At 44.0% G+C, this 508445-nt stretch overlaps 8 protein-coding genes across 14 annotated transcripts in view; 3 read left to right on the top strand and 5 right to left on the bottom strand.

Annotated features, from left to right (window-relative positions):
* bmp5 (bone morphogenetic protein 5) overlaps positions 1-16434 on the bottom strand; it is a 121029-nt gene extending 104595 nt beyond the window's left edge. For both annotated transcript variants that reach the window (XM_078399169.1, XM_078399171.1), the window contains exon 1: positions 15663-16434. In XM_078399169.1, coding sequence (XP_078255295.1) covers positions 15663-16071 — 409 coding nt within the window. In that variant the 5' untranslated portion in view covers positions 16072-16434. The remainder of the gene's footprint in view (positions 1-15662) is intronic.
* Positions 16435-75114: 58680 nt separating this feature from the next.
* LOC144593501 (potassium voltage-gated channel subfamily KQT member 5-like) lies at positions 75115-248253 on the top strand. Its single transcript, XM_078399168.1, has 15 exons — positions 75115-75781; positions 196123-196213; positions 202500-202626; positions 215564-215739; positions 220179-220304; positions 221836-221946; positions 224634-224729; positions 229508-229596; positions 231780-231806; positions 232561-232617; positions 238334-238557; positions 239632-239737; positions 240446-240577; positions 241731-241857; positions 242068-248253. The coding sequence occupies exons 1-15, from the start codon at positions 75387-75389 to the stop codon at positions 242914-242916; spliced, it is 2733 nt and encodes a 910-aa protein (XP_078255294.1). The 5' UTR covers positions 75115-75386; the 3' UTR covers positions 242917-248253.
* A 6613-nt stretch (positions 248254-254866) lies between these two features.
* On the top strand, positions 254867-314371 carry ddx43 (DEAD (Asp-Glu-Ala-Asp) box polypeptide 43). The gene is made up of 17 exons (XM_078400033.1): positions 254867-255185; positions 257293-257348; positions 258633-258771; positions 259279-259425; positions 259535-259616; positions 271481-271637; positions 271746-271864; positions 282104-282214; positions 284550-284691; positions 291049-291149; positions 291488-291575; positions 293438-293565; positions 306461-306570; positions 307414-307552; positions 308457-308544; positions 309326-309463; positions 314363-314371. The coding sequence occupies exons 1-17, from the start codon at positions 254867-254869 to the stop codon at positions 314369-314371; spliced, it is 2073 nt and encodes a 690-aa protein (XP_078256159.1).
* Positions 314372-317503: 3132 nt separating this feature from the next.
* Positions 317504-328633, bottom strand: LOC144593938 (cyclic GMP-AMP synthase-like). Its single transcript, XM_078400071.1, has 5 exons — positions 327950-328633; positions 325154-325373; positions 323381-323650; positions 320578-320677; positions 317504-318396 (listed from the first exon to the last, which is right to left on the bottom strand). The coding sequence occupies exons 1-5, from the start codon at positions 328631-328633 to the stop codon at positions 318045-318047; spliced, it is 1626 nt and encodes a 541-aa protein (XP_078256197.1). The 3' UTR covers positions 317504-318044.
* A 7198-nt stretch (positions 328634-335831) lies between these two features.
* Positions 335832-345138, bottom strand: LOC144593500 (elongation factor 1-alpha 1). 5 transcript variants are annotated; one of them, XM_078399166.1, is made up of 8 exons: positions 345084-345138; positions 343603-343785; positions 341170-341349; positions 340780-341076; positions 338992-339142; positions 338314-338570; positions 337897-338131; positions 335832-337314 (listed from the first exon to the last, which is right to left on the bottom strand). In XM_078399166.1, exons 2-8 carry the CDS (start codon positions 343744-343746, stop codon positions 337190-337192), a joined length of 1389 nt encoding a protein of 462 aa, XP_078255292.1. In that variant the 5' UTR covers positions 343747-343785; positions 345084-345138; the 3' UTR covers positions 335832-337189. The 5 variants fall into 5 exon arrangements, with proteins under 5 accessions (XP_078255292.1, XP_078255289.1, XP_078255290.1 ...); XM_078399163.1 differs by lacking the exon at positions 345084-345138 and adding an exon at positions 344549-344612; XM_078399164.1 differs by lacking the exon at positions 345084-345138 and adding an exon at positions 344401-344524.
* An 8066-nt stretch (positions 345139-353204) lies between these two features.
* slc17a5 (solute carrier family 17 member 5) lies at positions 353205-379944 on the bottom strand. 2 transcript variants are annotated; one of them, XM_078399161.1, is made up of 11 exons: positions 379798-379944; positions 376085-376281; positions 371838-372071; positions 371344-371431; positions 370580-370666; positions 368188-368306; positions 366243-366398; positions 362805-362937; positions 358497-358644; positions 356283-356373; positions 353205-355478 (listed from the first exon to the last, which is right to left on the bottom strand). In XM_078399161.1, exons 1-11 carry the CDS (start codon positions 379865-379867, stop codon positions 355359-355361), a joined length of 1443 nt encoding a protein of 480 aa, XP_078255287.1. In that variant the 5' UTR covers positions 379868-379944; the 3' UTR covers positions 353205-355358. The 2 variants fall into 2 exon arrangements, with proteins under 2 accessions (XP_078255287.1, XP_078255288.1); XM_078399162.1 differs by having other exon boundaries at positions 379482-379929.
* Positions 379945-404178: 24234 nt separating this feature from the next.
* elp3 (elongator acetyltransferase complex subunit 3) lies at positions 404179-471631 on the top strand. The gene is made up of 15 exons (XM_078400069.1): positions 404179-404339; positions 407760-407859; positions 409930-410068; positions 410631-410701; positions 411738-411801; positions 414892-414960; positions 415693-415847; positions 423709-423870; positions 425287-425413; positions 435273-435466; positions 445236-445326; positions 446235-446300; positions 447932-448159; positions 449443-449524; positions 470715-471631. Exons 1-15 carry the CDS (start codon positions 404318-404320, stop codon positions 470789-470791), a joined length of 1647 nt encoding a protein of 548 aa, XP_078256195.1. The 5' UTR covers positions 404179-404317; the 3' UTR covers positions 470792-471631.
* On the bottom strand, positions 471469-486582 carry LOC144593901 (serine/threonine-protein kinase PDIK1L-like). The gene is made up of 5 exons (XM_078400032.1): positions 486040-486582; positions 482229-482442; positions 478750-478945; positions 473373-473453; positions 471469-471547 (listed from the first exon to the last, which is right to left on the bottom strand). The coding sequence occupies exons 1-5, from the start codon at positions 486580-486582 to the stop codon at positions 471469-471471; spliced, it is 1113 nt and encodes a 370-aa protein (XP_078256158.1).
* Between the last annotated feature and the right edge of the window lie 21863 nt (positions 486583-508445).

Genomic DNA, 508445 nt, shown 5'->3' with positions numbered 1-508445 from the left:
CTCTCTCTCTCTCTCTCTCTCTCTCTCTCTCTCTCTCTCTCTGATTACGTACAGAATATTGTGATTGCCCCTATCAAACATTACCAAGGTTGAATAGAGCTCAACTTGGTCTTTTGTTAGGATTGATGATTAGGCCAGTGCACATATTTCCCATCATTACTAAATTACCTTCACATCTGTTACTATTTAGTAGATTTTTTTTCTCTCTTGAATACTGCCACAAAGAAAAAATATATTTGTCCTGGAAACCCGACTAGCTTTTTGAGAGGACTGCAAAGTATTTGCTGCTGTTTGAGAAATTTGATACTGACATTGTCAAGAATTGGTACCTGTGGGATTCGATAACATAAGCTCTTTAAAAAAAAAATCACAAAACACACCCCCTCCGTCCCCTCTTCCCCAACCCCCACTGCCCATTTTCTTTAATTTACAACAGGAAATAATTAAGTGCAATTACCAGCAGGTCAGATGGTCGTCTGATAAGAATAGCCCAGATCAATCAGTCAGGGAAGGTCACCATTGCTTGGCTAGTGTGACGTTAACCAAAGTAAATTAAGGGAGATATCCCCCCCCCCCCACAATAATCATCAGAGTTCAAAACTAGTGCGAACAGCAGGTTTTTAAAGAAAAACTTTGCTAAAATATTTTGCTAAACAGATCAACATGAGAGATGTCCAAATGGACGAGAGTTTCTGATTTTTAAAACATCTTATCAATAGAAAATAAAGAGTTCACTAGAGTCAGTTACAAAGCTGTAATCGAACCAAGGGGTATAGATGGCATCATAAATTTCAATGACAAGGACTGAATGGTTTATTACCTTCATCTGTACCTGAGGTTAGATTACAGCATAAAACGTACTCCCTCGTTCACCATTATTCTCCTTTGCCTGTCTTATCTGCTTGTGGGCTCCTCGCTCCATTCATCTACAGCAGCAAGTGTCAGGGTTTCCATGCATGATGCTCGTAAAAAAATATTGTTTTTTTTGTAACCTTCAAGGACTTGTAAGAAGTCCTGGGTCAATTAAAAAGCAAGAAAAATAAACCAATTGCAAAATGGGAAAATGCAATGGGCCTTTGAAAGCTTCACTTTCAGTATTGCTATTTAATTTTTTTTTTAATGAAACCTCCAAATGTTGGAATTCTTCATTTGGAAGATTAACCCTGATGTTTTTGTGAGACGTGGCTCACCTGTTTTTAAACAGCATAATTTGTGATTTGTTTTCTCCTGAAGCTATAGGCAGACGTGCAGTTTCATAAGAGCTTTCAGGGTAGCAGCAGAAGGCTGCTGCACATGTACTCCTCCTAAACCAGGGGCACTCGAGGTCACTTGTAGTGTCCATTCTGCTGCTCCAGCTGAGATCAGCGAAGTTAGTGGTGGAACTGCAATCAAACCCGGGGCTTGTTTCTGGCCTGCAGGGGGAGAGGGGGGGGGGGGGGGGTGGCTGCACATGAAGAGGCCACTAAGTTCAGTCGAGCCGCACTAGAAGCATCTTGGCTCCGCAGTCGTTTGTACATCCAAACTCGACAGTCGATCCCTCTCTGCCCCACTATCCCAGCCGCCTGCTGTCAGACTGAGGGAGCCCAGTTGCTGTCTGCCTGACCAAGCACTGATCTAGTATCGAAAGCCAGTACCGTTCACCTATTTGGAAGGAAGAATGGCGTGTATTTGAAATACGCAAACGCACAAGAGTGGCGCCGTTGTGCATTACATGCATTGACCAGAAGGATTTATCATGACCAGCACTTATTATTGCTAACAGAGCAATTCCCCACTGCCTGTGTAGTGTGAGTGAGTGGCTCATTCTTGTACCATCTTCCCCTCCCATTCTACAGTTCTACACCCCCGTTCTGACGACAGGTGCTGTCTGTACGGAGTTTGTACGTTCTCCCTGTGACCACATTGGTTTTCTCCAGGTGCTCTGGTTTCCCCCCCCCCACCATATTCCAAAGACGTGCAAGTTTGTAGATTAATTGGCTTCTGTAAATTGTCCCTCGTGTCCAGGATAGAACTGGTCTGTTTCCACACTGTACCTCTAAACTAAACTCAACTACATCCAACCCGGGAGACAGGCTTGCCGCAGTGGCAAGGTATTGACTGCACAGGACTCACTGCAAGTGGCGGCTCAGGCTGCAGGCAGCTGCATTGCAGCTGCATTACAGCTCTATCCACGACCAACGCCCAGCACCTATGGAAATCTTCACTTAACTCTGTAAAGGTTTGGAAGCTGCTGGAAACATACCTGAAGTATGTTCCAGCTTCAGGAACATACATTCTGGGCAGATAGAGAAGAACACGGGAAACAGGCCACTTGGCCCCTCAGGCCTGACCTGCCATTCCGTGCGATCATGGCTAATCTTCCCTCTCACATTGACTCCTCCTCTGCCCCAGTTCCCTATCGCTCCTTCATTTCCCAAGTCCTCGACAAATACCTTGCATTCTCTTTCTCTCCGAACCTTCCCCACCTTAGTCATCGTACTAGTTTCATTGTCATCCTGCTTAGTTTCATTGTTTGTATCACTGGTTATCACCTTCTCCACAGCCAACAATGGACCATTGTGGGCTTCACCTTTCCTTGGTCATTGTTGCTGGCTTTAATTTATCCTTTTACATACCTTTCATTCATTTGTTCTTTGTATCTCTTGTTTCCCTTTCCCCTGGCTCTCAGTCTGAAGAAGGGTCTCGACCCGAAACATCACCTATGTCTTTTCTCCAGAGATGCTGCCTGACTCACTGAGTTACTCCAGCTTTTTGTGTCTATTTTCCCACCGTGAGGTAACTGTACAGACTGAAATAGGAGGAGTCAGCATCCAGCTCTTCGAGCCTGCGCTGCCTTTACCAAGATTAAGGCTGACTAACTCAGGGCCATTTCTCTGCACCCATCTACATCTCTTCATTCCTTAAATAGCCAGAAATCCACTGATCTCAGGTTTCATCTCCATATCTCCAGTTTTGAATGAACTCAGTGACTGAAGGGAAGGGGGGGGAAGAGCAAAGAGGGACCTGACGCGGGGATACTTTGGAACTTTATAAGCGCCCTCTATGTCTTTCCTCTCCACTCTCACCCCTGATGCAAGGTCTTGACCCAAAACGTTGACAATTCCTTCCCCCTCTGTGGATGCTGCTCAGCTCGATGAGTTCCTCCGGAGGGTTTTCTTCTTGCTTGGCATGACTTCCTCTTCTCTTATCAAAGGGAAAGCTGCCCAACTGATAGATACCAACAGTCTCAGATGCACTCAACCTGTTATTTTGTAGTATTAGTTGGGAAACAGTTAAATTTTTATTTACATTTTTAAAAGCTGGCAACATTTGCACAATAATTTAAGGATTTACGTTGGTGAGAATTGGTTTAAATGTTTAATCTTGTTTAGCATCTTATACCTGTTATTCTTTTCTTCAAATTTATAAACAACATTTATCATTTAACTTAAATGCTTTTGTTACCAAAATATGTTTCCTTTGGTGTAATAATTGAAGGTCTTTAGAAAACCATATCTTGCCATGTATGTTGAATCCAGGTCGTTCAGCCCAAGGGGCCTCCACTAGTGTGTAGGCCCTGGACCTGCCACCTCCATCTCCATTCATCTCACCCTGTCAGAAACCCTTCCTCACTCATAGGTTTCTAAACTTAAATGCATGTATGCTATTTGCAAATCTTCTCTGCGAGGCAGAGGGAAACCTGTACGGTTATTCCAGCGGGTTTGAATTTCAGCATTGAAAAGTTGTTGTTATTTGGAAAAGTCCTATCTCCAGGTCAGACACAAAATGCTGGAGTAACTCAGCGGGTCAGGCAGCTTCTCTGGAGAAAAATAAAAGGTGACCTTTCGGGTCGAGACCCTTCTTCAGCCTGAGAGTCAGGGAAGAGGGAAACTAGAGGTATGAAAAGGTTCAAAACAAATCTGAGCCGGCACCAATGACCAAAGATAGGTGGAGCCCTCAATGGTCTGTAGAAGAGGTGATAACAAAGGGATATATGTATGCAAACAGTGGAACCATCAGGATGACTAGGGTGGGGGAGGGGCAAAGAGAGAGAGGGAATTCAGGGGTTGCTTGAAATTGGAGAAATCAATATTCATACCGCTGGGTTTTAAGCTGCCCAAATGAAATATGAGGTGCTGTTACTCCAATTTGCTTGTCTCCAATCTCCATACCTCCAAGTCCTTAGATTGTGGCCACTAGTGTAGCTGGGTGAAGGGTAAATCATCCATAGCACCAGCCTACCCCCTCCTCTCTTGCACTTGTCTCCCATGCTGATGGCATATCTCTTTGCTCTGGCATCAGCAGGCCAGGATATTCACCCACGCCAGCTCCCACGTTACATGGCAAGATCCAAGCTACCCATCCTGAAAAAGTTACAATCCTGCGGTTTATCACAAGAATCTTCCCGCCCCCCTCCCCCCAGGACACACATCCCAAAACACATCCAAGCACCTGAAACATCTCCTGGACCACTAGCAGTTTTGTTCATGAACTTAGAATGTAGAACACTACAGCACAGGAGCAGGCCCCTCTGCCTACAATATCTGTGCCCACCATGACGTTATATTAAACTCCATTTCCATATCTCTCCATTCGCTGCATATTCATGTGGCTATCTAAAAGCCTCTTAACCGCGAATGTCGTATCTGCCTCCACTGCCACTCCGAGTGGTGAATTCCAAGCACCCAACACTCTGTGTAAAAACCTGACCCACACATCACCGTTAAACGTTCCCACTCTGACCTTAAAGCTATGCCCTATAGTATTTGGCATTTCCACCTGGGAGAAAGGGTCTGATTATCTACCCTATCCTTACCTCTCATCATTTTATAAACTTCTATCAGGTTGCTCCTCAGCCTCCAATGCTCCAGAGAAAACTATGCAAGTTTGATGAACCTCAACCATGTTCACAGGATTAATAGTGACTTGGTTGAATGGATTTGGAACTGATGGAAGGTGGTGGTGAAGGAACAATATTCAGGCTGGAGCTCCGTGACCAGTGGAGTTCTACAGGGATCTGTGGTGGGACCGCTGCTGTTTATCATATATACACCCATGACCCTAAACATTGTGACCTGATGAGCCAAAACATTATGACCACCCGCCCAATATGCTGTTGGTCCTCCATATGCAGCCCCATACGCAGCAGGATGTGATGCAGTGTGTATTGTGACACATACCCTCTGTGACCACCATTAAAATGTTCTGTGATTTGTGCCACAGTAGACCTTCTGTCGGTTCGGAACAAACGGGATAGCCTTCATTGCCCTCGTGCATCGATCAGCCTTGGGCGCCAAACACCCTGTCGCCAGTTTGTGGGTTTGTCCCTCCTCGGACCACTGTCGGTAGGTACTCACCACTGTTGATTTATTCACAAAATGCTGGAGTAACTCAGCAGGTCAGGCAGCCTGACCTGCTGAGTTACTCCAGCATTTTGTGAATAAATCGATTTGTACCAGCATCTGCAGTTATTTTCTTATACTCACCACTGTTGTCCGGGAGCACCCCACAAGCCTTGCCATTTCAGAGATGCTCAGACCCAGTCGTCTGGCCATAACAATTTGGCCCTCGTCAAAGTCACTCAGGTCTTTACTCCTGCCCATTTCTCCTGCATCCAACACATCAACTTCAAGAACTGACTGTTCACTTGCTGCCTAATATATCCCACCCCTTGACAGGTGCCATTGTAACAAGATAACCAATGTTCTTCACTTCACCTGTCAGTGATCATAATGTTTTGGCTGATCGGTGTATAAATGACATGGACAAAAACGGAGACGGGTTAGTTAGTGAGTTTGCAGGTCACACTAAGATTGCTGGGGTCACAGACTGTGAGGAAGGCCGTCAAAGAATACAGCAGGATAGAGATCAGCTACAGAACTGGGCAATGAAATGGCAGATGGAGTTTATTCCCAGCGAGTGTGAGGTATTGCACTCAGTCTGAAGAAAGGTCTCGACCCAAAATGTCACCCATTCCTCTCCTGAGATGCTGCCTGACCTGCTGAGTTACTCCAGCATTTCTGACACGTTAGAGGCAGAAAACATGTTCCCAAAGTTGGGGGAGTCCAGAACAAGGGGCCACAGTTTAAGAATAAGGGGTAGGCCATTTAGAACTGAGATGAGGAAATACTTTTTCAGTTAGAGAGTTGTGAATCTGTGGAATTCTCTGCCTCAGAAGGCAGTGGAGGCCAATTCTCTGAATGCATTCGAGAGAGAGCTAGATAGAGCTCATAAGGAAAGCAGAGTCAGGGGGTATGGGGAGAAGGCAGGAACGGGGTCCTGATTGAGAATGATCAGCCATGATCACATTGAATGGTGGTGCAGGCTCGAAGGGCCGAATGGCCTCCTCCTGCACCTATTGTCTATTGTCTATTGTCTACCTTCATATCATTGGGCTCTAAGCTACCCAAGCAGAATATGAGGTGCCATTCCTCCAGTTTGCATGTGGCCTCATTCTGGCAGTGGAGGAGGATCAGAACAGGAAGGTCAGTGTGGGAATGGGAAGGGGAATTAAAATGTTTAGCAAGCGGGAGATCCAGCAGGCCTAGGTGGACTGAGTGCACATTGACAGTGAAACGATCGTCGAGTCCACGCTTGGTCTCTTCATTGTGAAGGAAGCCACGTTGGGAGCGCCGAATGCAGCGGCTGAGGTTAGAGGCAGTGCAATGTCAACCTCTGTCTCACCTGGAAGAGCTGCTGGGGTCCCTAGATGGATGTGAAGGGAGAGGTCAGATTAGGAATGGAGGTCCCTGGAGCAAATGATGTGCATGCAGCGGAGGGTGCAGCAAGTCATCACAATAATCAAGACCCAAGTCAAGGGGCTATGCACCTGAGCACATGCATGTGTTTAACAAGCCTCTCCGAAAGTGATTGATTGTAAATACCTGTGCATGCCCATGACTAGCAGCTCAACGACAACGGGAAGTCACTGCTTGTGCATCTCTTGAAACAAATGGCTGTTGCAGTTGTACAAAACATTGGTTCATGTTACAGTTGTACAAGACATTGGCGAGGCCGCATTTACAATATAGTGTTCAGTTTTGGTCACCATGTAAAAGGAAAGACGTTGCTCAGCTGGAAAGGGTGCAGGGAAGATCCACGAGGATGTTGCTGGGATTTGAGGGCCTGGGATATAGGGAGAGGTTGATGAAGCTAGGACTTTATTTCTAGGATTGCAGGAGGATGAGGGGTGATCCGATAGAGGTGTATAAGATCATGACAGGAATAGATAGAGTAAATGCACAGAGACTTTTGCCCAGAGTAGGGGAATCAAGAACAGGAGGACATAGGTTTAAGGTGAGGGGAAAAAGATTTAATAGGAACCTGAAGGGCAACATTTTTAGACAAAGGGTGGTGGATGAATGGAATGGGCTGCCAGAGGAGGTAGTTGAGGCAGGTACTATCACAACATTTAAAAAACGTTTGGACAGGCACATGGATAGGACAAGTTTAAAGGAATACTGGACCAAGTGGCCCCATTGGGACCAAACCTCTCCTGCATTGGTGCAGCACCCCCCTTCCCCCCTTCCCCTCCCCCCTTTCCCTCCTCTCCCTCCCCCCTCCCTCCTCCACTGGCCTGAATGTCTACCCTTGACCTACAACTTTAGGCTGTGCATGCCATTCGCAGGAAGAAGAAGACTGTAAATGAGGCATGTTGGTCGGCGTGAGCAAGTTGAACTACAGGGCCTTTTACAACGCTGTATGATTCTATGATTCTAGCGCAACATAGTCCCATCCTTCACACGTGAGATAAAAGAAAAGTGCCATCTACCTTCTTGGGTGGACTGAAAAGATTCCACACCACTGCTTTGAAAAAGAGCTGAGGAATTCCCCCCAGAGTCTGGTCAAACATCATCCCTAAACTGGTCGCTATCACAGAGCTGTTCCTGCGATTTGATACAGATGTAGATCACCAGGTCCCTACATTACTAACATGGCTACCTTCCAGGGAAAAGTACAACACCGATTGAAAAATGATTTTGAAATCCAAAACTAAATCTTTCTTTTCTATACCTCATGACATTGATCTAAATTCAAACCAACACAGTGAAATGACTATGACCGTATTGCATGAGGCATAAAAGATCTAAACAGATATTTTTCACATATTTATTCAATAGCCTCAATGTTATGGTAGTGAACTTGTTTTGACGGAATACTAACGGGCATTTTTCTTAAATTCCTCTTTGTCATTTTAATAAAGGAAAATTGAAACCATTGTGATCCTCCCAAAACAATGGACAGAAAAATGTGCTGTTGTGCTTCCCCACTGATTTCCCACAGCATGATGTCTTGCTTTGTATCATTAGAGATATCTATGAATGATGGGTATGAGACAGGATATGGAGACTCCCCACAGCAAACTCAGTGCAGGGAACAACAGTTTTCCCACATCGGGCAGACCCAAGGCACCCTCACAACTGGCCCAAGGTTCTCACTTAAATTAGATTAGCAAGCTCTGGATGGTGACGGTGAGGCAGACAGCATGGTAAAAGGCCCTTCAGCCCAACAAATCCATGCTAACCCATTTACACTATTCCTACACTCGGCCCATTTTTATTCTCCCCCTTTCTCATCAGCTCCCCCAGATTCTGGAACAAGCTTCTGGAGGATGGAGTTGAGGCAGGGACTATCCCAACATTTAAGAAACAGTTAGGCAGGTACATAGATAGGACAGGTTTGGAGGGACATGGACCAAACGCGGGCAGGTGGGACTAGTGTAGCTGGGACCTGTTGGCCGGTATATCCAAGTTGAGCCGAAGAGCCTGTTTCCACACTGTATCACTCTATGACCCATCCCACCTTCTGAGAGAGTCACCTTTGTAATACAACATGAGAATGTTGGACTCTGAAATGAAAGCAGAGACTCCTGAGCTGAATGCTTTATAACTCTATGACTATTCTACCACTCAGCTTCTCACTGAGGCAATTGACAGCAGCCAATTAGCCTACCAAACCGGCATGCCTTTTGGGATGTGTGGGGAAACCGTAGCACCCGGGTGAAACCTTCGCGGTCATGGGGAGAACGTGCAAACTCCACACAGACAGCACTTGAGGGCAGCATCAAAGAGGAGTTTCTGCAGTCATGAGGCAGTGGCTCTCCTAACTGTCTGTTGCATTTTCCAACGCAGTAAACAGAGACAGGCTGTTGAGGGAGATTTCAAGCTGAGACTGGTACATCACTAGCCCTTGGTCACAGGTGAATCCTGCGGGGGAGGGGGGGGGGGGTGAATGGGGGGGGGGTGAAAGGAAATTGCCAGCAAACCGTGGGATTTCTGGCGAGCTGTGAGGGGTGAGGATTTCTCACATTCCATTTTCGGGTAACTTTTTGTCCTGGTCCTTTAAGGATTACAGATCAGATCATACATGGAATTAAATCAAAATCAACAAACCTGCAGATGCTCGTTATCTGAAACAAAAACAGACAATGGTGGAAACGTCCACACGTTCAGCACCATCTGTGGAGAGAGAAACTGTCAGCCTTTCAGCCCAGGGACCCCATGTCAGAACTGGGCAAGAAGGAAAACCAGTTAGCAACAAGTTTTCGTGTCGACTAGCCTGTCTGCCATGTCCCACAGCTTTACCACAAGCAACACGTTACACAGGCAAAGACATTTAATCTGATTTCAACTGCTGCCTAATGCCGGATGAACTCGGCAAGTCAGGCAGCATTTGGCGAGCAGGGAATGGACAGGCAGTGTTTCAGGACGGGACTTTTCTTCAGACAGCGGGTTGGTGCTGGTTTCAAATCCCCACCCGAAACTCTGCCTGTTTCATCTCCTCCCTCTAAGCTGAGTTCCTCCAGCGCGTAATGTTTTGCTCTGATTCCATCATCTGCTTTCTTGTGTCTCCATTTAACAGCCACCTTGTCATCTGGTCTCACCCTATCAGAGATATTCCCTTTGTTCTACCTATCCATCCCCCACCTTCTCTGCTATATAAAACTATCTTCTGTTTGCTCTTTCGTCGTTTTGATAAAGGTCCCATGCCTGACACATCAGCTGCTTTTCTTTGCATGGGCTGTTTCCAGCACTTTTTTAAAAATCCACGCATGGACTCAGCTATCCGGAGATGAACAGTCGCGTTACAGTAGCGTGCAGGGTAATCAGGCTGTTGGATCCGCTCCTCAAGCAAGATTTAACCCCCTCTCCCCCACCCCCATCCCCGCTCCGCCCCTCACCACCACCCACTCCCATATCCAAAGGTCCTTACATCGGTTTTCGATGTAGGTTCTTCGCCAGTGCGCATCATCTTAGAATGTGCGCGTTGTTCGACCCACTTCAAGTAAAAGGTGTACAACTTAACCAATGTTTATGACCCGTTTCTCCAACTAAAGTGATACTTCGGTTTGTACGGGGTTCAAATTTTACATGTGGTATCATAACGAACTGAATCTATTTCTCCGTGCAGTTGGCTGCCAATGGAATGTTTTATGGTAATCATATTATTTAGAAATATTATTTATCCCAGTTGCAAGGCTTCTAATTAGAAATGTGTGGTACTTTTGGGGACCGCGTGCGTGATTGCCCACAGCAATAATTGGAAAAACATATTTCTGAAATGAAAAGTGGATTTCCTCTTGTGTAAGAAAATAACTGCAGATGCTGGTACAAATCGAAGGTATTTATTCACAAAGTGCTGGAGTAACTCAGCAGGTCGGGCAGCATCTCGGGAGAGAAGGAATGGGTGACGTTTCGGGTCGAGACCCTTCTTCAGACTGATCAAGTTAGCGTATGGTTTCACCTGCCTCGATATCCAGGGGCAGGGAGCGTGTAAGGAAGGGATCGTAGGAAATGAGAAGCGAACACAGCAATGCACCACATACCACTTGCCAGGCTTCGTCCCGCCCCGGTCTCCTTTCCAGTTTTTATTTCCTCTCACTACAATCAGTCTGAAGAAGGGTCCCCACCCGAAACATCGCCTGTGCCTGTTCTCGTCTCTGGTGGAGGGCCACAATCTAGGTTCCTTCCGCTGCTGCACATTGGGGGGGGGGGGGGCAGATATGCTGGAGACGCCCCTCAAACCAGGGAAGGCATATCACCCCAGAGGGCCACAGGAGTGGCGTTGATGCCGGGTATAATCATGGATGGGGAAACACTACCAAATAGAACGCTAAACAATGTTAGCGCGAACCGCGGAGAATACCGGAGGAACTTTGCACATTTCTGGTTTTGGACATATGTTTTTATCCTGAATAAATTTTATTTTGATTAATTAAAAAAATGTTCTCCAAAGATGCTGCCTCACCCGCTGAGTTACTCCAGCGCTCGTATTTTGCTCAGGAAATCCAGCATGGAAATCATCGAGTCAATGATGTAGAAGTTAGACACAAAATGCTGGACATGGTCTGAGGAAGGGTTCCGACACGTAACGTCACCTATTTCTTTTCTCCAGAGACCCCACCTGACCCGCTCAGTCACTCCAGCATTTTCGTGCTATCTTCGGTATAAACCAGCATCTGAAGTCCCGTCCCATGTAGCTTCTGGGCTAAGCCAACCATCAACCACCCAATGACACTAATCCCGCTCTAATCCCCATTTATTCTTCCTAAATTCTCATCAACTCTCCCCCCACCCCCCATTCCACTGCTCATCTACACACAGGAGGCAATTGACACCGGCCAATTAACCTACCAACCCTCACGCCTTGTTAAATGGAACCAAAGGGCTTATTAATATCTCTCTCTCTTCCAATTCCCACTCAAAGGCCGGACAAAATTGTCTAGCCTGCTGTGGGCCATACGGGAAAGTAAATTCACGGAGTCATGGCCGGGGATCTGCGAGCGCATTCCTCACCAATCAGTCCGAGAGTGGGGCTCGGAGTTTGAGTTGGCAGCCTCAGGGTATCGGCCAGGGGGGAGTAGGACGGCGGAGATCAGGGGATCTGGGCGGCAAGTCGCCGATGGTCCCCGGAATAACAGAGATGCTGTGATCCGAGGGAAAGAGACAGGAGCTTTCCTTGTAGAGGACTGTGATGAGTGACCGGGCATTTGACCTGCGAGGAATGCGATATGAAGCTCCTTAATTATGGGTTCGGGGGGGAGGCGGGATGATTCTGTTCCACGGGGGTGATGCTGAAGCATTCACCTCTGCCGCTTACATCCCAAGTCTCATGTACCAGGGAAATATGGCCATCAGCGATTACTTTTAAAGTAGGCTCCCAACCCGGTGGCCTGGTGGAATGAAGTGCCTCCCTCACCAAATGTTACATGGCCAACTATTCGGCGCTGTGCTGAGTCCATCCCCATGTGGGTCTTTTTGTCGTTGTAATGTTTAAATCACATCGCTGACCGTTCACGTCTCCCTGTGTCCGCACACTCCCTCCAGGAAAAGGTTGAATGGAATCAACCGACCGCTTGTGCGACCGTAGAGAAAATTCAGCAAGGCCTTCGAGTTTTAGTAACTTAATACAATCTCCCTATTCGGCCGCAGCATTTCCCAGCAAAGCCAGCACAGAATCACCGCTGCATACATTTCATAATCACGCAGATCTTTTCAGTGAAGGATTTTATCCAAGCAACAACTACACTAAAGCGATCTCTGGCAGAGAAAACATATATTTTTCAATGTTTAAGAAATACTTTGAAAAAACCGGAATGAAAGGGGCCCTCTTTATCGAAAGGTCCCCTTGAGTACTTAATAGCAGGTGACAATGTTGCTACCACTAAAGTTTTGAAGAAATGTGTAGGAAGGAACTGCAGATGCTGGTTTACACCGAAGTTAGACACAAAAAAGCCGGAGTAACTCAGCCGGTCAGACAGCATCTCCGGGGAAAAGGAATAGGTGACGTTTCGGGTCGAGACTTCGGGTCTGAAGAAGGGTCTGGACCCGAAACGTCATCCAATCCTTTTCTCCAAATATGCTGCCTGACCCGCTGAGTTACTCCGGCTTTGTGTATTTTGAAGTGACGTTGATATGACCCAAACAGTCATTTCCATTACTGTAAAGGGATTGCTTCGGCCACTATAAAAAAAATCTGCACGCATTTCGCACTGCGCGAACAATGATGTGGATAGAATAAGCTGCTTCAACGCTATTTCAACATTGAAAGCGTTTCGTTTGATTCTGTAAATAATTGTGGTGCCAAGTATCATAGCAACACGTTCATTTACAGAACCAGCCCTGTTTTCTAAATTGTTGCCATTTACCTTTCCAGCTGGTGCCGAAACAAGCCTTCGTGTGTTTCATTATTCTACGCCTCCAGTGATGAAACCAGATATGCATCTCCCGTACATTTTCAAAGAATGCCCACACTCCGCCCAAAAGTCAATTTAACCACGTTTAAAATTAAATTTCTTAATACTGCTATTAGTAAACTGGAAGTCAATCCAGTTTATGCCTTGTTACCGTGAAGCTTGGTTTTCAAGTAACCCGGGCAACATGTTATATTTCAAAACTCTCGAGTAATTACAGACTTGTCAGTGATTTCAGCGAAAATTAGGAATCGCCGGAGAAGCTTTGATACTTAAGGGGGTATTATCAATTCTTACAAGTAAATGCTATTCATCGATTTGTCTTTGTAGAATCGGCTACTCTGATTATAATGAGTGACACTAAGGAATGTAGACGGCCCTTAACTCGCTGAAGTACAAAAGTTCTTTTAGCTTCGGGGGAAATGGATGGCAACAAAATTAAACTTCACTTCACATAGCCTCCGCCTTTGCTGGCAGCGCTGGCGAATTCATGGGAAATAATTAGAAGGGATTGAAACAGGCAGATTGCCTCGAATTCTCCAGGGGAATCTTTATTCGCGTTGTTGGTAATTGACACCTTGCGAACTGTTTTAATTTAGACCAACATAACACGCTTTAGCCCAGGTTATGAAAGAGTATGTTTTCTAAACCCACTAAATTGGATATAACGACACGGCTGGTAGGCTTGGGAGTCAAAAGCACACACCATGCCAGCGGAATCCAAACAAACCTGTATCGGTGGCGCTCTCCGCTTGCGAGACGGTTCTCTGTATAAAAATCGTGGCAATGAAGTGGCTAATTAAAGTAGGTTGCTTGGACAAGATACTAGTACCCGCATCGCCACAGAAAATAGCGACTTCTTGCCGAGTTATTTCTATAACATAACATACACTGCAATTTGCAATGCACAGCCGAGCACTAATCTAAAGATGCCTTTTCAAAGAGAATACCAGATGATATCAAGCTTTTTCTTTCCTCAACCAAACTCCAATAGCCATACCGTTGCGCGAAATGGCGTAAGATATGGTAAACCAAATCCTTGAAACACATTTAAAGGGAAGATACTCATTTATTTGGGATTCTGCATGAGGTTAGTCTATAACTTCAGCGCGATTTGCTCCGAAACTAAGTGGTTGTACAAGCAGACTCTTATTAAGTCTGGTATTCTGGGCTTCTTGGACTACTTAAGTCGCCTATTCCCTAGGATGAAATGTACGGTACGGTTTTAACCTTGTGCTAAGCTAATCCGCGGCGACCTGTCTTTGATTGGGTTGAGAACGCGAGCGAAGATGTGGGACTGAAGATTTGGTGTTGTCAAGAATCAAAGACCTCGCTCACAAAACTTCCCTGGAGATAACGAAGAAAGCGCTGACCCTGTTTGTATATAATGCATCTTTCCTCATCTGTTGACATCTGCAGAGGAAGTCTGATCCCTGTTATTATTGCTACAACTCGCATTGACAAGGAACATAGCCTCACTACATCAATTGGTTTTACTGACAAATACGTTTTTGTTTAAGTATATACACACTAACTCAATTTACGACTGGCGAGTAAACATCAGCCTGCAAATACTTCCTGCATTAGGAAAGGATTCTCCTTCAGTTCGCCAATCTCTGACAGAATTTTCTTCTCAACTCTTTTTTTACGCCGGATCTTGCCGTTATGTTGGAAAGAGTTAGAAGAGTGTCAAAACCGCGGTTCTTTTTAAATTAAACCCGACATCGCGTTATGTTTATCAACGATTTGCAAACACTTTGAAGGCTTTTTTTTTCGTAACTGGCACCGCATTCATCACTCAATCGCTCTATTAACTGGAGTGAGAAAACCTCATCGCAAAGAAATCAATTTATGTTAACAATAATTATAAGTTTAAACAATGTGCACGACCGGCGTTCAGGATAATACCTGACAGTTCCTTTTCCTTGACATAAGCGTTTTTTGTTGTGTTCACCGATGGCGCAGGTGCTAACTAACCACCTTCCTTCACACCTATTGTTATTTGTTTTCACTTGAAGTCACTGCCCTTTCAAAGTTGTCCTCCTCTCTGTGACAGGAGCTCTTTGCAAGGCAATGGACAACTTCTTCGGAAAACGAATGTGAATTCTACTTAAAAGTGTGCAGCAGCAAACGGTCGCACACCTCGGAGAAAGCGAAGATTTGACGGGAAATTAAGTAGAATATTAGCTCTCGACAGATGAATTTGGATATAGGCTCGGAGACAGACAGACAGAGAGAGAGAGACGGATGGATGGATGGATGGATGGATGGATGGATGGATGGATGGATGTTAGAGATTTAGACAGACAGACAGACAGTCAGACAGACGGTCAATTACTTGTAACCACCAGCTGAGACATTGATTAGAACATTGCACACCGTACTGCAAACAACCGAGTTAATAAATGTTGCCAATGTAACCACGGCCGGGAACGCGAGTGGTAACGCGGGCTGCTGGTTCGTACGGCGGGGCAGGGAGGGAGCTGGTTACCTAGGTTAACGAAGCTCATGACCATGTCAGCGTCGTTGAGGAAGTTGGTGTCATGCGGGCTGGCGAGCGATGGGCTCTGTGTGGTGAGCGCGGCGCGGTAGGGCAAGGCACCCCTGGCCGCTCCCCGCTCCGCCTCTTGCTCGCTGGACATGGCGTTGTACAGATCCAGCATAAAGAGCGGCGCCGACGAGCCGTGTTTGCCCACCGAGAATGGCCTCGGGCGGTGGGGCAACCCCAGGATGGACAGAATCTCCCTCTGGATCTCCCTCCTCTCGTGGTTCCGTAAACGCCGGTAAATGAAGCTGGAGTGGACGTGGTGATCTGCAAAATTCCCCTCGGCGCTTCCCAGGAACACACAACAGCCGAACAGCAGTCCCACGCTGGCCTTCCACAAACCTGGTCTGTTCATTGCAGTAATGTCTTGGAGGTTTTTGTTGTCGTTGGGTGGGGAGGGTGGGGGGTTAATAAGTGCGGTGTCTCTGGCCGCTGTGTGCCCGGCGGTCACTCCACTCACTCACTCACTCACTCCAGTCTTTGATCACTTGCCCCTCTCATGAAGTCGCGCTCACCTCCACTCGTTAGCTGTCAGCGGCCGGTGCGTTCATCTCGCCTCCCTCAAAGCTGCGCTCTTGCCTTTCTCAGCCCGCGTCCTCCCTCCCGGTCGTTATCTGTGTCGCAAACTAAAATACGCCGGGAGCAAGTTGTATGTGGCGCGCCGTGCCCTGGATGTTCAACTTCAGGCGGGGCGGCGGTGCCAGAGCGCATCGGTCACTGGATAGTCTCTCTCTCTCTCTCTCTCTCTCCCCCCTCTCTCTCTCTGAACTGCACGCACCGCTCTCTAGCCTGTAGCTGGCGCAAGTACCGCCAACCCTCTCCAACCCCCCACCCCTCCCGCCTCGCTGTCCCTCGTGGGTGTAAGTCCCGGGCCGCCCTTCACTACCAACCTTTGCTCCCCTCTCTCTCTCTCTCCAGCCTGGATTTTGGGGGTGTTTGGTTTAAACCCCAGGACTTAAAAATGGTTAATGTCTTCCATAGTAATCACGCGTTTGCAGTCCCGCCACTGAATGCCAAGAGAATGCAAGAGGCTTTGCAAGTTGGACTGGTTTTCTTTCCCATGCGCGCTTTATCTTCTGACGAATTAGCCCGGGGTAACAACGCTGGGTTTACGATTTAAACGAGATGCGGTCTCGCAGTTGGGTTCGGGGGGTTTGAGTTGATCTGGCGGCAGAGACCGCACACGAGGGAGGGTCCCCACCCGGGAGAGTCCCCACCCGCCCCTCGCTTACAAATGGACTCGGCGTCCCCGGCCAGCGGCGCGTCGCTACCTTGGGTCGCTGCTACACTCGAACAAGGTGTGTCAACGTGGAAACCACGGGGAAGTCTCAGCAGGTCAGGCAGCCTCCGTGGAGGAAGAAACAAGCATCACCTCACTGTAAATGAATGTTGACTATCGCAACGTTTAAGAAACATTTGGACAGGTACATGGATCGGACAGGTTTAGAGGGATAAGGGCCAAACGTAGGCAGGTGGGACTAGTGTAGCTGGGACATGTTGGCCGGTGTGGGCAAGTTGGGCCGAATAGCCTGTTTCCATGCTGTATGACGCTATGACTTAATCTCAGCCACAAGCCGACCCGGTCTGCGTGATTCGCTAGGCGCTGCCTTCAAATCCCAACCATCCCGCATAAAGTTGATGAAAAAAAGCTGGAGTAACTCAGCGGATCAGGCAGCATCTCTGGAATAGGTGACTCAGCGGATCAGGCAGCATCAACGGAATAGGTGACTTTTCAGGTCGAGACCATTCTTCAGACTGAGAGTCTGGGGAGAGGGAAGCGAGAGTTTCATACTACAGCTTTTTGTGTTTATCTTCGGTATAAACCAGCATCTGCAGTTCCTTCCTACACATAAAGTTGACTGAATTAGGTATTCAGACAAACGTCAAGGATCATTTACACCCTGGCCATTCACTCTCCTCCCTTAAGGTGGGACACAATAGCTTGAAAGCCTATGCCACCAGATTCAGAAATAGCTTCTCCCTGCTGTTATCAGGCTACCGAACTAAGGGTGTAGTCCTCATCTCCCAACCGGCCTCATTGTGGCCCTTGAACTTTTTTTTAAAAATCCGTACTTTCTTTGTAATAGCTCCGATAAAATGTTGTGATGGGATATTCTGCACTCTGGTGTTTTCTCTTTGCACTATAAGGTGAGGGGGGGGGGGGGTGGAGTTTAATGGAGATGCAAGTTTTTTAGACAGAGAGTGGTTGGGGCCTGGACTGCATTGCCAGGGGTGGTGGTGGGGGCAGATACCACAGTGGCATTGAAGAAGCTTTTGGATAGGTATATGAAAGTGCAGGGAATAGAGGCATGTGGTTCATGTACTGGCTGGTGAGATCAGTTTAACTAGGCATTATGTTTGGCATACACATTGTGGGCTGAAAGGCCAGTTCCTGGGCTGTACTGCTCGGTGTAGCTGTAGTGCGTGGCTCGATTGTACTTATGTCTGGTGTGATTTGACTGGATAACATGCAAACAAAGTTTTTCACTGTATCTCAATACAGATGGCAATAATAAACAAATACCAAATCATGACTGCAGAAGTGTGAAGTGTTAGGAGGGACTATATGCCCGAATGACAGATGTCATAATTAGAGGAGAATTTTCCATCTCAGTCAGTCCCCCACCACCCTACCATCTCCTACTTTCTTGTAATGCCACGGGTCATTTTGCCCCCCTTGATAACTACATCTAAAATTTCTTATAGGAAATGAAGTACTTTGGAAGTAGAGCAAAACACAAGGTGTTGGAATAACTCGGCAGGTCAGGCAGCATCTCAAGAGGGGATGGATAGGTGACATTTTCTTCAGTCTGATCCCTATCCGACTGAGTTTCTCCAGTAGTTTGTGTTTTGCTCAAGATTCCAGCATTTGCAGTCCTTGTTCCTTCTTTGGAAGTGTGGTTGCTGATACAATATATGAAATTCTGTCAATTTGTTCATTTCTTTCCTGTTCATAACTTGGTCTAATTATAATAGACAATAGACAATAGACAACAGGTGCAGGAGTAGGCCATTCAGCCCTTCGAGCCAGCACCGCCATTCAATGCGATCATGGCTGATCACTCTCAATCAGTACCCCGTTCCTGCCTTCTCCCCATACCCCCTCACTCCGCTATCCTTAAGAGCTCTATCCAGCTCTCTCTTGAAAGCATCCAACGAATTGGCCTCCACTGCCTTCTGAGGCAGAGAATTCCACACCTTCACCACCCTCTGACTGAAAAAGTTCTTCCTCATCTCCGTTCTAAATGCCCTACCCCTTATTCTTAAACTGTGGCCCCTTGTTCTGGACTCCCCCAACATTGGGAACATGTTATCTGCCTCTAATGTGTCCAATCCCCTAATTATCTTATATGTTTCAATAAGATCCCCCCTCATCCTTCTAAATTCCAGTGTATACAAGCCCAATCGCTCCAGCCTTTCAACATACGACAGTCCCGCCATTCCGGGAATTAACCTAGTGAACCTACGCTGCACGCCCTCCATAGCAAGATTTAAGTTTAAACCAGTGTCAGTGCCATGGGCAAGGCCAACAATAATGACATTAACTAATAGGGTACGATGATGTTGCCAGGACTCAAGAGCCTGAGCTATGGAAAGAGGTTGAGCAGGCTGGGATTCAAGAGGATGAAGCACGAGGATGAGGGGTGATCTTATAGAGGTGTACAAAATCATGAGAGGAATCGATTAGGTAAACGCACAGGGTGTCTTGCCCAGAGTATGGGAATCGAGAACCAAAGGACATAGATTTATGGTGAGAGGGGAAAGGTTTAATAGGAACCTGAGGGGCAACTTTTTTCACATGGGTGGGTATATGAAACAAGCTGGTGGAGGAAGTAGTTGAGGCACGTACTATCACAACAGTTTAAAAAGCATTTAGACAGGTACATGGATAGGATAGGTTTAGAGAGATATGGGCCAAACGCAGGCAGGTGGGACTAGTGTAGATGGGACATGTTGGTCGGTGTGGGCAAGTTGGGCCAAAGGGCCTGTTTCCACGCTGTATCACTCTATGACCCATCCCACTTTCTGAGAGAGTCACCTTTGTAATACAACATGAGAATGCTGGACTCTGAAATGAAAGCATTAACTCCTGAGCTGAATGCCTTCCTCCGGTGCTGCCAGGTGGGCAGTTCCGATGTTTAGTGACGTGAGTTATATTATGTGTAGATTTGCTCACAGGATGTGTGTATCACTGGAAAGACCGCCATTTATTGCACCTCTCTAATTACTCCCAGAACTCTTGCACATTGCTGGGTCAGATATAGGCCGCACCAGGTGAGAACAGCAGATTTCCTTCCTCAAGGATAATAGTCAACCAGATGGGCTTTTTTTATAACAGTCTGGTGGTTTTATTGTTATGATTACTAATACTGTTTTATTTTAATTCCAGATTTATTTCATTACCCAACTGCCATGGTGGGGCCTGAACATATGCCTCTAATCAATCGCCTAGTCCCGTGGACACTGGTTTGGAAATGAACCACTAGCCTGCAACGATTCAGGACTGTGTGTGACTGGGAAAACTCGAAGGTCCTCATAAGCCTGTCCCTTTGGGCATTGGAAGCCACAGGCGTTGGAGGCGATGTTTTTAATTTGTTTAGTTGCAGAACTGGGCATCAGTAATAAAGCTGACATCTGACACCGCTGAACTGTGTCTCAAAGGACATGTTAGACGTAAACACATTCTCCAGTTCTAGTCACACACACGATAATAGACTGAAGAAAGGTCCCAGCCCAAAACGTCGCCTATGCATGTTCTTCAGCATTGTTACCAGACCTGCCTAATTACTCCTTTGTAAACCAGCATCTGCAGTTCCTTTTTCTTTCCTACCTCCAGTTCTCCCCCCTCTAATTTCAGTCTGAAAAAGGGGTCAAACCCGAAGCGCCACCCATCCTTTTCCTCCAGAGATGCTGCCTGACCTGCTGAGTTACTCCAATGGCACTGAATACACTTCGTGTCTATCTTCAGTTCCTTGTAGGGTAATAGATTTTCTTTATTGAAGGTCATTAATGAAAGTCATGGGTTTTTGCAACCAATATTACTGAAACCATTTTCTCATTTTAACTTTTGCTTTGTTACTTGAATTTACCTTCTCCACTTGTTGCGGTGGAGCTCACCAGCTCATTAGCCATGTCAACAGCATTGGATAAAAGTCCTTTGATTTATTTTGCTCCCAGACCCTGAAGATAGCTTGGTGATATTGGAGAAGCCCCAGGCGAATGCTGTAGTGCATCGTGTGGGTAATACATCAGTTGTGAGTGAGTATTTGGGATGAATGGGCTTGCTTTATCCTGGTTGCCGAGGTCGCTTTATCCTGGAGTTGCCGAGCCTCCTGAGAAGTATTGGCAAGTTCCATCAATAGTCCATCATGCAGCTAATGTCTGCTTTGAAGGTGATGGAAAGGCTTTGGAGAGTTAGAGGGTGATACATTCACTACAGTACACTCAGCCTCTGACCTGCTATAGTGGCTGCAGAATTTAAGAGGTTACCTACATAAACGTCTGATCAACGTTGAATCACCCTCGTTCCCTTTGCCCTCCGCCACCTCTCAACAGCGCCAAGGTTGATGAGAGTCGTTTATACTCCGTTTGGAAGATGATCATTATCTAGATGGCACGAATGTTCTCTGGCCTCTGGATGAATGTTGTCTATTTTCCACTTCATGTCGTCAAACCTAAAATTAGTTTAGAGATACAGAGCGGAAACAGGCCCTAAGGACCACCGAGTCCGCAGCGACCAGCAATCCCCGCACACTAACACTATTCTACACGCACTAGGGACAATACACATTTATACCAAGGCAATTAACCAACAAACCTGTACGTCTTTGGAGTGTGGGAGGAAACTGAAGATCTCAGAGAAAACCCACGCAGGTCATGGGGAGAACGTACAAATTCCGTACAGACAAGCACCCGTTGTCAGGATCGAATCTGGGTCTCTGGCGCTGTAAGGCTGTAGCTCTACCGCTACGCCACCATGCGAGGTTAGCAGGATCAGTGTGAGATGGATCAATAGATCGCTGGCACAGTGACGTACCTGTGACATTTAAAGCAACACAATGGGAAGGGTGATAGATGGAACTGCAGATGCTGGATTGTGAAGTGAAACATAAAGTAACCCAGCCGGTCAGGCAGCATCGGATAGGTGACGTTTTGGGTCAGGACCTAACTCCAGCCTCAAATCAGATGAGTGTTGGTGGGGAAGGCTACAAATGGCTCAATTTCAGTAATCCAACTACTTTTTTTTACAGTAGAAGGTAAAGTTTCCTTTTTGGTTACACCAATGATCCAGGTGGAATTGGCTGAGCGAGGTCAAAGAGTCAAGGAGTTTTTAATGTCAGTGCGTTCACCTAAACCCACATGTGTTTGCGGCAAAAAAAAAGTGAAGAATGATAGGGGTAGCTGCACGTTTTAAGAGATTGGAACAGGTTGCATTGGCCACCATGGAAGTGGCCTGAGCTTCTGATGCTGCTGGAGAAATCAGTGAGGGTCATGCCATGGATAATGCTCCTCTCATTCCGACTCTTCCTCATCTCTCATATCCCTTCTCTCTCACGGAGAATGAAGATGTACATTCCTTACTTTGACCTTCAACCTAGCTCATATTTGTTTTCAGGTACCCAGCAACTGGTTGCCATCCTGCCAGTGGTTGGAGAAGAAGGAGAATGTGGTGATGAAGACAAATCAGCTCTTGGATCTCACAGCCGCTGGCTTTGTTGGTATTTCAGAGGCTGCCAGAGTGGCGGGATCAGTGTGAGATGCATCAATAGATCACTAGCACAATGACAATGCTGTTGGAGCTGCTACCGCACAGCTCCAGAGACCGGGGTTGATGCCCACTCTGTGGAGTTTGCACGTTCTCCATGTTACCGAGTGGGTTTCCTCTGGATGCTCCAATTTCCTCCTATATCCCATAGACGTGTGGGTTTGTAGGTTAATTGGCCTTCTTTAAATTGCCCCTAGTGTGCAGGGAGTAGATGTGAAAGTGGGATAACATAGAACTAGTGTGAATAGAGGCAGGAAACATGTTCCCAATGTTGGGGGAGTCCAGAACAAGGGGCCACAGTTTAAGAATAAGGGGTAGGCCATTTAGAACTGAGATGACGAAAAACTTTTTCAGCCAGAGAGTTGTGAATCTGTGGAATTCTCTGCCTTAGAAGGCAGTGGAGGCCAATTCTCTGAATGCATTCAAGAGAGAGCTAGATACAGCTCTTAAGGATAGCGTAGTCAGGGGGTATGGGGAGAAGGCAGGAATGGGGTACTGATTGAGAATGATCAGCCATGATCACATTGAATGGCGGTGTTGGCTCAAAGGGCCGAATGGCCTCCTCCTGCACCTATTGTCTATTGTCTATTGATGGTTGGCATGGAATCTAAGGGTTTGTTTCCATGCTGTATCTCTCATTCAATCAGTTAATGAAACACCAGTCCAAATCCATTGGAGCTAGGGCAGTGGCAAAGGTTAGTATTGCCTGTAATCCAACTTGCCCACCAACTCCAGCATAGACTTGAATGGTTGGAAGTGAAGATGTGTACAGGAATTAGACAGCAAAACAACTAACCAGGTCGTTCAGCTTTAAAGCTTGGCTACAAGCTGTTTGCACTAACTTACCGTGCCACCTTTGCCCAGTGTTGAATCCCGCTGGCTTTCAAAGTGAGACTGGAGCATTTACCCACTCAATGAGCTGTTTCTGCCACCCTTTGTCATCCTTGTTGGCATCAGAGTGAACTCTTATGGGTTGCCGCAGTGTCAGGGTGACATTGTACAAGCCGAACATCCTTCCTCAGTGTCCAGCTAATATGTAATGCTGCTGCTCATCTATTACAAGAAGCAGGCTGTGTGAAGCTTACTTTAGACTTTGGACTTCGAGATATACCATGGAAGCAGGTCCTTCAGCCTACCAAGTCCGTGCCGACCAGCAATCACCCTGTACACCAACTGTATCCTGCACGTTAGGGACACTTTACAGTTTACAATTCACCTACAAACCTGTACTTCTTTGGAATGCGGGAGGAAACCTGAGCACCTGCAGAAATCCCACGCAGGTCACGGGCAGAACGTACAAACTCCGTTCAGACAGCACCCGTAGTCAGGATCGAACCAGGGTCTCTGATGGTGTAAGACAGCAACTCCACCACTGTGCCACCGTCCCATCCTAGTTCTCGGCCAACAATGTGCTGGTAATACTCAATTCAAATATACGTGCTGTGCAACACTCCCATGATTACATTAGATGGTGGTAATTTAGAACTGGAAGGGGGTCAGCTTTCATTAGAGATTTCTTTTCATCATAGAGAAGGTGTGTGCTTGACTATAAGAAATGATTGCCAATCCTGGTTGACCTTGAGAGGCTGAATTCAGCTACCTTTACCACAGTGAAGATTGACATTGCTGCCCTGTGTTGTGTGGTGGAATCTGGAGAGAGTTGATGAGAATGTGGGGAAAATCTGCTTTTGACAAGTCCAGCGCATGGGCTGAGGTGCAATCAACAGTCTTAAACCTTCCTGAACGTGAGGTTTTGTACAGCTGTTGCTCTTGCTATTTCATTTCAGAGGGCACTTGAGCTGTTGGGTCTGGAATCACAGAAAGATCATACCAGCTAGGGATGGTAGACTTCTGTCCCCAATAGACACTAGTGAACCACCGGGATTTGTAGAATGATCTTGTGGATTTATGATCACCGCTCTTACATAGAAACATAGAAAATAGGTGCAGGAGGAAGCCTTTTGACCCTTCGAGCCAACACCGCCATTCATTGTGATCATGGCTGATCATCCACAATCAGTAACCTGTGCCTGCCTTCTCCCCATATCCCTTGATTCCACTAGCCCCTAGAGCTCTATCTAGCAGACTTCAGACAAACATTTTATTAACAGCTTTATTTAATTACCACACACCAAATGGATAACAGATGGAACAATGGTAAACACCATATAATTTGGAGATGCTGAAAATTTGGGAGCTCTCAGCCAGTCTGAAACCGGAAACATTACCTCTTTTCACAGCGACCTGTTGAATGCTTCCAGCGCCGTGCTGGAACTCTGTGCTGGAACAAGGTGTTACAAATGCAACAGATGATACAGGTATCAAAGTGTACAAGTTCTCCACCCTCAGATCAGTCTGAAGAAGGGTCCCAACCCGAAACGTCACGTATCCATGTTTTGCAGTGATGCTGCCTGACCTGCTGAGTTACTCCAGCACTTTGTGTCTTTCTCAGATCAAAATGTGACGCCTTTTGATGCAACCAAACGACAAGAACCAATGGAATCTGAAGGCTCGGGGTCCAAGTCCTGCCTTAAACAATCGAGTGAAACCAGTGTAGGCCTAGCAGCTCGATGTGTCGTCGTTTGTATGAGACATTGAACAGAAGCCCTCATCACCCACTGTTTACTCCTGTAAATGCTTGAATTTGTCAACAACCCTGCTCATCATGGCTTAACGTACACCAAGTCCTGTTCACACATCATCTCCGGACTATGCTGACTCAACATTTAGCTTTAATTGAAGGTTCATGATTTTGTTTATAAACCCCCCTCCAGATCCCCCTCCTGCCCTTCTCTGTATTCTCTTCCAACATAAAGCTCCTCTGAGACACTGCGCTCATCACATTTATTCTATTTTTTACTCTCCCCACACTGTCATCAACTCATATCCCGGATATTCCCACTCACTGACGCACCAAGGGCAATTTACTGCGGCCATTTAATCTACCAACATGCACATCTTTGGGATGCGGGAGGAAACCACGTAATGAAGATTACTCCATGTTACATTTAGGCTCACATTTGCACATCTGAAATTTTGCAGAACGGCTAAATTTACACAGGGATGAGTGTAATTATGTCCTGATGTCATAATGACAAGGATTCACAGAAGGATCAAGTATATATTTCACAGATTATCTTGATCACTAAGATTATCTAGAAAGTGCATGTTTTCTGTATTGCCTTCCTTCCTTAAAGTATCCTGTGAGGATGAGGAATAAATTTGCAATAAAGAGTGATTACCACCCAATTCTAAGCATGAATCATGAACTGTTGTGAAAGCTTCAAAATGTTGTTGTTAAAAAGGAAGCTCGAAGATGAAAGGACCTGCTGCTTCTTTCTTGTTGCATGCGACCAAGAAAGCTTAAAGAGTCATTGAGTCATACGGTCCCTTGTCCCAACTTGCCATGCCAACCAAGGTGCCCCATCTACATTAGTCTTACGTGCCCATGTTTGGCCCATGTTCCTTTAGACCTTTCCTATTGATGTACCTGTCCAAATACTTTTAAAATGTTGTTGTAGTATCTGCCTCAACTATCTCCTCTGGCAGCTTGTTCCACATACCCACCATACTCTGTGGTAAAAAAAGGTCCCTCTCAGGTTCCTATTAAATCTTTCCCCTCTCACCTTAAACCTATGTCCTCTGGTTCTTGACTCCCCTACCCGGGGAAAAAAAACTTTGTGCATTCACCCTATCTATTCCCTTCATGATTTTGTACACCTCTTTTGGATCACCCCTCATCCTCCAGAGCTGCAAGGAATAAAGTCCCAACCTGCCCAACCTCTATCAATAGCTCAGGTCTTTGAGTTATGGTAACATTCTTGTAAATAGTCTCAGCACTCTTTCCTGTTTAATGACATCCTTCCTATAACAGTCTAACCAAAATGTAAGACAGTACTCTAAATGCTGCCTCATCAACTGTTTGAACTACCTTCAGGTTCCCGAGGAGAAGCCAGGGAAGATATGACCATCTCCTTCCATGAAGAACAGCACAGATTTTAAGTGTGGCTTCTCATGAACTCAGCATATGCCAAAGTGCTTCCTAGTCAATAAGGATAGCTATAAAGCACAAATTTAACCCTGTGCCTGATGATAATAAGATTTACAGAGGGTTAAAAATGCTTCCAGCAATGTATTTGCCCCTTTTGTCTTGCGTTATAAGAGCTGTCCCCTCACTGTCCCTGCTAAGTGAGGGCCCTGCTAAATTCAGAAGTCACATTCAGTGTGAGATGCTGATCTTGACCGAATTGTTGAGTGCGGGCTCAGTGTGGGTCTGAGGAGCTGAATAGAAATTGTTTAGTACTGCGAGGAAATTTAGTGACTTGGCCCTTCCGTCCTTGATCTGGAATTGCCTGAGTCTCTCAATGTATAAGGTCATAAGGAATAGGAGTAGAATTAGGCCAATCGGCCCATCAAGTCTACTCCACCATTCAATCGTGGCTGATCTATCTCTCTCTCCTAACCCCATTCTCCTGCCTTTTCCCCATAACCTCTGACACCTGTACTAATCAAGAATCTATCTATCTCCACTTTATAAATATCCAATGATCACAGCTCATATATCCACTGACTTGGCCTCCACAGCCTTCTCTGGCAAAGAATTCCACAGATTCACCACCCTCTGACTAAAGAAGTTTTTCCTCACCTCCATCCTAAAAGAACATCCTTTAATTCTGAGGCTATGACCTCTAGTCCTAGACTCTCCCACTAGTGGAAAAATCCTCTCCACATGTTGCTGTGGGTTTCTGGGGGAGAACAACTACTATACCCATGACACACTCCCACTGACAAAGCACCACTCCAAAGACCCACAACATGACAAATCCAAGACCCGCACGTTAGACTCATAGAGTCAAACAGCATGGAGACAGGTCCTTCGGCCCAACTAGCCCACGCCGACCAACTTGCCCCATCTACACTAATCCCACCTGCCTGTGTTTGGTCCATATCCCTCTAAACCTGTCCTATCCATGTACCCATCCAACAGATTTTTAAATGTTGTGATAGTCCCTGCCTCCAATACCTCCTCTGGCAGCTCATTCCATATGCCCACCACTCTCTGTGTGAAACAATTGCTCCTCAAGTCCTATTAAATCTTTCCTCCCTCACCTTAAATCTTTGTCCTCTGGTTCTTGATTCCCTAAAAGACTCTATCTATTCCTCTCATAATGGCAGTCCCTCTTGGCCATCACCAACCACAATGCGGGAACTGAAACGGGCGATGAAGTCCTTGGCTTTCACTTCCAAAGAAATCTTGAACCACCTTCAGTGGACTAAAGACAGACCAGGGAAAGTATGGCCATCTCCTCCAATATGAGGACCAGCCCAGATTACGACTGTGGTCCAAGTCTGACCATTGCCCAGACACTGAATCCCTGCCCTGTGTAATCAAGGCAGCTCAAGAGATGGCATGTCAAAATAAAGACATTAAAATGTTAATATTAAAGAGCAGTCCAACGAGGGCAGGGGGGTGGGGGAGTGGAATAAACTATCATGTAGTATCTCAGGATGCACCAAAGCTCATCAAAGCAATATCCAGCCATTCACCTAAATACATTCAATAGTTTGCTGACCTTGATATAAAACAATGATTTCTTTCCCCCCACAACTAAATATAAACTCAAATCTGCTCCATACTATTAACTCTGGGAATAAACACATTTAAATTAGTCATGCAAGTTAAAATAGCCAGGACTTCAAGTGAAGATGATAGGTCAAGTCCAATGAGACTACAGCTCCTTGCTTGCTTCCAATTAAAATCAGCCTGATCAATGTGTGCATATTTATAATGAAGTGTTTGTAATAAACTTATGTCTTATTACTTGTTATCAATATTTTTCCAATTTCCAATTCTAGCCCTACAATGAATAATAATTTAAACATTTGTTCAGTCACAAACATAGTCAGTGGATCTCAGTCCATTAGCAATAAGGAAGTGGTATAGTAATAAAACACAAAGTGGTATAGTAATTCAGGAGGTCAAGCAGCATCTCTGGAAGACATTGATGTTTCGGGTCAGGACCCTTCAGACTAAGTCTGAAGAAGAGTCCCGACCTGAACCATTGCCTATCAATGTTCTCCCGAGATGCTGCCTGACTCCCCCCCCCCCCCCCCCAATCCCCCTCCCCCCGAGTTACTCCAGCACTTTGTGCTTCACTCAAGATTCCAGCATCTGCAGTTCCTCGTGTCTCCAGGTATCTGACTTAATGGGTTTTAAATTTTAAATTTTAAAAGCATTGAATTTATATCAGTATGTTTCGCACAGACAAAACAGCCAAGAAAAATTTATTATTTTGCAGTTTGATGTAAGAAATTACTAAATACAACAAGGGTTTTTTGACCTGAATTTATAATGCAGTCATCAACTCAAAGTAAAACATTTAATCTCGCTGACCACAGGAAAATCCGATTTTCCATTGTGTGGTTAACCGCAAGATGTTTTAATAAATCACAAAAATGCTCATCTGGTTATCAAATTTTCAGTTGAGCCAATGACCACTGGCTTGGAAAAATTTAATTGAAAACCCTGCTGAGGCATATGTATCATATGTGTGGTTTATGTCATGATTTTTTAAATTGTAAAACATTTTCGTACATGATTTATTACAAATAAGTTTCTCTTCAATGTTTCTCACTGGATGCCATATTCAGATATCTTATTTACTCTGAGATTTTTCCTCGTGACCATCCACACTTGATGGTCCCTCACGCGTTTTATTACAATGTTCTGGACAAACCTGCTAAAATAAGACAACCATTTTTAATCTTTTTTAAAAGTAGTCCATCATCATACTGGGAATCAATGACACCAGAATCCTCAGTCATTCGATATCTCGCACCATGCTCATTCTCAATTCTGAACTCAAACCATGATTGGAGGCACAAGGAACTGCAGATGCTGGATTCTTACATAGAAAACAATGTCGCTGCAGTAAGTTAGCAAATCAGGCAGCATTTTTGGAGGACATGGATAAGTGACATTTTGGGTCAGGACTCTTCTGAAGGAATCCTGCCTGACCCACTGAGTTACTCTAACACTTTGTGTTCTACTCAAGCCACAATTATTAATCAGGGAGAGGATTATATCCCAATCAGGAATATCATTCTCACATAATGCCATCCCATGAGCTAACCAACGGCTCAAGAATGGAAATCCTGGGTTTCTTAACAACACAAATACATGGTCAATTGCCCATTGGATCTTGGAGAGTGAAGTCCATGCATGGTGTTTAGATGAAGTTCAGTTCAGAGCTGGGGAAGAAAGGGAAACTAAAGTCCAAATGCAATTAAACTCTCATTGTCACATCTTTTGTCTTTGCTTTTAACTTTTCAATGAGCGGTTCTTTATTCGTGGTTGTTTAGAAGCTTGTTGGAATTTTATTCTGGCACCAGGGTGACACAGCACATTTCAAGTGAAAAATCATTCTGAATTGGAGATTTTACTTGAAGGGCAGCCGTCAACCCAACTGCAGGACCATTGAATTGTTCAACATAAGAGGTCCTCACCATCTCATCTAATCAGCTCCCACCTCCCACCCTACAAGCACACCCCTCTCTCCATCCACTAGTTCCTTCCCCTCTCCTCCAACCACTCATCTCCCACTCCTCCCTGCACTATGTCCCTCTTCTATCCTTTTTCCCCCTTTCCGCCTCCCCATTCCCTTTTAAGTTCAAGGCGGCAGAGTGGAGCAGCGGTAAGGTTGTTGCCTTGCAGTGCCTGTGACCCAGTTTGATCCTGACTATGGGCCTGGTCTCCCAGTCACCATGCGGGTTTTCCCCAGGAGCTCCAGTTTCCTCCCACATTCCAAAAATGTGCAGATTTACAGGTAAATTAGCTTCTGTAAGTTGTCCCGAGTATGTAGAATAGCCACACTAATTTCAATGGAAGGTTGAAGGCCAAAGCAAAGGCTAAACACTCTGTGTATGTGTGAGATTGTGTGTGTGTGTGTTTTAAGGTGTGTATACATGTTGGTGTGTGTGTGTGTGTTGGAGAGTGTCTGTTGGGGTGTGTGTCTGTGTGCATGTTGTGGTATGTATCTGCGTGTCTGTATTGGGTTATGTGTTGAGATTGTGTGTGTGCGTATGTGTGTGTATATGAGGGAGAGGAAAATGTCCAATGATAAATCATACACTCGCATTATAAATGAAGAATTGTCAACAAATGAAAATGTGTATTAAATGTTAAAGACAAAATGATTAGCATAATAATAGTCACTCTAGATTTGAAAATCTCAATACTCACACGATTCTATCCTAACACCAACTCACTCCATCCATTAGTTGATGTAAACCTCTACTGCATTTTATCCCATTTCACACCATATACCAGCAATTCTCACCTCATCCCCACTGCCTGCCACAGGAATTCACTTTGGCTATGCTGACAGCAGTCTATATCCCACTCCATGCTGATGCTACACTTTCACTGTGTGAACAGGTCGCTGCTACCAAAAGCCTTGAAATGAAGTATCCCAAGTTCACAAGTTCACTAGCTAAAGGAGTAGAATTAGGCCATTCAGCCCATCGAGTCTACTCCGCCATTCAATTATGGCTGATCTCTGCCATCTAATCCCATTTTCCTGCTTTCTCCCCATAACCCTTTGACACCCGTTCTAATCAAAAATTTGTCTATCTCTGTCTGAAAAATATCCACTGACGGCCTCCACAGCCCTCTGAGTTACACAGATTAGCTACCCTCTGACTAAAGAAGTTGGTCCTCACCTCCTTTCTAAAAGAGCGCCGTTTAATTCTGAGGCTGTCACCTCTGGTCCTAGACTCTCCCATCAGTGGAAACATCCTTCCCACATCCACTCTATCTATGCCTTTCATTATTCTGTAAGTTTCAATGAGGTCCTCCCTCAACCTTCTAAACTCCAGCAAGTAGAGGCCCAGCGCTATTAAACGCCCATCAATTGCTAACCCACTCATTCCTGGAATCATTCTTGTAAACCTTCTCTGCATCCTCTCCAGAGCCAGCACATCCTTCCTCAGATATGGAGCCCAAATTTGCTCACAGTACTCCAAATGCGGCCTGACCAGCGCCTGATAGAGCCTCAGTATTACATCTCTGTTTTTGTATTCCAGTCCTCTTGATATAAATGCTGGCATTGAATTTGCCTTCCTTACTACCGATTTGACTTTCAAATTAACTTGTCCATTTACACCTTCGATTTCTGGATTCTCCATTTAGAAAATAATCTAAGCCTTTATTCTTATTACCAAAATGCATGACTCCATACTTTGCTATACTGAATTTCATCTGCCACTTCTCTGCCCACTCTCCTAACCTGTCCAAGTCCTTCTGCAGAGTCCTTGCGTCCTCTACACTGCCTGCCCCTCCACCTATCTTAGCATCTTCTGCAAACTCGGCCACAAAGCACTTCAATCCCCTTATCCAAAGCATTAATATACAACATGAAGAGTCCAATTTTAAATTCTCATTCGTTCTTGAACTTGCCAACTTCTACCCTGAATAGATTTGAAATCGCTGGAGGTAGAGGAAAGAAAGTCCTCTCAGTATAGCAATGATTCAGTGCAGCTCTGTAGTCAGCACAATTCACATTCTGTACGACTGGGGAAAAATAATTGTGCTCATGCACCCAAGGCTGACTCAGTGAAGAAAAGATGGTGTAGAGAATCAAATTAATTAATTAATTATTTATTTCTTGGTCGCATACCATGTTTTTGGATTTATATTCTGTTAAAAGTTTAACCTTTGGTTCTCAAGAAAAAAATAACATTGAAAATGTTTCAGTATGTTTAGAGATTTGTGGAGATGTGATGATCTGGCGCCATCTGGTGGCCAAGCTGAGCGACAGTGATTTCAGAACAAACGATTACTGTTAGACCAGGGTGACAACGTAACACTTGTCAAAGGGGCAAACTTTAAAAAAAGCTTCAGAGGGAAGTAACAGAGGATCTGAGCTGGAGCCATGGAGGATCTGGGGTGGAGTGAGTGATGGTGTGAAGTGGAGGTGACTGAGGCTCTGAGGTGGAATGTGTGAGTGTCTGAGTTGGAAATGATTGAGGGGGGTCTGAGGTGCAGTGGCTCAGGGTCTCGGGTAGAGTGATAGAGGGTCTGGGGTGGAGGTGACTGGGGGGCTGAGGTAGAAGTAACTAAGGGTCTGAGGTGCAGTGACTGAGGGTCTGAGGTGGAATGAGTGAGTATCTGAGTTGGAAATGACTGAGGATCTGAGGTGAAGTGACTGAGGGCCTGGGGTGGAGGTGACTGAGGTTCTCAGTTGGAGTGGGTCTTTCATCATGTGAAATTGTAGCCATAGCTGCTGATGACCAGGAAACAGTCCACTAGAGGAACAGAAGCAGTGCCAGAGGCCAGTGTTGGTCAGGGCTGCCTCGTCAGTTAATCTACTAAGTGACAATCACACTGCCATGGGTATGGAGAACGTAGAATATAGAACAGTACAGCACAGGATCGGGCCCTTCAGCCTACAATATCTGTGCCAATCAAGATGCCAAGATAGACAGATCTCCTCTGCCTGCACATGATTCATATGCCCCCCCATTCCCTGTATATCCATCTGCTTTTCTAAAAGCCTCTTAAATGCCATTATCATATCGGCCTCCAGCACTACCCCTGGCAGTGCATTCCTAGCACCCACTGTGTAAAAAACTGTGTAAAAAACTCACTGTGTATCTGTGTAAAAAAACCTGCTCAGCATATCTCCTTTACACTTTGTCCCTCTCACCTTCATACTATGCCCTCTGTCAAGGGCATTTCCAACTTCAGAGAAAGGTTCTGCCTATCTAACCTACCAATGCCTCTCATAATCTTATATATCCAAAGCAGCCAGAGTGAACCAGCAAGGCAGGCTTCCGTCCCTCCAGATGGATTCTGGCTTCTGATTCCAGCTTTACCTGGCAGGGGAGAGACCGTGATCGAAAATGCATTTCCCCCAGGACGGGTCCATCCCATTACACTTCTGGTGTGCCTATGCCTACGACATCTCCAAATGTGGAATACTCAACCACAAAATTTGTGGTAGTGGGGAACTGCGTTCACATTAAGATTTTGGCGGCACGGTGGCGCAGCAGTAGGGCTGCTGCCTTATGGTCCTGTCCTAGTTCGGCGATTTTTAAGGCGTCTACAGACGACTAGGCTGTCGCCGCACGGTTGCCGGGGTGTGGCGGGGTGTCGCGGGCATGGTCGTGAGTAGTCTCCAAAAAGTTGTAGCGTTTTTCTGGTCGTCGCTGAAGTTTGTCAAGGCATGAACATTTTCGGCGACTGCTGGTTTGATGCCAATGAGCATAGCTTCCCGTCTCCTGACGTGGGCGCTGACGTAGGTTGTCACCTGATTGTCGCCAGGTGACTTTGGTTGTCGCTGATCCACATTTTATAAGAATTTTGTTTGTTTGAATAAAGTAAAGTTTGGACATTTTGACAAAAGATTGATGTTTGAAGTTATTGTATTTCAGAGTAGTTTCTCATGGCATCTCTTTCAAATATTTTAATTTCATTTATTTTGACCAATAAAACAAACACAAACACAAGCATTGCACTGCATTGAAAAGCGAACTCTTTTCATTTATTTTGACATTGCACTGCATTGGGTCTCTTCAGGGACAAGGGCTTCAACCACACAGACCTCTTCTTGGGCTTCTTCTTCCCCATTCTTCTTGTCCTCTGTCTTGCAGGATTTTAAGCACCAGGGCCGCTGCAAGCAGCAGGGCTTGTTCTTGTAAGAGCAATGCCATCATATGTTGCTCCATGGCAGTCATGATGCAGAATGATTGAAAACCCTCCCCACACCCCTTTGGCGCCAAAATTACTTGTAATGGCTACAGTTGTCATCAGTTGTGGCCAACAGGGTCGTAGCTTGTCGAGGGTGGAGGTAGGTTGACTTCGGTTGTCGTAGCTTGTCGTAGGCGCTGTCGTAGGTGGACGTCCTAAGTCGCGACGACTGGGTCGCCGGTTGTCGGTAGCTTGCCGTCGACTAGGTGGTACGTTGTGTAAGAAAATAACTGTAGATGCCGGTACAAATCGAAGGTATTTATTCACAAAATGCTGGAGTAACTCAGCAGGTCAGGCAGCATCTCTGGAGAGAAGGAATGGGTGACTTTTCTGGTCGAGACCCTTTTTCAGACTAGTCAGGGGAAAGGGGAAACGAGAGATTGTCCCTAGGATAGTGCTACGGTACGGGATGATAGCTGGACGGCACGGACTCGGTGGGCCGAAGGGCCTGTTTCTGCGCTGTATCTCTAAAGTCTAAAGTCTCGAGTCTAAAGATTTGTTTAATTGAGTTTCAATTCCCCAGCTGCACTGGGACTGTTGTTTCATTTGCCCTGATTTCCAGTTTGCTTGTGCAATGAAAATACTTCTGTGCTTTCAATATCCTGAACGTCAGCTGCCCCTGCAAACCGAGGTGGCACATCCAAAGGCAGTAAAATAAAACAATGCTGAAGCTAACCAGGGTAGGGGGGTCTGACACTGTTGCTAAGCCCTGGTATGGCAAGTGCAGCCCATCAATTGCACAGCACACACCGAGAGCCCTGCGCTCTTTCCTGTTTCGGGTCGGTTTCCATGGGGAAATTAATTAAATTCCCGGTCAAGCCGGCAATACACTTCGTCATCTGTGACTGTGCACAGCTGGTTGTGGGATTTGACAGGCATCTGATAATGAGGCCAGGAGAAAAGAGGTGAAAGAATTCAAGGCAGTAGTGACCTTTACACATATGGACAGCTCCTTCCTTGCCTCCTGAAGTGATGGAAGGGCCTGCATCCTTTGTGAATTGTAGTTTGTGCATGTGTGTCACTTGGGTGAGATTGCCTTGTCCCGTAGGCTGAAGGAAGACACACAGAGCAACTCTCCCTTGTTTGAAGGAGAAAGGATACTTACCTTAATGTAAGCATAAAGGTCACTCCTGAATCAGCAGAGGTATAAGTAGGGGTGGAAAATAATCATTCGCTCCTGATGTATATTGCTGACGTAACTTTTCACTTAGTTTTCATCAAACTAAATAAGTATACTTATAAGGGTCTCAACCCAAAACGTCACCTATTCCTTTTCTCCAAAGATGCTGCCTGACCCAGCATTTTGTGTCTTTCAAAGTAAACTTTATTAATCTGGCAGGGTCAGGAGTGGCGAATTGGTTGATTTTCCAGACTGTTGGATCTTGTTCATATTAACACTCCAACACACATTTAATTAACTTTTTGTTTCCACTTTACAAGTACATTAGTGTTATATATTGTCCGTTAAGTTGCAATGGAGGGCGGGAAAAGACGCGGCCTGGGAATTGTGGCCGCTGTGAGTTTCAAGGCAGAATGAGAACTGGGGTCCTGATGAGTTTCAAGGGTGAGTGGGAATTGAGGACCCGGTGAGTTTTCACAGTGTGTGGTAACTGAGAGTCAGGTAAGGATGAAGGGAGGGAGGGAACCGATGATCCAGTTGCCAAATCATTGGGATTTTCAAACAACTGGTTAGCGTGTTATCAGAGCATCACTGTAATTTGACATATTCCGTTAATGTTGACAACTTTGCCAGCTTGTCCATCCTTTATGGAAATGATCCAGGGATGATTGGGTTAACCATTATGATGACCATTTGTTGGCTCCGAGCCGCCACTCGCTGGAGTTTAGAAGGATGCGGGAAGATCTCATCGAAACCCATTGAACAATGTAAGGCCTGGAGAGGGCAGATGTGGAGAGAATGTTTCCAGTAGTGGGAGAGTCTGGAACCAGAGTGCATCGCCTCAGAATAAAGGGATGTACCTTGAGAATGGGGATGAGGAAGAATTTCTTTAGGCAGGGTGGTGAATCTGTGGACTTCATTTTGCCACAGATGGCAATGGAGGCCAAGTCACTGGGTATTTTTAAAGTGGAGATTGATATTCTTGATTAGTAAGGGTGTCAAAGGTTATGAGGAGAAGGCAGGAGAATGGGGTTGAGAGGAAAAAATAGATCATCTATGGTCGAATGGTGAAGCAGACTTGATGGACCGAATGGCGTAATTCTGCTCCTATATCTTATTGTCTTATGGTCTTACCAAGAATAACTGATAATCAATTGCATATTTGTTGTGTTATGCATTAATGGCTTTAATTAATTAAAGAATTTCAATATTTCAGTCCTGATGCTTATGACAATTAAACACTCTTGATAGTCTTGAGGACAACAAGGTGACCACGATTTCAGTCATCAGGCTGCAGAATGCAGACAACATTAGTGAATGCATATGCTATATATGAGTACAAGCTCTAAGTCGCCATCAACTCAAATGAAGTTCCTCATATGTTGCAAAATATACTTGGCTAATAAAGTATTATTGTGATTGTGATTGTGTACAGAAGGATGTTCTTTGCACTAAACCTCCATAAAGGTTGGTCTTCAACCAACTTGCACAACAACATCTCTCCAACAATGAAGATCCACAACAAAAAGTGAGCCACATTCCACCACTCAGCAAAGGCAGACATTGATGATGAAATTCACCTTCACCACTGTTTAGTTTACCGGGGCACAGTGAAAAGCTTTTTTGTTGCATGCTATCCAGTCAGCTGAAAGATTATTGCACATGATTACAATCAAGCCGTCCAAAATACACAATTACATGATCAAAGAAATAATGTTTAGTGCAAAATAAACTATAGAAAAGTCCGATTAAAGATAGTCCAAGGGTCTCCACTGAGGTAGATTGTAGCTCAGGACTGCACTCTCGTTGGTGATAGAATGGTTGGTGATAGGCGAGATAATGGAGGAACAGGGTATTTGAATATCAAGACCTCAGACCTGCCACAAAACGCACTACACGGATGTGAGCCCGCCCTCTCGTATGCTTCTGAAACCTGGGCTGCCTGCAATAGGCACCTCAAAGCACTGGGCAGGTGCCACCAACACCACCTCCACAAAATCCACCAAATCCACTGAAAGAATAGGCGAGCTATTATCAGTGCCCTCTCTCGGGCTAAATCTCCCTGAATTGATACTCTGATCACAGAGTTCTTTCAGTTTGTCGGGTCTGTTCATTAACATGCCTGATAGCAGACTGCTGATTCAGACTCTTTTCCGAGCTCTGTCACAGCAAGACATTAGTCGGAAGGTAGAAGCAATGATTCAAGGGTATCCTCAAAGCCTGAGGAGGATAAAACAGCATCAGCGCAGATTTGGTGGGCCAAAGAGCATGTGATTGGGGAGCATTAGATTCCAGCAACCCCTCCATTCCCATCCAGATGACCTCCCTCCTATTTCTCAGGCTTCAATGGAGGGGTTGCAGCACATTGAGGAAACTCTCTGTTTGAGTGAGGGCAGAGAGTAGGAGAGGGTAGTGTGTGTATGGGTGTCTAGTGTGTCCTGCCAGGGAAGGTGGGTAATGTGGGTCTATGTAATAGAGAGAGTCACCAGCAGAGGGAAGCAGATAAGAGAGAGGCAAATAGATGTTGAACAGTGTTTAATATCTAATACCCAGAAACACCAGCAGGGGGAAATAGATAAATGTGGAATAATATCATCCAGCATAGAGTCATAGAATGATACAATGTGGAAACAGGCCCTTCGGCCCAACTTGCCCACACCGGTCAACAATGTCCCAGCTACACTAGTCCCACTTGCCTGTGCTTGGTCCAAGCCTGTCCCATCCATGTACCTGTCTAACTGTTTTTTATATGATGGGATAGTCCCAGCCTCAACTATCCCCTCAGGCAGCTTGTTCCATACACCCACCACCCTTTGTGTGAAAAAGTGACTCCTCAGATTCCTATTAAATCTTTTCCCCTTACCTTGAACCAATGTCCTCTGGTCCTCGATTCCCCTACTCTGGTCAAGAGACTCTGTGCATTTACCCGATCTATTCCTCTCATGATTTTGTACACCTCCTGCGCTCCATGCAATAGAGACCCAGCCTACCCAACCTTTCCCGATAGCTCACACCCTCTAGTCCTGGCAACATCCTCATAAATCTTTTCTGAACCCTTTCAAGCCTGACAATATCTTTCCTATAACATGGTGCCCAGAACTGAACACAATATTCTAAATGCGGTCTCACCAATGTCTTATACAACTGCAACATGACCTCCCAACTTTTATACTCAATACTCTGACTGATGAAGGCCAAAGTGCCAAAAGCCTTTTTGACCACCTTATCTACATGCGACTCGACCTTCAAGGAAACATGCACCTGTACTCCTAGATCCCTCTGCTCCACAACACTACCCAGAGGCCTACCATTTACTGTGTAGATCCTGCCCTTGTTCGACGTACCAAAATGCAACAGCTCACACTTCTCTGTATTAAATACCATCAACTATTCCTCCGCCCACCTGGCCAATCGATCCAGATCCTGCTGCAATCTTTCACAACCATCTTCACTATCAGCAAAACCACTCACTTTTGTATCATCAGCAAACTTGCTAATCTTGCCCTCTATATTCTCATCCAAATCATTGATGTAGATGACAAACAGTAACAGGCCCAGCACCGAACCCTAAGGCACACCACTAGCCACTGGCTTCCAGTCCAAGAAGCAACCTTCCACCATCACCCTCTGCTTCTTTCCATGGAGCCAATTTGCTATCCATTCAGCTATCTCTCCTTGGATCCCATGCGATCTAGCCTTCCAGGGCAGCCTACCATGTGGAACCTTGTTGAATGCCTTACTGAAATCCATGTACACAACATCTACAACTCTGCTTTCATTGAACGTTTTGGTTACGTCTTCAAAAATATCAATCAGGTTTGTGAGACACGACCTCCGACATACAAAACCATGCTGACTATCCCGTGCCCATCCAAATGCCTGTATAACCTGTACCTTAGAATATTCTTTGCTAACTGTCCAACTGCAGATGTTAAGCTCACCGGCCTTTGGTTCCCAGCATTTTCCCTGCAGCCCTCCTTGAAAAGAGGCTCAAACATTTGCCACACGCCAGTCGGCACCTCTCCTGTATTTAAGGACGACTCGTAAATTTCAACCAGGGCTCCCACAATTTCCTCTCTAGTTTCCCGCAATGTCCTCGGATATATCTGATCAGGCCCTGGAGATTTGTCTACCTTCATGCATGACAGTACCTTAGGTATTTCTTTGACGTATTAGTATTGGCTTATTATTGTCAGTAAGGGACAGTAAAATATTTTGTTTGCATGCTATCCAGGCAAGGCATGCCATATATGAATCATCAGGACAATGCAAAAGAGAAAATAAACAAAGTGCAGAATATTGTGTTAGATCTATGGCGAAAATGCAGATTTCAAAAAAGTGCAAGGGCTACAACCAGGTAGATTGTCGAATCAGGAAATTTGTCTCTCGCATATGACACGTTTCAAGGGTCTGATAACAGTAGTTCTTGAATCTGGTGGTTATCTACTTTCATACTTTTGTATCTCCTGCCCGATGGGAAAGGGGAGAAGAGAGAATAACCAGGGTGTGAAAGATCCTTGATTATGTTGGCTGCTTTGCTGTGGCAGCGTGAAGCTTAGACAGAGTCGATGGAGGGGCGGCTAGTTTGTGTGAAGGACTGCGCGCATCCACAACTCTCTGCGATTTCTTGATCGAAACACAAGGTGCTGGAGTAACTCAGTGGGTCAGGCAGCATCGGTGGAGGGTATGGACAGACGGCATTTCAGGTCAGGAACCATCTTTGGGTAGAGCAGTTTCCATACCAAGCTGTGAGGCATGTCGATAAAGTGCTTGTTGTGGCGCACCTGTAAATTGGTAAGTCCCATTGGAAACATGCCAAACTCCCTTAGCTCTTCCAGAGAACTTTGATGGTGCAGGGCTAACAGTCTTCTGTATTGTTGGATGCTATTCCTATTAATGCCCCAATGCACTTTCAATTCTTTGTGTTAACGTAATACATATTCCGGATGTCAGGGGTTATGGGGAAAAGGCAGGAGAATGGGATTTGTGTTTTAATATACGTATCATGTTTTGTCATGTATCACGTATCATGTATTATCCTGTATCTATCGGTACACTGTGGATAGCTCGGATTGTAATCGTGTATTGTCTTTCCGCTGACTGGTTAGCACGCAACAAAAGCTTTTCACTGTACCTCGGTACACGTGACAATAAACTTCACTAAACTAAATATACTGATTTTTTTGGTGTTTATTATTGTGTTTACAGTGCACTATGTTTACATATCTGTTGTGCTGCTGCAAATAAGAATGTCATTGTCCCATTTCGGGACAAGTGACAATAAAGCACTCTTGAGTCTTGAAGATGAAGCTGCAAAAATATTCCACCTCGGTGATAGCGGGGCCTAGTCTGTGCGTGCCAGAGAGGGGCCTGATGCATTCGAGACGTTATTCAGCGTAAAGTGCAGAATAAGTGTTTCAAATCGCTTCCTCCTTAGATCGTTCCCTGCTGCTGCAGCGAACTCAATGATCATCTTAATTCCACTGCGCACTTGGCCAACGTATCCCCAGCCACAAGCTGTCTAACGGCAACAGCAGATCTGTGGCTCACTGTTTAAATTGATATTTAATTATATTTTCAGTTATCGTTGACCATGTTTACTCCCGGCCCACTCTTCAGTGTGTAAGCTCATTTTGTACCTGAATGGCCCACCTTTCTTTTTGCAACATCTGCGGTTTCTGGTGCCTCTAATCTTTGGCAGTCGGACGTGTTTCCGTGACCGAATAAACTCCGGGTCACAGCGGGGACAATCCAGAGATGATAAGCAAGAGTTGAGGTTCTACGCTGCGCCGGGCGATTATGTACAGTTGTGGCAGCAGCTAACTTCCAGAGACCCTGCATTTGTCGCCATAAAGTAGAAGGCACGGTCAATTTCTAAGTCCCTGCCCAAATACGTGTATTTATGCATCTGCCCGAGGAAGCTTGCCTTGGAGAAGGACGTTCATGTTTCAGGTCCCGAGCGGTGCTGACAAATGATCGTGCATCTGAACCGTCAACTCTTTCACCAATCCTACGGAGTGTTGCCAGCACTCTCCGATTTTATTTCACATTTCCAGCATCTGCAGTTATTCCTTTTTATTTATTTTCCAAATTCATACACAAGATTAAGGGGTTGGTCAGGCTAAATGCAGGAAGATTGTTCCCGATGTTGGGGAAGTCCAGAACAAGGGGTCACAGTTTAAAGATAAGGGGGAAGTCTTTTAGGACCGAGATGAGAAAGTTTTTTTTCACACAGAATCTGTGGAATTCTCTGCCACAGAAGGTAGTTGAGGCCAGTTCATTGGCTATATTTAAGAGGGAGTTCGATGTGGCCCTTGTGGCTAAAGGGATCAGGGGGTATGGAGAGAAGGCAGGTACGGGATACTAAGTTGGATGATCAGCCATGATCATATTGAATGGCGGTGCAGGCTCGAAGGGCCGAATGGCCTACTCCTGCACCTATTTTCTATGTTTCTAAGATATAGAGTCATACAGCGTGGAAACAGGCCCTTCGACCCATCTTGCCCTCACCGACCAACATATCTCCATCTACACTAGTCCCACCTGCCTGCGTTTGGCCCATATCCCTCCATACCTATCCTATCCATGTACCTGTCTCCATGTTTCTGAAATGTTGTTATGGTACCTGCCTCAACTACCTCCTTCTTTCTATACACTCACCAGATTTTGTGTGAAAAGGTTTAGCCCTTAGATTCCTATTAAATCTCCCCCCCCCCCCCCCCTCCCCTCCAAACATGGGTTCAAGGATGTCTGACTGCACGGAGTCCTTTAACTTGGATAGGGAAATCAAGAACCAGATGACATAGATTTAAGGTGAGAGTGACATGTTAAGTAGGAACCTGAGGGGCAACTTTATCGCTCAGAGGGTAGTGGGTCATAACGTCATATGTGATAGGAGTAGAATTAGGCCATTCGGCCCATCAAGTCTACTCCGCCATTCAATCGTGGCTGATCTATCTATCACTCCCTCCTAACCCCTTTCTCCCGCCTTCTCCTCATAACCTCTGACACCACTGGGTCCATGGAACTTTTGGGTCTATGGAACCTCTGGGTCTATGGAATGAGCTGCCAGGTTCATAGAAAATGTTGAGAGGGATATTGGCCAAACACAGGCAAGAACAACTGTGGTACTGCGCGGCAGAAGGAGCATTGGGCTGTGTCTATTCCCCAGGAGCAGGCCTGGCATGCCCGCCGTGGAACATGTCGAGGCTGAGCCCGGCTCTGCTCATCCTCAAGGACCGGAGAACCGGAGAGTGGAGGGAGTCGGCGACAACAGACGCAAGGATCCGGGGTCTTACTTTCCGCGCCCTCAAGGTCGGCTGGGGGAGGCACCCCTGCGGCACAAAGGATGAAGGTGAGGGACGATGGTTTGTCGGCTGATCCGGATTTAGGCGACAGTTGAAGACCCTGCAGCGAGGACAACGGGCTTTTCTGGCCAGCTGCAGCTTGGACACTGAAAATGGAGTTGAAACCAGGTGACTCTTGTATACAGTCTCAGAGGGCTACCTCTGTACACTTTGTACTTAATCAGGGATTGTGGTTATGAATAGTAATAACTTACTGAACTATATGCAAAATAAAACAATATCACTGTATCTCAGCATAGGTGATAATAAAGAACCATTGACCATTAAAATGGACTAGCTTAGATGGGGCACTTTTATTGGCATGGATGTGTTGGACTGAAGGGCCTGATGCTGTGCTGGAGGACTATGTGTCAAAAAGGTTAGCAAGACCAACGCAAAGCTCCCCAAAGGCAGCCAAATATAGTCTCAGTTCTCTTGTGGATTAGATTATGAGTGACTCCTGAAGACCATCTCAGTTTGAAAGATAATTTGAGTGTGGGTGGAATGGGCAGAAACATGTGGAAATTGGGCTTTGCAGAGGTTATGGCCATTATTGCAAGATTTGAAAACCATTCACAAAAAAAAATAATGATGGTTTGGAGGGATATGTGGCAGATACTTAAGGCAGAGTAAGTGACATAGAATATCCTAACAACAAAAATCACCAGCTGGAAGTTGCCCTCCAAGCCAGGCACCATCCTAACTTGGAAATATATTCCTGTCCTTCATCAAACCAGGTCAAACTCCTGGAACTCTCCCCTTAACAGCATTGTCGGTACCCACACCTCAGGGACTGCTGCTGTTCAACAAGGCAGCTCACCATCATCCTCTCAAGGACCATTAGAGATGGGCAATTAAATGCTGGCTCAGCTTGCAAAGCCCACATTCCTTGAAAGAATAAGAAGAAAGTGTTAAAGGGCAGAAAATGAAATCTGAATTGGAAGGTTGGGAAACTCAAGAGCTGTCAAGAAACTTCTCATGAGAGTTACACACAGACAAAGACACTTCTAAATTGCTTTGGGTGTATATTCCTCTTGGTTTAAAGGTGTTTGTTAAAGTAGTATGGTTAATAGAAATAAAAGTCAAAATACATTGATTATAAAAACCCAGGCTTTGATAAAAAGTTTATAAAGCTTTATAAATAACTTTAAGTGATTGTAAGTCCATTTCTCTTGGAGGTGTTTGTGTGGATTAGATGTGGCAACATCCTTGAGGGGAGACAATAAGCTAAGTTTTAAAAACAGTGTAGGCCTATTTACAGAACCAGGACCCATTGGGCGCGGAGAGGGACATGTTCGGTTTCTGGAGAGTTATGAGGGAGACAATGCCCTGGTCGTTCTTGTCCTTTCACTGTTGTAGGTTGCGACAATGTCGACTCAGCATACACCAGGAATGTGCACAAGATCAAGGAAAGAGAGTACTTAGGAGGCTTATGTACTGAAAATACATCGTAAGAAGGCTTTCAATGGTCCCCTGAGACCTTGGAGGCATTTTGTTTCAGGAACACTGATTAGGTCAGGAATGACTCATTTATTGAACAGTTTTTGCTGTGGCAGATGAAATGGTTTTTCAGCCAAAGTATTTTCTGATACACAGACTGATAAGGCAGGGTACTGCTGCTTCCCCTCATCCCTGTTGCTGTATTCAGAGCTGTTATTTAAGTAACAACAACAAAAAACTGCTGGTGGAACTCAGTGGACCAGGCTGCATCTGAGATGGAACATGGACAGACGATGTTTTAGGTTGGGATCCTTCTTCATTTGTGTTGACCTGAAAGGGTATCTGTCCATTTCCCAGCAGAGATGTTGCCTGGCCCACTGAGTTCCTTGAACACTTTGTTTTTGCTCAAGACTTCAACGCTGCAGTCTCTTGTGTCTCAAGAACCATTATTTTGTTGGGTGCAGAAGGAATGCAGAATAGTTGGGGTTATTGTTCCCAGTTTTGAGCCGGTGTTGGTGAAACATGAAACGTTTGATGCAATCTTGGTGTTCAGATGTGAAGCATGACACTGGAGTAGTGATGGAGACCTGCAGATAATCAGAAACCAAGGTAAACTGAAGGCCTAGACTTGTTGGGCAATCCACTCGGCTCTGCGTGGAGTTGTTGGAATTTTCCAAAGTAAGTGTTGCTAGGCTTCAGGACTCCTACACCAGTGTGGAAGTCTTAACCTTCCTGGCCAAGGCCATTGCCCAGTTACAATCCAAGTGCAAACTCAATGGACTGGAAAGCTTGCAATGGACTGGAAACCTCTGGCATTTACCCCAGTTAATTTGCCCTCAGATCCTCCCCCATGCAAGACCCACAGACTCCCCCATTCCAATTCCTCTGCAGTCCCTTGGGGACAAGGAGCTCGCTGGGCCGCGAGGCAAATATGAGAGCAGCAGACTCTGTCACAAGAGGGGCAGGAGGTGCTTGAGGGGGTAGGTGGCTGGATACTATTGAGGCTAGAGCACTCCTTCCACTCTTGACACTGGGTTTCTGTGTGCTGAGGTGAAAGGGACGCAAGCTTCTCAATGGCATCCTGCATGTTGTCTCTCCATCTTGAACAGTCACGGGCCAAGGATTTTAAAGAGTCCGTGACAATGTTACATTTATAAAGAAGGCTTTGACAACATCCTTTAAACATTTCCTCTGTCTTGCTGGTAGTGTCTTGCCATGATGGAGCTTGAAGTAGTGGTCCCGTTTCAGCGATCTGGTATTAAGTAAGCTCAATGGCCTGCCCATTGGGGCTAGCCCTGTGTAAGTGGAGCCTTAATATTTAAGGCCAGCACAGTGAGGAGGCCAGTACAGCCACTGACAGGCCTCACCAGATACCAGGGTTCAATCCTGACGTCGGACTATCTGTGTGGAGTTTATGCATTCTCTCTGTGACCACATGGGTTTCATTGGGATGTTCTGGTTTCTTCCCATGTACGGGTTGGCAGGTTAATTATCCACTGTAAACTGCCCCTGGTCTGTTGGTGAGTGTTAGAATTTAGAGAAAGCTGATGAGAATAAAACATGGGATTTTGACATGGCCAAGGTGTTAACTGTATACCTTCTGCATGGTTAGAAGAAGTTTGCCCGTAAATAAACCAGATGCAGGCAAGTGTGACTAGCACAGATAGGCAACTTGGTTGAGATGTACGAGTTGGATTAAAGGGCCTGTTTCTGTGCTGCATAATTCTATGACTCTAATGTAGGATTCGTGTAAATTGGTGCCTGATGGCTGGCACAGACTCAAAGGGCTGAAGGGCCGGTTTCTCGGAGCACAGACACGGGTCCCCGATACCACTGAGCTCTCGTCCTGCTCTGTTGACAACAACTTCCACATTTCCAAGTCAACGTGCGCATACTCGGTGTGGGTTGATATCAGGTATGAAGATAGATTCACCAGCAATGCCGTGCCAAATGCGGACCAACAATTGATCAAGATTTCTTTTGTTAAAAATTATTGGGGTTATAAATGAAACCGTGCAGTAAACAATGTAATTTCCAGAATTACTCTGGGTTCTGATGAAGGGTACAAGTCATGAAGGGTTAAACCGCTTCAATTTCCACAGATGCTGCCTGACCAGCTGAGTGTTTCCACCAGTTGCTGTTTTTATTTCAGATTCCCAGAAGGTTCCTGAAGGGAATTGTTAGGGAGACGATCCTGACGAAGAATAGGGGAGTGGGGGTAAACTGGCTGAGGATCGGGGTATTTCTTGGCAGTTTTGACCAGTCTGAATAGATTAACTCGTCATGGATAATAAATTGAACCTGTATCTAATAAATGTGAAGACACTGCAGTTTAACAGAATAATGGCAATATAATTGCAATGTTAATAGCTTTAATAATGAGGTCAACCCATGTAGCTTAAAAACTAATAAGGAAATGAGTGCAGGGTGCGATGGTTGGATCACAGCATTGCAAATGTACTTGACTTCGAATCATTCCAATAAGAACACAATCTGTTAAGGCTCCAGATTCTTCGGGGAGTTGGCTCCAATCTCATCGTGGTCGGTGTTTGAACGGTCGCTTAACTTGTTCTTCGCGAGAAACACTTTTCCGTGGAATGTGCAGCTGCGTGTTCATAAGAGGACTGTCACAACCAATGTGAGGGTCTCATCTTATAGCTATGCCCTTTAATGTTGGGCATTACCACCTTGGACAAGGTTCTGACTGTGAGTCTTGAGACTCTGGTGGTTATTCAAGAGAGAGACTCTGGTAGCTTTCAAGAGAGAGCTAGATAGAGCTCTTAAAGATAGCTGAGTCAGGGGGTATGGGGAGAAGGCAGGAACGGGGTACTGATTGTGAATGATCAGCCATGATCACATTGAATGGTGGTGCTGGCTCGAAGGGCCGGATGGCCTCCTCCTGCACCTATTGTCTATTGTCTATAAAAGCACGAGGGTCGGAGGTAAGATAAGCCAAAGTATTTCCCCCAGGACAGAGATGCAAAAGTCTAAACACTAAATTACATTGTTTTAAGGTGAGAGATGATGGGTTTAAAAGGGACTTGCGAGGCATTTTTTTTCCACATAGAAGTCGGTGTGCATGCGGAACACGAGTACCTGCAAAGGGAAACTGGAGGAATGTGGGCCAGGTGTAGACAAGTGGGACTAGCTCGGTTAGGCCATGATCGAATTGGGCCGAAGAGTCTGTTTCCATGCTGTATACTCTGCTGAATGTCGTCTGTACCATAGAAGTTTTCAGAACCGATGACAAAATGCTGGAGTAACTCAGCGGGACAGGCAGCGTCTCACTGGAGAGAAGGATTGGGTGGTGACCTGAAACGTCAACCATTTCTTCTATCTGAGGTATTTATTCACAAAATGCTGCAGTAACTCAGCAGGTCAGGCAGCATCTCAGGAGAGAAGGAATGGGTGACGTTTCGGGTCGAGACCCTTCTTCAGTCTGAAGAAGGGTCTCGACCCAGAAACGTCACCCATTCCTTCTCTCCTGAGATGCTGCCTGACCTGCTGAGTTACTCCAGCATTTTGTGAATAAATACCTTCGATTTGTACCAGCATCTGCAGTTATTTTCTTATATTTCTTCTATCTGGAGATGCTGCCTGTCCCGCTGAGTTACTCCAGCATTGTGTATCTATCTTGGATGTAAACCAGCATCTGCCGTTCCTTCCTACAGTTTTCATAACTGAGCTCGGTAGGCGTGTAGCTACGCTTGAAAGTCCAAGAAATGGGGCAGCCGAATTTCTTCAGCGTTCTGCTCTCTGAAGAAAGTTTGTCATGGAGGAAAAACACATTGTCCAAACAATGACTCCGGGGAAATGCAAATGTACGTGAAGTTGCTACGTGGGCAGCGTCGGGTGCACAGGGGACAGGGTCTTGGGAATTAACGGAGGGCTGGACCGTTATCATCAATCGGAAAGCGATGCTCTAATCACGCCCACTTCCCAGCTCCAAGAGCCTGTGGCCGTGTACTGAGCGCTACACGTTCACCAACCTATCCATTTCATTCCACAGGTGTGCATTGAGCAGTGTGCCCAGCTGATGTTGTATCTATTAACACCCAACATTCGGGGAAAGCTGCTAGAATATAGCACCAAAAAAAACTGCTGAAAGAATCCAGCATCTGTGGAGGCAAAAGAGTTGGCGGGGCCGTGCATGAGAACTGAAATTGTTTGCTGGCAGTAATGATTTAACAGGACCGAAAAATAATCATTTCCAGGCAGTCCTCGGAATGTAGTTAGACACAACGTGCTGGAGTAACCCAGCAGGGCAAGCAGCATCTCTGGATAGAAGGAAAGGGTGACGTTTCGGGTCGAGACCCTTCTTCTGAATGCAGTTCGTGATATAGTTCTGGATATAACTGAGGTTGTTTTGTGTCTGGTCATAGATCGGTCATTTATATCTAGATAGCTATAAGTGGTATATAAATAAAACAATAATTAAAATTAACTGCAGATGCTCGTTTATACCAAAAGAGAGACACAAAGTTCGAGAGTAACCCAGCGAGTCGGGCAGCATCCGTGGAGAAAATAGATTGGTGGCGTTTCGGGTCAGGACCCTTCCTCGGACCGATTGGAGAGAGGGGGGGAGGGTGACAGTCGCCCCTACAATCAGTCTGAAGAAGGGTCTCCATCCGAAATGTCACTTACCTACTGCCTGAGCCGCCGAGTTTCTCCCCCATCTTGTGTCCATCTCGGGTTTAAGTGGTGGTGAGTTGGAATTCGCCCCCAATCGGTCACACCAAAAAGGCTTTAGATATTCGTGGCTGTGGTGCAACACCCGAAATCTGGTTTATTTGGATAAACAAGGTGAGGGGGGGGGGGGGGGGGGGTTAGAACGGTGAATTGTGACATGCAGAATGGCGAAACAAATTTCTGCAACATCAATGTCCCAGACTTCCTTTATGGGGTTGGGGTTGTAGGAATGGAGAGAAGGTAGGAACGGGGTACTGATTGAGAATGATCAGCCATGATCACATTGAATGGCGGTGCTGGCTCGAAGGGCCGAATGGCCTCCTCCTGCACCTATTTATTGTCTATTGTTTATTGTGAAGAGGAGAGTGGATAGTTATTCTTTCATTCTCAAATACAAATGTTACGCTGAGGTACTGATCACTAAGCTGTTCAAAAATCTTCTCGTTTCAAATTATTTTCCAACTCTCCTCCATTTCAGGGGCCTTGATTGAAGAGAGCACGAATTCAAGCTCTATGCCGGCAGCTGAGAATGTACATTCCGCCTAGTCCCTGCTGTAGCTCACATCTCTGCTCCGCGTTGCCTAACGGAATGGTACAGGAAACTCGGTTCTCTTCCGATTCCCTCTGCTGTTGTCTCCACGAACGCTCCAACACTAACGGAGACATTACACAAAATGCATGAATAACTCAGCGGGCCAGGCAGCATCTCTGGAGAACATGGACAGATGACGTCTCTGGTGGGGACACGTGTGCAGACCCGAAACGTCGTCTATCCATGTTCGCCATTGATGGTGTCCGACCTGCTGATTTACTTTGTGTATTTATTTTTTTGGGGGTGGGGGGTAAACCAGCACATGTAGTTCCCTATTTCTAACACAAAACGAAAACTTATGTTTCCAAACAAAAAATTCAGACCCAGTCTCGACCCGAAATGCTATCTGTCCATCTAGCTCCAGAGATGCTGCCTGACCCGTTGAGTCTCCAGCGCATTGTGGTTGCTCAAGACTCCAGCATTTGCAGCAGTTTCTTGTGCCTCCGAAGACACTTATTCTGCCCGGGTTTGTATGCCGAGTCTCAGCTACACATTTGCCATCGCCTCTCGTCAACAATATACCGAGTTACACTTTCACCAACTGCTGGCTCACTAAGCACGGTGAGGCAATACTCTGCTTCGCTTTCACTCGCGGGCTGCCTCTACACACCTTTTGGCGTGTAGGACGGAACTGCAGGGGCTAGTTGATACCGACGATAGGCACAAAATGCTGGAGTTACAGCGGGACACGCAGCATAGCTGGAGAGAAAAAAAGGACAAGTGACGTTTCGGGTCGGAACACCACTTCAGACTGGAAACAAAGGTGGGGGGATGAACTGGACGCGAGAAAAGTTTGGGTCAAGTTTATTGTCACGCCAATAAAAGGCACAACAAATCAGGGCCGGCAACAGATGACCTCGGGAACCACATGTTGATGTCTCGCTGCCCTTCCACACGTTTACAATGTGCACCATGATGGAAAAGCTCTAAGCTACGTGTTCTGCCTAATAGATTGTGACCGAGTTGTGCATACCCAACTGTGGAGACAAGAACTGCGAACAGGTGCCTTGCACCTACCTACCTGCAGCATTCAAAGAGTTGCTAAGCTGAGAGGCACTTGCTGTTTCATTTAATTCAGTTCAACCTGCATACTGATTGCAGTGGTCGAAGCTGTCTAATTTCCTGCAGAACCGCGAGTTGATTTTGTCCAAACATCGCGGCTTCAATCGGTATAGTAGGTCTATTCGCGAAGTTACAAATGCCGCAACAACCAACACAACATCAACACAACGAGAAACTACAGGACATGGAACCGTGAACAAACTGAATGAGCAGCACTTCATATTCCGCTCGGGTAGTCAGCGCGATTGTATGAACATTTAAATGCTCCAATTTGAAGTAATGCCATCCTTCCCCTGTTCTCCTATCCCTTGGCCCACCCTCACCCCAACCCCAGTGCGCACACATTTGTTCACCATCTCCCAGGCACCGCCCCTTTCCCTCCCTTGTCCACTCATGTCCGATATCCCCTCCACGTCCCTTCCATCGCACCCCTCCCTCCGGCTCTACAGCTCCTCTCTCCTGGTCTAACACCCCTTTGTCATCTCCAGCCTATGTCACTTGCTCCCCCAATCAACCCTCCTCCCCACTCGCCAGTATTCACCCCATCAGTTGCCAGGCTTTCCCCGCCCCTACTTGCAGTTCTCTTTTCCAGCTATCAAGACGACTGCGCCCAATAGGTTGGTTGGACCAATTTCGGTTAATGGTGAGTCATAACCTTTCTCGTCGCTTTTTAAATGGAGTACTTATGGCCATGTTTCACCCTGGGTCTAGAGAGCAGTGAGGGAACAGCGCGTAGCGGGGTATCGGGGTACCGGGGTACCGGGGCACCGGGGCGCGTCTTCCTTTGGAAGGCGCAGTCATTGCCCATTTTATATCCAGAAATGCTGGAAATACTCAGCAAGCCGGGCAGCATCCGCGGGAAGAGAAAGAAAGGGTCAATGTTGCATGTCGAAGGCCCTTCGTCAGAACTGTCCATTCTATGTTTGAATTGTCCTTAAATAAAACACCATTCATCCTTTCCATCAGGAAAAGGAAGTGATCATCATTTCTTCAGGCAGAGAGCCATGATAAAGTTTCCTTCTGGTCTAGAGGGTGAAATAGCCATTATTATCTCCAGGAGCAGTGATCAGGACACATGTTGCTCAAGGCTCTTGGTAATTTTGATACTACAGTTAAAATGAAAAGGCACGTTTCTCTAGTTTACAGTTCTGTCCATTGGGTCCACATATCTTTCATCAGTTTAGATACAAAATGAGTTAATTTCAGCAGGATATCAGGCTTTGTTCAGAACTAGGAACATTTAGAATTGTTAAAAATAAGGAACTGGATGCCGGTTTACAAAGAAAGACACATATTTCTAGGATCAAGAAACATAGAAAATAGGTGCAGGAGGAGGCCACTTGGCTCTTCAAGCCAGCACCGGCATTCATTGTGATCATGGCTGATCATCTACAATCAGTAACCTGTGCCTGCCTTCTCCCCATATCACTTGATTCCACTAGCCCCTGGAGCTCTATCTAACTCTCTTTTAAATTCATCCAGTGCCTTCTGTGGCAGACAATTCCACAAATTTACAACTCTGGGTGAAAAAGTTTCTTCTCACCTTAGTTTTAAATGGCCTCCCCTTTATTTTAAGACTGTCTTTATTTTAAGACTGTCTTTATTTTAAGACGAAGGAGCTGATTGTGGACTTCAGAAGGGCTAAACATCCAAGGACGTACACGCCACTGGAGATAAATGGGTCTACTGTGGATAGGGTGAGCAGTTTTAAATACTTGGGAGTCCGCATCACAGAGGATCTGACGTGGGCAACGCACATCGCCGCACTGGTGGGTAAGGCAAAGCAGCGCCTTTACCACCTTAGACAACTGAGGAAATTCAGAGTGTCTCTGAGGATCCTTCATTGCTTCTACTCTGGGGCTGTAGAGAGCATCCTGTCCGGCAACATTACAGTCTGGTTTGGGAACAGCTCTGCCCAGGACAGGATGGCCCTGCAGAGTAGTGCGTTCGGCAGAATGCACCATGGGAACTACACTCGTCCCCCTGCAGGACCTATACATCAGGAGGTGCAGATCCAGAGCAAGCAAGATCATGAGGGACCCCTACCACCCCAGTAACGGACTGTTCCAGATGCTACGATCAGGCAAACGCCTCCGCTGTCACGCTGTAAAAATGGAGAGGATGAGACGGAGTCTCTTCCCACAGGCCATCAGGACTGTCAACTTTTATAACCCCCAGAGACTAAATTTTTTGTCTACACTATAGTAACTTATTAACTTTATTTATATGCTGTAACTGTAATTTTTTTGTGTGCACAATCCGCAGGCATTGCCACTTTCATTTCACTGCACATCGTGTATATGTATGTGACAAATAAATTTGACTTGACTTGACTTGACTTGTGTGCCCTGGTTCTGGACTCCCCCAACATTGGGAACATTTTTCCTGCATCTAGCTTGTCTAGTCCTTTTATAATTTTATACGTCTCTCTAAGATCCACTCTCATCCTTCTAAACTCCAGTGAATACAAGCCCATTCTTTCCAATCTTTCCTCATATGACAGTCCCTCCATCCCAGGGATTAACCTGTTGATACTGATTGTCTGAAGATATTGTTTGAATCTGGGCTGAACATAATCAAGGACCAGTCTCACACCAGATATTCCCTCTTCTCCCCTCTCCAATCAGGCAAGTGGTACACAGTTTAAAAACGCTTACCACTAGATTTGACGACAGTTTCTTCCCTGAATTCAAGAACAGAATTCCACAAAAAATACTACTGTTATCAGGCAACTGAACGGTCCTCTCATCAGCTAGAGTGCGGTCCTGACCTCCCATCTACCTTAATGATGACCTTTGAACTATCTTTAATTGGACTTTATCTTGCACCAAGTGCTGTACTCATTTATCTGCACATTATGGATGGCTTGATTGTAATTGCGTATAAACTGGATAGCACACAAACAAAAGCTTTTCTCTGTACCTTGGTACACATGACATTAATAAACTAAACTAGATTCCAGCAGATTTCCAAAGTACAGGAAGAAGATGCCACATCACTTCATAGCTTTCCTGTTCTTTGTCTGATTGAGATGTATTTTAATACCAGGGAGGTAACGAGAGCCTCCCTCATGATGACGAGGAACAGATTTGGCCAGGGTATGTGCAACAGTTGACTTGCAATTTAGTCTTCAAAGCGTTCCTTCCATCCCACCAAAAATAAAGGCTTTGTTTCAGTGTGAGTGAGCATCAAGCTACAGAGTACAAGCCTTCACCACAAATGCAGAACATTGTAAGCTATTCCGGCATGCACTCTGATTGTAGCTAAAACAAAATGTTTGCAACTGTTCCATTATGCACTCCGGTTAGTCGAGTAGAATATATTGCTGCCATACAACCCGAGCAAATGCAAAATATGCAAGATTAGCAATTAAAATGTGTTTCTGTAATGCACTGCAAAGGAGTCGACTCTTATCATCCCCCACAATGTTTAACAAGCAAATTTGGTATAAATTCCAAGAATGCAGCTGAGTGCTATTCTCTCTGTCAGCTAGGAGCATGCACGGGCATAGACTCTTAGCACAAAGCTTCATCAGATCCCCTCTTACACACCCACAGAAAATATTGTGACCAGACTAACAGAATAGCACCTGCTGTCTCACATGCACTTAAAGCACATATGGCTATGGTTTAATTATTTCCGTGTGCAAGCTGGAATATTGAACACACAAGCCCTGCAGGCATATCCTAACCATGTACAACACCAACATGCATTACCAACAGACCTATCAGGAGCTGGTGTCCAAGACGATGCCCCCTACACCATGAGCAGGATTGCCAAGCACCATCAGTGCTGTCTGTACAATTATACATCAGAATACTCCAGATCACAATTTCCCTAAAAAAGTCCCTGCACAAGCAATTCAAAACCCCTCCCGGCAGCCACCTTCAGCACATTATTATCAGATCTGCACACAGCATGAGGAGAGTTCTCCCAAATACTTCCTAGTATGCTTTGAGGTCAAGAGTGCTCAATTGTCATCTGTACTGGTACCAGAACCATGAAATTATTATTTGCTGCAGCTTTGCCGGCATATTAAACATAACAACACATGTAAAAATACAATAAATGTTCAGTTATATCTAAACCAAATCATAATAATGCAGGCCAAAGTATGCCGTATACAAGGAAGCACAAAGTCCACAGTAATAAAAAAGGAATTGCAGATGTTGGTTTATACCACATAGAGGGTCAAAATGCTGCAGTAACTCAGTGGGTCAGGCAGTATCTCTGGAGAAAATGGATTTCTATTGAAAATGGAAATTCATTTTCTCCAGAGATGCTGCCTTACCTACTGAGTTACTCTGGCATTTTGTGTCTATCAAAGTCGATAGTAGTTCAATGCTAGGGTTGTGCAGGTTGGTTCAAGAGCCTGATCGCTGATGGGATGAGGTTGTTCTTGAACATGGAGGTAATAGTTCTCAGGCTCCTGTACCTTCTTCCTCATGGTAGCAGCGAGGCGAGAACGTGGTCTAGGTGGTAGGGGTCTGTGATATCAGATGCCTCTTGAGGCAAGACTTCCCGCAGATCTCTTCGATGCTGTGGGAGGTCAATTCCTGTGGTGTATAATCTCTTAGAATACAGTCCAAGCAAGCACCAAATCTGCAATTAACGAGGGTATACTCCAGGCATGGAGTATATACGCTGTTTTCTATTATAGAATAGCAGCATACATCATTCATATGTTCTCACGTTGTAAGATAATTGGTCTCCGAGGTGATTATCTTAGGGTCTCCCATCAAGATACACTTCCACTTGGCACTGTTGTGGTGACAGTTTTAAACCATGCTGCAAAGACACCATCGCTCCAGTAAATATGAACTATCAGCATTCAGTAGATGCACAGTCACCTTGACTAGAAGAACAGGCTCCTGGAATATCTTCTCCAAAAGCAGCTTGAGCACAGGTTCCCAGTATAAAATCTCAGCATGCACCACAAATCCAGTCACTTTGAATAAACCCCCAATGTGCAACAAGGAGCAGTCACCTTGAATGCTCTACCGACGGACACCAGAGTAGCATTTATTTAGAGAGGACTGGAATATAAAAACAGGGATGTAATGCTGAGCCTTTATAAGGTACTGGTCAGACTGCATTTGGAGTACCGTGAGCAGTTTTGGCCCCCATATCTGAGGAAGGATGTGTTGGCGCTGGAGAGGGCCCAGAGGAGGTTTATGAGAATGGTCCTGGGGATGATTGAGTTAATGTATGATGAGCTTTTGATGGCACTGGGCCTGTAGTCACTGGAGTTTAGAAGAATGAGGGGGATCTCATTGAAACTTACTAAATTGTGAAGGGTCTGAGTAGTGTGAATGTGGATAGGATGTTTCCTCTAGTGAGAGAGTCTAGGACTAGAGAGCACAACCTCAGAATAATAGGATGTACCTTTAGAAAGGAGATGAGGAGGAATTTCTTTAGTCAGAGGGTAGTGAATTTGTGGAGTTCGTTGCCACAAATGGCAGTGGAGGCCAGGTTATTGGGTTTTTAAAAAGTGGAGATTGACAGATTCTTGATTAGTAAGGGTGTCAAGGGTTATGGGGAGAAGGCAGGAGAATGGGGTTGAGAGGGAAAGATAGATCAGCCATGATTGAATAGCAGAGTAGACTCGAAGGGCCAAATGACCTAATTCTGCTCCTATAACTTATGAATGTATGTGGGCACTTGGGAAAAAAAAGCAAAATTTGCACTTCCTACTCAATATTTTTCACACGTGGGTTATCCCAGAAATGTTACAACTAATGAGAAAGAGACAGTCTCTCTCCATGCACTAAATGCCTAAAATAAAATATCAGCATGCAGCATGCACCAAGTTATGTGGAAATACATCTCCAGCACACATACTCACAAATCTGGGAACCAAAGTCAGGTTAGAGATGGTGTTGAAGAATGTGCCTCAACATTGTAACTTTGTTGCCTTCCTAAATGGAGACTTGTGGCCCAACGTTCTACCTGAACAAATTGAATCTAAATGATTAAATATTATTAAATCATTTTCCAAAGCATGTTGGCCAGAAAATAATGTCCATGTTAATGCTGTATATTATGGAAGATGCACACTTCCAATAAGCTTTTCACTATTCTGGGGTGTCCCAGATATTTTACAACTAATGAAATACTTTAGAAATATACTTTTCTAGCATCTCTAAAATGCATGTCCAGCATCCATCACATTAATTGTCCTTCAGAATAATCACAGTAGAAATGTTAGGATTACAACGCAGCACAGTGGTGCACATGGTAGAGCTGCTGCCTCACAGCGCTACCAACCCAGGTTTGATCCTGAACCAGGATACTGTCTGTGTGGAGTTTGCATGTTCTCCCTAAGACCACATGAGTTTCCTCTGGTGCTCTGGTTTCCTCCCACTCCCTAAAGAGTTTGTAGGTTAATTGGCCTGTGAAAATTGCCCCGTAGTGTGTAGGGAGTGGATGAGAAAGTGGAATAACATAGAATTAGTGTGAACGGGTGATCGATGGTCAGCATGGAGATTGAACATCACAAACTATGCCAATCCTGAGTTGTGAAGAGTTTCAGCTGTAAAAAAGGCTTCTCGGCAAGGTCAGGCCTTGGGCAGCGAGCCTAAATATTGTCGGCCTAGTGAGTTCTCAATGTGAGTGCAAACTGAAAACAGAAAGCCCCAAAGGAAGAGCATTGAATGGCATTGAAGCAAGTGAGCTGAGTGAGGAGCAAAGCATTGGTGCTTCCAGCAGCAATTATGGAAAAGAGCGAATTTAAAAATAGAAGTGAAAGTTAATGATCAGTACATCCATCTCAACATTGATACATCTGCAGCTTGACTGATTATGGGCAAAGAGATGTACATCAGGAATTTCAACCAGATGCTACTAAAAAGCAGACTGGATATGTAAGTGTGCTCTGGAGGGTCATGTGTGATGTGTGAGGGTCACTGGTCAGAAGGTGAGGCTGCTATTCAAGATATAAGGAACTACAGATGTTGGAATCTTGCATCGAAACCAAAGTGCTGGAGTAACTCAGCAGTTCAGGACATGGATAGATGACATTTCGGGTCTGGACACTTCAGTCTGAAGATGTCATCTCGTCATGTCCTCCAGAGATGCTGCCTGTCCCGCTGAGTCACTCCAGCACTTTGTCTTCCAAGCTACCATTCTAAACAGCAGATTACACAAATAGACCAACTCTATTGACTGGAGGCCGGTGTCCAGTGGGGTGCCGCGGGGATCGGTGTTGGGTCCCTTACTGTTTGTAATCTACATTAATGATCTGGATGTCAACGTACAGGGCATGATCAGCAAGTTTGCAGATGACACAAAGTTAGGGGGGGTGGTGAATAGCGAGGAAGGGATCTGCAAGCTGCAGGAAGATATAGATGAGATGGTCAGATGGGCAGAGCAGTGGCAGATGGAATTTAATCCTGAAAAGTGCGAGGTGATGCACTTTGGCAGGAATAACTTGGAGAGGGAGTACACCATGAGTGGAAGGACCCTAGGGAAGACAGGGGTACAGAGGGACCTTGGAGTACAGGTACACAAGTCCTTGAAGGCAGCAGGACAGGTGGACAGGGTGGTCAAAAAGGCATATGGGTTACTGGCCTTCATTAGCCGGGGCATCGAATATAAAAGTAGGGGGGTAATGATGAAATTGTACAGAACACTGGTGAGGCCACAGCTGGAGTATTGTGTACAGTTCTGGTCACCACATTATAGAAAGGATGTGATAGCTTTGGAGAGGGTGCAGAGGAGATTCACCAGGATGCTGCCAGGGATGAAGGGCCTCGGCTATGAGGAGAGACTGAGCAGACTGGGGTTGTTTTCCCTGGAGCAGAGAAGGCTGAGAGGGGACATGATCGAGGTGTACAAGATCATGAGGGGCATAGATAAGGTAGATGGCGGGGAACTTCTTCCACTGGTGGAAGGTTCAACAACGAGGGGACATAGATACAGGGTAACGGGAGGGAGGTTTCGGGGGGATGTGAGAAACAACTTTTTCACCCAGAGGGTGGTTGGAGTCTGGAACTCACTGCCTGGGGTGGTGGTAGAGGCGGGAACACTCACAACTTTTAAGAGGCATTTGGATGGGCACTTGAAATGCTACAACATTCAGGGCTACGGTCCAAATGCGGGAAAATGGGATTAAAATTAGACTGTGTTTGGTAACGGGCGGCACGGACACGATGGGCCGAAGGGCCTCTTTCTGTGCTGTAGGACTCTATGACTCTATTAGCAAGTGCAGAAAATGGTCAGCAGATCAGGTGACATCCTTGGAGAGAGAAACAGTCAACATTTCAGGTCAATGAATGTTGATCAGAACAAAGAAAAGTTGGAGTTCGGACATCTTTTTCAGTTACCGAGAAGAGGTGAGTAGTGAGAACAATGGCGGGCTGCTTGGTCCTGGATGGTATTTAGGCTGAGTATTTTAGAATAGCATGGAGAATGATCCATCATTTGGGCGTCTTGTAAATGTTGGAAAGGCCTCTGAACCAACCTATCCCCAACTCTGCTTTCAGTACATCATGAATAGTCTCTTAGACCATAGTCCCAGCAAGCACAGGGTAGCCTATAAGGCATTCCCCTACCATGAGTTTAGTTGTTGAAATTCATATGTGGAAACAATAGACAATAGGTGCAGGAGTAGGCCATTCAGCCCTTCGAGCCAGCACCGCCATTCAATGTGCCTTAGAGGGAGTACAGAGAAGCTTCACCAGATTGATCCCTGGGATGGCAGGACTTTCATATGAAGAAAGACTGGATAGACTCGGCTTGTACTCGCTGGAATTTAGAAGACTGAGGGGGGATCTTATAGAAACATATAAAATTCTTAAGGGGTTGGAGAGGCTAGATGCGGGAAGATTGTTTCCGATGTTGGGGAAGTCCAGAACTAGGGGTCACAGCTTAAGGATAAGGGGGAAGTCTTTTAGGACCGAGATAAGAAAACATTTCTTCACACAGAGAGTGGCAAGTCTGTGGAATTCTCTGCCACAGAAGGTAGTTGAGGCCAGTTCATTGGCTATATTTAAGAGGGAGTTAGATGTGGCCCTTGTGGCTAAAGGGATCAGGGGGTATGGAGAGAAGGCAGGTACAGGTTACTGAGCTGGATGATCAGCCATGATCATATTGAATGGCGGTGCAGGCTCGAAGGGCCGAATGGCCTACTCCTGCACCTATTGTCTATGTTTCTATGTTTCTATGATGATGGCTGATCATTCTCAATCAGTACCCCGTTCCTGCCTTCTCTCCATACCCCCTGACTCCGCTATCCTTAAAAGCTCTATCTAGCTCTCTCTTGAATGCGCTTTCAAATGCTTTGAAGATGGGCACCATGCTCTGCATGGATGAGTTGGGCCAACGGGTGCGTTTCCGTGTTTTGTGACTCAATGACCCTCTGACTCTGAATCTCTCAAAGTAGACGCACGTTATTCGGACTCCACGTACTTACAAGTGAACTTTGAGTCCAGCGTACTTCTTGACATCTCACCTGTTTCAGGTGTAAAGGACTTTAATTGCCATTGTGCCACATTAAATGACAGGAAACCAATGACTATCCTGAGTGCATGTGAACATCTTGCACAGATGGTTCTGAAGTACTTGGCAGGCACTGTGCAGGACAATTAGCATGAAATGTTTATGTTTAATTGTTTTTTGCATTTTTTTAAAATAAAAATTATTTAGAATGAATTCACATGAAAAGGGCTGAGATCACACCTATAAAAGGATTGAAGGGAACTGATAATCATGCATAACTAAGGTCCTGGTCAGAGCGCTTGGTTGGATGTGGTTAAGGATTATATTTTGCAATCCTGAGCAGAATTTACCAAGATAATGAGGAGATCAGCATCTTTAGTGTCAAGTACTGAAATCGAATCTTCAGATGGAAAGAAAGAATTGTCCTGCGTTTGCAAGTTCTGTCAGAATCTGGCGAGGTATTGTTCATGCTAAAACAGAGACTGTAATCTTATAATTCACATCTATTGTTTAACCAACCCTGAGCTATTTTGAAGCAGGTATTAACAAGGGCTAAAATTTACAAGGCTAAACCAGTGCATTTGTCCTTTGATAATCCTTCGCCTGATGTTATAAATGTCACGGAAATGTCACCATTTCAGAAATTTCAGCTTTCCAGCATAAGAAACACAAGCCACATTGAGCAATGGGTAAGAAAGCACACCAACGCCTCTACTTCCCCAAGTTCACAAGGTATAGGAGTAGAATTAGGCCTTTCTGCCCATCGTGTCTACTCTGCTATTCAATCATCTCCGGCTCCAAATCCCATTTTCCTGGCTTCTCCCCATAACTTCTGACATCCATTCTAATCAAGAATTTGTCTATCCCTGCCTTAAAAATATCAACTGACCTGGCCTCCATAGCCCTCTGTGGCAATGAGTTACACAGATTAACTACCCTCACAGATTAAAGCAGTTCCTCCCCACCTCCTTTCTAAAATAGCCCCCTTTAATTCTGAGGCTATGATCTCTGGTAATAGACTCTCCCACCAGTGGAAACATCCTTTCCACATCCACTCTATCTCTGCCTTTCATTATTCTGTAAGTTTCAATGAATCCCCCCCCCCCAACCTACTATCTCCAGCGAGTAGAGGCCCAGTGCTGTCAAACACTCATCATATGCTAACCCACTCATTCCTGGAATCATTCTGGTAAACCTTCTCTGCACCCTCTCCAGAGCCAGCACATCCTTCCTCAGATATGGGGCCCAATATGAGTACATATTGCTCACTGTACTCCAAATGCGGCCTGACCAGCGCCTGATAGAGCCTCAGTATTACATCTCTTTTTTTTGTATTCCAGTCCTCTTGATATAAATGCTAGCATTGTATTTGCCTTCCTTACTACCGATTTGACTTGCAAATGAACTTTTTGGGAATCCTGCACCAACACTCCCAAGTTCCTTTGTACCTTTCTGGATTCTCCCTCCATTTAGAAAATAATCTACGCCTTTATTCTTATTACCAAAATGCATGACTACACACTTTGCTATACTGAATTTCATCTGCCACTTCTCTGCCCACTCTCCTAACCTGTCCAAGTCCTTCTGCAGAGCCCTTGCTTCCTCTACACTGCCTGCCCCTCCCCCCACCTATCTTAGCATCGTCTGCAAACTTGGCCACAAAGCATTCAACCTTATCCAAATCATTAATATATAATGTGAAGAGAAGCGGGCCCAGCAATGACCCTTGCAGAACTCCACTAGAAACATAGAAAATAGGTGCAGGAGTAGGCCATTCGGCCCTTCGAGCCGGCACCGCCATTCAATATGACCATGGCTGATCATCCAACTCAGTATCCTGTACCTGCCTTCTCTCCATACCCTCTGATCCCGTTAGCCACAAGGGCCACATCTAACTCCCTCTTAAATATAGCCAATGAAGTGGCCTCAACTGCCTTCTGTGGCAGAGAATTCCACAGATTCACCATGCTGAAAAAAAACTTTCTCATCTCGGTCCTAAAAGACTGCCCCTTTATCCTTAAACTGTGACCCCTTGTTCTGGACTTCCCCAACATCGGGAACAATCTTCCTGCATCTAGCCTGTCCAACCCCTTAAGAATGTTGTACGTTTCTATAAGATCCCCCCTCAATCTTCTAAATTCCAGCGAGTACAAGCCGAGTCTATCCAGTCTTTCTTCATATGAAAGTCCTACCATCCCAGGAATCAATCTGGTGAACCTTCTCTGTACTCCCTCCATGGCAAGAATGTCTTTCCTCAGATTAGGAGACCAAAACTGTACGCAATACTCCAGGTGTGGTCTCACCAATGCCCTGTACAACTGCAGCAGAACCTCCCTGCTCCTATACTCAATTCCCCTCGCTATGAATGCCAACATACCATTCGCTTTCTTCACTGCTGCTGCACCTGCATGCCTACTTTCAGTGACTGGTGTACCACGACACCCAGGTCTCGTTGCATCTCCCCTTCTCCTAATCGGCCACCATTCAGATAATAGTCTGTCACTGGCATCCACCCTGAAAAAGCACCTTTTGTTGCAACTCTTTGTCTTCTGCTTCCATGCTAGTATCTTCCCTTTAATACCATGGACTCGCATCTTCCCTAGCAGCCTGACATGTGGCACCTTATCGAAGGCCTTCTGAAAATCAAGGTAAACAACATCTACAGCCTCCCCTCTGTCTCCTGCTATTAACTTCCTCAAAGAGTTCCAGCAGATTCGTCAGGCAAGATCTTCCCTTCACAAACCCATGCTGATTTTGGCCTATTTTATCGTGAACTCTCAAGTACTGCGTAACCTCATCCTTTATTATTGGCTCTAAAATCTTACCAACCACCGAAATCAGGCTAACTGACCTATAGTTTCCGCTCTGCTGCTTTGCTCCCTTCTTGTACAGCGGGATGATATTCACAATTTTCCAATCTTTAGGAACCACTCCTAACATTAGTGATTCTTGAAATATCACAATTAATGCCTCCACAATCCCTGAGGCAACCTCCTTCAGAACCCTGGGATGCAGTCCATCCGGTTCAGGTGACTTAGACCTTTCAGTTTTCCCAGCACCTTCTCCTTAGTAATCGGCACTCTACTAACCTCCATTAACTCCCCCCCCCCCCAACTCTCTGGGATTGCAGGCACACTGCTGGTGTCTTCCACTGTGAAGACTGATGGAAAAAGTTATTCAATTCCTCAGAGGTAGTCACAAAATGCTGGAGTAACTCAGCGAGACAGGCAGCATCTCTGGAGAGAAGGGATGAGTGATGCTTTGGATCAAGACCCTGACACAATTCCTCTGCCATTTCATGATTTCCCATTATCACTTCTCCTGCATCATTCTCCAGCAGCCCAAAGTCCACTCTTGCCCCTTTTTTACTCTTTATATATCCATAGAAACTCTTGCTATCCTCTTTTATATTATTGGCTAGCTTACATTCACACTTCATCTTTTCTCTCTGTATTGTTTTTTTAGATACCTTTTGTTCTTTAAAAACATCCCAATTCTCTGGCTCCCCACTAATCTTTGCAATGTTATATACCTTCAATGTCATACTTCCTTCAAAGGCTTAAGATGTTCGGCATGTCCCCAACAACCCTCACCAACTTCGGGATGCATCACAGCACAGTTTGGGAACAGCTCCATCCAAGACCCCAAGAAATTGCAGATTTGTGGATGCAGCCATGATCCAGACCGTCACACTAACCAACCTCCCTTCCGTGAACTTCAACTACACATTATGCCGCCTCGGCAAGGCCACAGCATAATCAAGGACCAGTCTCACCCAGGTCACTCCCTCTACTCCCCTCTCCCATCAGGCAGATGCAAGAAGAAAAAGGCAAGAGGTGCAGAAGTTTGAAAACACATAACTCCAGATTCAGGGCGTTTCTTCCCATCTGTTATCAGTCAACCGAATCATCCTCTCACCAGTTAGTATATGGTTCCAAATCATCATATACCTCATTGGAGACCTTTGAACTATCTTTAATCAGACTTTATAAGACTTAATCGTGCACTAATAATATTCTTTATCTGTACACTGTACACGACTTGATTTTAATCATCTCATGAGGCAGCATCTCTGAAGAAAAGGAATAGGTGGCGTTTTGAGTCGGGACCCTTCTTCAGACTCCAGATTTCAGTCTTCGCATTGACTGGATAGCATGCAACAAAAAAGCTTTTCACTGTAACTCGGTACACGTGCCAACAATAAACTAAATTAAACGAGCATGGCCTCCGGTTCTAACTATCAAGAGTTGGTGAAATGGAAATATTCCTAGAATTGATGGGCTGTGTGCATCACAAGTTCTGTCTCCTCAGACACATTTTCCAGCATCCAGCTGAACAAATCTCATGAGACATGCCCACCCTTAAAGACCCATGAGCACAAACTCCCCATGTATGGTGTTTCACACTAGGGCTTCCGAGATGTCCTCGTTCTTCAGAAAACGGGGCTTCCCCTCCTCCATTATAGATGAGGCTCTCACTAGGGTCTCTTCTACATCCCGCAGCTCCGCTCTTGCTCCCCCTCCCCCCACTCGCAACAAGGACAGAATCCCCCTCGTTCTCACCTTCCACCCCACCAGCCAGCGGATCCAACATATCATCCACCAACATTTCCGTCACCTACAACGGGACCCCACCACTGGCCATATCTTCCCATCCCCTCCCCTCTCTGCGTTCCGCAGAGACCATTCCCTCCGTAACTCCCTGGTCCACTCATCCCTTCCTACCCAAACCACCCCAACCCCGGGCACTTTCCCCTGCAACCGCACGAGATGCAACACCTGTCCCTTTACCTCCCCCCTCAACTCCATCCAAGGACCCAAACAGTCTTTCCAGGTGAGACAAAGGTTCACCTGCACCTCCTCCAACCTCATCTATTGCATCCGCTGCTCTAGATGTCAACTTATTTACATCGGCGAAACCAAGCGCAGGCTCGGCGATCGCTTCGCTGAACAAAACTGATCTCCCGGTGGCCAAGCACTTTAACTCCCCCTCCCATTCCCAGTCTGACCTTTCTGTCATGGGCCTCCTCCAGTGCCATAGTGAGGCCCGCCGGAAATTGGAGGAGCAGCACCTCATATTTCGCCTGGGCAGTTTGCAGCCCGGTGGTATGAACGTCGACTTCTCCAACTTCAGATAGCTCCTCTGTCCCTCCCTTCTCCTCCTCCTTCCCAGATCTCCCTCTATCTTCCTGTCTCCACCTATATCCTTCCTTTGTCCCGCCCCCCTGACATCAGTCTGAAGAAGGGTCTCGACCCGAAAAGTCACCCATTCCTTCTCTCCCGAGATGCTGCCTGACCTGCTGAGTTACTCCAGCATTTTGTGAATAAATCGATTTGTACCAGCATCTGCAGTTATTTTCTTATATTATATACACTCTTCCGTATATACTCTGCAGTCTCCTCGCGTTTGTTCCCAGCAATGTCAAGCACACGGAACAGTGGGGATTTGGTGGTGTGGTCCTCCTCTACAGTTATTAAGGAGGCGCATGTGTGTGTGGGTGTTTGAGTATATGCGTGATTTGAGTGTTATGTTTTGTAGTTGCGAAGTCCAAAGAAAAAGAAAGAACAAAGCTTTTTGTGTCATGGTTCACATTTAATAACTTCAAATGCTTCTGCTTCTGCTCTGATCTCATGACATCAGTATGCCCTGTACTTAATTGGTTCAACAACATAGTTTCAAAATAGGACAATACAACATTCCCACCCACCACCCCCCCCCCCCCCCAAAAAATCACATTTAAAGTAGTCTGCGCAGGAGGGGGAAAAATTAAGTATAAACAATTCTGTTCGTCCAATTCTGTTGAATAGGAACTTTGCGTAGTGACTAGCTACAATCAAGTACCATTCTGGTTGTTGGTGAACAAATCCATATGCAAGGTCTGCCATGGCCTTGGTGGAGTTTCACTGTGCATCATGTCTTCTTTCTGTTGTGTGTTTCTGTGTTTCTGGCATACACCACATTCAGGCACCATCTTCTCCATTCCTTTGTATGTTCACCCAGTCGATGGCTGGTTTTGCCCTCAGCCTGCATTTCTCCATTCCCGTGGATCTTCTGGGCAATGCAGACCTTTGTGTTGTGGTTCACATTTAATAACTACAAATGGCTTCTGCTCTGCACCTGCTCTGATCCCATGACTTCAGTACGTCCTGTATTTAATGGGCGTGTCATAACAGCATAGTTTCAAAACATGACAATACAACACTGAGGATGTGTTTGAGGAGATTGTACGTGTATTTTAGAAACCCACTGTTGGGCTGCGTGCTGGTAACATGTCCAACAGTCCAGAGCAAGGGACGACAGAATGTTTACATCACCATCACTCGTGCCAAGGCAGGTGCCAGTTACATAATGTTGGACTGACCACCACCTAATACACACTGTTATTTCTAGCAACCTGGTCTGTAAACCACGATGGCCGCAGAAATGTTGCCTCGACCATCAAGGATGCTGTACGCTCTGTCCCCTTATGCGCATTTTGGAAGATTTGACCACCTGGGCTGTGCTTCTACTCTCTGCTTTCAAGCAAATTACTGAAATTAGGATCTGGTACAAAAAGGTTCAGTGCTAGTCTGAGGAAACAGATAAGATCATACGTGACTGTGTTGAACGGTATACTGGCCCTTGTCCAAGGAGTCGAGTTTTCAAGAGTCAGTTGGATTTAGCTCTTTGGGCTAAAGGAATCAAGGGATATGGGGATAAAGCAGGAATGGGGTACTGATTTTGGATGATCAGCCATGATCATAATGATCATATTGGTGCCGGCTCGAAGGGCCGAATGGCCTACTCCTGCACCTATTTTCTATGTTTTAAAAAAAAATGTTTCTATGACTCTGTGGCCAACCTAAATGACTGGATCGCCGTCATAGAGTGCATCAGTAAGTGTACAGAGGTTACATACCAAAGAAGTCAATCCGAGTGATCCCCAACCAGAAACCGTGGATGAACTGTGAGATCCACTCTGCAGTGTGGTCCAAGGCTGTGGTGTAGGCTGCCCCTGTAGAAGAAATCTATGTATGACCTTCGCAAAGGCATCAAGGTTGCTAAGGAAAATTCCAGACCAAGCTAGGGTCCCAGAATAACCACATTGATACCTGATAATTCCGACAAGGCTCTGATAGGCTACAAAGTGAAGTTGGGCAGTACCGCTGGCAACAATGGATCCCTCCCTGAGGAGCTCAATGCATTTTGTGTTCATTTTGAAAGGACATTCAGTGGAATGACGACAGCCCCGACAGCCTCGGGAGAATCGGTATCCACGGTCACCGTCCTGGATGTCAGATCGGCCTTTCTGACCATGAACACATGAAGATTAACTGTCCCGGGTGAAGTCCCCAGCCATGTCCTCAGAACCTGCACGGGTCACCTGGCAGGGGTATTTGTGGACATCTTTATCCTCTCTCAGCTTCATTCTGAGGTCCCCAAATACTTTATGAAGACCATGTTCATCCCATTGCCAAAGAAAGGTAAGATAACTGCCTTTGTGACTACTGTCCAATGGCTCTGACATCCACTGTCATGGAGCTCTACGAGAGGCTAGTCATGATGCACAACAACTCCAGTCTCAGATGCAGGCTTGGTCCACTGCAACTTGCCTACCTCCACAATAGGTACTTGGCAGCAACCATCTCCCTGGCCCTACACTCAACCCTGCAATACTTCGCCATTCAATCATAGCTGATCTATCTTTCCCTCTCAACCCCACTCTCTTGTCTTCTCCCCTTCACCCCTGACACCCTTATGAATCAACAACCTGTCATTCCTTAAAAATATGTATTGACTTGGCCTCCACAGCCTTCTGTGGCAATGAATTCCACAGATTCATCACCCTCTGACTAAAGAAATTCCTCCTCATCTCCTTTCGAAAGGTATGTCCTTCATCCTTTTTGGTGCCTTCAACACTAGAATTCCAACAAAACCCATCACCAAACTCCTGGAAGTAGGGGTCAGCACCACCATTCTGCAACTGGGTCCTTAACCTCCTGACCCATAGACCGCAATCGGCGAGGAAAGGCAGCAAAGCATGCTCCACAATAAATCTTAACAGCAATTCCAATAAGGGTGCATTTTCAGCACCTTACTCTGCATTATAATTTCTGCCCTAACTCCATCTCCGCATTTGCAGATGATACCACTCCCGGGGGGCCAGATCTCGAACAGTGACAGAGTACAGGAAGGAGATTGAGAGCTTAGTAACATGGTGTTAAGACAACAACCTCTCCCTTAATTACAGGAAAAACAAAAGAGTTAATCATCAAGTTCAGGAAGCAGGGGGGAGCATGCACCAGTCTACATCGATGGTGCTGAAGTGAAGGTATAATTATCACCAACAATTTATTGTGGTCCAAGAAAGCTCAGTAATGCCTCTACTTCCTCAGAAGACTCAGGAAATTCATCATATCTCCAACGACTCCTAGCAATTTCTGCAGATGCACCATAGAAATCATCTGGATGTATCACAGCTTGATATGGCAACTGCTCTGCCTGGGAAACCAAGAAATCCGTCATGCAAACCCAGTGTTCCATCTACACTTCATACGACCTTGTGAATACAGCTAATATAATCAAGGAACCACTCAGACCTTCTCTCTCCTCCCCTCTCCCAGCAGACAGTAGATACAAAGGCTTGAAAGTGTGTACCGCATCAGATTCAAGGACAGCTTCTTCCAAACTATTCCTTCAAGCAGCTTTTTGACCCTCTATGGCAGAGTGTGCAGATCCTGCAGAGGGACAGTCAGCCACCTGAACCTATGGATCCCAAATGGAAGCAAGTAGTCCTTGAGGAGAGGAGATGTAGGATGATCTATTCCAGGCACACCTGGGAGGTTTTACACTGAGCACAGAAAGCCCCTCAAGCTCTCAAAGTAATTTGAAATTCTTACACTTTCTTCCAGCAGGAGCCAAGAAACATATTTTTTGTTGAATTATCTTGTAACCTTTTTGAGAAATAATAGTACTTTCAGAACTTAGTAACTTATTGTGGCACCAGATCATCTTTCCATTTTTATTCCCCAATCATGTGCTCCAGCATTTTTGAAATGTTGCTTCCAAGAATGCCCTTAATTCTTGTTTTTCCAAAACTATGTTTAAAATTTATTAGTATTATGAAAACCTGGAATATTTTACTAATTTAGATCCACCTGTAAGATCACACATTAATAACTGAGTCATTAATAACTGAGTTGCTGCAATTCCCAGTAAGGTTTGAACAAGGATTGGAATAAATTAAATAGCAGTGTTGGCACGGTGGCGCAGCGGTAGAGTGCTGCCTTACAGCGCCAGAGACCCGGGTTTGATCATAACTACAGATGCTGTCTGTATGGAGTTTGCATGTTCTCCCTGTGACTGCATTGGTTTTCCCCTGGTGCTCCGGTTGCCTCCCACTCTCCAAGACGTACAGGTTTGTAGATTAATTTGGCTTTGGTAAAAATTGTAAGTTGTCCCTAGTGTATAGCATAGTGTTAGTATACAGGGTGATCGCTGGTCGGCGGGGACTGGGTGGGTCGAAGGGCCTGTTTCCATGCTGTGTCTCTAAACTAAACAGTGCTTGGGTTCATATAGAAAGACGTCCAACAGTTAGAACCAAGGGGATTTAGGGCAAAGTGGCAAACTGGACCCAATATTGACTTGGCAAAGGGAGACAGGGGATGATAGTAGTGGATTATTTTTATAATTGGATGATTGAGTAGTGATGTTCGACCGGAATTGGTGCTGTGGCCCTTGTTGTTTGGAATGCGAGTCTGTTTGGATGTTTGGAAATACCCACTGGTTGGCCTAGAAACAGGATGTGAGGAGAGACTGGAAAAGCCAAGTCTCCTCTCCCTGGAACAGAAGTGGATAAGCAGGCACCTGATAGTGGTATATTATGAGGGTATATATAGGGTTGGTGGTGGGAAAAAATCCCCACATCACAGGTAGATAAGACTAGAGGGCATAGAGGGAGGAAGGGAATCAGAAGAGATCTTATTCACCCATGAAAACCTGGAATGCACTGCTTGGGAGAGTGGTGGAAGCAGGGTCACTGATAACACTTAAGAACTGTCTAAATTTAATTTAGTTTAGAGATACAGCATAGAAACGGGCCCTTCGGCCCACTGAGTCTCCACCGACCATCGATCACCCGTACACCAGTTCTATCTTACACACCAGGGACAATTTACAGAAGCCAATTAACATACAAACCATCATGTTTTTAGAATGTGGGGTGAAACCGAAGCAACCAGAAAAAACCCACGCAGCCACAGGGAGAACATACAAAGTCCAGACAGACAGCACTCGTAGTGAGGATCGTACTCAGATCTCTGGTGCTTTAAGGCAGCAACTCTACTGCTGCACCACTGTGCTGACCAACACTTGTACAGATGAACACTTGAATTGTCAGGTATAGAGGGTTGTCAACCAAGTGCTGGGCAATGGGGAATTAATACCGAAAAAAATGTCCACTAGTTGGCATGGATGAGTTGGGCCAAAGGACTGTCTTCTTTTTACAATTTTGGGAGTAAAAATCTAATAACTCAGTGCACTCAGCTTTGATGCTGGGCCAGCAGATTTTGCAGGCTATTCAAGTTACTCACATTAATGTTCCAACAGACTTTTATTTCATCTCTTTTTAACATTATACAGAATAATGATAAATATTCCAGTGAACAGGGTGAGTTTAAAGGAAGCACAGGAAACAAGGTTTAAAAAAAGGAGTGTGAGAGACAGCACCAGGTGAACTTCAAGGGAATGTGGCACCTAAGGCATTGTGAATGGAAAGGGAGAATGGGAAACAGCATCCTGGTGAGTCATAGAGTGATACAGTGTGTAAACAGGCCATTCGGCCCAACTTGCCCACACCGGCCAACAGGTCCCAGCTACACTGCCTGTGCTTGGTCCATTTCCCTCCAAGCATGTCCTATCCATCCTGGGTCGCAAGAGACTGCAGCAAACATCCCCAGCTGAGCTAAATTCCAGGATGTCAGAAAAGACAGATCACAGATCATCGGAAAAGAACACAGTGCTGGATTAACTCAGCAGGTCAGGCTGCATCTCTGGAGAACATGGATAGGTGCCGTTTCGGGTCGAGTTCCTTCTTCAGACCCAAAACGTCAGCTATCCATCCATGTTCTCCGGGAGATGCTGCCTGACCCGCTGAGTTACTCCAGCACTTGTGTGTATCAACCAGCATCTGCAGTTGTGTCTACAGATTATCAGATATTATTGCATACTGTCTGCGTACATCCAAGTTAACAGCAGATGCATTTCAGAGAGTTTTGCATTATGTCAACAAATAACCAGAATTGACTGATGAGAGCCCTGTTAGAGATAGCGAGATCTCCCGAACAGTAGCTCTGCGATGAAGGATCTGGAAGGACCAGGGAGCATCGCTGGGGGTGGGATGGAAAATCACGATCACAGTTCCTTCTTGATGTAGACCGATTGAAATTTGAACCCCAAAATGGCTAGGTAAATGAAGTAGTCCCATATCATAACGATCACACACACACAAACACTGTTGCAATATAAACTATCATATTAACAACATGCGATTTCTACTATTAAATGTAAGTATAGCTACCAATTAAAGTCAAAGGATCAGAGCAAGAGGCTGCTGGAAAATTGTTTTGAATCATCAAAAATAATGTCTGGGTACAAATATATTAACACACATAAATCCATGCCAAAGCATGATTTTTTGACATGCTCAACTTTGGACCTATGTACGTCTCAAAATAAAACGTCTCCTCGATATATAGTATTGACAACGGCAAAAATGTTAATCATTTCCAAAATCCAACCTTTGATAATATGGTGATCATATTTATTCGTCATGTTTTATATGAATTTATTTAAACTTCCCTTCCTTTGTTAGTGTCACCAGCAGCTAGTCTTTGAGACAGAAGCTATAGGTTGAAATTTGACTCAGATTTAAGTGTAAAAAATCCGCTCAAATTTCACTGCCGCAGCGAAGGAGTGTCGCATTGTCAGAGGTGCCATTTCAATAAACAATCTCGAGTCGTTCCACTGGGCAGAGGAATTATTCCCGACAATACTTATTATCCTTCGATAAAAGTCGCGAAAAAGCCGCTTTTTTTGCCGTTTGTGGGTGTCTGCTGTATAGGTAGGTATTGGCCGCTGGATTTCATCATTACAGTGCCACAGTGGCTGGTAAGCTGCAAAGTCCTCCGGGAAAAAGAAAGCGAAAGAAATACCAGATAAACATGTCTTTATTTCCCAGCGAAATCTGTGCACAAATGTTCTTCGTTGAGCTCACTGCACGTCGGCTGACAGTGTGATTGACGGGACAGGTTTGAGGGAATGACTAAGACCCTCTGTGTCCCGACACCACACCATCTGACTCGAAGGCGGCAGCAAATGCCGCTCAATGTACGCTCCCAACAGATCATAAGCCACACGGGATAGGAGCAGAATTAGCCATTAGTTAGATCCACGAAGTGGCCGGCAGAAAAGTATAATTTCTCCCGGGTGGTGACTTTAAGTGATTGGGAGAGGCTTGGGGCTGCGAGGGGCTCCTCGGGCTGTGAGTAGCTGTATCTGCTCAGCTGCAACTTCTCACAAACACGGCCGCGACCGTCAAGAAAACAGTGGTTACCTCTGGCCCCGGGGAAAGAAGCAGTTAATGGGACTGCCTTAAATCCAGCGTGGCCCGAAAACGAGCCCCCTTCCGTGTTCCAGCGATTCTCTGATGCATTGATGTGCTGTGCGCTCAGCTCATGATCCACAAGCTTGTGAATTGGCCACGACTTTCGTGTTCCTGCACCTGTTACAGAGAAACATCCCTCGCCACCATATGCCACGTTTGACCCTGTCTAACCGCCAACTCAGGGAAAGGTCCGTGCTTCCCACTTGCCGGCTGTGGGCGTTAACAACGCACGGACGGATTTACCATTCACTAAAAAAGACACAAACTGCTGCAGTAACTCAGCGGGTCAGGCAGCATCTCTGAAGAATGTGGAAAGGTGACGTTTCGGGTCGGAACTGGTTCTTCGGACCCGGTTCACGATGGTGCCTGACCCACAAACTTACTCCAGCACTGTGCGTGCGAGCGTGTTTTTTTGTTTGGTAAAGTGGTGTCTGCAGTTTCTTGAGTTACTATTCCCTTCCAGTCCACTCAGCAAATAAACCTCTCTTCCCGGCACACCGCACGTACCGGTTTTCTTAAAGTAATGGTTTTTGTTGGGAAGATAAAGGGTTGCATTGACATAGAGTCATACAGCATGGAAACAGGCCCAACTTTCCCACGACGACCATCATGCCCCATCTACACTCGTCCCACCTGCCTGCGTTTGGCCCATATCCTTCTAACCCTATCCTATCCATGTACCTGTCCAAGTATTTTTAAACGCCCTGACAGTACCTGCTTCAACTGCCTCCACCAGCAGTTCCTTCCATAAACATACCACCCTTTGCGTAATGAAAGTAGCCCCTCAGGTTCCTATTAAATCTTTCACCCCATGCCCATGGAAAGTACGCTTACGAAGGTACCTTTGAACAAACAAACAAAGCGCTGGGGGAGCTCAGCGGATCAGGCAGCATCTGTGGAGGGAATTGGTCAGGCGGGTTTTGGGTTGGGGCCCTCATTCAGACTGATTCACAGTTCACCGTGTCTCCGAAGGTACTTTATGAGGTGGAGTTAATTGAAACAAAAGAGCGGCCAGCGTGTCGAAGGCGAGCTCTGGGCTCTTGCAGGGCATCAACCCGAGACGTTGACAGCTCCCCCAACACAGATGCTGCACGTCCCGCTGAGTCCCTCCTGCAGTTTGTGTTGGTGCTCCAGATTCCAGCATCTGCAGTCTCATATGCCCCCACCAGTAACACCGTGATACTGGTCAGATTTCCCCTCCAAGCTGATCTTTCACACATTGGGTGATGGGTATATGGGATGAGTTGCCAGAGGAGGTAGACACACAAAAAAGATGGAGTAACTCAATGGAAGGAGAGGTTGTGCGAGGCGTTCGCTGGCAGGTCAGGCAGCATGTCTGGAGAAAGGAAATCTGTGATCGAGGCCCTTCTTCAGACTGAGAGTCAGGGGAAAGGGAAATGAGAGACGTGGAAGATAAATAGAACACACTAATGAAAGATGTGCGGGGGATAGTTGAGGCCGGCACGGTAACAACATGTAAAAGATACTTGGACAGGTACATGAATAGGAAATGTTTAGAGGGGAAATGGGCCAGGCGCAGGCAGGTGGGACTAGTGTAGATGGGGCATCTTGGTCAGCACAGACAAGTTGGGCCGAAGGGCCTGTTTCCGTCCTGCATTGCTCTATGACACCAGGACCGGGAGATGTATGTAGCCCACGTGTATGCGTGTGTGTGTAAATATATATATGTGTATGTATATGTGTGTATATGTGTGTGTGTGTGTGTGTGTGTGTGTGTGTATGTGTGTGTGTATGTGTTTGTGTGTGTGTATATGTGTGTGTGTGTGTGTGTATATGTGTGTGTATATGTGTGTGTATATGTGTGTGTGTGTGTGTGTGTGTCTGTGTGTGTGTGTATATGTGTGTGTATATGTGTGTGTATATGTGTGTGTGTATATGTGTGTGTATGTGTGTGTGTATGTGTGTTTATATGTGTGTGTATGTGTATATATGTGTGTGTGTGTATGTATATATATATATATGTGTGTGTATGTATATATGTGTGTGTGTATGTATATGTGCGTGTAAGAACTCTGGAATTGGGAGCAGAGTCAGCGCCCCCGACAGTGGTTTGCCGACTGGGGTCGGGCCCCGTGTGAGTGGTGGGGAGTGTAAACACAACCCTCCCGAAGTTCAGTCTACCCGAGGGGGTTCGCGTCGGGAACCACAACAAGCGGCAGGCTTTTCCTGGGAGGTGGCCTCCTGCTTCGGGCAGCTGAACCCAGCCCTGTGTGTGTGTGTGTTTGTCGAGGTGTGACTGTGTGAGACACTGAAGGCAACAGCGGTGGCGGGATCCGCACGGTAGCCGGAGGGTTGCTATCAATCACTCGCTTCTCCAGGCGGGAGTCTCCGGCTTCTCCCGTTGGGTCGGGGCGAGGTGGGGGACTTTGTTTGGGACTTCGTCACCCTCCCCTCCCCTCCTTCTCGGGTTTCTGTCAGCTGCTGCCGAGCTCTGACAGGACAGATCCCCCGGCGGGACACTCACTGGAGGCTGGAGGAGCCGCTCAATGCCTGGCACAGCCCAGGGAAGGACAGGCTTGGCACCAGCACCGACTCAACTCTCCTGCTCCACACCGCACCGCACAGCCAGCGAGCGCCTCGCCTCGCACAACCTCTCCTTGCATCGATCTTTAACCCCTGCAGCCCCGCAGTTCCTTACAGCGCTTTGGAGAGGATAAGACCCGTCCCGCTAACGGGAGGAGTAGTAGAAGGCAAAGGCAGACACAGCTCGGTGTTAATCCAGAGAGCGGAGTGGACCCGTTGGTCAACCCCTCCCGGCGGCTCCATGTCTCGGCTCTGGGCACCTTCCCCGGGTGTCTGATGCGATGCCCCGCAAACACAGCGTGTGGAGGGAGAGCGCGGCTGGCGGTGCCGGTACCGGTGCTGGGAGAAGGGGCTCTGGGGCAGGGGGAGGAGGAGGAGAGGGGCTCCGGTTACAGGCGGTGGGGACGAGCGACGTGGAGAGCGGCTTGAACCCCGGCGCCGAGCAGTGCGGCGGGGGCCGAGACGGGATCCTGCTGCTGCCAGAGGTGCCCCAGCCCCAGCCCCAGCCCCAGCCACACAGTGACCGCCTGGGTCTGTTCACCAAGCCCTTGGACTGCCGCTCCCGCTCCCGCTCCCGCTCCGCCCGCAGCAACGCTCGCTACCGGAGGCTGCAAAACCTGCTCTACAACGTGCTGGAGAGACCCAGGACCTGGGCGTTCACCTACCACGGGTTCGTGTGAGTAAAACTCGCCTCCGGTCACTTCTGCGCCGGACACACAACTCCACAGCCAGGGATTCCCAAATGCTTGTATCCACACCACGTTAAACTGCTTTTGCAAAGCGGGGGGTGGCGGGGCGAGTGTGCACTTATTGAATTGCCCAACTGCACCCTCCCCAGGTTGTGGTCTTTCACCGGTACCTGCGCTGGTTCCGCAATGTTCAACCATTTGGCCGCCAGCCAACATCCTGCGGGAGAGTGGTTGAGAATCTGAACTCGGCGTCAAAGCAACTCTCGCTTCAAGCCCCCTCCCCTGCATGGTCAGTGCTGGTCGCCAGCCCCTGGGGCAAGGGATGGCCCTCGCTGGTCGCCAGCCCCTGGGGCAAGGGATTGCCCTCGCTGGTCGCCCGGGCTGGTGTTCAACTGTGCCAGCCAGTATTAAGCAGCGCGCTCCTCGCTGGTCTGAGCGAGTGGCAACGTTAGCAATTGTAATGCGCCGGGTCAGTGAATCCAGCGCTGGTGCATTTCCGACAATGTTCTTTCTATAAATAAACTGGAGCTTTGTATCAAACGCAAAGTGCTGGAGTAACTCAGCGGGTCAGACAGTATCTCTGGAGCACACGGATATGTAACGGCTCGGGTCGGGACCCTACTTCAGGCAGCCTTGAGTAAAACTCAAGAGAAGTCTTTCCAAGGCTTGCGAAGCAGTCCCGACTCGGAGTGCTGTCAGAGTGGAGGGAGGGAGGGAGGCCGGGCCGGTCCGCTCTGCAAGGCGGGCGGCGGTTCACAGGCTGAGCCCCCTGGAGCCCCGGGGCTGGTGGCTGGGAGCTGGGGGCTGGGGGGCTGCAGGCGAGCACGTTGAGGGACCGTTCAGCGCGGACGCTGCAACAGGTCCGTCTCCCCAAGCTGCATGTTTATCAACATAAAGCTGGAGTAACTAACGCGTCTGTGCTTGTCGTGCGAGGGAAACGAACGGCTGACCTTTGTTTGATTCGGGGACACGAACTTAATTTTACATTTCGGCTTGGCGTATATTTTCTTGTCAACTCTTTGCAGCACCGAATAGTGCGGTAGCATTTATCGGAACATACTTTGACTGAAAGAGCTGCTCACATGGCCTACAACCAAATAGATCACAGAATAGTACAGCACATGAACAGACCTTTCGGCCCACAATGTCTGTGCTGAACACGATTCCAAGTTAAACTGATTTCTTCTGCATGCACATAGAACATAACATAGAACAGTACAGCACAGGCCCACATTGCCTGCGCCGAACATGATGCCGTTAACCTGATCTCTGCCTATACACAGTTTAGATGTTGTGAGATTCTATAAACCAAAAGCACCCAACTGATTACAATGTCAGATTGGCTAATACAGCTTACTCAATATTCGGTGCATAAAACATGCCTTAAAATTCTGTATTTTATAACACCATGAATCTCAGTCTCCAGGTTTTTTTGACCCATTGCAGAATTAACAGCTGTCTTCAAGTTCTTCATCTGCATCCTTCTGCAGAAACCCATCACTTATTCCACTTCAGATTATTGTGTGATTCCCATCCCCATCTCATTGCACCTCCTTGAAACATCGAAACATAGAAAATAGGTGCAGGAGGAGGCTATTTGGCCCTTCAAGCCAGCAGGGCTCTTTGCAGGTTTGCGTCTCGCCCCATATTTTTCAAAGCTTATCAAACCAATCTCCTGCACTAGCTCTCCTCCCCGCTGTCAGTACACTATCATGGGAAGTACGACATTATTCCTCGTGGTCATTCTATTTTCTGTATAAGAACGCAACATTTGGTTTATTTTCTTGCTTGGGGATGTTAGTCACAGTAAGGGAGCCGTCCAGTTTTGTTTCAACAACGTTGTATTTGAATTGCATCAATGCAGAAAGTGTGGTCCATATACATGGGATGCAAATCAGACATGCAGATAATCAGAGATCCAGAGACTATGGTATAATATCAGGAATGTGGGACTTAATTACAGAAACAAGAAACATCTGCATTGCCTTTGCACAAAGAAAGAATACTTTGTATTGCTGTTCAAGGCACTAGCCACCATTACATGAAGTATTGTGTGTTTCTGATTCTGGAAAGAATATATTATCTTTGCTTTTCTGAATGTCCATGGGGGTGGGTGGGGAGTGGGGGGTGGGGGGTGTGGGGGGGGGGGGGGGGAAAGCAGGACCGTCCTGGTATCAGATATCCAGTATTTGAGGAACATGCGCAAGGTTTCTCTGGAAAAGAGCAGTCAGCAAAGTTAGTGAACGGATACGTTTAAGGCAATGAAAAGTATTTACAAATTGTTTGAGCCAAATTAAGTATGAGTGGTGAAAGAGGCAACTTAAGGATAATAAACATGTGAAAATAAGTGGATTATTTTTTTTTGCTACGCGATGGAATACTTTCCATGATTTATACGGGAAAAGGCTTTTTAGGAACCCCCGGATTGACGGAGAAGATTAAATATAGACTCACCAGAATATTGCCAGGCCACATAATGCAAATTCATTACCTAGGACAACCTTGCATTTCCTTAAACAAAGAACATTAAGGGGCAAACAGATTGAAGTGGTCACCATGATTTAAGGATTCAATAATTAAGATAATGAGATGATATTTTATCTTCTTGATGAAATAAAACATAGGAACATAGGAACTGGAAGAGCCATTGGACTATTCAGCACCCCTTCCTGCCTTTGAGGAGGGTGTTGACTGAGCCAGCATTTAATTGCCCATCTCTAATTGCCTTGAAAGAGGGTAGTGAGCTGTCTGGTTGTACCATTGCAGTCCTTGTATCTTCTGCCTGACAGGAGTGGAGAAAAGAAGGAATGACCAGAATGCAATGCCATTGGGGAGAGAGACCCTTAATGCTATTAGGGAGAGAGTTCCAGAATGTAGGCCCAGTAATGGTGAAGGTACAGCAATACATTTCCAAGCCAGGATGATGGAGTGCACCCTTCAGATGGTGGTGTTCCTATGCTTTTGCTGTTGCTACCCTTCTCACTGATGGAGACATTAAATTGGGAAGATACTGTTGAGTTGCACAAACTGCTGTGACTGTCCATCGGTGGTAGGGTGGGTAAATGGTTGTCGATGGGGGCACCGATCAAACAGACTGCAATGTTCAGTATGGAGTTGAGCTTCTTGAGTGTTGTTGTAACAACGCTCATCCAGGCAAGTGGAGAGCATTGCATCACACTCCTGACTGGAGCCTTGTAGATATGTGGACAGGCTTTGGGGAGTTAAGAGCAGAGTTACTCACTGCAGGATTGCCAGCCTCCAACCTGCTTTTGTAACCACATTTAGGTATAGGTTTACTATTGCCATGTGTGCTGTGGGTACAGTGAGAAACGTTTGTTTGCATGCTATCGTGAATACAATCGACCAAACACAAGTACACCAGGTAGAGCGAAGAGAAAAGTACCGGAGGGTAAAATGATAAAAAAAAAAATTTGATAAATATTTTTATTAAACATAAGTACATATTAATAAAATATACTTATCACATACATTCGTAATATTATTAATATTAACAATTATGTCTTACATATTTCTATACTTTTTTTCTTTTTTTCCAGAGAGGGAAAGATAGAGAAAAATAAAATAAAAATAAGAAATCCAAATTGGAGAAATGAATGGAGTATTAAAAAAGTTATCTATCATTGGAGATATATCCATGATTTATTATACATAATTCTTCCTCCATTCCATTATTCAGGCCACGGTCAGGTCCTCGCACCAAGCCATTTTGACCCTTTAAATATGCAATAAATGGAGACCATATTCCTCTGAAAAGATTCAACCTGTCCATTAGTACAAGTCTCAATCTTTCCAGATGAAGTGTCTCCGACATTCCTGTAATCCACATTTTAATTGTGGGGGATGTAGGACCTTTCCAGAATTTCAATATTAATTTTTTCCCAATTATTAAACTATAATCAATAAAAATTCTTTGATTCATTGTTATTAATTGATCTGTTTCTAATATTCCCAGTATTATTAAGTTTGAGTCAGGGATCAGCTTCATATTAACAACATTCGAAATTATTTTAAATATTTCTGTCCAGAATTTAGTGATTTTTTCACAGTTTGTGAATATATGCGTTAAGTTAGCTTCCAATTGCTGACATTTGTCACAAATGGCAGATATATTTGGAAAAATACTATGTAATTTAGCTTTTGAATAATGTAATCTATGTAATATTTTAAATTGTATAAGAGAGTGTCTAGCATTTAGCGAACAGTGATGTATGTGTTGTAAACTTTCATCCCATATATCAGGTCTAATAATTTGACCTAATTCATTTTCCCATGAATACAATCGACCAAACACAAGTACACCAGGTAGAGCGAAGAGAAAAGTACCGGAGGGTAAAATGATAATTTCTCATCATTGTAGCAAAACATTTCCAGGAAAAAGGTCCAATGTCTGTAAGGAAGTAGGTTGGAAAATCCAAACTATGTCATAGTTTATGGAAGGACCCTTCAGAAGTCTGATAACAGAGGGGAAGAAGCTTCTCTGAAGTCTGGTAGTATGTGCTTTCAAGCTTCTGTATCTTCTGCCTGACAGGAGTGGAAAGAAAAAGTAGTGACCAGGATGGAAATGCTCCAGTTGGCTGTTTTTCCGAGGCAGCATGAAGTGTAGATGGAATCAGTGGTGGGGAGTCCGGTCTGGTCTGTGTGAGAGGCATTTGTGTGTATGGCTACTCTGATTCATCCTCTGTTCCACTATTCAATTAAATCATGGCTGATTTTTTTTTTTACCTCATCAATATTTTCCTTTCTTGAGCCCAAATATTCCTTCATCCCCTTAACATCCAAATATCCATTGGAGTCATACAGCACAGAGGCACACCCTTCAGCCCAACTTGTTCATGCTGATCAAGATGGCCCATCTAAGCTAGTCCCATTCACCCGCGTTTGACCCGCATCCCTCTAAACCTTTTCTATCTATACACCTGTCCAAGTGATTTTAAATGCCATTACTATCTACTATTTCCTCTGACAGCTTGTTTAATAAATCCACCACCCTCTGAGTGAAAAAGGTACATTCAAGTTCATATTCATTAATTCCATTCTCACCTTAAACCCATGTCCTCTAGTTTTTGATTCCCCTCCACTGGGTAAAAATTGTGTGCATTCACCATATCAAATTTTCTCATGATTTTACACACCTCTATAAATTACCTTAGCCTCCTTCGCTCCAGGGATAAAGTCCAATCTTTCCCTATAGCTCAGGCCCTCAAGTCCTGGCAACATCTTCGTAAATCTTCTCTGTACTCTTTCCAGCTTAAAGACATCCTTCCTCTTGCAGGGAATTCCGATATGGATCTCTGCCCTGAATACATTCAGCTACTGAACCTCAGCAGATCTCTTAAATAGACAATTATAAAGACTCATACACCCCAAGTGAGAGAACTTTGTCTTGTCTCTTATTTTGAAATTATGAAGTCTTGTATTTTACCCTCGAGTCAGGGAAAATATGACCAGTCCACTTACCCTGTCAAACCCTGGAAGATACATAGATACATAGATACATAGATACATAGATACGTAGACAATAGGTGCAGGAGTAGGCCATTCGGCCCTTCGAGCCAGCACCACCATTCAATGTGATCATGGCTGATCATCCACAATCAGTACCCCGTCCCTGCCTTCTCCCCATATCCCTTGATTCCGCTAGCCCTAAGAGTTCCATCTAACTCACTTTTGAATGCAGTGAACTGGCTTCCACTGCCTTCTGAGACAGATAATTCCACAAATTCACAACTCTCTGGGTAAAAAAGTTTTTCCTCGTCTCAGTTCTAAATGCTTACCCCTTATTCTTAAACTGTGGCCCCTGGTTCTGGACTCCCCCAAAATCGGGGAAATGGTTCTTGCATCTTGCGTGTCCAATTCCTTAATAATTTTATATGTTTCTATAAGATCCCCCCTCATCCTTCTAAATTCCAGTGGATACAAGCCCAGTTGCTCCATTGAGAATGATCAGCCATGATCACATTGAATGGCGGTGCTGGCTCGAAGGGCCGAATGGCCTCCTCCTGCACCTATTGTCTATTGTCTATTCTTTCATCATATGACAGCCCCGCCATCCCGGGAAATAACCTCGTGAACCTATGCTGCACTCCCTCGATGAATGGTTAAATGATTCAAAGAGCCAGCTTCTTCTAAACTCCAGTCCCAATCTGCTTATGATCTCCTGATGGAACAACCTTCCCAGCACAGGAGCCAATGTTGCTCATCCTCAAAATCAAGTGCATTCTTACTTGGGTAGGGAGATCAGACCTGTCCACACTATTCCACGTGCTGTCTCACTCAGATCCCAGATGCATTCAGTGGGGGATCAGAACTCAGATCCTCTCATGGTTAAGGCCTGTTTAGCTTCCTAATTGCTTCCTGTAACTAGTGGTGTGCCTCAGGGTTCAGTGCTGAGGCCTTTACTGTTTATCGACTACATCAATGATTTGGATGAGAACATACATGGCAAGATTAGCAAGTTTGCTGATGATACAAAAGTGGGTGGTTTTGCAGATAGTGAAGATGGTTGTGAAAAACTGCAGCAGAATCTTGATCGATTGGTCAGGTTGAGGAATGGTTGATGGAATTTAATATAGAGAAATGTGAGGTGTTGGATTTTGGGAAGTCCAGGGATAAAGTCCTAGCTTGCCCAATCTTCCCCTATAGCTCAGGCCCTCAAGTCCTGGCAACATCTTCGTAAATCTTCTCTGTACTCTTTGCAGCTTAAAGACATCCTTCCTATTGCAGGGAATTCCTATATGGATCTCTGCCCTGAATACATTTAGCTACTGAACCTCAACAGATTTCTTAAATAGACAATTATAAAGACTCATACACCCCAAGTGAGAGAACGTTGTCTTATCTCTTACTCTCTCTCTCTCTCTCTTGGCCAGGACCTACTCAGTGAATGGTAGGGCTCTGGGGAGTGATCTAGGAGTGCATGTGCATGGTTCCTTGAAGGTTGAGTCGCAGGTAGATAAGGTGTCAAAAAGTCAATCAGTCAGAGTATTGAATATAGAAGTTGGAAGGTCATCCTGTATAAGACGCTGGGGAGACTGCATTGTGTTCAGTTTTGGGCATCATGTCATAATCATGATCATAATCATGATCATACTTTATTAGCCAAGTATGTTTTGCAACATACAAGCAATTTGATTTATATGAAAGATGTTGTCAAGCTGGAAAAGATACAGAGAAGATTTACGAGGATATTGCCAGCATTGGGGGGACTGAGCTATAGGGAGAGGTTGAGCAGGCTCAGTGAGCCTCCATTCCTTGGAGCGTAGGAGGATGAGAGGTGATCTTATAGAGGTGTATAAAACCATGAGAGGAATAGATCGGGTAGATGCACAGAGTCTCTTGCCCAGAGTAGGTGAATCGAGGTCCAGAGGAGATAGGTTTAAGGTGAAGGGGAAAAGATTTAATAGGAATCTGAGGGGTAACTTTGTCACATAAAGGGTGGTGGGTGTATGGAACAAGCTACCAGAGGAGGTAATTGTGGCTGGGACTATCCCAACTTTTATGAAACAGTTAGATAGGATAGTTTATGGAGGGATATGGACCAAATGCAGGCAGGTGGGACTAGTGTAGCTGGTACATGTTGTCCGGTGTGGGCAAGTTGGGCCGAAGGGCCTGTTTCTACGCTGTATCATTCTATGACTCTATGGCTTGCCATATCTACATGTTACTTCCATTTATTTGCATGTAAAGGCACTCAGGAACCTCTGAATAACAGCAGTTTCCAATCTTTCACTATTTAATAAAAGGCACTGCTTTGGTACCTTTAAAATGGATGACTTTGCAAAATTTCCAAATTAGAGCAGGGCGGCTAAAAAAAGAAGTCAGCAAGCACTTCTTATTCAAAGAGCAGCAGAAATTAAAAGTTTGGAATTGAGGATTGGAGATGTTTTTCATAGACAAAGTAATTAAAGGTCTCTAATTTAAGGTTGGTAGATGGGGTTAAGTATTAATGCAAGGTTAAAACAGGCTAGTGGAGTGTACATTGAACACTTCTAGAAATCCAGACATAGTATGAAGGGGAGGTATGTTATATTTCTGAAGGATGTAGTGAATGGATGGAGAGGATTTATCAATGGCAGAATTCACAGAGAGTTTCTTGTTTTATGATATCCTTATGTAATACAGCTGGGCTTAAAGACCCATTTCTATGCTGCACACCTCTGTGGGCACAGCAGTAATGCAGAGAAATAGTCTTTAGAAAAACCTTTTGATTATCACGTTTCCATCAATTAAATATGATTTCATCGTGGATGAGTTGAGCACTATTCATCCGATTTTTCTGAACAAATGTGTCCGGCAAAATAGTTAGGGAAGGTAGAGAGCGAGTGATTGCATGGAGTCTAAATGAACGTGCCAGGAATTCTACAAAGGCTGGGAGAGTTTGTCAAGGATTGCAAAGAGACTGGGGGATGTGTCAGGGAACATAGAGAGACTGTGGGACGTGCCAGTAGCTGTGGAGAGATAGCGTGTGCATGTCAGGAATTGTAGAGGGACAGAGGAGTGTGTCAGAAACTGTAGAGACTGTACGAGTGTGTCTGGATATGTAGAGAGAGACCGAGGGTGTGTCAGGAATTGTGGAGAGATTATGGGAGTGTGTTAGGAATTTTGGAGGGAGACTGGGAGTGTGTCAGGAATTGTAGGTAGTGTGGAAATGTCATAAATTGCAGGGAGACTGGGACTGAGTCAGGAATTTAAGACAGATCGAGTGAGTGTATCAGGAATTGTAGAGACTACAGCTGAGGAATAGTACAAATATGTAAATCTGGTAAACAGAACTTTTTCTTTTAAATTAAACAGAAATTTCTGGAAATAGTCAATTATTTTTGTTTTTTATTTTCTTGAGTAAACGTTTCATGTCATTGACCATAAATGACTTGATTTCTCATTTATTTCCACAGCAATTTCTTTTTTAAAAATTTAATGTAAATTGGATTTGTATTCGGTTGTAATATTGTCAGGATTCTGATCGTTAAAGCATGGTCAGGGAGAAGCTATTGTGTAGTGTGAGATGATGGATGATGGCAAGTCTGGTGTGGATGAGGAGAATGAGATATAAAAACCTCACTGAACAAAATCTGCTGGGACGATCATGAGTTACGATGTTTTTTCATTGTTTACACATGAGAGAAGGCTTAATGGAGGAAAATCAGTTGTATTTTCATGTAAAAAGCACATTTACTGTTAAATGACCATTTGCTGAGCATTACTTTGTGGAAATTTCAGCCCAGATGTATTTAGTCCACAGGGAAACTTGTTTGTGCTCTGCTGATTTGTACAATCAATTGAAGCCATCTGATATGGAACTGTAAAAATAATGGAGGTTGGTGTTGAAGACTGACTCCACTGAGTCTCATTCTCATAGTTGATCGCTGGGGTGTAAACGCGAAAAGTGTGTGGACTATTCAGCAGTTACACATTTCATCCAATGATTCTTCCTGCAAACTGCATTGACTAGCAGGATTATGCCCATGTTCAAAACAACCTTCCAATTCTCACCACAAAATAAGAACCAACTCTTGGACCAAACTGGAGAGAAGGGAGGAAATATAGGGTGATGGGTGGGGGGAAAAGCTTGCAAATATTCAAGCAAATGATTTTAGATGGGCTTTGGGCTTTAATGTGACAAACTCAGTAGGCCACTCAGTGGCTGTGGAGGAAGATCTGTTTGTCGGGACTTTTCTTCGGCGTAATCCCAACCCAAAATGTTGCCTGACCATTTCCACCCACAGATTCTGCCTAACCTCAGTTCCACCACACTTTATTTTTGCTCATAATTCCAACATCTGCAGTCTCTTGTGTCTCTGTATTTTGGTTATGTTGGGAATGGTGTGGGCTGCAACTTTTCCCTATTATTGAACCACTTGCACACGTTACTGTTGCCTAATGCCTCGTCCTATCTTTACCCTAAACAGTTACCTGGTATCCATTTGATCCGATGAGATGAGTTGAGAAGGGTTATGTCTTTTCCAAACACCAAACTAGTGCAAGAAATCTGCGACAATTCACTCCAATTCCTTGTTGAATGGTTTCAATCCAAGTATTACATGGGTAGCAACAGGATTTACCCTCTGTAGGAATTAAACTCAAAGACACTTATGCTTACTATCTTAGTTGCCTAATTTCAAGGAACAACAATCAATTTTATTTCAATCTCTGAATGTTTTGTTCTTGGTTGTGTCAAGAGAGATGTAATTGCAGATTTGAAATTTGGAGGCCATCAGCAGCTGTGTTAACAGCTTCCATGATTCCATTTTATGAATTTATATATAGGTCTGCACATGTATTTATAAAATACATGTGTACCATAAATTAAACCGATTTGCTGTTGTATGTACGCAGCACAAAATAACTATAAATTCTACAATATACAAAATCTAATTTATAAAGTGCAATATATTTGTGCAAATAATGACCATGTGCCTGTCTATCCTTCCCATTTCCAGTGGATTTATATGTATTTTTTCACTTGATTCATCAGTCACTCTATCTGCATGTCTATCTCATACTCCATATCTGTCAATCTAAGTATCTCTCAGTCTATGTCACACATTAGTCAACTCTTCTTGACGGTCCTTCATTGCAGTCATTTTCAGGGACTAATTTTGTTTTCCATCTTTCATTTCATCTTCTCTCACCAAGGTCTGTTATATTCTTTAGCAAACTACTTGCTGGAAGTTGCGGACAAGATTCCTCCAGGTTTCTGAGACATTTGTTTTATGTGTAGGGAGAACGCTTTGGTGGATTAGCATTGGGAAGTAATTACTCTATAATAAAATTGCACAGGTAAAATGAGGACAACAATCATACTACAAATAGACACAAAAAGCTGGAGTAACTCAGCGGGACAGGCAGCATCTCTGGAGAGGAATGGGTGACGTTTCGGGTCGAGACCCTTCTTCAGACTCATCGTACTGCAAAACATATTTCAAGTTGTACAAATGCTGAAGTAAAACACTGTGGCGGTGGAAATCTGAAATTAAAAACAGGGAAATGTGGGAAATGCTCAGCGGGTTAGGCAGCATCTGTGGATGGAGAAACAGGATGGATAAACGGCTGATGAAAATGCAGTTTCACTGTTCACAGATATTATCTGGCATGCTAAGCATTTCCAGCATTTTTGGTACAGATATAACTCGACACTGATAATGGTTATAGTTATTACAATTAATTCTGCCAGCTAATCAAGCCCAGTGGCAAAGTGTACCAAGTGAATTGCCTCTGAGGTTGTGATCGAGTGTAGTTTTGTGAAGCGCTGATAATCCCAGGATTGGGTGAAGAGTAAAGAGTGTTTTATTGACATATGCCCCGAGAAGTTCAATATATAAAGCAAACAAACAATATATTGCAAAGACAAAAACAATGCTCCCAAGTCTCTAGTGCTATCAAGGTGGTTTGTAATTTGGAGTTTAGTTGCAATGCAAACTTTCTCTCAGAGCACCACAAAACCCATTTTGAGTTTTCGGCACAGAATATGAAATGCTGAGAGCTAATCGTCATTTAAATAATTTAAATGGTTCAATAAGGTCAATAGCATTTCTATTGTAGGAGGAGAGGAGAATTCAGACAAATAAGCACAATCGAAAAATTAAATCTGTTTAGGCTGCTTATGCTTGAAATTAGGAAATATTTTTTAAATGCAGGGTGATGTGAATCTGGACCTACTCAGAGAGGGGTCAATTTGAGAAATGGGGCAATTACAGTTGCAATAAGTGAATGGAATTAAGGTACAAATCAGCCATGGTCTACTCTACGGTGAAGCAATAGGAAGATGTCGACACAAGGAACTGCAGATGCTGGCTGCAGAAGGGTCTCACATGAAAACTCACTTATCTATGTTCTCCAGATATAAATGCCTGGCCCGTTGAGTTACTCTAGCGCTTTGTGCCTTTCTTCGAAGCAAGCAGAAGGCAGGAAATGGAGAGTGCATGAGGTGAAAATGAGGGTGGGAAGCAAGAGTCTGTTGAGTTGAATGGGAGCGTGGAGAAAAATTCCAGGTATTTTACAAATACTGTAGCAAAGGAAATAGCAGTGGTTAGTTGAAAAGGAACAGCAGGACCTATACATCAGGAGGTGCAGATCCAGAGCAAGCAAGATTATGGGAGACCCCTGCCACCCCAGCAACGGACTGTTCCAGATGCTACGGTCAGGCAAACGCCTCAGCTGTCACGCTGTAAAAACGGAGAGGATGAGACGGAGTTTCTTCCCACAGGCCATCAGGACTGTCAACTTTTATAACTCCAGAGACTAAATTTTTGTCTACACTATAGTAACTTATTAACTTTATTTATATGCTGTAACTGTAATTCTTTTTTGTGCACAATCCGCAGGCATTGCCACTTTCATTTCACTGCACATCATGTATGTGTATGTGACAAATAAACTTGACTTGACTTGACTTGAGCATTGGAACAGAAGGTACTTTGAGTTTGCCACCCCATAACACCTATTTTGTGCACATCTCTTCATTCCCTTGTGGCAGAGCAGTTGCCAAACCAAGCTGTGGTGCATCCCAATAGGATGGTGCACCTTTCTCATGGGCGGATTTTAAAGGAGCGCAGGAAACATAGTCTTTTTTTCTTTCAAAAGGGCGTGGGAGGCAAGAAGTGAGTTCTAGAGGACTGTAGGAAAGCAGAGAATGAAAATGAGAAAATTGCAGAAGCTGGATATTAGAAATAAAATGGACATTGCTTGAAATGCCCAGAACATCAGCCAGTGTGTGTGTGTGGAAAGGTAAATGGGGTGGAAACTTCAGGTTGGAAATTCTTTGTCAGAAATGAGGAAGAGAAAAAGAGGGCAGGGGACAGAGTTCCATTGAGCATTGGAACATGAATGATTGAATGAATGAATGGATTAATTAATTAATTAATTAATTAATTAATAGGTTTATTGACCAAGTATGTGCATATACAAGGAATGTGCCTTGGTGCTCCACTCACAAATGACAACACAAACATACAGTTAACAATTAAGAATAATGCATAAACACATCAAAACAATAAGGATACAACATTACGGTGAAAATAAACCAGAGCAAAAAAGAGACTACAAACTTCGGTTATTGAGTAGAACTATTACTTGTGGAAAAAAAGCTGGTTTTATGTCTGCTTTGTCGCTGCTTTGACACTCCGGAGTTGCCTTCCAGAGGGAAGTGCTTCAAAGAGTTTGTGGCCAGGGTGGGAGGGGTCAGAGATGATCTTGCCCGCTCGCTTCCTGGCCCTTGCAGTGTACAGTTCGTCAATGGGGGGAAGGTTGCAGCCAACAATCTTCTCAGCTGATCGAACGATCCGTTGCAGCCTCCGGATGTCGTGCTTGGTGGCTGAGCCGAGCCAGACCATGATGGAGAAGGTGAGGACGGATTCAATGATAACAGTATAGAATTGGACCATCATTGCCTGTGGCAGATTGTGTTTTCTCAGCTGCCGCAGGAAGTACATCCTCTGTTGGGCCTTTTTGACTGTGGAGTTGATGGGGCCCCCCATTTAAGGTCCCTGGAGATGATGGTTCCAAAGAACTTAAATGACTCCACAGATGTGACTATGGTGTTGTTGATGGTGAGTGGGGGGAGGGGAGGGGGATCTCTTTGAAAGTCTACAATTAGTTCCACTGTCGTGAGAGCATTGAGCTCCAGGTTGTTGCGATGGCATCAGGACGCCAGCTGTGTCACTTCCAGTCTGTAGGCAGATTCCTCCCCATCCTGGATCAGTCCAATCAGGGTTGTGTCATCCACAAACTTGAGGAGCTTGACAGAGGAGTCTGTGGGGGTGCAGTCGTTGGTGTAGAGAGAGTAAAGGAGAGGGGAGAGTACGCAGCCTTGCGATGCTCCTATGCTGAGGGTCTGCATGGAAACCAGTTTCGCAGCGAGTTTAAGCAAGCATTTCATTCAGCAAAGAGCTGGGGTAGAGATGTTTGTCCAGGATAAATTGAAAAACAGTAAGTAGTTGACATGCAGGTTTGTAGGTTAATTGACCTCTGTAAATTTCCCCTAGTGTGTGGGGAAGGGATGCAAAAGTGGAAGAGCAGAACTAGTGTGAACAGGTTATCAATAGTCCGGGTGGACTTGGTGGGCCGAAGGGTGTGTTTTCAATCTGTATCTCTCAATCAATTTAATCAATCAATCAGTGGCTGACTTCAAAGCGATCCACCGGTGAGGCCGAGTGTTATGTGATGAGTGCGTTTCACAAGGTTGTGACTCAGCAGCTCATGACTCCGTAAAGACAGTACCCATAGTCAGGATCAAACCCAGGTGTCTGGCGCTGTCAGGCAGCAACTCTACCACGGTACCACTGCGCCCCCACCCCCCATACATTTCAAAGTGTACAGACTTGACTTCATGATGGTACATAGTCTCCTTAATACCTGGGTCAACAATACCACTGATGGGCTGCCTGGAGGGGAGTATAAAATCCAAGGTTGTGGTCCATATTAATATGAATAACGTATGTAGAAATGTATGTGGAAATAGAGATGGGATCCTGCAAGCATACTGTAAGGACTGAGTGTGCAAGTCGGAGGAGAACACAGATAGATATATTTCCAAGATGGAAATGTCAGAGAGTAGAGAGCATAGCTCTATGGTGAAAGGGGCAAAGTTTAAAGGAGAAGTGTCTGGAAAGTGTTCCAAGAGGTGGTAGTGGAGACAGATATAATCGTGACATTTAAGTGTATTTTAGATAGCTACATGGATATGCAGAGAATGGAGGTATATGGATCCTGGGCAAGCAGATGGGATTAGATCAACTTGGCATCATGGTTGGCACGGACATTGTGGGCCGAAGGGCCTGTCCCTATGCTGTACCGTTCTATATAAGGTTGACTAAGATGGTACAGAAGGGCGAGCTGTAGATGCCTGGGCATTTCTTAGGCAAGGCTCCCTTTGACTGGTGCATCTAGATTAGGAAACTACATGAAAGGATATAAAAAATAAGAACAATAAGCATTAAAACAGTCTTTACAAAACTTTAAAGAATTTAAATAGTTTTTACAAGTAATAAATATTCCTTTAAGGCAAAATAAAACAGGAATTCTGGACCAGCAATGGTTATCAAGGGTAGTTCAAAACAGCGTTAGATCAACGAAGGAGGTGTACATTGGTGCTGAGAAAAAGCAGCAAGCCAGAAGATTGGGTACATTTCAGAATTGACCAAGGAGGGCCGAGGACTTGATAAGGAAGTGGAAAGAAGAATTGGAATCGCCTAGTGAGAAGCAAGAAGTCTGACCGCAAGAGATCCTATAGATGCACAAAAAGGAAAAGATTGGGCGCCATTAATGTGGATCCCTTGCAGACTGAGGTTGGAGAATTTTTATCGGGAAATAAGGAAACAGCAGAGAAATTAAACTAATAATTTGTGTCTGCCCTCAGGGAAGAAGACAAAGAAACCTCCTGAAATAGTGGAGAACTATAGCTCAAAGAAATTAGCATTACTAAAAATTAGCATTATAAAATTAATGGAACTCCCTTGGTTCCATTACCCAACCCCCTGCGCTACATCCAAGGATTTTGAAGGAGGTGTTTATGGAGATAGTGGAGCACAGGCTGTCATCTTACAAAATTCAATGGATTCTAGACTGATTCCCACCAACTGGAAGGTGGCAAAGGTACCCCCCTCCCCCACTCACATTATATAAGAAAGGATGGAGAGAGAAAACAGACAGCTGGAGAAGTTAACCTGACATAGGCGAGGATTAAATACTGCAATCTATTTATTGTTAAGGAAGAGGTTCCAGATCACTTTGCAAATGATAATAAGGCAGCATATACTTGGCCCCATAGTCTGCATAGATTTAAGTAAGAGAAATCATGTTTGGCAAATCTGTTAACAGTTTTGAGGTTTTAACTTGCAAAATTGATTAAGAGCAAAATAATTAATGTAATGTATTTGGACTTTCGGAAGGGCTTTGACAAGACGGCACATAAGAAATACTGAACTAAATTAGAGTTTACGATGTTGGGGGCGCAAGATTAGGGTGGACTCAGATTTGGTAAGAGATGGAATAAAGTGGACATGAGCAGGTTACAGCAGCTCGTATATTTGCTTTGGAACCTTCCACCCCAGTGGTATGAACATTGACTTCTCTAACTTCCAGTAGCCCTTGCTTTCCCACTCTCTCCATCCCCTCCCCTTCCCAGATCTCCCACCAGTCCTACTGTCTCCGACTACATTTTATCTCTGTTTGCTCTGTTGTTACCTTCTCCCAACTAACAATGAACTATTCTACATTTTCCTTGATCTCATTCCCTTTGTCCTGTTTTCACACCTTAAACTTCCTTATCTATGTACCGCCCACTTCCCTGACAACAGTCTGAAGAAGGGTCTCGACGCAAAACATCACCCATTCCTTCTCTCCAGAGATGCTGCCTGTCCCGCTGAGTTAATCCAGCATTTTGTGTCAATCTTAGGTTACTTTCAAGTTGGAAGGCTGTGACCACAAGGTGCCACAGGGTTCGGTGGTGGGACCTAGCTATTGCTATCTGGGTCAATGAAGTAGATGAGTGTACTGAGTGTAATATATCTCAATGTGTTGATGAAACTAAGCTGGATGTCTGTGAGGAGTGCAGGTAGCCTTTGACATGATGTAGGCAGGTGGACAAAGACACGGCAGATGGAACTTAATGGGGGAAAAATGTGAGGTTATCCACAACAAACAGAGAGACAGATAATTGTTTTAAATGGTGGGTGATTAAAAGACCAAGTGATGGAGGAACTCAGTGGGCCTTTGTTTCTTCATTACCGCCTTTCATAAATTAAATTCAAAGCATCAGCAGCTGGACATCAAGTCAGCCGCACTTTGGTAAACATTGGGTTTCGTGAATTAAATGTCCCCGTCTCTCAGGAATTCTCAAGCCTGTGAACCATTTAATGAATCCATTCCAACATCCACAACTGGCCAGTCAACGACATGGTTTGATATCAAACCACGGTGATTCAAAACATAACGGCCTTGGTAATAGATTGGCGGCACAGTGGTGCAGCAGCAGAACTGCTGCTTTACAGCGCCTGACACCCAGGTTGAGTCCTGACCATGGGTGCTGTCTGTATGGCGTTTGTACTGTGACCACGTGGGTTTTCTCTGGGTGCCCCTGTTTCCTCCCACACTTCTGGCTTTGGTATAATTGTAAATTGTCCCTTGTGTGTAGGATAGTGCTGGTGCCCGGGTGATTGCTGGTCGGTCTGGGTCAAAGGGCCTGTTTCCATACCGTATCTCTGATGTCTAAAGTCTAGATGGAGGTTTGTCCATTTGAGCACTTTGAAAAGCGGAGAGAATATCAACTATACGAGGCAGCTTATAAACTGTATAAGAAAATAACTGCAGATGCTGGTACAAATCGATTTATTCACAAAATGCTGGAGTAACTCAGCAGGTCAGGCAGCATCTCGGGAGAGAAGGAATGGGTGACGTTTCGGGTCGAGACCCTTTTGAGAATGCCTTAACAAATCTAGAAACTTTTTTCAGTGTGTATATTAGCTTTTGTTGGAGATTCCCAGACTTTGTTTTGCCTCCAACCATTAGTCTGGTCAGATCCCAGCAATCTTACCAATAGAAAGTCCTAGGCTTGTTAAATGTCTTCAACCACTGGACCAAATGAAATTAAGCAAGACCTCAGCACAAAACTGTTTCCCTCTCTTGTAAATTCTCTGATTCCACTGACGGTGCAGGATTCCTGAATATCGTTTAATTGTTCATATTAAAATAATTAATATTCTGCAACCAAGCCACCAAAATTTCCCAATGCAGCTATGATTGTGCTTTATGCTGGACAAAGAGCTGAATTGTAAATCGTTTACTGATTTTATGCAGGCTAGTGTGATCATAAAGAGCCAAGTAATTCCATTAAAAACAAATACCAGAGTTATTCTATAAAGTGCTTAGGAATGTGTTTTTTGCTATAATTTACCATTTGACAATCTTGGTGCACAAAATCCTGAGATGACACTTATTAACATATTTCAGGATGTTGGAACTTGATTTGTACAGTGCGAATGGATGTTCTGCATTGGAGACGAGGAAACTATCTGATTGATTAGTGCGGGTGTCAGGGGTTATGAGGAGAAGGCAAGAGAATGGGGTTGAGAAGGAGAGATAGATCAGCCATGATTGAATGGCAGAGTAGATTTGATGGGCTGAATGGCCTAATCCTGCTCCTAGAACTAATGAATTTATGAACTTGTTTGCACTGAATAAAAGTAGAGGTGCTTTCAATTTGGACCACATAGCATTTTGTTTTTAAGTTCTGCACAATTAGATTTCAATATTTTTTATGCACCAATTATTAAAGAAAATCTATTGAAGAATCAACAGCTCGCAACATTGGATATGGTCACATTGGACCTCTGGATCGTACAATGCACACACTAACTGTCCTTGATCAGTGCAGTGCCAATTTGGAGATTAACAGTCAAAATTGGATCACATTTCTCTCCTTTGGAAAAATCATTGACCACTTGCAGGGAGCATGTGTTCATGGAGTTCAACTGACTACAGCTGTGCTATTTAAAGGGCCACTGCCATTCGACACCTCTGCATTTGCAGCAGAAATGTTTGTGGACTGTCTGAATATTCCAAAGACCACAGTACACTGGCAATGCGACTTTGATCGAGATGTACTGGCAGTTCACCACATCAACACTGTCTTGGGTGCTTCATTGCTTCTTAGAGACACAGCGTGTAAACTGCCTCTTCAACCCACCGAGTCCACGCTGACCAGCTGACTACACTAGTACTATCATGCACACTAGGGACAATTTATACGGTTTGAAGAAGGGTCTCGAGCCGAAACGTCACCCATTCCTTCTCTCCAGAGATGCTGCCTGAGTTACTCCAGCTTTTTGTGTCTATCTTCGGTTTAAACCAGCATCTGCAGTTCCTTCTTACATGGGGACAATTTACAATTTTACCGAAGCCAATTAACCTACAAACCTGTATGTCTTTGGAGTGTGGGAGGAAACCGGAGCACCCGGAGAAAACCCACATGTTCACAAAGAGAACATACAAACTCTGTACAGACAGCACCCGCAGACAGTATCGAGCCCGGGTCGCTGGCGCTGTAAGGCAGAAACTCTACCGCTGTGCTACTGCTGCTCCTGTTGGATGTTCAGGGACTGTCAGATGTCGGAAGTCAGGCAGATGAAGACATCCAGAGAAGAGGGGAAATTCAAAGAATAAACAGGGAGCCACACATCTACCACCATTTCTGTCAAACAGTAATGTACGGCATTACAAAACAGCGGTGACAGCACATATAGGGTTAGTGGCTTCTGTTTATGAACCATTACATTTCTGTCAGTCGCACCTGGACAAACCTTTCAGTTTAACCGGCCAATGCAAGGATTTATGCTCCACACATCTCCATCCACAGAGTAGAGTCTCTGGATCTATAATGTGTATCTTGGAGGCACTCAGGGTCTCACATTAATGTCTCAGCGCTCCTTCTGTGCTGCCACTCCAGCATTGTATTGTTGTCGCACTTTCTACCCCTCAAACTCGAATCTCTTCCTCCGCACTGCCCTTTATGGAGCACTCTCTGGGTAGCGACCATCAGACAGTGCTCGGTCTCTCCAGTAATGCCAATCTAATGATGTCGAACCCGCATGAGTCATAAGGCCCCAATTCCCCCTCTAACAACGCATCTCTTGGGACTTTTTGTGCGTGAGTCGCAAAGCTTGCTGGATTTCATCCAGTCCTCTCTGTTGAGAGCGCTGTGCAGTTGAATGGTTAGCAATACATGATTTGGCAGCAACTGAGGCTTGATTCCCAGCTGAACAAAAGGAACCATTCTTCCTGGCTCATGGCCGATGAGTTTGATGAGTGGAACTGGTGCCAGTCGGTTCCTCCATAAGCCTTTTACTTCCTGCTCATTTCACTCCCCACTAACATCCACCTGTTCAGACCCCCACAATGAGACTGGCTAGATTACATCCTGGATCATAATATTGAAGTTGTGACAAAATCCCAATGCCATTTCTCCTACGAATGTATCTCCGCCTCTACCAATGTCTGATCTGGTTGGTGCGCCCCTCACCCTCTCACTCACAGCCACTCTCACAATGGGCTACCCCTCCCCACAATTCTCTATAACAGTCTGCCACCCACCAGGGCCATTTTTACAGCATTATGGGCCCCCGGGCAAAGCAGTGTACTGGGGCCCCTACCGTTACTCTCCCCCACCCCCCTTTCCCTACCAGCCCCTCCCGGTCGTGCCGGCGAAAAGCACTTACCGAAAAGCACTTAGCGATGGACTTAGGGTGCTACATTGTTGCGAAAAGCACTTACAGATCGCTGTGAGAAGCACTTAGTGACCGAAAATGTTGCGAAAAAAGCACTTATTGAACCTACATTTTTAAAGTAGTATTTATTTATTGCAAGTCACTTAACATACACAGATCAGCATGGGGCCCCTATGCTCGTGGGCCCCCGGGCAAGTGCCCATCAGGCCCATGCGTTAAGACGGCCCTGCACCCACAACCTACCTCCATCCCTGTGCCAGAGAGAGTGGAGTAGAGGACTTTAGTGAGCATATATAGCGTTGCGGGAGTGAGGCAGGGAGCACATGGTAAGCAACACGAACCTTGCCCTTACATCAACACCAGCAGGACTGATTTTGAGGACTGGAAGTATTTCTTGGCCAAATCCTTTTCTTCAGGGTCACCTACATCTAAGCCAACAATGCAAGATCCCCTCTAATTCTGTGTGCTTTTTATTTTCCTAATAATCATAATAATGTACATTTCCAATACTTTGTGATCCATTGATTCAGAAATCACAATGGTTTGCCATCTGGCTCACCATACAATGTTTTAATCAAAATAAACTTTATTCAGGACCAAAAATATGTACAAATCAAGAACTGTGCAAAATTCCTCCGACATTCTCCACGGCTGTACATACATTCGTTTGGTATTTGGTTACCAAACACCAAGCACTATTTGGTAGAGTTCCCAAAAAGCATAATTACACCCGGCACCCTTGCCACTCTCGTGACCCCCTGGTTGAGGGGCGTCTCCACCATATCTGCCCCCCAAAGTGCAGCAGCAGAAGGACCCTGACACCACGCTGGGAACCCTTGAGGTCTGAATGTTTACCTGTTGCTGTGCAGCTTTGCTGATCAATTATGTTGTTGCTACTTCTGGACTGCGGTTGCACATCGCATGTCTCTGCACCATTTGATGCCAGAGGTCATGGGTAAAAGCCATCTGTGTGTTTGCTGGCGGAGTAGACTTGATGGGCCAAATGTCCTAATTCTGCACCCTATAACGTCTGAATGTATTATGTATAGGAAGGTACTGCAGATGCTGGTTTAAACCGAAGATAAACACAAAAAGCTGGAGTATGTTAGCGGGACAGGCAGCATTTCTGGAGCGAAGGAATGGGTGACGTTTCGGACCCGAAACTTCACCCATTCCTTCTCTCTAGAGATGTTGCCTGTCCCGCTGAGTTATTCCAGCTTTTTGTGTTTATCTTTCGAATAAATTAGTTGCGTGATTGACACTAGGTGACTGTCAGCCTTGCTGAAGGGAATCTGTTTATCAATGCCCTGGGCAATTTCTTAATGGGCATTGGAAATTACTTAACTCAGGAAAACAACCTAGAAGGCAAGTGGAGACAGGACCAGTGTCTAGGCCAACTGGATGAACAGCACCTCATATTCCTCTTGAGTAGCTCACAACCCAACAGTATTGAATTCTCTAATTTCAACCTCCCTCCACAACTATTTTCCATCTCTCTTTCCTGTGCACCTGTTCAGTGTGCACCCATTTCTCCCATATTTCTGCCCTTTCCCTCCCCCCATTCTCTTCCACCTGTACCACTCCCTCTGGCTTTACATTTCACTCCTCATCTTTCATTATCTGACACACTTTTGCCTGTTTTTCTTCTCTGGCCTCAGTGCACCCATCTGCCTTCTATACCCCCCTCCCCCCTCATTTATCCACCTAACACTTGGCAAACATTGTATCACCCCCACATCTTTTCCACCTTTCTCTCCCTTCTGACAATCAGCCTGATGAAGGGTCCCCATTGAAAATGTCACCTATCTATTCTCTCCATAGATGTTGCCTGGCCTGTTGAGTTATTCCAGCTCTTTGTGTTTCATTCAAGATTCCAGCATCTGCAATTCCTCGTGTCTCCTGTATTTAGACACCAGTTTCTTCCTGTCCGTCTCTCCCACGCCAAAAGAACAATATGGAGAACTTTGGAAAATGATGACTAAATCATATGAAATTTCATCAGCAGTTGTGACCATCCCTTCCTGGAGATTAATTTATCTCAATTGCCAAACTTTTCCTTCTGTTAACCTTCTTTAAATTTGCAATCCACCCAGCGTTCCTCATCAACTTATTTTTAGGTTCACTTGTAAGCCAGACACTTTTTTTCTTTCATTGTTGAGAGAACATCACTGAACAAGACAAACAGCAGGAAGGCATAAAGGTGCATGTGAAACACTCCTCAACAAAGGCATCAACTTCTTCAGAAGAGGAAGGAAGAGGAGAAACCTGGTGTAAAAAATGATGAAATCCTTTGCCTGAATAAATTCACCCTTAACCCATTCTCATTTAAGAAAATTCACAACTGTTTCGGAGCACATCAACTCGAGCAGTTGTTGGACAAGTAGTATTAGTCTGCATGTGAAATTTGGCTGCAGTCAGATACAACTTGGCATGAGAAAGAGGATATAATGCATCTAATTAAACAAAAGTGTTTGGAAAGGTTAGACAAATATAAATGTGGAAGTGGACTGTTATTGTTTTTACACTCTAACTAAAAGATGATTCCTTTTGTTTCCATGTGAATCTAGTTATGTTTAGATAGCCAAAGTCACGTGGGGCGATGGGAAACATGGGAGAAAATACAGCATTGTATTCCTGTTTTTCTTCCTGGACAAAAGAATTTGAGGCATACATCAATGGATGAGCAATGGTATCTTTATTACTCTCAAGTTCAGGGACTGAGCAGTTTGTCTGAGTTTTGAACCATCTGGTATATTGGCAAGGTGTGCAGATATGTTGCACAATGCACCAATGTAAAAGCTACAAGGATGAAAACTTGGAACCATGCCTCAGACCAGCAGCTGGAAGAGGAAGACAGTCCATTCAGGAATCAGTCAACTGTTCCATTGGTCCTTCAGGGAAAGTTGTACCCAGTGCAGCATCCCCAGGAGCAGAGTGATGGTGGCAGTGTCCAAGTTTATTCATTGTTTGGGAGGTGGGATCACTAGCAATGTCTGCACTATGGAGGGCGATGCAAATATCTCTCAGGTAACAGATGGGCTCATTTCAAATAGCATGGAGAAACTTGTAAAACTTCCGATGCCATACAGAGTGCAAGAAACATAAGGTTAGAAAGCCTTCAAGATGAAAGAAAACAAAGATAAAGCAATACTGCATGGAGTTTGCCCTAGTTGCAGTTAATACTATTAATTCATTAACACAGCTTACAATAAATCCATTTTTGTATTAGAATTTTGAATCCAAAGACTTTGATACTAAATTGCACATGGAGCATGTGTTAAGGCTGAAGTCATTGGATCAAGTAACAGAAAATGGGGGGTTGGGCCTTCAGAGGAGTAGGCCAAGAGTAAGTGAGATTGTTGGGAGAAATTAGACTTTGCTTTAGAGATACAGCTTGGAAACAGGCCCTTTTGCCCACCGGGTCCGCGCCGACCAGCGATCTCCTTATACACTAGCACTATCCTACACACTAGGGACAAATTACAATTTTTACCAAAGCCAATTAAGTTACAAACCTGTGCATCTTTGGAGTGTTGGAACCTCCACCAAGTAAATCTTAGCTTGTACTAATGTAGAAACAAAGAATTGCAAATACTAGTTTACGAAAAAGGACACAAATTGCTGGAGTAACTCAGCGAGTTATCCTGCATTCCTGGACAATAGACAATAGGTGCAGGAGGAGGCCATTCGGACCGTCGAGCCAGCACCGCCATTCAATGTGATCATGGCTGATCATTCTCAATCAGTACCCCATTCCTGCCTTCTCCCCATACCCCCTGACTCCACTATCCTTAAGAGCTCTATCTAGCTCTCTCATGAATGCATTCAGAGAATTGGCCTCCACTGCCTTCTGAGGCAGAGAATTCCACAGATTTACAACTCTCTGACTGAAAAAGTTTTTCTTCATCTCAGTTCTAAATGACCTACCCCTTATTCTTAAACTGTGACCCCTTGTTCTAGACTCCCCCAACATTGGGAACATGTTTCCTGCCTCTAACGTGTCCAACCCCTTAATAATCTTATACGTTTCGATAAGATCTCCTCTCATCCTTCTAAATTCCAGTGTATACAAGCCTAGTCGATCCAGTCTTTCAACATACGACAGTCCCGCCATTCCGGGAATTAACCTAGTAAATCTACGCTGCACGCCCTCAATAACAAGAATATCCTTCCTCAAATTTGGAGACCAAAACTGCACACAGTACTCCAGGTGCGGTCTCACTAGGGCCCTGTACAACTGCAGAAGGACCTCTGCTCCTATACTCCACTCCTCTTGTTATGCAGGCCAACATTCCATTGGCTTTCTTCACTGCCTGCTGTACCTGCATGCTTCCTTTCAGTGACTGATGCACTAGGACACCCAGATCTCATTGTACGTCCCCTTTTCCTAACTTGACACCATTCAGATAATACTCTGCCTTCCTATTCTTACCACCAAAGTGGATAACCTCACACTTATCCACATTAAATTGCATCTGCCATTCATCCGCCCACTCACACAACCTGTCCAAGTCACCCTGCAACCTCATAGCATCTTCCTCACAGTTCACACTACCACCCAGCTTTGTATCATCTACAAATTTGCTAATGGTACTTTTAATCCCTTCATCCAAGTCATTCATGTATATTGTAAATAGCTGCGGTCCCAGCACCGAGCCTTGCGGTACCCCACTAGTTACTGCCTGCCATTCTGAAAGGGACCCGTTTATCCCCACTCTTTGCTGTCTGTCTGTCAACCAATTTTCTAACCATGTCAGTACCCTATCTCCAATACCATGTGCTCTAATTTTGCCCACTAATCTCCTATGTGGAACCTTGTCGAAGGCTTTCTGAAAGTCAAGGTACACCACATCCACCAGCTCTCCCCTAGTTACATCCTCAAAGAATTCCAGAAGATTAGTCAAGCATGATTTCCCCTTCGTAAATCCAGGCTGACTCGGAATGATCCTGTTACTACTATCCAAATGCTCCGCAATTTCGTCTTTTATAATTGACTCCAGCATCTTCCCCACCACTGATGTAAGACTAACTGGTCTATAATTTCCCATTTTCTCTCTCCCTCCTTTCTTAAAACGTGGGACAACATTAGCTACCCTACAATCCACAGGAACTGATCCTGAATCTATAGAACATTGGAAAATGATCACCAATGCGTCCACAATTTCTAGCGCCACCTCCTTAAGTACTTTGGGATGCAGACCATCAGGCCCTGAGGATTTATCAGCCTTCAGTCCCATCAGTCTACCCAACACCATTTCCTGCCTAATGCGGATTTCCTGCAATTCCTCCGTCACCCTAGGATCTCTGCCCACTAGAACATCTGGGAGATTGCTTGTATCTTCCTTAGTGAAGACAGATCCAAAGTACCGCCATTTCCTTGTTCCCCATAATAAATTCCCCTGCTTCTGTCTTCAAGGGACCCACATTTGCCTTGACTATTTTTTTCCTCTTTACATACCTAAAAAAGCTTTTACTATCCTCCTTTATATTATTGGCTAATTTACCCTCGTACCTCATCTTTTCTCCCCGTATTGCCTTCTTAGTCATCTTCTGTTGCTCTTTAAAAGAGCCCCAATCCTCTGGCTTCCCACTCTTCTTTGCTTTGTTGTACGTCTTCTCTTTTATTTTTATGCTGTCCTTGACTTCCCTTGTCAGCCACGGATGCCTCTTACTCCCCTTAGAATCTTTCCTCCTCTTTGGGATAAATTGATCCTGCAATTTATCCTGCAAATAGTACACACAGTGCTGGAGTAACTGAGCGGGTTCCGGCAGCATCTCGGGAGAACATGGATAGGTGATGATACAGGGTGAGAACCTTCTTCAGACCCGAAAAGTCATCTATCCACGTTCTCCCGAGATGCTGCCAGAACCCGCTCAGTTACTCCAGCACTGTGTGTACTATTTTCTTAGCTTGTACTAATTTGGCTAAAGGACCATCTGAGATAAATGAAGTCACTGCATTGGCTCAGGTGGAAAGAGACCCTCCAAAGTTCAAGCTTTCACTCCTGCTGCTGACATCTCCACTGACTGTGAAGGCCATGTTCACAGGTAATATAATTTCTACACAATGCTCTCAATCATACATTGTGTAGATGTGGGTTGTAGTCAGCTTTCAGATTATGAATAAAATATAATCAACGGCCCTTAATCTTTGCCTTACCGTTTGTTAAAACCGTTAAACTTGGTAAGTTTTTGATGAGATACCATTGCATTGACTTCATTACTTTGTGTGAGACATGAAATACTTTGAAATATTGGTTTAGAAGACTCTTGAGGTCTGAGTGAACATCACCATAATTCTAAACTCTTGGCTTGTGACAAATAGCTTTTCATGGAAATATTTATCGACACATGAACAAGCACTGAAACTAACAGATGATTGATCTGAATAACTCTGGCAGAAGCGTTGGTAAAGGCAATCAATGGCACTTTAGTCATGTTGTTGGTGAGAATGATACGGTTATTAATAACTTTGCACATTGGGTCTTTTCAGCCAGTGTATCTGGAGAATATCTCATTGATCACTGCTGGTGGAAACTGATTGCTCACTAACGAGGGTTCTGTGCCATTTAAATAGTGTTACTAACTTAATACTCCAGCACTTTGTGTCTTTCCTTGAAGTGGAGGACAGGCTAGATTAAAAAAGGTGATACAGAGAAGGAGACACAAGGAACTGCAGATGCTGGAATCCTGAGTAAAACTAAGTGCTGGAGTAACTCAATGAATCAGGCAGCATCTGTGGAGGTTTGGGTTGGGACCTTTCAGGAGAAGGAGCAGGTTTCAGGTTTCAGGTTTCAGCCACATGCCATGGCACTCATCATGATCATGTGAATGTTGGTGTCATGGCTCATAAGTTTAATTCGGATGAGTGCCAAGTGTTGCATTTTGGTGGGACAAACGAGGCCTGAAGTTACACAGTAAGTGCTCGGGCTGTGGGCAGTGTTGCAGAACAAAGTGCCCTGTGGTGCAGGTGCAGATTTCCATGTAAATGGCGACATGGGAGAAAAGGGAGGTAAATGGTACTGAGTGCAGGAACTGGGAAATCATGACACAGCTGTACAAGACATTCACAAAACCACATTTAGAGTATTGTTTACAGTACTGGCCACCCTGTTATAAGAAGGATTTCCACTGAACAGCTGGAACAAAGATTTGCGAGGCCGTTATCAGATCAGAAGGGTTTGAGTTATTAGGACAAGCTGGACGGGCTGTTTTTTTTCCCCCCGGAGCATCGGAGGCTGAAAAGTGACCTGACAGAGGTGTGTAAAATCATGTAGGGCATAGATAAGCTGAATAGCCACAGTCTTTTCCCTAGGGCATGGAAGGGCAGGGGCTTAAAGTGAGAGGGAAAAGATTTGAACCTGAGGGGCAACCTTTTCCACACAGAGGGTGGGGCATACATGTAATGTGCTGTCAGAGGGAGTGGTAGAGGCAGGTACACTTACAACATTTAAATAACACTTACACATACCAAGTGGATGGAAAGGGTTTGGAGGGATAGGAGCAAGTGGGACTGGCTTGGTTAAGCAACTTGGTTGGCGTGAGGAAGGTGGGCCGAAGGGCCTGTTTCCAGCCCAATAATTCTCCGGCTCGATAAACGGAAAAGGCTGGAAATACTCAGCAGGTCAGGCCAAATCTGTGGGACAAGAAACAGAGTCAATGTTTTGAGTCAGAGACCCAATGGCAGAACACCAATCTTTGCAGCATTTTCCATTTTAGACAAAAAAGTATACACACACTGTTTAATATCAGCTCATTCTACAACACCCTCCCCTCCCTCCACACTTCATCCCCATTCCAGGAATCATTATTAGTTTTTTTAGATTTAGATTTGGATTTAGAGATACAGCGCGGAAACAGGCCCTTCAGCCCACCGGATCCGCGCCGCCCAGCGATCCCCGCACATTAACACTATCCTACACACACTAGGGACAATTTTTAAATTTTTTTTTACATTTGCCCAGCCAATTAACCTACATACCTGTACGTCTTTGGTTTAAAGATACAGTATGGAATGAGGCCCACAGAGTCCACGCCAACCATCGACCACTTGGTTACACTAGTTCCATGTTATCCACTTTCTCATTCACTCCCTACACATTAGATGCAATTCACCTACAAGCCTGCACATCTTTAGGACAGGGGGGGAAACCGGAGCACCCGGAGGAAAACCACGCAGTCACTGTGAGACCATGTAAACACCACGCAGACAGCACCCAAGGCCAGGGTCGAACCCAGGTCTCTGGTGCTGTGAGGCTGTGACTCTACCCGCTGAGCCGCTGTGCCCTGCCACTGTGAACCTTCACTGCACCTCTCCAATCACAAGCATATCCTTGACGCAAAAGGTGGAAGCGCTCAGCAGTTAAGCTGGGTCAATGGGAAGCAAAGCAGAATCGATGTTTCTTGACCTATCAGCAAAACAGTTGAACGAGTGTGGTTTAAGAAGGGGAGGGGTAGAAAGAACAGAGGGATTGTCAATGAAGAGAATACAGACCAATATAGTCGTGGCAACAATTACCGTAACAACTGGCAGAAGAGAGATAAAAGGAAACAACAAGGAGCAGCAATATAAGTGGAGAGAAAAAGGGTAGAAAAGGCACTCTTGACCTGAAATTACTCCAGCCCGAATTACTCCAGCACTTTGTGTCTTCTTTTTGCCGAGTCATTTACAGTTTCTGTTCTGGATTTCCAACATATGTGGTGTTTTGCTGCAATTTATATCCCTCATTAGATAGGAAGGCCAGGCTCTCACCGTGATCTTATATAATTGAAGTGAGATGTCCACACCTTTACTCAAATTGTCCTGCATTAAAGGTCAACGTACAATTTGTCTTTCAAATTGAGTCAGAAGAAGAGTCCCGATCTGAAACGTCACCGATCCATGTTCTCCACAGATGCTGTCTGCCCCCCGGACTTACCCTCACACTGTGTCTTTTTTTATCCAAGTCATTTACTGTTTCTTCTCTGGATTTCCAAAGTCCGTGGTATTTTGCTGCAATTTATCTCCCTCATTGGGGAGGAAGGCCAAACCCATGCACAATGTTTCAGCCTCTCACCAGGGTCTTATATAATTGAAGCGAGATGTCCACACTTTTACTCAAATTTTCTTGCATTAAAAGGGTCAACGTGCCATTTAACTTCCAAAATGTACCTGTACATTAACCTTTCAAAATATCCCCGTATATTAACTTTCAGTGATTCATGTACAAGGTCCCTCTGAACAACTGTCTCTCACCATTTAAAAAATACATTCCACCAATCTACTTTTTGCTTGGAAATGGTTGGCAAACTGGCATTGCTTTATTATTATTGTCACGTGCATCAATGTACAGTGCAAAGCTTTGTTTGTGTGCTCTCCAGGTAAATCATGCATAAGTACATAAGGTCGTGCAAGAGAGAAAAATAAATACCGTGTTGAATATAGTGTTGCAGCAACAGAGAAAGTGTGAATAAAAATAAGTGCAGGGACCATAACGAGGTAAATTGGAAGGGGCTGGAGTAACCCAGTAGGTCAGGCAACATCTCTGGGGAACATGGAAGGGTGACATTTTGGGTTGAGACCCTTCGTCGGACTGATTGTAGTAGGTGGGAGAGAGCTGGAAAGGAGGTGTGAATGGGACAAAGCCTGGTGAGTGAAAGGTGGATACAGATGAGGGTTTTTGTGATTGATAGGTGGACAAAGACTAGAGATGAAAAGGGGACAAAAGGGTGACGAAGGTGATCATTCTTTATAGGGTCACGTATTCAGGATGTAAAAAAGTTAAATTGAAGTTCCTTTGCAAATAATAAACTATAAGTGCAGGGGCCATAACGAGGTAGATTGGGAATAACACAAAGTGCTGGAGTAAATCAGCAGGTCAGGCAGCATCTCTGGGGGACATGGAAGAGCGACGTTCCTCACAGATTGAATGGTCCTTGAACTGGCTAGTCGCTGGGCTTCTCGATATTTATCCAGACTTTTAATTGATACTGCATCCCCACAATGGAATATTCAAACCTGACTGAAAGATTGAGAGGTCCGTGCTCATTTTAAACATTAGAAGTAATTTATATGCATGCTTTAGAAGAACAGTTGTCATGGTACTTGATTAAGCTTGCATGTTTTTCCAAATGCTTTGCACACAATGGAAACAGTGTGCATGTTTGAAATGGTGGGAGAGATTGCAGGGCTATAACTGAGAGCCAGGGCAGGTAATCTATGTAGCAGTTGAGGATTTGCAGAGAAGCCCTGAGCTTACAGCATGATTTCACTTCTTGGCTGCTGACTGTTTGCAACAGACCGGAATTTGCTGCACATAAATGGCACGTGAAGAAGGCACACTGTTATTAAAGCTTGATTCAGCCAGCAATCTGTGGTGAGGAAGAGATTCCTTGTGAATTGCAAGTTGTCAAAAATTACAGGCAGTTTATGCCACTCTGATGTTAGTTTCATCTCACCATGAAGATCCAGGTACTTTACATGAAGTTTCTGCTTTTGCACAAATATGCTCATGCCTGCTACTTACCAATAGTAGCAATGTTATAATTGAATGTGCAGTACACCCTCAGTATTAGCTCGTTGACAGTGCAGCACTCACTCTATCAGTAATGCGCCTTCGATACAACTGTGCTTCCACTGTGCAGTCCCTGGAGTAATGCAACACCATGCCAAAACTGCACCTCCAACACGACTGCAGTAAATGTCAGCCTGGATTACGTGCTCCGTAGCTTCGTGCAACACCTCCGGACTTAGCTTTTGATTTATGTAGTGTACACCCGGCCCATTAAAATGAACAGAAGCAGTGCCAAAAAAAAAAGGGTTTGGATAGTTTGCTTATGAGGATCTAGCAAATGAATAATGAATGGAATTTTCCTCAATACTCTGGGTCAGATTGTGCTCCTCCTCAGCTTGGCTTTCCCTGGATGCTGGTGGATTGATCTCACAATCCACCACTGAACTCAAAACTCTTTCCCCATATCCCATATACCAGTCTAGGACTAGAGGTCATAGTCTCAGAATTAAAGGACGTTCTTTTAGGAAGGAGACAAAGAGAAATTTCTTTAGTCAGAGGGTGGTGAATCTGTGGAATTATTTGCCACAGAAGGCTGTGGAGGCCAAGTCAGTGGATATTTTTAGGGCAGAGATAGATAGATTATTGATTAGTACAGGTGTCAGAGGTTATGGGGAGAAGGCAGGGGGGTGGGGTTCAGAGGGAGAGATAGATCAGCCATGATTGAAGGGCAGAGTAGACTTGATGGGCTGAATGGCCTAATTCTACACCTATTCCTTATATCTCTGCATATCATTTCGCCTGCCATGTCCTCTTCTCCTCCCTGAAGTTTCTGCTTGTTTCTGAGACATAGTAATATGTTAACACTCCTACAACGTCTTGATATCAGTGATGGTTTATTATTGTCACGTGTACATTGAAAATCTGTGTTCTGTGTGCTTTCCAGGCAAGTTATATCATACGTGGTCACAATAGCTAATGCAAAAAAAAAGAAAAGAAACAGGTTTAGGTTTAAGTTTATTATTGTCAAGTGCACCGCAGTACAGTGAAAAGCTTTGCTTGCATGCTTTCCAATCAAAGCAGATAATACTATACATAAATACAATGAAACCAAATATGTAGGGCAAACAGAACAATACAGAGTGCAGATATAGTTCTCAGCAATGGAACCCACCAGTTCCAAAGTCCAATGTCCACAATATGGTGGAGGAAAATCGAACAGTATGCCAGCTTATGAATGAACCATTCAAAAGCCTGATATCAGAGGGGAAGAAACTGTTCCTGAGTCTGGTGGTGCGTGCTCTCAAGCTTCTGTACGTTCTGCCCAACGGGAATGGGTCAACTAATGAACGTGATATGACAAGTCTTTGATTACGTTAGCTGCTTTTCCGAGGCAGCATGAAGTGTAGATGGGATCAGTGGTAGGGGGCCTGGTCTGTGTGATGGACTGGGCTACATTTCACTACTCTCTGCAATTTCTTGCAGTCTTGTTCTGGTGCACAGAGAAAATGCAGATTTTTTAAAGTGCAAGGGTCATGAAGCGCTGGATTAGGAAATCAAGATGACATCTTTCGCTATGATAGGTCCATTCAATACTTTGATAACTAGATCGCATGAGATCCAGGGAGAGCTAGCCAACTGGAGAATTGGTTTCATGGAAGGAAGCAGAGTGTGATGGCGGAAGGTTGTTTTTTGGACTGGAGGCCTGTGACTAGTGGTGTGCCTCAGGGATTAGTGATATTTGTGGTTTATATCAAAGGCATGATCAGTTAGTTTGTAGGTGACACTAAAATGGGTGGTATGATAGATAGCGAAGATGATTATCAAAGATTACAGCAGGATCTTGAGCAGTTGAGCAAGTGGACTGAAAAATGGTTAATTGGATTTAATGCAAATAAGTGAAGTCAATCCAGGGCAGGAGCTTCACTGTGAATGGCGGGGCCCTGGGGGAGTGTTGCAGAGCAGAGGGGTCTAGGAGTGCAGGTACATAGTTCCTTGAAAATGGTCAAGAAGGCTTTCTGTACCTTGGCCCTCATAAGTCAGGGTATTGACTATAAAAGGTAGGATGTTATGTTAAAGTTATAAAATATCGGTGAGGCCACCTGTGGAGCATTATATTCAGTTTTGGTCACCCTGCTACAAGAAGGATGTTGTTAAGCTGGAAAGAGTTCAGAGAAGATTATTGAGGATGCTCCAGGACTTGAGTGCCTGAACTATAGAGCTATAGGGCGGGCTAAGGCTTTATTCCTTGGAGAACAGGAGGATGAGGGGTGGTCTGAAAGAGCAGTATAAGATCATGAGAGGAATAGATAGGGTAAATGCACAGTCTTTTATCCAGAGTAGGGGAATCAAGAATCAGGGGACATAGGTTTAAAGTAAGAGGAGAAAGATTTAAAAGGAACCCGAGGGGCAACATTTTCACACAGAGGGTGCTGGTTTATAGAACGAGCTGCCAGAAGAGGTCATTGAGGCAGGTACTATAACAACATTTAAAAGACATTTGGACAGGTACATGGATAGGATAGGTTTTGAGGGATAAGGGCAAAATGCTGGCAGATGGGACAAGCGTAGATGGGGCATCTCAGTTGGCATGGGCCGAAGGGCCTGTTTCCATGCTATATGACTCTATGAACATGGGACACAGGGAAGAAGCTGTTCTTGAATCTGGTGGTACGTGCTTTCAAGCTTTGAAAGGTGGTAAGTGTGCAGAATTAATGGTGTGCTCTTGTTTTGAGCGTCAACAAGATAAGACCATGATCTTGAGCCAAGTAAAATTCAGGACATTAGCAAAGGACCATTGGTAACCTTAGGTTTACAACAAACCTCATTTCTCTCTGTACATCATAGACTGCATTTGGAATCTGCAGATGAGACCGTACTACTCCAGCTGTGGTTCCTATCCTTGGGAAGTACGTAATCCAGTTGACGTCAGCATATCGGACTGGGAAGGAGGAGTACACAAACTTGTAACAAACTCAATACAGACATGTTACTGGGTCATTTTTAGAACAAGTAGCCCATGTAATTACCTATAAATGTAGACCGTCGGCTTTGGTCAAATGATCATTTTGTGGATCCGGCAGGATGATGATGACATTTTTCCCATCTCTCTTGATCCTGAGATTAATTGGAGTAAAATAAGGAATGTAAATGCACAATGGGAGCTTATTCTCCCATTGATCTTTCAAGAATGTGGGCAGTTGTAAAGCTTCCAATGAATAGATTGAATAGATTCCAATGAATGGAAAATCTGAAAATAAAGAGGTCAATAAGAAGATTAGTTAGTGATGGATAGAAACCAGCATTAGGGAATCAATGGGCCATTCATTTGCGACCAGAATTGTTCCACCATACATCCATTCATAGCACCAGCAGAGATTGTTGAATCCGATTTAAGAATGAACAAGAACATAGATGAGTACAGCACATGAATGGGCTCTTTGGATCACGTCTGCTCCAAACATGTTGCCAAGTTACCCTAGTCTCCCTTGCCTGCATGTGATCTATATCTCCATTCTCCTCCATGTGCCTATCTAAAAGCCTCTTCAACGCAACTACCGTATCTGCCTCGACAACTCCCTTGAAAGCGCATTCTGGGCACCCACAACTACAGTATCTGTGTAAATAATCTTGCCCATCGCATCTCCTTTAAACTTTGCTCCTCTCACATTAAAGCTATGTTCTCTGTGAAGTTATACAGTAGGATAGTGCCTGAACTCTTTGCCGATTTAACCAGCTATCCACTGCATTAGCCAGATGAAATTTTTTAAATTAAATTACATTGCATTTTGTTTGATCAAATTTGTTTGTTTTAATTCTTGGCTATTGCAAAGAAAAAGAGCATGGAGTAGATTTTAGTTTAAGAATTGCTGTGCGTTGTGTGAAACCAACCGACATTGAAAGAGAGAGCAGGCACCTTTATAGAATCAGCTCAGGGCATTCCAGAGGCCAGATATCCCAAGCACAAAGCTCACTGGTCACTTGCCTGTGTCCCAGTGCATTATTGTGCATTGCTGTGAGAATGGTACGGTACGATACAATACTATACAGTAGAACTTTATTTATCCCAGGAGGGAAATTGATCTGCCAACCGTCATAAAAACACAAAATCAACAAAACACAAAATACATGAAACATGAAATTAAAGTGATGAGTGGAAAGGCTTGGGGGATGTGTAAAGATTGGGGAGGAGGTGGGGGTGTCAGCCTCAGTCTACCCCATGAGAGAAGGGGGAGGAGTTATAAAGTTTGATAGCAACAGGGAGGAAGGATCTCCTGTGGCGTTCTGTCCTGCATCTTGGGATCTCCTGTGCCGTTCTGTCCTGCATCATGGTGAGGTGCGTGGTGTAACGATGTGAGAGTGGTGATGAGATGTGGTGCATGCCTTTGGATGCTATTGCTCAGTTCCTTTCTCAGCTCCTCAGAGCCAAGTGGACCCACAAGCAGTAAGACAAGCAACATTCAGGCATGGACTAATAAGTGCCCAATAACAGTTGTGCCACATAAATGAATAGTAAGGCTCTAGAGAGTACTGAGGAACAGAAGGACCTCAGCGTACAAGTCGCCGAAGGTGGCAGCACAGGAAGGTAAGGCGATGAAGAAGGCGTACAGGATACTCGTGTCATCAGCTAGATGTGAGTAGCTCCAACAATACTCCAAAAGGTTGACATCACCAGGAATAAAGCAGCCATTTTATCCAACACCCTGTTTCCCATTGAAAATATATCCCCCATCAATATCCTTATTTAATAGAAGCAATGCAACAACTTGCGTATTCAAATTCACAACCTTGGCCAACTAGGGATTGGGCAGCAAGGATCTCGACAACTTGCAAAGTTGCCTTTCAGTTCCATGAAGTCTCAGCTTGGAAACTGGTCACCTTTCTCCCACTTTGCAGGCACAAAATTGTAGAAAAATCAAGATCGTAGGAGATCTTTCCCCCCCCCCCCCCCCCCCCCCCCCCCCCCAAGGAAGAGCAGTTCAATGCCAGCAACTTGCAAGGATAATCAGACAGGAGAAAAACAAATCCCATGAATATACAAATGCGTCTCTTCTATTTCAGCACGACGTTAAGGCCGCTCCCTGTCACATCTGACTGCTATTTAGATGCCGATGTTTTTATAATTCACTTGGTTGTGATTCACCCAAAGGTTGATGACTGGAAGGTTTGTTGGGGGGCTGGTGAGAACTATCCTGAATCTCATTAAGCTAATAACATGTCAAGATGCTGAATGAAGACCGGTGGCTGTCTGTCGGATGGGAAGGAGCAGTTTCACAATTAAAGAACAGTTTGAACTGAAAAATCAAATCATTTGCTGGTCTGTACAGGACACATGGACACTCCCGCCAGATCCAGAGATTAACACTGAAGCTCCAGCCTTAGTTAAAATTAAAGAAAAATCTGTCATTTATTTCTCGTAGTATGGCTAGGAGGCTTGTTAAATAACTCGCTCATTGAACAACCTCCCCCAAAATGTGAGGGTACATCAAGTTAACGTCCAACTGGCACTGAGTGAGGTATTTATGTGGGAGAGGGGAGTGAGGTGTGGTTCAGACTGGACGTCCAAAGGGAAAGGAATCGAGGGAAATGGGAAAAAAAGCAGGAGCGGGGTACTAATTTTGGATGATCAGCTATGATCACATTGAATGGCGGTGCTGGCTCGAACGGCCGAATGGCCTACTCCTGCACCTATTTTCCATGTTTCTATTGAAGCAGCTGAAGATGTCTCGGCACGGGACATTGGACTGAATGATTCCTTTGGTGGTGCCCTGCACTGAGTTTATTCTCCACCATCTCCAACCATCTTCCTCTGGGCTAGGAATGACTACAGCCAGAGGCAAAAACCATAGCAAAATCGGTCAAGTTGGGCTACCAGAATTGAAAGAAGGTCTGGATAAAGACTTAAACGTAAATTTCAATAACTTTCCAATCCATTTAAATACCCATGCAGACAAAGAATGGGTGGACCTCTCATTCTGGGTGCTCCATACAAGTAGAAATTGGAATGATAACTGCCTTTTGAGTATTTTAGGCCCAACCTGATCCAGTTGTGACCTTTTCCTGTGAAGGTCACTGTAGATATCGCACTAGGGTTGAAGTTAAACTTCAAGGTTTCAAGGTCAGTTTATCGTCACATGTACCAATTAAGGTACAGTTAAATTCGAATTACCATTCAGCCATACTAAAAAAAAAAGCAACAAGACACACAATTACATAAAAGTTAACATAAACATCCACCACAATGGATTCCCCACGTTCTTCACTGTGATAGAAGGCAATAAAGTCCAATCTCCTTCCCCTTTTATTCTCCCGCGGGCGGGGCAGTTTTCCATCCGCAGTCTGGGCGATCGAAGCTCCCGCAGCCGGCGATCGAAGCTCCTGCGGCTTGGAGTTTCCGAAGTCGGTCTCTGACCAGAGACTGTGAGCTCCGCATTTAAAGTCCGCAGGCTCCCACAGTTGGAGCCCCAAAGTTAACCCCGACAGGGATCGCGAGCTCCATGATGTTAAGTCCGCAGCCTCCCGTGGTTGGAGCTCTCAAAGTCGGTCTCCAGCTACGGAGATACGATACGGAAATAAATCGCAAGAGATTAGAAACAAATTCCCCCAACTCCCCCCCCCCCCCTCACATAAAGCAAGCTAAAGAACACTAAAAATATACATTTAACACATACAAACAAACAACAAAGAAGGAAGTGACAGACTGTTGGCGAGGCAGCCATTGCTGGCGCCACCCAGTGGACTTGCAAGCACTTCTCATGTTAGCGTGTCTGATCTGTATTTTACAAAGTAGACACAAGGAACTGCTGATGCTGGATTAGCAAAAAAGACACAAAGTGCTGGAGTAACTCAGCAGGTCAGACATGACTGACTCGCTGAGTTATTCCAGCACTTTCTGCATTTTACAAATCCTGAAGTCATAGGGTTGCAGTCTAATGTCATTATTTGTATTGCACGCACTTCTGCTCCTATTCCCATAAATTGGAGCACAATGATTTACAGAGGGATCTTGGGGTCCAAGTCCATAGCTCCCAGAAAGTGGCAACACAAGTAGATAAAGTGGTAAAGAAGGCATATGGCATACTTGTGTTTATTAAGACATTAAATGTAAGAGTCAGGAAGTCATGATGCCGCCTTACAGGACTTTGGTTAGGCTGCATTTGGAGTACTGGAAGCAGTTCTGGTCACCCAATTACAAGAAGGATGTGAAGGCTTTGGAAAGGGTGCAGAAGAGGTTTACCAGAACGATGCCTGGATCAGGGGGTTTTAGCTGTAAGGTGAAATTGGGCAAACCTGGATTGTTTTCTATGGATCACTGGAGGTTGAGGGGAGACCTGATAGAAGTATATAAAGTTATGAGAGAGTGGACAGTCTGAACCTTTTTCCCAGGGTGGAAGTGTTTTTTCCAGCACTTTGCTGTTCTGATAATCATTCGTGTAGTTTGCTAGTATTGATAGAGGTGGCAGCACCCCATTACTGTGTCATTATGATTGGGAGTTGTTTTCTCTGAAGAGCAGTATATTTGCAAGCTTGGACATGATGGCTACGAGAGCTGATGTTCCGTAGGGAGAACTTCAGATAGACTCCCAGGCCTGGACCCCCCTCTCTGTGGAAGTCAAGGTTAGCTCGGTATGGGGGTTGCTTGAAACTGGGCCTATCCAAGCACCATCAGCAGTGCGCCGCCACCTCTCCCATTTTGCTCTCACCCAGGTACTGTATTCACAAAATGGCTTCATTTACTTCGATCACCGTGAAGAACAGGAGGTGCGGACTACTGGTGGCATTCTAGGGACTGCCAAATAGTGAGAAAGCTACAGATGAGCAAAGTTTGTTTGTGGAGATATGAAAAAAACAAAGAGTGGTCATTATCGGGTAGATTAATTACATAAATATCAAATAATATTAGATCAAAGGGAAAGGAATACCCATATTCAGGGGGTATTTTGAATGTGTTCAACACGACTTCTTTATGTGTTTTGATTGTAAGCTTGGTAGTAAATATTTGTAAACATTTCGTTTTGGTCAATTCTGCAAATCTTTGTGGAGTCCCAATTAAATATTAGCAATCAAAGCAGTCAGTTTTTTAAATGCACCAACATTGGCTGCCATCCAATTTCAAAGCACGAACTTGATTTTCAAAGCTAAATATGGTAGCCGCGGTGTAAAATGAGCAGTGCACACTTAATACAAGGTAAGAAATAGATGTAAGAAGAAGCTATTCAGACTCTTGTGCCTGTTCTGACATTCAATTTGATTGTGATTGATCATCACAGTCATACAGAACAAACACAGTCTCTTTGGCTCATCATGTCCTTGCTGACCATCAATCCCACCTCTTATTTTAATGCCAGCTTCCTGCACTAACTCTATCTTCTATTAATCTGCATGAACACACTCCATGATTGAACCTCCACAGAACTCGTAGAGAATCAAATATTTTCTTTCCTCTGGCTCTTCCGATGCAGATTAATTTATTGTTATTTGCACCGAAGCACCATAAAATTCCTTGTTCACATAAAGCTCATGAAGTAAACAGTATACATACAGTAACAATATATACAGTGAAGAGTGCAAAATAGCAGAATAGTGCAAGATCCAAAGTAGTGCAAAAGAAATTAAAGTACAATAACAGAATATCCGAATAAGGTAGAGCCTCGAGGAAGAGTATGAGGCAGCGCCTTTGGGAAGGGAAAGAGAATGATTTGTTCACAATTCTGAGAGAGGTGGGGAAGAAGCTGCCTTTAAGTCTGGGTGTCCGAACTCTCAAGCTCCTGTATTTTCTTCCAGAAGATAGAAGAGAGTGGTGCAGTGGATAGAGTTGCAGCTTTACAGCACCAGAGACCCGGGTTCGATCCTCATTACGGTTGCTGTCTGGATGGAGTTTGTACAATCTCCCTGTGACTGCGTGGGTTTTATCCAGGTTCTAGTTTCCTCCCACATCCAAAAGATGTGCTGGTTTGTAGATTAATTGGCTTCTGTAAATTGTCCCTGTGGTGTGGGGTACAACTAGTGTAAGGGTGATCGTAGGTCGGCACGGTCTTAGAGACTTTCCATGCTGTATCTCTCAACTAAAGTAAAGTAAACTAAACTGAGAGAAAAGGGAATGGCCAGGGTGACAGTCATTCTTGATGATACTTCCAACCTTCCTGATGCAACGTACCGTGAAGACGAACTGGATGGAAGAAAGTGCCAAGACTGTGATGGGCTGGGCTGTGTTCACCACTCTCTGCAGGTTCAGATGATCAAGAGCAGAGCAGTTGTCATACCAGGCTGAGGTTAATGGCACCAAAAATGGCGGCGTCCACATGAGTAATATGTGCAAAAAGAATTTCAGTGCCAAATAAAGCACTATGGAACTATTGAGATGCATCCCACCAGAATATCTCCTCTAGCATAACTGTTGAAGTTCACGGGAATCATTGTAGACCTGCCGAATCTACTCGGATGCTTGAGATAGTAAATACACTCATGCACTTTCTTCATCAATGCGTGAGTTTTGAAGGGACCAGGTTGGGATGCAGGGGACGTAGATACTCAGGAACTTGAAGCTGTCAACCATCTCCACAGCAGTCCCCTTGCTGAGGACAAAGTTGTGATCACCCCCTCTTCACATCTCTGTCTGTATGTCTGACCCCTCAGGTTGGGGCTGTGTCTAGACCCGTCAGTCTGGGGAGACCTTATTCCGGCATCTAACCTGTCAAGTTCCTGAAGAAGTTTGTACTTTTCAGTGAAATCACATCACATTTATTTAAACTCTCAGGAGTTTGGGCCCAGTCTGTTTAAATGCTGTTCAGCCAACATCTCCCCAGATCAAGAACCAATCTGCCAAATTTTAAGAACATGGTGAGAAAAGGAATGGGATTAGTATAAGATTGGCGATGGACATTGAGGAACTGTTGGGCCCAAACATATCTTTCCTACTGCATAGGAAGGAACTGCAGATGCTGGTTTAAACCGAAGATAGACACCAAATGCTGGAGTAACTCAGCGGGACAGGCAGCATCTCTAGAGAGAGGAATGGGTGACATTTCGGGTCGAGATCCTTCTTCAGACTGATTAGGAATAAGGGAAACGAGAGATATAGGCAATGATGTAGAGAGATAAAGAACAATGAATGAAAGATATGATGATAAAGGAAACAGGCCATTATTAGCTGCTTGATGGGTGAAAACGAGAACCTAGTGCGACTTGGGGTGGGGGAGGGATAGAGAGAGAGGGAATGCCAGGGCTAACTGAAGTTAGAGAAATCAATATTCATACCAGTGCCCAAGTGAAATATGAGATGCTGTTCCTCCAGTTTGCGTTTAGCAGCACTCTGACAATGGAGGATTCCCTACTGTATCTGACTCAATCAGAAATGGTTTGACCTCCCTGCCCAGATACTGTGATTGACTCTCTCTTCCCAAACAACATGATTGATCCTCTCTTCCTGGACAATGAGTTTGGCACCTCTCGGCTCTCTGGGTAGCCAAATCTCTGAGCATCTGCAATGGAATACTTTGGAGACTGCAGATGCTGCAATCTTGAGCAAAACACAAAGTGCTGGAGAACTTACCGAGCCAGGCAGCATTTCTGGAGGAATGGACAGGCGGCATTTCAAGTTGGAACCCTTCTTCAGGCTGATTGTCGTGGGAGGAGAAATGGGGGCAGGACAAAGCCTGGCAAGTGATACAGGTGAGGGGGAGGTTTTAATGGCAGATGACTGGAGTAAATGACAAAGGTTAGAGGGGAAAGGAGACAAAATGGTGTCAGATAAAGAGAGCAGGACTGAAATGTAAAGTCAGAGGGAAGGATGTAGGTGGAAGGGGTCAGGGAAGAGGGGAAAGAGGAGGAAACAAAAGGGAAAATAGAATAACCATGCTTATCGTGACCAAATATGGCATCATTCGGCAGAGACCGAACTCCAGAACTACGAGTAGGAAGAAACTGCAGATGCTGATTTACACCGAAGATAGACACAAAATTCTGGAGTAACTCAGCGGGTTAGGCAGCATCTGTGGAGTAAAGGAATAGGTGACGTTTTAGGCAGAGACCCGTCTTCAGACCTTCTTCAAGTCTCAACATGAAACATCACTTAATCCTTTTCTCCAGAGATGCTGCCTGATCCACTGAGTTACTCCAGCATTTTGTGTCTGTCCAGAACTACGAGGTTACCTTATCAAATAGAAACGGGGTGGGTGGCACGGTGGTGCAGCGGTAGAGTTGCTACCTTGCAGCAAATGCAGCACTGGAGACCCGGGTTCGATCCCGACTGCGGGTGCTGTCTGTAGGGATTTTGTACGTTCTCCCCGTGGGTTTTCTCCGAGATCTTCGGTTTCCTCCCACATTCCAAAGACGTACAGGTATATAGGTAATTGGCTTGGTAAATGTAAAAATTGTGCCTAATGGGTATACGATAGTGTTAATGTGTGGGGATCGCTGGTCGGCACGGACCCGGTGGGCCGAAGGGCCTGTTTCCGCACTGTATCTCTAAACTAAACTAAACTAAACTAAAAAGAAACTGGGCAGTGAACTTGTAGGATTGATACTGAGGAGCAGCATCTGATGTTTGTGACTTTCTTGGCTGGAGGGACTGGTCAGCAAGATGAAGGCTGCACAATGGCAAAGGAAAGACTAGACAGAGGTATGTCGTTACTTGGCTGAGTTGAACAGATGGGTCATGACCAACGTGCAGAGGGATCACACGAGCTTTTCCCTAAAAAAACTCACCTTCATGCAAAGCCACAAATGGAGTTATAGAGTTCCCTGTAGTTGCCGGAATAATTCATCGAGGTTACCGTTACCGTAGGAGAAAATCACTGTTATGAACAAACATGCAACTAATTCACCATGGTTACCAGTTTTATAAGTGTAATTCACTGAGGTCAAAGCTGTTGTAGGAATAATTTACTCATATTACTGCTTTTGTTGGAATAATTCGTCAAGGTTTCAGCTCCTGTACAACTCAGAGGTTACTGTAAGTATAATTAACCAACATTACCAATATTAGAGGAATAATTTCGCAACTTTGCTTCTGCTGTAGAAATGAATCACACAAATTTCTAATCCTATGGAATTAATTCACCGGGATTACAACTATTGACTGGTATTCGCACAAAGTGCAATTTATGTCCACACGATAGTCCTTAAAAGCAGAAGTGAGCTAATTCTTGTAACCTGACAACTGTAATTTCACCTTCCGATTCGATGCTGCCATTTCAATTTCAATTGGAACTTGATCTTTGTCTGTTAATCTGGGCTCTGTTCCAATGCAGCCAATATGATAATTACGAGTGGCAGCTCTGCTCAAAATAACCACACTTCTATTTTTATTTTGGAAGCACATTTGCTGAAAGCTTCAGATTGTGAATGGAATGAAATGTGACCGTAAGACAGATTCAGATAAAGCTGGATGTGTGGTCTTCCAAAGAGCTGAGCCTAGGAATTTTTGGGGCTGCTCTGCTTTCAGCGGTGGAAATATTTTCTGTAAGTTTGCGTCCTTGCCTAATGTAACTTTCAAGCAGGATTAATGATCGCGAATAAGAATCCTTGCCCATCGAATCTTCTCAGTTCAGTAGTTCATGGGAGGAATAGATTGGGTAGATGCACAGTCTCTTGCCCAGGGTAGGGGAATCGAGAACCAGTGGGCATCGGTTTAAGATGTGGGGGGGGGGGGGGGGGGAGATTTAATAGGAATCTGAGGCGTAACCTTTTCACATAAAGGTTGGTGGGTGTATTGAACGAGCTGCCAGAGAAAGTAGTTGAGGCAGGCAATATCGCAACATTTAAGAACCATTTAGACAGGTACATGGATAGGACAGATTTAGAGGGATATGGACCAAACAAGGAAGGTGGGACTAGTGTGGATGGGATATGTTGTCCGCTGTGGGTAAATTGGGCTGAAGGGCTTGTTTCCGCGCTGAAGGGCTTGTTTCCGCGCTCAATCGCACTATAGTTGAATCCAAAGCTATGGGGACAGGCAGGAGAAAGTAGCTGAGGCCAAATGTTAGCTCATACCCGATCTTATTGAATAATGCAGCAAACCTGAGGAACTTGATGACTTTCCAGTCCCTTTTCTTATCTTACAACTATATCATCAAGCAATATTTTATATTAAATTCTTCTAAAGACATCTTTGTCAGCAATGTAGAAAGGAAATTTAATAGTTCTGAGTTAAATTTTGTTAAGGAACAGACAGAAAAAGTTGTTTAGGGAGTTTAACTTTAGACCGGAATCTAAAGTTTACCTAAGAACTGGTTTTGTTCTTGAACTTCCTTTCCAAGCTCTCCATCTCATGGATTCTGCATCCGAACAAGGAGAGCCCAGTTAGACATGAAAGTCGGCAGTAGACAGGGAGAGATGCAGGGTAGACAATAGACAATAGACAATAGGTGCAGGAGGAGGCCATTCTGCCCTTCGAGCCTGTACGCACCGCCATTCAATGTGATCATGGCTGATCATTCTCAATCAGTACCCCATTCCTGCCTTCTCCCCATACCCCCTGACTCCGCTATCCATAAGAGCTCTATCTAGCTCTCTCTTGAATGCATTCAGAGAATTGGCCTCCACTGCCTTCTGAGGCAGAGAATTCCACAGATTTACAACTCTCTGACTGAAAAAGGTTTTTCCTCATCTCAGTTCTAAATGGCCTACCCCTTATTCTTAAACTGTGGCCCCTGGTTCTGGACTCCCCCAACATTGGGAACATGTTTCCTGCCTCTAACGTGCCCAACCCCTTAATAATCTTATATGTTTCGATAAGATCCCCTCTTATCCTTCTAAACTCCAGTGTATACAAGCCTAGTCGCTCCAATCATTCAACATATGACAGTCCCGCCATTCCGGGAATTAACTTAGTAGACCTATGTTGCACGCCCTCAATAGCCCTCAATAGATGCCGGAGGACATGTAGAAAGCTTGAGTCATTGGCCCTCCAGCCCAACTCGTTCATGGCAAACAAGTGCCAGCCTAGGCTGGTCCCACTTTGAGTTTGAGTTTAGTTTACTGTCACGTGTACTGAGGTACACCATATCCCACTAAACCTTTCCTATCCATATACCTCTCCAAATGTATTTTAACTGTCAGCACCTATCTACCACTTTGGCAGAACATTCCATATACCCACCATCCTCTCAATGAAAAACTTTCCCCTCTAAATCTTTTCCCTCCCATCTTAAATGTACACCCTTTAGATGTATACTCTCTTGCCCTGGGAAAAAGATAGACCATTCATCTGATCTACAGGTAAGCCTTCCATGATTTCATAAGGTCACCCCACAGACTCCTTCACTCATGGAAAGCAAACCCAGCCTATCCAGTCTCACCTTATAACTCAAATCCTCCAGTCCCGGCAAATGTTCTTGTGAATATTTTTGTGTACTCTCTAGCATAATGATATCCTTTGTATGACATGTTGACCAGAATTGTGCACAATACGCTAAGTGTGGTCTCAACCATGGCTTGTACAGCTGTACCATAACACACCAACTCTTACACTCCATGCCCTGACCAATGAAAGTAAGCATGCCTAAATCCTTCTTCATCGCCCTGCCCATCCGTGTCACCACTTTCAGGGAAGTATCTCTAATTGTTATACTAAACTAGCCCAAGTGGACCCGTTGGGCCCAAACCTCTCCTTCATTGGTGCAGCACCCTCTCCTCCACCCCCACCCCCACCCCCCTCTCCCACCCTCCCTCCCCCCTTCCCTCTTACTAAATGTTCTTCAACACTGTGTAAGCCTTGCACTGGTTTCACTTCCTCAAAATTAATCAATTCGTGTGAGTGAGATAAATCACATCTCCCATTCTTTTGCCTACTTTCATAGTTAATCCAGATCTTGGTGTAACCTTAAAAAACCTTCATTATTGTCCACTTCAGCATGAATGTTGATGTCATGCCACATCCAAATCATTCAGATTTTCGGACCTTTACAATGTTTTCCATCATTTAGAACCTCACATCTTCTGCCCATAAACATGGTTAATTACCCCTTGCCATGTAACCTTTCCTTTCCATTCTTAGTACCCCAACATTCATTTCCAGACAGCAGTACTCCATGCTCTAGATTCTATTCTTGTGCTTTCTAATCTCCGCTCCTGTTAACTTCAAGAACTACAGTTAAAAAACGATCCTTTCCACTTTAAGGATTTCATTTAGAAATACATAATGAAAAGCTGGCAGTATGCACAGATGGTTAATGTATTAAAGATAGAAAGTAAAATGAACTTGTACTCCCAAAAGCATTTCATATGGGGAATTAAACACAGTTACACCCCATATAGTTTTCAAGACTTTAACTTCAGGACAGATTGTTCAAGAAACAAATTTATAAATAAAATGGCATTTGAAGCCAAACCCTCGTTATATTTCCAATTCAGGCTCAAGAAGCTGTCCACATGTAACGGCCAAATCTGTATACAAACCCAAGAAGAGCGCACGTTGGATTTTTCTGTTTATCTAAATGGAACCAATATTTATACAAATTCTTTCATCTTGATTTTAACCTTTTGGAGGTACTGTTCAGCTTGTTACCAGATAGGTCCAGATTATGGCAGGGGACTGTGCATTGGAAGATATCAATCCTTCCTTAAGTACACATGCCCTGCACTGACTTAATATTTAGTTCCACCTGGACAACTGTAAATTAATTTAGAGATACAGCACGGAAACAGGCTCTTTGCCCCACCGAGTCCACACCAAACATCGATCACCAGTTCACAGCAGTTCTATGTTATACCTTTTTGCCAACCACTCCCTACCCACCAGCGGCAATTTACAGAGGCCAATTAACCTACAAACCCGTATGTCTTTGAGATGTGGGAGGAAACCGGAGCACCCAGAAGAAATCCACGCGATCACAAGGAGAACGTGTAAACACAGACAGCATCCAAGGTTAAATCTGGTGAGGATTTGATGGGCCGAACATCCGGAATTCTTTATAAACAACACAGTGGGAGCAGTGCAAAAAATGCTCCTCTGTGTAATATGAAGCCCTTGTTCCTTAGAAGAAAGAGAACCATGTTGTGTTGCCCCGCCTGGGGCGACATTCGCTGCATTTTGATATGCATTAACATGGATATACAAGATATAGTTTTGAAGTTTTCAGGTGTTACAATGATGGGATATATGGTAAATAATGAGGAGAACACAAAGTCGCTTGAGCAGTGGGGGGGAACTGGTGATGACATGGCAAATGAAACTTCAGAGCAAAGCTTGAAATTATTTATTTTATTGGGAAGAATGAACAGTGGCACATCCACTAAATTGGACAAAAGTGGGAGATCGCAGGAAAAGCGAGATGTGGGAATGTCCTAGAAACATAGAAAATAGTTGCAGGAGGAGGCCATTTGGCCCTTCGAGCCAGCACCACTATTCATTGTGATCATGGCTGATCATCCACAATCAGTAACCTGTGGCTGTCTTCTCCCCCATATCCCTTGATTCCACTAGCCCCTAGAGCTCTATCAATGTCATTCGGATATTTGAAGGCATCAGGACAAATTTAGAAGCTTGTTGAAACAAGCAATTGAGATCATGATTTGTATACAGAAGAGAAGTAGAACTGAAATGAAAGTTATGTCAAACCTTTATGAACCACCGGTCATGCCTTGGCTAGAGAGTGGTGTCTAGTGCAGGCAGAGGAGATTAAAGAGAGATTTGTATCAGTATCTGCAAAGATCAAAGGAAGAGGAAATTGCCTTCAATGGCTAATCAGATTTAAGGTGGGATGGAGCTTCCCTTATGCGGAACTGTGGGGAGAGAGTGAAGCAGTGGGTTGTTTTGGGATTAATCCCTTGCTGTAGCTTCAGTGGGGTAATTTGGGGTTTAGTACAGAGCATTGTGGAGAGAACAGGCCAGTGAGATAAGTTTTGGATGGTAGTGGACATTCGTTAAAGAGCAGGGCAGAGGGACAAGTTTTGGATTGGTACAGAAACTTGGGGAGAAAGCAGGGAAAAAAAATCTTGCTTTTGGTTGTCGAAAACATTTTAAAACAATTTGGATAGATTTAAATGTCCAAAAGATATTTATATTAAAAATTCAAACAAATAATTAAAGACATGTAAGATAATAAAAAGCAACTTTGCATCATTAATTTCAATGCATTCACCGGTTTACAACTTAAATTAAACTTTACTTAAATGGTACAAATGTTTTACATCACCCCCACCAATCCTGCATGCAGCTTATCTTGTTGGCCATTCAATTTTGATCACAACAAAGTCGTTATTTCCAAATCGTTACCGAAAATTCAGGGTTTCTCCTTGCCTATTGTCCACATTCTTCCACCTCTCCTGATCAAAGTCTTGTTACAGTCTTGGGAAGCCTGTAAAAGAGCTTTACCCAAATGCTCCCTGGATTAGAGGATATAAATTATTGGGAGAGGTTGGACAAACTTGGATAGTTTTCCCTGGAGTGTCGGAGAACTAATAACGGTATATAAAATCACGAGAGGCATAGATAGGGTAGACAGTCAGCTCCTTTATCCAAGAATGGAAATGTCAAAGACTAGAGGGGACAGCTTTAAGGTGAGAGGGGCAAAGTTTAAAGGAGGTGTGCAGGACAAGTATTTTTTTTACACACAGAGTTGTGGCTGCCTGGAACACACTGCCGGAGATGTTGGTGGAGAACGATATGATAGTATCATGCAAGAGGGTTTTGGATAGGTACATGTGTATGAAGGGAATTAAATGGTATGGGTCGCTTGCAAGCAGACTATTGGATGTTATTCCAATTAATACTCAAACACAATTTTCTTTGAAAAATTACGGTATTGTAACAGAATAAATTATCCAATGAATCCAGTAGGCTTCAGGGAAGGGCAGGAAACAGAACTAGGTGATTTTCAAGCAAATGTGGAAGTTAGATCCAGGTGAATTTCACGGGAGCTTGGGAAGAAGGGCTCCTGTGTGAAAGAGGAAGTACAGGAATCAGCACCTGCTGAGCCAGTGACTGATCCATCCGGATTTTTGAATAAGAAGATAACTGCAGATGCTGGTACAAATCAAAGGTTTTTGTTCACAAAATGCTGGAGTAACTCAGCAGGTCAGGCAGCATCTCGGGAGAGAAGGAATGGATTTTTGAATAATCGGACAGCAGATTTTTTGAGTTTTTATTTAGTTTTAATATAAAGATACAGTAAGGAAACTGCTCCCTGGCCTACCGAGTCTACGCCATCCCCATGTCATCCCACACTCTCATCCACTCCCTACACACCAAGGGCAATTTTGCAGAGGTCAATTAACCAACAAACCCACACATTTTGGGAGGGATGTGGGAGGAAGCCAGAGCACTCGAGGGAAGCCCACGCGGTTACAGGGAGAACGTGCAAATTCCACTAAGACAGTACTCGAGGTCAGGATTGATCCCAGGTCTCTGGCGCTGTGAGGCAGCAGCTCTGCCGATGTGCCACCGTGCATTGCATTGCCATTATGATATGAGGAGACTGAATGTGTACATAATATACTCTAAGTGCAAGGACCCATATAATGCTGCTTCGCTCTACATATTGACTATTTAAAGGTGAGGAACAAATGACGTTCATCGTATTACAATTGGACCAGTGATGGTCCTTAATCTCAATGGTTTGGATTGGACAAAGTGCTTCCAACCAGCAATGATGATATGGTGATTGCAAGCTGGCTTCTGGCAGGTTATATTAATTATGAGATGGGTTGTGAATTTGCTCTGTAAAAAGTTTGTCAGATTTCAGGAGAGTCATTATATGCTGGATAGCTAACATATGGAGTGTTAAAAATTTGATTCCCATGTGTGAGGAAGCCAGAGTGATCATGAGGAACCCATCTATCACTGTCGTGACAGAGCCTCAGGGGAGAGGCAGAGGGAAAGATGCTGCAGGCCGATGTATATTGTCCACTAATGTCATATGCGGAATCTTTAACCTGCAACGTGGGAAATATTCAAGAGTAAATGAACATCAAAAAAGCTAGATATTAAAAGTCTGAAATACAATAATTTTTCAAGACCATTTTACACTCATTGTGAGTTTAAGTTTAATTCGGCTGAGTTTGGAGTTATAGCATGGAAACAGGCCATTCAGCGACTGACTCCACACCGACCTGTGATCACCTGTTCACACTTTCACATCCACTCTCTACATATTCGGAGCAATTCACGGAGGGCCAATTTACTTAGAAACCCGCTTGCCTTTAGGATGTGGGAGCACCCGGAGAATACCCACGTGGTCACAGGAAGAACGTACAAACTCGGTACAGACAGCACCTACAGTCAGAATCGAACCCGGGTCTCTGGTGCCAGAAGGTAGCAGCTGCACTGCTCTGCCTCTGTGCCGCCTATTCTGAAACTCTTTTGTCTGTTGCAGGGAATATTTATAAAACCAATGTTGGTTGCAGTAGGCTGTATCAGAACACTATATCAGTGCTCCTGTTTCATCCCACATTCCAAACACATACAGGTTTATTTAGAGATACAGCGTAGAAACAGGCTCTTTGGCCCACCAAGACGGCGCCAACCAGCGTTAATTGGCTTCTGTAAATTGTCCCTTGTGTGTAGGATAGAACTAGTGCCCGGCTGATTGCTGGTCGGCGCTGTCTTGGTGGGCCGAAGGGCCTGTTTCCACGCTGTATCTCAAAACTGAAATATGAACTTATGCACACAATTGTTTCGCACTAGTAAGAGTAGTATCACACTTATACCCCATGACAATTTAATTGTAACACATTGTCCCAAATGGGGCTGAGAAATGTAACGTTGATTTGCTGAAATTGAGCATCAACAACGCAGTTAATGCTTTATTTAAACCAGTCCAACATCAACCTGATTATATTTAGAGATTTGATCACATCCAAATTGCAATTAAACCCAAGATTAGCTGGTAATGCATTTAACATGGGAAAGTGACCTTTAACCAATCTGCTAATTCCTTTAAATCCTTTTTTTGTAACAGCAGGCATCAATTTTAATTTCATGTGTGGTTCCAAATTGCAGCGCTGACTATACTGCCAGAAATGTGGCTGTCTGCATCTTTAAATTTAACACTGGATGGGCACGAGAGCACCCGATGGACACTCCATTTATTTCACCCAGTCTGCAGCAGGCTGATAGTTTTATAATTTGGTATTATTTGGATTCGTTAAAGGAAGAGCTTTTACTTCCTCATAGCACCATCTGTTAATGAATTTCAGGTTGCAACATACACCTGATATAATGACACAACGTACATAACGTGAATAATGTTTCCACGTAAATATAATGACACCACGTAAATAATGTCCCACCCATGACGATAGACTGGGTTAAATTATGTTACCACACCTCCCATGTAAGGCATAACTGGCATGTGTTCTGCATATTTATCAGTGGATATAGCCCCCCTACCCCTCTCTGTGGTATAATTGATGTTATTGTGTGTCTGTCTGAGTCTGTGAGCCTGTGGTGCTGCTGTAAGCATGCTTTTAATTGTACCTGAACCTCACCGTACTTGTGCAAATGACAATAAACTCCACTTGACTTGACTAGGCCAAGCTGAAGAAGTTGAGAGAGAGCCAAAATATTTAGTCTCCTTCCTGGTAATTGCTTGTTATGTAACCTTCATAATCCATTTAATGACTTTCGAGGAGAAGATGGCAAGTGCAAAACCAGCCCTAAACCAAGGTGTTTAACTTTGAGTTACCGCAAGACTTATTACTGATACATTTAAAGCCAAGTGTTTGATCATGTTCCCAGAGAGAGCTGAGGATTCCTGCATGACTCTGGATGAAACATGAATTGATTTAAGGTGGGTCTAAATGGGGTGCACATAAAGCTGTCAGTCAGTTTAACCATAATCTGTGTAAAGCCTGGTGTTTAATTGTGCTCCTGGATAAAACTGAATATTTAACCTTGATCTTGTGCATTGCCAAATGTTTGACCAGTGTAAAACAGAGTGGTGAACTGTAATCCAGTTAATACGAGGTATTTAACCATGATCCAGTGTAAAACTGTAGAAACTAAGAACTGCAGATGCTGGTTTACAAAAGAAGACACAGAGTGCTGGAGTAGCTCAGCGGGTCAGACCGCATCTCTGGAGGACATGGATAGGTGATCTTTTGTGTCAGGACTCTTCTTCTTACTGAACATGAAATTAAAGTGATGAGTGGAAAGGCTTGGGGGATGCACAAAGATTGGGGGTGGGGAGGAGGGGAGTAAGGCTCAGTCTCAGTGGGGTCGACTGAGACTGAGGCTGAGGCTGACCCCCATCTCTCCCCATCCCAATCTTTGCACATCTCCCAAGCCTTTCCTCTTGTCACTTTAATTTCATGTTTCATGTATTTTGTGTGTTTTATGACTATTGCCAGATCAATTTCCCTCCTGGGATAAATAAAGTTCTATCGTATCGTATCGTATCGTAAGAAGGATCCCAACCTAAAACATTGCCTCTGCATGTTCTCCTGAGATGCTGCCTGACCTGCTGAGCTACTCTAGCACTCTGTGCCTTCCAGTGTAAAGCTGGCAGTTTAACTATGGTCCAATAACTTCCAAATTAATTTGATTGTAATGAAGCATGTGTAACCGTGATCTGGATTTTAAAGGTAAATAGGAGTGAAGACAGGTAGGTAGGTGCCCATTGTGAAGCCAAGCCTTTAACTGCGATCAGTGTAAAGTTGCATTTATCCGCATTCTAATGTTTAGCTGTTGTGTTAACTAGGTACAGAGTATAATATAGTATAAACCAAGTGCTCAGCTGTGATCTGGTCTAAAGTTGATACAGTACAAAGCAAAGCTGACTGCTCAATCTTCATCAAATTTAAAATTGAGAGTTTAAACGTGATCCATCGTAAAACCAGAAATTTATCAAGATCCCCATCCGAAGTTGGTTATGATTATCCATGACCTAGTCCAAAGTCACAAGTTCGTCCATTTTGCAATGTAAAGCCGGGTGTTTAACCTGGACCCAGCACAAAGTTCAGTATTTGATCAGGATCCAGTCTAAAGCTGGGTATTATTCTGTTCTAGTGTAAAGCTGGGTAATTATCCAAAATCTTGTGTGGAGCCATGTGTTTACCCACTCTCTGGTGTGAAGCTGGTTGTTTATCTGTGCTTTTGGGTAAAGCTGGTATCTATCTGTGCTCTTGTGCAGGGCTGGGTGTTCACCCGGACTCTGGCCTGAAGCCAGGTGTTTTTATCTGTGGGTTAGGCTAAACCCAGGAATTTGTCCATGGTCATTGGTCATTACAGTGTGGAAACAGGCCCTTCGGCCCAACTTGCCCATACCGGCCAACATGTCCCAGCTATACAGCTATACTAGTCCCACCTGCCAGCATTTGGTTCATATCCCTCCAAACCTGTCCAATCCATGTAACTGTCCAACTGCTTCTTAAATGTTGGGATAGTCTCTGCCTCAACTATCTCCTCTGGCAGCTTGTTCCATACACCCACCACCCTTTGTGTGAAAAAGTTACCCCTCAGATTCCTATTAAATCTTTTCCCCTTCACCTTAAACCTATGATCATATGTAAAACTGTGTATTTACTAGAGATGATTTGTAAATCCAGGTGTTTTAAGGTGATCCAATACTAATGTAATAATAATAATAATAATAATATATTTATTTTATATAGCGCCTTAACACATGCACAAAGCGCTTTACAAATACAATTAACATAGAAACAAACAGACAAACTATCCTGACGGAAAAGCAGCGAATAATCAACGCCAGCGTCCTCTCACGTCAGGGTCCGGCAGTAGACATTAAAGAACACAAGACACACAGATACAATTTTTTACACAAACAGCCATCACAGTGATTGCTCTAGGCATACCCTCACTGTGATGGAAGGCAAAGTCTTATCTCCTCCTCGTTCTTCTCCCGTGGCGCCACGAGGCGATCGAGGCTCCCAACCCCTTGAAGCCCCCACCGGGCGATGGAAAGTCCCAGGGCCGAGCCGAGCAGGCCGATGAAAGTCCTGAGCCCCCACCGGGCGATGGAAAATGCCGCGGCCGAGCCACGCAGGGCGATGAAAGTCCTGAGCCCCCACCGGGCGATGGAAAATGCCGCGGCCGGGCCACGCAGGGCGATGAGGGGCCTGAGCCCCCACCGGGCGATGTAAAGTGCTGCGGCCGGGCCACGCAGGGCGATGAGGGGCCTGCGGGCGGGTTGATCGTGCCTCGTGCTTCGGGGCGGTCGAAGCTGCTACGGCTGGAGCTCCCAAAAGCCGGTCGCCAGCCAGGGACCTGCGAGCTCCCGATGTTGCGGTCTGCAGGGCCCACGGCCGAAGCCTCCGAGATGGTAAGTCCAGGCCCTGCGACCGGAGTCTTCGAGGTCAATCCCAGCTGGAGGCCGCCGACTCCACGATGTTAGGCCGTAGCGCGAACGGAGATACGACACGGTAAAGGTCGCATCTCCGTTGAGGAGGAGATTTAAAAAAAGGTTTCCCCCAACCACCCCCCTACATACACAGAATTAAAAATAAAACAAAACGTACATTTAACATCAACATTGACTAAAAAACACAACAAAAAAAACGGAGAGACTGCCGGTGAGCCGCAGCTGCAGAACACAGCCACGCCCCAATAACAATACAGCACAGGAATGGGCTCTTCAGCCGAAGATGTTTATGCCGAGCATGATTTGATTTTTCTTAGTTTAGTTTACAGATCAGCACGGAAATAGGCCCTTCAGCCCATTGAGTCCGCACCAACCAGTGGTCCACGCACATTTAACATTATCCTACACTAACAATTTTTACATTTATACCAAGCCAATTAATCCACAAACCTGTATGTCTTTAGAGTGTGGGAGGAAAATGAAGTTCTCAGAGAAGACCCAGGCAGGTCACGGGGAGAACGTACAAACTCCATACATACAAGCACCCGCAACCAGGATCAAATCCAGGTCTCTGGCGCTGTAAGCGTTGTAAAGCAGCACCTGTACTGCTGCGCCACCGTGCCGCCCTAATGCTGGTGCCAAGTTCAACTGATCTCATCTGCCTCTACGTGATCCATATCCCGTTATTCCTGAACTTCCATATGCCTATCTAAAATTCTTTTAAATCCCACTATCGTATCAGCCTCCACTACCACCCCAGGCAATACGTTCCAGGCCCCCCACTGCTCTCTGTGTAAAAAAACTTGCCCCACACATCTCCAAGCTTCACGCTCCAGCATGAACAGCCACAACTGCATTGATGAGGCACTGCAATGTCGGACCACCAGTCCTGTGGGGAAAAGGTCATCTTTCAGATGAAATGTTCATCCAAAGTACCGTTCACCTTTTCAGGCTGATGTGAAATGTTTCTGGGCAAACTTTCAAAGAAAGGACAATATTCATCATGAAACCAGCATTATTAAAAAACATTATGTTGTTTATGAAGCTCAGTGTTCACAAAATCAGCTGCTGCCTTTCCTGTATTACCACTGCAATTACATCATGCGTACTTCACTAACTTTTTTTTAGTTTAGAGATACAGTGCGGAAACAGGCCCTTCGGACCACCGAGTCCATGCCGACCAGCGATCCCCGTGTACTAGCACAATCCTACACACTAGGGACAATTTATAATCTTTACTGAAGCCCATTAACCTACAAACCTGCACGTCTTTGGAGTGTGGGAGGAAACCTGAGCATCCGGGGAAAACTCGCGCAGTCAGAGGGAGAACGTACAAACTTCGTACAGACAGCACCCGTAGTCAGGATCAAACCCAGGTCCCTGGCGCTGCAAGGCAGCAACTCTACCGCTACAAGTGTAAGGCACTTCAGAATATATTGAGATTGTCAATAGCATTATTTGAAAGCACGTCCCATTTCCATCCATTATCCCTTTTCTTTCTTTTCCTTTTCTCTTTTTCTCTGCCCTTTCCACCCCTTTTTCCTCTTTATCGAGCTCCGCTATTTGCTCTCTCATTTCAACTCATCCCCACTCTTACTCTCTCTTGTGTACAAAGAATCAAGGGCTAATGGTAGACCAGAGGTTGGTGGGAATATTTCAGGTACCAGCAAAGACTACACAAGATTGTAGTGTCAGAAGTACTGATTGACTGAACTCTGAAGCTTGGATACCTTGCCTCTGGTTGAATATCCAATGCCTTTGACGAATCCTCACAGTTAAGGAAGGCAGGGCTGTGTGCCAAGAGACGGTAAGACATATGATCCAATTAAGAGAGGACTGGATACAACAACCACCAGAGACATTGAATTTCCAAACAAGTAAGGTGGAGTCACTAGGAAGCTCAGATGCTGGAATCCTGAGTAAAACTCAAAGTGCTGGGATAGCTCGTCAGGCAGCAATGGCACGGTAGCGCAGCGGTAGAGTTGCTGCTTTACAGCGAATGCAGCGCCGGAGACTCAGGTTCGATCCTGACTACGGGTGCTGCACTGTAAGGAGTTTGTACGTTCTCCCCGTGACCTGCGTGGGTTTTCTCCGAGATCTTCGGTTTCCTCCCACACTCCAAAGACGTACAGGTATGTAGGTTAATTGGCTGGGTAAATGTTAAAAAAAATTGTCCCTAGTGGGTGTAGGATAGTGTTAATGTACGGGGATCACTGGGCGGCACGGACTTGGTGGGCCGAAAAGGCCTGTTTCCGGCTGTATATATATGATGATATGATATGATATTTCTAGGGTCCATCAGCAAACTATGTCCTCCAGGGATGCTGCCTGACCCACTGAGTTACTCCAGCACTGTGTGTGGGTTTTTTCCAAACAGGTAAATCTGTCCAAAGAATGGAGATATTACAGGGAAGAGCTTACACTTTACGTTGAGTTGCTGTGGCAGATAAAACAGAACAAGTGTCTTTGTAAAGATGTTATTGTATCTCATTGGTCACTAGGGAAGAGAATTATACCATGCCCATAAAACCCTCAAATGAGACCCTGGAGAGTGTATTTCATTACGGCACATTACAACTCACAGAGAAATGTAGCAGTTGACAATTCTTCACATGAACCTCGATATTTTTTAACTCAGCTAATGTTGTCAGCAGATAAGTGCAGTTCTGCAAATTTGAAGAAGTTGTAAGATTAAATTATTTGTGAAATTCATAAGACTAACTTAAGCAAAGAGCTACTGTGTGAGACAGAGCTAACTCTGAGAAGGACACAAAGTGCTGAGTAACTCAGTTGGTCAGGCAGCATCTCTAGAGAACCTGGATAGGTGACGCTTTGGGTCAGGACCCTTCTTCGGACTCGGTGTCGCAGGAGAGTCAGAGCGAGGGCCTCCTGGTGCTGGCGCAAGGTGGCCAGTGTGAAACGCAGGGCACGGAAGGAGAACTGTTGTGAGAAGTGGTGGATTGAATGCAGGTACCTGAAACCAGGGTTGGGCCAAACTGGGAGGCCTGGAATCGGACCATGAGGCACAAGATGGCAACACAGACAGGTGTTGAAGAAACACACATGGCTGTAGTAGCAAGACCGGATCAGAACATGGTCATAGAGCCGAAGAACAGCAGGAATCACAAAGGGGATGCAGCGAGAGAGGATTTCACACATCTCCCATTGGAGAGGAGAACATCTTCCTGGTAGGCTCACTTGGAGGAAATTTTGCAGTGGAGCAGTGGGAGTCTGGGAAAATGGTGCAGGCTCTTGGAAAGTGGATACAGACATGCAAAGCTGTGAAAATACTGTAGTCAAAGCTGGAGTTGGAAGTGTTTGATGGCCAAAGGCACGAAGCCCCTGCAACAAACTGAGAGGTAAAAGGCAGAGCAGAGGAGATACAACTGAGATTGTTTAGATGTCATGGGTATTGTGAACAGATTTGTGAAGTACAGCACAACATATAGGGAACAAGTTATACTGGTTAAAACCAATGCACCCAATGCCATCGGGCAGTTCTGTGGAAGGAGAATCTCTGCCACGATGTTGATGTAAAAGCAGCCACTGGCATTTGTGATGTCCCCATGAAGCAAGCCATCAGTCCTGGGATGGTGCAGTTAGAGCTAATGAAATCTGGGCTGTCAATGTACAACACCACTCACTAAGTGGCTGGGAGAAGCAGTCTGAGGCAGGCAAAGAACCAAGAGAGTTGCGATGTGGATTTCACCGAGTAGTAAAAAAAAGCAAACAAAAAATAATAGCGCAAATACAAAAACAATGCCCCCCAAGTCTGTAGTTCAGAGCTTAGTTGGAGGTTGCAATGTTGAAGAGCCTGATGGTTGTTGGGAAGAAGCTGTTCCTGAACCTGGTCGTTACATTTTTCAGGCCCCATGGATGGCAGGAGTGGAGTGAGAGTGTGGACAGGGTGGTGTGGGTCTCCGATGATGCTGGCTGCCTTCTTGAGGCAACGACTCTTGCAGATCCCTTTGATGGTGGGGAGGTCCCTGTGATGAAGTTGATCACTTTATTGCAATCTTCTTGCATAAGGAGCAAGGATGGTGGTTTCAGCTGAGTGAAGTTCGGCCGACTGGTGCCCATTGATTATGAGTTTCACAAAGCTGTGACAACAAATAGTTTATAGTAATGACATTTGGTGCTTGGGAATTCAGTGGTAAACCATGGCCTTTTAACTGGAAGATGAGTAACAGGACAGGAATAGCACAAAGTGGAGAGACACCATACTAGACTGCTTTATCCCTGAGAACTGACCACTAAATACTGCTGTTGGTTATATTTTCAAACATTAGCGTCACTGTGTGAAGACACTTGATGTTTATAACTTTGAGGGAAAGATGGAGTGATAGTGCAGTAACTCTGGAAACAGGAAGCTGAGCAACCCCTGCTGTCTTATGCTCCATAAGTGAATGGGGAGGTTCGGTATGTTTAGTTCAGTTTAGTTTATTGTCATGTGTACCGAGGTACAGTGAAAAGCTTTTCTGTTATCCAGTCAGCGAAAAGACTACACATGATTACAATCAAGCCGCCCACAGTGTACAGGTACAGGATAAAGGGAATAGGTTTTTGTGCAAGATAAAGACCTGTAAAGTTTGATTAAAGATAGACCAAAGATCTCCAATGGGGTAGGTGGGAAGTGAGGACTGCTCTCTACTTGGTGACAGGCCGGCTGAGTTGCCTGATAAAAGCTGGGGAGAAACTGTCCCCATCAGGGTGTAACTCCTCACCAGAGTAGGGTCTCAACTCACTTACACCGAACGTGAAACTGTGCGGCACAGTGGGAATGGGCCCATTATGTCCGTGCCTAACATGATGCCAAGTTAAACTAATCTCCTCTGCCTGCACATGGTCCATATCCCTCCATATATGGCTGTCTAAAAACATCCTAAACTGCCGTGCCTGCCTCCACCACCAACTCTGGCAGCACGTTCCAGTCACCCACCACCCTTTGTGTAAAGATATTTACCCTGCACATTTCCTTTACATTTTGCCCCTCTCACCGTAAAGTGGTGCCCTCTGGTCTTTGACATTTCCAGCCGAAGGAAAAAGGATTCTGACTGTCTACCCTCTCTATACTTCTCGTAATTTTAGTTTTATTTTTTTGTTTTAGTTTTAGTTTTAGTGATGCAACGTGGAAACAGGCCCTTCGGCTTTTTCCCCATTTCCCATGATTCCGTTAGCCCGAAGAGCTAAATTTGACCATCTCTTGAGTACATCCAGTGAATTGGCTTCCATTGCCTGCTGTGGCAGAGAATTCCACAGATTCACACAACTCTCTGGGTGAAAAAGCTTTTTCCTCATTCACTCCTAAATGGCCTACCCCTTATTCTTAAAGGACTACCTTTGCATAAATTACAAAGTGTTGGCGTAACTCAGCGGGTCAGGCAGCATCATAATTTTATATATTTCTACCAGCACCATCCATTCATGTGCAGATCACTGACTGCCAACAGGGGTAGAAAGTGCCCCTGTGTAGTAAGTCCAGCTGATGTATTCTGCTCCAGGGAATATCCTGCTCTTGGGTCTCACGCAGGAGAGATGGGATACTCGATATGCAGCCTTAAAAGATGTGGGGGTAGGGGCAGTGAGCCCGGAGTCCCCTGATGACAGTAACCAAGAGCAGGACGGCACTTAATGCCCAGCAGCTGTTTACTGCGGGGAAAAAAAACATTCCGTCCCTTTTGCACTGACCTCTTGGAATTGCTTCAAGCATTCTCTGCTCCCTTTGATCCTGAGCTGCGGTGGGATAATATCTGACCAAAGAGGTCACCGATCTCGGCTGCAAAAATCTCCAGTCCTTAATCATATTACTGCCGCTACACTTTGCTGTCCTTTCATCTTGGGTTCCACGAGGTGTTGAAACCAAGGTTTGTCCCACAACTGCTTCACACACTTTTCCTTTCTCAGCCTGCAGGACCTACAGTCTACAAAGTTCCTGCTTGGTTGGTGCAATCAGAAGTGCACCTGGCTCGGTACAATCCTGCGCCATTAATTTGTCTCGGGCACTTGTCTTCTTGATTAGTAACAGCGTCAAAGGTTACGGGGCGAAGGCAGGAGAATGGGGCTGAGAGGGAAAAATAGATCAGCCATGATTGAATGGCGGAGTAGACTCAATGGGCTGAATGGCCTAATTCTACTCCTATGTCTGATGGTCTGGTCCTCTTTTTCCTGTTTACTTTGGGTTTCTTTCACTTTAGCACGTGCCTTATTTCCTCTGTCAGCCATTTTCCCAAACTGTGGGATTTCGCCTCTTCTCCATGTGGGGCCCCCTCCCTCTCCATGGCATGTCCCCCCCCCCCTCCCTCTCCATGGCATGGACCCCCCTCCCTCTCCATGTGGGCCCCCTCCCTCTCCATGGCATGGCCCCCCCTCCCTCTCCATGGCATGGACCCCCTCCCTCTCCATGTGGACCCCCCTCTCTATGGCATGGGCCCCTCTCCCTCTCCATGGCATGGGCCCCCCTCCCTCTCCATGGCATGGACCCCCCTCCCTCTCCATGGCATGGGCTCCCCTCCCTCTCCATGTCATGGGCCCCCCTCCCTCTCCATGTGGACCCCCCTCCCTCTCAATGGCATGGCCCCCCTCCCTCTCCATGTGGACCCCCTCCCTCTCAATGGCATGGCCCCCCTCCCTCTCCATGTGGACCCCCTCCCTCTCCATGGCATGGGCCCACCTCCCTCTCCATGGCATGGCCCCCCCTCCCTCTCCATGGCATGGGCCCCCCTCCCTCTCCATGGCATGGACCCCCCTCCCTCTCCATGGCATGGGCTCCCCTCCCTCTCCATGGCATGGACCCCCCTTCCTCTCCATGGCATGGGCCCCCCCACCCTCTCCATGGCATGGACCCCCCACCCTCTCCATGGCATGGGCCCCCCTCCCTCTCCATGGCATGGGCCCCCCTCCCTCTCCATGTGGACCCCCCTCCCTCTCCATGGCATGGGCCCCCTCCCACACTGCGGTGTTTTGCCTCTCTCCGTCCCTCTTCCCGCTCACTGAACCCTCCTCCTTCACCATCACCTCCACCCTTCCTGTGGGCTCTCCTCTCTCCCTCTGCACTTCCCCTCGCCCTGGCTGAGCCCTCTTCATCCTGCGCCGACTCTCTTCCTTCTCCGTGGCATGGGCCTTCCTTCCCCACCATACACAGTCTACCCTCCCACTGGGCCTTCTTCCCCCTCTTTTCTCTCTCTGTCGGACTTTCTCCCATCCCTCTATCTGGGCTCTTCTTTATTACTGTGGTCTCTCCCCCTCCCTGTAGAGCCCCCCTATCTCCCTCCCTCTCTATGGACCCCCTTCCTCCTCCCCCTCCCTCTCTCAATATGGGCCCATCTCTCCCTCCCTGTTGGTCTTCTCCTTCCCCCTTCCCTCCAGGCCCCCATCCATCCACCCCCCCCCCCTTCCTGTGGACCCCATCCATCCCTCCCTCCCTCCCTCCCTCTCTGTAAGCCCCCTCCCTCCCCTTGCCTCACTGCGTGCCTTGCCCCTTCACTGCTGTGTCACTGTGTTTGCCCACCTCTACACCACCTGCCCTTCACAGTGCAGGGAGGGTCTCGTTTCTCTCACCACTCAACGTAACCTTCGTTTGAGCTACAGCTCCCTCAAGTGGGCAGCTCGGATTGTTACCGAGCCCTGACTAATTGAAGATGCAAAGAGGACGGAAATCAATCAGTTCTCATGAAGAGGATGACATTGGAGCACAGCAACACTGTGAACAGAGCTGCCCATCAACAACTGAGACCACACCGAGCTGGAATAGAGCAACGTTCAGTCTGTTTCTGCGTACGTTATCAGCCAGTGGGAAATTCAACTCCCCAACTTCCCGTGGGATTTTCAGCAGCACTGGAAATATACTTCGGGCATAAATCTCATTCCCATCGCGTCAAAACCCCAATTAGTCCCCCATGCCAGTTTCAATCTCGCTGGTCTGAGAAAGGACAGCTTTTTGCTTCCGAACATGTCAACCACCTTTAACTTGATCTGCTTTCTAAATACAATAGAAAGTGACTCAGAATGGCATTACACAGGGGAACCTATAAACACATCTCCGAGAATCTCACAGCTGTAGGTTGTGCTCCTCGGGGACTTTTAAAAACAGCGTATGGATTGCTAGGCTGTTAGGTTAATTGATCCATTTATCACCTGCCTTCCTTGCTTAGGCTTCTGTAACAGCACTATGGCATTCACAAAATCACCAGCATTGATGCTCAGAGATGGTTTGTGAATCAAGAGAGCGTTGCAAAAATCTTGGCTAAAGCATCCAACACTCATCATTGTTAAAAGTTTGGGTGGAAGTCATCTGATGCTGGAGATTAGCCACACAAGTTCCATTATTTTCTAAGTTTAGTTCAGGTTAGTTTCGAGATACAGCGTGGAAACAGGCCCTTCAGCCCACCGAGTCCATGCCGACCATGATCACCCGTACACTAGTTCTATCCCACACACTAGGGACAAATTACAGAAGCCAATTAACCAACAAACCTGCCTGTCTTTGGAATATGGGAGGAAACCGGAGCACTCAGAGAAAACCCACCGGTCACAGGGAGAAGGGACAAACTCCTACAGCATCCGTAGTCAGGATCATACCCGGGTCTCTGGTGCTATAAAGCAGCAACTACCGCTGAGCCATTGGCCTCTTCACTGATATTTTACTCACATTAATTTTGAGAAGCCCCGGTCATGATTCAATACTGGTTTTGATATGATACTTTCTTTTTCCTCTACCATAGGTTTTAAACTTTTATGTCATAAAAGGAGGTAATTCGGCCCATTGAAACTATGACCTCCCCACCATTGAAGCATCATCAGAGACCTGGCCATTCTCTCATTCCTCTCCTGCCATCAGGTAGAACGTGTAGGAGGAGTCTGCAACCTGTAACGTCCAGGTTCAGCAACATTCATCACATTTTTCACTCTGGATGCTGGCTGTATGGAGTTTGCACTCTGTGACCATGTTGGTTTCTTCGGGTGCTCCATTTTCCTCCCACATTACAAAGACGTACAGGTTTATAGATTATTTGGCTTCTGTAAAAATTGTCCCTCGTGTGTGGGATAGAGCTCGTGTAAGGGAGATCGCTGGCCGGCACGGACTCGGTGGGCCGAAGGGCCTGTTTCCACGCTGTATCTCTAAAGTTTAAAACTAAAACTAAACTGCAGATGATGGAATAAAGCAGTGGGGTTTTTTTTTGTTGCACAATCCGCAGGCATTGCCACTTTCATTTCACTGCACGTCGTGCATGTGTATGTGACAAATAAACTAAACTTGAAACTTGAACTTGATCTGTGGAGGGAATGGAAAGGTGACGTTTTAGGTCATGACACTTCTTCTAGACTCAAAAAGTGGTCAAATAATCTGCCGACTCTTGCATCTCTGGGACACGGGAGGAAACCGGGGCACCCAGAGGAAACCCATGCAGTCACAGGGGGAACGTGCAATCTCCACACAGATAGTGCACGAGGGTAGTGGTGGAGGGTAAGGTTGCAGCCCGACTAACCGAGCTACTGTGCTGTCCTACTTTAAATACTTTTGCAAAGAAATTGTGCAACATCTCACCATTTCCTTGCTTTAATTTACAATATCCCTGTCATCAACTTTCAGGACTACTGCTGACTAGCATTGTTTCTTAATGTAATTGTAAGCTCTCTTGTGTTGGTTTTGAACTTCATTTATTTTTATTTTTATGGCTAGCGGTAACTATGTTCAGTTGTCTCTTACTACTCTTGTGCCTCTCTCTCTCAGACGCCTGGATCTGTGCTGATGTGCTCAGTTTACCTTCTTACTCTTTCAATTCAGTGTTAGCTTTGGCCATTCATGAGTGGATGTTTTGCCCCTCAGGATAATAAGCTAGTGCTGAATCACATTCAACTATTATTTCAACGCCTTTCCTCCCCACTGATCCTTTTGCCCTTTAATAGGGTTTCCCAGGTTACCATGGTTACTCTCCATAGCATCGCATGGAAAGTTAGCTTTACCCAAACCAAGAATCTCTGTGTCTGTTTCCCATCTATCCCTTTCAGAGTTACAATGAAGTGAATCATTTTATGTCTGTCAACTGGCTGTTATGAACCTAATCAGGCTCATAATTCATTATTGAACTGAATATTGATTGATTGAAAGACACATCATGGAAACATGCCCTTCGGCCCACCGAGTCAATGCCAACCATGTTCCCACTCCACACTGAACCAGAATCCTCTTAAATGCCACTAACGTGTCCACCTCCAACACCACCCCTGGCAGCAATTTCCAGGCAATCTGTGCAATAAACCTGCGATGGGCAGCAGTCAATAAATCTACCAACCCACCCACAACCTTAGGATGTGGCAGGAAATGGGATCGGCCGGAGGTAACCCGAATGGTCACAAGGAGAACGTGCAAACTCTGCACTGACAGCAACGGAAATCGGGAATCGAAGCTGGATGGCTGGAACCGTGAGGCAGCGGCTCTACCCGCTGCAACGGTATGCCACTGGATCAGGCTGGGAGGGAGAGGAATGGGGTTGTGGGGATGGCGCCAGTGAGGATAGGAAATCTAGCTCAGGCCAATGGTGAGCATCTTGGAAATGAGGAGCAGCTTGGAGGAATTATGAGTCGGGACAAGGATCCTGGAATGCTATGGGAGAGGTTTTTTGACAGAGAAGGAAGCTGGGCACCAAACACAAGGCTCGTGGACAAAACAAGCGCTTTCTTGTCCAATCTAAATGTTCCTGTGACGGCAATGGGGAAGGAAACTCGTGGCTGAGACTCTTTTCCACGTCATTTGACGTGTAATTAATCAATCAAGTTGGCTCCGATGCTACCGAAGCCTCATTAGTGAAAACATGAAGCTTTTTGTTTGTACCGACTGGCAGTACAATTACTCAAGGCTTAAATAGATACGCTTAACATTTAGAAGGGGAGTCTATGGGTCCTAGCTACTGGCTGTGTACACTGGCTCTAAGTACACATGGTTTGATTGATTTAATTGATTGATTTAATTGATTGATTTAATTGATTGATTTAATTGATTGATTTAATTGATTGATTGAAAGATACACCATAGAAACACACCTTTTGGCCCATCGCGTCCATGCCAACTATTGATCACCCGTTCACACTAGTGAACGCTATGTTATCTCACTTTTGCATCCATTTCACTGCACAGTCGGGGGATTTGCACAGGCCAATTACACTACAAAACTCACATGTCGTTGGGATGTGGGAAGAAACTGGAGCACCCAGAAGAAACCCAGGTGGTCACAGGGAGAACATGTAAACTTCACACAGGCAACAACTGTATTGCCATAGTGAGGCCCACTGGAAATTGGAGGAACAGCACCTCATATTTCGCTCGGGCAGCTTGCAGCCCAGCGGTATGAACATTGACTTCTCCAACTTTAGATAGTTCCTCTGTCCCTCTCTTCCCCTCCCCCTTCCCAGTTCTCCCTCTATCTTCCTGTCTCCACCTATATCCTTCCTTTGTCACGCCCCCCCGAAACATCAGTCTGAAGAAGTCTCGACCCGAAACGTCACCCATTCCTTCTCTCCTGAGATGCTGCCTGACCTGCTGAGTTACTCCAGCATTTTGTGAATAAATACCTTCGATTTGTACCAGCATCTGCAGTTATTTTCTTCCACTCAGTATTGAACCCTGGTCTCTGGCACTGGGAGGCAGCAGCAGCTCTATCAGCTACGCCACCATGCCAGTGATTTATGGAATGAACTCAACTTTAATCCCTCAGGAGGGCACAGAGTGCTGGAGTAACTCAGCAGGTCAGGGAGCATCTCTGGAGCATGTGCATGGTAACATTTTGGGTTGGGACGCTTCTTCAGACTGATTGATGGGGGGGGGGTGGAGAAAGCTTGGAGAGAGGAGAAGCAGGACAAAGTGTGACAGGTAATAGGTCGACTGGTGGGGTGGGGGAGTGTCAGGCAGATGGCTGGAACAAAGGCCAGAGATTAAAGCGGATGGTGTGAGACAGAAAGGTTGAAGAGCTGCAAATTGTGAAGCGAGACGAAGGAATGTAGGGGATGAGAGAAATATATGAAATGGATGAGACCTAGTGGAGCACAGAGGAGGGGGGGGGAGAACAAGGGTATGGGGGGAAATAGGACAAAGGGATGGGTTGTTACAGGTTGCCTAAAATTGAAGATATCAATGTTCATACTGTTGGGATGTAAACTACCCAAACGGAATATAAGATGCTGGTCCTCCTGTTTGTGTGTGGCCTCATTCTGTCAGTGGAGGAGGCCCATTCAGTGTGGGAATGGGAGGGGGAGTTAAAATGGTTAGCAACTGGGAGATTCAGTAATCCCTCAGGATTTGTTGATGATGGGATTCAGGCCCGTGTCTCTGGATCAGAAGTTCAGGCCCACAAGTAGCAGTCCAGTAAGTAATCCTCCGGCAAACTGTTTGGAAACGCCGGTATTCTGCACATAGTTCACCAGTTTATAGTGTCCAATCACCAGAGCCTTGACACGAGCGCTCCCTTTGAACCTCACCCTGGTTAGACAATAGGCAATAGACAATAGGTGCAGGAGGAGACCATTCGGCCCTTCGAGTCAGCACCGCCATTCAATGTGATCATGGCTGATCATTCTCAATCAGTACCCCGTTTCCTCGTCTCTGTTCTAAATGGCCTACCCCTTATTCTTAAACTGTGGCCCCTGGTTCTCTCTTCTCTGCTCCCTTGCATCCTACCAGGGTCCTGCCTTCTCCCCATACCCCCTGACTCCGCTATCCTTAAGAGCTCTATCTAGCTCTCTCTTGAATGTATTCAGAGAATTGGCCTCCACTGCCTTCTGAGGCAGAGAATTCCACAGATTCACAACTCTCCGACTGAAAAAGTTTTTCCTCGTCTCTGTTCTAAATGGCCTACCCCTTATTCTTAAACTGTGGCCCCTGGTTCTCTCTTCTCTGCTCCCTTGCATCCTACCAGGGTCTTGCTTACTGCGCTTCCTTTATATTTAAGATAGACACAAAAAGCTGGAGTAACTCAGTGGGACAGGCAACATCTCTGGAGAGAAGTGAAGACTCTATCTGAAGAAAGGTCTCTACCCAAACCATCACCAATTCCTTCTCTCCTTAGATGCTGTCTGGCCCGCTAAGTTACTCAGGCTTTTTGTGTCTATCTTTGGTTTAAACCAGCATCTGCAGTTCCTTCCTACACACTCCATTTAAACGTAAGGGTTTGACTGAAAAGATTATTATTCTACTGCGTAACAACTTTAAAAATATATAATTAACAACGTATGGGAATATTAATGGAATCATTTCCAATAATTCCGAAAATCTGCGAATTCAGCACCAATGAAGACCCCAAGCCGCTGAGTTTAATTGAGTTTAGTTTATTGTCACGTGTACTGAGGTAGAGTGAAAAGTTTTTGGTGCGTGCTAACCAGTCAGCAGAAAGACAATATATGATTACAATCGAGCCATCCACAGTGTGGTGGGTGATAAAGGGAATAACATGGATAATGTTTAGTGCAAGATAGAGTCCTGTAAAGTTTTATCAAAGATAGTCCGAGGGTCTCCAATGAGACAGAAAGTCGCTGAGGACTGCTCTCCAGTTGTTGGTAGGATGGTTCGGCATCACTGCATTGCCTGTTTCTCTGGCTTTAATGATCTGCTAACTCAGAACATTCCTTAACTTTGGCTCAAAGGTACCCGGGCCCTGAGTAAATGAACAGTCAGTCGAGCAAAGTTGGTGAGTTTGCCCAGGCAAAGGGACTTGAGTAACACGGCGACGGAGGGGTTAGAAAATGGGCAGATAATGCAAGTAATTGCTGGCTCCCGCGGCGGCAGAACGTGGGAATGTGCTTTGAGTTTCCTCACATACTTCTCACACGATACCCTGAAGCGAGAGAGAGAGTGAGGGAGAGAGAGAGAATGAGAGAGAGAGCAATATTCATTAAATTCTTGTGATGCTGTGAGAATCTGCTCTAAACCCAGTCAGCTGAATCACAGTCTTGTTCCATTTACTGTAGGTTGTTTTGTCCACAATGGAGGAGGAGCAGGAGGTGGTGAGGTGGTGTGTGTGGGGTGGGGAGGTCACACAATAGCACGATGCACTTCTTAAACCTCCTAGGAAACCAACAATCAATTTTGGCTCTCTTTGCAGCGGCACAAAGCGAAGGGATAGATTTAAAACCGGTTCAAATCTTAATCAGGAGCTGGCGCTGACAGACTCCCCGGCCTGAGAGAGGGCAGGATCTGTGAGCTGAACTCTGCGCCACTTTGCTGCTTTTGTTTGGTTGCTGGAATGTGCTGAGTGAGACTAATGACCAGCTGAGAGAATAAAAATAGATCACCTGATTACCCTGAATACTGGCCACCCTGCAATTGCTCTGCGCTTCACACCCGCACCTGCACAGGGTCAGTGGAGTTATTTCAGCAAAGATGAATGTTGTGGTTTTCTTTCCGAGGAATAGCCCTTGGGAAATACTGTCATAGTCCAAAGAAGTCAGTCCAACTTTGATGGGTGAGTGTAGGCACCCAGAGATACTGGTGCCCAAATCACCAACAGTAGCAACGCAGCTATTTTTTTTTTTTTAAATAGTGTTGCAATTGATTTCTGGAGGCAGAGAACGGATTGTCATGTCTCCATGCTGTATGAAGAAAAAGAGGCTGATTTATAAAACCCATGCTTCCATTTTTTCAGGTTTATTAGCTTGATCGTTCACTTATCTTGAACAAAGTACAAGGTGCTGGAGGAACTCAGCGGGCCGAGCAGCATCTGAGTGGAGGGAATGGACAAAAATGGAATGTGCAGATTCCAGCATTGAGTAGCGTTGAGTTTAGATTATTGTAACGTGTACCCGAGGTACAGTGAAAAACGCAAACCAGCCAGCGGAAAGACAATACATGATTATCAATGCATCCATCAATCAATCCATCCACTGTATGCAAATATATGACAAAGGGAATAATATGAATCGAAGGTATTTATTCACAAAATGCTGGAGTAACTCAGCAGGTCAGGCAGCATCTCGGGAGAGAAGGAATGGGTGACGTTTCGGGTCGAGACCCTTCTTCAGTCTGATGCTGCCTGACCTGCTGAGTTACTCCAGCATTTTGTGAATAAATACCTTCGATTTGTACCAGCATCTGCAGTTATTTTCTTATACATATGGAATAATATGAATAATGTTTAATGCAAGATAAAGTTGAGTCCGATTAAAGATCTCCAAGGGTCTCCAATGAGGTAAATAGTAGCTCAGAATTGCTCTCTTTTTGTTGGTAGGATGATTCAGTTGTCTGATAACAGCTGGGAAGAAACTGTCCCTGAATCTGGACGTGTACATTTTCACACTTCTATACCTCTTGCTTGATGGGAGAGGGGAGAAGAGGGAGAGACTGGGGTGGGACTCGCCCTTGATTATGCTGCTGGCCTTGCTGAGAGAACTGATAGTAACTCCTGGAGAACTGATAGAATAGGGAGACCTAAGGGTACACAGTTCCCCAAAAGGGTCAACACTAGCACAGGGTGGGGAAGAAGATTGTTGGCATGCTTGCCTTTGTTTGTCAGGTCATTGAGTGCAGGATCACTAGCAGAACATGTGTTTTGTGCAAGGCCTGAGATCTGGATCTACCAATACCTCGGTTGACCACAGACTGTGGTGGATCACCAAAGGCAGTGTTCAACTTCACATCAACATCTGCATCTGCGGAGAGGTAGATCCTCAAGTACACAAAGAGGTCCACATTTTCCAGGTTCTGGCATGAATCTTTGTTGTCAGATATCATGCTTGTTCAGCGGGGCCAGTCATTTGTTTGTAGGTATTAAGCGTAAGACTCAGTAGACTCATTGGTTAAGAACATGAAGCCAATGTAAGGTGAAGAATTAATTTTGCGGGCAACCGAATTTGAGGCAAGTACTCCTCAGTCCCTCTCAGTAGATGGGGTTAAAAGCATTGGTAAGGTGAGGAAGGTAAGGTGAGTACAGTGCTGCTCCCAGTATTTCTCTTGGAGTTGTTGTGCTGTGAAGAACATGTCCACTGTGCCTCTGGATGAATGGAGTCTGCATTGCATTCCTGGGAATGACTCTTTGGTTAGGGGGAGGAATTGGTTGAGAAAGACCGTGACAGTAACCTCCTCTGTAGCCACATAAAGACACTTCTCTATTCCTACCCCCACAGACACCCCCCCCCCACCTCCCCCACCCCCTCCTTCCCAACATCCCATGCAGTTGCCTGGGTTGGACTTATCATCTTTCTTCAAGATGCTCACAGCATCCCTGTGGTCTCCTGTTGTGCACTACTTCCAGTTGTGGATTTGCAGATGAAACTCCTCACAATTGACCACTGCATTCAAACTGGGACTCTTGCAAAGGATAAAAAGGCTTAGTAAAAGGCTCCTTCAGTTGGTAAATCTCATTGCTCCTTCAGTCCAGCTCCTCCAGTTCAGTCTCTTTGTGGCCCAGCGAGGCTGGAAAATGGCACAGCCGTTGAAAAAAATTGGGTGGGTGGGGAGTAGGTGTTACCCTGGAAACAAGATGCTGGGGAGAACCAGATCCCCATCAGGGAATCAAAGAGACACAAGAGACTCCAGATGCTGGAATCTGGAGCAAACATCAGTCTGCTGGAGGAACTCAGTGGGCCAGGCAGCATCTGTGCAGGGAACTGTACAGTCACTGGTTCGGGTCCAGACTCCTCCAGATTAGGCCCAGAAGTAGTCTCAACCCGAAATGTCGACTGCCCATTTCCCACCTCAGATGCTGCCTGACCCACTGAGTTCCCCCAGCAGGTTGTTTTGAACTGTGGAGACCCATTTCCGGACAGGTACTTAGACATCCAGGAATTGTGCCCAATTGCTTCACATCACATCGAGTCTATTTTCACAGCAAGGTGCCATGTAAACGCAGAAAACAAATGGTGTCCCAGCGGGGGCCAGCAGAAGATAGGACCGTTCGGTGAACATTCGTAATATTGACGGTGCCAGAAATCAGACGACTCTTAGGCACTACCTAGGTGAGGTCTGCTGTATGATTTTACAGGGTTGCATGCAAAACAAAGCATTTCACTGTAGCTAGGTTCATGTGCCAAGAAAGTATCACCGAGCCATTGAATTTTTTGTTGTTCCCAGAGTTGTGCAAACAGCTTTCTGGCTTTGTTTTAACAACCTGCCTCCTGTTCAATAATCATTTTGAGGACCTTACTCTAGGAGAGGTGACTCTAATCTGACTGGACCTGATCTGCATTGGAGTCACAAAGCAGAGTTAGCGAGCTGCCAACACCAGTGGCACAGTGGTAGTGCTGCTGCATTGCAGTGCCAGAGACCCAGGTTCAATCCTGGCTACTGGTTTGTACTGGGTCTGTATGGAGTTTGCACATTCTCCCTGTGACTGCGTGGGATTTCTCCGGGCGCTCCGGTTTCTTCCCACATTCCAAAGATGTGCAGGTTCGTAGGATAATCAGCTTCTGTAAATTGTCGCTAGAGTGTATGATAGAACTGGTGTACGGGGTGAACGCTGGCCGGCGTGAACTTGGTGTGCCAAAGGGCCTGTTTCCATGCCATCGGTAAACTAAACTAAACGGCTGTCTGATGAGCAGGGATGCTGATTTCCAAGGCTGGTGAAGAACTTGACGAAGTAAGTGATAGCCAGCGAACATGGCCAGAACATCCAGGAGTGGAGGCTGCAGCAGTCTTGTGATGGACCTTTGTCTCTGGCCTGTGCTCTGATCGGACGTGGATAAACACATTTTTGCTGTTTAGTACGCAAGCTCTTCCATCATTCAGGACCAGACGTTCCCATCTATTTTCTTATCCATCTATCTGTTTCAGACTGACCTACCACAGAGCTTCGAAAGTGATGAAGTGGAACTGCAACGTTTACTGATTAAGGAACTTGGCAGAATCTGGAAATTGTTCCTTCTTAGAGCAGATCCCTCTGCACACTCCTGCGTATTGCATTAGTACTGTAGGTACAACTGAGGGAACAAAGTCCTCTCGACTAACATGTGTGTCAGTTATAAATTCAATCTCTACTTACAAGTAATTGAAATCAAAACACCACAGAAGCTGGAAATACTCTGCGGGTCAGTCAGCATCTGAGCAGGGAGAATCAGAATTAAGATTTCAGATCGATAGAATTTCATCAGGAATTTTGAAAGGCACTGATGGAAGGTTATTGAGCTTCAATAGTTCCACAGATACTGCTTATCTTTTGAGTGCCTTGTCATGTATCTTGTCACATCATCGCTGTGAATGGCTCAATTGTGGGCATGTGTTTTCTTTCCGCTGGCAGGCTGGCGCTCTGCAAGGGCTTTTCATTGTGCCTCGGTACACGTGACAATAAACTAAACTAAATCGCTTCTATATTATCGTGCTTGTATCTGTATAGCATCTTTGCCAAAGTAAAGCATTCTGAATTGTTTCCAAGTTGCCAAATAAAAAATTGCCGTCCCCCAAGCAATTCAAGAAACGTTAAGAATATATGACAGAAAGTTTGGTCAATGGGGTAGTATTAAAGCGGGTCCCAAAGATGGAGTGTAGTGCGGCAAAGAAGTTGAGAGAGAGATTTGCACTGCTGAAAGAGTGCAGCCAATTACAAGCAAAACACAACGTGCTGGAGTAACTTGGTGGGTCAGGCAGCATCTGTGGAGGGAACAGATGGGCATTGTTTCGGGTCAGGAACCTTCTTCAGAATAATAAAACATGACGAAGCAAGTGATAAACTAGCCAGCTAACATTTTTCTCCAGAATATCTCCAGAGTGGAGATTAGAGAAGCCATGTGACATTTTAGTTTAGTTTAGTTTAGTTTAGTCCAGTTTAGTCCAGTTTAGTCTAGTTTAGTTCAGTCCAGTTTAGTCCAGTTTAGTCTAGTTTAGTTCAGTCCAGTTTAGTTTAGTTTATAAGAAAATAACTGCAGATGCTGGTACAAATTGATTTATTCACAAAATGCTGGAGTAACTCAGCAGGTCAGGCAGCATCTCAGGAGAGAAGGAATGGGTGACGTTTCGGGTCGAGACCCTTCTTCAGACTGATGTCGGGGGTGGGACAAAGGAAGGATATAGGTGGAGACAGGAAGATAGAGGGAGATCTGGGAAGGAGGAGGGGAAGGGAGGGACAGAGGAGCTATCTGAAGTTGGAGAAGTCGACGTTCATACCACCGGGCTGCAAACTGCCCAGGCGAAATATGAGGTGCTGCTCCTCCAATTTCCGGTGGGCCTCACTATGGCACTGGAGGAGGCCCATGACAGAGAGGTCAGACTGGGAATGGGAGGGGGAGTTAAAGTGCTGGGCCACCGGGAGATCAGTTGCGTTAATGCGGACCGAGCGCAGTTTAGTAACATTTTAGTTTAGTTTAGTTTAGTTCAGTTTAGTTCGTAACAAACAAGGCCAATCACAAAACCGTTTAGTTAGGCTCAAGCTAGGAGAATGGGACTCCAGTCATCTCATGCTGGGGCTGGAGGAGGTTACGAAGATTAGAAGAGGGAGTAGGTCAAAGAATGAGAGAAACACTTGCATTTGAATAGCTTCACACACATCCCTACCAGTACTATATCACACATAACCCTACCAGTACTATATCAAACACATCCCTACCAGTACTTTATCAAAAACACATCTCTACGAGTACTTTATCAAACACATCCCTACCAGTACTTTATCACACACATCCCTACCAGTACTTTATCAAACACGTCCCTACCAGTACTATATCAAACACATCCCTACCAGTACTATATCAAACACATCTCTACGAGTACTTTATCAAACACATCCCTACCAGTACTATATCAAACACATCCCTACCAGTACTTTATCACACACATCCCTACCAGTACTTTATCAAACACATCCCTACCAGTACTATATCAAGTGCGAATGTAGCATCCAATTTGTGCACAGCGAGGCACCGTGAAACCAGATGGTTCCACTGAAAGATCATCTCAATGAAACATGGACTCTGTCTCTCTCTCTCTCTCCAAGGATGCTGTTGAATATCTTCCACATTCTCTGTTTGTTAGTGAAACCAGATGGTCTGCCTTTGTAAAGGAGAGTGAAGGGTAGTTATTGGCCAGGTAACCTGGGATAATCTCCTACTCACTTTTCAAACACACCCATCGAATGCTTTACATCCTTCTGATAATGCAGTTTGAACTATTTAATCTCCCTCATGTGCTCCCTCATTAGGGCACTGGTGTAATTTGAAACAAGGTGTTGCTTTGTAAGATTCGAGGGTGGAGGGCGATGCTGGGTAGGTGGCCGGTGGCTGAGATTGGAGACTGATCTCCAGTGGCTGGCATGGAAAACCACTCAGGAGAGTGGGATTGTTTTTGTGTAGATCCGCTCTAGATGCTGCCAGATCCCCACTGGTTGCACATTTTGGCCCTGGATTTGATGGAGAAAACACAGTCCAGAAATGCTGGCAACCCAGCGTCAAAACTCCCACATACCCTGCAGGACTGACAGTGGAAATGGGGTCAGAAATAAATGTTTCAAAGTAAGCATGAGGGTGAACAGTGTGAATGATGAGGGTGAACAGGATGTGAGCAGTGTGATGTTGAGGGTGAGTGTGAACAGTGTGGAAAATGAGTGAACCGGATGGAAGCTGAGCGTGAGCAGTGTGGGGGTGAACGCGAGCTGCTTAAAAGGTGAGAGTGAGCGATATGGAAGGTGAGTGTGAGTGGTGTGAAAGGTAGGGTGAGCAGTGTGGAGGGTGAGCGTGAACAGTGTGGATGGTGAGTGTGAGCAGTGTGGGTGGTGTGTGAGCAGTGTGGAGGGTGAGCGTGAACAGTGTGGATGGTGAGTGTGAGCAGTGTGGGTGGTGTGTGTGAGCAGTGTGGGTGGTGTGTGTGAGCAGTGTGGTGGGTAAGTGCGGGTGGTGAGTGTGAGCAGTGTGGGTGGTGAGTGTGAGCAGTGTGGATGGTGAGTGTGAGCAGTGTGGTGAATAAGTATGAGCAGTGTGGTGGGTACGTGTGAGCAGTGTGGGTGGTGAATGTGAGCAGTGTGGCAAGTATGTGTACAGTGGATGGTGAGTGAGCAGTGTGGTGGGTAAGTGTGGGTGGTGTGTGTGAGCAGTGTGGTGCTTGAGTGTGAGCAGTGTGGTGGTTAAGTGTGAGCAGTGTGGTGGTTAAGTGTGAGCAGTGTGGTGGTTAAGTGTGAGCAGTGTGGTGGTGTGTGTGAGCAGTGTGGTGGTGTAAGAGCAGTGTGCGAGGTGCGTGTACAGTGGATGGTGAGTGTGAGCAGTGTATAGGGTGAGTGTGAGCAGGATGGAAGGTAGTGTGAATGTAGTGGAAGGTGAGCATGAGCAGGGCAGGTGAGTGTCGGCAGTGTGAAAGAGAGCGCAAAAATCCCACTTGAGAGAGGAGTAGACCCTCCTCACGGTCAGCATATCTTAAAGAGAAACCGCAGGGTTCGATCCTGACTATGGGTGCTATCTGTATGGAGATCATACATTCTCCACATGACCTGTGTGGATTTGTTCCGGGATCTCTGGTTTCCTCCCATTCTCCAAAGACGTAGAGATTTGTAGATTAATTGGATGGGTCTAATTGTAAATTGTAAGATAGTGTTGGTGTGTGGGGATTGCTGGTCGGCGTGGACTCGGTGGGCCGAAGCGCCTGTTTCCACACTGTATCTCTAAACAAAACTTCACTAAATGGTCTACCTGTTAATGTTCTGCATGTGAGCTTTTGGAATAATGGGCTGGTTTTACACTTATCTGGGAACAGCATCAGATAGCCATTGATACAGGACACACAAGCCGTGTTGATATCCAATACTTTAGAACAGTGAGTTTTCACACACAGTTCCAAAGAATTAATTTTCTGCTATCAGATTTTGTGGTTTTAACTCGTGATGTGTGAGCGTCTGTTGGTGGGAGGTCAGGAACTGCTAACTGCAGTGTGGAGGAGGAGAAGGAGGATTACCCCTTTTCTCCAGAGATGCTGCCTGACCCGCTGAGTTACTCCAGCAATTTGTGCCTATCTCCTCCCCCACCGTCTTGTTCTCCATGAAATCTCACTCCCTTATTCTTTCACATTACTTCTCCTTCTTTCTCTCATTTTCTCTGTCTATTTCCATCACTTTCTGTGGCTCTCACTGTCACTCTTGCTCTAAGTCCTGCACCCCAGCACTCTCTTCATTGCTCTTGCTCTTTCACATATTCCTTCTTGGTCTCTCACTGTTTTCTTGTCACTTTTACCATCATGTCTGGCCTCTGTGTCACTTTCACTGTCATTCTGCATTTGTGTGTGTCTTGTTATCCAATACCTATCTCTTCCCACTGCGATTTTCTCTCTCTCTCTCTCTCTCTCTCTCTCTCTCTCTCTCTCTCTCTCTCTCTCTCTCTCTCTCTCTCTCTCTCTCTCTCTCTCTCTCTCTCTCTCTCTCTCTCTCTCTCTCTCTCTCTCTCTCTCCCCCCCCCCCCTCTCTCTCTCTCTCTCTCTCTCTCTCTCTCTCTCTCTCTCTCTCTCTCTCTCTCTCTCTCTCTCTCTCTCTCTCTCTCCCTCTCTTTCCCTCTCTCTCTCTTTCCCTATCTCTCTCTCTCTCTTTCTGCATTTGTTTCAGAATTTTCCTATCGTTCCACTACCTATTACTAATGCAGCCTAACACAATTTCGCTCACTCCCACTGCAACGTTTCTTGCATCTCTCCGCAATCTTTTCAATGTATTCAGCTTACACTCTGCATGTTTAACCTGACACCAGCCTCATGTTTATAAATGAAGGGGCAAGTTTCCTGATCGGATCATTAGAACTTGTGCTCTATGTTGAAGCCCTCTCTGAGGAACAACTAATGGAGCAGCTGGTAGAGCTGCTGCCCCAGAGACCCGGGTTCGATTCTGACCTCGGGTGCTGTCTGTGTGGAATTTGCACATTCCCGTGCGCGTTATCTCCAGGTGCTCCAATTTCCTCCCACATCCCAAAGATGTGGGGTTTGGAGGTTAATTAGTCTCTCAATTGCCCCTAGTACGTTGATGCAAACATGGGATAACATAGAACTGGTGTGAACAGGTGATTGATGGTCGGCTCAGACTCAATGGGCTGCAGGGCCACCTGCAGAGCTATTAATCTAAACTAAACTAAAACAAAACCTCCTTCAACATCCTTCTAATTCCCCAAATTGAAATGTATCCGCGATATCATGACAAACAATTCCAAAGCTACTCGTTAACAGGATAGTGTTTGAGTCGATGTGCTTGAGCTGCAAGATGTAGAATGAATCACTATTAATATTAGACCCACTGTTAAGGGCAAAAGATGATTTTGGAATACTGGCATTACGTACTTTCCGTCTGCAAACTCAGCACTCCTAGAATTGAATCCATACTGTTCATGGACGAGACTAATATAACTTTCTTGCCAGTTTGGTTGTCTCCCTAACATTGCCAATATGCTGACTGTATCACCAGCAGGTGGAAACAAGGAACTTCAGATGCTGGTTTACAAAAAAAAAAGACACAAAGTGCTGGAGTTACTCAGTGGGTCAGGCAGCATCTCTGGTGAACATGGATATCAAAAATGACACAAAATGCTGCAGTAACTCAGACAAAAAAAAAAAGATTCCAGTACTTTGTGTCTTTTATTTTTGTTATCGATGTTCTACTGAAATGCTGCCTGGACCACTGAGTTACTTCCAGCATTTTGTGTCTTATTTTAGAAAAACCAACAGGCTTGTGTCAGCTATGTTCACCCATTATTGTCACCATATGTGACTTAACACAAATTCAGTGATCTACCCATGTGACTGTGGCAGGACTGGGAGTACATTGGCCAAAGCATCTAGAGGTGGTGGTGAACAAAACAGGCACCGTCACAGAGGAATGAACAAACACATCAAAACACAGAAATGGGCTGGCACGGTGATGCAGCGGTAGAGTTGCTGCCTTACAGCACTTAAAACGCCAGATACCCGGGTTCGATCGCGACTAGGGGTGCTGTTTGTACGTTCTCCCTGTGACCGCGTGGGCTTTCACCGAGCTCTTTGATTTCCTTCCACACTCTAAAGACATACAGGTATGAAAAACTTCACTTTGCTCGCAATTAAACATTTATATTGACGTTAAAATTCAGATCCCTGATTTCAAATCGCTCTGTAATTGCTCTCCGACACACCTATAATCTGCCTGGATATCGTGCTCCTCCAATTCCAATCTCTTGATCATCTCCAAGTTCAACTGCTCCAACAGTGACACTCATGCCTTGAACGGCCAAGCCCCGAATCTCTTCATTTCCCACCTTGAAGCTCCCTGTCTACACGACGGCTCGAAGGGCTGAATGGCCTACTCCTGCACCTATTGTCTATTGTCTATTGTCTACCCCTCCATAAAGTCTCTCCATTTGGTCAAACCTTTCATCACCTAGCCTAAGATATCCTTATGTAGCTCCATGTCAATTCTAGCTTGATTATACTCCTATGAAGTGCACAGAAGTAATTTTTAGAATTTTGACTTTAGAGATGCAGCATGGAAACAGGCCCGTCGGCCCACCAAGTCCACACTGACCAGCGATCACCCCTAGTTCTAGTATGCTAGTTCTATCTTACACACTAGGGACAATTTACTTTTTTTTCGGAAACCAGAGCACCCAGAGAAAACCCACAAAGTCGCAGAGAAAATGTACAAACTCCATACAGACAGCACCCGTAGTCAGGACCGAACCAGGTCTTCGGCTGTAAGGCAGCAACTCCACCGCTGCGCCACTGGGCCACCCAGATTGTTGTTTATAAAGAATAACAAGAGCACAGAAAGAAGTCCTTTCTGCCCACCTCATCTACGCTAATCCCATTTTCACGCACTGGGCCTGTATCCCACTAGATCTTTCTTATCCAAATACCTTTTAAACATTGTTGACAAAGGGTGGAAATCTTCCGTGACATTTTTGTTTTGAACGCTCAAAACCCTTGTTTTCAAACATTGCAATTCCCAAGTAAGTTTGATATTTGCAGCAGAAATAATAGTTGGAGACTAATGCTGACATCACTGCCCAGGGAAGTTGCTGACTCAGCCGTCCTGGAACAACATTGGTTGTGTCAGCTTGACAATGCGGCTTAACTCCCCTCTTACGCGCTGTCAGGTTCTGTAAGTCTCCAGACAGTGATATCTGCACACACTCTTCAAACCCATGGAAAAATCTCCAACGATGAACATCGGCGGGAGAATGGAGTGAGTGACAACGGTTAGCAGTGATTAAACATGTAAAAGCGAGGTGCTATGATCACCCCCCATGCGAGATAAGTGGCTGGTTGCAAGGTGTAAGTGGGTGGTGGTGAACCGCAAGCATTCTGAACTTGGGCTTCCCTGCTCTCATACCCCACGATCTTCAGAATGCAAGTTCATAGCTTCACACGCTAGAGGGGGAATGGGCAGCAGTGAAGTGGGGTACAGGAAGGGGAACCAAGGACTTTCTGGAGAAGAAGGGTCAGTTGGGAGTGGGTTGGAAGGGATGAGAGAAGTTTGACTGAATATTGAAGTTGCCTTGCTAATAATTATAATAAGCGAAAGGAGGATTGTTAATGATAGATGGTGGAATGCTGATTAATGATAGAGGTCCAATGGAGGATTTGCAATCAATGGTTAACAAAGACAGGTTAGTGATGAACGACTGCTTAAAAAAGCATGATAAGTGATGGAGGACCATTAGTGATGGAGACTTGTTTAATGCTGAAATAACCAAATAGTGAAAGGCCTGGATAGAGTGAATGTGGAGGATGTTTCCACGTGAGAGAGTCTGGGACCTGAGGTCGGAGCCTCAGAAATAAAGAATGTTCCTTTAGAAAGGAGATGTGGAGGAATTCCTTTAGTCAGAGGGTGGTGAATCTGTGGAACTCATTGCCACAGACGGCTGTGGAGGCCAAGCCAATCGATATTTTTAAGGCGGAGATTGACACATTCTTGATTAATACGGGTGTCGGGGATTATGGGGAAAAGGCAAGAGAATGGGGTTGAGAGAGAAAGATATATTATCCATGATTGAATGGTGGAGTAGACTTGGTAGGCCGAATGGCCTAATTCTGCTCCGAGAGCTTATGAACTTAAAATGTATTGGTTAGCTACTGAGGAGTACTTAGTGAGGGAGGACTTGTTAACATTAGTCTGGTGCGATGAACGTGGATCCAAGGAGCAGAGTGCAATTGAGATTTTGACTGAATGTAAACTTGTCTGATTTACACCATTAATTGAGAGTTAGTGTGGTTGTTGAGTAAATTGATTGACCCAGGAAGCATCTAGAGAGCGAATGGACAGGAGACATCTTGGGTAATAACCTAGCCAACTCCATCCAAATAATTAGTTGCTCCATCACTCCATCAGCAAGAGATTAGGTTAGAGACAAGCGTTACAGACAACACCATGTACTATAAAATGTCAAGCATCATTGTCTAAAATAGATTAATTGCATAGTGGTGCAAAAGAAGCAATTTATGTAAAGCAACACGGAAGTTTATTTTGCTGAGCTGATATTTTGAATTAAATCATTTTGAAATAAAGCAAATAAATTCCCTTTGTGTTCCAACACAGTACTTCATTGCCAGAGAGCCTGACGTCCAGTGGTATAATAAGCCGATTCTTGGCTTCTCCCTCAGTAGGATGCTGGCACCATCAGAGGATGGGCAGGGGTTTTCTCTCCAGTAAGCAGGCCAATAACTCATCACGTAATCAGCCACCAAAAACTGATCAAAATGCAACAAAAATCTGCAGATGCTGGAACTATGAAATAAAAACAAAGAGTGGCAGAAATCCTCTGCAGGTTTAGTTTCGCTTTGTTTAGAGATACAGCGTGGAAACAGGCCCTTCGGCCCACCGAGTCGAGTCCCCCCTGACTAACAATCACCTGTACACTAGTTCTATCCCACACACTGGGGACAATTTACAGACGCCAATTAACATACAAACCTGCACATCTTTAGAATCTTATATTAGGGATTTACTACTCTCTGTTGGAAGAGATCTCTTGTCCCACCAAGAGTGGCAAAACAGTTTGTGTCCATATTCTTTGGAGTTCAGAGGAATGATGGGTGAGACGTGGGAGAGTCTCAAACAAGGTCACATAGTTAAAAGATTAGAGACTGATCACCTGATTTTTTATTTTACAGAGGGCAGCAAATCTCTGGAGTTCTCTGCTTCAGAAGACGGTGGAGGCTATATGTTTGCAAGTAATTAAGGTGAAGGTAGATACATTTTGAAACGTTTAGGAATTGAGAGCTCTGAGCAACTGGCACAGAAGAGAAATTGAGGGCAGCATAGATCAGCCATGATCACAATAAACAATAGGACGGGCATGAGGGGCCGAGTGGTCTACTCCTGCTCCATTCTCATGTGTTCTTGCATCTCAGTCCCAAAACTGTCTTTTTTTTATTACACTTTTGCTGGGAACACATCACCCCCTTCCTCCACTATATCAAGTCCTAAAAGAATTTTATTAGTTTAAACAAGATCACCTTTCATTCTTCTAAAGGCTACAGGCCCAGTCTGTTTGATCTCACTCATGGGACAAGCTCCTCATCCCAGGACCTTTGCTGCACCCCCTTATCCAAGTCTGTCCTTCCTTTGGTTGGGGGGCCAGATTTATCCACAATATTCCAGGTGCAGTCCATCAGGATCCTTTATAATTCACAGAATGATCCGTCTAGGCCACGGGGAAGCCGAGATACCAGCCCACAAAGTCGGCCTCGGATGTCGACTATGGGAACGGAGCCCCGACCGCATGCAGCAAATTCGAACCGCCGATCGGCACGGAAAGCCCGATGAGGTAGAGGTCGGCCGCCTCACCCAGCTTAGGTGCCACATTTTCGGTGCGAATTTCTGGCAGAGATTTGAAGTGTGCTGTCATCATTTTGTCCGGATTAACGGAGGTGCTGGACCGCCAGTTGCCGGAAAACGGTGGCGGGCCTGTACACAATTTTGATCTGGACCTAGACATTGGCGAAAGGGAAGAAAAATGCTGTTTTGGGAAAAAATGAAAAAATGTTTCCCTGTAGCCTCGCTCGCCACAGTAACTAGATACCATTCTGTCTTCAGAACACAGCTGTTTTTTTCACCATGGGTGGCCATTGAAATTGACACTTGTGCAAGGGTACTCTATTAAACAATGTAACATAAAGCCTTTGGTATTTTTAGCTTGCAGTAATGAAAATAAACTTAGAGCTATTATAAGATCTCTGTTTTTTAAAATCCTGTAGGGGAAAAATAGCTTTGTTATTGCGAGTCTGGAACTCTCTAGCCCCTGCCTAAACCAAGAGCAGAACTACTGGCCTAGAGTATATGAAACGCCAATAATCTGCTATCCAGTTGTCTAAAATCTCAATGGTTCTGTATCTGGCTTATGGGGCCATTCCCATGCTTCCTTTAAACATTCCAGGCCCCCATTTTCCATGACCCTTTTAAACTCCCCATGTTTTGTTTCCCACACTCCCTTTAAACTCGCCAGGGTAATTTTTCCCAAAGATAGACACAAAGTGCTGGAGTAACTCAGCGGGACAGGCAGCATCTTTGGAGAGAAGGAATGGGCGACGTTACAGGTCGAGACCCTTCAGACCTTCAGTAATTTTTCCCATGCAATCTGTAACTGTACTGGAGAATTTATCACACAAATGTGTAGCATTAAAAAAATAGCGTATTAGAATTGTGTTGGGCTATTATCACATAGTCTGGAAAATCGGCCAGGGCAGTATCACCCAAGCATACCAGATTATCGGCGTTGTGCTTTGTGGCAGTTTTAGATCCTTCTGTACACTAACATTTCATAGTTTCTCAATATTTCTATTTCTCCTGTCAAAATGATTAGCCACATATTTTCCAAATTATGTTCCCTGTGCCTTATGTCATTTTACCTTATCCCATATTATGTATAAGGACATTATTATGGACAAATTATGTTTCCTTATCCATTCACTTCACCTGTCTATATCCCTTTGCAGCCAGCTCACAGATGAATTTTCCCATCCAGTTTAGCATCAGCGTGGATTTATCGCACTCACTGAGTCATTAATATACTCTGTAAGCAGCTTAGGCTCCAGCAATTAATACTTGTGGCATCCCATTCATTACAACTTGGCCATCTGAAAACCACCCCTTTATCCTGCTCTGTTTCCTAGCTTTAGGGATCACTTTGAGAATGGCAGGGCAATTCCTCTCCCATGTTTGTTCTTCTCATGACCAATGATAGTAGCCGTCGCTGGTAATTGCCACTTTGAGTTGTCCCTGTCTTCACTGTCGTCAGTCCGACGCATAATTCCTGCCAGAATAGGGCGGCACTGGAGATTCCGGGTTAAGTCTCCAGTTTCTCAAAAGCAGGTATTTGTGAGGAAGCACTCATGCTTAGTAAAGGAGCTGGGTTGGGAGGTCGGAGTAAGTATTGTTCAAAACACGGAACATAGAACAGTATAGCACAGGAAAAGCACGTCCAGCACACGATGTGCCAAACATGATGCCGAGTGAGAAACTCATCCCTTAGCGTGCATGTATCTTTCCACTGACTGAATAGCACGCAACATAACGTTTTGCACTGTACCTCAGAACATGTGACAATAAACTGAACTAACTAACTAACTAACATCTCCTTTAAACTTTCTCCCTTTGACCTAGTAGCTATGCCCACTAATATTTGACATTTCAAGATTTCAAGGTCAGTTTATTGTCACATGTACCAATTAGGGTACAGTGAAATTTGAGTTACCATTTCATTGTGTAGATTCAGAAATATGTGCCTCAAAGATTCTGTGTGTGGGGTTTATTTTGGGTATGTGCATCATCTCTAATCTCTAAAAGGTGCAGAGTGTGTTGGACCATTACAGTTGCTCTTTTCATCGCTGATGGGATTCTTGGGCCTATTTGCTTCTGAGGTTTGAATTTTAACTCTACCTGTATTTCTTCGAATTATATTTAGTTTGTGTCCTTTTTAAATGAAGTTCCACCTTTTCAACCTCCCCCTATATCCATTTTGTTTCAAGAGATGGCCTGTTCAGTTTCACCTCTTGTTTTGCACTTCTGGGGATCTTGGTTTTGCCGCCCAGTAGCTACAACTTGTATTCGGCTCATATTTTCACCATTATTCGGACTTTTACTTGCCGTGTTGACCCCTTGACTGGGCTGATGTTGACAGCTTCAAAACAAATATGTGGCTCTCAGCTGAGGTTACAAGTGGTTAGAAAGCAGCAAGGTTAGGACACTGGAGGGTGTCCAGACTGAGAGTGTTTTTAGGTGATATTTCAGGATACAGGTTAAAGCTTCAATGATACTGTGATGGCTGTTACCACAAACTGACTTCTAGCAGTTCCTGTTCTATTTTATTTTCCCACTTGCATGTCCTGCAATAGCCCGAAAACTTTGGATGCCCTTGCCTTTAATGTCAGACTTGTCACGTAATACCCAGAGTGTTAGTTTTCAAGCTGGAAAGGGTGCAGAGAAGATTTACACGGATGTCGCCAGGACTCGAGGTGAACAGGCTAGGACTTTATTCCCTGGAGCACAGGAGGATGAAGGGTGGTCTTATAGAGGTGTACAAAATCATGAAAGGAATAGATCGAGTAAACGCACAGTCTTTTGCCCAGAGTTGGAGAATTGGGAATCAGAGGTTTAAGATGAGGGGAAAGGATTTAATAGGAATCTGAGGCGTAACTTTTTTACACAAATGGTGGTGTTTCTGGAATGACCTGCTGGAGGAGGCAGTTGAGGCAGGTACTATCATAGCATTTAGGAAACATTTAGACAGGTTTAGAGGGATATGGGCCAAGCGCGGGCAGGTTCAAGTAGTGTAGATGGAGCATGTTGGTAGGCATAGGCAAATTGGGTTGAAAGGCCGGCTTGTTTCAATGCTGTGTGACTCTATGACTCTATAACATCCTTCTGACCAGACTTTTAACATCTACCCAATTTAATCCAACGTTTCCCATCTGAGACCAGGTGGGGACAGAGTGTTTTGACCCATTACTGACAGATGGTTTAAATTGCTGCCTGTCTGCAGGAGTGGAGTTGCTTTGGGTTAAAGGGGAGTATATTAGGGCTGTAATTAGACTTTGATTTGGCATTGAGGTGAGGGCCGGGTAATGTTTTGATATTTTAGAGATCGGGTTAATTGAACTAAACACATACAGACCCACAGTGGGGTCTCAGTGGGCTGTGCTGGATGAATGGGTTTCCTGTGTTTCTTGCGTTGACCCAGAGCCAGTTCCCAAATTCCCACTCCGGACATGGATTACTCTGGGAGCAATTACAATCATCACCTTCTGTGTTACTATTTGAGATACACAAGTTTCCATGTTTATCGGTTCTGAATAATTGCCAATTGTCACTGAATGCAAGAAGCTGCCAGACTTCAGTTAATAATAAATATCTAATCCTACTTAAGCTTTAGAATTCCCACCAGCCCAAAGGTATCTCCAAAGGAATCCAATAAAATGAAAGACACACGGAAATAGCATGGCTCTGCCCTGAAGCATGACTTGGAGTAGAAAATCTGATGTCACCTTTTAAAGTTGAAATTTGCTTTTTAAAACTACTGCAGAATAACACCCAGTATTTCTAAGTTTTGGCTTCAGCAATGAACCCTGAACTGCGATTCGTTTAAATTCAGGCATATTCAGGCTGATACTTGCAGAGTGTTCTCATGTTGTTAATTAAATCAAATATAAATGATCCTTTGCTGGTTTTAAGACATTTAAAGTTAGGCTCAGTATTGTTCTATACATTTCATGCCAAAATGGTAGGGATTTTATCCACAATGCAAAAGTGAATAGTTTTTGGTTTAGTTTATTATTGTCACATGTAGTGAGGTACGGTGAAAAGCTATTTTGTTGCATGCTATCCCGTCAGTGGACAGATACAGGATTAAGGGTATAACGTTTAGTGCAAGATAATGTCCAGTAACGTCGGATTAAAGATAGTTTGAAGGTCTCCAGTAAGGTAGGCGGAAGGTTTCAAAGGTCTTTTATTGTCATATGTACCAATTAAGGTACGGTGATATGCAAATTACCATACAGCCATACGAAAAAAAGCAGCAAGACAACTTCATAAAAGTTAACATAAACATCCACTATAGTAGATTCCCCACATTCCTCATTGTGCTGGAAGGCAGAAAAGTCCAATCTGCTTCCTCTTTACTCTCCCGCGGTCGGGGCAGTCGAACCATCCATCGGGGCGGTCGAAGCTCCCGCAGCCGGCGGTCGAAGCCCCCGCGTCGGGGCGATCAAAACTCCCGCGGGCTTGGAGTTCCGGATGTTGGTCTCTGACCAGAGACCGTGGACTCCGTGATGTTAAGTCCGCAAGCACCCACAGTTGGAACTCCGAGGTCGATCCCTGGCAAAGGGATCGCGGGCTCCGCGATGTTAAAGTCCCTTAGGCACGCGTGGAGGGGCTCTCAAAATTGGTCACCAGCAAATGCCACAACTCCTCGATGTTAGGCCGCAGTGCGGACGGAGAGACGATACGGGAAAAAAATCGCATCTCCATCGAGGTAAGAGATTAGAAAAAGTTTACCCCAACCCCCCCCCCCCTCCACATAAAACCAGCTAAAGAACACTAAAAACACACATTTAACACATACTATTAAACACAAAAAAAAGGAAGGACAGACAGACTGTTGGCGAGGCAGTCATTGCTGGCGTCACCCAGCGCTCTCTAGTTGGTGAGACCACTCTCTGGTTGGTGAGAGGACGGTTCAGTTGCCTGATAGCAGATGGGAAGAAACTGTTCCTGAATCTGTAGGCACATCTGTAGAGGATGGAGAAGGTTTTTGGGGACATGCTGAGCCTCCTAAGCTTTCTAATGAAGTAGAGGCGTTGGTGCGCTTTCTTTGCCATTGCTTCGATGTGGCTGGTCCAGGTCAAATTGCTGGTGATATTTATTCCTAAGAACGATAACCTATCAAATCATCTATACTTCGGCACAATCAATGTATGTGTGTGGCACGTATGGGCATGAGTGAGGCTTTGCTTCCTGATGTCAATTGCTGTCTCCTTTGTCTCGCTGACATAGAGAGAAAAGGTGTTGTCTTGACACCAGGTCACAAGGTTCAGGTTCTCAAGTGGTTTGTTGGAATGTTTCCTGTTATTGGAATATTTGGTCTTGTTGGAATGTTTTGTTATTGGAAAGATTTGTCTTGTTGGGGTGGTATGTTGGAAAAATCTATTGGAATATTTGCTTGGAATATTTCTTCTTGGAATGTTTGATCTTGTTGGAATAATTGGTCTTGTCGGAATGGTATGTCGAAATTATATCACACGTGTTGCCTTCTTGCAATGTTTTGAACTGTTGAAATGGTTTATCCTATTGGAATATTTTGTTTCAATGAGTGATTATGTTGGAACAATTTATCTTGTTGGAGCAGCAGTTTGGAATAATTTCAGTGGTTTTGGCTTGTTGAACTAATTTGTTCCATGGAATATTTTGTTGGAATGTTTTATCCAGTTGGGATATTTTATCCTGTTGGAATGTTCCGTCTTTTTGGAATCTTGGTCTCGTTGGGACGATTTGTCTGTTTTGGTAGTTTTGTTGTGTTAAAATATTTCATCTTGTTGGAGTGTTTTATCCTGTTGAAATGTTCCATCTTCTTGGAATGTTTTGTCTTTTTGGAGAGTTCGGGTTTGTTGGAATGTTTGGATTTGTTGGAGGGTTTGTCTGAAATGTTTTTACCTATTGGAATGCACACTTGTTCAAAGGTTTATACTTGAGTTATTTTATGGAATGTTTAGACGTGTTGCAATGTTGTATAGGTATGGGTTTATTATTGTCACGTGTACTGAGACACAGTGAAATACTTGGTTTGTGTGCCATCCACTCAAATCAAAACATACATCAAGAGACCCACAGACAATCTTTAATTGTACTTCACTGGACTTTATCTTACACTAAACATTATTCCCTTTTACCGTCCGTACACTGTGGACGGCTTGATTGCAATCAAGTATAGTCTTTCCACTGACTGGATAGCATGCAACAAAAGCTTTTCACTGTACCTCGGTACACGTGACAACAAGCAAACTAAACTAAACAGGTGATGCAGAGAAAATAATACCAAAGTGAAGAATATAATATTACAGTTACAGAGAAAGCAGATTTTTTAAAGTGCGAAGGCTGCAATGAGGTTGGTTGGGAGATCGGGACCACACCCATAGCTTACAAGAGGTCTCTTCAATTATCTGATAACAGTGGGGAATAAGCTGGTCTTGGATTTGGTGGGTTTGTGCTTTCAAGCTTTTGTATCTTCTACCCGACAGGATATGGGCGAAGAGTGAATGACCAGGGTGTGATTAGTCCTTAATTATGTTGGCTGCTTTTCCGAGGCAGCATAAAGTATAGATGGAGTCAATAGGGGAGGCTGGTTTGTGTGATGGATAACTGCCTGTAATCTTTTGTAGACTTAGAAGGCCAATTGCAAAATCAGGTTAGTTATAGAGTCATACAGCATGGAAACAAGCCCTTTGGCACAACCGATAAAGATGCCCCATGTACACCTCTTTTCCGTGTTTGGCCCATTTATATACTAAAACTCTCGTTTTGTTTGTTTGTTTGTTCCTGAACTACAACGAAAATGGTACACGATAGCGCAATAATTTTCGGCCCAACTTACACACCGTCGTCCCTTTGGTGCTAATGGAAGACGTTTCATTGAAATCGGTGTTATATTTTTAAAGTTATTCACACTTAAAAGTTTGAATCTATCTCTTAGGGAGGGAGGAAGGGGGAAGGAGGGAGGAAGGGGGAAGGAGGGATGATAAGGGGGGTTGAGCGGGATGGAGTGGGGGAAGAAGGGGAGGGGAGGGGAGGGGAGGGGGGGAGGGGAGGAGGGGGAGTGGAGGAGGGGGGGGAAGGGGGTAGGAGAGGGTGCTGCACCAATGCAGGAGAGGTTTGGGCCCCAACGGGTCCACTTGGTCTAGTATCCCTCTAAACCTTCCTTTTCCATTGGCGTGTCCAAATGATTGTTGCTATTGTACCTGCCTCAACTACGTCCTTTGAAGCTCGTTCCATATACCCACCACCCTCTGTGGAAAAAGTTGCCACCCAGGTTCCTAGTAAATCTTTCCCCTTTGATCTTATTGTGTGCAGTTCTGGTCGCCCCATTACAGGAAGGGTGTGGAGGCTTTGGAGAGGAGGTGTACCAGAATGCTGTGTCAATTGGAGGGTTTCAGCTACAAGGAGAGGTTGGATAAACTTGGATCGTTTTATCTGGAACGTCAGAGGTTGAGGGGAGAGTGATAGAGAGATATAAAATTAAGAGGTGCATAGACGGGGTAGACAGCTAGAAACTTTTTGCCCTGGGTGGAAATATCCAACAAAAGAAGACATCGCTATAAGGTGAGAGGAGGAAAGTTTAATGGAGATGTGCAGGGCAATTTCTTTACACAGTGGGTGGTGGGGGCCTGTGGAACACATTTACAGGGTTGGTGGTCGAGGCAGATATGATCGTGATGTTTAAGAGGCTCGAATTGCATGTAATTGCAAGGAACAATGGGATATGGATCATGCATAGTCAGCTAGACTTATCTACGAAATAATTCAAAAAGCACAAAGACTGGTTAAAAGTTTTTACTACAGGTGGGAGAAGACACAGAGACCTGAGTGCACTGTTGTTCGCTCAAGCACCTGCTTCTGTCCTCTCCAAGAATACACAGATTGCAGTCAGTATTTATACAGTTGAAAGCAGCACAAAGCACATGCAGTAATTTTCCATGGTTACATAGCATAAAGCAGTCTCAACAGATACATAGTAGAGTTCCCATAATAGAGTTGCTTTAATTGTGTTAGGGAGTCAAACAGGGGTACGGGAGTAAAGGGGAGTTGCATAGCTAAGATGATTAGAGAGGCACCGTTAGGCGATAAGGAGGCACCATAGCATCTAGTTCAGAACATTGGAATGTCCAGTCCTCAACAAACCCTGAAAAACAACTTCTAAACCTTGGGAAGCAACTTCTTATCTGCAGGTGTCTAGTACCGTGAAGGACTACTTCCCACGAGAACTTTTCAGTTTAAAGAGCAAATTCAGCTTAAAATGTCTGCCAGAGTTAGCACAAAATGTCTTCTACAGTATTAACCCTTACAGGCAGATGAGATCAATTTAACTTGACATTATGTTCGGCACAAACATTGTGGACTAAAGAGCCTATTCATGTGCTGTACTGTTCTATGTTCTTAAACCAATGTCCTCTGGTCCTTGATTCCCCCACTTTGGGTAAAAGACTACGTGCATTCACCCTACCTATTCTCCTCTTTGTCTTATACACCCGACAAGAGCCAAGAGTGCAGACAAGAGTCCAGGACATGTTAGAGTGAAGGGCAAGGTAGGTGAGCACAAGAAAGCTTGGATGACAAGGGAAGTCGAAGAGAAAGGAGACATGGGTAGGTATAAGCAGCTGGGATCAAGTGTATCCCTGGAAGAGTGTCGGGAACTGAGGAGCAAGCTAACAATGGAAATCAGGAGGGAAAAAAGGGGATGGGAATGGCTCTGGCAGATAACATTAAGGAAAAATCGTTAAAGGGGAAAAAGCGTAACCAGAGAGAGGGTTGAACCCCTCATGAAACAAAGCAATCACCTCTGTGTGGAGCCACCGGAGATGGGCAAGGTCCTCAATGAGTTCTTCTCCTCTGTTTTTACCATGGAGAAAGACATGAGGACTGGGGAACTTGGGGCAGTCAATGGAAGTGCCTTGCGAGCCATCAGTATTATGGTCAAGGAGGTGCTGAAGTTCCGAACACATATGAAGATAGACAAATCTCTGGACCTGATTAGATATATCCGAGGACACTGTGGGAAGCTAAAGAGGAAATTGCAGGTGCCTTGGATTATGAGTTGTGATCAAATATGGGTCAGTTGCCGGAAGACTGGAGGGTGGCAAATGTTGTGCTCTCTTCAAGAAGGGTTGCAGGGAAAAGCCTAGAAGTACAGGCCAGTGAGCCTAACATCTGTGGTCGGAAAGTTATTAGAAAGTATTCTGAGGGGTAAGAAATACATGCATTTAGATGCACAAGGGCTAATTAGAAATAGTTGGCATGATTTTGTACATGGTCGTGTCTCACAAATCTGAGTTTTTGAAGATGAGACCAAAAACGTTGATAAGGGCAGAGCTGAAAATGTACCTATGGATTTCAGAAAGGCATTCACAAGGGTTCCGCATGGTAGGCTGCTCTGGAAGGTTAGGTCACATGGGATCCAAGGAAAGATAGCTGAATGGATAGAAAATTGGCTTTATGCAGGGAAGCAGAGGGTGAAAGTGGAAGGTTGTTTTTCAGACTGGAGACCTGTGATGAGTAGTGTGCCTTAGGGTTGGTGCTGGGCCCATTGCTGTTTGTCATCTATATCAATGAGAACGTACAAGGCATGATTAACAAGTTTAGCACTCACTAAAGTGGGTGGTATTGTTGATAGTGAAGCTGATTGTCAAAAATTGCAGCACGATCTTGTTCGGATGGGCAGGTGGGCTGAGGAAAGGTTAGAGTCACAGATTCATAGAGTCAAACAGCATGGCGACTGGCACATTGGCCCAACGTGCTCATGCCAACCAACATGCCCCATCCACATTAGTCCTACCTGCCTGCAATTGGCCATATCCCTCTAAACCTATCCTATCCATGTATCTGTCTAAATGTTTCCTAATCATTGTGATAGTACCTGCCTCAAATACCTCCTCTGGCAGCTCGTTTCATTCACACACCACCCTTTGTGCAAAAAAGTTACCCCTCAGGTTCCTATTAAATCTTTCCCCCACATCTTAAACCTATGTTCTTTGGTTCTCGATTCCCCTATGCTGATCAAGATTCTCTTGTAATTTTTGATAACCTTCTGAGCTTTCTACAATACTACCCACTCTAATGTCATCTTTAAAATTACTAATCGTGTTTTCTGTATTCTCGTCCAAATTGTTGATATAAACCATGAGCACCAAAAGGCCGAGCACCGATCCCTGAGGCACACTAGTCACATCCTTCTACCATCACCATCGGGTTCCTTCCAGGAAGCCAATTCTCTATCCAGTTGAGCTAGCTCTACCTGGATCCCATGCGATGTAACCCAGAGTAGCCTACCATGCGGAACTTTATCAAACGTTATCACCGACACGGTGGCGCAGCGGTAGAGTTGCTGCGCTTACAGCGAATGCAGCGCCTGAGAGTCAGGTTCGATCCTGACTACGGGCGCCGTCTGTACGGAGTTTGTACTTTCTCCCCGTGACCTGCGTGGGTTTTCTCCGAGATCTTCAGTTTCCTCCCACACTCCAAAGACGTACAGGTATGTAGGTTAATTGACTGGGTAAAATGTAAAAATTGTCCCTAGTGTGTGTAGGATAGTGTTAATGTGCGGGGATCGTTGGGCGGCGCGGACTCGGTGGGCCGAAGGGCCTGTTTCCGCGCTGTATCTCTAAATCTAAAAAATGCCTTGTTGTCATCCATATGGACAACGTCTGTGGCCTTTTGGTTCTTCAAAAAACTCAATCAAATTCATAAAGCGTCCTAATAGGATCCTTTCAACGTTTGTTTTACTTGGTGGTACAAACTTACTCCAATGTCCAAACTTGTTGGAATAGATCGACAGAAGGTTTTGACTATTGGAATGTTTTGGTTCAGTTAGTTTATTTATTTGCCATGTGTACCAAGGTACAGTGAAAAGCTTGTGTTCCGTGCTAACCAGTCAGCAGAAAGACAATACATGATTACAATCAAGCTATCCATAAGGTCATAAGGTCAAAAGGAATAGGAGTAGAATTAGGCTATCCAGAAGGTCATAAGGTCATAAAGAATAGGAGTAGAATTAGGCCATTCGGCCCATCAAGTCTACTCTGTCATTCAATCATGGCTGGTCTATCTCTCCCTCCTAACCCCATTCTCCTCCCTTCTCCCCATAATCTCTGACACATGAGTGTGCATGATAAAGGGAATAGTGTTAGGTTGAATCCAAAATTCCCTTGCTAACTTCAGTAGGATGTGCTGTGTAAAAGACCACGGTGTAATTTACTGACAATAGAAAAGGAAGAAATAAATTGGAAGAAATGGTGATTAACGGGGTGAATTCAATAATAGCGAGGAGACCGAGTAAAGCATATAAATTTGGTATCAAATATTCTGTTTCCTGTGGTTTCCTGATGTTGGCTTTAATTCTATAACATATAACATATAACATATAACAACTACAGCATGGAAACAGGCCTGTCCGGCCCTACCAGTCCACGCCGACCATTCTCCCTGACCTAGTCTCATCTACCTGCACTCAGACCATAACCCTCCAATCCCCTCCTATCCATATACCTATCCAATTTACTCTTAAATAATAAAATCGAGCCAGCCTCCACCACTTCCACCGGAAGCCCATTCCATACAGCCACAACCCTCTGAGTAAAGAAGTTCCCCCTCATGTTACCCCTAAACCTTTGTCCCTCAATTCTGAAGCTATGTCCCCTTGTTGGAATCTTCCCCACTCTCAAAGGGAAAAGCCTACCCACGTCAACTCTGTCCGTCCCTCTCATAATTTTAAAAACCTCTATCAAGTCCCCCCTCAACCTTCTACGCTCCAAAGAATAAAGACCCAACCTGTTCAACCTCTCTCTGTAGCCTAAGTGCTGAAACCCAGGCAACATTCTAGTAAATCTCCTCTGTACCCTCTCCATTTTGTCGACATCCTTCCTATAATTTGGCGACCAGAACTGCACACCATACTCCAGATTCGGCCTCACCAATGCCCTGTACAATTTCAACATTACATCCCAACTTCTATACTCGATGCTCTGATTTATAAAGGCAAGCATACCAAACGCCTTCTTCACCACCCTATCCACATGAGATTCCACCTTCAGGGAACAATGCACAGTTATTCCCAGATCCCTCTGACCCACTGCATTCCTCAATTCCCTACCATTTACCCTGTACGTCCTATTTTGATTTGTCCTACCAAAATGCAGCACCTCACACTTATCAGCATTAAACTCCATCTGCCATCTTTCAGCCCACCCTTCCAAAAGGCCCAAGTCTCTCTGTAGACTTTGAAAATCTACCTCACTATCAACTACTCCACCTATCTTAGTATCATCTGCATATTTACTAATCCAATTTGCCACACCATCATCCAGATCATTAATGTAAATGACAAACAACAGTGGACCCAACACAGATCCTTGGGGCACTCCACTAGACACTGGCCTCCAACCTGACATACAATTGTCAACCGTTACCCTCTGGTATCTCCCATTCAGCCATTGTTGAATCCATCTTGCAACCTCACTATTAATACCCAACGATTTAACCTTCTTAATCAACCTTCCATGTGTAACCTTGTCAAATGCCTTACTGAAGTCCATATAGACAACATCCACAGCCTTGCCCTTATCAATTTCCCTGGTAACCTCTTCAAAAAATTCAAGAAGATTAGTCAAACATGACCTTCCAGGCACAAATCCATGTTGACTGTTTCTAATCAGGCCTTGATTATCCAAATAATTATATATATTGTCCCTAAGTATCTTTTCCATTAATTTTCCCACCACAGACGTCAAACTAATAGGTCTATAATTGCTAGGTTTACTTTTAGAACCTTTTTTAAACAAAGGCACAACATGCGCAATGCGCCAATCTTCCGGCACCATCCCTGTTTCTAATGACGTTTGAAATATTTCCGTCATAGTTCCTGCTATTTCTGCACTAACTTCCCTCAATGTCCTAGGGAATATCCTATCAGGACCTGGAGACTTATCCACTTTTATATTCTTCAAAAGTGTCCGTACCTCCTCTTCTTTAATCATCCTAATTTCCATCACTACTCTACTTGTTTCGCTTACCTCACATAATTCAATATCCTTCTCCTCGGTAAATACCGAAGAAAAGAAATTGTTTAATATCTCCCCCATTTCTTCCGGCTCAGCACATAGCTGTCCACTCTGACTCTCTAATGGACCAATTTTATCCCTCACTATCCTTTTGCTATTGACATATCTGTAGAACCCCTTGGGGTTTACTTTTACATTACTTGCCAAAGCAGCCTCATATCTTTTTTTCGCTTTTCTAATTTCCTTTTTAAGATTCCTTTTACATTCTTTATATTCCTCAAGAACCTCGTTTACTCCCTGCCGCTTATATTTATTGTATATCTCCCTCTTTTTCCGAACCAAGTGTCCAATTTCCCTGGAAAACCACGGCTCTTTCAAATTATTATTCTTTCCTTTCCACCGAACAGGGACATAAAGACTCTGTACTCTCAAAATTTCACCTTTAAATATCCTCCATTTCTCTATTATATCCTTTTCATAAAACAACAATTTCCATTTCACTCCTTTTAAATTCTGCAGCATATACCTTATCCTCTTGCCTTGCATTTCTCACAGCTGAGTCCGTATTCTGCCAGATTTTTCCAATACTTAGTTTCTAATGAGATTAGGTTTTACTGTATGAAGTGCAATCTGGATGATTAACCTCTGAGGAGATTGCAATGAAACCTATGCTTCAGCAAGATGTTACTCAGCAGGTCCAAGGATTATCCCAGTTTGTATCAGCGGAAAATCAACTATCTGAAATAAAACCCAAACATGAAGGCAAGTCTCCATTTTAACTTCTTGAAACGGACTTGAACCATGACAACTGTTCCAGTTCTGCTGAGGCTCTGTGAGCTGAAGCATTGTTTATTTCTCCCCCACCCCCAGGGATGCTGCTTGACCAGTTGAGTGCTTCCTGCATTTTCTGTTTCTGTTTTCTATTTTTGATAATTGTAGTTTATTTGCTCCAACCTGGTCAATAATCTGCCTTGTGCCCTGAGCTTTAATTTTCACCAACAGTTACTATCATGTAAAACCTCACACTGGACACCAGTTAGCTCATACCCTGTAACATGCTGTATTAATTCTACATAATAATGTCTGGTCTGTCGTGAAAATGTGGTATATGTACAGGAAGCAGGTACAAGGTTACAATGGAACACGTTTCATGCTTTGCTTTAATAATTGAAAGACACTGGAGTGAGTGATGTTCCCAATTGTTCTGAGAACTGATATGCTGGAAGCACCAGAATATTCACTCATTCCAGTACAAGCTTTTGTGAATCACCTCTCTCCTGTGGCAATTCACATAACAATAGCAACACAGAAACACACGCATTCACACACACTCTTTTTCTCCCTCTCACACATGCACAAAGACACAAACATACATATATATCTATATATCTATATATAGATATATATAGATATATAGATATATCTATATATATATATATATATAGAGAGAGAGATATGTACACCTACACGCACTGGTGCAGAAAATACTACATTGCACACTGGCACAGATACACATTCTCTCTCCTACGCACCTACCTCAGAATCATGCACATGCAGACAAATCTGACACACACACACACTCTCACTCTCTCTCTTCTACAGGTCAAGCACTTTTTGTTTCAATCTTGTCATCGACAGCGAGCAAAATTCTTCTGCAAATGGTAACTGATAACAGTTCAAACTTTAATTAAATCTTCAATTAAATTTGATTGAGATTATAAGGGGATCTGGGAGATAAAGGATTTATTTGGTAGGTAGCAGAACACATGGGGGGGAGAGATTTTTTAGATTTAGAGATACAGCGCAGAAACAGGCCCTTCGGCCCACTGGGTCCGTGCCGCCCAGCGATCCCCGCACATTAACACTATCCTACACACAATAGGGACAATTATTTTTAAACATTTGCCCAGCCAATTAACCTACAAACCCGTACGTCTTTGGAGTGTGGGAGGAAACCGAAGATCGCGGAGAAAACCCATGAAGGTCATGGGGAGAACGTACAAACTCCGTACAGTACAGCACCCGTAATCAGGATCGAACCTGAGTCTCTGGCGCTGCATTCGCTGTAAGGCAGCAACTCTACCGCTGCGCCACCGTGCCGAGGAGGGGGTGAGCAGAGAGCTCTTTCTCTTTGTGGGTCCCTATGATCTCCCTTTATGTCCTCACTGAAAAGTTAGCTTACCAGTGTTGAAGGTTTCTGTAGCTATTTGGAGAGCAAGTTCTGATTTCGCTCACTCCCGATGACAAAAGATTGAAAAAAACAAGTGCTGGATCTTTAGAAGAGTGAGATCTCTTTTGTCTCCTTGCAAAGATTTCCTCTCAACCATAAAGAGGCAAATGGATTATCTGGTGAATCTTTTTTCCTATCTTTGGGAATTGTAACACCCATCATCTGTTGGGGTGTCTAAAAAGTAACAATGACAACGCTTCAAAAGTAATTGAAAATAAACTTGGGAATGTTCTGAAAACCTGGCAAGATGTTACATAAATGTTCAATCTTTCAAAGGCATGTTGCATTGCAAGTATATGCGTACAGCAGTTGCCATTGTCTCATTTCTTACTCTCTCACCCCACCTACTTAAGTCATGAAAAAACCCCACAAGGTGCTGGAGTAACTCAGCAGGTTAGGCAGCATCTCTGGTGGATACAGACAGGTGACCTTTCGGGTGGGGTCTGTTGTTCAGGCCCGAAATCTCACCTATCCATGACCTCCAGAGATGCTGCCTGACCTGCTGAGTTACTCCGGCACTTTGTGTTTCGCTTTTGTAAACCAGCATCTGCAGTTCCTTGAATCTACACTTAAGTAATGAGACGGTTTGAAAAATTGCAGGCAGTTCAACTTTGGCTGAGTTACTCAAGTTGAAACTGGATCCAAAGGTAGATGCAAGAAGTAGCTTTATCAGAAATACAGAATATGAAGGCTGTGAAAATGCTCAATTGCATTTTAATTGGTTGATGTCAAGCAATTGCCAGAGGCATTAATGATAAACCTAGTTAACTGATGGGCCACCTTATTGAACTGGCCCAATTTGTAAACTTAGATTGTTTCATGGTTTCTGATGGTGATGTAATAGGAGCACAATTACTTTTTAAATTGGGCAGATCGTAAATTTTCAGCAGTGGAAGATTGGTAAAAGTTCAAGAAGTGTTCATTAAAATTGATTAATAGCAAGTGCTGAGCAATTGCTGTGCAATTGCTGTCAATTTATGAATGCATTGTTTTCTGCGCACTTCCCTTTTCTTGCAGACTGCTGTTATCACGATTTGGATGTCAATGTGGTTAACATTGTTGCTAAATTTGCAGATGACACCAAAATTGATTGTACATTGGACAGTGAGCATTGGCCTTGAATCCGCAGGCCTCCAGCAGCACCTTCTTGATGAAGAGGTCCCGTTGAGAAAGGGGTCCCCTCCCTTAGGACCTTTACCGATACACGCAGGGTATTCCGGATACCCTGTCCTCCAGCTCCACTTGCTGCTGCCATCCCACCTGGATAAGGGTGTTAGGTTGGTTACCCAACCAGCATGGATCCACCCCTAAAACCAGACTCCTGCTCCTGACCTCCGCTCCTCGTCAGTAATCCACGACTCAATACTGGTACTACTCTTATAAGAACATTAGGGTTGTAGCTAATCCAACTCGACGCAATCCAACTCGTCCTGAGATTAATTGGCTTCTGCAAATTGTGCCCATGTAAATTGTGTAAATTGTGTAGGATAGAATTAGTGTAAGGGTGATCACTGGTTGGCAAGGACTCGGTGGGCCGAAGGGCCTCTTTCGGCTCTGTTTCTCTAAACTAAACTAAGTTTAGTTTGATTTTTTTTAAAGAATGTGCAGAGAGCAGGAACAAGTTGAGTTGCAGATGGTAAATAAGTGCAGAGAAAATAGAGTTGACATCAAGTGGTACCCTTCACCACATTGGAGTGTGTCTCTTTCTCCACTGCATCATCTGCTTCTCCGGTCACAATAGGATTTTAAAAATGGCCTCCTTGTGTGCAGTGCTATCACACTGTGATGCATGCTGGGTAGTTCTTAGTTCCAAGAGCATTATATATCCACTGAAGCCTGTTTGAGTGAGACTGCAGGAGAGGGGCGACTGTTGTATGAGATGTTTGCTTGGAGGAAATAGCTCCTTAACAAGCATGTCCAGAATTCAGTCTGCCTCCTCTGCATGCTCACACTGTGAAGCAGGGACAGATGGGGGGGGGGGGGGGGGGGGGAGGCAAGGCTGGAAAACTTCCCTGCTTGTCCTGGCTTTAAAAGCTTCCAGTGTGCTGGTAATGATGATCCCTCTGGAGTTGGCATGAAATGTTTTGCCTCTGGGAGTGTAGGTGATGGACAGGTAGGCTTCCTGTAAAGTGCTGAAACTCTTTGCTTCCAAGCATCTTCGAGGGGTTGATGGCAAATGGGTTACACTCCAAGAAGGCATTTTCTGAATAAATCATCAGCAAGATCGTCGGAGCTCTGTGGTTTGGACGGTTATTAATGGAGCTGCCATATTGGTGGCATCACTTTCTTTGGATTGTTCGGCAAGGAAAGGTTCTTCCCTCAGCACCAGCGGTGATCAAAACCCTCTGGCTCAGCAACTCAGCTCATTAACATTTCCTTCAATAAATCATCACCGATAAAACCCTGTCTTTCCAGCTTGCACCTTGTTGCAATCCAAGTTGTGTCTTTGTTATGCTGTGGATGGAAGCTTCCTTTCGCAAAAGCGTTTAGGAAGCTGAGGGATTTCAACTGGTGATTAGCTGCAACACAGGATCTACAGGGAGAAGGAACGGGGCAATGGGATGAGGAATGCAAAATACCATAAGCAGCATGGCAGTTTAATAATGAATAAAGAGAAACAAGCCAAGCACCAGAGAGGATGGTGTTTCTTTTAAATTTGTTTTGAACTTTGGTTGAAGTACGCTGGGAGACTATGAACCGTTTTATTCTCCAATAGTAATAAAGAATCAGAGCTAACGAAGGTGTTGGAACAGGCTGACTGGAGCGAGATCAGAAATGGGAGGTTGTAACTATCGGGAAGTTCTGAACAGGCTGGGGTCAAATTCCTCTGAAGAAGGCACACTGAGAGGATGACCTTAAGGGCTGTGAAAGGATACGACAGGGTGGTTTACAGAAAGTATCTCCACAAGTGGAGACCCTAGGATTAGGGGACCATAAATATAAGGGTGGCAGAGTGGCAGAGTGGTGGCGTTGCTGCCTTACAGCGCCAGAGACACGGGTTCAATCCTGACTAAGTGTGCTGTCTGTAGGGAGTTTGTACGTTCTCCCCATGAACTGCATGGGTTTTCTCCAGGTGATCAGGTTTCCTCCCACACTCCAAAGACGTACAGGTTTGTAGGTTAATTGGCTTTGGTAAAATTGTAAATTGTCCCTCTTCTGTCGGATAGTGTTAGTGTATGGGGTGATCACTGGTCAACACGGACTCAGTGGGCCATGGGACCTGTTTCCTTGCTGTATCTCTAAACTAAACTAAAAACTTGTAGGTCTGATGGAGAACTCAACAAAGATTTCTTCAGTCAAAGGAAATACATCAAGAATGTGGAACTGGCCACCTCAAGGAATGGTGAGGCAGCTGGTGCTGTTGCATTTAAACGGACAGTGGATAAACATAAGGGAGAAAGGGATTGAAGGCTACGATAATTAATTGGGAATAAGAAACATGGAAAGGAACTCCTGGGGAGCATGAACAGCTTCTGTGGACAGTTAGATAATAGACAATAGACAATAGGTGCAGGAGGAGGCCATTCGGCCCTTCGAGCCAGCACCGCCATTCAATGTGATCATGGCTGATCCTTCTCAATCAGTACCCCGTTCCTGCCTTCTCCCCATACCCCCTGACTCCGCTATCCTTAAGAGCTCTATCCAGCTCTCTCTTGATTGCATTCAGAGACTTGGCCTCCACTGCCTTCTGAGGCAGTGAATTCCACAGATTTACAACTCTCTGACTGAAAAAGTTTTTCCTCATCTCCGTTCTAAATGGCCTACCCCTTATTCTTAAACTGTGGCCTCTGATTCTGGACTCCCCCAACATTGGGAACATGTTTCCTGCCTCTAACGTGCCCAACCCCTTAATAAGTTGGGCAGAATAGTCCCCAGTGTTGCAGATTCAGTTTTATTAACTATTGTTGAAAGGCCTTCTTGGCTTGGCCTTCCACTGAGATGAGATCTGCTGAGATCAGTGAAATGATGAGGTGAGAAGGGGCGTAAGATAGACACAAAATGTTATAGTAACTCTGCAGAACCGGCAGCATCTCTGGTGAAAATTTAGGTGATGATTAGGGTCAGGGCCCTTCTAACACCCGATCGCTAAATGCCTTTAGGTTCTTTCTGTCTGCTTAGCCCAGTGGCATCGATTCACTCCTGGTCTGCTGAGCACTTGTACACACTGGCCATTGGCCATGTAGACTGGTTGCAGATGGCCTACAACACGTCTCTTGACGTCACTTGTAGAAAACTCTTCAGTCATGGCAGGGCAGGCTTGAGAGGCTGAGTAGCCTATTCCAGGTCCTAATTCATATGTTCGAATGTATGTCTTAATGTCAAATAAGTAAAATAACACAAAATAAGTAAAATCAGTCGGCATGCCATAAAACATAATCCCATCATAGTTCTCTGCATATTTTTCTTTGACAATGTGTGTCAAGACTCTTGTGGCTACCCATTAACAGCATGTTACTTCTACATGTACCCTTGTCCACCATCTTGTCCACCATCTTGTCCATCCTCTCTGCACACTGGTTCCTGGGAGCAACCACTGAATCCTCTGATTCCACAAAACAGGGATCATAGAAAACCATGGAAACGTACAGCAGGATGCCGTCATCCTTCTGGGAAGAGCAGGGAGTATAATTATTATTCTGTTGTTCACCAACTTGTCAATGATCTGACACAGCAATCCATCAGCAGCCCCAGATTTCCAGCCTCTGCAGTAAGGCACTGTCATTGACTTAGTGCTCCTCAGTGGCAGAAAGCTGACATATGCCTGCAGTGTGGACAGAAGGGCAGAACAGTGGCAGAGCGGTAGAGTTGCTGCTTTGCAGCGCTTGCAGTGCCAGAGACCCGGGTTCAATCCTGACTACAGGCGCTGTCTGTAAGGAGTTTGTACGTTCTCCCTGTGGCCACGCGGGTTTTCTCCAAGATATTCGGTTTCCTCCCACACTCCAAAGACATACAGGTTTGTAGGTTAATTGTCTTGGCATAAATGTAAATTGTCCCTAGTGTGTGTAGGATAGTGTTAATGTGCTGGTCGGGATGGACTCGGTGGGCCGAAGGGCCTGTTTCTGTACTGTATCTCTAAGCTAAACTAAAAGAAGGACCAGTAGCTTGCTGTGGTCACCAACACTGCCCCTAGTTTACTAACGTCCCTTGTTAAAGAGTCCACATTAAGATCCATGTGTGACAGGTTAATAGTGTAACATAATTATACAAAAAGATTCCAATCGATACCACCATAGAGTTTTCACATGAGAAGGAGAACTGATATACTTGGGCTGCAGGGAACGTTGCTGAGTTTAGTTTATTGTCACGTGTACCGAAGTGCAGTGAAAAGCTTTTGTTGCGTTGAAGATTCTATTGTATAATATGGACAGATTGAAATTGAATGGTTGTTGTTTCTAAAAGCAGAAAGACAAATTATCAACAAAAAAACGGACTGGTGGAAAAGGATACAAAATGCTGGAGTAACTCAGTGGGTCAGGCAGCATCGCTGGAGAACAAGGGTAGGTGATGTTTCATGTCGGGACCTTTATTCAGTCTGATGCCTGACCCGCTGAGTTCCTCCAGCACTTTATATCCTTCTCTGTAAAGTAGCATCTGCAGTTCCTTGCTTATACCCCAAGTGCAGGTAGACCTCAGCGGTAGAGTTGCTGCCATAGTGCCAGACTCCTGACTACGTGTGCTGTCTGTACGGAGTTTGTACGTTCTCCCCGTGACCTGTGAGAGTTTTCTCTGGGTGCTCCGATTTCCTCCCACACTCCAAAGACATCCAGTTTTGTAGTTTAATTGGCTCGTGTAAATTGTAAATTGTCCCAATTGTGTGTGTAGTATGATAGTGCACTGGTTAGTGATCGCTGGTTGGCGAGGACTTTGTGGGCCAAAGTGCCTGTTTCCAGGTTGTATCTTTAAACTAAACTAAACCTTTAAAAAAAATCCAAATGTGGGAGCTTTCTATGCACAAATTGGCTGCTGCATTTCCCTACATCACAATATTCCAAATATATTTACTTGGCTACGAGGCACTTTAAAATGTCCTGCGGTTATGAGCTGCCTTATAGAAGTGCAGATTCCTTCTGTGCACGTGCATTTGTTTATAATGCAGGGGGAATATTTGCAGCCAACACATTCACAGGATGCTTCCATCTGCACCAGATGAATTTGGGTGCTCTCCTTAATGATCTTCCATTTGCATAATTTATTCATGTAGAGACTGAGGCTAAATCCTTCCCTCGTTCCCTCCGAGCCTTTTATTTAATTATCTGAAACTGAATGTTTCAGCACTATTTTCCATCTCTGGTGACCCAAGTTTTTTTTTTAGTTCCAAAAATACACCTTAACAAAGATAGGCAAGGTGCATTATTATACAAACAAAAATTCATTGTTCATGAAACATGATATGGATAATCTTAGTTACATACAGAGTATGGCACACTAGGGAGTTCCCCTCATATCTAAACAGGGGCATGTTGATAATTGGATAGAGAATGTGTGATAGAAACTTTCCTGGAATACACTAAGGGCTTATTGTTAACTTGGGTACCAACCATCTGTGAGCAATGGAGGTAGAAGAGGATTCTTAAATAATAACTTTTCCTCATAGACTCTTCACTTCAGAGACAAGTTGCATTTTGGTAGATTAAACCAGGACAGGGCTTACATGTTTTAAATGGCGGAGCACTGGAAAGTGCTGTGGAACCGAGAGATCCTGGGGTACAAATACATGGTTCCCTGAAAGTGGTGACACAGGAGACGGGGCAGTGAAGAGGACAGACTGAGCGACACAGTGCGGAAACAGGCCCTTCAACCCACCAAGCCCGCGCAGACCAGCGATCCCCGCACATTAACATGATAGAAACATAGAAACATAGAAAATAGGTGCAGGAGTAGGCCATTCGGCCCTTCGAGCCTGCACCGCCATTCAATATGATCATGGCTGATCATCCAACTCAGTATCCCGTACCTGCCTTCTCTCCATACCCCCTGATCCCTTTAGCCACAAGGGCCACATCTAACTCCCTCTTAAATATAGCCAATGAACTGGCCTCAACTACCTTCTGTGGCAGAGAATTCCACAGATTCACCACTCTCTGTGTGAAAAAAAACGTTCTCATCTCGGTCCGAAAAGACTTCCCCCTTATCCTTAAACTGTGACCCCTTGTTCTGGACTTCCCCAACATCGGGAACAATCTTCCTGCATCTAGCCTGTCCAACCCCTTAAGAATTTTGTAAGTTTCTATAAGATCCCCCCTCAATCTTCTAAATTCCAGCGTACTATTGTCCACACATACTATGGACAATTTACAATTATACCCTGCCAATTAACCCACAAACCTGTACGTCTTTGGAGTACGGGAGGAAACCGGAAATCCCGGAGAAAACCCACGCAAGTCACAGGGAGAACTTAGAAACTCCATAGACAGCACCCGTAGTCAGGATTAAACCCGGGTCTCTGGTGCTGTAAGGCAGCAACTCTGCCGCTGCGCCACCGTGCTGCCCAAGTTCTGATCACCTATCCATCAGAAATATGTCATTAAACCGGAGAGGATGATTAGGACATCCACTGCTGAAAATGGTGGCACAGGAGAAAGGGTGGTGAAGAAGGCGTTTGGCACACCTTCATTGAACTGAGTCCAAGGGTCAGGATGTCATGTTACAACCGTGAGGGTAAGGCTACACTGGTGAGGCTACACTTGTACGACCCTATGCTTCGGTCTGACTGGTAATTCTGCCCGTCGGACATGTTTCCGGATACAATGGAGACTTCCCCACTGTTTCCAGGTACTGTACTCACTGTTCCAGCGACTCTCCGCAAGGTCGGGGATTCTCCTGCAATCGGGTAATTCCCTTACAGTTGTGCTGCTGCAAGTAAGAATTTCATTGTTCTATCTGGGACATATGACAATAAAACACTCTTGACTCTTGACTCTCTTGGAGTATTGTGTGCAGTTCTGGTGGCCGTTCTTTTAAAAGGATGATATCCAGCTGGAAAAGATGCAAAGGAGATTCAAAAGGATGTTAGACACAAAATGCTGGAGTAACTCAGCGGGACAGGCAGCATCTCTGGAGAGAAGGAATGGGTGACGTTTAAGGTCGAGACCCTTCTTCAGATGTTGCTGGGTCTGGTGGGCCTGAGTTATAAGGAGAGACTGGAGAGACAGGATTTTTCTCCAGAGATGCTGCCTGACCCACTGAATTACTCCAGCACTTTGTGTTAATTTTTTGGATAAGCTGGAGTTTTTTCTCTGCAATGTAGGAGGCTGGCTGTTGACCTTGTAGAGGTTTATAAAATCACTAGACCAATTCAACCCTTTGGGCCCAAACCTCTCCTACATTGGTGCAGCACCCTCTCCTCCCACCCTCCCCTCCCTCCACCCTCCCCCTCACCCCCACTCTATCCCCCTCAACCCCCCTTATCCTCCTTCCCTAGGAGATAGATTTAAACTTTAAAATCTGAATAACTTAAAAAATATAACACCGATTTCAATGAAACCTTCCATTAGCACCAAAGGGACGACGATGAGTAAGGAGGGCCTAAAATTGTTGCGCTATCGTGTACTGTTTTGGCTGCAGTTCAGGAACAAACAAACGAGAGTTTTAGTATATAGATGAAACATAGATAAGGTCTTTTTCCAGGGGTAGGAGAGTCTAAAACTAGAGCGCATAGATTTAAGAAAAGAGGAGAAAGATTTAATGTGGAGCTGGGGTGCAATCATTTCATGCAGTCGATATGTGGAATAGGTTGCTCGAGGAAGTAGTAGAGGCGGGTACAATTACTGCTTTTATAAGATATTTGGACAGGTACATGGATAGGAGTGGTTTAGAGGGATATGTGCCAAACAGAGCCAAATGAGACTGGCTCAGCTAAGCAAGTTAGTCGACACACAGCACAGGAACAGGACCTTCGGCCCACAATGTCTGTGCTGAACACGATGCAAAGTTAAATGAATCCCCTCTACCTGCACATGATCCATAACCCTCCACGCTCTGCATATCCATGTGCCCTTAAAGTCTCTCAAATGCCATTATTGTCTCTGCCGCCATCACCACCCCTGGCAGCACATTCCAGGCACCCATCACTCTCTGTGTAAAGAACTTGCCTTGCACATCTCTTTAAACTTTCCCCCTCTCACCTGATTCTGCACTGTATAACCATGTTGCTCTATAACTCTATTAGAGATCAGGGACTTGGTTAATGGTCTCGCACATCTCCTTTAAACTTTCCCCCTCTCACCTGATTCTGCTCTGTATAACCATGTCGCTCTATAATTCTCTATAGAGATCAGGACTTGGTTAATGGTTAATGATGGGGCTACAGCCTTAAGGTTTAGATTTAGGATGTGAGGGTTGGGATTGGGATTAGTACATTGAATAGAATTATTGTTAGGATTTGGATGTTTGCTAGGTTTATAATCATGAGTTGTGTAGCGTACTGTACACAGAGCTCCCGATGGGGTAAGTTTAGAAATAAAGTGATAATTAATGTTATGATTGAATGAAGGGATATTAATGTTGCGCTTAGATTACCTTGAGTAGGATTATGACAATCTTGGAATGCTGTGTATTATGTTCTGGGATGCGTGTTATATTTAGGATTGGCAATTTATGAGTAGGTTTATTGTTAGGACTGCAAATCCTTTCAGCATTAATGTAAGGATTGTGAGCGTGATTAGGATTAGGGTTTGGCTGCATGTTGAGATGTGTGTTAGAAACTGTGTGCTCATCATTTTTCTGAACTACATTATTTCTCAGGAATATTTCACTATGTTGGAAATCTGTCAGACTCAAAAATATTTATTTCTTCAAGTGGGCCTGTGCTTAATAAAACACAGCAAAAACAATTAATTTGTTTCCTCTAACAAGCTGACAGCAGTAAAGAACTAGCTTGTTCCGGGAAAATTTAAATCTTGACATATTCGCCGTTGGCAGTGCACAGAGATAAGGATATCTTCCATCTTCTCTTTCACTGAGGTTGGAGTAATTGGGTTCCTTGGTCATTTTCAATCCTGCTCATTAATTTCCTGCAAGTGCCTTAGTTTGTGCTTACTTCTCTTGCTGGTTATTACCAAGGCAAGGCTAGCCCCAGTGCCAACATCATTGCCAGAGTTACAATCAAACTCACTGGCACTGTCAGTTTCACCCAACAAGCTGGTGAAGGTGGTCCACCTTCAGATTTTAGAGATACAGAGTGGAAACAGGCCCTTCAACCCACCGAGTCCGTGCAGACCAACGATCACCCCCATACACTAGCACTATCCTACACACTAGGGACAATTTACAATTTTTACCAAAGCCAATCAACCTCAAACCTGTACGTCTTTGGAGTGTGGGAAGAAACCGGATCACAAGGAGAAAACCCACGCAGTCACGGGGTGAATGCACAAATTCCATACAGACAGCACCCGTGGTTGGGATCGAATCCGGGTCTCTGCGCCGTGAGGCAGCTCTACTGCTGCACCACTGTGCCGCCCCAAACTAACCTGTTATCAAGGAGGAGAAAGAGGAGGAGGAGAGAGAGAGAGAGAGGGAGAGAGAAGAAGAGCAAGGAAGAAGGATCAGAGAAAGGGCTCAAATGGAGGTCAGGGTGGGTTCAGGCCGAGGTCAGGGTGAGGGTCATTTGGGTGAAGTCATCAAGGTAAGATTCTGGAGCGGAGGGTTGATGTCAGTCTGGGGGCTCAGGGGGTGTCAGCTTGGGGCAGCCCCAAGGGTGGGGATCAGGACTTTCAATGAGGTGAGAGAATTAAGTGCATGAAATGCATGGCGACGCAGCAGTAGAATTGTACGTTCTCCCTGTGACCGTGTGGGTTTTCTCCAGGTGCTCCCACATTCCAAAGACTTGCAGGTTAATTGGCTTCCACAAGTTGTCCCTGGTGCGCAGGATAGAACTGTAGGATAGTCAGGTCGGCCTGTTTCCACGCTGTATCTCCAAGCAAAGCGAGGGGAGGTCAGGGAGTGACCAGTGTGGGCATGGGGTTCGGCACGTCTGAGTCTGGGGTGAGGATGCACCATGAGTGAGCGAGTTGTTGTCTGCACCATGTGATGGGGTGGAGGAGGCAGACCCAATCACAAAGTGCATTGGACAAACACCTCAGACGAAGGAGAAGGTGGGGCCACAGGGAAGGAGCATTGGATTTGAATGAAACACACAACACAGCCAAGCTCTGACACGGTTCCTTCAAGCTAGTCCAGACTTCAGGAAACTTACAGTTCTGAAAAGGAAGCCAAGTGCTGACCTTAAAACGCATTTTCATTTTAATGAATCACGGGTTTTCCATGCACATCCTGCTGACGTGATAATGGAGTTTAATGATACACTACCTCCCCCAACCCATTCCCCCTCTCCCCCTCTCCCCCTCACCCCCCCCCCCCCCTCCTGCACGACGCAGTGCAAAAAAACAGCAGTCTGAAGAAGGGTCTCGACCCAAAACGTCACCCATTCCTTCTCTCCAGATATGCTGCCTGTCCCGCTGAGTTACTCCAGCATTTTGTGTCTATCTTTGGTGTAAACCAGCATTTGCAGTTCCTTCCTACACATTCCGCATTTGTTTTTGACGGATTAAAAATAACTGGCTCATTGTTATTCTCAGACGGGATAACGGGTCACCGGTGAGTGATTCTGATCCATAGGACCCAACCATCAAAATATTCCAAATTCCCACTTTATTAATGGCCTCTCAGACAGGGGCCGGCACAGCAACCTGTAGCTGCAGGCAAGAGCTGAACACCGACTGAAAGATCCGTCTCTTTAATGACTTCCGTTTTTCAGGCCCCCGATCCCTCATCTTTACCACGGACGTTTGGTCACTCTACACCTCCATCCCCCACCAGGAAGGCTTTGAAGTCCTCGGTTTCTTCCTCAATGGCAGAACCAGCCAATTTCCCCCTGCGAACACTCTCCTCCACGCAGCGGAGCTGGTCTGGATTTGTTCTGCACCTTTTCATACCTCCAGTTTCCATCTCTTCTGATTCTTAGTCCGAAGAAGGGTCTCGACCCGAAACACCTCCTATTTCTTTTTTCTAGAGATACTGCTTGACCCGCTGAGTTACTTCAGCATTTTGTGTCTATCTTCAGTGTAAACCAGCATCTGCCTTTCCTTCTTCCTACACTATATTTCCTTGATCATTTTGACCAAATGTACACCTTCTTTCACCACCCAAGGTCCCCTTACTTTGCCATCATTATCCCTCCTCCTTATTGAAACATGCCAGTTCTGAACTCTGATAAGCTGCCCTTTAAATAGCTCTTGTCAGATGCAGACTTATCCAATAACAACTGCTCCAAATTTATTCACACTATCTCCTGCCTATAATGTCTTTCTCCAATTTAGTACCTTCCTCCAATGCCCTTATCCAATATCCTTATTAAAACTTATGGAGTTATGGAGTATTCAAAATATCCTTTCAACGGTCTTACAGTTGCATGGGTGAGGTCCATGTCAGAGTGGAGTTGGTAACAAATTGGGTGGGGCTGGGTGGCTGAGGTCGGGGCGTGGGGGCTGGGGTTGAGGCTTCTCAAGGGCAATTTTGAAGTCTAGTTCATCCCACGAGTGCTGGGCAATTGTGAGGGGTGAAGACTCCTGCAGAAACCTGGGCAGATGACAGGGTATCACTCTGCAAGCCTGGCACGTGCCCAAACTGATACCCGCATCTGGCACCGCCAGTGACTGCACTGAGCGTAGAAGACTGGAGATGGAACTCCATGTTTGAGCGAGAAGGAAGAGTCCAGAGGGGCAAGTCGTCAGTGTTTTTATTGTCATATGTCCTGAAATGGAACAACGGAATTCTTACCTGGAAGAACCATCAACTGGGAGTCTTTCGATATAATAAACCTTTGGGGGTGGCACAGTGGCACAGCTGCCATACAGCGTCAGAGACCTGGCTTCCATCCTGACTACAGGTTTTGCCAGTGTGGAGTTTGTATGTTCTCCCAGTGGCTGCATGAGTTTTCTCCGGGCGCTCCGGTTTTCTCCCATACTCCAAACACGTGCAGGTTTGTCGGTTAATTGGCTTCTGTAAGTTGTCACGAGTTTGTGCAGGAGTGTACTAATGTATGCGGAATCACTGGTCGACGTGGACTCCGTGGGAAGAAGGGTCTGTTTCCATGCCATATCTCTAAACTACACTAAAGTCTAATCTACTTCTGGATTTGAGACAAATGGACTATTGATTGTGGAGGGTGGCGGGGTCGGGGTGAGGTTGTGACAGAGGGTCAGACAGGGACGGTGAGGGAGTCAAAGAAAGGTTGTGGGGACAGAGTTGTAAGTAGATTAGAGGTAGGATGAGGTGAACGGAGAGAGGCTGTGAGCAGATTAAAAGAGAGGATGTGAATTGGTTAGAGATTATGACCTGGTCAATTATAAATGAGTTCCAAATTGTATCACGTTGATAGCCGATCACAGAAGGCTGTTCTGCCCATTTACAATCTCTACACCTAAACCATCCCCCACCCCCTCTGTCGAAGTCGGCACCCATTTCATTGTTACACTGAACTTTCTATTTGGAGAAAGCTTCATTTAATATCAGAATAACCTTCCTACCATTTCTCTTGGCTTGTGTTTTGCAAGCCCGTGTTTATTTCATTGATCAGTGTTTTGGCTGACTCTTCCTGGAAGTTGCTGGATTCGATTCTTCCTGCAGGTTCAAAAACATTGACAGGATCAGTTATTGGAAAGGTTAGAAAGAATGTAGCATTTGCCCTGTCCCATCTCTAACATTTCCTTTGCTCGGCGCTCAATACCTTCTGCTTGGTTATCCAATTAGTGCCAGGCTGCCAGTGCGTTGGAATAGCAGAGAGCGGTCCGCTGGGAACAAGAGTTGCTGACTGTGAGAGGAGTACACTGGTAACTCTTCACAGCGTGTGGACGCCAGGCTTCTTGATCAGTGCAATTTGCAAAGAAGCACCATTGAAGCAGTCCACACAGTGCTATGCAGAGCCTGTGCCTGCATCTTTGATGCCCTATTCTCACAGCCACTATTTTGCTACCACCGTATCCAACAATAATTTGGCTCCGACCATGACACTTTCGATTTACAGAATTAATTAATCCTGCTTCAGTTTTCTTGCTCAATCAATTTCATTGTTCCTGTTGGGTTTTTTTTTTGTTTTCTGTGAAGTGTTTTGAAGAGGATTGTTACTCTGCCTTTATTAACGTGGATTTTCACTGCAGTCTTTAATTTCTGTGAAAGAACCTCGAGTTGTTAAAAAATATAAAGATTCCTGAACTTGAATCTTGAACAGATGGCTTGGGATGGTGTGCCTCAGATGGGTTTTCTGGTCCACTGAGGCTAACTACAGATGAACAATAATATTCCAGACATACTGCTTCATTGTAATTCAGTGAGATACGAGCACAACTCATCTTCAATCATGCTTGTGATGAGGACAAATTGCTGCAGTTGCACAATATGGAGCTATATTGGAGAATTGAACATCAAGTCAAACACCACAGGACCAGTGGCTGGACTGATTACAGACAGTTCATGCATATTTCAGAGCTACTTCACAAAAGCAAGGGAGCATGGAGTAAAGAGAGGAAATGAAAGACAGCAAATAAAGAATGGTTTATATTTATAAAGCTGCTAGCCGGACGTTGACCCGTTGGGTCCAAATCTCTCCGGCAACACTCCGTGCAAACCTCTACTGCAGACGCGGCAACCCCCGTTGGGTGCAAGCCTCTCCTGTGGGCCCGGCAACCCTCCCCCAACTGAAGACCCGTGGACCCGTTGCCGGCCGGGGAGTGTCCCCCGGGGCTGTGGGTGGGTGAGGGGGGAGAGGAAAGGGAGCCACTCACCTCGGCCCTGGGCAACCATCGCGTCGGCCAGAGCGAGCCGTGGACCCGTTGGATGGAAACATCTCCTGCAGCGGCAGCTCGGCGGCGACGGCCATCTTGTTTGCCCCTCTGCCTCTGCGCTGCACCACGGGAGGAAGGTCAGGTGCGGGGCACGCCAGGACAGGAGCCGGTCCTCCTGGCGTGGGGGGGGGGGGCGCATTTATTAAAGTTTATTAGGTTAATTGTTTTTAAAATGCAACAAAACTTGATCAATTGAGACCGCAGGGGAATGGTGAGTGTGGTGGGTGTAAAATTGTTGCGCTATCGTGTGCCGTTTTGGGTGTATTTCGGGCACGTACAAAAATGCAATATATATACACGTATGAATATATATACAAAAAGAGAGTTTTAGTCATTTATACATTTTGTAAGTTCAGGGTGCGGCAAGAATTTTACAGCTAACAAACTACCTTTAGAACTGTAGTTCCTGTTGTAATGTGGTCTAGACAAAGTCCGAGATAAACAAAAAGAGTCAGAATAAGAGTGAGAAGCAGGGTCGGAGATACAGAGAGGAGAAGAGAGGGAAAGAGAGAGCGAGACATAGTCATGCAACATGGAGACAGGCCCTTCGACCCAACTCATCCTTGCCAACCAGGTTTTATAACTGAGCCAGTCCAATTTGTCTGTGTTAGGCTCATATCGCTCTAAGCCTTCCCTATCCATGTACCTGTCTAACAATCTTTTAAACATCATCTTTGAACCAGCCTCTTCAGCTTCCACTGGCAGTTCCATCCATAGACTCAGTACATTCTGCATGAGGAAATTGTCTCTTGAGTCTAAGCCTTTCGCTCTCATCTTAAACCTATGCCTTCTTATTCTGTACTCTGGGAGAAAGCTGTGACCATTCACCTTATCTATGCCTCTCATGATTACATATACATCACTATAAGGTCACCCCTCATCCTCTTACGCTCCAAGAAAAAAAAAGTCCCAGCCTACCCATCTTCCCCTTATAACTCAAGCCCTCGAGTCCTAGTAAGATTCTGATGAATTTTTCCTGCACGCTTTCTTGCTTAATGACATCCTTCCTATAGCCAGAACTACACACTATACACCAGATGCGGTCTCACCAATGTTTTGTACAGCTGTAACATGGCTTCAAAACTTCTGTACTCAATACACTTAGCCATTGAAGGCAGGCATGCCAAGCGCCATCTTCACCACCCTGTCTACCACTGTCACCACTTTCAAGGACCAGCGCATCTGTGCCCCTGGGTCTCTCCACTCTGCATCGCACTCCAGGCCCTCAACATTTACTGTAAAAGTCGTCCCCTGGCTTGACTTACCAAAATGCAAGGGAAAATACTAGAGCAAAGGCTAGAGAAGCAGAGGTAGAAATATTGGGAGCAAGAGAGATAGAGGGAGAGTGGGCATGGGATGGAAGAATGATGGAAAAAACAGGGATGGAAGAATGAAGACAGTTGGTATGGAAGATCGCCAAGAGAAAGAGGGGTGAGAGAGTAGCTTTTCTCCCAGATTGTGTCCTGTGCTGCAGTCGGCCTCCAAAACCAGTGTTTAATATTAGATGTCCTTCCTAAACTCATCTGCCCCTCTCTTGTCTCCTATTTTTTTCTCCCTCAGCCCTCTCCGTCCCTCATATTTGCACATTGCCTTTCTTCCCCTCCTCTCTTCTTACTCTGCCTCCCGTTCTCTCCTTTCCTCCACTCAATTCTCCTGCACCCTCTTCTCCTCCACCGCTTTCTTCTCTCTCCAATGATTCTGTTCCTTCTATCAAAACTCCCCTCTTCTCCCCTCCCTTCTCCTCTTTTCCCTATCCATTTCCTTATCCTTCCTCTCCTCCCAATTTATCAACCCTCACCCCAATTTTTCTTTTCTCCCTCTGAATCTCTCCCACCCCTTCTCAACCACCTTTTCCCTAGCCTTCTGCTTGCCACCGCTCAACTGCCCCAACCTATACCTCTATCATCAGGATCTGTGTTAACAGCAGAGAAATTCATAAATGGTCAACGTAGAAGTTTGGATAAAGAGCCGTGTCCCCACGTTTGCTGGTGATACAAAGATTGCAGCATTGTAAGCAGTGACCACTGATACTCAGCACCAAAGATGGCTAAACTTCATGCCTATTCCATGACAGCTGGAAGCATTAAATTACAAAGAGAATGGATAAAATGAGTGGGCAAAGCTGTGACAAATGGATTTCAAGGTAGCCAAATATAAGATTCTCCCTACTTGAACTGGAAAAGAACAGAGTATTACTAAATGAAACGATGAAAAGCTGGAACCAGTCAAAGTTTGAAGATCCTTAAAGACCCATGTACATCACGGACAGATGATCAAAAATAATCAAAAGGGCAAGTGGAGTTGAAGATGACAGGATAGTCATGTGAAAAATAAGTGAGTCTTGTTCATACAGGTGGAAAGAGTGATAGAAGTAGCTTGAAAAGTAACTTGTAAAAAGGGAAATTGTTGAAATACTTGGAATAGTGAAAAGGGAGGAAATGGATAGTAGACAGCAACTATTGGACACCATAGAACCTGCATAGGATGATGGCAGGAATGACCTTCTGTGCTGATGATGCCATGAATTAGGCAGAATGTTTCCATGAAGTTTGCTTTGGTAACAGAAGCTGTGTTTCTGAGAGGCGTGCTGCCGTAAGCTCGGATCCATTCCCCATGATGAATTGCAAGCATTGACATTGGATAAAGACTTTGCCTCGGACCTTCATCTGGCAGGCAGCAGCAGCTGCGAGAAGCACTTTGAATTTAGTGACGGACAAATTGGAGCTAACAGCTTGACTGCATTGCCCGCGGTCATCAATCAAGGAGGGTTGGTCTTGCGGTAACCAGCAGCAGCTGGAAATCTAACCAATCCACTCCAACCCGCAGCAGATTACGTGCCCCGTTTTCCCCGGGGGGGGGGAGAGGTTTATGCTTCCCTGCTCAGAAATTCCAGGGGACAAAAACAACAGCTGCCTCCTGTCATTTCAAAGCACGTGGAAGGACAGGCTTGAAAACTCAGGAGAAGGTTGGGATGATGAGCGTGGCAATCCCGTGGCATGACCACTGGAGCAGAGGAATAGGAGGATATCACTTGGCCCTTTGAGACTAGTATGCGAAAAGGAAGTCTTTCAGCTCTGAGAGCTCCAGATTGGCGAGACCGTGTAGACCAGGAGACCATTTCGCCACACACCTAGGCTCGGTCCGTGAAGGCCTGTTTGATCTCCTCGTTGCTAACCATTTGAATTTCCCTTCCCATTCCTACACAACCTTTCTGGCCTGGGCCTCCTCCATTCCCAGAATAAGGCCACAAGCAAAATGGAGGAACAGACTCGGGTTCGATCCTGACTCCGGATGCAGAGGCACGGTGGCGCAGTGGTAGAGTTGCTGCATTACAGCGCCAGAAATCTGAGTTCGATCCTAGCTACTGGTGCTGTTTGTATGGAGTTTGTATGTTCTCCCCGTGACTTGTGTGGGTTTTCTCCGGGATTACTGGTTTCCTCCCATGCTCCAAAGACGTACGGGTTTGTGGGTTAATTGACTTGTATAATTGTAAATTGTCCCTCGTGTTTGTAAGTTAGAGTTAGTGTGTGGGGATCGCTGGTCGGCGCGGACTCGCTGGGCCGAAGGGCCTGTTTCCACGATGTATCTCGAAAACTAAACCAAATTAAACAAGAAATCACTTTTTTCAGAGAGCCATGAATTGACTTCTCTAGAGAGGCAGAATCATGGAATGTATGTTCAAGACAGGGACTGAGCTACTGAGGACGAGCCTCAACAAGGACTAATGCGTCATTATCCAGACATGGCCAGTGCATGGTCCAGGAGGAGCCGGTGATATCTCATCCACGTCGCCGCCATCTTGGGGGCAGCATGCACAGGGAGTGAGTCTCCAGCTGTGCAGGAAGGATCTGACTGGGGCTGGACCCCTCTCTCTGCCCCTGAGAGATCCTGCCATCAGATAATATACAAGAGTCGCCCCTCTGAACCAGCCCATTGGTTATAACATGACCGTGGGACCCACACGTGTTGACAGTGGTGAGAAAATTATCATGAAATAAAACACAGGGGTTAGTTAGTGAAGTGGCTATTTGTGTTTGTAGCAGATGTTGGTGATGTTATTGCTTATTATTTGTCCCTCATTAAATGATTGCCTGCTGCAGTCCTAATCCTGATGCTCAGATGAAAGAGTACGAGGATCTTTAATCGGCCGACTTAATGACAGTCATTTATTTAATTGTGCCATTACAACTATGCATAAACAAAGCTCCATTAAACCAACAGTTGTCATAGAAATATTGTGCACAGATTTGCTTGCCTTCCTCCAGATGATGTGTTGGATTAACGTGGTTCTGAATGATCCATTTTCTATGGAATTCTTTCAAAATAAAGTAACTAGCTGAGCCTTTCCTCACCAATCAACCCCAGACCAGTTGTCCCACTCACTGTGTCCAGAGGCAGGAATGCACACTATTGCAGCCACCCCACTCTCCTCTTGTACTATGAATGGTCAGAAGTGTGCAAGACTGAGCACCACACTCACTTTGCAAATTTCAGCATCTATCCTTAGGAATGTGTTTTAGTTTTAGAGTTGCAGCATGAAAACAGATCCTTCGGCTACCGAGTCCGCGCCGACCAGCATTCCCCGCGCGCTAATACTGTCCCACACACACTAGGGACAATGTTACAATTTTACCTAGCCAATTAGCCTGCAAACTTGTACGTCTTTGGAGTGTGGGAGGAAACTGGAGCTCCTGGAGAAAACCCACGCAGGTTACGGGGAGAACGTACAAACTCTGTATAGAGACCACCTGCAGGATCGAACCCGGGTCACTGGGGCTGTAAGACAGCAACTCTACCGCTGCACCACTGTGTCACAGGTAGGTAGAGGAGTAGACCCACGCAGTGTCATTTCTTCACATACCCTCGTACTGTGGTCAGATGTTGCACTGAGACTTAGATGAAGCCGACAGGGATATTGAAGGGAATGTCCTACTGTGCTGATGAGTTATCTGCTGGGGCTTTAAGTCCATTACCAGCTCTTAATGGAATCAGTAACCAGGTTAGTCGTGCTATATTCTGCAAGCAGATCTCTGTAACTTGAAAAGGGTGCAGAAAAGATTTACGAGGAATGTTGTCAGGACTCGAGGGCCTGAGCTATAGGGAGAGGTGAACAGGCTAGGACTTAATTCCTTGGAGTGCAGGAGGATGAAGGGTGATCTCATAGAGGTGTATAAGATCATGAGAGGAATAGATAAGATAAATGCACAGAGTCTTTTACCCAGAGTAGGGGAATCAAGAACCAGAAGACATAGGTTTAAGGTGAGAGGGGAAAGATTTACGAGAAACCTGAGGGGCAACTTTTTGACACAAAGGGTGGTAGGTGTATGGAACAAACTGCCAGAGGAGGTAGTTGAGGCAGGTACTATCACAACATTTAAGAAACATCTAGGCAGGTACATGGATATGATAGGTTTAGTGGGACATGGACCAAATGCAGGCAGGTGAAACTGGTGTAGATGGGGCATGTTGGTCGGCATGGGCAAGTTGGGCTGAGGGGCCTGTTTTTCTCTGTTTGACTCTACGATTCCATCTCATGGCAAGAGGTTATCATTAGTTCTGTCAACGTAAGGCACCTGGGAGGGAAAATCAAGGCTCTGCTTCCCATCCTTTGCTGCATGACATCTGATGGAAGTAGCCTGGAGGTCGCCGATTGGTCGCATGCTTTCTCCTAACAAATGCTGCATTGATCCATTGACTCCAGTGAATGCAGTGGACTAGGAGTGTGCCTTCAGGGGATAATGGTGGGGAAGTGAGAGGGAAAGCTTGGGGAAAAACCATTGGTAACAGGAGCAAGAAAGGCTAGTCAATCCTTAATGTTGTACCACCATTCAGTAAGATCATGGCCAATCTCACCCTCAAAAATATTTTCCAACTCTCTCTATAGACTCCTTGTCTCCCCTAGTTTAAATATCTTCCAGTCCCTGTCTTGAACATACATTTGATGATTCTGCCTCTCTAAAGTAGTAAATTCATGGCCCTCTGAGAGAAGAAATTCCTTGTTTAATTTAGTTTAGTTTAGAGATACTGTGCGGAAACAGGCCTTTCGGCCCACAAAGTCCACGCCGATCGGCGATCCCCACACACGGACATTATCCTACACAAACTAGGAACAATTTATCAGCTGTTCCTTCCTACACAGTGACGATTTACAATTTCACCGAAGCCAATTAACCTGTACGTCTTTGGAGAGTGGGAGGAAACCGGAGTTCCTGGAGAAAACCCCACAAGTCACGGGGAGAATGTACAAACTCTGTACACACACAGCACCAGTAATCAGGATTAAACCTGTGTCTCTGGCGCTGTTAGGCAGCAACTTTACTGCTGCGCCAGCAGTTCCTCATCATCCCTACCTTAAAGGTTCTTCCCCTTATTCTGAAAGCATATGTAACCAAATTTCAAACAAAACCCATTAGAGAAACTAACCTTTCAGCATCTACCCTGGTGATTCCCCTCAACTTTAGTAAATGCCCTCCTCATTCTCCTTAACCCCAATATATGGGCCTATCCAGCTTAGTCTTACTTCATATTCCATCCCTTCAACCCAGGAATCGACCCCGTAAACCTTCTCTGCACTGTTTCCAATGTAGGGACATCATTCTTAGGCATGCGGACCAAGACAATATGGAGTTGTCAGGGTGCGGTCCTGTCCTGGAAAGTTGTATCCGTTACTTTTACACTCCGCAGCCTCTGCACTAAAGGCAGCTATTCCAACAGCGTTAAATACTTGTTGCGTCTGCATTCTAGCCTTGTGTCTTTCTAGCACTTTGACTGCCAGATTCCTTCTTTTTTTAGAGATCCAGTGTGGAAGCAGGCCCACTAGCCCACCGAGAACACACCCATACACACCCGTACACTAGTTCTATGTCACCCCAGTTTTTGCATGCTACACACTAGAGGCAATTTACAGAAGCCAATTATCCTACAGACCTTAATTTCCTGATCTTTCTGCCTATTTCATCTATAACCCCACCAATCCAGTCTCCACAACACTGGGATAGCGAATTCCAGAGATTTGCAAACTTCTATGAGTAGATTTTGTAGTCTCATTAGACTTAACTAATGATTTGTTTTCACACTTCCTTCCACGTTGTGGCATACTGTGCATCACCTGCCAGGCAGGCTTGTTTATTCTGCCTATACTCTCTGCTGGCTCTTTGTATCGTCCTCACTGTTTGCTGCCCCACCTACCTTTGTATAATTAGCCAATGGAGGAGTTGAGTAGATAGTACCTGGCCTAGGAAACATCTTAGTCAGAGGGGAAGGGATGGTTTTTACACTTAGAAGCACTTTGTTATCTAACTTCTGCTGTCTTGAGACATTGTGCAACAAGGGTGACGGAGCAATGAGGAGTTCACAGCCATTCACCAACTGCCAAACTCACAAGTGTGCGTGCAATTTGGATACTGGCGTTTTGGGAGTGATTAAGATTGTAAAACACTCTTGCCGTTTGTTGCAATTGCACAGAGTATGAACCACTTGAGCTCCGAGCTCCCACGTACAGTTCATGAAACAATCTTGCGTTCTCAACCATGTCTCACGCCATCTGTTCAGCTCACACATGGAGTCTGAATTTAAAGGGGAACTGTGCGGACAGATTGAACAGAGATACTCACAACAGCAATGCAGCAACAATGGCCATTCCCATTCAGGTTGTCCTGGACTACATCTTCAGCATCCTTCCCACAATGTTGGAACCAAGACTATGCACACTGCTGCAACTCACCGGCTTACCTTTTGTTGAACTATTGTTTGATGTAACTAGGAACTTTTTAGGATTGGTGTGTTTTAGATGACAATCAGTTTTAATAATTACCTGTTTTAGGTATGTATCTCATTAGCTACTGACCCTGCTAAAGGTTCTATGGCCTAAACCTGTTGCTCTGGGTTTGCACAAATCCAAGGTATGGGAAACCCCCATGGACATTAAAGAGCAAGGTGGGGGAGGGAGGGGGGGTTTGGGGGTTGCAGTGGACACAGCTGCCTGTAAGTATTTGCTGATTCAGCTCATTCTGAGTTCTAGAAAGTGACTGAGTTACAACAGTAACTAGATTTTGGAGAACACGGAGAGACAACATGGAAACGCTGCCTACACATGTTCTCCAGAGATGCTACCTAACCTGCTGAGTTACTCCAGCACCTTGTAAACTAGCATCTGTGGTTCCTTGAGTCTAGAGTCATTAGGCTTTGCAAGGCGGAAGCACGAGCATAAAAGTCAAGGTTATTTCTTTACCCTGGGTATTATTTTCACTGTCATTCCAAAGTAAATTTGGGTTTAAAATTCAGCACGAAATCATTTGCAAAAACAAAATCATGCAGGAATCAGCACACTTCAACGTTTAATAAAATCCAATGCTCTCAACTTTCATTTTCAGTGCATGAAAAGTTAGTTGGGTCAAGCAGAGGGATGAAGCTAGCAGGGATCCGGCCCTGGATAACCATCTCCATATTTTTCTGTCCTCCTTTCCCCTGCCATCCAGTGATTTTACTGTCCTACCATTCTAACTGCACTCTGCCCCAACCCAGCCGACCCTCCCATCTGTTAACCCTCCCTCTCACCACCTTTGCCTCTGACCACCGGTTTCTCTAACTGACTCTTTTTCTTCACAGGTTCCTCCTGGTCTTTGGCTGCTTGGTTCTGTCAGTGCTCTCTACAATCCCGGAGCACGCCACACTTGCTTCGCACTGTCTCTTCATCCTGGTGAGAGCCTCATGTTAAACCCGTTCCCATGGGGAGTTTGTTTACAGATCATTGCACGTGTTGTGCATGTTTGAAATCAAAGTCCTTGAATCCTGCAGGCTGTGCTGAAGCAGAAACACAGATGCGGCAGAGATTGTAGAGATTGTGATAGTTCTCTACTTGAACTCATTGCGAACTTTCAATGCATTTTAACTGAGCAACGATCAGTTTGTTGTCGAAATGGAAATCAAGGCAGCTAAAAGTCTAATACAAATGGTAAGCGCCTGAAATAGACATTAGGTCAAAAAGACCAAGGGGTGGCAGTGAACTGAAGCTCCAGAATTAATCCTAGCATTGTATAAAATTACTGCAGACATCATAAACAAATCACTCCCACATTCACCCATCAGTCACACTCAATAACTATTAATAACTTGGATCTATCAACATCTGTCAAAGCCACAGATCATCCGTTTGCACATCCATCTCTCACACCCGTCGATCACTCACATACTCATCATTTTTTCGTTCCCTCGCTCCTGCACGCATCACTCCATTGCTCATCCTCCATTAACATTGCCTTCTCTACTTCTTGAATCCCCACAGCCATTCATTATTCAGCAGGAGCAACCTTAACACAAGGAAATCAAAGGAGTGATATCTATAGTAATATGTATGACACATGGTGGCACAGCGGTAGAGTTGCTGCCTTACAGCGACAGAGACCCAGGTTTGATCCTGACTACGGATGCTGTCTGTACAGAGTTTGTACATTCTCCCCATGACTGCATAGGTTTTCACCGGGTGCTCCGGTTTCCTCCCTCACTCCAAAGATGTACAGGTTTGTAAGTTAATTGGTTTGGTAAAATTGTAAGTTGTCCCTAGTATGTAGGATAGTACTAGTGTATGGGGTTCGTTGGTCGACGTGGACTCGGTGGGCCGAAGGGCCTGTTTCCACACTATATCTTTAAACTAAACTAGACACCAAGGACGCTCAGGTTCCGCAGCCAGAGTCTATTGTGTGCCCGTGCCACCCTCAGTGTTCCTTCTACGTGGTGTCCACCAGAGAGGGTCAGTAGGTAGGAATTCATCAGGTAGGAATCGGGAGAATATTTCCTTGCCATTTTCACCAGATGCCAAGAGGTCTCACCAGGACTGAGTAAATGTTGAGAACTGACATCTTCCCATCCACTTACCACCATGCCACCACCAATAGAATGTCCATTCTGTCGGTGGACAATGCAAGCCGAGAGAGTGTGGTGGAGAAACTCTGAGATGTTGATTGAAAGATCTGATTCTGTGAGTTCTGCTGGATGGATAAGTAGATCAATAGTGTGTCCATTGTGTTTATGCCAGAAGCAGGGATTTTTGTGCTCGTCATCACTAATCTTAGCTTTTGAATTCAAGATCATTTAATTAAGCTCCTGCCACTAATTCACTGAATGCGTCCATTCATTTGTTCAAACTAGTTGTTGTTCCTTCCTTTAAATCTCTCTTTGGATTGGTGAGTGTATGGAACAAGCTGCCAGATGAGGTAGTTGAGACTGGGGCTATCTCAACGTTTAAGAAACAGTTAGACAGGTCCATGGATCGGACAGGTTTAGAGGGATATAGACCAACCGCAGACAGGTGGGACTCGTGTAACAGGGACATTTTGGGACACCACTCTATGACTCTATAAGCTGTAGGACTAAAAAAGGCACAAAGTGCTGGTGTAACTCAGGCAGCATGAAAGGGGAACGTGGATAAGTGACTTTTTGGGTTGGGACCCTTCCTGCAGGGGTGGAGGAAAAAAACTAGAAGAGAGATGGGGCAGAACCACGCATGACAGGTAAAAGGTGAACAAAGGTGAGGGAATTTTCTGATAGCAGATGGTCAGAGATCAGAAAGGCCAGAGATGAAAAAACAGAAGGTGTGAGACAAAAGGACTGAAGAGTTGTGAATTGTGAAGCCAGAGGAAGGAATGTACATGGAGTGGTGGAGGGGAGAAATAGGTGCGAGTTCCAGGTGGGGCACAGAGGAGGAATGGAAAGAAAGTGAAGGGGGAGGAAGAAAGTGCAGGGGTGGGGGGGGGGGGGGCGTGAGGTTATTAGATGTTACCTAAATTTGGAGATTTCAATGTTCATACCATTGGGTTGTAATCTACCCAAGCAAGATATGAGATGCTGTTCCTCCTATTTGCATGTGGCCTCACTCTGGCAATGGGGGAGGCCCAGGACGGAGAGGTTGAAGTCAGACTGATAGTTAATGATGAAGCAAACTCGAGTGGGTGAGAGAGCACAGGGGAGATGTCCACATGAATCAGGAATTCTGAAGATGTGAGAAAGGATCCACATTATGACATGACAATACCTGGCCAAAGAAATGCCCACACTAGTAACACTATATTCTGCACTCTGATTCTACTCTCTTATTTACTAGCTGATATAGTTCACGTATGATATAATGCATGTAAAACATATTTTTCACTGTATCTCAGTAGGCGCGACAATAATCTTCATCTTGCGTTTGAGGCAACAGAAGTTATGAAACTGCTTCAGCTTCTGCTGTCTCTGTTTGTTGTCGTTCGCCTGACTGAGGTCCGTTGACAGGGCTCACCACGAGGAGGTCGACACCATGAGTCCCGTGACAATAATAAAACAATGCCAATACCAAGGGTGACACAAATGGCGCAGCTGGTAGGGCTGCTGCCTCACAACGACAGAGACCCGGGTTTGATCCTGACCTCGAGTGTTGGCTGTGTGGAGTTTCCACATTCTCCTTGCGACCGCAGGGATTTCCTACGGGTGCTCCGTTTTCCTCCCACATCCCAAAGTCTAATACAAATGGTAAGCGCCTGAAATAGACACCAGGTCAAAAAGACCAAGGGGTGGCAGTGAACTGAAGCTCCAGAATTAATCCTAGCATTGTATAAAATTACTGCAGACATCATAAACAAATCACTCCCACATTCACCCATCAGTCACACTCAATAACTATTAATAACTTGGATCTATCAACGTCTGTCAAAGCCACAGATTATCCGTTTGCACATCCATCTCTCACACCCGTCGACCACTCACATACTCATCATTTTTTCGTTCCCTCGCTCCTGCACGCATCACTCCATTGCGCATCCTCCACTAACATCGCCTTCCCTACTTCTTGAATCCCCACAGCCATTCATTATTCAGCAGGAGCAACCTTAACACAAGGAAATCAAAGGAGTGATATCTATAGTAATATGTATGACACAGGGTGGCACAGCGGTAGAGTTGCTGCCTTTCAGCGACAGAGACCCAGGTTTGATCCTGACTACGGGTGCTGTCTGTACAGAGTTTGTACATTCTCCCCATGACTGCATAGGTTTTCACCGGGTGCTCCGGTTTCCTCCCTCACTCCAAAGATGTACAGGTTTGTTAGTTAATTGGTTTGGTAAAATTGTAAGTTGTCCCTAGTATGTAGGATAGTACTAGTGTATGGGGTTCGTTGGTCGACGTGGACTCGGTGGGCCGAAGGGCCTGTTTCCACACTGTATCTTTAAACTAAACTAGACACCAAGGACACTCAAGTTCCACAGCCAGAGTCTATTGTGTGCCCGTGCCACCCTCAGTGTTCCTTCTACGTGGTGTCCACCAGAGAGGGTCAGTAGGTAGGAATTCATCAGGTAGGAATCGGGAGAATATTTCCTTGCCATTTTCACCAGATGCCAAGAGGTCTCACCAGGACTGAGTAAATGTTGAGAACTGACATCTTCCCATCCACTTACCACCATGCCACCACCAATAGAATGTCCATTCTGTCAGTGGACGATGCAAGCCGAGAGAGTGTGGTGGAGAAACTCTGAGATGTTGGTTGAAAGATCTGATTCTGTGAGTTCTGCTGGATGGATAAGTAGATCAATAGTGTGTCCATTGTGTTTATGCCAGAAGCAGGGATTTTTGTGCTCGTCATCACTAATTTTAGCTTTTGAATTCAAGATTATTTAATTAAGCTCCTGCCACTAATTCACTGAATGCGTCCATTCATTTGTTCAAACTAGTTGCCGTTCCTTCCTTTGGATCTCTCTTTGGATTGGTGAGTGTATGGACCATGCTGCCAGATGAGGTAGTTGAGACTGGGGCTATCTCAACGTTTAAGAAACAGTTAGACAGGTCCATGGATCGGACAGGTTTAGAGGGATATAGACCAACCGCAGACAGGTGGGACTCGTGTAACAGGGACATTTTGGGACACCACTCTATGACTCTATAAGCTGTAGGACTAAAAAAGGCACAAAGTGCTGGTGTAACTCAGGCAGCATGAAAGGGGAACGTGGATAAGTTTCTTTTTGGGTTGGGACCCTTCTTGCAGGGGTGGAGGAAAAAAACTAGAAGAGAGATGGGGCAGAACCTCGCAGGACAGGTAAAAGGTGAACAAAGGTGAGGGAATTTTCTGATAGCAGATGGTCAGAGATCAGAAAGGCCAGAGATGAAAAAACAGAAGGTGTGAGACAAAAGGACTGAAGAGTTGTGAATTGTGAAGTCAGAGGAAGGAATGTACATGGAGTGGGGGAGGGGAGAAATAGGTGCGAGTTCCAGGTGGGGCACAGAGGAGGAATGGAAGAAAGTGAAGGGGGGGAATAAAGAGCAGGGGTGGGGTGGGGGGGGGGGGGGGGTGAGGTTATTAGATGTTACCTAAATTTGGAGATTTCAATGTTCATACCATTGGGTTGTAATCTACCCAAGCAAGATATGAGATGCTGTTCCTCCTATTTGCGTGTGGCCTCACTCTGGCAATGGGGGAGGCCCAGGATGGAGAGTTTGAAGTCAGACTAATGGTTAATGATGAAGCAAACTCGAGTGGGTGAGAAGGCACAGGGGAGATGTCCACATGAATCAGGAATTCTGAAGATGTGAGAAAGGATCCACATTATGACATGACAATACCTGGCCAAAGAAATGCCCACACCAGTAACACTATATTCTGCACTCTGATTCTACTCTCTTATTTACTAGCTGATATAATTCACGTATGATATAATGCATGTAAAACATATTTTTCACTGTATCTCAGTAGGCATGACAATAATCTTCATCTTGCGTTTGAGGCAGCAGAAGATATGAAGCTGCTTCTGCTTCTGCTGTCTCTGTTGTCGTTCGCCTGACTGAGGTCCGTTGACAGGGCTCACCACGAGGAGGTCGACATCATGAGTCCCGTGACAATAATAAAACAATGCCAATACCAAGGGTGGCACGAATGGCGCAGCTGGTAGGGCTGCTGCCTCACAACGACAGAGACCCGGGTTTGATCCTGACCTCGAGTGTTGGCTGTGTGGAGTTTGCACATTCTCCTTGCGACCGCAGGGATTTCCTCCGGGTGCTCCGATTTCCTCCCACATCCCAAAGGTGTGTAGGTTTGTGGGTTAATTGATCTCTGTAAATTGCCCCTAATGTTTTGGGAGTGGAAAAGAAACTGGAATAACATATGACTCGTGGGAATGGGTGATCGATGGTCAGCGTGCACTCGGTAGGCTGAAGCACCTGTTTCCATGCCCTATCTTAAAGTAAACCAGAGGCAAAACTATTTGGAAAAGAGCTGAACATAGTGTCAAAGTTGTAATTCACTGAAATGGAGACATAGGGGGTGAGGATGAGGCCGCTACTGAGGTCTGACTTTATAGGGATGAGAGGGTAGGTGCCTGAAGGATGAGGCCGCTACTGAGGTCTGACGTTATAGGAATGAGAGGGGTGGTGCCAGAAGGGATAGTGGAAACATTTGCTCCACTTCAACCAGTGGAAAATCTCCAGAATTTTGACAAAGTCCATCATGCCATCCCTCGGTCTTTGCTTTTCTAGAAAAAATAATATTTGGGCACAGCTTTGTTTATATGTTAATAATAGAGAGTGACATGTGATTGGTTGTATTGAATCATCCTGTATTCATTGACCCAGCCTTTGTAGTATTCTTGCTGCTTATTTGGTAGGGGAATCAAGAACCGGAGGACATAGGTTTAAGGTGAGAGGGGCACGATTTAACGGGAAGCTGAGGAACAAACTCTTCACTCAGAGTGTGGTAGGTTTATGGAACGAGCTGACAGATGAGCATGTTCAGGCTGGTACTATAATCATTTGAAAGACACTTGGACAGGTACCTGGATAGAAAGATTTAAAGGGATATGGGCCAAACAGTAGCAAATGGGACGAGCTTCAATGGAGCATCTTGGGTCAGCATGGAGGAGTTGGCCGAAGGTCCTGTTCCTGGGCTGTGTGACTCTGTTAGTTTGGCGGTGCTGCTCAGCGCAGTTATTGGATGCCGTCACCAATTTTCTTCTTTGTTTGCCCGGCAGGAATTCGTGATGATCGTGGTGTTTGGGCTGGAGTTCATCGTGAGGGTGTGGGCCGCGGGCTGCTGCTGTCGCTACCGCGGGTGGATGGGACGCGCGCGCTTTGTACGCAAGCCGTTCTGTGTCATCGGTAAGTGATAAGCCGTGTGGGGGGACAGTGGGAGCTGGGGCTGCCAACGAGGGTTAATGGCGAATGCCAGGAGCATCAAAGACAAGGACGTTGATCCTGACGAGTGGAGACTCCACCTCAGTGTTGGAGTCAGGTACCTGTGCACTGAATCACCTTCTGTGCGATTCAGTGGGTGAAACTGTTTGAAGAACATCGCCCTGTTAGAATTGGTTCCGGGTTTTCATTTGCAGTCTGCAGCCACTGCAGAATTTCTTTAGCTGCAAAAAAACATGATATTGGACATAAGAAGTGTTGCTGGATAGGGAAGTGGTACTTTCAGTGCATGGCACCTGGTCCAGACGATGGCTTGCTTACAGCAGTGAAGTTCTAGCCAGTCTTCCAGTGCCACTTGTCAGGAAGGATTCTGTCCTGAAACCTCACCTATTCCTCTTCTCCAGAGATGCTGCCTGACCCGCTGAGTTACTCCAGCATTTTGTGTCTATCCTGTATACTACAAGGCTGACTTAGTACAAGGATTGGAGGGCAGGAAAGAAGGAAAAGCCAGAAACACAAGGATTTGCAGGCGCTGGAATCTTGAATAAAACACAAAGTGCTGGAGTAACTCAGCGGGACATGGATGGGCAATGTTTCAGGTTATGACCTTCAGACGGAAGGAAAACCCATCAGATATACCCAGTCAACAAAGGAGATAGAAAAGCTTCTGGGAGTAACCAATTGCAGAAGCGTGAACTAATTCATGAGGTCCAATTGTTTCGTAAAGGCCCTTCAACCCAACCGGCCCCACAAGCTGTATAAGAAGATAACTGCAGATGCTGGTACAAATCGAAGATATTTATTCACAAAATGCTGGAGTAACTCAGCAGGTCGGGCAGCATCTCGGGAGAGAAGGAATGGGTGACGTTTCGGGTCGAGACCCTTCTTCAGGCGGCCCCACAAGCTTCCTCCCTTCCCTTTTCTTCCAACCCATCAACATTTCCTCTCATTCTTTTATTTTTCCTCTTCTTATAAAGTTTTCCCCTCGGTGGCATCAATTAAAGAAGTTAAGCTACTTTAGCTTGGGACAGAAGATTTTCTCAATCAACTCAGTTCCTGCTCCGATGAATTACTGCAGTTTGGCTGAATCTTGAGAATTACTTGAGCATTTTGTTGGTTAGAATTTATACAGGGAGGTAAACCTGGACTTCACTGAGTAATGAGGTGTTAAAAGGATCAATTTGGAAGCATAATTAATGCTTTTACCAGTTGCAAGGGAACACAGCCAATAAATCTGCTATGGGAAGGAACTGTGAAAATGAAGTGCAAAACAATTTACTGGAAATTAAATTGACCCGACACGCTGCACATAAAACAAAACGTTCTTTGGCAAGAACAGATAAGGATGAATTGAATTTTAAAATTGAATTTTAAACAAGAAATCAATTGACCACAAGTGTTCATTGCTGCAGTCGGATTTGTGGTAACCTGTAACACAACTTCTTTGTCGTCAGTTGCCTGCACTGGCTGAGGGAACAAGTATTTCACACCTTCGACGTTAGTGCCTCACAAACCATTAATGTGGCTTTGTTAGAACAAGGAGGAGGGGGGAAGCAAATAATGGAAATCTGCAAAAGAAAGCCAGAACAGTCGACAGGTTGGTCAGCACCTGTAGAGAGGGAAACAGTTGGCCTGAAGAAGGAAAGGGTGACACGCCGTGGCACAGCTGTTCGAGCTGCTGCCTCCCAGTGCCAGAGACTCGGGTTCGATTCTGACCTCAGCTGCAGTGTCTGTGTGGAGTTTGCACGTTCTCCCTGTGACCGAGCGGGTGTCGTCCGGGTGCTCCGGTTTCTTCCCACATCCCAAAGACGTGTGGGTTTGTGGATTAATTGGCCTCCGTATATTGCCCCTAGTGCGTAGGGGGTGGATAGAAAACTGGGAATAACGTAGAACTGATGTGAACAGCTGATCGTTCGTCAGCACAGACTCAGTCGGCAGAGGGTCCTGTTTCTGTGCTGCGTCTCTAAACTAAACTAAAATGACTAAACTAAAATACTCCAGGCACTTTTCTGAGCTGCTTCCAAGGTTCAATGAAAGGTCTGCTTGCAGCAGCATCACGTTCACATAGAAAGACAACACAAAAAAACATAAATTATACATCAATTTCACAAAAAATCACCCAACAATAAAAAGAAAGAAGACTGCAAAAAATACAAGATATTAGTGCAAAACTCATTTCACAAAAAAGTACGTCCATGGCACTGCATGAGGTGGTTCATAGTGTACCATTGCTGAGGTGGGATGCAGGTTGTACAGATCGGATGAAGAACCTAATAATCTTGGAAAGTAGTTCTTGCTGAACCTGGTGGTCTGCGACTTCAGGCGTCTAGACCTCCTGCAGTGAGAAGTGGGCCCGGTTCGGATGGTGAGGATCCTTGATGAAAGATGCTGCCGTTCATCAATGCCTAACGTAGATACCTCCCATGGTGGAGAGGGCTGTGCTCATGATGGACTGGACTGAGTTCACCATTCTCTGTTGCCTCTTGTGTTCTTATGTGTTAGAATCATAGGCCATGATGTAACCAAACAGGATACGTACTACAGAAGAGACAAGGAATTGCAGCTGCTGGTTAACACACAAAAGTACACAAGGTGTTGGTTCTCAGCAGGTCAGGAAGCATCTCTGAAGAACGTGGAGAGGTGATGTTTCAGGTTGTGTCTGAAGAAGAGCTTTGACCTGAAAAGTCACCTATCCATGTTCTCCAGGAATGCTGCCTGACCTGCTGAGTTACTCTAGCACTTTGTGTACTTTCTATGGTACATCTGTAGTGGTTTGGTGACATCCCGAATCTCTTTAGATTTCTAAGAAAGTAGAGGCTGGTATGCCTTCTTTGTAATTATATTAATGTGCTGGGCCGAGAACAATTCATCCAAGTTCTTAAAACCTTGGAATTTCTCAAAGATACAGATAAATCTGTGCATTTGGGCATCAGAGAGACACAGCTGTGACACCTGCTGTCTCAGAGCTTCAGTGATCAATGTTTAGTCCTGGCTGCAGTGCTGTCTGTGTGGAGTTTGCATGTGTTCCCTGTGACTGAATGGATTTTTCCGGTTTCTACCCACATCCCAAAGACATGTAGGTTCAGTGGTAATTGGCCTCTGTAAATTGCCGCTAGTGTGTAGTAAGTGGTAAAATCTGGGGGGTACTGATGGGAATACGTAGATAGAGAATCCCTCCGTTATCACCTCTTCCACAGCCAACAATAAACCATTGTGGGCTCCACCTTTCCTTGGTCTTCAGTGGTGGCTCTGATTTGTTCTGTACCTTTTCATACCTCTAGGTTCCTTCTTCCCTTACTCTCAGTCTGAAGAAGGATCTCGACCCGAAACGTCACGTATTCTTTTTCTCCAGAGATTATGCCTGACCCGCTGAGTTCCTCCAGCTTTTTGTGTCTATCCCCCAACAATGAAGGCAGGTTTGTGGACCCTCGGCTTTATCCTTCTAAAGCCAACAATCAACTCCTTGGTCTTCCTGACATTGAGACCGTTTGTTGTTCTGGCACAATTAAATCAAAGATGGCGTTGGAATTGTGCCTGGCTCCATGGTCATGAGTATAGAGAGCTTAGAACAGGGGACTCAGCACACAATCCTGAGCTCCTCCTGTGCTGATGGGTATCGAGGAGGAAGTGTTGCCAATTCATGCTGATTGTGGGCTGCCAATGGGGAAGGTAAGGATTCAATTGCGTAGGGATGACAGGAGACCCAATCCCTGAGTTTGGAGAGGATAATGGTGTTGAACATGTATATCCTAAACACATTGATACTCCCAACACGTATTACTTCATGTTTGGTTAAACTCCGCCTGCCATTCCTCAGCCCATTTCACCAACATATCAATATCTCCCGGTAGCTGAAAACTGCCTTCCACACTGTTAACACCTCAGCCCATCGTAGTGTCAACTGCGAATGTATTTCTCCAATATAGTTTGAAAAGTCAGTAAATCAGCCTATTAACTTCATTCACCTCTGAGATTATATTGTGGCCACCATCTGACCTCTGCTCGCAGGGTTTGACCACAATTGACCCCCATTTGTGTAGTTGTTACAAAATAATAAAGATCTTTCAAATACTGCAGTAAGGTTAGCCTGTGCAAGGGAGCATGAAATAAATGTTTAATGAATGCATTGTCAACAGTGCATTTACATAATAGAGAATTGGCTATTTTTGCACATTGGTGAGATGATGTACAAAGACAAACATGCACTGCCGTGAATGCAGTTCCACAGAATTAAATAAATGCCAGGTTATCCTCAGGGAGTTCAGAGAGAGAGAGAGAGAGAGAGGGAGAGGAAGAGAGAGAGAAAGAGAGAGAGAGAGAGAGAGAGAGAGAATGGGGGATAGGAAAGAGGGAGAGGGAGATCTGCATAATACAAGATCAGACCCAATCTCACATCAGCACGGTAACTATTATTATTTCGTGTCATCACACAACTGTTTGCCAATAGCACAGTAACTACCTCAGCAGCATTACTTAGTCAATAAAAGACCATGAATCTAACAGGTCACCCACCTTACTGCTAAATGCAAAATGCTGCAAATACTCATTAGATCATACAGCTTGTGTGGAGATGGAAGCAGAGTTTATGGTTTATTATGATACAAGGCCATTGCCCTGAAACATTAACTCCGTTTCTGTCTCATATAAAAATATAGAAATTGCTGGAAACACTCAGCAGGTCGAGCAACAGATTTATAAAGACGCTGCCTATCCTGTTGAGTGATTCTGACGGTTTCTATTTTTATTTTAGATTTGCAGCAGCTTCAGTCTTTTTCCCCCTTTTATCTTACTGCAACATCTGCAGTGTCATTTATTTTTTTCTGAGACAGAGTTGCTCGATTCATGTTCCACCACAAAGACCTGAGCCCCAATATTTAAACTGAAACTCCAGTGCATTACTGGGGAAGCCCTGTGTACCTGTTGATCTTTTTTTAGATTTGGAGATACAGCGTAGAAACAGGCCCTTCGGCCCACCGGGTCCACGCCGCCCAGCGATCCCCGCACACTAACACTATCCTACACCCACTAGGGACAATTTTTACATTTGCCCAGCCAATTAACCTACAAACCTGTACGTCTTTGGAGTGTGGGAGGAAACCGAAGATCTCGGAGAAAACCCACGCAGGTCACGGGGAGAACGTACAAACTCCGTACAGACAGCACCCGTTGTCAGGATCGAACCTGAGTCTCCGGCGCTGCATTCGCTGTAAGGCAGCAACTCTACCGCTGCGCCACCGTGCCGCCCTTTGTGTGAGTTTTATACTATGTGTGGACAGTGTAGCTACTTTAGTTTAGTTTAGTTTTTAGTTTAGTCATACAGCATGGAAATAGGCCCTTTGTCTGACCAAGTCTACGCCGACCGCCGACCACCAAGTCTATGCTGACCACCCGACATCAATCGCACATTCACACTAGTTCTATGTTATCCCACTTCCTCATCCGCTCCCCACACACTAGGGGTAATTTACTGAGACCAATTTACCTACAAACCCACATGTCTTTGGGATGTGGGAGGAAACCGGAGTACCTGGAGGAAACCCACACAGTCAAGGGGAGAACGTACAAACTCCACACGGCCAGAACCCGAGGTCAGGATCGAACCTGGGTCTGTGGCGCTGTGAGGCAACAGCTCTGCAGCTGCTCTACTGTGTCGCCCTTTAGTTATTGCCACATTGAAGGAGTCATCGTGTCCATGTTAGCTTGCAGGCTATTCCCGGTATTCCTCCTCCTGTTTACCTACATTCCCCCTCCACCCAAATCTATTCTCTCTCACAACTGAACTCCCCATTGATTCATTGAATGTTGCCCATCTCCTTTAAACCTTGCCCCTCTCATCTTAAAGCTATGCCTGTTAGTATTTGATTTTTACATTCTGGGACGAAGGTTTAACTGCTGACCCTACCTATGTCTCTTATAATTTTATATACCTCTCTCAGGTCTCCCCGCAACCTCTGGCATTCCAGAGAAACCAATGAAAGTCTGTCCAACCTCTCCCTGTAGCTAATACCCCCTAATCCAGGCATCATTCTGGTAAACCTCCTCTTCTCCCTTTCCAAAGCACCCACATCCTTCCTGTAATGGGGTGACCAGAACCGCACATAATATTCCAAATGCGGCCGAACCAAAATCTTATAAAGCTGCATCATGACTTCCTGACTATCTTCACTTAATCTATTAATTGATCTATTAAGGTTATTTTGCTGATCAAGTAAAGCTGAGTAAAGGGAGGCTTCATTGGTAATTTGGAAAGTCAGCCATAGCTGTGCCCAACATGGATGTTGGAGCACCTGGAGTATTGTGTGCAGTTTTGGTCTCCTAACCTGAGGAAAGACGTCCTTGCCTTAGAGGGAGTACAGAGAAGGTTGACCAGATTGATCCCTGGGATGGCGGGACTTACATATGAGGAAAGACTGGATAGACTGGGCTTGTACTCGCAGGAATTTAGAAGACTGAGGGGGGATCTTATAGAAACATATAAAATTCTTAAGGGGTTGGAGAGGCTAGATGCGGGAAGATTGTTCCCGATGTTGGGGGAGTCCAGAACCAGGGGTCACAGCTTAAGGATAAGGGGGAAGTCTTTTAGGACCGAGATGAGAAAACATTTCTTCACACAGAGAGTGGTGAGTCTGTGGAATTCTCTGCCACAGAAGGTAGTTGAGGCCAGTTCATTGGCTATATTTAAGAGGGAGTTAGATGTGGCCCTTGTGGCTAAAGGGGTCAGGGGGTATGGAGAGAAGGCAGGTACAAGCTACTGAGCTGGATGATCAGCCATGATCATATTGAATGGCGGTGCAGGCTCGAAGGGCCGAATGGCTTACTCCTGCACCTATTTTCTATGTTTCTATGTTTCTATGTTCAACTTGGTTGCGTTTCCTCGTCTAATCTTAACTTTCCTCAGCCAGTTTGTTCAGCAATAACCAGAAACAGAATCTGCCGCAGTCCCCAGATGACCCTATTGTTCTGGTTTGCATTGTCCTGAGTAAGGGCAAACTGTGGCAATGAGGTTCGAGAAACATAAATGGTTCAATGGTTTATTTATAGCCACATACAGCAATACAGTGAAATGCTTGTCCAGCAAATTATACCAAAAAGTACACATACAATAGATCCTGTTGTCAGACAGCACGCATGGACTCACCACACTCCAGTGCAAATTTGCAACTTCCAAGACTCAGAAACATCCAATCTTGTCCTAAGGGGACATGCAATTCTTCTATTACTCACTTTAAGGCCCGGTGCCTTAGCTGCACTGGATCGATGAAGTAAGGTTGGCCTGGCCCAGCATGATGTTGTTGGCTACTTTCATGCCGTTTCAATCATAGAGGTCTCAGCCTCCAATCAGCTGTGAGAGAGCCACTCTCCACCCACTTTGCATCCGGACTCTCCCTCTCCCGCCTCTGTAAAATGGAGACACATCCAACAGTGACTGACAATCATCAACATCAGTGTGATCCCACTTCAACGGCAACTTCAGAACAACACGTCATTCTTCCCTAAAAGGGCCATCCAAATACAAGGAGGGGTATCCTCTAACATCCGAGCCGGGAGATGGGGAAATGGAGTGGACAGGTGTCCACAACACTGAGGTAGAGTTGCTGCCAGAGACCCATGTTCGATCCTGACCACGGGTGCCATCTGTATTCAGTTTGTACCTTCTCCCTGTGGCCACGTGGGTTTTCTCCAGGTGTTCTGGTTTCCTGCCACACTCCAAAGACATACAGTTTTGTAGGTTAATTCTCTTCAGTAAGTTGTACATTTGTCCCTGGTGTGTGTAGATTAGTATACGGGGTGATCGTTGATGGGCTGAAGGGCCTGTTTCCGTGCTGTATCTCTAAAGTGTGGGTGGAGCATTTGTGATTTGGGAGGGGACATTTGTGAGGAATCCAGGGCTGGTGTGAAGAACGGGAGGCACTTTGACAGGGAGAGTTCTGGGGAGATCCGAGGGGAACCTTTCCCAAAATCACACAGACAGCACTTCCAGATTCAGTACTCGCTGCAGCTGAAGAGCGGGTGATGCGTGCCAACCTTGCCCACAACCCCAATATAAATAGCAATACACACAGGGATGGCTGGCTTACAGCCAGGATGAAGGGTAGAGAATGGTAATTATTTATAGTAAAAAGACACAAAATGTGTTGTAGCCTCTGATCCATCTCTCTCAAAGTGCAGATACATCAGTTCCACACTGGCAGTGATTTAGAGCGTGCTGCATTCTCTCCCTCCCAAGGGCTTATGCTAGGGTGGAGTGAGGCACCACACACATCAGACTTTGCAGTACAATCTGAGTAAGCACTTTTTTTGTTTTGAAAAGCGGCATTGAAATATAACTGGGCTCATTCCCTGCAATGCACCTTTTACCCAATCCTGCCACACTGAAGGTCTCGCTTCATAAACAGTTTTGTACCAGATCGGACAAATGTACCCTGACCGCAGGTTTCTGTTATTCTGCTTGTGTTGGCGATCCACCACAAGTTGAAGACGCAAGGAACTGCAGATGCTGGTTTACAGGGGGGGAAAGGCCCAAAGTGCTGGAGTAACTCGGCAGGTCAGGCAGCATCCCTGAAGAATGTGGATAGGTGATGTTTCAGGTCGGGACCCTTTTTCAGACCAAATGTAAAGGGGGGTGGGGGGGTAAAAGCTGGAAGACGGGGGCGTCAGGCTGCCTCCTGTGTCTTTTTTTTCAGCACAAATTGAATCAGTTTTCAGAAGTAATTTTTTTCATCTCTTTACTTGGCTCTGAAGCTCATTTGCATTCCACTGAAAACATTTTGATATATATCGGTGTAGTAAGCAGGCGCAGTTTTATTCATTCATCTGCAAATAGTTTTCCCGACAAAATTATCAGCATTTTAAACCAAGTAGCCAAACCTCACTCAGCCTGCGATTTACTTGCTTTTAACTAAATGAAAATTACTTTCAAGTACTGTGTCCGACCATTTAGGTTTAATTGGCTACCAGTAGCCAGATTCAAAGCAAATTGGAAGTATTGTATTATCGATAGATTTTAAATGTGGAATCGATATCTGGGTGGCCTTCCCCATGGCTCTCATTCAGATACTGAACTTATTAAAACTCCTTGAACAGGTGGGAAATCCCTGTGGTGGGGCCATTTTTATAGGTTTCCAGCACCATGGGCTGGGATGTAGACATGAAGAACTGCAGATGCTGAGAATTTTACAACAAGCACAAAGTGCTGGAATAACTCAGCAGATCAGGCATCATCGCTAAAGGACTTGGACGGGTGAGGCAGCACCTATAGAACCATAACTAAAGAAAATGGAAAGAGCTAACAGGAACCCCAGAGGTACATTTCTTACACAAAGGGTGGTGGGTGCATGGAACGAGCTGCCAGAGAAGGTCATTGAGGCAGATACTATTGCAATGTTTAGGAAACAGTGGCTCCTTACAAACAGGCCGTTCAGCCCATCGTGTCCATGGTATCTGGGTTGGGAGTAAAGGCCATCCACAGTTGGCAAAACCTGAGAACTGCTCACTGAACCCAATGCAGACACTAATAGCATCAAAAAAAACTTCCCTCAGCAGATCCCCCTATCCATTCCCTGCTGCCCTGATAATAACGCCAGAAAATCCTCGCCAATAAATCATCTTCAGCCCGAAGTAACAAAACAGCTGTTTTCCCTTCACTAACTTGAATGCTGATAAACTCTTGCCACACAATGTGCTAAATTAAAAGATCAGTGCAAGATCCTCTCATAATTAAATGCTCCTCGGGGATTTAATTAGATCCAATTCATTTCACGATGGTAAATGGTGAGAGTTTTTTTTTAAACATTGTAAATGGGAAACATACAAAACTGTCAATTGACAAAATCCATTGTTCAATTCTAAAATGTTCTGAAGAATCAGGAGGAATTATGCTGCCTGGGGTCAGATTGAAACCTCGCTGTAATCTCATGGTGTACAGACCGGACTTTGGACTTTTTCGTTTTCATTTGTAAATTGCGCCAAAATATGGCGGCAGGTGCAATAATTTCACTGTTCAGTGCATAGGTGACAATAAAGGAGCCGTTGAACCATTGTACCTGTTGACAGTAGTAGATTTGTAGATTCATGCATTCATACAGCACAGAAACAGGCCCTTTGGTCCATCATTTCCATGCTGTCATTTGCCTGCATTGGGTGAAAAAGGTCCATGAGCCGAAACATCATCTATCCATGTTCTCCGGAGATGCTGCCTGACCCGCTAAGTTACTCCAGCACTCTGTGTCGTTTTTTGTAAACCAAAAATTTGCAAATCCTTGTTTCTCCTTCTATGCCCTGCCGATTCAAATGCCAAATGTCCAGATGCTTCTTAATATGATTGTATCTTCCTCCACCACCTCCTCTGGCAGCTGGTTGCTGATATCAATATGCTGTGTGAATAACTTTCCCTTCAGATCCCTTTTAAATCTCCTCCCTCCCATCTTAAGCCTGTGCCTTCCTGTCTGAAGGTAAACAAGGCAATCAGCCAAGCACCCCTGACGCAGCCACTCCCTGCTGCTCCGGTGGTGAAACCTCTTTGGTTGCTGACTCTGACTGACAAACTCACACTGGTCATCCAGATTCGTGCACGCAGCAGAGACTGCCTGGGCAAGACAATGGACAAAAAACACTCAAATAAACATAGAAACATAGAAAAATAGGTGCAGGAGTAGGCCATTCGGCACGTCGAGCCAGCACCACCATTCAATATGACCATGGCTGATCATCTGAAATCAGTACCCTGTTCCTGCCTTTTCCCCATATCCCTTGATTCCTTTAGCCGTAAGAGCTAAATCTAACATCTAACATCCCAAACAACTTGACAGTGCCATCGTCATTAAAATACAATGCATCCTAATGTCTCTACTTCCTCAAGGCTAAGAAAATTCAGCATGCCTCCAGCGACTCTGACCAATGTTTACAGATGCTCCATAGAAGCATACGATCAGCACCACCACTTGGTTTGGCAACTGCTTTGCCCAACATCACAAGAAACAACAGAAGTTATGGATGTAGCCCGGTCCATTACACAAACCAGCCACCAACCCCCCATCTTAACTCCATCTGCACTTCACACTGCCTCAGGAAAGCAGACAATATAATCAAGAACGATTGACATCCTGCTCATTCCCTACTCTTCACTCTCCCATCTGGCAGAAGGTACAACAGCTTGAAAGCAGGTAAAGCAGGTAACCCAGTTTCAGGAACAGCTTCTTCTCCGCTGCTATTGGACTCTTCAATGGGCCTCTCGTGAGCAGTCGATGTAGTCTCGTTCTCTCCATCTACCTTGTTGCTTCCCTTGCACTATTATTTTTTTAATCTGCACTTTCTCTCTAACTGTAACACTATATTCTGCACTCTGTTTCCTTGATCTCTTTGCACTGCCCTTTGTACTTGTAAATGGTTTGATTGTACTCATGTATGGGGTGATTCATGCCTGTTTAGCATGTAAAGCACAGTTTCTCACTGTGTCCCGGCACATGGGAATGAATAATAATAATAATAATAATAATAAACATTTATTTTTTATAGCGCTTTTCCAAATGCTCAAAGACGCTTTACAAAAACAGTCAAGACATAAAAACAAACAAACGAACTGTCCTGACGGAGAAGCGGCGAACAAATAGCGCCAGCGTCCTCTCACGTCAGGGTCCGGCAGTAGACAATAAAGAACACAAGACACACAATACTTTATTGTGTATAATACTTTAACAGTACTTTAACTTTACTGAATACTTTATTGTCACATGTGACAAGTCGCAGTGAAACTCTTTGCGTGCATACCCAAGGTATGCAATAGTCGCCCCAATAAAGGGCGCTGACAAAGTTAAAAAGTATCCCGCACCAGGTCCACCTTTGTTTTCCTCCCCCTCCCCTTCCCCCTCCCCCATGGTGGTCCCCACAAGCCGGGTCCTCCATTGTTCCTGCCCCTGGCGGCGATGTCCTCAATCCCACGTGGTCCATCCTCGTGTCCTCCAGTCAATGCCTTCATCGACTGCCGCACCGACCTCTCCACTATCGCCATCGGGTCCCCTCCTGGCGCCTCCGTGGCACCGATCCAGACCCCACGTGACAATAATAGATCAAACCAAAACAAAGAGTTATTAATACAGGTGATCAGCAGATTGTTCAGAGATTGCAGGTTGGGCTGGAAAGAGAGCAGACAAGATTTATGAGGTTGTTAGCAGGAATCGAGGGCCTCGGCTATACGGAGAGTTTGGGCAATCTAGAACTTTATTCCTTGGAGTGCAGGGGACTAAGGGGGTGATCTTATAGAGGTTTATAAAATCATTGAGATTAATTGATAGGCTGAATGCTCAGAGTCTTTTATCCAGAAGTAGAGGAATCAAGAACCAGACGTCATAGGTGTAAGGTGAGAGGGGAAAATGTAACAGCAACCGGAGGGGCAACTTTTTCACTCAGAGGATGATGGGTATATGGAACGAGCTGCTTGTGGAGGTAGTTGGTGCAGGTACAATAACAACATTTAAAATGCACTTAGACCAAAAACATGGATAGTACAGGTTTAAAGGGATATGGGCCAAATGGGACTAGCTAAGATGGGACATCTTGGTCGGCATGGACGAATTTGCCTGAAGGACCTGTTTCCATGCTGTATGACTCTGTGACTCTAGGGGTACCACAATATTGTGACATTCAAGGCATCAAAAAAGGAATTACATAGACATAGTTGCGTGGTGAAATAAAAATAAATGTAAAGGTATAAGACTGGTTAGATTCCAATAAGGAAGGCTAAACACTAAGAGCCTGATTTAATAGAGATGTTTCTGTTGGGGGGGGGGGGGGGGGAGATCAGTTGTGGTTGTCGAGGAGTCACAGAGGAAAGGCTCAGTGTATGAGAATGAAGGCGGAGAACAGGGGAAACATGGAGGGAACTTGCTGATGTCTTTGCCCTCCGCAGATATCCTGGTTCTGATCGCCTCTGTCGCCGTCATTGCCGCCGGCACCCAGCAGAACATCTTTGCCACGTCCGCCCTCCGAAGTCTCCGCTTCCTGCAGATCCTACGCATGGTGCGTATGGACCGTCGAGGAGGCACCTGGAAGCTGCTGGGCTCCGTGGTGTATGCGCACAGTAAGGTGGGTGAGTGTGGGGATCTGAGCGGTAGGCTCATCGCCCAGACCCCATCCCAGCTTGTAACTGGGCTCAAACAGCCACTGATCTTTTTATTGACCAAAAATAAACCTTTTTCAGGGTAAAAAATACATACAAAACAAAATCGGTGCAAAAACTCTTCGTACATTCTCAGCGTCCATACATTCGTTAGTGTTAAACCCAGTAGCGTTTAACACCCACACCTTAGTGTTTAACACCTATCTTTAAACAGAACAATTCACCCTTGCCACTCATGTGGCCCCTGGGGTGATATTCATTTCCTTGTTTGAGGGGCGCCTCCACCAGACTCTGCTCCTCAATGTTCAGCAGCTGAAGGACCCTAGACTGTAGCCCTAACCCCCACAGAGCCTTGGAAACAAAGCCCCCAACCCACGTATAGCTGCAGCTTGGAATGGGCCTCTGGACAACATCCCCTGATGGACATCTTGCTGATCAGCGAACGGCCTTCCTAACTGACTCCCTTACCTTGTTCTCACTCCTGCTATGAGGCGGAAGTAAGGCTTGGCTTTGAGGGTCCCATTAGTCCACGGTGAACATTCCTGGCCAGGAAAGGCCTCAGTGGCACATTGGTAGAGTTGCTGCCTCACAGTGCCAGAGACCCGGGTTCGATCCTGACCACGGGTGCTGTCCGTACCGAGTTTGTACGCTGTTCTTCCTCTGTTCACATGGGTTTTCTCGGGGTGCTCCGGTTTCTTCCCATCTTGCAAAGAATGTAGGTTTTGTAGGTCAATTGGCTTAGTAAATTGTGCCTAGTGCGCAGGATGGAACCAGTGTTTGGGGATCGCTGATCAGCACGGATTCAGTGGGCCGAAGGGCCGGTTTCCACGCTAAATCTCTAAACTAAACTAATTATCCCTGGCCAGGGAAGGCCACAGTGTGGGGCTGCATAAGTGAAAGGTTTCAGAATGAAAAGCTGCTGTTCATCAGGATCCTGAGGTTACTGCAGGAGCAAAGAGCTTGTCTAGAACAGCAGAATCCCAGGATTCAGCGCCTTCTTAAAGAGGGGAAGGAAAGATGTGGCCAATCTGGGACAGGATCTCCTCAGAGAGATGGTGGAAGATGATAACGAGAATTAATATCGGAGTTAGCATTGATTTATTCTAACACTAAATTAAATTACTTTCTTTTATGCTATATGATGTTATGATCCACTATTTTGTTTTCTTTATTCTCCAATAGACAATAGACAATATGTGCAGGAGTAGGCCATTCGGCCCTTCGAGCCAGCACCGCCATTCAATGTGATCATGGCTGATCATTCTCAATCAGTACCCTGTTCCTGCCTTCTCCCCATACCCCCTGACTCCACTATCCTTAAGAGCTCTATCTAGCTCTCTCTTGAATGCATTCAGAGAATTGGCCTCCACTGCCTTCTGAGGCAGAGAATTCCACAGATTCACAACTCTCTGACTGAAAAGGTTTTTCCTCATCTCCGTTCTAAATGGCCTCCCCCTTATTCTTAAACTGTGGCCCCTTGTTCTGGACTCTCCCAACATTGGGAACATGTTACCTGGCTCTAATGTGTCCAACCCCTTAATAATCTTATACGTTTCGATAAGATCCCCTCTCATCCTTCTAAATTCCAGTGTATATAAGCCTAGTCGCTCCAGTCTTTCGGCACGGTAGCGCAGCGGTAGAGTTGCTACTTTACAGCGAATGCAGCGCCGGAGACTCAGGTTCGATCCTGACTACGGGTGCTGCACTGTAAGGAGTTTGTACGTTCTCCCCGTGACCTGCGTGGGTTTTCTCCGAGATCTTCGGTTTCCTCCCACACTCCAAAGACGTACAGGTATGTAGGTTAATTGGCTGGGTAAATGTAAAAATTGTCCCTAGTGGGTGTAGGATAGTGTTAATGTACGGGGATCACTGGGCGGCACGGACTTGGAGGGCCGAAAAGGCCTGTTTTCCGGCTGTATATATATATGATATATATATGAACATGGTCTTTCAACAATGGGTTGTGAGCGTTGTTGAAAGGGCCAGCATTGATTGCCCATCCTTATTGCCTCTGAGGAGGCAGTTACAAGTCAACCATATTGGTGGGAATGGAGACGCATAGAGACGATAGATTTCCCCCCTGTATAGTGAGTCTTTTCAACAATCCAATCACTCCGCGGTTATCATGACTGATGCTAGTTTTTAATTATAGATTTATTTGCGGGCACATGAACAAATTGTAACTGAACACTCGGGAGGGACAGCTGGCATTGTACCTCTGGTTCCAAGTCTACCCACCGCAGGGAACTTTCCACACCTCATGTCCGGATCTGTTGCCGTTGACAGGGAATGATTGTTGGGATTAGTCAACAATCCACCATTCGTGTATCAAATGGCTCCCAGAATGGTAGAAGGAAAACAGTTGCACCATCTACATTTCCGAATGGGCATTTCTGAGATCCCGTGAACCATTTCCAAAATATAATATTTTCCATCCTACTGATTAACCATTGGTTCACCAGGCTCCTTTCCACACCTGGGAATCTAACACAGATGGCTCCTGAGAGCTGTGGAGGAGACAATGATACCTCATGGCCCCTGCCGAGTGGGACCAAGTGATTGGCCACTGCCAGTCTTATTACTTCATGCCAACCTGTAGCTCTTAAACCAGAGTTACATCGACTTACAAAGGGTACTGGAACTTGTTCTGTCCCAAGAGTTATCTTAAAGATTGCTATAATGGTAGGGCTGCCAACCTCCGTGACTGGGTAGCTCTGCTCTGGAGCTCTTGAGACAGGAAATGGTGGAGGTGTATCTTGTCTCATAGGGTGGCAAGGCGGCAGAGCGGTAGAGTTGCTGCCTTACGGCGCCAGACACCTGGGTTCGATCCTGACTGCGGGTACTGTCTGTATGGAGTTTGTACGTTCTCCATGGGGCCGTGTGGGCTTTCTCCGGGTGCTCTGGTTTCCTCCCACACTCCAAAGACGTACAGGTTTGTACGCTAATTGGCTTCTGTGAAAATTGTAAATTGTCCCTAGTGCGTAGGATTGTGCTAGGACACGGGGTGATCGCAGGTCGTCGTGGACTCGTTGGGCCGAAGGGGCTGTTTCCACGCTCTATCTCAAAAGCTCAAAATCTATAGTCTAAATCTCAGGAGCTCCACCACCCACTAACAGTAGCAGGAGATAGCTGGGAGGTCAGGGGCGCAGGTCAAACCCCAGGAGCCTGGATCCAGAGACGAAAGAACAACATTTACATATACAGACACACACACGCACACGCACGCACGCACACACGCACGCGCGCGCACACACACACACACACACACACACACACACACATACTGAATGCATGGTGAAGTAGAATCATCAAGCACGCTGATGATCATGGGGCCATTGGATTGTTTTATGACTCAGCCCAATGTGTCCTTGCTGGTTGAAACGAGGCCCCCAACCCTATTCCACCTTCCGGCACTGGGTCCGTAGCCCTGCAGCTCACATCTACTGGTGGTTCAGTGTGAGTATCTAACAAGCTGCTGGAGGACCTCAGCAAATCAGGCAGCACCTCTGGTGGTCATGGGTGACCCTGATGCAGGGCGTCAGTCCAAACCTCGACCATCCCTCTGCCTCTACCTCCATGGATGCTGCCCGATCCTCCTGCAGTTTGTTTTCTACTACAGATTCCAATCAATGGGTGGCATGGTGGCACAGCAGCAGAGCTGCTGCCTGGCAGCGTCAAAGGCCCTGGTTCGATCCCAACTAGGGGTGCTGTCTGTACGGAGTCTGTACCTTCTCCCCGTGACCGCATGGGTTTTCTCCGAGATCCTCGGTTTCCTCCCACACTCCAAAGACGTACAGGTTGTATGTACATGTGGGTTAATTGGTTTGGTAGAAATGTAAATTGTCCCTAGTGTGTGTAGGATAGTGTTAATGTGCGGGGATCGCTGGCCGGAGTGGACTCGGTGGGCCGAAGGGCCTGTTTCCACGCTATATCCCTAAACTAAGCTAAAACTGAACACTGTTTAAATGTGATGAGAGTTTCTGCTGTCTTCAGGCAGAGAGTTGCTGACCCCCAGATTGTTTTATTCATCTCCCCTCTAACCTTTCCCCTAGTTACTTTAAATGTATGCCTCCGGGTTTTGACCTTTAGTTTAGTTTAGTTTACCTGTCCGATAAAAGGTATTAGATCCTTTCTATCAGAAAGCCATGTCCCACAACCACACCGTTAGACTCACTAAGCCTAAGCACCATTGCTAATTCCTTCTGTCAGGATCTATACCAAATATTCAGAACCTCCTTCGTCCACCTAACACCACCACAGGCTTGGTGGCCAGCCTTGACTCTTCATGGGATTATGAGGTTGCTGGATCGTTGCAGATTTCCGTGTGCTTGGTGCTGGCTCATGGACCCCGCGCTGTCGACAGGCCCAGGAGACACTGACACTGTGTTCCTTTCCCTCCCTGCAGGAGCTGATCACGGCCTGGTACATCGGCTTCCTGGTGCTTATCTTCTCCTCGTTCCTGGTCTACTTGGTTGAGAAGGATTCCAACGCGCAGTTTGCCACGTATGCAGATGCTTTGTGGTGGGGCACGGTGAGTTCATCCTTTTGTCGTGCTGACTGGTTTTCGCATAGACTTCATACGAGAATGCAGTGGAAACCAATTTTGAAATGATCATAGAAGATAGATAACTCAGCGGGACAGGCAGCATCTCTGGAGAGAAGGAATGGGTGACGTTTCGGGTTGTGAAACTTCTTCAGACACCCCAGGTCCTTCGACGAGCAGAGAACACAGGAACAGCCGACCTCAGCTGATGGGGAAACTGGAGATGCTGCATCCCCCAATTTACAATCAGGATCCATCCCGACTGCCTCAACTCTCTCTCCCACCCTGCTGTTGTGATGATAATTCATTTTTCAGCAGGGCAGTTTTCAGGGAGTGACTTCTGTTCAATGTCACTGCATTTGATGGTGTTGTACTGCCCTGTTCCAGGTGGGGAATGAGATAGGCACAAAAAGCTGGAGTAACTCAGTGGGTCAGACAGCATCTCCGGAGAAAAGGAATGGATGACATTTCGGGTCGAGGCTGAGTATTCGGTCTGGAACACTGAACAAACCCCTGACACTGGTAGTTCAGTGTGTGTATCTATCGAACTGCTGGAGGACCTCAGCAGATCAGGCAGCACCTCTGCTGCATTCCAGCATCTGCAGTCCCTTGTGCCTCTAGGTGTGAGTATCCAGTCCTACAACATGTGGGGCACAGGAACTCCAGGCTAGGCTAAGTAGATCTTCACTGTCTCCTCCCATTGCATCAACTCTGTTTGATCTTCTGTGCTTTCTGTCCTTGGAGAGTTTCTCCAACCCTGTCAGAAACTCCCGGGTGCGTTTTGCAAAGCTTTGGCTAGTCAGCTAGCAGACTGACCACTGAGGTTCCTGCCATAAACTGGAGCGGTGGGTGAATGGGTTTGTTGTGGTATTAGTACCTGGTCCCTAGAGAAGCTCCTCTTCCACCTGAGGCCGGCTGCAGTCCCTGTACTATCCAAGGCCAGTGGCAGCAGCTGGGAACTTATCCACTCACAGCCTCAATGCTGCAATAAACAGATTCCCTCCCCCCCCCCCCCCCCCCCCTTCCCCTTAGGGTGACAAGATGGCGCAGTGAGTAGAGCCAGCAGCTCAAAGCGCCAGAGACCCAGGTTCGATCCTGACCTCGGGTGTTGGCTGTGTGGAGTTTGCATGTGTGCTCCTGTTTCTTCCCACATCCCAAAAGACGTGCGGGCTGGTAGGCTAATTGGTCTCTGCAAATTGGCCTTTAGTGTGTAGGGAATGGAAGACAAAGAGGGACAACATAGAATGTGAGATCGATGGTTGACATGGACTCGGTGGGCCGATTGGTCTGTTTCCATGATGTATCGCTAAACCAAACTAAACTCCCTTTCTCCACCAGCTATCTCCCTTCTACTCCATCAGCCTGAAGAAGGGTCCCAGCCCACAAAGTCGTCTGTCCATTTCCCTCCTCAGATGCTGCCTGACCCGCTGAGTCCCTCCAGCGCTTTGTTTCTTGCTCAAGATTGCAGCATCTGCAGTCTCCTGTGTCTCTAACATGTGATCCTTATCTCTCCCTCCAGATTACACTGACGACCATTGGATATGGGGACAAGACTCCCACCACCTGGTTGGGGAGGCTACTCTCAGCGGGATTTGCCCTCCTTGGGATCTCATTCTTCGCACTTCCAGCGGTAATTACCTGAGAGGTTGGGTCGAGCGTAATGTGACCGGGGGTTGGGGGATGAAACTGGGGCACAGCCACTCCACCGTGGTGCTGAAGTGGCTGCGTTTCAGAGTGAGTTGGTGACCTCTCCACTGCAAGATGGGTTGTAGTCAAAGAGCAGAAGAGGCTGCCATCAACTTACGAAAGCAGCTTCATTTAACCGTTTGCTGGTGGCATGAAGAGGGACATAATGGCCGGAGTGATCAGCGGCGCAGACTCCTGAATCAGGGTGTAAAGGGTTAAATTATGAGGTGTTCTCATGAACTCGTATGTAGACCCTCAGAACACGAGTGCTCTAACCGAGGAGTCAGTTAAGATGATCAGAGAAGTGTGAGAAGAAGGCAGGTACGTAAACTCTCAGCCCAGATGGTAAGGCCGTTGAAATAGTGTAGATTAAGAGGACGTGGTATTGAAATTAGAATCAAAGCAATTAAAGGTGTTGATGCTTCACACAGGCAGCAGTAGAAATGAACGTAAAAGGTTGTAAATTTCCACACATGTCAGCCAGCACATGGCAGGGTGAAACAAAGTTATTTGTAGCTCAGTAATGGCTTGAATTACAGGAGGTGGACCTCTCTCCCCAAGAGGATATGGATGCCGCCATCATTCTGAGCTTACGAGATCGATCAACTCTTGGAGGGCAAGAGGATCGAAGGACATGGGAAAAGGCGGGTGATTGTGCTGAAAAAGTAGATCAGCTCTGAACTAATTTGCAGAAGAGTCTCAAAGGGCTGTTCTCTTATTGTTCCTTCAAGGGATGTTTAATGGTGAAATTGAGTTTTAAAGTATTTTTTAAATAAATTAAACTGATCCCAGATAATTACTGCAATTCTAATTGTCCCGACTGTATCTGCTAAAGTTGCTAAATAGGAGGAATAATTTCTCCTATTGTGCCGCGACACATTCTCACCAGTAATAAGAAGCATCATTGCAATATAAGGAGCCCGAAGATGGTGTTGAGACCGTGACTGTTTTAACCGAGATGGGAACCCACTTGGACATGTTCATCCTCAGCACAATCCTTCCAGGGAAACAGGAATGGGAATGACCTTGCATAGAAACAGTTTAGTTTAGTTTATTATTGTCACATGTACCGAGGTTCAGTGAAAAGCTTTTTTGTTGCGTGCCATCCAGTCTGTGAAAATACTATACATGAGATTACAATCAAGTCGTCCACAGTGTACAGATACAGGATAAAGGGAATAGTGTTTAGTGCAAGATAAAGCCTAGTAAAGCCTGATTAAAGATAGTTCAAAGGACTCCAATGGGGTAGATGGGAGGCCAGGAACATTCTCCAGTTGGTGAGAGGACAGTTCAGTCTAGGTATTTAACACAGAAAGTGGCTGTGAATCCTAGCAACAATAATATAGCACTTTTAACGTAATAACACCATCCCAGTGTAAATCAGAGAAAAGGTGAATGCGAGTTACTTCACTGAGCCAAGGACCTGCCTTTACACAAGCTGCCCATCAATGAAATTGCTCCCATCTGCTCGGCTCGAAGCAGCACAAAGAGCTCAACAAATACTCTGCCTCCCGGCACTCAGAGTTGCTTTGGACATTAAGTATTGGAAGAAGCGAGGCAAGAAGAGTTGTCAGGCTGGCTGACAGGGTTCCTGATCTGGTTGCAGCAGTCATCGCTTCACACCCCTGGGATGACTTAGACCACGTCAGGGTGGGAGTCACTCACGGGCAGTGTTAGCCCCTATCAGGTAGACAGCTAGTCCCTCAGGAACCTCCCATGGAGAGGTTATACCCTAGGCCAGCCCAGATAACCACATATAGTCCCAGAAATGCCCAGGGAATATGGCATGATCTTCTCGGAAAGCCATTTGAGTGATTTTTTTTAATAAGCCGATCTAATTTTCACCACTTTCCATATATTCACCTTGCAAAAAATTCATGAGAAAATGTATGGGTCTCTAACATTTTAGTTTAGCTTTCTTTATTTTAATTTATTTTAATTTATTTTAATTTACTGTCACGTGTACCAAGGTACAATGAAAAGGTTTTGTTGCGTGCTAAGCAGTCAACAGGGATACAATACATTACAACCGAGCCATCCACAATGCACAGATACATTATAAAGGGAAGAACAAATAACATCTAGTGCAAGATAAAGTCCTGTAAAGTCCGATCCAAGATAGTCCCAGGGTCTGCAATGAATTAGATAGTATCTCAGGACTGCTGAGTTGTTGGTAAGATGCCCAGGCAAATCCTGTAATATGTTTACTTGCTTGTTTGCTTGCTAAGTTCTGTACCTCGCTATGACAATGAATGCATGACTCTGGCAATAAATGTTAAACTAATACTTTTAGCAGCGAGCATGAAAGGTTTATTACGACCCTCAGTTAGAGCACCGGCTGTTATGTTGAACGCCAGACCTTCCATGGGATTTTGAGTGTTATAATGAGGGATATAATTATATATTATAATGAGGGATGAACAAAACAAACTTTTTCATTCGCCAATGCAAATTATGGAGCAAAACAATGGGTCTGTTTTAAAATGTTGCGGGAATAGAATGGATAGGTATGCATGCAGTTAAGCAGCTGAGGGGGCCAAGCATGGAGAACCAATCATCCCAGCAACTTGTGTGGGTGTGTAACCAGTTGGAGCCGGTGAAACTGATGTGCTTTCATGACTTTTACCACAGGGCATTCTTGGCTCAGGGTTTGCGTTAAAAGTTCAAGAACAACACCGGCAGAAACATTTTGAGAAGAGGAGGCATCCTGCTGCAAGCCTCATCCAGGTGGGTCCAGTACTGACCAACACTGAAGTGTTGGGGAGTGGTAGGAAAGAAAAACTGCAGATGCTGGTTTAAATCGAAGGTAGACACAAAATGCTGGAGTAACTCAGCGGGTCAGGCACCATATCTGGAGAGAAGTAACGGGTGATGTTTTGGGGGTCGAGACCCTTCTTCAGTTGGGGAGTGATGATGGGGACGTTTGCCATTCAGGTAGGTCCATTACTAATCCACACTGCAACTCAGGAGTGATGTTGGGGATGTCAGTCCATAATGGTAGGTCCATTACTGATCCACATTGCAGCATTGGAGAGTCTGAAGGAGGGTCCCAACCCAAAATGTCACCTCTCCACATTCTCCAGAGATGCTGGCTGACCCACTGAGTTACCCCAGCACTTTGTGTTTTTTTTTGTAAACCAGCATCAGCTGTTCCTTGTTTTTAGCATGGGAGTGGCGTTGGGGATGTCATTCCATTCAGGTAGGTCCAACGCTGAATCACACTGCAACACGGGAGTGGTGTTGAAGATGTCAGTCCCTGGTGTGGGTCTGTCCAGACCCAGAGACCCAGGCAAGGCAGAGGCAAAGAAAAAACTAAAGATGTCTCTGCAAAGGCAGTCATATTTCTCAAAGAAATCTGGTGCCTCTGTGACAGATTTGATTCCTTGAATAATTCCCAATGGTGAAGAATCAAGGACTAATAGAATGGATATCTGCAACACTAAAGCAAGGCAAGGCGATCTTAGGACCCTTGGACTGTTAACAACAGTGACAACATGTTTATTGATTCTTTGAGTCACATACGATAACACAGAAACAATGACTCAAGCACAGTGACTGAGAGCCGTGCTTTTGTGCAGTGACTCAAAACATAGTACTCACCTAGAGTTACCCACGTATAGATACTTAATTTGGGTCCCACCTGGACCACCCAGTTGCAGATCTCATCACAGCTCTGTTCGAAATGCAGACAGGCAATTGATTATAAAGTTGAGGTAAGGAAAGGTTGTCGTTGACGTCAAGGGGCCCCTGGAAACCTGAGAGAAAATATTCCTCACTGGCAAAATACATACCAAGCAGAAACAAAAATGGATTTGGTTGTTTTGACCGATCACCTCAGCCTTAGGACAGCACTGGAGGACTTCCTCTAGGCTATGTCTGAGCTTCAACCACCTTCAGCTGCTTCATCAATCATATCCCCTCCATCATGAGGTCAGGAGTGGAAATGTTTGGTGATGATTGTATAGTTTGGTGATAATTCCATTCACAAGCAATAAAAGGGGAGTACCTTCACTGGGAGATTTGCTGCTCAATGCTACATTCTTGAAGGAGATTTTTGGATGGGTAATAAATGCCAAAAATAATCACTAAACTCAGAAGTTACTAGCACTAGAAAGGACTCGGGCAAGACAGAGATTAGAAAAAACCTAGAGTAACCTTTCCAGGTTCAAGACTCCAAAGCAAATATTATCTGCAACTATGCCAGGCTAGAGAATTGTGTAAGCACAACCATTTCCAAGTTGGATGCAAGAGAAATAAGGTAGCTTAAAGCACCCCACAGAGTCAAGAATTATATTAAATATACAAATCAGACATTTTTATTTTTGTTATTGATGTTTGTGTGATTAAAGTACCACAATTTCCAAAACATTTTGGTCATTAGGATTTTCATATTCACTCACCCTGATATTCATATGAAGTTCAAATTCATGAAAGCACTTAGCGAGATGATTTAATAAACACAATACCTCCATAAGAGTATTCCGACAATTAATTATTCTTTCTCATTTTAATTAACTTATTTCCAACAGAACTCTAGTTTTGTTTTTAGTGCAGTTCAGTTTATTGTCACATGTACTGAGGTACAGTGAAAACCTTTAGTTGCATGCTAACCAGTCAGCAGAAAGACTATACATGATTGCAATCGAGCTGTGCACTGTGTACAGATACATGATAAGGGGAATAACTTGTGAGTTAAACTTTAGTGGTGGAAGGCAGTTAATACATTGCCACAGAAGACTGTGGAGGCTAAGTCAATGGATATTTTTAAGGCAGAGATACATAGATTCTTGATTAGTCAGGGGTTATGGGGAGAAGGCAGGAGAATGGGGTTAGGAGGAAGAGCTAGATCAGCCATGATTCAATGGCGGAGCTAATTCTGCTCCTATCACTTATGACCTTATGTATCTACAGAGGCTTTCTCCAATCCTTCCATAGACTCTTCGGAACACAATGACCCATTCTTCAGATGCTAATCTTTAAAAATCCCTCTTCAGTGAGTTGAATGTACTGAGTGGTGGCTGGTCACGTTGGAAGCTGCCAAGTGTGAAACTCAGACTTCAGAGCATTCCTGCATGAACTTGAGCTTTCCCCAGCATTCCAACGTGAAGCACCCGCCTCAACAGCGACACAGTGTCCCGTTTTATTTTACGTTATTGCAGAACGGAGCGCCATATGTCAGGGGTGAACAGCAGGGAGCATCAGTGAGGATCATCTTTCACTGCCGGGGAGGAAATTGATTAAAATGCGAGGGCATGTTTCTTGGGCTAAGCTTGTTTGCCCTCGAGTATAGATGATTAAAGGGAGATCTAATTGCAGTGTTAAGGGTGATTAGGAGATTTGGCCGGGTAGGTGGACAATAAGCATTTCCCCTGGAGCAGAGTCAGTTACAACCAGGTCGTTCGGAAGATGTTGCCCCACACAGTGAACGGTGAAAATCGAGGAAGCTGTCATAATGCAGCAGGGTAATTAAGGGAGAAAACTTGGGTAAAGGAGAATAGCTGCAAGACTGGCCTAAGGATAGACACAAAATGCTGGAGTGACTCAGTGGGACAGGCAACAACTCTGGAGAGAAGGAATGGGTGACGTTTTGGCCTGAGGACCTGATTGGCTTCCTGTCCCAGTGTTCGCCACAGCAAAGATCACAACAATTGCAATTCGACAAGTCAGTTTTTTAATAATTTAAATCATTTTCTTACAATTCATAACTGCATGACTTATGTTAAGTCTGGCCTGCGATTTTAGAGGCAATTAGCAGCTTTCTATAGAGACTTCCTCCTAGCCCTTCACAATTCCTTGAGACACAATGACCCATTCTTCAGACAGTAACCTTTCCTAATACTCCCCAGTGATCAATAATTAACTTAATGATAACAACATTCACAGACCCTTTCTTTATCAGTGCTATGTACCACTGGGCATGGCTTATTTAAACTCAGAAAGTGTATTGCTGGGCCTCCACTTACTGGAGTTTAGAAGATTGAGGGGGGACCTCATTGAAACTTCCAGAATAATGAAAGGCATAGATAGGGTGGATGTGGAAAGGATGATTCCACTGGTGGGAGAATCTAGGACCAGAGGTCATAGCCTCAGAATGAAAGAGTGCTCTTTTGGAAAGGAGGTAAGGAGGAACTTCTTTCGTCAGAGGGTGTAATCTGTGGAGCTTATTGCCACAGAGGGCTGTGGAGGCCAGGTCAGTGGATATTTTTACGACAGAGATAGACAAATTCTTGATTAGAACGGGTGTCAAGGGTTATAGGGAGAAGGCAGGAAAATGGGATTAGGAGGCAGAGATCAGCCATGATTGAATGGCGGAGTAGACTCGATGGGCCGAATGGCCTAATTCTACTCCTATAACTTGTGAACGTATCCACGGAACATTATCCCTCTAAAAATTGTTCCCAATATGAATCACTTGATCCTAATGGGAAAGGACCACTTGAGTGTTAAGAAGAACATTAGCAGGGTCAGTGAAGGAAGACCTATATGTGCTGGGTATCAAGAAGGCTCTCCACCCCCAAAATGTCACCCATTCCTTCTCTCCAGAGATGCTGCCTGTCCCGCTGAGTTACTCCAGCATTTTGTGTCTAACTTGAGTATAGAAGATAGGACATTATGTTGCAATTGTACAATACGTTGGTGAAGCCTCCCTTGGAGTATTGGGATCAATTTTGTTCATCTGGCTCTCGAAAAGATGCCATTAAGCTGGAAGATTTATAAGGATGCTGCCAGGACTTGAGGGCCTAAAATATAGGGAGAGATGGACAGGCTAAGACTTTATTGCTTGGAGTGTAGAAGGCTGACTGGTGACCTTATAATGGTGTACAAAATCATGAGGAGAATAGATAGGGTGAATGCACAGTCTTTTTCCCAGGCTAGGGGGGTCAAGAACTAGTGGGCATAGGTTTAAAGTGAGGGGGAAAAGATTTAATAGGAACCCGAAGGGCAACTTTTCCATATGGTGTGGTGGGATATGGAATCAGCTGCCAGAGAATGTAGTTGAATCATGTATAGTTAACATTTAAGACATTTGGTCGGGTACATGGAAAGGAAAGGTCTAGAGGGATATGGACCAAATGCAGGCAAATGGGATTAACTTAGATGGGGCATCTTGGTCGCCACAGATGAGTTGGATCACAGGGCCTGCTTCTATGCTGTATGTATCTGTGACTCTATGTGAGCTAACACCTGTTAAAAATACTCTTTTAACACAGAAAAAAATAGTATTTTTATTTGCAGTGCAACTTGATTTATTTATTGCTCAGTCGTTTTAGTATTTGAATTTTAAAAGAATTTGACAATATTTAGTAGCACATGGGGACAAGTTAAAGTGTTAGAGTGAATTCTCTCACGCTACCATTCCCATTTATGAAAACACCAGACCTGAAACCAGTTCTTCCAGGGATTGTCGTGTGATTTTTATCCACCACTCTTTTTGGCCTGTTTGACTTGCTGATTTTCTTTTGTGCCTTCCTCCTACCCCGACCATCTTCGCCCTTTGACCCAAGGCTGCTTGGCGGTTTTACTCCACCGACGGGAGTCGGAGTTACCTGGGGGCCACCTGGCGATTCTATGAGAGTATCCTGTCTCCACTCAGGCATGTATCAAGTGCTTTGATCATGAATGCACCAATCATTGGGATTGCTTTCACTAATCTGCTGTTCTTTTCCATTTTTTTTACTTTCTACCCCTCGTTTCCCCCTCCCTCCTGGCCTTGTTCATTTTCTCTGTATGTAAACATCTGCACGTAGTATGTGTGGCATAGTTATGCTGCTGATGATGAGAACTCGGTTTCCATAGCAACCTGGAAGCCGCATTTGAACGCCTTGCATATCTGCAGCCCTGCAAAGTAGGTACAAAACTGGCAGCTGATGTTGTTATGTTGGCGTCCGTCTTCTGGCTTGTGGCTATCCCTTGCTTTTTGAAGCTGATTCCATGTGTTCCTGTGAAGCTGCAGCTGTCCGAACAGTCATTGGTAGGATCCAGTTACCCCAGCCCTGGAAAAACCACTGCCTGCCAGACAAGCAGAGTTAAAAGGGATATGTGCAAAATATTTACTCTCAAATCCTAAAGACTTTTTAAACCAAAGTCAGGGTCTTTTTGTTTGAAAATCAGAAAAGACCCTGCAAATCCTGGGAATCAGAAAGAAAAAGGGGGTGTCAGGGGTTATGGGGAGAAGGCAGGAGAATCGGGTTGAGGGAGGAAAGATAGATCAGCCACGATTTAGTGGCGGAGTTGACTTGATGGGCCAAACGGCCTAATTCTGATCCTCTCACTGGTGAACTTATGAAAACTATTATTGCTGTAAACACCCGGCAGGACCGTCAGCATGTTTGGAGCGAGAAACAGGGTGAACATTTCTTTGATGAAGGGTCTCAGACCAGAAATATTACCTCTGTTTCTCTTCAAACAGTTGCTGCCTCCTCTGCTGAGTATTTCCAGCATTTTCTGTTTTTATTAGATTTTGTTTTAAATACTTAAAAAGTACCAATTGGAATTTGAACCGATTCTCATCAAAAAGAAATGATAGATTTGGTCTTATGTGCATTTCAGGCACAACTTCTGTTGTCCACAATGTCCAGGCACAATGCACATATGCCATTATCCAGCCCAGTATTCACACTCCATTCAGAATGGACAATTATAATTAGGTGCTTAGCCAGAGGTTTGTGGGATTCAATGCACTTTACTGGTCCCTGGAGTTTTTGATGGGGCAAAATGGAGAGAGTAAGAGAGAGAGAGCTCTGCTCTGTATCCAACCTGTCCTAGTCCTACCCCAGGAGCATTTGAAACAACAGCGATCAGTCGCCTGCTTTGTGACAGTTTTGTATGAACTTAATCTGTCCTTTGATGAGTAAATGGTTCAAATATCATGACACAACTCTGCACATGCTGGCAGCCAGAGGTGAGGGAGAACTGGATCCTGTCAACATCATTTCTCTTTCATTTCACTTGCACGGCACACGTTTAAGATGATAGTTAAGAGCTTTTCTGGCAATGTCTGCACTCTGGGGAGGGAGTCTATCTTATTTACACACACAAACACGCACGCACAGACACTCGCGCACAAAGGCACACACACACACACACTCATGCACGCACACAGAGTCACGCACGCACACAAACATGAATACACGCACACTCAGACATGCCGAAACACATATGCACACACACAAAGTGCACATACTCACATGTGTAAACACACACACTCACAAGCACACGCACACTCACATGCATACCATTACACACATATGCATACTCACAAAAACACATGCACATACCCACACACACGCGCATATACACATACACACACACATACACACATACACAAAGGGAAAATACAAATTAGAGAGAGGAAGGAGAAGGGCAAGCAGATGGAGAAGGGGTGGGTAGGAGGGAGAGGCGTCAGGTAGAGGAAGAGGGAGGTGAAGGCTCAGGGTAATGGAGTTACACAGCTCCCCCCAGGAGTGCAGCATCAGAGCATGCACCCTCTGCCCTTCAACATGCCGAGCGCCACCTTTGCTTCCTGGAGTGCCTCCCGCTTTGGCTCCTGTGTTGGCTGCTGGGCTTAACTCTGACTCTCCACTCTCCACTGCTGGTATGGGCATACTTCTGCTTAACCCGCCCCAGCTTCTGGGTGTGACAAGTGCGATACTTTCCTGATGTGAGCTGAGAGGCTGTTGGTTGTGATGACTTTACACTGCATGAAATTGTTCAATGATTGTTTCTTTTTATTACTTTCTGTCTGACTCTGTTTCCTTTTACCAACTAACCCTGAAGAAAAGACCAAGGAGAGACTGTCAGCAGGTTTGTTCCCTCGTGTTTATATCTCACTGCAAACTAGTGTAGTTCCTCATTAAAGGCACAGGATGATGGGACAAGCCAGGAAGATGAAGCTGGCGTCCACCACTCCCTCTCTTGCTCTTTCTTTATTCAGCTAACTTACTAAAAAGATGCCTGTTGTCTAATCCACTTTTCAATTGATCTAGTCCAGTAACTAGTTCACCCGCTGGTGCATGCAAGGAGAGAATGGGGCCGAGTTTACATGGGCTGGTGTGAAGGGAAAGGTCCTGGCCCCACACAGTGATTCACGGGCACAGAGTATGGTGGCTGTCACTGGGTGCCCTCTGCCCAGGAGCTACCACAGCACTGATGCCCACTGCCAAGCCCAAGTGTTGACCATAATTACGCACCACCCACCTAACAATCCATCTTGTGCTCTGCAGCTCCTTATGATGAAGCATTCTTTTATAGTCAGCCACGTGGTCACTTTGGAAAGCTCACCACCACATCTTCAGCAAGAGCTGAAATACCAACTGGAAAATAATCCCTAATGCTAGGAATAGTCTGTCATGATACAAGGTCGTGGGTCCATATCGGTGAGAGAAGCCCTTCCCTCCAGAGGCGTGCATTGTTACTTAACCACTGTTTAATAATACAAGGTTTCGGTGAAAAGCGGTAGATGGAAGAAGAAAGGGTTATTGTTGGGACATGATTGCTCAAACTGTTTTCTGCATCGGTCAGTTTTTAAAATGCTCCTCTATCTCCCCTCACTTCCCAGTAAGCCATTTAATAATAAACAGAGGCTCTTCAGGATATACACCTCCCGGAAATATAGGTATCCAGTATATCTGCTCACATGGTCTTTGGGAATGCCACTAACAGCAGTTGCATGCTCATTCATCCTCTCCTGTCCTCTTGAAGGGGCTTCAAATACAACTACCTCAATCCTCTAACTGTTATGGGACTTGTTTGCTCTGCCTTCCCTCCTTCTCCTACCTCCCCTCGGCTTTCCATTTCCGCCCTTCTTCCACTCTCTCTCCTCCCCATCCCTTCCTTTCCTACCTCCTCCTTCCTTTCCCCCACTTTCCCCTTGCTTGCTGCCTGCAGATCCTGAATAGCTGGGATGGACTTTGGTCACTGCCTTTTTTCAGCATGGTCCTGGGTGCTCGAAATCTCCTCAATGTAGACATGGGGCAAGAGGCTCTTCCAATTATGTGAACAGTGCTCGGTAGGGTTCCTGCAATGACTCTTGAAACCCACACAGGTCCCATTGCCCGGATTTTGTGCAAGAGTTAGCAGTTAGCGCTCGCCATTCTGAGACTGTGAATCGAACAGCTGATTCATGAAGCACACATGGGCAGACAAATGTGGAATCAGAGCATTGATGCCTGTTATCTTCCATGTTATCATGCTGACATTAAAATGTACAGTACTTAAAACCCTAATGCCCTTGCACAGTAAACTGAAAGCTCACCAGAAGGAGTTAGGGCTAGTTTCTTTGTATATATTTTTTAATGTTTTTAACTATGTGATAAATTTTAATTTGTATCTTGACAATTTCTCCTGTGTTGAAAATTATGATTAACTACTGGAGAGTCTAATTTTTCTTTCAGATTCCAATATTATTGGAGAATGGTAATCTTTTTTGTAAACTTTTAATAGTGTATTTAATAGTGTATTGGTCAAAACCTCAACGAATGGTTGTGGGCAAATGTGGGTGTCATGTGAAAGGCAAATCTTTCACCACTGACAGTGAAATGTTGCCCGTTAGGTGGGGCTGAATCTCTCACTGGGAACTGTTCACTAATTGCAGAGGATGTTCACACATTGGCTGCCTGCAAAGAATGTGAGAGTTTAACTGCACTCCTCAACTTGACTTTTGTGCATTCCGCATGCTCGCAAAATGTTGCATTTGGCATGAAACTTCTGTCATTTGATTCACGCTGATTGCTCACGAGAAGCGGACAGGTCAAGGATTTGTCATCTGCAATGTTGCACAAATAGGGGCCTTGTGGACCAGAAAACACTTGGCAGATCTCCATCAGATGTTGTTCAGTAGTTGCCCAATTCCCCTTTAATTGATGTTGTAGTCTTATCCTCATGGTATGTCATTCCCTTTCTAATAACACTCTACATCAAAATATCACTTCTGACTTTCCCTTTGATTCTTCCTGGACTAATCCTCAGTCTGGGCTCTTCATTGCTGCTTGGTAATTGATCTCCTTGCTCTAAACAAGTTTGAGGGGCTTTGAAAAACTAAAACGCTGAAGTGCTTTAACTGATTGACTTAACTGCTACTACTTGATGTGATCAGAACTGCTATGTGATCATGACTATTTAATCAGTGGCAGTTTGTATTTAACTCATTGCACAAGGCATGGTGTAACTATTCCCTGGTACCTGGAGTGACTCGCCTGCAGCTTCCTAACTCTTTCTCTACTCCTTTACTTTGTATCTCTGGCCTAACTCTTTCTCTACTCCTTTACTTTGTATCTCTGGCAGGGCATTGGGTTAAAAACCTTTTCCAATCCTTGCAATCAGATCACCTCTCACATCTTAATGATTACACATAACCATAGAGTCATTCAGTCTTCGGCCCAACTTGCCCACACCGGCCAACATGTAGTCCATATCCCTCTAAGCCTGTCCTGTCCATGTAACTGTCTAAATGTTTCATAAATCCCAGTCCCAGTATTAACTGCCTCTTCTGCCAGCTTGTTCCATACACCCACCACCTTTTGTGTGAAAAATTACATCTCAGATCCCTATTAAATCGTTTCCCCTTCACCTTAAACTATGTCCTCTGGTCCTCTATTCACCTACTCTTGGCAAGAGATTCTGTGTGTCTACCCAATTTATTCCTCTCACGATTTTATACACCTCTATAAAATCACCCCTCGTCCTGTGCTCTAAGGAATTGAGTCCCAACCTACTCAACCTCTCCCCATAGCTCTGGCCCTCGGGTCCTGGCAACGTCCTCGTAAATCTTCTGTAAATCTTCGTAAACCAGTGATACAAATGGTTTGATTATTGAAATGTGAAATCTTCCAAAGAAGACAAACAGAAAGGCAGATCAGTAATAGTTAATCTAGTTAAAAACAAGAAGGTAGGGGCGCAAGGGGCAGCTCCACCTCAATGCAGCATCTTCAAAAATACGCACAAATGCTGGTAACGTAAAGCAAAAGTGAGAAAATACAATTACGAAACTGACAGAAAGAAAGAGCTGATTAAAAATGCTGATTCGTTTGGTCTGCCATATTGCTAAACAGTGGTTAGCAACTAAGAAAAGGACAGTCAAAACACCAGCAATAGGCTCTGTTCCCTGCTTTGGTGAGATTGGGGAGTTAGACTTTAACAGCTGGAGTAGGTGAGTTTAATATGCTGAGGTAACAGCTCATTGGGAATCTAATGGCAACCTGACAAATTACAGTGGACTATGGTGGAAAACCTTCCTGGAGGAGGCAAGTTAGTCATTTCAATGGCATATATTTGGGAAATCCACAATGAATGCTGAAAGGTTACTGGCCTGGATTGTTAAGTCTGTTTCTTTATCCACAGATGAGTACTTCCAGCATTGGGGAAGCACAGTGGCACAGCTGGTAGAGCTGCTGCTTCGCAGCGCCAGAGACCCGGTTTCGATCCTGATCTCGGGTGCTATCTGTGTGGAGTTTGCACCTTCTCCCTGTGACCGTGTGGATTTCCTCCGGTTGCTCCATTTCCTCCTGCATCCCAAACACATGTGGGTTTGTAGTTTAATTGGCCTCTGTAAATTGCCCCTAGTGTGCAGGGAATTTATGAGTAGGTCCATATAAAACTAGTTTGAACAGGTAATCAATGGTTGGTGTGGATTCGGCGAGTCGAATGGCCTGTTTCTATGATATATCTCTAAACTGAACTAATCATTCACTGCCCTGTTATTAGATGAATTCTGGGCATCTGCACAGGTTCCTCTTCGGCACTCTAAAGTTGTATTACGAAATCATATTGAAAAGATTGGAGGAAGCTCTGTTATAATTGTCATCAAAATATTAACTTTGATGTTCATTTTCAAAATTTTGCTTGTGTCCATTGAATATTTACAGCAATTCTACACTTTCCCTCTTTTTTTTAATTGTCCCCATTCTCATCAACTCCCCCAGGTCTTATCACCATGTACAGACTTATCCCTGAGGGATAAGTTATATATACATTTGGATATACAGGGATTGGTTAGGGATAGTCAGCATGGTTTTGTATGTGGGAGATCATGTCTTACAATTTAATTTGAGTTTTTTGAAGAAGTAAGCAGAAAGGTTGATGAGGGCAATGCCATGGGTGCACCTCAGCAAGACCTTTGATGAGGTTCTGCATGGTAGGCTGCTCTGGAAGGACAGATCACATGAGAACCAGGTAGAGCTAGCTATATGGATACAGAATTGCCTTTATGGAAGGACATAGAGGATGGTGGTGGACGTCTGTGTGTGACTGCAGGTGTGCCTCAGGGATTGGTGTTGAGCTCATGGCGTTTGTTGTTTATTCAAAGATTTGGATAAGAATGTACAAGGCATGATTAGTAAGGGACAAGGTACTGTATGCCGTGAGAGAATTAGCAGAGCAGACTGAAAGCATAAATACAGCAGTAGATACTGTACATGTACACATGTGTGTCCCTTGTCTGAGCATCCTGGAGCATATGCAGTCCACATTTGACCGCCTTGTGTTCTGTAGCCAACTCCACCATCCTTCATATTGTAGTTTGTATGTGCCTTGAAATATTGGATAAATTAACACATTCCTGTTCAGCCTCGTTGATCAGGAACCTTGAAAACAATGCGGCAGATCCTCCATTGACTGGTGAGATGTTGAGCAGTAGGGTGCTATTACACGTATATTATTTCTACCAGTACCTTCCACGGAAGGGCCCTGGGGAGCACAAGGGTTCTCCCTGTAGTTAGTAGCCAGCCCCAGACCTGAGTTTCACTGGAGATATTGGAGAAGGCTGGGGAAACTCTGGGCGTCTATAGGAAGCTCTGATGAAGGCTGGAAGGATGAGGCTGGAGGTGGACTGGAAGAAGCTGGGTGTGGTGGCATCAGTCCACACTGGAGAACAGAGGCGGTGACCAAGCCTGCCAACTCCTCACTTTAGTGGCTGCTTCTCAGCCAGGTCTGGAGGTCAAGTGTCGGCAAGCCGTCCGATTAATGTAACCTTAGAATGTACCTTTTACCATCATCAAATGGAAGGCAATGTGAATTGTTAGGGATGTTAATTTGTTTATATTTGAAGAGATGTCCTGTGTGGAGCATAAATATATTGCTCACCGACTAAAGATTATTTCTAAACAGCACACAAACTTTGGACTCCCCTAAGCCAACAGCGCTTCCCCTCTGGACTGAGAAAGATACTGGTGGGACGAAGGGCATCTTGGTACATCCAAAGAAAGGAGCACGACTAGAATCCCATCCTGTTCCTTGTGTAATTTGTGGAATTCTCTGCCGCAGAGGGCAGTGGAAGCCAAATCACTGGATGGATTTAAGAGGGTGTTAGATAGAGCTCTAGGGGCCAGTGGAATCAAGGGATATGGGGAGAAGGCAGGCATGGGTTATTGATTGTGGCCGATCAGCCATGATCACAATGAATGGCGGTGCTGGCTCGAAGGGCCGAATGGCCTCCTCCTGCACCTATTTTCTATGTCTATGTTTCTATGTAACCTCAGCCAAACCTCAGGAAGGTGCACGTTGTTTAAGCACCAGCCCAGCACATTCGACACACACCCTCATCACGCCTCCCCTCTCTCCCACACTCCAGTTGTGCTCACTCAAGCCAGCAGTCTCACAGGCCATCCACTATCATGTGACTTTGGGAAGCTCCGCTGAGTTCAGCGGAGAGCCCAGCATGTTGAGAAGCTGATGGGAAGCCAGGCAAACAATGGCGATGCTTTGCCTTTCTTCTTGATATATTCAAGAGAGAGTTAGATATAGCTCTTAGGGCTGATGGAATCAAGGGGTATAGGGAGAAAGTAGGAACGGGGTACTGATTTTGGATGATCTGCCATGATCATATTGAATGGCGGTGCTGGCTCGAAGAGCCGAATGGCCTACTCCTGCACCTATTTTCTATGTTTCCCATTGGAAAATACCATAAGTGCTGGCAGTTACAGGAGTAAATGTAGGCTCAGGGTACATCCCCTGTATGGTAATGGCTTGAAGGGGTTAAAAACATTGTGTCAGCTATTCCAGTCCAGGCACACTGTCACTTTTTTTTCCTTCTGCTGTATTTTCCTCCTTTACTCCGCATCACTAACCCTGCACTTTCCCTCATTACTCCGTCTATTTACATATTCACTCTCTGTCTCAATCCCCTCCTTCAACTCAGTGCCTCGACTACATCTTTGCCGTCTCTCAACGTCTTGCATTGCTCCGTGCCTCATGCAATGGGAAACTTCCTTTTGAATGGATTGCACTACGGAGAGTTGAACAGCCTGCAGAGAGTGGCTTTGGGGCAAAGCGGATCTGATGACATTGTATTCCAGGAATAATACAAGACAGTCTCTTTCCTGTCTCTCACTGTTTAGCCACAAATTAAGTTTTAAGGATCGAGTGCGGATGGCCAGCCCCAGGGGTCAAGGGGTGAAAGGTAGGCAAGCCTCGCTCGGTGCCGAGCGCCAGTCACCTAGCAACGACCTCGCCACACAGACCAGTCCCACCAAAATGCAGAAGAGCTGGAGCTTCAATGACCGGACTCGACTGCGACCTTCACTGCGATGTAAGACCAGTCAGGCACGCGGCACAACAGACGGTGAGAGAGTGACTGCACTCGGAGAGACACTCTGGGGTAGTGGGAGAGTCGCATCAGGTCAGGAAGAAAGGCCCAGATGCCAGGAGGGTGGAAAAGATCGCGGGGCATAGGGAGAGGCGATCTGGGGGCATTCATAGACACTTCATAAGTTCATAGGTTCTGAGAGCAGAATAAGGCCATTCGGCCCCATCAAGTCCACCGCCATTCAATCATGGCTGATCTATCTCTCCCTCTCAACCCCTTTCTCCTGCCTTCGCCCCATAACCCCCGACACCCTTACTAATCAAACTAATAAACTTCCTGGGGTAGGTACTGGGAGAGATATTGTGGGTCAGCAGAAGATCCCTACGGGACAATGGAAGAGATAGACTAGGGCACTGGGAGGTACACTGTGGAACATTGGGAGAGATCTTGTGGGACACTAGGAGGATCATTCTGCAACAATGAAGGAGACTCTTGGGACTATTGGAGAAACCCTCAGGGACACGGGGAGATTCATGACAAACACATGGGAGAGCCATTAGATGGTGGCACCTGCAGAACTGGTATATTCCAAATCTTCCTAACTCGGGTCTCAAATATTACTGGGTCACAAATCGGGATCTCTTAGACATTGCATTAATGTGTTGGGACAAAGGCAAGTTGTAGGAAAAATGGGCGGGGGGGGGGGGTGGTTGGAGAGGAGGTCAGATGTTAGGAAGTAGAGTGGAAGGTTGAATTCAAGTCTTTGGAAGAGTGGGTTGCCTGAGTGAATGTCAGGTCAGGAGAAGTCAAAGGAAGTTGAGAGATTGTCATCATTTCACAGACCTCTTCCGCTTCCCCTTCCATGCCTGGTGGTGCAGGGAAGATGTCCCAGTGACTTCGAGGACGATGTTGAGCAGATACAATACCACCTTCTGAGGGTCTTGTGTTTAACTCTCAGCTTCATAGTGAATCAATTTGTCCTTGGGAAATGTTTTAGACCTTGAATATTCAGTTTTGCAGATAGGATAAATTAAATATTGTTGAGTTATTTTTCTGGTCTATTCAAAGATTATGCTGCGGAAAATAAACGTTTGTCCAATTATTCCACAGATGCTGTCATGGCTCCAGATGAAGGCTTTGATGAGAGGGGAGGTCACACTGAGCCCTCAGTGGAGGAGCTTACACCCATCTTCAAGACTGTAATTAGGGCCATCAGGTGCAGTCTTACAGGAGATTGGTCTTTGTAATGATCAATGTGCTTAGATATGCTCTGATGGGTGTTGAGAGTAATACATAAGTTCAGTGAAAGGAGACAGTATCAGAATGGGAATAGCATTGCCTTCTTTAGATTGGTGTGGAGTGCCTCAGCAACCAGAGTTGTGTGATTGCAAATCCACTTCTGTGATCAGCACACAAAGAGTCGACAGGGTTGGGTGCCATCTTGGATCCTCGTTCCATGGTCTTACAGAAACTATGTCACAAAGCTCTCCTCTATTAATTTTTTTTGCCACCCTATTATTGTTGGCTAATTGATGGAAACTGACGTACTTTGTCAACCATCAATTATTATTAAATTCAGTGTAGTGCTGGATTCTGGACTGCTACATTTTCCTTGTTCTATAATGAGATTTTTAAACTCTTACTGAATCTTTCAATGGGTCAATCAATTAGGCAATCAAAATTCAATTCCCCTTTGACATTAAGTCGTAGGTTAAAATGTTGCGGCAGCCTGAGTTTTGCAGAAGGCCAGAAGGCAAACCCAGTCAAATTGGATCTAGATCCCCACTCGCGATGTGATCCAAGGCTAGATGATGAGGGATGAAGCATGGTGGGGGAATCGATGAACAACTACACATTATGTATTACTCAATTATCTCCCAGTCAGAATACAGATGACTGGCGCAATTACCCTGGTGTGTTGCAGGTTTATGAAGTTCCACGTTGCGAAAAGAAAGTTCAAAGAGACTCTACGGCCATACGATGTGAAGGATGTGATTGAGCAATATTCGTCTGGACATTTGGACATGCTCGGTAGGATTAAGAGTCTGCAAACACGGTGAGTGAGACTTCCAAAGCTCCACTTAGTCCAGATTTAGTTGACATCTACTGGTTCATTTGGTAGCACTCTTGTATTTCAATGGGAAGATTGTGTTTTCTCATCCTTTTCTTTGGATCTAAGTTCAGTAATTTGGATTAACAACCCCAGTGCAATACAGACTTCCCATTAGAGTTCCTGTCTTCCAGTTGTAATGTTAAACTGAAGTGTGTTCTACCCTCGTAAGTATCCATGGAAGTCCCATGCCATTATTTGGACATTATCATTAGCCTAAAATAGACACTAAATGTTGGAGTAACTCAGCGGGACAGGCAGCATCTTTGGAGAGAAGGAATGGGTGAGACCCTTCTTGGTGTCCTGGCCAATATTCGTCCCTCAGTCAACAAACAGAAACAGAATGCCTGGTCAATTTACACCACTGTGCACAGATTAGCTGCTGCATTTCTTCCAACAATTACTGCGCTCAAGTGATTCTTCTTTGCTGTGGAGTGTTTTTGGGCAAGCTGACACCATGAATGTTGACACTATGTGATTATAATTGTTTCTTTAGCTGAATTGAATTGGTTTTGACTCTGCAGAGGTAGGCTGAGTAACTTGATCATCTCAGAGCATATTGTATGCATCTGTTAGCTCATAAGATCATAAGTGATAGGAATAGAATTAGGCCATTCACCCCATGAAGTCTACTCCGCCATTCAATCATGGCTGACCTATTTCTCCCTCCTAACCCATTTTCCTGCCTTCTCCCTATTACCTCTGACACCCATATTAATCAAGAATCTATCTATCTCTGCCTTAAATATATCCACTGAAGTATATCCACTCTTGACTCCACACCACTTGTCCATTTGGAAAGTAACATCCTTTGTATTTTTAGGTGTAGTCGCTTGGAAGTACTATTGCAAGTACTTTGGCAAGATCAGACCTAGAGATCAGAGAGGATGGATCCTGGAGTTCAAGTGGGAGATACCCATTTTTGCACTCTGGAATTTAAACGGATCAGTGTACTTACTTTAGATGTAGCTTCTCGTGAAGGTTTCTTTGTGTGCAATTAAATAGATGTTATTATAGACTGCAGTGGACCACAATGAAAGAACCCTTTCCCAGTCTATCTGCGAGAGTTACCTGATTGTGTTTTTTTCATTCAATGCAGCGTTGATCATATTCTTGGGAAAGGACAATTCACAACGGAAAAGAGGTCCCTTGACAAAGGAGCACCAGACACTGATGTCACTGTTGACCTTAGCATGATGGGACGGGTGGTAAAAGTTGAAAAACAGGTAACGACATTGATTACTCGGAAATGACTCCATCCATTCTCAAAAGGGAAACTGTCTTCATGGGATAATAGCTCTGCGGTGCGATTAGTCAAGGCTGGTTGGGGTGATTGAAGGGTTGGGCTTTTTGTTGTCCTCTCTGTAATCTGGATGATTGAAAAGCAAACCAAGTACAGGGCCCTTTATAACTGCCCATGACCCGTGTCTTTGCAGGTACAGTCCATTGAGTCAAAGCTAGATGTGCTCTTGGATGTCTACAGGCAGCGTCTATGGAAAGGCTCCATCTCAGCGCTGACTCTTGCCTCTCTGCAGAGCCCTCCACTTGACCTCGATCAAACATCTGATTATCAAAGCCCTGTAGACGGGTTCTGTTCAGCACGGCCCAGTAACTGCACGTCAAGATCTACAAGTGCCAAGGGACTGCAGCTCATCCTCACACCAAATGATCCAAGTGCTCCCTCTTATGGCAATGTTAGCCCAGTCACACATGCTCACCTTACTACTGGTAACAAGACTGAGGGGCCTACGATGCTTGCAGCAAACCCAATGGTTCCATCTGCCAAGGCAGCAGAAACCTCTCGACAGTTACCACCCTTCCAGAATGGCAACAGGTTAGCTCCCCTCCAGATTATTCCAGTCACTTCACACAGAGTTGATTCTTACATCACCACATGCCTTGTCGCTGGCCAAACGGCAGAAGTTAATTACACTCAGGAGACACCATGGAGGAGGTGCCAGAGTGTGGAGAGCGACTCCTTGGTCACAGTTTGTTCAGTGACGGACAAACCTTTAGAATACTCGCTATCAGTGCAAAATCTGATCCAGCCCACGCAAGAACTGATGGTGCCATTCACGGGCAGGAACCCCAAGAGTGCCAAGGTGCGACAAGTGCACTACCCCAAATGGACAGAATCACAAACCCTGGTCGGAGATGAGATCAGCTCAGAGACGCTCGATACCACAGACACAATGAGGGCTGGCATTCCCAGAACATCGCAACTCACCGATCAAACTGAGAATCCTGTAAGTTCCTTGAGCATGTCTCCCGTTCACTTAAAATGAGAACAAAAGAAGCTTCCCTTTCACGTGTTGCTTGAAAATGCAGCTTTCTCTGAAGTCTCTAAAATTGGGATGTCACTTGGACACTCGGAAACACAAAAAAAGTGAAGATGCTGGAATCTCGAGATGAACACAAAGTGCTAGAGTAACTCAGCGGGTCAGGTAGCATCTGTGGAAGGAATCGACAGATGACGTTTCGGGCCGGGACCCATCTCCAGAGAGTCACTTGGACTTCCTTTGTCATTGAGACAAATCATGAAACTTTCAAAGGCGACATACTGAACAAATTAAAAAGGCACTTATAGGTTCCGTACTGGTCTAGTTGCATGAATAAACGCATGCTAAATTGGAAATGAGATTGTTTTAAAGTATTGTGGGAGCAGCTTGTTTCTTTGATATACCAGGAATTATTTTTGTAACAAATGTGCACAGAGACAATTTGATGTTGTACCAGATAACAGTCCAGAGATTTGGACTGATTAAGACTACTTTTATTTACAGTATAGTTGCACTTTCCAACTTCTGTTTATGAAACCCTGTTACGTTATTTTATCCAGGCAATGCCCCCTGTTTACACCAGAAGCATTTTTCTGCTTACTGTGAGGTACAAGGTATAGACCCTCATTCTCTTTGAAAATTGTTTATAAAATATTCAACGTTACTTTGAAAGTTAATTGCTGAATATTTTATTGAACTTTTTATTTTAAGGTTAAGTGTTCAGCTCAGGTTGTTCTAAGAACCTTTTCTGTGTGGAGAGAAGTGTGTGAACAATCAAGGAGGCAAATGGGGATGGAGTACCAGAGCCATGTCAGTATGGTCAACTGTGAACATACTGTAAACTGTAAGATGGTATAAATGATGTGGCTTCCTTTAAAGCAGATCCAGCCTTGGACAAAACTCTTTTCCATTGAAATAAGATATTAATGTCTCTCTAAAAAACAACCAAGACTTACTGTAGTATGCTTTGTTTGTCATTTTCTTAATGTAGGTATAAGAGATGCTGATATTTGTACTGATTAGATATATAATACCAAGTTTGAACAGCAGCCTGGCTGGTAGATCCAGATGCTGCTTTGAAGCACAATTTTCTGAGCAATCGATCACATTATAGAAACATAGAACCTTACAGCACAACAAGAGGCTTTTCAGCTAATTGTGCCTTTGCTGTCTCTTTGAAAGAGCCATTCATGTGATCCAAACCCCGCCTCTTCCCTTGAGCTATGAAAATGATTTTCTTTCAATATTTATCTAAATTCCTCACACAAACTTCCACTATCCTTTCAATTTAGTGCATTCCCAGCGACCTATTTTTCTAATTTATTTGAATACATTTTCTATTTATTCACCGATTATCTTTAAGACTTACTAATGAAATCTGGTTCTCCCCATCAACGGCCATCATCCTCAGTATTTTGAACATTACTGTTCAGTCATAGAGTCATACAGCATGGAAACAGGTCCTTTGGCCCAACTTGCCCACGCTGACCAACATGCCCCATATACACTAGTCCCACCCACCTGAGTTTGGCCCATATCCCTCTAAACCTGTCCTATCCATGTATCTGTCTAAATGTTTCTTTACATTTAAGTCACTCTTCACCCTTATCTGTGTTAAGAAAAAACTGGCCAGAAACCGATGAACACATTCTAAAGTTGCATCAATGTTTAGCGCTCTTTCTACACAAGTCGTGTTCTACACATACCCTTGGTACCATTCAAGCAAACCTCTTCAGAATTTTCTCCTGAGTTTGACATCCTCCCTTCAACATAGGACCTAGAAAGTCCTAAACAGTGATTTATAAAGATTTTGTTTAGCTCTCCTGCTGCATTTATACCTATACCTTATTTATAAAAGCATAGAATTTAATGCTTATCACAAGCAGCCTTTTTAACTTGAATTTGCTATCTCAAAAGATTAATATTGTGAACCCACAGGTATGTAAGCTCGTGCTTGCCCATGGGAATTGTACCATTCAATTTATTTTATAAAGTGTTGCTCCTCAACACCTTGCACTATATATTTAATTTCAAATGTCACGTGTCTGCCCATTTCATTGATCTGCCTATGTTATCCTGATTTGCTACTGACTACACAGTGCTTTTAACTACTGTAAACTTTAAAATGTGCCCTTATTGCTAACCTTTGGAGAAAGCTACTGCATTCTTCAACCACGTCTGAAAAATACCCCACACTATTAATCTCTTCTTTCTGTTCCATCTTGTCAGTTTTATATCCTTGTCCAGTTCATCCCATTTGCTACCAGACCAATTGTGTTGCACTTTACCATATGCCTTTTGGATGTCTGTATAAAAACCAAACAGCACACGTAAATCAAAGTCTATGCACATGGTTCCATATGCTTTCTCCACTTCATCATTGCAGAGTTCTGTCAACTTAGATCTGATTTACTTTCAGCCAATGCATGCTGATCTTCATTCAATAACCCATGTGTTTCCAGCGAGGAAGTAATTTGGTGTCTGGAAACTAAGATTAGGTTGACTGGCCTGTCAAGACTGGATTTATTGAACAAGGGTACTCGAATTATCTGGTACTGCCCTCCCAAAGAAGAGATTCAAATTTTTGCCCTCCAATGTAACCTAGAATGCTCCCCGTCCATATTTTTCTCGTTTATAAATTTTTCAAATTTATACGTATTTCCTGTTTTTCTACTTTCATTGTATCCAATTTGTCTACCTCTTGTTCGCTGTGATATTAGTAGCATCCTTTTCTCACGCAGCTAAGCCACGATCTCTGGGTTCTCATGAAAACATTGTCCCTAATCAGTCCTTCGCATCATTTGGCTATCCTCTTACCATTTATTGTATGTTAATGAAAAACCTACCTATTCCTTTCTACATCAGTTACTTATCTATGTTCATACTCCTCACCTTGGCCCCCATGTTATCTTTTCCAGTTCTTTTCAATTGTATTTTGAACCTGACTTTGTTAAACACTTACTTTCTACAATTTCATTTAAAGTTTTATAATGTTCTGGCTTAATAGGGCACAAAGTAACTCAGCGGGTCAGAAAGCATCTCTGGAGAACTTGGATAGGTGACGTTTTGGGTCAGTGCCCTTCTTCAGACTGATCCTAACTTCTAGTTTAAGTTAGCTGTATTATTCTCCTAGTCTAGTCTCTCCCCTCTTTAAAGACATTCCATTAAATATTTATTGTTTTGTAAGTTAACTTTTGATTCCATCCACAGGGACTAGTTTCCATTTCAATGCACTAAAGTTTACCCTTTCCTTGTCTTCTTCTTTTGGTAACTGCAAAGCAGATCATAGTCCAAATCAGACATCCAGGTCAGTGTTTCAGGTTTAGGTGCACTTTCCCTTGGGTCGACTGAACTGTTGATTGGATTCACTGTCTGCTTAGAAGTTGCGCAATGCAGATACTGTGGAGAAAGTGGCAGTGTCTGCCATGACCAGTTTTGAAATAGTTGAGGGTTTTACAGCTTTTTCCAAGGAAAGGCCAATAGTTTAGGCTGTACTGTGAGATTTCCAGTGGGAACTCCATGTAACATATAGCAATTCATGTAAGCATTATTCCCGCAGACATCAAAATCCAAGGGGAAATCACAGAGGGACACCAGTGAATATCGGAATTAGCCTTCTGGGTTTGCGCTGAGTTGCTTTGGTGGTAGGTTAGTCAGATGACATTGATCAACTCGTCTGCTGATAGGGTATCCATGGTATCCTTTGAGCTTGCTATTCATTCTGTTGTCGACAGAGCAGTGGCCTCATCAGCACTTCATAACAACTGAAGTTCCATTAATCATCAAGATATCTGATATATTGGTGCCAGGTGAGATGCAGTGGTGTCTGATTGTCATCTCTCGTGGCGTTTAATCATACAGACTATTAATTGTCTGCTGGTTCAATGTTTTCCACAAGAATTTTCACCTTTAACATCTGACTGAGCTCAAAGACTCCAGCATTGTGATAGCAAAACATTAAAGTCTTCCTTTATTCCCTTCAGTCTCCCATGTGGGTATTGTTTTGTAAATTCTGACAAATTTGTTAGAGGCATTAATAGTTTGCGTGATCCAATTCATGTTGGTATCTGGTGACTTTGGAAGGTTTGCCCATCGGATTATTTAGGATCTGGATCAAATATTCTATAAATGGTCCAGACAGTTCAATTGACAATTTAGGGTTTTGTTTGCTTTCTTTGAAGAACATAGATCTGGGTTATATTTTGTTTGTCCTTGGTATCAAAAAGAAATTAATTTCATTTTTAGGGAAATCCTCTACAATTGCTTCTCCATGATAGTTGATGTTTTCTCATCACAAAATTGAGTGACAGTTATTGCAATCTCCAAAATTGTAGGAATGGTGTTCATTAAAAGAGAGTGGAGGCTTTAATGGAAGTTTGTAGAAATCAGTGATCATCTCTCCCAAGCATACTGTGGTAATGGAATGTTACAAAACTGCTGAGCGTGTGTTTGGTGCAATTTACTATACCTAGTTTAAGATGGTACCCTGGGCCATATTTGATATAGTTACTGCAACCAATTCAGTCCAGAAACATTAACGCATCCCTCCTTATCAAACTGGTGAACCTATTCTGAATCTGATCTTTCAGAACCTGGAGGTCAACATTGTGTTTCTTCGGTAAACTTTCAGAATATTCACATTTAGAACATAAAATCCCTTTAAAGGTTGCGGTATATTTTGATGGGAGGACCACTTCCTGATTTGACCTGGTGCCCAATCTCACAATGAGAACAATTTGATGATGTCCTTTGCAATGACAAATGCCCCAGGGTACAAGATCTAAGGTCACTTGGAGGCTCCTCCATTAAATTATTCTAACACTTGATCATTCCTTTTCCTTTTCCATGTCTAAACTGCATGATGCTGAGATCGCTATTTCTCAAATATGTCCCCTGCAGAAATATCCCTCGCAAGCCCATCTTAAGAACGAGGTTCTGTATTGCTTGCTTCTCTCTTGGATTGTAAACACAATGGCCATGAAAGACCTCCTAAAAACATTCCATGAAATGTTTCCCTTCCTTGCCCTTTTGATTTTTCCTATTCATTAGAAGAGAAACCCTCCATTATCACTATTTTGTTACTTTAAAGTATTTATGCACAATATAAATGATCTAAGACCTTAGCTCACTGCTCAGTCTGCTTTAGTCTCTCGGTGCCAAGATGGCTAAGCGAAAAATAAATTTATTGAATATCTCAGAACTATTACTTTATCTGACGTATGCAGAAAATTGAAAGTATCTGCTCAAAGTTTAAAAACTGCAACAATAGAGTTTCCATTTTCACTCATTGAAAACAGTCTGTAAATTTTACGAGATGTAAAATACATAAAGGAATAACATATTTTCCAGCGACTGATTCCTTTTATTTCACACATCTGTGGTGCCTTTCTTGCTTGGTCTAATATTGAAAATCCCAAGAGTAAGGACCTCTGGCAGACACTGAGGCTCTTTCACCATCAACTTTAATTGTGCTAAATGTCAATTCAAATCCTGTTTGAATAATGTTTAATAATCTGTTTTTACAAGTAATTTATTATGTAGAGCTGGTTCATTTTGCTTTAAATGATCCGCTTGAGATGTGATTTCAGTTTTGTTTAATTTATTGTGTTCCACGGCAAGTCAATTCTCCAGGAATAAGGCAATGATTTCTTCCAGAAATACAATAAACCAAGAAAAATCAAGCACTGTTCCTATTTATTCTTTAACAATTTTTCGTAGGTTTCCAAAGAGCATCTTTAATTTGTACCAGTATTTTAGAATTTATGTCACTTAAGGAACCCTTTTTGTTTTCTGAAGAATCTATATCCATGAGCAATAATTCAGAACCACTGCGAAATAATGTAGAGATTTTAAAAGCCTGATAAATCTAGGAATATGGGGAAAAGTATCAGAATTTTGAATTCTTCAGGGGTAGGTCTTCTGGATCAGCAGCAGTAGATAATGTGGACGAATTGCAGCCCAGACCATCACACAAACCAACCTGCCTTCTATTGACTCCATTTATACCTCACGCTGCCTCGACAAGGCCAGAAGCAAAATCAAGGACAAGTCGCAACCATGCCACTCTCTCTTCTCCCCTCTCAAAAAAAGGCAAAATGTATACAGTAGAAGTGTCAAAACGCACTTGTAGAGCAGAGGGAACTAGGATTGTAGGTGCAGAGTTCCTTGAATGTGGTGTCACAGGTAAATAAGGTGGTCAAGAAAGGGATTGGTACATTGGCCGTCATCCATCAAGGTATTGAATATAGAAGTTGGGATGTTATGTTACAGCTGTGTAACGCTCTATTGAGGCCACATTTTGAATATTGTGTTCAGTTTTGATGACTCTGCTAAAGGAAAGATGTTCGACACAAAATGCTGGAGTACTTCAGCGGGACAGGCAGCATCTCAGGAGAGAAGGAACGTATGACGTTTTGGGTCGAGACCCTTCTTCAGACCCGACCCGAAACATCGCCCATTCCTTCTTTCCAGGGATGCTGCCTGTACCGCTGAGTTACTCCAGCATTTTGTGTCTACCTTTGATTTAAACCAGCATCTGCACTTCTTTCCTACACACATAGGAAAGATGTTGTTAAGCTGGAAAACATACAGAGAAGATATACGATTATGCTTCCAGGACTTGATGGCCTGAGCAAAAGGGAGAAGTTGGGCAGGCTAGGAATGTATTCTATGGAGCATACAAGGATGTGAGGTGATCTTAAAGAGGTGTAAAAGACCATGAGGGGAATAGGTAGGGTGGATGCATAGTTTTTTATCCAGAGAAGGGCAATCAGGAACCAGAGGACATAAGTTTCAGGTGAGAGGGGAAAGATTTAATAGGAATCTGAAGTGCAACTTTTTCACACAAAGTGTGTTGGGAAAATGGAACGAGCTGCCAGAGGTGGTAGTTGAGGCAGAAACTATAACAGCATTTAAAAGACATTTGGTCAGGTACTTGGAAAGAAAGGTTTTGAGGGATATGAGCCAAACGCAGGCAGGTGGGTCTAGTGTAGATGGAACACCTTGGTTGGCATGGGCAGCTGGGCGAAAGGGCCTGTTTCCGTGCTAAATGCCTCGATGACTATGGTGCTGCCTCAGCGCCAGAGACCTGGGTTTCATCCTGATCTCGAGTGCTGTTCTTGCTGTGACAGTGTGAGTTTCCTCCAGATTCTCCAGTTTTGGCCCACATCCTACATCAGATGTGAAGATCATCGCAGGAGTTGGACTGAATCCACATGGACATGAATCCACATGCTGGTTAACACCGGAGATAGACATAAAGTGCAGGAGCAACACGGCGGGTCTGGCAGCATCTCTGGAGAAAAATCGTCCAGAAGGGTGAGATTGTTGTCGTTTTGACGAGGATCAATTGCACTTTTTTTTTTATCCCCCTCCTCCCATCCGCTCATCCTGCCGCGGGTCTAGTTAGCAGCATTTGCAGCAGATCAAAGGTAGACACAAAGTGCTGGAGTAACTCAGCGGGTCAGGCAGCATCTCTGGAGAATATGGATGGGTTACATTTCAGGCTCGTCGGTTTGAAGAAGGGTTCCGACCCAGAACGTCACCTGTTCCTTTTTCTCCAGAGATGCTGCCAGACCCGCTGTGTTGCTCCTGCACTTTATGTCTATCTATCTCCGGTGTCAACCAGCATCTGCCGTTCCTTTATACAAATCAGATTATTCAACCGAGTGGCAGGGAATCCGCCTCACAGAGTCCCTTTAATTGCTCTCAAACTAAGGTCAGCGACATTTGTACCTACATAGAGGTAGATCACGGTGACATTGGTTCCCCGACACTCGGCCCACCTTCCCAGTCGTGACCCGTTGCTAAGCCATTTATTTGTTTCGAGGCGCAAGGAACCACAGACGACGGAACCTTGAGTAAAACACAAAGTGCTGGAGGAACTCAGCGGGTCAGGCAGCACCTGTGAAGGGGATGGACAGGTGACGTTTCGAGTCGGGATTCTGGTCTGCAGAATCTTTTTTTTTCGGTTTGGTGCACAGTTTATTTTGCATTCTGCCCAATATTCACAGATTTCCCTCGTCGGACGGTTTGCCAGCATTTCTGCCCGGCTAATTTGTCCCGAGTCTTCTGAACTTCGCCCTAACTCAGTGCAGCGTCGTCACCTCTCATTCAATATTGCTCTTACACTGTGCTGAAGTAATTGTTTCCCAACTGTCTGCCAACTTTCGCTTCACTTATTTTGCCTACTCTGCTTCCCAGGCCTAAATCAAGCTACAATCGCCCCTTCCTTGCCCTGAGCGTAAACTATCCGAGAAAACAGCCACGGGTGCACTTGTTACCCAGTTTAATTATATTATATTATATTATATATTATATTATAATGGGTCACCCATTCCTTCTCTCCCGAGAAGCTGCCTGACCTGCTGAGTTACTCCCGCATTTTGTGAATAAATCGATTTGTACCAGCATCTGCAGTTATTTTCTTATATTAATTATATTCATTGCCTTTACTCCAGTGCATTCTCTTTTACTGCACTTCTGTGTCGCCTACGGATGCCTGTGGATCGCCCAGCCAGAAAAGCAACACCGAATTACAGCGAAATAACGTTAACAACTGCCGGTGTCCAACCGGGAACCCGGGACGGCGAGGCACTTGTGCACTGAGCAAAACACAAAGTGCTGGGGGAATTCAGCTGGGTCAGGCAGTATCTAGGGCATTTCAGGTTGGGACCCTACTTCAGACTGACTGGAGTGGGTGGTGGGGGGGGGGGGGGGATGGAGGAGAAAGCTGGAAAAGAGAGGTGGAGGCAGGACAACGTCTGGCAAGTGATGGGTGGTTACTGGGTTGGTTGACAAATGGGTGGTCAGTGACAAAGGTGTCAGATAAGGAAAGGAAGAGTGAAATGTAAAACCAGAGAAGGGGTGAATAGATGGAAAGAGGGGGAGAGGGAGGAGAAAGAGATGGAAATGGGTGATGGGAGATTAGCATATGTAGGAGTGGATAGGGGCAAGGCGACTGGAATGGGAGATGGAGGGAGAAATGAAAGCAACTAGAGTTTGGGTAGAGCACGGATATAAAGAGGAGGTAGGGGATATTCAATGCTCATACCATTGGGTTGTAAGCTACCCAAATGGAATAAGAGGTCCTGTCGTCCAGTTAGGTAGGGCTGAGGAGGAACACAAGAAAATCCTCACTGAGAATATATGCTCAACCAGGAATCTACAGCACTCTATGTGCCCGACTGTGATTGAACATTAAACCAATGTCTATTTAAATAAAAATCTACAATATTAATGGAAGCTTCAATGAAGGTTAGAATTTCACCTGATATTGATAAACTTTATTCCTCATATATAATTGAAAAGCAAAGAAAAACCTGCAGATGCTGCAAATCTGAAATCAAGGCAGAGAATACTGACAATACTTGGCAGGTATGGCAGCATCTGTGGTGAGGGAAAGAATTAACATTTCTTGTCACTGACAGTCATAGAGTCACACTGCATAGAAACAGGCCCTTTGGCCCACCAAATCTGCACTAATCATCATCTGCATATACACAAATCCAAAACTAAACCCATTTTATTTTTCCCACTGTCCCATCAACTCCCCCTAGTTTTTAATGGTCACCTACACACTAGGGGCAACTTACAGCAGCCAGAGCCCAGAGAAAATCCACATGGACACAGGGAGATCATGTAAATTCCACACATTCACTACCAGGGGTCAGGAATGAACCCAAATCAAATGAGCTGTGACGCAGCAACTCCATTGTCCACTTTCATCAGTCCGGGTAAAGTTCATAATCAGTTGCACTGAAGAGAAGAAGGGGGAAAAGAAAGTAAACAGAGTGGCCACGAATGGGTGGAGACCAAGAAATGACCTTGGATGCTGTCTGTTTGGAGTCTGCATATTCTCCCTGTGATAGCATGGGTTTTTTCCAGGTGCCCCGGTTTCCTCCCATATGTCAAAGACAGGCAAGTTTGTAGGTTAATTGGCTGCTGTAAAATGCCCCTGAAGTATATCATATCATATCATATCATATATATACAGCCGGAAACAGGCCTTTTCGGCCCACCAAGTCCGTGCCGCCCAGCGATCCCCGCACATTAACACTATCCTACACCCACTAGGGACAATTTTTACATTTACCCAGCCAATCAACCTACATACCTGTAAAGGAATGGATGAGAAAGTGGGATAACATAGAACTAGTGAGAATGGTCAGCATGAACTCAGTGGGCTGATGGACCTGTTTACGTGTTGCATCTTAAAACTAACTAAACTTAATTGTACAAACGGTGTTGGTACCTGCTGAGAAAGGGTGGTAAAGTTGTTTTTTTTTAGTTTTAGAGATACAGCGTGGAAAAAGACCCTCCAGCCCACCGATTCTGCGCCAACCAACAATCACCTTTACTCTGATCTATGTTATCCCACTTTCTCATTGTATATAACAAGAGATAATTTACAGAAGACAATTAAGATATGAATGTGCAGATGGGCTTGGGACCTCTTTGGGATTTCAGTGTTATGTAATTAGGATGCACTAAAGATTTGGTTTGGAGGATACTGATGGTTTATAGTTGTGCTGATGTTTGTGGATTTTGTTGGAATTGGGTTGCAAGGATGAGGGTGGTTGATGGTTGGGAATCGTCTGTTGGGATTGGGACATGTAGATAATGTGAAGGGTCTGGTTGGGATTGGGTCATATAGACTGGATGAAGGAAACTGGGGAACTGGACGTGTAATTGGGTGAAGGAACCTGTAGGATTGGGATGTTTACATTCAGTGAAGGGTCCTGTTGGTATTGGGATGTGAACGGGAAGTGGAGATTGGATGAAGAGCCCCATTGGTATTGGATGTTTAGATTAGATGAAGGATTATGTTGGTATTGGATGTGTAGATTGGGTGAAGGATGCTGTTGGCATTGGGTGTGTAGATTGGGTGAAGGTGCAGTTGAATTAGGATGCATAGACCGGGTGAAGGGTGCTGTTGGTATTGGGTGTGTAGATTAGATGAAGGACCCTGTTGGTATTGGGTGTGTAGATTGGGTGCAGTTGGTATTGGGTGTGTAGATTGGGTGAAGGGTGCTGTTGGTATTTGATGTGTCGATTAGATGAAGTATCCTGGTGGTATTGGATGTGTAGATTGGGTGTGGTTGATTTTGGATGTGAAGATTGGGTGAAGGGTGCAGTTGGTATTGGGTGTGTAGATTGGGTGCAGTTGGTATTGGGTGTGTAGATTGGGTGCAGTTGGTATTGGGTGTGTAGATTGCGTGCAGTTGGTAGTGGGTGTGTAGATTGGGTGCAGTTGGCATTGGGTGTGTAGATTACGTGCAGTTGGTAGTGGGTGTGTAGATTGGGTGCAGTGGTATTGGGTGTATAGATTGGGTGACTGATTCTGTTGGTATTGGGTGTGGAGATTGGGTGCACTAGGCATTGGATGTGTAGATTGGGTGAAGGGTGCAGTGGGTATTGGGTGTGTAGATTGGGTGCGTTGGTATTGGGTTTGTAGATTGGGTGAAGGGTGCAGTGGGTATTGGGTGTGTAGATTGGGTGAAGGGTGCAGTGGGTATTGGGTGTGTAGATTGGGTGAAGGTGCAGTGGGTATTGGGTGTGTAGATTGGGTGCAGTGGGTATTGGTGAAGGGTGCAGTGGGTGTTGGGTGAAGGGTGCAGTGGGTATTGGGTGAAGGGTGCAGTGGGTGTTGGGTGAAGGGTGCAGTGGGTATTGGGTGAAGTGGGTGAAGGGTGCGGTGGGTATTGGGTGAAGGGTGCAGTGGGTGTTGTTCAGTTGACGCCTGTCCCTGGTGTTGGGTATTGGGTGAAGGATGCAGTGGGTGTTGGGTGAAGGGTGCAGTGGGTATTGGGTGAAGTGGGTGAAGGGTGCGGTGGGTATTGGGTGAAGGGTACAGTGGGTGTTGTTGAGTTGCCGCCTCTCCCTGGTGTTGGGCGCGGTTGTCGCGCAGGCGCTGTGGTGGTGGAGGTGCCGCTCGGGTGGGGCTGGCGAGCTGGTGATGTCGGACTGGGAGGCGGAGAGCGACGATGAGCCGAGCCCGAGCCCGGGGCCGCGGGTGGAGTGGAGGCCGCCGCCCCCGGCAGCAGAGCGCAGCCCGAGCCCTGAACGGCCCCGGCGGCGGGGCCATGAGCTGGGGGCCGGGGACCGCTGCGAGATCCGCGGGCAGCAGGGCCGAGCGCCACCGTGGCGGCCGCAGGCGGGGGCCCGGGGCAGAGGCGGGGGCGGCGGCCGGGGCCCAGACCGTGACCGTGACTCGGCCTCCTCCTCCTCCTCCCTCAGCTTCCACATAGACAGCGCCTCGGTGGGCACCGTTATAGGTGAGGGCCGGGGAAATACACATGGGTGAGGGCCGGGGAAATACACATGGGTGAGGGCCGGGGAAATACACATGGGTGAGGGCCGGGGAAATACACATGGGTGAGGGCCGGGGAAATACACATGGGTGAGGGCCGGGGAAATACACATGGGTGAGGGCCGGGGAAATACACATGGGTGAGGGCCGGGGAAATACCCGTGTCAGGGGAAGGGACATGGCTTGGATGTGGGACTGGGTAAATACACATGGGTGTGTTGGATTGGGTAAATACTCATGGGTGTGGGACTGGGTAAATACTCTTGGGTGTGGGACCGTGTAAATGCTCATGGGTGTTGGACTGGGTAAATACTCATGGGTGTGGGACTGGGTAAATACTCATGGGTGTGGGACTGGGTAAATACTCATGGGTGTGTTGGACTGGGTAAATACTCATGGGTGTGGGACTGGGTAAATACTCATGGGTGTGGGACTGGGTAAATACTCATGGGTGTGGGACTGGGTAAATACTCATGGGTGTGGGACTGGGTAAATACTCATGGGTGTGTTGGATTGGGTAAATACTCATGGGTGTGGGACTGGGTAAATACTCTTGGGTGAGGGACTGGGTAAATACTCTTGGGTGTGTTGGACTGGGTAAATGCTCATGGGTGTGGGACTGGGTAAATACTCTTGGGTGTGGGACTGAGTAAAAATACTCATGGGTGTGGGACTGGGTAAATACTCATGGGTGTGGGACTGGGTAAAATCCTCGGGTGCGTTGGAGGGACTGGGTAAAATCCTCGGGTGTGTTGGAGGGACTGGGTAAATACTCATGGGTGCGAGGGAAGGACTGGTTAAATACTCTTGGATGTGGGACTGGGTATATACTCGGTGTGTTGGAGGGACTGGGTAAATACTCATGGGGGTGGGTAAATCCCCATTGTCATATTGTAAGATCTGGCTAAATCTTCATGGGTCTGGATAAATACCCTTTGGTTAGGTAGAGGGTCTGAGTAATTACCCAGACACGGGGGGTGGTCTGGGTGTGTCGGGTTGAGTCTGAACAATTACCTGTGGGTCGGGAGGGATTGGGTAAATACCTGTGGGTCAGCGGAGGGACTGGGTAAATATCCAGTCACCAGGGCGAGGGTCGATAGATACCGAGTGTCGTGGGACAGTCCAGGTGAACATGGGGATGTCATGGGCAGGGTCTGGGTACACACTGAGTGTTGGAAGAGGGTCAGCAGTAAACACGTGGATATCAGGAGGAGTGTCCAACTAAACCTCCAGGTATTTGGAAAGGGTTTGGGTAAACACCTCGGGCTTTGGAAGTGGGTCAGTCGGAAATACCCGGGTGTCAGCAGGGAGGGGTCAGTAGTAAATGCCCTGGCATTGGTGACAGGGTCCAGGTAAACACCCTGGCATCAGGCTCAGGGTAAGTATAAAGACCCGATTGGGTGTGTCCGCTGCAAAAAAAGTGTGTGTGTATAAGGTAAATAAAAACTGGTGTGAACTAGTGGGTTTTATGAAGTTGCCTGGTGTGAGTATCTGAGATTGAGAAAATAGGCAGGTGGGAATATCTGGCTGTGACTAGCACCAAAGCTGAAGGTGAAATCTTTGGGTCTGCTTTCAAGGGTGGGACATTGCATCTTGGCAGAAAATCCTGGAAAGGTAAATAACGATAATTGAATATTGCAAATAAGTACTGTAATACGGGCTGGCTACCATTATGTGACTGTTGGGTTAAATACCATGACATGAATCCTGGTGTGTATAATAAGTTGATGTATCCTGGTTTAAAAACCTAGGGATAAATAATATGGCAGACCTCTTTGTGATACCATGTCTTGACTTCCTTGGTCTCCAATTATCTGTTTCTCTCAGACTTGAATATGGTTCCATGCCTTCCTTCCTTACTGCTCCAATACTTCCCTTTGCCTGATTCCTCCCCCTTCTCCCCCCCCCCCCCCCCACTTGGGCTCTGGACCCCCTTTCTGGCACTACCTGCACCCCACTTTGTTTTTAGCTTCTTATCTGTCCCCCCACCATGATATGTCAAGCACTTCAATTTGTTTTTTAAGAGTCAGTGTCCATCTGAGAGATTGATATGGTCTTTCGCATGTCTTTAGGTCGAGGAGGGTCTAAAATACGTGAACTCGAAGAAACATCAGGATCTAAAATACAGGCAAGGACTTGCTGAGAATGATCTCAAAACTAGAAATGGTTCTGATCAAGTGAAAGCAATATGATTTATAGAATGTTTTAACTCTCACTGCCCCTTCCTAAACACTATCACAAATTAGTTCTCCTGGTAGTGTGGGTGAATCTTGGAGATTGCTAATTTTGTGTGGATCACCTGCTGTTCAAAGTGCAGTTTGTCATGGTGCCATCAACGATTTGACTTGTAAAAGTGTTAGTGGCCACCTATATGAACTATGATTCTGGCTATTCAGATTACTTGTCGCCAGTCCCAGTGTCCATGGAGCGAAAAAAGGTGTCATGCATAGGAACTTTTTCAGGAACCATGGACTGATAAAAAGTATTGAAGAATGGCATTGCTCCCGTTCTCATTTTATGATGTAGGAGACTATGTAGCCCATCAAATCAACGTAGGCTCTCCAGAGCTATCTCACCATTTTCAATTTTGCTACTTGCTTCCCTGTAACCTTTTCTCTCTTGTGCTAATCAATTCCTTCCTGATTTTCATACGACCCATCTACGTTGCTGCTATTTAACCTACCAACCAGCACGTCTTTGGTACTATAGCTCAGGCTGATGTGCGATGAATTTGCTTTGACTGTTTAAAGTAAAAACAATATACTGTTAAGTACATGAAAGGCTGAGAAATTTGACCCTTGGGTGTGATAATGCAGGCTTTGCATGATACAAGCATCATTTAATCAACCCAAATTAGAAACTTAATCTACATCACTCTTAAAAGTATCACTCTTCAGGTATTCGGTTTGAACAGCATGATAATCGAGTTAGAGAGTCCTGCAGAATGGAAATAGGCCCTTCGGCCCAACTTGCCCACACTGACCAACATGTCCCATCTCCACTAGTCCCATCTGTCACCGTTTGGTCCATAACCCTCCTAACCTGTCCTATCCGTGTATCTGTCTAATTGGTTCTTGCACAATTCTGATAAATCTGTAAATCTTTTACTTCTCTGGGTACAGTGTCATCTCAGACATGGAAGGAATTGCTGCATCTCTTAGTATGTGTGTGCTTATGATACTATAAACATGGCTGTACATTAATGGCATGTTTTCAGACTGAAGCCTATTCACTCTTCCATAAGATCAATATGGGAGTGATGCAAAATGAGCTCCTTGCACCCAGTCTGGGTTACCAAAAATGGCAATGTGTGCATATTCTGAGATACAGGCTCTGTTTAATATGTACTGTTTGTACTTGCACATTTCGTCTGTTCAATATGTACTGTCTATACTTGCGCATTTTATGATAGATACTAAAAGGTGACGTTGAAGTTGAGGTGAGGCTTTTCGGCAGCCACGAGGCCCAGCTGAAAGCGAAGGAACTAATTCTTAACCTTATTGCAAGAAGAAATACAGATCAGTTGAATGGACCTGAGAGAAGTGACCAAGGTATGCCTGAATGATCCTTGTTTTTTTAAAATTCGCATTATTCTTGGAATTGAACTGTGAGTATCACATTTCATTAGATCATTAAAACTAATACATATAAGATTTGACACAAAGTGTTGGAGGGACTCAGCGGATCAGGTAGTATCTATGGAGGACATAGGTGACATTTCAGGTTGGGACCCGAAACATTGCCTATCCATGTCCTCCAGTGATGTCACCTGACCTGCTGACTTACTCGAGCACGTTGTATTTTTTTTTATAAACCAGGATCTTTCTGTCTACATATAAGCTTTGTATGCATTATATTTGTTGATTGAATGGCATGGGAGGGGGTTTTCATTCAAAGTTGTACTGTCTTGTCTGTGCAGACCCATGCTGGGGGAAGCCTTTAAAGTACCTGGGTCTTAGGGTCCATTTAACTCATTCTGACAACTCCAATTTCGCCACCCGCAGAAATCAGCATTAAACGATTGTCTTCTTTCTTTCCTTTCTGTCCATCCACCACAGGCATTGCATCGAAACTCAGTGGTAAGTCAGCCACCACCTCTAACACCCCTTCGGCCAGGTGCAGTGGCATAAACCCGTCTCGTCCTGTGATCAACTGGAGCTCGCTGCGTGAGAACAAGGAGAAATATGAAGCTATGAAGTGGGCTGGTTGGTATCTTCTCCGCTTCAATTAAACCCTAAAGCTTTGGTCACTGGTGAGGACCAAGGCTGACTTCCCTTTTGATCTGAAATAACAACTTTCTCCTTTTGCATTAAGGTCTTTCATCAATTAAAAAAAACTTTTACATCGAAGCTGAGTCAATTATCAATATGACACCTGCAGAAGTTTCCAACTGGAGGTAATTACTAGAATCTGGTACAAATTCTTAATTTTAGTTAATCCAAAGCATCGTTCAAGACAAGATTAGTTAGTTTTCAGATTTCACTAAAATAGCTGTATTGTAGATGGTGAAGGTGGTTATTAACATTACAGTGGTGGGCTGAGTTGGGCTGAGGAACGGCAAACAGATATTAATTCAGAGAAGTGTGAGGTGCTGCATTTTGGGAAGTTAAACCAGGCCATGACCGTCACATTGAATGGTAGAGCTCTGGGGAGTGTTGCAGAACAGAGCGATTGAGGAGTACAAATACATAGTTCTCTGACAGCGGTCACGGGTAGATAGAGTAGTGAAGAAGCCTTTCGATGCCTTCAATAGTCAGGGAATTGGGTATCGAAGTTGGGACATTATGTTGCAGTTGTACAAAGTGTTGGTGAGGCTGCTCATGGAGTATTGTGTTCAGTTTTGGCTGTTATATGAAAGAAGCCATTAAGTTGGAAAGAGTGCAGAGAAGATTTACGAGGATGTTGCCAGGACTCAAGAACCTGAGCAGTCGGGAGAGATTGGGTGGGCTAGGACTCCTCGGGCACAAGAGTCCCAAGGGGTGATCTTATAGAGGTGTATAAAATCATGAGGGAAATGAATAGCGTAAAAGCACATTTTTTTCCAATGGTAGCAGAACCAAGAACTAGAGGGCATAGGTTTAGGGTGAAAACGGAAAGATTTAATAGCTGTCAAACTTTTGACAGAGATTGGTTGGTATATCGAACGAGCTGCCAGAGGAAGTTGTTGAGGCAGGTACTGTAACCATATTTAAAAGACATTTACACAGGTACATGGATAGGAAATGTTTAGAGGAATATGGGCCAGCACAGGCAAATGGGACTAGCTTGGATGGGGCATCTTGATCGGTGTGGACAAATTGGTCCAAAAGGCCTGTTCCTGTGGTGTATGATGCCATAATTGGATTTAATAACCACTAGTTTGGTACAGTGGTCAGGATGCTGCGTTTTCACTTTGATTGTCATCAGCTATTGACCTATGGTCAGTTTTATAGAATGACTGTGGTTCCTCTCTGACTGCAAATAATTACTGCTTTTGCTTGCATGTTTTTGTGGGTATTTTATTCTGTTTACTGCACTAATATCAATAATCATTCTGGCAGATGTAGATATCTTCTTGGTCAGTCAGTCACTTTTATTTCTCTGTTTCTTGGAAAACTGCAGCGAGAAGAAAAGAATCTGAGAGGCAAAGGCAGGGCACATTGTCAAAATCCTTCTCCCAAGAGAGCATAGTTTTAAGATTTTAAAGGTAGAAGGTTTGAAGGAGATCTGAGAGAAGGTTTTTTATGTGCAGTGAATGATATCTGAGCTAGTTTCTATGCTGCACAACTCTTATTACTCCAACGATGTTGATAAGTGGAATGATATTTGGGAGGAAGGAAATAGGTGTGAGTAGCATATTTTGGCTCCAGGTGTGGGTGGAATCTTTACAGAAGAGTGCTGACTAGACCAAGGTCAGGAGTAACTTAATCTAAAGTTTTTCCAGAGTTGCATCAACTTTCCAGTCAGCGAAGAGTAATTTAAAACAAGGAGTTGTTTCATTATCAGACAGGAAGAGCTGATAGCTGTATCGTCTTTGTCACTCTCTTGGGAGGAGCATGGTATTTGCTGATGGCGATTCCTGCTGTCTCCCTCTGCGATTCACGTACTTCTTTTAAACCTTCCTCTTATTGGTGCTTACTTTGTTTTAATCATTTGAGTCTAATTCATGTTAATTTCAATTGAAAGTTTTTTTAAATCCTCAGCTGTACCTCATTTCAAATCATGGCCAGACCAATTCTCTTTTCTGAGAGTAAAGCATAATTATTTGGAGAATACACCATATTGTTCACATGTATTGTTGCCCAGGCTACCAATATCACTAACATGCAGTAGAGCTTAAAGGTTGGAATTCTGGTTTATTACAATACAGGTTTTTTTTGTTTGCAATTTGACTGAAAAGAACCAAAAACAATGCAAAACTTTGGTTAAAAAGTATTAGTTTTTCAAAGCTGGTCCATTCATCAAGCAGGCACCTCCTCCACAGTGAATTAATCACCACTGCAAGTTTTCACTAATTGGATCAGTTGTGTGTACCTTCAAACTGGTGCTAAGAGTTCAGATGGACTTTCCAGGAACAACTTTTAAAAGTTCATAGATTTAAAAAGTGAATAAGCTGATGACTACATCCTGGGAATTGTTTTTTTTTTAACAGTTTTTATCTTTTGCAGTTTAAAACTAGAATGGATTGACTCTTATTTTAAAATGCATTTGGTGAAAACCCAGTTGTAGAGGTGAAAATGTTTTAAGTGACTAGTTACATGTTAAGGCTTGGCAGAAAAAGACTAGAGTAACTCGGCGGTCAATCAGCATCTCTGCAGAACATGGATAGGTGACAGTTCTGATCGGGACCCTTCTTCAGGCTGATTGTGGTGTGGGGGGAAATAATGGAGTTGGAAGGGGAGGAGGAGGGGCGCAATTGGTGCAAGTCCAGGTGGGGCACAGGGAAAAGGTGTTTGGGGGGAACAGGTGGTTTTGGTTAGTTACCTAAAATTGATGAATACAACATTCATACCATGCTTTGTTCCTCCAGTTTGTGTGTGGCCTCACTCTGGCAAGTGCAGGTTGAGAAAATAACAATTTTCCTTCCCTGCTTAAATAACAGGTACTGTTATTTAATTCTGTTTAATTTTATGCCAACTAAAATTGATTTTATTGAATTCAGTGACAACTGTTTTTAATAAAGTTTGCTCGCCAGTTTTTTTGCCTCCCTGGTGTTCTTCAATCAATCACTTATTTTTCTGTTTTATTCTCTCCTCCTTTTCACTTCCCCTTGTTATTTCCTTTCTCAAGTGCATTTTCACTTCTACATTCCCAGTTGTATCTCAGTGGTGCATATTGACTAGCAGTTGCCAAAAATCATCATAACGCTCCAATGCCTTTGAATAACATTTATAAAACAGCAGTGTAGACATTTCTACATGGACATTTCTCCGCTATAAGTTGGATCCAGAAAAAGACACAAGGCGCTGGAGTAACTCAGCGGGTAAGGCAGCATCTCTCGAGATCATAGATAAGTGGCGTTTTGTGTAGTAGACATCAGTCAATAGTCTGTCCCTGTGCTGGAGACGGAGGGATCAAGAAAATGGAGATGGGTGTCAGTGACAGTCCAAGTGAATTTGAGGACAGGGTGGAAGTTAGTGGTAATGTTAATAAAATCAATTAGTTTTGCACTGGTGCAGGAGGCAGCTTTGATGCAGTCATCAATGTAGCGGAGAAATAGTAGGGAGATGGTGCTGGGTGCGCCTAGAACAAGGACTGTTCAACATAACAAACATAAAGGCAAGCATAGTTGGGGCCCATGCGAGTGTCCATGGCTTCACCTTTAACTTGGAGAAAGTGAGAGGAGTCAAAGGAGTTGCTGTTGAGGTGGAAGAGAGTGCTAGTAGAGAGACATTTATTAGGTTTCTGTTTAAGGAAGGACTGTAGGGCCTTGAGACCGTCTTGGTGAGGGATGGAGGTGTAAAGATGAGGTAATGGGGGCCTGGAAACTAAAGGTTATTGAACAGTTGAAGGGTGTGTGAGGGAAGGTGATAGAAGAGAGTACGGAAGGGCTGGGGAACGATAGATTGGAGGCTGTGGAGAGGAGATAGCCAGAGGTGATAAGATTGGAAACGGCCTGGGGATGATGTCCTGGTGTTTGTCTGTGGGAGTCCTGGTCATGGGGTAGGTATGGCTGCAGAATTGTATCCTACCTAAGGAGTTAATTAGAAGGCAGCCCTCTAATTGAAAGCGATAAACAGAAGGTAATAGCAGCAACCAAAGATCAAATTGAAAGTTATATTGGTGTGAGGAAAGGACAGCATTGAATAAACTCGAGCAAAGACCTTGCTACCAGCACCTTACTGGTTATATATCTGTAAAGATATTTATAAATCTGTGAAACCTGCTGATGAAGCTTTGTGGTAGGATATCTAAAGAATGGATACTTGGTCTGTGGGAAGAGACTTAATAGCAGATGAATTTAAATTAGTGGTGTATCAAATGTTTAGATGCGGACAAAAAATATGAAATCAATCCTCAATCAAAGTGAAGATGGTATTAATGTGTTTGTGATCAGGACGCATTGTAGTGGGCTGCATTCCAAATGCACTTGAATAAACATTTTAGGAAAATTGGTGTTTTAGAGATTCCATGTAGTTCTGTTTTTCTTACCTTTTATTATTTGGCTGTAGGATATGGGCGTTCCTTTCCCACCCTGTTGACTATGAATTGAATAGTTTGTGAGGCCATATCAGAGAGTAGTGAAGAGCCTGAAGTCACGTTCATCTGATCAAGAAAGGAAAAGTTCCTTCACCGAGTAACTTTGTAATGTTTCAATGTTTTTTTTGATAATCCAATAATTTCATGGTAACTATTTCTGCACCAAGTTTTTTGAAATCACATTTAGAGCCAGAAATTGCAGGGGCGCTGTAAGATAAGGGAATCATCATAAGACACAGGTGAAGTGTGGAGAGATTGGAGGGCGGCTAATGTTGTGCTTTTTAAAGAGGAAAGCTAAGAAAAACTTGGGAACTATAGACCAGTAAGCCTAATGTCTACTGGAAAGTTACTGGAGAGGATTCTGATGGAAAAGATAAACAAGCATTTGGGAATATTGGGGTGGATTTGGGATTGTTACCCTGGTTTAATGTGTGGGAGATAACGTCACACAAATTTGAGTTTTTTTAAAACAATCATAGTCATACAGCACTGAAATTGGCCCTTCAGTCCAACTCATCCATGCTGATCAAGATGCCCGATCAAAGCAAGTTCCATTTGCCCACATCAGACCTGTATTCCTCTAAATCTTTCCTGTCCATGTACCTTTATTTCGCCTATCCTGAGGAAAAATGACTCTTTGCATTCACCTTATTTATTCCCAGCTTATTTTGCTGCACCTCTGTAAGATCATCCCTTGGCCTCCTGCATGACAAGGAATAAAATACTGGCCCACCCAACCTCTCCCCATATCTCAGGCCTTTAAGTCCTGACAACATCCTCATAAATCTTCTCTGCACTCTTTCCAGCCTAATGGCATCTTTCCAATAGCAGGCTGACAAAAACTGAACACAGTTTTACAAGTGCAGCCTTGCCAACATCTTGTACATAACATCCTAATTTTCTGCTCATTTCCCTGACTGGAAGCATGTCAAATGTATTCTTCATCACCCTATTTACCTGCAATCCCACTTTCAGGAAACTGTACTTCTGCTCCTAGATCTTTGTGCTCTATGCTCTGCTGGTTTGACTTACCAAAATGCATCGCCTCGCATCTCTCTGAATTAAACTCCATTAGCCATTTTTCGGCCCAGTTGATTAAGATCCTGCTGTAATTCTTGATAATCATCTTCACTTCCTACTATTCCACCTATTTTAGTGTGATCTGCAAACTTACTCATTATGCCTTGTACATTCAAATTCAGATCATTGATATAGATGACAAAGAGCAATAGGACCAGCACTGATCCCTGAGGTTCATTACTTGTCACAGGCTTCCAGTCTGAAAAACAACCTTCCATCACTACTCTCTACTTCCTACCATGAAGCCAATTCTGTATCCACTTAGTCGAAACAAAGAACTGCAAATGCTGGTTTACAAAAAAAGACACGGTGCTGGAATAACTCAGGGGGTCAGGCAGCATCCCTGAAGAACATGGATAGGTGACGTTTCAGATTGGGACCCTTCTTCAGACTGGATCTCAAGGATGCTGCCTCACCCGCTGAGTTACTCCAGCATTACATGTATGTCCTTTTGCTGCCTCATCCGCTGAATTACTCTTGCTCTTTGTGTCTGTATCCACTTAGCTGGATCTTACATGGAATTATCCGTTTAAATTCCCTGACTGATCTTATGGCATTCTTTCTCAGATCTCTAGATCATTAGTAAATTATCTATTGTGCTACTATGCAAGTGGTTGCTTTGCCAGCAATAAGGGAAAAAAATGTGGTGAAATTCAGTATCCCTCAGATCTTACTGATTTAAACACTTATCCCTTGTGGCTGAAGTCCTGGGCAATAGAATCCCAGTTACTGGAGGCTTGCCATTCACTGGCTTTAGTAACTTGATAACTTGAAATATCTCAAAATTTTCCACTACCCTTCAGTAACCAGATTCCATATTGGAGCAAGCAACACTTTTCCCCATAGCAAATATACAGATGGTAGTTTCATATGCTGCTGATTGTACTTGCAGTCTTTGCTGTTGGTGTGAAAGGTATGAAAAAACAATCAAAGCCAGTAATGATGATCAAGGAAAGGTAGAGCCCACAAAGGTCCATTGTAGGCTGTGGAAAAAGTGATAACGAGTAAATACAAACATTTTGTTTTCAAGATAGAATGGTCATCATAAAACTACTGTCTTGTCATAATCTTTCTAGTTCACTCACACCCATCAAGGAAGGAAATCTGTCAGATTAACCCAATCTGGCCGGTGTGATTTTAAAATCCATTAACAGTATATTTTGACTCTAAACTGCTCATTAGAATAGATTAGTTGTTGCTTCCTGTTCATGTCCTGCTTTTGCATTGTAATTACTGTGATTGGGTTCTGTGTTTATCATGAAACTAAGGGGAGATAGCGTCCCATTCACTTCATGCCACTTAGGGTTGGTCAACAACGCCCATATCCTTTGAACAAATGAATGATCAAGGGTGGTGTTGAGAATGAATAAATCAGGCATGTGAATTTGCCGCTTTTCCGCGGATTTCCGCATTTTAAAAATCCATTTTCCGCACTGTTTGCATGATTTACGCGATTTTCACTTTGCCAAATAAACGGAGAAATCAGATCGAGAAAAAGAAAGAAAAAAAAAAGATGTATAGACTTGTAATGAACCGCTAGAGATCGCTAGGGATTCCGTGAGACATCCCTAGCGTGCCCTGAAAATCTCCCCGAAAATGTGACACCTAGGCTGGGCAAGGCAGCCAATCTCGACCTCATCGGGACTTCCACGGCCGATCGGTGGGTTGAATTTGCAACCTGCGGCCAGGGCTCTGGAACTCCTGCCCAGCTGGAGCCAGCATATCTATCCCCATAGCCGACTTCCTTGACCTACTGGATAAACCAGCAAAGCCCTGGAACCATGAGTGCCAGAAAATCAGTGGTGGAACTGTAATCAGTAAATATTAAATTTATGTACAAGATTATATAACTAAATTAATTAAGACAGGGTTAAAATATAAAACACAGCAGAAAAGCCAATTACCACCTTTTTGGGCTGATTATCAATTAATGTGCGAATTTACTTAAATGTTATTAGTGTACAGTGACATATTCACATTATTTTGTAATGTCTGTTTTTACTTTGAAATGCACTAAAAGAGGCTTGAAACTGGTAATTTTGTGTACATTTTCAAAAATGTTCCCATTTTTTGACCCCCTTTGTACGCCTCGCGCAAGCACTCAGCTCTTTGCTCTTTTTTTTACCTCACTCACATGCCTGATAAATTTAACACCTGCAAGAGACCTGAGAAAATCTGAGATGATCAAAACATTTTGAAGAACTAATACAATCTGTGACATCAAAGCACTGTAAAAATAAGTTAATTCAGGGTTATGCAAATTCAGAATAAAGCAGTAGATGTGATTTACCCTATACAAATTGAACTGGGTATGGCAGATAACATTTTATACGAATGATGCTCCAGTCTCCAGGCCAATGTTTATTGATTAGGCCAAGGTTTTTATGTCATGGTCCGAACTGAACCATGTGCATTTTCTGATGTCTTACTTTCCCCCACTTCAAATCCTGTCATGGAGTAAGGTGACCAGATGTATCAGGCATGCAGAAATTGGTAGATTATGAAGCAGCAGAGAGAGAGAAGAGAGAGAGAGAGATTGCGACTTTGATACATTTATTCCATGATTTACTCCACATCAAATTTGCAGCACGTGTGCGATGGCTCATCTCTGTTTCTATGGTGGTGCTGGTAAACCGAGTACCGCTAGGTTTAGAAACAAGAAATTGCAGATGCTGGTTTATACAAAAGGACACAGAGTTCTGGCGTAACTCAGTGGATCAGGCAGCATCTCTGGAGGAGGAAAGAAACTGCAGATGCCTGTTCAAATCGAAGGTAGACACAACATACTGGAGTACCTCAGCGGGAGTAACCCGCTGAGTTACTCCAGCATTTTGTGTCTAGCTTCTCTGGGGAATATGGATAGACGTTTCAGATCGAGGGCCTTCTTCAGACTGATACAAATCTGATAGATTCAAGAACGTTCTAAGGCACAGTAATATTGCAGGAGCTCAGAATGAATCTTTTGCTGGCCAGTAAACATAAAGCGCCATAGCTTTCGAAAGAGTGAAGCATTTTCCAGTGAAAGATGAATGTTCAAAGCATGCCTGGATGGATAAAGACATTTTCATTGTTGATTCCACCACCTTTTTATGCCTGAGCTTTTAAAGATCATTTTCAGAAAAGCAGAATACAGCAAATATGTGCTCTTGCTAGAGAATTCTTGCACACATCGTTGCTGATAGCAGTTAATTCCTGCAAATATGTTTGCTATTTTTCTTCCCTCCTAATGTAACATCATTAACATAACTTATGGACCAAGATATCATTAAAAATTGATTTTTACAGGAATTTATTTTAGGAAGTTGTTGGGTCATGATGCCACTCTTCAAGGTTTGTCATCAGTTCAAAGCATCAGAGGCACAATTTATGATATTGCTAGTGCAAGAGATTTGATTGGAAGGGAAAATTGTGCCTCACTGATGTTCAGTGAGACATCTTGTGATGAAGAATAATATGAAGCCTTTAATGTTTGAAACTGAAAATCAACCTAGGCAGGAACACCTTGGTAAAGATCCCTTCCCAACCCTAGTGTGCCTTTTAAGTGGCAACAATAGAAAAGATTGCGTTGAAATGAACAAAGTTGTTGTTATACATGTTTTAAGTGCCGTTGATGTTATAGGCAATATAATAAATCCCAGGAAGCAGAAAGAAAGTGACAAAGATTCTAGAGAAAAAGACTGCATCAGCATTTGACATCCTCAAATTTGCAGAAACACACCCTTGTTATTCAGGAAGTTGTGTAGCTGCACATTTTGCAGTCTAGTCTTGTACCAAATTTCAAGAGCCAATTAAGATGCCAGATTTGTGATTTATTTGAGACCCCCCGGCCCACCAAGGGTCTTGAGGTGATGACCCTGAAGAAGTGCAGTCAGACTTTAAGGAAACTCGACAAGATATGAAGAACTTTCCACCATCCATCTCCATTGTGCATTTGATTAACCAGCATTTATCAAGTCTGGCACCTACTGGATAACTGGTTATTTACTCTCCAGTTGCATGTTGTTCTGAAGCAATGGCATCGGTGCCCTCTAGAGGAGTAAAATATTTGCTGCAGTAAGTAGTTTGTCTCACCAGCACTCGCAATCTTCAGCGGAAGTTCTCTGTACAATAATTGTAGCTTTTCATTCAGTATAATCCTAGATTCTCTGAATCCTGAAAAATAATGATTTTTTTTCCCAATCCATTTGAAGCCACATCTCTACTGACATGACTCTTATTATTTGGTTTAGATATAGCATCAAAACAGGCCTATTGGCCCACCAAGCATTCATACTATTTCTGTAATCCCACTTTCTCATCCACTCCCTACATATTGGGAGCAAATTTATGGATGACAATTACCATACAAACCCACAAGTCTTTGAGATGTGGGAGGAAACCAGAGCACCCAGAGAAAACACATGTGGTCACGGGGACATCGTGGAAATTCCACACAGACAGCACCCATGGTCAGGAACGAACCTGGGTCTCTGTGCTGTGAGGCAGTAGCTGTGTCCCTGTGTCTGAATCTTCTGCCTTTAACAGGAGTTTAAACCTTGTCCCCACTAATCCCCATTTGCCATCAAATATCGGTTTACTTTTTAATCATTGCATCTTCCCTGACAATTTGACACAGCTCTTCAACAGTTATCTTCAAATTGAGGAGTTGATATAGATTTTTAAAGGCTCATTTTGAAGGAACTCTTGTGTATTCTAGATATACAACTTTAAAATTGCTGGCATTTATAGGATGAGGAAAGAATAATCTAAATATAAGACATGCTTTTGAAATTTCATGGGCATCTTTGGTATAGTCTAAGTGCAAACTATTTTCTAACCATTGACGTTATAGACTGTGTATATAGCTCCAGATCTGTTCTAATAGATTTCTTACTGATGAGCACAATATTTAAAGCATAGAAAAATCATTTTAGTTCAACGGGTCTATTTTGGTATTAATGCTCTATGGGAGCTTTTTCCACTTCTCTTCCTCTAACCACTTCAGTTTTTCGTTCTATTCATTTCTCCTTGGTAAACAAGCTGCAGTTTTGTTCATGGAGTTGACTTGTAAAAAAATGTATTTTCCATGTCCTTCACAGAAACCACATTGGCTTTCTAGGATTAGGCCCCTTTGAAGATGAGTAATTGTTTAATAGGATTTTAGCAAGGAGGAAAGAGATTGCTCTGATTATTGCAGACTTAATGGCTCCCGCAATGCTTGTAATTAAAGTGCCCTTGAAGTCCTAGGTTGTTCTTGCCTTATTGCAAAATATCTCAAGTAGTTCCTTAATCAACAGTGGAACCCCATTGAAGACCTAGCATTTATTCCTGCAGCTTTTCGAAAATAGGGCCAAAAAACAGATTAATCTCAACCTGAGATAATGTTGATTATCTTTCCCATCTGCTGCCTTCCAATATTCTTCTTCTTCGTGCAGAATGCTTTGCCTCCTATCTGGACTATGACGCATGTACATAGATGTACATAGATTGATACCATATTTTGTTGCCCAAGCTGCTAGATGGATACAATTCCATCATGTCAAGTTGTGTTGCACTAGAGATGTTTAACATTGGAGCATTATATCCAGATGTAGCTCAACTACAAACCCATTGTTAGTTGTGGAAGGGGAGGAGTCAAAATGGAACCAGTATTTCCTAGTTAAAGGCAGGAAGTATGATTGCACCAACACATTGATGCAATCATAAAGAAATCCCATCAGCGCCTCTACTTCCTTAGAAATTTGAGGAGATTTGTATGTTGACGAATACTCTCGAATTTCTTCAGATGTACTGTAGAGAACATATTGGCTGATTGTATCACGGCCTGGTTTAGTAACTCAAATGCCCTGGAATGAAGGAGATTATAAAAAGTGGTGGACACTGCCTGGCCCATCATGAGTATTGTCCTCCTCACCATTGAAGGGATCTACAGCAGGTGCTGCATCAAAAAGGCAGCCAGTATCATTAAGGACCTACATCACCCTGACCACGCTCTCATTTCACTCCTGCCATCAGTGTAGGAGTCTGAAAACTGGGATCTCCAGGTTTAAGAACAGCTTCTTCCCTGCAACCATCAGGCTATTGAACACTCCAAATACCAACTAAACTTCAAACTATGAACTGTCTTGGTCGCACTAGAGACTTTGAGCTTTTGTTTTTTTTGTACTCATTGCTTTTTTTAACTTGTTTGATTTATTATGTTATTCAGAACTGAGACAGGGTTGGAAATAGGAACCTGGAGAATAATGTAATCTTTCCAAATGTGTTGCTGAGTCTCAGACGCTCACTGCAAAATGTTCTCTGTACTGACCTTATTTTAATAAAGGTTTCAAAGGTCTTTTATTGGCACGTGTACCAATTAAGGTACAGTGATATGCAAATTACCATACAGCCATACTAAAAAAGCAACAAGACACACAACTACATAAAAGTTAACATAAACATCCACCACAGTGGGTTCCCCACATTCCTCACGGTGATGGAAGGCAATAAAGTCTAATCATCTTCCCTCATCTCTAATAGAAAGTCAAACAACAATATAATGTGTGAAGATATCATTGAAGGCACTAAGCGGCAATTTCCTAATCCAGTGTGCACGTTTATGGAAGCTTTTCAGCATTACCCACAGATTATGGCAAACATTAAGAGAGTTGGGTTCCAGCGCCCAACCCCAATCCAGGTATGAACACTTTCACTTTGTATTCAACCAGTTGGTGTAAATTGATCATTCTAGTAATGTCAGTGTAATTTAGTTTTGTGATTTGTGGAATGTGTTTTTGCTCTTCAGTCTCAAGCATGGCCAGTCATTCTGCTGGGGTTTGATCTGATTGGGATAGCACAGACAGGAACTGGAAAAACGTTGGCGTATCTTTTGCCTGGGTTCATCCATCTGGATCAGCAGCCGGTGTAAGTTATTTAACCTTTTTCACATTGACATGTGGTTATTAAAATGCAATCTCCATCTGCCCATCTCGGGTAACCAACCCCATAATGCACCCTACTTCCAGATAGGGTTGAAAGAACCGTGGAACAGCCAAAACCATTTACACGGTTTCGGGAGCAGCATAGAGTGTGGCGAGGCAAACTCTGATGCTTCTCCCCATGATCCTCCCGAAACTAGCAAAGTTGAGCCCACGGCACAGGGGCTGTCTTCTCATTCACTTGAGGGACACGTCCCGGTCGCTGGCATTATTGAACAGATATGATCAGGAGGGTCAGAATATAATGTGAACTGGCACTGAAGAGAGGTATTGAAAAGTAGCAGGTTAAGAGGAACTATTCATTGATAGTATGGATGGGAAGAAAGTATGGGGAAATGGTGCCAAACTATCAGCTGGCTGGAATAATCTCAAAGGTCTTTTATTGTCGCATTTACCAATTAAGGTACAGTGATATGCGAATTACCATACAGCCTTACCAAAAAAAGCACACTACTACGTAAAAGTTAACATAAAGTTAACATAAACATCCACCACAGCGGATTCCCCACATTCCTCACTGTGATGGAAGACAATAAAGTCTAATCTTCCCTCATTTTTATCCTGCGGTCACGGCAGTCGAACCATCCGTCGGGGCGATTGAAGCTCCCGCGTCGGGGCGGTCGAAGCTCCTGCAGCTTGGAGTTCCTGAAGGTCTCTGATCAGAGACCGCGAGCTCCGTGACATTAAGTCCGCAGGCTCCCGCGGTAGAACTCAGAGGTCGATCCCTGGCAAAGGGATTGCGAGCTTCACAATGTTAAAGTCCCGCAGTGGAGCTCTCGAAATCGGCCTCCAGCAAAGACCGCCAACTCCTCGATGCTAGGCCGCAGTGCGGACAGAGATACGATATGGAAAAAATCGCAACGCCGTTGAGGTAAGAAATTAGAAGATGTTACCCCCACCCCCACATAAAACAAGCTAAAGAACACTAAAAACATACATTTGAGACTTCATTTTGATCTAAGTGCCATATGAGTTTAGGATGGAAGATATTTGATATGAAATTTAAAGAATCAGGTGGGCATTCCAGGAAGCTGTTTGCATTTCTATGGGTGATCATGATTTCAGGTCATCATCTCAGGAGTCAAAGAACATGGGGAGCATGGAGATTTTAAATGCCAGGTAATGGTTGACTTGAATACCCAGTAAAACTGGCTAGTAAAGTTGAGGGAAGAGAATCAATATTTGACACAGGAAATTTGAAATAGGACTGATGGTACAAATGTTTCAGAGAGAGTGAGAGAGAGTTTAATGCTGCAGAACTTTCAGAGGGGAAATGGGAAGTGGGTGAATCTGAAACAGAACTAAAGGGTGAGGGTTCAATCAATCAATCAATACTTTATTACAGACACAAGGTCCAGATAAAAGCCAAGACATTACATTTGAGCAGCAGCAGCAGCAGCAGCAATCAGCAGTAGCAGCAGCAGCAATCAGCAGTAGCAGCAGCAGCAGCAAGCAGCAGTAAGCAGCAGTAGCAAGCAGCACCTAGCTGTGTTGCTTGGGAAGTAGTGTGTGGGGATTGTGTGGGGATAGTAAGGAGTAAGACCTGTGTGATCTCCCGGACTAGTTTCGATCGCCTAGCTTGGGGTCGGAGAGGAATTTCCCGGATTTTTTCCCAAATTGGCCTGGGATTTTTATCCGGTTTTTCGCCTCTCCCAGGAGATCACTCAGTTCTTTTGGGTGGGCGGTTGGAGCGGTTGGAGTAGCGGCCGGGCGGTAGGTTTAGTAACCGAGCGCGGGGCTTTGTTTGGAGAGTATGACTGCCAGGGCAGTTTTTTGTTCTGGGTGTCAGATGTGGGGAATCTGGGAGTCTGATAGTCTTCCAGACATCCACATCTGCGCCAGGTGTGACGAGATGGGGCTCCTAAGGGACCGTATTAGAAACCTGGAGCGGCAGATTGATGACCTCCGTCTGATCAGGGAGAGTGAGGAGGTTATAGATAGGAGTTACAGGGAGGTGGTCACTCCTAGACCACGGGAGGTAGACAAGTGGGTCACTGTTAGGGGGGGCAAGGAACAGAGGCAGGGACTAGGGAGTACCCCGGTGGCTGTACCCCTTGGAAATAAGTACTCCTGTTTAAGTACTGTTGGGGGGGACAGCCTACCTGGGGGCAACGACGGTGCCCGGGCCTCTGGCAAGGAGTCCGGCCCTGTTGCTCAGAAGGGTAGGGAAAGGAAGAGGAGAGCAGTAGTAATAGGGGACTCTATAGTGAGGGGGTCAGATAGGCGTTTCTGTGGACGCAGTCGGGAGACCCGGATGGTGGTTTGCCTCCCTGGTGCCGGTGTCCGGGATGTGTCTGAGCGTGTCCAGGATATCCTGAAAGGGGAGGGAGAGGAGCCAGAGGTCGTGGTACATATAGGTACCAACAATATAGGTAGGATAAGGGAAGAGGTCCTGAAAGGAGAATTCAGGGGGCTAGGAAGAGAGTTAAAAAAAAAGGACTTCCAAAGTAATAATCTCAGGCTTACTGCCTGTGCCACGCGATAGTGAGAATAGGAATGGAGTGAGGTGGAGGATAAATACGTGGCTGAGGAACTGGTGCAGGGAGCAGGGTTTCAAGTTTCTGGATCATTGGGACCTCTTCTGGGGGAAGTATGACCTGTACAAAAAGGACGGGTTGCATCTGAACCCGAGGGGAACCAATATCCTGGCGGGGAGATTTGCTAAAATAACTGCGGAGACTTTAAACTAGTACGGTTGGGGGGAGGGACTCAAACACAGATAGCTAATAGGCAGTGTGTGAGGCAGGAGGCAGAAAAGGGAAACACTCAGACCCAATATGTAGGAGAGAAAGAAGGGAAAAGAAATAAACTGAGAATAAGAAATGATGGGTCCCTTAAATGTGTATATTTTAATGCTAGGAGCATTGTAAGAAAGGTGGATGAGCTTAGAGCCTGGATTGACATCTGGAAGTATGATGTTGTGGCGATCAGTGAAACATGGTTGCAGGAGGGTTGCGATTGGCAATTAAATATTCCAGGATTTCATTGTTTCAGATGTGATAGAATCGGAGGGGCAAGAGGTGGGGGTGTTGCATTGCTTGTCAGGGAGGATATCACAGCAGTGCTTTGGCAGGACAGACTAGAAGGCTCGATTAAGGAGGCTGTTTGGGTGGAACTCAGAAATGAGAAAGGTTTAGCAACACTTATAGGGGTGTATTATAGACCGCCAAATAGGGAACGAGAATTGGAAGAGCAAATATGTAAGGAGATAGCAGATATTAGTAGTAAGCACAGAGTGGTGATTGTGGGTGATTTCAATTTTCCGTATATAGACTGGGAATCACATTCTGTTAAAGGGCTGGATGGTTTGGAGTTTGTAAAATGTGTGCAGGATAGTTTTTTGCAGCAATACGTAGAGGTGCCTACCAGAGAAGGGGCAGTGTTGGACCTCCTGTTAGGAAATGAGATGGGTCAGGTGACGGAGGTATGTGTTGAGGAGCACTTTGGGTCTAGTGATCATAATGCCATTAGTTTCAATATCATTATGGAGAAGGTCAAATCTGGACCAAGGGTTGAGATTTTGGATTGGAGAAAGGCTAATTTTGAGGAGATGAGAAAGGATTTAAAAGGAGTGAAATGGAAATTGTTGTTTTATGAAAAGGATATAATAGAGAAATGGAGGATATTTAAAGGTGAAATTTTGAGAGTACAGAGTCTTTATGTCCCTGTTCGGTGGAAAGGAAAGAATAATAATTTGAAAGAGCCATGGTTTTCCAGGGAAATTGGACACTTGGTTCGGAAAAAGAGGGAGATATACAATAAATATAAGCGGCAGGGAGTAAATGAGGTTCTTGAGGAATATAAAGAATGTAAAAGGAATCTTAAAAAGGAAATTAGAAAAGCGAAAAAAAGATATGAGGCTGCTTTGGCAAGTAATGTAAAAGTAAACCCCAAGGGGTTCTACAGATATGTCAATAGCAAAAGGATAGTGAGGGAAAAAAATTGGTCCATTAGAGAGTCAGAGTGGACAGCTATGTGCTGAGCCGGAAGAAATGGGGGAGATATTAAACAATTTCTTTTCTTCAGTAGATGGACTAAGGACCACAAGATCATCTGCATACATAATATGGTTCACTAAAGTGTTACCAATCATGCACCCAGTATTACAGGCTTTCAATTGCTTGGACAGATCATCAATATAGAGATTGAAGAGAACTGGGGACAAGATTCCCCCTTGTCTGACACCATTGCTAACCCCAAATGGGGCTGAGACCATATTGCCCCGTTTTACTTGCATAGTCTGGTGGGCATACCAGTAAGTCAGAATTCTCACAATGTATTTGGGCACTCCCCTTTGACTCAATTTAACAAACAACTTTCTATGATTAACACGATCAAAGGCTTTGGAGGCATCAATAATGCGCTGCTTGATTACAGTGCAGTGAGAAATGGGTATAAACAGTATATCTTTGAGATCCAGCAAGGAGATGTTAAACTGAATGAGTACTAGTTTCCAATTTCCTGTGATACAAAATTCAATAGTTTAGTAATTGTTTCTACATCAACGATATTAAGATCTCTTTAAATAGAAAGACAATGATTATTAATTCTATCAGGTTTGTCCATTTTATGTCAGGTGGCCAGATTATGGGTTTTGCATAAACTATAGCTTCCCTAAAGATATTTCTCAACATTAGTTGCATGGATTTAACCATTTGACTCAAATGGGTGGCCCTGTTGCAAAGAAGTGAAATTTCTTCCTCAGATCACCAAAAACAGTAGTGATATTATTCTCCTCGTGTCTAAGCTCCTGATGGCAATTCTGTTGGGAATGCCATTCAATTATGTATCTATACTTTTACAGACCTCCCAACCCTTCCGAATTTGGCGGAAAGTTTCCGGTTTCTTATTTCATTTCCGCCATTCCGATTTCACCTCACATTTTTCCGTAAAACACATGCCTCGCCACTCGCCCCGCCCCTCTCCACGCCCTGCCGCTCGCCTCACCTCGCCGCTGGCCCCGACTCGCCTCGCCGCTGGCCCCGACTCGTCGCTGGGCTCGCCTCACCTCGCCGCTGGCCTCGACTCACCTCGTCGCTGGCCTCGACTCACATCGCCGCTGGCCTCGTCTCACCTCTCCGCTGGCCTCGACTCGTCGCTGGCCTCGACTCACCTCGCCGCTGGCCTCGACTCACCTCCCCGCTGGCCTCGACTCACCTCGCCACTGGCCTCGACTCACCTCGCCACTGGCCTCGACTCACCTCGCCGCTGGCCTCGACTCACCTCGTCGCTGGGCTCGCCTCACCTCGCCGCTGGGCTCGACTCACCCCGCCGCTGGGCTCGACTCACCCCGCCGCTGGGCTCGCCTCACCTAGCCGCTGGCCTCGACTCACATCGCCGCTGGCCTCGACTCACCTCTCCGCTGGCCTCGACTCGTCGCTGGCCTCGACTCACCTCGCCGCTGGCCTCGACTCACCTCATCGCTGGCCTCGACTCAACTCAACGCTGGCCTCGACTCACCTCACCGCTGGCCTCGACTCACCTCACCGCTGGCCTCGACTCACCCCGCCGCTGGGCTCGACTCACCTCGTCGCTGGCCTCGACTCACATCGCCGCTGGCCTCGACTCACCTCGCCGCTGGCCTCGACTCACATCGCCGCTGGCCCCGACTCGTCGCTGGGCTCGCCTCACCTCGCCGCTGGCCTCGACTCACATCGCAGCTGGCCTCGACTCGCATCGCCGCTGGCCTCGACTCGCCTCGCCGCTGGCCTCGACTCACATCGCCGCTGACCTCGACTCACCTCTCCGCTGGCCTCGACTCACATCGCCGCTGGCCTCGACTCACCTCTCCGCTGGCCTCGACTCGTCGCTGGCCTCGACTCACCTCGCCGCTGGCCTCGACTCACCTCATCGCTGGCCTCGACTCAACTCAACGCTGGCCTCGACTCACCTCACCGCTGGCCTCGACTCACCTCACCGCTGGCCCCAACTCACCTCACCGCTGGCCTCGACTCACCTCACCGCTGGCCTCGACTCACCTCACCGCTGGCCTCGACTCACCTCACCGCTGGCCCCGACTCGTCGCTGGACTCGCCTCACCTCGTCGCTGGGGTCGCCTCACCTCGCCGCTGGCCCCGACTCGTCGCTGGGCCCGCCTCACCTCGCCGCTGGCTCCGCCATGCCGCTGGCCCCGGACTCGCTGCTGGCCTCGACTCGCCTTGCCGCTGGCCTCCACTCGCCTTGCCGCTGGCCTCGCCTCGCCGCTGGCCCCGACTCGTCGCTGGCCTCGACTCACCTCGCCGCTGGCTCCGCCTTTCCGCTGGCCTTGCCTCGCCTTTTCGCTGGCCTCGCCTTTCCGCTCGCTTCGCCTTTCAATAGACAATAGGTGCAGGAGTAGGCCATTCAGCCCTTCGAGCCAGCACCGCCATTCAATGCGATGGCTGATCACTCTCAATCAGTACCCCGTTCCTGCCTTCTCCCCATACCCCCTCACTCCGCTATCCTTAAGAGCTCTATCCAGCTCTCTCTTGAAAGCATCCAACGAACTGGCCTCCACTGCCTTCTGAGGCAGAGAATTCCACACCTTCACCACTCTCTGACTGAAAAAGTTCTTCCTCATCTCCGTTCTAAATGGCCTACCCCTTATTCTTAAACTGTGGCCCCTTGTTCTGGACTCCCTCAACATTGGGAACATGTTTCCTGCCTCTAATGTGTCCAATCCCCTAATTATCTTATATGTTTCAATAAGATCCCCCCTCATCCTTCTAAATTCCAGTGTATACAAGCCCAATCTCTCCAGCCTTTCAACATACGACAGTCCCGCCATTCCGGGAATTAACCTAGTGAACCTACGCTGCACGCCCTCCATAGCAAGAATATCCTTCCTCAAATTTGGAGACCAAAACTGCACACAGTACTCCAGGTGCGGTCTCACCAGGGCCCGGTACAACTGTAGAAGGACCTCTTTGCTCCTATACTCAACTCCTCTTGTTACGAAGGCCAACATTCCATTGGCTTTCTTCACTGCCTGCTGTACCTGCATGCTTCCTTTCATTGACTGATGCACTAGGACACCCAGATCTCGTTGAACTCCCCCTCCTCCTAACTTGACACCATTCAGATAATAATCTGCCTTTCTATTCTTACTTCCAAAGTGAATAACCTCACACTTATCTACATTAAACTGCATCTGCCATGTATCCGCCCACTCACACAACCTGTCCAAGTCACCCTGCAGCCTTATTGCATCTTCCTCACAATTCACACTAGCCCCCAGCTTAGTATCATCGCGTTACCGCTGGCCTCGCCGCTGGCCTCGACTCGCCCTGCCACTGGGTTCGCCTCGCCCCTGGCCCCGACTCGCTTCGCCCCTGGCCCCGACTCGCCTCGCCGCTGGCCCCGGCTCCCCTCGTCGCTCGGCTCGCCTCGCTGCGTAGCACGTGGCCCGTTGGTGTTGAGAGGGGATGGAGGGCAGGGGAGTGGGGGTTGGGGGGGGGGAGTGGGGGTTGGGGGGGTGGAGGGGGGGATGGGAGACGAGTGTGGGTGGGAGGGGGTGGGGTAGAATGGGAGAGGATGGGAGGGGAGGAGGAGCGGAGGTGTGGGAAAAGGTGGGGAGGAGAGGGTGGGAATGGTGGTGTAAGGGGGTAAGCGGGAGTGGGTGGGAGGGCGGGATTCGGGGGGAAATGGGGGAGGGGAGTAGGGGGGAGTCGGGAGTGGGGGTAGAGGAGGGGAGTAGGGGAGGGGAGTAGGGGGGAGTCGGGAGTGGGGGTAGAGTGGGGGAAGGGGTGGTGGGGAGGGGAAAATTTCATTGAAGACATACTTGCTCCAGTGATAAATGAAACTCTTCATAACTTAGACATACATTTTGTGTAAGGAAAAAGCAAAATAGAGAAAACAAAACAATTTTTTCTTTGTATTGTAAAAAGTATTTCTGTTCAATAACCTTTCTATAAATAGCAGAATATACTCATGATAGGCCTGACGTACATGTAGTCCAAGAAATACAGACTGTTGGAAATAATAGTCGTTTTTCACACATGAATGTAGCACAATGTGTACGCGCATTTGGCGTGCATACCTTTTTTTGCTGAAAAGTTGCATTATGTGCCATATTTTGAATTTTGATGTAAAATTCTGAATTTTGGACATCAAAATTCTGAATTTGTAAAATCAAATGTTGGGAGGTCTGCTTTTACTCTACAGCTTTTTATTCTGTTCCCTTTATCGCAAATTATTTAAAATCTCATCGTTCGGATCATTAGGCACATTTATGTATTGGAAATTGGAAACTAGCACTTAGCATTTGATGCAAAATTAGTGCAATTGAGGCAGCAAAAGCGAAACCAGTACAACCACAGTTTGTACATTTTAAAGATTTTAGGAAATTATTTGGAATAAAGTTCAATAATTTTGACAAAATTCAAAACCCTTAAAACCAATGTGCAGTTGCATATAGGATTCAAACGTTTAGGATTTGTACACTACATTAATCACTCACCAATGACTTTAGTGCACTGCAATTTTTTTAATCAGTTAGATGTAATTACAGTGATGTAATCTCATTGACAAAATACATGGGCAGAATTCTAACAAATGCATAATGGTCCAATGTAAGATCTTTATGGCTAAACGAATAAGACAAATGGAGACAAACCAGAGACTTGGAAAGATTTGGGATCTATCCAGTAAAGCAAAAAAAACTGCAGATTCTTAAAATCTGAAATAAAAACAGGGAATATACCAGAAACATTCAGCTGGTCAGGCAGCATCTGAAGAGAGAGAGAGAGAGAGCAAAATGGTCACTGATGAAGGTCATTGAACCGAAATGTCAACTGTGTCTGGTGTTTTTAATTTTTCTTTGAGATCCATCCCAATGAATTATTAAAATATGAGCAGGGATAAAAGTTAACAATAAGGCCAGACTTTGTACCACAATCTTAATTGCTTAACACTCCAATTCTCTGAACAAAGTCCTGGTAGACCACATGTGGAGTATCCCTGGGCACTTTTGCACACCTTACCATGCCTCTGCTGTAGGTTTCAGTATGATCGCAGACTCCCAAGAATTGAAATAAGAGGAGAGATTACACAATGGATTGTGATGGGTTTCATGGATTATCCGGGTGCTTTGACTTTCAAGATATTAAGAGAAACAGAATTGAGAATATTCATTCTATTGGCCTAAAAAATAAAGCCAGCTTTCCAAGAGTCAATCAAGTACGGAATCAAAGGATATGGGGAAAAAGCAGGAACGGGGAACTGATTTTGGATGATCAGCCATATCATATTGAATGGCGGTGCTGGCTCGAAGGGCCGACTGGCCTACTCCTGCACCTATTTTCTATGTTTCTAGGAGTGGTAAAATTCTCCAAGTGCAGAAGAATGCAGAAAATTGCAATGTTTTTCTCGAAGCAGCAATTGATGCTATTGTCTAGAATTAGTTTAGAGATACAGCATGGAAACAGGCCCATTGGCCCACCGGGTCCGCGCAGACCAGTAATCCCCGTACACTAACACTATCCTACATCCACTAGGGACATTTTGTTTACATTTACCAAGCCAATTAACTTACAAACTTGTACATCTTTGGAGTCTGGGAGGAAACCGAAGATCTCGGTACAAACTCCATACACACAGCACCCATAGTCAGGATCGAACCTGGGGCTCTGGCGCTGCATTCGCTGTAAGGCAGTAACTCCACCGCTGTGCCACCGCCCAAATTGTTAATTTCATATTTTAAAATTGATAGATTTTTATTTACCTAAGCCTATTACGGGAAATGGTATATGGAATCAAGTCATACATAAGCTGTGATCTCATTGACTGGCCGTAGAGGTTTATGGGGCTGATTGACCTGCTCCTGTAAATCAGTGAAATTACCACATTGTAAATATTCCACAATCTCTCCAGTAATTAGTTTGATATGATTCACATCTGATGATAGTTATACACCTGCTAGAAATCAAGATGCATTGTTGGATAATTCATTTTTAGCTTTTTTACAAAACTGCTCTATGACGAAGCAATACGTTTAGTGTCGACCCAGATGTTGACATTTTGATGATTTTGAATAATTGATGATATGAATAAATGTAATCCAGCTTGCTGTTGGGAATTGAATTACTATATTTATTTTAACTTTGTGAAGTTCATCTGACTGATCAGGGTTGTCATCTCTTCCCTCCAAGATTATGCTCTGCAATGTAATTGCTCTATTTGTTTTTAGGCCACGTGACAAAACTGATGGCCCTGGAATGTTGATCCTCACGCCAACTAGAGAGCTTGCCCTTCAGATACAGGAAGAGTGCAACAAGTACACTTACAAAGGAATTAAGAGGTATTGATAAAATGCATTCCGAGAAAATGCTCTGATGTGTGTTCCTTTTAACTTCGTATCCACTGACTTATGTCGGGCATGCATAGAATTATTCATAGAGTTAATAGAATTTTTTTTTAGTCAAAAAAATTTGCACACAGCGTAAGTAAATTATGCTAGGGAAAAGTAAATTATGCTAGGAACAAAATGAAAAAAATAAATACTGAGTATATTGTGCTTTATTTACATTAGAGAACAGAATGTCTAGATCAGTTGCACTAAAGGGAAGGAGCTGGCTAACTAAACGTCTTGGATAGTTGGCAGGGAAATGCCTGTGGATTTTATTTTTAGAGATTTCCAGAAAAGATTGTTGGCTAAAGTTAATGTAAATGGAAACAAGTTATTGATCTTGCTGAGAAATTGTTTGAGTTGCAGAACACAAAAGTGGCATTTAAGAGACTTTTGGATAGGCACATAGCTATGCAGGGAATGGAGGGTAGGATCACCAGCTCAATAGACAATAGGTGCAGGTGTATGCCATTTGGCCCTTCGAGCCAACACCACCATTCAATGTGATCATGGCTGATCATTCTCAATCAATACCCCGTTCCTGCCTTCTCCCCATACCTCCTGACTCCGCTATCCTTAAGAGCTCTATCTAGTTCTCTCTTGAATGCATTCAGAGACTTGGCCTTCTGAGGCAGTGAATTCCATAGATTTACAACTCTCTGACTGAAAAAGCTTTTCCTTACCTCCGTTCTAAATGGCCTACCCCATATTCTTAAACTGTGGCCCCTGGTTCTGGACTCCCCCAACATTGGGAACATGTTTCCTGCCTCTAACGTATCCAACCCCTTAATAATCTTATATGTTTCGATAAGATCCCCTCTCATCCTTCTAAATTCTAGTGCATACAGAGCCTAGCAGCTCCAGTCTTTCAACATATGACAGTCCCACCATTCCGGGAATTAACCTCAATAGGGTAAATAGGATACTTCTGTTCCTTTGTCATGGAGCACACGGGATGTTTAGTCAGTGGGAAGAGGGGGGAAATTGTGATCAACATTTATTGCTGACCAGTGGCACTTTGGCGCTAAATCTCTGTACAATTAAAATCTCCAATAATCCACTTTACAACCCCAGGGCCCTGGTTCACATGCTCCCTTCCAACTCAATGCAGCCATGGTTCTGCTCACTCTTTAAACTTGCCCACTTCACTGGGAAATTTATTATAATGCAGTGTGATGATTTCTAATAATTAAATTATATTGGAGATATTAATATTTATCCTAGAGTTCAGAAATTTGTTGGGTTTATTGTCACATGCACCGAGGTACCGTGGAAAACTTTTGTCTGTGTGTAATCCAATCAAAGCAGATAATACTGTACATGAATACAATCAAAGCAAACACAGCTACAAAAGGCAGAGCAAAGAGATGGGTACCAAAGTGTAGAATATAGTTTATTAGCATTATAGTGTAACGGTTCCAGAGAAAAGGTCCAGTGTTCATAATGAGGTAGGTTAGAAAAAGGGGACTTTACCCCCACTTATTGACGGACTGTTCCGAAGTCTGATAACAGATGGAAAACAAGCTGTTCCTGAGTCTGGTGATGCTCACCATCAAGCTTCTGAATCTTCTGCCCGACTAAAGTGGGGAGAAGGAATGACCAGGGTTTGAAAGATCCTTGATTATGTTGGCTACTTTCCTGAATCAGCATGAATTATAGATGATATCAATGGTGGGGGGTTTATTCTGTGTGATGGACTGGGCTACATCCACAACTCTGTGTAATTTCTTGCGATCTTGGGTGGAACTGCTCTCAAACCAAGCTGCGATGCAACCCGACAGTATGCTTTCTACAGTGCAACAGAGAGGTTAGTACGAGTCTTTGGAGACATGCTGAATTTCTTCATTCCTCTGAGAAAGTAGAGGTGTTGGTGTTTTCTTTTACTATAGGTTTAATGTGGTTGGTCCATGACTGATGGTTGATAATATTTATGCCAAGGAACGAAGCTCGCAACCATTTCCACTTCTGCATCATTGATACTGATTGGAGCATGCACTCCGCCATGCTTCCTGGTGAAAACTATTGAATCCAGTGCCACCAAGGTACTGCAGCCTCCACTCCAATACCTCTTCTTGAGTTTCGCAAAAATTGTACGAGGAGGTCAGGACAATTCTAGCAGAATTTCTATGTTCTAAACGGACCATCCCAGTTGGGTTCTGAATCCATTTATTTGAATGGAATTTCTTCATTTTATTTTGTACCCTTGCACACCTTTTTGAGATGTTGTCAATATTCTTGCATTTCCCAATTTCTTGATGTTTAATTACAGAATGTTTTATTTTTGCAGTGTTTGTATTTATGGAGGAGGAAGCCGGAGAGACCAGATTAACTTTGTTACTAAAGGAGTGGACATTGTTATTGCAACTCCTGGACGATTGAATGATCTTCAGATGAACAATTACATCAATTTGAAGAGTACAACATATTTGGTCAGTGAACAGGGAAATTTAAACAATCTTAATCCAGTGTCCATGACTGCATTCTATTCAGAATTGGTGGATGATTAAATAGAGTAAATCTGGTGTAGATCTGGGTGCTTCATAGCAATATGGTTTGTGTGCAGGTACTATGCAAAGTGGTCACAAAACTAATTCAAAGGTGACTAGTATGAAATTCTTTCACTGGCATCACACTAGTTTGTTTTTTTCTTTAACATTGGATCATTTCCTTCTGTGAAGTAGCTGATTCATTTGCCTCATCTGTGGTTTAATTTGTAGTTCACAATCAATTGCTTGAAAGACCTATTGGCACTTAATAAGTCAGATTCTTGACATATGAAGGACGGTCTTTGTTTCATTCTTACGTGATGCTGTCCCTCTCCTTTTTATCCAATACATTGATATTGGTTCTGTTTCATATTGTCATGCAGAACCCAAAAAGTTATCACTTTTATTGCCAATTTCCACCTGCCACTCACTTTCAAGTAGTCATTGGCTTCTGGTATTATTCTAATGAAGCCCAATGTAAACTTGATCAGCAGCCTCATCTTATGACTAGGAACATTTGAGCACTAAACATTAAATTCAACTAGGGGGTCTCGACCCAAAACATCACTTATTCCTTTTCTCCAGCGATGCCTGACCCGCTGAGTTACTCCAGGTTTTTGTGTCTATCTTCTATTGAATTGAACAATTTCAGGTAACCAGCCTTTTCATTTTTCAGTATCAGAATTGGTCAGTTCAGATGAAAGTTCATCAACCTGTCATCTCCAATAGTGCTGCGTAGCCTGAGGTATTTTCACTTTTTTTTTCTCAGCTTTCAAAGTGTTCAATATTTCAATTTCCAACATTATTTCTCACTCTCTCTTCATTTCTTTCTATTTACATCACCTCCAGGGAGATCATCTGCGATTAACAAGGCATCGCCACCCTCTCAGCTGGCACCACCGCCTTCTACATCACACAGCTTCTTTTGGTCTGCACTTTTGGTCGCCCGAGAATGCTGTTTGGTCTCTCTACCTTTCCCTCTTCTCTGTAACTTAACATCTGTTTTATTTCTACATTTTCTAAGTTCGGATGAAAGGTCTTTGATCTGAAATGTTAGCTTTGTTGCGCCTAAACTGCTGAATATTGTCAGCATTCTGTTTTTAACTTGAAGTTAGAACATCTCTTCCTCATCATTTTCCTTTAAACTACTACCTGGTACATAGTTTATCATCAATTAATTATTTCCCAATTTTCCCCATACCTACTTAATTAATAATGTGAATATTGCCTCTCCTGCACTGCCAAGAATAAGATAATAACTTTGCATTGGGTAGATGGAAGCAGAGGAATGTTTGAAGTAAAGCTAAGTTCCATCGTTCTTTGCTTCAGTAACTGTGTGAACGAGTTGGACAAAGTCATGCAGTCCCACAGCACGCAAACAGACCTTTCAGCCCACCAAGTCCACACCAGCCTTTTATGTTAATCCTTCATTAATGCTGTTTCATTCTCCTTGCATTCTATCAGATTCTATCACCTATTCACAAAACGGCAGCGGACATTTTTTTTTACTCTTCCCACCTGCACGTCTTTTGAAATGTGGATGGAAAACGGGGCACCTGGAAAAGCCCCACACAGTCAAAGGGAATGTGCACACTCCACACATGCAGCATTGGGTGGGGGGGGGGTCAGGATTAAACCTGGGTCATTGGAACTGTGAGGCGGCAGTCCAATCTGCTTTCTCTTATAGCACTTAATTTCTTGGCCTGGCTGCTCGTAGTGCTCTTTTCTGGCTATAAATTCCTTCTCTACCTCGGTATCAGATAGGCATGGGGGAAAAAAACAAATACAAGTTTTGATTCAAATTTGTTGCATCAAATTCTACAATATGTCCTTACGCTAAATAGCCATTTGTACACTAGGAGATGCAACTATCTACTCCAAGGGTCTGACTTTAAATTATAGTCATAGAGCTGTACAGCACAGAAACAAACCCTTCAGCCCGTCTTGTCCATGCTGCCCAAGATGGCATATTAGGATATTTCCATTTGGCCCATAGCCATCTAAATCCTGCTATCCATATCTGTCCAAATGACTTTTAAAAGTCTTAAATGTATCGGCTTCTCTAGCTTATTCTGACAGCTCATTTCGAATATGGACAATCTTCTGAATGAAAAAGTTGCCCCTGAGGTCCCTCTTAAATATCTCCCCTTTCACCTGAGTCCTGTGCCCTCTAGTTTTAGAATACTTTTCCCTGAGAAAAGGACTGTCTGCATTCACTTTATCCATGCCCCTCATAATCTTGTATACTTCTAAGGTCACCCCGCAGCCTATAATGCTCCAAAGGAAAAATGTCCCAACCTTTCTAACCTCTCTATAATGCCTCTGCACAACTTTGCTTTGACTCCTTTCAACAAGCCAATTTTGAACCCAATTGACTAGCTTTCCTTGGATTCGATACGACCTAACCTTCTATTCGGAACCTTGTCAAAGGCCTTGCTAAAGTCCACATAGAAGATGTCCTTTTGTGTAAACCAACATCTGCAGTTCCTTGTTACAACCATACTTTAAATATTGTTGGTTTACCTGGTCAAGACTCTAAAAGATCAGAGCAGGAGTAGGCCATTCAGTCCTTCAAGCCTGGTCTGCCATTTGGTGGGATCCAGCTGACCTGACGTTCCCCAAGCTAACTTTCCCGCCTTAAACCATAGGGGCACCTTAATGTTAGAATTCTATCAATTTTGAGCCTTGCATCTACTCTGGTCCTGGACACTCTCTGAAGAGCAAACATCCCCTCAGCATTTACCCTGACTAGCCTCCAAATAATCTTTCTTACTTCAATAAGACTACCTTTCATTTTTCCAAGCTGCACAGGTAGACAGGTGATGAAGACGGTATTTGGCACTCTTGCCTTCATCAGTAAGAGTATTGAGTACAGTAGTCTGGAAGTGGTGTGACAGCTGAAAAGATGTGTGAGACCATATTCGAAGTTTTGTGTGCAGTTCTGGTTGCCCTGCTATAGGAAGGATGTCATTAAGCAGGAAACGGTGCAGAGAAGATTCATCAGGTTCTTGCTCAAGGACTTGAGTTATAAAGAGAGGCAAGATTGGCTGGACTTTTTCCCTGGCGTGTAGGAGTCTGAGGTGACCTTATAGAAGTATATTAAATCATGAGGCATAGATGGCCACTTTTTTTTTTGGTAGTGTATGAATGTCTAAAACCAGAGGGCATAATTTTAGGATGAGAGGGGAAAGATGTAAAAGATTCCTGAGGGGCAATTTCTTATCTGCCAATTCTCTATTTGTTACCAGTTAAATTATTGCTCCTGTCTTGGGAGTTAATTTTTTGAAGCACCATGTCAATTGTTTTCTGCCAGTTGAAATATATCAACCAGGTTCCTTTCTGGTCAAGATTTACTCCAAAAAAAAAATCACTTTTCAGGCACTATTTCTCCTTCGTGAAGATAAGATAATGATTAGATAATGATTTTTCATAAAATGCTACTATTACTTTTTAAATGATTGATTCTAAGATATTTTTCTAACAATAGATGCTAGATTTATAATCTGCCTTTTGGTTCCCCTCCCTCTCTAAATAGAAGTATCACAGTGCAATTTTCCTATCGTCCACTTCTCCAGAATCAAAAGAATTTTAGATGATTGCATCAATGCATCCACTGGGTGGCGCTTTAGGGAGTGCAGCTTCTCACAGCTTCAGCAAGCCCAGTCCAAACCTGGCCACTAGTGTTATCTATGTCAAGGTTGCATGTTCACCTGGGGTAAACCATGTGGGTTTTTCCTGGGGCCTCCAATTTCCTACCACATTCCAAGGATATAATAGTTGTTAAATTAATTGTCTGCTGTAGATTAGCCCTCGGAAGTGTTTTGTGAGGGAATCTGGTAACTGTTAATGGGCATGTATGAGAGAATTTGTAGAATAATAATGGAATGGGATTGCTCAGAGAGCCAGCATAGACTCAATGGGCCAAATGACCAACTTTTGCATTGTAAGAAAATATGAAGTATCATTATATCCACAATCATTTAGTCATAGAATCCTACAGCACAGAAATGGCCCTTCAATCCACCACTTCCATGCTAACCTTTATTTGCCCAACTACACTAACCCAATTGCTCATGTTAGGTCCATATCCTTCGATGCCTTGTATTTAAGTGTCTGTCTAAATGTCTCTTTGACATTGTGATTGTATCTGATTCCACCAGCTCATTTTATAGCCTGTTCCAGATATCAGCCACATTCTGTGGGAGAACAAAGAAACATTCTCCTCAAACCCCCTTTAAAATTCCAACTTCTCATCCAAAACCTAGGCTCTCTTGTTTTTAACATGCCTACCATGGGGAAAATGTTCTGGCTAACTTTTTATCTATGTCTCTTATAATTTTGTACACCTCTCTCAGGTCATCCCTCGGCCTCTTTTCAGGGAAAATAAACCAACCCTAATCAATCTCTCCCCATATCTAAAGTCCTCCAATCCTGGCAACATTCTGGTGAATTTCCTCTCAGTTTTCTTCTGCACATCCACATCCTTCCTATGTTCAGGTTGTCAGAACTGCACAAAGTAGTCCAGCTGTGGCTTCATCAGTTTTTTGCAAAATTGAAACTTTTCTTGATTCATCCTAACAAGCAAGCCATTTGGACCAGGGGACATATACTGTTTGTTATCCCATTAGTCTGCCTCATTGCTACCATCAGGGAAAAAGGTGGTGATCCTGAGAACCATTGCCTTCTCGTTCAAGAACAGGATTTTTCCCTCAACAATCAGGTTTTTGAACCACTCTGCACAACCTTAATGGTCTCAGTACCGAACTACTATGGAGGTAATGGTTTTCAGGTTCCTGTACCACATTCCTGGTGGTAGCAGAGAGAAGAGAGCATGGGCAGGGTAGTGTGGGTCTTTGCTGCCTTCTTGAACCAGTGCTTCCTGTCCCTGTAATGGTGGGGAGATTTGTTGTTCTGGCACCACTCAACCTGATTATGGTTCACCTTCCAAAACTCGTCGATGCCTGTTTTGTGTCCAATGATGGTAGTATTGTTCGTAAATTTAAAGATTGATTTGGAGCAGTGTCTCGCTACAAAGTCGCAAGTATAGAAGAAAGCACAGCTACAGCCCAATTTGAGTGTTTCCATCATTTTGTGTTTTATTCTAGATTTCCACCTTTTGCAGTTTTTTAGTGTTCATTGCATAAGTGCATGTTGTTGAATTTTTATTGAGCATATGGCTGGCTTTGGGGTTTACAATAACATTTTGGGGTTTTCGCTTTTAAGTCATGCAGAAAGCACCTATCCATCTTTCTGGTTAATTTATGTGAAATCCATGCCTGTTAGGACTTTAAACTCCCTTTCCTCTGCTATGATGTTGCAGTAAAATAGCTGAGTGAGGATCATCATCCAATATGATGTGGCAGCCACTAGCTACTATTGGATGTAATGCTACCATAATTTGGTACTTGTTCCTTGTGACCAAGCAAAAACATCTCACCAGGCACTGACCACTAGTAGATATTGAATTTCAGAAGGTGGCTGCCCTCATTTCCAGCCTCTAAGTAAATCTTGATAGAAGCTTTGAAGTTCTCAACCTTAATGCTGAGCGTTGAATGAATGGTCCACATTGCCCTTTAAGTTTCTCCCTGTCTGATTAATCATTTGTAAATTTTCAGTCCTAGGCACGAGAGTCACCTCGCAAAATCAGAGATGGTAGCCAATTTATAAATATAGAAATAACTAGTAACATTTCAGTGAGGCAGTATGTTGTAGGTGGCATTTTACGAACATTTCTCTGAAGAATTTTGGCCATTTTCATTATTTTAAAAAGAGATTACAACAGAAGACTGAAAAGTAAGTAAACTTTGTCCAAGAGATCAAGGCTAGGGAAATACAAAACTCCCTCCAGCACTTCATCTTGTTAACATGATTGTTTAATTAACTTTCTGCCAACTGGTTAGCATGCAACAAAAGCATTACACAACCTCGGTATACGTGACAATAAACTAAACTACTGGTGGCCAGAGGTACAATCCCTTCTTTCCCTAAGGAGCGCATGACAGTGAATTGTGTAATCAATTGATTAATTAAGTGAAAATAATTTCATCCCAGATGATAATGTGGGGGAGTGGAGTGTCACAGTGGGGATTGTAAGAATCGTTTATGCAGATACTATTCAGTAACCATTGTAAAGTTGGACATTTTGGCACTTTATTTCTATCTTGAATGTGTTTTTGTGTTGCAATTGGAATTTGGCCCAAGTAGACCAAGGTCACACAACCATAGGAAAGAGCCATAATGTCCTGTGCCGCGCAAATCTATAATTTCTTTCTGTTAAGTTGATCTCTTCTTCCTTTAAAGGTCTTGGATGAAGCTGATCGAATGCTGGATATGGGATTTGAACCTCAGATTATGAAGATCATTTTGGACATACGACCTGATAGACAGACGATTATGACTAGGTAGAAAATGGTACCTGATACACTCACAGTAACTTTCTGGCAAAAAGAAAATCAAGCCAACATAATTGATGAAAAGGTTTAAAGCACACTTTCCTGTGCTCAATTGTTTGGATGTAGACAGATGTGAGGGATTGGACAGTTTGGCGATAAGAGGGGGAGCCCTCCTTACCCATGTCACACAATGCTGCTGCCTATTTCGTTCAGGGAACTGATGAAATGGCTCCACAGTTTGAGACCAGCCTTGCTTGCCCTTTACTGGAACAGTTTAATGGCATTAAATGACATGCTGAGGTAGGAACACCATATAGTATTGTTCACTCTTTTCCCCCCCTCTCCAGTGCAACGTGGCCTGATGGAGTTCGGCGGTTATCAAGATCCTATCTGAAGAATCCGATGATGGTTTATGTCGGAACCCTAGATTTAGCAGTGAGTACATGGAAACTAATTTTAGTTTCTTCAGTTCTTGGTGGGGAAAAAAGTAATATGATTTGCATTGTGGCAGCCGCATTATGCATGAGCACATTGCTTATAAATGGAGACTTTGCAAGTTTTGAAGTTTGTAAGCAGGTTAAGTCTTTGTTGTACCATCACCAGGATGCAGAGTGTGTACAAAACTGTACATGACCACTGATTACATTGCAGGGGTATTATTAAAAAAAAAGCTAAGAAGCTGGAATGCTTAGGGCGGCATGGTGGCGCAGCGGTAGAGTTGCTGCCTTACAGCGAATATAGCGCCGGAGACACGGGGGTCGATTCCTACTATGTGTGCGGAGTTTGTACGTTCTCCCCGTGACCCGCGTGGGTTTTCCCCGAGATCTTCAGTTTCCTCCCACACTCCAAAGATGTACAGGTATGTAAGTTAATTGGCTTGGTAAATGTAAAAAATGTCCTTAGCGGGTGTAGGATAGTTAAAATGCGATGATTGCTGGTTGGCGCGGACCCAGTGGGCCGAAGGGCTTGTTTCCGCGCTGTATCTCTAAACTAAACTAAGCCTAAAAGGTGTTCATAAAATACAGAGACAATGAGTATGAAGACAGAAGAAAAAAATTGCTATCAAAAATAAAGTCGGATATCTGACCAGCGTGTTCCTATTTTGGAGATTGCAACTTTGCCAGACCAACCCAGGGATCTCATGTGTTTAATACAATACAATACAATACAATATATCTTTATTGTCATTGTGCCCAGGGGTACAACGAGATTGGGAATGCGCCTCCCATACGATGCAATAATTTAAGTAATTAACAGCAACCCAACGAAACGAAACAGTTGGAACAGTTTTTAGACAGGGTAAAGTGCAAGTTGATCTATGCGTTGTGGCCATCCGGCTCAGCAGGACCGGTTCATAGCAGCTATGGCCCTGGGGATGAAGCTGTTCCTGAGTCTGGAGGTGCGGGCGTAGAAGGCCTTGTATCGTCTGCCCGATATGTGCATGTGTCTCATGTTAATGTTTACAATCCATGGCACAGTGGATTGGTTTCTTATTGTTACTTATATCAAAATACAATGGAAAAATGTTGTTTTACCTATATCCCGTCAAATCAAATCATTCATGGGTACAGGCTGCACAGAAGTACAACAGGTAATGCAAAGAGAGATATCGATTTGGAAGAGAGATTTGAAAGAATATAACTATTGTACTGGATGATAGTTGTCATCTCGTGTTCCCTGAGCGTTGAGGGAAACATTACTAAAAGATGCAGTTATATTGTTATACATGGTAACTCGAGCTGCAGTCTGTGGAACTTGAACAAAGCCGAGCACCCCTTGCTACTTTGCTCCACACTATGGGAATGCAGTGTAAATCATGGCCCTCCTGGTGGTGCACTGGAAGCTAGTATAGGACTCGACCACCTTCCTTGCTGTGCAGGCCCTTGCCTTCTACTCTCACAGCATTGAACCGCCCTGGGGAGCACAGTGAGTATTGGGGATTGTCAGTGATTGCTCCGTGTTGAGAGACAGTCAGAGAGGTAATGCAAATCCCCAGCAATGGCCTGCACTCCTGCCAGTCACAGTATCTTTCCATGCTCCAGCTTTGAGCAAATAAATTAAAGCACGACTAGCCCCTCTGCTCTGAATCACGAGGGAGATTCATTGTTATGTTCCTGCAGAGTGGATGTGTCTTCTGTGTAAGTATAGAGGGTAGCTCTCTTTCAGTATTTAGATTGGATGCCCAAGATTGCTGTGAGCCCAGTGTAGACAAATACTAAATCAACAGTATGAATGTGTCTATGTAACAGTCAAATCAGGCGAGTATGTAGAGTGACATTTAATCATGTCTCTTGCAGGCAGTCGAGACCGTTGAGCAAAATGTATTGGTTATCCCTGAAGAAGAGAAACGAAGCTATACACTTCACTTCATTCAATCCATGAAGGCTGAAGACAAAGTCATCATTTTTGTTGGAAGAAAGATCATGTAAGTATAGTGGCAAGTGTGAGAATAGTTTTTCTTTGCCTGTCCTTAATTTTAGTGCCCAGAATTTTACAAAGGCTGATTTTGCACTGATCCCGTATCTCATCCACTTTCCAACCCAGTTAGCATATCCTTTAATATATTAGAGTCAAAGAGTGATAAAGTGTGAAAACAGGCCCTTCAGCCCAACTTGCCCACACCAGCTAACAATGTCCCAGCTACACTAGTCCCACTTGCCTGCGCTTGGTCCATATCCCTCGAAACCTGTCCTATCCATGTACCTGTCTAACTGTCTCTTAAACAATGGGATAGTCCCAGCCTCAACTACCTCCTCTGGCAGCGCGGTTCATACCCCCACCACCCTTTGTGTGAAAAAGTTACCCCTTGGATTCCGATTAAATCTTTTCCTGTTCACCTTGAACCTATGTCCTCTGGTCTTCGATTCCCCTACTCTGGGCAAGAGACTGTGCATCTACCAGATCTATTCCTCTCATGATTTTGTACACCTCTATAAGATCCCCCCTCATCCTCCTGCACTCCATGGAATAGAGACCCAGCCTACTCAACCACTCCCGATAGCACACACCCTTTAGTCCTGGCTACATCCTCGTAAATCTGTTCTGAACCCTTTCAAGCCTGACAATATATTTCCTATAACATTGTCCCCAGAACTAAACACAATATTCTAAATACGGTCTCACCAACGTCTTATACAGCTGCAATATGACCTCCCAACTTCTATACTCAATACTCTGACTGATGAGTCAAAGTGCCAAAAGCCTTTTTGACCACCTTATCTACTTGCGGCTCGACTTTCAAGGAATCATGCACCTGTACTCCTAGATCCCTCTGCGCTACAACACTACCCAGAGGCCTACCATTTACTGTGTAGATCCTGCCCTTGTTCGACGTCCCAAAGTGTAACAGCTCACACTTCTGTGTTAAATTCCATCAACCATTCCTGTGCCCACCTGACCAATCGATCCAGATCCTGCTGCAATCTTTCACAACCATATTCATATCTGCAAAACCACTCACTTTTGTATCATCAGCAAACTTGCTAATCTTGCCCTGTATGTTCTGATCCAAATCATTGATGTAGATTGCAAACAGTAACAGGCCCAGCACTGAACCCTGAGGCACACCACTAGTCACAGGCTTCCAGTCCGAGAAGCAACCTTCCACCATCACCCTCTGCTTCCTTCCATGGAGCCAATTTGCTATCCATTCAGCTATCTCTCCTTGGATCCCATGCGATCTAACCTTCCAGGGCAGCCTACCATGTGGAACCTTGTCGAATGCCTTACTGAGATCCATGTACACAACATCTACAGCTCTGCCCTCATCGACCTTTTTGGTCACGTCTTCAAAAAAATCAATCAGATTTGTGAGACACGACCTCCCACGTACAAAACCATGCTGACTATCCCTAATCAGCCCTTGCCAATCCAAATGCCTAAATAACCTATCCCTCAGAATACTCACTAGTAACTTTCCAACTACAGATGTTGAGCTCACTGGCCTATAGTTCCCAGCATTTTCCCTGCAACCCTTCTGGAAAAGAGGCACAACATTTGCCTTCCGGCACCTTTCCTGTATTTAAGGATGACTCGTATATTTCACCCAGGTCTCCCGTATTTACCTCTAGTTTCATTTTTTTTTTTTTTTCATTTAGAGATACAGAACGGAAACAGGCCCTTAGGCCCACCGAGTCTGCGCCGCCCAGCAATCCCCGCACATTAACACTATCCTACACCCACTAGGGACAATTTTTACATTTACCCATTCAATTAACCTACATACCTGTATGTCTTTGGAGTGTGGGAGGAAACCGAAGATCTCGGAGAAAACCCACGCAGGTCACGGGGAGAACGTACAAACTCCGTACAGACGGCGCCCGTAGTCAGGATCGAACCTGAGTCTCCGGCGCTGCATTCGCTGTAAGGCAGCAACTCTACCGCTGCGTCACCGTTCCCGCAATGTCCTCAGATATATCTGATCAGACAGTGGAGATTTGTCCACCTTCATACACGACAGTACCTTCAGTACTTCTTCGACAGTAATACTGACTGCTCTCAAGACATTTCCATTGACTGCCCCGTTCCTCCGTCCTACAGTCTTTCTCCTTGGTAAAAATACAGAGGAGAAATACTCATTGAGAACCTTGCCCATCTCCTGTGGCTCCACACAGAGGTCACCGCGTTGATTCCTGAGAGGTCCCACTCTCTTTCTAGTTACCCTTTCCCCCTTATGTATTTATGAAATCTTTTGGGATTGTCCTTAATGCTACCCGCCAGAGTTATCTTCTGGCCCCTTTTTGCCCTTCTGATTTTCTGGTCTTACTCCTTAGTTCCCGAAACTCCTCCAAGGATGCACTTGATCCCAGCTGCCTATACCTGTCCCATGCATCCTCCTTGTTTTTGACCAACACCTCAATTTCCCTCATCAGCCAAGCTTCCTTATGTTTGCCTGCTTTGCCCTACACTCTAAGGGGGACGTATATGTCCTGAACTTTCGTCAGCACACTTTTAAACACATCCCACTTGGCCGATGTTCCTTTCCCCTCAAATAACCTGCTCCAGTCAACTTGAGCGAGACCTTCTCTCATACCCTCAAAGTTGGCCTTACCCCAGTTGAGCATTATAACACATGGAGCCTCTCCTTCCCTATCCATAACTATATTAAACCTAATCGAACTGTGGCTCCTCCACACACACTTCATTAACTTGCCCTTCCCAATTACCCAATACTAGATCTCAGCGTTGCCTCGACATGCTGCTTAGGAAAACTCTCCTGAACACTTTTGAGGAGTTGCACCCCATTTAAACCCTTCACGCTATGATTTTCCCAGTCTATATTGGGAAAGTTAAAATCCTCTACTACAACAACCTTATTTGACCTGCAGCTGTCTGCAATCTCCCGGCACATTTGTTCTTCTATTTCCTGGTGACTATTCAGGAGTCTGTAGTACACCCCCAACAAGGTGACCATCCCTTTCTTGTTCCACAGCACCCATATAGCCTCATTCAATGTAATGTTACCTTTGATCACTACCGTGACATCCTCCATAACCAACAATGCAACCCCCCCCCCCCTTCCTCTTTTTCCCTTGCCCCTGTCTCTCCTGAAGCTCCTGTACCCCATAACATTGAGTTGCCCATCCTGCCCCTCCCTTAACCAGGTTTCAGTCATGGCTTCAACGTCTCAGTCATTATTACCGATCCATGCCCTAAGTCAGGCCCCTTGTATTAAAATACGTGCAGTTGAAACCAACCCTCCTTCCTTGTTCTCTGCCTTTCACCTGCCTATTTTGTCCACTAACCTTTCCTACACCACCCTCCATACCAACTTCTAGCCTCTCACATGCCTCTGTCCTGTATGAGATCCCACCCCCCCCCCCCTAATCTAGTTTAAACCCTCCTATGAAGATTTCTTGCCTTAATACTAAATGAGTGACTGCTTATCCTGAAACCAGGCACCCTTGACCACTGACGTCAAATATGAGCAAACGTCCTTAACTTGCAGAGTAAGACTTAATCTCATGATGTGGTCTTGGTGTCCCTAATAAAACTGAATTGAGGCACAACTCTCTAAGAAATGGTACCAAGCATCAGGGAAGATTATTGTGATTATTATTTAAGCCCAGTCATTTTCGCCCCAAGTCACTACACTGGGAGATCCTAAGGGCCATATTGTAGATGTGACCATCATCATCATCAATGACCGATATCATCAAGTTAGAATTCGGGAATGTTTGCCAACAATTCCACAACACACAGTTCCATTCAAAAATCCTAATATTTGGATCAGTCGGTGCCCATGTCACAAATGTAGGGCAAATTTAGGCTTGGCTTCCTGAGCAGTAAAATAACATTTGTCAGGCTGTGTCAATGTCCATCGAGGGAGGATGTTTAATCAACCTTCTGACATTTAACAGCTTTACTGTTGTTGAACCCTCACCATTAACTTCACAGATGATCGCTATTAACCAGAAACTAGACTGGAGCAGACAAATGATTCACCTGGTGGCAAGAGCAGGGGTGACTCATTCCCTTCCGCTCCCATGTCTGCACATGCTTCGTGCAGCTCCAGCAACGTTCCAGACACCATCTAATCCAAATCAGCCCATCTAGTGAGCATTTATCCAGCATTCTAAGCATTCCCTTCCACCACCACTGATGTACAATGGCTGTACCGTGTGCAGTGCAAGCAAGACGCACATAAGCAACTGCCCAGGGTTTACTGCAGCTCCTCCCAAACCTGCCATCCTCAACCACCACCATGGAAAAGCCATCACCAGTAAGCTCCTCTCTGGTTGCACACCATCCTGACTAGGAAGTTCCTCACAATTACTTGATCATCACTGGGTCAAAATCAATGAAGTCCTTTACTTCAGAACCATGAGAGAACATTTACCATAAGAACGGCCGTAGGAAAGTTAGTACAAGGCAAAAGCCGATGTCTTTGCTTGATGACCCCATTTGCAAGAATTGTATTTTATTTTAAGTAGTTGTGTTTTCATAACAAATTGTACTGATTTTCTCTCTCATCACTACTGAATTGAAACCTAATTGCTTAAAATATTCAACTTGTGTTTTATGCTAATAAATTTCCTGACAGACTTGATTCCCGTAGATTAAACAGAATTGCCTTTGGCGGTGACGTCGTTGGCTTCTGAGAAACCCAACATAAAGCTTTTCTATTGCTTTGTAACCTGAAGGTCGAGTGAGTCACTCCTTTATGTGCTTGAATTCGCAGCCTGATCTTTCTTTTCCCTTTCTTTCTTTCTTTCTTTCTTCTTCTTAGGTGATCCCTCTGGATCTAGGATGACTTGCTCCTTCCTCACTGGTTTTCTGGATTCTGAGGTGGCTGATGAGGCCAAGGTGGGAAGTGCAGTCTCTTCCAGAGATGGGGCAGGTAGTGGCTGATTGGGTGGGCAGGTGGGTACTTTGTGAGGTGGCGTGCTTCTTGGGCAGGGCTATTTTGTGCCCCTGATGCATCCCAAATGCTGCTTTTCCATTCTGAATTGTGATCAGCTAGAAGAGTTCTTAGAAGTCGATGAGGATGTTGCTTTTTTTTACCCAAGGAAGCTTCACGATCACCCTTGAATCTTTTTCTCTATCTGATAATGTCCTACCACACCAGATCTTAGGATAGAGTGTTTGAGTGAACTAATGAGGGCATCATTGTGGGGATCTTGGGAAGGAGAGAAAACACTGACCTTGATTGCTTAGCTGATAATTTTGTGCATTTGGTATTGATATTTTTCCAGTGCCTTGATATGACAGCAGTAGATAGTTCAAGTCTCAGAAGCACATAGGAAACAGGGATCACCGTTGCCTGTAGGACCAAGAGTTCTGCGCCATGTTTTTATCTTCAAATAACCTTTTCCTCAATTGATCAAAAGGCTGTGCTGTAGTGAGTCCAGACGAGTGGTTTTATCTAAATCCTTTATTAGTATAAAACCCGTAACAAACGCGACAGACTTCTTTCTGGACAAACACTAACTTCACTTACTAATCTAATCTCTAATCCAACGTTTGGCGCCAAGCATTTAAATACCCCGCGCTTCCTCACCCCGTGACCGTAACCCAATCCGAGGGTTCTATTACCTGGCCAATCCCTATGTCCCTACATGACCCCCCCCCAGAACCCTCGAAACCATACCTCACGGGCGGCCGAACCTCCCGCCCAGAACGTGTACGGATGGGGGAAACCGATACCCCCAGCGTGACAGGAGGCGGGGGGGACGCCGCCACTGGAGGCGATGGGGGGTCCACTGGAGCGGAGGGTGCAGGTGACGTGGGGCACTTGATGAACAACGGCAGCCCGGGACCAACCATAGGCGGCGGAGGCCCAAGGGGTGGTAAACTGGGCGCCGCTGACGGGACCAGTCGAGCAGCCACAGGCCGGCCCCGGCGCGGCGGCTGAGCCACTGACACGGGGAGGTCCTGGTCTAAATGGGCCGGCTTGAGACGGGACACTGAAACCAGCTCCTGACGATTTCCTACCTGCAAGGTGAAGGTTACAGTTCCTCTTTTAAGCACCTGGAACGGGCCCTGGTAAACCGGCTGAAGAGGGGGACGGTGGCAATCTTTCCGAAGAAACACGAAATCACAGCTCCGCAATTCTGAAGGAACGTGAACTGCTGTGCTTCCGTGACTAGAGGTGGGGACTGGAGCCAGAGAACCCACCCGTTCCCGGAGGGAGCCCAAGACTGAAGTGACGGATGGCGGCAAGGCGGGAGTGGAAGGGAGAATATCGCCCGGCACCCGCAGGGGCGAACCGTAGACGAGCTCGGCCGAAGATGTGCCCAGCTCAGCCCGCGGGGCCGTACGGATGCCGAGGAGGACCCAAGGCAGCTGGTCAGCCCAATCGTAGCCAGTCAGGCGAGCACAGAGGGACGCCTTCAGCTGCCGATGGAAACGCTCAACCATCCCGTTGGCTTGGGGATGATAGGCGGTGGTCTGCTGTAATCGAGCACCATAAAGCTGCGCCAGCGCGGCCCAGAGAGACGAGGTGAACTGGGCTCCCCGATCTGTAGTGATGATAGCCGGGACCCCGAAACGAGCCACCCAATGCAACAGGAGGCCGCCGAGGTGTCCGACAACGGGAGCGCCTCCGGCCAACGAGTGAACCGATCAACCACCGTCAGTAGATGAGTGTAACCCCTAGAATAGGGCAATGGACCCACCAAATCCACATGGATGTGGAAAAAACGGGCGGGGGGAACCTCGAATGTCTGGTGCGGAGGCTGGACATGACGATGGACTTTGGAGGTCTGGCACGGAATGCAGGCGCGTGCCCAGGCTGCCACCTGCTTCCGCAGGCCATGCCAGACAAACCGGTCGGCCACCATGGCTGAAGTCGCCCTGATGGACGGATGTGCCAGGCCATGAATGGCCTCAAAAACCTTACGCCGCAGAGCGGCAGGCACCACCGGGCGAGGGCGTGGGAGAGTAACGTCGCACCACAACTTGGTACCTGTGGGGCCACACGCCACCTGCTCTAAACGCAGTCCCGAGGTTGTGGAGGCGTACACCGCGGCAGTTCCTTCCAGGCGTTGAGCCTCCGCTAGCTCCTGGAAATCCACATGTTTACCAACCACGGCTACGGAGGGAATGGCCGGCCGGGACAGGGCATCAGCAACGGCATTCAGCCTACCCGCAGTATGACGGACATCGGTCGTAAACTCCGAAATGAGGGTTAGGTGCCGCTGCTGGCGAGCCGACCACGGATCAGAAACCTTAGCAAAAGCGAATGTCAAAGGTTTGTGATCCGTGTAGGCCACGAAAGAACGGCCTTCTAAAAAGTAACGGAAGTGCCGGACTGCTAAATAAAGGGCCAGGAGCTCCCTATCGAACGCACTGTACTTGAGCTCCGCTCGAGAGAGCTGCCTGCTGAAAAACGCAAGAGGCTGCCATTCACCGTCAACCTGCTGCTCCAAAACCCCACCCACCGCCACGTCTGAGGCGTCCACCGTCAGAGCTGTGGGGGCGGAGGAGCGCGGGTGCACCAGCATGGTGGCATTGGCGAGGGCCTGTTTGACCGCAACAAAAGCCGTCTCCGCAGCTACGGACCATACCAACTCCGCGGGGTTACCTGCGAGACATTGAAAAAGGGGACGCATAACCCGAGCTGCTGCAGGCACGAACCGATGATAAAAATTGACCATGCCCACAAATTCCTGCAAGCCCTTGATGGTAGTCGGGCGGGGGAAAGAGCGGACCGCGTCCACCTTAGCTGGTAAGGGAGTGGCACCGGCCGGAGTAACCCGGTGACCCAAAAAATCCACCGCGGACAGGCCGAATTGGCACTTGTCCGGATGGAGAATCAGGCCATGGTCTTGCAGCCTCTGGAACACGGTGCGGAGGTGGACCAAGTGCTCCTGGACCGAACGGCTGGCAATCAAAATATCGTCTAGATAAATAAAGACAAACGGCAACCCTCGACCCACCCGGTCCATCAGACGCTGGAATGCCTGGGCTGCATTTTTAAGGCCGAAAGGCATACGCAACCACTCAAACAGTCCGAACGGGGTGATGGTCGCTGTTTTCGGAATATCCGGCGGGTGGACCGGGATCTGATGGTATCCCCGCACCAAATCAATTTTTGAAAATATTGTCGCCCCCTCCAGGCTAGCTGAAAAGTCCTGAATGTGTGGAATCGGGTAGCGGTCCGGCCGTGTTGCCGCGTTGAGTCGACGGAAGTCACCACATGGTCTCCACCCCCCAGATGCTTTGGAAACCATGTGCAAAGGGGATGCCCACGGACTACTCGAAGGCCGAATAATTCCCAACCTCTCCAAGTTTAGGAACTCCTCTCGCGCCCTGGCCAGCTTGTCGGGTGGGAGGCGCCGTGCCCGGGCAAAAACCGGCGGCCCTTCGGTTGGAATGAAATGGACGACCCCGTGCTTCTCCGAAGGTGAATCAAAACGCTGGACGAGGAGCTGCGGGAAGTCGGCCAGGACCGCATCGAACTGACCAGGAGCCGTGGTAATGGACTGGATGACTAGGCTGGGTGGGGCGGCGCTTGTAGCAGCCTCTGGCCCAGTATCCCGAGGCCGTACATCAGCCGAGGGTTGTAGGCCCCTCCCTCGGACGTCTGCGACCAAGGAAAACGCCCATAGGAAATCTGCCCCCAATATGGCCTGGCCCACATCCGCAACGATGAATTCCCAACGGTAAGTCCTGGACTCGAAGGACAAGGACATGGCCCTTTTACCGTATGTCCGGATGGTGCTACCATTCACTGCAATTAGGGGCGGGCCCTTTTCCCCCCACTCGAACTTCACAGTCATAGGGGGGCACAATACTTACGACCGCTCCCGTATCCACCAGGAAAACGATCCCGGTACTCTGATCCGTAGCGTAGAGGCGGTGGTTACGGCCAACCGAGACTGCCTCTACAGTCGATCGGCCCCGGCGTTTCCCGGAAACGAACACGGGGATCTACAGCTTCGTGCCTCGCTGCCCCACCGTCGATGGAAAGAGCACCAGCCACGCCTATCCGGCTCTGTTGGTCGAGCCCGCTGCCAATGAACAGGCGCCGCCGCCCTCTCTTGGCGGGCCGGCTGCGCAATAGCGGCCGATGCGTCGCTCTCCCGGCCGCACTCCCGACTGCCGCTGGGCCTCGAGACCCGGTTAACGGAGCCGTCTTGGGCGTTGCGTTCCCTCACGAGCGTGTCTACCTTCTCGGCGAACGCTACCGGATCTTCAAAAGGGACGTCCGCCAACACCAACCTGACGTCCCCAGGTAGCTTCTCCCGGAAGGCCGCCTCGAATATCATGCACGGCTGATGGTCGCCCGCCAAAGCCAGCATCTCGGACATCAGCTCCGACGGCAGCCGCTGCCCCAGGTCTGGCAAATGGAGGAGCTTCAGAGCCCGCTGGCTCTGGGCCCAGCCGAAGGTCCGCAGCAGGAGCTTCTTGAGCCCCACGTACTGGTCCGTTTGGGGTGGACTGGTCAGGTATCGGCTGACCCGCGCAGCCACCTCCGCCTGCAGACAGCTCACCACATGATGGTACTTCTCCTGGTCTTCCTCCACCTTTTTGAGATGGAACTGTGATTCTGCCTGCACAAACCACAGGTGCGGCTGATGGGCCCAGAACGGCGGTAGATGGATTTCGCCCGCGCTCGCTCCCGCCTGCGACATGCTGCTGCTTTCTTCCTACGTTCGAGGTCACCAATGTAGTGAGTCCAGACGAGTGGTTTTATCTAAATCCTTTATTAGTATAAAACCCGTAACAAACGCGACAGACTTCTTTCTGGACAAACACTAACTTCACTTACTAATCTAATCTCTAATCCAACGTTTGGCGCCAAGCATTTAAATACCCCGCGCTTCCTCACCCCGTGACCGTAACCCAATCCGAGGGTTCTATTACCTGGCCAATCCCTATGTCCCTACAGTGCAGGCATATTGAAAGTGAATTTCACCATCAGTACCTGCTTTCAGTGAGGTGAGATGCGAGAATTGTTCCACAATTTCTAGAGTCTCCGTCGACCTTTATTGTCAGAGGACAGTGTGGTGCTGTGGGGGAGGGGTGGCACCTTGGTAGAGAAACTTGGTCTTGTGGATGTTGCGCAAAAATGCACTTCCTCTCATCTGACAATAGACGAGAGACAATAGGTGCAGGAGGAGGCCATTCGGCCCTTCGAGCCAGCACCGCCATTCAATGTGATCATGGCTGATCATTCTCAATCAGTACCCCGTTCCTGCCTTCTCCCCATACCCCCTGACTCCGCTATCCTTAAGAGCTCTATCTAGCTCTCTCTTGAATGCATTCAGAGAATTGGCCTCCAATGCCTTCTGAGGCAGAGAATTCCACAGATTCACAACTCTCTGACTGAAAAAGTTTTTCCTCATCTCAGTTCTAAATGGCCTAAACTGTGGCCCCTTGTTCTGGACTCCCCCAACATTGGGAATATGTTTCCTGCCTCTAACGTGTCCAACCCCTTAATAATCTTATACGTTTCGATAAGATCTCCTCTCATCCTTCTAAATTCTAATGTATACAAGCCTAGTCGCTCCAGTCTTTCAACATATCACAGTCCCGCCATTCCTGGAATTAACCTAGTAAACCTACGCTGCACACCCTCAATAGCAAGAATATCCTTCCTCAAATTTGGAGACCAATACTGCACACAGTACTCCAGGTGAGGTCTCACTAGGGCCCTGTACAACTGCAGAAGGACCTCTTTGCTCCTATACTCAACTCCCCTTGTTATAAAGGCCAACATTCCATTGGCTTTCTTCACTGCCTGCTGTACCTGCATGCTTACCTTCAGTGACTGATGCACTAGGACACCCAGATCTCGTTGTACGTCCCCTTTTCCTAACTTGACACCATTCAGATAATACTCTGCCTTCCTATTCTTACCACCAAAGTGGATAACCTCACACTTATCCACATTAAACTGCATCTGCCATGCATCCTCCCACTCACCTGTCCAAGTCACCCTGCAACCTCATAGCATCTTCCTCACAGTTCACACTACCACCCAGCTTTGTATCATCTGCAAATTTGCTAATGGTACTTTTAATCCCTTCATCCAAGTCATTAATGTATATTGTAAATAGCTGCGGTCCCAGCACCGAGCCTTGCGGTACCCCACTAGTTACTGCCTGCCACTCTGTCTCCTTTTTCTGTTCGTTTACTTATTTATCTATTTATTCACTTCTCTATGTTCTAGTAATCCCTGTAAAGCGTCTTTGAGTGTTTGAAAAGCGCTATATAAATGTAATGCATTATTATTATTATTCTGAAAGGGACCCATTTATCCCCACTCTTTGCTTTCTGTCTGTCAACCAATTTTCTATCCATGTCAGTACCCTACCTCCAATACCATGTGCTCTAATTTTGCCCACTAATCTCCTATGTGGAACCTTGTCAAAGGCTTTCTGAAAGTCAAGGTACACCACATCCACCGGCTCTCCCCTGTCAATTTTCCTAGTTGCATCCTCAAAGAATTCCAGAAGATTAGTCAAGCATGATTTCCCCTTCGTAAATCCATGCTGACTCGGAACAATCCTGTTACTACTATCCAAATGCTCTGCAATTTCGTCTTTTATAATTGACTCCAGCATCTTCCCCACCACTGATGTCAGACTAACTAGTCTATAATTTCCCGTTTTCTCTCTCTCTCCTTTCTTAAAAAGTGGGACAACATTAGCTACCCTCCAATCCACAGGAACTGATCCTGAATCTATAGAACATTGGAAAACGATCACCAACGCGTCCACAATTTCTAGCGCCACCTCCTTAAGTACTCTGGGATGTAGACCATCAGGCCCTGGGGATTTATCAGCCTTCAGTCCCATCAGTCTACCAAACACCATTTCCTGCCTAATGTGGATTTCCTTCAGTTCCTCCGTCACCCTAGGATCTCTGGCCACTAGAACATCTGGGAGATTGCTTGTATCTTCGTTAGTGAAGACAGATCCAAAGTACCGGTTCAACTCGTCTGCCATTTCCTTGTTCCCATAATAAATTCCCCCACTTCTGTCTTCAAGGGACCCACATTTGCCTTGACTATTTTTTTCCTCTTTACATACCTAAAAAAGCTTTTACTGTCCTCCTTTATATTATTGGCTAGTTTACGCTCGTACCTCATCTTTTCTCCCCGTATTGCCTTCTTAGTCATCTTCTGTTGCTCTTTAAAAGAGTCCCAATCCTCTGGCTTCCCACCTTTGCTTTGTTGTACTTCTTCTCTTTTATTTTTATGCTGTCCTTGACTTCCCTTGTCAGCCACGGGTGCCTCTTACTCCCCTTGGAATCTTTCCTCCTCTTTGGGATAAATTGATCCTGCAACTTCTGCATTATTCCCAGGAATACCTGCCATTGTTGTTCCACTGTCTTCCCTGCTAGGGCCTCCTTCCAGTCAATTCTGGCCAGCTCCTGCCTCATGCCTCTGTAATCCCCTTTGCTATACTGTAATACTGACACTTCAGATTTTCCCTTCTCCCTCTCAATTTGTAGAGTAAACTGGTTCAGTGAACAAGTCACTGTTATCCATGAGCCCTGCCTCTGAGTCAGTGCAAATGCAGGCATTATCGGCATACTTCAACTCAACTGCTGATGTAACTCAGTGGTTTGCAATTTCACTGAGTTTTTGTGAACTTCCAGTATTAATGCCATTGAGACAAATGTTTAGGCAAGAGGAAGCAACCAAACGTTTGTTAATTTAAAATGTGCCATTTTACTCTAGATGGCAGCAAAGGGACCAATGTTGCCCTGGATTGCCATTTAACCTGTGCAGAGATGTGGGTAGAACATCACTGTACTACTTACCTATTTGCATTTCAATGGGTACATGGGTGCATTCAGAAAGATGGCCTGTTTAGTCTGAGTGTGTTGGTGGATGGCAATTGATGTAGTAATTTGTTTTGTTCCAGAGCTGATGACTTATCAAGTGATTTCAGCCTGCAAGGGATCCCAGTGCAGTCTCTTCATGGTGATCGGGAGCAGTGTGACCGAGAACAGGCACTCGACGATTTCAAAGAAGGTATGTTGAAGGCAGCTTTCTGAAACCATTGATCATTTGGGGTTCACGAGTACAGATACTGAATACTTACGAAAAACAATGGTGGAGTAACTCTGCAGGTCAGGCAGCATCTGCAGAGGGAATGGACAGGCAATGTTTTGGATCAAAACCCTTCAGATTGATTTAGGAGGGGGAGAAAGATGCAAAAGAGGTGAGAGCGGGTCAAACTCTGGAAAGTGGTAGATGGATACAGGTAAGGGGGGTTGATGAGCAGATGGGTGGACAAAGGCTAGAGATGAAAAGGAGACAAAGGTATCAGATGAGAGGAGTGAAATATATAATGGATTTATGTAGAAAGTGACGGGGGTGGAAAAGGGGGCAGAGTAATGGGTGAGGGGTTTGCACTGGGGTTGGGGGAGCATACAAAAAAGGGGCGTTTAGCTAAAGTTGAGGAATTAATTGGATATACCGTTGGGTAATAAGTTACCGAAGCAGATATGAGATGTTCCTCCAGTTTGCGTGTAGGAATGTTTAAGATAATGTGTAAGCGGTCTCCGATGAAGCTACGAGAATCCAGCAATCAGGAACAATCTGAATGTTCTTCCATCCCTAATCAGCCCCAAAGAAGAGGTATAGGAAGCAATGGTGACCTGTCCATTGTGACCCAAACTGTGCACAAGCTTGGAGAGGTGAGGAGACTGTTTGGGGAAGGGCATAGGGGCAAGAAGAGGGATTGAATCCATAAGAATGCGTAGGGTGTGTGTCTGGAGTGGGATAGGAGGGCAGAGTGCCGTGGGACGGGTAGTTATCTATAGTATGAGGTGTCTATCCCTTTTAAAGAACGCGAGCCTCTCTTCTTCGCAGGGAAGGTTCGGATTCTCATTGCAACGGATCTTGCTTCACGTGGCCTGGACGTGCACGATATCACCCACGTGTTCAATTTTGATTTTCCTCGCAACATAGAAGAGTATGTGCACAGGATTGGACGGACTGGCAGGGCAGGGTAGGTGCAGCTCTCACTATCGAGTTACCCAGTGCATCCTCGCCATTCTCTTAGCCTGTTAGGTTGTACATTCTGCCACTCACGTGCTCTGCAATTCCCCCCCCCCCCCCCCACCCCCACCCCCACCACTTCTCTATTCTTGCATTATTGTTGCAGAAAAACATTGTTGGTACCCTTGTCCCTCCATGCCTCTACTCCCCAGGTCTTCCTTGCTACTCAGTTCTAGATGTAGAATTTGGGGACGATTCCCAAAATATTTATGACCCCTGGAATTTGATTGAAGTCATCCTGTACCAATGTTCGGTCAGTAAATGAGTCTGGCTGGTGCTTAGCAACAGACGCCCCTTACTTTATTTGCTGGATTAAACTGAACCTGCTTAAGAACAAGTGCTGGAGGAACTCGGCAGGTCGGGCAAGATCTGGGGAGGGAATCGATAGACAATATATTAAGTTGGGGCCCTTCAGATTGCTCATGCCCATTCCCTTGAGTATATCCAGCTTCTTCAGTTCCTCGTGACTCCTTTAACCTGCTTAATACCTGTCCTTTATTCTGCCTCCATACTGATCTTCAAGCTGTTGTTCACCCTCTCTTCAAGGTAGTTTAGAACCACACTTACATAGTTAAGCAACTTCCCTACCGAAGTACAACTCTAACCCCTTTGGTTGATGGTCTCATCCTTTACTCGCCGTATGTTTAGTACCCGCTAATTCCCGAGGGTTATCCTTGTGCAAATACCAGCATGCTGTCCCTTCAACTAGGATAAGGAATACCTGCCTTCTCCACTTTTCCCTGAGGGACAAGTGGTAACCTTCCTTTTAATGCCGTATATGTCTCGCTTCCAAATGCAAATGCTCGGAGTGTTATGGATTACTGTGTTTTAGACGTGTTCTCTTCTCTTTTCAGTCGTAAGGGAGAAGCTATAACTCTTATTACAAGGAGTGACTGGAGATTTGCTGCAGAGTTGATTGCCATTCTGGAGCGAGCGTGTCAGGTACTTTTCTGTATTTTGGGTGGCATTGCTGGTCGGTGATTCACTGAACAGTTTGGCACGCTTCCCTGTTGCATTGCAATAAATAGGTGAAGGGGCTCCATTTCGATATAGGCAGAATACCAGCTGCGGTACAAAGTGGTGCATCAACATTGCTGAAAAGCTTAAAAGGGACATCTGCTTCCAACACACTGGAAGTACCCCTTTTGTCAGGTGTATAGCTGAGGAAGACATCTTCAGCCTGGCATGGTACCATTCCTCAGCCACACAATATCATCCAATCCAATGATTCAGTCAATAGACAACAAATGACAATCAGTCATGATGATCAGAAGTGGATGTATCCACCATTACAGGGTGCTGCAACGCTTGGAGACGCGTATTTAAATATTGGACACTTGGGGCAGAGAAGGCTAAACGGTGACCTGATAGAGGACATTAAGGTTATGAGAGGATTTGATAGGCAAGATTGACAAAATGTGGTTTGATTTACGAGGGAGATCAGTTGTGACTGTAAATGTAATATGGCAATTAATAAATCCAATGAACATAAACCATCTGGAGAATGGTGTGAATTTAGAGCTTGCTGCCATGATTAATAGTTGAGATGAGAGCAGAGAGGAAATAACAAACTGAAGATTTCACTGAGAGTGGTCTGGGAGTGGAGCACAGATGTCGGATCGAATGGTCTGATACCCTGTGGTACCAGGTAAGCAGCTCTGTTGCTCCATTACCATAATCCCGTTCCGTTATCTAACTGGATACATGTGCTTCTCGCTTGCAGCCAGTTCCTGAAGAGTTAGTGATGATGGCAAAAAGGTACGAACAGAACAAGGTGAAGAAGGATTACGAAAGGCAGCTCACGACCCCCAACAATGAACGGCGCAGAGACTATGATCATGGCCAGAGGGGGTGGAACAAAGTAAGATCAGGAAATCACAATTTTACCTGTTCCGTGTTAAGGTATCTTTACAAATTGGGATATTCCTTGATTATAATATTTATTCCCTTTATCTTTACCAATTAAAGTCTCTGACCAAGTTACTTTAGTACAACAGTACCAGCTCCAACAGTGGCATTTGCACTTGGAAAGGAAAGCAACAAAATAAACTGAGTAATGTGCATGGAAATTTCAGGCTGACAATAACCACTGCATACAAAGCATTTTCTTCAATGGTGCAATCAGTCATGGCAGAAAATATGCATAGGTCTTTGAAACTAAGTCTGTGGGTTGAAGATTGGTGTTGGGTTGCTTTCCTCGTGTGAAGTATTGTCATGGGTCTTTAACATACAGATCTGGGAGTTTTCTATTTGGTGTCCAGTGATCCCCTCAGAAAACCTTGATCTATCATACCTATTTTTCCAGACCCCCATCTTGAAGAAACATCTTCCTGGCATTTCTATGTAAACATGTGGCAACAAGCATTGATTCAGGAGCAAGTACTTCTGACTCATCCCATAAATGTACAATGCTTCATTCTGCTGTCGAGGTGATCAGACAGGACTTGTGGGACTCATCCCATAAATGTACAATGCCTCCAGCTTGCCTTGGCACAAACCCTAGGTGGCAATCGGACAGGGCCTGTGGGGAAAGAGATCAGGCTCCATCTTGCACTGGGAATGACCCAGATCTGTCTCCCAATGGGACAAATAAATCAAGTCAAAAATCCAAGAATTATTTTTGTCCAAATTGCAACCAAATTATAGTAATGTTACAAGCAAGCAGTCGTGCGAAAAGAGATTTTGTTCTTAAAGCCAAACAATAGGATAATGTAAACATTTTTATCTTTACAGCGAAACTGAAACAACATTCCCCTATTTATTATAATGGAAAGATAGAACCTGAATTCTACAGTGCAGATGCAAGTTTCAACCCAGCCTGTGAGCCAAAGTACTTAAACACCACCTTCTAATGCAATTCATTATTTAAAACCTTTTTCTTTAGACAATTTTTTTTCTTTTCATTTTTGTAAACTTTCTTTCCACTGGAGGCAGATATAGTGAATGTTATGTCAATCCATTAGCTTGTACTGTGGCATAGTGTGCTGTCCCTCAATGTTGATGTTAACTTACTGCAAATTTCATTGTACTATATTAAAAAATGAATAAACATAGATTCCAGTATTAAATCCACTTGTCAAAAATGTAATAAGCCACACCCAAGGCTTTTGTTCAAGATTACTCTAATCTAAAATAGCATCCAACACCACAAATTAAATATACAGATGAAACATTATTTGGCTTCTTACTTTACGAACTTGCAGTTTGGAGGAACCAATGCTGCTGTTGACCAAGGCTTCATTTGGTGTGTTGAATAAAATGTGTTGTTGACTAACGTGTGTCGGTCTACTCACTCCTTTTATATTGAGGTGTTTAGTTATTGTGCCATGCTCTGGGGAAAAAGCTTGAATAGTTTGAGCACGTTATCACTGAATCATGTAGTCTGAATCATGTTAATATTATTTATTAAGGTAGTGCTCACATCTTTGGAGATTGAACATTACTGAAGCCAGAAATGAATCATTATATGGCCAGGTGGCCTTCACAGTACTAGATTTTCAACCAAACCTCCTGGTGTGTTCCTCTACGTTCTGTGAAGAAAGATTTTACAGCAAGCTGGTTGTTGAACACTGCCAACTTCCCTTTAATTATCTGTTAAACGGAAACGTGAGATATTGCTGTCCAGTTGAGCATGAAGGGGAATTGAAAGTGCACATCAGCATCGCTGGCCTCGTGGTGCTCCACAATGTCATTTATTCACCTTCCTTCAGGCAACTTTAATAAAATAGGTTAAAATCCACACACTGAATTTATCTCTTGATATATTTTGCACCATTTATACAACAGCCCTTTGGGATTTTGGTTGTTCCAAAATGCCTCCTAGCCAATGAATTTGGGTGCTAAGGGAATGAAGGAAACTCAGCAGTCACTTAAGGCATGGTGAGGTCCAACAGAGCCCTGCAACAAAGCTCAATAATGTGTTCTTAGTGACATTAGGCCAATGCATTGGGTATAACCCCTATATTGAAATAAATTGAAGAGCTTCCAAAGCAATGCCTGAGACAAGGCACATTCCTTGTATATGCACATACTTGACCAATAAACTTATTCATTCATTCAGAAGACTGACTCATGGCTCTAGTGACGCAGGTCAAATCCAGACTGTGTTGCTGTCTGGTTTGCACATTCTCCCTGTGATCACATGGGTTTCCCCTGCCTGCTCTGGTTTTCTTCCACAAACCAAAGACATGCTGGTTAATTTGCTTACTAGTTGTAAAATTACATTCATGAAGCAGTGTGTAGCACTTTGGCAAGTCTTGGGTCACACAGCAGGAAAAGAGACCCTTTGGCCCACATAGTCTATGCTGACTATCCACTGCCTGTTTATACAAATCTTAACCTAACTGATTTTATTCTCCCACAATCCCATCACTTCCCCTTCGATTCTACCTCTCACTTATATCAGACGCATCAATCTGAAGAAGGGTCTTGACCCGAAACATCACCCATTCCTTCGCTCCCGAGATGCTGCCTGAACCGCTGAGTAACTGCAGCATTTTGTGTCTATCCTCTCACTTGAATACTGGGGACAATTTACAGCAGCAAATTAACCTGCATGTCTGCCTTGTGGAAGGAAACCAGAGCACCCAGGGGGAATGTGCGAACTCCACACAGACAGCACCAAGGTCAGGATTTGACCTTTATCACTGGAGCTGTAAGGAGGTGGCAGCACCACCTGCACCATTGTAAATGCTGGGGGTTTGGATAGATTTACAATCCAAACTACTTTTGAGACCAATTCACAACTTTACGTGTTTTAGTTCTCATGTAATTTGTGGAAAATACAGAAAATGAAGGACGGGGCAAAGAATCGTGCAGCCCATTGTACTAGCTTTTTAAAAAAAAAGTTCTGTCAAATTAGTTAGTAAGAAGCCTGTACCCACTGTTATTGTCCCATGTTGCATGATGACAGACCTATCTTAGCCAGCATCAATTGTTATACAGTAAGAGATGTACCCAACAGTAATGCACCCTAATGTTACACAATGAAACACTTGTCCCCACCAATACCATACTCCAGTGTTAAATGTCATAATCATGACTGCCATTACAGTCCACTTACTGGATGTGAATCTAGACTTAAACCTCCCAAAAAATCACTCAACATGATATTGGCCCAATGTATTTCCTGAACACTGGGACGTCAACAGCAGTGGGTGGGGTGGAGGTGATAAATGGAGTTGTGCCTCATTTCAACTCTATCCAACAGACCATTCCTTCTGGTCCCATCACACTTGGTGGATCAAGTCATAGGCCAATTCTTTGCGTGATTCTCAGAATTCCTAGAAAATGTGCGGCTGGCTTGACTAATCTAGCTGGTGGCCAGTGAAGCTGCAATAACCTGCGCTTATCAAAGTAGTCAATTATTACAACGAAAAACACTTCTTTCTCTTTAGGCCTGGGAATTATATTTGTTTAACCTTTGAACTGGCATTCAATCTTAAGAGCCATACGGCACAGAAACAGTCCTGTGGTCCAACTGATCTACGCGGATCAGATTTTATAACCGAGCTTGTCCAGTTTTCCTGTGTTTGGCCCTTATTTCTCTAATTTTTTTGTTTCCATATGTCTAATTGTCTTTTATAAATTGCCATTATATCCAGCCTCTACGGCTTCCTCTGGAAGGTCATTCTATATACACACCATCCTCTGAAGATGTTGCCCCTCACGTCTCTTTTAAATCTTTCCCCTCTCAAACATTTGCCCACCAGTTCTAGACTCCTCTACCCTGGGAAAAGTCTGACATTCACCTTATCTCAGCCCCTCGTAATTTTATAAATCTCTATAAGGTCACCCTTTGGCCTCCCACCCTCCAAGGAAAAGTCCCAGCCTCACCTGACAGTCTCCAGCCCTGATAACATCCGGGTGAATCTTTCCTGCACCTTTTCCAGCCTAATGACAGCCTTTAGCCGGATGACCAGAACTGCACACAATACTCCAAATGTGGTTCCACCAAGGTCTTGTATGGCTGTTGACATTCCAATTCCTGCACTCAATACCCTTGCCAATGAAGACAAATGTGCCAAATGCCATCTTCACCATCAGTTTCAAAGAATTATATACCTGTGCCCCATGGTCTCATTATTCCACTACACTCCAGGTCCAACCATTTAGTCTCAAGTCCTTCCTGGTTTGACTTAACAAAATGCATCACCTCATACTTGTTAGAATTCAATTCTACCTGTCGTTTCTAGTCCCACTTTTCTAGTTGATCCAGATCTTTTTGTAAATGTTGCCATCTTCACTGTCTACCATTCCACCAATTTTGGTGTAATCTACAAATTTATTAACTACACTGTCATCTAAATCGCTAATATAGATGACAAACACTAGTGTATCCAGTACATATCTGGCACTCCACTGATCACAGACCTCCTGTCAGAAATACAACCCTCTATTACCACTCATTTTGAATCCTTGTCAGTAACCTTGCTAAAGTCCATGTGGACAAATCTGGTATTATGCTCAGACAATAAGCAAGAGTATGCAATTAGCATGTTTAGCATAGTTATTCATTTTCCTTCTCAACCTGGAATTACTTGTAATTCATCTTTCACCTTGGAACTGATACAAGGTTAATTTCACAATCAGTAGCAGTCATTTACAGAGACATTTTAATTGAATGTTTCCTTTTAACGAATTTTAATCGAATTTTGAACGGTGGAAATCAGGGTAACAAGTAACAGTTGAACCAACAACATCCCATGGATTACAAAAGTTTTGATTAAATTGTCTTTTTCTTTTGATGTTTACATTGTAGAAAGCATAACGTATAAAAAAGCATATTCTGGTGAAACCAAAGTTGATCTATGCATTGTTTCAGTTACTAACTGGAGAACTGCACGTTTCTCGGTTTTGTTTCATTTCCAATCATGCACCCAAAATATATAATAAATAGAAAGCAAGTATTTTTTGTAAAGGGAAAGGAAACTAGTAGGGAAATTGCAGCTGAGACTGTAAATACGTCATGCCTGTGCCAACTTAAATAGGAAGTGGAAAGTTGCGATGTTTCAAAGGTTGAATAGCGATAAATAGTGCAAGGATTGTATATACACCACTGTACACATCCTGTTCTTGCTGGAAATAAAATATACTGTGACCATATTTATAATGTGCACCTTTCATATCAGAATTACATTCTTGATATCACGTCAAATGTAGGCAGTGGAATTTAAAATGGGACAAGCTAACAATATTGATAGATTTAGCCACTCAACCAAGTTCACGCTCTTCTAATGTTGCTACGCCATCGCACCATTGTCTTTGGTCACTGCTACCAATGCCACTAAATCCATCCACCTGGTAGCTCCAAGGCTGGAGTCATATTTGACTCCAAGGTGAATTATTGCCACTTGTGAGGCGATCCATGGCTCACCTAGTGCTGAAACTCCCATCCATACCTTTGCCACTTCTACACCAGACAATTCTGATGCTCTGTTAGCTGGCCTACTCCAAGCCATCCTCTAGACATATTGTCTAAAATTAAAAACAAAAACAAACTACAGATGCTGGAAGTTTGAAATTAAAACAAAAATGCCAGAAGTCCTCAGCAGGTCAGACAGCTTCAAATGGACAGAATGTTCCCTTCTCCACAGATGTGACTTGACCAGATTTACATTGACAGCTTCTATTTCAAATTTTCAGCAACTGAAATGTACTCCAACTCACAGCTCTCCCACATTGTATTTTTCTTTTTTCCACTCTATTCTCATTTATCTCCTCTTAACTCCTCTGTCCAGGTCAGCTATGAAGTTCTCACCATCCTCTCTCAGATGGCACCAATATCATCTCAATTCCCTTGGTCTGCATCCTGCTGCAGACTCTCACTTTGTTTCTCCATCCTACCTGTTCTCTGCAAATTAAAACATGCTTATTTACTCATTTCTCCCCAACCATACTGAAAAGGCATAACCTCAAACATTAAATCTTTTCCACAGATACTGGCTGATCTCAGAGTCTTGCCACTAAGATCTCCGTTAAACTTTTCCACTCGCACTTTAAAGCTATACCTTCTAGCATTTGGCATTTTTTACCTGGGAAAAAAGACTGTCTATGCCTCACATAATTTCATAAACTTCTATCCAGTCTTCTATCAGCCTCTGAAGCTCCAAATTTGTGCAACCTCTGCTTATAGCTAATACCCCCTAAATCAGGCAATATCCTGGTAAACCCCCACTGGACTCTCCCCAAAGGCTCCACATCCTTCCTGTCACACAGTGACCACAACTCAACCGTCAATAATGTTTCTGTAATTTTTTCCTTTTCAACTATCTACTCATTTTTCTTTTTGACGTGTTAATGTATCTTTTTCCACCATCTATTCAGGCAGTGTATTTCAGCTTGCACCAGATGTAAACACAAAACTCTTCTTGCTGCACCTCTGGACCTTTTTCCAATTACCTCAAATCAGGATCCCTTGTTTGCTGGTCCCTCCTGCCAGTGGAGACACTTCTTTTCCATTCAGGAGAACAATCACTCTTTAAGGACTCCATAAAACCAATTCAGTCTTCCATCTATTCACAAAAAGCTGGAGTAACTCAGCAGGTCAGGCAGCATCTCGGGAGAGAAGGAATGGGTGACGTTTCGGGTCGAGACCCTTCTTCAGACTGATGTCGGGGGTGGGACAAAGGAAGGATATAGGTGGAGACAGGAAGATAGAGGGAGATCTGGGAAGGAGGAGGGGAAGGGAGAGACAGAGGAGCTATCTGAAGTTGGAAAAGTCGACGTTCATACCACCGGGCTGCAAACTGCCCAGGCGAAATATGAGGTGCTGCTCCTCCAATTTCCGGCGGGCCTCACTATGGCACTGGAGGAGGCCCATGACAGAGAGGTCAGACTGGGAATGGGAGGGGGAGTTAAAGTGCTGGGCCACCGGGAGATCAGTTTTGTTAATGCGGACCGAGCGCAGGTGTTCAGCGAAGCGATCGCCGAGCCTGCGCTTGGTTTTGCCGATATAAATAAGTTGACATCTAGAGCAGCGGATGCAATAGATGAGGTTGGAGGAGGTGCAGGTGAACCTCTGCTCACCTGGAAAGACTGTTTGGGTCCTTTGATGGAGTTGAGGGGGGAGGTAAAGGGACAGGTGTTACATCTCGTGCGGTTGCAAGGGAAAGTGCCCGGGGTTGGGGTGGTTTGGGTAGGAAGGGACGAGTGGACCAGGGAGTTACGGAGGGAATGGTCTCTGCGGAACGCAGAGAGGGGAGGGGATGGGAAGATATGGCCAGTGGTGGGGTCCCGTTGTAGGTGATGGAAATGTTGGTGGATGATATGTTGGATCCGCTGGCTGGTGGGGTGGAAGGTGAGAACGAGGGGGATCCTGTCCTTGTTGCGAGTGGGGGGAGGGGGAGCAAGAGCGGAGCTGCGGGATGTAGAAGAGACCCTAGTGAGAGCCTCGTCTATAATGGAGGAGGGGAAGCCCCATTTTCTGAAGAACGAGGACATCTCGGAAGCCCTAGTCTGAAACACCTCATCCCGGGCGCAGATGCGGCGTAGACGGAGGAATTGGGAGTAGGGGATAGACTTTTTGCAGGGGACCGGGTGGGAAGAAGTGTAGTCCAGATACCTGTGCGAGTCGGTGGGCTTGTAGTAAATGTCCGTCACTAGTCTGTCTCCTGTGATGGAGATGGTGAGGTCCAGAAACGGGAGGGAGATGTCAGAGATAGTCCAGGTATATTTAAGGGCAGGATGGAAATTGGAGGTGAAGTGTATGAAGTCAGTGAGTTCTGCATGGGTGCAAGAGGTAGCACCAATGCAGTCGTCGATGTAGCGGAGGTAGAGTTCGGGGATGGGGCCAGTGTACGTCTGGAACAGGGATTGTTCGACGTACCCGACAAAGAGGCAGGCGTAGCTAGGGCCCATGCGAGTGCCCATAGCTACGCCTCTGGTTTGGAGGAAGTGGGAGGAGTCAAAGGAGAAGTTGTTGAGGGTAAGAACCAGCTCTGCTAGGCGGAGGAGAGTGTTGGTCGATGGGGATTGGCTGGTTCTACGGTCGAGGAAGAAACGGAGGGCTTCGAGACCATCCTTGTGGGGGATGGAAGTGTAGAGTGACTGGACATCCATGGTGAAAATGAGGGAGTGGAGGCCCGGGAACCGGAAGTTATCCAGGAGATGGAGAGCGTGTGAGGTGTCTTGGACGTAGGTGGGGAGGGATTTAACCAGGGGGGATAGGATGGAGTCGAGGTAGGTAGAGATAAGTTCGGTCGCCTCCTCAGTCTTCCATCTTATCATTCTGCTAAATCTCCTCTGCAGCCTCAATCAGTTATTGACCTGCATTCTAAAATACAACATGATATTTCAACTAAGACTTAACCAGGATTTTAAAAAAAGATTCACGTCGCTTTGTGTCCTCCTAATAAAACCCAAAGAGAATGGATTTTTAAATATCCTTCTCCACTTGGCCTGCCAATTTTTAAAAGTCGAAAGCAGAATCACTGTCACTATTTTTAAGTCAGATTTACCCCAAAGATGGGGAAGTTTTTGGTCCTCTCATTCTCAATGAAGTGAAGCAGCCGAATATAACTTTTTGTATCAAGCATTCGATGGTCAAATAGATTGCAGGCGGGGATGAAGAAATGAGGAAGATTGGCTCTCCTCAGATGATCAGTGAAGCTGTCCAAGAGCTGGAGAAAGCATTCGGCAAGGTCTTCAGGACGCCACATTTCATCTGTAGGTCTCTGGACACATGCGTGGAACAGCGTTGTTTTTGCATGGTAGGAGCAGACATGTGCCAATATGCGAGGATGCTTCTCCTTCAATTTCTCAATGAGGTGCTTTAAAAGCTTCAGACAGGATTTCCTATGAAAACAAAAGCAACTCAAGTGATGGTTTTTTATCCCTGAAACACAAGCTCAATGATACCATAAGCTCCTACATGTCACCCAGTATATATTTTATTGAACCTGGAAAGAACTTAAGCAGCAAGTACTAAAGGGTCATCCACAATGGTGGCACTGTGGTGCAGCACTAGAGTTGCTACCTTACAGCGTCAGAGATTCGGGTTCGATCCTGACTCGGTTGCTGTCTGTACAGAGTTTTTTTACATTCTCCCTGTGACTGGGTGGGTTTTCACCAGGCGCTCTGGTTCCCTCCCACACTCCAAAGACGTGCAGGTTTGTAGGTTAATTGGCTTTGGTAAAATTATAAATTGTCCATAGTGTGTAGGATAGTGCTAGAATAGGGGTTGATTACAGGTCGGCACGCACTCAGTGGGGTGAAGGGCCTGTTTAGTATAGGGGTTGATTACAGGTCGGCACGCACTCAGTGGGGTGAAGGGCCTGTTTCCGTGCTGTAGCTCTAAAGACATAAAGTCTAACTGTAAGAAAGGTGAAAGGCATATCCCAGAATGCCCACTGCAGCAGGAATGTTTGATGATAACCTGACATGGCATTCCTAACTCCTTTACACTTCAAGAGGACAAGGCAGAGCTCAGTTTGAGTGGCCTTTCAATCATCAACTAATTGTAAGAAATCAAAAATTGAGTGGGACACTTGTTGGTTCATCCGACTTAGTAGTTTAGGCGGCACAGGGACTGATTGTTCAGTGCCACTGTGTTTTACAGCCGTGTACTACTAAAGCACTACAGTGTTTTACAACCGTGTAACTGCACCCAGTTACCCTGATCCCAGCAAGCACTATAATCCGCATGGAGCAAAATCACCTTAATTCCCATATCTCGTCACAGTCAGTGTGTGGAGAGTTTGAGTTTCAATGAGGGTCAGACTTGACCATCAAAGGTCTTCCTCACTGATCCACCAGCTACGTGTGCGTGCAGAATGCATTGAAGCTGCACCATGGTTCAAGTCAAATGATGGGATAATTTCAACGCAGAGGAAAACCCAAAAGCATTTGGGTCGCCACTTTGCAGACATTGCCATTCAGTTGCAAGGGCTTCACAGCTGCATGTCACTTAAAGTCTCCCACTCATGCCAACCCCACTGCCTTCAGTCTCCTACACCATTCCATCAATGCCTAACTTAAGTTTGAAGAACAACACCTCATCTTCCTCTTCTGAAGCCTTGCATCTTAATAGCTACATAATAATTTCAGGTAACACCTTTATGTTGATGCTTATGTGATCAGTTGATGTGAACAACACTATTTAAATGTATTTGCTTTTTCTCTTTCTGCCTGTAACTGCCAGCTTTTAAAATTATTGTTATCTTCATCCTTTTGATCTGCACTCGATCACTGATATTCCCTCAGTTCTTTCCACCACTGCCCTCTCACTATTCCCGTGCTGATAAGAGGTAGTCAACCAAAATGGCACTCTGTCCATCTCCCCACTGATGTTGCCTCACTTGCTGAGAGCTTACATTTCCTGTTTTTCCAGCTTCTCCATTTGTTTTGCTCCAATTAATTCAGAAAGCCTGTCTTCATGTGGTCATGAATGCCCCTACCCCTGACAGGCACAAGGCTAACAGCTGGTTGCACACCTCAGGTTTTAATGGTTCTCTTTTCCCAACCCCATCAACAGAGGGCACAGGAATAACATGTGCAAAGCAACATCTTGGCAGTTTTAGTCTTTAAGATACAGCGTGGAAACAGGCCCTTTGGTCCACCGAGTCCACGCTGACCATTGATCACCCACACACTAGTTCCATGTTATCTCACTTTCTCATCCTTCACACTGGACAATTTGCATAGGCCTATTAACTGACAAACCTATATAGCTTTGGAATGTAGAAGGAAACCGGAGCACCTGGAGAAAACCCCAGTGGTCACAGGGAAAACGTGCAAACTCCGTCCGTTCAGACAACACCTGAGGTAAGGACTGAACCAGGTCTATGGCACTGCGAGGCAGCAGCAGCTCTACCGGGGCACCATTGTGCTGCCCAACAAGTAGGGGGGAGAAGTTAAGGAAATGGGAACCAACGCAACTTTGCACAGTGCAGACAGACACAAAATGCTGGAATAACTCAGCGGGTCAGGCAGCATCTCTGGAGAAATGCACGGTGCATTACAAGTAGTGAAACAAACCTGCAGCATTTAGGTGACCCATTCTCACAGCAAGTCTTCATGTTCCCATGGTTCATGATCATCTTCTTCTCAATGTGCGAGAATGAGATCCGCCACATTTCTGCAATAAAGTGAAGTTGAAATCTCAGGAAATGTTACTTGACTGTGGTATTCAGCGACTGTCCATGTGCCACTCCCTCACTTCACTGCAGTGTAAGACATTGTAAGCGACTATTGGTTTAACAGGTCCACATGACTTCCTGTTCTTGCAAGAGCCATTTATAAAAGCAATGGCTCCAGTGTTTTGAGGGAACATTTGTGTGGTGGGCCTTCTTTGGGCATTCTGCTTCACATTGCCATGGTGTTCACAAACACGCTGCAGAAACTACGACTCCATGTGTGCCTGGCATTTGCCCAACATCACAGGAAGAGGTCGAAGAAATCCCAGCCAATACTTCTGGAATGCATTGTCATATTCTGTTGACAAGGAGTTTGGCTATTGTATATAACAAGAATCTATTTATAGTGCCTTTAATGCAGCAAATTGGTCTGAGGTATTTCAGAGCATGGATATCAAACAAAATTTGACATGGAACCACAAAGAGCTTTAATAGCAAATAACCAAAAGCTTGGCAAAAGTTAAATTGCAAGGAGCATCTTAAAAGAGGAAAGCATGGCAGAATAATTAAATCTGGGGATGATCAGATGTGGAGGAGCACAGGTGTATTGTAGGGATGAACGATATTAAAGTTAAGGAAGCATAAACCCATGGAATGATTTGAAAATAAGGCAGAGAATTTTAACATGAAGGGGCTGTTTGACTGGGAATCAATTTCATCCAACTATTGCAAGATCTGTGGATAAATGTGACTCAGTTTTATATGACCTCTAGATGAAAGAGTGCATTGGATGGCCATGTCTGATGAGAACAAAGATGTGGATAAGGGTTTCAGCACAGAGTAGCTGAGACGAACAGAGACAAGTGATTAATGGAGGCAAAAAATAGTGATGCCCAGACAAATGTTTTGTGGCAGGTGACATGTACCAAGGCTGCAAATAATCCATTTCAATATCAAGAAGGATGGAGCTGGGCTCACAACATCAGGGTAGTAACAAATTAAAGGGAATAATGTGAGGTTGTTTGATCAGCAGCACATACTCAGAAGGGCAGAATGGCCCATTTCCATCATTCTGTGAATTACAGAGACTGGCAACTCCAAATCCCATTCCATAATACAGGAATAGGTGGCGCAGTTGGTAGACCTGCTGCCTCACAGCACCAGAATGGGCCCATTGTATTCACATTTTCAGAAGATTGGAAAACAGCCAACATGACTTCCTTGCTCAACAGGCGAGGATGACAGAAGGAGAGGACAGTAAAAGTTTAGTTTATTATTGGTAGAAATGGCAGAATTGGTCATCAGAGGAAACAGCCTATCATTTGGGAAAACTGAGTATAATCAAACTTGGCCAACAGGGTTTCATGTAAGCTAAATCACAGTTGACAATCTTGCTCAAATTCTTTGAGGATGTGGGGTATTAAGGGTGGTCAGCAGAACCATCGTGGATTCGATTATTTTGTTCTTTTAAGAAATGTGATGACTCTCTTCCTTTGATGGGCAACATAGACTGGTACCTCATGAAGTTATCAGGGACAGGTCCTTGCAAGAAGCTAACAATCCAGGCATATGTGGTGAGATAAAGATGGAGACAGAAGTAGGGATGGTACACGGGAGAATTTCATTGTTCTATCTGGGACATACGATAATAACTGTTGACCCTTGAATCATGCATAACACCACAGGCCAGGGCCTCACTGGCTAATCAGGAGCTGATGGGCTGACCACTGCAGGGCACATTGACGATGAAGACCAAACAGCATCAACGATTGGGGCTGCAGACATACCAGCTTAATTGCGGGATCTGCAAATTGATCGTTGTTTAAATGATTTATAATGGTGGTAAAAGCTGGAAGTAAAATGCATAATCTCAATAAAGCTACTGATCATCTGAGTTGGAAGTTTCAAAATCAGACTTAGGGACAGGGCTGGATCACACTCAGTTCTTACACTCTAGCAGACTTCTGATGATAATTCATTGACATGAAACATTTCCTCTGTTAATATCTTGCCCCTTTCCCAAATCCTGCAGAACATGTTGGGCGGCACGGTAGCGCAGCGGTAGAGTTGCTGCTTTACAGCGAATGCAGTGCCGGAGACTCAGGTTCGATCCTGACTACGGGTGCTGCACTGTAAGGAGTTTGTACGTTCTCCCCGTGACCTGCGTGGGTTTTCTCCGAGATCTTCGGTTTCCTCCCACACTCCAAAGACATACAGGTATGTAGGTTAATTGGCTGGGTAAATGTTAAAAAAAAAAAAGATTAAAAAAAATTGTCCCTAGTGGGTGTAGGATAGTGTTAATGTACGGGGATCACTGGGCGGCACGGACTTGGAGGGCTGAAAAAGGCCTGTTTCCGGCTGTATATATATGATATGATATGTTCAGCATTTTACTGTTTTATTTCAGATTTCCAGCATCCATCTCGTGTTGTTTTTGTACTGCGGATTCTTGAACTGTGACTGGACAGGGCATTGACATTGGGAAGCCAAGGATGAGGATGGTGTGGTTAGCTATTTCAGAATATGGAGATGATGGAAAGACAAGGTGGGATAGATACCATTGTCGCAAATCAGATTGATATGATTTGTTACATCAATTGGCTACTTTGTAATGCATGTTTGCAAGATTTTCTCCTGTGAATGTGGCATATATGACTTCATGTTCAGCTCATGCATTTGTCCTTTAAATGGATGTGATAACGCACCTTGATTTGACAGAGCTCGGGCTCCTTCTGTGGTCTCAAACGGCTGCTGTTTTGGCACCAGGTAAAAATGGTCCCGTCTGAATTCAGTCCTGACCTTTGTTCCCAACCAGTCCTCAATCCTCAGCCCTTCGGTGGTGCTGGCAGGCCAGCTCTGTTTGTTCACCTCCAGAGCCAACACCATGTCCAGTGAGATGAGCACACCGTCTCCCCCTATCACTAGCGTCACAGCTGGGCTTCCTGGTTTCTTCCTTTTCACTTCCACTTTGGAATCTGTGAAAAATGGCACACAGTGAAAACATCTTCGTCCTTTGATAACTGCAGCCACAACATGAGCTGAGAACAAAGGATCCAGGCATGAAGGCCACTTACTCGGCTCCGGGATTCCTTCACTGATCACCAGGAGGAAGTAAAGCCTTGAGGGGACCATTAATGGCACTGGTCAGCTTCCTGTTCCTTTTGGTAGACTTAGGGCAATCGGCAGCGCAGTGGCTCGGCTGGTGGAGCCTTTGCCTCACAGCACCAGAGACTCATGTTCAATCCTGACCTCCAGTACTGTCAGTGCAGAGTTTGTGTGTTCTCCACGTGACCACATGAGTTTCTCCAGTGTTCATTCCCACACACCAAAGACGTGCAAGTTGGCAGGCTAATTGACGACTGTAGATTGTCCCTTGTGTATAGGTGAGTAGTAGAATCTGAGAGGAAGGGGTGGAGTTGATGAAAATATGAGGAGAATAAAATGGGATTAATATAGCTAGGCAATTGGTGGTTAGTACAGACATGGTGGTCTGAAGGGCATATTTCATTGCTGTAAAACTTTATCACTATAATGGACTGGGCCCTGTGTGTGCTTTCCACAATCTACTTGATCACAATTAATTTGATTCCCAACCAAATTTACCAGCTTTTCCTCCACAATCTTAGACCCAACAAGATGGTTGGTCTCAGATCTGAAAGCTCCAGCTTTTTCATGGTGTTTTGCTTGACTTCATTGTGTGGCAGAGAAAAATATTAAAAGCAGGAGACCAGCTCTGGTGCAGTATTATGACTTGCATGACAGGGGGGTCCAGAGCAGAACCATTTTTTAAAAAAATTATCAAAAAATGTATTCAATTATTTTAAAATAATATTTACAATGCAATAAAACAAAACAGAACCCACCACCAGAATACAATACAAATATACCAAATGAAACCATTATACAATGATATTGCAATCCCTATCCAGGATGCATCCAATCAACCGCGGTGCCCAACGGTCCCGGAAATCCCCCAGGGTACCCGTGGACAGCGCATAGTCCCTCTCCAGCACCACCCGGGCGCGGACGTAACCCCGGAAAAAGGGCAGGCAGCTGGCTCAGGCAGAGCCCTCTTCCGCCTCACGGAGCAGAACCATTGGCATGCACCACATTTACAGATCCCAAACAAAACAAAAGTTCAATAATTTTTTTAAAACTATAATAGTGTAAAATAAAACAAAGGCCCCAAATCCCTAGTACAACCAATGGTTCAATGGGGCTTTATTGTCAAGTGTGCACTGCTCAACACAATTATTTTTGCAAAGATCAAACATGCACAAGTCATCATATTTTGGCGCCTTGTACACAAACACCAAAGTTGAGAGCTGTTATATTTGATCCTGTCCTATTGTGCTACTGGCAAAATTGCACCGCAGTACAGCACCATTTTGTTTTGCCCAGAAACAAATTGATCTATTTACCATGTGGAAGCTGCCTTGCAATGTAGTACAGTGTAAATTATATATCTACATACTGACCTGGCAATAATTTTACTGCATTTATTATGAGTTTCCTGAGGTGGCAAAGCATTTTTTCAGCTGACAGCAGTCCGTCACAAACAAATTGTTTGAGAGGGTAGTCAGGTGAACATCTCTTAAACGCAATGTGGTAGAAAGCACCTTCGATGTCTACCTCTTGACAATGGATTCTCTCCACAGGGACTGTGATCATGATATCAAATTCATTGGGTGCCAAAATCTGCAGAGACCAGAAACTAAATGTTAAAATGATACATCACTTTCTCTCTGAAACATCACCTTTCACCCCGCAGGCTTTTGCCTTTAACAAATCTTCTGATTTCGCAGTCTCCAAATCGAATTTACCAAACACTTCACCCCCCTCATCTCTGAACTTGGATAGGATAGGATTGGAGGGATATGGACCAAATGCTGACAGGTAGGACTCGTGTAGCTGGGACATGTTGGCCGGTGTGGGCAAGTTGGGACGAAGGGCCTGCTAACACACTGTATCACCCTATGACTCTCTAAGTTCCCTCTGCATGACTCATGTCTACCTCTACCACCTGCTCTCCCCAGTGGCTTAGCTTGAGACAAAAGATGCAATGCCCATCCCCTCCCAAACCTTTAATTGGCTTGAAGTGGCTGTGGGAGGGAAGGGAGTGGGTTGGGTTCTCCGACCACAGGGGCTTTTCCTGCCCTTGGCATTACACAGCACAATGAAGCAGCATACGATAGACCAAAATACTGGTCAATCGTTTTGCAATGCAGGACATCATTCAGGGATGTGGATACCCCTGGCAAAGCCAGGATATATTGCACATGCCAAGTGGTTCCCACACCGAGAAGGTTGTTAATAACCAACCACATTGCTGTGGGCCTGGAGTCACGTGTAGGTCAGGCCAGGCGAGGATCCCAGATCTCCTTCCTTAAAGGATATTAGTGAAGTGGACATGTTTTGATGATTATTTGGGTAGTTTTCTGTCAATACTACTGAAACTAGCTACTTCTCTATTTACAGATTTTTATTTAATTGCCTGCAATTCCCCAGCTGCCCCTTAAAGGATTCAAACGTGTGCCTTTGAACCAAGTTCCCAAGTAGAACTCCAATAGAAATGAGCTTGCTTCATAATTCAATGTGATCACAATGGATTGTCCACATTCAATACTGTGTTCCTGCTTCCTCTCCACATCCCTTGCATGCTTCAGATGAGTACTTTATCTAAATTCTACTTGTATATAGTTAATGATTTTCCATCAACTGACTTTTCTGAATTCCACACCATCAAGAATACCCTTCCTGCATCTAGTCCGACGCTGATTTGCTTCCAAAATGTATCACTCTATATTTTGGATGAGAATATATAAGGCATGGTTAGTAAGTTTGCAGATGATATTGGAAAATGGACAGTGTTGCAGATAGTGAAGATGGTTTATCAAAAATTACAGCAGGATCTTGATCAGTGGGCAAGTAGGCTGAGGAATGGCTAATAGATTTTAATGTCGGCAAGTGTGAGGTATTGCATTTTGGGGAATCAAACCAGGGCAGGATCTTCGTAGTAAATGGCAGGGCCCTGGGGGGGTGCTATTGAACAGAGGGATCATGCATGCAGGTACATAGTTCCTTGAAAGTGGAGTCACAGGGTCGACCGATTGGGTGTTCAAGAAGGCTTTCAGTATATTGGACTGCATCAGTCAAGGTACTGTATAGAAGTTGAGATGTTATGTTACGGTTGTACAAGACATTGGTGAGGCTGCATTTCGAGTACCATGTTCATTCTCAGTCACTCTACAAAGGGAAGGATGTGCTTAAGCGGGAAAGAGTGCGGAGAAGATTTACCTGGTTGTTGCCTGGACTTGAGGGCCTGAGCTAGAGAGGTTGGGCAGGCTAGGACTTTATTCCTTGGAGCACATGAGGATGAGGGGTGATCTTATAGAGGTGAGTAAGATCACGAGAGGAATAGAAAGGGTAAATGCACACAGTCATTTACCCAGAGTAGGCCAATCAAGAAACCGAGGACATAGGTTTAGGGTGAGGCGGGAAGAGTGTGGTGTGTAAATGGAACGAGATGCCAGCTGAGATATGCAGCTTGGAAACAGGCCGTTTAGCATTGAACTTGTCCACGCCAACCAACATGCCCCATCTACGCTCGTCCCAGATGTTTGCGTTTGGCCCACATCCTTCTGAACACTGGTTAGTGTTCGGCAAAACGGGTGCCTAGTCTATATCCTCCAAATTGTCCCCAAATGGCATTTCCTCCATCTGCCCGGCTTTATTTCCTAGTATTAAGTCCGGTAGAGCTTCTAGTCAAATAATTCATTTGACTCAAATAATTCATTTGGCTCAAGAATATTTCCTAGATGCACTTTACAAGTTCCACCCCAACTAAGCGCCTGACTTTAAGATCGACGCAGTGAATATTGGCGAAGTTAAAATCCCTCACTAGTATAACCCATTGCTGCTAGACCTCTCGCCATAAAGGCCGACATAGTATTTTGCACAAACATACTGACCCCATCAGTGATGGATGGCTAATACTGACATCTCATCAGAACCTGCCATCACTTGGACTGACCTGAGGCGGAATGACAGATGCCCTGGGACGGAATTGTTCTGGATCCCGAAAGACAAAAGTTACCAGAAACCAAGTAGACAATTCCTGTGAACTTTATCGGAAGGAACTGTAGATGCTGGTTTAAACCGAAGATAGACACAAAATGCTGCCGGTGGAAATGAAAGCAAAAGCAGCCGGTGGAAGGGGAAATAAAAACAAAGGCGACTTTCTGTCCTCGGACGAGCAGTCAAACATACTTTACCTTAACGCGTTCGTAGTAACTGCCACTTGATAGCTTTTTAATCGAAGCAAATGCGGGATCCTCGCTGATGTGCTGCACCAAATGGTCCACCACTTTGTTCACCCGCCTCGATGCTTGGGATCGCTCATCCGATCTAATGCGCAGATCCTCAATCACAGCCCGCAGCACTTTATTCAAATCTCGCTCTCTGCCGACCTCACCGTCTCCAGCGACTACTCCTACTGCAGCCTTGGCCTTCCTGCCACTCGCGTCTTTGTTGGCATTTCCCCCCTTGGCGAGAGGAGCAACCCTGCTGGCATCCATTCCCTTGCCAGCAGCAGCAGCAGCCCCCCTGGCATTAACCTCCTTGACACGGGCAGCTTTGGTGAGGACGGTGTCCTGACCACGAGCTGCCCTGTTGGGGATGGTGTCCTTGCAACCAGCAGCAGCCTTGGTGTGAATGGCCTCCTGGACAACAGTACGTCTGCGGCTGCCGGTGCAGCCGTCACTCTTGTCCCTGTGACCGGCTCCATCCTTCTCGCCGGGGCTGCTGTGGGACTCCTTGGGTTTAGCTTTGGCACAGTTGCTCCGCGCCTCCGCTCCTCCCCCACGGTGGCCCTTGGGTTTCCCGCCGGCGGCCGGCCGGACCGGGGTAGCTCTCGCTGGCAGGTCGCCGGCCCCGATCGCTGCTTTCTTCTGGCTCATCCCTCGCTCTGCAAGTGCAGCAACGCTCCCCGCCTTCCAGTCCACCCGGCAAGTTCAAAACCGAGTGATATCTCCTGACGCCAGCAACCTGAATCCGTCCACTTATGCCCGCCCCCAACCTCTATCCCCGCCTCTCTTGTGCAAAAACCAGCCCCACCCAAATCCCAGTCCTAACCAGCTCGCTCATAGTCCTAACCACCCAAATCCCAGTCATTGCCCCGAGCGCATCCACCTGCCCTCGCCCCAATCCGATTCCCTCCCGTTACCGGCCCCCATCTCCCACTCCAACCTATTTCACTGTTTTATATAAATCTAAGTGTGTGTGTGATGTAGTTGCACGCAACATCTTAATTGAATCTATACCTCACCTTGGGTATTCGACCCCGCCCCTACTCATCTCTTATTTCATAATACAAACAGAAAATGCTGGAAATACCCACAGGTCGGGCAGCATCTGTCTGAAGGGAAGCGGAGGTAATGCTTCGTGTCAAATGCCCTTAATTGGAACTAGGAAGGAGACAAAATAATACACAAAGTACTGCCGTAACTCAGTGAGTCAGGCAGCATTGCTAGAAGAAATGAACAGACCACTTTTCAGATCAGGACCCTTCTTCAGACTAATTGTAGTGGGATGTGGGAGGAGAAAGTGGAGAAAAGTGCAGAATAAGGCCCGGCCATTGATAGGTGAATACAGGTGGAGATCTTTGTTATTTGGTGAAGGGTGGACAAAAGGATTCTAGGTGGAAGGGGATGGGGAGGGAGGGGGGGGGGGTAAGGAAAGTCATCTGACAATCAACCCCCTCATCTATTTCACTTGTCAGGCTTTGTTCTAGCCTCCCCCCCCCCGACACTCCTGACAATCAGTGTGAAGAAGGATCGTATCCCAAAACTTTGCCGATCCATTCCTTCCACAGAAACTGCCTGACCTGCTGTCAGCACTTTGTGTTTTGTACCCGACTTATACTTGGCTTCTCACTTAGTTATGAAACCAGGCACTTGTTCAATTCATATGAACGAGAGCCCTGAAATAAGGACAGATTACCCCTGCTCTGCACTGGAGAATTAACATTCAGTCAACACAATGTAGGAGAAAAAAAGAGCTACTTGTATTAGATCTCTTAATCCTGGCACTCCATCTGGTGGTGAATCCGATCCTGATCCTGTCTGTCCCTGTTATAGCAGCATAAACAATTACAGGGAGGGAATAGGTGAATCGTATAATCGTTGCAGTAAAGAAGGATAACATTGGTCTAGCGAACCTCTTTGTAAGGTTAATCCAGGCAGTCCAAATTTATTCCCTCATGCCACGCGTTCCTAAGCCATTCACCTTAAATCCATAGGCCGTAGACATACCTGCCTTTTTGTTGGTTACGTTGAACCGACCTTGTTCTAAAAACACACTTCTCTGCTACATAGACAACTCTGTTTGAGTCTACCTCCTGCACTCATTGATTTCATCAACTTTACCACTAGTTCCACACCTCCCTCATATTCACTTGGACCATCTTTTGACTTTAGAGATAGTGTGGAAACAGGTCGTTCGGCCCACTGAGTCCTCACCGACCAGCGATCACACCGTAAACTAACCTACAAACACTAGGGACAATCCCCACTTACTGAAGCCAATTACAAACCTGTACCTCTAGAGTATGGGAGAAAATCCACGCGATCACAGGGGGAAAGGGAAATCTCCGTACAGGTAGCAACCATAGTCAGGATCCAACCTGGGTCTCTGGAGCTGTAGGGCAGCAGCTACCATGATGCTACTGTGTCACCCTATGAATCTCCAGGTATCTCCGACACTTTTCTCGACCTCTGCCTCCATTACAAGGAACAGACTAGCAACTGACATCTGCCTGGTGACTCCATTATCTGGGCTAACTCTCCTCCCACCCTGCCTCCTGCAAATTGCTCGAAGATGAGGCTTTCCACTCTTGGACACTGAGATGTACTCTTTTACTAAAACATGATTTCCCCTTCTGATGTAGATGGAATCCTTACCAGCATCCCCTGTGTCTCCCAGTTCTGCTCCCACTCCCTTCTCCCCAAGATGGAACAAGGATAGAGTTCTTACCTTTCACCCCACCAGTGTCCACATCCAACATATAATTTTCCAATATTGCCGCTACCTTCAACACGATTGCATCATTATTTTTCACATCCCCATCCCTTTACACTTTCCAGGGAGACTAACCCCTCCGCAACTCCTTGGTTTGCTCATCCGTTTCCATCCAAACCATCCCCTCCCCAGGTACTTTCCCCTGCAACTACTGATGTCACACCTCCTCCCTCACATCCATCCAGGAAACCTTATAGGTTCACGTGCACTTCCTTCAACTTCATCTACTGCATTCGGAGTTCCTGATATGGCCTCCTTTACATCGGCAAGACCAAGCATACACTAGTCTACTGTTATCCTAAACACAGTCTGCATCGACCGTCTGAAGTTCCCAGTTGTTAAAACTTTTTTCTCTCTCCTTTCTATTCCCATACCAACCTTTTGTGTCCTGGGCCTCCTCTATTGCCAGAGTGAGGTCACATACAAACCGAAGGAACAGCACCTCATATTCTGTTTGCATAGCTTCAACCCTATGGTATAAACATTGAAATTTGGGTAACCCATCCAACCACTCCCTTTCTACCCCGTCATTTCCCCGTGTTCCAGTCAGATCGCACCACTTTCTCCTCCCCATCTTCCATAATCTACTCTTCTCTCCTTATCAGCCTTCTTTTCATCTCTAGCCTATGTCCACCCATCCCCCAATAAAACTTCACCTGTATCCACCAAATACTTGTCAGGCCTTGTACCACACCCACTTCTTCACAGCTTTCATTCTAAAAATGCATTCTTAGATTTTTAAAGAATATTTGTTACTGTTCTATACAAAATATTGTTATAACATAACGGCTAACAGAATGAGTGTGATTATATAACAGAATGGTAATAAAAGGATAATCGTTCGATTGGCAGACTGTTATTAGTAGGGTGCAACAGGAATCAGTCGTGCTCACTCAGGTTACAAACCACATTACAGACATAGGTGAAAATAATCTATTCAAATTCTTTGATGGCGCAAAACTAACTGGGAAAGCGAACCATGAGGAGATGCAGTCGTCAAAGAGAAATAGGTCAATTAATTAAATAGGCAAGGTGGTATGTAGAACATAATTCTGGAATTACAGATTTATACACTGGCGTAAGAAAAAAAAAATCAGAATACTTTCAATGTTGGTGTACAGAAATATCTTGGGGTGCTGATTCTAAAATGCAGAAAGTTTACAAGCAGGTACAGGAAGCAATTTATTACAAATGGCTTGAAATAAAAATGTGGTCTTGCTAGGATGTACAATACTTTGCTCATTTGGAGAATTCTAATCCTTTTATCTCTAGATTCTTAAACAAATATGCCAATGTGTTCCAGATATATTGGCCTTGATATTTCAGCAAAAAATGTTGGTAATACGCAGGACTGGCAACTTCATCAGAGCCAAGATAAATTAGAAAATAAACATGTTTGAGTTGTATTGTGAAAAGAAATAGCATAGAAACTAAAGGAAAGTGAATACCAGAGTGAAGCTTGAAGACTTTTTTTTATTACATCTGATGACTGGAGGCAGAAATAAATGACTGAGTTGCAAGTACTTTTTCTTGAAATTACATTGAGATTCATTGGAACAGTCAAAGAGGGTAAGGCCACAGGTTAGTGTGGAAATCACGCACTGAAAATGCAGTATAATAAATCAACAGAGGTACTTGTGAAAGTTGGAAGGAACATTTGGTTCCTTGGGTAATGGGAGGGGAGAGTGAATAGGTAGGTATTACGATGCTTGCAATTGCATAAGACATTGCAAGATTGTGAAGACGGAAGTGTAAGGAATGAATGCTTCCTCAGAATGAGGAAAGATATCAGTGCATTATAGAGGTATGAGATTGTTTCCCAATATGAAGGGCTATGAAGTTTCAAATAATTTTAGGTTATCACATTCTATCTGTTCCCATTTTTTTCTATTTCTAATAATATACAAAGTCTAAAGCTTTAAACTCAAACACTGTATATTCAAAGAATTGCCCGAGGGTAACATGGGTTGTAGTTTGGCTGTCCTCAGTAATTTTGAACCTTATTCTCAGATAGCAAGTCCAGTACTTCTATTGAATATGAACAGGTTCTGCAGGTTTTTATTGACTCGCCTGTTTCTCAGAGTGTATGAGGATGGATTTAGGGCAATGGGTGGAAAAAGGGGGCCAGTAAACTAAAAGCTGATTTGCGAGAACACCCCACTAGACAGTGTAAGAAAATAACTGCAGATGCGGGTACAAATCAAAGGTATTTATTCACACAATGCTGGAGTAACTCAGCAGGTCAGGCAGCATCTCAGGAGAGAAGGAATGGGTGACGTTTCGGGTCGAGACCCTTCTTCAGACCCATTCCTTTTCTCCTGAGATGCTGCCTGACCTGCTGAGTTACTCCAGCATTTTGTGAATAAATACCCCACTCGACAGAATGTATTGCTTGGTAAGAAGTTTCAAAAAAGCTGCAAGATGTCCCCTAGGTTTACATCAAGGACTTGAATGGTAAAGCTCTTCATCTTGCTAATGGACTTTTTAAGAGATGCAGAAGGCAGATTCGTTGAAACAGCTGACACACTGGCATGGTCTACAAAATCACCACAGCCTACAAAATTACCCTAGCATGAAATGAAATGCACAGGAAGTTTGGCAATTAGCATCTACAATTAGCACAGGATGTCAAAACCAATACAAAGCAGCAAGTCTGGAGTCTCTGGTCATTATTGACTCCATAATATTTAATAAAATACCAAGGCAAACTGGCTCACCACTTCTTGGAGACTTCATCCCCAGCGCTCGTGCAGCACAAATGTTGTTCTTGGTCCTCCAAAATATTCCACATGGAATTTAAACTACTGTTCATCATGTCCCAGTACAAGACTGAATGTTGAATACATTCTGCTACGTACCACCAAATACAGCTTAATTATGAATGTCAAAGCAAACCAAACTGTATCAAACATACCCTCTTCTGACTATGATGGAATAGGTTGGCCAACTGCAGTTTGCATATAGGGCCAATAGATCGGTGGACGACAGTCAATCTGGGCCTGCACTTCATCCTCCAGCACCTAGACTGCAAGGGGACCTATGCCAGGATTCTGTTTGTGGACTTTAGCTCTGCTTTTAACACCATTGTGCCAGAGCTACTACACTACAAACTCTCCCCGCTGACTGTGCCTGAACCCCTCTGTCAGTGGATCATCAACTTCCTGACGGACAGGAAGCTGCATGTGAGGCTGGGAAAGCACATCTCGGACCCGCAGACCCTCAGCATAGGAGCTCCGCAAGGCTGCGTACTCTCCCCTCTCCTTTACTTTCTCTACACCAACGACTAGACCTCCACAGACTCTCCTGTCAAACTCAAGTTTGCGGATGACACTACCCTGATTGGACTGATCCAGGATGGGGTGGAAGCTGCCTACAGAGGGGGTGACACAGCTGGCGTCCTGGTGCCATCGCAACAACCTGGAGCTCAATGCTCTCAAGACAGTGGAACTAATTGTAGACTTTCGAAGAGATCCCCCTCCCCTCCCCCCACTCACCATCAACACCATAGTCACATCTGTGGAGTCATTTAAGTTCCTTGGAACCATCATCTCCAGGGACCTTAAATGGGCGGCCACCATCGACTCGTCAAAAAGGCCCAACAGAGGATATACTTCCTGCGGCAGCTGAAGAAACACAATCTGCCACAGGCAATGATGGTCCAATTCTATACTGCTATCATTGAGTCCGTCCTCACCTTCTCCATCATGGTCTGGTTTGGCTCAGCCACCAAGCACGACATCTGGAGGCTGCAACGGATCGTTCGCACAGTTGAGGTTGTTGGCTGCAACCATCCCCCCATCGACAAATTGAACACTGCAAGGGCCAGAAAGCGAGCGGGCAAGATCATCTATGACCCCTCACCCTGCCCACAAACTCTTCGAAGCACTTCCCTCTGGAAGGCGACTCCTGACTGTCAAAGCAGCCACAGCCAGACATAAAAACAGCTTTTTTCCCCACGAGTGATAGTTCTACTCAATAACCAAAATCTGTAGTCTCTTTTTTGCTCTGGTTTATTTTCACCCACATGTTTAGACAGTAGTGTTGTATCCTTATTGTTTTGGTGTGGTTATGCTTTATTCTTAATTGTTAACTGTATGTCTGGGGTGTCATTTGTGAGCAGAGCACCAAGGCACATTCCTTGTATATGCATACTTGGCCAATAAACTTATCCATTCATTCAACAGAGTGGCTTGGGGTAATTGGAGGTAACTGAAGCCCAGATTACCTTTTGCACCAAGCATAACCAACCAACGACTTCCTTTATGTCCAAACTCACTCTACATTCCAGGTAGATGCAGTTGTCAATAGGTAGATTGGCAATATGGTCATGTTTTTCTCTCCACTGGTTTTCTCAATACTTAATATAGCATGGACTGGATCTGCAGGATCCCATTTTCAGTCACACTGTCCCATGATTGAGCAATTGGCCCAAAGTATTGATCAAATGCCATTCAATTTTACTGGAGGTTGCAGGCCCCCAACAGAACACAGGACTTTTGAGTACAAGATGCTAGTCCTATCCCCAAAATCTAATGTATACTGTAAATTCACTAGAAACAGTAGCAAGAAGTCAAAAGGGGCCAAGTCTGCATTATAATCAAGAGTTGGAAAACCCTGGGAGCAGGTTATGACCAGGGGGACTGGAGGAGCTGTACCAACATGCTTGCGCCTCCAGTAACTGCATTAAAAGGATTCCAGTACGACACAATGACCTTTGCACCAAACTTGCATTCAGTTCCTCTCGTGGGCAATAGTTAAAACAAGACTGTCAATGGTAACACTACCAGTGGTTTGAGATCAGAAATAGGTATCATCCTAACTAGAATGCAACTCAGATTACATGCTGCTTTCTATTCAGTGTAGGAAGCTCATGGTTAATCTAGATCCCGGAAGACAAAAAAAAAAGCAGGATTTAGGGGACCATGGAGAGCTGCAATCATAGTAAGAATAACAGGAGCCACAGAAACCATAATTATTAAGGATATAAATTGGAAAAAAGCTTTTCAAGCTATGTTTTCAGCTGCAAAATCCCAGACAACTTGTTATCTTGATACAATAACATGAAATATTACAAAAGGTACCATGAGAGCAAGCAGCAGTGATGATTGTGTTGAATATCTTTTTGATTTTTAATGATAAACAAAGATTTAAACACTGAACCTTAAATTACTTTGCAACTTTTGCACAAACAGGCACAACACAATGTGCGTGACAGGCAGCAGAGAAAGGGAGACAGGTTCTAACGGTCAATCACAGATCATCATACTGACACTGCAATAACAAATATCAACAACTATAAAAGCACAGTTTCAGCTAAAACTAAACAAGTGTTCACACGATGGGTCAAGCTTATATTCCTTATTCAACCTAATTGCCCTGAAGATGACAACAGTCAACTATGTTGAGGGAGAAGGGGTATACACAGACCAGATTTTTGGTAGATTTCTTTACTTGGCGATACATTTTGGAAAGCATGTAGACGTTTTAGAATAGTTCATTTGTTGGGTACTTTGTTACTTGTCCACATATTACCAAATAACAAAGTTTAATTTGCAGTCAGGGTTCATGTTGTCGTAAAGGAAAGATGAAACAAACTGGACTGAGGTTCAGGATTACATTTGTCACAGATTTAAAAAAATTAAATGACATAGGGGCAGGTATAGTGCTCAACTCCAGTACTTCGTCTTTTCACTATAAATAAAATTTGTATTATCCACTTTCTTTGTATGGCCATCCAATTATAAAAACCAAGGAATCAGCTGATCAGAAACTGGTAAGCTTAAAGCAACCAAGGTCCACATTATATTTTGTAAAAACAAAACAACCCAAGATAAGGTTATCCCACAAACAATGCAACAAGCATTTATTTATTGTTTTTCAGCAAACTAATCTCATGCACTTCGATAACTGAAATATTAGATTTAGCAATAAAATCCTTTTTTAGGATTAATGCTTTGTTACAAATTGAATTTCTATATTTTTGGTAATGATGTCAAGTAGTATGGAATGGAACAAAGGCAAACTAATGTATATGGCCAAACTGTCTGTATATATTCTGGCTTGAATAGCTTACTCCTGTTCTTTCACTTCAGAGTAAAGCCAACAGTAGTTTTAGATTGCAAGTGGCAAAAAAAATCCTTGAATATTCTGAGAAAGAAGAGATTCTGTTTTTGTTAACAATTTTAATTTCTGTGACCAAATTGCTGGCCAAGACATTGGTTTCTATTTAAAAGTAGTTTTTAAAACCAACTTAAAAAACTGCTACAACAGAGTAATGAAATGGTCCACAATCCTTTCCTTCTGAAGTATTTACGATGCATTTTGATCATTAACCAGTCTTTTATAATAATGGAGCTTAAATGGTAAACTGTGATCATCCATTCTAAAACAGGGCCTCCAAATGTGGAGACTGAAGCGGCAGCTGACAGATGTAAAATTCATCTGCTTTTCTGAGCCTTCTGGGCAGACTTGGTGATTTTGCCAGCACCAGCAGCCTTCCTCTCAACAGCCTTGATGACTCCAACAGCCACAGTTTGCCTCATGTCACGGACTGCAAAACGACCTGCAATATTTGAAAAGTATTTGCTAAGTATAATTTTGTACTGTAGCACATGAGACTAGTGAAAAATCAATTATAGACAATGGACAATAGGTGCAGGAGTAGGCCATGCAGCCCTTCGAGCCAGCACCGCCATTCAATGCGATCATGGCTGATCACTCTCAATCAGTACCCCGTTCCTGCCTTCTCCCCATACCCCCTCACTCCGCTATCCTTAAGAGCTCTATCCAGCTCTCTCTTGAAAGCATCCAACGAACTGGCCTCCACTGCCTTCTGAGGCAGAGAATTCCACACCTTCACCACTCTCTGACTGAAAAAGTTCTTCCTCATCTCCATTCTAAATGGCCTACCCCTTATTCTTAAACTGTGGCCTCTTGTTCTGGACTCCCCCAACATTGGGAACATGTTTCCTGCCTCTAATGTGTCCAATCCCCTAATTATCTTATATGTTTCAATAAGATCCCCCCTCATCCTTCTAAATTCCAGTGTCTACAAGCCCAATCGCTCCAGCCTTTCAACATACGACAGTCCCGCCATTCCGGGAATTAACCTAGTGGAATTCATCCAAGTAGTGATTGAACTTACCCAGAGGTGGGTATTCAGAGAAGCTCTCAACACACATGGGCTTGCCTGGAATCATTTCAACAATGGCAGCATCCCCAGACTTCAGGAACTTGGGGTTATCTTCTAGTTTCTTCCCAGACCTACGGTCAATCTTCTCCTTTAACTCGGCAAACTTGCAAGCAATGTGAGCAGTATGGCAATCCAAGACAGGAGCATAGCCAGAGGCAATCTGCCCTGGGTGGTTCAAGATAATTACCTGTATCAAACAGAATAAAATTACTGGAATTCTTCCTAGGAATGCAGGTTAAATCTTTGGATTCCAAACTATTATAATCTTTTAGGAAACAAACTGAAGCTACAATGTTAATTTATAAGAACCAAGAATCCTAATAATTCATAAACAGTACCAAAAAATACAAATACTAATGCAAAACTGACCTGTGAAGTGAAATTGGCAGCTTCCATTGGTGGATCATTCTTGCTGTCACCAGCAACATTGCCACGACGGACATCTTTTACAGACACATTTTTAACATTGAACCCAACGTTGTCACCAGGCAGAGCTTCAGAGAGGGCTTCATGATGCATTTCAACAGACTTAACTTCTGTTGTGACGTTAACAGGTGCAAATGTAACTACCATTCCAGGTTTCAAAACCCCAGTTTCAACACGACCCACTGGTACAGTACCAATACCTGCAGAAAAAAAAGTTAGCATTCCAAGTTTTCAACCCAGACCAGTATCCAGCAAGACCAAGGTTTAATGCACTACATACAAAAGTGAACACTATCCAAATGTCTTAAGTAACTAGTTATGAAGTGTTGACAAATTAGATGACTTGATAGTTTTGTCCAAAACAAAATTGCTATTCTCTATCACCTTTTCCACCATCACCCCTCACTTTGTCCGAACCCCCCCCACACACACAGGACAACGCGGATACAATTTCTGACCAATCAACTATCCCCAAGGGCCTTTTTTGTATTATTAGTTTGCTGACTATTAGCTTTCTGGCTCTCCAAGGATGGATTTTATGTCACTATTTTTTGTAAAAGCAAAATCCACACTGAGTTTCTCTTCCTTTGCCATTGTTCCAAGATGAAAACTGATACTTACCACCAATTTTGTAGACATCTTGAAGTGGGAGACGAAGAGGTTTTTCTGTTGGTCTTTGTGGCGGCAGGATAGAATCCAGACCTTCCAAAAGAGTAACTCCATTAGCATTACCCTCCTTACGATTGATCTTCCAACCTTTGAACCAAGTCATCTGTGTAATAAAGTTTTTTTCCTTATTGATTGAAATGCAGTTCATGGAATGTCCTCTATTTTTCCAAGAGTTGACAAGACAAAAAAAAAAACAAGCCTGCACCTCCAGTCATGATGTCAAGAAGTTAAAAATAATATTTAAAGGAAAAGAAGTGTTATCCAAGTCTCAGGCACGACAAGAACCCAAATACCATGCACAGATCCATTCCCAATAACTGTAGAACAATAAAAATGCAACGAAGGTTCACCAGATTGTCTCCAATGTATCAGCCATTCATGACAGTAGTTTCTTGAAATGTGCACTGAATTTTTGGAATTCTCGAGGCAGCAGAGGCTCAGTAACTCAGCACATTTGGAATAGATCAATAGATAAAGGAATCAAGTCTAACGTTGATGTAGGGTTGCACATTTAGGAGTAGCCACCTGTCCTCTCAAGCACATTCCACCATTTAATAAGATTGTTGCTCTTCTATTTGCGTTAATGCAGGAAAGTGGCAATAAAGTCATAGACTAGCCATGGTTTAACTGTATGCAGACCTCCCAACATTTGATTTTACAAATTCATAATTTTGATACCCAAAATTCAGAATTTTACATCAAAATTCATAATTATGGCACGTAATGCAACTTTTCAGCAAAAAAAGGTATGCACGCCAAATGCACAGCGCTACATTCATGTGTGAAAAATGCCTATTATTTCCAACAGTCTGTAGTTCTTGGACTACATGTACAATGTCAGGCCTATCATGAGTATATTCTGCTATTTATAGAAAGGTTCTTGAACAGAGATACTATTTGCAGCACAAAGGCAAATTTGTTTTGTTTTGTTTTTTCTATTTTGCTTTTTCCTTATACATCCCAAGTCTCTTGGTATTGAATAAAAGAACAATGGTCATAAAATGTATGACTAAGTTATGAAGAAAGAGTTGATATATGTGACTCGACTAAGCATACGGGAGTATTTGTTGAAGTTAATTCGCACATTAATTGATAATCAGCCCACAAAGGTGGTAATTGGCTTTTCTGCTGTGTTTTATATTTTAACCCCATCTTAATTAATATAGTTAGAGAATCTTGCACTTAAATTTAATATTTACTCATTACAGTTCCACCACTGATTTTCTAGCACTCTTGGTTCCAGAGCTTTGCTGGTTTATCCAGCCAGCCAAGGAAGACGGCTGTGGGGATAGATAGATGTGCTGGCTGCAGCTGGGCTGGAGTTCTAGAGCCCCGGCTGCAGGTTGCAAATTCAACCATGGAAGTCCTGATGAGGTCGAGATTGGCTGACTTGCCCAGCCTAGGTGCCACATTTTCGGGGAGATTTCCAGGGCGGGGGGATTTCTCGCAGAACCCCCAACGACATCTAGCGGTCGAATTGACAAATTGCTATTACCGACTGTTTTGTGAAAAAATGTGAGGCAAATCGGAACGGTGGAAATGAAGAAAGCGGAAACTTTCCGCCAAATTCGGAAGGGTTGGGAGGTCTGTGAATGGGAGAACAGAGGTACATTTTTGCTCCTATTACTTATATTCTAGTTCAAGATTGCTGAATGGAGGATAATATTAGTAACATTAAACTGATGTGAATTTGCCATTTTGTTTGCATCAAAAGATTCAGTCGTCTTTGAAGTTACTTACATTAGAACTAGGCTCCAACATGTTGTCACCATGCCAGCCAGAGATTGGTACAAATGCCACAGTATCCGGATTGTAACCAATTTTCTTGATGTAGGTACTGACTTCCTTGACGATTTCCTCATATCTCTTTTGGTTGAATGGTGGCTCAGTAGAATCCATCTTATTTACTCCAACAATCAGCTGCTTCACACCCAGAGTGTAAGCCAGCAAGGCATGCTCCCGTGTCTGGCCATTCTTGGATATGCCAGCCTCAAACTCACCTACTCCAGCAGCAACAATCAGTACAGCACAGTCAGCCTACAAATAAAAAAATAAAGATGTCCTTGTTCACTAATTGTCAGGGTTTTAAAAAAGTGACACATGGCAACTCTCAACTTAGCACATACCCACCTGTGAAGTACCTGTAATCATGTTCTTAATGAAATCTCGATGCCCTGGGGCATCAATTATGGTAATATAATACTTGCTGGTTTCAAATTTCCAGAGAGAAATATCAATAGTAATACCACGTTCACGTTCAGCCTTCAACTTATCCAACACCCAGGCATACTTGAAAGAACCTTTGCCCATCTAGAAGAGTAAAATGCAATTAATAGTGCAACTATATTATAGGAAAGGCTGAATTGCATGACAACATAATCCCAAATTAAAATTGGGTGTTTTGTTTTGAAGCAACATGCATGTTTGCAATTAGACAACCATGTAATTCTCCTAATATATCACATGCTGAGGCCACAGCCCATTGTTCTCCCTTCAAGCACAGTAAGCAAATCACTGGGCTACACTATTTACATGCATCAGGTAAATGCGATAACACATATTTTAGGGTCTGAACAAGGATCCCAAACTGAAATGCCCCCTATCTATATTCTCCAGAGATGCTGCCTGACATGCTGAGTTACTCCAGTACTATCTTTCTTCCACATCTTTACATAATTTATTTAAGTATTTACTGTCACATGCACGAGTATAGCAAGGAACAATCAACATCTTGTTTGTAGCAGTGGCAGTTAGATACAAACACCATACAAAAAAAATACCCAAGACAATAATAAAAAGGCTGTTAAAAAAAACTATAAAACAAGTCCATGGCAGTGCAAGAAGATGCCTGTAATGTTCCTCCGCTAATGTAGGATTAGGGTTGTGCAGGTTAACTTAAGATCTTAACTTTGTGGTGCACGTCTGTACCTCCTGCCCAGTGTTAGCAGCAAGAGGGCATAGCATGGATGATAGAGATCCTTGATGTTAATGCCACCTTCTTGAAGTGGGGTGGAATGTGCCTGTGATTGACAAGGCTGTGTCCACCACTCTTCAGCCTCTTGCACTCATGTGTTGGAATTGCTATTACAGGCCATATTGTAACCCCTCAGGACACTTTCTGTAGAAGTTCAAAGTATTTGCTGGCATATGTTTCTGTAAACTTTTAAGAAAAAAGAACCACTTCTGCACCACCTTTGTGATGGTATCTATATATAGCTGTCTATATATTAGGCTGCAAATCTAGATTGTAACCTCTATGTCAATCGTGGAGGCCTATACACACATTTCTGATAGATTTCTGGTCTAAAAAGGAATTGCGTATTATGGGGGATCAGACAGGAAACTAATGTTGTGGCCACAATTTTAATCAGCTTGCTCTTGCTCTCATTTCATAGGTTTCTTATACTTTAGTTAGTAAGTTCTGGTTTTACTGTGTGTGAATTTAATTTAAAATAAAGTCACCAATTTATAAAACCATGTGTGTCATCCGTATTGTTTGAATGGGGCTTTGCAGTACTTACACTGAAAATCATTCAAACTGAACAACAAAGTGGACTTCAAACAATTTGTGGTGCATTTGTGTTCATTACTTAAGAACAGCCTCAGCATACATGTGATAAGAACAAGTGCTATAACAAATTGTGACCTTACAAATAATGCTATTACAATTGGCATTCAATATGTTTTTACATCTTCAAAATCTCTGCATGTGGAGGTCACTTACTCAGCACCAGCTGGCACAATGGTATCTACTGGTGCCCATAACAAAGGTTTTTTTTTTTTAAAAGAGACCAATTTGATGGAACTAACATTATGCCTTTTCTGTTAAAGGAAACCAATTTATTCCATGTTTGCTCAGATAAAATGCAAACGAAATGACCTTAAATCCACACCAATGGCAATAGCCAATCACCCCCTCCCCCCTCCCCCAACCTAATTATTACCTTTGGAAGTTCAACCTACTACAGCATTTTGTTTTAATCCAAGCATTTCTTTTCAAAGGCAATTGCTCGAACAGGTCATCAACGGTAAAATGCTGGTACAAAAACTCAATTCACCACTCACACTAGACTAATGATGATTTTGACCCTTTCAGTATATATGTATTATCAGCCACAAATTGAACTGCAATACTTAATCCAATTATAATAGATTTAAAATTCAAAGTATTTAATTCAGTGCATTTGAACAAATAATACCAATTTTGAAGATAACCACAAAACATTATATACTACAAAGTTATTAGCTTTCTGTCCAGAACACAATGGATATATATTAACACCTAGTTCAATAGCAATGGGGGAAAGGAAATTGACAGGCTCAAATTTAACTGAAGATGATAAAATCTGCAAAATTCTTCAAATTTAAACATTAATATCGCATTCTCCCGGCGCAAAAGAAACTTCACGCAAAGTAAAAACAAGAATGAGGGGGTGGGGGAAGAGGAAGGTTTAAAGTCAATATCACGATAAAAAATCGTTAATTAGCCTCCAAAATTATGCACTTTAGGTTTTCAAAGTAACATTAACAGGCACGGACATTTGGTCTCCACGTTGTTCTCACCTCAGCAGCTTCCTTCTCAAACTTCTCGATGGTCCTCTTGTCGATGCCACCACATTTGTAGATCAGGTGCCCAGTCGTGGTTGACTTGCCAGAATCTACATGCCCAATCACGACGATGTTGATATGGATCTTTTCTTTGCCCATGGCGTTTGGTGGACGATATTACCCACGAACCTGATCAATCTTACAAAGGAGAGGGAGAAGAATGAAGCCAAGACAAATTGGGGGGGGGGGGGGGGGGGGGGGCGGTGAGATGAATGGAGATGGGTAAATGTTAACGAATATCCCACCCGCCACCCAGACCCATGGCTGAACAACGGCGCGACCACCAGGGATGTGTCAATTGCATCGTCCTCTACCGTCTACGACCCGCCATTGCTCGCCTCCATTTTGACTCGGTGCCGAACGAGCTCCCCGCCCAAGCTCCGGCACACCGGCCATTTTCTGATTAACCGGGAACCAGACGATGCTCCGGGAGAAGGGAAAGTCGTAACCACATCAGTCATCGACTTCAAGGTGAAGGGTAGCCGCCGGCGTTCAACATGGGCGGGATGAGGAGTCGGAGAGTAAGCAGACGGCACCTGTCGGTGCTCGGGTGCCCGCCGAGCAATACAACAGGTCGGCCGCAGCGGGATGAGGAGAGTCGGCCGGTGCCGGGGCCAGAGTAAACGTAAACCTCCCGCCGATATCTTCCTCAAAGCTCGGTCGGGATCGGCACACAATAGAGAGCGGAGCCTCTTTCCCTCCTTCCCTCCCTCCATCCATCCATCCCACCCTTCCTCCCACCACCGTAATCACCGCGCACGTCCTCGCTATCTCTCGGACTCCCTCCGCAGCATCAACCGCCTCTTCTCGGACCTGAGGGATGGAGGGAGGAGGGGACTATTGATCCACCCTTCCCACCCCCTTAGGGCGACCGAGCGCGTTATCCCCCCGACCGACCTACCCGCTACACGCGCGATCGGGAGACGGAGAGGGAAAGCGACTGCGCCACGGCTTTTAATATGGGGGGGGGGGGGTCAGCTGATTGACGTCAATTCTATTCTCCCCTCTCCCACGCTCTGGCCCCTCCCCCCACATACACCGGTTCACGCTGCAATCTCACCGTTACATCCACCCCCACACACCCCCTCGCACCGTCATCACCCCCACACACCCCCTCGCACCGTCATCACCCCCACACACAGTCACCCCCCACCCCAAACCGTCATCACACACACACACACACATCCCCTCGTACCGGCACCCACCCCGAACCGTCATCACACCCCCTCGCACCGTCATCACCCCCACTCGCACCGTCACCCCCCCCTCAAACCGTCCACACACACACATCCCCTCGTACCGGCACCCTCCCCGAACCGTCATCACCACCATACACACACACACACACCCTCGTACCGGCACCATCCTCTCGTACCGTCAAGCCCCCCCCCACACGCTTGCACCGTCAACACCCGCACCACCACACCCCCTCGCACCGTCGCCACCCGGCTCGCGCGCTCGCCATCTCCCGCCACGCGCCACACACACGTCCCCTCGCGCCGCATCGGCAGGTGCCAGTCAACCCCCTCCCCGCGCGCCTGCTCCTCAACCGCCTCGAGCTTTGTTGGGGGAGTGTGTGTGTGTGTGGGGGGAGGGTGTGTGTGTGTGGGGAGGGTGTGTGTGTGTGGGGGGGGGGGAGAGGAAGGGTGGTTGTGTGTGTGTGTGGGGGGGGGGCGCCTACTCTACTCGAGCCCGCCTGTGGCTTGTTTGTTTTTTTTGCAGGCTGCTTCTCCCTTTTCCCCCGTAGTTTTTGTTCTAGGGACTCGGCGGGGGGTTGCGAGAAAGGCGAGCGAGCCGTCGGGAAAATGAGCCGGAGGAAGTCGTGTGCTTGTGTTGCCATGGCGCCTTTCGCACCCTCCACGCATGGCCGACGCTCTTTGCAGCGCACTCGCCCGTCTAACGTAGGGAGCGCTACAACCATTTGTGTGTATAGCCAAATCCAATAAAGTGCGGAGATTATAAACTGATAAGGTGGTTTGATGATGGAGGCTCAGCAGTGACTATTAACTGGGAAACCTTTTGGAGAGCAGAAAAGAATGCAACTGCAACCCAACACTCTGGAGAGTGCAGCACCCCTCACTTGATCTTGTATTGAATAGCCAGCTTGCATTTTTAAAATTTGTTACTGGGATTTTGGAATGCAAACTTTATGACTTGTGAAACCGCCCACGTTGGCAGAGTGGTGCCACTCAGGGCTCCAGTGACAGGTTCTGTAGATCAGTCACTATATTCACGGGTGTTTGCAGACACCGTTCCTGGAGGAAGTTATCTGACGCATGAGTGTTACCCGGGGGAGGTTCCGGCGGGAGGCACTTGTTCTGGAACTGCGGCTTTGCAGCGTTGCATTCTCGATGGTCATTAAACTAGATTTGAAGTTAAATAATTGTTTATTCTTGCAACATCATACATGGTGTCAGAAGTGGGATACTCTGGGCTGCTGGTAACATGAGTGAAGTCCCACTGTGTAGTGAAGTCTTTAAAGCACTGGCTTGTGAACTGCCTGGCTTTGGTGTGGGGTGCTCCATGAACTGAAAAGTGTCTCTTAAGTTTTAAGATGACTTGCTGAAGTTGCGTCACGAAGCAGGTCAATCTCATACTTGCCGGAATATGAGTCCACTAGCACCAAATATTGCTGACTGTGCCATTCAAAGATGTCTGTTGCCACCGTCGACCAAGGCAGGTCTGGAACTGGATGCAGCAGGAGTGGTTCTTTGTGCTGGTGTGACTTTGTGCTGTTACACACAGAACATGACAGTAACTCCTTGTTGATGTTGTCTGTCATTGTAGGCCAGAAAACTATGCCTTTTGCTCTCCTTATAGTAGCGTCTGCACCAGGATGCCCTCTGTGCTTAATGCTGATGTACTCCTTTTGTAGTGGGAAAGGAATGACTGCTTTGTGACCCTTCATGATGACCCCGTCTTCAATAGTTAGCTCATCTCTGAAAGGAAAATAAGGGTGAACAGCATGTGGAAGCATGCGGTGTTTGCTGGGCCACCATGTCTAATGATAGTGCTGAGTGTCTGCAGGGTTGTGTCATCTGCTGTGTGTCTCTTTAACACGAGAAGAGGAGATGTAGTTGACTGTCATGACGTTAAAACTGTCCTCATCAGCATGCTGAACTGTGGAACTCCTGGGAGCTCGAGATGGAGTGTCTGCCAGGTGCATTTGTTTTCCACATTTGTAAATGAGGGTGATGCTGTACTTTTGAAGTCTTAACATCATCCTTTGAAGTTTTGCTGGTGCTACATGTATGGGCTTTTTTAGTGTAGTGACCAGGGGCTGGTGGTCCATTTCTATGGTCATTGGCTTGCCATAGATGCAATTGGGATTTGGTGTCAGAAGTTTCATTCCGGAACTTTCACGGACTGTGTTTTTTGTCCGTGTTTTTTTTCAAGCGAGGACAATTGACTAAGCCTGTTAGAAGCGGTAGCTAGCAGATAACACTCAACATGGCGGATGCATTCCACTCATCGTTGAAGGTAACATCGGCGAAAAATGAATCCAAAGAAGATCCTGAATGCCTAAAGAGGAAATTTTGGGAGATATGCAACCCTCAGACCAATCTTATTATGGAAAGGCACAAGTTCAACACATGGAATCAAAAGGCTGGTGAGACAATTGAATCATATGTCAGTGCTTTAAGGATTGAAGCAAAATGCTGTAAATTTGGAGATCTCTATGAGGAGCTTATTAGAGATAGACTGGTCTGTGGTATCAATAATGACAATTTGTGAAAGGTGCTACTGCGTGATAGTAATTTGACATTAGTTAAGGCTGTCTCCATCTGTCAAATTCATGAGATGACTGAAGAGCACAACAAAACTGGCTTCTCTACAGCACTGTCACAAATGTCGATGCAGTCCAGGGCTAGGTTCATGAGAAAACAAAAGCCCGAGATAAAAATGAAAAACAGTCAGAAAAAACTGGGGCACAGTATATTGCCAACTGCAACACCTGTGGGAGTAGTCATGCAGCAATGGTGTTTTCTGTCTTAGATGCTAAGAACTTTTGGCAGATTTCACTTGACCACACATTTTCAATGCTAACCACTTTTGGCACTTCTTTTGGTCGCTACAGGTTTTTAAGGATGCCATTCGAACTCATCTCTGCCAGTGAAGTGTTCCAATGCTCCATGGAGCAGAGTTTTGCTGGATATCCCTGTGTGATCATAGTCGACGACATAATCATTGGGGGTAAAAATGTGGAAGAGCACGACACCAATTTGAAAAAAGTGCTCAACCGTGCCCGAGAGGTGAACTTGAGGCTCAATCCTCTCAAATGCAAGTTCCGGCTGAACCAGGTCAGCTATGTTGGACACGTTTTCACAAGTGCTATGGCCAATCAAGCCAACCACTTCAGCCTTTGATGGAAGGGCAGGTTGTCAGGTTACAGACCCCATAAGGTTACAACTGGACTGGCATGGTAAAGGAAATATGCCAGGAGCCCAGGTCTTACCTTACTCACTCAGAAGGCCAGCTGTACAGGAGGAATCGCAGACACATTTTGCCTGTTGTCGAGCCTGCCCCAGCACAGCTAAATCCATGTGACACTGACACTGATCACCAGGATACTGAACTTGGGTCAAAAGAATATAACGTTCTCACAAGAGAAGGACAAGAAATAATGGACACTGAGCAGCTTCAGGTTCAGGTGCCTATGCCTGTGGCGAAGCTGCCTTTGAACACCACTGAGAGCAAGGATTACACAAAGCTGTGAGAGGTGAGGGAAACACCTCTAGAACAGAACACGCTCAGGTCGTGTCAGCAAGCCAAATTCCAAATACATCTATGGCAAGCCTGTGACCATAGAAACTGACTACCAGCCCCTGACATTATACCTAAAAAGCCCATACATGCGGTACTTGCAAGACTTCAAAAGATGGCACTTGTTCGGGAACTGTGGCTTTATCTGTAACGTTGCATCATCGATGGTCACTAAACTAGATTTGAAGTTAAATAACTTTTGTTATTCATGCAACATCATACAGGTTCAGTATGGAGTTTGTACAACAGGCAGCCCTACAACCACGTGGGTCCCACCCTCGTTCCTCCCAGCATTCAAAGATATGCGGGTTTGTTGGTGCGGATGCAATGGGCTGAAGGACTTGTTTCTATACTCCATGACTCTTGCCAGGGCAAGGGCAACGAACATTTTAGGAAAGAGTCGGCAGGCTCATAATAAATTGACTGAGAGGTGCTTCCCTCACCTCTCACAGCTTTGTGTAATCCTTACTTGATTTCAGAGGTAAGAAAACAACTCTCCCAAGTAGAAAGTCTGTTTGAACTCTTGATTAAGAGTCACACTGGCTTCAGTAACCCTGTAGTCCCATCTTACAGTCCAAACTGTGGCTGGCATTAACCTCTTTTTAGACAAAAAAAGATCGTATATACACTTGCCTCGCCAATATAAAGGAGGCCGCTTCAGGAGCAGCAAATGTAGAAGGTGGGGTTTGAAGAGGTGCACGTGAACCTCTTTCTCACCTAGAAGAGTTGCTGGGATCCCTGGATGAGAGTGAGAGAGGTGGTGTAGGGAAAAGTGTTACATCTCCTGCGGTTGGAATCACCCCCACCCATCCCCTCCCAACTTCATCCATAGCCACCTATTTCTTGCTAGGTTTTGTCCCATCTTTGCTTCTCTCTTCCAGCTTTGAGCACATACTCCAATCAGTCTGAAGAAGAGTCATAACCCAAAACATTGTCCATTTTAGCTTCAGATGCTGCCTGACCTGCTGAGTTCCTCCAGCCCTTTTGTGTTTTGTACAAACTTCGAGCATCTGCAGTTTCTTGTGTCTCCATTTAACTCCTCAGAAAAGTCAGCTATGCAGCAGTATTTTATGTTGCCTCGATAAAATATGCATTTAAATGCTCAGGAAAAAAATCACCATTTAACATGTAAAAGTTATGTATTCTCATACCATTTAGGCATGAAGTCTGATAAAATTTGGTTCAGTATAGGAAATGCTTGACCACGTGCACATAAGATTTAAAAAGAGTTCAAAAAAGAAATTCCAAAGGCATTTGGTTCAAGCTCATTAAAGCTTAAATTTTAGTACACTTGCATTTGGCAAGTCTCATTATACCAAGCTTTTTAAAGCTGTTGGCTTGGATATGTAACTAAATAGGTTTTTACAAATTGACGTTTTAAGATTTAAGAAATGTTTATATCTGCATATTCTGGAGTAACTAGAGCATGAGATTTGAGTACCCCAGATGGTGTATTAAGGAAAATAGAGGGTGATGTACACTTACAGTGCTTTGCATTTGCTGAGCTTTAGAAGGATCAGAATATTAGGTTAAGACAACAGATTAGTTGACTGATATTCTAGATACACACTCAATGTCAATGGTGAGACTGTCACACAATTACCATGGATCATTGGGAGATGTTTAAATAGAATTGCTATTTAAAATTCATACATCCTGAAAGGTAGCAGCTTTACTTATCGTATAAAAATATAGGGACATCAACGCATTAAAAAGAACATCAGTAAAAAATGTTCTGCAAAGGAAAAAAAAGCAAATGAGATACAAAGAACAACAAAAATGACCCCAAAAAAATCAATTGATTTTTACATGTAAAGGAATCAAGCAATATACAGTTAGTATAGCAGCAGGAAAATGTCACCATTAGTAAAATATCAGCTATGTTCTTATTGAATAACAAAGCATGTACACAGGGCTAACTACTCATCCTTACATTCTGGCAGCAATTGCTACAGGTATGAAAACAAACTTGCAATGAGTATCTGCATCATATCATTAAAAAAAACACTTTTATTTAGGGTGGTCTTCAATTACATGGGGTCCTCTTTTAATAGAAAGGTTAGGACTGATATTACTTACCAGAAAAGGAAATAGTAGACAGATGGTGAAAGAGAAAGAGAACAGCATTTGGCTAACCTCCTGAATCAGGAAAAAACAATTTAACAGAATGGGCACATGTCAAATAACAATGACCTACCCAAAAATTCTTAATTTCTTTTATAACATTGGAGCCTTCGAGCTTATCAAGTTTATCTCAGACCAATCCCATTCCCTCACTTATTTCCCTGTAGCACATTCACATTCTCCCTCACATGCCCACCAACTCCACCTAGATTCTCTTACCATTCACGTTTTCTGAGGGTGGTTTAACCAATTAACCCGCAAACCAGCATCTCTTTGGGATGTGGGATGCAAAATAAGAGCACCTAGCAAAAAACGGTGCGAGGTGTATCTAAGACGGGTGAATACAGTACGTGGATAGTCCAACCTGAGAAGGGAACATGCCAGACCTTGTGTTGTGAAATGAGCCTGGCCAGGTATCAGCAGCCTCTCAAAGTGAAAAGTTGGCCTGCAGAGATTAAATTTACTTCCTGATATCTGCTAAGTGAACTAATCACAGGTCAGTGTTAAAGATTCAAAAGAAAAATTACAAGGCGACCTGTATGTATCTATACAAATTCAAACAGCTGCATTGGGCATCCTACGTGTTCACAAATTAACCCAGTAATTAGGTTGTATCTAACAATAGAGAGGGGGAAACTGGAAAGGACAAAGTAACAAGTAGAAAGGTGTTCTCAGTCCAATTCATCTGAAATAGAAGATATTACACAAGACAATGTCATTTTGTATCTGCTTAGGCAATCTCTCAGGATTGGGGATGTTGTTTTTTATAGTTAAGTTTAGAGATACAGTGCGGAAACAGGCCCTTTGGCTCCAAGTCCACGCCAACCAGCGATCCCTGTACACTAGCACTTTCCTACACACTAGGGACAATTTACAATATTTACCAAAGCCAATTAACTTACAAACCTCTACATGTTTGGTGTGTGAGAGGAAGCCGGAGCATCCAGAGAAAATCCACGCGGTCACGGAGAGAACATACAAACTCTGTACAGACAGCACCTGGAGTCAGGAACGAACCCAGGTCTCTGGCACTTGAAATCAGCAACTCTACTGCTGCGCCACCTTGCCGTCCTTGTACTTCCACTCAAGTTTTGTGGGTTGAGGTGAAGGAGAAGGCAAAATGACAAGTATAAATTCTTCTACACCTGGAACAGGCAGGTGGTGCAACATGGGACAGGTGAGTAATCTGTGAGTGGAAGAGGAATGTTGGAGATGGGGCATGGGGTCATCACCAGGGGAGGACACCCTGCCAGAGAAATAGATCTGGAGGCAGAGTCAATGGAAAAATAACTCCCTGCCTTCTCTGAACCTTTTAATTTCCAACTGCTACCATGACATCAACCATCTTGACTTCTCAATTCCTCTTCCTCAGTCCAATATCAGTGTCAAGGAAAGAGCGTTCATCTCACGGCCCTGTTTCCACCAATCTTTCCACCACCACGCACAAGAAGCGTATGCTGTATGCAGATTGTATGCAGATGCCGAGAAGTGTGTTCAGCTCTGGCTGAACAATTTCTAATCTTGCGATGTGGACTCGATAAGTCCAAAAACACCCCCTCTGAATGCAGAACTCTCCGTTCATTCAGTAACAATCCCAATAATGTCATCAAACCCGTTGACATGGGAGATGCTGTTGCATTCTGGCAATCTGACCTCTACCACGCTAACGCCAGGCATCAACTCTCAGACACCTCATACCTATCCTTTGACCATGACCCCACAGACTATCACAAGTCACCATCTCTCAGACCTCACTAATCAAATCACCTCTAGTGATCTCCCCTCCACACCCTCCATCCATAGTTTCCCAACTATGTTAGTTTTTGTTGGGTAGATGGAACACTCTTTGATGCAAAAGTACCCTGGCACCATTCCCAACTCTTTCTCCGCTACAGAACAGAATACAGAATAGCTTTTATTGTCATTCGTTTTACCGAACGAAATTAATTTGCCAGCAATACAAAAAAACACAAGACACACAACCCCAACACAAACATCCATCACAGCGACTCCAAACACCCCCTCACTGTGATGGAGGCAAAAAACAAAAATAACACTGACATTATATCGGGGTAGCCTCCTGTACCCATGCAAAATTTATTAATTTGATTAATTTTACTGCTGATTTCCACCCTGCGCTCAGATTCACTTGGACTTTTCCCGACATCTCACTCTCCTTTCTCAATCTATCTCCATCACAGGGGACAGACGATGTACTGACATCTACTACAAACCCACTAATACCCACGGGTACCTCGAATACTTTGTGGTTTGCTTGGTACTATTATTGTTGGTACAAAATGACAAAATACATAGTACAAAATGAGCATGACCTTTAAAATTAAAAACACCCATTCTGTAACAAGTCAAGATTTCATCTATCCTTTACAATATATTTTTCTTAAAATCTACTTCCATGATTCTCGATATGAAAAATCAGATTCATATTTTATCATCTGTTTGTTTTCAATATATCATTAAAAGGGACAAAATTCACTACAAACTCGGACACTGGTGTTATTTACGATTGTTACAATTCATGCTTTGATTCCCTGGTCCTATAATGCTGACATGATGCCATTTAGTTGAACTCATTAATTGTGGCAAGTCAGAAGAATTGAAGCAAACACTTACATTTTGATCATTTCAAATAGAACAATTTATTTTGTATCAACAGCATTATAAAAAGATTCCTCCAAAACAGAACAGAAAATACAAGTCAAGTTTAAAATTTTTAAACGTGTAACAAATTCTGCATTTAAACAAGGAAATCTTGAGGTATAGAAGGATCTGGTCGTAATATGAGCAGATGGGATTAATGTAGGTGGGCAAAAAGGATGGCATGGACATCGTGGGCCAAAGTTCTGAATGGTTATAACTGACGATCAAGCTGTTGGTTGTCTTTCGTTTCAGATGAACACTTTAATTTACTTGACTGTTAATACCAACTGAAATATTTCATTCCACAGCAGTTTAACTACCAGGTTACCTTTAACTACCAGAGAAGACAAGACAACATGAAAGTATTTTAAAAAATGGATGCAAAACCCAGAACCATCCTTTTGTCCTTAGGGTGCTGCTAACCCTTTAAGGCAGGGGTCAAAACTACACATTTGGACAAAAAAAAACCAGTTGGAGTTGAAAGCATTATTCATAAATATGTAATTCTTCAGAATTACAAATACAAGTTAGAAGCAACCAGATTGGCTACAAGGGCAAAAAAAGACCTAATTTTTGAATTGCTGCCTACATTATTATGATTCTATAATCAAGATCCCAAAATAATCAGGAATTGATTTGAGAAACTGGGCTAGATATTCGACACTGGTTAATTAGTCAAATGTAACTGATCTTACCAGTTTAAATAAAACATTAAAAAGACCTTTAATGCAATTTTAAAGAAAAAGATAATTGTTAACATAAATTGCCAAGCTCTGATTAATAAAGGAAATTGTACAAATGAAGTGTAGAATCTTTGCTACAGCAAAATATTTTCCTAATTTATGGGCAATTAGACACTGAAAAATCTACATAAACCAGTTTTATCCAGTACCTTCATTGTTATGGAAAGTCTCATTTTTCCCTAGACTATGCATAAAGTGGAATTTGAGCATCAATTTTTACTTCTGGTGTAAATAGTAATTATTTAATGACTACATTGATTAATCATATATAATTTAATTATTTTACTACATTTATTTTATAGACCTTTTGGAATTTGCACAACAAAAAAAGCGTGGAAATGCATTGGTCACTTTTCTTTGAATAGCTCTGGAATCCCTGGATTAGGCAGGATAAGAGCAAATAGATTAACCGGTAACTATCACTGGCACGAATAAAATAAACTCAGTAATGTGAAAGACAATGAATGCAGGTCATATGTTAATTTAACAATCCAGACAAGTGCTGATCATAAATCAACTGGTGGCCTTGATCCTGTGATGCTGGTTGGACACTTTATGTTTTGGCAATAAAAGCAGTTGCAGGGGCCGAGGAAGCTAATTTTCTTCTAAAATAAGTCGAGCATTTTGTGTCAATCGACCGAGTATTATATGTTGGGTATAATTCAGAGTCTCTTACTGAGAAGGACTGTTTGTCACTAGAATGGAATTCTGTCCAAGCAACTCTTCACCTTTGGACCATGCAAAATACCTGTACAAGCACATTCTAAGGTGATGAATGCAGACTATGTATTGTCAATGCAGAAATGAGAGAAGCATTCCTGTTGGAGGACTGCTCATTTTCTTCATGGAAAGGGTAGTTTCCTTTCAATAGATTTTAAAGCAGGTTCAAAATCTCCTGGCTAAGTGCCATTTTTGCAATCTGGACACGTACACCGAACACGAGAGGTTTTGTAGTTCCTATTTTGGTATTTGAAGACCGGCTCACCTTTTAGTTCACTTCAATCCCACACTCCTGGTCTTTTGGCACCTGGTGCATAGGAATGCGAGTGTTGGTTCTGTGGCTCCATTGACCAGTCCCACATGCTGCCAGGAAAGGTGCTTCACAGGTCCAGGCAGCAGGCTTGTCAGGGGGTCCCTCTATCCACATGATCAATTCTCCTTTGCTGTCAGCTTCATGTGTGCTGGACAATAGTGTGAATGCATGGCATCACCTTTTAAGATTCAGGTCTCTTGCAAATAATAGGCACTGCAGAACCCTAACTGCTGAGGAAAATATTTTAATTGGTATTGTTTTAAGTTTTTTGTGAAATAAAGTTTGTGGCAAAAAGCTTAGATCGCATGATCAAGATTAAATGTAGATTAAGGTCACATGAGAACCATTGATTGGTTGCCCAGGGTTATAAGGTTACTGTGAAATGTTCAGTGATCAGTTGCCCAGGACTGGATTGTACCTTTCCCAAAAATAACAAAAAACAGTGCACCAAACACATCAATACAAGCAGCAATGTAAAACACAGTTTGCCATTCTGCAAGTGTATGCTGTGGAATGAAAAAAAAAATTAAATCCTGATTTTTTAAAAACAGACTACTAACATAAAATGTACAGATAATCTCATTCATGCTATCAGTATTAAAGAAAAGAAAATAAGATTTTATGGCTATTGAATATATTTCCAATTAATTCCAAGTTAATGGGTTTATGAATTCATTCTGAGAAAAAAAATCTTGGATAGTCTTCCATATTGTCAAATTAAATATTTCTTTCATAACAACATACTTTACTTAATTTATAGCTCTACTTCTCCCCTCCCTAGTTCAATGTTGTCATTTCTAAACAGGTTGCGTTATTCAGAAACTAAATATAATTCTTCAATACCATACTTAAACCCATCATCTCATTGACTAGAAGAGTGCTACCTCTGCCCTATTTCTCCTTTGAGTTGCATATTTTAATGATATGGAATTTCATTAGATCAAAATCCTGCAACTCTACTCAGTTGCAGGAACAATCTCATGCTGTAATGATTCAAGCTTGTGGCTCACTATATGATTAGTTAGTGATGGGCAATACTTTCTGGCTTAATTAGTTGTGGCCATAACAGACAAAAGACCATTTCAAGAACTGCCAAAATCCTAAAGATTTGTCCTATTTTGTCTGCCTCTGCAAAAAGGCTAACATTCTATTTTCGACCATTACTGTGACATACAGAATAGGACAAATAATTTACTTACCTAGAAGTCCAATCTAAACATTATCATTTCAACAAATCAATGCTAAAATAACAAGATTCATGCCAAGAAAGTAATTACTTTTAACTTGTTCAATATATTTATAATACTTACATTGTTTGTCAAGATTTTGGCAATAACTGGTCCAACCATTCCAGGAATTGTGGCAAATGTGTTTGTGATCCCAAGTAAGATTCCTGCATATCTAATGACCACAAAATACTCGATTTGTTCAATAATGTACAGAAAACTATAGAAATATAAAGAAATTCTTCCACTTCATACAACAATGATATCCCATGATATAATTAATGAATAGAAAATGCAGGTTCCAGGTTCTGTTTAGTTCTGCAACTCAGCTAATAGAAAATACAAAGGAAACAATAGTGGGGCAATCAATATTGGAACATGAAAAACAATGTCCACTGAATGGGGGGGAAACAAACTCATAGATCTCACCTTCAGTCTGTTTCCAATTAAAAGCACACTGAACAATGTGCAAACAGATTATATTGTACAGAAAGCAGAAAAGCTCAGAAAACCATAAATGTTTAAAATATAGGAGTACGGACTAATTCTATTGTACTACAAATCCTACTGCTCTACACAATCTTCAGCTTCAACTAATTAACCAATTTCTTTCATGAATTCTGACTATTCCGTGTTGATTCTTTAATCAGTATTATCATGTTGTCCACTTTTTTAAATGTTACCAATTTTCATCAAATCCTCCTGTGTTCCTCACAATTCTAATATTGTTTCAAGAATCAGTGGGGTTTCAATTCCAATCCAGAGCATTGTCTTGTGATACCTCACCAATTCTTTTATTTATTGAATCAACAACATCATTTGTTCTGTTGCAATTTGAATTGACAACCGCTATATTACCAGATTTGTATTGTTATCACAATGAATCTCCCAAAGTAGATAAAGTCATTCCTATTCAGATGTTCACTGTGGTTGCCAAAGGAATTGCTATCCAAATCGTAAAGGGCAACTGTATTTACCACTTTAATTGGACCACGTATGATTTAAAGCTAGAACTTACCTTATATGATGCTGTTTCCTAGTTTAGATTAATGACAAACTTTGAAAATCAACTACATCTGTACTACAGTTTACCATTGCTGCATTAAAGCCACACTTAATGCTTCGAGCTACATGTCCTCCAAAACAAGAACATTAACTGGATTGGCCATATATGTACTGTAACTACAGAGTTAATTTCAGGGTGTTCTATGATGAGCAACCTATCTCCCAAATCCTATAAATGGCACCTGCAAAGAGAGTCTAGACTTATCTACCAATCAAACCAGTCTACTCTTATGACAATGACTATGAGTTCGAATTGCCAATTCCAAGCCAATTCCTGGATTTGAGCTTCTTGCATTATTCAAAGGAAAATAATGCCTAATGGTAGAAGTCCCACAGAAAATCTGTGATCTATGGGCTCAGCTTCTCACCAAGAACTATGATATACATTAGAGCCACTCCAACTAATAAGTTGAAATGGTCACATCCCAAGTAATAAAACCTCAGTTGCAACAGTATCCCTGCTGAAATCTTAAAATTCCATAGTGTAAAACCTCAGGCATGAATCCACTATCTATTTGTCCAAATTTTGAAACCTGCCAGGGGATGCTGGAATTATGACCATCGGTAAGAAAGGAGGCTACAAACGCTCTATTGTCTGACAAAGGAAAGATCATCACCAAGATCCTTCCAAACTGTTTCCTCCTAGTGGATGAAGAGCTGTTCCTTGAATTGCAGTATCGATAGAGGAGCCAGGGCCAGAAACATTAACTGATTCTCTTTCCACAGATGCTGCCTGGCCTATTGAGTTTTTCCAGCATTTTCCATTAACGTTACATTATTTCCAGTTTATGATAAATGCCCATCATTGTATATGATTAATTGCATTGCAAATTACTTATCATTACAGTTAATTACTACCAAAGATCTCCGAGATCTTCGGTTTCCTCCCACACTCCAAAGACGTACAGGTATGTAGGTTAATTGGCTGGGTAAATGTAAAAATTGTCCCTAGTGGGTGTAGGATAGTGTTAATGTGCGGGGATCACTGGGCGGCACGGACTTGGTGGGCCGAAAAGGCCTGTTTCCGGCTGTATATATATGATATGATATGATAAAGCATAATTAAAAGAAAGAAAACACCCAAACATTCTACCAGAGATTAAGGTTAATTTTGGAAGAACGCAAATTGTTTGAAGTGGAGAAAGCAATTTCTAGACTACTTTCCCACAGTTTTAATAGGGGACCTTTGGAAAATCATTTTGCTTTTCAACAAAATAAATCAGGTTCACTTACGATGGAGCAATATCCAAATGATTAACATTGAATCCAGACATACTGAAGCCTCCTAACGCAGAAGATATTGTAAAAAATAACACAGCCTCTTTATAATTACAGCCTACATATCCAGTAGCAACCAGGAATATTGCAGGCCCGATCATACCTATAACAAAACAAAGATTATTAGGGTTATTATACAAAAGTGTAAACAAGTAATTGTTTTTCCTTTTTCAGGTGCAATGTTTCTGAACTCTCTGGAGATCTTAGTTAAGGGCCTGTCCCACTTAGGCTGACAAATCACTGACAAGTCGGTAAGTACTTGAGAGTTTTGAAATATAACATCTTGCCCGTTTATGATTACTTGAAAACCAAGTAATGGTTACTTGAAAACCAAGCTTCAGGGTAACAAGGCATAAACTGGATTGACTTCCAGTTTACTAATAGCAGTATTAAGAAATTTAATTTTAAAAGTGGTTAAATGGATTTTTGTGAAAAGTGTGTGGGCATTCTTTGAAAATGTACAGGAGATGCATATCTGGTTTCTGGGTTGCATATCTGGGTTGGAAGCCTACTTTAAATGCAATCGCTGATAGCCATAAACATCGCAAAAATTCCCACGCTTACCTGACCGTCAAACGGTCGCCTCCAATCTACATGTCAAATGTCCTGACGGTAAATAAATTGGTTAAACACAAGTATTTTATGGTATCTTCAAATGACTTTACTTAATTTAATATTACGTGCTTCAAAATGCATCGAAGACAACCTAGCAAACCTGGGGACAGCATGCGACAGCGCCCGCAATAAGCAACAATACCTGGCGACAAGCCAGCTGTCACCGAGAAATTTCACTCCAGTTGATTTCTCAGCGAGGCGCTGAGATCCACTACGATTCTTTGAAGACTCCTCACGATCATGCCCGCGACACCCCGGCGAACTGTCGGCGACAGCCTAGTCGCCGGCAGTCGCCTTAAAATCGCTTAAGTGGGACAGGCCCTTTACTGCACTTAAAAACAATCAAACAATCAATTGTATATGGCAGGCACTGCTTTTAAGGGTAAGTTTTTGATTCAGCAAATCTGAATGCAGCAAGTGAAAAATACCAGGACTAATTGCTCTAATTGTAGAAAAGGAATCGCAGATCCTGGTTAATACACAAAAGGACACAAAGTTTTGGAGTAACTCAGCAGGCTTGGCAGCATCCTGGAGAACATGGATAGGTGTTGATTAACTTCAGTACCTCGCAAATTCCAATTTTACTATGAGGGGTCATTTTGGTCTCACAACATGTCGATGATATGCTACAAAATAATGTTATCCCTTTGGTTCCAAATTATTTAGGTATCACATAACGCTTAGGTTCTTAAAAAAAGTGGGTAGTGAGATAGTTGATACATTTGTTCCATTAGATTAAAAAATAGCAAGTGGAACTATTCAAAATGGAACAGGAATAGAAGCAGGAAACTACATGCCAATTATCTTAACATCAGTCTTAGGAAAATGTTCCGTTATTTTCAAGTGGTTGAACAGAACAATGTTCTGGCACCCAGAGTTTCAGAGCCTTTCTGGATTATGTTTGTCTCTGGCCCAACAGAGGTCACGTGATAATTAAACGACAGTACACCTCTGGCCCACTAATGAGACCCCTTCCGTGTCTCTAAAGCACCATGAAGTGCCAAAAACATAAATAAAACAAATTTAAAATATAAACAGAATTTGAATGGAATGACCTGCCAACCCATCCCTGGCTTGCACCATCTCCACAGCCGTTTAGATTCCCAGCTTCCAACGCCACTCCTGACTCACAAGGTGTACCAGCAAGCCCCTCTTCACCCTCCAAAAGGACACAAAGTGCTGGAGTAATTCATTGGGTCAAGCTCTCTGGAGAACATAGATAGGTGACATTGAGACCCTTCCTAAGACATATTTAGTCGGCTAAGTTACTCCAGCCCTTTGAGTAATTTCACTTTAAAACGAGGTGCCGATACCACTGGTCTGCACCAGTGAGCCCTTCTTTACCGGTTCACATGGCTGTTGTTGCAGCTCATGTGGTAGCTCTTCAGTGTGCCCCCTCGGTCACCGTGGGACACCCTCCCCTTTCACCTGCTGTCACTTCCAAGGTGGAGTATGTTGGTGAATCAGGGAGAGAAGGAGGCAGCAGTGGTGGGGCGAGTCGGAGGCGGTGGAGGTGGGAGGAGTTAGGAAGCCCCAGCCTCTGACAAGGTCGCCTCCCCTTCTCTTCCCCTACCCCATTCTTATCCCCCTTCTTCCCCCCCCCCCCCCCCCCACTGCCCCCTCTAATTAGTGGTGTCTCATAGGGATTGTTATTGGTGCCTCAGTTTCACAATTATATAAACAACTTGAATGAATGCACTGAAGGGAAGGTTGCTAAATTTTCTGATAATGTAGAAATAAGGAACATATCTTTTGAATAGGACATATGGAGACTACAAAGGGATACGGTAAGTGTATGGACAAATTGTTAACAAATGGAATAATGTGGGAAAATGTGAATTGGCTCATTTAGTCTGGATAAATTAAACAAAACATTGAACTAGAAGGTGTGAGACTAGAATTTTGAAATGCAGAGAAAAATGGGTGGCCTAGTATTCGATTCATTAAAGGCAGTACACATAAATATGTAATTAGGAAAGCTAACACAATGTTATCGTCTGAGTCCAGGGAAATTTAGGACTCTGGTGAGACACATCCTGATGACTGTGAATATTATTGGATTGCTTATTTAAGAAAGACTGTAAATGCTGGAACCAGTTCAGAGAATGTTTAGGAAACTATTACTGCAATGAGTGAGCTGGAGGAAAGGTTGGACTGACTTGACTTGGAAGGGCTTGATTAAAGTACTTATGATCCTAGGAGGCCTTGACAGTGTTGGTGTGGAGTAGACGTTTCCTCATGGTATAATCTAGAACCAAGGGTAGCAGCTTTTTGAACATAAATGGTCCTTAAATTGAAGACAGAGATGAGGCTTTTTATTTCTCTCAGAGTATTGGGCATTTTTGTTAACACTCTTCATTGAAGAGCCATGGAAGCAGACTTATGTTTCTTTTTTAGGCTGACGTAGATACTTGATAAGAGGGTGGGTGAAAGGTTACCCGGGAGAGGCAGGAATGTGGAATTGAGGTCACAGTTAGGTCAGCCACAATCTAACTGAATGGCAGAACAAGCTTGAGAGGCTGAGTGGCCTCTTGCAGCTTCTAATTCATGTTTTATGGATCACTTCACAGAGAAGCAATCAGTTTCACTGTTCCATTTGGTTCCTTTCTTTCATATTTTTATTCCGTGCAGCACCAATTCACACCTTTTTAATCCATTAGTCAATTATTTCCAAGATATAACAAAACATGTATGTTTGCATTATAAATGTGGAAATGCTGCTAATAATTATCTCTTTTTATAATAATAATAATAATAATAATATATTCCTTTATTTGTCCCACACCGGGGAAATTTGCAGTGTTACAGCAGCAAAGTAGATAGCAAGAGACATTCATTATAAATAAAAATAAAGATAAGGATAATTGTCATCATTTACTATGTTTTTTTTTTACTGTTACTGTTGACTGGTCTGCTGGGAGTAGCACTGGTTGTGCAGTCTCACAGCAGTGGAAAGGAAGGACCTCCGATATCTCTCCTTCACGCACTTGGGGTGAAGGAGTTTGTCACTGAAGGAGCTACTCAGTGCAGTGACAATGTCCTGCATGGGGTGGGAGTCGTTGTCCAGCAGCGATGTTATCTTTGCCATCATCCTCCTCTCTCCCACCACCTGTACTGAGTTGAGGGGGCAACCCAGGACAGAGCTGGCCTTCCTGATCAGGAATTGTCCAATTTTAAGCCAATTACTTATGTTACCATCCTTTTCTTCCTTTCACCATCTTTAATTTGCCGAACATATTGTCTTTTGAAAATCAAACACATAATTCTATCCATGTATTAAATAGATCCACACTGTTTAAATACCAATAGAGCCCTCAGAGTCATAAAGCCATACAGCGCGGAAACAGGCCCTTCAGCCTAACTCATCGATGCCGATCAAGATGCCGCATCTAAATTAGGCCCAACTAATAATGCAGAGTTCAGCAGCATGAAGTTACCTGCCTAATTTCTGCTGTTCTGACATGCAGGAACAACATTAGCCATCCTAGCTAATTGGCCAATTAGCAATTTGAGCAATTATTTTATTAATATTGGTTTTAATCTGCCAATTCTGGTTAATCAGAATCAAGATTTAAAATATATATATTACCCAAACCATGTCAGCAATTCCTCAGCAATCAAAACAAAACAAAATTCTGAACCGCTTACCTATTAAGGTGAATATTTTCCGAACAGCAGATGTAGTCCAATTCTGTTTGTTAATCAGGTAATCAGCAATCAGTCCGGCACTCATCATTACTATCCAACAGAAGAGATATGGCAGAGCTGATAAAAATCCATTCTATATATATATATATAAAAGAAATATCAGAATTATAGAGGATTTTGCCAATAATGGATTTTTGGAAATCTTATATGGGAAATAATCAAGTAAAACTTAAAGCAAATTCCTCCCAAATTAAATACTCCAACAGCAGTATATATAACAAAAGTCAAGAAGGCCAAACGGTAGGACACAAAATATTGGAGTAACTCAATGGGTCAGGTAGCATCTCTGGAGGACATGGATAGGCAATGTTTTGGTCAGAACATTTTTTCAGAACTGATGAATTGAAGGGTTCAAACCCGAAACGCCGCCTATCCATGTCCACCAGAGATGTTGCTTGACCTGCTGAGTTACTCCAGCACTTTGTATTCTAATCAAGTTTCTAGTGCCTGCAGTTTCTTATGTCTCCAACCCTAAAAGGTAGATTTGTAAGATTGTCTTAAAAGAGAGACTCAGGAAGGTTAGATCACATGGTAGGCTGCTCTGGAAAGTTAGATCATATGGGATCCAGGGAGAGCTATCTAACTTGTTACAAAACTGGCTGAATGGTATGAAACAGAGGGTGGTGATGGAAAGTTGTTTTTTCAGACTGGAGGCCTGTGACCAGTGGTGTGCCTCAGGGGTAAGTGTTGAGTCCATTGCTGTTTGTAATTTCTATCAACGATTTGCATGAGAACGTACAAGGCATGAATAGTATCATATCATATCATATATATACAGCCGGAAACAGGCCTTTTCGGCCCTCCAAGTCCGTGCCGCCCAGTGATCCCCGTACATTAACACTATCCTACACCCACTAGGGACAATTTTTACATTTTACATTTACCCAGCCAATTAACCTACATACCTGTACGTCTTTGGAGTGTGGGAGGAAACCGAAGATCTCGGAGAAAACCCACGCAGGTCACGGGGAGAACGTACAAACTCCTTACAGTGCAGCACCCGTACTCAGGATCGAACCTGAGTCTCCGGCGCTGCATTCGCTGTAAAGCAGCAACTCTACCGCTGCACTACCGTGCCGCCCTATAAGTATGCAGATGGCGCTAAAGTAGGTGATATCATACGTAGAGAAGATGGCTATCAAGAATTACAGTGGGATCTTGATCAGCTGGGCAAGAAGACTGAAGAATGGCCATTGGAGGTTAATTTAAATGTGTGAGGTGTTGCATTTTGGGAAAGCCAAACTAGGGAGGGACCATCACAGTGAACAGCAGGGTCCTCGGACGTGTTGTAGAGCAGAGGGATTGAGCAGTACAACTACATAGTTCCTCAAAAGTGGCACCTCAGGTAGATAGGGTGGTGATGGCTTTGGCACACTGGCTTTTGTCAGTCAAAGAATTGAGAAAAGAAGTGGGGATGTTATGTAACAGTTGTACAAGACATCAGTGAAGCTGCATTTGGATTATGGTGTTCACATTTGGCCACCCTGCTATAGCAAAGATGTATTAAATGAAACATTGACAGATCAGGATCCAATTGAGTTAGATATACACAAGTGATGGATAAACAAGCTTAAGATATTGACAACAGAATTTTGGATGAATGCCGTTTATACAAAGGTGGTGGAATTATAGTGTTCAATTAATAATGAATTAAACTTTACTTATACTCAAACCTCCCTTTCTTTTGCTCATAGTTAATCAGAGAATATACTACTTACCCGGAGATTTCAGAAGGACATGGATTGGTGAAATAGGCAGATGTAATTTTGGACAGAAAAGTAGCAAGCGGTACATTTTGGAAAGATGGGGGGGAAAAAACAAGGGCAAGTAACCCAAACTAAATGCTACAATTTTAAGTGCAGAAATAGAAAGAAATAGCAGTTCATAATTTTTGGTCGGTGACAGGTCAAGGTTGTTCAGGTATATGTCATCTTAAACTAAAGCATTATATACCACTGGCCTCATCTGCAGCATTATGTGCTGATCTATAAGAAAGTCGTTATGGCCTTAGAGGAAATTTAGGGACATTTAATAGAATGTTACCAAGGTTCGAGAACTTATGTTACATTTTGAAACTTAGATTGTTCTCCCTAATATAATCCTAACAGGAAGATTCAGCACACTCACAAAATGAAGGGTTTGATAAAGAAAAGAGAGAAAAACTCTTTTCTCTAAGAAAACTGTTGGTAACCAAAAAACAAAGTAACTGGCCAAAGAACCAGAGGCAAGATGGAGGCTTATTCTTTTAATGCACCCGAGTTATAATCTGAATTTAATTGAAAAGGTGAAAGTAGGTTCAACGACAGTAACAGAATGTTACATCATAAATGTGAGGTATCACAAAACATCACCCATTCCTTCTCTCCTGAGATGCTGCCTGACCCGCTGAGTTACTCCAGCATTTTGTGAGACCTTCGATTTGTACCAGCATCTGCAGTTATTTTCCTACACATCATAAATGTGGTTTGCCTAAAACTTCCCTATTATCATGTACTACACAATGCACTAAGACCACATTGGGAGTGCATTTTTACCTGTGGAATGGAGCTTTACACTCAGGAAATCTTAGTTTGGTTCTATTTAAATTGTGTTTATTTCTACCATTGAGAAGAGACACAGATACTTTCTAACCACTGTTTTACAACAGATCATGATTGTGTGTGTGGAAGTTTATGAATTTAATTGTACTCACATTAGTATAAATGCATTGCTTAGCATAGAAATTGCTGCTCCTAATATGCAAGAATACTTGTGTGTGGAATATCTTCAGAGTAGAGGCAATATTTGCTATGCTCAAGTGCACAGACGAAAGGGGTTCAATGCCAGTTCTCAATTAGCCTAAACTGATATCAATAAGTTGACGAGATACTGCTCATGAACGTTACCCAATGAGCATCATCAGTGAGAGCAAGCAAATGTATGAGGAAGCACGAATGTGTGTGACAGAGTCACATGTGTTAGCCAAGAGAAACATGTATCTGTTAATCCTCACCACCTTGATTGCCTTGTTTGTACAATGTTTACTGTGTAGTGCAGTAAATCTAAAAAATACATTTATAGCCAAGATCCTGTCAGAATTTTGGATTTAGCTAGTATAAGAATACTTTAAACCAAACAGATAAACATGAGAGTTTCTTACTAACAGTGAAGTGGTGTTGGATATTAACAAAATAATAAATAATTATTAATATTAATGCAGAAATAATATCCGACAGAAATAATATTAATCACCAATTAATCATCAGAAACAATTTACCAAAGCATGATACAGCTTTAAAAAGTAAAAAGTTCTAGTTTAACTATAGTTACTGCTTTCTCCAAATTTCACAGGAAACACTGTGCACACAATGCATGGAAGCTATAAAAACTTGCACTTACCTCTGTAATGTCAAATTGTAAAATTTCTTCCATATATGTTGGAAGCAGTGTTAATAATGTATAAAAAGTCCAATTGTAGCAAAAATGAGGAACAATTATAGCCCAGAGTGGCAAAGATTTCCATATGGATAACCATGGTACATTTTTCTTAGAACGCTATGGAAATAGAAAAGGAAAAACATTGTCGAAGGAGAAAAGAACCTATATGTTATCTGAATGCACACAAGAATCACATATGTGAGAGTGCCAAACTAATCTGGAACTAGATTTTATTCTAATCTTGTACTCCCTTACATTAGCCTAATTATTTTTTTATTCCATACTTTTATTGTTTTAAATTCAACTAATGCTGATAAAATCACATCATCCGAATAAAAGTCAACTCCCAACAGACAAAGAATAGCCGAATAAAAACAAGGCTTTTCCTCCTTCCCTTTATGAAAATAAACACAAAAAGCAAAAATTCAGTCTTGCACAGATTGCTATATTACCAACTTGAGCTGATACATTTTATCCAGTCAAAACCCCATTCAAACAGACTATCCTCTATTGATGGGATAACCCCCTCATCCCTGGAATTAGCCTGGTGAATCTTGTTTTAACTGTGCTCAATGCTACTATAATCTTTTTTAGGTAAGAGGACAAAAACCACACAGAGTATTCCAAGTATGACCCTGTATAACTGTAGCACAACTTTCATATTCTTAAGCTTGAACCCTTTCACAATCAAGGCCATCAAGGCATTTGCCTTCACAAATACTTGTTGGACCTGCTTGCTGCTTCTTGTGATTCATGCACTGAAATACCTAGATTGCTCTGAACCTTTCATTATCAAGCTCCCTCCATTTAGATAATAATCCATCTTTTGATTTCTCTTACCAGAGTGCATAACTTCACACCTCCACATTAACCTCCATTCACTGGGGTTTCTCCCATTCATTCAATCTATTTATATCCCATTGCAGAATCATAATGCCTTTGTCACAACTTGCCTTTCCACTTATTTTTGCATGTTGTTGGGAAACTTGGAAACCTTACATTTTGTTCCCTCTTCCAGATCATAAATGTAAATACAAACAACTGAGGGCCAAGAATCGATCCCTGGGATACTCCATGATTTATATCCCTTCAATCTGAAAATAATCCATTTATTCCAGCCCTGTTTTCTCTGTGGCATCCAGTTTTCAGTCCATGCTAACACATTTCTTGCAATATCTTGGGCTTTTAATTTATGCATCAGCTTCTTCTGTGGCATATTGTCAAACGCTTTTTGGAAACATAAAAACACTGCGTCTGATTTCCTCTTTATCATTTCTCTCTGAGACATCCTCAAAACATTGGAGCAAATTTGTCAAACATAATTTACCTTTTATAAAATCATATTGATTAGGTTTGACATAAATTAAATTTCCTGAATTTCCTTTTTGTTTATTGACCTTTGTCAAGACACTTTTTTAACATTACAAAAACAAGCTGAATTCCTCAAGTGAAGTGACAATGATTGTCCTTTGATATTAAGCAGCACAAAAGAAGAAATAAAAACCGTGGCATTTAGAGGTCAGCGCCAAGGCATCGCCATAGGAACTCCTCAGGACAATATCTTTGGTTTATCTTCAGCTGTTTCTGTAAATGAGCCTTTCTCCATTGGAGCATTGTATTCTGGGCTATTTGTTAGTGATTGCAAAGAATTCAACTTTGTAGTCTCTAAAGTAACACAGTCCATGCAACAGAGATGGACAACATCCAAGCCTTAGTTGACTTGGCAAGAAACTCTCACAGCACACACGCCAGGAAATGACCATCTTCAACAAAAGGCTACCTAAACTTCTAGCATGGATATTGAATGGCTTACCATTGCTGACTTTTTGATGACTATTTTTTGATGGGCCACTGAAGTTAAAGTACTCAACATGTGTCAATTATTCTGTGTGACACCATAGCCTACCTGGCCACGAAGTGAATAAATGATGTAATCTTGCTCGGCATTAGATATAGTTCTGTGGGTTTTTGGTGAGTCACTCGCCAGCCAGAACCATAACAAACACCAGATGACTCCCAGTGCACCTGAAAAAAAATCAAACGATTTCATCTTTAAAATGTAGGCAATCTTTATATCAAAAGCACAAGAAGATAAACACAAAATGCTGGAGCAACTCAGCGGGACAGGCAGCATCTCTGGAGAGAAGGAATGGGTGACGTTTCAGGTCGAGACCCTTCTTCAGACTGAGAGTCAGGGGAGGGGGAGACTAGAGAAATGGTAGGATAAGGCATGAAAATGACCGATCAAAGCAGGCAATGTTCAAGGAAATGTAGAATGGTACATTGTTAGTTGAGGGGAAGATGACAATGAGGCATACAATCAATAAAATATCAGTGAAATTAATCAGGAGGACAGTGAAACTAGTTGAACTAGGATGGGGGAGGGATGGAGAGAGGGAAACCAAGGGTTACTTGAAGTTAAAGAAATCAATATTCATACTGCTGAATTGTAAGCTGCCCAAGCAAAATAGGAGGTGCTGTTCCTCCAATTTGCATTGGGCCTCACTCTGGAGTGGAGGAGGCCCAGGACAGAAAGGTCAGTATGGGAATAGGAGGGGAAGTTAAAGTGTTTGGCAAGCAGGAGATTGCATAGGCCGAGGTGGACCGAGCATAGGTATTCAGCAAAACAATGTATAATATATTTTAAAAAGAGTCATGTGCCTATGTACACCAATTTAAAGATTCCACCACCAAAAATACATTTATAATAGATATTAGCAGTGTTAGAAATTGTAAAATTTGACCAGTGAAAGAATGGTGTAATTCTGACGTGATAGGCTGTTTCCCCGCTAATGGCATAGTGCAGTGAAAAGAAAAGAAAATAATTGTTATACTTGAAACCTAAACAGATTTAACAAAAACATGCAGGGAGTACTCATTTCAGACTGTGTTTAAAACTATATTGTACAATATATTCACCATCCCAACTTTGAATTGGTGTAATATGCAATAGTTTGTAAAGACCCAAAAGGGTATTTACCAATTTTGTAGATAAATGAACGAAGTAACCTTTCCGCCTAATCCACAATGTTAACTTTCAGTTACAAAGTTATCCTTAACAAATGTACAGTACAAAGCCATATTTCAACTTTAGAAAGAGGCAAAAACAGACATTACAAACACATTAGGTACAAATATATTATTTCACTGCAGGTATATTTATCTGTAGCCTAAAACCTGGCAAACATTGCTAAATTTACAGTTCATGTGGTATTTTGTGGATGGATATTATAACTGAATGATTTGCTTCGCCGTCTCAGAGGGAGATTTAAAGAAATAACGTTGAGTAGTTCTGACTGGCTAGATAAGGCAACAATGACAAGTTTCTCTTATGGAAGATGATGAGATAACTGGGATTTCATGATATCACCTTTATTCATTCAAGCTTTATATATACAGATTTATTTTTGAAATAAACGAAGTTAAAATTCCCAAACTTCCATTGTGGAAATCTTAACAGATGCTTCCCAAATCATTAGTCCAATAACTATCACCCTACAATATCCTATGTTGTACCAAAAAGTCAATTTTAAATAATACCATCAGGCATTGAACAATTTCATTTAACAAATTATTTAAAAACAAAGTAACCCAATCGCTAAAAACAAAAGCATGCTTTCAAGTGAGCTTTGTTTTATTACTTTTTCACAAAGTAGCTTTATGCCTTTGAAAGAAATTGAGACAGTTTACGATTTAATGTTGTAAAATGGTGATCATGCTAATTACTTTAGCTGAAAATAATATTTAGTAATGTATACTCAAAAATCACAATTGCCGTATGCTTTCTGGTGTTTTATCCAATCAAAGTATAATGCAAGAACATTTTGATTCAAGATTTAGTTTATTATGAATCAATAATATAATCTCTAAGAATATAAAACCAAAGTAAGTCTCAAACAGGTCCTGACTTTGGATGTTTTTAGGATAGAAGCAAGAGAATCTAAATTTCAATGGGCCAGATAAAAAAGGATTCGAGCTTTCACTTGCTTCGCTGTGAGTCCTGTTCAACAATACACAATGAACTGCAATGAATGCATTGTATATGGCACAGTGGCAGGTTTACTGCCAGTTATGCATAATTATCCTTCCCCTTGGATGTAATTTAGACAGATTAACAATATAAAAAAATTCCAGGCAATGGCAATTCCTGCTTTACTGAAACAGATCCATAACAAAGTAAATATCTTGGAAACACCTTGGGTAAATTATTTAGGTCAAAGGAAGGGAGAAAACAAATACATTTTCAATAATCAAGATTAAATAATCCAATGCTTTATAACTACACTATGAAGCCTTACCAAATATGTAGAAAACATATGACCAATCCAAGTAATAACAAATTATTCCAGATAATGGAAGTGAAACAACCGTTCCAAGTTGGGCACCTAGAAATTTACATAAGATTTAGAACATGATAGTATGTGGCATATTTAGGGTATTAAATAAATATATGTTATGTTTATACTGACACTTAACTTCTTTGGCTCAAATAAACAACTTATCAAGCATGTAAAGTGAATATTTATCAATATCAGAGGTTTCATTTCATATAACACAAACTAGATTGCAATAATATGCAGAATGAAAATACAAAATAAAATCTGTGAATATCACTTTGACTGAAGAAAAAATACATCAGATCAAATATTATCATCAAAAGGCTAAAGCTATAACCACAATAACATTTTAATTTGGAAATATACAAAGCATAATCGGAGGGATTCTAATTGTCCAGTCAATACTGCATGCCTTAATAGTTAAATGGAGATAAAGTCAATGCGAGCGTCTGAGACAGTCAAAATGAAAAATAGGAAGAAGCCGTTTTAAAATGCAATTCCAAAAATGTCAAAATTATGTTTTGATTTTTGTTTAAAATTGCCATAATAATCGGGAATATCGTTCTGCTTTCATAAAAATGGTAATAAACACGACATCCTGGTAGCCAGCATGCAATTAATACTTCCATGATGAAAATCATGTTAATTCTGCTCATCTTTGGTAAGTTTAGCCCCTACATAAATGTCATCACAAACAGTGCATGCTTTAAACACAGTTCACTCACCTGCATATGATAAACTTACAAGTGTGCTCCTTTCTAAAGGTGGCGCCCATTCAGCCCACATTGCATGCATGGCGGGGAAGGTCACACCCTATTAAAAAAGTAACATTTTTTTAAAGTCATTTCTCATAAATGAAGAACTATAAATATTCACAGAGGGAAAACATAGACTGCTTCACAGTATTTGATCACAAATTCTATTCACTTCCCTACTAATTTTCCCTAATGCCTATGATATTTAAATGACAAATACTAGACACACTCAGCAGGTCAAGCAGCACCTGTGGAGAAAAGAAATGAGTGAATGCTTCAGGTCCAAGACCCTTCATCAGAACTGACCCAAAACAAACTGTTTCTTATTCCAGACATGCTGTCTGACCTACTGAGTGTGTCCAGTATTTTCTATTTTTATTTTAGATTTTCACATCTGCAGGGTTTTTTTCTAATCTAATCAATAATGCAAAATTCTTAAACATTGAGGAAAAGTTAGAACATACCTCTCCCAGTCCTTCAATAATCCTCAATAAAATTACGCAGTTAGGACCCAGTTCAGCTGCTGGTGGTGTCAACAGTGTTAAAACTGAAGTGCCCAGTATGCCAAAACCAAGCAACAGCTTCCCTCCAAATTTACCAGCTAGATATCCGCCAGGAATCTGAGTAAAGATGTAACCGTAGAAGAAGGCACTAAGGATCCAACCCTGTTCATTCGAATCCCAGTTATATACCTTGCCCTGTTAGAGACAATGAGAAGTTTGTCATAAAATATGATTTTGGCAACATTTGGCAAAGATAAAATAAGTCATACTTGATATTGATGTAATAAATAAAGTAATAAATAAAACAGTTCATTACCTTGTTAACATAAAGTCCATGACCTTACATCCTCAGGTGAATATCTACATCTTAGAACAATTTCATTTGATCTCAGGGTAAAAGCTACCGTCACTCCCTACTATATTTTTTTAAATGGTAACATTTTCTATGAAATAAACAAAATTGACACCAAGCCACATGAAGGATCTATCAACTAAGGAACATAGTCAAAGAGCAAGGTTTCAAAGAGCAAGGTTTTAAAGCACATCCTTAAAGAGTAGAGCAATAGAGTTTTGAAAGACTGAGCTTAAGGCCTTGGCAATTTAAGGAATAGTCAGCAACGAAAAAGCAATTAATTTTTAATTTTTTTTTACTGAGCCAGAATTGAAGATGCAGAAGTTGCAGGCTTACGTGATAGAGAGAGGCTGGATATCACCATTTGGAACATAGGAGGCTGAAGGTTGACCTTATTGAGGTGTATAAGATCATAAGGGGGTGGATGAAGTGAATGCTCTTTTTCCCCCAGAGAAGAGGATTTTGAAATTAAAGGGCATAGGCTTAAGATGGGTCCTCAGAGGCAACTTTTTCACTTAAAGGATAGTCCGTATCTGAAACAAGCTGCCAGGGGAAGCTAAGAGGGATATGGGCCAATTGCGGGCAAATACAGTGCCCTCCAGAATGTTTGGGACAAAGACCCATCATTTATTTATTTGCCTCTGTACTCCACAATTTGAGATTTGTAATAGAAAAAAAATCACATGTAGTGCTCATTGTCAGATTTTAATAAAGGTCATTTTTATACATTTTGGTTTCACCATGTAGAAATTACAGCTGTGTTTATACATAGTCGTCCATCCCCCCCCCCCGTCCCCCCTATTTCAGGGCACCATGTTTGGAACACAGCAATGTCGGGTAAATGAAAGTAGTCATGTTTAGTATTTTGTTGCATATCCTTTGCATGCAATGACTGCTTGAAGTCTGCGATTCATGGACATCACCAGTTGCTGGGTGTCTTCTCTGGTGATGCTCTGCTCTAAAATCCAGCCAGCAATGTTTTGTCTGACCTCTAGTGTTCATATAGTATAGTGGCTGGATACTAGTTTATTTCTACAAAGTGCTGGAGTTTCTGGTCGGGGCCCTTCTTCAGACTTGGTAACCTATCCATATTCTCCACAGATGTTACTTGACCCACTTAGTTACTCCAGCACTTTGTGTTCTATGCAAGATTCCAGCATCTGCAGTTCCTTGTATCTAGAATAGTTTATTTACTATTGTCAGTTGATGGTGAGCTTTTTTTAATCTCAAATTTATGAATTTTATTTAGCATGAGATTTGGAAAGAAATCTGTAGTTCTATTACTTGATGCCTTATTTGAAGCTAGCAAATAGGAATGTAAATATAATGTAGGTATTCATTGCAAGGGAATACACCTAACATATGATGTAGGGGTTTGATCTCTGATTTAAGAGGAATATATTTGTTTTTGATGCAGCATTGAAAGTTCACTCTGAAGAGGTTGACATTTGGGGTATACCCGAGCAGGAAATAGCAGGCTAAAGTGGCAACCTGGGTCCAATCCTGCCTCTTCTCATCCTTTATTTCTGACAGGACTATTTGACAACCCCAAATTGCCAGAAAATACTGAAATATTACCCAAACATTGCTCCACCTAACCTTCTTAAAGCCCTGCAAGGTGAATGATAGAACTTTGCGTACAAACAATGAAGAACACTTTCAACTTTTTCATTTGGTTCTGAAGATTTGTTGAAGAGCAGAGTTGGAGCAAGAGGCCTTCAAGCCTTCAAACTGGTATTTCAATTTCCTAACAAAGAGACTTCAGATCCCCAGTGTTTTCCCAGGTGCTCTTCTTCAATTTTGAATAGTTATGGCTCAGGGATTCCCACAAGTATTTTATTGTTAAAACATTTTTGAGCATTCCATTACTGTAATGCAACTCAAAATAACAATTTCTGGTGTCAGACATCCAAGTGATCTGGACTGCCACTTTCACTGACTGAATGTAATTATAGTTTTGACATTGTAAGTACAGTAATGGCCTGAGAGAAAACAGTGATCCTTTGGAGTATATTGTGGAGAAATAGTGATACCTCTCCATTATTTTGACTTGTCTTTTTAGGTAGTCCATGCACCTGAAGTGTACAAGGAGAGCTGGGTTGACTGCTTATGCCAGATTGACGGCTTTGAGTTTTGAAAACCTTCTTCAGATGTTCAATAGCTGTGCACTGGAGACAACAGTGAGTTTTATCCCTGACTAGACCAAGTGGACCGGTTGGGCACAAACCACTCCTACATTGGTGCAACAACCACTCCCCCCCCAATTCCCCCTCCCCCACTCCCCCCTTCCCCCCCTCGCCCCTCCCCCCTAGGGTTGCCTCTCTTGCATTGGTACAGCACCCTCTCCTCCCTCACCTGCGGATGCGGCAGCCATATTTTGTAAGTACCAGATCAACGGACCCCCAACTGCGCATGCGCAGTTTTTAAAAACTTTAAAATGTGAATAACTTTTAAAATATTACACCGATTTCAATAAAACTTCTTCCATAGGACCACGGGACGACAGTGAGCCTAAAATTGTTGCGCTGCCGTGTACCGTTTTGGCTGTAGTTCAGGAACAAGCGAACTAACAAGAGTTTTAGTGTATAGATGTTTGCCTTCACCGAGATATGGAGCTAATCACATCATGGACCTTTGTTGTTGGGGGTCAGTGTTGTGCCATGGGATCAAGTTGATACAGCATCTTTGTCTTACATCTGTTTCATGTTTGGCCCACTTTTTCAAATGCTTCAGAGATTTACGGGCGGCACGGTAGCGCAGCGGTAGAGTTGCTGCTTTACAGCGAATGCAGCGCCGGAGACTCAGGTTCGATCCTGACTACGGGTGCTGCACTGTAAGGAGTTTGTACGTTCTCCCCGTGACCTGCGTGGGTTTACTCCGAGATCTTCGGTTTCCTCCCACACTCCAAAGACGTACAGGTATGTAGGTTAATTGGCTGGGTAAATGTAAAAATTGTCCCTAGTGGGTGTAGGATAGTGTTAATGTACGGGGATCACTGGGCGGCACGGACTTGGAGGGCCGAAAAGGCCTGTTTCCGGCTGTATGTATATATGATATGATAATGAGCGAAGGATGATTTGGAGCCCTGCTTCCAAATGTGTATGCCTTTGTACTGCAAGTTGACATTGGAGTGACCTTGCATCATGAATGGAGGTGATAGTGGTTGAACTATTTATAATTCATACAGTAGATTAGCTTCACACTGACAGGAAGCAATTTAGAAATGGGGAGCAACCCTGCAGAAAGAAAGGCTGAGGAGAACACTGGAGAAATGGCACAGCCTTGCTTGACCACAGTGTGCACAGGGATTTGATCCACAATGCATCTGTCAGTGAAAATAAAGGCCTGAAAGCAGAATAGAAATTAATTTCTGAAAGCCACCAAATTTGAGAAGGAACTTTCTCAATCCCTTGAAAGTCAATGGCTATGGTAAAGTTGTAAGATGCCGTGTGGTCGATGCTCCCCCATGGATCTTTCTCCTGGTCACATCATAAAGATCTTGTCAGCTGCACTTCCTGATGAAGAGAATCCTCACTAGGAATACATGGTGAACGTGATTAACCATATATAATGCGCTCTGGCACTGACACTCATCACTGCAAAACCCAATCCGGAGAATTGAAACCACCAGCAGGTTGGATTGCAGAAGCGTTAACATTAAAGGTTAGTACAGCTGCAAGCACACACATAATAACTTTAACTTACTTATGAAATGCTTTGTATAGAAAAAATAATTTCCTAATCACCTGCTGTCAGCAATTATGGTGCCATGATTTGCTCATTTTTTTTGTAACTTTACCAGAGAATAAAGTATTTCAACTAGTGGTACAAATAGAGACACAGCTAAGTACCTTACCTTTTTTTCATAATTTTGATGAGTAACGTTGGAGTGTGGTGGACATTCCTCAACACTGCCATTCTTGGGTAAAGTTGCATTAACATCCAACATCTCAACCAATGCAACGCTAAGGTTCACACGTAGTGCATATACCATAAAAAATCCACAAAAAGCCAACATCGCCAGGCTGTATCGAGCAGAGCAGCAAGCTGATACTGGAGAAAACGTTGGGATTAATTATTGGAAATATAAATACATTTACTTGCATACAATCCCACATTTAAGAACACAAGAAAATAGGAGGCACCCACTCAGCTCGTCAACTTTGCAATACCATTCATGATGATCATGGCTGACCCAGGCCTCAATTTCTCTTCTACACCAGTTCCCCACAACTACATCCTCTTTAAATACCTACAATTCCTGAGATTCCCCATCCCTCTGCAAAACAGAATTCCGGTTCAGATTTAAATGACCACTTCTTTATTTTGTAACTATGTCCGCTCTTTCAAGTTTCTCTCACTTGTGGAAACATCCCAACATCTACCCTGTCACACACCATCAGGATTCTATGTGTTTCAGTAAGATCACTCCTCATTCTTCTAAATCCCAAACAGTACAGATCTAATTTCTTTAGCCATTGTGAAAGACCATCCATTCATCCCAGGATTAACCTCGTGAATCTCTTTTGGATTCCCTCCAATGCTGGTATACACTTTCTTAAATAAGAGGATCAAATCTGTGCATGTTACTCCACGTGTAGCCTCACTGCCAGCCTTACAATTGTAATTTTCCTACATGTATTTATAAATTCCAAACCTATGTCATATACCATCCTGTTTTCTTATTCCAATTAGTGCATAAGAACACCTAGAACTCTCTGTACTCTGCTTATCTGTAATCTTTCTCCATTTTGATAATATTCCACCTTTAGATTCCTCCTACCAGAGTGTATGACATTGCACTTTCCCACATTAATCTCTGCTTACCAAGTCTTTATCCACTCTATCGACCTATCATATCATGTGGCCTACCTATTTTTTTGTGTTACTGTAAATTTGGATACCTTGTACACTGTCCCACCCTCTAGATCATTGATATAGTTAATTATTGAGGGCCACAAACAGATCCTAGAACTCTCTGTACTCTGCTTATCTGTAATCTTTCTCCATTTTGATAATATTCCACCTTTAGATTCCTCCTACCAGAGTGTATGACAACGCACTTTCCCACATTAATCTCTGCTTACCAAGTCTTTATCCACTCTATCGACCTATCATATCATGTGGCCTACCTATTTTTTTGTGTTACTGTAAATTTGGATACCTTGTACACTGTCCCACCCTCTAGATCATTGATATAGTTAATTATTGAGGGCCACAAACAGATCCTTTTTTCCCCATAGATGCTGGCCTACCCGCTGAGTTACTCCAGCATTTTGTGTCTATCCTTGCGACACACTGTTTGTTACATCTTTCCAACCTGAAAAACAGCTGTTTACTCTGACTGCCTTTTAATTATAATTGTAATTAATTTATTAGCCAAGTATGTAAACATAAAGAATTTGATTTGCCAACAGTCATACAAAAAAAAGCAACAAGATACATACCCACATAAAAAATAACCATAAACTTAAACAGCCACCACAATGACGTGTGAGAATCCCCAGGGTTTTTTTCAGAGACCTCACGTTCCCCACTGTGATGGAAGGCAAATAACTTGTATCTCTTCCTCCTTTTCTCCCAGTCGGGGAAATCGCAGTTGGGGCAATTGAAGCTCGCAGTCGGGGGGGGGGGGGGGAGGATGCTACACCAATGCAGGAGAGCTTTGGGCCCAACAGGTTCACCCTGTTCTAGTTTTTCCGAATTGCAGAAATAACTATTACAAATGGCTTTATTTATTTTACTTATTCCATTTAGAATCTAATTTCTAAATTTCACAACAGAACAAAGTACAGAAGTTAAACCAGCATCTGCAATTCTTTCCGACAGAGAAAAGTACAACACAGGAACAGGCCATATGGCCCACAATGTCTTGCCAAACATAATTCAAAAATATACTAATCTCATCTGCCTGCACATGATCATATCCCTCGATTCTCCGCATATCCATGTGAAACAATCCACCAGTTTTATAATATCGTGTTTATAAAATAGTACTCCAAACTAGAATTTATATACGAGAGACTTCAGATGCTGGAATCTGGAGCAAAAGACAAACTGTTGGAGGAATTCAGCAGGTCAAACAGCACTGCAGTTTCACACGGATGGTTCACTTTTCAGTTTGAGATCCTGCAATAGGACTGAGAGTGTAGAGGGAAAATAGCCAGTAAGGTGCGAGACAAGAGCTGATACGTGGAACCAAATGGGGTGGGGATGATGAGCAGATGGAGCCAAGTGGAGGGGCAATGTAGAAACAGAGGCTCTTCATGGAAACAGATAAAGAAGAGATGATGGGCAGACATTAACAGATGGAGGAGGGGATAGAAAGGATGAGTCAAGGGAAAGGAAATTTAGGTTGGTGAATGTGGGTGATGGGCAGCTGGAGGGCAGAGAAGGAAAAGGGGGGGGGGGGGGTGGAAAAGGGGGGGGGGGGGGGGGATGTGGATGACCTGAATTTAATAAGTCACTTATCAGTAACTTTAACAAGGAAACAGTTCCATAATTACATTTTTTACTACTGATTTAATGAAAATGGTGTAACTCCTTTGTTGTAATCTTATCTTTTGCTACTATTGCCTTTAACTGCAATTTCTCCCGTGAAACTTTTAGATCATGAATGTTTGATCCCACCCTATTCAGTGCCAGGCAATTTTCCAGTTCTACACAAACCCCAACACACCTGGACATATACCTTGATATTTTTCTTTTGCAGAACTTTTTTATTTGCACACATAGTTAAATGCACATATTGAGGTACTCAAGAGTTACAATCATCTTTTGAAATGGCAATACATGTTTATAAGATTATTTGAAAAAAATCCATGGCTTAAAACAAAATTGTATATATAGGAGGAAAGTTTATCAATCATTGATTGATACAGCTTAAGTAAAATGTGTCAAATTTAACATCAAGGTGACAATTGATTCAGAATAATTTGCATGCTACCAAGGTAGGGACTACCATGGATGCAAAAAAAAACAATTGGCAGAACTTAAGAGGTCAAGCAGTGTCTGTGGAAGGAAATAATCAAACAACGTTTAGGCTCGGAACTGTCTTTTTGATTAAGATTCCAACATCTGCAATCTCTTGGGTCGTCGCTTGGTGGAACTGAGAAGGTGCATTGATGAAGATGGAGAGGCGACCAACAAAACGAACGTGAAAGGGTTTAAAAATATATAACAAGTCATACATTTCCCTGAATAACATGGTACCAAATTGTACAATAGCTTTTAGAAATTAATTAGATACATACCGTATGCGGAAATATCTGCCCCATGGGGAAATAACAAACGTAAGTATTTGGGTAATTGTCAAGAGGCACGCTGGAGGTGCGATAACCAATACTTCCTGCACTTTTTACACAATCCTCTTTGTTTTAAAACAGAGAGAAAGATTAATGCCCCAATTATACATCAGAGAATCTTGCATATCTCTCCAGAAGAAACTGCAGCAGGGGTTACAACCCTGGATCTGCAAAGCGTTGACATTTGTCACCCTCCGATCACAGCGCCCACCAATCCTCCGAAATGATCCCGGGGTGGGGGTTTTACCGGCCGGCCGGCACGCACCTTGCCTGCGCTCCCCGCTCAGCAGCGGCTGCTCGTCCTCCTCGCCCGGCTCCTCCATGTCCTCGTCCATTGAAGTCAACAACCGGATCCACTCGCCGGTCACGCGCGCGCACCACTTCCGCGTTCGCGGCTCCCAACCGTTGTCAGGCTGCCGCGAGGGCGCGCGGACGCTGCACAGGCTGCCGCGCGGACGCTGCACAACAAGCAGCACAAGCAGCACCACAAGCAGCACCACAAGCAGCACAACAAGCTGCACAACAAGCAGCACAACAAGCAGCACAAGCAGCACCACAAGCAGCACAACAAGCTGCACAACAAGCTGCACAACAAGCTGCACAACAAGCTGCACAACAAGCTGCACAACAAGCTGCACAACAAGCTGCACAACAAGCACCCCGTGTGTGGGAAGGAGCTGCAGATGTTGGTTTAAACCTCACATGGACACAAAAAGCTGGAGTAACTCAGCTGGGACAGGCTGCATACCCATTTCTTTCTCTCCAGAGATGCTGCCAATCCCTCCAGCTGAGTTGCAACGGCTTTTTGCGTCTATCTGAGGTTGCAGCCCTAGATCTGCAAAGCGTTAAGACATTGCGGCAAGTCAAATCCATTTTATTTGTCACATATACATACACGATGTGCAGTGAAAGTTGCAATGCCTGCGGATTGTGCAAAAAAAGAAAAAAATCACAATTACAGCATATAAATTAAAATTAATACCGAAAATAAAATTTAGTCCCTGGAGTTATAATAGTTAACAGTCCTGATGGCCTGTGGGAAGAAAGTCCGTCTCATCCTCTCCGTTTTCACAGCATGACAGCGGAGGCACAATAACAGAATCAACTCACCGAAACCTGAACATTGGGAGCAGTAGATTTTTTTGCTGGCTGCATAGTCTGCAAAAGAGCACGCAATGAATGTTTCTAATTTACAATCGCAACGCTGGAAATACACATTATTAGATTGTCGCAGCAAGGGACGGGTTGTTAAGCTGGTATCGTCTCCCCAACAGGGATAGGAATAGGAATATTCTATTGTCACATATAACATATAACATATAACAACTACAGCATGGAAACAGGCCTGTCCGGCCCTACCAGTCCACGCCGACCATTCTCCCTGACCTAGTCTCATCTACCTGCACTCAGACCATAACCCTCTAATCCCCTCCTATCCATATACCTATCCAATTTACTCTTAAATAATAAAATCGAGCCAGCCTCCACCACTTCCACCGGAAGCCCATTCCATACCGCCACCACCCTCTGAGTAAAGAAGTTCCCCCTCATGTTACCCCTAAACCTTTGTCCCTCAATTCTGAAGCTATGTCCCCTTGTTGGAATCTTCCCCACTCTCAAAGGGAAAAGCCTACCCACATCAACTCTGTCCGTCCCTCTCAAAAATTTTAAAAACCTCTATCAAGTCCCCCCTCAACCTTCTACGCTCCAAAGAATAAAGACCCAACCTGTTCAACCTCTCTCTGTAGCCTAAGTGCTGAAACCCAGGCAACATTCTAGTAAATCTCCTCTGTACCCTCTCCATTTTGTCGACATCCTTCCTATAATGTGACTAGGCACAGTGAGATCCTTTGCTTGCGTACACAATATATACATATGTCTTAAGAAGTAAAACCCCTTCAGCAAACAGAGCAGCAGCTTTGCTGGGTTGACAACTAATTTTGAGACAATATGACGTTTCAGACGTTTCAATATGGTATCAAGTTTCAACTTGAAACATCAAAACACCCTAATGGATCCCTTTTGTAAACGATGCGCTTTAACTATTCACCAAGCCTAAACCAATAGCACCACATAAATTCCCAAACTCCTCTAGAAAACAGACAAGGGAGCAGGGAGAGGAGAATCACACTGCTGCCTCGTACTTCAAGGGACCTGGGATCAATTCTGACCTCGGGTCTGTTTGAGTGGAGTTTGCATATTCTGCTACACTGTCATGCCATTAAGTTAATTACAATCTCTCAACTTGCACTAATTTATAGTTTTTTCTCTTTCGTGTAGATTTTCAGTTGTTCAACTAGTTAGTTATCTTGATGTGATCAACTGGAAGTACAACTAACCCGTATCGGTGCCGTAAAGTTTAAGAAGTGTAAGAAAATAACTGCAGATGCTGGTACAAATCGAAGGTATTTATTCACAAAATGCTGGAGTAACTCAGCAGGACAGGCAGCATCTCAGGAGAGAAGGAATGGGTGACGTTTCGGGTCGAAACCCTTCTTCAGACTGATGTCAGGGGGGGCGGGACAAAGGAAGGATATAGGTGGAGACAGGAAGATAGAGGGAGAACTGGGAAGGAGGAGGGGAAGAGAGGGACATGAACTATCTAAAGTTGAAGAAGTCATGTTCATACCGCTGGGCTGCAAGCTGCCCAAGCGAAATATGAGGTGCTGTTCCTCCAATTTCCGGTGGGCCTCACTATGGCACTGGAGGAGGCCCATGACGGAAAGGTCAGACTGGGAGTGGGAGGGGGAGTTGAAGTGCTCAGCCACCGGGAGATCAGGTTGGTTAAGGTGGACTGAGCGAAGGTGTTGAGCGAAACGATCGCCGAGCCTGCGTTTGGTTTCGACGATGTAAAGTAGTTGACATCTAGAGCAGCGGATACAATAGATGAGGTTGGAGGAGGTGCAGGTGAACCTCTGTCTCACCTGGAAAGACTGTTTGGGTCCTTGGATGAAGTTGAGGAGGGAGGTAAAGGGACAGGTGTTGCATCTCCTGCGGTTGCTGTGGAAAGTGCCCGGGGATGGGGTGGTTTGGGTAGGAAGGGACGAGTGGACCAGGGAGTTACGGAGGGAACTGTCTCTGCGGAACGCAGAAAGGGGAGGGGATGGGAAAATGTGGTCAGTAGTGGGGTCCCGTTGTAGGTGACGGAAACGTTGGAGGATGATTTATTGGATACGCTGGCTGATGGGGTGGAAGGTGAGAACGAGGAGAATTCTGTCCTTGTTCGCAGCTGCGGCTTGCCTGCAGTCCGTCTGTCTTTTGTGTTTTTTGTTGTTTTTGTCTGAATTGTAGTTTTAATATGGTGTAGGGTTTGTATGTTATGTTGGGGGGGGGGGAAGGAGGAACGGGAACTGTAAAATTCTCTCTCCCGAACGGAGACGCGACCTTTGTTTCTGTGTCGTGTCCCCGTTCCCGCTGCGGCCTACCATCGGCCATGCACCTGGGACCACCTGGGGCTCTGGTTCGCAGAGCCCGCGGCCCGGACTCGCCACCTGCGGCGCTGGCCGCCTTCGGATGCTGCGGGAGCGGCTGCGACTCGTCTCCGGAGGCTCCGGAGGCTCCGGCGCGGGCCGCGTGGACGTCGGAAGCCCGCAGGCCCCTGGATGGGGGCCGACATCGGGAGCTCCGGCAGCGGCAGAGGCAGCGTGTTCGCCCGCCCCGAATCGCGGGGCTTGGGTCGGCCCGCCGCGGACTTTCACCGTCCAGCGCGGCCTGGAATAGGCCGCGGGATTTTCACCGCCCAGCGGGGGCTTCAATGTCGGGAGCCCCGACCGCCCCGACAGCCTGACCGCGGGAGAAGACGGCAGGGGAAGAGAAAAGACATTGTGGCCTTCCATCACAGTGAGGAGGGACTGGAGGAGACTCACTGTGATGGATGTTTCTTTTTGTTTGGTGTTAGTTTGTGATTGTATGTGTTATTGCATTTTTATTGATTATTCTTATTGGTCTTATTGGTCAACTGCGGGTAATGTTTCATTTCACTACACATTTATGTGTATGTGACAAATAAACGACTATTGACTATTGACTATTGTTACGAATGGGGGGAGGGGGAGCAAGAGCGGAGCTGCGGGATGTTGAAGAGGCCCTAGTGAGAGCCTCATCTATAATGGATATAGTTATAATCTATAAAATCTCCTTACACTTTGATGGTTCAAGGGCCATTCTTAAAGAATAATGACTGTGATAGATTGCCAATCGGACAAGGATACAGACCAGGAAGAGTTGATGTGGAATCGTGGTCATCACGATTTTCCGAATGGGAGAGGGTAAATGCAGAGCTCGTTCTGCTGCATCTAGTTCTTACATTTACTTGATACGTTCGAAAACAATGAAACCATGAGAACGGAAATACTACAGGTGATACATAAGGTCATAAATACTACAGGTGATATATAAGATGATATAGGTTGAATATCCTTAATCTGATTTAATATTCAAAAAGTTACCTAACGTAATTTACTGACATCTTGCAGCAATGAACGTCCTGTATGCCATCATCAGCTGTAACTCAGATGCTGCTTGAATGATAGGTTTTGAAAGAACAGTCACATGTCGAGTAAATCGTCCCTCAGAGCTGTAACTCACAGAATGATTTGAATATTTTCATTTTGAGAGGAGGACTGTAGAACAACAGCAGAACTATCAATTTTTAATTTGATTTGGAAAAGCCGAATAGATATTAAGTTGGTACCATTTTACCACTGCTGTGGATAGACCTAAACAAAATACAGCTGTAGCTCTTCCACAAACAGCAAATCAGCAGGAACATTCGGAAGTTAATCCTGCAATTTTTCTTTCACAAACTGAATTATTTAGATCATAAAGTGCCTGTCACCCCATTTATATCCTAGCCCACTCATGATGGTAATGGGGAAATATTAAATTAAAATAACACATGCAAGTGCCCACCATTCACTTTATAGTCATTGAGCAAGACAGCACTGAAACAGGCTTTTCACCATCAGATCCATGTTAACCATCAATTGACACTAATCCTACATTAGTTCCATTTATAACACCCCCATATTATCATCAGTTTCTACCAGATTGTACCATCTACCAACTCACCAGGGACCAGTTACAGTGACCAATTAACCTCAGCATCTGCATGTCTTTGGGATGTGGAAGGATACCAGAGCACTCCAAGGAAACCCATGTGGTCACAGGGAGAACATTCACGTTCTGCACAGATGACACCCAATGCCAGGATTGAATCTCGGTCTCTGGCTCTGCGAGGTAGAAGCTCTATTAGTGGCACCATGTTGCTAAAACCACTGCAACGTAATGAGAGCATTGTAATAATATGAGATTTCTGAATGCAGTATGTCCTCCATTCAAAATCAGCAAGTATCTGCCCAGTCTGAAAATCCATTGCAGTTGGATCTGCCATGGCTGTCTCTGGTAGGCTTCTGAATTCCAGGAACTACATCTATCCATTTTCTTGATTGTTCCATCTGCATGCTTATTGATCTTTTCGTCAGCTTTCTCTGCTTTGCATTGACTCGATTATTAGTGGTTTAATCTGGACGAAGCATAACCTAAAACAGGAGCGATCTCAACCCTCTGAGCAGATACCACACCCTTTGATCCGTTTGAGGAACTGCACTGGAGAAGACAAAGTCTCTCAAAGCATACTGGCCATACAAAGAATATCTATGGAAGAACCAAGGAGGAAATTGGAGCAGAGGACAGGGTATACCGCAATAAGATTATATGAGAGAGGGGAGAATACTGAACTGGGAGCAAGAAGAAATGCACAATCCGGCTTAAGAAACCATAGAATGAAGTCTCAAGTAACAAATGTGACGGTTGAACTCCAAGAGATGAAAGCTGAATTAGTATCGCTTAAAGGAATGAAGGGGGAAATACTAACTATTATTAAGGATCAGTTGGCTACATCAAAGGCTGAAATATGTGGAATCATGAATGAACACATGGAGGAAGTAACCTCCAAGCTACAAAAGTTGGACTCTGATTTTTCCGGTAAGGTGAACCACATCACTGAGTCAATACAACAACATGATGAGGCTATATGTGAGTTGGAAACTTTAGCCGAGACGAGTGCTGAAACAACAAAAGCCGTATTGACGGAGACTCAGCGTTTATCTGATTTATTGATGAAATTAACTGAAAAATGTACTGACCTAGAGGGTCATTCTAAACGACAAAATTTAAGAATTCTTGGAGTTAAAGAAGGTAAAGAGAAAGCTAAAAACCTTCGTGACTTTACTGCTGAGCTGTTACAAGAAGTTTTGAAAATGGATTCAAAGCCCTTGCTGGATCGAGCCCACAGAGCACTGAGAGCACGGCCAGGTGCTAACGCCCCTCCAAGGCATTTGATACTGAGGGTGCATTATGCTCACGTTTTAGAAGATATGCTGTCGAGAATTGCTAGTAATAGAACTTTATCATTTCAAGGCGATGAGATTCGCATCTTCAGAGATTACCCTGCTGAGGTGGTCAAGAAAAGAGCACTGTTCAATGAGTCAAGATCTATTCTTAGGAAGATCCCAGCGCTCAGATTTGGTATGTTGTATCCAGCAAAACTTCGAGTTACCTACAATCAAACAGAATCCTTTTTTACTGACCACAATAAAGCACTGGAATTCGCTCGGGAGATCGAAGGGTCGCTGAAGGGTTGAATATGACTTCACGGCTTTATTAATTGGCAGACAACTGATTGGACTTTAAAATATTAAAACCTAAAGATTTAAGCTTAGTATATACTATACGAATATTAACCGTAACTAATTACTATTAATCAAAAAACATATATATTTTTATTAATCATTGCTAATAAGAAGTATAAGTAATATTTGATTTATGTAAACTTTACTTCGAACACTTAATTAATATACCTTAGACAGAAAAATCGATTTATTATAGACTAATTAGTTTCGGGCCTGCCCCGTTTAACTCTCTTTTATAAAAATTTTAAAAAACAACAACTTCGTTAAAAAACGGAGCTAGTATTATTTATTTTTTACATCCCACGGAAGTCCTTAGATTTTTTGCCACCTTAGGGTGGCTATCACTAACTGCACTAATTGTAGTTGTAGTTTTAGTTGTTTCTTCTTTTTTCCTGCACTCTTTTAACCTTTTATATATTGATTTTTTTTTTAGATTCAATTTTTATTATTATGTCATTTTTCAGAATTTATATACCTTTGGGAGATATTTCCGGGAGACATTCTAGGTAGTACAAAAGATCATCCACCCTTCATTCAAGAAAAATGTTGTAGTTCGGGTGCCAGGCCATTTGCTTTATTATAGGCTTTTTATCGGTTAAGATGCAAGATACTACTAGGAAAACAGGGGGTAAAGGTATTACATTTTGTAGTTGGAATGTCAAGGGTATTAATGAACCAATTAAAAGAGGTAAAGTACTTTCACATTTAAAATCTATTGATGCTGATATAATGTTCCTTCAGGAAACTCATCTCAAAAATGTAGCACATAATAGATTGAAAGGCAAATGGATTGATAAATTATTTCACTCATCATTTCCCTTTAAATCAAGAGGTGTTGCCATTTTAATTCGTAAGGGTATACCATTTATACATACTTCCTCTATAGTCGACACTGTTATATTAGTGGGAGAACTATATTCTACAAAATTGATATTGGTGAATGTCTATGCACCAAATTTTGATAATCCGTTATTTAAAAAATATATATTTAATACCATTCCAGAATTTGGACAATATAACTTGATAATTGGAGGAGATTTAAATTGTACATTAGATCCTTATTTGGATAGATCGTCAACTCAAAGGAAAACAAAATCCAAGTCGTGTGAATTATTAAACTCTTATATAAATAGTGCAAATATAAAAGATGTTTGGAGAATTGAAAACCCTTCAGGCCGAGAGTATTCATTTTATTCACCAGTGCATAAAACTTACTCAAGAATTGACTATTTCTTGGTGGACTCCAAACTTATTCCTTATACGTATAATTCAAAATATCATAATATTATTATATCCGATCATGCCCCTTTAACATTTAGGGTAAAACTCCAAGGAGTAACGGGGAAACAGACCAATTGGAGATTTAATCCTCAAATTTTAAATGAAACAGCATGTTATGACTATCTTAAATCGTAATTTGAAACTTTTTTTTACGCAAATGACCTCCCTGAAACACCTGCGTCCCTGCTTTGGGAAACATTTAAAGCGTTTGTGAGAGGATGTATTATTGCCTTTCAAGCGTCTCAAAACAAGAAGAAGCGGGTTGAACAACATGACCTAGAAAGTCAGATAAAACAGTTAGACATAACAAATGCCATCGCTCCCTCTATTGAAATACATAATAAAATCGCAGCTCTCAAATATAAGTTAAATTATATACTCTCAGCTCATATTTTAAGGCTTTTTCAATATACTAAACAAAAACATTTTGAATTTGGAGATAAACCACAGAAATTGCTAGCACGTCAACTCCGTAAATTAGAAGTTGATTCTACAATTCATAAAATTAGATCAGAAAACGGAGATTTGCTTAAACTACCCAAGGATATTAATCAGAGATTTTTGCAATTTTATCAGTCATTATATTCATCAAAAATAACAGATAGCTCTGCGCAGATGCAAAACTTTTTGCAGGAATGTAACCTTCCTGGTTTGAATGTGAGTGACAGAAATTCACTGGGCGCAGAAATAACTATGAAAGACGTTGAAGAGACCATTAAATCCATGAAAAATGGGAAGACTCCTGGCCCTGATGGCTTAAATAATGAATTTTATAAAAAATTTAGTGATTTGATCTCTCCACGTTTGCAAACTGTATATAGTCACGCCTTTAAACAACAGAGATTACCACAAACTCTGACTGAATCAACAATAATACTTATTCCTAAAAAAGATAAGGATTCTGAAGACCCTGGTTCGTATAGAGCGATAGCTCTTTTAAATACTGATCAGAAGATATTAGCGAAAATCTTAGCTCATAGATTAAGTCTAGTTATAGATAAATTGATACACCCCAATCAATCAGGCTTTATAGCTAAACGATATTCATTTTTCAATTTGAGACGCTTGTTCAATATAATATATTCAAATAGACTATTAAACGAAGATTTAGCAATCATCTCGCTAGATGCTGAAAAAGCATTTGATCAAGTAGAATGGCCCTATCTTTTCTCAGTGATGGAAAATTTTCAATTAGGTGAAAATTTTTGTTCATGGGTGAAACTTTTATATACATCCCCAACAGCTAGAATATTAACTAATCAAATGCTGTCATCCAAATTTCATTTATTTAGGGGTTATAGACAAGGATGCCCACTATCTCCGCTTCTATTTGCCCTTATTATAGAACCACTTGCTGAGAGTATTAGATCAAATTCAGATATTCATGGTTATAACACTAAACATACAACCAATAAAATTTATTTATATGCGGATGATGTATTAATATACATTACAAAGCCAGAAATTAGCATTCCGAATTTATTAAATCTCATAACTCAATTTGGTTCATTTTCAGGTTATAGAATTAACTGGTACAAAAGTGAAATTATGCCAATAATGGAGCACAATCCGGCCATACTTCAACAATTTCCTTTTAAAATTGCCTATGAAAAGTTTAAATATCTTGGAATTTACGTGACTAGGAAATATACTTCTTTATTTAAATTAAATTTTCCTCCTCTACTCACTAAATTACACAGAAATATCCAATTTTGGAAAACACTTCCTATATCATTAGTTGGTCATAGTAATGCTATAAAGATGATCTTTCTTCCACAGCTACTATACTTATTTCAAGCAATTCCGATCTATCTTCCAAAAAAGTTTTTTTTTTAAATTGATTCAATTATTACTAATTTTATTTGGGACTACAAGACTCATAGAATAAATAAAAGACATCTATGTAAGTCTAAAACTAATGGAGGAATTGCCTTACCTAACTTCTTATTTTATTATTGGGCGGTTAATATTAAAAATATAACCTGCTGGTTGGATGACACTGATCAACAACCGGATTGGTTAAAGATGGAGAAAGAGGATTGTTTACCATTTGATATTGGTGCGATCCTCTTAGCTCCAATAAATTTAAATAAAAAAACATATGGAGGTAATCCCATTATACACAGTGTTATCCGTACCTGGAAACAATTAAATTTTACTTTAAAACTGAGTAAATTATCTGCTTTCCTCCCTATTGCGAATAACCCTTCTTTTAAACCATCTGTCTTCGATAGAGGATTTGCTCAATGGAAAAGTTATGGAATTAAAAGGGTGGGAGATCTTTATCATAAGGGAACTTTTCTTTCTTTTCAGGATTTACAGCAGAAGTACGGATTACATGTTAATAATTATTTTAGATATTTACAACTTAGAGATTATGTAAAATTACACATGCAAGAATATAAGTTTAGAGGTCCAGAAACTCTTGATGTATGCCTGAATCGACATTATAATTCAAATAAATTAATATCCTTTATTTATAATACTCTCCTAGATACTGACATTCCGTCATCAGAATCATATAGACGAGCATGGGAGGACGAATTGAATCAACTCATAATGCAAGATATATGGGATGAAAGTTTACAACATATTCACCAATGTTCATTAAATACTAGACATTCCTTAATACAATTTAAAATAATACATAGATTACATTATTCGAAGACGAAATTAAATAGGATTTTTCCTAGTATCTCTCCTATTTGTGATAAATGTCAATTTCAAGAAGCTAATTTAGCTCATATTTTCGTAACTTGCATAAAAATGCAAAATTTCTGGTTGGAGATTTTTAAAATAGTTTCTAAAGTTATCAACAAGCAATTGGATATGGATCCAAAATTAATTATATTAGGATTATCAGAACATACTACAAACTTTACAACAAGTCAGGTACATTTTCTTGATTACAGTTTAATAACTGCAAAAAAATTAATACTTAAATTTTGGAAAAAACCAATAACCCCCACAATTAAAATGTGGACTACGGAAATGACAGAGACCCTGCATTGGAAAAAATAAGATTTGCCTTAATTGACAAACCTGAGTTATTTTTTAATATATGGTCTCTATTTATTGAATTTTTAGAAAAGTAAATGGGTTTGGCACAGGACTAAAATAAAAAATTTAAATTAAAAGTTGAAACTTGAGTTTAGGGTTGGATGTACAACTGTGGTTATTGTCTCCCAGATCTACCCCCTTTAATTTTTATAGTTATACCTTTTTTTAAATTTTCTTATTCTCTCTTTCCAATAGTTTATAGTTTTTTTTTCTTTCTTCTTTATTTTTTATTTTCTCTCTTTAAAAATTGAAGCTATGTAAGAACTTTGTAACAAAGTTGTCTTTTATTTCTATTTGTACATATGCTTTTCAAAAAAAAAAATATTTAAATTTAAAAAAAAAAAAAAAAAAAAAAAAGAGACCATAGAATCATGGAATAATGCAGCACAAAATGACACTATTTCAACCTTTGATTGGGCGCACGTTCATTACATATGACAAGCCTTGTGAAATTGCTTCTGGTTGGTCATAGTTTTCATGGTTTGTGTGTACATTTAGGGGAGGATGTTAAAATGATTAATCTTGCAGCTTTCTTTACATTGTCCAGTTCAGCACACAATGAAAGCTATCTGTTTGCAGTATTTGCACTTCTAAAGTCAACATTAACATTAACACACAGTTCTTCAAGTAAAATCATGGTAGGGCCTTTTAGTTTACCAGAATGCTGCCTGGATAAAGAGGTATTTGCGACAAGAAATTTGTCAAACATTGATTTTTTTCTTTTGAACGCCGGAGGTTGCAGGGAGACCTGATAGAAGTATGTACAATTATGAGAGACATAGAGAGGGGAGAAAGAGAGAACCAGAACAAGCATCAAAAGGTAGAGGCCATAGTTTTAAGGTGAGAGAGCAAAGTTTAAAGAAGATGTGCATGGCAATTTTTTTTTACACAGAGTGGTGGGTGCCTGCAATGTGCTGTCAGGGGTGGTGGTGGAGGCAGAGATAATAGTGGAATTTAAGAGGCTTTAAGATAAAGACATGGATATACAGGGAATAGAGGGACATGGATCATGTGTAAGCAGATGAGATTAGTTTATCTTGGCATTATGTTCGGCACAGACATTGTGGGCCGAAGGGCTTGATCCTGTGCTGTGCTATTCTACATTCTGTGTGCTTTTGCTTTGATTTGTTCCTGCATCGTGGCCATTTCTAGTAAATTCAATATTTTATGCCATGCAATTATTCTTGAGAAAGCAATAGTTAACCATCTTTTTAAACTTCACAGTCTTGGGGTGAAGGTCAAAGCAAAATGCCATTTGTATAGAATTCCAGGATTTTTACCTAGCGATATTGAAATCAAGACTATGTGTAACATAGAAGAAAATCTACCAGTGGTATTGCTGACATCTAGATGGCAGAGATTGTAAGTTTAGGAGGAGCTGTGAGAGTTGCTTCTGTGGATCTTGTTGCTGAACATTTATTTCTTCCATTACTGCAGAAATGGGGTGCTGTACTGGAGGGAATGAATGTTCAGGGTGGTCAGTTAGCCAGCTTCTCAAACAAGTCCTGGATCGTGTCAAGGTTCTTGGTTGTTGAAGGCACTCATCCAGCCAGCACACAAACTAGGTATCATGTTAGTTTATCAATAAGTGATTGATAAAATACATCTCTTGATGCTCCTGAACACATCATCAGTGATGTAACCTGGGGTGATTGGATGTTTCAGGTCTTTCAACATCAGACACGCTCGCCCGGGCGACCCAGCCGTGGTTGATCAGACCATGACTTGTGGATGTGTTCAGGTGGCATTCGCTCCTCCCCATGGACCTCCTCTCCTGATCCAGAGCCATCTTGAGGCTTTCTCCACTGCATCAGAGGTGTTCTTGATGACTCTTCTCCTCTCCATTCCGGTGATGCCCAGTGCACTCAAGGCCTTGTAGAGCGATTGCCCTGCAAAACCTCGATGGGCATACACCTTGCCTTCCAGCCCTGCTTACGGCAGTCTATGACCAGCTCTTCGTACTTGGTCTTCTTTCTCTCGTGGGCCTCCTCCAGACGGTCCTCCCACGGCACTGTCAGTTCCAACAAGACAATGTTTTTGGTCGCCTCTGAGAGGATGTCTGGCCTCAAAATGGTCGTGGCGATGTGCCATAGGAACCAGCTGTTTCACCAGGTCGACAGAAAGCTGCCAGTCCTGCGCAGTCACGAGGATTCCTTACGGATTCTTGGCTGCTGAGGTTCTGGGCAGCTGCACTCCAGCCTTCACAAAGGTGATCATCTGGGTGGTGGGGCGTGCTCGTCTGCAGCTGCTGATTCCCATGCTGATGGCTTCTGCAATGGGTTTCAGAACCTGGTCATGACACCAGGTGTACCGGCCCTGCCCAAAAGCCTTTGGGCAGCAGCTCAGGATGTGCTTCAACGTCACCTTGCCTGAGTATTGCGGACAATCCTGAGATTCCGCTTTGCCCCAGATGAAGAGGTTTGATGGGCTGGGCAGGACATCGTACACTGCCTGGACTAGGAACTTGATACGCTGTGGTTCAGCCTGCCAGAGCTCAGTCCATGTGACATTTCGGTCCATGGCCTGCTCCCACCTTGTCCAGGCCCCCTGCTGCCTCAAGCCAACTGCTCTGCTGGACCTCTCCTCCTCCACTGCTGCCCTCACTTCCTCCTGGACCAGCCTGCGCCTCTCCTTCCACTTGGCTTGCCAAACTGGGGAGTTGGGAAGGTTCCCAGACCAGCTCTTCCCCGGGTCACTGCTCCCACCAGGACTCTGCGGCGTATCCGAGACTCCGCGTGCAACACAGCTTTGCCGGTTCTCCACTTCCTCCCAGTTTTCATCTCCACCCCTGCCTGAGCCACCTTGGGGTCGCTGGAGTCCCTGTACAGCATCACCTCTCTGGCCCGTGTCACCTTAAACTCCTTCTCCAAGGACTTCAGGGACAGCTGGAGCTTGGTGTTATTATCGTAAAGGGTGGTGCTGTTAAGGCTTCTGGGCAGTCCCAGCCACCTTCTGAGGAAGCTGCTGACTTTCCTCTCCAAGTTCTCTAGCAGTTGTTTGGTGAAGCCGAAGGGGTTGGCTATGAAGGATGCACGCTTCCTGGCTCTTTCCTTCTGGCGTCTTCGGTGCCACTCAGCTCTACGGAGGGTCAGCAGCTTCCTCCTCAGGATGGTTCGCAGCTCAGCCAAGTTGCTCCTCACAGGCCTCTTTGTACTGCTTCTTGAGGGACTTCAGCTGCTGCCGGATCTTGTGGATCTTTGCTGCTCTTTGGTTCATGGTGAAGGGTGTTCTTGGCAGGCTTCTTCTCCACTGCTCCAAACCGTTTCCACAGCTAGGCTGACGATGATTGTCGTCATCGTCTGCAGCCTTCGATCCACGACTCCCTTCGCTGTTGCTTCTAGCACCTTGTCGGCGTCCTTGTCGAACTGATGCCTGACTGCCGTCTTGCAGGCCTGTGGCCATTTGACTCGAACCTTCTCCAGAGGTCTGTTCTGAGGGACTAGTTGCGCCACTTGGTGGCTTCCGGCTCTATGGGGTGCTTCCGGGCCTGGCTCCTCCTGCGTCTCACCAGGTAAGATACCCGTGTGCTGTGACGCTCCCTCTCCCTCCAAACACTTCATCCAGGTCTGGTGAATCTTCAGGCCTCGGCTGTTCTTGCAGACCTTTCCATATCTGCATTTCATAATCATAGTCAGTTGTCCATTGCCATTAGTCGTTAGCCTTTGGTCCGTCAAATTTGTGTGCTCATCCTCCCCCCTCTCTGGCACCCCTTGGGGTATTTTTCCATGAGTTGATCTGTAGCTTAGTTGGGTCTCCTCCTCACAGAGGATGCGGTATGGGCTGCCAACCCGCCCCGCCCCGCCTGCTGTCTTTCCGAGCTGTCCATTGTCTCTCCAGTCGTCACCACCCTGTTCTTGCTTGTCAACCAGTCTATTCCTGGTCGCCACTGGTTTCGCCAACTCAGTGATTGATAAAATACATCTCTTGATGCTCCTGAACACATCATCAGTGATGTAACCTGGGGTCAATGGGTGTTTCGGGTCTTTCAACATCAGACTGGGTGACCCAGCCGTGGTTGATCAGACTATGACTTGTGTTCAGGTGGCATTTGCTCCTCCCCATGGACCTCCTCCTGATCCAGAGCCACCTCGAGGCTTTCTCCGCTGCCTCAGTGGTGTTCTTGATGACTCTTCTCCTCTCCATGTTGTTTGGGAATATAATTTTTTGATAGCACCTCTATCACATTGTAATTTGCCCTTCCAAAGAACACACTTCTTTGATTAATATTGTGGGAAAGCATGGTTCTGTATTAGTCCTCATGAAAAACGTCTGTGGAGGATTTGAGACTGTTTGGAATGATAAATAATAAACTCTCAGCTCGAATCATTGATTGACCATGATCGTGGGAAATGGTTCTGTAACTTATGTTGATCTAAGGATAAGGTTCTTTAATCAGTCTTGATATTGGGCTGATATATTCTGTCTATTAAATATATATAGGTCTCAGGTACACTTTTTTGTACTCAACATTGCGATCTCAAACCACTCCTGTACTCTTGACCGCAAGCTTCCGTCTCCTCTGCCTCTGACTCGTGCTGCATTTGTCCTAATGTAGGCTTTGCCTGTCCTCTGACCCCTGATCCTCCTGAGATCTGACCTTTGGAATACTTGCCGCTTCACGAGTCTGTTCCTTCCCTCTCATGATTCATACCGCTGGGGTGTATGCTGCACAAGCTAAATATGAGGTGTTATTCCTCCAACATTTTTACAAACTCCCACTGAACTACACCCAAAAGGTAAATATAAATCCATGCGACATCCCTCTGCCAAACCATGACATAGGAAGCTCCAAGGTCTGCTGCAAGTGGAATCAGAAGTGGAGACAGCACTGCCAAGTATTCCACCACCAACAAGTAGTTTCCCTCCAACTCTGTCTGCAATGAATCCAGCAGCAAATTGGAAAACAACAGAGCCATAGCAGAAGCCACTTAGAATCCAACTCTGGGTATCAACACTCCAGTTGTGGACCTTATCCGGAAACAAATGGAGATAAGTACATAACATAACATAACAACATAGCAACACTTTATTGTCATTCGGCACAACACCGAACAAAATTTCAGCAGTCACAAAACACAGCAAAAAGAAAAAAACACAGGACACTCGACCCCAACACAAACATCCATCACAGTGACTCCAAACACCCCCTCACTGTGATGGAGGCAACAAAAAAGGGCGGCATGGTAGCGCAGCGGTAGAGTTGCTGCTTTACAGCGAATGCAGCGCCGGAGACTCAGGTTCGATCCTGACTACGGGTGCTGCACTGTAAGGAGTTTGTACGTTCTCCCCGTGACCTGCGTGGGTTTTCTCCGAGATCTTCGGTTTCCTCCCACACTCCAAAGACGTACAGGTATGTAGGTTAATTGGCTGGGTAAATGTAAAATGTAAAAATTGCCCCTAGTGGGTGTAGGATAGTGTTAATGTACGGGGATCGCTGGGCGGCACGGACTTGGAGGGCCGAAAAGGCCTGTTTCCGGCTGTATATATATGATATGATATGATATGATAAAACTTCCCCTCTCTTCCCCCCGCACCCACGGACAGGCAGCTCGACCCCTACCGAGGCAACCGACACGCACAGCCCCTGCAAGGGGATGGAAGGCCAGGCGGCCGAGCCGCCCCGGGCACTGAAACGTCCCACGGCCGCACCGGGCGATGTTAAGTCCAGCGGCCGAGCCGCACCGGGCACTGAAACGTCCCGCGGCCGAGCCGCGCTGGCGATGTTAAGTCCAGCGGCCAAGCCGCGCCGGGCACCGAAACGTCCCGCGGCCGAGCCGCACCGGGCACTGAAACGTCCCGCGGCCGAGCCACGCTGGCAATGTTAAGTCCAGCGGCCAAGCCGCGCCGGGCACCGAAACGTCCCGCGGCCGAGCCGCGCCGGCGATGTTAAGTCCCGCAGCCGAGCCGCGCCGGGCGATGGAAGGCCCCGCGGGTGAGCTGCGCCCCGGGGAAGAGACCTAATAAAAGAAAGGTTTCCCCCCGCCCCACCCCACCCCCCCCACACCCCACACCCCCACCACACATACACAGCCAAAAACAGAAACAAAAACCATCCCAACACCGACACAAACAAAAAAAAAAAGAAGAAAAAAAAGACAACAGACTGCCAGAGAGCCGCAGCCGTTAGGCGCAGCCAACTCCTCCCCTAGTCAGACTAGATAATTGTTTATTAAAACATACAGGGACTGAAGTGAAAAAGAAGCATTAGAAGAGGTGGCAGGCAGAAGGTTGAAGTATCATGGTTTTTTGTGTGGGACAATGAATGAAATGTTGGGGAGACATCTGTGTGAGAAGAGAGATTGATTAAACACTAGATAAGTACAAGGCATGGACAGAATAATTGGATTAGACTGAGTCAAGTATTTAAGAATATCGGGAGTGAGTTTTCAACTGTGAAAAGAAAAGTGATATTAAAATGAACGAAATAGTAAAGAATATGAGAAATACAAAGAACTAAACGAGGTGGAATGTTAAAGTTTATGGGGATGGAGCAGAAATGTGGAATTAGACTGGATAAACTGGGTGTTATCTAAAGGATGTACAAATGTAAGTGAGGTTTAGAGTGGATGGAGATTAAGAGGATAAAGTATGGGCAAGAGTGGAGTTACGCTAGGTGTTGAGGGAGTGAGGAGGCATTGGGTTGACTGGAATAATGCGAGGTAACAGGTCTGAAGAGAATGGAATTAGATTATCTACAATGCATGAATAAGGAAAATGGTAAGATATAAACTTGGAGTCATCTATTACTAGTCAAATCACATTTTCTTGCTAATTTGTCATTTCTTTGAATAATTGTCTCAAACTAACTGCATTCTCCAGAACTGTTAATATCACATTCAGTGTAATACTCTTGTTCACACTTCAGGCTCGTCATCCCCATCCAGTCTAACCCTCATTCTTGCTTACACTATTAAACTGGTGAGATATAAAAGAGATACAAGGGAAAAGAGTCTGAAGAAGGATCCCAACTCAGCGGCTGCCTGACCCGCTGAGTTACTCCAGCTTGCTGAATCCATTGCTATCATCAGTTTATCCCTTTTCTAACCTTTTTCTCATCTAGAAATATTGATTTTCTGTCTAGATCAATAACCCACAGTAAAATATCAATGATACCAATAAGAATTCCATGTAAGTACAGTACATTTCCTGGTACTCTGAACCACAGTTGACCACATACACCCATTCTGTTTTCCTCGGCAATTTACATACCTGCTGGAAATAATGTTGGGAAGTATAATTTGACCAGGTTTGGTTGAAGTTGTCAATTCCCGATGAGCTCAGATGATTATTAACCATGACCGCAATTGCATATTAGAACGCAATAACATAGTCACTGATAATCCAAGAAAGATGAGGACCGCAAGTTGTATCGCAGTGAGCAACATACTGGTTTATGAAAGAAAACAATCTTAGAATTAGTACGCTGGCAACAAGCTTTCAGAACGCACGTACAGTAATTGCAAATTTTGCAACTCAACCAACTTTTACAGGAAAAATATTTATCCAGGTCAATAATTATTTAAGCTGATTTAAGTAGCACAAGATTTAATGAAAATATTATATGTGGATGACAAAGAGAATATTTAAATCATTACATCTAAGTGATCACTTACAAATGTAAATAGGAATGAACGTAAAAAGTAGAGGGAGGAAAAATGTAGTCCACAAACTATCTGACTACAAACAACATGCAATGAGGCAACAAAATTATGTAAGTAATGAACAGTTGTATAATTAGGAACATGGGAACATTAGAAATAGGAGCAGGAATGAACTATGTGGCCTACTGAGTCAAAAAATAGTATTTAACAGAGAAAACGTGGTCAAAAGCAGGCGCAAAATTAAGATATGACAAAATGATTAAACAAGTGTCTGATTGAGACAATGTGAAGGGTGTTCCATAAGTGATTAAACAGGATGGACTGATGATGCTACAAGAATCCAACTAGGACTATGCAAAGAAAATCTTATCCATTAGTAATGACAAACGTGCAAAATGTCTGATCGATATATGTGTCCTTGACCAAGATAGACATTTAGGCTGCAAGGATCACAAGCTAAAAACAATAAAGAAGCAAACTTACCCTTATTATCTTTATCAGTGTCCAGGATTGCACATCTTTCACAAACATCAGAAATACTCAAATCTTCAGCCACTGTGGAAGTCTTCAATCCAGTGCCTTTCCTTGGGCATTGCTTCATCCTGCACACTATCTTGTACTGTGTGTTGTGAAGATAATGGGCTGGTCTATGGAAGGGCATTTGCATTGTCTAATATTAAGAAATGCAAGTCCATCATAACTAAGATATAACTCTGAACTCTGTGTTCTCTGGCTGATATTTTGTAACCACCAAGATTGTTTCTATGATTATTTGGCAGGGTGGGACTCATTAATATTGAAATGGTGTTCTGATTCTATGTGCCAGCCATCAGGATGTGAGACAGCAGGATAATATCAATGATGAAGTGGAAGCTAAGATTAGCACTGGAACCAAAAAGGATTCCTTGGGCCTTTCCTGCTATCCAATTCCCTACCACTTACCAATCATGGATCCCAGCCCTCATTACTTGGGTCCCCAGCAATTGTCTTTGGCCAAACAATGGCCATCCCATCATTCTGGTAATTCGATGTAAATTACTCCCATGAATTAAGATAATGCAGTGGATGGAATATGGAAATGTTAGAATCTAATGGCTACTATTCCCAAACTGCAGATTGGGAGTTTCTTTATGGTTCTCTTCCACCCTGCCCTCTTCTGCACAAGACAGACAATAGGAAATGAGATGACCATTTAGCCTTTCTGATTAATCCTTTATATCAGATAGATCATGGCTGATCTGAATCTCAATTCCTTGGTGAAGTTATGCTCAAAGGACCACAAGCTGCGAAATTCAAACAAGAAAATTCACTATTGTTACCCTTATCAGTGTTGAATGCTGCACATCTGGTGAACTTGAACTGTCAGGTCAGATCAGTAGATTAGCAGTAATTAATTTACAAATCAAATTAAAATAGATCTGTCTGTTGCTGTTCTGACCATAATCAGCAGCTGCTTAAAAATGTTATGATCTTTTGTTAAGCTGTATTGTTAACTTAACCCTTGAGCTTAAGTGATTTTCTGAATGTTAAAGTGCGAAGAGTCTGCAAATTGTAAAGTGTTGCATGAGGTGTGGCAGCTTGCAAATTTGAATTAAGAGAAAGAATACATAAACCAGTGAACAAATGAAAAGGCTGTTAGGTGTTTATCATATATGTGTTGGCTAGATATTAGAATATTAATCCGAAATGTCCGAGGAATAGGATGTGACCAGAAGAAAGTATTATGTGAAATAAATGTTCAGGACCAACTATGTTTCCAGAAGCAGTTAACTCTTTATGAACATGAATGAATGTGAGAGGATCCCAACCATTAATCTTATCTTTTATTCTTTGGAATAGGTGTTTTACACGGCAGAAATGTTTTCTGAATGTCTCAGTTAAATATAAAGGTTCTGAAAGAAGGAAAGAAAGCACAAAAGAGTTTATTTTTCTTCTTTCTATTTTGTGTTTGTGTTTTTTCATTTATTTCCTTTACTATGGAATTGATCTGGGGTAGAGGGAAAGGCCTAGACTCCACAGTAGCTATGTGGAATTCAGGTTATGTGGGGAAAAAAGCAAGCATCTCTAATTCTGGATGTGAGATTCCCATATCCTGGAGAGAATCTCACATTTGGGGAAATAGGTGATTTGTGTGTACTTAAATTGGAACTTTGAAATTGGTATTTTGGGAGAATAATTTGGAGTAACCTGAAATGTTGCATTTCCTAATAGGGATGCTTTTCTAAAAGGTTAAATAATATTGTTCAAGATTTTTTGACATACGGATAAGGTATTGAAATTCATTCGGGAAGCTTGATTTCATGTAATTACAGAAAATGCAAATCTGCAACAAGATGAAAATAATTCTGGTCTCCTAGAATGCAAATATAATTGAGGTTCAGCACTTGTCTAGTCAAAATGCATGACAGAGTTCAGCTTAGATTGGGGGTCTGAGTCAAACAGCAGCAATCAATTACTGACCAGACAAAAGACAGACTAAGGGATGGAATCAGCCGCCAAACAATGTAATTGCATCTATGACTCTGGTCTCTGTGTGGCTGATTGGATGTCATAACACCAAACTCTTTATTTAAAAGGCACTGACTCTTCATGGTTAAACAAATACCTCAGGTACAGACACGCACAGTTAAACTTACTCTACTGCCTTACTTTACTCCTTATACGCTCACAACTGTATGACTACATTCTGCCCTAGTTTAGTTTAGAGATGCAGCGCGGAAACAGGCCCTTCGATCCACCGAGTTTGCGCGACCGTACACTAATGCTATCCTACTCATACTAGGGACAATTTACAATTATACCAAGCCAATTAACCTGCAAATCTGTACTTCTTTGCAGTGTGGAAGGAAACCGGAGCACCCGGAAAAAACCCACGCAGGTCATGGGGAGAACGAACAAACTTTGTACAGTCAGGATCGAACCTGGATCTCAGGCGCTGTAAAGCAGCAATTCTACCACTGCGCCACCGTGTCGCTCACTCTAACTCCATCTACAAAATTGTAGATGACACCATTGTATTGTGCCGTTTTTCAAACAATGATGAAACAGAGCAACACTATAATACTATGACTATATTCTGCACTGTGATATTTTTCTCTCTTTGTTCTACCTGTCATATTTGTGTATGATTTGATTGTACTTATGAATAATATGATTTCACTGGAGTGTACAACTGAAATTTTTTCACTGTATCTTGGTGCACGTGACAATAATAAAAGAACATCAATACCAATAAATACGCACAGTTAAACAAGGGCAGAATTCCCACAGTGTAACAGGCACAAGCTCCCTAAAGAGAATATCTGGGACTACATACAATTAAATAGGTGCAGTCTCCCCACTCAACAAAATGCTGCCAATTCCTCAGAGTTAACCAAGCTCCAAGTACCCATGGTTAAACAAATGTCAACCCCTAACAGTTATACAAGCACTGACTGCACGTTGCTAAACTGGTGATATCCCTCTACAGTTCAATAGGCACCAACTCCCCTCAGTGAAATAGGTGTCGTAATCCTGCAACTAGACATGCATATACTCCCCACAATCCGGGCGTTCAGTGGCGCAGCTGGTAGTGGCTGTTGCCTCACAGCACTGGAGATCCGGGTTCAATTCTGATTTCAGTTGCTGTCTGTGTGAAGTTCGCACACTCTCCCTGTGACTGGGTGGGATTCCTCTGGGTGCTCCGGTTTCCTCGCACATCCCAAAGCTGTGCGAGTTTGTAGATTAATTGGCTTCTGTATAATTGCCCCAAGAGTGTAGGGAATAGATGAGAAAGTGAAATGATATAGAATTATTGCGGACGGGTGATCGATGGTTGCCGTGGGTTCAATGAACCAAGAGCCTGTTTCCATGCTGTATTTTTTAATAATTAAATGAAAGAGCAGGCAGGCAATAGACAAATTGAGCTTAGTTGCAGTGAGAAAACATCTGGGTCACAGGATTACATTCAGGGTACTTTGTGCAGAACACCAAAAGGCTACTGCGGACTGCTCAGTCTCCATCACAGCTGTTTCCTGGCTTTGCTGTTTATTGTACCGACTGCAAAGTAGACTTCAGAACCATTAATAACTTCAGAAAGAATATTTGCTATTTCTGAACTGTGTCTACAAATTTCAAAGACAATTTGTTAAATGGATTGTAACTCTGAGTAATTATGAGGGACACAGGGTGTCAATATGCACACGCACACTTTTCCTACTGTCCCCCACCACATTAGTCACTCTGCTCTTTTCTATCTCATCTTCCAACCCCAAGTCCTGTATTTCCCTTTTATCCCCCTCTTTCCCATCCCCACTGACCCCTTCCATGTGCATCCCTTCCTCCAGCTTTACTTTTTACTCCTTTTCTTTTCTTGTGTGACACCCTTTTATCTCATTTTCACTTCACGTCTCAGCGACCTATACCATCCACCTACCAATTGCCACCCAACCCCCCGCCCCCTCACTTGTATCCGTCTATCACTTGCCAGGCTTTGCTCCAACACCATCTCCCTTTTCCAGATTCCTTTCCATCTCCTCAGTCCAAAAAATGGCTTCCGATCCTAAATGTCATCTGTCCATTCCCACCATAGATGCTGCTTATCCCAATGAGTACCTCAAACACTTTGTTTTTGCCCTATGATTTCAGCATCTGCAGTTTCTTTTGTACACAGCAAAACCTTTGACAGCTAACTGAGTACATTGATGCAATATGGGAAACACAGTGGTCAGGGCTTTTGCACAGCAAGACTTAACCATCAGTGGTAAAGGCCGACCCTTACATAACCGAACAAGTGCCGCCGCCAAAACATTGCAAGACTCAATATTTTTAAGAACTTGTAAGATACAAGATGTCCCCAGAAAGGTGTTCTTTGTGTACTACCTCAGTGTAATCTATTATTATTACAATCATTGCACTCATATTTATGTATAATCGTACATGATTATGTATGTTTGATTTTACTTATTTGTATGCAAAACACAGCATTTCACTATGTAGTTACAGATTAAGTATCATTGAACCATTGAAGTTATTTATAAATTAAGAGCATAAATTCAGTCTCATTTGCTTACAAGAGTGGCATCATGCCACCAAATGACAATTTCCCTCCACAAATGCTGCCTGACCCGCTGATTTCCACCAGCATATAATTTTATTATTGTTGATGAAGAATGAATCATCTGATTGATTCAGCATATGCATTCTCACTATTTTTTTGTATTCACAATATCTGGCGACTGACCTTCCCCAATTTGTCCTTCAGAAGATGGTAGTGTGTCACTTTCTTGAACTATGTCTGTCTTGATGAAACTATTCCGAGAATACTATTAGGAAGATAGTTCCAGGATTCAGATCCAGCGTTGAATATTGTCAGGATATTGTGCAACCTGTTCCACGCCCTTATATCGCCCTTGGAGATACAACGAAACTGCAAATGCTAGTTTACAAAACAAAAGACACAAATGGTGGAGTAACTCAGCGGATCGGGCAGCAGGGACTGGGACAGAAGCAAAGATTAATCCATCAGTCCGAAGAAACATCCCGACCCGAAACATCACGTATCCATGTTCTCCAGAGATGCTGCCTGACCCGCTGAGTTACTCCAGCCCTTTGCATCTTCTTTATGCTTTCATCTTGCTTGGTGTTTCCAGTCCAGGGTTTGGGAAGTGCTGTCAAAATGGGTTGGGGAGTAATTAAATAGAAGTGGGAGATGTCACGCACTGCAGCAACGACATATAATGGTCGAAAGCGATGAAATATTGAAAGTGCCATTGATGGACTGTGCTTGCAAGTTGTGCACAAAGATTCCGTTCTACGGTTGGCGGGAGCACACTCATAGCCCCGCCCCCCGTGGCCGCCTGGCGTCATAGCTGGCCCCGCCCAGAGCCCCGCCCCCGCCCAGAGCACCGCCCCTCACCAATTGCCCCGCCTAGGACACCGTCCCTGACCCCGCCTAGAGCCCCGCCCCTCACCATTGGCCCCGCCCATGGCACCGCCCCTCGCCAATGGCCCCGCCCCCGCCGGGCCTCCCGGTCTCCGCCTTGTGACCAGCGTGTTGAAATTGGGGGCACGTGACCACAAACGCCGGCTGGTTTTCGATCGGGTGTTTTGCGACAGTGTGGAAGAGGGAGCTTTCAGTTTACAGCAGCCGCCTGAAATCGTCAAGCAGGCAATGGGGAAACCGCGGAGGAAAGGTGGGTGCGGTAGGGGGTGCAGAGGGTCCGGGGGGGGGGGTGTGCAGAGGGTCCGGGGGGGGGGTGCAGAGGATCCGGTGGTGGGGGGGGGGGGGGAGGGCAGAGGGTCTGGGGGGGGGGGGGGGAGGGCAGAGGGTCTGGGGGGGGCGGCAGAGGGTCCGGGGGGGGGGGGGCAGAGGGTCCGGGGGGGGGGAGGGCAGAGGGTCCGGGGGGGGGGGCAGAGGGTCCGGGGGGGGGGGCAGAGGGTCTGGGGGGGGGGCAGAGGGTCTGGGGGGGGGGCAGAGGGTCTGGGGGGGCAGTGGGTCCGGGGGGGGGGCAGAGGGTCTGGGGGGGGGGGGGCGGCAGAGGATCAGGTGGGGGGGGGGGAAGGGCAGAGGATCCGGTGGGGGGGAGGGCAGAGGGTCCGGGGGGCAGGGGGTCTGGTATCCGGACAGGGACCAAGGGGCAGGGATCCAGGGATAGGGACGGGGACCTTGGGGGTGGGGGCTGGGGACTGGGGCACCTCTGACCGCACTCTGGCCTCTCAGGCTGATTTAAGGAATTTACCAACCAGAGTTGGAGTTTTGTTGTTAGTTTCATTGAGATTTCCCCTGCCCCAGGGCCACAACAGTGCATTGGTTTAAATACAAATTTAGAAAGGAAATCCAATATGACTCCTGCTAACCATTGTACAATCAAGTTCACTGATGCTTAAATCCTGCGTGTGATTAATTCTATCTGTCTCCATGATGTGGAGGGATTTAAGGATGGAGAATAAATGCTAATGGTGTCCACATCAAATAAAAGCTAGATGTCCCAAGATAGGTTGAGAGATAAGAACGTGATAAATAGAACAGGAGGAGATACTTCATCTGCTTGCTTGTCTTTCGCTGCAGAATAAGATCATGCAAATATGGTATAAGGTACATTTGAGGTGACACTGAATAACACAAAAAAAGGAAATAAAAGAATATACTGATGCTGTTGGGATGGGAGAAAGCTCTTAAACCAGGGTATAACCCTTTTCTGAACTGGACTGTTTCTATATTGTCACCTTCTAAAGCTTATTTCACAGCACCTTTTCAACCCATACCCTCTTTTGCTTCCAAGGAAAGCAACAATATCATATACTAGTTCCTGCCACTGTATGTTGTTTCTTTTTTTTTTTTTTTCCTAATCAGATGTGCAGCACTTTGGTCAACGTGGGTTGTTTTTAAATGTGCTATACAAATAAAATTGACTTGACTTGACATCCACCTTTGTGGCTTAGAAGTATACCATTCCTCATGACTGGATAAGAAAATTGAGAACTCCAACTGAACAATAGTACTTAATCAAGGAATACTGTAGTCAGCTATTCGTTGTTTCCTCAGAATCGGTAATAAATGCTGGTCTCGCTGTTTGTCATCCACATTACCACGAATTGATAGAAAACATACAATGTAACACGTCAAGGCTAAATGTGGCTAAAACCTAAGAACACTGAAGAAGTCTGGTCTACCCCAAAAGCTGCTGACGACATTCTACCGCTGTACCATAGAGAGCATCCTAACACATGGCATCCCTGTGTGGTACCTCAGCTGCACGGAGGCAGAGAGGAAAGCTCTTCAGTGGGTAGTCCATCGAGCTCAGAGGACCATCGGAACACAGCTACCAGCCTTGGAGGGCATCTACAACACACGATGCCTCAGAAAAGCCACCAACATCCACAAAGACTCTTCACACCCCTGCAACAGTCTGTTCGAACTTCTACCATCGGGCAGACGATACAAGGCCTTCTTCGCCCGCAACTCCAGACTCAGGAACAGCTTCATCCCCAGGGCCATAGCTGCTATGAACCGGTCCTGCTGAGCCAGATGGTCACATCGCACAGTGATCCGGCACAGATCTACTTGCACTTTATTCTGTTTTAAAACTCTTACAATTTGTTTCATTGGGTTGTTTAAATTAATACTGACTAGCTAATTAAATCGTATGGGAGGCGCATTCCCAATCTCGATGTACCCCTGTACAATGACAATAAAGATATATTATATTGTATTGTATTGTCTCCAGATGGAATGGAGGACATTCACCTCCATCTTTTTTCATGGATAATTTATATCTTGGGTCCAATTATCTGGCTTTACCTTGGCAAATCAGTGCAGGTGCGACTTTGTCCCACTTTCATTATGAGGTGGCCAGCATTTAATGCTCATTCCGAGCTGCTGTTGAGAAGATGGCGAGTTGACACTGTCAGTATTTAAAAGGGGTAGTCACAATCCAGTAAGTGGGGAATTCAGGAGTTTGACCAAGTCAAGTTAAGTCAAGTCAATTTTATTTGTATAGCACATTTAACCCACGTTGACCAAAGTGCTGTACATCAGTTCAGGTACTAAGAACGGACATACAATGGCATACAAACATAACAGCACATACATAAACAGTTCACGTGATGATGATGACGACGACATATTGGCAATCTCTTTGTAAGTGAGATGTTATGTGACTTGGATAACTTCTTGCAAATGCTCATCTGTGCTTGTAGGGTTTGTGGGTTTACTGTTGAAGTTTTTTTCTGCTGCTGTACTACTGGTGTTGATGATACACAGTCAAGTTTGTTTAATCGTATGTACTGACAATGGAGCAATTAAGTTTTTGTTGCAGTGTAACTGGCCCATAAATGTAATAACTCACAGATAATATATAATAAATACAATAAATGAATAAATATAATACTAGGTAACTATAATAGTATAAAACAAAAGTCTGAAGTTGGTGTTGTGTAGTGCTGTAAGAGCCTGTTGAGTAATGAGCCGAAGTTGTTCTTCATCCTGATGATCATGGTTTTCAGACACCTGAATCGTGTAGAGAGTGGATCTAAAGTGGAATAACGGAAATTATATGAGTGGGTGATGGATGGTCGGCTTGAACTCGGTGGGCCAAAGGTCTTCATTCCATGTTATATTTCTAAGCTAAATTAAATTAAACTAAACATCCAGGTGTAGCAAATGATTAATTGTGCAAACGGCACTAGCCTTTTATAAATAGTTTTGTTGTGCGTTGTCCAATATGCATTAGCTCGAGCTCTATCTACCACTCCAGTTTAAAGTTTTCTTTACTGGTTTCAATTCAAGACTTCCCTCCTTCATTTCCTCTGTATAATTAATCACTGAAAGCTCAGTTGGGAGATCATTGGAGTCGTCTCTAAATTTGGTGTCTCTGAATCGAGCCTTTATTCACTCTGGCCAATCTTGTCGGCTATGCCGCTTGTTACCTGAAACACTGGGATTCCCTTCCCAGACTTCTCTGTGTTTCTCTTCCTTTGTCTGATTTATTTAGATTTTTGGTCTCTCATTGTAAGATTATATCTTTAGCTTGCCATCCACAACAATCTGCTCACTTTGGAATTTTTACTGTGTGAAAGATGTTTATTAAAAGCAATGTAATTAACTTTTCTAGTGGAGTTCAGCCATGCTGAGCGGATGATGATGACAATTGCCGATGTTCTCAAAGAGCTGATTGAAGCCCATGAGCAGGGAAAGGATATTAACCTGAATAAGTGAGTATCAGCACTGGACTACTCTAAGTATTTACAAGCAGATTTGATATTTGGCATAAAAATGTTTGAGCGCCATCTATTTAATACCAAGAGTTTAGAATATGTAAGAAGATGCCCAAAAATATATGTGCAGTGACTTGGTCACTTTGTTTTGCTGAAGATAAGAATGATGAAAGGCCCAGATTAATGCCCTCTTCTCATTCCCACATCACTGTCTACTGCCCTCTCTTTTTTAATACCTTTCTTTATTGTCACCTCTTTCCACATGCAATGTTCGATCATTTACAGAATTGGACGCACTAAATTGGTGATCGTGTAAGCCTTTTACTTTCCCCAAGTAAGCAGATAAATAACGTACTTGGAGTTTCCAGTGGTGACAGCAGTGCCATGCAGAATTCAGCATTTCCCACTCTGTTATGATGAGTGAGTGACTTTTCCATCTGTTAAGTGAATTCCATCATTCAGTAGTTCAGGTCTGTGTATCATGGCTTCATCTGTCTCCTTTGGTTTTGCAGCCGTTCATCTATCTGAAGAACACATCTATTGATCTGAATTATAATTTTTTTAAATTTGACTTCCCCTTAACAGCTTTTGGAGATGATATTTCAGATGTCCACGACTCTGTTACAAAGTGCTTTCTAATATCACGTTAGATGGTTTAAGTCTAGTTTTAAGATTATATATTCACCCAAGCTAACTTTTCTCACCTACCCCATTGAACTTCCTTCCTTGAATTACAAATCATATTCATAAATTATCTGCTAAACCTGTGGTCAGAACAACGAAAAGGTGGACGAGCGAGGGCATTGAAAACCTACAGTCCTGCTTTCACTGCACTGATTGGAATGTTCAGGGAAGCAACCACGAGCCTCGAAGAGTACACACAGACACTGTGACATCCTATGTCAGCTTTTGCGAGGACAGTTACATTCCCACGAAGACCCGGATCTGGTTCAACAACAGGCCATTTAGATCTATAGGTTCCTCCACCATTCAGGACGATTTTGGTTGATCAGATCTTTGGCCTTGATACCTTTGACATGATTCCCACAATGAAGCAAAGCACCACTTGATCTTGGAGGTCTGAAACAAAAAGAGAAAATGCCAGAAAAACATCTGGCAGCATCTGTGGAAATAATAATAATAATGGTAATTTATTAGCCAAGTATGTTTTGCAACATATGAGGAATTTGATTTGCCATACAGTTATACCAATAAAGAGCAACAAGACACCCAAATAATTTTTTAACATGAACATCCACCACAGCGACTCCCCCACATTCCTCACTGTGGAAGGCAAAAAAAGTTTAAGCCTCTTCCCTTCTTTGTTCTCCCACGGGGTCATGGATCAATGATGTTTCGGCCTAAAGAAGGGTAACCTGCTTAGTTATTCCAGATCTTGTGTCTTTTGTCTGCATTTGACTTTTCAAGTGTGGCAACAGTGCAGTACCCTCAATTGAAAGAAGTCTTGGTGAATAGCTGCTTCAGCTGAAAGGAGTGTGTGCATCTCTGGATGGAGAAATGTGGAAGCCCTCGACTTCTATGTCCAGTCATAGAGAAAATAAAGCATTATTTAAAAAAAGGATCCTTGAAGATGGAAGAGATTATATATTTGAGTGCAGTTAGACTGCAGACATCTGAACGACCATGATCGATGCAAGGTCTTCCAATGTTTTTGGCCTCTGTACTGAGTTTTATACTGCAAGTTAGAATGCAATATGTCAATACAAATTCCCAATCCTTAACTAGCTGCTGATTTTAGATTCCAGTGGAGTTGGGGTAACTTTGTTTCATCTGAAGGTTTTTATTCAAATAGCCTATCAATGTTAAAAAAAAAAAGACAGCTGGAGTAATTCAGCAAGTTAGGCAACATGTCTAGAGAACATGTATAGGTGGCACTTTGGGTCGGGGAAACTGAGGAATGGGTCCAGACCCAAAATGTCACCCATCCATATTTTCCATAGCTGCTGCCTAACCCCAGAGTTATTCCAGCACTTTGTGTCCTTTTGCGGTTTCTTGTTTCTATATCTAATCAATTAACATTGTTCCCCTCATTTTTATTTGAAAAAGAGTGAAAACGAAGACTGCGTCAAAGTATGGACTGACCTCGCAGCCCAGGCTGGTGGACATTATTGCAGCTGTGCCTCCTCAGTACAAAAAGGTGTTGTTGCCAAAACTGAAAGCAAAACCTGTACGAACAGCCAGTGGGGTAAGGATTCAAGTTCTGAGCAACCAAAGAAGTACAAAAATATGCACATACACACTTCATGGAGAGCAAATCCTAATGTCTGAGCTCTTAAATGGTTGAACTGGAGCTTTATTTTGTTTCCTATTGTATAAATCTGTCGGTACATCTGTTTGCATCCTTCCATTTTATTATTGTGTTTGATCTCTGTATTTTCTTGGGCATTTATTTCCTGGATGCAGTGGCAGATGTTAACTGCACATTTCTTTCTTGAGGGAATGGTCACAAAAATAAAATAGCTATGTAATTAAATCTTTCTCTGTCAAATACTGCTCACTCTGTTGCGTTTTGCCTTTATTTCAGATTTCTTGTAATTTGGTTTTATTTTTATTTTTTTAGTTCCTTTAATGATTTTCAGAAGCGTAACTACTTCATATCCTGGTGAGGAGATGCTTCCAACATGGAGAAAGATGATTAAACCGTGGGCTGGATTATTTTATTTCATTTTGAGCTCGAAGCCACACATGTAATATCCAATTCGCCACTGCTCTTTGTCTCTCATTGATTCTGCCTCCTCTCTTCACAGATTGCTGTGGTTGCAGTGATGTGTAAACCACACCGATGTCCTCACATCACTTTCACAGGAAATATTTGTGTGTAAGTACTCAATTCAATGACACATGATTGTCACAGGTGCCTAGGTACAGTGAAATGCATTGTTTTCCATACAACCTGATAAAATGATACAAGACCTCACCTAGGCAGTATACAAGAGGCGCCATGCTTCAGGCGCCGAGAAAGTTACAAAAGTTCACCGAACAGTCCTGCCTCCTACCTGCCACTACACATGGCAGCAGGTGGCAACCCGCCGGGTCCCACCGATCTCGGCTACCCCCCCCCCTCCAGTCTGAACAGTCAGAACATATCTTCTGAACATAAATTTACCTTGCACCTGCCCCAATTCTTTCAATCAACTTGTTTGCCAAAGCCTCATCCTTGAAACTAGAATAGTTTGACACTCCACTAATGATTGACGTCTTCAGTACTAAATATTTGTTGTTTCTCCAGGTCCAGAAAACATTGGGCTGGACATTGCAGGGAAATGCCAGTAGTTTTGTGCCAAATTGCTGGCATTATCTCCACACAACTATCGGGAAATTCAAAACTCTTGTTCAAATATAAAAGCCCCTGATATTGACGTGACGTTTCTCCCCAGCTACTCCTCAGTATTGCACTTCATGTCAATTTGCAGAATTCCCAAATAGCAACACTGGTGAATCTACCCAGTGAACCTGCTCGAGGTTGGAACTGGTTCCGGAACAGTGAGCCCATTAATTTGAATGGCTGGGAATGACTACAAGGGACAATGTACATTTTAAAACAATAATTAATTGTTTGCTTTGGTGTTTTTGGTTACTTTGTGTTTTAAATGTCTTTTTTTAAGTTCTGAAATTTTAATATAATTTTATGGTTGTTATTAACTTTCTCGGTGAGAGTGATCAGCAAGCAAACTGGAATTGGCACTGACTGTCAAAAGTAAGAAGATGATTAATTTACAAAACCTGTATTCTTGATTGAGCAGAAAGTTGAGCTAAATAGACAATAACTTGCAAGGAGCAGAAGAATCAAAACAAGTCATTTAAACTTCTGGCCATTTTATAGTTGTCTGTAAATTTTGTTTTGTGAACTCTAGGTACTGCCCTGGAGGTCCTGATTCTGACTTTGAATATTCAACCCAGTCATACACTGGATATGAGGTAAGGAAGCCTGTTAGATTGCCAGACAGTTTACTGATGCTCAGTGATTATTACTTGGTTGAGAGCTGCTATGAAACTATCTTTTTTTTCGAGCAAAGAACCATAAAAATGTCCTGATTGAAATGCACCAGTTCAGTAATTTGAATGAACTGTTTATATAGATATCTCTGTGTGGGCTTATCTTTGGCTCTCAGCTGTTACCAATGCATCAGGCAGGCTATTGCGAGTATTGCGCTTGAATCACCAGATAAACCTATAGTAGCCACTTTTTAATCCTTCAGTGATAACTCTGGCTGTACATTGATAACTCGGTCTGTGAAATATTACAAGAAAGTTCCTTTCACACATGCATTAACTATCCACATTGTTGCCCCTTTCTCTTGTGTTCTTTTTACTTACTACTTGACTCCCCTCTTTTTCTTTTTCCGGTTATGTTAATGTTTTTATATATTGCATTAAAGCACTGATAACTCGCCTAAAGTTTTGGGAGCATATAGTCTTTCTATACATTTTACCAAAGAACAACTTCATCCAAGGCCATAAGAAATTGCAGAGAATTGTGGACACAGCCCTGACTATCATGCAAACCAACCTCCCTTCCATTGACTCCAATTACACCTCGTGTTGCCTCGGCAAGGCCACCAGCATAATCCAGGAAGAGTCGCACATTGGCCACTCCCACTTCTCCTCTCTCCCATGAGGCAAAAGATATAGGAGTATGAAAATGCACAGCTCCAGATTCAAGGACAGTTTCATCCCAGCTGTTATCAGGCAACTGAACCATTCTACCAACAACTAGAGAGCAGTTCTGAACTACTATCTACCTCATTGTAGACCCTTGGACTATCTTTGATCGGACTTTACTGGACTTTATAACTCAAACTCAAATGGAGATCACTACGACATGAAATATGGCCCAATGTTAATCATACCATTAAATAACTTAAATTGAAGAAAATATTCCAGTGTGATATGCTTTTAACGAGTGGTCCGGTTCCCATCTGGCAATTAAAAACAAGAAACATGGTGGTGGTGATCACCCGACAGAGGTTCATAAAATCATGAAGGGCATGAATAGCTGTAGTCTTTTTCTCCAAGTAGTCTAAAACTAGAGGGCATAGGTTTATGCTGAGTGAGGAAAGACTGGCCAGGGAACTGAGGCACAAACTTTTTGCACAGAGGATGGTGCACACATGGAACAAGCTGCCAGGGAAAGTGGTAAAGGCAGGTAGAATGACAACATTTAAAAGGCACATTGACACATATTTTTTTTATTTTATAATTGTACAGAGATACGATGAAATGCTTGTTCTGCATGCTTTCCAGTCAAATAATACTATAGGTGAGTACAATAGATCTACTTCTAGAACAGCACACAGTGTATGGATAGAAAAAAACCACATGGATAGAAAAGGTTTAGAGGAATAAGGTCAGGTGCAGGTAAGTGGAACTAGCTCAGTTAGGCATAAAAAGCTGGAGTATCTCAGCGGGACAGTCTGAAGAAGGGTCTCGACCTGAAACGTCACCCATTCCTTCTCTCCAGAGATGCTGCCTGTCCCGCTGAGTTACTCCAGCTTTTTGTGTCTTATCTTTGGTTTAAACAAGCATCTGTAGTGGCCTGGCGGAGGCCAGAGAAAAGGCAAGACGCCAGGCAGTGTTTTGTTAGATTGCTTTATTAGGCTGTGAGCTGGTGCCCACAGCGTAGTTCTCCAAGGGCTGATCCACGCCTTCCCTTGGTCTGGCTTTTAACTCCTTTCACCTGTCCGTCACGTAACGAGGGGGCTGACCCGAGGAGTGGCCTGATCCGCCACAGGACCCCCCCCAAGAACCGGAGGTACAAAACGGACAGGAGGGCGCACGAGGCGACCAGCCCGGGTGCGCATCATGACCGGCGCAGGGACCGGCGACTGACCGACAGGTGGAGGGGTCGTAGCAGACACTGGAGGGGGTAGCTTGGACGGGGGGCGACCGCGCGGGCGGGGCTGTGCAACCGGCACCGGCCGATCAATGTCCACGTGTGCCGGCTTCAGCCGTGCGATCGAAACAGTCTCTCTGCGACCCCCCATGTCCAGAACGAATGTGGCCGAGCCGTGTTGTAGGACCCGGAAGGGGCCCTCGTACGGCCGCTGGAGAAGTGATTGGTGTGCGTCCCTGCGCAGGAACACGAACTGGCAGTCCTCCAGGGCGGCAGGGACGTGTGGCTGGAATGTCCCATGACGTGATGTGGGCACAGGTGCCAGCCTGCCCACCGTCTGCCGAAGACGTTGCAGGGCGTCAGAAGGCTGCTCCACTCGACCGTGCGCTGGTGGGATGAACTCCCCGGGAACCGTCAAGGGGGCCCCGTACACCAACTCGGCGGAGGAGGAGGCCAAGTCCTCCTTGGGTGCGGTGCGGATCCCCAGCAAAACCCACGGTAGGGCGTCCACCCAGTCTGGGCCCGTGAGCCGAGCCTTCAGGGCAGCTTTCAGCTGGCGGTGAAAGCGTTCCACCAACCCGTTCGACTGTGGATGGTACGCCGTAGTGTGGTGTAGGCTGACACCCAAGAGTCTTGCCATGGCCGACCACAGTTCCGAAGTGAACTGTGGCCCCCGGTCGGATGTAATGTCCAGTGGCACCCCGAACCGGGCGATCCAGTGCGCCGCCAAGGCCCGCGCGCAGGTGGCCGTCGAGGTGTCTGTAGTTCTTTCTTACACATAGCTCAGTTCGGCAACTTGGTTGGCTTGGACAAGTTGGACCGAACAGCCTTTTTCCATGCTGTTCTATGTTTCTATAACTGACATAATGAGAAAATGTTGCAAAAACTCAGCGGATCAGGCAGCATCTGTGGAAAGGGAAACAGTTACAATTACAGGTCTAATTTGTTGTAACTACTTGTTTCTCTCTTTCCCAGATCTGATGACGAGTCCCAGATCTGAAAAGTTGACTGTTTTCTTTCCAAAGGTACTGCCTGACCAGCTGAGTGTTGGAGCAATTTCTGTTTTTATGTTTGAAGTCCAGCCCCTGTAGTGTTGTTTTATTGCGACCTAACTATTCACATTGTTTTTGGAATTTGCCTGCATTTATATCTTTGTCATTGTTCCCTTTGTATAGCCAACTTCAATGCGAGCCATACGTGCAAGATATGACCCCTTCTTACAGACGAGGCATCGTGTGGAGCAGGTATGTGGAGACCTGTCGTCTTTCCCGTCAGCAAATATCTGTCAATGTTCCTTGATTCAGTTGCTGCTTTTTAACTCCAGTGCATGACAGAGCAAGTGATTTAGAAATATTCGAGACGATGGAACCACCACCATTTTAATATTACGAAATTTCAATAAACAAGAGATTTTGTATCTTCTAGAGGTTTTTATAATTGTGTTCCATTCATGACTTTCTTCCCTCGACTCCAAAACTTGATCTTCCTTTCCACCCTGCGCATTTATCCGATTATCCACTCTTTAATTTTCTCCTCAGCCCACCTTGTTTGCTCTTGCGAACAACCCAGCTCACTCTGAAGAAGGGTCTCGACCCGAAATGTCACCCATTCCTTCTCTCCCGAGATGCTGCCTGACCTGCTGAGTTACTCCAGCATTTTGTGAATAAATCACTCACTCTTTCCTCTCTTCGGTCTCCACCTGCATCGTTTGAGTAATTCTGACCTTGGAGGTCTTTTAATTGATCCTGTCTGGAAGCTGGAAAGTCAGTGGTACTATTAATATGATAGTTGGGTTGGGATGTGGGATGTGTTATTTTGTTGATATGGTGGAAACATAAATCTTGGGGCAGTTTTGCAGTAGCAAGTGGTGTTTATAGGAAGCGTGTTTCATTGATGTATTTTAATTACGCAAAACATTATATTGGGTTAATTTGACCCAATATTACATTTACTCTGTTTCCTTTTCCTCCATTTAGTTGAAACAATTAGGACACAGTGTGGACAAGGTTGAGTTCATTGTGATGGGTGGGACGTTCATGGCACTCCAGGAGGAATACAGGGATTACTTTATCCGGAACCTGCACGATGCCCTGTCAGGGCACACCTCCAATAATGTGGCAGAGGCTGTCAAGTAAGTAAAACTTTGAAAAACTTTGGCAAGTTGTTAACATTAGAATGCTCAGGAAGCTCTTGTTGCATCAAGGTGCCGAGACCTCTCTGTCTGGATGGTTCCTAGGTTGCAACACAGAGTTACACCAGCCTGGCCGCGATTCTCTGCACCTCTGCACACTGACTGCAAATGTACTGTCCCCGGCATTAACAGCACATTTCCAGCAGAGGGCACCCCTCTCACAGATCTGTGAATGACCAGCCTTTCCAGGGTAGACAAAGTAATATGCACTCGCACTTTGAGCAGCAACATCTTTACGAACTCTTTCAGACACCAACTGACTCTTCATGTGCACTTTAACACAAAGTTTGATCTGAGTCATGTGAAATCTGACCACCGATGGTCAGGGGCTTCCTCATAGATTATTTTAAATTGCAGATTCTGCATCCAATTGGCTGTGAAATTTCCAAATTGCCAGTGTGCAGAACTTGCACTGTGGCCATTCCTGCCATTTTCTTTCTCTACCTCATCCTTGGTTGCCAGGTTCCTGCACCTACCTTAATCATATCATACCGGCCAAAGGCAAGGCTTGGGCACCTTTTAAAAATGTGAGTGGAAAGGTGTGATGAAAGTTATTACATTTTTTCATTTATTTTTCTTTGTTTCTGCAAGGTTTATTGTGATGTCTCACTGGTTATGGTCTTATTCATCCTTTTCATTGTTTCTGACCCATTTATTTTAATGCTTCATCACCCTGTCGTACACTCAACTGCTTGTGCACCTGCTTTGACAACTATTTGTTTCCCCTTTGTCTGTCCTCCCAAACTCACTCTCATCCCCACGCTGTATCACCCGGACGCCCAGAGCTCCAGGTCCCTTGTGCCTCACGTTCCTGTTCCCCTGATACTGCTGTCATGACAATTGTCTCCTCAGCTACTCTTTGTCACCCATCCCCTCCCCCCATTCCCTTGCTCATCCCAGTCGACGTTACTGCCATTGAAGCTTGTGCATAGAGTTGAATCACGAGTAAATTAGTCATTATTTAGAACACAAACGTCGATCTGTATTCCACTTGATGATGTGTTCCATCGTTGGTTCTGGCCAATGAATAGGATGACACAATAAAACCCTCTACCTCTTTAGTTGCTCTGTGTAACGTTGCAAAAGTTCTGCTGCCTATTACAGACTAATAAAAAATGGGAAGTAAAATTGGGATCTCTGAGTTAATTGTTAATCAATTTGGACAAGCATCATGAAATTCAATACATCTGCCTTAAAGCCAATGACCATGATGTCCATATGTTGTTCTTCCTTTTAGTGAAATGTTTAGAGACTCCTCTGAAGAAAATCTGTTGCAATGTCCCATTTTCTATAGTATTTCTGCCAGTTTGAGTTAAATTTAAAATAAGTTTTGTGTTGAACCGTCACCTGATATAGTATCAATTATGAGATGGATGACTGGGCCACTTAAAACAGCAGGAACTAAGTTGCATCAATTCCAGTGTGTGAAACCCTTTTGTCTGTGTGAAACCAAGCAGTGCTCTTTTAGTTGTCTTGATCAGTGATTGCAAACGCGTCTCAGCATTGCGTCAAGGTCATGTTTTTCTGCTACAGACCCGTTCAAAGCTTCTCAGAACTTCCAAATATGATGCCAATGAGGCAAAGCTAGCTTTTCTTTCCATGTTGCAAGTATTGTTGCTCCCTCGTCCTTTTCCATTGCTGTGGGATTGTGGATAAAGTGACTGCTCCTCTAGTGCTCAGAGGTATGTGGACCAGTGATCGATTGTTTGGTTGATAGTCGTGATCTTTCCTAATAAAATGGTGTGAAATAAATTGAGCTTGGACAGACATCAAGCTGCTGTTGGATGTGACTTTATACAGAGGGAACCTGCCCAAATTATATAGAAGGAGCCTGCCCATAAACATGAAACTATGAGGAGTGTAGTCGATGTAGGACTAGACCGATGTGGAATTCACGTGAACATCGTGCTGTAATAGAGATCTACTCGGTGAGTTGAGAGAACCCTGTACCTCCCTGGTGCTAACATCAGGTTGTATCTTGGCAAATTTATTGGAAGCAAAAGCAGGTTTCTGACAAAGGATTTGATGTGGACACAACCAAAAAGCTATCAAAGGAAGATTATGATGAATGCCAAGCCTTTGGGAGATTGGGAAGGTTTGATTTTGGCAAAGATTTTAAAAGCTGAGACAGATTCTATCCCCCTCTCAAGCAAGGAAGTGCCAGGAAAGTCCAGTCCAGTCCAGTGAGCCTGACATCAGTGGTGGGCAAGTTACTACAGGGAATTCTGAGGAACAGGATCTACCAGCATTTGGATAGACAAGAACTGAATGGGGATGGTCAGTACGGCATGTGCCTTAGTGGGAAAGCACAAATTTGAGTTTTTCAAAGAGGTAATGAAATGGATTAGTGATGACTGGGTGATGGACGATGAGGAAAGCTATCTAAAAGGATCTGTATGAATTAGGGAAGTAGGCCAAGGAACGGCAGGTGGAATTTAACTCTGACAAGTGTGAGGTGGTGCACATCGGTAAGATAAAACAGGGCAGGGCTTGTAAAGTAAATGGTAGGGCCCTGGAGTTTGTTGTACGGGCACAGAAACACAGTCCCTGAAAGTGACACAATGATGAGGAAGATGTTTTAAAGCATTTGCAAGATGTTGCTGAGGCCACATTTTAAGTATTGTGTGCAGTTCTGTTCACCTTGCTATACGAACAAATGTAATTTAACTGGAAAAGGTGCAGGAAAGATTCACAAGACTGTTACCAGGACCCTCGAGCTTCAGTCAGAAGGAGGGCCCGGATATACTGGAACTTGTGTTTACAAACGTTGTCCGTGCTCCCCGTGGGATGGTCATCAAGGAAAGGTTCCTGATTGATGTTAGAGATTACTGACCTTAATATGGCAGTTAGGGAAGGAGGGTGAAATGTTCAAGAGAGAAGTCGTAGCACAAAGCCCAACATAATGTTTCCTGCATGAGTGAAACTGGCTTTTGAATGGGAGATCCATGGTTCTGTCTAGTTATACTATTTAGAAGAAGAGGAAAATTGTGTTAGAGGACTGAATGTGTCGGTGATGGATGAGAGTGTTGGGACGTCACAGATTCATTCTCCCCATGGAACAGTCTGAGAATCATGGTGTGGGAGGAAGAGTGGTGCAATGAGCCTGCAAACATTGATTGTTCGATTACAGTTTAGGTCCAGAAACTATTTTTAATCATTTTAAGCATGGATTTCAATGAGATTTAAAGCATTTGGTGATTACATATCGATTGAAGTGCACCATTTATCAGTAGATGGTTTTTTAAAAATGATTTTGTAGTTGCTGAGATGATTTGAATTTTTTAGAGTTACATGATTGCTTTGTTATAAAACAACATTTTTCCCCACCTACGTCAATGTTCTGGTTGAATCAGGCAGCTTGGAAGATAGGCTACATGGAGATTACATAAGAGCAGATCTGTCATTGTGACAGCTGGGCAGGTTCAAATGACGAGCAGCCAGGGACTAAAAACTGCAGTTAATCACAATAAATGCGAAAAATTAGCTGAAATGGGTGGCAAAGTAATTTTTAATGTTAATTATCATCCACATTACAGCACAAGAGGTAGTTCCAAGACCGGAAAAGCAGCGAGCAATTTGCCGGTGACGGTGGCTGCTCCTCTGCAGACTCCTTGCAATTCGTCAATGTTTTGTGCAAAAGTGACAGAACAGTTTTGCTGTATTATACCAGAGAGAGTTTCAAATATTGGTGCCTTAACCTCTTGACAGTTGCATAACCTCTATGGACTTCTAAACACTATTTTCCATTTAAAATTCGGCTAGCAATACCAGAAAATTAAAGGTCTCGAAGAAACCGAGATTTAATCAAGAAATAGTACTAGAGTAGTTGGTGACTAATCTGCTGGAGTTCATTGAGAATGTAACTAGTAGAATAAATAAGGGGGAACCAAATAGATGTGGTGCAATTGGATTTACAGAAGACTTTTTGTTAAGGTCCCACGGGAAGATGGTCAACAAGGTTAGAACTAGGAGTTGGAAGTAATATGCCCGACTGAGAGCACAAGGTGCAAATAAACTGATCTATCTAAGGTTGGCATGATGTAAGTTGCGAATAATCACAGGGATTGGTGCTTGCACCCCAGCTGCATCAGTGATCTATATCAAAGATTTGGCTGAGGGGATCAAATGTCATATTTCTAAATTTGCTGATACTAAATGTGGGATTATGGAAGTGGAAGGTATCACAAAATGCTGGAGTAACTCAGCGGGTCAGGCAGCATCTCTGGAGAGAAGGAATGGGTGACGTTTCGGGTCGAGACCCTTCTTCAGACTGAAGGATCAGTCTGAAGAAGGGTCTCGACCCGAAATGTCACTCATTACTTCTCTCCAGAGATGCTGCCTGACCTGCTGAGTTACTCCAGCATTTTGTGATACCTTCGATTTGTACCAGCATCTGCAGTTATTCTCCTACACAACGTGTAAGTGGATGTAATGCGACTTCAAAAAGATATGGGTAAGCTAGCCGAGTGTACAGGAACATGGCCGATTCGGTGGTGAGGTGGAAGAATGTTAACCTACCTACTTTGGTGCAGAAAGTAGAAAAACAGCATATTTTATAAGCGGACAAAGATGGAGTAATATTGACGTCCAAATGAGACCACGTGCCATTGTACAAAAGCCACTGAAATTCTACTTGCAGTAATGCTTTGGCTTTTATTACCAGAGTGTTTGTGCAGGAGTTATGATGTGTTACTGTAATTATGTAGTGCTTTGGAGAGACTAAAAAAAAGTACATAAATAGAGGAAGTGCTGCAAAGATTAACTAGACTGGTTCTAGGGATGTTGTGTTAGCAATGTGAGGAGAAATTGATTAAACAAGGCATGTATTCTCTGAAGATTAGAAGAATGATAAGCAATCTCAATGTATCAAAAAGTGCAAAAATCATACAGGCTCAACAAATTAGATGCAGGGAATAACTCCTCTGGCAGAATTAAGAACCACGGGTCTTCCCAAATAAGGGCATGGCCATTTCAGACTGAGATAAAGAAACGTTTCTTCATTCATTGAGTCTTTAGAATTCTGTACTTTGGAGGCTTAATCTTGAGTTCATTGAAAATCATTGATTTCTCGATGTTAAGAGAACTGCGGCATATGGGGATAGTGCCGGAAAAGGACATTGAGGTAGAAAATCCGTGTTGGTCAAATGAATGATGCAGAAGGCACGAAGAGATAACTAGCCTTCACTTGCTCCTATTTCATATGGTCTTCAGTTCATTCATTGTCCCTGTATTTACTGACTTATTATGGCTTCAAGTCCCAAAACCCAGAGCTTTACAATATTCAAAATCCTTGCTTGACCTGCACACAACCTCTTCCAGCTTCACAATATGTTCATTCACTTCTGTGCATTCTACTTTCCTACAATCCATTCACATCAAACCCTTTGGGCTACCTCTATAATTTCCTCCATAAATCTTCCTGCCATTCTGCAACTCATTCTTACTCACGTGGATGCTCCACTGAGTGTCAAATGTAGATGGTTAGACCTGTTGGAGACGGCCCATTAGCCGGCACTTCGGTGTCGCAGATGTTACTTGCAATTTATCAGCCCGAGCCCGGACGTTCTCCAAATCTTCTTGCATGCGGGTATGGACTGCTTCATTCGCTGAGGACCTGCAAATGGAATTGAGCACTGCACAATCCAAGGTTTCAAGGTCAGTTTATTGTCACATGTACCAGTAAAGGTACAGTGAAATCCATCAGAGACTCTCGCTACTTCTGATGTTATATTGGAAGGAAGGTCACTGATGAACCAGCTGAAGGTAGCGGGTCCCAAGGCACTGCCTGTGAAATTCCTGCACTCTTGTCCTGGGGCTGGAGTGATTGATCTCTAACAACCAGGAATGACTCCAATCACTGGCATGTTATCCCTTTGATGCATTAGACTTCATTTTAACCAAGGTGCCTCAATAGGACACTCTATTAAATGGTGCCTCGAAGTCACGAGCAGAAAGTGTCACCTTTGCTCCAGAACTTGTTGCTTTAATTCAAGTTTGTTGCATGGATGACAACTGCTCAGTTATGTTTGGACTGGTGTGTATGAGGAATGGGACACCTCATCTCAACAGATTCATTACAAGCCTGACATACAAGTGTATAATTCTAATAGAAGAAGAATAATTAACTGTACTGTATTCTCTCTGGGCTCTCTGAATAAGGTTTGAACATTTATGTATGTACTTATGAGTGCCAGTAGCATTGTCACTGACATCTTCGTTACCCTGAGACCTTGGACAACTTGTACAGTGACTAGCTGCACATTAACAACTGTAAATCCCCCACTGCTCCCCTCCCCCAAGGTGTCTCCCAAGGCTCAGTCCTTGGCCCCCTCCTCTTCATCCTCTACCTGTTCCCCCTTGGTCAATTAATCCGCCGTCATGGTCTCAACTTCCACTGCTTCGCCGATGATATCCAGCTCCTCATCTCCACCAAGTCAATCTCCCCCAACACACACTCTACACTGACAAACTGCATCACTGAAATATAATCTTGGCTTCAATCAAATTTCCTCAAACTCAATTGCAACAAATCTGAAATCATCATCATTGGTCCAAAAACGCTCACCAAATCCACCCAAAACTTCATCCTCAACATTGATGGTCTCCCAGTATCCACCTCCCCTCACATCCGGAATCTTGGAATCATCTTTGATCAAACCCTCTCCTTCGACAAACACATCAAACACATCACAAAGACAGCCTTCTTCCACCTCAAAAACATTGCCCGTCTCCGTCCATCCCTCTCCTCCACAGCTGCAGAAACCCTCATCCACGCCTTCATCACCTCCCGTCTGGACTACTGCAACAGCCTCCTCTATGGCGCACCCTCAAAAATCATCAGTAAACTTCAATACATTCAAAACTCCGCTGCCCGTCTACTCACCCACACCCCGATCCGTGACCATATCACCCCCGTCCTTTACAAACTCCACTGGCTCCCCATCCCCCAGAGAATCCAGTACAAAATCCTCCCCATAACCTACAAAGCCCTCCATAACCTGGCCCCATCCTACCTGACCGACCTCCTCCACAGGCACACTCCCACCTGCACCCTCCGCTCTGCTGCTGCCAATCTCCTATCCCCCCACATCCGGACCAAACTCAGATCCTGGGGAGACAGGGCTTTCTCCATCGCTGCTCCCACCCTATGGAACTCACTACCCCAAACCGTTAGAGACTCCTCCACACTCACCACATTCAAAACATCGCTGAAGTCTCACCTGTTCAGTACTGCCTTCAACCACTGAAGGTCACCTCACCTTCTGTCTCCTTTCTCTGTTCGTTTACTTATTTACTTATTTATCTATTTATTCATTTCCCTATGTTCTTTAAATCTCTGTAAAGCGTCTTTGAGTATATGAAAAGCGCTATATAAATAAAATGCATTATTATTATTATTATTATTTTGCTGCTGCCTTCATCTAGGTGATCATTACATCAGTGAAGGTATTTATTCACAAAATGCTGGAGTAACTCAGCAGGTCAGGCAGCATCTCAGGAGAGAAGGAATGGGTGACGTTTTGGGTCGAGACCCTTCTTCAGACTGATGTCGGGGGGCGGGACAAAGGAAGGATATAGGTGGAGACAGGAAGATAGAGAGAACTGGGAAGGGGGAGGGGAAGCGAGGGACAGAGGAACTATCTAAAGTTGGAGAAGTCAATGTTCATACCGCTGGGCTGCAAGCTGCCCAGGCAAAATACGAGGTGCTGATCCTCCAATTTCCGGTGGGCCTAACTATGGCACTGGAGGAGGCCCATGACAGAAAGGTCACATCAGTGAATGTTTTTTAAACTGATTTCAGGTACTCTGAGCGCAGCAATACCAAATGCGTTGGGATCACGATTGAGACCAGACCAGACTACTGCCTGAAACGCCACCTCAGTGACATGCTGCAGTATGGGTGCACACGGCTAGAAATTGGAGTACAAAGTGTCTATGAAGATGTAGCCAGAGATACTAACAGGTGGGTATTGCTTTAAAACCAAAATACCTTATACAGGCATTTTCAAAAATATGCGTTTGAGGAATAGGAACAGGCGAATCCCATTTAATGCTGACGTGCTAACCTCGGTGTAATTTTGAGGCTGAGTCTTCTACTTCCATGAAACTGACTGATCTTTGAAAGCAGCAAATGTGTAACTGCTTCTTTGCTGCAAATTGTCCTTGGAGTGAGGTCAACAATTTATCCTTCCTGTCGTGTAGTGTTCAGAACTGAAGAGCAATGTGGTATGGTCAGAGCAGGACTTTTCACAGATGTATTCCCGTGTTCCAGCTCTCTAGATATACATGCAACTGTTACTTATCACATCTTCTCATAGTTGAGAAGGAACGTTTTCACCCAGAGAGTTGTGAATTTGTGGAATTCTCTGCCACAGAGGGCAGTGGAGGCCAAATCACTGGATGAATTTAAGAGAGAGTTAGAGCTCTGGGGGCTAGTTGAATCAAGGGATACGGGGAGAAGTTGGGCGCAGGTTACTGCTTATGGATGATCAACCATGATCACAATGAATGGCAGTGCTGGCTCGAAGGGCCGAATGGCCTCCTCCTGCACCTATTTTCTATGTTTCTATCTATGTGTTATTGGTAATGTGATTATCGCACATTTTGTCACTTACAGATAGAAGCATAGTTGATAGTCCAAAACAAATCTGTGAGGCATCTTGAATGAATCCTGAAGATTGAATTCCTACCTTTATTTTTTATTCTTTTTCATGCTATTCAATCTGTTTTCCTAGCGAATCAATAAATGTTCCACAATTCCGTTATTTCAACTGCAGCACACGATGCCTTGTCGGGTATATTATGAAGTGTCTTCTGGCATGTCTCAACAGTGTACAATTTTGAAATAAAATACAATATACTTCCCACAATATAATGTATTGAAGTATACCTAATATTCTCTTCCTTGTTCTGTTTTTTTTTTTTTAACTCCCCCTTGTTCCATAACAAATGTCCCCTTGCCCTCCATGGCCCAGTGTTCTTTTGTGTTCGTTAAAAGCTTGACTACAGTGATGCTCAGCTGTTGTTGCCTCTCAGCTCAGTGTACACTTGAGTCTGCTAACAATCACTGGTGTTGGGGCCAGAAGCCGAGTGCATAGTGAGTGAGGGCCACTGTCTCAACTGTGGAGAAAATGTTATCACTTTCGAAGCACCTGTCTACGTCATGTTTGCTGAGATCCACAACTGATACAGCGACTCTGGCTTTGTTAGTGTTTCATTGTTTCATGTTCTTGGTCATTGATTCTTGGAATCAATGTGATTTTATTTTGAATCTAATTGCTACTTTATGACTGTATTCTGCCGATGTGTGTCTCTTGGGAGCCCACGGCAGAGAGTACATGAATCATCAGGTTAACGTTTGTTTCTCTTCTTTCCTCAGGGGTCACACGGTCAGAGCGGTGTGTGAGTCATTTCAGCTGGCAAAGGACGCTGGTTTTAAAGTTGTGGCCCATATGATGCCTGACCTCCCAAATGTTGGTCTGGAGCGAGACATTGAGCAGTTCATCGTGAGTGTCTGTCCACACAGCCCTCCTTATTCAAATATTCATACTTTTATAAATCTATGGTGTTTTAGTTCTGTACGAGAGGAAGCAACTCCCTGGTTAACTCATCCCTTCCCACCCCAACCGCAAAAGATGCAACACCTGTCGCTATACCTCCTCCCTCGACTCTGTCCAGGGACCCCAACAGTCCTTTCAGGTTAGGCAGAGGTTCACTTACACCTCCTCCAACCTCATCTACTGTATCCGTTGTTCAAGATATGGACTCGTACATCGGCGAGACCAAACGCAGACTGGGTGATCGTTTCGCGGAACATCTTCGCTCAGCCTGCGTGAACCAACCTGATCTCCCAGTTGCTGCACACTTTAATTCTCCTTCCCATTCCTACACAGACCTTTCTACTCTTGGTCTCCTCCATTGTCAGAGTGAGGCTAAATGCAAATTGGAGGATCAGCATTTCATATTTTGCTTGGGCAGCTTGCAGCCCAGTGGTATGAATTTTGATTTCTCTCACTTTAGACAGCCCTGGTATTCCCTCTCTCTCTATCCCTCCCCCACCCAAGTCGCACTAGCTTCTCATTTTTCACCCTGCAAACAGCTTACAGTGACTGTTTCCTTTATCAGTGTTACTATTTTGCATATCTTTCATTCATTGTTCTTTATCTCTCCACATCACCGTCTATATCTCTCGTTTCCCTTATCCCTAACCAGTCTGAGAAGGTCTCGACCCAAAAAGTCACCCATTCTTTCTCTCCAGAGATGCTGCTTGTCCCTCTGAGTTACTCCAGCTTTTTGTGTCTTTCTCCTGTTTTCAATTTGTTCGGCTCTATCTCCAACTGAATGAATCCTGTTGGAGCTCCATCAATAGCCATCGTCACATTGAATTCAGATGCACTTTGAGTGCTTTTTGGTCACAAAAGACACAACCTGACTTCCTATCTTGCTCATTCCAAGCACCCGACGACTGGTTCTTATCCCAAGAGAAGGTTCTAAATGCCCCTTTCAGAATTATGGACTTTTGCTCAAGGTCAAGGTTTTTCACTAATATCATTCATTTTCTCTTTTCCATAAGATTTTTCTTTTGCCAAGTCCCTTAAAATGATAATATAATCTCCAATTGCCACCTCTGAAACTTGGTTACAAATACTGTTCTCGTAACTCCTGAAATAAATTGGAAAATAAAAAAACACGCAGTGTTGCAGGAATTCAGTGGGTCAGGCAGTATCTCTGGAGAACATGGACAGATGACATTTCGAGACGGGACCCTTCTTCAGACTGACTTTTTTACTCCTCAATTCAATCAACTATGCTATTTGATCTAGCTTGGTAAATAATCTTTTAAATTTTAGAAAGTTCCTGCTTGAATCACATTTTATTTTAACTTTTTTACTGATGTGCTGCCAAAGTTTAAAAGACGTGTGGGGCAAGTTATATTTTTACAGAATGGTAAATGCCTAGAATGCACTGCTAAGAATGGTGATGGAAGCATATACAATAGTGTCATTTAAGAGACTCCTGTGTAGGCATATGGATGTGCAGAAAATGTAAGGATATGGATTATGTACAAACAAATTAGAGTTGGTCTCGGCATCATTTTCAGCACTGGTATTGTGATCCGAAGGACCTGTTCCTTTGCTGTATTGATATATGTTCTACTCTTGGCAATGTAGTCGTGTTCAAATTTGCTAAGTACAGAGGTCAAATTGTGTGGAGGTTGTTTGTGAGTGGGTACATTCAGAGGCACTCCGGTGTATACAAGTCCTTTATTAGCAGATCATTGGCAGTACAGATGCTGGCTACCGTTACCTCCAGCCCTCAGGATAGTCTCCTAACTAACACCAGGATAACGCAGTACAAAACCCGGCCTGGATTATGGACCGGATGCACAACAATAAAACCAGACATGGATCTACATCCCCCTTCTTAAGCATGAGCCCCCAAACTAGAGAAGAGTATATAAAGCCACTACAATATGAAAAAAAACTACAGCCTACTGACATCCTAATATAAGGGATGAAAACAGCAACCACGTCAAACGCTAAGCAGAGGAGGATACAAATTGAGTAAGATAAAAGAAAGGGAACGGTAAGGATTGTAATTAATCAGAGTCCATAATAAGTGTCTAGCCACAGTCTTGGTACATACGATTGGACTTACAGACCCGTCCTGCACGAGTACGATACAGGCCCTCCACCGTACCCATTGTAGGTGGCAGCACCGTAGGTGGTGGTTCAAACGGCACTGGTCTCGCAACAGCCTTTTGCACAGGAGACTGCCCCGGTGATGTCATGGGTGACTATAGGTGATTTTATGGGTGATTCCATCACCGGCACCAGCAACTCCTTTGTTGGTATAAAGACCAGCTTGCGGTCTGCCGACGCCTGGCCTCCATCAGTCTGTAACCTGCCATCTGCGACCTCCGTGTAGCCATGCGGACGTGGCTGAGATGGCACCGGCTCATTCACCGGTAAAAGGTGTTTTCTGTTCCGCCGGTAGGTTCCTCCTTCCGATTGGACAAGTTAGGACCGTGGCTCCTGGCAGGTCCCACTAACTAGGCCCAGACGATCATCTGACCTTCCGACAAAGGCTGGAGAGGACGGCTAGACCTGTCGTAATATGCCTTCTGGATCTGCCGTTTATGTTGCAGCTGCGCCTGAACAGATTGGGGCTCGTGAACAGGGGGCTGCAGCAGGTGTCTTGCAACAGGAAGGGTGGTACGAGTTTGTCTGGACATCAAGTGTTGTGCCGGCAAACCCAAAAATGTTATGGAGATTGAGGAGGTCCAGGAATACATCGACCCGGCTCTTCTGGATCTCTCCATGACCTGTTTGGCACTACGGACAGCCCTCTCGGCTAGCCCGTTCGACTGTGGATACTCCGGGCTGCTGGTGATGTGTTTAAAATCCCAGCGCGTAGCAAAGTCCTTGAAACACTGACTGGGAAATTGACCGGCATTATCCGACATGAGGGTGTGAGGAGACCCATGGACCGAGAAATGTCTTGCCAGTTTTTGAATTATCGCCGCTGAGGAAATTGTGCGGAGCAAATCGATCTCAAACCGCCCGGAATAGGAATCCACCAGGACCAGATATTGTTTGCCACTCCACTGAAAAATGTCAGTGGCCACAGAGGACCAGGGTAAATCAGGAACCGGGTGCAGCTGAAAGGCTGGAGCGATTGGGCTTGTATACACTGGAATTTAGAAGGATGAGGGGGGATCTTATTGAAACATATAAGATAATTAGGGGATTGGACACATTAGAGGCAGATAACATGTTCCCAATGTTGGGGGAGTCCAGAACAAGGGGCCACAGTTTGAGAATAAGGGGTAGGCCATTTAGAACGGAGATGAGGAAGAACTTTTTCAGTCAGAGGGTGGTGAAGGTGTGGAATTCTCTGCCTCAGAAGGCAGTGGAGGCCAGTTCGTTGGATGCTTTCAAGAGAGAGCTGGATAGAGCTCTTAAGGATAGCGGAGTGAGGGGGTATGGGGAGAAGGCAGGAACGGGGTACTGATTGAGAGTGATCAGCCATGATCGCATTGAATGGCGGTGCTGGCTCGAAGGGCTGAATGGCCTCCTCCTGCACCTATTGTCTATTGTCTATTGCAGCAAAAGTGGTTCCCTTTGCTGATGCGGGGACAATCTGTTACATACTGCACATGATTGCACCCTCTGGTACACATAGTCAGACATAGCAGACCAGAAAAACATACTTTTGGCTCGCTGAACCGTTGCCTCAGCACCAGGGTGGCCCCTATGTATTGCGTCGAAGTACTGCTGCCGTAGTGAGGCAGAGATCACCGCATTGTGGCCTTTCATCATGACCCGTTCTCGATAACCAGCTCATCTCAACGGGAAAGTACGGCTGTACAGAGAGTGGTAACCTATGCAACTTGCCCGGCCAACCGTGTCGAATGACGGACTCGAGCAAAGTGTCGTCCTTCGCCGTGTGTGCCACTAACATGTCCAGACACGACGAGTGGAGATGATCGACCATCATTACGTCAAAACAATCCTTCTCGGCAGCATGCTGGTTATAGGTCTTCCTGGGCGCACGGGACAGGGTGTCAGCCAGGTGCATGTCCTTGCCGGGTTTGTAAATTAGTGTAATGTCGTATTTTTGGAGACGCAGCAGCATCCGTTGCAGTCTTGCCGGGGCTGCATGGAGTGGTTTGTTCAGTATGGAAATCGGTGGTTGGTGATCAGTCTCCACAATGGCAGTCTTGCCGAAAATGTAGTCATTGAACTTTTCGCTCGCGAAGACAACCGCCAGCAGTTCTTTCTCGATTTGTGCGTAGCGTGCCTCTGCGTCCGTCATGGTCCTTGAGGCATAAGCAATGGGCTGGCCATCCTGCAGGCACGCAGTGCCGAGGCCTTACTGGGATGCCTCGCAGGTCAGCGTAATTGGTCGATTGACGCCAAAATATGCTAGGGTGGGAGGACACGACATCAGGTGTCTGAGAGTGTCAAAATCTCGCTGTTGTTGCTCATGCCACGTCCATGCAATGTCTTTGTGAATAAGCTGTCGCAGTGGAGCGGAGAGTTCGCTAAAGTGAGGAATAAACTTGCCAAGATAGTTCACCATGCCCAGGAACCTCTGCAGGCTGGTGACGTCAGACGGTACTGCCATCTCAATGATGGCTGCTGTCTTCTCGGGATCAGCCTTGAGGCCTTCACTGGTGAAAACATGTCCCACATAGTTCACCTTGTTGACACGGAACCTGCACTTGTTGAGGGTGAGTTTTAAATGTACCTCCCTGGCACGATTGAGTATCTTCCTTAAGTTAACATCGTTCTCCTGCACGTCCTTACCCGTCACGATAATGTCATTGACAACAATCGCACAGGGGTATCTGTCGAAGAGCTGCTCCATAGAGCGTTGAAATACTTCACTGGCCGCGTTAATCCCGAACGGCATCCGCAAGAATCTGTACTGTCCGAAGGATGTGCTGAAAGTAGTGAGCAGAGATGATTTGTGGTCCAGGGGGATTTGCCAGAACGACGTCTTGGCGCCGAGAGCCAAGAACACTGTTGCCTTGCCCATGTGTGCGGCCACCTCCTCACGGTGCGCATGGGGTGATGAGGTCGCTTGAGTGCAGTGTTCAAATCCCTCTGGTTGATGCATATACGTATCTCCTGCTTGTTCTTCTTGCTGGCGGCCACCATCGAGGACACCCAGTTAGTGGGCTCCGTACCAGGAGTAATAACTCCCAGAGCTTCCATCCTGTCGAGCTCTGCCTTAACCTGGTCTTGCATGGCGACTGGGATGCGATGAGCAGGGCAGACCACGGGTCTCACATCCGGGTCAATAGTCACTGAGTATGTGACAGGCAGCCTGCCCAGTTCATCGCTGAAGAGATCCTTGTAGTCCACGAGGATACGTCGTGTGGAGCCTGGGACTGGCGCAAGCTGATGCACGGCTTGCCGAATGAAACCAGTCCCATGTTGATACATGCATCAATGCCAAGGAGAGGCACGACTGTGCGATCACCGATGTAGAATTGCAAATTGTACGCTTTTGCCGCGAGGTGGCACTGTAGCTCCACCACTCCAAGAGGAAGCACTTCGTTCCCCCCGTATACTGTGAGGGTTGTGTCGCATGTTTTTAATTCTTCAGCTCTGCGAAGCCTTGAAAACTTGGCATGAGATATGACATTGCATGCGGCACCTGTGTCTATCTTCACAACAACAGGCACATTGTTTATCTTTAATGTGACCATGGGATCTTTGTGTTTAATTAACTGGCCCTGGACAGAGTGTGTATTGAGGCGAACTCCATCCACTGAAGGCATACTCTGGAAAGTTTACAATATCACTATCAGATAAGTCGTGTGAAGGCTCCAGGTGTATCAAATGTACAGCTTGTTTTGTCTCAATCATATTGGAACTTCTGCAGCATTTCCAGAAATGATTTATTCGTTTGCAGCCATGACAAATCTGTCCAAAAGCCGGGCAGTTCTCCCGTTTGGCTATATGAGAGTAACCACAATTAGTGCAATTGTTAACAAATCTTATGCCAGACCTGCCAGGCTGGGCTTGTGTCACTTTGAACGGTCGACGTTCCTTTCTGATATACAGTCCTGTCGAGTCAATGCGGAAAACAGGCTGAGGCACGGCACTCAAAGTTTTTGCGTGGACATCTGTCAATTCATAAATCCGACAGGTGCTGATCGCTTTAGCTAGAGTCAGATCGCAATCACGCAGAAGGTCCCTTCTCAATTTGTCATTAGTGATACCACACACCAGGCTGTCTCTAGTGAGTTCATCACAGAGGTCACCAAATCTGCGACTCGACGCGGCGTGTTTCAAAGAGTTTATATAGGCTTCAACCGGCTCACCCGGTTTCTGGGCACATGCAAAGAATTTGTGCCGTTCCATGATAAGGTTAGTCTGGATCACACAGCTGCTGAAATTTATTCTTAAGGTACACAGGGTCATGAATCGTCTCGGCAGGTGTGGTAACTGCACCAGCTGCATCCAGCACAGCCTCAGCATAAACAAACAGTTTCGCCCGACAGATTGCTTCCAAACCTGCTAGATTGAGGAGAATGGATGATTGTACGCGGGGAGTCTTGTCGTGGTGTGCAGTAGCCATGAATACATCGTAATCCTCCTCGAAGGTGCGCCAACGTTCATCGATGTTGCCGGCGAAGACAAGTGGATGAGGCTTCCGAAAAGATTCAGCCATGGTTAGAGACGTCAAAAGTCTTGCGGAAACAAATGGTGGTGATTCAAAAAGCTAAATTGCGGCCACTTCTGACACCATGTTTGTGAGTGGGTACATTCAGAGGCACTCCGGTGTATACAAGTCCTTTATTAGCAGATCATTGGCAGTACAGTTGCTGGCTACCGTTACCTCCAGCCCTCAGGATAGTCTCCTAACTAACACCAGAATAACGCAGTACAAAACCGGATGCACAACAGTAAAACCAGACATGGATCTACAGAGGTATTCCAACATATAGCATAATGACCAGACTGTTGCTATATTGGCAAAGGATAAATATTGGCTCATCTTTCTGTCAAATCTTGACATAGTTCTGTCAAATCTTTTGCAATTCAGTTGTAGCACCTCAAACTGTTGATACCTGCATGTGAGTGGTGGAGGAATGAACTGCGAGGAGCCTGTATCTTTCACAGCAGATACATTTCTCCAGGTTCAGCTCAACCCATGGAAGACTGTAAGGTGTTAACTAATAAGTAGTTTGTAATTCAATGGGAGAACTGGGCGTGCCACTGGAACAGGCAGCACCCTCTTGAGCCAAGACGTGCCTAGCATATTGTTGATTATCTGCAGCTACATTCAAAATGGGCATACTGATTTCACTTGCCATATGAAGCTGCCAACATTAGGAGTGATGGTGGTCACAGAGGAAAATCTTGATCATGCTTTCATTTGCTGAAACACCTCCCAGTGCAAATGGGAGACTCTGGGCAAGTGTTGCTGGTGTTGATTTGTGATGTGTCATGTTGCCTCTTGGCTGTTCCACTGAAGGCTGTATCCGTGTTGCAACTGGAATTGAGTTAGTTCAAATTGGCAACCAGCTCATTTTGGTATTATAACTACATGGGTAACAAGACTCCATTAGAATAATTGGCACTGATAGAGACACAGTAAGATTAAATTATTTCTCCTGTGTTTCTATTAACCAGACAGTGCTTCACATATTAACTTAAGATTCATTGGTTAATATTACTAAGACAATAAATTACTATTGAGATTATTTTAGAACACAGAATAAATTTACTGGCAATTTCTGAGAGTACATGTGGTATTCACAAAGATGCACTAAAAAAACACAGAATATGCAATGATAAATTACACACTCTAAATTACATCTTTATTGATTGTAATGTGCAACGTGAAAACAGGCCATTCGACCCACTGAGTCCATGCCGACCATCGATCATCCGTTCACACTAATTCTATTATCCCACTTTTGCATTCATTCCCGACACATGAAGGATAATTTACAAATGCCAATTAACCTATAAACTGCATGTCTTTGGGACGTGGGAAGAGGGAGGAAATTGAAGTACCCGGAAGCAACCCAAACGGTCACAGGAAGAATGTGCAAACTCCACTCAGGCAGCACCTGATCAGGATTGAGCCTTCCAGATCTGTGCACCGTGAGGCAGCAGCTACATCAGCTGTAATTATAAACACCCAAAAACCTAGTCATTAACTTGGCACAAATATCTGGCCTACTCCTTTCTCAAGTTTGCATGCCTCTGCAGGTTTGCTTCAGTTTTCTATTTACACTGTGCCTCTCAATTATATAATTCTTAAAAACCTGCAAACACTATCTAAGTACTGACTATCTTAAGGTCAACAGAAATTTCCCCAACTCAATAGTTGAAGATAAAAGATCTGGTTTACAACGCCAACTACAAAATTTGTTCCATGACCACTGAATCCATCTGCCTTCCTTTCTATTTTGAGGCTGAGGCGAACAGTTCACTGATACTATATTTGATTAAGAAAAGCCTTGCAACATCCATCTGCGCAGTCATTAACACTGCCTATTGTGACCTTTATAACATCACCATTTCTCCTCTGTGTTACGGTTCGTTTGCTAAAATCCTTAGGCATCCATCCCTATGACATGTTACGTCCAGATTTGACTATTCTTGGTGGGGTTGTCCCATTCTGCTCTCTAAATTCTCTAAATCTCTGATTCACAGTTCCATTCTGCACTGTCCAGTTTGCTGATCATCCCTGTTTACTGACTGAATGCATTTCTGTTAAACAACGCCTGAATATAAAAATGATCATTCTTGTGTATGAATCTCTTGGCCTCCAATTCTCCTCCAATTCTGATCGTACCCAAATTAAATTTTTCCACTCTGGTTGACTTTGCATTTGAGTTGTCAAGGATCAAAGCATTGAAATGCCAGTCCTATACTAATCCCTCTCCGCTTCTTATAAACTTTTGATTTATCCCTATTTAGCATTTTGTTTTTCTTTAGTTCATTACAATTCTGCATAACACTTGTCCTATGTTGATACTTTTTTTGCAGATAATATCGACAGCGAGTATTTATAATATAACACTAATATATATTATAACTATAACAATGGTTTGTTTAGGCAGATTGTTCTGATACGACACATGTTTCCATACCATTAATTGGATATAATTCAGTTGATGAATTGGGGAGCACTTTGCATTACATGGACTGAAGTAGTAAAATGCAATTTCGATAATAGTTACTTTGGAAATTGAAAAACAGTTTTTTTAAAAGCTGTCTTGCAAAAAAAAATAGTCCAGGGGAAAAAAAAAAATCCATTTAATCTCCTTGCAGTCATCAGATATTATTGCTCCTTACGTTTTTCCAGTTTCACCGCAGGCGGTCATTGAAAATGAAGAGTAATCACTTCCATTGACACTTGTGCAATGGGAAATAATGTAACAAGCAGCCTTTAGTATTTTTAGCATGTAGCCACGAAAATAAACTCATAGCTATTTAAAAAATATTATTTTTGAAAATCCTGCAGGAAAAGTAGCTTTGTTAATGCGAGTCTGAAACACCCTGGCCCCTAATCCCCTTTCCCCTATTGATACAATTGTCTTTATAATACACCCTTCTGTAATGCGAATTTTCTTACAAATGTAGATGTTGTCTTATAGCAGAACAACCAGAGTAACATGTTAAAACATTGTTTCACTTTACAGTTGAACTATCAAATAGCTTAATAGAGACAGATTATAAGAAGCATTTTGAGTAGCATCATCTCTACTTGCTCAACCTTGTGTGCATTGTCCTCTGAGTCTGGGTGGTTTGCATCAGCTTAACAGGAAACTGGACATAGGGGCTATGTCAATTCCTTTCCCAGGGATTTACTGTGTTTCTTGTGTTTCAGGAATTCTTTGAAAACCCCGCTTTTCGCCCTGATGGTATGAAGCTGTATCCAACACTAGTGATTCGTGGCACGGGACTTTATGAGCTGTGGAAAACCGGCCGGTACAAGAGTTACTCACCCAGCACACTGGTGGATTTAGTGGCTCGCATTCTCGCGCTTGTACCCCCATGGACCCGCGTATATCGTGTTCAGAGGTACATCGTGACAGCAGCTTTCATTATCCAACTTTAGAGAAAGGTGGTCAGTTTTGTGTGGGCAGTTTATTTTCTGGAGATAGTAATCTGTAAAAATTGAACTGTAGTTGTTGGATGTAGAATTCATCCAGTCAAACTACATGATATTTATTGCATCCACAAGTGGTATCTTGCATTTGTGGTACTGTGTTCAATTTAACGTGTTAAGATATAGTAGTTGTTCTTCACTTGCATTGTACCCATTGGGTGGCTGCACTTTTGCCATTTAATTTAATTTTCCTGATCTGCTGGCTACTCCCATTGCAGAGTCCTGTGCTGAGACAAGAACATAAGAACTGAGGACCATTTGCCCCCTGTTGCTTGTTGCATTATTTACTGACATATTGGCACTCTTCTGACTGGATCTCCTTAGTATCTCAACATTTTAAAATCCAATACTCAAATACAATCTGCAATGGAGCCTCCGCTTGAATAGAGAATTCCAAAGGTTCACTACCCTCTGTTTGAAGAATATTCCCCTTGTCTCTGTTCTGAATGGCTGATCCCTTGTTGTGAAATGATGTCCTTGGTTTGAGACACTTCAGCAGGAATGTCATCCCAGCATCTAGAACTGTAAGAATTTCTTACAAGAACTGTAAGAATTTCAATGAGAAACACTCTCATTCTTTTGATTCTTTTGAACTCTAGACAATGTAGGCCCAGTTTAAACTCTCCTCACAGGATGAACTCCTACCATCCCCGAATCAAACCAATAAACCTTTAGTGCAATCCTTCTATCACAGGTATATCCTTCCTTAAGTAGGGAGGCAATATTCTAGATAGTCTCATCAGTGGTCGTATACCTGATAAGTCTCTACTCTTGAACTCAAAACCTCTTGCAATAATGGCCAATGTGCTTTCCTACTGTAGGTAAATTTTCAGTGATTCATATTCGAGAACACCCTGGATTTTCTGTATACCAACACCTTTGAATCTCTCACCATTTAAAAACACATACTATTTATTCTACCAAAGTGGATGACCTTGCATTTCCCACTTTATATTCCATGTGCCAAACCCTTTCACTTAACCTGTCGAGATCCCCCAAAGCTGCTTTTGCATTCTCTTTGCAGTTCCCAATGCCACCAAGCTTTGTATCATCAGCAGGTAAGATGGTGAAAATAGGCTCTGGCTTCAGAGGGTCTCCAGCTACGTTCTTGCCTTCTACCATGACAATATGCATGGCTATACTTGAAGGGCAACTTGAAAAAGTTGAAATAGTAATATTAGGTTAGATCTTTTAATGGTCAACCAATGTGGCTCACGGCTTCTCGGGTGCACCTCTATCTCAACATCCAGTAATTTGACACATGTCTGGGGTTAAGGTGGTGTGAGGCTCCTTGAATGTTTCCTGGTTTGGTCATAGTAATGTTCCATCTCCTGGAGAGTGGTTCCACTGTTCATTTGGAAAATCTTGAGACAGGACAGTGTGGCAGATCTGGAGGTTAGACACCATCTCTCCTGCTTCATACAGTGCCCTCCATAATGTTTGGGACAAAGACCCATCATTTATTTATTTGCCTCAATTTGAGATTTGTAATAGAAACAAATTACATGTGGTTATTATCTGGCATATTGTCAGATTTTTATTAAAGGCTATTTTTATACATTTTGGTTTCACCATGTAGAAATTACAGTTGTGTTTATACATTGTCTAGAGTTCTATACATAGTTTATACATTACTATTTCAGGGCACCATAATGTTTGGGACACATGGATTCACAGGCATTTGTAATTGCTCAGGTATGTTTAAATGCCTCCTTAATGCAGGTATAAGAGAGCTCTTATACCTGCTCTCTTATACTAGGAATACCAGGTATAAAAGACTAGGCTTTCCTCCAGTCTTTCCATCATGTTTAGAAACTTTTATTGCTGTTTATCAACATGGATCCAAAATGGCGGCGCTGCCATAGGAGCTGCGGCTTACCTGCGGTCCATTTGTCTTTGTGTTTTTGTTGTTTTTTTGTCTTAATTGTAGTTGTGATGTCGTGTTTTTGTGTTTGTGTACTATGTGTGTATGTGGGGGGGAGGGGGGGAACTGTAAAATTGTAAATATGTGTCCCTTCCGAACGGAGACCCGACCTTTGTTTTCTGGGCGTTGTCTCCGTTCCTGCTGCGGCCTACCATCGGCCCAACTCCTGGAGCTGGCGCCTTCCAGGGCTCCGGTTCGCAGAGCCCGCGGATCGGACTTACCATCAGCGGAGCCAGCCGTCCTCGGAGGCTGCGGGAGCGGCTGCGACTCGCCTTAGGCTCGGGCCGCGTGGATGCCGACATCGGGAGCTCCGGCAGCGGCAGCGGGTTCGCCCGCTCTGGATCGCGGGGCTTGGGTCGCGGACATTTCACCGTCCGGCGCGGCCTAAGATAGGCCGCGGGATATTTCTCTGCTGGGCGGGGGCTTCAATGTCGGGAGCCACGACCGCCCCGACGTGCAGCAACAGCGGCAGCAGCAGCGTGTTTGCCCGCCCCGGATCGGACTTATCATCAGCGGAGCCGGCCGTCTTCGGAGGCTGCGGGAGCGGCTGCGACTCGCCTTAGGCTCGGGCCGCTGCGGACCGTCCGGCGCGGCCTCCAACCACAACAACCTGACTGCGGGAGAGGACAGCAGGAGATGGGAAAGACATTGTGGCCTTCCATCACAGTGAGGAGAGGACTGGAGGAGACTCACTGTGATGGATGTTTCTTTTATGGATGTTTCTTTTTTTGTGTTTTTGGGGTTGTGTAATTTTAATGCCTATTTAATGCTTTTATTGTTGGACTGTGGGTGACTGAATTTCGTCCAATATTGGATGACAAATAAAGCTATCTTGAATCTTGAATGAGGACCAAAGTTGTGCCAATGAAGGTCAAATAAGCCATTATGAGACTGAGAAACAAGAATACAACTGTTAGAGATATCAGCCAAACGTTGGGCTTACCAAAGTCAACTGTTGGAACATCATTAAGAAGAAAGTGAGCACTGGTGAGCATACTAATCGCAAAGGGACTGGCAGGCCAAGAAAGACCTCCCCAGCTGACGACAGAAGAATTCTCTCTATAATAAAGAAAAATCCCCAAACACCTGTCCGACAGATCCGAAACACTCTTCAGGAGTCATGTGTGGATTTGTCAATGACCACTGTCCGCAGAAGACTTCATGAAGAGAAATACAGAGGCTACACTACAAGATGCAAACCACTGGTTAGCGGCAAAAATAGGATGGCCGGGTTACAGTTTGCCAAGAAGTACTTAAAATAGCAACCACAGTTCAGGAAAAAAGGTCTTGTGGACAGATGAGACAAAGATTAACTTGTGGCAGTCTCTAGGGATTAGGCCACTCCCTGGATCGAACCCTCGGCACTAGATGGACAGGTCTGGGGGGATGGCCCGAGGCTACGGGGTTTCTCAGAGAGGCAGAGATCATTCCTTTGTCTCGTGGCTTGAAGAAGAGCAGTCGGTAATAAACAGCCTTCCTGAATCTAATCGGCGTCTAGCCTTATTCTGCACCCGACACCGCTACAAACCCATATCAGAGTGATGGTAAGAGCAAAGTATGGAGGAGAGAAGGAACTGCCCAAGATCCAAAGCATACCACCTCATCTGTGAAACACGGTGGAGGCGATGTTATGGCCTGGGCATGTATGGCTGCTGAAGGTACTGGCTCACGTATCTTCATTGCTCAAGTTCAAACAAATGCCTCAAAACCCATTGGCCAACGGTTCATTCTACAGCAAGACAATGATCCCAAACGTACTGCTAAAGCAACAAAGGAGTTTTTTAAAGCTAAAAAATGATCAATTCTTGAGTGGCCAAGTCAATCACCTGATCCGAACCCAATTAAGCATGCCTTTTATATTCCAAAGAGAAAACTGAAGGGGACTAGCCCCCAAAACAAGCATGGCTGCAATACAGGCCTGGCAGAGCACCACCAGTGAAGACACCCAGCAACTGGTGATGTCCATGAACCGCAGACTTCAAGCAGTCATTGCATGCAAAGGGTATGCAACAAAATACTAAACATGACTACTTTCATTTACATGACATTGCTGTGTCCCAAACATTATGATGCCCTGAAATGGGGGGACTATGTATAAACACTGCTGTAATTTCTACATGGTGAAACCAAAATGTATAAATAAGGCCTTTATTAAAATCTGACAAAAGTGCAATTTAACCACATGTGACTTTTTCCATTACAAATCTCAAATTGTGGAGTACAGAGGCAAATAAATAAATGATGGGTCTTTGTCCCAAACATTATTTAGGGCACTGTATGTTTCTGAATTATTTATACAGCCAGGAGATTCTCTTTGTCCCTGGCAAGAACATTTACAAATTAGTGTGATCCATATTTAGAAATTGGTCAGTTGATGTTTGAATGAGCCAAAGGAGGTAATTATTTGTGCTTTTTCTGAAATGCTAACATCTGGTGTGAAGGCACAGGAGGAAGGAACAATGTTAATTGATCAAATGTCATTTTGGTCAGAATTAATTGCACCATTAATGGCATCATTAATGGCGGACTGGTGCTCTGATAACAACCTGTCCCTAAATACCTCCAAGACCAAGGAGCTGATCATCAACTTCCGTAGGTCACACAACAGGGATCCTTATCAATGGGGTCAGTGTGAAGAGAGTGTCCAGGTTCAAGTTTCTGGGCACTCACATTTCGGAGGACCTAACATGGTCCACTAACACTGCTGTGCTGGTCAAGAAGGCGCAGCGACAATTGTTCTCCCCAAGAACACTGAAAAAGTCTGATCTACCCCAACAGCTGCTGACGACCTTCTACCGCTGCACCATAGAGAGCATCCTAACACATGGCATCCCTGTGTGGTATCTCAGCTGCACGGAGGCAGAGAGGAAAGCTCTTCAGCGGGTAGTCCGTAGAGCTCAGAAGACTATCGGAACACAGCTACCAGCCTTGGAGGGCATCTACAACACACAATGCCTCAGAAAAGCCACCAGCATTCACAAAGACTCCTCGACCCCTGCAATAGTCTGTTCGAACTTCTACCATCGGGCAGACGCTACAAGGCCTTCTACGCCTGCACCTCCAGACTCAGGAACAGCTTCATCCCCAGGGCCATAGCTGCTATGAACCGGTCTTGCTGAGCCGGATGGTCACATCACACAGTGAACCGGCACAGATCTACTTGCACTTTATTCTGTTTTAAAACTGTTTCTAATTTGTTTAATTGGGTTGTTTAAATTAATACTGATTAGCTAATTAATTTATTGCATCGTATGGGAGGCGCATTCCCAATCTCATTGTACCCCTGTACAATGACAATAAAGATGTATTGTATATGTTCATCTGTAAGAGAAGATAATTTGCTGTATTTCTATTAGCTTGCAAGTGATCTGCACAACAATCCCATTGTCAATCTTTCCTCTGTATGCCCTGCATCCCTTATCTAAGGCAAATTTTAAAATATCAATCTTAAGTTTCCAATGGCCACCGTCACCCTCGACCATTTCCATCATAGTTTTAAAAATGTGCTACTTGTGTTTATTCCAATTGTCCTGGCTGAAGTTAAGAGTTCCTGTTCTGGATTTCCCTATAGATGTAATATAATGTGGATAAATGTGTGGTTATCCACTTTGGCGGCAAGAACAGGAAAGCAGAGTATTACCTGAATGGTGGCCAATTAGGAAAAGGGGAGATGCAATGTGACCTGGGTGTCGTGGTACACCAGTCATTGAAAGCAAGCGTGCAGGTGCAGCAGGCAGTGAAGAAAGCGAATGGTATGTTAGCATTCATAGCAAGAGGATTTGAGTATAGGAGCAGGGAGGTTCTGCTGCAGTTGTATAGGGCCTTGGTGAGACTGCACCTGGAGTATTGTGTACAGTTTTTGGTCTCCTAATCTGAGGAAAGACATTCTAGCCTTAGAGGGAGTACAGAGAAGGTTCACCAGATTGATCCCTGGGATGGCAGGACTTTCATATGAAGAAAGACTGGATAGACTAGGCTTATACTCGCTGGAATTTAGAAGACTGAGGGGGGATCTTATAGAAACATATAAAATTCTTAAGGGGTTGGAGAGGCTAGATGCGGGAAGATTGTTCCCGATGTTGGGGAAGTCCGGAACCAGGGGTCACAGCTTAAGGATAAGGGGGAAGTCTTTTAGGACCGAGATGAGAAAACATTTCTTCACACAGAGTGGTGAGTCTGTGGAATTCTCTGCCACAGAAGGTAGTTGAGGCCAGTTCATTGGCTATATTTAAGAGGGAGTTAGATGTGGCCCTTGTGGCTAAAGGGATCAGGGGGTATGGTGAGAAGGCAGATACAGGTTACTAAGCTGGATGATCAGCCATGATCATATTGAATGGCGGTGCAGACTCGAAGGGCCGAATGGCCTACTCCTGCACCTATTTTCTATGTTTCTATGTATAGTGATTTGGTTGATCCCCAGGTAATTTACAGATCTTGGTTAAATTACTTATCAATTTTCCATATGTAAAGAAATGTGCAACACTGACTCATAATTTAACCCATTCCTAGTATCATTCTAATGAATGGTACTGCAACCAATCAACACTAATATGTGCATCCAGAACTCCAGATGTGGCTCCATTACTGTGCATTCCGTAACTGAAGCAACATGCCTTTCCTTTGTATTCAAACCTCTCCTGAGGTAAAGGCTCTTTTTATTAGCACCCTAACTTTAAGCTGCATTCACAAAATAACTAATTTTTTAGCTCTTCCATAAATACCGGCACAGTGGCACAGCGGTAGAGTTGCTGCCTTACAGCAAATGCAGCGCTGGAGACTTGGGTTCGATCCTGACTCCCCGTGACCTGCGTGGGTTTTCTCCGAGATCTTCGGTTTCCTCCCACACTCCAAAGACGCACAGGTTTGTAGGTTAATTGAAGGTATTTATTCACAAAATGCTGGAGTAACTCAGCAGGTCAGGCAGCATCTCGGGAGAGAAGGAATGGGTATCGTTTCGGGTCGAGACCCTTCTTCGGTCTGAAGAAGGGTCTCGACCCGAAACAGATCAGTCTGAAGAAGGGTCTTGACCCGAAATGTTACCCATTCCTTCTCTCTCTTGAGATGCTGCCTGACCTGCTGAGTTACTCCAGCATTTTGTGAATAAATACCTTCGATTTGTACCAGCATCTGCAGTTATCTTCTTATACTAACTGTCGGTTAATTGACTGGGTAATATGTAAAAATTGTCCCTAGTGTGTGTAGAATAGTGTTAGTGTGTAGGGGAATCGCTGGGCGGCGCGGACTCGGTGGGCTGAAGGGCCTGTTTCCACACTGTATCTCTAAATCTAAATCTAAATCCCAGTCTCTTCTTATTAAGGATGTAATTTGGTGTTTCTTAGAACAAAATGCACAGCTTCGCTCTTCACTAAATTGAATTCTTCTTTGCCACATTTTTTTCCTGTTCACTTAAAATGTCTATCTCTTTGCAACTTACTGCTTCCATCCATATGTCTTTTGTTTTCATATCGTGGGCGTTTAATGCATCAACGAAAATGTTAAAAAATTGAATTTTCACACGACATAATGAGATAGAAGGGCGCATTGTACCCACAGCAATAACCAAGAATTGCGCACTTAGCTGGGTATTTTGACCTTTGAGGATTGATAAATATATATATTATACTGGCCATAAAGCAATCTGTTGAAGAATGATCATTGTGTTCTATGCTGTGAACCGCGCTTGATTTTTTTAAACCCTCATCGAATATTGGTCCTTTGAAAAATAGAATTTATTGTCACTGTTAAAATGGACTGCGTAAAGAATGATATTCCCACATCACTTGTGCCTGCAGCATTCTAAATTTATTGGTCTCCAGCTCATAAATTGCCACCTTTCTCTGATGTCTATATTAAAGTAAGTCTGTTATTATGTCTCTTGTATTCAGTGTCTTTTGATCCATCTGAACTGGCATTTGGGTCACCATTTTTCCAAGTACATACGTGATAAAGTAGCTGTTTCATGGAAGGTCATTATTTTAGTTCTGTAGCTGTGTAGGTTTTGTATTGACGATTTGAAGTGAAACTCATTGCTCTATGTGATGAATTGCTGTGACACTTGTGAATCTTGACAGAGGTGGAAAGCACTGGAGAAATAAAACCAAGGGGAAATTCAAACTCTGGTACAATAAATTATAGATATTAAATGGAGGAATATCCCAAATCTTCACTCCTACACCACCCCCTCATCCTCCTCTATCAATTATTAGAATGATTCCCTCCATCTACTTGTAGTGATACTGATAAAGCTCATTCCGTAGACTGAACATTCCCTTCCAGGGATTGCTGTCATTCTAGGTCTCTGCTCTATTTTAATGACCTGTGTTGTGGGTCAGGAAGTGTTCAGGTATGGTCTCCATTACAATACATGAAGCAGCTCTTTCGGTCTCTCTTCTATTTTTTCCATTGTATTTCAGCAAACACCCTGACACTTTTACCTCATTTATATAATCTAAATGGAAGCACATCTTTTCTTCCACCATTTCATCTATAGATACTCTTATGATTTTTTCAGGCTTTGACACTGTTACAGTAAGTTCTGCTGTAACGTGTTTCCATATCACAAATTGGATATAATGTGATTAATGAATTTGAGAATACTGTTTGCATTAAGCGGGTCGAATTGGTTGTATCGCAATTTCAATTGGGAGCTGTAGAACCACGTAAAAGTTACTTTGGAAATTGACTATGTACAAAAAAAAGCTGCCTTGAATTTAAACTGTACAGGGAAAAAACCCATTTCCATATAACTTCCACGCCATATTCTGACACCGCTGTCTCTTAAGTACATAGCTGCTACTTTAACTGCAGGTGGCCATTGAAATTGACAATCGCTTCTCTTGACAATTATGCAACGAGATTCTATTAAACAGCTTTTCATATTTTTGCTTGCAGTAACAAAAATAAACTTTTTGCTATAGAAACTTCATGTTATAGAAAACTTCTAGTACATGCTTCTGACACTGACGTATTGCTGCAGTGTAACAGAATTTCAGCCAATTTGCACTCAGCAAGATCTGACCGAAGGACAAGATATCGTTGTTGACAATGTTGGTTGAGTGATACATGTTGCCAAGAACAACAGAAGAGCTGCTAGGACATTCTTAAAATATATATTCTGCCTATACATGTATAGGGCCTCTGTTTAACTCTTTTTTTTTTAAAGACAGCATCTCGAATAATGCAGTCTCTTCCCAGTGTGGAACTAAAATGCCCTGGATTACAGATGCTAAATCCCTGAGTGAAGCTCCATAAACTTCTGGCAAATGCAAAAGGGATCAAATGAGCCAAGATATGGGCTCTTTAAATTTCAGCTGGGCACCTGGTCTGTAAATGCTAGGACACTAATACGCTGATGAATACAGGAGGCATCCCTTTATTTAGTTGCAGAATCCTATCAATGCTTAATATAACGTGAGGAATAAGCCTCATCCTTGCTGCTTGGATGTTGCAAAAGATAAACATGCTCAGATTTCTGATTCCTTTCTGTATCTCCCACTCAGATGATGAAAGTCTGAAATAAGAGCAGAAAATGCAGGATATAGCCAACAAACGCAGCAGTATATGGCGAGAGGTTTGACATCTGACAAGAGCGCAGCTCCTTGAAAAGACCACAGACGCTGCTGCCTGCTCTGAGTATTTCCAGCATTTACTGGTTTTATCGAAGACTGGAAAATTTTGTTTTTACCAAATAGATTGAGCAGTAGACAGTATGATGAATATGTGTATGTAGTGAATTATTTGGTATTTGTTGTTTGCAGAGATATCCCAATGCCTCTGGTCAGCTCTGGGGTAGAACATGGAAATCTGCGGGAACTATCTCTGGCCAGGATGAAAGACTGGGGAACTGAGGTACGGCATGGAAAGGACATTTTCACTGATTTTATGAATAATTTTATGAAGATGTATCAAAATGTGTGTCACATAATAAATAATTAAATAATATATATAAAATTGCTGCAGTGAGACAGGCTAGATGCAGGGAGTATGATTTCCCTGGTTGAGGTATGTAGGAGCAGGGGACACAGTTTGAAAATAAGGGATAAACTGTCATGGACTGACATGTGAAATCTTCTCACTCAGAAGGCGAATCTTCAGGATTCTCTATGCCAGAGGACCTGAACACCATAAAACATAGGAACAATATTAGGCCATTTGGCCCATCGAGATGACTCTCCCATTCATTCATGACTGATCTATTTTTCCCCCCTACCCCATTCTCCTGCCTTCTCCCCGTAACCTTTGAATCCCTTCCTCATCAAGAACTCATCAATCTCTGCCCAATGTCTTGGCCTCCACTGCAGAATGTGGCAATGAATTCCACAGATTCACCATCATCTTACTAAAGGAATTCCTCCTTATCTCCAATGTAAAAGTCCATCCTTTTATTCTGAGGCTGTGCCCTCTGGTCCTAGACTCTCCCATTACTTGAAACATTCTTTCCACATCCACCTTGCAGGCATGGTCATTAAGTTAATTCAAACATTGATTGTTTCGGGTTACAGGTAGTTCTGCTATAATGTGTGTTTACATAACACAATTGGATATAACACGAGTGATGAATTGGGGAACACTATTTCCATTACACGGACCGACCGGAATGGTCATAACATGACTTTGATCGGGAAATAGAGAACAACTTAAATGCTACTTCGGAAATTGACAGAATAAAGCTGTCTTGGATTTGAATAGGCAATTCTTCAAATGTACCCACTGTTTCCGCTTCAGAAATTTGTTGATTTTGTCTGTACTGCTTTCAGTGTCGAGATGTTCGGACAAGAGAGGTTGGGATCCAGGAAATTCATCATAAAGTCCGACCGTATCAGGTAACAATAGCTCTTGATATGACCCGGTGCTCTCCAAAATGTTCCCTCCGCAGATGCTGCCTGACCTGCTGAGATCCGACAGCTACTTATTTTTTAACTTATTTTTTAAATTATGCTTGTGCTCACCTTTTTACCCTAATTTACCCTTTCATCAGCTCTCAGTTTTACCTATGTGGCAGAGAGATTCACATACTCGCGACAGACACGAATTGCTGGAGTAACTCAGAGGGTCAGGCAGCTCCTCTGGAGAAAAGGAATAGTGATGTTTCGGGTTGGAACCCTTCTTCACATACTCGCCTCAGGTCTACAGAATTAGCCAGGGGTGAAAGCCTCTCGTGAGGCATCACAGAATCCTGCTCAGGGACTGAATTGTGGGCAGTCAAACTTTGCCCAAGTGGGCAGCTTGCCTACTATGTTGTTCACAGTAAGTTTAATTAATGCTGCATGAGCAGCACTGCTAAATTTATTCCGTATAAGTCTGTGCCAGATGCCATTAGTTTAGTCTGCTAGAATCGTGGTCAACACCAGTGAGGGATATTGTCAAGTTGTGGTAAGCTTTGCCATTACTGCTTGCAGTAGTTGTTGGAAGTTAGAGTAAACTGTTGGGCACTTCCTTCCCATACCCTCCTCCCATCCCTTCCTCTCCTCTTTTACCCATGTACATTTCACTATTTTATTGCTTTTATTGTGTTCAGGTTATCAGATTAAAGTCCATGTTCTCTCAGGATGAAAGAAAACAGTTAAAGTGATAAAGGAGCATCGAAATCTGACTGACGCTGCAGGGCTGGTTAAGCTGCTGCTGCACATCTTTCATTTCTGTTTTAACTTTCGATTGACAATCCTCTGGTGGGGAAAATGTTCAGCTGCAGCTCAGAGATAAGGGGTGAAGACAAAAAGGAATACTGCCACCAAACAGTGATGGGCTCTGATGATCCTGAAGAGATCCCTATCAGTTATGGGAAATAAACTGTTCCTGGGAGCTAATTGGCCTGAATTCATTCACGAATAGCTTGGGTAATCAGGCATTTGTACCATGAGTTGTCAGTGATTTATTAGTATTTAACCCATTCAGCTTTCTCCAACTCTTTATTGTTGATCTTGCATCCCTTTTGTTCATTTATCATCACGCTGCACTGCAGCTTATTTTTCAAAGGAGTTTTAGAAACTTGCTTACGGTATTGCATTAGATTTATAGAGGGTAACAAGTGATCTGATCAAGATACCTAAAATGCCAGGATTTGATGGGATAAATACAGAGAAAATGAGTTCTTCTGGTAGCCAGAGCACGGAACAGGGAGATAAAACCTACGGAATACACAGTAGCATTTCATGATTAAAGCTGTGATTGTGCTACTGTTTAAGAATATGGTAAGAATACAAAGAGAGGTGGGAAGAAGAAAGGAGAATAAAGAGATGCATAAAGGAGCAGGCATATGAATAAGAACATAATCACCTTCACACACAAAAGATCAGTCAGACCATCTCTATGTTAGGATTACTATATTCCACTTCATGCCATATTAGACAAATAATGGTTTCTAATGACATGGCCATCTACCTGTTGTGGGAGGATCTGAAGGTGATTAATTTAATAGTCTGATCACAGTATGAGTGTATGTTTTTTTTTTCAGGTGGAACTGGTGAGAAGAGATTACGTTGCAAATAATGGCTGGGAAACGTTCCTGTCGTATGAAGATCCTGAGCAAGACATTCTGATCGGATTGCTCCGCTTGCGGAAGTGTTCTGAGGAAACTTTCAGGGCAGAGTTAAAAGGAGGGGTCTCCATTGTGCGAGAACTTCATGTTTATGGCAGCGTGGTACCCGTTAGTGCAAGGGATCCTTCCAAATTCCAGCATCAGGTAAGAATGAAGGCTTTGAGTGGCCTTAATTCCATAGAACTGACTGCTGGTACAGGTGGTCTGCTATATTTTTTTTAAAAGATGTGCAGAAAATGGCTATTCATTGTAACGCCAGGAGTGTGAGACAACTTTAGTTGTTGAGTCAAGGAAGTTTTCCAGCATCTGTGGTTCCCAGAACAGTGTCCTGGGCCCAATCCTCAGGTCCTTGGTTCAGAGTGGGGATGTTGACAATGTTAATATTCACTTGCAATTTATCAGAAATGAAGCAGTCCATGCCTCTACACAGCAAGGTCTGAATGACATTCGGGTACGAATCACGATATGCACAAGTAACATTTGTAAGTCCCAAGATGTGATCATCTCCAGTAGCAGAAGTTCGTGCCACCTGCCCATAACATTCAATGGCATTTCCATCACTATCCCCTTCCACAGTGGCCACCACTCATCACTAATCAGAAACTTAACTCTGCTCTCCTGTGACTCACCACTTCATTCACCTCAAGGGCACGAATCAGGAAATGTTGTACTTCCTTGGATGAGTGCAGCTCCAACAGCACTAAAACTTAACTTCCAGGGCAAAGCAGTCCCCTTGATAGACACTCCATGTACAACCCGAAGCATGCCCTCAGTTACCAGTACACCACATTTGCAGTTAAAATGAATTCCAGTTCCTTCCCAAAGCTACTACCACACATACCAAAACCATAACCTCTACCACTAGTGTAAAAACAGTAGGTGTGTGGAAAATCATACCCAACAACATTGTGAAAGGACCTTACAAAAAGGATTAACTGTTTCCAGGAAAGTGGCTCACAAACACCTTCTCAGAAGAAATGAGAGATGGCATTAAATGCTGTCAATGAGACGTACAAACTGTAATTAAATTAAAAAGTGACTCTGTCGCATGGTAGAATGACATTTCTACTATTGTATTCTTATTAAAATGTATCATTAAGTTTAAGAATGCTTAAGTTTTCATCTTTCATTTACTTTAATTTACTTTTAAGCAAATCCCAAGAGATTTACTGTTACAATGTCCTGTATCTGGTGAAAAGAGTGAACACAAGATAAAGTAAAAGAGGATGAATAAACATTTGTAAAACACAAATGTAAATGATTAACAGAAAGGGAGATAAGAATTGAGATTTTGCAACTCTCATTCAAAGAGCTGGCATGGATCCTTTGGGCTGAATGGTCTTGTCCACTCTGACTCTGATCCCAAGTTCTCGAGAAGAACCCGCTGCTTAGCTTCAGTCCTGTATTCTGTTTTTCTTCCCCGTTAGGGTTTTGGAATGCTATTAATGGAGGAGGCTGAACGGATTGCTAAGGAGGAGCATGGATCTTCCAAAATTGCAGTGATTTCAGGTAATGTTCACTTAAAGTCTTCAAAATGGAGTATACGAGTTCAAATATTGCATGGAACATCTCCAGGTTTGCGGATGACACAAAGCTGGGTGACAGTGTGAGCTGCGAAGAGGATGCTGTGAGGCTGCATGGTTACTTGGATAGGTTGGGTGGGTGAGAGTTGTGAATCTGTGGAATTCTCTGCCACAGAAGGCAGTGGAGACCAATTCACCAGATGTATTCAAGAGATAATTAAATATAGCTGTTAAAGCAAGCAGAATCAAGGGATATGGGGGAAAAAGCAGGAACAGAGTACTGATTCTGGTTGATCAGCCATGATCAGATTGAATGACGATGCTGGCTCGAAGGGCCGAATGGCCTACTCCTGCACCGACTTTCTATGTTTCTATTTCAGAGATTGCTCACATTCCAGTACCAACTTTCATTAGTATGCTATTTTGTTAATTCTTTCTGAAAGCACCAATCTGAGCAATCAATGGGAATAAGAAAGGTTATGAAGGTCGCTGACATGAGCAAAGCAATCACAAATACAATTTATTGCTCCCTTTGTTATTACAGTTTGGCACGCTGGCTGCTGTATAGAGGGCAGCTGGTGAGCAGTAGTGCTGACGTGTCCCACGCATTCCTGGAGTCACCACCGTGTCCTTGAATAATTCCTAATTGTACAAAAGTGAGGGGTGGGATACACTTTGTCTCTGCCCTTTCAGCTTTTGTTTACCATTGTTGGCAAATTTAGCATGGTCCCATTCATTTGTATTTGATTGCAGTACCTCAGTGGTTCAATGGTTTCTTTACCAAGGTGCAGTGAAATGCATTTTTTGCATACAGCTCAGCTAGACTATCACCATATAAGCACAATCCCCCGGTTGGTACAAAATGTACAGAACAGCCCACTTGGTCTTTAAACGAGAAATGCTATTTTACAGTCCCAGCTGCTGCTGGCCTCGAGGGTCTGTTGCAACTGTTGCGTTCATTCTGGTCATCCCCCGAACCGTTGTTCCTCTCCCTGCACACCCCCGCAGACTCCTTTTGCTGCGCATGGCTCACTTGGGCCTCGCAGGCCTCCAACGTGCAAATCAATGTGGTGTTGAGGTAACGATCAGATCAACAATGACAATTAAATGGGGGAGCAGACTTGAGGGTCCAACTGGCTTACTGTTGCTTCATCTGTCCAATGTACAATAAAATTAAAATAAATATTCTTTACAAAATATTACATTACAGGATATGGACATCACTGTCTGCCCTTAATTCTTCCTGATCTAAAGAACCAGTTAAGTGTTGAGCACTTTGAGGTTTTGGAGTTGAATTTAGCCCAGGGTGGATAATGACGCCAGATTTCTTTCCTTCCGTGTGTGAGAGAGAGGCAAGAATGAGTACCACAGCTGTGCTGCCTGCATCATACTCTGGGAGAAAGCATTTGGTCCAAGTACAATTGGGGACACTGTACGTGGTGTTGGTTCATTAACCCAGTGGCAAATTTGCGTTTGCACTGTCATTACATTCTGAAAGCTACCATTATCATCTTGGTACCAGCTGTTCTGTAAACTATAAAAGACTAAGGGGAATCGGTAGTGAGCACAGTACACACCAAAGGATGTTGGTGGTCTCATTATACCTACATGAACATCAATGTGATGTATATTGTGATTCTAATAGAGAAGGAAAGCAGCTCGTACTGATTCGACTCTCGTTGCTGATTGCAGAACAAAGCTACTTACGTTTGATTAAATATAACTGTGTTCTTGGAGAGACCTCAGTGTCATAATACGACAGAATGAATGATTATAAAGAAAAGCTGCTTTCTTGTGCACATAGTGCCGTCCATAATGTTTGGGATAAAGACCAATCATTTATTTATTTGCCTCTCTACTCCACAATTTGAGATTTGTAATTAAAAAAATCACATGTCGTTAAAGTGCACATTGTCAGATTTTATTAAAGGCTATTTTTATACATTTTGGTTTCACCATGTAGAAATTACAGCATTTCAGGCACCCCATTTCAGGCACCATAATGTTTGGGACACATGACTTCACAGGTGTTTTTAATTGCTCGGGTGTGTTTAATTGCCTCCTTAATGCAGGTATAAGAGAGCTCTCAGCACATGGTCTTTCCTCCAGTCTTTCCATCACCTTTGGAAACTTTTATTGGTGTTTATCAACATGAGGACCAAAGTTGTGCCAATGAAAGTCAAAGAAGCCATTATGAGACTGAGAAACAAGAATAAAACTGTTAGCGATATCAGCTTACCAAAATCAACTGTTTGGAACATCATTAAGAAGAAAGAGAGCACTGATGAGCTTACTAATTGCAAAGGGACTGGCAGGCCAAGGAAGACCTCCCCAGCTGATGACAGAAGAATTCTCTCTATAATAAAGAAAAATCCCCAAACACCTGTCCGATAGATCAGAAACACTCTTCAGGAGTCAGGTGTGGATTTGTCAACGACCACTGTCTGCAGAAGACTTCATGAACAGAGGCTACACCGCAAGATGCAAACCACTGGTTAGCCGCAAAATAGGATGGCCAGGTTACAGTTTGCCAAGAAGTAAAAGAGCAAACACAGTTCTGGAAAAAGGTCTTGTGGACAGATGAGACGAAGATTAACTTTTATCAGAGTGATGGCAGGAGCAAAGTATGGAGGAGAGAAGGAACTGCCCAAGATCCAAAGCATACCACCTCATCTGTGAAACACGGTGGTGGGGGTGTTATGGCCTGTGCATGTATGGCTGCTGAAGGTACCGGCTCACTTATCTTCATTGATGATACAAATGCTGATGGTAGTAGCATAATGAAATTTGAAGAATATAGACACATCCTATCAGCTCAAGTTCAAACAAATGCTTCAAAACTCATTGGCTGGCAATTCATTCTACAGCAAGACAATGATCCCAAACATACTGCTAAAACAACAAAGGAGTTGTTCAAAGCTAAAAAATGGTAAATTTTTGAGTAGCCAAGTCAATCACCTGATCTCATCCCAATTGAGCATGCCTTTTATATGCTGAAGAGAAATCTGAAGAGGACTAGCCCCTAAAACAAGTATAAGCTAAAGATGGCTGCAATACAGACCTGGCAGAGCATCACCAGAGAAGACATCCAGCAACTGTTGATGTTCATGAATCGCAGACTTCAAGCAGTCATTGCATGCAAAGGGTATGCAACAAAATACTAAACATGACTACTTTCATTTACGTGACATTGCTGTGTCCCACACATTATGGTGCCCTGAAATGGGGGACTATGTATAAACACCACTGTAATTTCTACATGGTGAAACCAAAATGTATAAAAATGGCCTTTATTAAAATCTGACAATGTGCACTTTAACCACATGTGATTTTTTGTTTCTATTACAAATCTCAAATTGTGGAGTACAGAGGCAAATAAATAAATGATGGGTCTTTGTCCCAAACATTATTGAGGGCACTGTATACATGGGAGTTGTGTCCCGTTTAATTCAAAGAACTACAGAGCCTTGTAGTACAGCAGACTATTTGACCCACTACTTGTGCCAGTTATTTGAAATAGATAGCAATTTGTTTTACTCAAAATTCTCACCACATATTACCTGTTATGTCATTCCCTCTGCCACTATAAACAGTTTATCTTCATTTGTTGTAGCAAAACCATTAATTTTTTGAACTTTTCCACTCTTGATCTCGCTTCCATCATCAAAAGAATTCCTGTTTAAGTCCAACATACCTGCTTTCATCTGAATGAACTTCCATTTACTCCGAGCCTTGTTTTCCTGTGATGTGATGCCCAGAATCAGGAACAAAAGTCTTTCATATTGTTGTGTGGGAAATATGGAGAGAAAATGGTGAACTCTTTGTTTATATCATTCTTGATCTCAATCATTAACTCATAGAAACATAGAAAATAGGTGCAGGAGGAGCCCATTCGGTCCTTCGAGGCAGCACCGCCATTCATTGTCATCAGGGCCAATCATCCACAATCAGTAACCTGTGCCTGCCTTCTCCCCATATCCCTTGATTCCGCTAGCCCCTAGAGCTCCATCTAACCTTTGAATTCATCCAGTGAATTGGCCTCTATTGCCTCCTGTGGCAGAGATCTCGTCATTGATTTCCACAGGCTCACAATCCTCTCTGTAGAACTTTCTCGTACTTGTATTCTCTGTCTCACTCTACTTTTATGGGGTTTTTTTGTCATTGGTTTCAGGGTCTCCTGAGCTACTTCACCTCTCCACTCGATCTTTTATTCACTGTTAGCTGTGTTTCTTCATTCTCAGAGAAAGCTACCATCATCTAGGATATCCTTATAACCACATACTTTGCCACAAAATGTCCTTGCTCCAGTGATAATGCCTTTAATTTCTCCCATTGTGATTTACCATTGGTTTTTGGATAGCATCCTCAATTCATTATACTCGATTAATATTCTGGAACTGGCTATCGGTTTATTTTTGGCACAATAGTACTTTAGCACATTTTCTGCACATAGTCTGGACAGAGTACAGTAGGGAATGGACAGGCAACGTTTCTGGTAGTGACCCTTCTGTCTGGAGACGGGTCCCTACCCGAAATATTGCCTGTCCATTCCCTCTGCAGATGCTGCCTGATGCCCGAGCTCCTCCCTTTGCTTAATACAGATCATCATTTTTTAACAATCCAACAAAACATTGCTCCATGATTAATAGCTCAAGGTACATCGGGTATTTCTACTTGTCTTGCGTAAAAAATCACAGTAGTTGTTTCAGCCTTTTTTTTACAGAGCTTTCCCCCATTGGATCCTTGCATTGTCAGATCAGATACAGTGCACCTGACACAGTCACTGTGCTGGTACATTCTCCCTAGAGTCTCATAATTGAAGGATGCTACCTTAATGTCAGGAGAAAATAACATCATCCCTGACGGTTAACTGCATTTATTGGCTATCTATAATCTGACTCTGATTGGTAGTGCAATACTGATTGATTCCTTCCCTGTTGTTTCTCCCTTCATAACCTTCTGCCAGAGTCAAAATATGGAAACAGGCCCTTTGACCCAACTTGTCTATTCCGACCAAGATGCCCCATCTATGTCAGTCCCACCTGCCTGCGTTTAGCCCATATTACTCCAAGTCTTTGCTATCCATGTACCTGTCCAAAATGCATTTTATTTGTTGTTATTGTGCCTGCCTCAATTACCTCCTCTGGCAGCTCATTCCATACACCCACCCCTTTTGTGTGAAAAAAGTTGCCCCCTGGGTTCCTTTTAAATCTTCCCCTCTATCTTGGGTGTCTCGTTTTTGAGATCTGGGTAAAATATTTTATGCATTCACACTATCTATTCCCCTTATGATTTTATGTACTTGCCTACTTTCTAACTACCTCACTTCCCCACACTCTTTCCCTTCCCTTCTGCATAATAATAATAATAATAATAATAATAATATTCATTTATTGTCATTGCAACGAGTACAACGAAATTAAAAAATAGCCAATCCTGACGGTGCGTACAAACATATATGCAATAAATGCAAAAACAAATAAATACAATTATATTAAGTTCAAAGGTTTTTTAACGGTGTTGCCTAGTGCAGAAGGTAGTGTTCAGTTCTCGTATGGCCCTGGGGTAAAAACTGTTCTTAAGTCTGTTTGTTCGGGATTTGATCGACCTGAAACGTCGACCAGAGGGCAGATGAACAAACAGACGGTGGCCGGGGTGGGATGGATCTTTTATTATTTTGCCTGCTCTACTGAGGCAGCGTAGGCTGAACAGGTGCTCCAGGGAGGGCAGTGAGCAGCCGATGATCTTCTGGGCCGTTGTGATGACCCTCTGAAGGGCCTTCCTGTCCTTTTCTGAGCAGCTGGCATACCATGTGGTTATACAGTATGCCTGCACACTCTCGATGGAGCAGCGATAGAAGGACATCATGAGCTTCTCCTGCAGGTTGGTTTTCCTGAGGATCCTCAGGAAGTGGAGTCTCTGCTGTGCCTTCTTTACTGTGGTGATGGTGTATACCTTGGCCACCAGTGTCTGCAACCCATCCTAATTTCCAAACATCTATATTTGCAGTCAACTGAATGTAAGATCACCTACCCCTTAACATCCAACAAGACACTATCAGCCTTCATTGTCATTTTTTTTCTTTTTTTTCATTCTCGTTTATCGTATTGTTTACAGTGTACTATGTTTACATATTCTGTTGTGCTGCAGTAAGTAAGAATTTCATTGTTCTATCTGGGACATATGACAATAAAACACTCTTGATTCTTGATGTTGTGGTGATCTGATTGCATTTGTGTGGAGGCCATTGATCTTGCACTAAAAAAATGTATCCTGCAGAGTCGAAGATAAATTCTTTTCAGTGCAATGTCAATAACTGCATGAATAGTTGCGTGGGAAATCTAATTTAGTGGAGACCTGAGGGTGAAAGTTAATTACAGTTTAATTTATGACAAAGCTGAGTAAGAAATGTTAACTATCCTGAGATCGGGGAAATTGAATTAATTTGCTTTGGTTCTTTTAGACGGGGGAGGGGGATGTGAAAATTGTCCATCGAGTTCGTGCTGCTTATTTGCTCCTTGCCTCCACTCCCTGTAAGTGGTGGTAACATAAGCTGGATGGTGGTGTGACATTGTAGCAATCAATGCTGTCTCAGGGCGCAAATTCTATTTTTTAATTAAAATGTTTGACCAAAGTGGATGAATAAATGGGTTTTCAGAAGCAATTCATCAAGATAATTCGGAAAAGGGGAAGATCCTGGAAGATACGTGTGGCAGATTAGATAAAAATTTGCAGCATGTTTTTCAAAGATACTCAAACCTGAAATTTATGAAAGCAGATTCAGTAAATAATTGGGCAGGTCTGTGTGAACTGACTAAGTTATGGACAAAATGCATTGACTTCACTTTCAAAGCATCAGTTCAAACTAGAAAAGCTGAAAGAATACCATCTATATCTGATGAAACGGATGGAATTAATTTTTCAAGGATGAAACTCGTAGATAGTTATGAACTGTCTTTGAAACGCGTACATAGTTATGAACTGTCTTTGAAACGCGTAGATAGTTATGAACTGTCTTTGGTTATGAACTGTCAGTAAAAAGGTTCAACATAGGATGAGATAAAGGGAAGAATTTATACAAGATAAGAACTGCAATAGCCAGAGCAATACCAGGAAGGATCAGATAGAATGTTAACTTTTTTGAAGTTCATTCTGATGTTATTGAATATAACTGGAATATCAAGTCTTGAACTTCCCAGAATCTTGATGTAGTATACTCAGCATTTTAAAAGCATTATCGTTCCCATCTAATTCACTTCCTTATTCAAGGCCTTCTGTTGTGCAGAGCACAAAATGCAAGCTTTCCTCTTAATTCCTTTTCCATTCTTCAGTTTTTAAACAATTTAACTGGGATTTTGTGCTTGAGCCTCTGGTGTATGACTTGCATCTGATATTCTAACTGAGACAAAAATAAGGCTACTCAAATCAACCGGTCCAAAAGAAGGGAACATTCCCGACGATAGAGCTACATAAACATCCAGCCTAGCCCTGTCAATGCTGCATCCTTTTAGCGGTGTCTATGTCTGTATTCTATGAGAATGTTTGAGTTTTGCAAGTCCTTCTGATCTCTGTTCTTCTGCGTCATCTCTTCTCAGAAGGTAAAAGGCAGTGGATAAATGCGTGTTCCACAAGCCAATATAACATTGTGTGACCATCAGGAACAGGCAGTTGTGAAGACAATGGCAAATGTTGCGAGGAGGAGGTAAAGCAGTGCCACATTGTGATTAGAGAAGAGAAAGACGTTTGTGGGTTGAAGGGAGGTTTATTATTGCCGGGTATTATAGTAGGAATTTACAGTTTCCAGAACAGACACAAAATCTATTATGCACTGCCTGGAATATTGCTCTAGTGATTGAACTATTTGCATCACTACGATGACCTTGGTCTATCTGTGCATCTCTTGTAGTCACAGACAGTTCTTCTGCTTTTCTTCATTACTAGCTGCATGGGGATAACATTGTGATTACTTAATTTGACCTTTTGAAACTGCATTTAAGTAAGAGATGAGGGTTTGTTTGAATTATCGAAAGGGGACGGTTCAGAAAGGGGACGGTTCGGAATTTTACATCAAAATTCATAATATGGCACGTAATGCAACTTTTCAGCAAAAAAAAAGTATGCACGCCAAATGTGCATACGCGTTGCGCTACATTCATGTGTGAAAATCGACTATTTCCAACAGGCTGTAGTTCTCGGACAACATGTACAATGTCAGGCCAATCATGAGTATATTCTGCTATTTATAGAAAGGTTATTGAACAGCAATACTTTTTGCAACACAAAGAAAATTGTTGTGTTTTTTTCTATTTTGCTTTTTTCTTATACATCCGAATTCTCTTGGTATTCTCGCGGAACCTCTAGCGCCGAATTGACAAATTGGCCATGGATGTCCCGATGAGGTTGAGATTGGCTGCCTTGCCCAGCCAAGGTGCAACATTTTCGGGGGGACTTCCAGGGCTTGGTGGGGGATCTCGCGGAACCTCTAGCGGCCGAATTACCAAATTGCAATTACGGAAAAATTGTTTTGCGGAAAAATGTGAAGCAAAATCGGAATGGCAGAAATTAAATAAGAAAGCGGAAACTTTCTGCCAAATTCGGAAGGGTTGGGAGGAGTGGAGTAACTCAGCAGGTCAGGGAGCATCTCTGGAGAACATGGATAGACAACATTTTAAGTCGAGACCTTTCTTCAGATTAATGAATTTGAGTGAGGTAGGCACTATGGGCTCTGAATGAAGCTTGCCGATTTCTAAGCTGTTTGTGCCCTGACGTTTTAAACTGTTGTGTTACCATCACTGCGTGGTTGTTAGGTGTGATCGAGAGTATATAGTTTATATGGGGTAGAGTGAGTGGACCAGAGGATTTTCCTCTCTTCATCACATTAAGCACAAAAATCCATTAATGAGCACTTTTATGGACAGGCAGACACACGAGACTGAAGTTGCTGGAATATGGAGCAAAAAACAAGCTGTTGGAGGAACTCAGCGGGCCAAGCAGGAAGTGTGGAGGGAAATGGACAGTTGATGTTTCAGGTCACGAGGCTTCATCTGGACTTTCCTTGAACAGATACTGCCTGATCTGCTGAGCTTCTCCAGCAACTCATTCTTTGGTTTGATAGGCAAAGTTCTGTGTATATAAAACACCTTGTGGCAAAGAAATTAAATACATGAGAATGTTAATTAATTCTGTTCATTTTCTGAAATGAAGAGACATAAACCAGGTAAAGAACCCAATGCACAATTAAAGGAGCTGGTAACAGTTGCTGAATGAACAGTTGATTATTCCTCATTAAATTTAGATGCAGGCAGGAAGACTGAACAATAGATTTTCATCCAAAATACGATCGCCATCAATTGCTGTTTATCATTAGCTTTGGGCAAGTCAGACACTGAAAATGCATCTATTAATTGCCTGGGTGGAGATAAACTGAATTTGAGAAGTAAATTACGTTTTTTTTAAAAACGCTATTCTCTTAGATCTTCAGGATTTGTTTTTTAGACCTTGTCTATGTATGAAGAGGTAAAAGCGAGTGGTGAAATTTGAAGTGCAGCAAAAGTTCATTAGATGGATTCCTGAGATGAGGTGGCTGTGATAATGAGAGTAATAAAACTGCCATCATAGGTGCATTTATGGATAAGTTTGGGAGAGAGAACAGTGGATGAAGTGTAGTAGGAAGGCCAGGGTGGTGCATCATAATTGGAAAACCCTTTGAGCCAAATGATGGGTCTCTTGCAGAAGATATTTCTTGTTAAATGCATTTCTTGTAAAACCATACGATTTTATCGTCTGTTACCAACTAGATTCAAGTCAGAGAACCATCTATCCTGCATAAATTGTCTAATATTGTCATAAACCCGGCCACATTCTGTCTCTTTTCACTTTGGTTTCATTGCCATTTTCACTCCATCTTTAATTAGGAAATTTACTAATCTGACCAAAACCACCAATTTTTGGCAAATGTTAGTCATTAGGCAGCTTGAGGAGAAAAGACATGTACATTTTTCGCCCAACCTTGGCTTTGTAGAGCAATTGTTATGTAATTTTTGCACACGTACTACACTCGGTCTCAACTTTGTGCGGTAATGTAAAAAAACATTCCTTGTTGCTCCAGTATAGTTTGGTGCAATGGAACTTCATTTGAATTTCTTTATTTTATGTACATTTATTTTTCTCATTCCAACCGAGACAAGGTTAGGAATCTTGCCCCTGAAACAAAGGATAACATTTATCTTGCGCATACAACTGTTGACCAGGTTGACCACAGTGAAGTGTGTAAAATCTTGAGAGGAGGCAATAATGGTAAACGTGTAATCCGAGCGTGAATCATTATTTGGTTGGCAAGAGCTGTAAGCCTAATTGTGTATTGCTTTGTTCTGGCAATAATCAATGAACATGTAAAATAAATGAGTTGTTCAAACAACCAGGAAACAAGCTCTCTGAGCACTGGTACCAGCCTGGATGTAAGCAGATGCAGCAAGCTGTTTAAAGGGTTAAGTGAAAGCTTTCCCAATGAATGATGCTCTACATGAGGTTTCTAACACCATACTTCATTGAATCAGCAATCCTTGAACCTGATAAATTGTGCCTGAGCCTGCTAGTTAATCCTGTCAGCCTCTTACAAATCAGTGTGTGGATCTAGATTGCACAAAGTGATTAGTTGGAGGCGTTAGGCTATTACTGGAGATCATGAAGTGTGATTTTCTTGTCCATGCCTGACATGCCGTTCAGCAAGTATTGCCTGCAGTTAAAAAACAGCGATGTACTCCTGAGTTAATAAATGAGCTGGCTTGCTGTGTTATTTCAGTATTTTGGTAAATTGCCTGTAGCTCGAGTTCAATTTTCTGGGCAACAACTGTAAACTCATTGAACATCTGTTAAACGGGGGTGTTTGAAATTTTAACCATGTATATATATATAATCTCTAAAATTCAGGCTAGATTCTTTCTAAATCGAGTAAAGGATAATTACTAGCAGTAACATTGATCAATTTAGTATACTGCCTTTCAAATCAAATTAACTTTAACAGGTGTCTACTTTTAATTTGCTTTCATACCTTTAGCTAAGAACAATTTTGCAAGCACATTCTCTAATACAGTGCCCTCCATCATTTATTTATTTACCTCTGTCCTCCACAATTTGAGATTTGTAATAGGAAAAAATCACATGTCGTTAAAGTGCACATTGTCAGATTTTATTAAAGGCCATTTTTATACATTTTGGTTTCACCATGTATAAACACTGCTGTAATTTCTACATGGTGAAACCAAAATGTATAAGATTGGCCTTTATTAATATCTGACAATGTGCACTTTAACCATGTGATTTTTTTTCTATTACAAATCTCAAATTGTGGAATACAGAGGCAAATAAATAAATGAAGGGTCTTTGTCCCAAACATTATGGAGGGCACTGTAATACTTTGAAAAGTTGGCATCATTCACTTGAGCACAAGCTACACTCTCCTAGGCAACTTGTAGTATCTTGAATTGAGCAATGTAGTCCAGATGGTGTTCAAGTAAACCTCCAAATTTCCATTGGCCTTCCCAATAACCTTTTTTTAAACTGTGGCTGGGTGCACTGTTCTAAATTTACTTAAATGAATTGAACCTGTATCATGTGTACAATTTCAAAATCTTTAGACGACATCAAATTGGAAGATGTAATATGTTTTAGGGTCGATCTCAATATAACCAGAAATAACAATAGTTTACAGACCGGTTGTGTAATTGGGAAATACATTTTAAAAGTGCGAGTGGTAGAGGTGGCACACTTAGAAAATAAGTGCATGTGGTAAGTAGAAAAATAGAGGGATCCAGAGTTGTAGATAAATTGTAAAGTGGACATGAAAGTTTAACAGATCATGTAAATCCCAACAATGCACAATATTTCCAGAAGAACAGAATTCAGTGGCAGAGGTTGTGCTTCTGTGAAACCTTAATGGAACTGCACTTGGAATACATTCCATTGCCCATACTGCAAAAAGTGGTAAAATTGAAGGTTCAAAAGAAGACTTGAATGATATCAAAACCCTGAGTTTTGAAGGAAGAAAAAGCTGCAGGGTGAAGGTTCTATTTCTCGAAAGAATAGTACAATGTTGTAAAGTTCTTGCATTAAAGATGATCCTATACTCAGGCTCATAAAAGCAAGTACAAAGTTGGGAGCAAAGAAATGGTAGAACAATTAATTATATTCTGTGGTTCTAGCTTCACAGGGGACACGTAACTTTCCAGACATGTTAGACAGTGGGGGGAAAAATGAAGGAAATCAGTATTGGTAAAGAAATAGTGGTGATAGATTGGAAAAATGTAAGGTGCAAAGAGACCAGCGTGTAGATCTATCAGTCATAGAGCAAGCATTAAAATGCAGCAAGTGAGAAGGCTACTGGTATGTTGACTGCCTTTGCAAGAGGATTTAGTATTCAGCAGCAAAGATATCTTCATGCTCAGGAAGGAACTGCAGATGCTGATTTGAACCAAAAATAGACAAAAAGCTGGAGTAACTCAGCAGGACAGGCAGTATTTCTGGAAAGAAGGAATGGGTGACGTTTCGGGTCGGGACCCTTCTTCAGACTGGTTAGGGATAAGGGAAATGAGAGATATAGATGATGAAGATGTAGAGAGATAAAGAACAATGAATTAAAGATATGCAAAAAAGTTACCTTGATAAAGGAAACCGGCCTTTGTTAGCCGTTTGTTGGGTGAAAACAAGAAGCTAGTGTGGCTTGGGTGGGGTAGGGAAAAAGAGAGAGGGAATGCCGGGGCTACCTGAAGTTAGAGAAATCAATATTCATACCAGTGGTTTGTAAGCTGCCCAAGTGAAACATGAGATGCTGTTCCTCCAATTTGCATTTAGCCTCACTCTGACAATGGAGGAGACCTAAGACAAAGGTCTGCGTGGGAATGGGAAAGAGAATTAAACAACTGGGATATTAGGTAGGTTCAGGCGGACTGAGCGAAAGTGTTCAGCGAAATAATCGGACAGTCTATGTTTGGTCTGGCTGATGTATAAGAGTCCACATCCTGAACAACGGACACAGTAGATGAGGTTGGAGGAGGTGCAAGTGAACCTCTGCCTAACCTGAAAGGACTGACGGGGTCCCTGGACAGTCAAGGGGGGAGGTATAGGGACAAGTGTTGCATCTTCTGGGATTGCAGGGGAAGGTACCTGGGGATAGTGTGGTTTGGGTGGGAAGGGATGAGTTAATCAGGGAGTTGCAGAGGGAATGGTCTCTGCGGAAGGTGGAAAGGGGTGGAGATGGGAAAATGTGGCTAGTGGAGGTGGTGGAAATTTCATAGGATTATGTGTTGTATGTGACGGCTGATGGGGTGAAATGTAAGGACTAGGGGGACTCTGTGACTCGGGGGAGGGGGAGCAAGGGCAGAGATGTGGGGTACCGAGGAGACACGAGTGAGGGCCTCATCTATGACGGAGAGGGGAACCCCCGTTCCCTAAAGAATGAGGACCTCGGATTTCCTAGTATGGAACACCTCATCTTGAGCGCAGATGCGGCATAGACGGAGGAATTGGGAGTTGGGGATTGTCTTTGCAGGAAGCAGGGTGGGAAGAGGTGTAGTCGAGATAGTTGTGGGAGTTAGTGGGTTTGTAATAGACGTCAGTCGATAAGTCTTTTTCCTGTGATGGAGTGAGATCAAGAAATGGGAGGGAGGTGTCGGAGATGATCCAAGTAAATTTGAGTGCAGGATGGAAATTGGTGATGAAGTTGAAGTCCATGGGTTCAGCATGGGTGCAGGAGGTAGCACCGACGCAGTCATCAATGTAACGGAGATGTGACTAAAACCATGCATTCTGTTTACAGCTGTGCCCTGGTGAGTGCAGAATTGTAACAGCATCCATTCAGAAGTTTTTTTAGCCTTTGAGACTCAATGTGCAAAATTTAGTGGCTCATTAAACTCAAGTTTTTTTGCAATTCATTTGATCTTTACGACACCAAAAAAACCTAGTTCTAGAAAAATGTGTTCAAGATAATTGTGACAATGTGGGAAAGGAGGTTTGGAGCTAGACTGCTTCAGACTTACAATAACAATTATTTTTAAAATATATTTTCAGGGTTTTCAAAAGATCTTCAGAATCAGAATAGCCTTTATTGTCATCCAAAAAACATGTCTTTTGGATGAAATTCCATTACCCACAGTCCAACAATATGCAGCAATAAAAACAAAGCAATAACACACAATCACAAACCAACACAAAACAAAATAACATCCATCCTCCCGTCTCCTCACTGTGATGGAAGGCCAAAATGTATTTTCTCTTCCCTGCTGTCTTCTCCCACGGTCAGGCTGTTGAAGTTGCCACGTCGGAGCGGTCGGGGCTCCCGACATTGAAGCCCCCGCCGGGCGGAGAAATTCCCGCGGCCTGTTTCAGGCCGCGCTGGACGGTGAAAGGTCCGCAGCGGGCTGACCCAAGCCCCGCGATTCAAGAGCATTAACTTAATTTTTGTTACTGTAAGATAGAACTACTAAAGACTAGATGTTACATTGTTTAACAGAGTATCGTTACACAATTGTCAATAGAAGTGATTGCTTGTCACTTTCAATGACCAAACGTTGTTAAAGTAGGTGTGTTCTTAAGAGACAATTGTGTTTTTGATTACTGCAAAGGTACATAGAAACAAAAGTTCCCTCCACCCCCTACTGTTTAAATCCAAGCCATTTTTCTTGTGCTTGTCAATTTCTAATGTTACTTTTAAGCAGTTCTCTAGTTCGCGATCAAAATCGCATTATATCCAATTTGGCCCATGTGTTGCAGATTGTGTTTCCAAATTCATCACTTATGTTATATCCAATTTATATCATGCAAACACGTTATAGAAGAACTCTTGATTTTACCTAAGATAGACACAAAATGCTGGAGTAACTCAGCGGGACAAACAGCATCTCTGGAGGTAAGGAATGGGTGATGTTTCAGCGTCGAGACCCTTCTTCCGACTGTTTTTACCTGTTACTTTTATGAATAAATACTCCTGCAGACATTTCAATAATGTTAAAGATATATGAATGCAAGTTGTTATTTTTTACTACTTTTATATCTCCAGATGCCTGAGGTACTTCTGTATTCTCCCTGTACAACCAGTGTCCTATTGTCTTTCTGTTAATGCTTTTCATAAGAGGGAGTCACTTTACACCACAAAGTAATTCCCCAATCTACAAGTCTCAAATCAAGAGCTTGATGCTCTATGCACGCAGTACATCCAGCACACGGCAGCCCCATTGCACTAACTATCATTAATTATCTTCATTGCACTAACGTCAATAACTATCTTTAAATAGCCGTATTTACCATTTGATGGTGCTAAGATGTAAATGATTTAAAACTGACCAGGATTGCAATTGTGAACCAGGTAATTCCAACACAGAATATTACATCTTAGTGTACACAGTGAGCTCCAGTTACTGCACTCGCAGATGTACGGTGGAAGCCTGAAGCCACATTTAACAGGTTGAATGTTATCTGGATTGCTCTCCACTACTTTTCCCCACAACTGCCTATCAACTGGAGAAAATTTAAATAATGAATCAGTGTATGACGATATACTCCAACACTTGGGTTAAGAAGGTCCTTGTGACTAAGAGAACTGTTTGTGTAATCACAAGATAAGGGCTGACAGCTGTTACAGTTGCAATGATTAATGATCCTGTGATTTAAATTCCCTGGTTGATTCTGCATCCATCCTCTAACCTCGACTGAAGTCTTTCCGCATAGAAAGCACAATAACTCAGTGCTAGAATTCACAATGCTTGGAGTATCAACTGAATCAACATTGTCAACGTGGAAATTATTGAACCTGATAACGTTTTGGCAATCTATTTGCTCATTTTCTTGTGGTTTTTAAATTATCTCTCTTGAATTTCCTGTATGACACAGAAAGAGGCCGATTTGCCTAGTTACCTCTTTGCTAGAGCTAACCACGATATAGTCGGCTCAATTCCCATAATCCTCTCAAATTATCCCCTTCAAAGATTAATATCCACGAGAGAACTAGATGAACAACAAATATACACCAAACATGCTACTTAAAATTTATTGAGCTCACCCCGGTTTTGAATAAATGCCTCACTTCTGTTTACATTGTCCCTCATCCCTGATGTCTCTGCGTCAACTGTGACTGACTTGGTTGCATTTCTGCATCAGTGGTTTGTAGACTGCCCAGTAGCACCAACAGTAGAGCGGCTGCCTCAATTTTAACCTCTCATACTGTGTGCAGTGTTTGCGCATTCTCCCTGTGAGCAAATGTGTTCCTTCAAGGTGCTCCAGTGTCGTCCCACATGACAAAGATGTGACGGCTCGTAGGTTACTTTGACCACTTTACATTGCTGTGAGTGGGCATATGAGGGGTAGAATTTCTGTGGTGGGTTGAGGAGGTGTTTGTGGAAATATGGAGGAGGATAGGTTACTGGAAATGGCATTGCTCCAAGCCAGCATAGACTTGATCAGCTGAAATTTAATTGTTGTAAAGAAATATGGGACGTTCCATTCCAGGGACATCAGTGTCAAAAATCTAGGTTGACATCATTGCAGAACAGAAGCACCATTGCACATCCGAGGTGGTGTCTTTCAAATGAGTTATTCAATTGTGGTCCAAACTGAACATAAAACAAAATGGATGCCATCATCTAAAAGGGTTTTATGGAATATATGGTATGGAAGCAAGTTCTTCCGTCTTATGCTTGTCAAGCCCATCCCTTTTTCCTCATCTAAATCTAGCAGGGCAACACCATTCCTCTCTTCCCCATGGGTTCATCCATCCTTCCACAAAAAGCATCCTTGCTATTCACTTCAACCACTGCCAGAGTTTAACAATCTCATCACTCTGGGTAAATAAGTTTAATATCCTAATATATATTTCCTCCTTGTACTGTGCTCTTCTTTACAAGTCGAGACACCGTCACTGCATCCACTAACAAAAACCTTCATAATTTTAAAACTTCAAGAGAAAAGAGACCCAGTCTACTATTTTTCCTGATATTTATATCCTCCTTTTTTTAGAATCATCCTTTCACATTTTGCACCTGCTCCAGTGTGTCTATAGTATGAGTGTCTATAGTATTGCAATCGTGGACTAATCAAGGTTCAATAAATGTTAGCATAAGCTACCGATATTTCAATTCTGTCCCACTGGGAATAAACCGCAGTACTTTATTTAGTTTTATTAAAAGGCCTGTCCCACTTTAGGCGATTTTAAGGTGACTGTCGCCGACAGTTCGCCGGGTGTCGCGGGCATGATCGTGAGGAGTCTTCCAAGAATCGTAGTGAATCTCAGCGTGTCGCTGAGAAATCATCCGGAGTGAAATTTCTCGGTGACAGCTGGCTTGTCACCAGGTATCGTTGCTTATTGCGGGCGCTGTCGCCTGCTGTCCCCAGGTTTGCTAGGTTCTCTTAGATGCATTTAGAAGCACATTATATTAAAATAAGTAAAGTCATTTCAAAATACCATAAAATGCTTGTGTTTAACTAATTTATTTACCGTCAGGACATTTGACAGGTAGATTGGAGGTGACAGTTTAACGGTCAGGTAAGCGCGGGAGTTTCACGATGTTTATGGCCATCAGCCATTACATTTAAAGAGGGCTCCCAACCCAGATATGCAACCCAGAAACCAGATATGCATCTCCCGTACATTTTCAAAGAATGCCCACACACTCTTCACAAAAATCCACTTAACCACTTTTAAAATTAAATGTTTTAATACAGCTATTAGTAAACTGGAAGTAAATCCAGTATATGCCTTGTTACAGTGAAGCTTGGTTTTTAAGTAACCCATACAAGATGTTATAGTTCAAAACTCTCAAGTACTTACCGACTTGTCAGTGATTTCAGCGAAAATTAGGATGCCGGAGAAGCATTGACAGCGTGGGAATTTCACGATGTTTCCAAAGACGGTGTAATCTCGACCTGACTGGCAATGTCGTGATCAATGTCGTCGGGTAAAAGAAAATTTTGGCGATCTGCTACGACTTTGACAGTCGCCGGCAGTCGCCTTAAAATCGCCCAAAGTGGGACAGGTCCTTAAGTAGCCTTGGTGAACTGTGGTACAGCTCTCAACAAATCAGTATATGTGCACTCCCACATCCCTTCGCTCCTCCATGTCACTTGGATTCTACTTATCAAGTGACCTCCCTATTCTTCCTGCAAAAATGTACCATCTTGCATAACCTTCACTGAACTTAATTTGCCAATATGCACACTCTGAAAATGTATCTATGTCCTCCTGTGACTCATTGCCATCCTCCTCACAATTATCATTACTGCATCCTGACCAGATTGACCTCCACAAATTTTGAAATTGTGTTTTTGATTGGACCACCCACAGACTACCCTGTGGAGTTTTTTTTTCACTCCCACTCGGCATTCTGTTCTGAAGCCAGCCTGCAATCCATTCTGATCTCCATCCCCTGACTCGGCATTCTCCTGGCTGATAAATTACTCTTTTATGGGGTGTAAAGGTTTTTTGAAAGTCTGGATAAGTTGCATCTTCTGAATTGCCATCGTACACTCTGTACCTCAAATTTGGTTAAAAATGAAGAATTGTATTTTTGTAATGAATGCTCATTCATTATGCCATTTGTATTTCGGATATGATTCTGTTGTCACGTGCAGTGGGATTCTATTATCATCTACTACCAATGTCTCCCTGATGGGTTCATAATTCCTTGGACATATTCTATTCTCCCTTCTTAAATACAGGTGTTAAGATAACACTGCCAATTCTTAGACACTTTTTGAAGGCAATCCGAGGCTTATCCCTGGCGTCTAATCAAACTATCCACTAAAAGCTAATCTGTTTGTTACTACAGTGATGTTTGAGAGAACTAGGGCACAATTGGCTGCTATGTTTTTTATCCATTCAAACATAAATGCCTGGTCTGAGGCACTACATTAGCTACTGCACCACCATGCCATACTAATTGAGTGGCATTCCAGATGCCAGGCCAGTCTACTAAATATAATAGGTCAGAATCGTTTGATAGCATAATTGTGGGATTGGGTTTGTAATTGATTATTAGGACAGATTGAGCTCTTCCAAAAGGCAGCGGGATCAGTTTGATCCAAACTGCACCCTCTGTCAGTAAGACAAGTAAACTTGGCTATCTAGGGCATCTGTAAAACACAGAACAGAAATGAAGTAACCCAGCAGAGACAAGCAGGACCTTCAACTCATCTTGGCTGTTCTAATTAATTAGGTGACGGTTTGATCTGCACTTCAGATTTTACCTACTTTTCTTCCATCTTTTGATCCTGGAGGTGAACAACAAATTTAAAAAAATTGTCTTTAAAGATGCATTTTGATTTTTGTAATCAAATCCTTTGGTTTTTTTGGGGGGGGGGGAAGGAGGAATATTGTGGGGACAATTTGTCCACTAATAGGCTCAAGCAAATAGCTTCCTGAAACTAAGCTGCTGCAACCCAAGTTCAATTATGGTGATTTCCTTACATGCAGGGGTGAGGAAAAAAAAACTGATCCTAAAAGATAGCCCATCTTTTGAGAGAGCAATTTGTGGAAAATGCAATTTAAACCAACATGGAATATATTTTGTTGCTGGCCAAAATTTAAAGGTCCATTTTGCAAGCTGCAGATTGGTTTGATGTACTGCCTCCACTAGGGACTGAATTTCTTGTGCTCACTGGAGTGTGGGATACATGCGTCAATAGGATTCTAGTAATGTTAATATCCACTAGTACTGAAGATTAACTGCTGCCTCTATTGTTTTTTTATGGTTTGAAACATAGATGTTTGCTAATATTTATTATTTTATTTCCCTCCTAATGCTGTAATTGTTCCATTCACCCACTTTCCTGATGGCAGTAACTCCTCACTGCAGAAGCTGTCAGAATAATGTTGTTCTTAGGACCCCTTCCATACCATCGGGCAGCTGTCATTGGGCAGTGTAATGGTGGGGTTAGTGTCTGTTTTGGTCAGTACGAGACAGTGTGGCAAGACTCAGTGTCCTTGAGGAAGCAGAGCTTGCAGCTGTTTGAGCTCATCCTGTCACTTACACCATGGATAATCGATATCTTACATTTATTTGCCTGTTCTCCATATTCTTAATTGTAGAAGTTCCCATTATCTTCAGCATTCAAACCCTTAAGGGGTAATGTTCCACATTTCTACACTCTTGGGTGTAAAAGGAACTCCTCATTTCACTACTCTGATTTCCCCACAAAATTTCATGCACTTGCTCTATCAAACCCTCTTCATTGTGTTAACCTCTGCAATTAGTGCAGGTTCAACCAGGGATCTGAACATGCAAAGCATCAGTTTCTCCCTTTCAAACTCCAGCCTCATGAACTTCAAAAGTAGAACAGTATTGCACCAGAACAGGCCCTTCAGCCCACAATGTCTGTACCAAACATAGTTAGGTTAAACTAATCTCCTCCACCTGCACAAGATCCTTGGCCTTCCATTCCCTGTACATCCATCTGCTGATTGAAAAGCTGCTTAAACACCTCCACCCACTGGCATATCCCAGGTACCCACCACTCTGTAAAAATAATTTGCATTTGCTTTTCCAAACATCAGCTTTAGATGGTTGCTGCACCATGCATAGACTTTTTTTCTGTTGTCAGTGATGCGTAATAACATATCTCACCATGCATGGAGACATTCTGTATACAAGCTTGCCAGCGCCCACCTTGTGTGTTGCTTGTACACATTGTGCATTTGGGAGACGTATGGGCTGTATTTGCAAGGGGGCTGAGGGCATCTTCTGCCATATGGGATCTCAGTTCACAATCAATAGCCTGAACAGTTCACAAGAGTGGAAACTTACTGTAAATGGGATGGGCCTCAGTACAAGTTATAGTTTTTTAACTCATCTCATGCCTCGTTCTCGGCTGTGCTATGTGTCAGGTTCAGGGTTCTGGCCCGTGAGCCTAAAACACTTATCAATCTTTATAACTAAGTACAGCAGCAAGACCTGCTATTGGTTATCGATGGATTGCTATTGAACATGGAATATATTCCTCTACTTCATCCTGGCAAGGAAACTATTTCCCACAAACATTTCATAAATCCTGACTGGTCCAGACAATGAAAGAGCATTTTGACTGAATTTTGTCAGCCACGAACCAGCCAGTCTATCTGCACCCTGGTGCTAACCAGTGGACAGATAGATGTCTTCTCATGAATATCTGTTGATGCAATTTCCTTTCTGTTCCAGGGGTTGGTACAAGGAACTACTATCGGAAGATTGGTTATGAATTGGAAGGCCCCTACATGGTCAAGAATCTGAATTGAGCTCTTTCCCACCCCTGGAGTTGACAAACACAGCACTTTGTGAAGATCCCAATCACAGGCAGAGTGGTTTAAAAAAAAAAAAAAGAATGGCTTTGCTACATTGCCACAGGATTTAAGTGCAACATTTTGCATCTGATCCCATCGCCGCTGGTCTATGCATACTCTGATTATTGTACTGCTTTAGTTAGCAATGTATCTGCATTGGAGGGATATACTGATTGTTTATTAATCCAACAGTCTCACAGCTCAGGTATATGGTGTACCTTGTTGTCTTCATTATTGGTACCTCACAATGAAAAGGTGGTATCTGACTTACCTCAACACAAACAGTGGATGTGGGGAGGATGTGGGAGAAGACAGAAGTCCTTTTTTCTTCCCTGACCAAAAGCAATTGGTGTATCCAATTATCAAATAATTCCAGCCACCGGAGATGCATTGAGATGTGAATCACTTCCTTGATGAAAAACACCATCTTGTTACTTCTTTTTCCCCTTCAATGGTCCTTGGTCCTACTTCCTCAATCTTGAACTAGTATCCTTTTCCTATGATTATTGCCTGCAGTTGCTGAGATGCTTGTCAGTCTCCCCGCATTGTTGGGCTGTAGCAAAGGGGGTTGTCTCCCCAGCTGCGAGCAAAACTAGAAAACGTTGGATCTGCAGCAAAACTGCCTCAGTACGTCACGGCAGGAGTCCCACGACAGAGTAGTTGATCCGGGCACAGCAGGTTTTGGTGGGAGATGCCCCTTGAGCTGCAACACTGTTCAAGGGCAAAGTGAGGATGTTTATGAGCAAATTACATAAATTTGCCATTGTTCGCATCAGTAAATTCTGTAAATGAACTGGGTGCTTTTAAACATTTTTTCTATTTAATAAAAGATTCTTAAATATTAATTTTGCTGAGATTTAATCTGCTATCTTGGTGATTTGTAACTGGCAACTTACATACACACATTGGCACATGATGGGGTTAATATTGGTGACTGCTGGCACAGTACTGAACTATATAGCCATGCGATTTCAAATACTTTCAGAAAGTTTAAGATTCATTTGATTCCTGCTTTTATTTGCTAGTTTCTTTTGGAGGCGATTCCTTCAGTTTGCTTTCTATTACATTCCACTAAAACTGCCCCAGATGACCAATGAGTTTCACTGAGCACTTGGGTTGATAAATATGTCTCTTATTCAATATCACTATGCACATTTGCTTCCAGCAAGGCAATCTGTCCAAAACTTCATGCACTCAACAGTTTTATTGTAAAATAACTACACCAAAGGCAAGCTCATTCATCACACTAATTCACTCAATGGAAAACAAAAGAGGGCATTGTAAGAATGATATGCTAAATTGCCAGTAAGAGACAGAATAATGATAATCAAGAGGGTGTAACAGTCAATCCACATCAACAACTCCCCTGGAAATAGAGTGAATCTCACCCCCTGAAGATTGAATTCAAACTCTGGCCAGAGAGGGAAAGGATAGTATAAAAGGTAGAAATTAACTTGGCAATTTGGTGAGATATAAAGAATATCAAAAGACAACATTAACTGTGACAGGAGAAAATAGAGAAATTTGCAAATTAATCACTTTTAATACATTGTGATGAGGAGCAATGTGGGCCATGAAACAGATCACAGTAGAGAATAGATATTGGATTAATATCCGATATTGATTTTGCACATATTCAAGTTGGAGGCAGTGAAAAGCATCCTTGAGATATCTCATGGGAAATAAACAATGAATCGGGGACAGAGACTCAAAATTAAAGCAGTGATGAATGATGATGCAAGAGAGAGATCTCCAGGAGCAGTTTGTTTCCAATCCATGCTTTAAGGAAGTAGTCAAGAACAATGTAGATGCCAATTATAATGTGAAGTTTGCTCAATTCAAAATTTGTTCTTTCATAATGAAAGATTGCATACGACTACTCATGGAAGGCAAGCAAGAGCAGGAAATTATCACAGGACGATTGCATCCAACTCGAAACATTAAAGGGCCTGTGCCACTTTAGGCGATTTTAAGGCGACTGCCGGCGACTGTCAAAGTCGTAGCAGATCACCGAACATTTCTTTTACCCGCCGACAATGACCACGAAAATTCCGAGTCAGGTCGAGATTACACCGTCTTCGGAAACATCGCGAAATTCCCATGCTGTCAATGCTTTGGTGTCCTAATTTTCACTGAAATCACTGACAAGTCGGTAAGTACTTGAGAGTTTTACAATAGACAATAGGTGCAGGAGTAGGCCATTCGGTCCTTCGAGCCAGCACCGCCATTCAATGTGATCATGGCTGATCATTCTCAATCAGTACCCCGTTCCTGCCTTCTCCCCATACCCCCTGACTCTGCTATCCTTAAGAGCTCCATCTAGGTCTCTTGAATGCATTCAGAGAATTGGCCTCCACTGCCTCTTGAGGCAGAGAATTCCACAGATTCACAACTCTGACTGAAAAAGTTTTTCCTCATCTCCGTTCTAAATGGCCTACCCCTTATTCTTAAACTGTGGCCCCTTGTTCTGGACTCCCCCAACATTGGGAACATGTTCCCTGCATCTAACGTGTCCAACCCCTTACTAATCTTATACATTTCGATAAGATCCCCTCGCATCCTTCTAAATTCCAGTGTATACAAGCCTAGTCGCTCCAGTCTTTCAACATACGACAGTCCCGCCATTCTGGGAATTAACCTAGTAAACCTACGCTGCACGCCCTCAATAGCAAGAATATCCTTCCTCAAATTTGGAGACCAAAACTGCACACAGTACTCCAGGTGCAATCTCACTAGGGCCCTGTACAACTGCAGAAGGACCTCTTTGCTCCTATACTCAACTCCTCGTTATGAAGGCCAACATTCCATTGGCTTTCTTCACTGCCTGCTGTACCTGCATGCTTCCTTTCAGTGACTGAAGCACTAGGACACCCAGATCTCGTTGTACGTCCCCTTTTCCTAACTTGACACCATTCAGATAATACTCTGCCTTCCTATTCTTACCACCAAAGTGGATAACCTCACACTTATCCACATTAGACTGCATCTGCAATGCATCCGCCCACTCACACAACCTGTCCAAGTCACCCTACAACCTCATAGCATCTTCCTCACAGTTCACACTACCACCCAGCTTTGTATCATCTGCAAATTTGCTAATGGTACTTTTAATCCCTTCATCCAAGTCATAATGTATATTGTAAATAGCTGCGGTCCCAGCACCGAGCCTTGCGGTACCCCACTAGTTACTGCCTGCCATTCTGAAAAGGACCCATTTATCCCCATTCTTTGCTTTCTGTCTGTCAACCAATTTTCTATCCATGTCAGTACCCTACCTCCAATACCATGTTATAGTTTTGAACTATAACATCTTGTATGGGTTACATAAAAACTAAGCATCACTGTAACAAGGCATAAACTGGATTTACTTCCAGTTTACTAATAGTGGTTAAGTGGATTTTTGTGAAACGTGTGGGCATTCTTTGAAAATGTATGGGAAATGCATATCTGGTTTCTGGGTTGCATATCTGGGTTGGGAGCCCACTTTAAATGTAATGGCTGATGGCCATAAAAATCGTGAAATTCCCACGCTTACCTGACTGTCAAACTGTCGCCTCCAATCTACCTGTGAAATGTCCTGACGGTAAATAAATTAGTTAAACACAAGCATTTTATGGTATTTTGAAATTACTTTAATATTTTAATATAATGTTCTTCTAAATGCATCTAAGAGAACCTAGCAAACCTGGGGACAGCAGGCGATGACGCCCGCAATAAGCAACGATACCTGGTGACAAGCCAGCTGTCACCGAGAAATTTCACTCCGGATGATTTCTCAGCGACGCGCTGAGATCAACTACGATTCTTGGAAGACTCCTCACGATCATGCCCGCGACACCCGGCGAACTGTTGACGACAGCCTAGTCACCGGCAGTTGCCTTAAAATCGCCTAAAGTGGGAGAGGCCCTTAAACCTGGCTCTTTCCACCAGGACTGTGTGGCATTGTGCCATTCCAAGAATGTTTCCTTTTATTAAACTAGAGTTTAATTAGTTAGTTAACTAACAAGGGTTAATATTGGTGACTGCTGGCACAGTACAGAACTATATGCGATTTCAAAGCCACATCTCAAATACTGCCAGAATGTTGAAGATTTGTTTGGTTACATTACCAAAGTTACATTAGTTAGCCTATTATTTGTTTTTGGAAAACTACAGATACAAGGAGAGAGCAACAACTTAAGAGCAGTTAAGCCATTCTGGAAATGCAGAGCTGGGGCACAAACTGGATTGAAGCTTTGAAAAGGTGATTAAAATACTGACAAGGGGAATATCAAAGAATGCTTTTTCATAGTAGATTGAATATTGTTGAACAGAATAAATACATATTTCCCTACTCGAGCCAGGGTCTGGAGGTTGTGGTCAGTTCAATTTCTATAGCGAGTCCACACAATGTAACCTCTTGGTGACATTTCCTACCACCTAGTACAAGGTGACAGTATTGTGGGCAAATTGACCACTTCATACCTGCTGTTAAGTCAAAGCTGCAAATCTTCCAGCCTCAAAAGTATATTTTCCATAATGTTCCCTTTATTGTGTTACAATTTCTCTATGGAAGAGCACATGTGGAAATTAAATTTTAGAGAAGATAATGCACATAATAATCCATCAGAAAATACAAGCCGGGCTATTAAGTGCTGATTATGTTCACAGGAGATGAACGTTCCAGCTATGGAACAGCACACTGCAATTCCCTCCAGAAAGTTGCAGCAATTTTAACTGCCATTGTTTAATCTGAATGCCTGCCCAAGTGCAGAGAATGAATCACTCATCGATTTACTTGGCTGCCGAGAATAACTTGCACTGTGTGAAGGGACACTCGCATTACTTTCCCGGTATCTCAAATGGACAAGTGGTTAATAGGTTTCAGTCGCTGAAGTAATGCTGCTTTATGCCGATCATGAAAGGTTTAACCTTCAGTACTTGAGAAAGAGTAAAAAGCAAGTGAAATTCTGCACGATAATATAATGTATAACACAGCCAGTCTGCAAGTGAAAAAAAATAGCTTACATTTCTGAAGTATTTGTTCCTTCTGACTTTACCCAAACTGCATTCACTCATTCCTTTTGCTAGCCTGAATGCACAAATTAAAGTGGGTCTGGTTGCTGATAACTTCTGTTTTCAAAGTTCTAAGTTTCCTCCAGAGTGGAATTGTCAACCCAGAAAGCAGATTTCAGGAGATTGTTCAAGGTGGAATTACTCAGGCAATGTAGCATTCCCAGAGTTGTGTCCAGTCAATGGCTTTTGAAAATCAGAATTAAGAAAATCGATGTTAAGTTGCAGAGACGCATGCAGACAATGGAAATGTCGTGGGATAGAGACCAGGAAAGGGATACAAGCAACAGTTGTGCTAATTAAGAGATGCCAGCTTGTTAATGATAGGTGATCTGTTTGGACACGAGAATAGGAAATGAGTGAAAACAGGAAAAAATGGAAAAGAAGCGAGCTGGGGACTTAGATACATGCTGGAGTCATAAAACACTGCAAATGGTTCCTTTGGAATGACGAAAGGGAGAGGTGTTTGGTGGTGACATCGTATTGACAGTGGTGTAAATTGAAGGCTGGTGCGCGGATGGAGAACCCTATCCTTGATCCAGGAGGGGTGAGGGGTGAGGGGTGGTGAGCAGATGTGCAGAATGAAGAAACACACTTTGAAAAATCTGATGGAGAATTCTTGGTTGTCCAAAAGTAAATATTTCAGAGAAACTGATAAAATGAAGTCTGAGTTTGCATAACCTTTCCTGCAAGATGAAGATAGAGAAATGAAGAGAGGAAGTGTCTGATGGACCAGGTGAAAGTGTGAGGAGAATATAAATTGGAAGCAAAGGTGGAAAGACTCAATTCTGTACACGAGCAGGATGGAGCCGCACAGTCAATGTACCGGGACAGGGTGGTGGTAGACAGGTCCCAAAGCAAGGACTATTCCACATATTACACAAAGACAGCTATAGTTGTGTGTTGGATCTCCTAGCCATCCATATGACACAACAATCAATGGGAGAAGATTGGCTAAGTAAAGGAAGGCAATGCTGGAGAGAATGCCGTTGGACCTCTGACGGATGCAAAGTATCCCCAGACCATCCCCAGTCTGGTTTGGAGATGTCAGGGGATTGGACGTTTATGGTGAATGTGAGGCAATGAGAACCAAGAACCCGTCAGCAGCAGAGGCATCAGAGGGGTCATGGATCCAAGTGTGAGGAAACTGCACAGGGTAGAAAGAATAGAAAGAATAGTCCAGCTGTGCCTCTTGGGGAGGAAATAGAAATAGGCTGTGCGTAGTTGGAGGACTAAAGCTAGAAATGTGGAGGAAAGATATCCAGGGATAATATCACTGATCGTCTGAAAATTATGATCGGATCTTCACTGGCATGTGGTGGCATCAGAGAGCAGGTGAAGTAGTTTGCCACCAATAGTACCACCCTCCAGTTTTAATAACAATGTTGGGTTTAGTCTAAAGTGAGCAGAGCACTGAAAGTTCACAAGGTGATAGGTAGGAACAAGGCAGTGCACAACATGATGACCAGTATTGAAAACTTGCAATGAATTGACCCAGAGAGGAGTAGAGACCAGGGGAGAATTTTAGGAACTCTGGAAACAGGAACAAAGTCAACAATTTGCAGTGAAGATGCCTAACCAAGGGAATGGACATGAAGGCAAAGGTAGTGAAAGGGAAGATCACGATCATGTCAGGCTTGGAAGCAGAAAATTAATGGAGGCATTCAAGGTCAGATCCTTCGGGTTCAGAGGAGACAATTGCAAGATACTTAAAAAGTGACACAGGCAGCACCAGGTCTTGGAGCACAGCAATAAGAAGCACCAAGGGATTTGCTGGATTATTTTTTTTAGTAATGTCTGTTGAAGCATACTTATTTATAAAAGTACACAGTGCTGGAATAACTCAGGTCTGGCAGCATCTCTGGAGAACATGGACAGGTGACGTTTTGGGTCGAAACCCTTTGTCAGAAGCATTAATTATTGACCAGAACAAAGGGAAGAATTCCTTTCCTTCTCATCCAAAGCTGCTGCATGAATTTAATAGATCTTTCCATGAAAGCATTTTCAAACCACACTTTGAAGGACCTGATGTCACAAACTGAAGGTATATGTTGTGCATGAATGAATTGTAACGGTTGACATTTAATTAATGCACAGATGTTGGGATCTGTATTTTTACAACCAACCTTTTGACCTGTAATCTTTCAACACAGATTGTTTCAGCCAAGTTTGTCTCTGCATCTAGCATTGTTGCAATGAATTGCTGACAAGGACAAATACAGATTGCCACAAAATAGGTTCTAGATTCCACTGCAGGGATAACGAGAAAGATACTTTATTAATACCAATATTGTAGGTGGGAATACTACAGCAAATTAAAACTGAAGAATCAGTAGGATTCAAATCAGATAACGTAACCTAACAACAGGAAAAGAAGAAATGTCCCAGGAAGTTAGACAATGGATCAAGTACAAAAACAATTTACCACTCGGTGATGACCCGCCCTCAGGCTTCCGAGAAGCAGCACTGGGTGAAGTCAGCAGAACTGATGAGCTTCCTAGCCAGCCAGTGAAGCAAGTGTCTGGACCTCTGACATCCAACCTTTCAATAGGCACTCTTTGACAAGGGTGGCTGTTCAAAGCTCAACCTAGCCTTTTAAATTAGGTCCTTCACTTCTCTCTGGGGAAAGCAGTCTTTGAATTAAGAATCTCAAACCGGTTTCAAGATCTATGGAACGGCAGCGTGCGAGGCAAAAAAATTAAAAACGATGCATCCAATACAATAATTAATTACATACAAAAGCCAGAATCCGTTGTAATAGTCAAATCCCTCCACTATAGATGAACATTTATTTCCATCGTGTTCAGAACTGCAGGAAAGCAGCAACCTGCAATGATTAATTACCATTACATTCTCAGCCTTGCTCAATTTGAGCTCCAAGATTAAGAGCATCAGGTCGTTCCCGAGGGTTATAAGCCAACATGTCCTGCAGAAGCTTCTGGATACCTTTGCTCAGAGTTCTTTTACTATTCATAGGGATTGCAAGCTCCAGGCTGGGATTCTCCATCAATGCCTTTCCCACAGGAACTAAGTAACGTCCTCGAGATAGATACACACCTGCAAAAGTAGCCCCAAATATTGTGGATTAGTATTTAGTGCCTGTGACTATAACCACACCCCCTCTAATCTACAACATGAGAATTATCACTCTCCGCCTCGCATTAGGTCAGTTCAATTTTGCTGCTGCCCAATTGAGATTTGATTAAATGTTTTGCATTTAAACATTTCTGGTTTCTCAATTCACAAAATGTTAATTGTTACTAACTGTTACTTTGGTTAAGTTGTATTTGGAGTATTGTGCGCAGTTCTGGTCACCCCCCTTACAGGAAGGATGTGGAGGCTTTGGAGATGCAGAGAGATGACTAGATCAAAGGGCATTATCTGTAAAACGAGATTGAACAGATTTGGATTATTTTCTCTGGTGTCAGAGGCTGAAGGGAGACCTGATGAGCTATATAAAATTATTAGGAAATGGATAGGGCAAACAGTCAGAACCTTTTCTCCAGGTGGAAATATCAAAGACCAGAGGTCAATAGACAATAGACAATAGGTGCAGGAGTAGGCCATTCAGCCCTTCGAGCCAGCACCGCCATTCAATGCGATCATGGCTGATCACTCACAATCAGTACCCCGTTCCTGCCTTCTCCCCATACCCCCTCACTCCGCTATCCTTAAGAGCTCTATCCAGCTCTCTCTTGAAAGCATCCAACGAACTGGCCTCCACTGCCTTCTGAGGCAGAGAATTCCACACCTTCACCACTCTGACTGAAAAAGTTCTTCCTCATCTCCGTTCTAAATGGCCTACCCCTTATTCTTAAACTGTGGCCCCTTGTTCTGGACTCCCCCAACATTGGGAACATGTTTCCTGCCTCTAATGTGTCCAATCCCCTAATTATCTTATATGTTTCAATAAGATCCCCCCTCATCCTTCTAAATTCCAGTGTACACAAGCCTAATTGCTCCAGCCTTTCAACATACGACAGTCCCGCCATTCCGGGAATTAACCTAGTGAACCTACGCTGCATGCCCTCAATAGCAAGAATATCCTTCCTCAAATTTGGAGACCAAAACTGCACACAGTACTCCAGGTGCGGTCTCACCAGGGCCCGGTACAACTGTAGAAGGACCTCTTTGCTCCTAAGAAGGACCTCTTTGCTCATAGCTTCAAGGTGAGCTGTGAGATTTAAAGGAGATGTGTGGGGAAAGATTTATTTTTATAAACAATGGATTATTGGTGCCTTTAATGCACTCCCAGGGGTGGTGGTAGAGGCAGATATGAAAGCGGCACGGTAGCGCAGCGGTAGAGTTGCTGCTTTACAGCGAATGCACCGTCGGAGACACAGGTTCGATCCTGACTACGGGTGCTGCACTGTAAGGAGTTTGTACGTTCTCCCCGTGACCTGCGTGGGTTTTCTCCGAGATCTTCGGTTTCCTCCCACACTCCAAAGACGTACAGGTATGTAGGTTGATTGGCTGGGTAAATGTAAAAATTGTCCCTAGTGGGTGTAGGATAGTGTTGATGTACGGGGATCGCTGGGCGGCACGGACTTGGAGGGCCGAAAAGGCCTGTTTCCGGCTGTAGATATATGATATGATATGATATGATAAGAGGCTTTTAGATGAGCCCATGGATATGCAGGGAATAGAGGGATACAGATTATGTGCAGGCAGGAGAGATTAATTTATCTTGGAATCATAATCAGCAGACATTTTGGGCTGAAGGACCTGTTCCAGAGAAACAGAAATTACCCTGGATAAAATCCACCCCATCAAAAGATGAGCAATTGTAGAAAAAGTCCATTTCCTTTTCACTGATGTGATGAATTTAACTGCTCAGTGATTAAAGTTACTGAACTGACAGGCAGAGGCAAGTGTTCGAGTCCCACCTTGGCAGTAAGGAATTAAAAACTCAAGTAATTAAATAAATCTGGGGAAAATATGCAAAACTATCATTGTCACAAAAACTAATGTGGTTCGAATTTTGAATTGATGAGCCTTTCCACTCCTCACTTTAATTTCATGATTCATGTATTTTGTGTTTTGTATAGTTTGTGTTTATGACAGTTGGCAGATCAATTTGACCCTGGGATAAATAAAGTTCTATTGCATCGTATGCCCTTCAGGGAAGAAAATCTGCCGTCCTTACCTGCTCTGGCCTGTGTGTGACTCGAGACCACCAACATCATCCACTCTCGTATGTCTCAGCTGAGCGGCAATTAGTCGAAGGCAATAAATACCAACAACATCGGGTCCCCAGAATGATAAAATGAATTGGGCCACTTGTATAATGGATAACCAATTAGCTTTCTAATTCATTTTCAGTCTCAGAATTCTCCCTGATGACAAATTGTGAAACCCAGCAAGTAATTTGAACCTAGATGATTTAAAGACGCAGCAGGAAATCTCATTACATAAATTTTAAACTGCAAAAATATTGGAAACAGAGTTTCTGATCTGGATCTGGGACATTACTGTTGGAGGAACTGCAGCATATTTCTATTCCACTTAATGGAGTGAAGGCGACAGGATGAGAGATTCATTTTTTTTTTATTAGTCTCACGCTTCCAAATAAGCGGCTTTACCATAATCACTCATGCGAAACTAACGTCTGGTCTGAGGCTAGACCACACTCAGAAGCGAACATGATGCTGGCAGACATGCTGGAGATGGAAGAGAATACTAGATCTGTCCTTCCCATCAAAGAGATGGTTGGTTTGGGAGGAAAGAGGATCTGGGTGTTCATTCAGAAACAAATACTTGAGGTGGTACAAGCACATTTACTACCTCACCCTTTATCACACCCCAAAACAGTGAGCAGCCAGTAATTAATACATAGTGTCCCCGTGAAGTGGTGTCACATTGTGGCCAAGATACTTTAATACAGTAACTCAACAAACCCAGAGACTCAAGAAGTATGCACACTGGAGTCAGATTGTCAGAATCAGTAAAGAAATAACACCATTGCAGAGGTGAAGCCTATGAGCAAACAGGCAGCAACAAATACACTTGAAAGGACATCAAATTAACAACAGAAACCCTGGAGAAAGACAGCAAAAAAAGAGCTCCACACTTTCTACTGCTGATGCAGTGGCCCAGAAAGCAAAAGTTCCCATGCATTGCTTTCTAGATCCAATTCCTCGAAAGCTTATTGGAAAATTAGGTCTAGGGTAATTGCAAGTGGTTCTTGGATTTGAGTGGTCAGTTGTATATGCAGCATTTTCCTTATCCTGCTCCTCCCCATTTGCATGAACAATCCCACGCGCTCTTTGCATGGGTGGGAGGGCAATCATTCAAGCAAGGGCCCACTATCGATTGTTCAAACCCCTTCCCCAAAACTCACCCAACAGTTCTTTCTCAGACTCTGCTTCTCGAAAAGTGAGTCTCTCCATCATGGCCCAGAAGGTGATCCCAAGGGCAAAGATGTCCACCTTGTTCGAGTACTGTCCTTCCCAGAGCTCAGGGGCCATGTAGAAATCAGAGCCACAGGCTTCAGACACCTGCCACTGGCTCACACTGCCTTTGCTTTGACACTTACTCAAGCCAAAATCAGCTACCTGAAACAAAGAGAAGAGTTCTCATTTGCCAGTATCAGCTTCCCCAAGCAGCAGTTTTAAAACTATTACAGTGCTGTTGTTAAAACCAAGACCTTAGTTTTTCACATTTATTAATCCTTGAAAGTAAATAACAACCTTACACCAAATACAGGAACTCTCAGATCCATCAATGCAGGGCTTCAAAATAACACAAGAACATTGTCCATACAAAGAACTTGCATTGTACAAGAATGGAGGATTATTTTCCCAAGTTCTTCCATGGTGTCAGTTGTGACTCTGTTGAGAAGGCATGCTTTTGAATCAAGATCCAAGTCCCATCCAGACACAATACAAAGAACTTGGCCCTCAGTGCAGTACTGAGGGATGCTGCATTGTCAGAGGAGCGTTTTTTCAGATAATGTGTTAAACTGAGCTTTGTTCACTTGGTCAAAAAAGTGGAATGTTACCTCTGTGCTTTGACCAATATTTATCCAAACCCAATACAATTAAAAACAGATCCTAGCAATCATAAACATTGAATTCTCCAATTTTAGGTAACTTCCCATACCCCACCCCTCCCCGCCCTTTTCCCTCTCTGCTTCTCTCCCATGTGTCCCATCTGAAGTCCCACCTATTTGCCCCCCTCCCCCTGCCAATTTCCTCCCTCTGGCTTTACAATGCACAATGCTTCAAACCCATCTCACACATTCCTTATCTCTGGCCTTTGTTCCAATCATCCAACCTATCAAAGCCCTCCCCCTCGCCTTACCAACGTCGACCTATTAACTGTCTCGTCTCCCCCCTTTGTTTCGTCTCCCCCCTTACCAGCTTTTTTCTCCAACCCCCACCCCTCCACCCACAATCAGTCTAAAGAACGGTCTTGACCCAAAACTTCACCCATCCATGTTCTCCAGGGATGCTGCCCAACTCCCCAAGTTACTCCAGTACTTTGTGTTCGCTAGCAAACATATTGCCCTGCAAGTTTGTCTTATGGAATTTTGACTCCTTGTTTTATAGAAAAAATGGCTGCCAAATTCCATATGGCATTGCAATTTCAATACCAAAACATTTCAAGCCATGAGAATACTTTTGACTGCACGTTTTATAGAAAACATGGCTGCCAAAGTATTTTCATGGCTTGAAATGTTTTTGCGCAGCCCTCAAAAGGAATGTAACGACAAAGATCATGGCTAATCCTACTTGTACCCTACACTTAGTAATAAGCATCTTTAAATTTACATCTTCTCCAGAAGATATTGAACATTAGTCTTTAATAACTGCAGTTAAAAGGCTTATGACCAAGGATTATACCCGATCAAAACACCATGATTAAAAATAACTAGTTCAAGCTGCATCTACCCCATTGGCCAACAAAATCATTCCAACAAAAACATTCCCCATCTTCGCCAACAATAAGCCCTGGTTGAATCAGGAGGCTTGTAACCTGCTGAGGGCTAGACATGTGGCATTTAAGGTCAGTGGTCCAGTCTCAAACATTAAGTCCAGGTACAACTTTGTAAAGGGTATCAAAAGCGTCAAGAGACAATTTCAAACCAAGTTGGAGACGCATGCAGATGCTCAACAGCTGTGGCAGAGATTGCACACTATCACCATCTACAAGGTGAAACTGGGTAGCTGCAAGTGGAAATGATGCATCACTTACAGACCAATTGAATGCCCGCTTTAAAAGCGAGAACAACACACTACACAAGCCCCCAACAGCCCTGTGATCTCAGTCTCCGAGGCTGACTTCAAAGCATCCTTCAAGAGGGTGAATCCACAAAAAATATTCCCACCCAGAGAGCATGCGTGGCTAGGGACCCATGCAGACCAATTGGCTGGAGTATTCATGGACATCTTCAATTCCTCGCTTCTGCGGTATGAGGTTCACACCCGATTTAAAAGGGTATCCATCACACTGGTTCCTAAGAAGAGTTGTGTCCTGCCTTAATGACTAGCGTCCAGAAGCACTTGCATCCACTATAATTAAGTACTTCGAGAGATTGGTTATGGCATAAATTAACTCCAGCCTCAAATGACCTGAATCCACTTCAATTTGCTAGGATAGTCAATAACAGATGCTATCTCACCAGCCCTGGACCATCTGGATAGCAGGAATATATACGTCAGGCTGCTGTTCATAGACTACAGCTCGCTGTTCAACACTATTATCCACTCTAAACTCAAGGTCCAACACCTGGGCCCCTGTACTATGCTTTGCAACTGGATCTTTAACTTCCTCTTTACAGTCCTCAATGTGGATCAGTAACAAAATCTCATTGGTGAGGTGCACCTGTGTTGATGGTCAACATGTGCTTAGCCTCTTCTCTATTCCTTTTAAACCCATGACTGTGTTGCCAAACAGCTCTAAAACCATCTATAAATTCACAAAAAGGTTGGGAACTTGGGTTTTCTCTAGACATGCTATAAAGTCTCTAGTAAGTTTCACTAATCATTGGTTCTTCAACAAACAAATGCCAGTTACCAAAAGTGACCAAATATCCTCGTTTGGAAAGGACCTAGTGAAGCAATGGTCCAAGATACTTAGCCCTGGTATGACAGAACTTCTTTTCAGAAGTTGTTGGTATTAGGAGTGGAAGAGAAGAGCAAGAAATAGCAGTGCACATGGGTTAAGTCAACTGTGGAGCAATCTGAAGACACTCAACAGAAATTTAAGTTGCTTGTAACCATGGGGGAGTAGCAATTAAAACATCATGCAATGAAATTAAGATATTATGGGAGCCACATCTGTGATACATCTGACAAAAAGCAATTGAGAGAGTTGTACTCATCCACTTTCTCAACAGGATCAATTTCAACAAGGGAATTTTGAATAATAAAAAGACAATTTATATGGATCTAGTTTCATAGCGACCAAACATTTTACACAAGGCAAGAAAATTATTTTTGACATTAGAGTACAAGATCTCAGCCTAACGACACATTTAGATGTAATCCATTACTCTGAAACCCAACTAGTTAATGCTGATGGGTAGGTCTGATTACATATGTTTAAAAAATCAATAGGAAACAAGGCAAGTGTACTCAAAGACCTCAGACTAGACAGGTTAAATTTCACACACTTGTGGGGGGGGGGGTCCAGTGTACCAAAACAGTAAAGGAAGTGCTTGAAAGTAACATGGTAGTCCCATGTGGAAATTCAAGAAATGAAAAATCTCCATAGTTCAGCTAATATTCATCCTTCCAAGCAGCACCTGAAAGAAAACTACTTGGTTAGGTGATTTTGCTATCAAATGGGAAAAAAATAATGTTAGTCCCTAGACTGCGTTAGCAACCAGACCAAAAAAGGTCATTATCCTGAAGCATTACTTGTCTGAAGACGGGTTTCGACTCGTTCCTTCTCTCCAGAGATGCCGCCTGACCCGCAGAGTTACTCCAGTACTCTGTGTCTACCTTCGGTGTAAAACAGCATCTACAGTTCCTTCCAATGCATTACTTCTCTCTCCAGATAAGCTACCCGGCCTCCTGAGTATTGTTTTAATATCAACGCCACTTGCTTGGCTCTGGGTGACTTCGATTGGTCTGAAAGGGCGCTACCGAAATGCATGTTTTTCTCTTCCCGTTTATCAGGGATTAGGAGACTGACCCGCTGCTCACCTTGAGAACAGGTCCCGCGGGACTGCTGGCGACCAGGACGTTGTCCGGCTTTAGGTCTCGATGGACAATCGCGTTCAGGTGCAGGAAGGCCACGGCGGCGCTCAGCTGTTGCATGAAGTGGAGGTTGAGATCACAGTCCTGGGCTCGGCTCAGCAGGTAGTCGTTCAGATCCCCTCCATCACAGAACTCCATCACAAACCACAGGCAGTGGGAGGACTGGGGGTCGAGGCAACACTTGCCCTTCAAGCAGGTCTCGACCAGCTGCAGGTGGCTGTCGGATTCCAGCGACCCCCTGCTGATCTTCTGCATGGTCCTGTCCCTCTGCAGGATACACTCGTCCAGCCAGACCACGTTCGGGTGCCTTTTCCTCACCCGGCTCAGAGCCCAGAACTCCTGCAGAGCCAGCTCGGAGTTTGCGGGCGAGTCACACGGCAGTCTCTTCACGGCAACCCTGACCCCAGTCTTGGCCACCGCTTCGTAGACAACGCCGTAACTCCCACGGCCCAGTTCCCTCAGTATCTTGTACTTGGGCCCTTGCGCCATGGCGGTAAGACCGGCCTGGGGCCTCTCTGCAGTCAGACAGGGGCGGTCCACAAATCTCAACAGATGGCCGTGTGAATTGTGCAGAGAAACAGAACCACGCGGGTTAATGTTAACCCCTCTCCGCCGCCACCGAGGCACCACCAGAGCACCTCGTCTTCCTGAAGCCACACTTCCAAAGAACCCTCAACAATCTTTCTAACGACCACACAACTCAACAGAAGGGACAACGTTGAACACTTACAACTTTCTCAAGCTTTAACATGTGTTTTTTTTTTTGCTTGTTTGCGTGGCATACTTTATTTTCTAATTCTCCTGCACTATTCTGAGCCTTATTTTTGAAAAGGTCCTATCTCCTATTCACCCCCTTTATCCCCTCACATTAGTATCACGCAATGCAAGGCCGATTGGTTAGCACTTGATAACGGGGGTTGTTTACTCAATAGAAAGTCAAACGATTGGACCGTCACCTGAGCAAATTGATGAGACTAACGAGGGATTTTATTTAGGGAACGAAAAGGCTGATTAAAGGTCACCCAACAAACGACCTATAACGGGTGCCACCAACGTGGAATCGTCCATTCAAACTAAATTGAGGCAGACGCAGTGTAAAATGCCAACCAAACAGAGGGATTGCTTCTCAACTCAATCAAAAGTCTTTTAATGATGTGTACACGACTTTTACTAGCAATATAGACTTGTCATAGAAGGCATCAATCCTTCTGATACACATTATATTTCCAATTAAAGGACAGCCAAGCAGACGATCACAGCAAAGGAATGGACCTCCATCCTCTTCATGCACCCTGCCTGTCTGAACCTACAGATTCTTCATTAGTACAGGTGTCAGAGGTTATGGGGAGAAGGCAGGAGAATGGAGTTAGGAGGGAGAGATAGCTCAGCCTTGATTAAATGGTGCAGTAGACTTGATGGGCCGAATGGCCTAATTCAGCTCCTATCACTTATGATTGCTGATCTGACCATGTCGATAAGCAGACTTGTCCTCCACGTCAGGCAGCCAGAGATCCCTCAGATGGAGCTTAACGTATCCAAAAGGTAAGGATCAACCCTTCTAGGGAGTGTGACATTCCAATTTAACATGAACAACTGTACTTGGCTGCAACGATACCATCCACAATTGGGGCTTCTGCCTGCAGGGAAGCATTTAGCCAATGAATTATTCTTGAAGTGTTTGAGAGATTCCAAGTGACCAGATGATGCAATAATCCATTTAACTCTGGCCAAATGAAAACACAAAACAAACAATGGGATGTCTAAATTGTCCAAAATAATAAATCTGAAGTTTAAGTGCTGGCCATATAATGTCTGCATCCAGTGATCAAGTGGTACAGAGATGCAAGTGGTCTATCCGGTGATTTGGGAGAAGATTCAAAATGGCAGCAATATTACATAACCAACATGTAAATTTCCCATTTGCCTTAATTTTTATGAACTTAACCATGGAAAACTTTACCAAAGGCATTGCAGAAGTACATTTTTTTAATATCTAAAGACTTTACCCTATCTCATATCATATCATATCATATATATATAGCCGGAAACAGGCCTTTTCGGCCCTCCAAGTCCGTGCCGCCCAGTGATCCCCGTACATTAACACTATCCTACACCCACTAGGGACAATTTTTACATTTTACATTTACCCAGCCAATTAACCTACATACCTGTACGTCTTTGGAGTGTGGGAGGAAACCGAAGATCTCGGAGAAAACCCACGCAGGTCACGGGGAGAACGTACAAACTCCTTACAGTGCAGCACCCGTACTCAGGATCGACCACCCTTTGTGTGAAAAGGTTACCCCTCAGATTCCTATTAAATCTTTTCCTTTCACATTAAACATCCTTCTGTGTGTTCCTGCTATAAAATGTACTGACTTTAACTCATGGTCTCTACATGTAGAAGGAGAGGCACAGCAAGGACATGGGAACCCGACATCTATTGCACACTTACCTGAAAGGTAAATACATTATCATTTGTTTATCGAAACTCTGCAACTCATTACCCAGCAGATGAACTATAGTCAATAGACAATAGGTGCAGGAGTAGGCCATTCGGCCCTTCAAGCCAGCACCACCATTCAATGTGATCATGGCTGATCATTCTCAATCAGTACCCCGTTCCCGTATCCTTAAGAGCTCTATCTAGCTGTCTCTTGAAAGCATCCAGAGAATTGGCCTCCACTGCCTTCTGAGGCAGAGAATTCCACAGATTTACAACTCTGACTGAAAAGGTTTTTCCTCATCTTCGTTCTAAATTACTTACCCCTTATTCTTAAATTGTGGCCCCTGGTTCTGGACTCCCCCAACATTGGGAACATGTTTCCTGCCTCTAATGTGTCCAATCCCTTAATAATCTTGTATGTTTCAATAAGATTCCCTCTCATCCTTCTAAATTCCAGTGTATACAAGCCAAGTCGCTCCAGTCTTTCAACATACCACAGTCCCGCCATTCCGGGAATTAACCTAGTGAACCTACGCTGCACGTCCTCAATAACAAGAATATCCTTCCTCAAATTTGGAGACCAAACATGCACACAGTACTCCAGGTGCGGTCTCACTAGGGTCCTGTACAACTGCAGAAGGACCTCTTTGCTTCTATACTCAACTCCTCTTGTTATGAAGGCGAACATTCCATTGGCTTTCTTCACTGCCTTCTGTACCTGCATGCTTCCTTTCAGTGACTGATGCACTAGGACACTCAGATCTCTAATGTGAATGTGCCTAATAGTGGTTCTAGAGGCTCTCCATGTCAATTACTGATGGGAATTAAATGCTGGCCTTCCCAGTAATATCCTCATTCCATATAAGGAAAAAATAATACCTGCTAATTTGTTGAGGTATTTTTTGTTGTTGTTGATATAATGAACTAGTAAAGCTGCAACAAGGAAGGATTTCATTGTCCCGGTTCAAATCTGGTGCAAAAGCCAAACACTTGATCGCTTAAATAGTTTGTATGAATTGAATAATTTGTGCTTGTTGGTCTCCCTTTTCATTTAGTTTTATGTTGTCTTGTACCTCTTCAGTGCCTGTAACCTAGTGATTTCTGCACTGTGTGTAAACTGTTTCTGTATCATAGTACTTTATTTGAATTCCTTCCACTGCTCCATATGATTTTATAACATTGACACTCTGCTACATTATATGGAAGCCATTCCACCTGAAACTAAAAACCCATTTATTCTCCCTTCCAAACATTATATTGAACTTGGTCGTCATATAAATGGTATTTGAATAAATATTTGTGAAATGTTAAGTTTATCATCTAAATCCAGCTCCATATTTGGTACAGGAACTGAAAGGCTTGCTCGCTTCTTGATTCCATATGTTATGTCTACTATTGTTTTAAACACAGGATAATCTAAATGAGCCAAATGGTTATTATATGGGCACAATGATTAGATGCAATAATGAGGCAATACGTTTTTAATGCTTTCTTTTACAAGAAGAACTGTTTATATTGGCAGCAGGTTCAGCGATCTGAGTACAAAACTTTAAGAATAGCTGGGATAGGCAAGGGAGGGAGAGGAGTATTTTATTTTAACAGCAGATTGTCATTATCAGCGGTCTGAAAGGAAGCAGATCTGATAGAAAGTTTCAAAATGGAACTGAAAAATCTGTGGGGCCCTTTGGAAAAAGCAGTGGATGGGGAATAACTGGAAAGCATTTCTAAAGAAATGGCACAGGCACTCGGGCACAAATGACATATTTTTGTGCAGTATCACTCCATAGTGTTATGTGCCAGGAGCCTTCTATCCCTGTGGCTCCTATCAATGAACCAGGCCAATTGGCCAACCGATGGCTAAGACATGGGGTACAGGAATCATCAAAAAGCAACAGCAACTAACATTTATATATCAACTCTGACAGTAGAACACCGTCAAGGTGCGTTTTAACAGAAGCATCACCAAACAAGATTTTTTTGATACATTAAGGCAAATGACCAAAAACCCGATCAAAGACCATAAGATCATAAGATATAGGAGCAGAATTAGGCCAAGCAGCCCATCCAGTCTGCTCCGCTATTTAATCACATATATTATATGGACTGTTTTAGAGGATTGGAAAGGTTTAGAAGTATAGGACTGGGAGTTGAAGACATAACTGCTAATGGTGGAATTGGGGATGCATATAGATCTCAAAGGGTTGCAGGGATGTAGAAGATTACAGAAGAAAGGGCAAAAAAAGGATTTAAAAACAATCATGAGGATTATGAATTTGAGGTAATAAGAAAGAACTGAAGATGCCGGTTTATACCAAAGATAGACACAAAATGCTGGAGTAATGCAGCGGGTCAGGCAGCATCTCTGGAGAAAATGGACAGGTGACTTTTCAGGTTGGAACCCTTCTACAGACCTTGAGGTGAGATGAATTTGAGGTGTTGCTTAATTGGGAACTAATATAGCTCAGTGAATACAGAGATGGCGAGTAAACAGAACTATGCAGTTCTGGATAGACAATTGGTCTCTGTGAGATTGAAAGCAAAGACAATGTACTTGCCTCCCAGTACATTGTCAGCACAATCCTGCCGCTCCTGCTGCCATGCAATACAATAGACAATAGACAATAGGTGCAGGAGGAGGCCATTCGGCCCTTCGAGCCAGCACCGCCATTCAATGTGATCATGGCTGATCATTCTCAATCAGTACCCCGTTCCTGCCTTCTCCCCATACCCCCTGACTCCGCTATCCTTAAGAACTCTATCCAGCTCTCTCTTGAATGCATTCAGAGAATTGGCCTCCCCTGCCTTCTGAGGCAGAGAATTCCACAGATTCACAACTCTCTGACTGAAAAAGTTTTTCCTCATCTCAGTTCTAAATGGCCTACCCCTTATTCTTAAACTGTGGCCCCTTGTTCTGGACTCCCCCAACATTGGGAACATGTTTCCTGCCTCTAACGTGTCCAACCCCTTAATAATCTTATACGTTTCGATAAGATCCCCTCTCATCCTTTTTCGATAAGATCTCCTCTCATCCTTGAACAATAAACTCACATCTTTCACCAACACTGTGCAGCAGCCACATTATATTGGAACTATGAATGGCATTTCCGTGACCAAAGCAACAATAATTTCTCTCTCATGGCTATCGGCCACTTCTGCTTCTTGGGCCATCCACCTTCTCAGAAGTACGTAGCCTCTGGGACACCTGCAGACGTTACCACTCGTTGCTTGCGCCCTTCAATAAGCATTTTCAAGGTCTGTACGAGCTGCTGGCAATCCACATCAAGTTTTCTGGTGTTAAGGATTTGTACGTAATTGTTTTCAAAAGCAGACAGCTGCTTTCCTTTTGTACTTCACATCCAGTCGATCAATAGTGAACTGTCTTTTGTACAGCTTGTGCAATTACACAGTGAATGATTTTGCAGATCTGACTACAGCAACAATTAGAAAACAGATTTGTAGAGTATATTGTCCAACATCCTGCAGCTCTCTCATTCATTGCTCAATGTGCCGTAATGATGTATTGGAATCTTGCCACTCCTGTCAATCTAGTCTTATAACGTATTTCCATGTTATCTCTGGTAAGAGATGTTATCTCTCTTTCCTGTGCTTTCCCCTTACGATTTAAAATCAATTTCATGTGCTGGGGTTTATCAGTCATTCCACAGGGGATGTCTGAAATCGTCTTCTGTCCGTAGGCTAGCAACTTTTAAAGCCGACGTCAATATTTTTTATTTACACAGAAATTAGAAAGTACAGCACAGGAACAGGCCCTCAGTCCACAATGTTTGTGCCAAACAGGATGCCAAGGTAAACTAATCTCATCTGCCTGCACATGATCCATCTCCCTCCATTCCCTGTACACCTGTGTGCCAGTCTAAAAGTCTCTTCAATGGCACTATCGCAAAGTCTTTGTGGAAAGGCATCAAGTGGTGTGGAGAATAGGTGAGAGAATGGAGCTGGGAGATATGTCAGCTATGATATAATATATTGGTTTGGAAGGCTCACACGGCTGAGTGGCTTTCTGGTATTGCCTTGTATTTCAATCAAAAGGAAAAGGTCATCCTTCCCATCACAAATCATGGGACTGTTACAATTTGTTCAACCTGCCAGCAGCTTTTCCTTTTCCGATTTCCTGTGTAGATTGAGTCTCCAATGAAGCAAAAGTAGCAACTTGTGCGGGCTATGAGGAAGTAAGCTCATTACAAAGTCACAATGACTCTTTTACACCAAAATATACAAATATAAAACAATAGGAGCAGGAGACAGCCGTTTATCACACTGAAACAATGCAACGATTCAGTAAAACTCAAGAAAATTTATCTCAACTCCAATTCTCTGTTCTTTCCCCAAAACCTGAATTATCTTAGTGCTCTAGAATCTAGAAATCCATACTTACAGTGCTCAATAACTCGTGTAGGAAAATAACTGCAGATGCTGGTACAAATCGAAGGTATCACAAAATGCTGGAGTAACTCAGCAGGTCAGGCAGCATCTAGGAGAGAGGGAATGGGTGACGTTTCGGGTCGAGACCCTTCTTCAGACTCTGAGTCTGAAGAAGGGTCTCACCCGAAACATCACCCATTCCCTCTCTCCTAGATGCTGCCTGACCTGCTGAGTTACTCCAGCATTTTGTGATACCTGTGCTCAATAACTCTGTTGTCTTCTGGGACAGACAAGTCTACAGATTCACAACCCAAAAACAGATCCTCAACTGGGTCTTAAATGCCCAGTGTCTTGTTCTGAGACTGTGACTGCTGGCCAGGACTCTTTTAACCCTACTTTATCCATCAAAGAAAGTGGCACCCTCATCCATCCCTTACAAATCAGGGGCAACTTTGGCAGAGGCGAAGAGTGAATTCTTTTCTCATCCTCAGTAAGAAAAGAGAGGAAATTAAACGATTCAGCGATGGTCTGATTTTCTGAAACTCTAACATCTATCCCAGGCACTATTGGTAAATAAATAGTGTTTCCCCTGGAAGAATACTTAGACCCGCGTATAATGTAACCATTGAAAAGAGCAGGTCACTTCAGGGACCAATGAGGAAGTCTAAGAGTGGTGCCAGGGGATATGAGTGCAGTCCTAAATGAATATTCATTGGTATTCACCATGCAAAAAGATCATGGAGGATGGAGAGTTAAGAGAAAGATATGCTCTATTCAGGAACATATTTGTATCAGGAAGGAGAAACTGTTAAAGATAATGTACACTATAAGGTAGATGATTCCCCTGGTGCAAACTGGATCTATTCTGCAACAGTATGGAAAACAAGAGAGGATATTGTGGGTGCTCTGATGGAGATTGTTGCATTTTTATTAGCCTCAGCTAAAGTTCCAGAAGACTGGATGATGGCAAGTGATGATCCTTTATTCAAAAAAAGAGCAGTCGGGATAAGGCAGGACATTACATGATGCTGAGCCTTACATCAGTAGTTGGCAATGTATTTTTTTTAAATGAATGGAGAGTATTTACATTCACGTGGACTGATTAGGTGGAGTCTGCATGCTCTCTTGCTGGGGAAATGCTGTCTCACAAATCTCAGAGTTTTTTTTAGATTGATGAAGGCATGATGATAGATGGTATCCGTATGAATTTTAGTAAGGCTTTTGACAAAATCCCGCATGGTAGGCTGGTCCGGAAGGTTCCGAGGCGTGTTGGCAAACTAGGTCCAAAGTCGTTGAAAGGAACTGCTCTCGAAAGGAAAACACTGGAACATATTGCCTTGCTTTTTACAATTGTGGTCCTCATAGCAGTTATTTAGGATTACCGTCTTGCAGCTACAAGAGAAGACATGCCCCTTCATGGCATTTGCTCAGCAGCAGGGAGCTGGGTTACAGAATCAGTCTCTAAACTCATGAAACATCAAAAGCACCAGATTATGTGCCCATCACTTGTGATCCAGATCGATCTCTCTCAATGAAAATTGTGCTTGCTGCAGCAGAAGGTAATCCAGGGTGTGATGGAAATACCCTCAGTGCCTGCTGGGTCACTTAATGAGAAGAACACTTGTGACATTTCAAAAACGGCCAACATCATAAAAGCACTGAAGGATAAAAGGCACTTTGTGTCAACTGCAATCAAACCTTTCCAACTGCATGTGAGGGAGAAACATTTCACAATAACCATCTTTTCTAAGGAACAAGATTTGATCAAGCTCCACATCAAAGCTCTTAACCATTTGTAGCAGGCCATACCCTGGAGAATTATGCTTCTGCGTAATTTTAAAACTTAAAACATTTCACCGCGCATTAATTACATAATGTGTGTTTGGAGAATGACGCAATGCTACTTCCGTAATAATTTGGACCCAGCCAAATTTCACTAAATCAGCCACCCTCCCCACCACCCTCCCCTCAATCCCTCTCATATCGACCAGGTCCACTTTTCCTTGCCAGCCTTTGTTCCCCCAGTATGTCATACCCTGTCTCAGCCCTCCTCAGCATACTCCCATCACCCTTCCACTTGCACCAAGGTTAGACCTGGTCTTTTGCACCTGGCTGATATTGGTCCATGGTCTCTCTTTCTTCTTTCAACCACCTTGATGGCAGGACCCTTTTGGCCCACCTGACCGGCCTATTCGGGTAAGGACCCAGCCTCCAGCTGCCGATAATTCTGAGGGGCAGCAGGAACATCTAAAATAGACAGAATGTAGGGAGAGAAGATGGAGGTGTGGCTAAACGAGAGGGGCGATAATAGGAGAGAGTTACGAAGAAGACAGGTGGAGGAGAAGAATGGGAGATGGAGAGACTTTGGTGGGGGTAGGGGGCTGGTGCCATCAGGGTGCGAGAAAGGGGAGGGAAAGAGCAGGGAGTGGGTGTGATAGCTGAGGGCGATACTTTGAGAGTACATAAGCAAGTTCCAGCATTTTTCCACCCTTTTTCTCCTTCTTTCTCTCTCCCCTCTCCCCCCTCTCTCCACCTCTCTCCCCCTCTCCCTCTCCCTCTCTCCCCCACCCTCCCCCCTCCCTCTCTCCCCCCCTCTCTCCCCCCCTCTCTCCCCCTTCCCTCTCTCTCCCCCTCTCCCCCCCTCTCCCCCCTCACTCCCCCCGTCTCCCCCCTGTGTCTCCCCCCTCTGTCTACCTCCCTCCGTCTCCCCCCTGTCTCCCCCGCTCTCCCCCTCCTCTCCCTCTCCCTCTCACTTTCTCTCCCCGTCCCCCTCCTCCTCTCCTCCCTCCCCCTACTCCTCTCCCTCCCCCTCTCCTCCCTCCCCCTCTCCTCCCTCCCTCCCCCTCCTCCTCTCCTCCCTCCCCCTCCTCCTCTCCCTCCCCCTCCTCCTCTCCCTCCCCCTCCTCTTCTCCCTCCCCCTCCTCCTCTCCCTCCCCCTCCTCCTCTCCCTCCCCCTCCTCCTCTCCCTCTCCCTCTCACTTTCCCTCCCCGTCCCCCTCCTCCTCTCCTCCCTCCTCCTCTCCCTCCCCCTCCTCCTCCTCTCCCTCCCCCTCCTCCTCTCCCTCCCCCTCCTCCTCTCCCTCCCGCTCCTCCTCTCCCTTCCCCTCCTCTCCTCCTCTCTCTTTATCTTCTCTCTCTCTCCCCCCTCCCCCTGTCAAACCCAGATCAGGCATACCTATAAACATGTTGAGAACACATGACTACCGTGAGTCTACTTTGACACATTATGTAGGTATGGACACTCTTGAAAACACTAGAATGTGCTGAGTGCACTGAAAAACTTTAAGCACACTCAAACACCCCAAGCACACTCAGTTACTTGAGAAAGCATGAACATATTGATACACTTGAAACCTTTGAGTGCATTCGGACTGTCTTGAGGAAGGTTGGACACTCTGAAGCGGGTTTTAATGATGGGGAAGGGGGGGTGGTTAAATCTAAAAAGTAGCAGCTCAAAACTGATTCTGAACTTAACCAAAACATGCCAGATGGCAATTGCCATATGGCTAAATAAAAAATCAGCTTGATATCTTATGTTTGTGAATCACTCATTAGCTGCAGTTTTGTGACGTAACCCAGAGGAGTGAGCTCTGTGAGCTGCCAGTGAACTTCTGGTGAGATTCAGCTACATTGTGCAGGATCTGGGAGAGTTAACAATGTAACCTCATTATAAATAGTGCACCTTCACACTTTGAGTGACTCTGCAACAGGTTTTTGTTCACTGGAGATGTGTTGGGTCTATTCATTGGAAACAAAAGGTTTGAGAGGAATAATGAAACATTGCCAATTTGGTTGTCCGGATTTAATACTTTGGACCTGTCCACTGACTTACAAAGACATCCTCATAGGTGCTGCTCATGAAGCAACACTGTGAATCCTAGAGGAGACACAAGAACAAAAGCCTTTGATATAGGAGCAGGCTGCCCCTGACCCACCAAGCAGCTATGGGGTTGTGATTGGAGAAGAACAGACCTTGGGCACAGTATTCAACTTTTTCCAACATGTCTGAAGATTTCTGGGGTCTCAGCCTACCAGCCCAATTAATGGTAGAGCTTTACGGTCCTCTAGAACATCTAGAACAACCCATTGGACCAGGTGGACACAGGTGAGCAAAGGACCAAAGCCCTTAATGTCTCTGCCCTGTAGGACACAAGTGAGAATCAATATAGGATATCCCAGCTGGCTGTTTCAGGATGATAACAGATGCTGCATCATTGGCACATACATCAACATTCCTGACAATGAAACCAGCGTGAATGAGTGAACTGCTGGCTTTTCAGACATTGACCAATCTGGAGCTTTCATTCACTGGGGAGGGTTTAGTGCTATAACTTCTCTCCTTCACCTGAAGGACACCCTGGTAATTGCCGTAATTCTTTCATTCTGTACCTCATTGATCCCCCAAACAGATTTAGGAGCTGGCTACTGGGGTTTAAAAGAATCCCACTGAAAACATGACTGATGACTCCAAGCACAGAAATGCTCCAGTCAAATCCATCTTCCACTAGAAATGGTCCAGAATAAGCCACAGGAGTACTGGAAATGTGTTTGTATGTCACTCCTGCTCCCTGAGAAGTTCAATTTCCACCAGGCAGGCTGCCAAGATCAGTCATGCCCTATTGACCACAAATGCAATCTGCAGCAGCAAGGGTTGGATACACATTGCAGATGTCATAGGGTCCTTGAGTAAGAAGGAGGAAGCAGAGGGTGATGCAGGGGAAGCTGCATTGAGCCTCTGAATCTTATCAGAGCTGTGAGGTTAAGCTAGCATCCAGCGTGACTCTAGCTGTAATCTTGAAATGAGTCCTCTCCATCTTGACCCCTACCACCAGTGCAAACGTCCAACAATCAATAGACATTAGACAATAGGTGCAGGAGGAGGCCATTTGGCCCTTCGAGCCAACACTGCCATTCAATGTGATCATGGCTGATCATTCTCAATCAATACCCTGTTCCTGCCTTCTCCCCATACCCCCTGACTCTGCTATGCTTAAGAGCTCTATCCAGCTCTCTCTTGAATGCATTCAGAGAATTGGCCTCCACTGCCTTCTGAGGCAGAGAATTCCACAGATTCACAACTCTCTGACTGAAAAAGTTTTTCCTCATCTCAGTTCTAAATGACCTACCCCTTATTCTTAAACTGTGGCCACTTGTTCTGGACTCCCCCAACATTGGGAACATGTTTCCTGCCTCTAACATGTCCAACCCCTTAATAATCTTATACGTTTCGATAAGATCTCCTCTCATCCTTCTACATTCCAGTGTATACAAGCCTAGTCGCTCCAGTCTTTCAACATATGACAGTCCCGCCATTCCGGGAATTAACCTAGTTAAACCTACGCTGCACACCCTCAATCGCAAGAATATCCTTCCTCAAATTTGGAGACCAAAACTGCACACAGTACTCCAGGTGCGGTCTCACTAGGGCCCTGTACAGCTGCAGAAGGACCTCTTTACTCCTATACTCAACTCCTCTTGTTATAAAGGCCAACATTCCATTGGCTTTCTTCACTGCCTGCTGTACCTGCATGCTTACTTTCAGTGACTGATGCACTAGGACACCCAGATCTCGTTGTACGTCCCCTTTTCCTAAATTGACACCATTCAGATAATACTCTGCCTTCCTATTCTTACCACCAAAGTGGATAACCTCACACTTACCCACATTAAACTGCATCTGCCATGCATCCGCCCACTCACACAACCTGTCCAAGTCACCCTGCAACCTCATAGCATCTTCCTCACAGTTCACACTACCACCCAGCTTTGTATCATCTGCAAATTTGCTAATGGTACTTTTAATTCCTTCATCCAAGTCATTAATGCATATTGTAAATAGCTGTGGTCCCAGCACCGAGCCTTGCGGTACCCCACTAGTTACTGCCTGCCATTCTGAAAGGGACCCATTTATCCCCACTCTTTGCTTTCTGTCTGTCAACCAATTTTCTATCCATGTCAGTACCCTACCTCCAATACCATGTGCTCTAATTTTGCCCACTAATCTCCTATGTGGAACCTTGTCAAAGGCTTTCTGAAAGTCAAGGTACACCACATCCACTGGCTCTCCCCCGTCAATTTTCCTAGTTACATCCTCAAAGAATTCCAGAAGATTAGTCAAGCATGATTTCCCCTTCGTAAATCCATGCTGACTCGGAACAATCCTGTTACTACTATCCAAATGCTCCGCAATTTCGTCTTTTATAATTGACTCCAGCATCTTCCCCATCACTGATGTCAGACCAACTGGTCTATAATTTCCCGTTTTCTCTCTCCCTCCTTTCTTAAAAAGTGGGACAACATTAGCTACCCTCCAATCCACAGGAACTGATCGTGAATCTATAGAACATTGGAAAACGATCACCAATGCGTCCACAATTTCTAGCGCCACCTCCTTAAGTACTCTGGGATGCAGACCATCAGGCCCTAGGGATTTATCAGCCTTCAGTCCCATCAGTCTACCCAACACCATTTCCTGCCTAATGTGGATTTCCTTCAGTTCCTCCGTCACCCTAGGATCTCTGGCCACTAGAACATCTGAGAGATTGCTTGTATCTTCCTTAGTGAAGACAGATCCAAAGTACCGGTTCAACTCGTCTGCCATTTCCTTGTTCCCATAATAAATTCCCCCACTTCTGTCTTCAACGGACCCACATTTGCCTTGACTATTTTTTTCCTCTTTACATACCTAAAAAAGCTTTTACTGTCCTCCTTTATATTATTGGCTAGTTTACGCTCGTACCTCATCTTTTCTCCCCGTATTTCCTTCTTAGTCATCTTCTGTTGCTCTTTAAAAGAGTCCCAATCCTCTGGCTTCCCACTCTTCTTTGCTTTGTTGTACTTCTCTTTTATTTTTATGCTGTCCTTGACTTCCCTTGTCAGCCACGGGTGCCCCTTACTCCCCTTGGAATCTTTCCTCCTCTTTGGGATAAATTGATCCTGCAACTTCTGCATTATTCCCAGGAATACCTGCCATTGCTGTTCCACCGTCTTCCCTGCTAGGCCTCCTTCCAGTCAATTCTTGCCAGCTCCTGCCTCATGCCTCTGTAATCCCCTTTGCTATACTGTAATACTGACACTTCCGATTTTCCCTCCTCCCTCTCAACCCAAACATGCTTCATTCACACCGCATTGCTCAAAGTCAGCGTGTGGTCTTCCCATTACGTGTCACTTAAAAGGATTGTCTCTCATTCAACAAATCTCACACCTGCCCGCAATTGTCAAGTAAATTCAAACAAACGGCGTGACACGTAGTACTGTGGCATTGTAAAACACCCACATGCAATGTCTCCTGCCACCATCAATATGAGTCATTTTTCTTCCTGTACATCCCATTGATCAAGAATCTATCAACCTCTTCCTCAAAGACTGTACTTCCATTGACCTGAGTTTCAAAGACTCACAACCCTCTGAAACAAGTTTGCCTCAACTCTGTATTAAATAGATGACTGATTAATTCTAAAGTTTGCGACAGAGGGAACCATTCACTCCATATTGACCCTATCAAGAACTACCCCGCAGTATCTTGTATGTTTTGATCAAATTCCTTCTTATTCTCCTCTCATAGTCTGGGGTTTATGGCATCCCATTATTAAAGGTATAATTAAATGCGTGCAAGCCCTGATTGAAGGTCTGCATCATTAGATTGCCATGTTTCTTGGTCCTTGCAGGTGGACACTCATTCCATGGACTAGGATACCATTGAAAATGCCTGTGGACTAATTGACTGTTGAACTAATTTCTCTGCAATGGGACTGAGATACCCACCCCTTGCCACTACTCTACATGCATTATGGTGTCAAATAACCATTCACTAACCATACAATGCTCCTCCCCAGCAGTGTCCAACTGAGCAGGTTTTGGAGTGTCCTCCTACTCCTGGCAAGGTCTACCTGGTATAGAAACAAGGAACTGCAGATGCTGGTTTACAAAAGAATAGACACAAAAAGCTGGAATAACTCAGCGGGTCAGGCTGCATCCCTTGAGAACATGGATAGGTGACGTATCAGGTCGGGACCCTTCTGACAAAGTCTACCTATTGCTCTCCCCATCTCCGTCATCTGCTTAGGTTTGCATACAAGATGCAGGGCACCTGTGTAAACTCAATTACCATTCCTATCAGACACACTGCAGTGTGCCCAACTCTTTCTGATGCATGGCTTGCAGGGCTAGAGAATTAAATGAAGCAGATTAATTAAAACTGTCAAGGTACAAAGGTTTTCTTAGAGCACATTATCCTTTTTTTACTAGCTACTTACATGCAACTCTGACAAGTGAATATTGCTTGCAGTGCAACTGGACAAGATTTAATTCCATCACCAGGTAACTACAAACCTCCATCTCCCTTCGATACCCCTGCAGTGCTTTCTACGTGCTTTTAAATATACAGACTGAAATTGAGAAAACATATCACTTGGAGACTTTAAGTAGGCTCTGAGAATATGTTGATGTCTATTCATTATCAGTGGATTGAAGTCAGAAGTAAAAGTAAACCAGTGTGGGCTGGTATGGCGTAATGATAAGAAAGTGGCTGAAGCATTCAGTACCAACTGATGAATACAGTGGAAAGCATATATGGCCATATAGATAAGAAATGTAAATGCTGGAACGCCCTACCCAACGACACTGTGATATATCTTTACACAAATTATTGCGGTGCATTAAGAAGCCAACTTGCCATCACTGGAATGGAAAGGAAATAGTAGCATTGCCAGCAATTCCCACACTTTGAAACATTAATCATAAAAAAGACACTTTAATCATAAAAAAGACACTCAGATCCATTTTGTACTCTTAGATGCTCTCCAGAGCCTGGAATGGGGCTAGCTACATTAAAAGCTGTCGGCTGGTCCCTTGTACAAGTGCTCCTTTGACAGCACTCCTCAGCCTCCTGATGAGGTAAAAGAGGACATGTAAAGATATGGTGAGTGTTATCTTTGCCAGCATGTTCACACTTCAGAACCCTTTGAGAGTTTCAAATTTATGGTCATTGTTTGGAAGATACATTTACATGGTGTTTTGATTTTCGACACCATTCATTTGACCCAAAGTTTCATTTTAGTGTCCAGAGTAATGATAAATGACCCACTATTCTGCCAATTTTACTAATGCTCAGAAGATACAAAAAATAATTGGCCAGTTCAATTCTCTCCCTCTTTTCATAAAGTGACTTTTTGATAAACTGCAATGCAATAGTCAGACTTAATTATGTGGAATATCTGCAACAAAAGAAGCAATGCATGCTGGCAGATAAATCTTTAAAATTCTGTTAAGAATCATCACAGCACACAATTTCTACTGCAGCTCAATAATCCATTCAGGTTGAAAAACATATAACAAAAAAATGATGTTTAAATTCCATCAAAACAACTTTCACTGTGATAGATCTTTTGGCACAGGGTAACATTCCAAGGTGCTTCCGATAAGAAATCCCAACAAGGAAAAAAAATAGTTAGGGTGACTGAAAGCTTATTTATACACAGAATCCTAGACTAACAGAATTATACAGGTGGAAACAAGCACTTCAGCTCACCAAGTCTGTGGTGGGCACCAAACACCCATTTATACTAATAACCCTTTTATTGTTCCAAAATTCCCCTCGACTCCCTGCCCCTCCAACCACATCCCTCACCCACCTGTACAACAGGGGCAACTTGGAGTAGCCCATCAACCTATCAACCCGCACATCTTTGGTATGCAGGATGAAACCTGAGCACACAGAGAAACCTACTTGGCCATGAGGAGGACTTGCAAACTCTACATAGGGGTCTACAGAGGACAAACTATCCTGAAGACTGGATCAAACCCATGTCGCTAGAGTTGTGAGGCAGCAGCACCACCAGCTGCAAAACTGTGTTGCGATTTTACGGGAAATTCAAAGTGTGGGAGCTAAGCATCTGAGGACACGGTTGCTGATTCTGGAACAATGAGAGGGAATTATGCTACGAGAGTATGGATAAAGGGAGAGCTCAGTGGTGGGTAAAGGTACAGAGGCACTCCCAAAAGAAGAATGAAGCCATTAATATAAGATGAAAGTGCCTTGCCTGGGAGTTAATGTGTGTTTGCAAGGGACGTTATATGAGTTACGGCATTTGGTGTAGATTTTTAAAAGAGCCCAAAAGCAGTGGCGTATCTAGGGTATGGCAGGTATGGCACGTGTCCTGGGCGCCACTTGAAGGGGGTGCCACAGAGCATATCATATAAACATAGCACAAAAAGTAAGGAAATTTGTGTTTGGTAGATTATTTCTTTGTTGTAACAATGCTTCTTGGCAATAAATCTTATACCGTTGGAAAGCCTGTTTATTTCCCTTTTAAATGGTGCCACATTTGTAAGGAACATGCATTTGTGGGATGAGCAGCAGAGCTGAGTATGTGGGTTGCGCCCATGAAAAATCTGCCAAATCTTCTCTGCCAATGCCAAACAGCTTATTCTGCCATTGACTCTTGTTCGGTGTTGTTTGGTGGATTGGATGATTGAAGTCTGAAGAAACAAGACATATTGGCAATTTAACAATTTATTCATTTAATAAACAGGAGCCTCAGTAGCGTGTGGAAGAACCATACACAGCCACAACAGCCTGGCACCTCCTCCTCATGCTGGTCACCAGCCTGGTCACACACTGTTGTGGGATGGCATCCCATTCTTCAACCAGTATTTGTCGCAAGTCAGCCAACGTGGTTGTGTTGGTCACTCTGGCACGAACAGCACGCCCAAGCTGATCCCACAAGTGTTCAATGGGGTTGAGGTCAGGACTGCTGGCAGGCCATTCCATCCTCTCCACTCCCAAATTCTGGAGGTAGTCTCTGAGAAACCCTGCTCTGTGGGGGCGAGCATTGTCATCTTGGAGGATAGAGTTCGGTCCCAGACTGTGGAGATATGGGATTGCCACTGGTTGCAGAATCACATCTCGATATCTCTCTGCATTGAGATTGCCTCCAATGATGACAAGCCTCGTTTTTCCAGTGAGGGAGATGCCGCCCCACACCATCACACTGCCTCCACCAAAAGATGTTACTCTATCGGTGCAGCAATCAGCATAGCGTTCTCCGCGTCTTCTCCACACTTTGACCCTATGATCCAACTGCCGTAGGCAGAATCTGGACTCATCGCTGAACATAACGTTCCTCCACATGTTCAGGTTCCAGTGCACATGTTGCCGACACCAGCGCAAACGGGCCTGACGGTGAAGGGCAGTCATGGCAGGCCGCCTCCTGGCAGCCCTATGAGACCGGAGATTGGCTGCCTGCAGTCTGTTCCGAATTGTCTGGGCAGAGAGCCGTCGGCCATATCGTCCTGCAAACCTTGACTGCAAATATGTAGAAGACAGCCTACGGCTCCTAAGTGCTAACAGGGTGAGGAAACGGTCTTCTTCGGGTGTCGTCTTCTTGGGACGCCCACTTCGCGGCCTGTCTCTGACATCCCCCGTTATATGGAACTTGGCCTTCACTTTGGAGATGGTACGAGGGCTCACTCCAAATAATGCCGCAACTTGGTTTTGCGGAACACCAGCTTGAAGTTGCCCTATTGCATGGGCCCTATCCAGATCAGTCAAACGTGGCATGCCGATTCTTGGAGCAGACACCTACTGACCACTGTAGCAGGGCCCATGCTCACAGATGCTGCCAATCAGGTGCCAATCAGGCACCTGATTGTCAGCACCTGGGGGTACCAGAAGCTCAAAACAAGAGTCAATAGCAACAGCAGAATAAGCTGTTTGGCATTGGCAGAGACGATTTGGCAAATTTTTCATGGGCGCAACCCATATACTCAGCTCTGCTGCTCATCCCACAAATGCATGTTCCTTACAAATGTGGCACCATTTAAAAGGGAAATAAACAGGCTTTCCAACGGTATAAGATTTATTGCCAAGAAGCATTGTTACAACAAAGAAATAATCTACCAAACACAAATTTCCTTACTTTTTGTGCTATGTTTATATACAGCCGGAAACAGGCCTTTTCGGCCCACCAAGTCCGTGCCGCCCAGCGATCCCCGTACATTAACACTATCCTACACCCACTAGGGACAATTTTTTTACATTTACCCAGCCAATTAACCTACATACCTGTACGTCTTTGGAGTGTGGGAGGAAACCGAAGATCTCGGAGAAAACCCACGCAGGTCACGGGGAGAACGTACAAACTCCGTACAGTGCAGCACCCGTAGTCAGGATCGAACTTGAGTCTCCGGCGCTGCATTCGCTGTAAAGCAGCAACTCTACCGCTGCGCTACCGTGCCGCCCAGTTTCCATTAAAGTCAGACAAGCCATCCTCGGATAGTGACAAAAGAATTTTCTTCAGATGTATGATTATCATGAGTGAGAAGATGGCCAGATTGTTAAACCACTTGTATAAATTATTAGGTAAAAATACAGTGCTGGGCGCGACATGACCACATACCTCACAGTACCACTGCTCAGTGCCAACTGGCAGTAAGACCATTCTCCCGCACAAACTAGGGAGGTGATCTAGAATTTTGTGCAAAATCTATGAAATCTAATGTTCTTATTAAAAGTGCCATTTCCTTATTTCAGAGCATTGTGTAAGAAGACCATGAAACGTTTCTTCACGAAGAAGAAGGAAAGTGGAGCTGAAGGACGGAAGAGACGAAAGTTGGAGGCGGAGGAAGCCAAGAAGTCGAGGAGGTTCTTCATGCCCTTCTTTGAAAAGCCCAGAACTTCTTCCCCAATCTTCGCATTGCTATTCAGACAATGCTAACCGTCGCAGTTTCCATCGCCAGCTGGAAGTTAGAGACCATTCAGCAAGGTAAAGCTAATACTTTCGTATTTGAGAGCCTCCATGGGTCAAGGTAGACTCTGTGATTTCATTCTGCTGAGTGTAGAAAGAGAAACTGAAAAAACTGACAGCATTGACCAATTTGCATCAGTGAAAGCTGGGAAGGTGCAGTTATAATGTTCATGTAGTACCACAATTTAATTAAGAGATTAATGAGCTTGACTTCCATTTTTGAGCTGATATTATGGTAAAGTTATCTAAAAGATGGGTGTCAGATGTTTGGACAGGGGTGCAATTTCAGTGCTTGCCATAGGCGCTATTTTCCGTGGATACGCCCCTGCCCAAAAGTAGCCCAGTACAGAAAGCGGGAATCGAGCCACAAAGGCACCAGTTTGTTCAGGAATATTGAAGGTAACATCTTCAATAGCTGAGATTGGCTGAGGATTATTACACAGATCAGCAGAGGCATTTATCAATGCCTCTGTGTGCACATCTGTTGTCTGTCACGCAGGTCGGGTTCAATGCTTTTGAATCAGCCTGAGATCATGGCTTGGAAATGGAATTCTGCAATGACACAGAGTTAATGGTGGGATCTGAAGGCAGTGGGTTTTCTTTTCATTCTTAGACAGGGATGGAAGCCATTCGGCTAGAGATTACTTGACCAACTCCTTGCAAACTCCTGTCTCATCCTCAACCTCTTCTGCATTTGTTACCTCCTCTGCACTTATGCACAGCCTCTTATTTTCTATTCTCTGTAGCCCTGATGTACTCTGACATTTTGTTGTTTGTTCACCCTCAGTGTTTGCTGACCCAAATTGCTTCCCAGTTATATATTACCATAATTTTAAAATCATCACTAAGAGTCCTCCAAGAGTGCAGCACCATGGCGCAACTGGTAGAGCTACTGGCTCATAATGCCAGAAACCCAGCTGCAATTCTGACCTCAGATGCTGTTTGTGTGGGGTTTGCATGTTCTCCGTAACCATGTGGGTTTCCTCTGGGTGCTCCAGTTTCCTCCTACATCTCAAAGACATATGAGTTTGTAGGTTAATTGGCCTCTGTAAATTGCCCCTTGTGTGTGAATAGTGGATGCAAAATTGGAATGATATAGAGCTAGTGTGAATGTGCCCTTTTCCTCTCATACTCTTGATCATCTCCAATTTAATGTATCGATTATTTTTGCTTATTCCTTTAGCTAACAGCTCTAAGACCTGAAGTTTTCCATCTTAAGTTCCCCAACTCTTTGCCTCCCTTTCTTACTTAAAGTCAATCTGTAGCCCTGATGTACTCTGACATTCTGTTGTTTGATTTTGATTTTCTGTTCTAATTCTTTTTTACGTGACTCAGTGTCAAATTTTGATTGTTTACACTTAAAGAAGCATTTTGGAATGTTTTACCATTTTCAAAGTGCTATATAAATAAAAAAATAGATATTGTTGGTGAGTGATGCATGAGAACAAACAAAATGGTTTCATATTCAACTGGTTGCTTTAACCTGTCATAATTTTAAATCAGGAGTTTTCTTAGTCACCTCTCTGTTACAGTCAGACAGAAATACTATCCATCACAATACAACCTATCTGGCAGGAGGAGTTGAACCTTTACTTCATGCCTTTTCCAGCTGCCCATTGCCAGACATTAATCAATACTCAAATATTTTCAGGAACTCATTCTACCTATTCCTACTTTCAGTAGAGATTTGCGTATTGGTCGAGATCAATTTTCCTTTGGTTCCTTTGAGGGCAGCACTGTGGTGCATCTGGTAGAGCTGCTGCCTCACAGTGTCAAACCCATGGGTTCAATCCCAATCTCGGGTACAATCTGAATTGTGTTTGCATGTTCTCCCAATGGCCTTGTGAATTTCCTGTGGGTGCTCCGGCTTCCTCCCACATCCCAAAGATGTGCGTGTTACTAAGTTAATTGGCCTCTGTAACTTGCCCCTAGTGTGCAGGAAGTGGATGCGAAAGTGGGATAACATAAAACTAGCGTGAATGGATGATCAATGATTGGCATGGACTCTGTGGGCTGAAGGGCCTGTTTGCATGCTGTATCTTTCAATCAATTAATCAATTCAATCAATACACACAGACTGTATTGAGACTGGGATCTGACCACTGGGTTACACTACACCTAGGTATAGGTCTCTGATCCCTGAATTACTGCATCTATTGCTGACTCTATCCAGACATTATGACATGTCCCCCGAGTTATACTGCAACAGGGGTTGATTGAAACAGGGATTGGTGTCTGATTCTTGTAGTTCAAGGTCTGTTGCAGTCTCCTATCAGGCTGTTGTGATCTGATCCCTGAGTAATAAATACTGCACTATGTAGAATGTGTGCAAGATCTGGAGATCTGCTGACATCAGTCTGAAGAAGGGTCTCATCCCGAAACGTCACCCATTCCTTCTCTCCCGAGATGCTGCCTGACCCGCTGAGTTACTCCAGCATTTTGTGTCTACCATTGTGTCCTACCGTTGTGTTCTAAGCAAATGCAGATTTTGGGGCCTCATCCCTAGTGGCTACGAATGCACTTGACATTGCGGTCTGATCTTTGAATAACATACAGCAAGCATTAATTCAGACCAGTCATGGATGGTCATATTCTTGAGCTATGTTGCTCTCGGTGAATGTTGGGGACAAAATGCTGGAGTAACTCAGCAGGTCAGGCAGCATCTAGGAGAGAAAGAGTGAGTGAGTGAGGTGTGAGTACCTGAGTGAATGTTTGAGGACTGGTAACTGGGTGACGTGTTAGTTATTGAGTGAATGTTGGGCACTGGTGAGAGTTGA

The sequence above is a fragment of the Rhinoraja longicauda genome, chromosome 5 (genome assembly GCF_053455715.1).
Source record: "Rhinoraja longicauda isolate Sanriku21f chromosome 5, sRhiLon1.1, whole genome shotgun sequence".
In the NCBI taxonomy this organism is placed as follows: Eukaryota; Metazoa; Chordata; class Chondrichthyes; order Rajiformes; family Arhynchobatidae; genus Rhinoraja; species Rhinoraja longicauda.
This window is presented reverse-complemented; position numbering and strand designations above follow the sequence as displayed.

Bases quoted from the DNA above. Each gene is read 5' to 3' on its own strand.
- LOC144593501 (XM_078399168.1), top strand. From the start codon at position 75,387: ATGCCCCGCAAACACAGCGTGTGGAGGGAGAGCGCGGCTGGCGGTGCC. The intron at 215,740-220,178 runs GTGGGTGAGTGT...CCCTCCCTGCAG, and splicing joins TGGTGTATGCGCACAGTAAG to GAGCTGATCACGGCCTGGTA. The intron at 231,807-232,560 runs GTTTGTTCCCTC...CTCACTTCCCAG, and splicing joins CAAGGAGAGACTGTCAGCAG to TAAGCCATTTAATAATAAAC.
- ddx43 (XM_078400033.1), top strand. From the start codon at position 254,867: ATGTCGGACTGGGAGGCGGAGAGCGACGATGAGCCGAGCCCGAGCCCG. The intron at 258,772-259,278 runs GTATGCCTGAAT...CATCCACCACAG, and splicing joins ACCTGAGAGAAGTGACCAAG to GCATTGCATCGAAACTCAGT. The intron at 306,571-307,413 runs GTATGTTGAAGG...TCTTCTTCGCAG, and splicing joins ACTCGACGATTTCAAAGAAG to GGAAGGTTCGGATTCTCATT.
- LOC144593938 (XM_078400071.1), bottom strand. From the start codon at position 328,633: ATGAGCCAGAAGAAAGCAGCGATCGGGGCCGGCGACCTGCCAGCGAGA. The intron at 320,678-323,380 runs GTGCGTTATCAC...ACTTTATTGCAG, and splicing joins CCGAGCTCTGTCAAATCAAG to AAATGTGGCGGATCTCATTC. The intron at 318,397-320,577 runs GTTTGTTTCACT...TTGTTTTCATAG, and splicing joins GGGTCACCTAAATGCTGCAG to GAAATCCTGTCTGAAGCTTT.
- LOC144593500 (XM_078399166.1), bottom strand. From the start codon at position 343,746: ATGGGCAAAGAAAAGATCCATATCAACATCGTCGTGATTGGGCATGTA. The intron at 339,143-340,779 runs GTAAGTAACTTC...TTTATTACACAG, and splicing joins TGTTGGAGCCTAGTTCTAAT to ATGACTTGGTTCAAAGGTTG. The intron at 337,315-337,896 runs GTAAGTTCAATC...CAAATATTGCAG, and splicing joins CTCTGAATACCCACCTCTGG to GTCGTTTTGCAGTCCGTGAC.
- slc17a5 (XM_078399161.1), bottom strand. From the start codon at position 379,867: ATGGACGAGGACATGGAGGAGCCGGGCGAGGAGGACGAGCAGCCGCTG. The intron at 376,282-379,797 runs GTGCGTGCCGGC...CGTTTTCTCCAG, and splicing joins GAGCGGGGAGCGCAGGCAAG to TATCAGCTTGCTGCTCTGCT. The intron at 370,667-371,343 runs GTGAGTGAACTG...GTAAATTTCTAG, and splicing joins TGTAAGTTTATCATATGCAG to GTGCCCAACTTGGAACGGTT.
- elp3 (XM_078400069.1), top strand. From the start codon at position 404,318: ATGGGGAAACCGCGGAGGAAAG. The intron at 411,802-414,891 runs GTAAGGAAGCCT...CCCTTTGTATAG, and splicing joins AGTCATACACTGGATATGAG to CCAACTTCAATGCGAGCCAT. The intron at 449,525-470,714 runs GTAATGTTCACT...TTTCTGTTCCAG, and splicing joins CAAAATTGCAGTGATTTCAG to GGGTTGGTACAAGGAACTAC.
- LOC144593901 (XM_078400032.1), bottom strand. From the start codon at position 486,582: ATGGCGCAAGGGCCCAAGTACAAGATACTGAGGGAACTGGGCCGTGGG. The intron at 478,946-482,228 runs GTGAGTTTTGGG...CTACTTTTGCAG, and splicing joins GTCTGAGAAAGAACTGTTGG to GTGTGTATCTATCTCGAGGA. The intron at 473,454-478,749 runs AGGCTGAGAATG...CAGAATGGCGGG, and splicing joins CTTGGAGCTCAAATTGAGCA to ACTGTCGTATGTTGAAAGAC.